Here is a 573,887-nt window from a genome sequence, read left to right as displayed (position 1 = left end):
AGACATTTTGCTTCTACTTTCCCTCTGCTCCTTTGCAAAACCCAAATACCATCATTTTTTCCCTCCTTCAAAAAAATTACACGTAACGAGCTGTTCATAGGCAGTACTTGCACAGATGGGGGTTTAATCAGCTGGAGTCTAAGCGCTCGGGCATTCCAGCCTAATCCAATTCCCATCGGTTCATTAGGGGAAATAGTCATCACCCAGAGATTACAACAGGGCCAAAACTCTGAATGGATTCTAAAGAGCTGTCGGCGGAGCAGTAACTGTCCCGGCCAAGGCAGGAGGCCAGACTGCGCAGAGGGCGCCTGGCAGGCCCTGGCCACGCTCCGGGACCCCGGTCCTCTGAGGCTACTTCACAGTTCTTGTTTTTGTTTTTGAGAATCACTGTTCACAGGCCTTGGTGCCAGGCACTGAGGGAGAAGATAGAATGGAGATATCAACTGCCTTCGGGAATCCCTGTTTAGAGGGGAGAAACGTGGTCCCCTGCTTGGAGGGAACTCCCAGTTTAATGGGGGAGAAATGGCCTCCACCTTCTAGACTGCTCTCTGAAGAGTGCTAAGTTAGGAGTGACAGACATCTTTGTCCTAAAATATCTAGGAAGAGGAAAGAAACTGCCTCCTCGTGAAGGCACAGGGAGGAGCATGACTCCTACCAGTTCCTGCAGCAAATCAGAAACAGAAGTTGGGTGTAGAAGGCAAGCTGCGGACTCCAGACCAGGGGACGTCATTACTTTCCTTCTACCATGGGGGGGAGGGGGTGGGGACTGGGACAAGTGAAGCCAGGGAGACAGGTAAGGGACATCTCCAAGGTTGCCTTCTCCCAAACAGATGGGACCCTCACTGGTGTCAAGTGACTTTCACCTTCTGGTGTTGAGAATCTTGAGTATTTCCCTGGAGTACCTGCCCACATCCTCATGTGAAGTTTGGGAAACCTGTTTGTTTATCACCACTGGCTTTCCTGGTGCCCCCTGTCTATCTGCCATTTTTGTCTCATCCATTCCCGGTAGTGTTGAATGTTGTCTTGCCTTACATGGCACAAACTCATCCCAGGTTGAGTCTGACCCAAGGGCAAGGGATTCAAGGGCTAGACTTCGGTCTCAAAGCCTGCCGTGCTTCCCATCACCTTCAATCCTAGACATGGTGCTGTGGGCTGAGGAGAACCTGTCACCTGCATTGCCTGGGTCCTCTATTCTCCTGCTCACCCGGCCCAGGACAGAAGGAGGGGAGGGAGAGAATGGAGCATGTGGCTCATCCTCCTCTAGGGGTGGAGGAGAGCTTCCTGGAGGAAGTACACTGAAGCGGAGAGCTGAAGGGTGAGGGGAAAATGCCCAAGTGTGGGGCAGGATGGGGACTGTCATCCTGGTTGGCCCCTTCTGCTCCTTGCACCGCTTTTCTCCCAGACTTGTGGGACAGCTTCTTGGCCTAGTGCCCTTCTGTGTGCTCTCTGTAAGTCCTCCTCCACCAGCCACACCCTGCCCAGTGTCCAGCTTCCCCAGAGACTCCCCAACTCTGAGATTACACCAGGACACTTTCCTCCAAGGTTTCAGTTGAAAGACTTTGGACTCGGAGGAGAAGATTCTAGAGGGATCTAGGTATTCCTCAAATGGAGCAACCAAGAAGGCACATGGCACTGCTGCTCCCAGGCCCACGTCCACGGGAGGGACTCAGAGACCTGGGACGGAGCGCTGGGGGCTGACAGGGATGAGATCCATGTAAGGGAGGAACAAGCAGCCGAGCCACAGGGACACTTGAGAGTTATAGGGTGTGGGGATCCACAGATACCTTCCCATTCGGGCACAGATGTAACCCACTCAGGACTTGAGACCTGGAGCCACATCCTGCTGCTGAATGGGAAGTGGTCATCTAGTCAGGTGCCTGGCTTCACACTTTGTTTTCGCACTTCCTAGCGACAGCATCCTGGGCCAGCCGCTGTTGTGTATCCGACTCCAGCTTCTTCGTCTCTAGAAGTCGGTCAGGTTGAGAACGCAGGACAGAGATTTATTATAAGGAAATTGGCTGATGTGATTGTGGGGGCTGGCAGCCTGGGTTCTCGATGCTCTGACTCCTTCTAAGGAGGTGGGCCAGAGAGAGGAGAGTGTGGATGTATTATAATACACATATATTGTATGCAGGAGATTTATTTCAAGGCATTGGCTTATGCAGCTCTGGAGGTTGGCTAGGCAAGTACAAAATCTGTAGGTCGGGCAGTCAGGTGGGAAAGAGAAAAGCTCCGGAACAAGCTGGAGCCCAGGGCACTGGCAAGGCCGTCCACAGCCCATCAGGAAGGGCAGTCTGGCGAGGGGAGAGCAATCGGAGACCCTGCTTCTGTTTGCAGTGTCCTGGGTCAGGGAGAATGTGTCCCTCTCAAGCATTCACCTGCTCAGGTCAGGCTCACCGGGGATACTCTCCCTAGTTTAAGGTCGACTAATTAGGGAATGTAATTACATCTTCCAAATCCCCTTTCAGCGGCCCTAGATGAGTGTTTCTTGAATAACCAGGGGAGGGTGTGTGTTTCCTATGAAGTGGTGGCTGCCTCCCTCCCATCCCCGTAGCTCAGCCTAGCCTGGTTGGCGCGTCCAAGAAAATCGTGCAGCAAAAATGATTTTTATGAAGATTAACTGTTAGGTACTCTTTGGGAAAGTTCCCGATAGCTAGGACTCTCTCCGTGTGCATTCGTTGAACCAACCTACCAGGAATTTACACACTGAGGAGTTGAGGCTCCGCTTCTCTTAACAAAGGGAGGCTGAGGAGGCTCTGGCCTTCGCTGTCTTTGGTCAGAAGGGAGGGCGTCTCTATGGGGCTCCTGAGGTTTGTGGAGACAGTGCAGCCTGGGGAGGACCTCAGGGTCAACCAGGGCTCCGGAGATGCCCAGCCCCGGCTGTTGGGGCCACTGTAGAGCCACAGCAGCTGGTGACGGTGACGGCCTTCAGTGACTGGTGGGGCTGCAGCAGGTAATTACCGGGCAGAGACTGGGAACTGACAGGGTAATTATTAGCTTCTAATTGCAGGGCAAACCCAGGCCGATATCCTTCTCTCTAAAGCAGAGGGCATTACTATTTGCATAGCAATTAATTACTTTGGGAGCTACGGAATTTAATTACCCACTAGTCCGCAGGAGCCAATAATTAAATTACTCTCAGAAACAGGGTATTTATTTCCCAGTTAGGCTGAGCAGGTAGCTCCCACCTTGGGTGGGGAACCTGGGTGGTGACCCCTGAACCGATGATTGGCGCTTGGCCTGAGCAGGCAGAGAGGCAAGGTGAGTGGCCCAGGAGGGAGTGCCCACCTGAGGGGCAGACGGACACCCGACACGCACAGATGCGCCCTCGTGGGGCACACTCAGAGCTGGGGCCTGGCACTTGGATGCGGTAGCCAAGGGAGCTGGGCAGGTGCGCGCGTATGGAATCACGCACGGAGCAAGAAGGGCAAAGAGGGCGCCTGGGTGGCTCAGTCGGTTAAGTGACTGCCTTCGGCTCAGGTCATGATCCTGGAGTCCCGGGATCAAGTCCCGCATCGGGCTCCCTGCTCGGCAGGGAGTCTGCTTCTCCCTCTGACCCTCCTCCCTCTCATGCTCTATCTCATTCTCTCTCTCAAATAAATAAATAAATAAATCTTAAAAAAAAAAAAAAAAAGAAGGGCAAAGAGACCAAATAGGACACCTGAGCTCGGTCGTTTTGCCACAGTTGCTTGGTCTAACTAGTGTCAAAATGTAAAAATGTATTTTGAGGACCACATACTGGGGTCAACAGACTGATTCTGAGTCTGTCCTGGAATCTCTTTTCATCCTCGATGCCTCTCAGGGCTGAGTTGGGGACAGAGTGGGGCTTAAGGAGGGATTGAAGAGTGCCTGTTTTGAACATTACTTGATAATAAAAAAAATTTCAGAAAGTTTAATGTTCTGCATCAAAATGGCCATGTCAAAATGTCATATACCCCTGAGAGATGGGGGCCTCTGGAAGCTTCCAAATAGAGAGGGACCCCTTGGAGCAGACCTGCGTTAGATCCAGCCCTTACTTCTCCCTCGTCATAGAAAGCAAGGTGGAGCCGGGGTCATGGAGGTGAGAAAGAGCTGAGGGAAGGGGGATGCCACCGAGGGGGTGTCTGGGTCAGCTTGACCAGTGACTGGGATACCTGTCCCCCAGGCCTGAGAAAGCCTAGAGGTTGGGGAGCGCGCCCCGCCCTCCCCCCCCGCCCCCGCCATTGCTCGATGCTCTCCCCTAAGTCCAGCCGCCCTGCTCTCCACCTCCACCTTGGCTGCCTGGGTGGTCAGGAGCTAGTAGGCAGTCCACTCCATTTGGAGAGCGTGGGGTGATGTGTCAGGCCCTGAAGCTGGGTAGGGCAGACTGCTGCCTGGCGGTGAGTGGCCCTGTCCTTCTGGGCTAGCGGACCTGGGGTCTTTGTGCACCATCCCCCTCTGAGGAAGGAGGGAAAGAATAGGGCTCCCTTCCCTTCCTCTTCACTGTCTTTCCTGAGAAGAGTCTCAGGCGGATCAAGTGGGCTCTGGTCATTCTGTCCTTTTAGCTTCCTCCCTCCCTTTCTTCCAGGTGACATTAGTGAGCTCCTGCTGTATGCAGGTCCGGAGCCACCTCCCTGCCCCGCTGCCTTTGGGTGAGTTCTCGACGGATATGTGCTCCCAGCCCTTGACCCCTCAGAACCCCCTCCCAAGGCCTAGAGCTGAGCCCTGCCCCCACCCCTCCAGCTTGGCCTCAGGGCCTCCCCAGGTGGGATCCTATAGGCCCTTCTAATGAAGTTCTCCCTGACTCTGTTCAGGGCACCCACCACCCGTGGAAGAGCGGCGGGCCGGCCCTCAGCCCAGGCTGCTGACAGCAGTAATCCATCTCCATCACAGTAATGGCGTCCCCATTAATCGGCCATAAACTAATAAAGCAAGCACTTTCCACCCCACACCCCCCCCAACTTCATTAAGTCTTTAGTACATTAATATGTCTTACTTAGTGTCAGCTAAGCCTCTTTCTCCATTTGGGGTGGAGCATGGTGCGGTGGGCGCCTTGCCCGGTGGGTGGGTGAACATGACCCCTCCCCTGGCCTGGGCAGAGGGGCTGCTGACTCAGGGCCACCCACCCCCCTCTCCCTCCTCCTCCGTCCACTGCCCCCTGAGGGGCCCTAGAGGCCGAGGGAAGCCAGAGCAGGAGGAGCAGGAAGAAGTGGGGAGAAGCTGAGGCCAGGGGAGGAAAGGGAAGGAGGAGGAGGCAGGGCCGAGGAGGAAGGGGGCCGGCAGGAGAGGAGGAGACGGGGATGGGGGAGGAGCCGTGCACCTCCAAATTAAATTTGTGATTCAGGCATCAGATGGGCCGACAGCCAGAGATTAATTCGACTGATCGAGTTATAAAGAGCGGAAGGCCTGGGTAATCAATCTTGCAGCTGTCAGGCCGACAGGCAGCAGTATTAACCTGGCGAGACGGCACATACCGAGGACCTCTTCATTTCATTCACCCCACCCGCGTCCCTGACCCCCTCTGGCCCGTCTCTCCAAATAATAAGAATTGTGGCTGTTAACGATGACAGGGACAGGATGAGGACCCGGCTCCTCCGCCAGCCTCCTCTCCCGTAACTGCTCAGTCTGACCAGAAGGCAGAGCAAGTACCAGCTGGGGGCCCTCTTTGACAGGTGGGGAAACCGAGGCAGGGACTCCAACAAGACCTACGGACAGGCCAACCTTGGGTTTAGGAAGGCACTTGGGGATAAGGGCGATGTCCTAGACCCCTCTTGCCCCCCAAGCAGCTGGCGCAAACCCGTGGCACTTTCAGCTCTGGCCAAGGAAGCTGGGATCCAGCAGGTCAGCCTGACCCCTCCTCTGGCCTCTTCCCCCGGCCACGGCTCTGAGTGCTAGCCTGGTGGGTTGGCGGCCCCAGCCCAGGCCCAGGCCCCCCGGGCTGGGGCCACTGTTCTAGCTGGCAAGCCACCTCTCCCGCTCACTCTCCTTGCTCGACAGTGTCAGTCTACACCTGGGGCGGGGTGGGGGTCTCCCTGCAGAGACTTGTGGAAACACCATCCCTTGGGCAGAGATGGGGGGTGTGTGGGGGGGGGATGCCGCCTTGAAGTTGATACCTCTCTCAGCTCCAGCTAATTTTCACATCCTTCAAACTCTAATATCTCTTTCTTCCTTGCTCCAGGGAAAGGAAGGGGGAAGGAGGAACACTGTGTGTGTGTGTGTGTGTGTGTGTGTGTGTGTGTGTGTGTGTGTGAGATGGGGGGCACGGAGAAAGATGTCATGGGGGACACCTTTAGGGCTTATCGGGAGTGAGCCGGACTGAGTCAGCCCTCTGAAATCCTCAGGCCAGGGTGGGCTATAGGTAGCGGGGCCTCAGATAGTCGAGGGAGTCCTCTCCTCCTTTCTCAGTAAGAACCAGGCATACGGGTTAGTGGAGGGGGTCGTGGTCCCTAAAGAGCTCTAACAATGTTATCTGTTATTATTGTTATTATTATTATTGCCAATTTAGGAACCATCCCACCCTGCAGACAACAATACAACTCTCGTTTATTGTGCTCTAAGTATCTCCAGATACTTGCTAAGCATTTTTTTTTTTTTTTTTAAAGATTTTATTTATTTATTTGAGAGAGAGAATGAGATAGAGCATGAGAGGGGGGAGGGTCAGAGGGAGAAGCAGACTCCCTGCTGAACAGGGAGCCCGATGCGGGACTCGATCCCGGGACTCCAGGATCATGACCTGAGCCGAAGGCAGTCGCTTAACCAACTGAGCCACCCAGGCGCCCGCTAAGCATTTTATAAATGTCACAACTTTACTGTTCACAAAAAGCTCTATGAAGTAGGTTCTATTTTTCAGCCCCATTTTACAGATGGAAAATTGAGGTTCAGAGAGGCTTGGAGGCTTGCTTAAGCTGGCACAGCCAGGAAACGATAAAGCCAGTACTTGGCCCTGCCCGGCACCTTGGTACGGGCTAACTTTACCCAAGGCCCCCCAGTTCACTGGCCCTCCACCCTGACCCCTTCTCAGCATTCCCTGTTGGCTGATTCTGGATAGCTCCAGCTGAGGTTACTGGGGCACCCAGATCCCTCTGGGTGTGAGGCAGGTGGGGAGGGTGGTGCTGTTTGTTCAGAGGGTGTGTGTTGGAGGGGGGAGCTTGGTGTCAGAGAACACTAATCCAGGGCAAAGAGAAGAATAGTGGCCCCACCTGGGGAGGACTCCAGTACCCTGCCCTAGAGTAACCCCAGGGAGTAGGATTGCCCCCTCCCCAGGCCCCATAGCCTTTTGGGAAAGGGGAGGGTGCTGACTTGCCCACATCCCCCCCCCACCCCTCCCCAGGGCTGGAACAATTGGAGAGGTGCCATGTGGGGTGTGTGTGGCAAGGAAGGATCCTGACTGGGATGGATCTAGAGAGAAAGCTCTCCCTCTCTCGCCTGACCCCAGCTGGGGCTGGGCCCAAGGAGGGGGTGGGGAAGTGGGTCTGACTTGGGGCGGCAGCCAGGCCAGCCCCTCTCCCAGGCTCCCTGGGACCCATTTCAAGTGGCTGCTTCCAGGCTGGGCCAGCCCGAGGGAGGGGGAGCGGGAACAGGCAGCCTGTTTCCAAGCAAAGGTTCAAGGGTCTCCCTTCCTGAGCCCCTGCCCCTTGTGCAGGGCAGTCACTGATTCTTCCCTGTCAGTCTCCGCGTTCCCTCCTTACGCTCCGTCCGGTCTGAGGCTCCGGACAGTGTGTGCCGCCCCCACCCCGTCTTGAGGCAGTTCTTGTACTTGGGGTGGGGATGGATGAAGACCCCTAGCGTAGACTCTCAGGGAGCCGAATCCCCAAGTCTTCAGCTTTGGATCATGGGGGTAATGGAGGATTTAGCCTGCTGTGGTTGTCCTTGCACACCCCCGGCCCATCCCTCCTTCTGGTTCAGGCCAGCTCCTGGAGCAGGGCTTGGGCTCTAGCATGTCAGGGAACTCTTGTGGCCGTAGTGTTCGGGGGTGTTCTCTGGTTTCTAGCCTTCTCACCCCATCAAGGCGGGCATGGGATGAGACCGACTAGGGCTGTCTTGTGATTCCCATCATGGTCCCTCGGATCTGCTCTGTGCTGTAGTTCCCCATCTAGGTAAATAGGGAACGGCCCCCATGATCTCTGCCTCTTCTGCCTTCAGAGGGGAAAGGTGGGCTGCTGGGGAAGGAGAGAGGAGAGATCTTTTAAGGCAAATCATGTAGAACACCTGTTTCAAAACTGGCTGTCTCTCCGAGCCTCTGTTTCTTCATCTGTGAAATGGGAGGAATAACGTGTACTTCCTTGGCTTGTGGTGATGCTCAAGTGAGATGTGAGAGCGGGCCTCGCACTGTCTCTGCCACATTGTAGATGTTGAATAAATATCAAAACCATCAGCCAAAGCAGGGGAAGAACCACGGGTGTGGTGAAGGCGTGGGCTTTAGGGGAGAATGACTCTTTCTCGCCCTCAGCCTTCCTTGCCTCCCAGCTCCTGATCCCTCCCTAGGTGACAAGCCCAGGCAGAGGCCCTGGACTTGGACGTCCCACTCTGAAGAACTCCTGGACAAGGCGGGGAGCACCGTTTCGAGAAAGGAATTGTTTGGACATCAGCCAGGTGGGGTGTGTGTGTGTGTGTGTGTGTGTGTGTGTGTGTGTGTGTGTAGGCTCAATGGCTGGCATCAAAATACTTGCTGATTAATCTCTGTCTTCTCGCACCCAACCCTGGTCCCCCAGAAGCTCCAGGCCTGAATTGGTGTCCAATGGGCCTGAGGGGGCAAAATCAGGCCCAGGAAGATGGATTTCCCTGTCCCCTCGGCCCCCGCCCAGCAGGGGAGGGAGAATGCTGCTTCATTATGTTTAATGGGATTATTGGGGGGGACAGTAGTCATGGGGCATTAGCTGCTAATTGGGTCCATAATAAAGGTAATAAAGCTCTTATGGTCTTTGCCATTAACTGTAATTAAGGGGGTGCTCTGTGGCAGGATGGGGGATGTTGGCGGGGAATGGGTACTCAGCTCTTGCTGGTAGAAGGAGCCAGAACAGGAGCAGGTGATGGGGAAGCTGGCAGCCATGCCAAGGCCGGGAGCTGCACCCCTGGCTGGGCTCACCAGCGGGTCCTCTGGGAGCTGGAGGGCGTGAGGTGGACAGGAAGGGAAGGGGTCCACCGTGTGCTGTACCTAAGGGCAGGGGGAAATTATTAACCCCAACCCAGATGTCCACACCCTTGAGGAGGCTCAGAGCATGGAAGCAACGGCACCTCCAGGGAGAGATGGTATGGACCAGTGATGAGCTCTGGGGCCGACTCCGGCTTGGGTGTGCTGTGTGACCTTAGGGAGGTTGTACAACCTCTCTCAGTCTCTGTTTCCCCTTCTATAACATGAGGATAATAATCGTGTTGCTCATGCCAGTTCCAGAAGCTGGTGTGGTGGGAGGAAACCAGATGAATGACTGTGGCACTGTTGTTCTTTATCAAGCTTTTATTTATTTGATTGTGTAATTACGCAAGAAGGACTTAAAGTCTTATTGTAGATGCGGAAGCATAGAGTGGACGTCGTCTTCCCACTTTCCCTCTGCCATCACTTTGGTGTTTATCTTTCTAGAGTTTGGGGATACATTTATGTCATATATATGTATATAGAGAAACATATAGTTTTCTTTTTTTCCTTCCTTCCTTCCTTCCTTCTTTCCTTCCTTCTCCCTCCTGCTCCTTCTCTTTTTCCATAAATGGAATGATATTTTTGTACTGGTTTGCAATTTGCTTTTCCTCTTACATTTGTCTTTGTAGTGTTTCCCTACCAGTACATGTAGATCTGCTTCATTTTCGGATGGCCGCTCAATATATTCCGCAGTTCGGCTATACCATCATTTATTTCAATGATTAACCTATTGGTGAGTGTGTAAGTTGTTTCCACTGTATGACATTTAAACAACAGACCATCCTTGGATCATCTTTGTGTACTTGTTTATTTCTGTAGGCTAGATTTCTTTTTTTTTATATGTATATGTTTTTTAAAGATTTTTATTTATTCATTTGAGACAGACAGATACAGAGAGAGAGAACATGAGCAGGGGAGAGGCAGAGGGAGAGGGAGAAGCAGGCTCTCAGCCAAGTCAGGAGCCAGATGTGGGGCTCGATCCCAGGCCCCTGGGATCATGACCTGAGCTGAAGGCAGACACTTAACCATCTGAGCCACCCAGGCACCCCTGTAGGCTAGATTTCTGGAAATGGAATAGTTGGGCCCCAGGATATATGCATTTTATTTATTTATTTTTGTGTTATCATAAACTTGTTTGGTTTTGAAAGGTCAAAAAAATCATAAAGCACAAAGGCGTCTCACTCCTGCCCTCAGCACCCCCACTGTTCCTCAGTGCCCCCACTGTTCCTCCTTGAAGATTTAAAAATACATATTTTAAAAAATTGGTGAATGCTTATTTGCCTATTTCCCCTTTTTCCACACCCTCCGCAAGTGGTGGCATGTTCTGTACTCTGTTCTGCACCTTGCTTTTTATCTGCACCTTGCCAACCTCATAGCCTGAAGATCATTAATGATGGGAACATGTAGATACTCTTTTGAGTGGCTGCATAGTATTCCACTGTATGACTATGGCTTCATTATTTAGCTAAGTCCTCTAGACAGACACCTAGCATGTCTGCAGTCTTTCACTCTTACAACGCAACTGTAAATACTCATGATATATGTTTGAGCACAAGCGCAGGACATACATAGACAAATTCCTAGATGTGGAATTGCGAGGTCAAATGACCTGTTCATTGAAAATGTCTGATAGGTGTGCAGATCGCGCATCAAGGTGATCGTACCAATCTACTCCGGCTCCCAAACCCCTGTGCACGCTGCCTGCCAAGCCCTCGGCCGCAGCCACATCACTTGTGTCCATGTGCACTCGGGCACACTCATGGGCAAGAGTTCTTCCGGCAGCCCTCGGGATCGGGGAGTCCCAAGGAGAACGCAGCTTTCCCCGGGAGCGGCTGGGCAGCAGGGCGAAAGGCGGGAAAGAGAACTGGGTAAACACCGTTGTCAGAGGGCAGGAAGAGTTACAGTCGGGGTCAGGGGTTAATGCAGATGGAGCTACCGGACATGCTACACAGAGCAAACAAAACAAGTTGGGGGACGGCGGGGCTGGCCCTGGGAGGAGGCGCGGCGGCGCACCCACCAGCCTGGACTTGGCCCTTCCCTGGGCAGCGGCTGTCATGAGCGCAGGCTCCGGGCTGCTAAAAACCCTGTAGCTAGCTGCTGGGCTCTGAGGCCACGGGGGCAGCGGGCCCCTTCCATAAGGCCTCCCCAGCCCAGAGCCAGCAGGGTGGGCCCACTGAGCAGCCCTGCCCACCTCCAGGGCCTCTCGGGGCGTGTGGTAATCCCCCTGGAGCCCCGTCTGGGAGGCTTTGCAAGGTATTAGAGATGAGCCAGGCGGCAGCCCTGGAGCCAGGCACAGCTTTTAGAGCATTCCTGGGCATTAGGCTCCGGGTCCCAGCCCAGCCTTGCCCTCACCCCTCGGAGCCTGGGGGCCTTCTCTGCCTCAGCCACCCTGGCCTAATTACAGGTGTCCGTGTCGGGGTCAGCAGTGGGGTTAATTTGGGGCTTGTCCTGGGGCGGCCAGGGCTCATTAATGGAGTCCCAGGGAGTCCAGGGGATGAGCCAGGCAAACAGGGGATTAGGGGCTGAGGAAGACAGTTGTTGGGGACCGGTGGGTCCGAGGGGGCTGTGAGTGAGGCCCGAGCCGGGGCTCAGCTTCAAGGCTGTGTGTTCCGGCACTCACCACCCAGGCGCTCACACGGATGCTGCAGGTGCTCAGACACAGGTGCGCACCGACACGGACCCAGGTGTTTACCCGAGACCTGGGGAGGCGGACGCACAGAATGTCGTACCCACACAGTGCGCACACAGAGACATACAGTGTTAGGACGTGGAACCACTTCCCATGAAGCTGCAGGGTGTGCAAGGGGCCGGGGGGTGAGCCAGAAACTCTCTCTGCGGCCAGAATGTCTGCCCTGACGATACCAGCCTCCTCTGGCACCCCGTCCCACCCCCCCACGAGGGTGACGGTGTTCCCTCCTTTTCTCGCACGCCTCCTCCCACCCCAGGCCTGGAGTGCCATAGTGCTGGCCTGTGGGTAGAATGACTTACAGCAGGCTCCCAGCCAGGCCGGGGGAGGGAGGGAGTTCTTCCTTCACATCTCTGGTCCTCCGGAGGGCCCGGGAGCCCAGCTGTCAGCCCAGCCCCCAGCAGAACCCCCACACCCACCCTGTGCCTCATGACAAGCCTTGGGTTCTGAGGGGAGGTAGGGCCACACTGCACAGAGGTCACTGGAGAGGAGGAGGAGGAGGAGGAGGAGGAAGGAGCTGATAGGAGCCAGGGCAGGGAGGGGTTGGGCAGGGGGAAATCATTTAACCCCGAAGCCGCCACTGGTCTTTGGGCCACCCCTCCCTCCCCCCGCGCTGACAGGGGCCAGCTGGAGCTGGCTGAGGATGAGAGGCCTAAGTGTGGGAATGCAGGGAAGGGGCCTCCCAGGGCTTCCTGGGTCAGCTGGGAGGAGGGCACCCAGAACCTTCTTCCCCAGCCTGTCCCCCCTGCCACCATCCCTGCCTGGGATGTGAAGATAGGCCCTGGTTCCCTGGCCCTGTTGCTGACAGGGAACTTTTCCTAGCAGTAACCACACCCCCCCCCCAGCTGGCTGATGTTACCCCACTCCTAGCTTTGTGGAGGTGGCGGCACAGGAAGTAGGGGGACCCAGAAACCTAACATTTGACTCCGGAAGGGTCAGATTTTCCCAAGGATGCTTCCCTCCCTCTGTGCCCCCTTCCCAGGGCAGCCCTTCGCCTGGTATTTAGAGGTGATCCCAGGGGCAGAGTGACTGCCATTACAGAAATCGGCACATCTCCGTCCCACTAACTTAACCTCTTCATCAGTAAAGGTGTCCACAGGGCTAGGCTGCCACCTGTTGTCACCTCAACCTTGGTCTCAGGCATCAACTATTGGGTCCCTGGTTTCCTTGTCTCCCCTATGCCATCCCCAGGACCCCCCACATACTCCAGGCCCATAATTGAATATAAAGGCCCAGAAGCCAGTGCAAACAGCAGCATTAATCACCAGCAACCTGGCAGCCTCCTGCCATAGATCTTTCTCACACGTAAAATAGCTCATGTTAATCACTGCTGCTGATTTATTGTCTTCTCCGCCTTGTACATAAATTATTCACCACTGCTGGGGCGCGTGGAGGAATCCTGTAATGAGGGTTTCCATCCTTCCATCTGCATGTGGGGTGGGTCCTCAGACCTCGGGGTCCTCGTGGCAGCTCTACAGGACTGCGGGCTTTCGCTGCTCTGGCCCCGGCAAGGAGCCCCAGGCAAAGGGGTTGAGGGGATGGTAGGGAGAGGTGCCCTGCTAATGAGGGTCTGTTCTACACACGGGAACTTCTCAGCTCTAGGAAACAGGCTCCGACACTTCTCTAGTTCTGGACGGGAGAAACGGGGTGGATGAGAGGCTGTGGGTGGCCCCTGGGCTTCCTAAGGCCGCAGTGGGTGGAGCAGAGGGAGCTTTTACCTGGAGGTTCCTGCTCGACACCTGAGCGCCTCTGCTGCCAGTCAAGCCCAACTCTTGGGAGTTCCCCCTCCCAGGAAGCAGGATGTGGGTGTGCTCACTGGGCTGGGAGACCGGCCTCCCGCGGGGGCCCCCGTCTCTCTGGGGTCTGGGCCGCTCTCTCTGGCCACACCTCTGAGAAAGCCGACGCCTGGGCAGGCGGTGGCAGCAGTTACGGCAATGTCCACCAGGTGGCAGCCCTCCAACCTGGGACAGCAGCTCTGGAGGTCGTGCCTTTGGAAAGGTGGGCTCTGCAGGAGTGTGGGGAGGTGTCAGAGGGGGGGGATAGCTGGAGGTGGGGGAGTCTTGCTGAGTGAAAGAGCCCTTTGCCTCAGTGGGACCAAAAGACGGTACCCATCTCACACATGAGAGCACACATTGTGCCATCCTCAAATGGGGTCGTCCCAGAAGGTGGGCATGAGCAATGGGACCCGAGCTGGGGAGGATGCGGCCAGTCCCAACTTCACCACCCCGGCTGAGCTCCCCTGAAATGCGGTCAGCCTGTCAAGGCTCTCCTTCCCAGGCTCAAGCCCATCACCTCCCACTCCTGTCCTGGCTGGGAGACCCCTGACAGCAACGAAGACATGAGCTACTGGTGTAACAGGGTCAGTGGGGGTCCAGCAAGCCCAACCCTCAGCATCTGGAGTGCTCACTGTCCCTGCAAACTGATCGTTCAGACACACAGGCTTGTGAGCTGCGTGGACCCCTGTCCTCAAGGACCCCTGTCCCCCCACAGACCCACTCCTTGCCCCCTCCTCCATGCTAGTGGCGAGGCGCCCAGAGACACAAATGAGTCCTAAGATTCAGGAGACTTGTGGCTTCAATAATGGGCTTGCCAGAGACCTCCAGCCCGACCCTTCTCAAGCTCCTTGACCCCCACGCACACCTTGAAGGTATGGTCTTATGCCCTCCACCGAGGCCGGGCAGAGCTGCGGTTTGATAGTGTGCGGAGCATGCGTGGCACTGCGTGGCCACCTAGCCAACCAGCCGCTTCCCCTGGAGATGCAGGCCTCTGGCTCTTTAAATGCCTTGAGCCCCAAGGGTGGAGATGGCAGAACCAGGCCCTGAAGGCCAGCCAGGTCTCCTTTTGCCCCAGCTGCCTCAACTGGAGTCCTACGAAAACAACTGAACATCCATCTACTTGGCAGATCTTGCTTAGGTGTCCTTGCTGTAAGCTCCTCCCCCCAGCTCTCTGCGGGGTATTAGCCAGGATCCTGGAGGGCCCCTCCTGGCTCCAGGACCTTTGTGTCCTGATGGGAAGTCCCAGCACAAGGCAGGGCCCTATCTCCCGCTCTCAGGTTCCGGGAAAACAAGGCCAAGATGTCACCATCAGTGAGGACCAGTGTTTTTCCCAGTGTGACTCCTGGGCCTGAAGACCTACCGAGCTGCAGCCTGTGGGGATGGGCTCCGGGGAACCCAGTTACCTGCCTGCCTACCTGCGCTGCAGACTTCCCCGAGGCTGGGGAAAGCCCGCATTGCCCGAGGGCAGCTGCAGACCAGAGCGGGGTGGGGGGGTAGGTTTTCCTAGCTGGCATCCGAACCTGGACTTCTCTGCAGCAGAGGCTCACGGTTGGCCTCCTCCCTGTTTTTCCACCTGGGCCCTCTTCCTGCCCCGCCTGCCCTACCACACCCAGCTTGCCCTTCTTCCTTGAGCCACTGTCTTTATGTCTGTCTTCACGTCAGTTCCAGGGCTACCCCAGCCTGGCTTGTTTATCCTTCAGGGGTCCGAGTGGGTGTTTCGACTCCAATTATGTTCTGACCACAGCCACCACAGATACCAAAACAAATGTCCTGGGCGTCAGAGGTGCAGGAGGCTCAGACAGGCTGGTGCCAGGGGGGCTGATAAAGGGGGATCCGCTTGGGCTTGGAGGTGATGAGAGCTGCTCCTAGTGATGGGGCCCTGGGGAGCAGGGGCTCCTGGGTAATTGGCCTCCCTCAGCTAGGCCCAGACCACAGAGAGGGCAGTCTTGGCCTCCATGCACTACCCCGGTCCATCTCAGCTTCCCTTTGGTCTCATTTAACAGAGGCCTGGGTATGCCTTGGAAAAGACTTGCCTCTCCCCAGCTCCTGGCTAAATCTGGCCTTACCTCCAGAAGATGTAGATCTTGACCCCTCAACTCAGGCCAGCCCAGAGAGACCTTTTCATCCCCTCCCAGACCTGTAGTCAGTGTCTGGGGGTGGCATTAAAAGTCAGGGATCCCAGCCCCAACTCTGCTGGGTTCTCCCTGTGACTTGGATTGGGGTCCTGTGCCTCAGTTTCCCATCTCAAGGTCAATTAGCAGAAAATGCTTCCTACTCTGACTCATCATGAAGGAAAACAATCTTGACCCTCCAAGCCTCCCTGGGGTGCCCGGAGAACGCAGTGAAGCTTCTCAGGGAGCCCGGGTGAGCAGGATGTGGTGCTGACTCACGGGGGCACTGCTGGGGGGGTGGGCCCTGATTTCTATCTAGAGCTTCAGGAGGATAGGAAATCAGGCGTTGAAGACTAGGGAAGGGCCCCCAGCTTCCATTTGCCTCCGTGATAGGGCAGCAACCGCCCTCTGAACCAGGGGACACAACCGAGGCCATGCTCAGCACCCTGACCAGCTGTGTCTGCCCCCCACTGGAAGGAGCCCCCTCACTCACTCCTGCCCTCTCTAGCTTCTGCCCCAGGACCTGCTTTCACCCCGATGCTTGCCGTTCTGCTCTGCCCTGGAAAGGCCACCTCAGCCCATCTGACCATTGGCTGAGCTCTGCAGTGGGCCACACCTGGGAGCATTTTTCATAATGATGATAAAATTCACTGTGATAATGGCAAGAATGATGGAAAACAGCCTCTATTGACTGAATACTTTCCACCTGTGGCACCAGACGCCTTTGCAATGGGATCTTCCTACCAGCTCGGCACGGCGGGCAGAGGGCGCAGCCCTGCTCCCAGCAGAGGTGCCTGGCACCGAGAGATGTTAAGTGAGTTGCTCGAAGCTGCCCCCAGGAAGTGGTAGGATGGGATTCAGACCCAACTAGGTCTCACCTCCCAGCCCAAGGGTCCTGCTCCAGACTCAGAATGGCCTGAGGGGGCATCTGGATGATGGTGGGTTTCTATTCTGATCTGGCTTATCTTACTCAACCTTGTTCTGGCTTCTCTTAATCAACCCTGGCTGCTGCCCTGGACCTTCTGAGATTTTCCCTCCAGGATACATGGGCAGCCTCTCGGCCCCGGGGCTGGAGCCACAATGTGGCAGGTGGAGGGATGAGAAGTGGACTGCTGGGGCCAGACACCTGCTTGCCTGCCACCCTGAGGCCCAGACTGACCACCCAAAACACACTTTGAATGGGGGCAGGTTAAGAGTAGAGACTTGGCCTCTGGGAAAGAGGGAGAGCCCCCAGGGGCTTACGAGACTGGGTGGGGGTGCCTTTGCACCTGTGTCCGTGAGCGTGCCTGCTGGAGACCAAAAGTGTGCAAGTCTGTGACTGCATAGGCGTGTGCCCTTGGGGCCGAGTGCGGGCGCCACTGTGCGTGTGAATGTGTGGGCCTTTGAAAGAGTGAGTGCCGCTAAGCAGCGTGATCGTGCTTGGGCGTGAGAGCACAAAATGAGTAGGGAAGGCATTGCTGCCTGTGTATCTTGGCAAATCCCAGAAGATCCAGAGCCCGAGCTCGGCTCTGCTACCGACCAGCTCTGTGGCTCTGGACGTGTGACTTCTCTGAGTCTGTTTCTGTACCTGCAGGTGGGGAGAAAATCCCCTCAAAGGGTAATCCTGAGGCTCCAGTGAAGTTGTGCGGTGGAGAACAGTTTGTAATCTGTCAAATGTAGGGTCTTGGGAAGCCAGCAAGCCCTCTCCCTCCTCTGCCTCTCTCCCTGCCCTCCCCCAGCCGGGTTCCACGCTGGAGCGGATGGCATCCCACAGACAGCCCATACAGGGAGGCTCTGGGGCCCGGGTTCAGGAGGACTGGGTAGGCGCAGGGGGGAGGAGTGGGCACAGCGGCCTCATCTATCCACCCTGGTTCCTCATGCTCTACTCAAGGCTGCCACGGCGCCGCTCTGCTCCAGAGCCGGGAGATCCCCCTCGGCCTCCCTGCAGCCCTCCACCCGCTGGAACCACTGCCGTCTCCTTCTGTGAAGGTACAGGCCCCAGGGAGGGAGGCTGTCTGTCCAGGTTCCCCTTCTGACCTTCTGTAGACCATTCCCCACTATGATTCCAGGCTTGGAGGGCCAGGGCACCTCCAGTCCCAGCCATCACTGAGCTTCCCATGTGCTCCTGGTGCCCCTAGTCCGCGCAGCTGCATTTGGAAACAGTCTACTGGGTGCGGCACGTCACGACTCTGGCTGCCCATCACACAGGAGTCCCTGGGGGTGATCTGAAAAATCCTGATGCCGGCCAGACTGCACCCCAGGCAACCAGCCCCAATCATTAGTAGAGATTTCAAGCTCCCTTATGTGATTCTCACGGGCAGCCAAGATTGAGAACCACTGATGATTCCCAAACTTCCCTGATGAAGAGAGCCAGCTGAGATGCCTGTTAAATACCCAGCTTCCCGGGCCCCTCCCTTGGAAATTCTGACTTGGCTGGGCTAGGGTGAGGCCCGGGGATTTGCATTTTCAATAAACATCCCAGGTGATTCAAATTCTCAGAGAATTCGAGAGACCCCAGCCTAGAGCTGTGCTCTCAAACTCTGCTGGGCGTGAGAATCACCTAGGGAGCTGGTTCGAATGCAGATTCTAGTTCAGCGGTCCTGAGGTGAGAGCCTGAGGAACTACAAGCAGTTCCATCCAGCCAGAGCATAATTATGAAATGGCCAATAAGACACCCTGACAAGGACCTTGAACTTGAACTTGGTTCCCAGGGCATTGAGGAGTCACTGAGGGGTTTTTGTTTTGTTTTGTTTTTGTTTTTGTTTTTATCAGAGGGGTAGTTTGCTCAGATAATAATTTAGAAATATTCTTGTGGCCACGTGTGGTGGATGGGAAGAGGGGACAGTTGACAGGAGGCCATTGTCTCAGTCCAGGCGGGCGGCGGCCTGGGCTGAGGAAACAGGGAGCAGGGCGGGAGAAGTTAGCAACCCTAGGGAGGATCAGGTGGATGTGGAGTGAGGTGGAGGGTGAGGGAGGCTTGAGAGTGGCTTCTGGGTTGTTGCTGAGTTGGCAACCGGCGAATACAAGTGCCTCACACTTCAGCTGGGTTAGGAAGCTTCCTTCCACACTGGCTGCCCCCACAGTCTGGTAACTGGCCTTAGGCTCCTGTGGGGTAGGGTGGGGAGAGGCAACAGGAAGCAGCCTGGAAAATGTTATGGAACTGTCTTAGAGAGCCCCTCTCCTTGACCTTTGGAGACTCTGAATGTTCCCTGTCAGCAGTTGCCAAGACTTGGAGGCTGCTGTGGGGATTCAGTCTTCTGAGTACCTTGGCCCTCCACTTTATCCCTCTCTGGCTCCCTTCTGGACACAAAAGCCCAGAGGAAGGGAAATCAGGTCCAAGAAGCACCCTGGCTCATGGATCTTATCTGGCTGACTCTCACCTGGGGATCCTAAGTACCCCATCCTCCTGGCCTCTCTGCTTGGCACACGGGCCCCACCCTGACCTTGACCACAGCCCTCTCCCTCCCCCCACAATGAGTTCTGACTGCCTCTCAGACCATCCACTCCGAAGACACTGAGGCTGTTTTCCTGTTTGGGGATTTATTTCTCGCTGTTGGCAGCTGGTGGCTGGCTCAGTGTCCCCCAGCCCCAGGTGCTCTTCTGTAGTTCCCAAACTGCTGTCACACTTTTCTCTGACATAGCTCCTTCTGTGGTACAAGTGTGCACTAAAACCAAGATTTAAGGGGCGCCTGGGTGGCTCAGTCGGTTAAGTGTCTGCCATCGACTCAGGTCATGATCTCAGGGTCCTGGGATCGAGCCTCGGGCTCTCTGCTAAGCGGGGAGTCTGCCCCACTCTCTCCCTCTGCCCCTTCCTCCCCACCGCCCGCCCCCCACTCTGGTGCTCTCTCTCTCACACACACTCTCTCTCTCTCTCAAATAAATAAATTTTAAAAATCTTAAAAAATAAAATAAAATAAAACCAAGATTCAAGTCACACGTACCAGGGCAGAAGGGCTGTTCCATCATAAATATTTGCCATCAGCACCTTCAGCATATTAGTGAGAGCTAATAAAATGCTGGGCACCAAACTAAGAACTTCACATGTATTATTATCTTGGTGTATGTTTGCCACAGCCCCAAGAGAGATTCTCATATCATTGCTATTTTATGGATGAAGAAACAGAGGCAAAAATGTTAAGTAACTCGCTCAAGGTCACTAAGCTAGACAGCCCTGGTGCATCTGATGCCAAGTGCTTGCCCTTCATCGCTGAGCAGGACTGCCTCTTGTCTTCATCACCATCCCAAGGCAGTTAAGTCCTCTGCCTGCGCCTCAGAACTGGATTCTTGCCAGAGCACGTGTCAGGCCAGGGCTAAGGCTCATGCCCAGGAAAACTGAGGCGGGGAGCAGATGGTAATCCCAAAAGGAATTTTGCTGCAGCAGAAAGAATTGGGGATAAAGATTCAAAATTAATGAGGCTGAGTCTTGCTCTGCCTCTTGATATCTGAGTGAACCTGGCCAAGTCTTTAACTTCTTTGAGCCTCAGTTTGCCCATCTGTAACATGGGGATAACAATGGAAGCTACCTTTCAGAGTTGTAATGAGAACAAATGAGGAAATGTGCAAGGCAGGATCCTATCAACCGCAGAGGGCTGCTTGGAGTGACTGTTAGCACCAGCCAGCACTCGATATTTGTTTTGAATTGCTGGGACTGAATCCAGGGGCTATGGGAATAGCCAGGAGCCCCTGGGCCTGCACTTGTCTCTGAGACAATAAATTACAAGTCAAACAAGGGTACAGTCAACTTGCCTCTCTGCCTTCCATTAACCTTTGTGATCCTTCTGCAGTTATGGCTTGGGCCCCGGCCGTCTCTCCTTACCTCTGTAACATGAGGGATGCTAGCCAGTCAGTCTGTGTAGCTCCCCAAGTTTGGCATTCCAAGAATGGAATGGAAGGCAAATTCTCATGACATCTATCAAAGTAGATTTTCTGCCAAAGAGGGTCTCCACTCTTCATTCAGTGGCTAAAACTCTTGGTGCCTAATGTGTGTATGTCAGGTCTGTCTCATCGCAGACCCCCTCAGTAATTCGTTCATTCAATGCACCTTTATTAAAATTTATTTTAAATTTCAAAAGTAAGACAGCTCTTTCTGTCCACAGGTCCCATCCCTTAATAAAACCACCTTTAAAAAAATAAGTAAAAAGTAAGCCATGGATGCATTCTTTTTCCTATATTTCTTTTTTATTAAGTAAGCTCTACACCCAACATGGGGCTCAAACTCAAGACCTAGAGTTCAAGAGCTGCATGCTCTACCGACTGAGCCAGCCAGCACCCTGGATGCATTCTTGTTGTAGGAAAGACAAATGAGGGGCATGGGTGGTTCAGTTGGTTAAGCGTCTGCCTCTGGCTCAGGTCATGATCCCAGGGTCCTGTGTCAGGTTCCCTGCTCAGCAGGGAGTCTGCTTCTCCCTCTCCCTCTGCTCTTCCCCTCTGCTCATTCTCTCTCTCTCTCAAATAAATAAATAAAATATTAAAAAATAACGAGGAAAGAAAAAGAAAGAAAGAAAGAAAAGAAAGAAAGAAAAAGAAAAATGAAGCACTCTTTCCAATTCCAGAATTCTCCCCAGAGGTCACTGCTGTGGTCACTTTATTGAGTATCCTTCCAGATCATCTCCTGTGAATTCACACACATATATATATATATATATACACACACAGACACACACACATCCATATATATATGTATATATATATACATGCAGGTTTTTGAGTGTGTTTTTTATCTTTGTATACAAGTATTATTTTTTCTGCAATTTGATTTTTTAATTAAAAATATGGCTTGGAAAATAATATAGTTTGGAGATTGTCCTGAATCAATACCTATAGGTCTGCCTCATTATCTTTAACTGCAACGTATGAAGTGTTCCATAGTGCAGGGTGCCATTGTTTTTGTCATGCCCCACCAGTGGACTGTTAGGTGCCTTCCAATTTTTTGTTGTTATAAACAATGCCCAGTGAACTCCCTGGTATGTGGTTCTGTGGGCAGACATGAGTATTTCGTTAGGATAATGGATATCTAGAAATAGAGTTGCTAAGACAAAGATGGACATTGTTAATTTTAATAGAAACTGCCAAAGTACCCTCCCAAAAGACTGGATCAATTTATGGTGCTTCCAATTGCTGATGAGACAACCCTTTTTTCATACACTCTCTCCAACGTTGGATACTAGCAATCTTTTGAATTTTGCTACTCTAATGGATCAAGCAAAAATAAATGTTATCTTTGCTCTAATTTGCATTTTCCTAATTATGATTGCATTTCTCTAATGTTGAATATATTTTCCTAAGTTTATTGGACACTTAGTATTTCTATGTGTATAAATTGCCTGTTCACATACTTTGCCCATTTTTCTAACAGGTTGTAAAAAATCTTTTTTATTGGTGTATTAGAATTCATTATTTTGCATGTTAATATTTGTTATGATTTGGTTGCTTTTCTATGTTATTTTCAACCTTTTATCAGAAAGCAGTTTTAGGGGCGCCTGGGTGGCTCAGTCGGTTAAGCGGCTGCCTTCGGCTCAGGTCATGATCCCAGGGTCCTGGGATCGAGTCCCGCATCAGGCTCCCTGCTCTGCGGGGAGCCTGCTTCTCCCTCTCCCTCTGCCTGCTTCTCTGCCTACTTGTGTTCTCTCTCTATCTCTCTGTCAAATAAATAAATAAAAAAATCTTTAAAAAAAAAAAAAAAAAGAAAGCAGTTTTAAATTTAGATGTAGTATATTTTTCAATGTTTTTCTTTATGGCTGTTACAGTTTGTGTCTTATTTTAAACAGCCTTCTCTAATGTGAAATTATTTTATTTTAACGTATATTGTCTTCTAACAGTTTTAGAGTCAGGTCTTTATTTCCTCTGGAATCTACTTTGTAAGTGGTGCGAGAGAGAAATAATCTTCTTGTAAAGTCAAGTTTAGAGACCTACCCCACAATCATGAGGTTTCCAGACTACAAATCTGATTTGCTAGTATCAAGGCATGCTGTTAGTGTTTTCCCAATTTGAAAGCGAGAGATTTTGTAAGCGATGGCAAGGATCTGGTGCAGTGAAGGAAGGATGTGGGGGAAGTGGATGCGAGGGTCCCCTCATCGGGCTCAGCTGAGTGAGGTACAGAATTTGGCCTTGGCTCCCCCTTTCCCACCCCTCAGGGTGAAAATGGCTCCAGGCAAAGGAACGGTGGGTGATCCCCCGAGGGTCCCGAGAGGCGCATCTACGTGCGCCAGGTGTAAGACGTGCGTCACGTCACATGACCGGCCTGTTTCCTTAGCATGGACCCCCACTAAAATGTCAGCCCCCAGGGGCCAGGGACCCGTCCTTTGCACTTTTGTCTCCCCTGCACGTAACACAGAGTGTACACATGTACCTGCACTTGCGTGTGCCCAAGGGCCGTGTCCCTGGGTGAGCACGTGGCCCCCACGTGCCTGGATGCGTGTGCACGACAGGCGGTCTGTGAGTGCGGGCTGACGTGCCTGTGTCTGTGGGCTCTCCGACACATGTGTGCTTTCCCCACTGCCCAAGAGGGAGTTTATGTCAGGGATCTCCCCCCCTCCCCTTCTCTGCTCCCAGGGCTTTTTCTCCACACAGGTGGGAGTATTTACTGATGGGGACAAAGTCAGAACATGGTAAATCTTACTGTTCTTCCTGGGAAAGCTTCATCCTTTCCCCTTCCTTCTCCTCTTCTTTGCTCTCTTCTCCCCCCCTCTTCCTATTTCACATGGCTCCCCTTCCCCCCCTCCGGGAGGAAGCTCATGTGAGCTCAGCCTTTGCTGACACGGCCATTTGGGGCCATTAGCTGCCTCCTAATGAGTGACTGCCTTCTCGGTCCCTTCCCCCACTCCAACTGGGAGAGGAGGATCAATTAGCTGCTGTACAAACATACACACACACACACACACACACGTACACATGCACTCATGCCACGTGTACATATATGCACATCACATACACACTGATACAAGCACTCATAGCAAACTCATATGCATTCTTTCCTCTTGACCAATAATATTGTTTTAGGATTCCCTACCTTCCACAGTGTTCCCCAGTCCCCTAGAGAGAGATCCTACTCAGTTCAACAAGCAGAACTCCCACTGCCAACCCACTCCCACCAGTTCATCCCCAGATTTCCATGATTCCAAATGGAGTCCAACTCTCCTATTTCACAGATGGGCAAACTGAGGCTCAGAGTGGGGAAGTGACTTGTCCAAGACCCTTCAAGCTGAGAACAGACCCGTGTCCTTGGACTCCCAGTCTAGCACTATCACTACCAACAGATAGAAATGGGGAGTACCACTAATTCCCCCCGGTACTCAAAAGAGCTGTGGGGCTTTGAAAGTATTAAGTCTATGTTAAGGTGTGTGGACATGATCTTGGGGGTAACAGGGACCTGGAGAGGCTCTACCATATGCAGAGAGAGAGGGTGAGCTCTTGGGGAGGCCTGCCTTGTCCCTTGGAGTCAGCTTGGTCCAGAAATGGCAGAGATGGGTCCAACTTCAAACCCTCCTCTGGCTTTTGCTAGCCTTGCCATGGCTTTTCTCCATCCCCTGAGTACTGACCTCAGGGATCCCTGACATAAACTCCCTCTTGGACAGCCAGGAAGGGGCACCTCACTGAGGACTCCATCCCAAAGAGTGTCCCATGAGGACTGGGAAAGGGTAGGTCCCAGTCTGGCCCTGGCCTGGTCCATTCTCTACAGTCTGTATAAGGATAGGAGTGTGAGAAATGGGACACGGGCCTGAGGCATGCAGGCCCCAGCAGGGACAGCCCAGGCCACTGGGGTCAGAATGCCCACTGCGTCCCTCCCTTGGGAAAGTCTCCGAAACCTCAGCAGCTGTGGCTGGACCTGGGCAATTCACGTCTCCTAAGGTCCCAACCTATAGGCTCTGTACGAAAGAGGAGTTGAGGACAGGTCTGGGGGTCCTTCTGAAAGCTTACCCAGGGGGTAGGGGCCTTCCAGAGCCTCTCCTCATATCCAGGGGCAAGACTACTTTCCTGGCTCCTGCTCAGCCCCCTCCCAGAGGGAGGTGTGGAGGGCTGCAGTTCTCATCTAAAGGTCCCTCCCCTCCGTGGGAGCTCCAGACCCCCCTCCTCCCCGATCCTATGTCCCTGTCCATGGAAACTGAGGCCTGCAGCTCTTTGTGACCTTCAAGACCTCAGTGAAACTCCAGGTGCATCCCAGAGGGCATCCAGGGATGCACCGCTCAGCTGATGTGGCCCCTATAGTCCTCTCAATCAAGTTCCTGGGCCTGCTTCCTGCCATCCCCATCAGCAAGGCTCAGCCCAGCAAATTCTCCCCTAGACTGAATTGTCAGAGGGGACCACTAAAAGCACAGAGCAGCAGAGTCCTGGCCTGCCCATGGGGATGATGGAGCCTCTCACCTCAGCTGGACCATCATGGTGCCAGCACGGGATGGAGGAGGCAAGGAACCCTAGGGCAGAGAGAGTAAAAGACACAGGTTCCAGGCAGGACAACTTGGATTGGCGGCCTGAGTGACCTTGGAGAGCCAGCCCGCTTTTAAGAGATTTTTCATCTGTAAAAGGAGGAGAACCAGGGCTTCTTCACCAGTGTGAAGTTGCAAGGATTAAAAGCCACATGTAATTCTTTAATACTATTTGCTTATGTGTTGACAATTTCCAGAAGAGTATACAAAGAAACTGTCAACAGTGGTTACCTCTGGAAGTGGGAATAACAGGAGGAAAAAGGGGGACTTTTACTTTTCACTTGATTCTCTTTGTACTGTTTTAATATTACTACGAAGCATATTTTACTTTTAAGAAAAGAAAGAAAGGGGCGCCTGGGTGGCTCAGTCGGTCAAACGTCTGACTCTTGATTTCGGCTCAGGTCATGATCTCAGAGTTGTGAGATCGAGGCCCACATCTGGCTCCGTGCTCAGCGGGGAGTCTGCTTCAGATTCTCTCTTCCTCCCCAGCTCCAGCTCGTGCTCTATATCTCAAATAAATAAAATAGGGAAGGAAGGAAGGAAGGAAGGAAGGAAGGAAAATGGAAGGAAGGAAGGAAAATGGAAGGAAGGAAAGGAAGGAAGGAAAAAGATAAAACTGTTTCCAGGGTGCCTGGGTGGCTCAGATGATTAAGCATCTGCCTCCGGCTCAGGTCATGATCCCGGGGTCCTGGGATCGAGTCCCACGTCGGGCTCCCTGCTCAGCAGGGAGCCTGCTTCTCCCTCTGCCTCTCTCTGTCTCTGTCTCTTATGAATAAATAAATAAAATCTTTAAAAAAAGATAACCTGTTTCCAGCCAAATAACTGAGTCTCAGCTAAGTCAGTGAATGGCAGCCTTAATTGCTGTCTGTTAACGGAGCAACAATCCCTCCTCAGTGGGCATTGGATCTAGGTGTAAAAGAGATTTGTAAATAAATTGCTGTATAAATGCTAGGTATGATTAGCATCTGGGTAATGATATGTTTCTATGTACAATTATGCATGTGAGACAGCCTGCTCTAAGTACGAGTGGGTGTATATATCCTTAAGGGTAATTATGCACATGTTATAATGTGGTGGTTAACAGCACAGGCTCAGTAGTCCTGTTGCCTGAGTTTGAATCTTGAATCCACTCTTTACTGGAGATATGATCTTGACCAAGCTACTTGACCTACTGTGCCTCAGTCTTCCTATCTTTAAAATGGGGATAATGAATATACGTACTCTATAGCATTGCTACCAAGGTTAAAATGAGCTGAATTCTATAAAACTCTTTGAACAGCCCCTGGCACATAAGTGTTCCACAATTTTTTTTTAATTTTGTGCATCTGTGAGTGTTTCTTATCCTCTTAAAGGAAGGGATACTGCCCCAGCTTGTCTTTCATCAGGTAGGGGAGATGGCTGGGTAGCTCTGCCCTTCCCGTCGGTTTGTACACCCTACTGCAGAGATCGGTTGTGCTTGCTGAGACTGAGATCCAGATCCAGGGCCCGTCCTCAAAGGGAGCCCTGGGGAGGAGAGGGGTGACTCACATCCAGCTCTCATCCCTTCTATGCTTCTAGGACATTCCAGGACATTCGAGGACAATGTCCCAATTGCCCCCTTGGGTCAAACAGATAGAGTGTCGCTGAGCCAGGAGGGAGGACTGAATCTTAAAGGGTGGAGGTGAGGAGGAGAGTTCAGGCTGGTAGGAAAGTGGGACCAGGGACAATGGGGGAGGGGCGCTGCAAGCTAAGTCGAGAGAGAAGCATCAAGGCAGTTTCTGGCAGCAGCAAGCCTAATTCCCCCAAGCCCTTGGGAAGGGATCAGCCTGCCCTCCCACCTACCCCACTCCCACTCTTGCTGCCTCTCCTGCTACTGGTGGGATGGCTGTTCCCCTGAAGAGGGGCACCAGAGGCGCCTCTGGGAGATGCTGGGCTGCCAGGCGGGTTGAGCAGCTTTGGGAGAGGGTGGGAGGAGCCCTGACCTGGGGGGAGAGAACTGGGCCGGGGATGGAGCTGACCAAGCCAGGTTCCTCAGGGTGTCATGCCAGGCGCTAGCCGGGGAGGGGAATAAATAAACCCAACCTGGAGGAAGATGAGAGAGCGGAGCCAGGCTGACCCTCCTCCTTGGAGCCACAGCCCCCCTCCCAGTATAGACCTGCAGGAATCAGAGGTTCTGAACCCCCAATTGGGACAGTTCAGCAAGTGTTTGTGGGAATCACAGGGCAAAGTAGTTTGGAATGGGATATACTTACCCTGCCTCCTGCATGGAGCTTGCGCACACCACCTATGAATCACACAGGACCTCATCTGGTCGCACAGGCACCCGCGTACCCACACTCACGTGCATCACCTGCGGGCACGCGCACGCGTCCTGTACACAAAGACACACGGAGGCACAGGCAGTCACAGGGACAGTGCGGGAAACCAGAGCCCTTTCTCGCACTTTACAGGTTAAGAAACCAGATCCTGGGAGCTTAAATAGTGTGGCCAAGGCTCTTTTGGGGGTCTTCAAAGAGAGACCCAGGTTTTTCTTTGGTAAAAAGCCATACTTCACTAATGCCCTGCAGCCACCCACTGCCTCCCACGTGCGGTTTGTCCTTGGGCAGAGCTGCTGGCCTTCAAGTACCTCTGGCCGGAGGTCTGACCCGCTCCAGAGCATCGGCGCGGGGGCTCCTGGAGGGTGGGGCCAAATCTTCCCGCATCTGAGCTCTGCCCTCAGGACACTGCCTTCCAGGGGGGTCCCTGAGTTCCCAGGAGGGACCAAGAAAGGTGAGCCGGAGGTGAGGAGGAAGGCTTGGGGGAGAAGCTTAGAGGGGAGCTGGATTTGGGCAGGTGTCTTGGCAACCCAGAGACCTCTGCCCCTCATGCACAGACACCCTCACCGTCAGGGGGTGTGAGGAGGGAAAGGAGGCGAAGGGGCCGCTTGGAGAAGGTGAGCAACGCGGGCATGTGGGAGGGACATGGGGGAGCGTGCAGGGGACAGTCTTCAGGTTTGATTTTGTTCGGACCAAAGTTTTATTGAATTATATATCCAGGCAGTAAAATTATATAGGCACTTTATGGTTTCTCATTATATAGGAGTATAGATGTCAGTGAATTTCCACAAAATAGACACATACATGTAAACAACATCCAGTCAAAAAGTAGAATGTTATTAGTCCCCAGGAGCTCCTTCAGGCCACCTTTCCAGGCACAATATTCTATTCTGACTTTTTATACCATAGATTACTTTTTTTTGTTTTTATACTTTATATAAATGTTGACAGAGTGTGTTAACTTCTTTGTCTGTCTTCTGTTGCCCAACATTATAGTTCTCAGATCTATCCGTGTTGTGCAGACACATTCTTTTTTTTTTCTTTTTTTAAAGAATTTATTTATTTGACAGAGAGAGAGACACAGCGAGAGAGGGAACACAAGCAGGGGGAGTGGGAGAGGGAGAAGCAGGCTTCCCACTGAGCAGGGAGCCCGATGGCTCGATCCCAGGACCCTGGGATCATGACCTGAGCCGAAGGCAGACACTTAACGGCTGAGCCACCCAGGCGCCCCTTGCAGACACATTCTTAAATGATATTTGTACATGGAGATGCACACACACTTAGAAGAGCCTGCACACGGGTCTGGTACAAGTACGCACGCACACAGGCACAAACACACCCAGGTTCTCGTGCACATATGCACACTTTCATTACGCTCACACTTGTGACTATCAATACACACATATATGCGTCTATAAATTCACCCAGAAACGCATGCTTACACACACTCGTGCACGTTCTCACACACAAACACACACACCACGCACTCTCAGACTCTCACACCGCACCTATTCCTCACACACGCGCCCACTCCCACACGCTGGCCCAGCCCCAGCCTCTCGGGCCCAGGCTCTAAACAGACAGAGGAATGTGATCAAATCGACAGCTGAAAACTGTCGTGAGCGCAAAGCTGTACTTGGTGGAGAAATCTGAGCCCTTATTGGAGGGCTACAGGTGTCTGTGTGTCTGGAGGCTGGGGGGAGAAGGGAGGTGGCGGGCGGTCTCCCAGGGCGCCCGTGGCCATCGGCTGTTTCCATTAGAACAAAATGATGAAAGCACCAGAACAGGGAGAGCAGGGCTGGGAGTAAATAAAGCTGCCACCTTTGACCCCCGGAGGCCAGGGCTCATCCCAGAACGAATGCTCATTAGGGAGGCGGCTGCTCAGGCCCAGCCCAAGTTCTCCAGCACCCAAGGCTCAAGGTCAGACTCCCAAGGGGGAAGGGACATGAGAAACTGTGTGATGCTAGGGGACAGTTGGGGGGGGTGGGGAGGAAGGAGTAGGGCATAAGGTTGGGTGGGGGACACTGGGGAGAGGGCAAGGGCCATGAGGGAGAGGGGGGACAGGGAAGAGGGCTGACTTTGGGCTCTCCCTCCCTGGACTCCTCTCTCCTGGCACCTCTCCAAGACACTTCTGCTCCTGGGCTCTGAAACCAGTGTATGTCCCCTTTCTCGCTCTTTTTCTTGTTTGAGGCTTGCCCTGCTTGTTTCTCTAATCACCAGGAACTGCAGACAAACAGGGGTTAGCAAAAACAAACAAACACAGGCAAACTACTGGAGTCCCAGAAAAGTTGAGAAGTGATTGATTCTGGCTTTGATAGCAGTGAAGGTGTTGCTGGGCCTGTCTCCCAGGGGGCCTCCCTGAGCCCCTTCCCCAGGGCGCCTGCCTAGCTCACACAGGGCACGCACAGTCCCTGGCTTGGAGCAAAGCTCAACAAAGTAGGCTGCATGGACAAATAACTGAATAAATGAATGGGGAGATGAATGGAAAGAAGGTTTCTTGGTAATCATTCTCTCTGACTCTGTGGATTCAAAACTCTCTGAGCACATACATGGGGTTGGCTTTGCTGGGGACTCAGGAAGGACCCTCAGTCCTTTCCAGGCCTCCGCCTTGTCTTCTCTTTGCAGTGGACCCTCTGGGCACCCTCTCCCAGGCCTGACACTCTCTTCATTCTGTAGCCCCCTTGGCTGCTAAAGGTTCACCTGATCTAGTCCCCAGAAGAAGGAGGTGCTTTTCAATCTGGTTCTGAGAGATCCCTGCCCTTGTGTCTCGCCCTCCTGCATGCACCCAGGAGTCACTCACTTTGCCCCTCCTGGGGGCCACTAAGTAGCCACTAAGTCGATCCTGGGAAATCCTACCTTGGTTAATTATGATAAGAGTGCTAATAACAATACAATATAGCAATAAACAAAATTTTCACCAAAAGATAAGGACACTCCCAGGTTTGTGTGAGGGACATATAGGGAAGGATGACAGGAAACAGACCCACTACACCCTGTCACCCCCTCTGTGCCTGACTTAGCAAGAGGAATACACAGAGACAGTTCAAGAAAAGCATCCCCATTTTCCTGTATGCCTGGAAACTTCTGGTGGGAGTTCCTGTCTTCACTTGGTCCTCGGCTGGGGGAGTAACCTCTGGTTAGTGAGACATCGCCCGCCGCCAAGTGCTCAAAACCTGCCCCTTCTTTATCCCCCAAGCACAAAGCCTATTTTCCCCCAGATCCCAGATGGAGACTTGATTTGGTCTTGGCCCCTGGGGGCAGGGGAAGGCTAACCCACCCATCCCAGCCCCAGCCAGGGTGGGGAGGGCATGCCGGCAGGAAGAATCTGAGGCAGCTGAGCCCTGTGTGTCAGCACTGGATTCTCGGTCTGCACCAAGGGCCCCCTCTTGGCCAAGTCCCTCTTGCCTCATCAGCCGAGATGAGGGAGAAAGCCAGGTGCGCTAAGCTTTAAAACCAACCAGAGACCCAGAAGACATAAGCATCAGAGAAATTAAACACTGTTTCCTGCTTCCTCCCTGAGAGTTCCCTCAAACCCAACCCAAAGCATAACCAACTTTTACTGAGAAGTTACTCTAGGCCAGACACTCTTCTGTAGGTTTCCAGGAGTCGGCTGATGAAATCATCGCAATAATTCTCTATGTAAGTACTATTATTATCCAGCTTTACAGATAAGAAAACTGCGATCCAGAGAGGTTAAGTTACTGGTCCAAGGTCACCCAGTTTTTAAGTGGAGAACTGAAATTGGAACCCAGGCAGTCTGGTCTCTAGGGAGCTGGTAGGAGGTGTCTGAGTCTGGTTTGGAGGCAGGGAATCTCAGGTTCAGGAGTCAGAGCAGAAGCTAGCAAGTATTCACAGCTAGCTGTCCTGGATCTCTACTCCCAGGGTGTCTCCATCCGACCTGGAGCACCCGTAGTCCCAGCCCTCCCACGGCAGCACCACCTTCTTGTCCGTGTGCAGGGACAGGTGGGAGCACTCACATCCCCCTCCTTTCCCCACTTGATTGAACTCCTGCCTTCTCAGCAAGTTCCATCAATTGGAAACACCAATGACTTACATCAATCATGTTTCATCTCTTGATCCTTTTCAAGGTTAAGACCTGTACTTTTCCCCAGTTGTAGTCAGTAAGAACACACAATCTTTGAATCTTTAAAATTTAAGATTGCATTGTACCCATATTTCTCTGCATCTACATCTCTTAGTCATCATCCTAGTTATTTAATCTTACCGCTCTTAATTTTATATGATATAAAATAACTTCTTTCCTGGGGCACCTGGGTGCCCCAGTCAGTTAAGCGCCAGCCTTCAGCTCAGGTCATGATCTCCCGGTCCTGGAATCGAGCCCTGTGTTGGGCTCCCTGCTCAGTGGGGAGCCTGCTTCTCCCTCTCCCTCTGCCCCTCTACCTGCTTATGCTCTACCTGCTTGTGCTCTGTGTCTCTCTCAAATAAATAAATAAATAAAATCTTAAAAAAAAATAACTTCTTTCCAGGGCACCTGGCTGGCTCAGTCAGTAGAGCATGTGACTCTTGATCTCAGGGTCATGAGTTCGAGCCCCACGTTGGGTGTGGTGCCTACTGGCAATAAAAAATAAATAAATAATAAAATAAAATAATTTCAAAGTGGCAAAGCCTTTCCCAAACCATTTATTGAGTTAGGTTCCCTTCTTTCTTGTTTTCTAACATCTATGTTAAATTCCAGGTGTGGCTGGATTTATTTCTAGGCTCTGTTCTGTCCCACTGATTTAAATGTCTGTTTGGTGCTGACACCCACGGTTTTCATTCCGTGGCCCTATAACAAAATGTTTTAACATCTGGTCAAACTTGCTCTTTTTTCTTTTTTATGGTTGGGCTTTAAAAAAATATATTGATTGATTGATTTCCAGGATAGTTAACATACAGCATTATATTAGTTTCAGGTGTGCAATATAGTGATTCAGCGAGTCCATCCATCTCCCGGTGCTCGTCACAAGTGCCCTCCTTAATCCCCTTCACCTGTTTCACCCCCACATCCCTGAACTTGTTCTTTTTTTTTTTTTTAAGATTTTATTTATTTATTTGAGAGAGAGTGAAAGAGACAGAGAGCGCACGAGCAGGGTGAGGGGCAGAGGGAGAAGCAGACTCCCCGCTGAGCAGGGAGCCCGTCCCAGGACTCCGGGATCATGACCTGAGCTGAAGGCAGATGCATCAGTGACTGAGCCACCCAGGCGCCCCTGAACTCGTTCTTCTTTAGAAAAGTATTTGCTATGTGCACCTATTTACTCTTTCATGTGAATGGTGGAATCATTTTTTTCCTGAAAAAATTTCAAAGAAAAATTCTGCTTTGATTTTGATTAGTAGGACAGTAAGCCTGTACATTTTCTTAGGGAATATTGTCATTTTTACGCTGCTTGGTGTCTTTACCTGGGACCACGGCATCTCCCTCTACTTAATCTCTGTCATCGTTGGCGGTTTACACGGCCGTGTACTATTCCTCTGTGCGGATGTTCTCTGGCTGGCTTACCCATTTCCCTCACGTTCGGTGTTTGGACTGCTTCCAAGGTTGAGCTATTATGAATAGTTCTCCTCTAAACATCTCTGTACGAATTGCTTTTTTATTTTCTTGGAATATGGGCCCAAAAGTGGGATTATCTGATCAAAGGATATGAACAGTATCATGGTTCTTTGTTACATAACCCGAGGAGGATGGGACCAATTTACAGCACCACCAGCAACATATAAAGAAGTATCTACTTTTCCCTTAACAAACCCTTGAGCAGCTTGAAAACTTAAAAGGGTAACCTGCTCCTAAAGCAAATAAACCACAGCCACAGGAGGACACAAATGCAGGAGTTGGAGAGCACAGGCTTCCGAAGGGCACTCGTCTTGCATGCAGAGAGGCGGACTGCCTGAGTCCTCCTTAGAGACAGATGCCCCATCAGCACATGGGCCTGGTTTGTTTTTATTGACTTAGCATACAGTTGTATGGCATTTATTATGTATCAGGTACCACTCTAAGCACTTTACAAATATTAACTCATTTACTTCTCATATCAAGTTCACGAGCTAGATCCTGTTACTATTATCGTGCCCATTTTAGAGATAAAGAAACCAAACCATTGAGAAATTTGCTGGGGAGCCTGGGTGGCGCCGTTGGTTAAAGCGTCTGACTCTTGGTTTCCACTCAGGTCTGATCTCAGGGTGGTGAGACTGAGCCCCGAGTTGGGCTCTGCACTCAGGGGGGAGTCTGCTTGAGTTTCTCTCTCCCTCTACCTCTGTCCCTCCCAGTTGTGTGCTCTCTCTCAAAGAAATAAGTAAATCTTTAAAAAAAAAGAAAAGAAATTTGCTGTGGGTCATATAGCTGGAAGGACTTGAACTCAGGCAGCCTGGCATTAGATTATTTTTTTTTAATGTTTTATTTATTTATTTATTCATGAGAGTCAGAGAGAGAGAGAGACAGAGGCAGAGGGAGAAGCAGGCTCCCTGCTTAGCAGGGAGCCCGATGAGGGACTCGATCCCAGGACCCTGGGATCATGACCTGAGCCGAAGGCAGACGCTTAACCATCTGAGCCACCCAGATGTCCCCTGGCATTAGATTATTAACTGCTGGGGCGCCTGGGTGGCTCAGTTGTTAAGCATCTGCCTTCGGCTCAGGTCATGATCCCAGGGTCCTGGGATCGAGCCCCACATCGGGCTCCTTGCTCAGCCGGGAGCCTGCTTCTCCCTCTCCCACTCCCCCTACTTGTGTTCCCTCTCTTGCTATGTTTCTCTCTCTGTCAAATAAATAAAATCTTAAAAAAAAAAAAAAGATTATTAACTGCTGTGCTCTGCTCTCTTGATCAGGAACAGGCATTTCAACTTGTAGCTGCCCTTCTTTTTCTGGGTCCTGCCTTGGCCCCAGCAGCCCAAATCTCCTTCAGGAAAGGAAGGCCTTCTTCTCGTATACAGCCCCTATCTATTGGATCCTGCCGTGTGTCAGCCAGTCTTTTCATCTCTTTTATTCTTCACCACAACCATACAAAGTAGATAGCATATCTTCATCTTATAGAGGAGTAAACTGAGGATCAGAAAGATTAAGTGTGTTACCCAAAACCACACAGCTAGTGGAGCGGCACAGGGAAAATTTGAATCCTGTTCAAACATCAATGCCTTTGGTTTTTCCATTCTACTTCCCCCCCTCTCTGACCTCCTGAAGCCCCCACTTTACCCTAGTCCATTTCTCTTTGCCATGAGTGGTTTGCTTCAAGGACACTGAGGTGGAAACAAACCCTTTATAGCTCCGCTGCTCTTCCTGGCCATGGTCAGGACTGGCTTCACTTGGGCCCAAGCAGCCACCCCCAAGGAAAGTGCTATCTCTACCTCGTGCTTCTTGGAACTGAGGGCCACTTCCTGAGAGAGGCCCAAATAGCTCCTTCCTTTCCTGTTTCGAAGTCCACGGCCCTTTGGAGCCTGCCCTCTAGGTTCTCACTTTCAGCCTTAGGATCTTCACCTAATTTACAGAGTGCAGATGATGGGCAGGTTCTGATTCCAATGACAAGACCACATCCCTCTGCTCAGGTGTGTGCTCCTCCTACTTTTCCAGGTCCTCTGGAATGACTCAGAGCTTGGGTACCTTGTGGGGAGTGGTTCTTCCCAATCCTGCCATACAATTATACAAACCCCAAATACCCTTGAGCAGACATTATCCTACATATACTGAGTTCCCACCAAGGATAAAAAAAGACACTTCCCTGGCCCCTGGCAAACTCTGGAAGATTCAATGGCGGTACCAAATTCAGAAACTGTGCTTGGCATGTTGATTGGTTGTGTATTTGTGTTTCTGTGAGCATGCCAACCTATGTGGTTGTATTCTCTGCATATATGCTTTTCAGTGGGAGACAGCACAGATGCACGTCTGCGCAGGTAGATCCAGGCCTTCATGATGGGTTAATGTGTCATGCTCCGGAGTTTGCCCATGTGTTTTTGAGAGTAGGGGTCTGCATGTGCCTCTGAGTTTGCATGTGTGTTGTGTGCATGCAACATACAAGTTGGGTAAAAGGGCTGGTTAGGAAATTTCCCAGACCGTAAGTGTTAAGAAAAGACTCAGCGGGGAGAGTGGATAGGACAGCTAAGGTAGAGAGAAAGGGAAAATAGAAAAAAGAGTCAAGTCTAATGCTTCGTAAATAAGTGAAGGGATGTTGTGGTAAGTCTGAAATGCCCCAGACAGACTCAGACAGGTTTGCAGCATTTAGCAAAGTCACTTGTAGCCCAGGGCAGGAACGGCAGGTTAGAGTTAGTGGTGAGTATGTGCTAGCCTGATCAGGTGTCGCCCCGGTTCTAAAGGGTGAGGGACTGGAGAATATGGGAAGGCACTGCCCCCATTCTCCAGGCCCTGGGCCTCAGCCTTTCCCCACAGACAGATCGGCTTCTCTGAGGTAAAGATGGTTCACTCTTGGTAGAGAGGTGGGGGCAGAGGAGCGAAGCTCCAGGAGGCCTCTATAGAGGCCTTGCCAGGGCCCTTCATCCCTCTCCCTGCTCCAAAGGCAAAGGAACCTCCTTCTTCCAGAAGCTGCTGAAAGGTTTCTCTGAATTCAGAGAGATAGAGGAGGAGGGAGGAAGGAGGGGAGGCCTCTGAGATGGGGAAGGTTTTGCTGAGCCTGCAGGCTACCCAGCCCCTCCCTGGCTCCTCATTACTGAGGTCCTTGGGCATGAAATGTCTTTTTATTTGAAGGCCAAGAAGAACCCAGGGCTTCCTTAATGACCAGCCTGCACCAGGGCCTGAGGCAGGGGACTGGCTCTCTTGACCTTAAAATCCTGCCTATACTTTTCTGCTGCACTGATGTTCTGTTTTTCCAGAACTTGTCTCTACTGCCTTAGCCCTATCCTCTCAATGGGAACTTAAAGAGGCCTCAAGAGGAGGGAAATAAGAGAGGCAAGGAGAAGAGATTCTACGAGTCCTAGAAGCTCATCAACTGGTTCTGGGAAACTGAGCAGGGCTAACAACATTGAGTTTCAATGACTCCCAGACAAGTAGGGATGACAAAACATTTTACACAAATTTTAATACAATAAGAAAGATGGTAAAGCAGAGATACACCCAATGAACTCCAAAGACTCGGACAATGGCTTACTGAAACGGAAGGCAGAGTCCATTGTGCCTGTTTGTTTTTTTTTAAAGATTTTATTTATTTATTTGAGAGAGACAAGCGAGAGAGGGAACACAAGCAGGGGGAGCTGGAGAGGGAGAAGCAGGCTTCCCGCGGAGCAGGGAGCCCGATGCGGGGCTCGATCCCAGGACCACTGAGCTGAAGGCAGAGCTTAATGACTGTGCCGCCCAGGCGCCCCCATTATACCTGTTTTATAAACAAACAAACAAAAGTAAGGGCCAGAGAGGTTAATTGATCTGTTCTGATACACATTTATAAAGCAGCATGGCTGGGACTCCAAACCATGTCTCTGTGACTCCAAATCTACAACAACAACTAAAAAGGTAATTTTTAAAACTTGTTTGCTATTGGCCAGTTGGACTCATGAAATGCACCTGGAGAATGTCAGGAGAGGCAGAAGTGTGAGCTAGTTTTTTAAGTAGGAGTAGGATTTGTGTGTGTGTGTCTGTGTGTGTGTGTGGTTGGGGTAGGAGAGAAGTGGGTGTTGTCAGAGTATTGCCTGAGGAGCTGGGTGTAAGTGGAAAGGTATGAGAGTATTTGTCTCAGCTGATACATCAGCTGATAGAGCTGATGGTGAATGGAAGCCAGGGATTGGGGGAGGGTACTACCAATGAAGCAGTAAATTGAAGGCCTTGAATGGTGGGATAAAGGGCTTGGATTTTCCCATAGGCAATGGTGAGTGGTTCCTAAGCCAGAGAAGAATGTGCCTTGCACATCCTTTAGAGGGGGGAATTGGGCCCCTCCAGCAGTGTGAATTCCAAAGAGAGGGGAGGGGCACCAGCTGGGACCAAACTGTTGGGAAACCGAAGCGAAGTGGAGGAAGTAGGGTGTCAGTGAGACTCTGGAATTGAGGGTGGAGGCCCAGGTTGCCTCCTAAGGAGTGTGGCGGGAACTCCAAGCCCAAGAGGCCCAAAGAGGAGGGTAGGAGGCGCGGGAGCCGCCCCCAGCATGGAGTGGCCATGCCGTGACCATTCTTACCTAGTGCGCAGCCCTGGGCTGCCCCCGGCTCCGCCTTCGGAGCCTCGCGCCTCATTGAGAGGTTATTAATAGGGAGTTTGTCTGGTGTCAGAGCGCAGACATAAACTGCATTAGCATTACCCCATAATCTTATTTAGTAAACGCTCATGCCGCTCCGTCTCCTATAATTGCATTGGGAAGATGCAATATTTATGAAAGGGGAGAGGGGGATGTCACTGCTCATCTTGGTGCTGCAGTAAAAGTCCCGGGAAATATACTGAGGGCCGCCGAGGCCTGGCCCTGGGCCTGAGAGAGTGGGCGCCTAGCGCTCTCAGGGTGACCCACTGGGCCTGCTCCAGACCAGAGCCCCGACCCCCACCACCTCTCTGGAGCCTCGGGTATCAGGGCAACGGGGTGTGGGTAGAGGCACCAGCCACTGCTCCCCTTGGTGTCACTCCTCCAGAGGGCCCTGGTCCCTGCCAGATGCACTGAGGCCTTCTGGCGGGCGCGAGGCCCCCAGCTTTGGCTCGTTCCCACCCCTAGCTGGATTTCTAGGGTACCTTGCCTTGGCTGTATCACCTGGGCGCTTTGGCAAAGCTCAGCGGGCAGCAGTGGAGGGCAACAGCAAGCAGGAAGCCTGAGGGCCAGACGTCCTTGCTGGGACAGGGTCTCAGTAGCAGTGCTCACCACTGGATGACCCAAGCCCTAGGTTCTCGGGGGGGCGGTCCTCTTCCGCCCTCCTAGGATCCGTGGCTCTGTCCCTAGGGCACTCCCCCTGTCCCGGCCACACACGCACACTCTGGGCCAGTCCCCCATCTCCTGCTTCTGGGTGGAGAAGGTGAGGATGTGAACTTGCCCCATGGTTTCCAGAAGCATGGCTGTGTGCCCACCTGCCTGAGAGCCCAGGTCTCCACAGCTCTTGGGTGGAGCTCACCAGACCAGGAGGTGTCACTGGTGCTCAGAGCACCAGGGGGTGTGCGTCAGCACTGAGGGGCCAGCCGGTGTGCCCCCAGGCACTTGCAGTTTAGAGCACAGCAGACATACAGACATGCTACCTACCTCAGGGACTCGAAGGCCACCTTGGACAGAGAAGTTATTTCCCAGCCACACATCAGGGAGCTTTCCGTGCTTAGGGCACTATGAGTCTCAACTGCGAGCACCCGAGCAGAGGATGTCAGAGTGGGAGAAGAGCTGAAAAAAAAAGATGCCTGTACTTGGAAACCATTATCCAGAAAGGTGGGGGCAGGGAGGTGGGGGATGGGTTCAGGAGCCACACTATCAACTGCTGGTGGTCTGGGGATGTGGGTGGGGTCTTGGGTGAGGTGGCTGTTGAAATCTATTATGAGAAGGCAGGTGCCCGAGCAGGCATTTCCTGGGGACCCAGGGCAGTGCCAGGAGCTCAACCCAGCTCTCTGGCCTTGGGCTTGGTACAGCCCCCAGAGACAGAAGCGTACCCCATACGCATCTCACACACAGCCCCACACTCTTCACTTAAGCCACAGTCACACACATCCCCAGCACCCCCAGTGCAGAGGGACTCACAGCTCTCAATGCCCTAACGCAGCCCGCCCCCCTCACTAAGACATCGACTGGTCTAATTTCCGGTGGCCCGTTGCCCTCCCTCCCCCTTCCGCCCTCACTTCCCCAGACTCGGTGGGGAAGGGGCACCCGAACCCAAGGCAGCTGAGAACCAGGGAGGAGGGTGGGCGGAGGAGGGCCGCGGGCCCTCCCCGTGTCAGCTCCCTCGCTGCTGTCCCATTAATCACGGCCTCGCAGTCCAGTTGGGGATCCCAGGCGCCCCATGCCACACGCAGCCCGCAGAACAATGAGATTATTTCCGGGGGGGGGAGGACGCCTTGGGCAGGGGCTCAGGCGGCGGTGCCTCCTTCCCTCAATCCGTCCCTCGGCACCCAACGAGCGCCTGCGGCGGCCAGGGACGGGTGGTAGAGCGCACGCGGGTGGCGAGCGGGTGGCAGGGCCTGGCCGGTCTAATTCAATTAGCTGGGTCGCTGGCGCCTCGGTGCGACTCTGGGCCCGCCGGGGCTCGGTTTAGGGCAGCTGCTCTTTGTGTGCGGAACCCATACATATGGATACAGTTCCTCCCCCTTAGGCACCCCCACCTCAACTTCTGGCACCTGCGGCTCCTGCCCCCCGCCCCCACCCTCCCTGCCCTCGGCCTCCCCAGAAAAGTTGGGAAACTGTGTGGCTGCTTGTGGGCCCAATGTGGCCGGCAGAGTGTGTGCCCGGAGGGAGAGATGTGTTTTTTATCTGAGGCGCAGGAAGCCAGTGTGCCTGTGTGGGGATGCGTGAAGGAGGCCTCGAGAGCGGCGGCCGGGATTGCACACAGGAGTGTGCCTTTTTGTGTGCAAGGGTGAGTGTGGGTCTGTGAGTCTGGGCCTGAGAGAGACGGTGCTCGATCTGCTCCAGCGCTGTATCTGGAAAGCCTCGGGTGTTGGCTGTGTCTGCCGGGGACCATTCGCGTACACGCGAGGGCCATGGGCAGTCAGGCCGGAGCGTGGAACACAGGACCTCGCCAGCAGCAGCCCGGCAGCTGGGACTCCCAGGCGGAACTGGAATTCGGTCCCCCTCATCCCACCCCGGGCCCTGATGGAGGAGGAGCTTGGCGAGTTCATTTCAAACCCCAACTCCGGCTCAACTCATGTATGCGGAGGACACCTCCCGAGCCCACCCTGCGCAGCACGGAGGCAGAGGCGCGGCTGCGGAGGCGCGGCGGCCGGGCCCTTTCAGCCGCCAGCGGTCTGAACTGGCCGGGTTTTCCATTCTCAGTGCAGTGTGGCCGTGGCTCAGGGAGCTCCTGCAGCTTCCGACGTGCCCTGAGCGCCCGTGGAAATTTCCAGACCTGTCCAAGCCAAGGTGGCCCAAGCTCTTTTGGGTGACCGGGAGACCTTCAGGCTCCCCCAACAGAGCCCGGGACTGAACCGGGTTTCCGGAACTGGGAGGTCTCCACCCGCCCTTCCTCTGCAGCCCAAATGGATGCGCCCGGCGGGCTGAAGAATTTAATTGAGGCGAGAAGTCTGGGTAGATCTGGCCGCTGCAGGTTTGTGGCCCAGCCGGAGCCTTCCCTCCCCCACCTTCAGCTTGACTGAGGCTGAGGGGCCGGAGTGAGAGAACCACACACCCGCAGAAAGCTGGCCCACCCGCCCCCCAGCGCAGGGAGTAGGTGCCTAGAAGGTGGTCATGGCCCTCAGAGTCCTGGCCTGCAGCAAGCTAGTGCTCTCCCTACTCCTTCTTCCTCCCCTGCGCCACACTCAGGGGCTGGCTGTGGAATGCTCTCTGCCTCTGGAAATTTCCTCAATCCCTCGGACCAGCTCAGACCCACTTGTCAGCTGGGTAGGGCCAAGGATGGAGGCCAAGAATGGGCACGCTGGGGTGTACCTGTGGTCCTGGGTCGTAGGCTGGGGTGCTCTACTGGGGTCCAGTGGTGGGAAACTAAACTTGGTGCCCAGGGAGCCCTTCAGGAGCTGTCAGGGGATGGCAGCGCAGCAGAACTCTGTCCTCCCCTGAACCTCAGCCCACTCCCTGCCCAGCTCTATCCCCATTCTGGCATCCTGAGAGAAGACCTAGCATCAAAGATATACTCTGTCAAGGGCACCAGTTCTAGATGGTAGTATCTGGGGGTTTCCAGGCCTCCTTTGGAAGGGAGTTGGTCAGAGAGAGGCCTGAGGCCCTAGCTCAACGCCCAGAGGTGATGGGGCCAACAGATTCCTTTGTGTCAGAAGCCAAGAAGGGGAGCCTTACAGGGCAGGGCCTAGACTTAATGACCCCATTGCTCAAGCAGACCTTCGGGTAGGGGCGGTGGGAGGAGAAGAAAAGTGCTGGCTCCTAACCTCGGTGACAGCTGAGATGTGTCTTAGAGCAGGAAAGGAGGTCTGTCCCCTGTCCCTCTGTTTTCAATCTATTTGGGGTTCCTCCACTGATGAAACGTATGCCTGTCCTTCCATGTTGGAGAGATCCTCAGTCCTTGTTACTGTAAGGATTGGGTAAGAGCACCTGGGGCTGGCCCTGGACAACCCCTACCCCCAGCCCTGAGAAATCACTAAGTTGTGTAGCTGGAACCAGCCTGACCTGCTCACCCCCCACTTCCTCAACCGAGCTTCCTAGAGAGAACACCCTCCCACCCTGGAGGTGGAGTGCCCTTTACTGGGTCTCTAAGTGCTTATGTCACCAGCTGCACCTGCCCCTCCATTTTCTGCCCCCTTTCCTGAGGCAGGTGAGCAAGGCAGAACTGGCACCTTTGGTATTGGAAATCCAGATCCCAATGGCCCCACCATGAACTGCTTCATCTTACACATCCCCTTACACATTTCTCAGTTTGTTCTACCCTTTCCCTGCTGCATATCTATTGGGCATATCCTGTCACCTCCTTTCCACACCCACAGTCCCACGTATGGCCATTTCCCTGACAACTACACTAGAAAATAAAACACCTCTCCCACAGATACCCCCCCACACATCATGATTACACTCACACAGTAGCTGAGGGATGCCCTCAGCCCATCACATATGCCCATTATACAGGAACAGTTAAAGAGACACACTCTTATCTGTTACAGAAAACACACATTCACTTGCATTCTTACACAGACAAATCCAGTTGTAAAAACGACCCAGACTCCCTTCCTCTCCCCCAACCCCCTTACAGGCATGTTTTGCTTGCAGTTGAATCCCAACAGCCTAATGCTAGTACATAATAGATACCCAATACATATTTGTTGGGTAAATTTAAAAAATTATTCCTCAGAGACATGCCCAGTATATCTGCATGACCATCCTCACTGGCACGCACACTTTCACATCTGGCTTTCCCCTCATGGACACACAGTCCCACAAACACAAAGTAATTAAGTTATCACACACACACACCCCTAAGCTAAAGGACAACCCCTGGCCCAGGGGTCTCTCCCAGAGCGGGGGAGGGAACCCTGTGGGATCCAAAGTGGCTGAGCCCTCCTGTTTCTCCTCCCCCAACCCCAGCCTCAGCCCCAGCTGCTCCTCTTTTAATTGGAGGCACTTCTTTATTCTGCAGGCTAGGAGAGTGGATGGTGCTTGGGGAGGAGGGGGTGGATTACCAGGTGGCCTTCGGGCTGGAACTCACCTAGATGTGTGTGCAAGATACTCCTGCAAAGCAAGGGCCACATCTACCAAGTTTGATGTCGAGAAATCAGCTTCTAATGATTGGAGTCAGAAAAACAGCATTTGAGTCTAGTTCCTGTCCCTTCCTGGCTTTCAGTGCCTCAGTGTTCTCATCTGTGAAATGGAGATAACATCACAGGGTTACTGGTGGACAACATGAGATAATCACCGTGACTGAGGGTGCCTAGGATGTCACTGTGCTTTGTCCTCCGGCTTTCTTTTCCTCCCCTACTGCTTCCTAACAGGGCTACTCTACGCGGCTTGCAGAAACACTGGGGAAATGCAAAAGCTGCACCACAGGAGGTAAGCTCCGTGTGAGTCTCCTCCCCGGTTCAGAAAAACTTTCCAACCTGCAGCAGTGTGCTCAGGGAACACTGCTTCCAGGAGGGGCGGAGGCCAGAACCCAGTGACTCCTGACCCTCTTGTCTCAACTTCCTAGGAAGAGAAGGGACTGAAAGGGTACCCCAGGCCCTCAGCAACTACCTCATTGGAAAACAAAGGCTGAGGTCAAGTTGGACACAAAGAGCCTCATCTTGGGGGAGGCCAGCACCTCAGAACTGGACTGGGAGAAAAGTTGACTCTGATAAGTAGGAGCGATGGGGGGTGGAGGGGAGTATGGAAGAGACCGGTGAGGTGAACAGACGTAAGGGCAGGGGAAAGTCAGGATGTCCCTGGGTTGCAGGATTTTGATGAGAAGAGCATCCCAACAGTCTTTTTTTTTTTTTTTTAAAAGATTTTATTTATTTATTTGACAGAGAGAGACAAAGCAAGAGCAGGAGCACAAGCAGGGGGAGTGGGAGAGGGAGAAGCAGGCTTCCCGCAGAGCGGGGAGCCCGATGTGGGGCTCGATCCCAGGATCCTGGGACCATGACCTGAGCTGAAGGCAGACGCTTAACGACTGAGCCACCCAGGCGCCCAGCATCCCAACAGTCTTAATGGGCCACTAGGCAGCTGTGACCTCTGCCAACCTTGGGCTAGGCCAGCAAGGGTGAAATCTCCTGCCAGGGACTCTGGCCAACTGATGCCAGATCTGAGGAGTTCAAGATGCAGTAAGTAAGTAAGGCAGGTGCCCAAATGGGCAAGGTCAGAAAGACATAGGTACTGGAAAGTTTCATCCAGAGGAGGAGGGAGGGAGGAATGGGGAGAGTGTTAGGAACATGCAGGGGGTTTCCTGCATGGGCCAGAGAGTGGCAAAGGGAAGTTGTTCTAAGGATAACTTAGAAAGACAGGGTTTTAATTGCAGCAAGCCGAACTGTAGTTAGTCATGAAAAGGACCAGGGCCACTGCGATCCAGCCTCAAAGGAAGCAGAAGCACCTCTCTCCATACTTTTCAGCCTCATCCAGGGAAAAGAGTTCAGATTTTGGGAACCCAGATCAATCTTCTTCTGTCTGTGGAACTTTGGGCAAGTTTGTTCATCTTACCAAGTCTCAGTTTTTGTTTTTTTCTTTTTAAAAATGAATATAATTCATATACCATAATATTCCCTTTAAATCATAAATTCAGTGGTTTTTAATATATTCACCAAATTGTGCAACCATTACCACCATCTAATTCCAGAATATTTTCATCACTCCAAATAGAAACTTTGTATCCATTTGCAGCCACCTCCTACCCTTCCTCCTCCAACCCTTGACAACCACTAATCTACATTCTGCCTCTATGGATTTGCCTATTCTGAATGGTTCATATAAATACAGTCATATAATATGTGGCCTTTTGTGCCTGGCTTCTTTCACTTAGCATCATGTTTTCTAGGTTCTTCCATGTTGTAGCATGAATCAGGACTTCCTTTTTATTCTTTTTTTTGGATGAATAATATTCCATTGTATGATTATACCACATTTTATTTATCCATTCATCACATGATGACCAACACTGCTATGAACATTCATTCAATTTTCTTAGTTATTTAAAAATGGGAGATTTTTCCATTAACTTCACAGATTTGTTGTGAGTCTTAAATGAGATCAGTGTGGTATGGTGCCTGGCACATGGTAGTTTCTCAGTAAAACACTTATGTTTATCTCTGCTTTAGTTCCCCCAAGACAAGAGGCAGGAAAGAGACAAATTTAGGTTCAAACAATATTTTTTGAAAGTTACAAAACCTTCCTTTATTGGCTCTCAAACTGAGTGAAGCTCTGATCTGTTGAGATGATCTGACGTTTACAGTGGACAGGTTCAAACAATTTTTGATGAAAGTTATGGCATCTCCTGGGTAGAGGTGTAGAACCTGGATTGGGTGGATGGAGAGGAGCAAACTGGCAAGGGAGTAGAGCTCTCTCCTATTTCTGCTTAGTGTTTACAAACCACCACCTTCTTCACATCTGGCCTTGCTCTGAGTGGGCCTTTGTCTACCTGCCTGGAGCCCAGACAAGGTTTTCCCCACAGAGATGTGCTTCCAACCAGCAGCCAGGTTTCCAGACTAACCTTTAAAAGCAAGTCAAATCCAGCTCCTCTGTCTTGATCAGATCACTTAGCCTCTCTGAAATTTGCTTTCTTACATCTATAAAATGGGAATAATACTCACCTTGAAGAGTTAGTGAAGTTCATAGTGTTCTCCATAATACTTATCGCCATCTGACTTAATGTATTTGATTCTTTGTTTATTGTCTAACCCCTTCTATGGAATGTAAACTCCATGAGGGCAGGACCTTTGTTTTATTTACTGCTGTTTTCTCAATGCCAAGAACAATGCCTGACACATGGTAGGTATTCAATAAATATTTGTTGAATAATAAGGTTCATTCTTTCATTTTTCACCCAGGATGAGTATATCCTGTGGTTTGGGGCTGTACTCCACAGCTGGGGGGGGGGGGCACTGAGATGAGTAAACCATTCCCTGCTTCCAAGGAGATCTCTTCAAGTGGAAATAACAGACATGACCAAAGCAAATAGACTGTAACGAGATTTGATGAGGAGAATGCAAACCTTCATATTCTAGCATCTTGCCTGATAGAGACAATCCCTCCTTGAAGACCTGTTGAATCTGATATAGACCAGAAATAGATCCCAAGTGATGCAACCTGCACCCTTCCTAGAGCTAGGCTCCTTCGAGGGAGCAGACCTTTCCCTACTGAAGAGGGAAAAGAGAGGAAGCAGAAAAAGGGAGTTTCCGCCTTCTCTCCTGGGCTCTAAGCCAGTCAGCCAGAGGCTGAGTTTAAACTTTAAAAGGCCTCAATTTGTCCGCATGCACTTTCCTGATCTTGGTCCCACCAAACCCAGCCCCCACTGCCTTAAGTCCCCTACGCCTCCCTCGCAGGATTCCAAAAGTAAGAAAATAACTCCTTCCTCTCACCACAGTCCAAGGGTTTTTTGCTTGGAATAGCCAGCCCTGGGCTAGTTGCTAGGTGAAAGCAATCTGACTGAATTCATTCACACACTGTGGGAACTGCTTCTTGAGGCTTCTATTTAAAAGGAAAGGGGTATCTTGAGGCATGGGCACCCTGGCAGCAGGCCGCAAGCCAACTCCCTTGACTTGTGCCTGCCTCTCAGGAAGTCTTCCTTTCCTCAGTTTCTCTAAATAGTCTGAGTTGGGGGTGGTTGTTGATTTTTCCAACAACATATAGCCAGTTGTTCATAGGCCTGTGTTTTAAAAAAGGACAAGCCTGAACTCACCTTCCCGCCTCAGGGGCCTGGGCTCCATACCTGGGGAGTAGACAGTCTTCTACTTTCTAACAAGCCAGACTTGAAGTTTGGAGTAAATCCTCTTGTTGAAGGACAGGTGCTTCCCAGCTGAGCCCTTGGGGAGGTTCTCCAGTAGCTCACGGACACTCTTCCCCAGAGGCCTAGCAAGCTGGACCCCTTTGGCCCAATTCAAAGTGGGGAGACTCCTGCCAGGCTGGGAAGAGGTCTCTGTCCTCCACCTCCTTGGGTCCGTCTGTTTATGGGTCTCTGGGAATGGCCGCCTCCTGTTCTTTTTCTCCTTTTAAGTCTCCGAATCCCTTCTTCTCTCTCTTCCTGAACTACTTCTCCGAGCCTCGGTCTCCGTCCCTCTGTGTCTGGCTCCTGAATCAGTCTCGGCTCCCGGCCTCCCTCTCCCCCTCTCCGCCCCTCCCCCGCGCTGTCATTCACCCCGCTCCTCTCAACGCACAGCCAATGGAGAGACCCGGCCGAAACGGCTAGACTCGCTCGCACCGGGCTTTTTCGCCCGGTGATTGATGTCCCAGAGTCAACATCTAGCAAGCAGCCGGAGAGGGGAAGGAGCAGCCGGAGAGGGGAAGAATACGGCGCCCCCTCTCCCTTCCCCTCCCCCCTACTTTAGCCCTCGGCGCACTTCGCCTCCAAGTCGCCGCGCAGCCAGGAGCCGCTGCCGCCTCCGCGCCCCTGCGCGCTGCCCCCCGAGCCAAACACAGCAAACGCCGCCGCCCAGGCCCCCCCGCGGGGCCGGGGCCGGGGGCCAACATGGAGCACCTGGGCCCGCACCATCTCCACCCGGGCCATGCGGAGCCCATCAGCTTCGGCATCGACCAGATCCTCAACAGCCCGGACCAAGGCGGCTGCATGGGGCCCGCCTCGCGCCTCCAGGACGGAGAATACGGCCTTGGCTGTTTGGTTGGAGGCGCCTACGCGTACGGCGGCGGGGGCCCCGCGGCCGGGGCGGGGGCCGGGGGCGCGGGGGCCTATGGTGCTGGCGGTCCGAGCGGCCCTGGTGGCCCGGCGAGCGGCGGCGGCGGCGGCGCCTGCAGCATGGGCCCGCTGGCTGGCTCCTACAACGTGAACATGGCCTTGGCGGGCGGCCCTGGTCCCGGCGGCGGCGGCGGGGGCGGCGGCGGCGGCGGCGGCGGCGGGGGGGCCCTGAGCGCTGCGGGGGTGATTCGGGTGCCGGCGCATAGGCCGCTAGCTGGAGCGGTGGCCCACCCTCAGCCTCTGGCTACCGGCTTGCCCACCGTGCCCTCCGTGCCTGCGGTGCCGGGTGTCAACAACCTCACCGGCCTCACCTTCCCCTGGATGGAGAGTAACCGCAGATACACAAAGGACAGGTTCACAGGTGAGTCCGGCCCGCGCGCGCCCCGCCTGGCCGCGGCCCGGGCTCTGCGCTACCTTCTCCCCGCCCGGTGGCTCCCCGCAGCCCCCTCTGCGCACCGGGGTGCTCAGCTCCTCTCGGTGCTTCCCCCAAGTGCAGCCGCCCGCCACCTTTCCACGCTCGCGGAATCGCCATGCTCGAGAAGAGTTCTCCCAGTCTGGGCCCCTCTCCGTTTCTCCCGCAGGACCCCACACTGAAAAGCGCTCCCCGATCCCCTCTCGGAGTCCCTGGGGCTCAGTCAGGCGGAGGAAAGGGGGATGTAGCTTGGGGACTACCTTCCGCCGACATTTGGGGCTCGGTAATCTTGGAGAAAGGGGAGGGATGTGAACAAACTGTTTCTTCCGTCCCGGCCGACGTTCTCTGGCTGAGGCGGCGAGCCCCAGAATCAGACGCAAGGAAAGAACAGGTTCCCCACCTCTCGTTCCCTACACACACACACACACACACACACACACACGCACGCGCGCACACACACACGCACACACACACACACCACTTCGCGCTCGGAGCTCCAGTGCCCGTTGCCCTTGCCGGGCCCGGCAGAGGCCCCGAGCCTGAGTAAAGCAGCAGAGCTGGCGGGCCCTTCTTCCCGGACTGCGGGCTTCGTCCAGGTCGGTGGCAGCGTGAGGCTGAGCCTCCTGCTTCATTTTCGTTCGGTCGTGGCATGGCGTCCTCCCCTCGGGGCCCAGCCCTGTTCCCTCCAGTGTGAATAATGCACCGGCCTGGCCGGCGATCGATCGGCGGCGGCCGAAGGACAACTCCTGGGACGATTACGCACTCGGCGGCGGGCGGCTGCCGCCCTCTCGGCTGCCAGCTCCGCGCCTTCCTCCGCTCGCCGCGGCTCCCTCCGCTCTCGCTTCCGCTCTCGGCACTCAGCTCTCGCTCACGCGCGGGCCCCTTTCTCCGGCCTCACTTAGCCCCTTAGCATTCCTAGGATCCGAGGCTTCGATCCTCGATCCTCCCGCCCAGCCCCGCTCCCATCCCCGCTGAGAAGTAACCACGAGTTGAGCCTGGGTTCCTTGGCCGGGACTTAGAGAGAGGAGGCGGGAGGTACGGGCCGCTGCGGATGGCGACGTGGGACTCCCATGGGGCTAGGGCTCTGGGACCAATGGTGGAAAGGAAATAGGCAGCTTAGAGCTACACTCTCAGGTAGGCGACCCCAAGGCACCCCAGGCCCCTTGCTCCTGTTCCGGCCTTGGAACCTTGGCTCACAGGCTAGGTCTGTGGCAAAGGGGGGGGGGGGGCAGCAGAGGCAATACAGGCATTCTGCTCTGGGCCTCCAGGAAGGACCCTGTACTCAAGGGACCCCAGTCCCCACCCCAAGTCTTCTCAGGCCTGGGGAGGCAGAGCCTGCTGCTCATTCCACTCCCCCAACGCAGGCCAGGCCAGCCTTGAAGGGCTCTAATGGAACCCTCAGCCTAGAACCCACTGGTCTTGGGTCTCTGGTGAAAGGGTTCCACATAGGACCTACCTAGGGGAGCCACAGCACACCCTAATCTTGCTTCAGGCTTGAAGAAGGTTCTGAGGAAGTGAATAACTGTCACTTGTGTTGCCCCCTGTCCTGTATGTGTCTGCCTGTGTCCCTGTCCCCGTGTGTCAGACTGGGTGTATGGATCTGTAATTTACCCCCATGGTATGTGATGTGTCTGTGGATGTTGCTGCGTTTTGGTGGCTCAGGTCAGGACCCAGGGTCCACCCCGCTCCCCCCCAAGCACTGACCCTTGCTGCTGGGCAGCTTCTCTGAGGCCGAAGGCCTGGGGCAGTGGGGGCCTGCGACCTTTAGCTCGCCTCAGACATGCCCCTCAAGGAGACTGGGGAGGCGACTGCACCGGTTCTGGCTGGGCACGTGGGAGCCCCGGGCTAGAGAGGCCTCCGTGGCGGCGGCCTGGCGGGCGGGAGGGGGCCGTTGCCCGCCGCGGGCTTGGAGCTGAGGGCTGACGGGAGGATCACGGCCCCGCTCCTGGGGTCTGGCCGCTGCGCTCGCTGATCGCGGGGAGTCGGGCCTGGGACGCCTCCTGACGCTCTGCCGCTTGCCTCTGCCGTCTGTCTGTCTCCCGCTCCAGTGGCCCTCTCACCCTTCACTGTAACACGCCGTATAGGTCACCCCTATCAGAACCGGACGCCCCCCAAGAAGAAGAAGCCGCGCACGTCCTTCACGCGCCTGCAGATCTGCGAGCTGGAGAAGCGCTTCCACCGCCAGAAGTACCTGGCCTCGGCCGAGCGCGCCGCCCTGGCCAAGGCGCTCAAAATGACCGACGCGCAGGTCAAAACCTGGTTCCAGAACCGGCGGACGAAGTGGAGGTGAGCGCGCTGGGCGGGCAGCTCTCTGTCCCGGGGTCTCTCCTGGGGCGCTCACACCCCCTCCACTCGCCGGCTTCTGATCGGTTCCCTGCTAGGCTGGCCGGGGACGGGGAGCAACCGAGCTGAGGCTGGAGAGCCCCGGCTCTGTTTTACGGGAGGCTTCTTGGCTTTCTGGCCGACACACTCAGTGCCGGTGTAGACGCGGCTGGTCTCCGCTGCTGCTTGGGGAAATGGCGGGGCTCAAGCACAGTCCAGGCAATCCGTGCTTTGGGGATCAGTGAGTCCTGAGGGACTTTCTGTTTGCGCAAACTCGCGCTTACAGAGACGTCTCCTCCAAATGAGACTGGAGGCCGGATGGCCCGCGCCTTGTTTCTGCGCCCCAGCCGGGGCTCCTAGCGGAGCCGCCAGGCTCCAAACCACCGGCCTGGGTCCTGCTGACTCCCTCTCCCCAGGCACTCTGCGCGGCCCTCCCGCAGCCAATCCCCGACTCTGGAAGAGGAAAATCAATCCGCACCGGCTGTAGCGGGGTTTTGGAGAGTCCCACTGAAAGGGGGATCCATTAGGAGCAGCTGGGTGTGGTGAGAGAGAAGGAGACACACACATTTACCCTTCTCCCGTCACACACCCACAACCACACTAACCCCCCCCCCCACGTACATCTCTCTCTCTCTCTCTCTCTCTCTCTCTCTCTCTCTCTCTCTCTCTCGTAACGCGAGTCCCACACTCTGGCAGACTTATTCACCGCAACTACCGGCGCTTTCTCCAGCTGCACCCACTTGCACTCCTGCACCCTCTGGCACATCTGGCTCGCATACTCCGTTCTCCACACTTGAGAAGTTTCTCGCTAGTTCAGGCCTTAGGGGGAGAGCGCAGGAGAGTCTGGGCGAAGTCCGCAGCTCCGGGCCAGAGGGGCCTAGAGCTGGAGGAAGGAATTGGAGTTTCCTCTTTTTCTGAATGAAGGCGAGGAATCTGCCCGGGATTCCGCCATCGTGGCCACAAAGGAAGCCACTGCCCCACCACTCTGCCCCCCCATTCCTGTCCCTGGGGAAGAAATGGGGGTACGGCTTCAGACCTCTGGAAGGCTAAAGAGGTAGCAAGGGCTAGCTGAATAGGGGTTTGGGCACTAGTGTTCCCAAGGCCCCACCAGGCTGCAGCCTAAGCGAGGGGAGGGAGCAACGCAAGCCCCTGGAAGAGAGGGGCACAGAGAAAGACAAGAGAGTGGCAGGCAGAGAGAGGGGAGGGGGCAAAGATAAATAGCCCACCCTAGGAAGAAAAGGAAAAACCAGGTAGCCTGGAGAAGTCTTAGGATAATAAAGGAAAGCAATGGATGATTAAACCTCCATTTTCGTTTCAAACAAATTCTCTTAATTCTGAGAGAACGAAGGGAGTGGGGGTGAGAGAAAATGGGAGAAAAAGACACAACGCCTAAAAGGAAGAGAACCAGTCAGGCAGTTTGAAATGCAGGAGAGAAGGGTAAGACGAGAGATGGAAAGACGCATGGAGCAAAAGGCAAGAAGGGGCGGCGGGAAGGAGGCGGGAGTCCACCGCTGGGAGAGGCCCTTGCTGGCTTCGCCCGGCTTCATCGATCGCCTACAAATTGCTTCTGGAGGCCCCCGGGACTCCCATTAGGTCTGTCCACCTTAGAGACAGACGTTTGATCTCAGTTGACGGGGTGGAGGGAAGGCATTAAATGGAATAAGTGAGTCATCGCCTCCCCGGACCGCCTCGGAGGAAGGCGGCTGGTCCAGCGGGAGTCCCCGCAGGGCACAGGGCTCCGCGCAGGAGGCAGGAAGCCTGCGACAGGATCGCAGAGAAAAGGGCGAGAAGAGAGGTCAGGCAAGGCAGCTCCTAATCCGCCAGCCCTTGTCTCTGCCCTGGGCTGGTGGGGAGGGTGGGGCACCTCAGGCTTGGGACGGCAGAGCTGGGGAGAGGCCAGATGCCATCCTACCCCTGGCTGCGCCGCCCTAGGCTAGTGGGAGACGGAGAGCCCCGGATGCTCGGGCCTAGCGGATTTTCCCACAGCTCCCCCGGGATACCCGCGCTCCATTTACTTTTGGGGTTTCCAGTCTTTGTCGGAGTCAGGACCCTCAAGATCAGGGTGTGTGTTAAAGAGGCCCGAGCTGGCGTTGGGAGCTGTGAAGGGAGCAGGGCTCCTCCAGGCTCTTCCCCGGGAGCACACGGAAGCGTGGTAATGGCTTGTCCCCGGTGCAGGCGGCAGACCGCCGAGGAGCGTGAGGCCGAAAGGCAGCAGGCGAACCGCATCCTCCTGCAGCTGCAGCAGGAGGCCTTCCAGAAGAGTCTGGCGCAGCCCTTGCCCGCCGACCCGCTGTGCGTGCACAACTCTTCGCTCTTCGCCCTGCAGAACCTGCAGCCCTGGTCCGACGACTCCACCAAGATCACCAGCGTCACGTCGGTGGCTTCGGCCTGCGAGTGAGCCTGCCTGTCCCACCCCTTGAGAGCCCAGGTCCAGCCAAGGGGGCGCTGAGGCTGAGAACCAGGACTCTCTCCCCCCTCCCGCTTCAGACTGCATGCGGGAGGGGAACGCGGCGCCCCTCGCACCGGCCCTCGAGCTCCTGCCGACGCTGTTTCCTCTTTGATGGGGGGAAAAAAAAAAAAGAGCGCAGGAGACAGGGACACGGACCTCCTTCCAGATGCCTAAGTGGTCCTGCGCCCTCTGGAACTGTTCAGAGTCCTCTCAGTTTGCGTCTATTTTATTTTATTCTGATTTTTAACGTGGGACTGAGAGAGGCAGAGGAGATGGGGGAAGAAGAGCTTCTGAGGTCCTCGGAGGACAGCATGGGCTGTCATTTGAACTTGCTCTGGGGAGACCCCCTCTGTATTCCACTCCCCATCACACACGACACCCAAAGGCCTGGCCAGAGGTGATTTTACTGTCCCTCCTGGTGTCACCCAGAGTCAAACCCAGAGGACCTATGGCAGAGTGTCATGGCCTTCAAACCCCTGACTCTATCAGGCATAAGCTAGGGGTGACCCAGCTTCATTGTGAACAGCATGGCACTTCCCCCAAACACAAGACTACGGCCACACTGTGACACACTGTCCCACACACAACAGCGCCACGGCCTGCCAGGCCCCCATCACACATTAGCCGCACCCAGGTACGCACAGGCAGGTTTTCACACAAACTCAGCCTATTTCTCCAGATCCTGTTCATAGGGGAGCTTAAGTTATGCACTTATAAGGTGTTTTCTGTGTAACCATTTTATAAAGTGCTTGTGTAATTTATGTGGAAAAAAAAAAATAAAACCCTCCGGATCCGGAGTCAGGGCTGCCTGCTCCTTGCTGAGCCCAGCAACTTGCAGCTATTTGGGTTTGGGGTGAAGGGGCACTGCTGGGACAGCGCGGGTGTCTGCGCGGGAGGGACATCTGGGGGCCAGGACCTGCGGGCTCTGCGGAGAGGGGAGGAGGGGGACAAACAGAGAGGCGGCAGACCTCGGAAAGGAAGGAGTGCCAGGCTCTCCTGGGACGGCTAATGCTCTAGAGGATATGCTGTCTCTGGGTGTGAGGGTCGCGGGTGTGCATTGTGTGTTCGTGATGGTGTGGACAATCGGATGATCCTGATAATGAATGTAACCGTGTTCAAGCGTGTCACTGTGTTTGCAATTATTCTAAGTGCTTGTTTCTGCTTAAGTTGCAAATCGAAACTATCACTGTACGCACGAACTTGCAGTGGTGCGTCTGTAACCATGTGTGAATGTGATTGTTTCTTTTGGGGTAATTGTGATCACCCACCCGTATTTGTGACTGTGTATGAATCATGTGCTAATGTGTGTGAGAGTACCTATTCGTTTCTCCTCGTGAATCTATGTTTGTGTTAAATGTGTGAATGTTTGTAATTGTGAATCATCTGTAATTGTATGAATATAATTGTGTGTGATATGTAATCATGTGTGACATTTAATCATGTTTGACATGTAATAATACATGAGATGTGTATTTTACTGTATATATGTGTGTGTGACAGTATGCAATGGGGGTGTGAATTAGGGGGGAGTGTGGATCATTGTGGGTGACCCTGCAGGTGAGTGTGTGTGGTTGTCACTGAGTGGGTGTAATGGTGCAAAGCTGGTGGGGGGGTCTAAGGTGGGCTATGCAGATACATTGGGGGACGTACCAACATCTGCTAGGAGTTCCAGGGTTCTAGGCCCTTCCCAGCAAGCCACACAGGTTGGAGCACAGTGAGTCAGTAACTGGGCCAGGATCCTCTGTGGTGCTCTAAGTAGGACTTCCCACTCCCAGCACTAGTCTGGCCTAGGAGAGATCTGAATAGTAAGTGACTTCCCAGGGACCCGGACTACGGGGGCCAGGACAGCAGCCATGGTACACAACGCTCCCTATAACATCTAGTCCCCCACGCGCTAGACCAGTCTCAGGTGCGCAAAATTGATTTGGGGCTGCTTTTCTGGAAGAAGCTAGGTGGTGGAGGGTCTGGGGACATGCCATCCTGGGGGCATAAAGTGGGGGGATAGGAGGCTCCTTCTTTGGGATGGGAGAGTGAAAGAACTTTGCGGCTAGAAGCTAGAAGCGAGTGGGTGTGGGTCTTGTTCAGGCATACAGAGCTGTGTGTACCCAGAGGGTGCCATCAGAGACACTGTCCTTCATCCCTGCCCAGGCTGCTATCCTGGATCTGATATACCAGAGGGGGACAAAGCACAACAACCTCACACCCTAGGAGGCCCAAAGGGAAATCTGACGGAGGGGCGGTGCTCATCCATCTTATCCGTGGCCCCCTTGGAGCCTGATCTCCTCAGGAGAAGAGGATTCTGGGTCCAAAGGACTAAGGCTGGACCTCCTGCTCCCACCTCCCAGGCCCACTGGGTGACCAGGCAAGGCCCTAACAAACTGTGTTGGTCTTGGGGAGAAGGTTCTGGCCACCACACTGCGTCTGCAGCTGGCTTTCCGCCTGCGCCAGCTGAAACACCCAGGACCTGGCCGGGAGAAATCCGGACACGGCCTCCCGGAACCAGCGAATTCGTTTCTGTCTGCCTGGGCAGGTCTGGCAGATCCCTCCTCTCCCGCGGGGACTGGAGCCGCCTGGCCCGCACCTTCTCTGCGTGGCCCCGTATCTTCTTCATTTGTGATTTAAAGACGCACCTTTAGTGCCTCCCCGCTGTAAGATTCCAGAGTCTCTTTGAACCTCAGCGGAGACTGGAGCCTTCCTCCCACCTCCCAATCCCCAGGATCCCTCCAGAGGCTGCTGGCCCCGGAGGCTGCTCGATATTTTCTGGCCGTGGACAGTCCAGATGAGGAGCCGAGGCAGGAATGCGGGCTACTGCTCGGCACAAACAGGGCCCCCAAACCCGCTTCAAAGTCCAGGCTTTGCCCCCAGCCCCTCGTCCCCTCTTACAAGACAAACTCTGAGCAAAATTAGGCATCATACACCCCTCCCCGAAGTACCTCCTGCTTCCCGGATCTTCACAAACAGCTAGGGTTCACACTCATGACCATACGGGCGAATGCCCCCTCCGCGCCACTGCTCTCGGACCCCGTCCAGCTTGTCGGGGACTCGCGGGGAAGTGGGCATCCGGCAGGCGGGGATCCCCAGCCCTGGGGCCGCGCGCCCATCGCTGGAGGCCACCCGGCTCGGCGCTCGGGCTCCCGGGATACGCGCTGGCTCTGGCCGCTCCGGGCCGCGGGAGGCCGGGGGCGCGCGCTCTCCCGGGGACCCTCCCGCGCTCCCAGACCCTCGGGCGAGGGGTCCCAGGGGTGCCAGATTCCCCCGGGTACCGGGGCTCTCGGCACCCAGGGGCCGCGCACGACTTCCCTGTCTCCGCGGGGAATTCGTTGGGGCCGAATCTCGGCGAATCCCGGGTCGGCCGAGGGCCGCGGCGGCGGGGAAAGACCGGGACGGCGGCGGGGCCCGCCGGGGGGCAGCTGGACCCACACACCCGGTCCCGAGTGGGGCGAAGGCTGGTGGGGAGGGGGCTGCGAGGGTCACAGTCAGGGCCAACTGCCCGCAGCCGAAAGCTCACAACTCCCGGCCTGCCACCGCGCCTGCGGGAAATGGTCGGTCTCTGTTCAAAAAATAGAAAAGGAATTCAGTATCCGAATAGTTGTGTGGAGAGATGCGGAAAGAGAAGAGGAATTCACGAACCTGTCGGAGCAGAAAGGTCCGCTTCCTTCCTTGGCTTGAGGGAGCCGACTGCACTGACCAAATTCGGCGGCGACTGAGCCCTGAGCCCCCGCTCAGACCAGGCGCAGCCCAGCGTGGTGGCTGAGCGGGTGGCGGCCTGCGGGGCCCAGAAACCCAGGCAGGGCTGGGGTCCGAGAGGCCCGTGCTGTGCGGCCGACGGTACACGGAGAATCTGGCTCAACCTGTTAACTAAAATAGGGCTTTGTTCCGATCTGTGCTCGGGGGCTGTGCGGGCATGGCCTGAGCACTGCCTTGTGGCGCCCCTACTCTGGTCGCAGGTGTGGGGTTTGCCCTGGGCCCAGGACTCCGGAGGGCATCCTGTTTATGGTGGGCAAGGTATGTTCCAGGTGTCTGAGACTACTTTGCAGGTGGGCAAGGTATGTTCCGGGTGTCTGAGACTACTAAGAGGGACCTCCCTCCGGGTTGTGCAGAGCTGGAGCCCTTGGTATTCCTTCCGCCTCAGCGCTATGGGGAGGGGAGGGGAGGGGAGGGGGGCTGGGGCCCTGGGGCTGCCTGAAGGACCCCTCAGGCCAGATGCGGAGGAAACCCCCTCTCTCTTGCTCTGCTCTCCCTGCTCTCCTCACACCCACCTTCACACACGACTCACTCCCACACAGCCCTCGGAGTCTTGCTGTCTAAGCAGCTCAGAGTTTCGAGCCCCACAGCCAGGCCGCTGCCCGGGCAACTAACAGGAGGTACTTCCGCTTTCCCCGCATGGCTCGAATGGGCTGCCCAATGCCAGCCCGGGGAGGCCCCGGCACCACTCCCCTACACCCACCCCTGGACTCCTCACCCTGGGGGGCCCCATAGGAAGAGACTGAGCAAGGGCTAGAGCCAGTTTGGATTTTCCAAGGAGCTCAGAGCAGAATAAGACGGTGTGTTCGATGGAGGGGGTAGGGCGGTGAGTGGAAGGAGCAGTGGGGTACCCACGTTGTGTCGGGGGGTGCCCACAAACCCACATCTCCTCAGTCACAGCCTGCATCGCTGTGCGCCACCTCACATGCGGCCTCCCACTGTGCGACCCCTGGGATGCGCGATGTTGCACAAGGGGAGGGAGCCGCGGGTGTGCGGGTGCTAGGCGCACACACAGTCTCCACTGCGGGCATTCTCGGTTCCCTCCAACTCACACCCGCCCAGGCCCCACGAAGCTCCCACGGGCGATTACCCCGCAGCCACTCCGCCAGGGGCACTCCCCTTCCCCTTCCCCGCCCCTCCTCCCCTTGCCGGGAGCGGGGAGGCCTAACTCGCCCGCCGGCGGCGCGGGGTGGGGATTTCCTAGGCCCGTGCTTCTGTTGCCAGCCCTGCGGCTCCTGTGGGTGACGACACCCCAAGACGCTGAGGCTGGGCTTGGGGGCAGCGGGCCGCCAGGAATTCCAGCTAAGGACCCTAGCCAGGCTCAGAAGGTCCAGCGGTCGCCGCTGCCTCCCAGAAGCCTATGGAAATCCGGCCTCCTTTTGTGTGCTTCGTTGTTAGGGTCTGGGGAGCATAAGGGGTGCAAGGTCCCCACTGCTGCGAGCCGCCCTCAGGGCGGCTTTGGTGGGAGCTGCTCCTGCCCCCTCATTTCCGCCCTGTAGTCCCAGAGCCTACAGATCTTCCCTTCCTGCGGGAGGAGTCGCAAGACCCAAAAGCTGGAGGTGGCGGCGGCGGCGACTCAGGAGTCACCCATCAGTGGGAGCCAGACCTGAGGCTCCAACGCAAAAACGCAGGACGAGTGAGTTCCGGGCGCCCTCTAGGGGCCGCGTGGGGAGAGGCGCCTGGAGCTAGGGCCCTGGGAGCCTGGGTCTGAGGGACCCTTGGGAGTGCTGGGGCGGCTGCTACCAGCCATGGTGGAAAATAATAACGATAATAATATTAAATATTTTATTATTTATTTATTTATTTATTTGAGAAAGAGCGGGCGGAGGGGCAGAGGGAGAGGGACAAGCAGAGTCCCCACTGAGCAGGGAACCCCACACCGGCTCCCAGTACCCCCAGATCATAACCTGAGCCCTAGTTAGACGCTTAACCAACTGAGCCACCCAGGCACCCCAATAACCGTAATAATATTAATAAATAACAGTATTGAGTGTTTGCTGTGTTCAAGGCACTACACTAGGTTTTAAAAGTACTAATACAGGGTCGCCTGTACATTTCCAACAACCATCCTGTGACGTAAGTGGTATTTTCATCCCACTTTACAGACAAGGAAAATGGAAGACCAGAGAGGTTAAGCAACTTGCCTAAGAGCTTGCAGTTGGTAATGGGGGCAGTATCCCGACCCAGGGTCTAACCCTAGAGCCAGGGTCTCTGGGAGGGATGGCTGAGTCCAGGGGTGCGGTGGATTTGGGAAGGATTGGAGGTGAGACCACACCAGCCTCCTCATGGGATTTCTCTTATTGTGGAGGCTCTTAGCCCAGAGATCCACTGGGAGATTGCCTCCTAGGGCTCTGGAAAAACCACCTCCAATCCACTCCAGTCCACTGGGCCTCCTTCAGCTCTGACTGTCCCCTCCACCCCTCAAGGACCCATCCTGGAGCACTGCCAGCCCTGTGAGACCTCCTCCTCCTTCTTCCCCATACTTGTCTAGCACCCATCCTCTGGGCCTTCCCAGCCTGGGCTTGCCTCCTTCTAGGGGCCCTCTAGGATTAGAAGGAGGTTCTCTGCACTTCCCCTCCCTCTTCTGGGTCAGCAGGGTGGGAGGATTCAAACAAGCAGAAAGTTAAAAATAGAACCAAATGAATCAGGCTTTATTAGACAAAGGAGTAGAGAACCAGGAAGGAAAATCCTTCCTCTCCTTTTCCATCTGCTCTGTGCAAAGCCTATAGCTCTGGGCTGGAGAATGGGCGAACAGGTTGGGGTGGATGGGAGAGTGCAGCTTGAAGTTCTGAGAGCTGGCAGGGATTTTTTTTTTTTGACCATTTAGACAGTAAGGTTCAGTCAGAATATGAAAGGAAAAGAGAGCATGGCCTTCCCTTCTTCCCCGCCTCCTCCAGAGTTGTAGGGTAGTGTCCCTGGGAAGGTTCTTTTATATACATTATAAGGTGTATTCATTTTTTAAAGTAAGCTGTATGCCCAACAAGGGCCTTGAACCCACAACCCTGAGATCAAGAGTTGCATGCTCTACTGACTGAGCCAGCCAGGGGCCCTTTTATTTGTATGTATGTATGTATGTATGTAAGCTCTATGTCAAACATGGGAAGGTGTATTCACTTGTATTAACTTATATATAAATAGATTCTGCCAGTGTCTTAAACTTGAATATGTTGGAATCACTGGGGATCTTGTTAAAATGCAGATTCTCGTTTATCACATCTGGAGTGGGCCTGGATCCTGAATTTAGAACAAACTTCAGGTGCTGTTGATGCTGCTTGGAGGATTAAGGTCGTAAATTATCACCCTTTGTCTGAGATTTAATCCTGGGTTCTCCAACTTGCCTGTCACATATGGCCTGCAGCCTTATTTTATTGCCCAGGAGTATTTTTTCCATTTTATTTAAAGAAATGAAATATATAGACACGATTGACACCCCTTCTGATATGTTTTAAAATGCATTCTTCCCAGGGGTGCCTGGATGGCTCAGTCAGTGAAGCATCTGGCTTGATCTCAGCTCAGGTCTTGATCTCAGAGTCTTGAGTTCCAGCCCCGGGTTGGGCTCGTCGCTGGGTGTGGAACCTACTTTAAAAAAAAAAAAAAAAAAGGCACTCTACCCTATGCCACATGCCTCACCCACTCCCTGTTATCTTGTGTCCTGCCCCTTCCCTGTCACCTACAGTGGCCCCCTCCGATCTCCCATTTCCTCTTCTCCTGCACCTGTCCCTCTCTAAAATCCTCTTTCACTCCTAGGCGGCTCCTGAGGTGGCTTTGGACGTCGGCCTAGGTTTTGAGCTCAGCTTCTCTGCTTCCTAACCTCGGGCAAGTTAATTAAATTTTAGGAGCCTACCGTTTCCTTGCCCAAATTATAGAACCAACCCTTTCCCGGATTACCGAAGGGATTAAGGAGATAACGCAGGTAGAAAACGCTTGGTTCTTGGTTGGTACTCCAGGAAAGGCGCAGGGAACCCCAGGGTGGCTTGACCTGATTTTTCTACGCACCAGGCAGGGGTGGGGCGGTAGGAGGCGCGTCCTACAAACTGCAAGGGCGCCGCCCACCCCACCCCATTCCCAGACCCTTGATTTCCTGGGGAAAGTGGAGTGGCGGGCCTCCCCGCCAGGAGCTTTCCCTCCTCAGCGCCTCCGGGGGGCGGGGGGCTATTGTGTATAAAGTGCTCTGCCCGCCCCTCCTCGGAGCAAGGAGCAGATTAGCGAGTCCCCCGCTTTCACAGGCGCCCAGCTGTCGGTGGGGCGGGCGGGTGGGGAAGGAGCTGGCGCTGACCCTGCCCGGCTGGGTGGAGACCCAAGGGAGGGAACCCTCAATGAAGACCCACCCAGCCCTAGAGCCCTCCCCGTCCTCCAGGCGCCCGGCAGGGGTGGGGTGGTGGCCGAGCCGGGCTCACCACTCTCCCACACAAACCCCTCCGCGCGTGTGCACAAGCGCACAATGTCACGCTCAGGCTGAGTGTCAGCCTGAGACCCCGTGTCCACACAGCTCGACAGTCGTGTTGCGTGTCTAGACATTTACCCCTTGGTTACACACCAGCTGCTGTTCCAGACCTCACCCTCACATTTGCCTCCAGTCCAGGCAAACGCAGGAGGGCGTGCATTCACCCATGTGTTCCCAGGGGCCACAGGGCCACCACCGGACGGCACACGAACGGCGGGGCGGATGCTGCGGGTTCACAGGAAAGCGCTTAAGGGGCCCTCGCGCGGTCTTTCACCAGTTCCCTTGGCGTCAAGGGGAAGCCAGCTCCAGCAGGCTGGCACACGTGTTAGGAGCCTGGCCTGCGAGCTCACAGACGCTCGGGCAGATACTCTTGAACCTATTTCGGAATATCCACAGGCTTTGACTTTCCCTTTCATATCTCAGGCCAGAGATTGGGCTCTTCCCGGTCAGCACAGGAGCGGCACGGTCACCGAATGGGGTGGATTCCGCTGAGGGGTGGGCAGGAGGGGAGGGAGAGAAGGCAGTTTATTAACCCCACAGGAGTCCCAAGTCACCTCTGCGTTTTTAACTACTGTCCTAGGGCACGGTGAGGGGCGGTCCTTCACGACAGGCTCGCAGGGCACTGGCCCGCCAAGGCTCCTCCAGCCCGTGTACAGGCCGGTGACAGCAGCCGGCCTAGACCCGGTGGGAGAGGCTTCTAGGGCAGAGAAAATGGAGGGGCGGCGGTGTGTGAGAGACGCGATGTTTCTCGAGAGGCAGTCGGCTGAAGCGGCGGGTCTTTGGAAGGCCTGGGGGCCTGTGGTTGCACAAACTGAGCAGAACTCGCAGTTCAAAGGAGGCGCCCTGCAATCCCTGAGCCTTCTGCGCTGGGGTGGGCTCCACGCTCCCTTCCACGCAGCAGTCTCGCTTCCTCGCTCGTCACCGGGCGTCGCTGCCAGTTCACAGGAGCCGGGTGAGCGGCCACCTGCAGGGAGCGGCCCCGCGGTGCGCCGGAGACGGCCCAGGGCGTGGGGGAGGCTCCGCTTCCGGCGAGCCGCGGCCTCCCGCCGGTCCGGGCCGAAAGCTCTGTGGGAAGGTTAGGAAACGATTCACAAGCGTCCGGACTGTCGGCGCCCGGACAGCAAAGGACACTCGGGCAGGGGACGCCGGGTTGCAATCTACCAGAAATGCGAAAAGGACGAGAAACGGACGCTCATTTTGAAGCCCGGCCGGCCGTCCGGGAAGAAAACGCCGCCTGCGTCCACCTGTTGGTTCCGACCGGTCGGCAGACTCGAGCCTCCAGCCGGCTCGGGCCGGGACTCCGCGGGCCGGGAGAGCTGCGGGCCCGACTGCCTCGACGCCACGGCGGCCGGAGAATCCCGCAAACCCGGCCGTTTCTTCCGCGGCGGGTCCCTCCGCTCCCCCGCGTGAGCCCGAGCGCGCCAGGCTGGGAGGGACTCCCGCCGCCCTGCGCTGTCCTGGGCTGCGGAGGGTGTCCCGGGAGGCGGCGCCCCGGGGCCGTGGCCGAGAAGGGCTTGCTTTCTATTCCTGCGCTCCAGGGCCCAAGTCCCAGGCCGCACGGCCCTCTCGAGACCAGCCCTCGGGTGCTCCTGTGGGTGCATCGCTTCCTGGGACAAGACCCGGGCCTGGGCAGGAGAGGACGCGGCTCCCTCGCTTTTTCTGCCGGCTCCGGACCATCCCCCCGACTCCCCTCCAGTATTGATGGGAAAGGGGCGCCGAGCCGTGCCCTGTCCCGCCCCACTGCGGGACCCCGGGCCGCAGATTCGCTCCCGTGAGTTTGGGGCAGAGACTCCAGCGCCGCGCTCCACCGGCCCGGACCTGGCACCGCGCCTCGGCTCCCGGGAACCGGACGCGCCCAGCGGCAGAGAGGTAAGCGCTTGGGAGCCCATGAAGGAGTGCGGGCCTTCCGGTCAGGATTCATCCAGTGGCCAGGAGGACAAGGGCGAGGGCTCCAGGGCTCCAACCTGGAAGGAGAAAGGCGGCCTTCCACGTGGCTCTCGGATGCAAAGAAGCACCACCCAGAGCCTCCTCCTGTCCAGTCCCACCTGCGTCCTGCTCCTCTCGGGGCCAGGCTGAGAGAGAAGTCCAGGTGCTGTTGTTTTCGTTGAGCAGAAAGCACAGCTGCGCCTGTATGGCTGGGAAGCTGCCCCGCGGCTGGGCTGGGAGGGTCCTCACGGTGAGTGCTGCAGCCTCCTCGTTACACTCCTGGGAAGGGCAGGAATGCTAGGGGAAAGGGAAGAGCCAACCCAGCCCTGACCGCTCCGCTCCAGAGGGCTGAACTTTCCCTACATCTCTGCCTTTATGGCCCTTGGAGGTAGGAGTAGGCGGTAGGAGCGCCCAGTCCCTTGGATCGCTGGGCGGCAGGCCTGGTACCTCTCAATAGGCACCCCAGTTGTCCTGATAAATGGGTCTTCTTAGTGACCCGAGTCCACAAAAGAGACCTGGGGGAAACATCATCCCTCTCCAACCAGTACGGGACAGAAGCCTGTCTCACCTACACAAGGTTCAGAGAGTACTTTTCAACCCTAGCCTGCAGAGAATACTCCCCTTCCCTGAACACTGGATTTTCTCCAAGCCCATCAGTGTGTAAGTCTGGGTTCAGCTAACTCAACGGAAAAATTCACTTATTGCAGGGATACTAGGAGAGGCAGGAAGGCTGAAGAATTAAGGAAAATCCATTTTAGGAAACACCACAGGGTCAAAGGGCAGGAAAGCTTGATTAGGGCACTGCTGCAGGCACCCCATCACTAGACTCTGGGCATGGGCATCACTGTGTATAATTTCTCATCTCCTTCCATCGTTACGACCTTCATTCCCTCAAGATTCCAAGTGTTCTGTGGGATCGTTTGATTGGCTAACTCTAGGACACACGTCCAGGCACCAGCTGTCAGAGATGGGGAGAGAACAAACATAGTCCCTTAGGTTTCTGTATGAAAAGCTGCAACTCCTCCACCAATATTTACCTCGTTTGGGGAATGTCTCCCAAATCAGGAAGAGTGTTCAGATGCTAGGTTTAAAAAGAAGAAAATGATAATGTCACGGGGTGCCTGGGTGGCTCAGTCGGTTAAGCGTCTACCTTCAGCTCAGGTCATGATCTCAGGGTCCTAGGATGGAGCCCAAGCCCGGGGTGGGGCTCCCTGCTCAGTGGAGAGTCTGCTTCTCCCTCTGCCCCTCCGCCCGCTCGTGTTCTCTCCTGCTCGCTCTGCTCTCACTCTCTCACATAGATAAATAAATAAATAATCTTTTTTAAAAAAGAAAATGATGTCACTACAGTCCACCCCTTTGGCTCAACATCCACATGTGCCTTTCTTTCTGAATTTACAGTCCTTTCCCCCACAAAATGCTCCCATCCAACATGTGCTGCTATCTATCACTCATACTGTATTCAACTTGCCCCCAAGGAGACAATCCAGACCTCATAGCTCTAGGTTAGGGTCAGGATCTTTATTTTATTCCCCTTCTAGTTCCGTTGGAATCTTGTCTCAGTATTCTGCAACCTGTGGACTAGACCAAATTATAAGGTTAATCATCATCATACATAACACAACAGCAAGGGAATAAAAACTGGAAAAATGCAAGTAAGTTAAAATATACAAGCATCTACCATGATAAAGTTTAGGAGGTGAAAGCCTCTATCTTTCTTTCTGCAGTATGAGATTCTATTTTGTATTTATGACATCCCTCCTCCTTTTTCCATGCCATGTTTCTTTTGCCTTCAGCCAGCACCTGAGCGGGTTTGTGTTCTCTACTCAGGGAAGAAGCAAGCCTTTGTTCCTGAGGATCTGAGCCCTTGATGATCCTGCCTATGAAGGCTGTGGTGGTCTTCCATTAACTTTTACCACTGGACATTAACAGCACTGGGAGGCAACCCAAGGGAGCCCCTTGGTTCCATGAGTACTTATTGTTGCCTATTGTGTAGAGTAAAAATCCTAATTGACCTTGATATTCAGAATTAATCACCTTCGCCAATCCCACTATCCCCTTTTAATTTAACCATCCATTGGCAAGAGCAACCGGAAGTGACCAGGCAGCAGTTTCTGCTTCTAATTCAGTAAAAATATTGTTTCTCCTGGTGGGAACTTTCTTCCCTCCAAGACTCTCTAACCTTAATGCAGCAGAAACAAGAGTCACAGGAAATGAGGGGGTCAATGGGTACTTGTAGAAAGTGCCACCCCTCTTTCTGGAGCTCTGGGAGAAATAGCATCCTGATATTAATCTCTAGTTCAAAGCATATACCCCCTCCTTGAAGTACTGCACCCCACCACCACAAAATTCTAAGTTGTTCTAAAAAGACTCCAAAAACACAATGGCTCGAACAAGATAAAAGTTTATTTTTGTCTTACAACTAGGGAAGAAAGATAGCTCTGCTCTGTGAACACATCTAGAGACCCAAGCTAATGAGGAAACTCTGACAGCCTCAACAGGTGCCTTCCAAAGTTGTCAGTCCTGGCCGGCAGGAAGGAAAGGGTGCAGCAACTCCAAAGCAAGCTCTTTCAGAAGATGATTTGGAAGCTGTACCTATCAATTCCACCCACATTCTATGGAGGAGAACCAGCCATGGGGGAGGCTGGGACATGTAGTCCCTGGGTGGACAGCCATATGCTCAGGAGGAAGGGAGACGGAGTGTGAGGGGACAAGCCATAGTCTTTACTACACTATTCCATGGATCTATAAAGTCAGCTGCTTCTGGATGATGGGATACATAAGTAAGATCAGTGAATCTCATGGACATTAGCTTCTTTTTTTTTTTTTTAACTGCAAAATGAATTCTTGTTAAGAAGCCATGCTGTGGGGAAATCAGATAGTTATAAGGCATAGAGTAAGTCCATGGATGATAGTATTGGCAGAAGCTTGACGCTCAGTGAGGGCATATCCACTGGATAGCTCCCTGGTCTCCCTGGGGTTGTCGAACAGTATGGGGGACTTGGGGTTGATGGCTGCTGCTGGCAAATTGGGCATCTTGTAGTGATGGTAACCAGGTTAGCTTCGGTGAGAGGTTGAGTTCATACAGAGCTTTCATCTCCATCTTGGGGCCATCTGTTCCAAAGCAGGCCCTGAGGTTCCCTGGGATAGGAGACTGAGATCCGGGTGTGTGTGAGGGGGTTATCTCCACTTGATGATTAAGAACCCTTTCTGTAGTGGGAGGTTTTTAGTGACCAATTCCCTAAAACACAAATATTTTCACACTCTACATCCATCCCCAAAGATTCTTTTTTATGCTTTTTCCTTCCTCTTCCTTGCCCCAAAATCTGTAATTTCCTTCCTTTCAAGTCCTTGCCATCTGTATTCAGCCACCGCCCATACACTCTATACAAATGCTTACGTCGGGCCGCCTCTCCCTACAGACTGAGTGAGCCACAAAAGATACTGGTCCGCATTCTGCCCACGGGGAAGCCTTCTCTTCTCTTCTGTCCAGCAATGGGCCGTTTCTGGCCAGGGTTGGCGTACTGCGCTATAAATTAGACTTGAAATTTTTCTTTCTCTGCCATCTGGTGTTAGGGTATTCCCCATGGGCTCAGAGATGTGGAGTGAGGGGTGGCACATCACAGTATTTGGGGGGGGGGGAGTTGGCTGCCTGCGGTAAAAAATGTAAGGAGGCCCTCACTGTCAGGGTCATGCAAATACTGGGTCAGCACCTGAGTGAGGGCCTCAATAAATTTACACCTTAGGCCTGTCGTCCACCTCACCCTAGTCCAGGCCCTGGTGAGTGGCCTGCATAGGATGCTTGCTTATGCCTTCAGGACCTACTTGGACCTGATCCCACAGATTCCATTTCTACCTGATGGACTCTAAAGGATACAGCCAGCACATGGCTAGGTAGACCAGATAGCAGCCGGCTCAGTCCATCTTGGTGGCTCATACACACCAAGTGATTTATAGCAAACCCAGGCCTTCTTCTGTAAGTAGCTATGTTCTTCTTTATTTTTTTAACGTAGGCTCCATGTCCAACATGGGGCTTGAACTCATGACCCTGAGAAGATTAGGAGTCACATGCTCTGCTGACTGGGCCAGCCAGGCACCCTGTAGCTATTTTCTTTTGAGGGGAAAAAAAAAGGCTCTTGGTTCTTTATTGGGCCATGAGAGCTGCCTCCACTGTGACGTGCTATAGGCCCCATACAGCGCCCTGATGGGCCATAGAAAATACGAACTTTCTCCAAGGCTCATCCATGTCCTACCATCTCTGATAATTAAATGGAGACGTGAGAGGAAACATCACCCTTCACTTTTAATGTCTTTTATGGTGTAATTTTTGCAATTCCCCCAGGATATAGCTTTTTAAAAAGATTTATTTATTTATTTATGATTTTATTTATTTATTTGTCAGAGAGAGAGAGCGCACAAGCAGGGGGAGTGGCAGGCAGAGCGAGAAGCAGGCTCCCCGCAGAGCAGGAAGCCCAACGCAGGACTCAGTCTCAGGACCCTGGGATCATGACCTGAGCTGAAGGCAGACGCTCAACTGACTGAGGCAACCGACTGAGGCACCCAGGCGTCCCTAAAGATTTATTTGTTTATTTGAGAGACAGAGAGCGAGCATGGGGAAGGGCAGAGGGAGAAGGAGAGAGAGAATCTCAAGCGAACTCCCCACTGAGCATGGAGCCCGGCATGGGGCTCAGTCTCATGACCCTGAGATCATGACCTGAGCTAAAATCAAGAGTCTGGTGCTCAACCAACTGAGCCAACCAGGTGACCCAAAGTAGCTTTTGACCTACTATTTTGGTAGGAAGAGTTCCAGGGGTTTCTGTTTTGCCTTCCCAACTACTGGATTCCCAACGTGTAGTTTTTGCTAGTTCCTGAGGATAAAAAGGAAGATAGCAATGGAATGGGTTTGCAATCCCACCGGGCCCACTGCAAGGCAGGTTGAGTCAAAAAATTATCTCATGACCTCCATAAGCCTCCACTCTGACTAATGGGGCATTTGTGTTAGCTGAAAGCCAGTGACTAATAACCTCTCAAAAGGGTAAATGGTTCTTTCTCTAGGTCTTAATTCCTCTGGGAATAGTTGAGGCTTCCTTGAAGGAAGGTCAATAGGGGAATTCAATATAGTTCTGTGGTCAAGAGCACAGATCTGGAGCTGGCCTGGGTTTGAAATCTCTCTGTGTCTTAGTTTCTTAAACTGTAGAAATGGGGTGGTAGTGCCTACTTTATTGGGTAGTTTTCCCCCCATAGTCAGATTTTAGATATAATTTGCATGTAATAAAGTTTGCCCTTTTTATGGGCAGTTCTGAGTTTTGACAAATGTACCCATTTGTGTAACCATTGTGGAGACTCACAGATTGTAACAGTATAGTATGGTGAATGCCACTGTTGGTGAAACCAGTAGGAGGTGTTCCCAAACCTGGGAGGGGCAACCAGGGAAGACTTCCTGTAGGAGGTGATCTTTCAGCTGGGCACTGATGGGTGAGAAGGAGTTTGTACAACCAAGATATAGAACATTTTCATCACCCTCCCTGCCCCCCCCCCCCAATTCCCTCATACCCTTTTGTAGGCAGTCTCTCCCTCATCCCCAGCTCCTGGTAACATTTGATCTGCCTTCTGTTCCTATTGTTTGCTTTTTCCAGAATGTCACGTAAATGGAATCATACTGTATGTAGCCTTTTGAGTCTAGCTTTTTTCATTTAACATGATGCAGTGAAGGTTCATCCATGCTGTTGCATGTATCAGTAATTCATTACTTTTCATTGCTGCATAGTATTGCGTTGTCTGGATGTACCACAGTTTAAGTATCTATTCATCAGTTGAAGGACATTAGGGTTATTTCCTGCTTTCAGTAATTATGAATAAAGTCAATATAAACATTCATGTTTAGGGTTTTGTATGAACATAATTTTTCTTTTTCTTGGGTAAATACTCAGAAGGGGGGATTGTTGGGTCATATAGTAAGTATGTATGTATGTATGTATGTATAGCTTTATAAGAAACTGCCACACTGTTTTCCAAAATGCCTGTGCCATTTTGCAATTCCATGAGCCATGTATGAGAGTTCTAGTTACTCCATATCCTGGTCTACACTTGGTATGTTCAGTTTAAAAAATTTTAACCATTTTAAATTAATTAATTTATTTATTTTTAAAGATTTCATTTTTTGAGAGAGAGAGATTGAGCACAAGTGGGGGAGAGGGGCAGAGGGAAAGGGAGAAGCAGAGTCCCCGTTGAGCAGGGAGCCTGATGTGGGGCTCGATCCCAGGACCCCGAGATCATGACCTGAGTCAAAGGCAGACACTTAACCAACTGAGCCACCCAGGTGCCCCTTAACCATTTTAAAGTAATGGTATCTTATTGCAGTTTAATTTATATTACCCTAATGATTAATGATGTTAATCATCTTTCCATATGTCTGTGTCTCTTCAAATAATTTGCCGATTTAAAAAATTGGATTGCTTACTTTCTTTTTATTGAGTTTTGAGACCTCTTTATATATTCTGGATACAAATCCTGGATCAGATATGTGTTTTGCAAATATTTTCCTCCAGTGTGTGGTTTGTCTTTTAATTTTCTGAGCAGTGTTTCTTGAAGAGTAGAAGTTGAAATTGTTTTATGAAGTCTATCAGTTTTCTCTTTTATGGATACTTTTGGAGTCATAACTAAGAAATCTTGGGTAACCCAAAGTCATAAAAATTTTCTTCTCTTTCTTCTAAATGTTTTATAGTTTAAATTCTACATTTAGATCTATAATCCATTTTGAGTTAATTTTTGTACCTGCTGCAAGGTATTCATCAACTTTTTTTGGTATATAAATTATAGGGAAGTTTTGAGGATTAAATGAACTAATACATGTAAAGCACTTGGAATGGTGTTTGGTTCATAATTAATGGTAGCTATAATTATTAAAGAACATTATTGTGCTGTTATTACAGAATTCCTCATTACAAATGCTTAATTTCCCTTTTACTTAAGGGGCTTTGGGTCTGTGAAATGACTCAGGTCTGGGAATCAAAAGAGATGCCTACATTCTCTGTCATTGGGGGCTTATATCTATCGTCATTGCTTAGTTACTCACTTACTCTTTAAGTAACAGTGACCTAAAATAACAGAGACTTAGACAAAATAGGAGTTTATTTCTCTCTTATATGACAACCCAAATGTAGGCTGTCCAGGGGCTGGTAGGATGTCTCTACTTCACAAGGCCATCCAGGGACCTAGGCTCCTTTTTAGCTTGTTTTGTCACCATCACTAGAATATTGCCCTGGTCCACATTCCAAAATGTCTCATAACCACTTCTATATTCTGAGCAGCAAGATGGAGAAAGAGGAGGAAAGAAGGATATAACCGCTACCTTTAAAGACACAATCTGGAAATTATACATATTACTGTCACTCACATCCTATTGGTTGGAGCTTAGTCACATGGCCATACCTAGCTGCAAGGGAGGCTGGGAAATGTAGTCTTTATTCTTGGTAGCCGTGAGTTCTGCTAAAAATCAGAGGTCCTATTTCTACGAGAGAGAAGGGGAAAATAGATATTGGGAAACAATTTGTAGTTTTTGCCACAATAACCACAACCACAAACCACACTCAAACTTCTACTCACCATTTTTTACCATTAAAAAAATACTGATCAAGTGGCACCTTATGGGCTATTTTAGTTCCACGCACTTAGTTAGAAGAAGCAAAAATAATTATAATGGTCAGGGACCTCTGCTGCCAAATGTGCTATTGACATTTGCCTCTGCTACTTAAGTGTTGCTACTTGGTCTAAAGCACACAGAGTTTGGGTTGTCTGGGTGGCTCAGTCGGCTAAGCCTCTGACACTTGATTTTCACTCAGGTCATGATCTCAGGGTAATGAGATCAAGCCCCTTGTTAAGCTCTGTGCTGGGCATGGAGCCTTCTTGAGATCCTCTCTCTCCCTCTCCTTCTCCCCTTCCCCCCTCTAAAAAAATAAAAATAAATGAAGCACACAATTCATTTCTTTGAAACAGAGAGCCACTCACCATCTCTCAGTAGCATCTCTAACCTGCAGAGAACGGCTTACTAAAGTGCTTTTTGGTGCTTCTGTTATTTCCTTCACCAAAGTACCTTCCAAGTTCTTTGAGAATGAAACATCTGGGACCCTTTTCAGGGACATAATGTGTGGGTGGTCAAGTTGCACAGGAGAAATCTTCTCCAATGTTCCTATCTTCATCTATCTTCAGATTCCTATGAGCCTATACTGCTTGTGATGTTGTGACCTTAGAGCAATCTGAATTGATTGATGTATGCATACTTATCAAAGATCCTGAAGTTGGTGTTTTAGTTTGGGCAGCTGGGAGTCCAGGTTTGTCAACAATGTGCTCCTTCAAACAGGACCACCTGCCAAAATTGGCATGCTGAGATTTGACATATCTAAAGAAAATGTTGGGTAGGAGGGGTGGAGCATGAAAATAAGTGGTGTCCTCTTGCAAGGCAACTCCAGGAGAAGTCACATCATCAGTCAAGGGAAGGGCATTGCCAGACAGTGGGGAGGAGCTGCTTCAGCTGGTGGGGGATGCTCAGTGATAGTTGGGGATTTCCTCTAAATGTCTCTTATGTAGCTCTGTTCTGGTTCTTGGGGTTCCCTTTTTTTCCTAATCAAATGTTCTAATTTTATAAGACTATGACTTGTCTAACATTATAGTTCAAGAACCATTAAGATGAGATTCTCGAAATTGGTTTTAATTTATGTCAGCCCTGTTGATACAAGAAATAAGGTATATTTTCCAGCAACAACAGGAAGTCCATGGGTTTAAGTTAATATTTTGAGCTGAGGATATAGGGCTTGAACTTGTTATCCAACTTCTAGAAGCTGTTCTGTGGTTTTAGAAGCAGGTACTCCTTTCCCTATGGTCTCCTAAAGCCTGTCCTCAGTGGATACTTCATTCTAGGTGATCACAAACAATAATTTAATTAGATGGTTTGTACTGTATGGCATAGTCCACTGAATTTCCATTCCTGAATTCCAGTAGACCTATAGCCCTAACTAAGCCAAATAACTCACCATCTCTCCTTACAATCTTTCACCTGCCATCATTTGTGTGGTACCAATTTATGTACCAGTTAGGGTTCTTGGCAGCAAGCATAAAAATTAACTTTGGCTACCCTAAATATAAAAGAGTAAGGAGAGTTTTTTGGAAAGAGTTGGGTAGCTCAGGGATGCCTGGGTGGCTCAGTCGGCTGATTATCTGCCTTCAGCTCAGGTCATGATCCCAGGGTCCTGGGATCGAGTCCTGCCTGGGCTCCTTGCTCAGCGGGGAGCCTGCTTCTTCCTCTGCCTGTGCTCCCCCTGCTTGTGTGTACCTCTTGATGTCTCTCTCTGTCTCTGACAAATAAATAAATCTTAAAAAAAAATAAAAGAGTTGGGTAGCTCAAAGAATCCATATAAATGGCAAAGAACCAATGTTCAAGAACTAGGAAGGCAAGAAATACAGCCAAGGTCAAACCACTAGAATATTCTGGCTGGAAGTCCCCACTGAACATTGGTGTCTCTGCCACTGAGCACTCAGTGCTGCGGGTGTTGTGTTTCCTTCCCCAGTGTTCCCACTTTGAATAACTTTTCACCTGTCCCTGCATCTTTGAGTCATCCCTGGTAGGAGCATTAGTTGGCTTAACTTGGGTCATGTGCCCACAGGCTGGCAGATAGTGGGATGGAAAGAGAAAGCTCTGGCCCCTTTGCTTTTCTAGTGGCAGATGAGATTCTACCTTCTTCCAAGTCACCCACAAAGGGGGGTTCCTCCCAGATTGGAGTGTGTCCAGATGTGGAGTAGCCAAGCACACATATACACACAGCTGTTCCCTGTAGTTGGGGACTTCCTGGCTCTCCTTCTCCTCCATATGGCCAAGAACCCCTCTCCAGCTGCAGCCTGTCCTTGCATTTAACCCATGTCACTGACAAACCCCAGGCCCAAAGCCACATCACCACCGCATGCTTTCTGTTTCCCCAGGCCACAGAGCACTGCTGGAGAAACTCACACAGGTAAATTCATGGGGTCCAGCTTTTGCTGAATCTCCCTAGGGCTTAGAAATCCTTTTATGTTAGATATCATACTATTTACCTCTGAAAATAAGATTCCTTTCATATGTGGCTCAAATTAACAATAATTCTTTCATAGCATCTAATATCCATCCCACATTCAAATTGTTCCCCAAATCTTGTGAAGGTGATCTTTCTGTAAAGAAAATATGGCTACATCACTTCCCCCATTAAATTATTTTAACATGTCAGTTTTGTAAAATAATGCAAATGCAAACAGTGCAAAGTGGGATGGGGTAAAAAGGAAGAGTGCCCCTCTTTCTCTTCTCCTCTCTCTTCTCTCCTCTCCTTTCCAGTCCAGTCCAACTCCTCAAGGGTTGATTTCTTTTGTTTTCTTTCAATAAGTTTCCAGACATTCACATGCAAGCAGGTGCTTATATAGGTATATCCTTAACACAGAATACAAAGGGATCACACTACACACACTCTCATGTGACTTGCTTTATTCATTGATAACCTATCTTGGACATCTTTGCATGTCAGTAAAAATAAAAAGTTTTTCAGTGGTTCCTGTGTCCCTGTCTCACTGGAGTGCCAGCTCTCCAAATAGCGTGCCGTTCCCTGAGTGCACCACACTCTCTCATAACCGCCCTGGCCATGTGCATGCCATTTCTTCTGTCTGGAATGTCTTCCCTTTCATAGGACCCAGTAAACTCTTACCCTCTGCAAAGCCTTCCCTGCCCTTGGGAAAGAATTAGACTTTCTTCTCAGTTCCCAAAATGTCTTTGGTATTTGTCTCTTGTCACACTCATCATGAGGTTTTGTGAGTGCTTATTTACTTGTCTTTTTCTCCCATGAGACCATAAGCTCCAGAGACCATCCTCTGAGTTATAACCAAGTCTGTCCCAGTGCCTGTCTCAGGGCTGAGTCAGAAGTGGTGCTTAATAATAGTTGTTCCTGGGCTCCTTCTCCCATCCACAGACATCAAGAACATCTTAGGATAATAGAAATGCAGGGCCACTGCCCCCCACCACGTTGTTCCATCTGCAGGATACTAGGAGACAAGACCTGGAGAGGACCGAGGATTGAGGTTCTCCAAGGCTGGTTGGCATTGAGGAGAATCCTCTGAGTGACAATAAGCCAAGATTCCTCTGTTCTGGGGCTCTCCTAATTAGGGCCTATTGTGTGAAGGCAGAAATTTTGGTAAGAATAGTTGGGGACTTGGGTAACAATGACCCCAAGCCCACCAGCCTGACCTTGGCATTTCAGGGACAGGGAGAGTGAGAATTACTGAACGTTGGTTGTACCCAGAGAACAAGGCCACATTTCACTAAAACAAATAAGATGTCTTTACAATTGGTGGGATAGGGAGGGTCCTTCTTCCCTGAGACAATTAGGCCAGGGCTAAGGTAGAAGGGGGTTGTGGGTATGGGCTAGGTGGGTTGAGTCCATGGAATTTCTGGGAGGGAAGATGGAGTTCCACTTTCAGCGGAAGGTGTGGTAGATACTACGAATTAGCCCATTAAACATTCATCCAACCTTCTGCTAGTGTGCATTCCCCTCACAAGGTTGCAATCAAGGTATCATCTGGGGCTGTGATCTCATGTGAAGCCTTGACTGGGGAGGGATCTACTTCCAAGTTCATTTACATGGTTGTTGGCAGAATTCAGTTCCTTATGGGTTATTGGACTGAGGACTGAAGACCTCAGTTTGTCGCTGGCTGTTTGCTGGTAGCTTCCCTCAGTTCCTTGCCATGTGAGTCTCTCCGTAGGGCAGCTCACAACGTGGCAGCTGGCTTCATCAGAGCAAGTAAGCAAGAGAGCCTGAGAGAGCAAGCAAGATGGAATACACGGCCTCTTCATAACTTAATCTCAGGAGTGACATTTCTCACTTTTGCCATATTCTATTCATTAGAAGCAAGTCTCTAGGTACAGCCCACACTCAAGGGGAGGTGATTCTACAAGGGGAAAGAGATTACACAGGAAGCAGGGATCACTGGGGACCATCACAGAGACTGCCTACCACACCCCTAACTTGTAAAGGCTCCCAGTACCAGGACTAACTCCTTTCTCCTCCCATCTGTATCACCACTCTCTCTCCCTATGACCATGGTCATACAAGGCAAGCATCCCCACAGCCCTGCCTGCCTCTCCCAAGTGAGGATCCAGGCCCGCTTCAGAGAGATTTTGGTCTCAGAAGACAGGGACCCAGAACTCAGCTGCCCCAGCTGATGGAACAGGTAGATATATTTGATATGGCCATTGTCAGTGGTTAGCAGACAGGCCGGATGTGGAGTAGAACCAGGGGCCAGACTGGGGCCTGGAGGCACTCTCTCTCTTGGGGCTGGTCCGATCCATAAGGCTACATCAGGCCATAAGTCCAACTCACAGTCTTTCCCAAATGGGGAGGGGCTGCAGGGATAGCTCTCCTTAAGGGCCAGCCCTGCCCAACTTGGCTAGATTTGAGCCCCACTTACTGGGTGCTGGTTTGAGCATCACTGTCTTAGTTGCAAAGAGAGGGGTGTCTGGGGACAGACAGAGGTCTATGAACCTGGAGAATGAAGAAGGTACAGTCTTTGTAATTTTCCCCTAGGCGTGATCCCCATTTTGGTGGACCTACTTTTTTCCATCTCTGATCCTTCCTTCATTTTTGTTTTTATTTTCCCAATTCCCTTTTCTCTGACTCCTTCTATTTCACATCCTAAAGCCCAGGGCACAGGATACCCCTAAAATTGAGCCTCTACTCTGTAGTAGGGGGTGCCAGTATTTGGGAGGACTCTTCGCCCATGCCTTTACCACCTGAGGCAAAGGAGGGGTCTTGAGGGTACCCAACTGAGCACCAGAAGACCAGGAGAGGCTATCCTGGGTTTTCCCACACTGCCTTCACAGAGATCCACAAGCGGGTGCTCTCCATTCTGCACCTGTTCCTACCATCCCCAACCCACCTCCCTGAACACTACTCAAATGAAGACTGACAAATGGGGCAGAAAACTGCCATACACAGGAAGGCTTGGGAAGGGCACAGTGCGGCATGAAGAAGAGTGTGGTCCACATGAGTCCCAGCATCCTTCCAGGAGCTTGGAGAAGGTCGCTCCTCAGACCAGTTATCAAGCCTCAAGTTTCCAGAAGCAGAACGGCCAGTACTTCTTCCATGCCCCGCTCACCATCTCTGCCAAGGTGCACACTCCTCCAGGAGGGAACCAGGTGCTATTCATCTTGGTGTCCTCAGGGCCTAGATGAACGAATGACCAAACAAACAAATGAGCAAACAATCAAAGCCTTAAGAGGCTTTGATGCGTTATATATGCACACGTGTGAAATGGCATGTGTACCAACATATTCGTGGGAGCATTATTTGCAGTCTCAAGGATCGGAAACAAATCAATGTCCATCAGTAGAGGGCCAGGACAATAAATTATCAGTGTAATAGAATACAGCCATGAAATGAATGAGACAGCTCTAAATATGCGGATGTGGAGCAAACTCTAGACACTGTGTTAGGTGTGAGGAACAGGATGCGGAATAGGGCACATGCGAGGTTGCCCTCCACATGTGCTATGTGGGGAGAGAATATATATGTCTGAATATGCATAGAAAAGCTCAGGAAAGATACCCAAGAAAATTATAGCTCTGGCTCTCTGGGGAGAGCAACAGAATACCTGAGCTAGAGGATGGAAGGTAGTCTGACTCGTCATTGTTTGGAACTGTTTGGATTTTGTGTTGTGTGAGTATATTATTTATTCAAAACAGATTTTAAGAGCACACATTTGGATCCACAGACTTGGATCGCCATCGTAGTTCTGCCAATTACCAGCTGTCTGATTGTGAGCAAGTTATATTCGTCTTTGAGTAACAGTTTCTTCATCTGTAAAAGTAGACTGTTAGAAGTCTGCCTGGTGCTCTAAGACTTGCCAGAGGTGTTTCTGTGGCACACTTGGGGAGCCCAAGATTTTGCTGACACCGCTACCATTTCTACCACTATGCACAGGTGACAAATGAGGACAAAACTCTGACCAGGAGAGGCCAAGGTCATGTATGGAAACCTCATAAAAGGCAATAGTGAGAGATCAATGATGTGATCCTTGACCCTACTGATCTGAGCCCCAGGATCCGAGACCAGTTTAAAGGTCCTCTTAGGGGGCACCTGCATGGTGCAGTCCATTAGGCATCCACCTCTTTGTTTCAGCTCAGGTCGTGATCTCAGGATCATGAGATCGAGTCCCGAGTTGGGCTCCACGCTCAGCATGGAGTCTGCTTGGAATTCCCTCTCCCTCTGCCCCTCCCTCCCCCTAAAATAAATCAATAAATCTTTAAAATAAATAAGTGTCCTCTTAGGGTTCACCTGCCGGGGGTCATTACCTAATGGATTCTCTTCCCCCATTTCAGCAACCCCGGCCAGGACCAACCTTCTCCAGGACCCTGTCTCAACACCAAACAATTATGTCATAAAATTCCTTGCTTGCTTCCTCTCTCCCAGGATCTCACCAGTAAGAGAACAGTGCAAATACAAAGGAATATAACATGTAGTCATCTGGGGTTTTGCAAGGGGATGTGCTTGAGATTTCAAGGTTAATGGCCTTTAGAGACACTCTCCCTGAAAGTGAGTGCCAGCTTCGGGCATGGCATCACTGCAGGCTGCGGTGTCCCTGGCGTCCAAGCTATCCATGCCAGGAATACTCTCTCGTTCATCACATATTCATCTGGTTCCTTCTCTCAGTCACAACCGTAAAGGAGAGTAAGCTGCCCGAGGAAGTTATGGCCCATGGGTGAAGGTACACCATTAGATAAACTAGTAATAGTAAACAAGCATCAGAGAGCCAGCCAGGCTTTCCAGAAGTACCAAGCAGAGGTACAGGACCCCGGGCGGGGGACAGCAGACCCCTCGGGGAGGAAGCCAGGCTTCGGCTCACACCTGGGGATGGAGGGAGGGACAGGCGCTGATGAAGAAAAGCGGTTTGGGGCCCGCTGTTGTGAAGGTGAGCCGGTGGATGTAAATGGCTCGTGCAAGACCCAACACACGGTGGGCGCTCCAGCAGTGCCAGCCGGGCCGGGAAGGAATTTCCCCAGATGCCCAGGCCGGAGCTCGGGGCTGCCATTCCCCGACGTGCCACAAGGCGGAGCGCATCAGCTGTTCTAGTGTGTTGGGCTCCTGTCCCTCGACCTGCAGTGTGGCCGGTCTCCCGTCAGAGGCTGGTTCTTTCCACCTTACCCAGCTGTTACCAAGCACCCCCAGACCCTGGCAGCCCCCTGCGAAGTGTAGTGCGTGCCAGAGCTCAAGTGGCTCCTGACAGCCCTGTCCTTGTGTTTCCTCTTAAAGCCCAGGATTGGTTCCTCTGGACGCTCATCACCTCGCGATAGCTCCGATTCCCCCAAATAGCCACCAGTTTATGTTCTTTTCACCCTTCCCCGTTCTTTTTTTTTTTTTTTTAAGATTTATTTATTTATCAGAGAGAGAGTGCGCACAAGCAGGGGGAGCAGCAGAGGGAGAGGCAGGCTCCCCACAGAGCAAGGAGCCCAATGCAGGACTTGATCCCGGGACCCTGGCATCATGACCTGAGCCAAAGGCAGATGCTTAATGGACTGAGCCACCCAGGTGCCCTTCCCGGTTCATCCCACCCACTCGAAGCATCCACTGGGCCCACCCCTAGAGCAGCCCGGATGAGACGAGGCACCGGCCCCCGGCACCCCGGGACCATCTAGGCCAGCAGAGGTTCATTTCTCTGCACAGGCCCCAGTCTCTCTCTGGAGGGGATGAGAAGGTATTTTCCCACAAGTCTCCCTCCTGAGTTAGAAATGTACTTGGTTTTGAACACACACCCCACCACCACCCCACCCTGATGGCTTCTGGAGAGGGTTGGGTGGCTACATGCTCTGGAGTGAGATAGATCTGTTGTCCAGTCTTCACTCTGCTGGGGACCTTGGGCAAGTTACATCACCTCCATGGTCATCTTACACGAAATAGAGATTAAAAGAAGAGATCTAACATTTTACTTTATGGGATGCTAAGGGATCAGTTGTTCCAGGAAAAGGGAAGATTCACCAGCCACTTTAATGCTTTTCTCCCCTCACCCATGGAACATCTTTAAACACACACTGAAACTGACATACAGGTAACTTCCCAAAAGGAGAGGAGGCCGCTTCTTGACAGATGACTTCAAGCCAAAGAGGTGAACCTGGGTTCAGGTGGGGGCTGGCAGGAAATCCACATGCTCCCTTCTTAACTCTCTCCCAAGAGGACTCTGGCTGAGGTTGAGGACTGACAAGCACTGGACCTGACAAGGTCAGAAAAAGGACAGCAGAAGGATTTCCAGGCAGAGTAAGCGCATGGATAGACTTCACAGGTCAGTTACTGGGGTACTGTCCGGCCTCTCGAGCAGGCAGGACTAAGACCTCCACCATCTGTGCCCAGCTCAGTGCCTGGCACTTAGAGGGCAGCCTTCTGGGGTCAAGAGTGACCAGAACCTTCATCCCTTGGCCTTGGTTTTGTCACGACTCATTACAACCACTGATGACTTAGCCCACTTTGGAAGCTGACAGAGGCCATCCCGAAGGTGCCTCACACAAACTGCAGTTTGCTTCTCAGTGGAACAAGGGTTGGACCACATTGAAGGTTTGAAACTGTGTTTTTCCGTACCCCTCAGAGACAAGGAGGCAGGGAGAGGTATGTGGCAAGGTGAGCACCAAATGTTCAAAGCCCCCATCCCCATTTCGCTAGAGAAGCTCCAAAAAAGGTCATGGGGTTTTTTTTGTCTGTTTTTTTAAGAGAGGAGAGAGAGAGAGAGAGAGAGAGAGAGAGAGTGCATGCACAGGAGCAGGAAGGGGAGGGGCAGAGGGAGAGTAAGAGAATCCCAAGCAGGCTCCCTGCTCAGCATGGAGTCTGACACAGCGCTCCATCTCACAACCTTGAGATCATGACCTGAGCCGAATCAAGAGTTGGACGCTTAACCGACTAAGCCACTCAGGCTCCCTAAGAGGTCATGTTTTTATTTATTTATTTATTTAAAATATTTTATTTATTTATTTTTGCGAGAGAGAGAGAAAGAGAGAGAGCACGAGCCAGGGGGAGGGTGGCACAGGGAGAAGCAGACTCCCCACTGAGCAGGGAGCCGGATGTGGGGCTTGATCCCAGGACCCCGGGATCATGACCTGAGCAGAAGGCAGACGCTTAACTGACTGAGCCACCCAGGAACCTCAAGAGGTCATGTTTTGAAATAAGATGTAAAGAACAATAAAGAAAAATCAACACAACTTGTACAGTTTAACGATTAGTTATAAAATGAATACCCCATCATGCAAGTCAAGAAATAGAACATTGCCTGCACCCCAGGATCCACCTTAGAGGCCCCAGACTTGATTTTAAGGGAGCCAACAATCTGGCACAGGATGTAGCTTTTAGGCGGTTGTGGCAGGGGGAGGGGAGCCTTTGGCTGGGGTGGGCCTCAGATGCAGAGTTGAATCCACCATATTCCCCAGACCATGCATCAGGATCAGGGGCTCATACAGGGCCTTCTCTTGTCTTCTTTGATATGCTTATTTTTCTTCCCTTCATCTCTATCACTGCTCATATTTCCCCTTTCTCCCAAAGACACTTAATATATTGTGTTTGGCTTATGTCCTTAGCTATATATAGATCTTTGAAAAATATATTGTGTTTTGTATATGTATGCATTTTAGATCTCTTTCTAGTCCTTACTTTTCTCTTGTTATTCTATATATCTCAAATCTATTGCTTCTAACTGCTACCTGTTCACTCCACAGAATGCATCTGTCTCTCCCGTTTACCTGTCCTAATGATGGATACTTAGGATGCCACCGAGTCCTCTGTTGCAGCCAACAACACTCCTCTGTCCCCTCGTGGAGTCCAGACTGAGTTGCTCTGAGGCACGTGGCCAGGAGGTGATGATATAAGGCAAGGTAAGCGGGCTTAGGCTTGGCTAGTTTAAATAATTTCAGCGGGCTCTTGGGTGTAGGGGCTGTCCCCAGTAGCCTGGTCCCTGGCCCCGGGGGTGATGGGGGCAAAGAAATAGTAGCAGCCAGGGGCGGGAAGGGCTAGCTAGAAGAGGTAGAGGGATGTGGGCTTTGGACCTGTTAGTTCATATGTGAAAGGCATGCTCGCAGGTGAATCCTCTGCTGTCTCTAGGAATTGGCTGGGCCTCAGAGATCAGGCTCCCCAGGACTAGCAATATAAAGAAGCAGAATAAAAAGACATGTGTAACGCAATGGGTTTGGTAGAACTTCGTTCTAAAGCCAAAAGAGCTGAGAAAAAATTTTAAAAGGAGATGACTTTAATTCTCATTCAATATATTTTCCTGGTTGTTGGCTTATTTTCTATTTCTTCTTGTTCAAAGTTTGACATTTTACATATTTCAATAAACATTCATTTCTTATGGGCCCAGTGCTTCTGGAAAGCTAAGTCATGGCTTTTCTGGGACCCTCTACCTCCTCTTTGTGACCTTTACTTCTCTAGCTCCCTTGACAACTGTGTAAAGTCTAATTCCTATAATAAATCATTGATTCCATGATATAGTCGTTCCGCTTCCCCAACTGAACCCTAGTAGATAACTTCCCTACAGACTTAATGGAGCAGAATTTTTGTACCAACCCTGGCCTCTCTAGCTCTGGACCTTTCCCCGAGAGAAAGAAGTACATTCCTCTCTTGTTTAAACCACTGTTACTTTGTCATTGTTGTTGCTTTTTAAAGATTTTATTTTTAAGTAATCTCTACACCCAACATGGGGCTCGAAATCATAACCCTGAGATCAAGAGTCACACGCTCTTCTGACTGAGCCAGCCAGGGGCCCCTAAACCACTGTTACTTTGATCTGGCTTCACGGAGCTGAGACACCTACCCGTATTGGACCCTGCCTACTGCTAGAACTTTGCAGGAGAGAAAGCACTTGTATCTTATTCGACCCATTGCATGTTTTCGGTTTCTTTCTAACAGGAGCTTAGCCTGTAGCTTAAATAAATCCGCCCTCATCTGCGCTACCCCCACTCTTCACCTGGTTGAATCCTGCTCATCCTGCACTTTTTTCTGACCCCTCAGTCTGATCCCCTTATTGTAAGGGCACTCTCCTCATGCCCCTCTCCTAGCACATGCATAATCTAGGAAATATTTGTTGCCCATCTGTCTCCCGCACTAGACTGGACCTTGCCTTTCTTATCCCTGCCATAGCCCCAGCCCACAATGCAGAGCTGACACACAGCCAGTGACCAAATGAATGAACGCTCTCCAGGGGAGCTACAGAGAGGAGAAATCTTTTGGTGCATTTTGCTAGGCGTGTGCGGCAGCCCTGAACTCCTTGGGTGGATGGAACCTGGCTCGTCAGACTTTGCTGCCCAGACATTCTCCCCATCATCCTTTCCAAAGCCACCCATGCCAAAGCCTTGAACTACTCTCTAAGTGTTAGGTGCTTCACAACCAGTTTTTGCCCATGAAGAGGGGATAATATGTGTGTGCCAGACATCAAGGCCACTGGACCCCCACCCCCGCCCAGCTATGTGTGATATGTAGAACCCCTGGTGGGGTTCTACCTGGCCCGTGTTATCTTCTCTAAGAGCTGCCTACCAAGCCCCTCCGTGCTGGGGTGTGGGCCCCGCTGGGTTGCCACTAGCCCATGGGATGCTTTACTAAGAATTGGGGGAAAAGTGCCCCTTTCTCGATCCATTTTATTGCCATCTGCCAAAATAGTTTCATGATGAGTATGCATATTTACCATGTCTGTAGTGTGACTGGGACCCCTTGGAGTTATGCATTGCACAGTCGGCCTAACCATACGTGGATCTATGTCCTGTCAGCCTCCCCATTCGCCTTGTCAGCATCATGTTCCTCTGCCTTCTTCTGGAGCCAGGCTGATTGGTCCAACCTAACTTCAACTGGCCAATCAGATTGGTTGTCTCAGAAATTTAAAGTTGGGATACAGAGCTCTAGTTTGTCACTGTTGAACTGGGAGAAAATGCAGAGTCATGGCTGGGATAGCCATTTCCAGACATGTGTCAGTTAGAGTCCCTGACGGCAAGCGACAGAAACCAACTTAAAGAGCTACCTGAGCTTAAAGAAGGTGGGATGTGTTGGAAGGAGTCTGGGAAAGCCAGAGAACCCAAAAGCCAGGCAGGAGGAACAACAGGAAAAGCTTCACACCACAGCAATCTGGCCCGTGCCCCCACTGCCCAGAGGAGGAGGGGACAGGAAAGGTGGGACATGGACGATGGCAGACACTGACATGGACAAGGGACTACTGTCCATTTCCTCCTTCCTGTCTCTCCATTAGGACTCAAAGGCTTGGGCGAGAGCATCTGATCGCCACGCAGTGATGGTGGGAAGGTGCTCGCATCGGATGGGGGACCGCCCAGCAGTGTGGGCGGTGAAAGAATTCACCCGAGGCAGAAAAAAGGAGATAGAAGTTTATTGAATACACCACAAGGGAGCGGAGGGACAGCAAAGGAGAGACTGTCCGCCACCAGGCGGTGGTGGGGGGACCACAGTTCTAGGGCAGAGTGGGGACTATGGGAACATACGCAATTTTCCCTTTTTTGGCAATCTAGGAAACTGTGCTTGATCGTGATTGGTCTATGGTTATTTCGAGATGGGTCCTTTAATGAGCCCGTCTGCATTCAGCTCGGTGGTTGCTGGGGTCTCTTCTGCCTTGATGAGTTTCCATTGCTCAAGCCTGTTTGTTGCCTAAAAGCAGCCTCCACAGGCTCCATCCCTCCGTTGTTGCTCTCTTCTGAACTCAAAGAACAATTTTTCATTTATAAAATTATTTAGAACACATTAAACAAGGCAACATTTCTTTTTTTCTCGCCTTCTGGTACAGGATCTTGTGGTGGCTCCTTCCCCGTGGCACCTCTTCCAGCCGGCCTCACTGTCACCAGCCCCCCTTCCCGCGCCCTCCCCTTGTCCTCAGGAGCAGACGTGCCTTCTTCATCATTCTCTTGGCTTTCTGTCATGTCTTCCAAGTGTCTCCTCTGTCGCCAGGGGAATGCTTTTTAGCTTATCTCCTTTCTTTGGTTTGGTTTGGTTAGCTGCTCGCTCTTCCTCAGGAACAATACTGCTCTGACCCTGGTCAACCCAAGCTGCTGCCTCTCTCTCCCTCTCTCTGCCTTCTGCAGGTCGGTCCCTCTGCCTGTGCAATTCCAACTGCGGTTTTCTCTGTATCCGCTTCCACCCGTGAACCACACAACCTTTCAAGTTCATTGTTAAATGAATCTGCTTTCCAGGAACTTCTTCTTTTCCCAGTGTTGCTCCTCTATGTGAAGAAGTTCAACTTCTAGTTTTCACTGATGAATGGTTAAGAACTGAGCTTGTTGTTTGAGATCCTGTATTCTAGCTGTTGTGACAAGTGACTGGACATCTGGCCCCACACTCTCACTAGGTATCCTAGCGATGAGGTGCTGGTTGCTCTGGAAAGAAGTGGCTGTATGCTTCACTGAAGAGCCATCATCACAAGATAGGTTAGGAGAAACCCAAGGTGACCTAGGGTATGGCTTTAGATATAATGCCAAAGGCACTCTCCATGAAAGAAATAATTGATAAGCTAGACTTCATTACAACTACAAACTTCTGCTGTGCTGGGGCTGTGGGGGCTCAGTCGGTTACGTGTCCGACTCTTTCAGCTCAGGTCATGATCTCATGCGTCATTGGATGGAGCCCCAAGTCGGGCTCCACACTCAGCTCAGAGTCTGCTTGGGATTCTCTCTCTCTCCTTCTGCCCCCCCCCCCCCCGCAAGCTCTCTCTCAAATGGATAAATAAATCTTAAAACAAAACAAAACAAAAAACTCCTGCTGTGCAAAAGACACAGTCAAGTGATTGAGAAGACAAGCCACAGACTAGGAGAAAATATTTGCAAAAGACACATCTGATAGGGGCACCTGGGTGGCTCAATCATTAAGCGTCTGCCTTCGGCTCAGGTCATGATCCCAGGGTCCTGGGACCGAGCCCTGCATCAGGTTTCCCACTCGGCGAGGAGCCTGCTTCTCCCTCTCCCTCTGCCTGCTTCTCCCCCTGCTTGTGCTCTCTCTCTCTCTGTCAAATAAATAAATAAAATCTAAAAAAACAAAAACAAAAAACCCACATCTGATAAAGTCCTGCTATCTAAGATATACGAAGAACTCTTCAAACTCAGAAATAATAAAAGGAACAATCCAATTTAGAAAATGGGCAAAAAGGGGCACCTGGGTGGCTCAGTCGTTAAGCTTCTGCCTTCGGCTCAGGTCATGATCCCAACTGGGATCATGGGTCCTGGGATCAAGCCCCGCATTGGGCTCCTCGCTCTGCGGGGAGCCTGCTTCTCCCTCTCCCACTCCCCCTGCTTGTGTTCCCTCTCTCGCTGTGTCTATCACTGTCAAATGAATAAATAAAATCTTTAAAAAAGAAAAAGAAAATGGGCAAGAGACCTGAAAAGACTTCACCAAAGATATGCATATGGAAAATAAGCACATGAAAAGATGCTCTACACCCTATGGCATTAGGGAATTGCAAATTAAAACAATGAGATACCCCTGCACACCTATGAGAATGGCCAGAATCCAGAACACTGATAACACCAAATGCTGGTGAGGATGTGGAGCAAGAGGAACTCGAATCCATTGCTGGTGGGAATGCAAAATGGTACAGCCACTTCAGAAGACAATTTGGCAGTTTCTTCCAAAGTTAAACCTACTTTTACCATATGATCCAGCAATTGTGGTCCTTGGTATTTACCCAAATGTGTTGAAAATCTGTGTCCCTATAAAAACCTGCACACTGTCTATAGCAGCCCTTTTTATCAATGTGTAGCTGACCCACAATATCGTACCAGTTTCAGGTGTACAATAGTGAGTCAACATTTATATACATTAGGAAATGATCACCACAATCAGTCTAGCTACCAGCCTGTCCTCTGGTATGAGGCCAGTGCAGCTCTAGCCCTGATGCTCTCTCCTCTACTCACTGGGCTCCCTCTCACCTTGTTTTCCTTCTCCCCCAAGTTTGATCTCAGGGGTGGGGTTTCCTTCTGCAGAGCAGGGGTGGAGGCAGGGATCCTCTGAGCCAAGTGACCACCTCTGCCCACCTTGGGCATCCCTGCAACCCAGGCTGGCAGCTGCTGGTTCTATAACTGCTGATTCTCCCAGCCCCAGGTCTTGCCATCTTACTTTTTTGCCTGAATTCCAGCCCCTACCTTTGGGAACTGTCATCGTGTTTAATCCTGCCTGGGTGAGCCCCCTCCACTTCCTGAAATGGAAGGTATTCCATTACACGGTAAAGTGTGGTTTAAGTAGCTGTGGGGAAGTGTGACAGAAAGTCTGTCAGCTGGGCCGGACTTGCCAAAACTTGGTGTAGTGTGGGCACGCTCTCACCGCGCCTCCTAAGGAAACCTGAGCAGAGCTGAGGCTGGGCAAGCAGGATGTTCCAGGTTAAGAGGCAGGAAATGGTGTGGGGGAGGAGCAGATGAAGCTCAGGCCCCCAGTGGCGGAGAAAGGAGGATGGGGGCAGGGACTTCCTGACAGCGTTAGGGTGGGGTGGGTGGGGCCCAACTCTTGTTGGGGAGGGGCTGAAGGAGGGAGGTTGGGGGGGGGAATGGGTGAAGGGGTAGGGGGAAGACAGGATTCCTCTAACAAACATTTCAGCCTGCGGCCAGAGGCACCTGGAACCCCCAGGAGAGGCCCGCCCTCCAGAGAGAAGTAGGTGCTTCTGGGTGGAGAGGGCCTTAGCCTTGGGGCAGCGGGAGGGCCCAGGGCTGGCCAACAAGAATATCCTACAGGACGGTCTAAGCCCAAAGACTGCAACTCAGCAAATACCGGAAACGGGCCCAGCCAGACTCCGAGACTTTGTGGGGCCTCTTTTCAGGGTCCTCCTCCCATTCCTTTGTTGGATCTGGGCACTTCCAGCCTCCAGTCCCCTCTGTCCTTCTGCACCAGGTGGTCAGTCAGGGCTTGCCTGGCTTCCTTCCTCCGTCTCTCATCCCTGCCATCCCCCACCCCTCCCTGGTGGAAGTCGGGCCCTCCTCCCAGGACCCACCTTGACCGAGCCAGCTCCAGCTGGGACATGGTCTTTCCCATCCCAGCAGGCTGAGGCACCTGAGGCTTTCATTGTGAGCCACTTCAAAGTCTTTCTGGAAGCAGGTGGGAGATAAAGTGTAAACACCACGTGGGTGAGTGAGTCATCTGGGCCCTCCCAGCGCCACAGGACGGGACTATCCTTGCTCCTCCGACCCACCGGCCTCTCCAGGAGCCAAGCACTGGTTCTGGCCGGAGGCAGATGCTACCCTGGGGCTGGAGCCCTTTAAAGCTCAGTTGCTCACCATCACCTACACCATCCAGTGGGCAATAACCCACCTGGGCAAAGCACTTTCCATGTATTAGTCCATTTCATCCGCACAATCTCATGAGGCAGATACTCTTCTGTCCATTCCACAGGTGACAAAAGCAAGGCCTACCTAGAGAGCTTCAGGGATTTACACAGAGTTACACAGGTTAAGAGAATGGACTCAGGCTCCAGTTCCAGCCATCCGACTCCAGAGTCGGGCTTAACCACTGACGCACCGAGGAGGACAAGGCACCATCACGTGGCATCCCTTTCCCAAAGGTAGAAACGGAATTGAATCATAAGAAACCCGTCAGACATCCCAACTCTTCCAAAAAGTCAATATTATGAAAGGCAAAAGCAGTTAAGAAGAACTTTTCCAGAATGAAAAACCACAACCCATAATTCTGGATCGTTATTGGACCTGAGAAAAAAACTGCTACAGAAGACAGCAGGGGACAAAGGGCAAAATTACAATAAGGACCGTATATTAGATTATAGTGTGTATCAATGACATGTCTTTAATTTGGTAGTTGAGAAAATGTCCTCGTTCTTAAGAGATATGTGCTGAAGTATTTAGGGATGAAGTGTGATAGCGTCTGAAACTTATCCTCAAATAGTTCAGAAAAAAAAGAATACTAAAATGATTTACATCCGTGTGCGTGTGTAAGAAAGAGACAATACAGCAAATGTAGTAAAATATTAGTGAATCTTGGTAAAGGGCATTTGGGAGTTTATTATACTATTTTAATTTCTCTGTACGTTTAATATTTTCAAAATAAGAAGGTTGCTAAACGGAAGTTACTAAAGTAACACAGCCTGGCACTAATTTAGATTCTGAGTGATGCTATTCCACACCTTTGCAGGACAGTGGGTCCCAAAGGCAGCACAACCCCCAGGCCGTCAGTGAGACCCCGTGTCAAGGTCCTTGCCCATCCTCTGGCTTCACTGAGGTCCCCGAGCTTCTGCTTTCTCGTCCACTCTCAGAATCTTCCTGCACAGGGCTGGGGGCGGGGCCGGGGGGGAGGGGCAGATAGGAAGTCATGGCCAAGGTGTGGGGAAGTCTGTCCTGCCCTCAGCCCCAAGCATTGTATCTTTGGAAAGTCTGGACAGATTTGTCCACGTGTATTAAGTGGTTTGTGCTGAGGGATTTGCAAACAGAAAAGGTACTGATTGAGAAGCAGGAATGTTCTGGCTCATTCTCCTGCCTCTCGGCAATGCCTGAGCCTCCGAGCACCAGGAAAGTGCTACACAGACCCGCCGAGGCGTCACTCAGCCCCGGGGAAGCCAGCCTGAGTGTCAACACTCTGGCAGAGAGAGGTGCTAAAATGCATATTTGAAGATGTCTGAACAGACTTGTTTGAGAGACAACTGGAGTTGGGAAGTAATCCTGATGTCTCCCGTGTCTCGGTTTTGAAGGTAGAGTTTGCCTGCAGGCCTCTGACCTCTAATGTCTTTCTATTATTGTTAGCATTTGACAGAACTTTGCTTAAAACTTGAGGATGACAGAAGTCAACACAGAGAGGAGCTTATAATTGCTGCTAGAAGGGCTACTCTGAAGATCCTCTCAGGGACAGAAGTCAGTTCAGCTCGGGATCCTCTGGGCCTAACGCCTGGGCCAGTGATGCTGCGCCAGGTACAGACCATTTCCTCCATAAACTGACCTCCTCTGGCCCCAGTGGCCCCTGCGAGCCGAGGCCTTCAGCCCCAGTGGGCAATACCAACCCACACGGAGAGTTATAGGCTCTTGCTCAGAATCTTCCTCCAGAGTATAAGCGAGGGCTCAAGAGCCAGTGGGCTGAGGCCAGGCAGAATGGGTCACAGTGGAGACTAAAGTTGCAGGGAGCACAAGAACATAAAGAAGGCCAAAGGGCTGTTGGCAGAACGATTCAGATCTGCAGAGACTGGGCTCTGAGGGAGAGCTGATCTGGAAGACAGAAGAGAAGGATCTGGAACCATCGTCTCCATCTTTCTCACTCAGCTTCTCTGCTGGTTTATCTGCCACCCTCTTAGCCCCTGAAAGGGGTCACACTGCAGATCATGCACAGTGGACCCTCCCAACCAGCCCTATTCTTTAAGGAAGCCCCTTCCCTTCCATGTGGGCACTGGGGCTGCCATCACACTGTGCTTGCCCTCCTGGCTACAGTGATCAGCCTAAGGAAGGGAGCCTGACTCAGATTGGGTCCTTAACTTGTGTACGGGTAACAGGAGACAGAGGCCCTTCTTTACTCTGGGGTCACTAGTTGAGGTGATATAAGCCTAGAGTTGTCAGCCTTCCCCATATCCCACATAAAGGTCCAATATGAGGGAATGAGGCAAACACAGTCTGGATCCTGGACTAGGGCAACCATTTGGTTGGGGATTTTTTTTTAAGATTTTATTTATTTATTTGAGAGAAAGGGAGTGAGAGAGAGAGAGAAGGAGCAGGGGGAGGGGCAGAGGGAGAAGCAGACTCCCCGCTGAGCAGGGAGCCCTACAAGGAGCTTGATCCCAGGACTCTGAGATCATGACCTGAGCCGAAGGCAGACACTTAACCGACTGAGCCACCCAGGCGCTCTGGTTGGGGATTTATTCATGGAAACAAAAAAGAAAACTGGTCTGTTGAGATAAATAGGGGCAAGAAAAGAATCAGATGGGCAGATTGAGAGAGAGAGAGAGACATGATTTTTCTAGTTCCTAAGCCCCAGGGTGTTTTACCACCCTTCCTTCCTATGATATTCTCTCAGTCCTTACAATACCCCCGGTCTTAGGCTTTTTTGGGGTATAAGTGACAGAAACCCACCCAGGCTAACTTAGACAAAAAGGGTAGTTATTATAAGGATAGGTGTCCCCTGAAACGCTGAGACAAGTGGCACACCTAGGCCCCAGGAGGGCCGAGAAGCCAGGCAGCCCTTCTCTCTCTGGGTCCCCTGGTCTCAAGCGTCTCACTTAAGACCAACTTCCTTCAGTTCTCTAGTCACATGAGGCTGAACGCGGTGGCTCTGTGGCCACAGAGATGTTCTACTCACTCTCTAGCCCTTTCCAAATCAGAATAGCTCTGGGCCCAGTCTGGGTCAGTATTCACCCCTGTTCCAGTCAGCCAGGTCCGATCGTACTCGGGCTTGTGCCGCCCACCTCTGGGGAAGGGTCAGAGACGCGCCCTCTAGGCCTTGTCAGAGCAAGCTGCTTTGGGTGGGTTTCCAGCCACTGCCATTAAATAGAACTGATGAAGACAACTGCCAGTAGCCTTGGGATGCCAGTTTGCCCCTCACCTCTCCTCACCTCTCCTCACTGGAAGGTGTATGGCTCAAGGGGTTGTCCAGCTGGATCAAAGGGCGGGTTCTTCCCAAATGAGAGCAGAGAACATTCTTCCACAATGATTCTCCTGTGAACAACCAGAATTTGTGGTGGTGGCAGCCGACTGCCCCTCCCTTCCCCCACCACCCACTACCACCCCTGAGGGAGAACTGGTGACATATTACCGGGACCCATCATGCATCCTGTGCAGGGTGGCAAAGAATCCTACAGAATATTCCACAGGCAGACTCCACCCTGGCATGTACACCATAACTTGCCCTTTCAGTAAGGACAGATACCAACATTTCACTATCTCTGGATGATCCTGGACCCATACAGACTTAGCACCGAATGGAAAATTCTGGAAGTTAAAAATGATTCTCGATTTCACGAGGGGAGGCAGGTCAGCATGAGTCTTGGGCACCTCTTCCCACCCCTGTACTCAGGACTCTAACGACATCACCTCCACCCAGAGGCCAGAGTTTCCTTTCCTGCGTTCCCAGTCTGCTTGGAGGAGCCCCTGTAGTAGGTCTTTAACTTCTCTTTCTTCCATGATCACTTGGTGACGTCTCCCTAGGGCGGGGATGGAGGCTGCCGCAGAGCACAGGCAGATTGAAGGCTCAGGGCGGGGAGGACAGCAGAATGTTTCCTATTCGGTCTTACTATTCATTGAAAATATCACTGGCGTGTGTTAAGGCAGAAGCATATAACTGCTCCCTAACATGACAAAAGGGATGATTCAGAATTAAGAATAAAATATACAGAAATGCAAACACTCGGGCATGTCTGGATACCTCCCTCCCTCGCACGTCCAGTATCGCCCTGCTCCCGACCACTTTCTAATCTAACTAATTTTCTCCTTCCTCCCGAGTAGAATGCACTTTCCTAAATCATCCGGAGCATATCTTGGCTTGTTCAAAGCCCAACCTCCCGTTTGCCTCCAGGCCCTGGTGGGCAGCTTCCATTTAGCTGTCAGGCTTCGTGCTGGAGGGACACATGTGGCTATATCAGTGTTTCTGTTGGCAAAGGATGTGTTTCAACAACACACCTCGCCAGTAATGAAAGCATCGAGCAACAACCTAAATGGCATAGGAAGGAAGCACTGGAGAGCGGGGCGGGGCTGGGAAGGGGCTGTTGCACAGACACATGGTGTTGCACAAACATATTATTAACTACTAAAACAATGGCAAACCACCAGGACGGGGAGCTATAGAGACTCAGGGAGAGGGGAAAGGGAAGGTTAGGTGGGGCAGGCCCTTGGCCAGGTGATCAAGTGTAACATCATCAGTGATGAGTCCTGTTGGTGACATGTCCCCCTGTGTGATATGATGAGAAGGGCACTTCGCCTCTGTGGTCATCTTCCCCAAACCCACAACCCCAGTCTAACCATGAGAAAACCACCAGACAAGCCACATGGAGAGACCTTCTACAAAATACCTGACCAGTGTTCCTCCAAACTCTTAAGGGCATAAAATGAACAAACAAAACAAAACAAACAAAGTCTGAAAAACTGTCACAGACCAGAAGACACTAGGATGTGGTGACTAAATGCAGTGTGGGATCCAGGATGGAATCCTGATTAGTGGAAACTCTAGGGAAATTGAATGCAGTGGAGTCTGGTTAGAAGTGATACACCACTGTTCTTGCTCAGCTGGGACACACCTACTGAGAGATATTAACAAGAGGGGGCACTGGGTGAGGAGTCCATGGGAACTCTGTGCTACCGTTGCAACTGTTCTGTAAATGTATAGCTATTCTGAAATTAAAAGCTTATTTAAAAAAAAAAAAGGTAATGCAGGGATGTAGGGGAGGGCAGGACGACTGGCTTTCTGGTCAAAAGGGGAAGGAAGGTTTAGAAGGGAGAAATCCCGGGATATCTGAAGGAAACCAGAGAGGCTGCCATTCTGGAAGGAGACAGGCATCCCTGCCCCAGCATCCCTGGGGAAGCGGCTTCCTACAAACCAGGTTAGTCAGGGTTTTCCCTTACCTGTAGCCGGCAGAGAGATCCAAAGCTGAACTTCCCCAGTTCCAATGTGCACATGAATCTTGTTCAAATGCAGATTCTGATTCAGCAGTTCGGGCTAGGGCCTGAGCTTCCACCTAACTGGCTCCCAGGTGATGCCGAGGCTGTGGGTCCCAGGACCACACTCCAAGTTGCAAGAAGCTGGAGAGTCGGATGCCACCTCACCTGGGAGGAGGGGAAGAGATGCTGAAAGGGAAGCCATGACCCTGCAGACACAATTTGAAACCTGGCCAGCCCAAGGAGAAGGGCAAGCTGGCCGCGGTGGCCCAGTGGGAAGAGCCAAGCACGGGCTCTGATTCTGATCGCCTGCACACTGCCCCACTGGGCAAGTGTCCCAGCTCCCCAGCCTCATGTCACCATGGCTATCAGGGGCATCCTAACTCCCGATGCCTATGTCTTGAGGTCGTTCCGGGGATTGAATGAGGGAGTCACGTGTGAGGCTCTGGGCACACACAGCGCAACCACTTGTTGAAGTGACTCAGGACCCCGCCAAACGAGCTTCAGATGACTTACACGTATGGCGTCTCTCTGTTTTTTATTAACATGGCCAAACCCTCGTGAAGCCATTTTGCTTTATTTATTCAGTCATTCAAGTCAACAGATATACATTGAAAACCCATCATGGGCTTCCAAAGAGTTGGTTGTCTGCAGTCTCTTGCCTCGTGGAATCCAGATTTGCAAATGGCTGGAGTTGAAGAGAAGCAAAAAGCCAGCTAGAGCTTACCCCCTCACTTGCCGAGGCACAAGTCCTGCTGTGTCTTTCTCGGTCCTCTGTGTTTCCCTCACTCTGACCTCCCTCTCTGGCTGGGGTCCCCAGAACAGTGAGCCGCCCCTCTTCCTCCAGAGAGCCTCCTGCTGGTAAAGGCCCCAGCTCCCCCTTCTCCCTGGCCTTGTTCTCCCCTTTCTCTGGCCCAAACCTCAGCCTCATCCTGAGGGCTGTCCTCCGAGGGCCAGGGGCTCCAGAATACCTGCTCATCTTCAAACTTAACTTACACAAACATTTATATGCAGTCAGGAGCTTCAGAATCAAATCAAGGTGGTTTCCTCGAGGAAAAGAGATGGACATTTTTTTTTTTAAGATTTTATTTATTTATTTGAGACAGAGACAGAGACAGAGACAGCAAGCAAGGGGAGGGACAGAGGGAGAGAGAGAAGCAGGCTACCCGCCAAGCAGGGAGCCTGACAACAAGGATGTGGGCTCCATCCCAGGACCTGAGATCATGACCCAAGCCAAAAGCAGACACTTAACCCACTGAGCCACCCAGGCGCCCAAAGAAAAGGAACTTGACGCTATTAACTTCTGTTGGGTCACAGACCTTTTAGGAATCCGATAAAAGCACTCCATATCATCACCACTCAGAAAAACAGTAAGCACACACCCACACAATTGTGTCCCCACTTGCCGGGGCTACTGGGCCCTGGGTAGGAATGCTAGGTCTAGAGGCTCCTGTAAGCTTATGGCTACTGGCAGAACTCAGCCAGACAACAGGATGAGATGGTGGGGATGACGAAGGTCCCTAATTTTCAGTGTCATCACACTGTCCCTCTGCCTTCAACTTCCCAACTCCATCAGGGGCCACCTACAGCTGCCCTTTGCACAGTCCCCCAGGTCCGAGTGCACACTTACCCAGCTGGAGCATCCCTGTCAGCCACTTCTCCTGGGATCCTCAGGAACCTCAGCACATTGTCCCCAGTGACGGTGACATAAAACCCGGGGCCACTTCTTTCTGGCCTGTGGCTGATTCCCCTCTCACTGCCCAGGACTCCCTCAGAGCCCCCCAGCATACTCTCAGTCTTCTTCCTCTCGGGCTCAGGCTAGCACACAAAATAATATACCCTTTCTCCCAGCACAGAATGGCCATTGACCTTTACTCGGAACCCAGAGGGAGCGGCAGGAAATAGACAAGATCCAAATGCATAAAAATGGTCCCCTTACCCATGACATCTCCCTGGCCCCAGGTCCTGGCACAAGCTGGCAGCCCCAGTCTTGGTTTCTCCCCTTCCATCAACTTGTCCCTGTTTCAGTGACCTCCCTTCTTTTTTTTTTTAAAGCAATTTTTTTTTTTTTTAAGATTTTACTTATTTGCGAGAGAGAGAATGAGAGACAGAGAGCATGAGAGGGAGGAGGGTCAGAGGGAGAAGCAGACTCCCTGCTGAGCAGGGAGCCCGATGTGGGACTCGATCCCGGGACTCCAGGATCATGACCTGAGCTGAAGGCAGTCGCTTAACCAACTGAGCCACCCAGGCGCCCAACAGTGACCTCCCTTCTTAAGTGATCTCTCTTTGCTTTTTTGTCCTCAGGCTCCCCCTCACTACCCCCTCTGTCACTGTCTTCCTCAGGGCTGTATGTGAGTAAGACGCGCGGCTGCCCCTAGAAAGAGAGAAGGAAGTGCTCATTTTCTACCAAGATCTGTTGTCGCCTCCTTTCTTCAGCATGCCTGAGTTTTAGCTGGCACACGATCACACAGCTGAAGACTGTACTTCCCAGCCTCCCTTGCAGCGTAGGTGAGGCTATGCCACCAAATCATGACTGACGGCCACCAAGAGGTCAGAGGTATGCCACTTCTAGGTCATGGCCTTAGAAAGAATGGAAAAGTGCTCCTTTTGCCCTTTCCTTTTTTTTTTTTTATTTTAAAAAAGATTTTATTTATTTGAGAGAGAGGGTACAAGCGGGGTGGGGGGTGGAGGGCAGAGGGAGAGCAAGAAGCAGACTCCCTGCTTGATCCCAGGACCCCGAGATCATAACCTGAGCTGAAGGCAGACACTTAACCAACTGAGCCACCCAGGCGCCCCATTGCCCTTTCCTTCTTCCCACTGACTGGGAGGCAGACGTGATGGAAGGAGCCAGAGCAGCCAGTTTGACCTCACTGATGGGAGCCACCATGGGCTCAAACAGCAGGCACTCAATAAATACATTTTTGGAGGGACTTAACTCATTTAATCTTCACGACCATCCTCTGAGGTAGGGTTACTATGTCATGTCTATTACCATTCCAACTTTACAGATGAGGAACTGGAGACACAGAGAAGTTGAGTAACTTCTGTAAGGTCACAAAGGGCAGGATTTGAGCCCAGGCAACCTGGTTCCAGAGTCTGCTCTTAATTATCACAGCATACAGAAGAGAGGTCTATACACTACAATGTTAGGTGATGGACAATAGATATCCATACCGTTTAGCCTCTGTATTTGGGGCCCCTTTGTTACAGCAGCTTAGATATCCCTTAATATGCCCTCTGTGCCACCCCAGAGGTGACCATAGATCCCTCCCTTGCCTAAGTCCCAAGTATGAGCCCCTCGAAGGCCAGTAGCCAAGGAGGTGGACTCCTGGGAGTGGCTCTCTAAAGGCCAAAGGCTCCTAATTGAGTCCCCCCTTTTCATTCCAAGCTGTATATAATTAAAAGCCCCCATCACCAGCTCCTGAGGCATCCATGCATGCTCACCAACCCTCCCTTTCCTCCAACATATACACACACACTATACTCCAATAAGGACACAGCCCTCAACCCTCTCCAAAGGGTAGTGTTGTCTCTTATTTATTTTTAGTTTTTTAAAAAGATTTTATTTGAGACAGCGAGAGAGAGCATGAGCGGGGAGGAGAGGGAGAAGCAGGCCCTCCGCTGAGCAGGGAGCCCAACGCGGGGCTTGATCCCAGGACCCTGGAATCATGACCTGAGTCAAAGGCAGATGCTTAACCCACTGAGCCACCCAGGCGCCCCTGTGTCTATTATTTAAGTCAAGTAACATTTTGGGGTGCCTGGGTGGCTCAGTTGGTTGAGTATCCGACTCTTGGTTTTGGCTCAGGTCATGATGTCGGGATCCTGGAATCGAGCCCCGCATTGGGCTCTGCGCTCAGTGCAGTCTGCTTGCCCTTCTCCCTCTCCCTCTGCTCCTCCCCTCGCTCGTGCTTGCGTGCTCTCTCTCTCAAATAAATAAGTAAAACTTAAAAAGAAAACATCAAGTAACCTTTTAACAGTTTTGCAGTTTACACTTTACGAGGTACCACCACAGGATATCAGCAGGGAAAGATATCCAAGATCTCTCATTCAATGAAAAAAGTAAATTTCAGAACAAGACGCATGTTCTGCACTTACTTCCACACACACATGTGCACGTATGTGTGAAGATGCAAGCCTCTCTTTGGACACAGTGGCCGCTCAGGACCACTCTGGAGCAGAGCAGGTCTCAGTGTCTCCCCCATTTTACAGATGAAGAAACTGGGGCTCCAGGAGGTCCAGGAAGTTGGCCCAGACTATCAGGCTAGCATGAGTGAGACCCCTGCAATGTTCTCCAGCCCCACACCTCAAAGCCCAGCTCCTTCCATGAGACCTGCCTCCTGTCATACTAAAGTCAATGGTGGTTGTCCCCCTAGTCTGCCCAGCTCACTACTCCCCACCTCAACCTCAGCCTCTGCCTTAGAAGAAACCAGAGACAGGAAGTCTCTGGGGGAGCTTTTCTGGTAGGGCCTCACTGCCTGCTTCTCATTAATTACACTAGATATTCTAGGGTAGTGGGTCTCAGGGACAAAGGAGTCCTAGTTGCCTGGAGACCGTGATGGAAATGTACCAGTCAGGGCCCTTCCCCTTAAAACTCCTGAATCTGGGCTCAGCCTGTGTTTTGTTGTTGTTGTTTAATCAAGATTCCCCCAGGCAGGTGAATTTGACACTCAGTCCCTTTGTTAATATTGAAACCACTAGATAAATCAATTCCTTTATGGGAAGGGTAAGGGTGTGGCTGTCCAAAGAGATCAGTTACATTTCTTTGGTGGGAAAGGTGGGCTGGGAAGAAACAGTGGAAGCAGTTTCAGAGAAATCCCAAAGGAGGGGCTTGTCTCCCCTGGCCTGGGAGACTTCTGGACTAATTAACACCTTACACCTGGCACTGAAGTTCTTCAATAATAACCAGCATTTGTACTGAAATGTGCCTTTTAGGGATGGCTCAGTTGGTTAAAAGCATCTGCCTTCGGCTCAGGTCATGATCCCAGGGTCCTGGGATGGAACCCCGAATTGGGCTCCCTGCTCAGCGGGGAGCCTGCTTCTCTCTCTCCCTCTGCTGCTCCCCCTGCCTGTGCTCTCCTGCTCTCTCTCAAATACATAGACAAAATCTTTAAAAAAAAAAAAAAAATTGTGCCTTTTACAAAGCCCCTTTTGGGGACATTAGGTTCATCTGGTCCTCAGTGCAAACTCTGAGGTAGACATTACTGTCCCCAACTCACAGATGAAGGAAACTCAGTGGGATGAAGTGACCTGCCCAAGTCCCACAGCTAGGAGTTTACAGGCTCAAACTGGGATGGCTGGTTCCTGCTGACAGGCTTGATTTCCTCACCTGGCACCCGTTCCGGGAGGAGTGGGTAGAAAGGGAAGAGCTTTTGCTCTGCTCACAGCTTAGTGACTTTAAGAATCTGGGAAAGAGGGGCGCCTGGGTGGCTCAGTCGTTAAGCGTCTGCCTTCGGCTCAGGTCATGATCCCAGGGTCCTGGGATCGAGCCCCGCATTGGGCTCCCTGCTCGGCGGGAAGCCTGCTTCTCCCTCTCCCACTCCCCCTGCTTGTGTTCCCTCTCTCGCTGTGTCTCTCTCTGTCAAATAAATAAAATTGTAAAAAAAAAAAAAAAAAAATTGGTTACGCGTCCCACTCTTGATTTCAGCTCAGGTCATGATCTCAGGGTCGCTCAGCAGGGAATCGGCTGGAGACTCTCTCTCCCTCTCCCGCTGCTCCTCCCCACCCCCACTGGCGCATGTGCTCTCTCTCTCAAATAAATAAATAAATCTAAAAAAACCCAAGAGTCTGGAAAAGAGGTAAAGAGGGAGCGGGCAGCTACATCACAGGGAAGATTTGCAGGCCCTGCTCCCAGGAATTCCAGTGGCTCTGGAGTAGGGCCCTGAAATCCGCATTTTCTCAAGCTCAGATTAGCATAGAGCCAGGCACCTCAGTAGCCCCTCCCGGGCCCCTCCTCCTCCTCCACCTGTGTGCAAGCGAAGGGGACGCCCGAGTATCCGGGCTGTAAGTGCAGTGACTCCAAGGACCTCAAGATGTCCACACTCTTGAAAGAAAGAGGCAGAGGCACTGCCCCCTCATGGGAGACTGAAGACCTCGAGGGAGGGAGGACGGGAAAAAATGGAAAAGACCAGAAGACTCCCTTTCACCTCTTTCCCCATCTAAGGCTTGGGCTTAAGGATTCTCATTTTCTCAGGCTAGAGTAAGTGGACATTCCCAGCACCGTGGCTCACTCTGATCAGCGTCAGGACGAGAGTTCTGCATTTTGGGCAGGAGGGGCCCTGGATCCGAGCTCTGAGAGACCTATCCACAGTCAGAGCATCGCCTCAAATGTAAGGTTGTCACCAGATCTCATGTCACGGGGGAACCTTCAAGGTCCTGTATCTGTCCTTCTGTCTCTCTCTCTCTCACACACACACATACACGCGCACGCGCGCGCGCACATCGCCCTCCCTCTCTCTTCTCTTGGACAATCACAAAATCAAGCTTAAAGACTCAGAGTGACCTTCACGGACTGCCTTGTCCCCCATCAGCCTAGTGTTCCTGCCCACGCTGATCCTTGCGTCTCCTAGTTGTCTGGGGCTGGGAAATGTTCTGCCATGGGAGATCTGGGGAGAGGGTCTCTGGGCCAGAGTGTGGCTGTGGTCAGGGGGTTCAGCATCGATAGATAGTGGCAGCCTGGGTCAGCATGAGGGGCTATTTGGCGTATCAGGGAATCAGGGTGTGTCAGGCATTGTGAGCGCCCTCATGGGGGTTCTCCGCCAGGGAGTGGCTATCACCCAGAAACGGTTGGCACTCTCCTCACCTGACCTTTCCATCGGTAGAGTGCTAACGAGGGAATACAGCCCCTCCTGTCAAGCTTAACAATCATACTGTAGAGGAAGAAACTTCTAACTTTCCAGGCACCATATCAGCTGGGGGGGCAGCTGGCCCAGCAGCAGAATGGGAAGAGCTAAGATCAGCACAGAACTGACAGTAGGCGTGGAACTCAGCAGGGCAGAGTCCTTTCTTCCCCGTGCAAACCCATGAAGACCAGGAAAACCTCTTCTGCCCATCTTGGGAAAGGATATCCTTCCTGAAGGCCGAGGGATGGCTAAGATGACCGCTAGCAGATCAGATCTGGATCTGAGAGGCAGATTCTGCTTCTGGTCTGAATTTTGCAGCCCCGTGGCCCGGCAGCCTGCAGCAGTACCCAACAATGGACAGCAGAGGGAGCCCTTGCCTAACCTTCCAGCGCAGAGGCCGTTGCAAGAACCTCAACTTGTGAGAGCCAGGAGGGTTCTGATCATTTGCTTCTAGTGTCCAGGCGCCTGCAGAGGGCCGGGCTTGGGTAGGAATAGGGATGACTAGGGGCTCATAATTTTCCCTTTAGGCGCTCACCTAAAAGAAGAAGTGTCCTCTTGGGGCGCCTGGGTGGCTCAGTTGGTTAAGCGACTGCCTTCGGCTCAGGTCATGGTCCTGGAGTCCCTGGATCAAGTCCCGCATCGGGCTCCCTGCTCGGCAGGGACCTGCTTCTCCCTCTGACCCTCCCCCTTCTCATGTGCTCTCTCTCTCATTCTCTCTGTCTCAAAATAAATAAATAAAATCTTTAAAAAAAAAAAAAAAGAAGAAGAAGTGTCCTCTTGCGATGCCCCAAGGAGGACCCTTCCCCCCGCCACACCAGCGGAGACATGAGGCCCCTTTCTCAGCCCCACGTGATACCCAGTTCCTTGAAAGAGCGTCGTCCCCAGCATCTGCGGGTTTCCAGGGAAGCCCCCCAGCCATACGCCTGCTCTTCCTTGCCGTGGCCTTCTCCTAATGGCTCAGGGCCAGGAAGTGGAGGTGAAGCGTGCTCACGTAAGGGCTTGTGGTGTGAGAGTGGGGTTGCGTCGCTGTAGGCGTCGGGGTTCCAGGAAGGGTAGGAGAGGAAGACGTGGCAGGAGGGCGCCGGCCGCTGTTGTACGTCTCTACACATGCCGCTAGGTGGCGCTCGAAGCCCGCTTCATAGAGAAGCTCAGGCTTTCTGAAGAGCGGCTCAGGTGGAGGGGGCTGGCTTGGAGACCCCTCGAGGGCTGCAGGAAGGAGCCAGCTGCGGTCCAAGGACCCTCCTCACTGAAACTGGGGAACAGCTCAGTATTTGGGGGCCTAAGGAGCAGCCATGGTTCTCCTCCTCATGGCGAGGAGAAGACGGGGCAAGAAGGCACTGCTCACGTTGGCGAAGACAGAGGAAGGATCCCCCAGACCTTCCCCAGGAGCTGCAAAAGGGTGGAGGATCCTCAGTCTTTTAGTCTGTTGTTGGCCCATCTGCCTGTCTGGATTTGAGTTCTGTTTTGAGGTCACTGGGAGAAGAATTCGGAATCCGAATTCGACCCAGGAATAAACAACCCAAGAGCATGCTCATGACTGTGTTTCCTCCAGGAATTGCTCAGGTCTGTGTATTACCTCCTGCTCTGGGCCTTCCAGACTCCACCCCGGGCGACGCGGATGGAGTGGGCTGTAATCTCTGAATCTTTGGTTTCCCTTCCTTTGCTCTTCCTTCGGATACCCCCTGCTGACACTGGGAAGTCGGCCCCAAGCTTTGAGAAATGGCCCCCTACCCCCTCAGAGCCCAGGAGGAAAGGGAGAGGGGCTCTAAACGAATCTGACCGAGACCCATTCCCCAGGTCAGGGACAGCCCCCGGGCCATGCGTCCGTCTCAGTGTGAGGCCTGCCCTGAACTGATTCTTCGTGCCCCAGTTTGGCTTCTCGCCACCGCCCTCAAATTATTGAAACTCTGATGCCCCGATCTTGGGGTCCTCCCTCCAGACCATCCCGGAGGTCCCATCCCTCCCCAACTCCTCACTTTCCGGGTTCAAATGGGAGCCTGTGTTGAGGGAAGGGAAGACTTGGAGAGACCCAGGGTCGCGCTGTCGGCAGCGCAAGCGTTAATCCCACCGGGCCGTCTAGGAAATCGAGGTCCGGTGAGGGGCGCTAGAATCTGCCTGCGTCCGGGAAGCACCGAGCAGGGTCTGGCTTGGCGGACTGGAGCTCCTCGGTGAGACCTGGACCCGCCGGCTTCCCGTTCTAAAGTAGGGGGTGGTGGGGAGAGATTGCATTCTTGTTGAAAGGGAGGTAGAAATCCGGAATCGGATACTAAAAGGGGAGAGGACTGGGACAGAGAGTGTTTCCGCCCCTCCCCCCACTCCCGCCGTCCAGGCCTACCGGCCCAGCTCCATAGGCCTTAGCAGCGTCTTCGGAGGGTGCCAAGCTCCTGCGGGGGGGGGGGGGGGATAGGTGGGCTTGAAAGGACGCTAGTTCTCTCTTTGAGGGCTGCAATGTGCCCTCAACTCCCCAGGTCCTCGACCCCCGCCCCAAAAAGGGCAGCGTGGTTGGGGCTCCAGACTCCGCGCGCTGGGATGCCGGAGAGTGTAGGCTTGCGGCTTGGGCTGCCCGGGACCGAATTAATCCAGGGGGAAATTGGGAGAAATTGGGAGAAGTGGAGGACTGGGTGTCTGCCGCCCCAAGGTGCCCCACCCTTTTCGAAGCTCAGGCGCCACCCGCAGCCGGGCCTATGGGGGATTGGAGCCCGCCCCTGAGAGTCCCCGCCCCCTCCCCGAGGCCCGAGGTATTAGTGCTGCTTGATCGGACCTCATTTCCTGAGAAAATGAAAACATATCCAGGGTCCTTAATAAAGTGAATGACGAGGCATCGGGTGTAATTGGGCTTCCGGTTGGTGGCTATTTCCTTAAACTGACAGTGGGAAGAATGTAAGTCCACAGCGCCCAGATGTAATTATAAGATTATCAGAAAGAGGTGCAGGAAGGATTCGCTGAGACCCGGAGACAACCTGAGAAATGGGCACAAACGCTTACCCAGATTAAGAGACCCAGGAACCCCGGACCTCCACACCGACCCCGCATCCGAGCGCGCGCCTCCTCAAGCTTCGGCCTCTGCTCCCATCCTGAGACCCGCCCTGCCACTGCCATCGGAAAACGGGGGATCTTTATTTATACGCTGGGGCGGGGGTGGGTCTTTTCCTTCCTCTGAGAGGAGGAGTGTCCTCCAGGGCAGGGGGGTGGCCTGGCCGAGAGTCCCCCGACCCATCCCCCGGACCGCGCACGCTGGCTGCATATTTCTGTGCATAATCCAATTTTCTCCGTGACTATCTAGTTAAACTCTTTAACAACAGCTACATAATTAGAATTTGGATTCCCATTAATTTTCCCTGGGCCTCGAACCATTTGCAGCTCACACTGGTAATTAATGCGATACATCACTAACTTTACCCAGCGCCGGCCAGCCGGGCTCAGGTCGCTCCGCCCGCGCGCCTGGCGCCCCTGAGCCGGGCCCTGACTCCGGACCCCGCTTCCGGAGTGGGGGCCGTTTCCCTCCCTCCAAAGCCAAATGCCTCGGCCCGCGCACCCAAAGCCTTCTTTCCAGGAAATCTCACAATTAAAAATATTTATCGGGAGCAGATTTACGTTTCTGGGTTTCCAGTCTCGGGGCGTCTGGGTAGGCTATTAGGAGTAATTAGCATCTTTTGCGCATGCAGATTTACTTCGCTCATTGCCACATAACTCATCCCTAAAAGCCAGCTCAGGCGAACACAAGCGCCTCCGCCAAAGCCGCTGCCAGAGCTGCCGCCCCCGCCTGGGTCTGACTGGGGCTCCCCGGGCCCTGGGCCCCCATTACGCTGCTCGCTCCTAGTTTCTCTGGCCGAGCTGTCCGCTCCAGGCCCTGGAGGCTGCGTGCCCACCCTGGAGACGAATGAAGCAAGGGCAACCTCACGCGGCGGGGGGGAGGCCCAAGCCAGGTTCTCCCGGCTGCGCGGGCCGCGCCGTCTGGACCCGAGGCTTCGCGACCCGGCCCCTGGGTGCACGAGCAAGAGGGCGTGTCCGTGTATGCACGCTCTCGTGCACGCGAGTGCACATGCCTGTGACTGCTAATGCGCGTTCCTGAGACTGAGCGAGGGCGAGCATGGAAAATGAAGTGATCTCTATCCCCACCCCCCACTCCTCACCGCCCGCGCCCCCCCTTCGCCCCCGCCTTCCCGGGACCGCAGCTCAAATGCCAGTCCTACGCCAACCCGCTAGGGCACTGTAGTTCAGAGGGAGACTCCGGCCCCTACCTTGCCTCGATTTCCCTTGGACAGAGCCGTCCCTACCCAGCCAGAGAGTCTGGAACGGGCAGCGCCCAGCGGGAGGGAAGCTGGGTGGCCCGACGCCCCGCCGCGTCTGAGCGCAGGTTGCCCAGTGCTGGAGAGCCCGCCAGAGAGAGGCCAGGCAGAGCAGGGAGTCACTGAACAGCGGCTTTTGGGACTGCTGGAGGGCGGCCAGAGACGGTGGGACCCGGCGGCGGTGGAGAATGAGGGGTGGGAGTGGGGGCAGGCGAGGGACAAAGTGGTGGTGGGAGGACCAGAGCCAGGGCGCGCGGCTGTGGCTCCCGCGCTCCAGGCCGAGGCACCCACTCCGGCTTCGTTATTAACGCGCTGGGAAGTCCTCGAGCCGCCCAACTTTCTTCTCTTTAATGAGCCTAGAAGAAGAGGCTGCCCTGAAGGGGTTTGTTCATTAAAGATGTAGCTGGAGGAATATTGTCTCATTAATTATCTGGTTTTAATTACACTCCTACCCTTTGAATCCAGAGATGGGAAAAGTTGATTCAGTGGTGCCACCCCCTTTCGCTTAAAGAGTCGGGCCAGGCAAGGGGACCTGGAGGGGGCTGTGGGACTGTGTGTGCCAGGGAGGGGGTGAGCCGGCATTTGATGTGTGTCCAGCTGCAAATCCCCATGCGAGAGGGCCTCCCTGCCTGGGTGTGTGTGGACGAGGTCTGCGTGTGGATCTGAAAATGTGCGTGTGTCTGAGTGTGCGTGACCACGTGTGCCTGAAAGGCCTTGTGGACGTGACTTGGGTGCCTATGTGTGCTCCCTGTGTGTGTGCGGTTCTGTGTGTCTGGGTGTACTGTGGGTAGCTGAGTGTGTCCACAGACAGACCCAAGAGCAGGGGTCTAAGTGAACAGGAGTGTGACTGGGTAGCTGTGTTTGCACGTGTCTAAGAGGGTGGCTTCCTGCCCGTCAGCTCAAGTGACAGTGTCTGAAGTGTCTGGCCGTGTCTCTAGGTCTCTGCTGTGCCTGCATATGTCCCCCTCCGGCCCCCCACGCGGGTCTATGAGTGTTGGGGGGGGCGCTGCATGGCTAGAACATCACAAGAACTGGGACTTCTCCAAGGACATGGCTTGGTTTCTGAGGGTCCCCAGAGCTGGGGTGCATCCGGAAACCATGGTCCTTCTGGAAGGGGAGTTATTTAAGGGGGTGCTCGTCCCTGCCTCGCCCCTTGTCAGGCCGGCGGCGCAGTGCTAAAGCGGGGGCCGTTTTCCCTTTAAATCGCGGACACTTTGACAGGGGACATTAAGGACCCGGCTGCTCAGGCTGAGCAGATCATAAAACCGGACAGGCAATTTCTGCTCCCGCCAAATAGCCGGGCAAACTCGTTCTGCATCTTTGGTTTTAATGCACTAAACTGGCAGCTAAGCAGGGAGCGAGCAAAGGGGGGGGGGGCGGGGAGCCCCCCCCACACACACAGGCGCACACACTGGCACAGGAGCAAACACCCCTTCACACCCTTACACCCCACGCCCCGCCCCCGACCCCCCCACCAGCGGAATTATCAACTAGAATTTGATTAATATGCAAATCGCAGGCAAACAGCTCCATATAATTCTTTCAGTGGAGAGTAATTAATCACCAGTTAAAGCAAATTAATACATATATCAATTTTGTCAGAAACATGCTTAGTTCAATCGCCCGTAAAATTGAAGTTTGAAGTATTAAGAGGCTCTGCAGAAACGCCAGGACTAAAACTTTCAAATTGATCCTATTTAGTAATCAATCAGGCTCTCCCCTCAGGTTAATCTGCCTAATTTTTCATCTCAAATCATACACTTTACTGACACGCCATCTAGCAAACAGTCGATAAAAAGTTAACAAAAATGATAACGACTCCAGCCAGAGCCATTGTGCAGGGTGGCTAGGTGGCAGGCAGCTTTGATTGCATTTCTGAGGTGGTTGGGGACTTGGTGTTTTCCCGGGCCAAGGGCTGGGAGCTCCCCCAGACAGCCGGAGCCGCCCTGCCCCACCACCCTTGTCTGCTATTTGCTGCCCTCCGCTGCTGTTGGACTCCTTTCAGAGCATCAGAACATTCGCCACATTTCCCCCAAAGTCGCCTAAACCAGCTAACTCCCTACCCACGCCTGTGGTTGCACAGACTGTCTGGAAGCGTGTGCATTGTGTGCTTGTGGTAACTCTGGGCTGTGCCTGTGTCACCGCGTCTGTGTTGTGTGTGTAACGGGGGGATGGTGTATCTGTCTACCAGCAAAGGTTTATCCGTTTAGCTGTTTAACTGTGTGCGCGCTACTGACTGCCTCGATCTCAGTGGGTGTGCTGTGTTGTATGTGACCACACTGCTCCTGGGCGCCCTGTACGTCTGTGTCATTGTGGGTGTGCGCTGGGTTTCTGCGCGGGGGGTCTGTGTGACACTGTGTGCCTGTTGTGTGTGCTCTGGACTGGCCATGCGTGGTGTGCTGAGAGCCTACCTGAGCTTGCCCTTTATCTGTATGTGGGCACGTGGTCCCAGCGGGGCTTCAGGAATCCAGATCAAAAGGTCCCATCACAGACGTCAGGGGAGGGGAGACAGTCCCTATGGAGACCTCGCACTTCACCTTGAGCAGTCTCTGAGAGATAGGAGGGGTCACCTCTTCCCCACCCTCTCCCCCATTCCAGCCTCTGTGTGGGGCACGGGTGGGAGGGTGCGGGTAAGGAAGGGCAAACGAAGGCCTCCCTTTCTTGGTGGAGGGGACTCCCAGACTCTCTGTGGATCCCTTTCCACAGAGCCCTGGACCCACTGCTTCTGACTTAGGCCCCTGAATTTGGGAGGGGTGGGGGTGCATATCATCTGATGCCACTTCCACGTGTGATGACAACTTAATCTCAAACCTCTGTATACACATGCTGATAACTAAATCCACACAGGTCCCATGATAGTCACAGGTAACTAATCTTCCTTCCCCACTGAGTCCACCCCTACTCACAAACAGCTAGCTGCATCCAGCTCTCCATGGGGAAGGCTGCACTTGTCCACGTGCACACACCAATGCACAGCAATCCCCGCACACACACTCATACATAACACAAAGCGGATTCCAAAGTGGGAAGGACTCAGTCAAGCCCAACCCTGCCCGCGGCATTGCCAATCCACCAAGCACACATGTGCATATTGCCATGTGTACCCTCCCTGTTTAAGGCAGGGCTGAGCCCCCACAGGAAGGAGGAACTTCCTTTGAGTTAGCTGGGGGAAACTGGGCCTTCAAGGGGGTCCTGGAACTGGTAGGGCCAAAGGTGCGTCTGCAGATTACTCTAGAGACAAAGGTTCAGCCTGGGGCCCAACTTGAGAAGGAAGGGGCAGGCAGGACCGCCGGCCTTTACCCAACAGCACAGCAGAGGACAGCCCCCCCCACCCCTACCCCAAGCTGTTCTCAAACAAGCAGAGTCTGGGCCTACATAGTGTTTATTCACTGACCTCAGCTGCCTTCAGAGTAGACTCATGCCCAGGCCAAGGCTCTTCATCCCACCTTCTGCTCACTCCTTTCACGAGCCCCCCTCCCTTCAGGCCATGTTCTCCTCTCTCCACCGCCCCCCCTTGTAAGTGAAAAATTGAGTAGCCAGCCTAATCAAAGCTGTTCGGAGCTAGGATTCTGGTCGCCTGTCTGTAGCTTCAGTTCCACATCAGTGTTCATTCTCCCGGTTATCTGCTCACGCCAGCTCCCTGCACACATCTCGCACCCCGGGGAATCACTCACCTGCTGGTCACACCCACCCCAGTGACAGATTTACTCCTCTCCTCCCCATTGCACAAACTTAGTCACACCTAGTTGCACACACTAGTTTGCAACAATTGGTTACACGAGCACAGCAGCACGCCCCCAGCCACCCCCAGCTGCGCATGCTCTGTTTCCCTCAGTCAGCCGCACATGCCCAGCCTCTCAGTTGCACACCCTCTCTGACTCACTGGCACACCCTGTGGATGCCTGCAAAGCTCGCCATGCACACCCCCGCCCCCCGCCTCAGGTCTCTCTTGGGACCGGCAACCGTTAGGGGGAGAAAACAATTAGGATGGCAGCCACGGATTGTGAGTGCAGAGGTGGGGCCCGCAGGAAACTCAGGGTGGTAATTCTCCCTCCAGCATATTGCTCCCCACTCGTGAGCCTGCCCCAGGCCGGGGGAGTCCCCACCTTCCTTCACTCCAGTCCCGGGAGCCATTCCTTTGGGAGATATGGCCTGGGGACCCACTCGGGGTCAGGCTGCAGCTCCCTCAGGCCTGCTGACCTCTGGCCAAGGGGTCTAGGCCTGCCCATGCAGCTCAGGGTTGCACCCATTGCCCACACAACCTAAGCACGCACGGTTCTACATTCCAACCACCAGCACCCAGCGCCCAGCACCCAGCAGTTCTGGTGGCCACTCGCATCACCTCGCTGCCAGCCCAATGTACTTCTCCGCCTGCAGACAGCAGCCTCCTACCTGCTGGCCCTCCTGACCCCACTCCTCTCAGGTTCCAAGCGCCCTGCAGCGCCCCACCCTCTCCACTCTGGGCCCCTTACCCAGTCCCTCCTCCTTCACCTCCTCGGCTCCCTTATACCTCTTCCCTGGTGTGGTGTTTGGGGGAATATCTGTAGTCTCCACGCAAACCACTTTCTGGGCCCCAAGAAAGAGGGGTTGGTTCTGGGGGTAGGGACAAAGCCAAGGTGCCCCTGGGTTCATGTGGCTGAGGACATGCACGACGAGGTGAGTGCACTTCCCTGGACCTGGAGGCTCAGGAGGGTGGGGAGGAGGGGGTCCCCGAGGCGACCCGCAGGGGCGGAGGGGAGGCGCGAGGCCCCAGCCCGTCCCTTTCAGGGGGGACTCATGCATCAAACTTCAATTTTCCGGACGATTGAATTAGTGATTTTTTTTCTCCTGAACTAAAATACACTTAAGTCTTTGGGATTAATTACCACGTTCTGGTCCCTCAGACTGGAGTATTACTTATCGGAGCTGCGTCTGACACCGGCCCGACACCTCGTAAAATAAGGAACTGAGCCTCCCGGCCTCACCCGGCGCCGCCCGCCGGGCCGGCCGGGCCGGGGAGGGCAGAGCGGGCAAAGCCGAGACGGGCGGCCCGCGCGGTGGGGCCCGGCCCGGCAGCGCGCCGCGGGGTCCCAGGCCGGGAGAGCAGAGACCGCCCGCGTCCTGGAGCTGGGCAAGCCCCGCCGAGGCCCCGGACCAAACAGGGAAGGAAGAGGCAAAGCCAGGCGGTTTTCCCCGCGCGGCCAGGAACCGAAAGCGGGTCTGCAGAGAGGCCAGAGCCCTCAGGGAACCTGCCTGCCACGGCCCCGGGCGGTGAAGGAACGCTGGCCACAGGGCGGGTGGCCCAGAGGGCCCCGAGCCTTAACGAGTCTCGCCCCGAGAATGGGCGCAGGGCCCGCAGCCCCTCACGCCATCCACGCCACACTCACACGTACACTCACACGCGGGGAGTACCACGGAAGGCGTGCGGCCCGCGCCCTCGGAGCGCCCGCAGGAGGTGCAACGGCTCAGCGGCCGCCCCCGAGGCAGGCCCGGTCGGCGGCCGCTAAGAGGCCCAGGGCGGCGCTGGGATTCGAGACCCTCTCACATCGCAGGTCCCCTTGGTAGCGACCGAAGCGCGGCCAAGGCCACCCGAGCGCTCCCGTCAGAGCCAGGAGAGCTGAGGAGAGAGTGGGTGGGAGCCCAGGCCTCCCGGACTCCTAGCCCCAAGCTCCCGCCTGCAGTCGACCCCTCAGCCCCTGCCCACGGCCGCCGCCGCCTCCCTGCGCCGGGGGGCCGGGAAACTACCCCACGCCGCGGTGCTCGGTCGGACGGAGACTGGCCGAAACGCCCAAGCGCGCTGGCAGCCGGGCTCCAGAAGCCCATAGGCAGCCTGGCGGAGGCTTCGCATCCAGCAGAGCCGAGGAGACTGATGGGGGACCGGAATTCGCTCCCCAAACTGTGCGGGACCCAACGCGCCGCGCGCTCTCCCCAGGCCTCCTCCGCTCGGCTCAGCCCAGGGCTCGGGCGTCCGCCTCTCTCCGCTTCCCACCGACCACCGTCCTGCCCTTCCTTCGCCCGCCCTTCTTTCTGACCTATAGAAACAACGAATTCCTTCTCATCTTTCAAGGCCTGGGTTCAGTGCCACCTCCTCCGGGAAGCCCCCACCACCCCGAGCCCCGAGCCGGCTCTCGGAGCTCTGCGAAGCGCATCTCCCTGCCCCTCGGCCCAGGCCTCCTGATAGCGCCAGGGGGGTGCGACGGGTCTCGTCCGCTAGACTGGGAACTCCTTGAGGGCAGGAACTGGGTCTGATTCGCTTCCTTTCCCCAGCCCCCAGCGCGGCATGGCGCAGAAAAGACGCACAATAAACATTTGCTGAATAGAATGGATTTTCCCTTTCTTTTATTAATCCTTCTCCTTCCTTCTTTCCTTCTTTCTTTTCCTCCTTCCTTCCTCCCTCGTTATTTTTTATTTCTTGGTTATATTCAATTGTCATGTTTTTCAGGCTCATTAAATCCATTTAGAGACAAAAGAATAAAAGGCAGAAGGGGGAAGGAGGGGGAGGAGGGAAGGGGGAGGGGAGGGGAGGGGAGGCCGGAGAAGCAAACAAATAACCCGCTTTAACTAGACGGGCGGATAAATGGCCCCGTTTCTCCTCAGCCCCGATGCGCCTGCTTAGCTGCGCGCCCCGCGGGCGCCGCATCTCTGGTGGGCTCAGCCCCGGGGCCGCCGCCCCCAGCCCGGAGGGACCCAGCAGGGCCCGGCCCGGGGCCGCGAAGCTGCGAGCGGCCGGAGGTGCCAGGGCCGCTTCATTGGGATTCATGGGCGTGTTGGGCGGGCGGCCCCGGGCTCCGGGCGCGGGGCGGGGGCCGGGCGGGGGCGGGGGTGCGCACGGCGGGCGCAGATGCCCGGGTGACCGCCGCGCCGCGGTCCCCGCGCCGCCTTTGTGCCGGGGAGGCGCGCGCGGGGACCTAATCCATCAAATTGTCTACAAATTGTGAAGAAAATTCAAAAACCATATGGTCGCCAGCGCCGGCGCGCTCTGGGCTGCGGAGGGCCGCGGCCGCGCCCGCACCCGGAGCCGCGGGGGGCTGGGCCCGGCTATTGTCGCCTGTCAGCGGCCGCCCGGGTCCATTCGTCCCGGCCTTCATGGTCCGCGCTCCGAATTACAGACCCATCCATCCTGAGAAAGGGCGATTTATGTCGCCCGGGAGGAACCGGCCGCACGCCCGTCTGGCTGCCCTGCCGCCTCTCCTCCTTTCGTTCTCTCCTCTCTCTTCTCACCCTTTCCCATTCCCTTCTTCTCTGTCTCGGTCTCTCAGTCTGTCTCCCTGTGTGAAGCTTTTCCTCTTTCTCTTTCTCCTCCCTCCCCCCCCCCCCCCCCCCCGCCATCCCCGTCTCCGTGACTCCCGCTTTCTCGCTCTGCTTTTGGAGTGTCTTTCTGTGCTCCTTTTTCTGTTTCTCTCTGTCTTAGTTTCCTCCTGGACACGCACGCTCCCGACTCAGGCCCCGGGGCCCCATCGCCTGCCCGAGACCAGATGCGCATTTCTCACATCAATTTTGCGGAGAAAGAGAGCCGAGCGGCCCGGAGGCGGGACCCTCCTTTGGTGACAGCGGCCACTCGCCAGCCCAGCGACAACAAAAGCCCAGAGAGAAACCCGCTCTGTCCGGAAAAGTGAAAGCTGCCTGCGTCCCTGCCCCAGCCGCCCTCGGGCCGCGGGGACCCCAGAGAGTCCTGGGGAGATTGATGTCTCTGCCCCCAGCCGAGTTCGTGGGGCCCAGAATTTGTGAATGTTGCCAGAAATTCACCCCAACTCTCAGACGCTTCGGGCTCACACCTCCCTGTGCCCGCGTGCGCAATTCAGCTTGCCCTTGGTGCCTTTGGCCTCATTTTCCTCCCTCCCCCAAGGGCAAGGCCCTGCGGCGGAACCAAAACTTGGGAGCCCTCGGGCTGCACCCTGCTGCCCACTGAGCTATACCTGAGGTACACCGGTCGCTTAGCCCGCGGCCCGCAGAATGCGAGAAGAATGCCCTGGGGTGGGGGTGGGATGCACAAAACGCAGGGCTAGTCCCCCCACCTACACCTTTCCCCCCCAAAATTAATTTTCCACCCGTGACGTCCCCAATGTATGCACTCTTTCTCCCAGCAGAGCACGCCTCACTTTTTACCCGGACCTGGCGAAGCCCGCTTCTCTCGCCCCCACCCCCAATTTGGTAGCTGCCGGGTGTTTTTGGGCGGGAGGCGCTTTCTCCTCCCGCTTTCCCCTCACCCCTTATCCTCGCGCCTGCCCCGAAACTCCTCCAAGTCGCCAAGGCCTGGGCAGCCGGCAGCGAGCAGTGGCGAGACACGGAGCCGGCCGCGGCTTCCCTGAATAGGGCCCACTCATTCAGACACGGTCACCGCCGGTTCTAGTAAAATGGCAAAGACTTTATTTATCGGAGAAAGAGGCCTTGGGTACAGTCCGGGGTGGAGAGGGCAGGGCAGGATCAGGGAAGGGGCACCAGGGACCCACCCTCATCGAGTCACCCTTGTCTGGCCAAGTGGAGCTAGGAGCAGGAGCAGGGCGTTGGAGACTGCAATCAGACCCAGAGCTGCGGAGGAGGTGGGGCGAGGGCTTCGGGTGGCCTCCTCTCAGTCTCTGTCACATGCAAAAAAATTCTAAAAAGAGTAAAAAATAATTCTAGGGCTTTGGGTTCCATTTTAGTTGGCTGATTGGTTGGACTTCCCCCTGCTTTGTCCTGAAGACCCGGACCCCAGCAGTCAATCCAAGGAAAACGAGAGAGGGCGAGGAGGAATCTTAAAAATAGCGTCAGTGGGCATCGGGAGGCAGAAATGGCATCGAAAACAGACTTCTGGGGACGGGGGTAGGGGAGAGAAAAGATCGATTTGAAACTTGCAAGTCAGGACCCGGCTGTCCCCCTCAGCCCCTTCCCACGCGGGGAAAAGGGGCAGAAGGAAATAAAAGAAGTCAACTGCAATAGGCCTAGGGAGGCGAGGAGGAAGAGGGCCAGTGCATTCGCCACATGCAGAGAAAAATCAAAACAGTCGGGGCGGGCCCCCTCCTCCAGACCGCGGGGTTAAGTGTTCCTTACCCTCCATACCGCCTCGCCCTCAGCAAACCCAGCAGCCTGAGAGCTTTGAAAACATGGAAATCTCCGAGATTTTAAAAAATAAAAGAAAGAAAGAAAACAGTCAGGCTGAGATGGGAAGAACCCGCTATATAAGTTTAAATATTTATACAGGAGCCATACAGAACTGCACGGCGAGGGCTCCCGGGGCGGCGGAGGCCGCGCGCGGCGGCCGGCCCGGCCGGCCAGCCCGGGTTTATTGCTTCGAGAGGGAGGAGGCGGCTGCCGGGAGCTGAGTCCGGGCCAGGGACGGGGGGAGAAGGCGGGAGTTGCAGAGGAGGTCCCAGCTCCCCTCGGCGGTCCGGGAGGCGGCGGGCGTACCGGCGCTAGGGGCCCGGAGCGGCGGAAGATCCCGGGCGCGGCTCAATCGTCCACGTCGATCTCTTCGTCTTCCTCGTCCTCTGAGCAGTCCTGGCTGCTGGCCGGCTGGTCCGTGAGCGGGGAGCCAGGAGAGAGCTGCAGGGGCCCGGCGCCCGGGGCCTGCGGAGCGCCTGGAGGGAGCGCCGGAGAGCCAGGCCTCGACTTGGCCCTGCCGCCGCAGCCGCCGCCACCGCCGCCCGCGGCCTCCGAGTTCTGCTCGAGTTCGGCCAGCGCCACGATGTCCATCTGCCCGCTGGGGCCCAGTTTCTTGGCGGACTCCACGTCGGCCTTCATCTCCTCCAGGTCCCGCTTGAGCTTGGCACGCCGATTCTGGAACCAGGTGATGACCTGAGCGTTGGTGAGACCCAGCTGCTGCGCGATTTGGTCGCGATCGGCGGGGGACAGGTACTTCTGGTAGAGGAAGCGCTTCTCCAACTCGTAGATCTGGTGGTTGGTGAAGGCTGTTCGCGACTTTCGCCGCTTCTTGGGGGTCTGCCGCTGCCCGAAGATGGTCATCCCGTCGCGGCCTGCGAGGAAACCATAAGTATAGGCTTGCGCCAGGGGAGAGGAGACCACACCCCGGCTCTCGTTCACCCCACCCAGGCCCATCCGGCCTGAGGTCTGTTGCAGTTCCCTTCTCGGATTTGATTCGGCCTCCCGGACTAGGGCAAGCCTCGCCTAAGGCAAACCTTCCCCCGGCTCCTGTCTACCGGAAGTCTCTAGGAAAAATTGTTTTAGTCTCTGCTCCCCACCTAGGAGTTGATTTGAAAGGCCCGAGGTCGCTAGAGCACAACGGAGCCAGACAGGGACGCCCCGACTGCTGGGTGAATGTTGATTCTACACCTCTTCCCAATCACCCCGATTCTATCCCTACCCATAAAAAGTCCTAGCTGAAAGGCTCTCCGTTCTCCAACCCAGGAACAGGGCGAGGAGCGCCCAGGCCACTGGGAACGGGAGGGAGCCAAGCAGAGCAGGCAAACTGCGGAGAGATCTTGGGTTCCCGCCACCCCTCCTGGGTCACTCGACTCTGGCCTATCCAGAGGTCCCTAGGAAATAGGGTTTGGGTCCTGTCCCACTCATTTCCACTCCCAGCGGCAGCGGCTTGGGCTGGAGGGCCCTGACGGCAGGCGCGGGAGGAGGCGGGCAGAGGCACAGGGCACAAAGAGTGGGGCACCGGGAGCGGGTCGTGGGGTGCTGGGCGCAGGGGAACCCAGCGGCGGCGCCTACCTTCGGCTGCCTGCAGGACGCTGACCTCCAGCCCCTTAAAGGTCTTGCTGGCGAGCTCCTCCAGCGCGCACAGCGGCGAGGTCTGCGAGAGCAGCGCGCGGCCCGCCAGGGGCAAGCCGCCCGGCGCGTGCTTGTCCGCGGCCGCCAGCAGGTGCGCCGCCCCGCACAGCGAGTAACTTCTCCGCACAGAAGGCTTGTTGAGGATGTCCTCGATGCTGAACGGAGTCAGCGGCTTGTTGGAGTTGGCGGGAGGCGGCAGGTGATCCAGCGGGCTGCGCCGCCGCTCTTCCCCCGGCGCCGCCTTGCCATCCTCCTTGGAAGTCATCTCGGCCTTGTTTGGGGGCCCGGCCGGGGCGGCTCGGGCCGCGGGGACCCAGCCCGCGGGCAGCTCGGGCGCCGGGCGGCGCGGGTGGGCGGCAGCGGCGGGCGGGAAGGAGGCTGCGCCGGGCCAGGCGCCGGACCGGGCGCGGGGCCGATTAGCGCAGCGGCAGAGGCGAGCAGAGCCGCACGGGGCCCCGGGAGGAGGGCGCTGACGCGGGCGCCGCCGCCGCCGGGGCTTCCAGCAATCCGGGGCCCGAGCCGGGGCGCGCCGCGCGGGGCTCCAGTTTCGCCAGCCCCGGTGCTATTTAAAGGTGTCAGGTGGCTCCGCGGCGGCTCCTGGCCCCGGGTCCTGGCGGCGGCAGTTGGAAAAGCCGAGGCGAGGGCGCCGATCCCGTACTGCGAGGGGAGGCGGAGAGATGGGGCAATTGACTATTGCTAACAAGTTAGCCTTGATCGAGGAGTAATCAATTATCTGCAACGGCACTTCTCTATTTCTCTCTCCTTTCTCCCTTTCTCCTCTCTCTTCTTTCCCTCTGTTCTCTCTCCTCCTGTTCTCTCTCTCCCTCCCTCTCTCTCTTCTCTCTTCTCTGCTCCCCCCCGTCTCTCTCCTTCTCTCCCTCTCCCTCGCCCTCTCTTTCACTCTCTGTCTGTCCAATGCAGGCGGCTCTAAGTTGGGAAGCTCATTAATTAGCGGGCCGGGGGTAGGAGGAGCCGGCTGGAATTAGCCTGCCTAATGCGCCTGTCAGTCCGGGCGCTGCGCCGCGCTCGGCCCGAGCTGTTTGTAAATTACATTAGCGGCGCCTTTATTGCACCCGAACCTCGGGCGACTCAAAAGCCGCCACCCCCACCCCAAACTGCGAGCCTCGCTCCCGGCGCACCCGCCTCCCGCCGGCCTGGCTGCGATGGTAGCGCTGGCCCGGAGGTCTCAGGCTCTCCGACCCGGGATTTGGCGCCCGAGAAGGGCGGCGTGAGCCCAGCCGGAGAGGGACGCGGCCGCCGCGCGGGCCAGGTAAGACCAGGAGCCTGGGTGGGCCCCGCCGCCGGCCAGTGCGGACTTTGCCGAGCTGAGATCAAGGACCCAGCGTCCCTACCCCTCGACCCTCCTTGTCCGTCACCCCCGGCCTTGGTCCATGCGCCTGGGGAGAGGGAATCTGCAGCTTCCAGGCTGGCCCGCGGGAGGTCCGTGTGGGTACTGCAGTCCTGGGTGAGGCGACACGGGACAGGGGTGGAGGACCCCAGGGGTTGAGGGGAGGGGGTCAGCCAGAGGACTCAGTCTTCCCCAGCCGAGAGGCGGAGGGGAGAGTTATTGGTGGCTCCAGGCACCTCTCCACCGGCCTGAGCCCGAAGCGACAACCTTACCTCTTCCGGCGGTCTTGCACACTCTTCGGGCCAGGGCTCTCCCGGCCGACTGGGGCCACGGGACCGCCTGGTGACCGGCGCCCGACCGGGCAGCCGGGCCGGTTGCCTGGGCTAACGGGGCCGGCTCGGGGCCTCCCCGCTGAGCTCTGCCCAGGCCCCGGCCGGGGCCCCGCTGCCGGCCCCGCCCAGCCCAGCGCCGGGCTCCAGTACACCGCCGGACTCCAGCTGTTCCGGATGCGGGGCGGGGGCCCGGAGGGGGCCGGGCCAAGGCTGGGGCTGCGCTCCCAGGAACCCGCAGGGAAGCCGGGTTCGAGTCGGACTGGGGGCTGGGAAACCCTATGGTCCCGACTCTGCGTACATCAGGCAAGCATTTGTGCGCATCGGTATTTGAATGTGTTTACGTTTTTTGAATATGTACATTTGTGTGGGGTTCGCAATGTGTGTATTTGTGTAAACATATGTAACCTGTGGGTATTTAGGCGTGTTTGAACCCTACCTATGTCTTTCATTCCCTAGAGGCACCCAAAGGGGCTGTACCCCCAGGCTCTTTTTACTCTTGTTTCCCTCCCCTGGTTTGGTATGGGGGCGTTGGCCCCATCACCTAATTTTGCCCATCTGCCCCTGAAGAAAGGAGGGGAGCAAGAGGGGCTGGAGCCAAGGGAGCTCTTTCCCTCCCCTCATACAGCCTCAGCCCTTTTCCTGGCTTTGTTTGTAAACTCCTGGGCAGGCAGTGTGCTCTGGTAGCCCTGCTTAGTCAAGAGAAGAGCCCATAGAGGCCCGTGCAGGGCACTGTGGCCCAGCCTAGAGGTTAGGGTGGGAGAATAGGAACTTTTGGGCTTCTGGACCCCCTCATACTGCCCCAGAGAGGGAGGAAGCCAAGCTGGGCTGCAGGGCAGGGGACGGGGACAGGTTCTCTCCCGGGATGCCTCCAGCTCCGGCATAGGGGCCTCCGCACAGCAGAGCTTGGTTTCTTTATCTCCTGTTTAGTTGTTTGTTTGGAACATGGCTTGCAGCTCCCCCAGAGAAAAGGGACAGTGACCGAGAAAAGATTCCTGTTTGGGACCCCAGTGCCTGCCCTCACCCTGCTTGGGAGTATTGGGAAGAGTTATTCACCCTCTTTCCTGCATTTGCAAGGACAGGTGCTCAGAGGCAGGAATGGGGAGAGTGGGATTCTCAATTCCCCCAGAGCGGCAGAACTGTCCTCAAAGCAGGCCTATCTCGAGTGCATCTGCGCTGCTCTGAAGCCACGAGGGGATGCTGGGCCCAGCAACAGTGGGGTCAGAGTTGAGAGAGGTGGAGAGGGACCTGAGGGAGAAGGGGCCCGGGAGCCTGATGACGTTTGCTGGCTTGGAAGCTTCGGGACCCGGAGGGGTCTGCCCTCTCCTCTAACTTCCTGCTCTCAGGATCTTGCCTCAGCCTCTGCACCCCCCAGCCCTTTCCTGCCATAACCCCAAAAGCCCAGACCCAGAGCCTCAGGCAAGCCGCATCCCCCATGCTAGAGAGGAGGCCTCTCCAGATCAGGGAACAGCAACTCTTGAGTCCCTACCCTGGAAGGAGCTCCATCCCATAACCATCTGCCATTCTTCTTGTCTGCACCTGATATTGGTCTGCAGGATGGTATCTTAAGCACAACCTTGCTGTTGTCCCTTTCCCAGTCCCTCAGGAACAGTGGAGTTCAGAATTACTGTGACGCTGCCAGGAAGGTGAGGAATGTGAATTGGGGAGCAGAGGGGCAAGAGCATAGAATTCCTTCAATGGGGCCCTGTTTCCGGGGATCTTTAGTCTTCGGCCACATCATGTCAAAGTGGACAGGACATTCCACAATCATCTGCTATATTACCTCTATACCCACCGTGGCCAAACCTCTTTTTCCTGCAGCCCAATCGGAAGGCTTTGTTTTTAGCCTAATTGGTTGGACTCCCAGCAAAACAGCTCCAGCAGGCACAGCTGGGGGCTAAGAGGGCATATGGCGCCACCCACCCTTGTTTAGGGTCCCTTACTTCTATTGCCTCATCCCGGCTATGTTCAAAAACCAGGCCAACTGTCCCACTGACCTTTTCCCAACCCTGCAGTTTTTCCCCACTCCAGACCCCAGTGTGTGGGCCACTAGGATCTTCTGAACTCCTAGAAACCCAAATCTACTGGCTTCCCATACCCCTCCAGCAGAGCAGGGGGCTGTATCTTGGGTTCGCAGTCAGACTCACTCCCTCTCCTCCTAGAGAGGGAGATCCTTGAGAGCAGGGACCTTGATCTGAGGAGTCCATCCACCCCAGACCTGTGCAGGCAGGCAGGTACCTGGTGCCCTCCCTGTACAGGTTGAATGAGTTTTTGTTGATCGAATGGAGTATAAATGATTGTGTATTATGGAGGGGGGAGGCTTGGGCCTTGACTGTTCCCCCCCCCCCCCGCCAGGAGTTCTGGAGATGATGAAAATTAGGGGAGTAATTCAGGGGCAGTGGGGGGAGGGAGGTGGGGGAAAGGCGCTATCCTGCCCAAGCCCCTTCCTGGGATCCAGTGCTGGGTGGGGAAGACGCTCTGGGGTCTCCCACCCCCAGTCAGCTGAGCCAGTGTCATCTCCCATGAAGCTGGAAGCAGTTGGCCCCTGGAGTCTGCTGCCCAGGGAATGCCTGTCTTCAGAGCCTGGTCTGGACTGTATCCTGACTCCGGAAGAATTCCTGCGTGCTGCCTCTGCCACCAGGGTCCAGTCTTATTCTGTCTTCAGTGGAAGGGGAGGGGCTTAGTGTGGCAAAAATCTGTTTTCCCCTTACTTTAGTGAATATTTCAGACAAAAGAGGAGGGAAAGAGCATTGCATGAATTGCCAGGATAAGGAGACCCTGTAGACCCAAACAAAATGAGTTATTCCTTAGCATAAGAGCATAATTCAAGTAAACCCCCAAATGCTCCATCAGCTTTAATCCAGATTGTTTTGGTAGCCCCATTTGTTTCCAGATTATTTGTGTAAGCACCAGCAATGGCCCTCAGGCCAGAGCTCCCCTTAGAAAGAAAGGTTCTGACACTGCTTGAAAGGAATTAACTTGACCACCAATTGGGATCACTTTTGTCCCCCAGGGACCTGCTACTCTGACACTCCTTGTGGAATTCAGCATGTTTCTTCTGCTATAGAAGTAGACTCCGATAGATGGCCTCCTGCCTCCCTGGCTGAACCAGGACTGCCCACTTGGTTTTTATATTCTGCCCTGGGCCACCGTCAGCAGTAACAACAACAATAACCATGACGATAAACACCATAAGCCCTTACTGTGTACCTGGCTTCAGGCTAAGAGTTTTATTCATTTCATTTATTACTCACAACCCTGTGAGGTAGTAGCTACTGCTATCACCCCAATTTTATATATAAGGAAAATGAGGCCCAGAGAAGTTAAGTAACCTGTCCAAAGTCACACAGCCTGTTTTGGATTAATTAGGATTTGAAGACTGTTTGTTCTGACTCTAAGTGTAATCCCAGAACCATGGGGGTTTTAACCAGAGCACCCCCCTCCCAGGCCTCTCTGAATGGGCTTCATGGGCTCTGCAGATCCCAGAAATTGTGTGTAGAATTATGTGTGTGAGCGCAAGTGGGCACATTTTTCCAGGGGTGATATTACATAACACGTTGGAGTCTCCAAAAGGGTTGGAGATCCAGAAAAATTTAAGACCAGAAGCAGGCCAATAGGCGAAGGGGGAGGGAAGCTGCCTCCCTGTAGGCCTGGGGAGTAGGGAGCCGGCTGCGCCAAAATTCCGGCCAGGCTCCAAGCCTGCTTATGGACCTGCCCTGCTGTCTGTGGCCACTGGCCCTAGGACCTCATCTGGCAAAGAGAGGTGGGGGCAGGGACTGTGGCTAGGGCACTGCTTTGGAGAGCACCCCCTCCTGCTTCTCCCCCACCCATTTCTTTTGTGAACCGAACTCCAGAGCCTGTGAGAGGGTGGCCCCACCACACAGGTCAACTTCTTCCAGGCACTTCAGCCCTGGGTGGTGTGTGTGGGGGGTGTAGGTACCCTTTGGAAATGGGCGGGGCAGAGACAGACCACTTAGTGATAAAGACAGGTAGAGACAGGAAGAGACACTTCCCAGGAGGTGCTCATGACCCACGTGACCATCCTGCGCAACCTCCAGAACATCCCTTTTTTGCTCCCAAGCCTTTGCTCCCCTCAGCCGGCATCACAAGGGTCTCTATCACTTCCCTTCCTTGTACCTTTTGCTCTGTTTTTAGTGCTCAGCTGGGGCAACTTCCCTGGCCTGTTCAGTTCCTCTGTGCTCCTTAGCACACCCGCCTTGGAATCTGTCAGTTTGTCAGGAACTTGCTGGTTTGTCTGTCTGTCCTTCTGCCCCTCTCTCCACCTGGCTGTGGATCTCCTCCCCATGGCCTTTGCCAGCCTGGCATATACCAAGGGCTCTTCATGCATTTGTCGAATAAATAAACTAAAGGAATAATAAGAGACGAAAGAGAGAGCCAGGAAGGACTTTATTCCGCCTGGGCCCCCAGGAGAGGACTGGGGGTGTGAGGGAAGGGGAGGGGCATAGTTTTGCCAGCTGTGTGCAGATGTGAGGCACCCCTGCTGTTCATACCTCCAACACGCACGGAGGGGCACAGAGACCTCATTCCGTAATGCTTGCTGGCTGTGGAGGGAGGAGGGAGGTCCTGGGTTCTGGACCCAGCTGTGGTGTGGCCTGATTCAGGAATGGAGTTTGTTCTCTCTCTCTCTCTCTCTCTCTGTCTGTCTCTACAGGATTGAGCCCCCATCATGTTTTGGGCCCAGAAGCAGAGAGGAAGAACAGACAGAAGAAGGCGGGTGACGGGCAGGCAGGAGTGGCAGGGGACAGACACCCTCACCCCAGTAGCCCAGGGGACTGTGAAGAGGGGAAAGGATAAGTGGGAGAAGTCAGTTGCCGTCCCAGTGGAGGTGGCATTTGAATTGAGCTTTAAAAAAACCAGGAGCCTTTGGGTAGGTGCGGAAGCCAGGACCACTTTCCAGGCAAGAGTAACAGCCAAGCCAGAGGCCAGAAGCGGCAGCCCAGCAGGGGAGCCAGAGTGCCCCCTCTACTTCCTCCCTCTGTGGCCTGAGCAGCAAGCTGCTAGGTTGGGAGTGAAATCCTTGCTCCCTTGTGCACCCCCATTAGGTCTGCAGCCTGGGGCAGGGGCTGGTGGGTTCCTGGGATGGCTGTTAGGGGCTGCAGGGGGTTGGGGGGGAGTTGGAGAGAGGCTGCACCCCCCCCCCCGCCCTCGCTGCTCCTGGACCTACCCTGGGGGTTCCATTCTCCTTGCTACCCACAGTTGATTCTCTTACTAACCTAGTTGGCCCAGGAACTCCTGGGTGGAGCAAAGCCGCTAATGCTGGTCGGTGCCACCCTTCCCGGAACAGGAGTCTCACGGCCCCTGGCGCACCAGGCTGCAGGACGGCACCGGGGCCTGGGCGAGGGCGAGGGGGCTAGAAGGAGAAACGCAAGCCAGGAAAGGCAGGGAGGCCCCGGAGCGGGCCGCGGCTACTAGGCGGCCCAGGAAAGGCCTGAGTCAGGCTTCTCGTAATAAACTGCACCTGAATAATTCAGCAGCCGTGCGGGGGCTCATTGCATTAGTGCCGCCGCCAGCTCAGCTCCTCGCCTCCCCGCTGAGGGGAGGGGGTCACTAACGCGCTGGACGCGGGGAGCCAGGTAAAGACCCCCTGCCTGCTCCTATCGTGGATTCGGCCGGGCCAAGCCCCAGAAGTCCCAGAAGACTCCCGGGTCCCCGAGCTCCTCCGCCCGCCAAAGGTCAGAGGGCCGCCTGCCGGGCAGCGCTGTTTCCAGCTAAGCCGCTCTCAAGAGCCTGGGCAAGAGAACTCAGGCGGCAGAACCAAGGCCGAACAGGGGGCGCGGGGGGCCGGCCCGCGGAGAGCCGAGCTGCAGCAGTGCCCAACCGAACGGAAGAATGTGGGCGGCTTGGCTCGGAGCAAAGGGAAGAAGGCTGGCTCGGGCCTGTGCTCCGAGCCTGGACGCCCCGAGGCTGCTTCAGCGGGCCGGGATTTTCCTTTCGATCGGAGCGAAGCTCCAGGGAAGCCGCAGGACCCTCCATTCGCTGTGGAGCCCAGGTTCCCCGGCCTCTGTCCCCGCCTTTCTCGGACCCCCGGATCCAGTTCCTGCCACGTCCAGCCGTGGTGTGGCCGGGGCCCAGCGCTCTCGGAAAAGGTGGGGGGGAGGGGGGGAGGGAAGGGAGCCCCAGGCTGCTCAGTGCGCAGCGCCTGCAGCCTTATTTCGTTTGAGAGAAACCGGCTCCGCTTGGCTATTCTACCTCCCACAAGCCCCTGGGCTCCTGATCTTGAGGGATCACATCCCATCAAACGTCCACCGACGCTTAATTCCTCCAGCTCTTTCCCACGCCCCTTCACTTCCATTAGGCCCACCCCTGGAGCCCCGCTTGCCCGCGGGCAAGGCCCCCAGTCTGGTCTTCACTGGTGGTCCAGACCAGAAGCCCCGGTGGCGTCAGCGGAAGGCAGCTCCTTTCCCCCCTGGCCCACGCCGCACCGGCACCAATCTTCTTCCGCCAAGGAGGCTTCCTCCTCCTCTTCCTCTTGCCTCTGCCGCTAGGTATTTCTTTCTCATTCGCTTTTTTTCGTTAGGTGAGGTGAGTTCAGCCCCAGCCTCTGGGCCCTGGGGAGGCCTGGGCTTCCTCTGCCTCTCTCCAGTCCTCGGCTGAAACGTTGGGTTAACGGCCAAATTTCCGACGCCTTCTGCAGCAGGGCCAGCTGAGTGTCTTTGTAGAGGCAGGTGAGAGGGCTGATGGCACCGTGACCTCAGACAACTCCACTCCAGGCCCGCTGTGTGACCTTGGGTAAGTCTCTTAACCTCTTTTTTTTTTTTTTAAAGATTTTATTTATTTATTTGAGAGAGAGAATGAGAGAGCGAGAGAGAGCACATGAGAGGGGGGAGGGTCAGAGGGAGAAGCAGACTCCCTGCTGAGCAGGGAGCCCGATGCGGGACTCGATCCGGAGACTCCAGGATCATGACCTGAGCCGAAGGCAGTCGCTTAACCAACTGAGCCACCCAGGCGCCCAGTCTCTTAACCTCTTAACCTCTCTGAACTTTGATGGGGCAAAAGTCAGGAGATTTAGGTAGAGAGATGGGAGACTAAGCCTTTTAATTCATTTGGGAAAAGGGGTTGCCTGCTTTGGGGCCTAAGGAGGAAGTGAGGTTGGGGAGAATTCTAGGTCTGGAATGGCCATTTATTTTAACGAATATTTAGGAGCAGCTGGTAGCTGCTTTTTATTTTTGTCTTTTACAGCTGGTAGGGTGCCAGGCATTAGAAACCTTCTCTCCAATGCTCACCAGGTCTTGGTTTTACCAAAGAGGAAACTGAGGTTAAGATCACCTCCAGCTGGTCATTGCCACAGGTGGGATTCCAACCCAAATCCAGTTCCAGGCACTCTTGAGTTTAAGTGGCAGTCTGCCTTGGACAGGTGAATTGAGCCTCTCAGGGCTGGCTGCGACCTAAGCGTGGAGGGGTTGGGCTGAATCTCCAAGTGTTCCCTTTTTTCCGTGCCGGGAAAGCTTTGAAATTCTTGTTTTTAGGTAAATGAGTTTGGCGGCTCCCAGAGAAGGATGGAAATAAGACGCAGTGAGGGACTTCAGACAGGTTACTGCAGCGCATCTGGGACAGGACAGGGAGGGCAGCATTTCTCCAAAGCCGAGCCCGGGAGGTGGCTGTGGCAGGGCCAAAGTAGAAGCCATCGCTCCCCGAGTTCCCCCCCCCCCACCCCGCGAGTCTATCCATCTGCTCAAGAGTCTGTCTGTCCCCGCGGGTGGGGGAGGGGGGGCTAAGCCCCCGGAAGTCCTGGACCGAGGGAGAGAAGGAGCGCCAGGAAGAAGGCACACGGCTCAGGGCAGAGGTATGGCCAGACGATCCCCCCACTCTTTCACCCTCTCCAGGGGCGCCTCTCTGAGGTAGGGTCCTCCTAGCTGCAGAAGTGGGACTGGCTGTGGGGGAGCAGAGGTGGGCAGGCTGGAAGCTGGCGCCTGGGGACCCCTGGCTGGGCAGGGAAGGGCTGGAATCCGGCTCCCCAGCGACCCGTCCCGAGCTCCCGCTGCAAGGTCGCCCCGTGGCAGCCCCGACAGGCCATGCGACCCTCGGCACAAGTCCCATTATATTGTATTTATGTTTCACTTTATTGGTTTTTTTCCCTCTCTTATTATTGTCTCACTCTGGGGGAGGCAAAGGATATAATATATTCATCTTTATTATACCAAATCTGTGTGAAGCATTTAATAAAACGCTGTTTCCACACAGCCAGGGATATTAGTGTGAGCTATTCTTAAGTTAATGCTCGGGTACTGAGGGCGCCGCCGCCACAGCGCCTACTGCTGGCGGCCCGGGGGAAGCGCAGGCCCCGGCCGGGTGCGTCCCGCGCCGACCCTGAGCGCCCCGTGCCGGTCCCGCTTGGGCACTCATCCTAGCGGTGGCTCCGTGGCCCCTCGGGCCGCAGCCTGGGAGGAGGGCCTCGGAAGAACCGAGTCTGAGCCCGCCCCCCCTCCTCCCCCCGCCTTCCTAACTGACTGTGGGCCTTGGTTTGTGCCTGGGAAGGGGGGTGGAACCCGAGAATTCCATAACCGCTTTCCTCTCAGGGCTCTTTGTTGGGAGGCTGAAGAGGCCTTGAGGGTGGACAGGGCTTTATAAACAGGAAGGAAAAAAGGCAAGGGTGTGTCGAGATGGGGCCGAAGAGAGCCATAGAGAAATAGGGGGGCTGCAACGAAAGTGGTTCTAGGCAACATAGACCCTGAAGCTGAACCCAGGCTGGGGAGCAGAGTGCAACTCCAGCTTGAGCAGAGCCCGGAAGGTTTCCGTGTTTCTGAGCTTCACCCGCAGCCATGGTGAAGGCAACTCAATGAAGTAGAGATCTTGGACTGTGGCAGCGGGCTCTCCGGTGCTCCTCCCTGCAGGTAGGCAAGCAGTCTTTGCAGTCCAATTTACAGCTAGTGCATTGAGACTCAGGTCAAGTGCTTGTTTGAGGTGACCCAGCCGGAATGTAGCACCGGTGGGTCACACTGTCTTCAGACTCTGCTTCCTTCCCTTCCTCCCCCAGCCCTCCCGCTCCCTACCTTCCCCCCTCTCCCTTCCCCATCCTCCAGTGTTTTCCATGGCCTATAAGCTTTATATGTCTGCTTTCTAACTACGCACATACCTACCTGGGGATGCACATGAGAAGGAGAATCAGTCACATGAATTTCCGTATCCAGGCTCACTGCCCAATGTCCTTTAGAGCCCACTGCCTGGGTTCTTTTAGGGCCCAGATTTGGGAATACCAGCCTTACTTAGGCCCTTGTACCAGTGCTGTGGGGGGAGGGTTGGGGACAACGAGGCCAGGCCAGAAGGTGTCGTGCAGGAAAGGAGTGGAGCGGGCAGGTAAGTCCCCCTGTTAGGACTAATACCCTCCCATGATTCTCAGTCCTCTGCCCCCATCACCTCATCTTTGGGGCCGTACCAGGTCACCCCACGTACTGTAGGCTGTTGGTCGAAGCTTGTGTGGAGGCTAAGGGTACTTGAAAAGTCTGACCGTTCCCACCCGGGGCTGGCTGGGGGAGCAGGGTGCAAACTCGCTGTGTGGCCTGGCTGGGACTAGGGGGAGACAAGTGAGGTGCCTGGGGCAAGGATTGAAGGGGTACTGGGTCTCAGTGTTGTGTACTTCAATTCTGTGCTCAGGCACCTCGTTTGCCTCACCCTAGTCCCAGCTCTGCTGTGTGGTCCCAGGGGTGGAATCACCACCACAAATTGCTGAGCGAAGATAGGATGACTTCAGCTTATCCTTGTGAATGGCTTTCTGAAGGGTAGAAGTGAAAACAATGGAATGAGCTGCCTTGTGTGGGAGTGAGCTTCCCCCAACAGGTGGCGTATACAAGTAGGGCTTAGCACCTGCAGAGAAGGCAAATAGTCACCATTTTATTGTCGTCATCATCATCTTCATCATTTTACGATTACTCCCTTTGTGCCATGTAAGAGCTTTACCTCGTTATCCCATGTAACGCATATAAATGTGTTTTGGCCAAGGATGGGATATCAGAGTCTCTGACCTTCTGGGTCCTTATCTGCTCTGAGAGTCTACTGTTGCAGAAGACAAAGGGCACTTCTGTTGATTCGGGTTGGTTCATTGCATTATAGTGATTATTTGGACTCATCTCGTGGCCTTTACTAACGGTAAACTCTTGAAGGGTGAGGAATGTGTCTAATCTCATTTTTTTTTTTACCGTTCCCTCTCCTATTCCATGTCCCGCACAGAATGAGGCTCATAGCACGTGTTTAATAAATACGCATTGAACAAACACAGGAGTAAACGAGTATCGAAAGCTGACCAGATGCTCCCTGGGCTCTGACCAGCAAGGCCATGAGGGTGGCCATGGGGAGAGCCAGTACCACTCTGCTGTCATTGTCCTCCTCCCCCCACAGCTGAGCCGAGTTCAGGCAAGCACTTATAGACCTTCCTGCCACATTGTGTGCCCAGGCTTATTCCAGTGTGTGGGTGAGACAAGGGCCAGCACAGCTCTGCCCGTGCAGGAAGAGCTCAAGCCTCACCCTGGACAAGCCTCAGGAGAAACCATTCAGGTGGGGGAGGAGGCCTCTGGGGGGGACAAAGCAGGGAGAAGTCTGCGTGGCAGAGTTGGGACTGGAGCTAGGCCTTGAAGGGTAGGAAGAATGGAGAGTTTGGCAGGAAGAAATAGAGCGTTCCAGGCCGAAGTGAGAGGGCAGCTGGAGCAAAAGGGCAGAGCATGACTGCTCGCAACAGTTTCGGAGTAGGCAAGGCTGGCCTAGCCAGAGCCGGCACCGGAGGAAGATAGGTGGGGAAAGACATTTGTGGAATGCCTTAAACGTCCAGACCCAAAGCCAGAGACCAGAAACTGGGACTCAGAAATCAGGGTGTACAACTCACAACTGAAGACCAAAGTCCAGAACCCAGCCTCATCCAAAGCGGTCCTCTTGGTGAGTGTAAGATGCCACCACGGGGCTCCACACTCCAGGTGCGTGAGCTCCCTGGGTAACAAGGTAGACTCTTCTGATCGGGTGGGGCCGGGAAACCCAAGACCTGGCATGAGCCCGGAGCTGGCCTGGGCCCACCTGAAGGCTGCCCCTTCCAGCCTGGCCTGAGCAGCTGTCCTGGGTCCTCCCAAATCAGAACCTGAAGTCTGGCGTCATCTGCAGCCCAGGCCCCCTGAACTGGGGCGGAAGTCACCCACCGCTCTGCACCCTGCCCCCACTCCCTGTCCTTCCCTCCGCCCTCCCATACAGGTGGGATCTCGGCTTCCAGGCTGAACCCAGCCGGGCCCGGCGGCCGGAGGGCGGAGCCGCGCTGTCTGCCGAGGTGGCAGCCAGCGCGTAGGCGTCGCTCTGCCGGCCTGTCGCCGAGCGCAAGCCTGCCAAGGAGCCGGAGCGCTGTGCCGCGCGGAGGGTGTCAGGGGTGGTATTGTCGGCGCACAAATGCTCAACTTTATGTACTTTTAACTAGAGGTGTAACAGATGGCCCCGTTTCTGTCCAAGCCAGGGAGACTGGTGCCCATTCCGGCTGCAGCCAATCAATCCCGCCACTCTGGGGGGAGCTACAAGCTGGGCTGGGAGGCCTGGAGCCAGCAACCGCGCAAGGCTGTCTGCTCGGGCTGGCCCAGTGCTGCCTCTGCCAGCCGCTCAGCCATGGGCCCGGGGAGATAGGAGGGCAGGCAAGTGGCAGCCCTGCCCGGCAGCCCAGTCAGAGGCCTGCCTGGGAGGGAGAGCCTGGACCCATCCCCCAGGACCCAAATAGCAATGAAGGCATTCAAGTCCCCAGCCTGCCCCACTTTGTCCTCATTCTCCCCTGGTCCCCGCTCAGCACCTAAACCCCAAATTTCTGGTCTTGAATTGCTCCAGATCCATAACCCTGTAGTATCCTGCATGGTGGACATCAGATGTTGCTCAGGACTGGGGATGAGTAGTGGTACCTTTGGGAGAAATCATCATGAGACTGTAGAAGTCTTCAAGAAATGCCCAAGACAGCTAGAGAAGAGGAGAAAACAGCAGGATCCAGGGCTCCCAGAGCTGGGAGAAACTGTGAATTCATCGATTCGTACATTCATACAGTCAGTCAACAAACACTTAGTGAAAGCCTACTATGTGCCACGTCCTTTGCTGCATTTGTGCACTGGGGGCACAATGATGAATAGGACATAATTCCTGTCGTTGAGACCCTCTCAGGGGAAGACAGACAAATACACGGGTAATTGGTAAAAGGGCTCATAAGCATCTCCACAAGGACTGGAAGCACAGAGCAGGAGTATTTAATCCTGCCTGGGAGGTCCAGGGAAGATTCCAACAGGAGCTGGCTCTGAGCTGGGTGTTAAAGACCGGTAAGAGTTTCCACTGGACGTGAAGGCAGGGAAGTGCATTTGAAGGGGGAGGAATAGCATGTACAAAGACATAAGAATGTGCATGGTGAGGTAAGGCTGTGGAAAGATATGAGTGTGACTGGGGTTTGCCATACGGGAGAAGTGGAGTGGATGAGACTGGGCAGGGGAGGGGGCCGGGCTGGTAAGCGATGACCCGCTCTGTTTCAGCAGGCTGGCAACCTGACCTGCCAGATCTCTTCCCTCAGTTTTCCCTCCTGTGACCCTACTGCCCCTCATCCTGGGCTTGGAGGGAGTGAGGAAAGGAGGAGGCAAGGCCTGGCAGCATGTGGGTAAAGCCAGAATTCAGGGAGGGGATCCTCATCCTGGCTTCCCTCCTTTCTTGCTTTGAGGGCTGAAGCCATGAACCAGGGGGCTGACTTTCCCCCACCACATGCCCCATGGATTTCTGAGTCGTCTTTTTTTTTTTTTTAAAGATTTTATTTATTTATTTGAGAGAATGAGAGAGAGCACAGGAGAGGGGTTAGGGTCAGAGGGAGAAGCAGACTCCCTGCCGAGCGGGGAGCCCAATGTGGGACTTGATCCAGGGACTCCAGGATCATGACGTGAGCCGAAGGCAGTCGGTTAACCAACTGAGCCACCCAGGCGCCCGATTTCTGAGTCTTCTAAAAATAGCCTTTCTGTAGGTTCCCTAGAGAGGACTTAGAATCTTATGCACTCATTCATTCATTCATTCATTCATCAAGAAATAAGCATCAGCTATGTTCAAGGCCCAGGCAGGATATTGAGGTAGAGCATTCAGTATACTGAACTGTGAGGAGCTCAAGTCCAGATGCAAGAGGAAGACAAGAATCTGGGCAGGTGTCCTTCTGTTTGCAAGAAACAGAGGTACACTTGAGTAATCCCAAGAAAAAGGAGGGCCTTTGTATCGAAGCACATGGCTTGGCAATGCAACTGGGCCCAGAAAGCATGCAGGGACCAAGGCAGCTCTGGGGACCAACTTCCTTTTCATAATAAGGTGGAAAGGCACTCCATAGGGTCTCTCTCCTCATTAATATTAATGCAATTATTATTATTATTATTATTATTATAGGGGGAAGAAGAATGATAACTAGCAAGTTCTGAGCTAGCAAGTTCTGAACACATGCCAAATGCCTACCACATTGGTTTCCATGCTTATCTCAGTAAATCCTCTCAAGAACACTACGAGTTAGTGAATATCATAACCCCATTTTACATATGAGAACACTGAGGCTCAGGGAGGTTAGGTATCCTGCCCCAGGTTCAAGCCAGGAAGTGGAGGAGTCAGGACCCTCACTCAGGGCGGCCTCCAGCGCCCCAGCTCATAACTGCTTCTGACCTCTGTGTGGCATCGAGAGCTTCCTGGATTCCCTCATAATTTCTCATAACCGTGACTTGCACTTGACCAGCCGGCCTCTCCGAGTCTCTCTCTGCATCACCTCGGCTAACTGCTCTAGTCTCTCCATATTTCATAGTTCGAATTCCCAGGAGAAGAAATGGGATTGGCCCAGCTCATCTTTTAAATGCCAGGCCACATCGAAAGCAGCTGCCCAGCCAAAGAGCTGGCGGGGAGCGGGGCCTCATGCAGCCACAGATCAACATCGTTGATACATCCAAGAGTAGAAATAAGATCATACAAAGGGCAAAGTGCAGAGTGCTACAAGAGAGGTGCAAGAAAAGGATGAGGGGAGACTTCATGGGGGGCATTTGGTGGTTTGGGTCTTGAAATAAGATGGTATTTGGGGAGCAGTGTTGGTAACAAGGATTTCCTGAAGAAAGGAAGAGAATGAAAATAAGTGTAGGACTGGGATAGCACAAGTCATGTTCAAGGACCACTGAGGAGTTCTGCTTATTAGGAGAGTTGGGTGCCTGGGATAGGGGCTGAAAGGCAGGACTTGAATGCCAATGTAATGTCAACTTAATTCAATAGGAGTCATGGGAGGTTTTTGAGCAGGAAAGGGATGTGAACACGTGTGCTTTTGGGAGGATGACCCTATGCCCAGGGCAGTTCCAATTTATGCCTTTTGCCCCACTGTAATTATTTTTATTCTTTTTAAAAAGATTTTATTCATTTATTTTAGAGAGTGTACAAATGGGGGGAGGGGCAGAGGGATGGCGAGTGGGAGAGAAGTAGCAGAACCTGATGGCCGGCTCAATCTCAGGACCCTGAGATCATGACCTGAGCCAAAATCAAGAGTCAGACACCTAACCGACTGAGCTACCCAGGTGCCCTTATTATTTTTATTCTTAAAGTTTATTATTATTATTATTACTTTACAGAGCCCTTTTTTATTCTCAAAAGCATCCAGATTTGAATTGTAAAGTACATGGTCACTCCAGCTTTAGAGGCTGTGGACTATTACTCTGCTAGGATTGGTGAGGGCGGGGCAGGCTGAGAGGCAGGCTGATCATGGATAAGGATATTGCCCTAGTCCAGGCCAGGAAGGCCAGAACCAGGTGGGGGCACAGAAGGTAGAACACAAAGGAGTGTGGGCAAGAGACAGGGCTAATGCAAAAGTGGTCGGACCTGGCAGGTGAATGGATTTGTGGGGGCGGGGGGTGAAGGAGAGGGGGGGTAGTCCAAGTGACTCCTGGGTGTTCAGCTTGATTGTTGGGAAGAATGGTGGAAGTCTAAAGGCAGAGCTTGTTTGGGCTAGGGGGTGGAGATGATTGTGGTTATGATGAGTTTGAGGTGTCCTGGGACATCAGCTCAGAGATGCTCAGCAGGAAGTTGGACATTCCAGACAGGAACTCAAAAGCTGTCAGTTAAGGATTCTTCCAAAGAGATGGCTCATGGAAGCCAGGGGAGTGGTGAGCTTGCCAGAGACAGACAAAGGGCAGAGTAAGACAAGACTGGAAGCTGAATCCTGGAAGATTTCTGTATTTGGGAAGTTGGAGGAGAGAGAGGAGTCAGAGGAGACTAAGAAAGAGTAGTTGGAAAGTTAGGAGGAAAACAAGGGAAGCTAGTGACCTAGAGATGATAAAGTTTTTAGGGAGGGAATTGGTATTAAATCCTGCAAAGTGATCAGTGAGGAGGGCAGAGTCAATGGCCAGCAGGTTTGGAAATGCCAAGATTACAGGCAACTATAAGAGATGACAGGGTGGTGGGAATGTTGCATGAAGAGTGAATGGCAAAGAGCTAGAGGCAATTAGGGTGATTTCTCCTTCAAAAAGTTTGGGAGAGGGATGCCTGGGTGGCTCAGTTGGTTAAGCGTCTGCCTTTGGCTCGGGTCATGATCTCAGGGTCCTGGGATTGAGTCCTGCGTCAGGCTCCTTGTTCAGCGGGGAGCCTGCTTCTCCCTCTGCCTGCCACTCCCCCTGCTTGTGCTCTCTCTCTCTCTCTCTGACAAATAAATAAATAAAATCTTAAAAAAAAAAGTTTGGGAGAAAAAGGGAGGGGAAAGTAAGATGGACAAGATGTAGGAGAAGATGCTCAACGGAGGAAGTTCTGGAAAATGCTGGAGAGATTGGATCCTTGGTGAGGAGGAAAAACTCTTCTTCCTCAGGGACAGGAGGGAAGAAAATGGATGGGTAATAGGGAAATTCTGGGATGAACTGATGAATTTGGGGACAGATGGAAAGGGGAACATTATTTGAGGATCAGACGCCATATTCTTGGTCAATTTAGAGCTGAAGGCTTGTAGAGAAAGTGTGAAGCGGTTGTGGAATTGTAATGATGACTCAGTTATAGATGAGGAAAAGAGGGTTTTTATTTTTTAATGCATACTGGTGAAGCATGAATTGAGGGAGCATAAATGGGCCAGTTTTTTCATCCGCTCCAGCGTGCCCAGGAGTAGGAGCCAGAAAGTGGATGGCAGCGTTGCTTAAGGCTAGAGATTGGTAAGCAAGATGGCAGGAGGCACGTTGTTGAAATGGCTGATATGGAGCCAGGGTAGAAAGAGAGGAAGTAAAGCCAGGATGGGGGTGATGGACTGGGAGAACGTGGAGGGTTTAAGGGACCAGAGAATGAGTCAGTAGAAAGGAGGAAAAGAATGAGGCAAAGGATAGGAGGTTGGGATCAAAGAAGAGAACTGCAGATTCTGAAATTCTGGAGTTTCCAGGGGCGAGGGGTGGTCATGCCAATTAGTGGCTTGGAGAGAAGTAAAAGAAACTGTCCAGAATGGCTGGGCTCACTGCCTCTGAGGCACTGATGAGGCTGGGTGGGGTGGCTTGGAGTTAAGCCGCTTTCAGCATCCCCACTGGATTTTCTCAAGTTTGTTTTTTGTTTTGTTTTGTTTTTTAATTACACAAGTAGTTCATGTTCCTTTATTAAAAAAAAAATCTGGGGATCTGATGCACAGCATTGTGTTTATAGTTACCGGTAGCGTATTGTATACCTGAAGATTGCAAAGAGAGTAGATCTTAAATGTTCTCACCACAAAAAAGACATGGTAATAATGTGATATGATGGGGGGTTAGCTAATTCTACAGTGGTGATCAGATTGCAATATGTAAGTGTGTCCAGTCAACACATTGTACACCTTAAGCTTACACAATGCTATATTTCAATTATATATCAATAAATCTGAAAAGAAGAACATGATCAAAATGACCAAATATGTTTATCAAAATGATCAAATGATCGAAATTAAACTAAATTAAAATTGCCGGTACTCCCACCCTTCAGATATTATTAAAGTTAACATATTGGTGAGTAGTCTTTCAGAACTTGATGAATATGTACTTTTTTAAAAAACAAAATGGGGGAATCACATAATGGTTTCTTAAATAACTTTTAATTTTGGAATAATCTTAGATTTCTAGAAAACTTAACAAAGATAGTACAGCACGTTTCCGTACGCCCCTTAGCCGGCTTCCCCCAGTGGTAACATCCTGCATTACCAGGGGACATTTGTCAGAGCTAGGAAGCCAGCGCTGGTACATTATGATTCACTGAGCTCCAGACTTTATTTGGCTTTTACTGGTTTTCCCACGAATGTCCTTTTCTGATTTCAGGTTCCCACCTAGTCCCCACATCACATTGGGTACACATACTGTTTTAGGCAACCTGCTTGTTTTACTCAACATTATGTGTAAACCCCTTCCGATGATGCTGAACGTTCTTCCACGCCGTCGTGTTAATGGCCGCGTGCTTTTCCGCTGAGGGTCCTGCCACTGCCAATCCCTCCTGTAGGGTGTTGATGTTGTTTCTGATTTTTCACTCTTATAAACCGGAATGAGCCCCTTGAAGCCAGACCGTCTGGACTATCCTTGCTTATTTCCTACCGTACATTCCTGAATATGGCATTGCCGGGGCAAGAGGGATCCCCCTTGTAGAAGCTGTAGATACATCTTATCCGGCTGGCCTCCTGCAAGGTTGTACCAGTCTACTCTCACACCAGCATCACTCAGGCGATGGGCCCTGGAATCTGGGGAGACCTCCTGTGCTGGGAGCTGGGGACGGGGCCTGAAAGGCTGCCTAGGCTTTGTTCTTTTGCCAGGAGCTGAGCTGTCGGGGAGAGAAAGGATGAGGAGAGGCTGTAAGGGGAGAGGGAGCTCTCCTCTCCCCCCATGAAAGTGGAGAGGCAGGAGGGCAGCTCCCTGAGCCAGCTGGGGGGCAGCAGACGGATTGGGAAAAACGTAACCTCCTGGAGACGCATGCTCCAGTTCAAGCAGGAGGCATTAAGGATGAAATATCTCCCGAGCAACAATTCATCTCTAACTGGGAGGAGAGGGACTCGCTGACATTTAGCTGTGATCAGGGGCTGCACATGCCTGTCTCCAGAAGCCTAACAGGAGTGTGGTCGCCTGTGTGTGCGAGAGACTCTGTGTGTGTGTGCGTGTGTGTGTGTAACGGGGTGTGAGGGACCGTGGGCACCTCTAGTGAAGCAGTGAGCATACGGGTGACATGGTGTGAGAGCAGTCGTGTGTGTGTGTAACAGGACGTGAAGGATTATGTGGCACTGTGGTGGAGCTGTGTCTGCACGTGTGACAGTCCACGTGTGATTGTGAGGACCCTTCAAGGGCATGTCAAAGGCATGTCTGTAACAGGGGCGCGGAGCCCATGTGAGCCTGGGGGCGATGTTGAATGGGTGTGGGGGATTGAGCAAGAGCATGCTAGGACATGCATAAGACTGGATGTGTGACAGTGACAATCACCCTGACATTGGCCTTGAGACATCATGAGATTGGGTATGAGGTAGTAGATGTGACACTGACCCCCCGACTAGGCTAGATCTCAGGCCTCTGCCAGCCCATGAGGTGACTTTGTGAGGATTAGAAAAAGATACCCCTTCCTCCACAAAGACACAGCCCCCCACTTGTGCAGAGTGCGATCCGCCTAACTAGGTGAAGGCGCTGGGTGGGTTCCTTACTCTCTTTTCTTAAAGTCCAGAGGACTTTTCTCCACCATGGCACTTAGGATTTCAGTGTCTTTAGCAATCTTGTGTAAGTATTTGTGGACTCTCTCTCTCCCCTGCTAGGCTGTAAGCCCCCTGGAGGCTAGGCCACTCGTCTACGTCTGTCTTACTCGTGGCTGTAATCCTAGCTCCCAGCCTAGTACGTGCGGCGCGATAGTTGCTCCACATACATTTATTTGCTGGATGACTAAATGAACGAACAGGACGGATGCGGGTGTTCATCTGCGAGTGCACATGCATGTGGACATTCGGACCTGAGCTAGGAATCTGTGTGTATCTGCTGGGGGTGTGCATGCAAGTGAGTGTCGTTGGCGTTCCCCAGAAGGTTCTTTTCTCCTACTTCCTAAGCCCTAACCCCCAAATAGGCCAAAGATAGGGGTGACCTGGAGACAGGAAGACTTTTGAGGAGAAGGCCAGCTTCACCTCTGCACTGTGCTTGGGCACTCTGGGAACTCTGAGGGCCGCACTCACTCAGTGGCTGCCTCCGGCCTCCCTTTCTCAGCAGAGGCTCGGACACAATGTCCTGAGGGTGCTCAGTCAGACCCTGGAGGTGCCTCCCCAGCCCACGGGGACCCTAACACTTCCCCTCCTCTCCTACCCCCACTCCCGTCCTTCCAGAGTCAGGGAAGGCAGACAGCGTGCTGTCTGCTCTGGAATCTGACCTCATGAGCTGGCAATCCCCTGCCTCTGGCCTCTGCCCTCTCTCCTGGGGCCCTCAGTGCTTCTTCCCTGGGGGTGGTTTCCGGCCTGTGCAGAGATCCACCTAGCAGGGAGAAGAGGCCAAAGATACTTTCTCTGCTTCTGGCCATGGGAGACCATCCCCTGCTTCTTTCAGGAGAGGGATCGGGATAGATTAAGGATGGGGGGGGGGGGGCGCTGCCCTCCTCTGTCACCATCCTCCCACAATTTTCAAAGCTGCTCGGCTCCATAGATGACTGGAACCAATCGCGGGCAATGGCCCTGTCATGGCATAGCGGCGCTCATCCATTACCTGCTGAAATGTTGCCCGCCACCCTCTCTGGGGGACAGACTCAGGCATTTGGTTGACCCTTGACAAGCTGGAGAGGCCAGCGGCGCCTTTTCCTTATTCTCTTCTCGGTGACAGCTGGGGACTCCTTAAGGATAAGAACCAAGTCTTGTACGTCTCTGTGTCTCTGAAGTCCAGCTCAGTCAGTGCTCAGCATATAGTAGTTGCTTGATGAACAGATAGAACAAATGAAAGCATGAGAGAGGGGAGAAGGGGGGACTTTACCTCTTTTCTTAGGTGTGTTTATTTATTTTAGATTTTATTTATTTATTTAGAGCACGCATGCGGTGGGGGGAGGGGTGAAGGGAGAGGGAGAGAATTCCCTCTGATGAGTGCAGAGCCTAAAGTGGGGCTCCATCTCATGACCCTAAGATCATGACCTGAAACAAAACCAAGTCGCTCATCTGACTGAGCCACCCAGGCGTCCCAGAGGTTGTGTTTATTAACTGATATGTCTATGACCAGGGGGTCCTCTTGTAGTGACAAGAGGTGGCTGCCTTTTTCCCTTCCACCTGGCCACTTCCCTGAGTCACTTTGCTATCCTTTGGCCCAGCATTTGGGAGGAAGGTCACTATGAATGAGCATTTGGCTGTCCCCAATGTGTAGGCAGACTTGCTCACATGTCATGATAGGCAGGAAATCAACCCCTTTTGCCTTGGGCAGAAACTCTTGCCAGGCATTGAGAAGGGGTCTGGCCTCAAAATATATGGAAAACAAGGATCTAGTCCCCTCCTTCCTACCTCACCACCCTCTGGTAAATATTATTCAGATCTAGGGATTGGAGATCCATTCCTTCAGGGTAACATGATCAGATCAAGAGATGCACCCTGAGATCTAAACTCAGTCCAGACGCACATCCTTTCCTCCCCTGTGAACTGTGTGTAACTGGATGGGTTGACTGCTTACAGAAAACCTGGGTACCTGGGGATCCCTGGGAGGGTAAGAGGGTGACTGGTGACCACAGCTGGAGCACCGGGGAGGGGAGAGATGAGAGCTCTTCCTGCCTCTGACATGGCCGCCACCATCACTAACACTAGAGGAGCCTCCTCTCCCAAACTCTCGCTGTCCATGGAAGAGATATGAGATGTCCAGGGTCTTTCTCTACCGAAAGATGGCCACAAAAGAGCAGTGTTACCATTCTTTCTGGGGTCAGCAGGGAAATGCATGAGGGCCATCATCTTACTGTAATCTCCACTGGACAAACCAGGGAGAGTCAAGAGCTTGTCCTCTCCCCTCAACCTATTCTCCTTCCTCTCACACTTCTATGCCCTAGGTTTGTCTGTGGTAAATCCTGCCAAAACATACCCTTTCCCAGCTTCCTCTGGGCTTGGGAGTCACCAGATCAGCCTTTAGGAACCAGCTACAAAAGCAGCCTGTTTTCACTCAGCAAAAATCCAAGAAAAGGTGTTGGCAGGGCCTTAGTCCCCTGAGAGTGCACGGCAATGTCAAGCTCCCCAGGTCTAACCAGGCAGACCTCGGTAACTAACGGCAGAGTGCCCAAGGCTAAGTGGCTATGAGTTAAAGATAAACCAAGGGTCCAAAAACCCAGAGCATCCAAGCAGGCAGAAAGGGATTGTAGATTCCAATGGACAGGTCAGGGTAGGCAAGAGTCCAGAATCCAAAAGGTCAAATAGGGCAATGAAAACTTGATTCTGGGGCAAGAATGGTTGAGTGAGGGGGATGCCGAGGTACAAGGGGGTACAACGGGATTATTTTGACCGGGTGGAAATTTGGGGGACACTCCAAGGTCTTCTAATTAGGACAGGGACAAGCTAGGGGTGACCTTAGAAAATGAGGTGAAGTTGATGTTGGAGATCCTAATACTTATTATGGTGATGGTAGAAGTGGCTATGGCCATGAGGCTGATAATGATGGTGATGGGACAGTCCTGGTGACAGCAGGGATGGGGTGCTGGGTAGTCATGATGGTGGTGGTGATGGTCGCTGTCCTAGTGAAACGTGGTAATAGTGAAACTAGCCGTGACAGAAGCAATAATTTTGGGGGTGATGACAGTATCACTGGATGATGGTAATAATAATTACGGTCACACGTGAGGGTGGCTGTGACGATGGTAGAGATATCCAACTGTCCAGATGCAGGACTTGGTGACAAGGATTACATTGGTTAATATGGACTCCCTTTGTTTAGTATGATTGTTCTTTTGTTAATCCCAACAAGTATATGAGATGAACCTGATCCTTCAGGTAAGCTCCAGAGGAACGTGTCACGGCCCCGGGCTTCTCTGAGCTAGGAGGGAGGACCCCTTCTCCTAATGCCTCTGTGATCATACCTGATTATAGGCCAAGTAGAGATTGGAGGGCAACCCACACTCCACTTTCCCTTCCCTTTCTCCATCTCCCTAAGGGTCTACATGTTTCCTAAAATAGCCCTTCTCTAGGGTCCAATATAGGAAACTAAGGTAGAGAGGTTTTTCCTTGTGGGTCAGAGCCAGAGCACAATGGGTATGCCAGATATCTGGCCACAAATGGGCTAACTGCCAAAAGGCCCTCTTTGTAGCAGTAGGAGTACTGGTTACTGTAGCCGCCGTACTTAGCTCAGGGCTGTCCTCAGTCCCTCACTGGCTCAACCTCTGGCAGTTCCCTTCGACCTATGCTGGCCAATCCTGTCCCTCCTAGCCAAATGTGGCTCCTGGGCACTGGAAATTCAGCTAGTCCAACTGAGATGAGAGTGTAAGATACACCCTGGATTTGGAAACTTAGCATGATGAAAAGAATGGGAACTATCTCTTTAGTAATTGTTTATATTGATCACATGCTGAAAAAATATTGTGGGCATATTGGGTGAGATAAAATAGATTATTAAAATTCACGTCACCTGTTTAATTTTTTTAAAGGTGTCTATTAGAAAATTTTAAATAACACATGTGGTTCACATTACACTGTACAGTGCTGCCTTAGATCACTTGCTTTTCCTTTGTTCAGGGAAGCAAAAGGAAAGAAGGCAAGCAAATCACAAAGTGACAGTGGGTTAAGCACATAAATGGTTTGTTTCTCTCTCCCATTAAGTCCAAGCGGAAGCACTCCAGGGTCGAGGCTACCGCCTCCTTCTTTGTTCCTGCTTCACTATCTTCAATACCTGGTTTCATCTTGAGCTCTAAGATGGATGCTTTAGTTCCCATGTCCATTTTACACCCAGGGAAAGGGGGAGTAGAGGATGTGGAGGGTCAGCTTCTTTTTAAGGGCTGAGCTCAGAAGGTAGAACATGACTTCTGCTTGCATCTCATTGGCCAGAATCTAGATACCTGGACACACCTAGCTGCAAGGGAGTCTGGGGAATGTAGTCCTAAACTGGGTTTCACCTAACACTTTGGGGGTTTGTTATTTTAAAAAGAAGGGAGAATGGATGTTGGGGGAGAACCAGCAGTCTCTGCTACACTCAGAGTCAGGTTATCCCCCCAGGGATGCTATAGATCTGAGCATAGAGCCTTGGACAGCAGGAGAGTAGAGTGGATAACCTCCAAGAAAAGCCTGTTCCTTTTAAAGAAATGCCTTTAATAAAGGCAGTCCAAATCTCAGCATATTCCCAGGTTTTCCTCGGCCAGAAAGGTTTTAAGAGGGGTGAAAGAGGACAGTTCGAGCAATGAAAGGAGAGTGAGTATCTATGTGTGGCCAAGGATGATTATTTGAATTCTAAGCTCTCTTGCTTGGGACAGTGACTATGATTCCAATATTTTATACATTTATACTTAAGGTCTTCCCTGGTCATGTGAGGTAGGAACAATGGCTACAAGCACTTAAGTAGGCTCTGTTTATTAAAAGCCTGCCTGCCTGCCTTCTTTCTTGCCACCTATGACCATTTCCACCTCAATCAGGTGCCCAGGGCTGGCAGGGAGGTGGACCCAGGAGATATATGAGACCCGTACTTAAGGGAACATTCTGACTGGGGAGTCAGAAAACGACCAAAGATGACTATCCAAACAACCAAGGAATGAGCACAGGCTGGATGGGACACTGGGCATGGCTTTGACTTTCTCTTTGATCCAGGTCTTCTCAAGAAAAAGAAACTCAAGAAAAGTAAACTAGGTGTCCGTGAAGGTGGGGTCTAGGTCTCTTTTGGTCACCCATGGATTCCTGCAGCCTGGCATATAGTAGCCATCTGAGAAGCGTTTGCTAAATGCATGAATGCTGGGATTGGCTTTACTCTGGAGTCGGGTTGATGTATGAAGAGAGCCTGTGGGAGATTACTTGGGTTTTGAGGTTGCAGACCCCATAGCAGCCCCCCCCCCCACCCTGGACACATACCCCTCCTCCTCAGGGGCCCCATCCCTGGACCTGCAATGCCCATCTTTCATAGGATCTTCCTTCCATGACTGCTAAGCTGACCCTTATGGGGAGCTGGGTGTGTTGAGCAGAGAGACAGGGCAAGCGAGGGCAGTTCCTAGGAGGTGCCCTGTCTCAGAACCCACCCCCCTGGCAGACCTTCCTTTGTTCTTGAACTGAGACAGGGCTTCCCTGACTGCCTCCTCCATGCAGCCCCTTTCTCACTCAGCAAGGGTCAGATAAGGAAACCACAGTCAGCTCTAGGAGAAGGCCTGGCCGGATGGAGGGGCCCATACCCTGGATTTACCCCTCCTCCCATACATCTTGGTGTCAAACACATTTTATTTCCTCACGTTTGGGGGCTCAGGGGCTTCCCCTCCAGGATTACTTCCTCCTCCGGCTTGTTTTCCAGCTGGAGACTCTAGGAGCCCCACGGCAGGGGGGCGGCTCCTCTGCTCTGGCCCTTGAGGCTTCAAAGGGCCCAGAGTGGAATGCCAGCTGGGGAGAATGCCGGCCTGGGAGGAGGGGCCCAAGGTGGGGGGCTCTGGATGGGGTCCCTCACTCACTTTCAAATCCCCCCACCGTTGGCTGAGGGGTTATATCTATGGGCAGAAGGTGACTTCAGAGGTCAGAAATGGGGGACTCCTTGCCACCACCACCACCCCCCCACCCGGGGCTCAGAGAAGGGCAGGAAATACACCCCCCATGATGGATTAGGTGCCTAAGAGCCATGGAGAGCTCATGGCTGGGGAGACCTTCTCCCTTTTCATGGGGCTCGGATTTCACGATTTTGGGAGGGAGGAGGGGGTGAAATAATTAGTAATTTGTGATTAAGTCTTTTCATGGATATTTTGTTTCTTTGTTCTGTGATGTCGCCCGGAGCCATTTAAAAAATGACTTAATGACAAAAAAAATAATTGCTCTTTGTAACTAATGACTGTGTCAGAACTTGGAAATCACCAAAGCCTCAGAAAGTAGAAACCAAGACACAGACGGGTTGGGGGTGCCGCTCTGTGAGGAACAGGATCAGCAGTCTAACGTGGCCAGGGATCTAGTTGTACCTGGGCAGTCCCCTGCCCTTCCCTGGAGCCAGCCAGCACCCCATGCTTACCCTCCGCCTGTAGGCTTCAGGCCTAGGTCCCCCCAGGAGCCTTTGCTCCTGGGTCAAGGAGCACAGTCAGAATGCCTGAGGCCAGCCTAGATGGTCCCTGCTGGCCCGGCCTTGGAGAAGCTCCCTCCTCCTCTGTTAAATCTTCCCGGAGGGACACTGCCCCCCTCCCTGGGCGGGGGGGATGAAGGGGTAGTTCTGCCCTCTCCCCTTCACTCTCGCAGCCTGGATGGAGCCCCACCGTTGCCCCGAGATTCTGGACTCTTTGGGGTCTTGTCTGTTGCTCTGTCTCCCCAACTAGACTGGGCACTGCCTGGGGCAGAGAAAAAGCCTTTCCCTCCTGGGAGTCCTGCCCCTCCTCCACGGGATGAGTGTACACCACCCTACAGCTCCCCCGTGGGCTTGGGCCCTGCAGAGCTCCAGCCCCCCCACCCCAGCAGGGATCTGCCAGGGCCTTCCCTGCTCCTGCCCTCCCCCCCCCCCCCAGCCGCCTCCCGCAGCCTCTGGGGAGCGGGTCGGGAGACGGGGAATTGCTCACACAGCAGATTCCGCTCCTGTTCCCTTCCCGGCCTCGCTCCGATCTCTCCCAGGGGGAAATGCTGGGGGGGGAAAAAACCCGTTAACTTGTGCCTTCTATTTGGTTTTCCTCTGGTTATTGTTTAAAATGCAGAGATTATGAGGTCAAACTCTCCCAGCCAATATTTTTCTAATGAAAAATGTAGTAAGGCACGACTGAGTAATCTAATCTATAAGTTAAGCGTTCCACACAGCAGCGATTTTCACCGACAGAACTTCAATAAATCTTGTTTTGAGAAAAATGATATGAGGCTGATGTTCTATTTTTGTCAATTTGAATGGACTCCCCTGCCCCCCAGTCCCCAGAAGCACTGCACTGCACCCAGCCAGTCTCCTTCCCTCCCCCAGAGCTGGCTGGATGAAACGGGGGGGGGGGGGGGCGGACAAGAAGGATAGGGTGGGAGGCTTGAGTTCTGGCCCAGCCGGGCATCGGAGGTCTGGGACCAGAGGCATCTGTTTCAGCCCACCTGGGCTCTGCGGCGTTCCTCCCAGGAAGGGGGTCGGCGGGGGAGGTAGCCGGTGGCCCAGGAGAATACGTCTTCCCTAGCCAGAGGATCAGGGTTACCCAGGCAAGCCGCCCCCCCCAGCTGTCCCAAGGCTGAGCAAAGAATGAACCTCAGGTAGCACACCTTCCCTGTTACAACCCCCCCGAAGCCGCTGAGAGATTTGGCCAGAAAGGCCTCACCTCAGGCCGAATTCTTTAGATTCATCCTTGAAGCTGCTGCTCTCCCTCGGTCTGACTTGTACAGAGTGGACAAAGCAGAATGTGGTGAACAACCCCCGCCCCCCCCAAGGGTGTGTGTGTGTGTGTGTGTGTGTGTGTGTGTACCTGTGTGGAGGGCTCTGGGGGGCAGATCTCTCCTGATGGACATGCGGGTCATAAGCCTGTCATGGATGATGGCTTCCAGGGAAAAAATCAAGAAAGATATTTCGAGCCCAGGGAATACACGGGAGGCCGGGAGAGAGGGCGTGGAGGGGCTGTCTGAAGAAGCTGGAGAAGCTGTAAGGGCAGAGCCGGAAAGGACTATGGCACCTGGTCAGAGAGAAATCAATTAGGACAGGTTTCAAGGAGGAGCTCGTCCCCACCCCTCCCAACACAATCCACTAAGAGGAATGTACGCACACGAACAGAAATGCCAGGACAGAGAAGGGTTTTTCTGGGTGGGCATCCGGCACCATTTAGGTTTGGAAGAGCCAGGGGCTCCCTCCGTCTGAGATCTGCGGGCATGGGAAGCTGAGACAGAGGGAACTTGACTTCTCAGTGTCCAGGGGAGCCGGGAGGCAGGAAGGACGGCTGGGTTGGGGTTTGCTGATCAGAGGACTGCAGTTCTGACATCACCAATGGCCACTTCAGGCCTCAGTTTTTTCACCTGTAAATGAGGAAAATAAGACCAGTCCTACTTGCCAAATAGCAACGTTAGCAGATCAAATGAGAAGATACATGTGAACATGCTCTACTTAAAGTACTGTACAAAATGAACTATTTTTTTAAGTTAATTTTTTTAAGTTATCTCTACACCCAACGTGGGGCTCGAACTCACAACCCCAAGATCAAAAGTCACATGTTCTTCTGACTAAGCCAGCCAGGTGCCTCAAAATGAGCTATTGATGGAATTGTTACTGCATGGGGCTCGGAGAGAAGTGCTGGGAACAACTCTTAAAGCCTTGTTGTTCGCTAGGTCACATTAAACTGAGTGATGACGCTTGGCACCTGTCACCGGCCTGCCTCTAGAGTCTGGGCTTTGAGATTTCCTCATGGAGCAGGAAGGGAGTTTTCATGCTGCCATCAGCTGCCTGCGTGTGCCAAGGATCACCCCTGTGGAGATGCTCCTGGACAAGGCGTTAGGCTGGTGGGGAGGCACAGTCAGGACAGGGACCTGGGGGGCTGGGAAGAAGGCCTGCGGAGGCAGGGGGAGGGGCGGTGGCCCCTTGTCTCTGTTGAATCAAGTCCAGGCACCGAGGGCGTTCCCCTTTGTCCCCAGGGCTTCACCGTTGCAGAGCCATTCTGTAGCTCCTAGAAGCTTTCTGGGGGAGGAGGGGGTGGAGTTTTTTAAAGGCCAAATGTCAAACATTGGCTCCAGGTCCTCTTTTGCCTTCTGACTCCCCACACACCATTCCCTCCCATTCAACTTCCCCGCTCAGGCCCAGGGCTGCCTGAACCAGGGAGAAGTGGGGAGGTGGTGCGGGATGGTTGAGGCTGGCCAAAGTGGCGAGGAGCTGCCTTGAGCAACCACAGAAACCCTGGAAACCCACTTCCCAAGGAAACTGGGGGGTGAGGGAAGACAGAGCACGGACTTCCTGCATGACTAGGGTGGGGGATGAACATAGAGCCAAGACTCCCCTTCAGTCTCTCAGGCGTGCAGCAGCTTCCAGAAGGAAAGGGATCTGCCCCCAGGATGAGTTTGAGAGTTCCTGTGGCCTGGCCCAGCCCTCCTCTTGCCCCTAGAAAGGCCCCAAGCCTCTGCTGGAAGAGTCACCACAGTTACAGCTCCGTAGACCATGTACTAGGAACCCTGGAAAACAAGGGGGTGGGAGAGAGAGAGGGGAGCTTGTGGACTTTATGGTAACTTACACCCCCTCAAAATCAGATTTTCGAAGAATTTTAATCACACAAAGAACATTTGGGGGACATAATGATAAGAAAAAAGTAGGCTACCAAGCATTAGGTATAAAATGATCCCATTTATGAAACAAAAATAAATCTATAGTTTAAACAAAAAGACTAGAATAAAGCCAGGAATATAGAAACAGTGGTGATTTCTGGGTGTAAGAATATGTATGATTTGATTTTCTTTATACTTTCCTGTAATTTCCAAATTTCTCCCATCAACATACATAATTCGGAAATGATGAAAAAGATTAAGAAGATCATTCTGGGGTCAAGCTGACACTCCAAAGGCAGACGGAGACCTTTGCAGACCCCAAGCCCACTGTCTACTTCCCAGGTCTGTTTTGGTGATCCTGGGTGGGCCCCCTTTATGGCAGCCCGTGGGGGCGGGGTGCAGGCTCAGCAGCTGGGAGTCAGCTGTGCCTGAAGTCAATCCCGTGTCCAATGGGAGGCAGGGGGCTCATTTCTGAGCTGGACAGGGGCCAGGTTTTAAGGACCCAGGCTGCTAAGCACTACCTGAGTCACCAATATTCACAGCTCCTCCTCAACCCCGGTCCTTCAAAAAGAGGGTAGAGGCCTCAGAGTCAGCCCTCTGTCCAAGGGTCTCTAGCCCCTACCCCAGTAACTGCTTCCGGCTTTCAGATACAGGAGAGGAGAGGGTGAAGGCAGCCTCATCCCTAGTTCCGAGATTCAATGAGGACCTGGATTTATGGAGATACGTTCAAGCCTATGTTCCTCCCTTTCCCTCCTTCTGTCCATTCCTGCTCTGGAATTCCCAAGGCCAGGGACTCTGTCAGGAGAAGAGAGTGGCTGGTTAGAGCTGGGAGGTGGCCCCACAGGGTCTGGTCAAGGAGTTTGGGACCAAGGAGTCTCAGTTAACCCCAGCCTGAGGATTAGTAAAAATACAGCTAAGAAATTCTAGCCCACCTTCAAGTATTCAATTGTGTTAAAGAAACACACACACACACAAAGTCTTTTTAGAACATTTATTTATGAGCATGTGTCAAAATTTTATTTCAGCCTCTGGTGATGGGTATTAAAGAGGGCACGTTCTGCATGGAGCACGGGGTGTTATACGCAAACAATGAATCATGGAACACTACATCAAAAACTAATGATGTAATGTGTGGTGATTAACATAACATAATAAAATAAAATTTTAAAAATTTGCTAAATTAAAAAAATTTTTATTTCGATCTCACTAGAAGTGAAGAGACCTATAAAAGGATTACCTCTTGGTAGATGCATTTAGAGGAAAGAATAGTGGTTAGAATTATTGTTAAAATGGACATGCAAAAATAAAGTCTGGATAAATGAATCACATCCTCACTGACAATTGGCAAGGTAGATGGGAAACTGATTTCTGAGAAGAAAAGGCCCAGACGTGTTTGGGATCCTTTTGTCTGATGGTTGGAAACACTGGCTTGGCTCCTGCTTTGGGGCTGGAGGCTCAAGCACGAAGAAATTGATGTGGAAATTTCTGGGTTCCTGTGTGCCCAAGCCTGTGCCAGGCACCAAGGTGAGAGCAAGACAGTGGGCAGAAGTTGCAGGGAGGCCGAACTGTCTCCCTGCAAGGGAAAATTTCCTAACAAAACGATCTGTCCAAGTGCCTCCAGGAGTCCCGAGTTCCCTCGTGCTGGAGGTAAGCAAGACGGCAGAGGAAGCAGGCAGCCTCATGGTAGAGATATTTCAGAGCTGTTTACCCAAGTGCAGAACCCGCACCTCTGGCAGAATGCCAAATGATTTTCGATGGTGCATTGACAAGACATTAAATCACACTGAATCCCATAGTGAGAAAGTTATTTTCTTGTCCATTTCTTTTTTTTTTTTCCTCTCCTCCCCCACCATTGAATGTTAGGTTCACAGAACTGGATTAATCATATTTTTCAGTTCATGACATAATGTCATCTTGGTCCTTGCATGACTACTTTATTATATAGTTAGTATTTTTATTAGTTGTTTTAAAATAACATTATAAGCACCCTATGAATCTATCATCCAAAACAAAATCTAAGAACTTGACAATAACGAACAACTAAGCAAATGGTTTCCCCATCCCATTCCCAGCCTCTGACCTGAGTCAACTGATGTCCTGAATCCCACATTCATCATCTCTTTGCTTTCCTTTTAATAGAGTTAATATAGTTTAATATAGTTGCACTTTTTGTACTCCTAAAAAGGTATTTTTTAAACTTTAACTCTTTTTATTTTTATTAAAAAATGGTATCAGGCTGTATGTAAATTTTTTGGAAATTCACTATTTCACATAATATTATGTTGCTGAAAAAAAAAATTATGTTGCTGAGTCATCTATCCTGTTGCATGCCCCTGAAATTCCTTTGTTTTGACTACAGTGTTAATAATCCACTGAGTGAGGATATCACAGCCTATTGTAAAGACATCACTTTCCTTACACCTTGTCCTTACCAGTATTCTCCTCAGGAACCAAAGGTGGAAGCAACCCAGGTGTCCATTGACAGATAAACACAATGTAGTATATGCATGGAATATTATTCAGCCTTTAAAAGGAAGGACATTCAGGGAGCACCTGGCTGGCTCAGTTGGAAAAGCGTGCGACTTTTGATCTTGGGGCTGTAGGTTCAAGCCCCACGTTTGGCGTAAAGATTACTTAAAAAAATAAAAAGCTTTAGGGGCGCCTGGGTGGCTCAGTAATTGCGCGTCTGCCTTCGGCTCAGGTCGTGATCCCAGGGTTCTGGGATCAAGCCTGGCGTCGGGCTCCCTGCTTGGCGGGAGGCCTGCTTCCCCCTCTCCCACTCCCTCTGCTTGTGTTCCCTCTCTCACTGTCTCTGTCAAGTAAATAAATAAAATCTTTAAAAAATAAAAAATAAAAAGCATTAAAAAAAATAAATAAGGGGTGCCTGGGTAGCTCGGTTAGGCTTCTGACTCTTTCTGCTCAGGTCTCAGAGGGGAGTCGCTTGAAGATTTGCAACCCTCTGCCCACCACCCCCTCCCCCCTGCTCACACGTGCACTCTCCTCACTCTCTCTAAAATAAATAAATAAATGGAAATTCTGATATATGCTATGAAGTGGATGCACCTTGAAGGAACTGCGCCGAATAAAATAAGCCAGGCACAAAAAGACAAATATTGTGTGATTCCACTTACATGAGGTCCCTAGAGTAGTTAACTTCATAGAGATGGAAAGTAGAGTTGTCCTTGAATGGCTGGGGCAGGAGGGGAATGGGGAGTTAGTGTTTAAGAGGGAGAGAGTTTCAGTTTGGGAAGATGACAAGCATTCTGGAGATGGATGACTGTGATGGTTGTGAAACAATGTCAATATAATTACTGCCAGTGAACTGTACACTTAAAACTGGTCAAAATGGTGACATTTTGGGTTATGGATATTTCACCACAATTAAATGGAAAATATGCATTTTCCATTGATGGGCATTTTGGGTTGTTTGATTCTTCCAGTTTTATCAAAGAGAAAGTCTCGGTTTGGTGCTAGCATATCTTTAACACCTCTCTAACATGTATTTCTCTTCCTTCCGTTCTTGACAAAGAAAGAGGAGGCCACAAGCCCAAGAACTTTCTCAGGAGACAGAGGTATCCAGCCAGGACTGAATATCATAGTTTTAAATTTTACTTATTTTTATAATTACTGCCCTTTTTTGGCTAGTGATGGTTGGTTTTATAGTTAGTCTAGTGTTAGAAGGTTGTTTTTCTTTTTAAGATTTTATTTATTTATTTGACACAGAGAGAGAGAGACAGCGAGAGAGGGAACACAAGCAGGGGGAGCGGCAGGCAGAGGGAGAAGAAGGCTTCCCGCTGAGCAGGGAGCCCGATGCGGGGCTCTATCCCAGGACCCCAGGATCACAACCCAAGCCGAAGGCTTAATGACTGAGCCACCCAGGCGCCCCAGGTCTTTTTTAAATAATAAGTAAAACTAGGAAGTTCTTTTAAAGAAGAATATGAAGCAAACCACATTATAGGTGATGTATGGATATGGCGTGAGTTGTGAAGCTGGTGTGGGTATCCCTCACTTTTCAAAAGTTCGCCTTCTTGCACTTCGTTTACAAAAGACCTGCATTCGTACCTGTTTTCACTAACTGAAAGGAATCCAAAGAGGACTCTCACTATCACGGAGAAAGGAGAAAAGCAAAACTAGCGCTCAGAATTTGTTCCGCAGCTGGAGCCGCCGTAGAGGCGGGTGCACCCCGCGCCGCAAGAGCGGCCCCACCGCGCTCCTTCTCTGGAGACCACTCTCAGCATCTCTCGGCATCAAGCCTGCAGAGCTTTGGATTGTGTCTGGGAACATCTGTGCTTTATCTTGATTTATCTTGTGCCTCCGTTAGCAAGATGTGTCCTAAGGTATCAGAAAAGCCTAAAAGAGGTTTTCTTAGGGTCTGGGAACGCTCAAAATTTTTCCTGTATAAATTAATGGCAATGGCTTCTTTGTTTTACGCCATTTGGGCTCATGAAAGGTTTCATAGGAACACTCTCCTTTTGGATAGAAGGGGAAACGTGTGCCCGAATGCTGAAGCTTGGAAAACATGACTTTAGAGGTTGAACAGACTCTGGTTGAACCCGTGACCTCTGCGGCCCTTCCAAGGTTAATGGTCCCCGATATTCTGGATGTATAGAAAGTACGGGGCATGGAAGCTCAATAAGTGTTAGAATGGTCAGAGAAGGCTCTGTGTAAGAACTGGGGCATGATCTTGGCCTTAAAGGATGAGTAAGATTTAAGTGAAAAAGAGGAAATGAGTTCTCCCAGGCAGAGAGAATGGCATGAACAAAGACATGAAGGTGAGACTAATCGAGGTGTGTTTATGGACTACTGTGTTTGCTTGGTGGAAGCAAAAGATAGTGATAAAAAATAAAGAAAATAGATTCGGATGGGTAGTGGAGGCTAGACTGTCAAAGCCTAAAAAATCCAGGGAGAGGACTTTAGACTTGAGGTTTGTGAGGTAATAGGGAGCCATAGAGAATTCTTGAGCAGGTGTGTGACATAATGAAGAGAGCCAGAGCTTGAGCAGGCACCACCTGGGTTTTGGTGAAAGTTTTCTCTTTTTGTTCAGCCTGCTGAGACTGCTGATTCTTTCATTCATTCCTCAAATATTTATCAAAGCCCCCCGCCATGTACCAGACACTGCCCTGTAGATTCAGTGATGCACAAAAACGTATTCCTCATTGTCCAGAGCTCTAATGGGTGAGCCAAACATTAATGAAATAATCACATAAATGAGTGTAAAATTATAAGTGTAATAAGTCTAATCAAGCAGGTGTTCCAGATGCATCTAGAAGCAGGGAAGTCTTAGGTGGTTTAGGAGTCAAGGCAAGGCTGTTCTCAGGAAGTGATGTCTGAGCAGCTATTAGGAGGATGAGAAGAAGTTAAGTAGGTAAAGAGAAAAGCATTTCAGACAGAGCAAGACCATGCCCAAAGCCCTATGGACTGCAGAAGGAGGTGTGGAGAGCCCCAGGAGCAGAAGGACCATGAAGAAGGTCATTGTGGCTGAGTCTCAGGAAGTGCAGGGGAATGTGTGAGGAATGAGGTTCGGAGGTTGGCTGAGGCCAGACTATGACAGAGCCCAGCAGGCTTTAGCAGAGGTTGGAGCCTTTATCCTTGAAGAGTGGGGAGCAATTGACATGATCACATGATCAGGGTCCTCAAAAAACAGACAAACAAACAGAAACACCCCCCCCCCCAAACATGCTGGTACTTGTGAGGCCAGGCTGATCGTGAGTGGCTGTCTCTGAGGCTGCCCCAGAACCCTCCAGGCCCCAGGTGATTTTCGGGAAGCTTGTCTCAGGAGAGCTGCAGGAGGCTGAGGCAGGCCTGGGGTGGTGGTGGAAGTAGCAAGGGGGGGGGGTTCATTAAGGATCAGACAGAAGAGAAGTCCAGGAGGAGGCCAAAAGGGACTGACATGATTGGGGGAGGGGGACATGGAGAGGACCCATGAACGGGTCCTGCAGGCGGAGGAGGAGAGAGGCTGGACTTTGGAGAAGGCTGGGCTGAAGTCACCCCGCAAGGGCATAGAGCTGCGGCAGTGACTAAGTTTGCCCAGGAGAGGGCTCCACCCTGGGAAAAATGGCTAAGTCTGGATGACTCCGAGGCTCTCTGAGGTCCCCTAGAGAAAAGATAACCAAGGGCCGGGCTCTCAGGGAGCCATACCATGGTTGGAGGAAAGAGAACCAGGGACAGTGGTTGGGGACAGGCCTGATGGTGATGGTTGAGCAAAGACATCAGGTGAGAAGCAAGAAGGGGACCAGGAAGAACACAGAGCCGCAGTGACCAGGATTTATGAGTGGGGACAGAGAGGCGGCCCTGGGCAATCTGGGTGATGAGCGAGCCTGGGAGGCTTGGGAGGCTCGGGCTTGCCCATCCTCAGGGGCTCAGACACTGTGTATTCTGGGTTTGCTTCTCCAAATGTGAAAGGGGGTTGGAAGTGGTAGTAGAGGGTAGGTGAAAGCAGGGAGAATGTCGACCAGGGTGATGGGAGTAGAATTCTTCAGCTTCGCCCCATATTACCCCCACTTTTCTTTCTAAACCTCCCTAGGCTGCAGAAAAATAGGGAAACTGAGAAGAAAATTCTCTCTAAAAGGAGCTCGGCAGGGGGAGGGGAGGAGAAGAGGAAATCTGAATGAGAACCCTCTGATTCTTGTCAATATTTCTAAGAAGATGGGGAGAAGGTAAGTTTGGAGACTTCAAGGTTGTGGGCACACGCATACATGCACACACACACACACACACACACACTCACTCGGACACCCGCCCACACTCACCCACGCACACTCTCACACACATTCATATTCCCTCATGCATACCCAACTCACACCCAAGTACAGTCCCCTCCTACCCCAACCCCCCCGCCACATGCATGGGAGAACCCCAAGCAGCTATTCACAACAGTCTCTGATCACTGTGGGGGGCTGTGTGTCATGAGCACCCACTGGCAGAAGTGAGTGGCTCCACAGTGTGTCGTGTGTGTGTCATTGTAGGTAAAAGATGTGAATCAGAGAAGTGACGTGTAGGTGGGCAGGGATGGGAGATATCCCAAGATGTGATCTGTGTTTCTGAGGGGATGGATGTCGTGGTGTGTGCATTCATTCATTTCTTTATTCATTCAGGCATTCACTCGACAAGGTTATGGGGGGGCCACCATGTCCCCCAAACACTGTGTGTGATTAACAGCGAACCACACAGACACTCTTCCTGCTCACAATGTAATGGGCTCCGGAGAAGACAGGCCCTCGGGACACAGCTGGTAAATTCCAGCTGGTAGGGAGTGCAGGGTGCTATGGGAGCCAGGAAGAAGGGAGGTACCCAGAGAATCTCCGGCGAATGGGGTCTGTACCTTAGTGCATGAGTATAAACACTAGTCTGGGCAGCATCTCTAGGATGTGAGCCGCATGTCAGCAGATTGGGCTGTGTGTGGATGCGCATGTGGATTGGGAGGTGCTGGACGTGATATGTGCGTGTGCATATGGCAGTGTGTGTGCATGGGAAGGTGTGAGGTGTGTATCATTGTCAGAATTATCAGGGCAAATCAGCTCTTTATTACATGTATAATTTCCCTGCGTCCCTTTGGGTCCCTCTGTGCAGGGGGAGCTGGAGTGGAACTAAACCAAATAGGGGATTTATTCTAGCAACTTTGAGGAGCTGCAGCAGAGCTTCAAGTGCTGCTGATGGATGGTGCTGGCAGGCGGGGGGAGGGGTGTCCACCAGCAATGAAGACAGAATGGATGAGGGAGCGGAGGGGGTGATGGGGGAGGGGAGGAGGGTGTCAGCCATCTGGGAGGTGGGAGATGGGGCGGGGGGAAACAATATTGAATGGGCGGGGACAGGGACCAATGTCCAGTGCCCACCCTCAGGGATGGGGTCTGCGGACAAGTCCCGGCACCGGTAGCTCCCTGAAATAACCTGGGGCAAGAGAAGACAAGGGCATAGGGATGCCCAATCCAGCCGAGTCCTGCTTGGAGGAGGGGTTCAGGCATGAGAGCCTGGCTGCACGGCCTCCACTCGTTTAGCGGTATTTCTTGCATCTTCTAGGTGGAAATTGACCTGGACAATTAGTGGACAGAAGTCATCTCGACACTGAGATCCAATCTCAGCTTTGCAGTAGGACCTTGGGCAGGTTACTTCTCAGAGCGGTGTAATAATTGGGGTAATAATATTTACCTTGTAATGTTGTGACAATGATCACAGTAATATATAAAAATTCTGGCACCTCATAAGCACTCGACGAAGGATGGCTTTTTATTAAAGATGTTGGATTTATCCATAGAGCAGCGTCATCTACACGCCAATCAGTCTACGCATCTCCCACTCTTTAGGTTCAAACCTAGCCCCCTTCCTACCCAGGCCTCTGAGCTGAGCCAAGCCTGGGTGGGCAGCCCCTTCTCCCTGCTTGGGGCTGGAGAAATGTTTCTGAATAAGAGTGTCTGTTTCTCTGGCTGCCCCTTCAAACATGTTTCTATCACCAGTTTCTTTTTTCTTCCCTCTTTGACTTAATTTTTCCCTGCCCAGCCAAGTAATCTGTGCTCATTGCAGAAAGTAAGTGTAAAGAAGCAGGAAAAAGAAACTCCTAATCCCACCATCAGAAGCAATTATACCAACTGCTAATGTTTCTCAAATGCTATATATCACGCATTATTTCAATTGCTTTGAATGCTTTATTTCATTTCATCCTCCAGATAACTCTGGGAAACAGTCCCCATCGTTGTCCCCACGTAACCAGAAGGAGCCAAGGCACTCAAAGTAACTTGCCCCAGCTCGTACAGCTAGTGAGTGGTACAGGAAGGACGCACACTCAGACCAACTGCACTTGCTGTCCAGTCTTTTCACTGCTCTGCTTTCTGAGGACTTTCCACACGCTTCCTGTAGCCACTGCTGTCTGAGTTGAGCGAGACCTCAAGCTTTCGCTTTACAAATGTTTATTACTTATCTTCCCATCCCAAGCAAAGTGCTGGGCTCTGCTGGAAGGCAGGAGGCTCATTCAGACAAGCACTTCCAGGCCCAGCTTCCAGCAGCCCCTCAGGACTAGGACCAGAGCCTAGTGTTCTGGGCCCAGTGATTCAGGAATGCAGAGGAAGCAGCAACAGATGCCTCCAGCAGGACCTGGGAAGGAACCTGTCTCCTCAAGGACCCCCCTCCCCCCACCAAGCTAAGCCACCTCCTAAGGCCCGCTTCCCATCACAACCCTCTGGCTCCCTCTGGGACGTGGCCCTACCACCCAGAGGGTCTGAGGTCCAGGATCGCACAGCCCTGGGGGCTGCAGAAAACAGCACATCTCCCCTCCAGCCAGCCAGTCCACTTGCCACCAGATGAATCATTCCAGCACACTCCATTATGTCCCTGGCCCGCTCAGAACCCATGGTGCCCAGTTAAGTACAAACTCCTCGGCTGGCATTCAGGGGTGGTCTTGCTGATCTAACCTCCAGCTGCCTTTGTGGGCTCCTTTCTCCTGCATACCCATCACAGGAACACCCCAACTGGAAAAGGCCTCCTTTTCAACAGCTCTCGCCTTTACCTATCAGGGTCCCAACTTTTTCTCAAATCTTAGAATAAATGCCTCTTCTTACAAAAATGCCTCTTCCTGGTCACCCTCCCCAGGCGCAGTGACCACCAATGTACCTCTTCCTTTACATTCTGAGTTCTTTCTACTGTAAAGGAATGGTCTCAGGCTGCCTGCTGGCATCATTATTCAGCGGAAATGTAACATACACAGCCAAGTGCAGTAATCTTAAGTGAATTTTAGATGAATTTTTCTCTCTCACACACACACATACTCTCTCGCTCTCTCTCACACACACATGTAACCTCTATCAAGATAGAGCACATTTCTAGCACCCCAGAGTGATCTTTGTGCCCTTTTCCCCAGTACCTCCTATTCTAACTTCTATCATCTTCATCCTAGATTGATTTTTGCTTGTTTTTGAACCTTAGTAAGTAAATCATACAGTGTATACTCTTTACTCGTTTTTGTCCAACTTATTTCATGCAATATTGTATCTGTGAGGTTTACATACATTCTTGCATATTTCAGTATTCTGGTCTTTTTCCTTGCTTTGTAGTATTCTGTTGTGTGGCTATACCAAAGTTTATTTACCTGTTTGTGAATGGACATATGGATTGTCCCAGCTTGGGACTATTACAAAATCAGCTGCTGAACACTCTTGTACATGACTTTTGCTGAGCATAATCATTCATTTCTCATGGGCATATACCAAGGAGTAGATTAGCTGAGTTGTAGGATAACTTTGGCTTTAGTATGTACTTCCAAGCATTAGTCTAAAGAGATCCTACCAGCTTACACTCCCAGAAATATATGTGAGTTCTAGTCACTCTGGTACTGCCAGTCCTTTTAAGTCTAGCCATTCCAACAGGTGTTACAGTTGTTTCTTTTAAATTCAAAATAATAATATTTATCATCTATTGATCAGATGTGGCACTAGGAACAATTCTAGAAAGTAGGTATTATATCTCCACTTTACAGGTGAGGCTCTGAGTAGCTTATAAGTTGAATAAGTAACATGGATGGGAAGTAGTAGAACCAGAATACAAATTGCACAACGGTTAAACCAAAGGCCTTGTTTGTCCAGATACATCATGTTGCCTCTCTCCTGCAACATAGTAAAGAGCAAGACCCTTATCTTATTCCTCTTGAGATGTTATGTAGTAGCAAAGTAAGAACTTAATAAAGGGTTATTAAGTCAAAGGAATTGATGTCCACAAAGCAGACATCACAAAGGAGAGAGCTTCTGCATCAGAGAAGACCCATCTAGATGTTCTAAATTATAGTAACTGAATAGATTTAGTTGGAATTTGGCAGGCTGCCCTTGGTTCCTCGAGAAAGAATGGAAGGAAGGAAGGAAGGAAGGAAGGAAGGAAGGAAGGAAGGAAGGAGAAGAACAGAACAGAAGGTAGGTTAACCTACTACTTTTAATCAACTTGGGCCTCAGTTTCCTCATCTGTAAAATGGAGATAATAATACTGCAGTGGCTAATGACAGATGAGAGGCAGTGCTTTGTCATTTGTAAATTGTCATTTTTTAAACTGGTAGAATTTTTTAACCATAGCCATCATCTATGGAGCTTTATAAAATATATGAATTCCTGAGGCTCAACCCTGAAGATACAGCTTGGCTTGATTCAGGGTGGGGCCTGGGCACATACATTTTTCTTTTTAAGATTTTATGTTTATTTATTTTTAAAGATTTTATTTATTTTTTTGACAGAGAGAGCACAAGCAGGGGGAACAGCAGGCAGAGGGAGAGGGAGAAGCAGACTTCTCGCAAAGCAGGGAGTCCGATGCGGGGCTCGATCCCAACACTTTGGGATCATTACCTGAGCCGAAGGCAGTCGCTTAACCAACTGAGCCACCCAGGTGCCCCAAGATTTTATTTTTAAGTAATCTCTACACCCAACGTGGGGCCTCAAACTCAACCCCGAGATTAAGAGTCACAAGCTCCACCAGCTGAGCCAGCCGGACACCTCTGGGCATGTATATATATTTTTTTTCTTTGGCGGGGGGGCATGTATATTTTTTACAGAGTTTTTTAACGTGACTCCAAGGCTGAGCTAAGCACGAGAATTGCTAGGGTAAAGATATGTATGAATATCATTACCATTAAAGTATTATCATCATTGCTGTTATCTTTCAGGATGGGGTGGAATGGGGAGACACCTTCCAGAGAAGTCTTCTGCAAAGCTTGGAGATCCATTGCATATGCTTAGATAAGGGCCACTGCCAATATCCTCATACCTGCCCATCTTTGGCCTGGAGTCTCAGAAGCAGGGTGGTGAGTGGGCGAGTGCATGTGCTGTGTGTGTGTGTATGAGAGAGAGAGAGAGAGAGAGAGGGAGAGAGAGAATATGTGCCTGGAAAGGGCAGTGGGAAGAAAACAAATCATGCATATTGAGAGGAAGGGACTGGGGCAGGAAGGACAAGCGGTCTAATTCCTGGGCTTAGGCCTATGGACATTTATCCTCAAGAAACAAGCAAAAGTGACCCCAGACTTGGCTCCTGGAAGAGCAGAGCTGTTTCTGTTACCCTGATTTGGCCACAGCTAGGGTCTGAGTCCATAGCATCAGCCCTGCCTGCCCTTGACGACTGACCTGGGGAGATCCTATGATCTAGCCTCAGAGAATCCAGCAGCCAACCCTCCTCTTTTTGTTAGCCCCCCTCATATCCAGGGAACCCCAGGATATTATCCATCCCTGAGTGGTCCAAGAGGGGGCAGAACAGGGTAAAGACCACCTCATTGCCCTCCTGCCCCCCTGGCTTGCTCTCCGCCCAAGGCCAGGAGACCAAATTCTGGGTCTCTTCTACTGTCTATACTCAAGAGGGGGGCCCTGGGGACCCTATGGGTTAAGCTAGTGCCCCTGCATGTCCTGGGGTGGGAGGGAGGAGAGGTCCTGCTAGGGCTCAGGAAAGGATGTGGGAGAGAAAAGAGGAAATAAAATGGAGGGCAGGATTAATGGAGTGGCTTCAGGAGCTAATAGCGCATTTACCAACATCTCCTCCTCTGACTCCCATCCGTGGGGAACCCGGCCCCAGCCCCGAGGCAGACTGGCCAGCTCCCAGTCCGCCTCTTTGGGATCCCAGGGCTGGAAAGAGGCAGGAAGTCTCTCAGAGGAGGGAGAAAACCCCTCTTCTCTTACACCCCAACCTCTGGAGGTGAAACCCCAGATCTCAGCCCCTCCTTTGAAGAGCAGAACCTTCCCCAGAGCTACCCAGCCTTGAAGCAGCCAGTGCGAGGCGCATCACTGGTTGGTGTTTTGGGGATTCCGCTGCACCCTGGCCCCAGTCATGCGGCCACAGCTCTGGCCCTCTTCGACAGTTTCTTTCAGCCTGTCCCCATCCCGTGCTCTCCTTTCTCCCAGGCCTCCTTCCTAGAAGCTGACCTGGAGCTGGATTTCCAAATAAACAGTAACTAATTGGATTAGAAGCTGATAATATTGTTGACCTTTCTTAATGTCTGCTGGCTGTCTTTCCACCACACTGAGGCTTAATTGTATGGGGTGGGGGGGAGGGTGGGGGACTTCCAGGAGTGAAGTGTGACCCCTGTTAACCTCAGATAAAATGGGCTCAGCGTCTTCCCAACTGCCTGTCATCCCCCATGGAGCAGGAACACACACATGCTCCCACTGTCATCAAATAATTACACAGATGATACACACATGCATAGGCATGCATGCAGAGATGCAAATACACCCAGGGGCACATACGCATCCTCACCCAAATCCACGTATGGCACACACATGACTTTGAACAGAGATCATATATGTACGCCGGCGACACGAGATGCTACACGTGCAGCACTACATAGATGACAAGTGTATGCACATACACGGAGACCCACGCCGGCAAAATGCAAGCACCAAAATACATATAGACAAATGTAATTACACACAGGATGCAAATGCATAATAGGTGTCCTCATGAACGGACACAGGTACGTACATACACACAAAGACGCGCACGTACATACTCATAGTATGGTGGTTAAGTAAATGAGCATGCGCAACACATTGCACATCCATACACATGCATACCATGCACATACCTTTGCACACCGGTGGACGTGAGAGCCCCTGCCCCACCCCCCCACACACACATAGGCAGTCTGGTCCACCCCACACCCCGTCTCTTTTATGATCTTGGCGGCTTCCACTTTCTATTTGTTCCCAGGTTCTCTGGCTATATTTCTGTGATCCAGAGTTTTGGGTGTCTTGGAACTCTGGCTTGGGCTCTCTGAGTGTCTCCATCTCTCACTGTCTCTGGGGCCCTATCTCTGCGTGGATCTCTGTCATCCTGGGATGCTGAAGTTGAAAAGGCTTGGCAGGTAGGGTGGTGGGGAGGGCATGAAAAGAGATATGAAGTGGGGGGCAGAGAGGAAGGAGACGAGGGTCGGGGGAGAGGACCCGGAAAGAGGGGGCGGCGAGGGAAGGGGAGCGAGGGGCGGGGGAGGGGCGCCTGCCTGCGAACAGCAGATGTTGCTGCTCCTCGGATGGAGCTGTTAATGTAAGTGGAGTTTCTGCAATGGTAATTAGGAGGGCCCTCATTACCCTGGCGGAGCCGGCTGAGAGCCGATAAAGCCGAGGGGGAGAGGGGCCGACATCAGGGTAATGGGGGAGCAGGGCCATTGAGGAGCTGGAGCCGAGCCGGGACCGCTCCGCGCGCAGCTGGAGCCCGGCGAGAGGGCCGGGGAAGGGGGGCGCGGACCGGGCCTGCAGCCCACGGAGCAGCCGGGGTGAGAGCGGCGAGGGGTGCGGAGCCGCTGGGTCTGCGCTGGGGCTTCGGACGTTCGCGCGCCAGAGGCTGCCCCGAAGGACGGAGGACGAGGTGCGAGGGTGCCGCTGACTCTGCAAGGGGACGGTGTCGAGGAGGCTTGTGGCCGGCGTGCCCCTCCGTGCAGCCCTGCGAGGGGACATCCACAGAGGCCTCTGCGCCTCAGTTCAGAGAGCCCCGGTGGCTGGACAGAGGTGGGGCGAGCGGGTGGGGATATGGAAAGAACACCCTTCTCCTCTAGTGTCCCCCCTCCTCTGCCCCTGTACCTGGGGATCTAGGACACTCATCCAGACTGACCAAGACATGGAGTCTAGAATAGAATAGCTAGGAGGAAAGTTAATGTCCAGAGAGAAGGCTCCATAATATCAGGTCACAGATTCTGGAGGAGACCAACATTCAGGGAATGGAAGTAAAACAGCATTTGTTGAGGTAAAAGCCCCAGTGCCCCCTCCTCCCCTCACAGGTTGCGTTTCTCTCCCTCCCTCCCCTGCAGTACCACCCTGAACCCTAGGGAAGGGCCCCAAAGCAATGAAGATGCCGGAAGCTGAGTCCACCAGACTGGGAGCACCTGGCTTCCCTTCAGTGCTCTGCAGGAAGGGGAAAGGAGGCAGAGAGGAGGACAGTGATGGCCAAAGACACCTGCAGCTCTGCTCCCCAGGCAGGAAACCAGAAGCCATCTCCAGAATGGGGGTCCAGGATAGGGAGCCCACTTTGCTATTTACCGTCCTCACCCCCGGATATCCCTGGATGAGCCCCCAGTGCTTTACAGACTAGAGCCAGCAAGCCCAGCCTTCTCAGCTGACTGAGAGCCATCTCCATAGGACATATCAAGTCCCCTTCTCCTCCTGCTCCCCCTGCCCCAGGCTGAATGACCCCGGGAAGACTTCCAGGAAGCAAGGAAATCTGCTGCCAAGGCAGGGAAAGGGGAATTGTGGGGACCTTTGCAACCCATCTCCTCCAGCGGAGGGCCCATTACCCCCTCTTTGAATAGCGGCTATACACAGCCCCCCACCACCACCTGCAGCTGCTTTCAGAAGCCCAAGGTCATTGACTCCTGGCACTCCGGTTTGCCAACTTCCCAAGAACCACAGAAGCCCCTCCGTTATGGAAAGCATGGAACAGTGAGAGGGGCTTCTTTTCCTTCAGGCTTTGAGGAAGGTAAAGCAAGTCCTGCCGATGCTGACCCCAGAGGTAACCACATCCTCCAGATGACCGAAGCCATGTGTCTGGGAACAGCGCGGGCTGGGGGGGGGGGGGCGGAGGAGGGTGTCCCTCCCCTCTTTAGCTTCGGTGGCAGAGCAGGGGTTAACGGGGAGAGACTGCGAGGCTGGAGCAGGCGGTGGCTTCCGCCTCCTCCTCCCCCTGCCCCCCCAGAGTTGCTGACTCTTCCTTTTTGTTCGGGCTGACAGCGAGCACCTGGTGTGCTCGTGCTACAATATTGTTCCTGCCGCCCTCCCCCAGGCCCCAGGCTCCCCTTTCTCTCCTCCCCAGCCGCCGGCAGCCTTCCCCTCTGCCTCCTCTTCCCCTAGCCCCCTCCTGCCTGTGGCCTCCCAAATGCCCCCCCACACCCCACAAGCACCGACCCTGCGGTGTCAATAAACACAACATATGCTGCCATTAATGTGAAACTCCCGCCCTCTACTCCATTCAGCCCCTCATCCCGCCTGCCTGCTGGGGGGGGGGGGCGGGTAGGGGGCTACGGAAAGAAAGGTCAAGTGGGAAACATTAACTACCTTTTTCTTTTTTTTTTTAATCTGCTCAGCCCCCACCCCCCACCTCCATCCTTGAGAGAGGGAAAGGAATTGGAAGGGCATGGATGGGATAAGGGTAGGGGTGTTCGGAGACCCATGTTCTCCGCCCTGCTCACGGAGCCTTCCCAGTGGAAACAGGTGAGCACTGTCATCCAACTGGTACACCTCTTCAGCTCCGGAGGGGATCAGAGCCAGGCCCTGTTGGCCCTCCCACAGACAGCCCTTTGGCTGACATGTTTCTCCCCCGGGGGTAGAGGTGGTCGTATGGGGTCCCATTCTCTTGCAAAGCCAGCAATCATCTCAGCTCCTGGGGACTTTCTGTCTAACCACCTGGACTATAAAAGACAAACCAGAGGCTTCTCCAAGTGGGGCTGGGCTTCAGAAAGCCCTTCTGAAAGGAGCCAAATACCTCAGATGGCTAAGGGAGTGGCCTGGCCTCAGTCTGCTCAACTAAATCACCAGTTCCAAGACAGCAGGGAATAATAAAGATAAAAATAATATAATAACAACAGCTAACATGTATTGAAGGCTTATTTATGTACCAGGCATTGTGCTAAGCACTTTACAGGCTTTATCTAATTTGTTCCCCGTAAGACCCCTATGGGGAAGTTACAACTGATATCCCCATTTTACAGCTGAGGAAAACAGGCTTAATAAGAATAGCTGGCATGCATTGAGTGCTCACTGGCTGCCAGGCCCTATGCTGAGTTCTCTACATACAATGTCAATGACCCTATAAGATTAGCAACCACTATTAGTGCCATTTTACAGAAGAGGAAATTGAGGCTCAGAGAGGTTCAGTAACTTGCTCAAAGTCACACAGCCAGTAAGTAGAACTTGGCCAGGAATTCAGGTCTGTCTGACAGCAAAGCTTTTGATTTTAATCCCTATGCTTTCCTGACTCCTTTCTCTGTTTTTCTCCTTCTCCAGTAGCCCCACAGCACACCCCTCCCCCCAAAACCTAGCCCCATGTGATTGGACAGATAGTAGGGCAAGGGTGGGGGGGGGGCGGAAGGACAGCCAGAGAGAGTGGCCAGAGCATGAGACTCTTATTCTCTGCCCAGCTCTTTGCTTTTCCCTCTGTTACTCCTTTGCTGCTGCTGGGCCAGTGTGCACACCGCCCCCAACCCCCATGCCCAGCCCCATTCTGAGGTTTCATCGTGGACAGGCAAAACGCCCCTTTAGGCTCCCAGAGCACAAAGACATTGTGCTTGGCTCTGCAGCTCCTCACTTCTGAGACTCCAGTTGCTTTATTGATATTAACTTAACAGCCCCCCCCCCCACTTCCCCACCCGCCCTGGCCCAGTCTGACGGGCAGAAATCTGCTGCCTGGGCACCACCCTGACCTCTCTCTTCCTCTTTCATTATCTGCTCCGGGCACCAGGGAGCCAACACCAAAATTAAAACAATAACTAAGCCCGAAGTGGACCCAGCAGCCCCCACTCCCACCCCAAGGGAAGGAAAAAAGCCACAAAAACACCTGGAGAGGAGAATAATCAATGGGAGGGGAGGGGGTGACCCACTCCCATGCCAGCCCCCCCTTAACTCCCCCATTCCATCCCTCGCACCCCATCCTATAATGAAGCAGCAGCTTTAGGCAGCTGCTCAGCCATTTGGTGCTTTGGGATTTGAACAAACAAACCTGGGACAGTCAAGTCCCCCAAAGCCCATAGTCAAGGGTGAAGACCCACGGAGAACGCTGGTGCTATCACAGCAGGAAGTTCCTTCTTGGGCAAATTCCTGGAGAACTGATCACTTAATGATCTGTGCTAAACGCTCTATGAAGTACCCTACCTTATTTGATCCTCACAACAAGCCCACAAAGTAGGTATTCTTGTTGTTTGCATTTTTCAGAGGAGGAAACTGAGGCTAAACAAGGACTTGCCTAAATTCATGTCAGTAAGGGGCAGAGTTGTGCTTCAAAGGCCCCCAGGACTGTTTTCACAGCCTACAGTTAAGCATCTTGCTGAGCTGTTGGCGCCCATCTCTCCTGGTGTTACCGGCGTCTGATTAAACAAGTAGGCCCAGTTCAAGGATCTTCTGGCCCTCAGTCTCCCAAGCTATAGAGTGGGCCTGCTGTGACCTCTTCTCTCACCTCAGAACCATCTGAAAGGAAGGGAGATGGGCAGAGGCAGGGCCCAGTTCTAGCCCTGCTGAGGCCAGCAGAGGGGGCTGCTGTCGCTGAGGTCAAGCGGTGGGAGGGGGAAGGAAGCTGGGTGATGGGCCTAGCCCAGGAAAGCAATGGTGTTTGTTGATTATCCTGTGGCAGTCTGCAGGTCTCCCCGTGCAGCCCTTCTGGACAGCTATGGGCAAGCAGCTCCAGCAGGGGGCGCCCTTCTAGGGAGAAGGGCAGAGTTAGCACCAGGGAGCTGCCCTAAGCCTGCTGCACTCTGCACAGAGGACCTCTCTCCCATCCTCCCCTTCTCCCCTATGCCTCCTCAGCCCCACCTCAAAAGAGTTGATCTCAGCTACCCCATTGGCCCCACAGCAGGATTCCCATGTCCTGAGCAGGCCCTGTCCCTGCTCCCACCCCAACCCACTCTCCAGCCTCTCAGGGTCTTCTAATCACCGCATTAGCTTGTCCCTTTGTACTCTAATTCTGCTGACACAAGAGTGGGACTTTTCCAAAGGCACTGTACTAGAAAACGGAAGGAAAGACTAGAAAAGCCAACACTTAACGTTCCTGAGTTCAAGCATTATTCTAAGGGCTTCACCTACAATTTGCACAACAATCCTAAGAGGCAAGTACCCTTATTCTGCAGATGATGGAGGAGAAAACCTGAGAACTCAGAAGCTGAAGCTGGTAAATGGCACAGCTGGGATCTGAATCCAGGCAGTGTACACTTATGCAACACTGCTCTTTCCAGAAAGGAAGGAAGGAAGGAAGGAAGGAAGGAAGGAAGGAAGGAAGGAAGGAAGGAAGGAAGGAAGGAAGGGAATTAAAGTCTTCAAACTCTTTCAAATTCTCTATTCTGTGTTAGACTGTAGGCTCCCTAAGAGAATTCTCACCCATCATTTCATTCCTATAGGGTAAGGCAGAGTGGAACATCCATAAATGTGCACCAAAGGAATTCTAAGATACCTAAAGGTCACAGAGGACTGCCTGTCACACCCCACGGGGACAGACAGCAGGACACCTGCCCTTGCCTCAACCTTGGCTGGCTAGAGTAATAGACCCAGCCTTACTGACTCCCGGACCAAGGTAAGTTCAGCTGACAGGAGAGCCAGACTTGATGAGGTCCTCAGGCCTTTCCAGAACTCTTCCCATCTTCTCATTGGTCTCCCTTGACCCTGTATTTATTGACCGAGCCTTGGCTTCTCAGCTGGCCCCAATAGCCCTCCAAATTCCTGCCTCTACCTCCCTCCAAAGACCAGTCAACCTTCAAGTGGGGCCCTCATGACCCTGCCCTTCAGACGGCCCGGCTTCCCCAGCTCAGTTCTCGGCTCTGCCCATTAACCTGGAGCTTATTTGTGGTTAGGGCTGGCCCTGCCTTTCAGAAGCTTGGCTCCCTCACCTCACAGCCTGGTTTGGAGTTGTCCTGGGGACAGAGGCTCTGGACCCAGGAGCCCCTGGCTGCACACGTGCCCCCTGCCCACAGCTGACCAAAGGCTTTCCTTGGCCACCCTTTCAACACAAGCCCTCTATTGCTCTGTTCCTGACATAGAGTTTCCTCCAAACCCCACACTGCCTCCGGTGACCCACTTAGAATCCTAACTCTCCAGACTCAAAATAGAAAACACTCAACACAGCTTTTACACTTCCCGCTACCAGCTACCAGCTGAGTAAAGGTTGCGTCTTTAGCAAAAACAACATAGCCGCCTACTACTAATAGTTGCCCACCAATTCAGAGTGGGTGGCTAGCCATTCATTTGCTCAGCTCTTCCGCACCCACTGCCTACTGGTCCCCAGGCTGTATGAGCGCGTGTGGGTCTCTCCTGGCCTTGGACATGTGTGTGGCAGTTGGCTGCCAATGGAGTGGACTGTATGTTTTCCCTTCCTTGGGAAAAACTCCAAAGTGACCGCTTGCCCTGGGCTCATCTGGAATCTGGGGCATTGATCCAGGCCCATTGATAGCTGATTGTTTTCACACGTGACTCTGTGGCATTCCTCTAATCTCCATCCTTCTGCTCAGTTTGCATGACAAGAAGCGGCCTCGGTGGGGAGAGGTCGCTCACCTCTGACCAGGATATAATTGGAAAAAGAAGGTCATTGCTGCCTTTGCTTCTGGGGCAGATCGGCTTCGTTCCATTTGTGTCGTGAGCTCTCGCCAGCACATCCTCTCTGTGCCTTGGAGACAATGGCTGTGCCCAACAATGGAGCCCACGGAGATGTGCTCGACACGGCACAGACACGCCATGGGGACCCACACTTGCTCTCACCAGGACAGGCGTGGACTGCAACGTGCACACCACAGGTGCTCTCGATAAACGCTGGTAACACCAAAGACACGCAGGACAACGCGTGTGACATCTATATTCCGAGGACACACAAAGAGACGCACAAAACAATGCTTACCCAGAGACACAGCTCCCCAGTGACGTCCACTTAGTGATACACGCACAGACATAGCCACGAGGGCAGATAGCCCAGGCCGAGCTACCACACCCAACGGGAAAAAATGTGCAGCAGTAATACCTTTCTCCAGGCTGTGCCCGTGTAGGAATATATCAGAATTACTGGGGTGCTTTGACAAAATGCATATTTCCAGGAACCCCGGCCAGCCCCTACACACTTCTTGCAATATGAGTGCACGTGGGCAGACAGTTTGTTGAAAATCTCCCTCAAGTAATTCTGGTTGGCTCCCGGGTTGAGAACCATTGAACTGACACCACCAATCTCCCCTTTACTTGGTGGCAGAATGTGCTGGCAGGGGGTGATTTTATTTTCCTATTCAGTTTGAGAAAGGACAGGCAGGAGCTGAGAAAAGGATCTGTGTGCAAGAGATTAGGGGTCAGACAATGGCCAGGAACCGAAAGAGTTAAAACTGGGCATTGATCCCCCGGCGACCTTGGCTGGCCCCGGCTGCACAGCCCACGGAGAAGGACCCCTCGCGCTAGGACTGTCCCAGAGACTCGCCTGCACCCCGCCGCCAGGATGCAAAGGCCTAAATCTCACACTGCCTCCGAAGCGCGTCTGCCGCAGCCTGGGGTATCTTTGGGGGACATTGGCCAGTCCCAGGCCCGGTGGTCCGGCCCCTGGGGGCACTTCCCCGTCCAGGGTCCCAAGGTGTCATGTTCAACACTATGAAAGCCAGAAGGTTGCCTCTACTGGGGCCGGGGGGGGGGGCGGGGAGCGCGGGGAGGTCTCGGGAGAGGGCAGAGGACACCGCGAAGGGACCAGGTGTCGGAGACGACAGGTCACTGGAGACCCGGCTTGGAGGCGCGTAGATCCGCGGGGACAGCGCAGGGTCGCGCCGCCCCCTGGCGGCTCAATAGCAGAGTTGAGGCCACAGGGGCGGGCGGCTGAGGGGTCTGGTTGCTCCGGGACAGGTTCCTCCTCCCCAGCATTGGGGAGTGGGGGGGATGGGAAGGGTGTTGAAGAGAGGCCCCCTCGAAGACTGTCCTGTCCTGTCTTTTCCCTTCCGCTCTCCCTCTGTCCCTTTCTCTGTTTTTTCTCTCTTCCTCCTCCCCGCATCTCTCCCACTCTTTCTGCCCTCCCCTCTCCCCTGTCCTCACTCCCTCTCCTACCCCCCCTTCCCTTCTCTCGTCCTCAGCCCACCCCCTCCGGCCCCCGCGGGGCAGCGCCTCGGTGCGCCCGCTTGGCAGTTAGCCCATTAGATCTCGTACTATTGATCCGCTTCTGAGCCGAAGCTGACAGCCCCCCTTCCCGGTCTCCCCATGTCCCCATTCCCGGCGGTCCCCCCCACCCCCCGCCACCATCTCCAGGCAGTCCTGGCCTGCGCTTCCCCCCACCACCACCCCACACGGGCCGCGCGGAAGTCTCGCCCTCACGAAGGACAAGAACAAATGTAATTAAAGCGACCGGCGGGGGGGGTGCGCCCCTACCAGCACCGGCGCGAGCCGGGGTCCCAGCGGCCAGCCCTCGGCCGCCGCCTCCCTCCCCCCCCCGCCCCCGCGCTCCCCGCCCCCCCCCCCCCGGGAGCGGGAGCATTTGGGTTGAGCTGCGCCTGTCCTATAAATCCACATATAATTCTCGCCTTTCCTGTTCAGCTAAGGAAAATAAACGTGTAAGGCTGTTTCTGGGAGCCCAGCTCAGGGACCGCTCTAAATTCTCCTCTTATTGAGTCCGGGCTGGAAATCATTCAGCTCGGCGGCGCGCCACCCTCCCCCAGCCGCCCGCGCCCGCGCCCGCCGCGCACACGCACGCGCGCACACGCAAGGCAAGAGCCGGGTATATAAATATCTCCAGCTCTCCCCATAGCCGGGCAGATTTATTCCGCTGCCAAGCCTGCAGAAAATTGACTTGTTCATGGAGGCGGCTATTGACACATCACCGGGGGGAGGGTTAGGGGAGAAAGCAGTGGAGCCGGCGCCCCTCCATTATACGTTAATGTAATCAGCAGTGTGCGAAATGACTGCGCGGAAAATAGCATCACTGACATTTATATTAGAGGATATTGATGGCAGGAGCTGTGACCGCATCACTCTGCCTCCCGTTTCCACGGATTGACACAGGAGCCTCTTGTTGGCTCCATCCACGCTCGCCTCCCCTCCCCCTCTCCCCCTCCCGCCCTCTCTCCCTCTCTCCACCCACTGTGTGTCTCTCCAGCTCTCCCCCCTCTGCTCGCCTCACCCCCACCCTCCCTATTTACTCTTCCAGTCCCTCATTTTCCAAATAATTCCTGAGCACCTACTGGGTGCCACGTACAAGGGTCTCTCCTGCGTGCCTCTGTCTAGGTTTCTCCCATTCCTTCTCCCCCACCGTGCCCTTGCCCTCTTGCTCCCTCCTCCCTAGCTCTGCCTCCCCCCTCCCCTTTCCTTGGCTGGGTGGCTGGACCGCTGCTGTCACAGCAGATAGATAATTGAAAAATGGGCCTCACCTTTGCAGCCAGCAGGAGTGGTTCAGGCAGTTACTGCCAGGGTTACCTACTCCATCTCAGGCCCAGGCTCCAAAAGAGATTCTGAGGAAATTGGATTTTACATGGATGTTTTATTCGGGCAGAGGCTTTAGTGTATATAAATACAGGCGAAGAGGCCTTGGCAGCAAGGATGAGTGAGGCGAGACAATCCCGCCTGGGGCCTGGAGGCTCAGGGAAGGCAGGCAGGCCATGTGCTCAGCTCTGGCTCCCAGACCTGGACATCAGTGCATTTCCCCCTCATCATCTGGGACTAAAAGAGGTTAATGCCTCTGAACAGCTCCTCAAAAGCTGCCTTGGGAACAAAAAAGTGTGTGATTGTTGGGGATTGTCGGCCGGACTGTACACTGAGAAAAGAAGGAAATACACCTGGGGAAGTTTGAGGACTGATTCAGTAAATACTTATTGAACCTTAACTTGTGAGGGTTTGTTTTGGGGCACAGGAGTAAGTTAGACATGATTGCTGCTTTCAAGGATTATTGGGAGAATGACAACCTGGGCTTTCAGGTTAGGGGCAAGGAAAGGGAAAGGTGAGAAAGTGGGGGCTGAGATAATTTCTCTAGGACCTGATCATCCAGGGAGGTTGGAGGAAGAAACAGAAGGGAAGTTGGTCAGGTTGGGGAGATGAGGGTCCTACCAAACCTTCAGTCTCTCCTGCCTGGGCCTGGTTAGCAGAGAGCCTCCAGGGAACAGTTAGAACATCATGGCCACCAAATCTATAGGCAAGTTCACATCCAAGGTGTTGCAGTGAATCCTGGTGAAACTCTCTGAGGGCTAGGATGATGGGTCATCAAGGATCAAGGTAAGGCCTTCCAGAGAGGCCAGGTACAAGGTGTGAAGAGGGTCTGGATGAGGAACACTTTGGGGGAGGCCTAAGTTGAAGGCACATGGGCAAGTGAAGAGTACCAGAAGACCAGGGAGGTGGGATTTGGGTGTCGGAAGGAGGGAGTAGGTGCGTGGGAGCCTAGGATAAAGAATCGTCCCGTGTTTGAATGCTCCTGTCCTCATAGAAAGGACTCTATTTTCGTCACGGGCAGGGTCTTTTCTGTGCCTTGTCTGGTATCTGGTTAGAATCTGTGTAGCTGACAGCTTTTTTTTTCTTGGAAGGAGAGCTTCTCATGAGCCATCCCATGACGGCAGAACTGGTATTAAGGTGGGTAACTACGCTCAGAGTGCTCACTGAAGGGGCAGGGGCTCCTTCTGAGCTCAGAGCAGAGACAACAGCTGCCTTATTCTAGCCACATCCCTGAAAGCTGGACCAGTACTCCCCCAGATTCCAAAGCCCCCTTTTCCTCTGCCACATTGTTATACTGTTACATCATCAGCCTGCAGGAGCAGACAGGTGCTGGGTAGATCATGGCCATCCCTCCAGCTGCCCCATACACATCTCAGGCACTCCTAGATGGCATCTGGGTACTCCAATCCAGCTGGAGGATGGGAGTATTCTGGGGTAACTGGACTCCCTGCCTGACCTCCATCAGCATCTTCCCTCTCCCTTATAGACAGCCCAGTGGGGAGGGAGACCCTTCCCAGCTATCAGGGAGCCAGGCCACTCCCACTTGCCCTAATTACCTTTGCCTCCTCCTCACTTCTGCTCTCAGAGACCCACAGGAAATTATGTCCTCACTCTCTGCCCCCCAAAATCTGTTCCTGGAATTATCTTCCCTTCCTTGTGACTCATTTTACATATGGACTCTGAGATTCCAGTCTCACCTCCCAATCTAGGACTCCTTGAATGGGTTGTCAATGAGAACATGAGTGTGTGTGTGGGGGCGCACGTGTGCACCTGTGCTCACTTGGGCATTGCGTGCCTGGGGCACAGGGGACACCATTCAGGAAGCAGGACTCGGTCCCATCCTGCCTTTTAAATTAGGAAATCGACATAAAGAAAAAAAAAAATGAATGAGCAGCCAGGGAAGTGACTTTCCACAGTAGGAAGAATGCCTCTCACTCTTCCAGCCCTCCCTTCAAGGTGGGATTCTGGAAAGTCATTCTTCTGGGATCATCTGCCCCGTAAGCCTTCAGAGAGGACCCAGGGAAATGGAGGGGTCGACGGTACTAGAAACAGAGCTATGTAAGGCTCTGTCATTTGTAGTGATTGAGAGCCTGTTCTCTCGGTCTCCCTACAGGAGAAGCCAGCTGGAGGTAGGGCTCCAAAGAGAATGGAGCTTTTAAAGATAGAAAGCCTGGGGCACCTGGCTGACTCAGTCGGGAGAGCATGGCGACTTTTGATCTCATGGTCCTGAGTTCAAGCCCCACATTGGCGTAGAGCTTACCTTAAAAAGAAAGAAAAGGAAGATAGAAAGCCTGTTTCTGGGGGGCAAAGAAAGTCGTTAGGAGCTGGGAGTTGGAAGCCTGGCTGTGGAAGCCAGGCCTCACAGAAGAGCATTTCCAGCCTTAGCAACAAAGCCGATGTCCGCTGTGTGACTGCGGTAAGTCACCCAACCTCTCCAAGATTCAGATCCCTCATCTGGAAAATGAAAAAATTAAGTTATTTTTCAGCTCTAGTTTCTGTGATTCTTTTTTTAATTAAGTGTTATTTTAATTGCAGTATAGTTAACATACAGCGTTATATTAGTTTCAGGTGTACAATATAGTGATTCAACAACTCCATCCATCACCGGGTGCTCATCACCACGAGTGCCCTCCTTAATCCCCATCAGCTGTTTCACCCATCCCCCACACCTCCCTCTGGTCACCATCACTATGTTCTCTAGAGTTAAATGTCTGTTTCTTGATTTGTCTCTCTCTCTGTTGTGTGTCCCTTTGCTCATTTGTTTTCTTAAATTCCACATAGGAGTGAAATCATATGGTATTTGTCTTTCTCTGACTGACTTCTCTCACTTAGCATTAATACTTTCCAGCTCCATCCATATTGTTGCAAATGGCAAGATTTCATTTTTTTTTATGGCTAACTTCTGTGATTCTAAAGTGGTGAACAAATATGTTCAGAGAGCCCAACTTGGGATGAAAGAAGGAATTTCAGGGTTGAAGATCTGGAGTCTTCCAAGAAGGATGAAGAAAGGTAATTATGGGGCCAGCGGGGCCTGCCGTTACTCTGAGGACTCTTGGAGGCGGGGAAACTGTTGGGTCCAGGACAAGTACGGAGCAGGAAAGCAGCCGAGCCCTGGGGCAGAGAGAAGGCAGGGGTAGATCCAGAAGGCAGTGCCCCTGACATTGGCTCATGCTCAGAGTGTCTGCTCAGAATCTAGCTCGTATGGCCCAGAGATCCTAGGGAGAAAATCCAAGTGGCCAGGAAGCTGTTGGTCAATCCAAAAGATAGGAAATCTGTGCACTTTTATGTTCTGGAAGGGGTGTTTGGTGAGGGCCTTTGCTTGGTGTCTTCAGAGTTTTGTAGCCAAGTTTTCTAGTTCAGAAATGTTAGTATCCCCTTGGCTATTAGGACAGAGAAGGGATGGGGGCACCCCTAGTGGCAGAGCACGGTGATTGGTGGCAGGAGCGGGGGACACAGTGTGAAGCAGCTGGGGGGAAGGCCGTGGGGGGGTACCGTCGGTAATGGAGACACCACCCCCCTCCCATCCTGACTCTGAAGAAACAAGGCAGGTGACCAGGGAAGCCTTGCAGCAGAAAGCTGCCTTGGAGGATAAACCTCAGAGGGAAAAGACTAGAAGCCCAGAGCATAGGCAGCTAGAAGCCAACGGGCACGGGAGGAGAGGGGAGGAGAGGGGAGGAGAAGGGAGGGAAGATATCCCTTTCCACGGATGTGCCTTGGCCCCTGCCCAGGCAAAGAGGGGCAGATTTTCTGTCTTGTCCCAAGCCCCTGCATCTGCCACCTTGTTTACCTCGTGCCTATTTATAGTTGCAGGCTCCAAGCCTGGCATGGGACTCTGCGATTTATATGACTATAAACCTCGAAAGGGCACCGAGAGCTGGCAGGGCATGGATGAGGACAGGGGCAGGCCTCCCAAGGTCAAAATGGCCACCCTCCCACCCCCGCTGACCTTATACCCCACTAAAGGCAAGAGATCATAAGGCCAGGCTCAGGCAAAGAAGAGATGAATGGGAAGCCACAATTACCTCTTTGACTCCCTCTTCCTACCCTGAGCTTGCCCAGTTTAGGATTTGGAACAAATTAGACAGGACCTGATTTGTTTTGTTTTGATTTCCCTTTGGGATGGGGTAGGGAAGCTCAGTGTGAGAGGGTGGATGTCTTCAGGGAGGGTTTGAATTTGGAGAGAGTGGGTAAATCCAGAAAGGGGATCTGCAGCCCCCCAGCTCCCACTTGCCCATCCACTTAGGAGAAGGGAAAAAGAGAATCATACCTGGGGCATTCCTGGCCGCTGCTTGTCTTCTGGGATGCTTTTGGAAGCCTGAGCTGGCCCACCTCTCACTTAGACAGGTTATGCTGGAGGCCCAGTGCCTAGGCCACCAACCACCATGGGATTCTGCTAGGGCAGCTCATTGCCCAAATCCTTCCCTTTAGAGGCACCCTCCTCAGCTTCTGGCTGGCCCTCTACTTTATGGTCCTCTCCATTGCCTTCCAGCCCCCCGTGTGTTCTCACCCCACTTCTCCCCCAAAAGTGCCCCACACTGTGCCTGCTGTCCCTGCTCCTTCTGTGGACTCTCCCAGCCTGCTGCTGTGAACTTCCCCCAGACCCTCTGCCCTGGTCCACACTCCATGATTTATCACATGAGCATCAAGGCTGGACATAGCTCAGTTGTGTATGTGTGTGTGTGCGTGTGTGTGTGTGTGTAAGAATGCGCTGGGTAGGTGGAAAGAGTCACAGGTCACAGGCCAAATGGGTGTGAACATGAAGGAGAAGAGAAACCCAGAATGACCTTCTCCTTGACTGTTTTGTTATTTCTCATCAATCTCTAGTCTGCTGGACTAAAGAGCTAGCAAGCTAGCAGAGGGGAAGTGTCTCTCTTAGAGCCAGGGTGACTCAGTGGCCATTTCTGGCCCTCCTTAGGTCCTCCCTTCCCCATCACCATCATGGGCCTTAGCCCCCTCAGGAGTGGACTAAACGTGGTGGGGAACAGGCAGAGCTGGGCTCAGGGGTTGCCCAGCTGGGGCCAGTCCTCTAGTGGGGAGAGGGGCACTGGAGGACACTGAATTATCAGTCCACATAGACTCCTGCCTGGGCTTGGTTTTGGCCCCAGAGAGGGATTTGGCTCTGGGTAAAGTAATACTCCAGGGAAAAGAGGAGGTCCCGGGGGATGGGCCCATTCTCAGGCTCACTCCTCCCTCCCCCTTTCCTAGCCCAGCCCACAGGGGTGGAGAGGCAACTGAGGGAGACAAATCAAAATCATTTCCTTCTCTGAGGAGGGGAGACAGGAAATGGGGAAGATTCCAGAGTCCAGAGAGTCCCTTTCAGTCACTTACTAGTCCACTTTTTACCTAGTGCCTTCTACAGGATGAGGGTGGGGGATCTGGCAGACAAAGGTCAGGTGTGAGGATGGGGTCTGAGGACCCCGGTGGGGCTGGGGTGCTGTGGAGAGGAGCCAGGAGGACCTGTGCAGGGCTGGGAGGACAGAGCTTGCCCTCTTGCCCTCCCCCAGAGGGAGGCAGCAGAGGACCATGGGAATTGCCCCCTCCGGCAATTGGCAGCTCAGTTCCTTTTGTGCCCACTGGCCACCGTGGAGCCCATATCAAGGGACTCACCTGGTTTGGTTTACCCGCATCCAGCCCCTGCCCCTCTGCTGGAGAGAGAACGGGCAAGTCAGCCTATTCTCGACTTGACCCCCACAGCCTCTCTCTTCATTCCTAACCAGAGGCTCCTCTCCTTCATGTCTGGAGCTTAGAAAACATACTTTTGTTCATTCTTCCATCTCCTTACATTCCTCACCCTCAACCTCCCCAATTCCCTATCTCGCACATCGCCTTGAGGGCCATGACCCAGCCCTGAGTCACCGCCCTGAAGAGGCCCATTCTGTCTGGGGGAGTTGCTCCGTACCTGCTGGGCCATGACCATGACAGCTAGACATTATTTGCATCTGATTCTCAATCTTCCCTAGGGAGTTTTGAATGAGGGTCAGGCCCCCATACTCCTGATGTCTCTTTTCTCCTACCCACTTGCCTGGGTATGAGGACCAGATCTGGACCTGGGGATGCCCAGGAAGACAGTCCTCATGCTGTGGGTCAGGCTGGCATGGGGGCAGCGGCTACGTGGAGGAAATCTGAGATGTGGCCTTGAGCGAGGGGAAAAACCAATGCCTCTGAGCCTAGAAACATCCCCCTCCCTGCTAACATGGCACCTCCATGGTCCCTCAGCCTGGCTGGTAATGGGGGAGTGGTAGGGGGGTAGCAGGGAGCATAGGCAGGTTGGGAAAGTGATAGTAGAGGGGAGGGCACTGGTCAAGGAACTAACATCTTAGTTGCTGGCAGCTCAAAGTCAGGAAACTAGAAGGAAACCAGAAGCTTCAAAGTTAAACCCTGGGCAGGGAGAACATCGCCTGAGGGGCCACCTGGGCATGGGGTGGAGGGAGCTAGGGACAGAATGGCCTTAATTTAAGGATGATCTTACCTAAAAGGAACGTAAGGGTGAACAGATTTTTCGAGAAGAGGGCCAAGGAGTTATTGTGAACCCTCATTGGGGTGTGAGTGGCTGAAAGAACGGAAGACCTGAACCCTGGGAAACAGAGCTGCGATCCTGACAGAAAGGAGCCCACGGGTCAGTGACCAGTACAGCTAGAGAGAGGCAGAGTTGGGGGGTGGCGGGGGGTGCTTGTCTCTCTCACCCGGTCTCCTGCTATTGGTGTCAAGAAGCCTGGGGCTCAAAGCATCTAGGATGTAAGGCAGCAGGCACCTTACAGGTCCTCTAGCCCAGAACCCATTTCACAGATAGGAAAAGAGAGGCTCGCTGGGGGGAGGGTGGCACTGGGTCCCAGGCTGTACGACCGCTTGGCCATCCATGAGCCTATTTCTCAGACCCCACATTAGCCTCATCATAGTGAACTCCAGGCTGATCTGCCCGTCCCGTAGATTTATTCCCTGATTAAGTTCCCTTCCTCCTTCTGCATGGAGCACTGGGTGTTATACGCAAACAATGAATCATGGAACACTACATCAAAAACTAATGATGTAATGTATGGTGATTAACATAACATAATAATAAAAAAGAAAGGTTCCCCTCCTCCATCTGCCTTGTTGCTGCTCTATGTTTAGATCCCTCCAGATCTGCCTGCCTCAGGAGCCCTGGTTGGAAAACCTTCCCTTCGTTTCCTATTCCAGACTGGGGCTTCTTAGGGGCTCCCTTTGCAACTTGAGATGTCACTGTCTTTCTATTAAAGTGTCTCTCCCACTCTGCCTCTCCCTCTTTCTCTCTTCTCCAACCGCCCCCCCCCAACCCCTCCTCTAGATAGAGCCCCTGAACTGCTGAGATGAATCTCTCAAGCTTATGGTTCTGGCCTGTTCCTGGTAATTGAGCTGTGCTCCCAAGTAGGGATGGGGGAGGGAGGCAGTGGCGGCCTGGGGTCTGGTCCTCCTCCCCCTGGCTTAGCCCTCCCCACTATGATCCAGCAGAGAGGCTGAGCAGGGGAGAGGTAGTGATGCTTCCTCTTCTCAGCCTGCCTTCTCCAACTCTCTGTCTCCCCGGCCTCCCCTCCCTGCTTCATCTCCGGCACAAATCACATGGTGACAGCCCCATCCAACCTTTGGGGAAGGGTTGGTAAATGTGTCTTCCTTAGCTCTGATCTCCAAATTGTTCCTTTTATTGCATTTGTCACGGTGAAGATTAAAGTCCCTGGGTGGCCTGCACCACAAATCACATTGTGTGCTCAGGCAGCGGCTGCAGGTTGGGAACCGATGGAGGGGTCCGGGCCCTGCACACATGGCTGTCCGCGGTGTGGACTTGTCCCCGGCAACAGGAGATGGGCCCCTGCTGTTGTTGTTCTGAGCTGTTAGCCCTCTTGAGAGCACAGTTTGGGATCTCTTCCTCCAGGCTGTCTTCCAGGCTCGCTCTGCCCATTCCATAGAAGCATCACTACTTACATCGGCCTCATCTGTTTCTTCCGCCAGCCGAGAGGGAAAGCTGTGTTCACATCACGGCTATTTCAAGATACACCTCTGTATCTCTGGCCATGTCCATCTCGAGATCTCATTCTGGAAACACTCTGAGTGGGTCAAGGGCAACTCGGGCCCAAAGCCCTCAAGGAACCCGTATCCAGGACAGGAAAACAGCTGATCATACCTTGCCCAGCACCTCCTGACATTCATTCTCATCCTGCCACACAACTGGATGCAGAAGGGGCACAGCTGGGACAGAGGAGACACAGCTGAGGGACCAAGAGGACAAAAGCTGCCTTGTACACACGCACAGAAAAACAGTTCCTTTCCTACCCCCTTACGAGGTAGGCTTCCTGCCTGTCCCTCATGCACATTCATAACATTCAAATTTATGCCGTAATCTCCGCCGCTCCATATGTATGAGCCTTTGATGGGTGTTTGGGTTTATGGGATGCACCCAGCCCTCCGTTCCCTCACCCGCCCACCGCCTCCAACCACTGCAAAGACGCTCGTACATAATTGACATCGGCAGATTCTTTCATTATACAAGATTTAGCATCTGCTCGGGGATTGCTCGCTCCTCACTCACTATAGATGACTTTTCCCCGAGTTTCCTATTATCAATTCAAATTAGCCCCATTTCCCCACCCGACCAGTGCAGCGTTTACACTTGACAGTGAGGAAACAGCAAGGCTGTAATGGGCTCCTCAATTATTTAGACCCAGTTAGGCCAGGACCCAGAAGGCCTCAACAAGGGGGTACACTGAGGTGGGGTCATCACAGAGGGGAGCACAGGGTCTCCACCACTTGGTCTGTTTGGCTTCCTCATAGCCCTGCACCCTCACTTTCCACCCTGGGGAGCCCTCCCTCTCCCATCCGGGTTTCTAAGGGGTAGGACAGTCCCTTGCTGCCCCCACCCTCAGCAGCAGCTCCCCCCCCCTCCCTGCCCAGCCCTCCCCATCTTGTCTTGGCTCCATATGAATACCGATGGGCTACCAGCAGAAACCAAAGAAGAGGTCTTTGGCACCAGCCTGCCTGGCTCCCTCCCTTTAAGACGTCTCTCTATCTTAAAGTGCACCTCTGTGAAGATTCAAGGTAGTAGGCTAGGATTTTAGAGATAGTGGCAGAGAAAGACAGAGACAGACATCAATGAAAGAGATTAGAATCATGCTATGGAGCCCTAGGAAGAGAGAGAAACCCAGACCCAGAAACAGAGACACACAAGAGCCTGAGGGAGCTGGAGAGATGCTGTTGGGGTGCGGGAGAAGTCACAGGGAAGAGAAAGGCTTGGGTGAGGCTCTTTCTCAGACCAAACTGACTGTACGGAACTGTAATTAGGTCAGTGCTGCCCACCCGCTGCTCTGACTAGTCCAGGCCCAGGCTCCTGTAATAACTCCTGGGCCCAGTGGCTATTCAGGAGTCATGGGGTCCCCGGAGCCCACTAAACGGCCCAAGTACAGGGCAGAAGCTCCAAGTCAGCATGGCAGGCCTAGGCCCTCATTCCAGTCAACCCACAGCCATCTCAAGCAGGGCTCCTTCTGCGCCCCCTGGGCCTCCCTTCCACCCCTCTAGCGCCCAGCCCCTCCCCTTCCCTAGCCCAGATCAGTTTGCAAGGGCACTGATGGGGGAGGCAGCAGGCCGGGATCTGAGAGGCTTTGGGATTAGAGGTATCTTTCCCATGCTCGGCTTCTCCGGAATCAAAGAATTCCTCTGTCTGATTGGATTTACCCTAAGTCACAGGCGTGTGGGACCTTCTTTCCCTCAGCAACAGCTGGAAACAGCCCTAAATATGATTAATTAACGTTGTAAAAAGCCCCGGACACAATTAAGATTTATGTGCGTGTGTGCGCGCGCGTGCGCGCGCACGTGTCCGTGTCCGTGTGTGTGCGCGCGTGTGTGTGCGCGCGTGTGTGTGCGTGTGTGTGTGTGTGTTGGTAGGGGACAGGAGTAGGAGGAGATGGGTGGATTACCAACTACCTACAGGGCCCTCCAAGGGAGTGGAGTGATATTTCCTCAGAGACATTCCTTCGATATCCATCCCAAGCGGGGGTCATTTTATCCAGCCTCCAGCTTTTGAGCAGATTAGCCCCTTCCTCTGTCCCGGGGGCACTGGGCGATTTTCTGCTCTCCCCTGATAAGGCAAGGGGGTTGCTGTTCTGGGGCAGGTGCTTCATCTCTTTTCCCTTCACCATAAGAAGAGTGTTCTCTCGCAAGCCTCAGTTCCTCTTGCTGGGTCATTCTAGGGATCAGGGACATATGCACGATCCCCCAACATAGCGGCCCAGACACAAGCCCAAAGGGACGTAAAATAGGAACCTCAGAGGAATACGAATAAATAAGCCGCCAGCCAAGCTTCCCACCCTTGGAGATATCTCACTTTCATCCTCAAAGACTCATGTCTCCAAGAAGGACAGAGGTCATCTCTTTGGACTCCCCCCTGCATCTCTAAGATGACAAAACCTTACTTGAGGGGCCCTCTCCTGACACCTGTGTGACCTAGGTAGTCATTCCCTAAGGTGTGGACATCCCAGCTTTGATAAGATGCTTGTGATGATCGATGTTATTTATAATTCTGAAAGGGAAGGGGTAGGAACACAGTTCCAAACAGCAAATTATCTGAAAATCAGTTCTCAGGAATCTTTGAAAGAGCATTGGATTTTAATTTCTTTTATTTATTGCAACTGATTGGTCTACTTCTGTTTTGCGGAAAGGACCAAGCCCAAGAAGAGGTTACCTAGGTTCTAGCACTGATGGCCAAAGATAGAATGGACTGGAAGGAGCAGGGAAAAGCTCCAGACTCTGCATCCCCTTCTCAGGATCATTCTAGTGTCAGTGGCCTGAGTGTCTAAGACCTCTTCTGCTTTATGGCTCAGTCCCCAGGAAGGCTAAGGACTACCTGGATGATTCTTGGGAGAGGGTCATCATACATCCTGATGGAGTCCATAACAAACATGGCCTTAAACCACTAGGATTGGAGTTCAACTTCCTGATATCAAGGCCAAGGAGTGTGTGGAACTCCTTGTCAGTTCCCTGACCTAGTACAGGCTTATTGTGGGGATCAAAGGTAGGAGGGGCATTCCAGAGGCCCCCGATGCATGTGTGTTGGCTCTACCATATGGGTCAACTGTGCAGAGTTTCCAATCACATCCTTTGGGCTCTACAGAGTACCGCTACCAGGGGGAGGGGAGAGGGAATGAGACAGTGTAAGCAACAGACCTGGGTCCCAGTGAGTGAACAAGGAGGAGAGGGAAGAGGCAGAGAGGCGGGAGACTGGCAAGAGGTGGACAGGAAAGCAAGCTGGGGCTGGGCAGCTCCTCTGTGAGGGTCCTTAGGCTTTCTTACAGATGCTCTGCTTCTTTGATGGCTGGCGCTGGTGTATACACAGGTGACCCTGTGCATCCTTATAGGTCAGCGTGTCTCTGTGCATGTTGTATCTCTACTCTTTGTCAATACTTTGTGACCCCATAGCTAGGGATAGTTGTGTCACCAGAAAGATCAAGAAACTGGGGGATTACCCAAGAGACAAAGCAGGGCAACCCGAGTCTTTGCTGAGCACAGTGTTTAAAACAAGCAAACAAACAGGAAATGGGATGCCTTTAGGAGAGGCCTGTGCCTCTGAAGCGCAGCCACAGACCCCACCACTCCCTATTACCTTTCGCTGGTTGCTTCCCATTTATATGATCTGCCTGGCACTGAAATGTTGAGTCTGTCACCTCTTGCAGGAGAAGACGATATGCTACTATTTGCCCATGAATTGGCTCCTGAATAATTAGCTAGGGTCTGGCCACCAGATTCTCTGGGACTGAGGCATACTGGGAACCATTTTTTCTTTTCCTTCAGAGTCAGTGTATCACCTGAACTGAGGGAAGGAAAACAATCCCATCCTTCTACAAGGGAGAGGAACAGATCATACAGATGATAATGGAATCCAGTCTGCCTCAGGGGGACTTAGAACTTTGCCCACTGCCTCTTCCCTTTACCAAGTCAGTTTGGAGCTGAGGCTGAGATATGAGAGAGACAGCGGGTGAACAAACACAGAGACCCCGAGGGACTCACTAATTTCCAGTTGGTGTGTCCTGGACATGGGCCTCTGCCAGAGGATGGAGAGGGGTTTGGTCTGACGGGATGGCCCAGTTTGTGCCCTCACAGATAGACAGACCCCCCCCCTTCCTGTTCAGCATCTTGTAGCCTCCCTACCCCACCCTCCGTCTTCCTGGGAGAAAGGGAGACTTAGGGGTCCCAAGGAAGGTGGACTCTAATGTGTTCTTGAAGCTTAGGAGAGTTAGCTGGGAATGTGTGGGGCTTGATGTGGGGCTGGGGATAGGGCTTGCTCGTAGTCCCTGCTTCACCCTTGCAGTCGGCTTTCCAGAACTCTCAGTGGACCTAGTAGGTTCAGGCTGCTCTGGGCAACCAGCCTGTGATTAGGTCTGTCCCTGGGATTCCCCCATTCAGGCAGCAGCTTCCGGAGTAGAGATCCTGATTACAGCCTTTTGACGTCCAAAGAAGCCTAGACTAGTGATGCGAAGGGAATAAAGTGCGCCTTTGAGGGAATATAAGAGTGCTGGTATTTTTATAGTCATCATTTAATGACTGTTTATTTTATGCCAGGTAGTGCACTATTTTACATACTATATCTCATGAAGGGTTACAACCATCCTGTGAGGTAGATATTACTACCTGCTACTGCTCAAAGGAGATTGAGGGTCCAGGTTAAAAACTGGTCCAAAGCCACACAGCTATTAAGTGGTGAATCGGCTCTTTCCATTCAGGGGTACTGCCTCCTTCAGTAAATCAATATAAAACCTGAGGTCAGTAGGGGGGCCTGAGTGGCTCAGTCCGTTGAGTGTCAGACTCTTGATTTCAGCTCAGGTCACGGTCTCAGGGTTGTGAGATGGAGCCCAGCATCCCGCTCCAGGCTCAGCTGGGAGTCTGCTTGAGATTCTTTCTCCCTCTCCCTCTGCCCCTCCCTGCCCCCTTGCGCTCTCTCCCTCTCTCTCAAATAAATAAATCTTAAAAAAACAAAAAACAAAAAACCAACAAAAACAAAAAACCTGAGGTCAGTAGGCAAGGTGGGGGTAGGGCAGGTTACCAGATTCAGCAAATAAAAATATAGGATGCCCAGTTAAATTTGAATTTCAGATAAACAACAAATTTAGTTTAAGTATATCCTATGCAACCTTTGGGACATACTTATACTAAAAAGCAATTTGTTGTTTACCTGAAATTCAAATTTAATTGGGTATCCTGCATTTTATGTGGCAACTCTAGGGTGGGGCCCAGCCCTGCTCCATTTCCCCCAGAAAGCCCTGAGGGAACCAGGCCTCAAGTAAAAGGTGGTCTGAGCGCCACAGACTGCTCAGGCAGCCAGGACAACCGTCATCTCTCCCTGACTGGCTGATGCCTGCACGAGTGGGGCCAGGCATGGGGTATGGGGATCTCCCTGCCCCCCCCAGCTCTGGATCACACCCATTCACCCATCGGTAGGGCTGGGTCCTTCATCCCAGCACGGGGCTGCTCAACAGGCAGGGGCAGCAGAGACCACCAGGCGGGGGGTGGGGTGGGGGGTGGGCACGCGCCACAGCAGAGGTGCCTAAAAAAAAAAAAAATTAAAGGAGGAAAACCTTCAAGAAATTTGAGATGTCAAAAAAGTATCAAAGCAGTTATCATGGGAAAAATAAAAACTTCCTGGCATTTATTGTAGGGTATAGCACTGAATTCTATAATGGGGCTGGGGGTCGGGGTGCGGGGCTCACTCTATAACCGGGTCAAGCGATCTGATCTCCGGACGGCGGGCCTGGGAGGGGGGAGGCGGCCGGAGCTGCTGCTTCTCCCCCCGCACCCCTCCCCCACCGCAGGCGCTCGAGCCCCGCCCCGTCGCCCCGCCTCGCGTCGGGCCGGGGACTGGGCCGCCGTCCGGGTCCCGGCCGAGCGCCCCGGCGGGTCCGCGTGCCCGCTGCTCGCAGGCTGAGTCCCGCGCGGCCCGGGCCCAGGCTCCAGCGCCGGCTCCAGCGCGCTCCGGCGTCGGCGGGCTCGGCTGGCTCGGGGCGTCTCCCTACCGAAGAATTATGGTGCAGAAAGCCGCCGCCACCATCTTGAACTGGCAGTGAACTTTGCTTTCTACATATAAATACAGATAGCAATCACACCCCAATCAGCGCCGAGGCTTCAGGGCATCATCTCAGCAACTCTAACTTTCCCATTACGATAATGTGATTTTCACTCAGTCTATAATATCACCAGCCATGAATAAAGCAACTGGCTCTTTCTGTCTCTCTCCTCCCCCCCTTTCTCTGCCTGCCACCCTCCTCAGCCTCCTTCCTTTTCCTCCCTCGCTCCCTCCTCTTCTGTCTGTCTCTGCAACCTCTCCTGGTATCTGTCTCCATGTCCATCTCTGCATCTCGACCATCTCGGCCTTCCTCTCCCTGCCTCCCTCCACCGCCCCCCCTTCCCCCCCCCCCCCGCCCCCGACTCACATTCCCTAAGTACTAATGACAGGATTTGCAGTGCCCCGGGCTCAGTTAAGTTCTGCTCCCCAGCTCCGCCATCATCTGCCTTTGCCTGAAGGTGAGAAACTCTGCGGGCTTGGAGGTGGTGGGGGCCGCCTGCAAGGCTTTGGGGAGGGTGAGGAGATGGGGAGGAGAGGCTAGGAATCGGCTCCTTCTCTCCTCTCTCCCTCTTTCCTTAGGTACCTGGATGGCTCTGTAAGGATTCCGCCCAGGAGCCAAAGCTGGAGACTCAGGAACTAAAGGATCCAGCAGGGATTGCTGAAAACTGCCTACTTAGGGGAGGGTCCTGGAGGCTCTGGTTTCCTGGATATTGGGGTTCCCCAAACACCCAGATCCCGAGTGCCAGACTATTGTGAGTGGGTAGAACTGGTGAGAGAGTGCCCTGGAGAGGCCTGGGAGAAAGGAGGAACTGGCCCAGCCTTCTAGGGTCCCTTCTGAGTACACTGGGCCCTAAACTTGGTAAAGCTATCCAGACTGGGGGTGTCTTTGCCGGGACATGGTTTTATATAAAAGCTCACAGACAGCCTTTATCAAGGTTCAGCCACCTTGTCAGAGCTGGAAAGGCCCCTTGCCTTCGTGGACACTCTCCAGGGCGGTAGTGGTGCTGGTAGGTGGCTTGTCTGGGCCTCTGGTCATTCATTTATCTATCCCTCCGGGCCTGTATTCCAGTTTTTCACCTACTGGTTTTGGGACCATGGACAATGCTCTTAACTTCTCTAAGCCTCAGTGTTCTCATCTATAAAATGGGAATAATAATAGTACCTGTCTAGTGAGTAAAAATAATCCATATAAAATGCTTGGCACATTATTAATTTAAGTGTTCAACAAATTTAAGCTACTATTACTATTAGCAGATATTGAATAATCACCTGCTATATGCGTTAGGCGTATACCCTGGAGGTTAAGTGCCTGCGGTTTTAGAGTCAGACTGTCTGGATCTGAATCCTAGCTTAGCCACTTATCAGGTTTTTGACCTTGGAAAAGTCAGTTTCCTCATCTGTAACAGGAATAATAATAGTCCCTATTTCAGAGGGTTGTTGTGAGAGTTACTGAAGCTGATCTAGTCTTTGGCACAGTGCCGACATATGGCAAGGGCTCTAGGAATATTAGCAGGCGGGGGTCTGGCAGGGCAAACACTGCTCTGAGTGAACCAGGGATCACATTCTGTCTGCAGGCTCTCCTCTGGGCCCCTGACTTTTTCTGTTGCTCTAGACCACTGATGGCCTTGACCTTCCACTTCTGTGGAGGATGAGGGCTTGATTCAGTGTCACTGGCTGTAAGAATTGCAACTTTTCAGCTGCCCACCTGCCTGGGATGGGACTAGGATTCCTGCCTAGTCCCTTCCTTGGGCAGTGGTGGGGAGAGAAGGTGGCTTTTGTTGTTTTGTTTTGTTTTAAAAAATTTATTTATTTATTTGAGAGAAAGAGAGCACAAGCAGGGGAAGCAGCAGACAGAGGGAGAAGCAGACTCCTGGCTGAGCAGGGAGCCAGATGGGGGACTCGATCCCAGGGCCCTGAGATCGTGACCTGAGCCGAAGGCAGATGCTTAACTGACTGAGCCACCCAGGTGCCCCGAGGTGACTTTTGAATGCACTCTCTTAGGCAAGGGTTACAAGGTCCAGAAGGCAACTCTTTTTTTAAAAAAAAGATTTATTTATTTGAGAGAGAGAGAGAGAGAGAGAGGGAGGGAGGTGGGGGAGGGGCAGAAGGAGAGGGAGATAAACAGACTCCCTGCAAGTCAGGGGCCCTCCCAGGGCTCAGTCCCAGGACCCTGAGATCATGACCTGAGCTGAAATCAAGAGTCAGACACTTAATTGACTGAGCCACCCAGGTGCCCCCAGAAGGCAATTCTTGAATGTTCTCCCTTAGGCACAGGTGACACATTAGAATCAGACATTTGCATTCTGTCCATTTCTGCATGTCTAAGTATTTATAGGTCTGTTTGCTTGCTTTTAGTTTTTCTTCCTTTCTCTCTGAAGGATCCTTTGGCAGCATTCCAGCCTGATCTCAGATGAGAGAGAGGAAAGAAGACTCCACTCACTTTGGTTGGGCCACGAAGGGACACCAGGTGTTATGGTGGTCAGAGCTCCCAGTTCTGGGGCTTGGAGAGGCAGACCCAGGGGAGGAACCTCAGGGCACAGCATCAGGCGAGTGGCTTATTTGGGTCTCTTTGCTCACTACCTAGTCCCTCTGCTTGGCTCCAGGAGGGAGGAAGTTACCCTTCAAAATCCAGAACATAGGGGTGCCTGGCTGGCTCAGTCAGGAGAGCATGCAGCTCTTAATCTCAGGGTTGTGAGTTCAAGCCCCACATTGGGCATGGAGCCTACTTAAAAAAAGCAGTTAAATAAACAAAATCCAGAGCATAATCCAAAGCATTCCTCACCAAGTGCTTTAGCCAAGGGAACCAAACAGTCTATAAAAACTCCCTATAGAACTTGGGAGTCTGGTCTCTTCCCTACTCACTGTACTCCTCAAAGACAGGTAAGACAGGGCCCGTGCCTTCCAGGTGATCACAGTCCAGTGCAGGAGACAGCATGAAAACGAAGAAACAGAAGACACAGTGAGAGGGACGCCTGGGTGGCTCAGTCGGTTAAGCATCTGCCTTCGGCTCAGGTCATGATCCCAGGGTCCTGGGATCGAGTCCCGCATCGGGCTCCCTGCTCTGCGGGGAGCCTGCTTCTCCCTCTGCCTCTGCCTCTCTCTCTCTCTCTCTCATGAATAAATAAATAAAATCTTAAAAAAAAAAAAAAAAAAGAAGACACAGTGAGAGCCAACACAATAGACATTAACTCCAGGGTGCAGCGGGGACAAAAAGAGAGTGGTCAGTCAGGTAGTACTTCCTAGAGGAGCTGGTGCTTCAGCTAATTTGTAAACGTGGGCAGAATGGGAGGGGAAGAGAAGAGCGTTTAAGGCAGAGGGAATGGTGTGTGCAAAAGCCCTGAGGTGTCCAACAGCCTGGCACACTTGGGGAACTGAAGCTCAGAGGGTGGGGTCACTTTGAAGGAGGCCAGTGGAAGGGGACAGATAGTCAAGGGCTGTGCAAAGTTGACTTCTCTCCCAAAGGGCTTTAGCAGTGGAGTGATTCGCATTTCCAAAAGATAGCTCTGAGGATGAAGAAGAAAGTGGGGGAAGGGTGCAGCCAAACAAGCTGGAGGTGGGAGCCCCGTGAGGAAGCTCTTCGAACTGTACATGGCGGCGGTGTGGGGATCCCAAGGAGCGAGGCCGGAGAGCGCCTTCGAGGAACTGACAGGATTTTGTACCTGACTGGATGTGGGGATGAGGGAGAAGATCCCTGGCTGGCTATCAGTTCTTGCCTGGGTGAGTGGTTGGAAGTGACAGAGACGGGGGATAGAGGAGGTGAAATAGCTTTGGGTGGAGAGTACAAAATACTGAGTTCTGATCGGGACACGTACTTGGGAGGGCTTGTCTAGAGCACATCTCAGTACAGATGTGGGAGGCCGAGAGACCGTTGAGAACTTTATCGTCACACATGTGGAAATGAAGGTGTCTGGCAGGGAGCTGAAGATAGCTTGGGAGGTCAAGAAAGCAGTCTTGTCAGGGTACATGGATTGGAGAGTCACCAGCTTCTGGATGGTAATTAAGGCCATGGGAAGAAGGTCAGTTACTTGGGAAGGATGAGTGAGGAGAGAAGGGGGCAAGAGCAGAGACTTAGGGAGTAACAGCACGCAAAGGGGTGGTTTTCAACCTTGGCAACACATTTGGATCAGCCAGGGAGCTTGAAAAACACCCGTGTCTAGGCCCCACCCCAAACAAACAACTTGAATCTCTGGGAATAAGCTCTAAAAGTTCCTCAGGCTGAGAACCAGTGACTCAGAGGGAGGGCAAAGGAACAGGGCTAGCAAAGGAGATGGAGAAGGAATGTTCCGGAAGATAGGAAGAGTTTCAAGGAGGGAGAGTTCCAAAGCATCAAATTGTGCAGAATCACAACAGTTAACTTCTACCCAGTACTCATGCTATAGAGACTCTATGATGCAGGTACTCTTATTATGATCGGTATTTTAATGATGAGGAAACTGAGGCACAGGGATGTTAAGGAGTTGCCCAAAGTCATGCAACTAGTAAGCAGAAACCAGGATTCAAGCCCAGGCAGGCCACTACCGAGTCTGTGCTCCTAACTGCTGTCCTAGACCACCTCTCCTGCAGTGGCCAAGGGAGGTGGTTTTAGCCCAGAGCTGGTTGGAATAATCTCCCAAGGGGCCAGCTCTCCTTCTCCTCTTCTCCTTTCTCTTTTTTCCATCTCTTTCCCTTTTTCCTCTCAGCCTAGGTCACTAAGGGCTGCTCCTCCCCACCTTGGCCTTCTCCTGGCTGACAGGGCCAGGTGGGGCTGGTTCTCCTCCTTCCGTCTCGCTGAGACAACAGTTGGCCCCGTATCAGGTGGCCACAGTGGTGGGGCTCATCGCCAATAGCCTCTTCACTCACCAGGCTGAGCTGAGCAACTTTCTAAGCCTCCATAGACTGGGAGGGTGGGGAGTCAGGGTGATGCAGAGGAAACAGAGGATCCAGTCCTCCTAGAGATTAAGTCTTCTGGGAAGTAGATGCAGAGATAGACCTCGAGAAGGAAGGAGACTGGAATCCGCCTTCACACGGAGGGGATTTGAGCATAATCAGACACCTGGGATATCCCCTACCTGTTAGCATTACCAGGGGTCTTCAAAAACATCCCGTAAGGGCCACCTCCAGAACGACTGGATGGGAATCTCTGGGGGCCTGGTGGGATTCAAAAGCTCTGCAGGTGATTCTAAAGTATAGCCCGGGTTGAGAACCACAACCTCAAGAAAAGAGCTCTGAGTAAGTATAAAAAGGCCCTGCTTCTAACCTTAGTTTTATCACTTCCCACCAGGTGGTCTTGGGAAACCCGTTGGACCTCTTTGAGCCTCAGTATTCCTTTTTCTGTAAAATAGACATAGTGGTCTCAACCCTGCCTACTTTCCACAAATAGTTATGATGCTCAGGTAGACTGAGATGGGATGTATTTTTTTTTTTAATTTTTTTTTTTTTAAAGATTTTATTTATTTGCGAGAGAGAGAATGAGAGACAGAGAGCATGAGAGGGAGGAGGGTCAGAGGGAGAAGCAGACTCCCTGCTGAGCAGGGAGCCCGATGTGGGACTCAATCCCGGGACTCCAGGATCATGACCTGAGCCAAAGGCAGTCGCTTAACCAACTGAGCCACCCAGGCGCCCGGGATGTATTTTTTTTTTTAAAGATTTATTTATTTATTTATTTATTTGACAGAGAGAGAGACAGCAAGAGCAGGAACACAAGCAGGGGGAGTGGGAGAGGGGGAAACAGGCTTCCCGAGGAGGAGGGAGCCCGATGCGGGGCTCGATCCCAGGACCCTGGGATCATGACCTGAGCTGAAGGCAGACGCTTAACAACTGAGCCAGCCAGGCGCCCCGAGATGGGATGTATTTTGTTAATCATGTAGGACACTATATAAAAGTGAGGTGGAGTTAACCTATGCAGACTCTAAAATACAAATAAGCATATGTGTTCATTTGGGACAGGTCGGTGTGCTTGAGTACAAACACACGCACACACATACGCTGCCGACACAGCTGCGGGGTGGGTTCTGAAAGCAGAGCTGTGGTTTTCTAGACATGGCCCGTTATGTTTTTAGCCTTCAGAATGTGCCATTAAAATATGGAGAGAGGATCTGGGGTGTGTGTGTGTGTGTGTTTAAATGATTGCTAAAGTGCAGCATCATTTGAGTCTGCCTGTCAGCCTATCAGAAACGTCATCTATAACCTTCACTGTTTGCAGTTTAATCTCCCCTGCCTCCCCACGGGCCCTGTTCTGACATTTTAAACCCCATAAATGACAGTAGTGCTCTAAGCCATTTTGAAAAAAGCCAAGCATTTGGAAAAAACACACATAGAGACATACCCCTAAATTCCCCTTCCCCTGAACACATGCTCACTCACACTTATAAGTGGCATCACACACATGCTCACATCCCCATACTGGCTGATTTGGGAGAAGTCCCAGATACAGCCAACGTAAGTGCACATGCATGACAGCAGGAGGTAGACGGATGAATGCGCGGCAGAGTGTCTGATGCCCGTGCACCCATTCCCGTGGACACACAGCAGACCTACCTTTCTGCTGCCATCCTCAAGTCCCATCCATTCTTCTGCTCCGTGGCCTGGAAAGACAGTGGAAGAATCCAGGGTCTTTGAAAGGCTGGTTCAGAGAGCAATGGGCTGACATGGAAGGCTGAGGGGCCCCAAATCTTGGGGTCTAGTGTCAAGCAAAGATGTATATTAATAGGCTCAAGGTCTCCACTCTTGGAAAGCCCAGGGATGGAAGGGGATTACTGAGCAAATTGCACCCCACCCCATCAGCAACCAGGTGGCTTACTGCATTGGGGGACTAGAATGAAAAAAGAAAACCCAGAGATACTTACTAAGAGGATGAGCGTGAGTGTAGAAGATGCTGACAGGGAGCTCCAGAGAGGCAGGTCCCTATCAGCTCCTGGCTGGATCCCTCAGGCCCGGAACAGGGTCTACAACATACCAGAGGCTCATAAATACTTGTTGAATGAATGACTGAGAGAATGTGTAAGGGGTGCTGGGGTGGCTTAGTTGGTTAAGCAACCAACTCTTGGTTTCGGCTCAGTCATGATCTCAGGGTCCTGGGATTGAGCCCCGGGTCAGGCTCCACACTCAGCAAGGAGTCTGCTTCAGGATTCTCCCTCTCCCTCTGCTCCCCCCACCGCTCTCACACTCTCTGTCTCTCTCAAATAAATAAATCTTAAAAAAAAAAAAAAAGAACATGTAGGCTCTAGAGTGAGTAAGTGGTGGGGGGGAGAGAGAGAGTGTGTGTGTGTTTGTGTGACGGGGATGAGGATAGGGATGGGAGATTGGCTAGTTAAGGACAGTGTCTTAGAAAAGATGACCTCTGATCTAGGACTGGGAGAGAGAGGCCTACATCACACTAATATCCATTTATTCCGGGGTAAGTGGCTGACTTTTCTTGCTTTGGACTGTGACTTTGCAGCAAGATCTCCCCACTCAAAGATAAGATGGACTTCCAAATGAAGTGGGAAATGGTAGGAATGGTGAAGTAGGATTACCTTTGTGCTGTCCTGGGGCATTTTCCCAAGCTGGTGAACTTTTCTCATCATGTGCAAAGCATAGGTATCAGCAGAGGTTAGGGACTCTGGACAGCCCTGCTTGATGCTGAGAGGCTCTGTGGATTCTTTGTGGCAGGGCTGGTTCCTGTGGCTCTCCCTCCCTCCACCTCAAGTTGTCATGTACTTAAGGAACTGGTTTCCCTGGCAACCAATTAGTGTCAGAAAGTGAAGCCTGTGATGTCAGAATGGGGGGTAGGGTGAGAAACTTCCATCCCCCACATCCCTGGCTCCTCGTTCAGTGCCTACATCTTTGCAGGGAAAGCTCTAGAAGAGATGCAGGACATTGCACTCCTGAGAAGCACACATTCTGGGTCAGGGCCCAGGAGTAGGGACAGGGTAGAAGATCTGATTCACCTGGCAGTGTTCCTACCTGCCATGTGACTCCAAAATGCTGACAAGGCTGGGGGCCCAGTAGTGACACAGTATGGGCATACTTACAAGGGGAACAATAATCTGAGACCATTGCCTGTGCTCCTCCCTATTCCCTAGGAGAGGGATACTAGGCTTTCTTTATTTGGGGGGAGGGGGCTGTAAACAAGACCCAGAAAGAAGGAAGTCTTGGCTCAAAGAAGAGGAGATCCTGTTCTCAGTCCTCATTTGAGACCTATTGTCACCCCCCCCCAAGGATGGACATTTTGGTCTATGGTAAGAAAGTACATGCTTTAAATAAAAGGGAAGGGAGCCCAGCCAGGAATACATCCAGAAAGTGTAGGAGAGATATCCAGTGGACACTTAGCTCCTGATTCTTGGGGCAAAGAATGAGATATGGATAACAGAGCCCTGGCAGTTTGAACGCCTAGATCTTTGGGACCATGGCTGGGCTTTCTGAGGGACAGTCTGGACAATCTGGGAAGGTCATTCCAATCAGAAGACAAAAGGCAAAGTGCAAAGAACCTTGTCAGGAGAAAAAAGAAGGCTGGGTGTTCATTCACTTGACTTCCTGGCCAAAGTATGTTGACTCCATCACACCAGCTAGGCAGAGCCTGCTGTGATGATGATGATGATTGATGATGATGATGATGATGATGATGATGATGATGATGATAGGCAGCAACAGTTACATGGCACTTTACAAAACCCCTTCGTCCTGCAGTAGCCCCACAGGTAGGTGGGCAGGACTTGTCTGCACATTGGGTCCGGAAGCCGACTTTGGGATGGTGTCCATGGTGCTGGAACTTTACTGGGGAGTGCCCTTGGGATTATCACTAGGGCAAGAAAAGGAACTGGAAAGAAGCAGGACTGGATGGAGGGAGAAATTGGGCGGTGCTGCAGTCTCCAAAAAGGCCTTGGCCAACCTCAAGGGGGACTCAGAGGCAGGGATGGCCCTTCTGAAGTGTCCCGAGGTACAGAGAGGTGGCTGGGCCTTCATATGCCCATGGTGACAAGGCAGTGGATGGAGGCTGCCTGGGGAAGGGCATGACCGTCAGCGAGACAGCTCTCTTCAGCAGAGACTAATCCGAGGAAGTCTGACAGGCCAGGGTGATGGTTGGAGACCCTCCCTCGGCACCGTGGGAGACAGAGGACTGCACCACGGCCCCCCCCCCCCCAGCAGTTATGACTCTCCTTTTGAAGCTGAAGTGCAGAGCGGTGTGACGACCTGGCTCGTCGTACAGCTAGCACATAGGTGGGGTCAGACTATAGTTTCAGCATCGTAGTCTAGTCTTAGTCTTCACTTCACAGAGAAGGGATTTCAGTGTAAAACTTGTCCCGAGTGACTTCATGAGTAAATCATTGAGGGAACCTTCTCCCTGGGCTCCATGGAGGATAGGCAGTTGGAGCTGGGGTACCGTGTTGGGGGCGGGGGGGCTGGAAGGGGAGCTCAGTGCACTAACCCCGGGGCAGACGGAGTCAGGATGCAGAGACCCTGTGCCAGGCCTCCGAGGACGTGCTAGCTCTGCCGAGGTCCGGGGAGCCTCCTCCCTCTCTGGAAAGTGGCAACTGTGGCCTTAATCCCTCTCAGCACAGGCCACAGAGCTGGCTGATCCGGGCTTCAAGAGAAACTTAGTCCTGACAGATGTATCGGATTGACCAAAAGATGAGGGGCTTTGAGGAGATTATTCTGCCTGCTTGATGCCTGGCCCTTGGGCCTGCAAGGAATGGGATCTCGGAGGGTCTCCCTGGAGGCTTTTGAAAGGGAGCAGAGGAGTCAGCAGGGCCCAGCAATGGTCAACCGCCCTGGCCAGCCTGAGGGGCAACCAGCTGCCTTTGCCTACGGAAAGCTTAGCAGAAGACGTTTGCTGAGCGATTGATAGAGGGGAAGGAAGGAGTGGACAAGGTGACAGAGGTGAGAGATATTAAGGTGGAGACCCAGAGAACAGGGAGGGGGCTGACTCTCTCAGAACTAGCCATTCCTACAGAAAGAAACAGAAGGAAGTCCCCAGTCCGGGCTTGTTTGCAGGCTGCTGGACTGGGCCATCCAGGTCCTATTAAGGATTTCGGAGGTCATTGAAGAGTGTTGTGTAGATTTGTGGTGGGATTGGGGTGAGTGAGTGGTCCCAGCTTCTGTCCAGAAGACTCTGACCCAAAAGGATTGTTGGGTATTTTTTTAACTCTGCCAACTTGCCCCTCCCCACGCACAAATTTCCCTTCATGACCTTGTGACTCCTCCATTAGGTCTCCTTTCTTCTTGTTTCAAGAAAAAGCCAGGCGGGGAGGGCTGGGGACCAGGGAGGGAGGCGAGGTGGCGGCGAGGCTGAGCCAATCGCCGGTCTGCAAGGTGCAAAGCAATCAGCGCAGCCGCTGGTGAGCGGGGTCACTCAGTAGTGTGCACATCAGGGTGAAATCCTTTCAGCTCTTCTCCAAACCCCTAGTGAAAGACAATCAGGCTCGCTGTCACCGAGCTAATTCTGTCTATATAAAAGCAGTAATGAAATTCACGGCAGGATTACCCTCTCCATCCAATGGGCCAGCGTCGTGGTGACATATCTCTCTTATTGCCCGAATGTAACACACCATCTAATTTACGTCGTGTAGCGAGCAGGAATGAAATGTTCATAAAGAATTGCTGCATCTCGTCACCTTAACTGCGGCCCGGGGCTCTGAGGCATCTGTCAGGGAGAGGAGCAGGAGGAGGGCGGGCGGGCGGGGCTCAGGGGGCAGCTGCCGGGGGCAGGCGTTCTGAGGGGTTGTTGTTTCTTAATAGGGTGAAGTGGAGGCAGAGGGAGGTAGGGGCTGGGGGGGCTGCTAGGGAGAGGAGCGGGGGAGGGCATGGAGGGCTTTGGGAAGCAAGGGTAAATAAGGGTAGGATGAAGTGGTCTGTAGGGAGTGTTTGGAGGTCTGTGTAAGTGTGGGGAGCCAGAGAAGCTGAGAGGATGTTTGGGCTTGGGTGAGTTTGGGAAGACAAATGAGTGCCTCAGTGGCAAGGGGCTTGCTTGGGAAAATGACCCTCCAGGTGCCTCCCAGATACCATGGGGCGTCTGTCCTTTAGTCTCTCTCATTCTCTGGAAGTGGGAATCCATCCACCTCCAAAGGCTATCAGGACAAAACTCTTGGGTGGAAAAGAGAGGAGGGCGTTTCTGGAAGTGAACAAGGAGCAGACAGATGCGAGGAGCAAGTTTCGCAGACCCGGGACTTGCCCCTGGCTCCACCCACCGCCCCCTCACCTGCAGGACCCACCGTCAGGGAGCCCCGACGCCTCCACTTCAGAGTGTTTTCCTCCCCTGCCCTTTCTCTCTTCATCTCCTCAGTCCAAGGCCACTGCCATCTGTTGCCTGGCTGACTCAATCCACCCCCCACCCCCAGCCCGCCGACTGCGGTCTCCGCACAGGCCGACTTGCCCCCTCAACTGGGCCCGGTGGTGATCATGTCCCTTCTGCCGTCCCTCAACTTGAAACCCTGCTCTGGTGTCCCCTTGCTCTTAAGATGAAGCCTGGAGCCCATGACTCCAACATCTTTGCTCTACACTCTGAGGTGCAAGCTGCGCTCCAGCCCTACTGGCCTCTTCCTGTTGTCTGAATGTGCCGTGTTCTAACGAGCCGCTGGGGCTGTGCACATGAGGTCGCCACTCCGTGGAAGGCTCCTGTCGGGGGCGGCAGCACCACCCCAGCATGGCCTTAACTCCTACTCCCACTTCGGGTGTCAGCTGGAATGTTGCATCCTGGAGGAAGGCCCCTGTGCCTGCCTGCGCTTGGCTCTTTCTTCCTTGATTTGCTTTCTTAGCATCATTTACTTCCTCTTGCAACACAGGTCGCACCTGGTAAGATCCTGGTTTTTGTACCACTCTTTGATTACAATCTGTATTCTCCCCGTGGCCTCTGAGCTCCATGAGGGTGGGGACTGTGTCTATTCTGCTCACCATTGTATCTCCAACACCTGGTACAGTACTGAGGCCGCTGTGTTGAATGAAGAAATGAGGGGCCTTCACAACCACTACAGGGATAGAAACCCTGCTCCTGGGGCGCCTGGGTGGCTCAATTGGTTAAGCATCTGCCTTCGGCTTGGGTTGTGATCTCAGGGTCCTGGGATCGAGCCCCACGTCAGGCTCTCCACTCAGCGGGGAGTCTGCTTCTCCCTCTCCCTCTGTGATCTCTCTCGCTTTCGCTTTCTCTCAAATAAATAAAATCTTAAAAAAAAAAGAAAAAAGAATAGAAAGAAACCCTGCTCCTTCCTTCTTTCATTGAGTCAGCAACCATCTACTGAATGTCTCCAATGGGCCAGGCATTGTTGCAGGCCCTGTGGCCACATGCTAAACAAGTGAAGACACAGCCCCTTCCCCTGAGGGGCTCACAGTCCAGGGAGGGAGGCAGACAAGCAAGTCAGATCCCCCTGGTGCTAAACCTGTCCTGTGAAAGTCACCTATGAGAAGTGGCTCATCTGGGGCCGTATAAAATTCTTCCATACTTCCCCCAGACAGAGCTCGGCCACCAGTGGGGTGGAAAACAGCAAAAGAGACTTTATTAAAGGGGCATAATTGGGGACCCCTGGGTGGCTCAGTTGGTTAAGCGACTGCCTCCGGCTCAGGTCATGATTCCAGGGTCCTGGGATAGAGCCCCACATCAGGCTCCTTGCTCAGTGGGGAGTCTGCTTCTCCCCCTCCCCCTGCTCATGTTCTCCCTCTCACTCTCTTTCTCTTTCAAATAAATAAAATCTTTTAAAAGGGGGGGCATAATTGGAATCCTTCTACTAGTGCTAATAAGGAGCATATATTGGGAATCAACTATGTGCCAAGCACCTCTTCTCATATAATCCTTGCAATAACTGTGACACCTAGGTATTATTATCCCTGTTTTATAGATGAGGAAACTGAAGCCAATTGAGTGTTTTTTTTAAGATTTTATTTATTTGAGAGAGAGAGAGAGAGCACGCATGATAGAGACAGCACAAGCAGGGTGGAGGGGCAGAGGGAAAGGGAGAAGCAGACTCCCCGCTGAGCAAGGAACCTGAAGTGGGACCCCAAGATTATGACCTGAGCCCAAGGCAGACGTGTTTAACTGCTTACCCAACTGAGCCACCCAGGCGCCCCGAAGCCAATTGAGTTTAAATAGCTTGCCCGAAAAAGGTCACGCACTTGGCACACAATGGATACTCAATAAATATTTATTGAATGAATTAATGAATGAATGAGATAGTAGTAGATAAAAAAGGAATCAAACCTAGGCTTTCTGGCTCCAAAGCCCCCGGTCTTTCTACTATGTATTTAGGGCAATTATTTTTGGACTCTCAGGGTCTGGCGTGTACTGGAGAAATAAACTGAAGTTGGGCTCTAGACCCATGCTCCCCCCTGACCCAGACCCTAGTCTGTCCACCCATAGCCTTCCCCCAGACACAGGACACCTCAGGTTCCAGGCCTGGCCAGCAGGAAGATTCGGTTTAGAGAAGACCAGACCTGAATCTCTCTGGGGAGATGCCCATCAAGCGAACACTTCCCAGTCCTGCCCTGCCCTTCCTCTAACACCCCGGGCTGGTGTTAGCTTATTAAGAAGTCTGGGGAGATCTTTGTGGGAGATGCAACATTATTCCTGTGTGTATAGAATCAACCATGGCTTGTAATATGTCCCTTTTGACTAAGCTATGTGATCCTTTCTCGTGAATTCAGAGATGTTTACTCACCAGATGACATGTATCTATGTGTACATGTTGTGTGTGGACATGTGTTCATGGAGGTATACACGTGGGTCAGTGATCCTGTTCTTTCACTAGCTCTCTCACGTCTCATGATATCTACTTTCCAAGCATGCAGACCCCTGAGACTGCACCATGAAGTCCCCTCCCCACAGACATCTTTGGATATATGTCTCCGTAGCTGACTTTTCCTCTTGCTTTTATCCTCCACCCTAGAAATTATGTAACCCTCCAGCTAATGCTGGCAAGCCACAGAGTGGGATTGTGTGTCATGTGCTTCCTCTTTTTTTGAGGAAGTTCTGCTCCCTGGCAGTGGGTAATGTTTTCTTTCTCAAAGAGCTAATGCATAGATGTATCATCAAGGAGAAAATATATGCCTGGCACATGGTAATCTCTCAATTCATGTCAGATATTAACATTATTATAGCTCATTTGTCCTCCCTGACCAGAGGGCGTCCCTCCTTCTTTCCACAGCCCTCCTAGGGCTGGAAGTTCAAATATCCCTATCCCGTCCTGCCAGGGAGCTGTGTGAGGCTTGGTGCACTTACAAGGATCTCCTGGGTTTAGAGGGCTCCAGGCCATTTTCATCTATATCTCTCAGTAGGACAAAAATCTCACGCACCCCTGGCAAGTAGGAGTCACTCATATTTTTAAAGTCTCCATAAAAGAAGTCTCTAGAGTCTCTTTAGACATTGCATCCAAAACCTTAAACTCCTAAGACACAAATTGTTTCCTAAACCCATTCTTCTGCAGCTGACACATTTTCTCCTGGGCAGGACCTACGGCCAGACCCCCTGGCCAGTGCCCTCCAGAGAAGTTTCAGTCATGACACCTGAAACTCCTAACCCCTTTCCTTTGGCCCACGGAGCTTAGCCTCCTAGTTAGTGATCAGTTTTGTGGCTCTGCCAGAAGCTGATATTCTAAACCAGATGCACTTCTTCAGGTGAAGCAAGATATCATTGAAGTTGGATGGATAGAAAGCAGGGCCAGGGCAGGGGAAGAATGAGAAGGGGAGAACACAGCAACCATCACACAGAATCCAGATTCTCTAGACGTTATCTGTCCTTAAACTGGCATCGGGCTTTCCTTTCATGGTCTGTGAAAATCCAAGGGTCTGTTCCTAGGGGTGTATTAAGTTTTGTTTGACTGTCTTTGGACAGGCAAGAGGGGGGGAGGAAGATTCTGTGGAACAGATAAACTAGAAGAAGTTGGTGGTGGATTAAAAATTGGAATCCACCCCTGCGAATGTGTTCATTTGATTTCCACGTTTTCCTACCCCCTTTATTCCCACTCCTCTTTTCCCTTCCCCCAGACTGACATAAATGATACCCCGAGGTCTATTTCAGCTGCAACCCTATATGCCCAGGGAAGCCTGAGCTCCCCAGCTGCTGGCCAACTCTGATCCCCTAAGCCCAGGGGGGCCAGCTGGTCAGAGTTCTCAGGGATGGCAGATCCCAAGTGCAAATTTGGCTTCTGCTACCAATAGACTAATCATGGCCAGATTACCAAACTTCTCCATGCATTGGCCTTGATATTAGCCTCTTGCTCCCCCTGCACACACACACCTCCCCAGATGATAGTAGGAATCTTCCTGAATTTCTTGAAACACTACTCTAGAAATTCGCCTTTCCATTTCCCATTATAATTTCCCGATCAGAATATAGTCCGCATGAAGATTAGCTTGATCTTGGGTGGGCCAGTCCCCTTCACTGGTGGCCTGGACAGCTGTGTGGTCATCGGTCATCAGGAGAGAGAGAGAGTGGGTTAGTGCAGCTCGGCCTTGCTGCTTAGTGCATGAGCCCTCTGATAGCGGCAAAGGTAATTTCCCCGCCTCCTGGCTTGTCTGAGGGCTTTGTGAGGACCTCCAGATACCACACGGTTTAAAACTCTATCAGTGGAAAGCAACAAAGAGGATCCAACCTGCTTGGTGTTCAGTCTGATAGCGAAGGGATGTCTACCATGTAGATAACACTGAAAGGCCCTCAAAATGGAGACTAATTGATGACTTGAAGAAACAGGCATAAATTCCTATTAAGTATGGCTCAACTCCCTTGCTCTCCAGGCCCCCCCTAAAACCAGAAACTCGGTTTGGTGGTCATTACCTGCTCAGTGTCATTAAATTCTCCGGTAATCTGCAGGGATATGTAATTATGCTGTAGTTAGTGGTTGTTCACTAAGTAAACCCTTGGTGTACTTACCATGTAAGTCAACAGTATTTACAGGATATTTTTTCTGCCTGTAACTCAAAGCCTTACCGAAACAAATTGGAATTGCCTTCTGGAGGCCGTTGTTATAAATTACAGACCCAACATCTGTCCACATCTGCAGTGTCTAGACAGCCTGTCTCAGCTACAAGAGAGGAGAGAGATGAACAGGGGAAAGCGAGGGAGACGTGAGGAGTGGCAGGGGAAAATCTCAGATTTGCACAATTTTTCTCTTCTGAGGTTTACCGAGATGAATCTTGTGCTGACTTCTGAAATGGACCTGAATCTTCAGCAGCCTAACGCCAAGCTCTGGAGAGTTCGGGACCCGGTCACCACCCTTGGATGTATTGGTGACGCAGCTACTTCCGTAGGGCCACATCTCTGCCCTGACAGGCTCTCAGAGGTCACAGCGGGGCCTGGAAGATGGAGTTACAAATACAGAGACTGAGTACGGCCAGGCCAGATCGGGAGAGTTGGCTGCTTCTCCCAATTCTTTCCATCCCCTGTCCTGCTCCCTGACTCTTACCCCCGTCTGGCTTTTCAGGGCAAGGCATTCATTTGCCTGCCTTTCCTGAGGTCCCTCTCCTGCACCCACGATAAGGAGCCTGCCCGTCAGCTGAGTGATTGTATTTTTTTACAGTTCCTAGCACAAACCTTCTCATTTATATGTAAAGCAGCCATTAGTCATAGCTCCGTTCCCACACACTGCCTGATGTACAATCACATTTTGCAGCGGATGAATCTTTCCACACAGCTGCTCTGCTATGAATAATCCGTCTCCAGGCCCATAAATCAGAAAAAAATCATGCACCTCGTTCGCCTGATCCTTACACAAAGTCATATATTTTACATGAGGACGAGCTAAATATTCATGAGTCTTAAAGGCTTTTTTCATAGGCACTTGTTGGGGTTGTTTTCTACTATTGGGGGGATACCAAGGTTGTGTTTAGGAGAAGCAGGGCTTTTGGAGAAAAGAGAGGAAGAGGAGGTGGGAGAGAATGTGTGTGTGTGTGTGTGTGTGTGTGTGAGAGAGAGAGAGAGAGATTGATTGAGATTCCAAGCTGATCTCTTAGTCTAGGCGTCATGTGGGACAAAGGATGCTCATGCGAGGTCTTAAAAACATGATAAATACTTGTTTACTGAGCTTCCATCCTGCTCAGAGCCATGGTTATTGCCTCCCTGACCTTCAAGTTCCTTTCATGAACCTTTGCCTTGTGACCCGTGCAGCAGTGATTTGGGCCCGTCTCTGTGTAGGGAAGTGGCCGGGAGCCCCACCTGGATCTGATAAAAGCAGAGTTTGGGGTGAAGGAGGGGAGACAGTGGGGAAGGAACAGATGTAAAGGAAACCACTCGGATGCTAACAAAGCCTCTGCCCTACACACAACTTGGGGCTTCTAGCAACTTCCTGCTAATTTGTTTATACCCCATTTTCACTCCAGAGAGCACTTAAGGTAGTTTTCCTCAGCCTCCGGTTTATTTCCCTCCCTTGCTCTATCTCCTTCTCCTCACCCCCTTCACATCTCAGGCTCTGATCGCTGCACTCTCCTCTGTGTAAGGCTTCTGCTCAGATGGCCCACGTGCTCTGCCAGGAATACTCTCCCTGCCCTGCTCCTCACACTCTCTCTTCCCCCAAATGCAAAATGTGACCCCTCCAAGAAGCCACCTTCCATTAAAAAAGGAGTTACTTGCTTTGCCCCGCCCCCCATCCCAGCTTCCCTAGCCAACCCACTCATCATACCAACCACTCCCCTGGCAGGTGCTTTTTCATTTTTTTCTGGCATTTGCTCAGCATATGTGTGTTCAGTGGTGCTGTCTGAGTCATTAATGTCGTGGTCTGCGGTGGGGACGGTAAATGTGTCCTCCCTTCCCTCGGAAGGGTAGAAAATTCTTCTTCCTGGATTTCACTGACAAGATTAAGAACATATTTCTAGATAGAGATTTCTTGGATTTAACTCTAGTTACGGAAACACAAGGAAGCCCTCGGACCCTTTTAGCCTTCAGTAGATAGTGATAATGACTGGGTCCCAGGAGCTGTTCTCAGATGAAGAACTGTCTCAAAACTATAGTGGTAACTCAGTGGGGGAAATCACTTCTTTATTTAACAGATGGGCAAACTGAGGCACAGCTCTGGCAAATTACTTTCTCAAAGTCAGATCAAGAGGAGAGGACAGAAGGCTGCAATTATATCACAGTTAACTTTTGCGATTTTGATGCAATGCACCAAGCTTTTCCGACCACCCCCCAGGGCCAGAGGCCAAGGATCAAAGCCTTTCCCTATTTCTCTAAGTTCTTTGGGCTCACCTACCCTCAACCCGCTCTCACTAACATTCAGAAAGAATTGAGTAAAAAAACCCGCCAGAGTGGAGGAAAAAGTCCAAACAATCACAGATGGCAGTCTCGCAAATTTAATTTAAAATCATCCTTTATTATCCAAAATATTAAAATTAAAGCTATAATGCCCAAAGGAAAACACAGATTAAAACCCCCTATGTTTCACAGCCTCTTCCTCAGGGGGTCCCCAAAACACTGAGTAAGAATGCTTTGAAAAGAAAGCAGGAGTGCAGGAGCAAAGAGCCAGCTGCAGATCACTGAGCCAAACACTCAGTGACTGACCCAATCAGCTTCCCTTAAAGCCCAACACCAACTGTTTCATATGCAATTAATGATTGCCCCGGCAAATGCAAGTGCATCAAGTCATGACAGGCATCCTTGAATGAGAAGACACACAGCGGTCACAGGTAGCTCGTCCCTGGTGTCTGCAGAATGATATTACCAGGCTAATCTAGGCTCAGAGATTTAATTCTGCAAAACACCATGCACTAAATATTTATATGCATAAAAGGGCCAAGGGAAAAAATGCCCATGTGCTGCCTCTAGGCTCCCCATTTGTCTAGAATAGGTTGCTGGATCATTTACTGTATGGTTGGGGGTCAAGAGCATCAGTCAAGTGTCAGTAGAGTCCCAGTGTTTCTGGCCCCCAACTTCACTTTTTGGAAGGACATCATTGCTAGCCTGGGTATTTAGAGGTACCTAAGAGAATGCAAAGCTCCTTCCTTCGCTGGAGATGCCAAAGCCAAAAGGGAGATCTCCTCAAATGTCAGAGCTGAGAAGGGGCCGTCGAATGGATGAGACTGTCTGTTCCCCCGTTCTCTGACACAGAAAATCAAAGTCCAGAGAGGGACCAGAGACTCTTAGCCTCATCCTCTACACATTTCAAATTCTCAGTTATAGATACCATTCCAATTCTTTTTTTTTAAGATTTTATTTATTTATTTGAGAGAGATCGAGAGAGAGAGCGTGCGCACACGTGCGCACGAGCAGGGGGAGAGGGGCAGAGGGAGAGAGAGAAGCAGATTCCCCACTGAGCAGGGAGCCCAACGCGATGGGGGACTCGATTCAGGACTTGATGCGGGGCTCCATCCCAGGACCCTGGGATCATGATCTGAGCCAAAGGCAGATGCTTAACCAACCGCGCCACTCAGGCACCCGATACCATTCCAATTCTTGATGCCACCATACTTGAACTTTAACATTGAAGAAGGACTCTTCAAATAATCATAAATAAATCAATGCTGATGGCCTTTTGGATTTGTCTCCGTTTCCTCCTCATTCTGAGCCATAGCCCTTACTCAAATGTTCTCATGGCCTCACACTGCTGGGCCTGAGCGCCTCCAGCAGATAAGGCAGAAGACCTAACCTGGCTTAGCCTAGCCCCACCCCTCAAGGGATTGCCAGGATCATTTCTGTGTCTCTCCCTTAGACTGCTCTCCTTTCCCCACTGACATCTCAAACCCAGTTCTTTCAATCCAGCCCCCTCTGCCCTTTCTCTCTCGTTGGCAGAAAATGCAAATGATGGAGCCTGTCTATTCCCTGTGCACACCACGACTTGGAGCCTTCAGCAACTTTTCCAGGGCTCTGCGTATTATAATCAAGATGGGATCAGCTAATAAAAATTACATTGGTTACAATTCCAAAAGGATTAACCAGCCTTAAGGGTTTCATGGCTATGCATTACACTTTTCAATTTTCCTACAATTAAGCTAACAACAAATAATATTGACAAATAAACTGCCAGATCTGCTAGCTGAAGCCCTGCCATGGGAAGGAGGGTTGTTCTCAAGTCCAGCCATCGCCTGCTTGCGAAGTCCAGCCTGTGAGTTCCAGCATGCTGGGCCATTGGCACTTGAGCCTCATGGGTGGAGGCGTGGCTTGCGAAGTCCAGCCTGTGAGTTCCAGCATGCTGGGCCATTGGCACTCGAGCCTCATGGGTGGAGGCGTGATGAGGAATGGGCGCTGGCCGTGCTCCTGAAGGACAATAAAAAAGATAAGCTTGACTCTTGCCCTGCTGCCACCTCTGGAGAATTTTCCTGGTTTCACTGATTTCTCAGTCTCCTGCTCAAGAAAATCCAGGAGGTATATTCTCATGAGGCAGAACTATATCAACTCATTAACTAATTTGGAATCAAAAATCCAGGGCCTAAAATAAATTAGACCTAGCACTAATAAAATGGAGAGGGGGCAGGTAAGACCAAGAGTGTCAGTGGGAAAGCTCTCCCACACAGATGCTGCTAGAGGTCTGTGGAGACCAGACTTCTCCCTGCCTGGCCGCCCTGGCACTAGTGAGGGCAGGAGCCTGCAAGATATTTGGGGCCCTGTCTTTTCCAGTTGTGTCTATTACTTAGTGCTGGAGAAGAAGACCGCAGGAGGAAGGGCTGGGAGAGGAGGACTGCAAAGGGAATAAGGATCATTGTTGTTATTGAAGGAGAATTTATCATGTGCCAGGATCTGGGTTAAGTGCTTCTACTTGGTAATTTACTTAATCCCCATCACCTGTGAAGTTGATCCCATTATCTATCCCCATTTTACAGTTGAAGAAACTTCGAGAAGTTAAATAATGGTTCCAGGGACTGAACCCAGGTTTTGGTTCTAGAGCCTGTGCTGTTAACCCCAAAACCCATGAAAACTGCCAAATGGTTATAAATACCAAAAAAGTGTCCTTCTCCAGCAGGATCTAAATTCTGATCTAAGCTAGAAATAGGACATCTAGCCTCAGAGTTATGCTCATTTTAATACTATGTTTGCTCTTCATCAGAATCAACAAAATCTGACAAGAACCCAGGATCCTGGACCCAATGCGAGAGTGAGGGACTGTCCTGTGTTTCTCGAATTATGACCAGAGAACAATCTTTAAACCATCTGGGAAGCTTGCTAAAATGCAGGTTCATGATCCCCACCCAACCTTCTTGATCAGAGTCTCTGGATATAGGTCTCACGAGTCTGCTGTTTAACAAGTTCTCCAGATGATTATGCATCCAAACCTGGGAAACCGTCAGTATAGACCGTGAACACGGGCCTCCAATAGTTTCTAACCAGACCCAAACCCCTCACCGTGGCATCCAGGCCACCAGTCTGACCCTAGGCGGCCCTCACCTCGCCTCTCCCCAGTCTCTCCATGTATGTCTTTCATACTCACCAGCTGTGTTCTCCTGTGTTCGTTCTACTTCACCCCAGTCCTCGCCCTCACCTCTGCCTTCCCCTCCACTCCTCACCTGGATTTGAGTTTTACACACCTGGGCCTGGTATGGCGTCTTTCTCTCCTCTCTCTCTCCCATTCTAATGTAATTTTTATTTAAGTGTAATATATGTACAGAAAAGTGCACAGAATAATAAGGTTACAGCTCAATGAATTTTTTCAAAGTGAATATACCCGTGTAGCCAGCATGAAGTCTCTCTCTTTTTTTTAAATACAAATTTGACTCTAAATAACACTGAAGAGTAATTTAAGTCTTAATCTCTTAAAGGGACAGCAAAAAAGGGAAATTCCACTATATGGCACTGCTTAAAGACCTCTCCTTGTAGAAGCTTCTCCCCCATCAAAATCTTTCTCCCTTCTTCCCTTCTGTTCTTTCCTTTCACAAATACTCATTAGCACCTACCGCATTAGGTGCTGGGTAGAAAATGGTGAACAAGATACACCTGCGTCCTGCTTTCGGGGCGCTTAAGTCTCATGGGGGAGACAAATGAAACACAAGCAAGCAAACAATAATTATCTATTATGATGAATGCTCTGAAGGGACTAACTGCCCAGTGAGGAGGACCAGTCAGCACAGGAGAGCGGCTTCGGGGAGAGTATGAACAGCAAGGGCAAAGGCTCTGAGGTGGGACATACCTTAGCTCAAAAGAGAAATTCTTTCCTTTGTCCTCTGACTTTGATGGCCTTTCTTCAGCCTCTCCTCCCACCTTCAGAATCTCTTCTTTCCCACCAGAACCTCTCTACCCTGTGTGCCTCTTCTACACAGAACAATGTATGACTTTCTCTTGGCATAATAAAGGTTCAACACAAACCCCAGCTGCTTAGTGGTGTAGAGAAGGGGGAAAGAATAAGGGAATAAGGATCACTGTTATTACTAAAGGAGAATTTATCATGTGCCAGGATCTGGACACAGGAACTTAACACACTCCTCCTCCAGTGTGATGTGATAGAGCATCTCCTTCTGGACTTGCACTTTGATTTTTTTTTTTTTTTTGGTCCCAGAAATGTTTGGATAGGATTTATCCATCTACTCTTTGGAATCAACTGCCAGTCCATCTTCGATGGAGTTGTCCCCAAACTAAGTCCAGAGGAAGCCTCTGAGTTGCCTCCTTCCTCTGGCTTCTCACATTTCTCACTGCGAGAGTCACAGAGGAGTTCTGCTCAGGTGCTCAGAGGTTTGGAATCAAGAAGTCTCATGGGTGGTTTCAGCAGCTAACTGCTTTGTTCCTGAGGTAACGCTCCACGGAGACATACCCCGGGATTGAAGGGAGAGGGCAGCACGGTCTGTGCCCTGCAGGGTTTGGCTTGAACCATTCAAGTTCTCACCTAGTTCTGATGACTTGAATAAAAATGTTTTACAACCACAAGGATACCTGAAGATTCCAGAGCGGCTCAACGGCTCCGTCATCTGGCTTCTCTTCCTGCCCAAGGCACTGTGGGGCCAACATGTCCTCTGACCCCAGAGGGAGGCAGAACATGTCCTTCTACTTGCCTCTTCTTTCCCTTTTCCACCTCCACCCCCAGCCCATCCTCAGATCCTCTTTCCACCCTTTCTTCCAGGGCCTGACCCCTTCTCTGAGGGACTCCCTCAGTCAGATTCCCTGACGGGTGACTGAATTGGAGAGAATGTTGGGAGGCGAGCCCTCATAACAAAAGCCCAGCGTACAACCAGTTGCACACCTCCAGTGTGATGTGATAGAGCATCTCCTTCTGTTAAATTCCCCATCTTCTGGAGAAGGTAAATTCATCCAAACAACAAAAAACGAATCTGCCATACTTAGATTCAAGTTACGTCCTCAAAGCTCAATTTTGGTAAATAAATCTTTGTTAAGTCCTCTCTGGGCCTGAGTCCTTGACAGGATTTGGTCAGGTCCTTGTCACCACCATTATCGGCAATCCATGGAACATTCACTGAGTCCCAGTGGGAGTTGGCACCCGGGCAAAGTACATGATATGCATCTCCTCGCCCTGGTCCAGCAAACCTGGACTGCTCAGCCTGAGCCAGGACGGAGTTTCTCCAGGGCTCTGCTGTGAACGAGGTGGACCCTCAGGCCAGCGCTGGAACCAGCAGGGGGAACTAAGACCCCGGGGGTAAAGTTGAGATAGGTTGTTCTCTGAGAGCTGGGACATGTTTTGCAACAGTTATTCTGACAGGGACTAGAAAATAGCACTCAGTCATGTGTCCATTTAATAACTATGTTAGAATGATACTAGCTCAGGATAAAGGAGTTCTAGTCTCAGGAAAGCCTTGAGATCAGAAATCAGGACTGAACTTTATGACCTTATATACTGCAAACTATTGACCTTTTCACGACTACAACGATATATCTGAGATTTGCGTCAATATAATCCAGGGGACAGAGGAAAGAAGTGGGTTGGGGGTACACATGAAACCAAAGTGGCCATAATGTAGCCGGGCTGCAGGGGGGGCAAGAGCTCCCAAGCAGACCACGTTCAGCTGCTGACAAAATCCAAAGGCAGAGAGATGAGCAGTAGGGAAACAAGAAAGGGATTTATTTCAGTGAGGCCAAACCCGGGAAGAGTGGACTAACGTCTCAAAGACTGTCTCCAAAGTGCTGAAAATACTGCGGGGTTCATATAAGGAAAATGTGGGACAAAGGTTGGTGGGTACACGCAGGTGGGCAGTAAAGGCCAGGTCGATCATTACCTTAGGGTCAATCACGGGTAGGGTCTTGCTGACTCAGGGCAGTTCTGATGGCTTGAGGGGGGGAAGTTTCAGTTCCGGTCACGTGCTTTGCCTGTAGGGTTTTTATGCCTGAGTTAAGAGATAAGCCGGAAAGAAGACGTCAGAAAGTTTGAGGTCAAAATGGAGGTAAAGTCCACTTTCAGTAAGTCAGTATTTTTGAAGCTGAGTAATGAGTAGAAAGAGTTCATTATATTCTTCTCCTGACCTTTGTATATGTTTGAAAGTTTACATAATTGAAAGTTAAATACACACACTCATACACTATGCCTTTTCCCCCTTTGTGTGTGTGTTTACTTCTGGGTGTTTTCTTTTTCTCGGTTGTTTTGTTATTGCTTCGGAAGTAATGTGTTTTAATTTTAAATGTCAGCCTATTATAGCTGTGGAAAGGACAAACCAAGTCAAATGGGTTTTATTTGCATTTGGGCTAGTGAGAAAAGGGCTTCTAGGATCCAGGTGCAGTGCGGTAGAAGGGAGGACTGTGGGAGAACCCCAAGAAGACACAAATTTCGGGACAGGGAGGCCAGACCTTTTCGTAGAGCTGTCCTGGCAACCTCCTCCACACTCCCACCCCTCCTCAGAATTGTTCCCCTCAAAAATTGTCTCTTCATATGTGGAGGACACTGTATTTGATTTAAGGGGCCATTTCCTGACATTACAGTTCTGCCTTTCCCCTACCTTCTGTCCTAGTATGCTCCCAGATCTCTCTGAGGCCGACAGCCTGGCCGTCTGGGCTGTTCTCTGTCAGCCTACTGACTGATGTGCCCCATGTGGAAGTTCCTTCCGGCTGAAAGTCCCCCTGGGTCTTTTCCTGGGGCTTCCCTGAATGATCCGCCCTGTCCAGATCCTCGATCTCATCCACCCCTAAAGTAGTCCCATGTGGAAATCTTCCATTTGCCCTTTCTTCCAGGGACCTTCTCCATCCTTTCCCACCCTGCTTGGACCCTAGGAAACAACCTCCATGAGCTGCATCTTGCCCTCTGGCTCCTGTTTGGCCAACAGGAGATATAAGAAGATTAGAGGGTGGGAGGAGAGTGATGCTAAGGTATGAATCATTCCACACCCCTCTGTGTTGAGTCGCTGGGAGGCCTGCATCGCCTTGTGAAGGCCACAGCTATTGTCAATAGTCCGTACTCCAAAGCTAGCTTCTCAGTGTCTTGTTAACCACTCCCTCCCCTCATCCCTTCAGACCTAGGAGTGGGAGGGTCCCTGCTGTTGCAGCTATCCCTAAATTCTGTCCACACCTTGGAAAAATAGGCCCTTAATTAAGCCCTCCTCAAATTAATCAAGTTTTTATGTGACAGGACCCTGACTGATACAGGCCCATACTGTTACCAAGAGATCCCTGGCTAGTATATATTTTTATGTTTTGTTTCCTTTACAAAACAGAAAACTTCTTGAAGTCAGGGCCCACCTCTTATCTATCTATCTACAGAGTGATAAAGATATAGGGAGTGTTTAATACTCACTGACAGAACTAATCCTGGCCCTGATCACTTGTTTCTCAAATGGCATTTTTTGGGGGGGGGGGGAATCTAATGAAAAATAGCTTCCAATAGTGTAAATGTTTGGGAGATGACAGCAGCCAGATAAAGGAAATCATGGGATCTGGACAAAGGTCAGTGAAGGAGAAACCTGCCTGTCTAAACTTCCGCTGAAAGCTACAAAATGAAGTGCAGTAAATACTATTGGTCAACGTCTAACAGATCTAAGCAAAGAGATCATTGGAAAGATAACTTTGTCAGTACAAAAAGCTGATTAACTCCCAAACTGAGAACAATATGCAGCAAATATATAAAGTATCTTTTTTTTTTTTTTTTTTAAGATTTTTATCTATTTATTTAACAGAGAGAGAGAGCACAAGTAGGCAGAGCGGCAGACAGAGGGAGAGGGAGAAGCAGGCTCTCCGCCGAGCAGGGAGCCCGATGCGGGGCTCGATCCCAGGACCCTGGGATCATGACCTGAGCCAAAGGCAGCCGCCTAACCAACTGAGCCACCCAGGCGCCCCCTAAAGTATCTTTTTATAACGAAAGTGAATACTTTTTGTCTGTTTAAGACAAGGGTTTCTGATTTGGATACTGCTGTTAATAAATGAGATACTATCACTGTATTTAGGTGCTGGTGTTGCACTATTTGGGGGAGGATCTATATTAGTTATATCCTGCTGTGTAACAACCCCCAAACTTAAGAGCTTAGAACAACAACAAACTTTATCTTACATGGGTCAGGAATTTAGGAACAGCTCTAGCTGAGTCTTCTATCTAGTGTCTCATGATGTTGGAGTCAAGACGTTGGCTGGGCTTGTAGTCATCTGCTTAACTGGGGCTATCGGATCCTCTCCGTGATGGCTCACTCACATTACTGGCTGTTTGGAGCTGATTCTCGGCAGAAGCCTTCCGTTCCCTCCGTCCTCACAACATAGCAGCTTATTTCCCCCAGAGCAAGTGATTCAAGTGAGTAAGGCAGAAAACACAAGAGCTTTTTATAACCTAGCCTTGGGAGTCACCCTCCATCATTTCTGGAATACTTTATTGGTTACACAAGTCAGCTCCATTCAGTATAGGAGGGATGTGAATACCAGGAGGCAAGAATTACTGGAGTTATAGGTAAACACCACATCTGTTTTCTTCTCTTTGCATTCTATCTGGGGCACACAATTGCAATTTGCCCCATTCTGAGGTTCACTTTGAGCACTTGATCGAACTTTTGTCTGCCAGGCTTCTCCACTGTGAACTTACCCTTTTCTTTTTCAAATTATTAAGCATTCGGAGAGCGAATACTATGAAACGATGTGTCCTTTTGACATAGCTCCACTATTCTTTGAGCACTTCCTTGTGTTCTGGCACAAAACGTTCTGGGCTCATCTTGTACTTTCCTTGTCCTAGCCCTGGAATCAGCCATTTCTCCAAGGAGTATTGATTTCTTTTAGTGGAGAATGGCATTTAGAAGCTAAGATCTGGATGCTATATGTACTCATTTTTATTGGGTATTGCTGCTCCAAGGCCCTCTCAGTAGGCAGAGCTAGAGAACGTATGTATGTATATATGTAGCCAATCTTCCGTCACTGATGTTAGCTTCTTCCTCCACATAGATGCCTTTACCATACCACGTGGACTCCAGCACCCCATGCCAGACTATCTCTCAGCGTAGACATCAACCTTGTTCTGCCCTATGTAATGGTTTTAAGACTAACTTGTTCAGGAAGGAGAAGGTGCAAATAAATTGAGCCTATCTTGATCATACTGTATAAGCAAATTATGTAAAATTTAGACCTATTCGTTGTTAACACTTATTGAGTACAGGTAATGTTCTAAGGACTTTCTATGAATGCTCAGAGCAGCCCAATGAGATAGGAACTATTGTGGTCCCCATTTTACTGATTAAGGCATGGAGAGGTCAAGTAACTTGCCCAAAGTCACAGTTACCAATGAGATACAGCAGAACTGTTTTATTGGACTTGTAGAATGTATCCTTTTTTTTTTTTTTTTTAAAGATTTTATTTATTTATTTGACAGAGAGAGAGAGCACGAGAGCAGGAACACAAGCAGAGAGAGCGGGAGAGGGAGAAGCAGGCTTCCTGCCGAGCAGGGAGCCCGATGTGGGGCTCGATGCGGGGCTCGATGCGGGGCTCGATCCCAGCACCCTGGGATCATGACCTGAGCTGAAGGCAGACGCTTAATGACTGAGCCACCCACGCGCCCCTGTAGAATGTATCCTTCAAAAGGGTCAGGTATCCTGTGTCCTCCAAAGCATCCTCTTGCTGTCCAGGCTTGGAGCACAAATATTGCTAAATATCCTCTAGGGAACAAAATTGCCCCCAGTTGAGAACCACTGGTCTAGAATAGCATTCATCTAATCCAAGAAAAGCTACTTTTTGATTGTGCTAATGAATGAAAGAAAGGGGATTACAAAATCTAGAAGAGCAGGAAATGCAAAAATCTCATTTCTTTATGTGGCAAAGATTGCTAGTTGCCTATTTCAATATCCATCAGAAGGGAACTTCCTTAATCTCTCTCCTCCAGCTCTATACCCAACCTGATTTTGCGCCTATATTCTCCTCCTTTCTGTCACGGTAGGCTAATCCCTCCATCCCAATGTTACTCTGTCTTATCTGCTCAGGACCTAGCTCCATCATTATCCCTTCTCTTTGTCTTTTACCTTCAACTTTTCTCTCTAATGGATCCTTTCCATCAGCATTTAAATATGCTCAAGTCTCACTTCTTTTTATTCCCTAAGTTTTTATTTTATTATTATTATTTTTTTTTTTTTTAGAGAGAGAAAGGGTGGGTGTGTGCACACGCGAGCGGGTGGGGGGCAGAGAGAGAGAGAGAGAGAGAGAGAATCTTAAACAGGTTCCACACTCAGTGTGCCAAAATCAAGAGTCAAATACTTAATTGACTGAGCCACCCAGGTGCCCATTTTACCTACTTTTTTTTTTTTAAAGGTTTTTTTTTTTTTTTTTTATTTGTGAGAGAGAGAATGAGAGACAGAGGGCATGAGAGGGAGGAGGGTCAGAGGGAGAAGCAGACTCCCTGCCGAGCAGGGAGCCCGATGTGGGACTCGATCCCGGGACTCCAGGATCATGACCTGAGCCGAAGGCAGTCGCTCAACCAACTGAGCCACCCAGGCGCCCCGGTGCCCATTTTATTCCCTAAGTTTTTATTTTCAGAAATTTCAAACCTTCAGGAAAGTTGCAGGAAGAGTACAGCAAAAACCCATAACCCTTCACCTAGATCCACAAATTACTTTTTGCCACATTTGCTTTAATTCTCTCCCTCCCTCCTCTCTCTCTCTCTGCACACACACACACACACACACACACACACACACACACACACACACTTCTTTTTTCCCTAAACCATCTGAGATTTAGTTGCAGACATCATAACATTTCATCCTAAATACTTTAGCATATATCCTAAGGACCGGGACATTTTCTGATTCTTACAATAAAATTCTCACACCCAGGAAGTTTAACACTGATATTATACTGTTATCTAATATACAGCCTACATTCCGTTTTCCCTGACTGTCCCGCTAGCGTCTTGTACAGCTGTTTTCTCTTTTGTGTTTCAGTGTATGTGTGCGTGTTAGTCGATGGTCCAATCAGGGATCAGTCATTGCATTTAGTTGTCATACCTTTTCAGTTTCCTTTGAACTAAAGTCTCTCTTCTTTTATTTATTTATTTATTTATTTATTTATTTATTTATTTATTTATTTATTTATTTTTTAAACAGGATAGAGCAATCCTTTATTTTTAGACACTTTCACAAAAAGGTTTTCAGCAAATGAACTTTCCAGTGGAGAAGAGAGAACATGAAAATCAGCCTCCAGCCATCAGCAGCAGCTCTGCTCAGGGCCTAGGATCCTCCTTGCCCAAGTGGTGAGGTGGAGGTTTGTACTTCCCTTCCTTTATTAGTTTATCTCGCTGCCTCCTGATGTCACTCAGACGTTTCATCGTTTTCTGCCGAAGCAGACATTCTACGAAATCATCAAATTCTATCTTGCACTCTTTCTCTGCACGGGTACCACCGATTCCATGCGCACATTCTATCCATTCTTTTTCAAAAGCATGGCATCGACCTGGAATCTTGTGAGGCTGCTCGGCACTTTGGATTGTCATCCAATGATCTAAGTTAAGGCCCAGCCTTTTCTGCACATCAAAGAAAGGCATGGCGTCGTGCCGCAGTGCCCTCGTCTCCTTGCTGGCCGCCGCTACTGGATGATTCAAGTCTCTCTTCTTTTAAATAAAACAATGAACACTGTCTCTAGACCCTCAACTTCTACCTCTAACCATTGTGCTATCTCTTCGCTCCTTCCCTTGAGAGCCACTCGGCTCACTGCAGTATGGTATCTGCCTCCCACCAACAAGATCCACACTCGCTGGTTTTTCCTCCTGCCTCTCTGGTCACTTCTTGGGCTCTTTGGCCAGCTCTTCTTCTGCTCATCCTGCAAATCTCAAGGTTCTTCAGGACCCTGTCCTAGACCTGCTGCTCTTTACACTGCTTACACTTGCCCTGGGTGATGTCATTCTTTCGGGGCTGGGGGTGGGGGGAGGTGCTGGAGTCACCGGTATATGCTGAAGATCCTGATCTGCAGCCCAGGCCTCTTTCTCCAGCCTCAGTCCCAAATATTCAACTGCCTCCTCAACGTCCTGAACCACGTGTAAGCCTTGCAGGCACCTTAAAGCAATATGTCCAAAAAAGAACTGATTATCCTCCTACCCCCTGTTCCTTCTATTGTGTTCCTTGTCTCAAATAATGGCACTCCTCATTCATCCTGTTTCCTGGGCCAGATACCTAGAAGTCATCTTTGACACATCCCTTTGACATCATCCATGACATATCCAATCAATCACCAAGTCCTACAGATTGTATCTCCTCAATATCTCTGGGATCTTTTTACTTCTTTCTGTTCTCATCATCTCCCTCACCAGGCCTCCATCATCTCTCCCAGGAAGATTTCAGCAAATTCATAATCCTTTTCCCAGCCTCCAGCTGTAAATGATTTTCTAAAAATACAAATCTGACCATGCTGCAGCCCTGCTTAAAATTCTTCGGTAGTTTCTCACAGCCCTCAGGATAAAGTCCAAATTCCTTAATGTGACCTATAAACTGGGGTGAAAGTCAAAATATTTTATAGCTGGTAGGGCATAGGTAATGACCTCAGTTTGAACGGATGTCAGCTGGTTCACCTGACCAGAATGTGCTGGCTGAATAATAGCTTGCCTAGAGAGCCTGATGCTATTGTCCTCTATAATCTCATCCAGTGCCACTCTTCCCCCAAAGTCACCTGGCCTTGTTTTGGTTCTCAGAATGCAGTTACCTTTGCCTGGAACACTTTCTGGTGGCCCCACTGCCATCCCACCCCATCCCCACTCCTCAGACCTGCCATGAAGGGGACTAATTGCTCTGTCTAGATAAGGATGACCTAGGACTGTGACAGTGATAACAGTTGTGGAGGGAACCAAATCTGGATCACTCTTAATAGTGACTCCTTCCACTTAAGTACAAGAATATAGAACCCCAGTGGGGTCAACAAACTCAGAAGTCACTGACTCTTGACCTTTTATGAGAATAGGATGTGAGGGGAAGGGGGAAGTTCTTTAGGGCACAACTAAGTGTCTCTCCTGCCAACTGAAATACAAATAATCTTTCCCACCTCCACTGGATGTCTTGACCCTAGGGTTAAGCCTATCAGATATCAAATAATTGACAGGGTTTTATTCAGTTAATCACTTTGTTTCCAGTCAACCTTGAGCTTTGATTGGCTATCCTTGGAAAACAGAGGGTTAGGGGGTGGGAGGAGAAGTAATTCTAGAGTTTTGAAGACAGGTTAGGCATCGAGGGGAACTCTGGGTAGCCAGAGGTCAGCAAGAAGGCACTGGGCATCTAAACTCCAAGGCAGTGCTCTCAAACCTGGCTACAGATTAGAACCACCTGGGGACCTTTTACAATTACCATTGCCAAGGTACCTGGGGAAGAGCCTCGACATTAATATTTGTTTTAAAGCACCTCACCAGCCGGGGCACCTGGGTGGCTCAGTTGGTTAAACGGCTGACTCTTGATCTCAGCTCAGTTCTTTATTTTTTCTTTTAAGATTTAATTAATTAATTTGAGAGAGAGAGCACATGTGCTCGAGTGAGAGGAGGGGAAGAGGGGACGGAGAGGGAGAGAATCTCAAGCAGACTCTGCGCAGAGCATGGAGCCCAATATGGGGCTCTATCTAATGACCCTGAGATCATGACCTGAGCTGAAACCACGAGTCGGAGGCTTAATCGACTGAGCCACCCAGGCACCCCTCAGCACAGGTCTTGAGCTCAGGGTTGTGAGTTCAAGCCTTGCACTGGGCGCCACACTGGGCATGCAGCCTACTAAGAAGGAAAGAAAGGAAAGAAACAAAGAAAGAAAGAAAGAAAGAAAAGAAGAAAGAAAGAAAGAAGAAAGAAAGAAAGAGAGAGAAAGAAAGCAAGCCCCTCAGCTGAGATCCAGAGCACAGGTCCTGAGCTCAGGGTTGTGAGTTCAAGCCCTGCATTGGGCTCCACACTGGGTGTGCAGCCTACCTATAATAAATAAATAAATAAATAAATAAAGCCCCTCAGCTGAGATCCAGAGTCAGACACTCAACTGAGCCACTCAGACAACCCACCCCTCAAATGACTCTTAAGTGCATTCAGGGCTGAGACCCCCATTGGGTATAGTAGAAGGGAATGCCATGGAATGAGAAAAAAAGTGAAGGCATATATGGACTATTTCTGGCTCCAGCCTGCTATGTGTTATAATCACACATTATGGGGATAAAGATTAGAAAAGCAGAGCAGTTTGCTTAAAGAAGGGCATAATCCTTGTGGGCTTTCTTTCTTTTCTTTCTTTCTTTTTTTTTTTTTTTTAGAGAGGGAGCATGAAGGGGTGGGAAGAGCAGATGGAGAGGGAGAGAAAGAATCTTAAGCAGGCTTCACACCCGGGATGGAGTCAACATGACCTTGAGATCATGACCTGAGCCAAAATCAAAAGGCATTCCCGTTGTGGGCTTTTTTTAAAGAAGGTAGAATGTATAGACTGGACCAAAAAAAAAAAAAAAGTAGAAAGGTGGATAATGCCAAGTGTGGTGGAATAGTGTGGTGGAAGTGTAGACTGTTTTGGTCTTTCTGTACTTCAGTTTGGCACTACATGTCTAATTAAGTGTCCTTAATAGCCTATGAACCAGCAAGTATGATCTTAGATATGTATTCCTGAAGATATTCTTACTCAGGGGGTATGTAGGAGGCTGACTGCTGCAGCATTATTGGGGTGATTGGGAACTGTAGGTTTTACTGGGAGAGTGGATAGGTAAACATGGGGCATACACATCATCAAGCTACTACGCAGCATTTGGAAGCAACAGGTTAGATGTGCACATAGCCACATGAATGGGTCTTAAAACCATAGGCAATGTGTGAAAAAAGTATGAAACATAATGGGATATATAAAACAATATTACATAATATATAAGGAGATATATAAACGATATTTAATAGAATTAAAATTGTAGCACATGAATAACTATTTTGCAAGAACTATACAAACAAAAAGGTAAAAACTGTCTACGGGGGAAGGGAAAAGGGAACAAGCCATGTACTAAAAGAGAATAATTAACGAGACAACTTTTTTTTTTTTTTTTTAGTAGGCTCCAAACCCAGCATGGGGCTTGAACTCATAACCCTGAGATTAAGACCTGAATCGATACCAAGAGTCTGGTGCTTAACCGACTGAGCCACCCAGGTGACCCTAGACAACTATTTGTTTTTGAGATTTAAGTCAGACCTTGAAAGATGAGTAGGAAAGAGGGAGAAAGGGAAGACTTCTAGCTAAGCCCAGGAGGCAGGAGTATGCTGAGCAGGTGTGTAGGAGAAATGTCTGATTGGAGCAGAGGGACATATCAATGCAAAGTGGGAAGTAAGGTGGGAGAGGGGACTGCATAAGATTGTGAAATTCTGGAAAGCCAGATAAAGGAATTTAAACAAAGATAACAGAGATAAGAGAGCCAAACAAGGATTAAGCAGGGAAGAACTGTGATGTAAGTGAAGTCTAAAAGACAGTATCAGGGGTGCCTGGGTGGCTCAGTCGGTTAAGCACGTCTGCCTTCAGCGCAGGTCATGATCCCAAGCCCTGCATAGGCTCTCTGCTCAGCCGGGAGCCTGCTTCTCCCTCTCTCTCTGTCTACTGCTCTGCCTACTTGTGCTCTCTCTGTCAAATAAATAAATAAAATCTTAAAAAAATAAAAGTATCAGAGGAGGTGGAATGAGAGCCTGGAGTCAAGAGAACTGGTTTGGAGGTAAATATAGGGAAGTAGGCAAAAAAGGTGGTGATAGGAACAGACTAGCATTGGAGGTAGAGGCTGGAAGAGACATTTTGATAGATTACTGGCTGAATACAGACACTAATAGATAAGGGTGAGTCAAAGAGTACCCTGAGGTCTTAAACCAGGAGGTTGGGGAAGAAATTAAGTCCAGTAGTATCTGTGATTTCTCATACTGGAAATCCAATTTTTCAGTAAAATGATTCGGTGTTCTCCTTGAGCAACTGTACCATAAACAGGCTCATTGAGGCACCTGGGGGGCTTAGTCGTTAAGCGTCTACCTTTGGCTCGGGTCGTGATCCCAGGGTCCTGGGATCGAGCCCCGCGTCGGGCTCCCTGCTCAGCGGGGAGCCTGCTTCTCCGTCTCCCACTCCCCCTGCTTGTATTCTCTCTCGCACTGTCTCTCTCTGTCAAATAAATATAAAATCTTAAAAAAAAAAAAGGCTCATAAATGTATCCATTTTATTTATTTATTTTTAAAGATTTTATTTATTTATTTATTTGAGAGAGAGAATGAGAGAGAGAGAGAGAGAGAGAGCACATGAGAGGGGGGAGGGTCAGAGGGAGAAGCATACTCCCTGCCAAGCAGGGAGCCCGATGCGGGACTCGATCCAGGGATTCCAGGATCATGACCTGAGCCGAAGGCAGTCGCTTAACCAACTGAGCCACCCAGGCGCCCTAAATGTATCCATTTTAGAGTTGGCAGATCTTTGTTTTCCAGATGGCAAGAGAGAGGATGAGAGAGGTTCAGTTAATTGCCCAATCAACCAATGAACTGGAGAAAGGATGGGCTAGAACCAGACTTCTTAACATCCAATCCAGTGACCTTTCCTAAACTATGTTGGATATGAGAAGCTTCAAAATCAAGGCAGTTTATACTTGGATTTCTCAGGTTGACTGACCATAAGCAGTCAATTTTCAAAAAAGAGGATTTACCCTTTCTTTACCCAGTCCCTGCCAGCTCACTTTCAATCCATATGCATATGAACTGTCTGGCTGGTTGGGCTTTCAAACAAAAACTCCTTGGATTTGTTTTACTAATCCTTACCTCTATATGGCTGGACAAAGTGAGGACCATCACTGACTGCCGGCCTCATTCAGCAGTGTTTTCATACTCCTCTATGGATAACAAAGTCAAATGAATGACTTCTCAACAGAATAGAATCTTAGGGTTTAAAAGATCTTACCCTCCCACCCAAACTGAAACCCTCTAGACATTACTCAAGACAGATAGTCCTCTTGCCTCTATATCTTTTCAGGAATGGGGTGATCCATTCCTTTGTCAGTACAGCTCTGATTACTAGAGAGCTCTGAGTCTGAGTCCTATACCACTGAACTGTGGTTCAGTGAAAATAGCACAGGCCTTTGAGTCAAGCAGACTTGGGTTAGAATTCTGACAATATAATTTGCTGTATGACTTGCGCAACTTATTTATCTTCTATCAGTCTCTTCTGTAAATTAGGGATAATAATGCCTATTTTACAGAGTTACTATGAATATTAGAGATGATTATGCATATTAGAGATTATGTAAGTTTTTTATTTTTATTTTATTTTTATTTTTTTTAAGATTTTATTTATTTGACAGAGACACAGCGAGAGAGGGAACACAAGCAGGGGAGTGGGAGAGGGAGAGGGAGAAGCAGGCTCCCCACTGAGTAGGGAGCCCGATGCGGCGCTCCATCCCAGGACCCTGGGATCATGACCTGAGGCGAAGGCAGACACTTAACGACTGAGCCACGCAGGCGCCCCATGTAAGTTTTTTTAAAAAGATCTTATTTATTTGAGAGAAAGGGAGAGAGCACAAGCACGGGGGAGGGTAGAGGGGGAAGCAGGTTCCCTGCTGAGAAGGGGCTCGATCCCAGGACCCCAGGATGATGACCTGAGCCAAAGGCAGATGCTTAACTGACTGAGCCACCCAGGCACCCCATATTAGAGATTATGAATAAAAAATTCCTAGTGCATGCCCGGCACAAAAGAGCTAATAAAGCGGTAGCTATTATTATTGTCATATGCTATCTGCATATGCCTTTCAATACTTTCAAACACTTGAATTTAGTTGTCATGTTATTCCTACATGCTCTTTTTCTTAGAGGAAGCATCTACCAATATTTTCTCCCATGGTCATCCTGGCCTTGGCTATGCTCCTGCATACCATGTTTGTTGGACATGGTGCCCATAACTGAGCAAAGTATTCCAGGTGTGGTCTGACTGCTTCAAAACAAAGACCATAAGCCTCTATTCCCCAGACACTACTCTTCAAGCTGCCTAGAACTCCTTTAGCATATTTGGCAACTGTGTCACATACCGCCTTAGTCCTATGGAAACTTCCAGGTAGTTTTCACGTGTATGAATTTGCAGCCTTCTCCATTTTGCACTTGTGCAGAACTTTTTTTAATTCAAGAGTAGAACTTTTTTATTAAGTGAAAGCCTATTAGGTATTAGGTATTGTGCTGAGTTCTGTGGACGTAAAGATGACTAGAACAAAGTATCAACATACTAGAAATGTGAGCTCAACAAGCTTGGGTCTGTCATGTTCACCAATGAATCCCCATTTCTTAGGATGATGTCTGGATACAGTTATGTGCTTACTGTTTGTTGAACAGATGAATAAAACAGTTTACAATGGAAATTTTTCCTGTAAGTGAAAAGGCATTTCCCTAATTCACTTATTTTATCAATTTGGATATTCTGTACTAGCCTGTCACTTTTAGCCCAACCCTGGTATTGAGAGAGTAGGGTAGATCCAATCTCCAAAATAAAATCGTACTGTCCCTTTCAAGGCCAAACTAAATACTTAACAAGCTTTACATGGTGGATGGCCGGTATATCCCACTATTGAAGGCCTTTGGAAGCACTTTTTGACCCTTAATGCAAGGCTTCAATCCGAGGGTTAGCATTACCAGGCCATACCTTCTGGGCACAAAATACCCAAGAATATCCTGAGGTGAGTTCTGTCTGGCCCTGACTTTTTGTGGGGATAGAATAAGGTCTTCAGGAGCAGTGTGGGGTGATAGGTTAGAAGGACCTTGAAATTCTGCATTGGTCTGTGAGGTGCTGCCAGGACCTCTGAGTCCTCTCACAGTTTTTTCCAGTATTTGGGCTACAGGTGAGGCAATGCTCGCCATCTTGATATCAAATACCAGGCAAGCAGCCACTAGCGTCGCTCGGTAACCACGGAGACACCCGTGCCCCCTCCCGTTTCCCATCCATAGAGGCTGTAAACTACGATTCCCATCAGCCGATTTCCTCTACTTGATGGCGAGTCGTCTAGATTTGACTTTCGGCCGCAGCGACCGTGCCGCAGTGAACCGCGGGAGTTGCGGTTCGCGTCGAGGCCTCAGTTTTTGCCGCGGGAACCCCAGCACTACAAATCCCGTGAGCCAGTGGGCTCACGCATGTGCACGGAACAGCGGGTCCTCCCTGGCCCCCTGCCGGTGCCTGAGAGGTAAGAGAGGGCGGGGGGAAGGAAGAGGAGGCGGATCCGGGCGCTGCGTTGGCTGCGGCCTGGCACCAAGGGGGCGGCCCCGGCGGAGTGCAGACCCAGTGGCCCCCGGTGATTATGGACCCAGCGGAGGCGGTGCTGCAGGAAAAAGCGCTCAAGTTTATGGTGAGGAGAAGGCGCAGGCCGGGGAGCGGTGGAGGCGGTGGCGTTGGCGACGTCGCTGAGGCTCGGGCCTGGGCCGCCTGCCCGCCGGAGGAGGGGGCAGCGGGATCCTGGGCCGAGGCCGGCGGCGGGGGCAGCTGAAGGGACCGGACGGGAGCTCTAGGGAGGAGGGAGGGGGTTGCGGAGAGGACCCGGGGGTGGGGGCAACAGCTCCGCCATCTTGTGGATGAGAGGCCAAGTGACAGCGGGAGCTTAATCGGGGAGGGGGCTCTGGGCGGCGCGCGGGGCCCTGGAGGGAAAGGGGCGTGGGGACAGTTACTGAAGAGCGGAGGAAGCCCAGAGGAGAGACGCCGTGAGGTTGCTGGCAGGGCCTTCTCGGTGTCAGGGTTACGGGTAAGGCCCAGCAGAGGAGGTGCGTTCAGGAGTGGGGAAGGGGAGCGCGGGATAGTGGAAGGAGAGATATAAGGTGGGGGGCAGGGGGGGAACGGGCAAGGCGGGATGCAGATGGATCTAAGGGTGGAGGAGAGAAAGCCAGGGCAGGTGGGAGACTTGTAGTTCTGTAGAATGTGGGGGTGGGGTGGGGAGGAGGGGAGATAGCCTTTGCCTTCAGGGTACAATCCCCAGTTTGGCCAAACTAATGTTGACAAACTCTGCAAAGGAAGAGGCCTTACTTAGGAGGAGAAGGGCTAGGGATGGAGACCTAGGATTATGGTGATAGTCTCTAGGGAAGGAAGGGGGTGTTGATGGTGAGCCAGACTTACAAATGTCAGAAAAAGCGATACATACTCTACTTTGAAAGGAGAGGCTAAATATTGTAGCGAGCACGAAGTGATAAAAAGCAAGAGGTTGATCCATCAGGGAAACATGGGTACAGGAGATTGGGGAAAAAATTAATATCTAATAGGGTAAAACAAAACATAGTGCTAAATTGTAAAGAAAGTAAAATATGGAGCCTGGTGCTATATCACTTTCTGAGAAGGGAAAGGCCATGGAGATTACAATAGCAAGACTCCTAAGAAGTGATGAGATCAGTGGAGAAATTCAGGAGATAAAGGGGAGATCTAACTAGTGGGGAATAGGAGATGTCAGAATTGGTGGTTACTTATCAGCTTTAAGTTGAAGCACAGTATGAACTTGGATTGGAATTTGTTGGGTGTTTTTAAATCCTTTGGAGCCTAGTTCTTTAACTTTGTATCTGCTTTTCTTTTGCTATGCTTGTTTGGCAAATTTGTATAGGCTGGTATTTGATGCTTTTAATCTGATGCTTCTTGTATATCCTAGGTGTAAAACCAGACTTTGTGGTTACAGCTAAAGAATGATGGAATGCATAGACTGCTATTTTAACAGGCGGCTTTTAGGGATATTGATATTTGCAGTGGAGTGTTGCTTTTTCGGAAGTAATTGTAACCTGTCACTCCAAATCTCATTTCTTTGATGGTTGTTACTTTGTTTTTGCCTGAAATACCAAAACAAATTAAATAAACATGGACACTATCCTAATTGAAATTTGGCTTTAAACTGCCCCATTTATAAGAATACATCTTCAGAGACTGGTCAAATTTACTAAAACTTTATTTTGTACTAGTGCTTTCAAAAACACCTAACTGAAGTTTGAATATATCATTAACAAAATCCCATTAGGCCTGAAGAAGGTTCTTGAGTTTCTGCCAATGTTGAAATTCTAAAATACTAAATTTTTTTGAACTTTAGAAGTAAGAGGAAGTTGCTTGATATTTTACATTATTTTACATTGACTCATCTCTATGCTAAATAACCTGTATGCCAGGTTCTAGATTTAAGTCAGAAAATTGGCAGCTGCTTGTTTTTGTTTTCCTACTTAGAGATTGACTGAGTCCTAATCTTGACACTTAAGTCAAATTTATGGAATAATGTGATTTATAGATCATAAAGAGACATTATGAGATCATCTTCTTTACTCCCCATTAGACCTCAGCCTAGGAACATTCTCAACTACTTGATCTCCACTTTGTACCAGTGAGTTAATGTTTCGATAGTGGTCTCCTGATTGAGTTAAAGTGGACCTGGAGATGGCCATGTAGTAGTTTGCAGCTTTTAGGGCACCACACATTATTAAATGTTGAGTCACTTTCCATAGGGAGAAGCCAATTTTTTTTTTAATTTTAGTAACTTTCATTTTTGACCTTGCCTGCTATTTTGGCTACTGCTTGAGAAAAAGGCCAACTGGAAGAGGGTCACCAAGAAGGACTTCTTAGTAACTAAAGCAGAGAATGGAGAGTTAGAGATTTTGTATTTTTTAGCTCAGTCACAGTCTTATTATGAATCTGAGTAAGTTACAACTTGCCTTTGGTCCCATTTACCCTACTATAACATATGTCTTTACTCAGTCAGTTTTGAGATAGGAAGATACTTTATTTGTGCTTGCATCAAGTAATTAGTGCACAGTACAACATGGAGGAATGATCCTTTTAATCAAATTGAGATTTTTGTTTAGTATTTGGCTTTGTTTTGGCCTTACTTCTTTCCTCAGTTGCAAATTGTGAATGGCAGTTTTTGTACGGATGCCCTGATTTCCATGGTTTAAGAAAATGTAAAATGTATTTCAAATGCTAATATGAAATAGATATTGTCTTTCATGAATTTTGCTTATTACAACATTAATGTAGTGCTTTGATTACGAATTTTAAAATAAAATCTTATTAACAAGACTGCTAATTCGTGGTTGACCATAGTTCATACATAGTCTAGATTTTAAATTTACCCTTGGATACTTATGAAAAATAGTTTAAGGGGAATGTTTAACTTCCAGAAACAAATGATATTAAAGCAGTAGTTCACATTAAGTAACCTGTATGCTAATATTTCATTTAGTTTTAGCAGGTCCTCAAGCACCTTCTTAACTAATACTTCCTTGGTGAACAAAATTAAAATTCAGAAAAGATAAATGGGAACTGGAAGAGGATCTGAGAAGAGAAATGAAAATGATTGAGGGAATGTAGGCAGCATTTTATAAGCAGATATTAAAAAAATCTATATGGGGGATAGGAAGATGAGTTGAGGGATGAATTTGAAGTTTATTTTTAAAAATGACCAGGATAAACCAGTCCCAGAATATTAGATCTGGGGAAACATTTGAAACTTGGATGAAATATTTTAGGGCATATAAAATACTTTTTTATAGAATTGATAGATAAGGGAAACAGTATAAAAGGTAACTTGCAGTGTAACAGACCACCCCACAATTTAGTAGCTTAAACAATTTGTTATTTCTCTGAAATTTGTGGTTGATTGATGGTGTTGGCTGGGGTGCTGGCATAGTTGGAGTGTTCAAAATGGCCACACTCACATAGCTGACCACTGGCTGAGAGTTCAGTTAGTCCCAAAGGGCTTCGTTCCTCCTTTATGTGCCCGCCCTGCTTCGTTCTCCACATGGCCTTTGGATTTACTTAAGCTGGGTGCCTGGATTCTAAGAAGGAGCATTCTAAGAGACAGGAATAGAAGGCGTTCAGCCAGTTCTCTTACGTCCTTGGATTGGAAGTCTGAGAATGTCACTCTTGGTCAAAGACAGTCAAGGCTCGCCCAGAGTCGGAGGGGAAATAATCTCTACCTGTAGACAAGAAGAATGACATTCATAAACAGAGAGAGAGAAATTGCTGGAGGCCATGCCCTTTTGAGACTGGCTGCCAGGGATGCTATTGTAGTTGGATGTTCATGCTAAAAATACAAATGGGATTAGCCAAATTTGTGAACAACAACACTAGGTTTGCTTTGGAAGCATCTCTTTTTTGAGGTTAACTTCTTAAGGAACTAACATGATCTCCTGCATGACTTGCCTTAATAATGTCACTGCAGAGATAATACTGGGTGAATTAATATGATTCAGTAACTTTTCTTATTTGCTTGAGAGGTGTATGTATCTAAAAGCAGAAAATTGCATTTTAAAATAAATACTCAGATTTTTCACTGAGATGGGCTTTTCTTTGAGTCAGTGAGATTGATTACCAGCTGGTTGGGTGAACATTTGAAACTAGTTCTTAGTTTAAGTTGTCAGAGTTTCTACGTATCTTTTACCTGTTCTCAATTTAAGTTAGCCTTCAGTTTCTTTTCTGGATATTCTTATATAGGTATTAAGGTGTGAAATTACAAATTAGTGATAATTCTTTGTGCTAATTTTTAAAACTTATGTTTGTAATAGATGTACATATTATTGGAAGTGAATTATTAGATGTAGAGAAAATTCTACTTTGAATGATTGTCAGAAATTTTTTATTGCTAAATTAGAAAATGAACTTTCAAAAGAGACCACTTATTATTCTATATTATTTGTATAGTGTTTAAATCCTGAAAGAAAGGAAGCAGATGAGAACTTTTTTCCCTTGCTAAAGGGAGATGAGACATATGTAAGATCTTGAGCACGTGTAGAAAAAATTATTTTATGGTAAATGCCATTACAATAAAAAAGAGAATGAAGAAAGAAAAAAATCTTTGTGCTATTGAAGTATTTTAAAATCCCTTCTACTTTTTTTTAAAGATTTTATTTGAGAGAGAATGTACGCGCGCACACACGCATGAGAGCATGAATGGGGGGAGGGGCAGAGGGAGAGGGAGAAGCAGGCTCCCCGCTGAGCAAGGAGTCTGAGCAGGGAGCCTGATGCGGGGGCTCGATCCCAGGACCCCGGATCATGACCTGAGCTGAAGGCAGACACTTAACTGACTGAGCCACCCAGGTGCCCCAAATCCTATCTATGTTCTAGCAGTATTTTAATATAGCATGGAAAGTGCTTTCTAAGTGTGTATAATAATTCATTGAGGATGATGTAGAAAATATTTACCAATGTTTAACAAGTTGGTCACTATAAAGAAAACTGCTTCTTTCCTCAGTAGTCAATCCAGCATCTGTAAATTGGAAATGGAGGAGGGGAAAAAATACGGGAAAGTTTCACTGGCTCTTACCGTTTTGACTAGTATTCCACAAGATTCACCTTGTACTTTGGGAATCTCTTGATAATTCCCTTTACTTTCCTAAAGCCTGACTGAGACAGAGCTAGAACATTTTACAGGAGGCTCAGAGATAATGAGTGGAATAAATACTGAGGGTAATGTTGACTTCAGACTGTGAAGTCTGGGACACTCCGGGACACTCCCGCCATAGTTCTTGGATTGCCTTCCTGTGTGGCCAGGGTGGGAGTGGGAAGCAAGGGAGCAAAAGCCACAGAGCCCAGAGAGGGTTCCTTCCTGCCTAAGATGAACCTTCTGAGTTGGGATTTCCTTCTAAGGTCTTGCTCCTTCCTGAGATTTGGCTCTTCCTTCAGGATATACCTCCCTTCTTATTGCCAAGCTTGTGCTCTTACCTGTCCTGACTGTCAATAAAGGGATGACCATAGTAGAATTGGGAGAGTTGTGTTTTTTAAATTTTTGTTTTTTTAAAATATAGTTAGCCATGAATAGCTAACAGCTGCCATTTATTTAGTATTTACTATGTGCTATTCTAAATTCTTTTTTTTAAGTTTTTTTTTTTTTTTTAATCCCTACACTCAATGTGGGCCTTGAACTCATGACCCCCGAGATCAAGAGTTGCATGCTCTTGTGACTGAGACAGGCTGGTGCCCCTAAATCCTTTACATATATTACTTCATTTAATCCTTCCAATAATAGATTCAGTACTATTGTTACTCCCATTTTCAGATAAGGAGACTGAGTCCAGAGAGAATAAGTAACTTGTACAAAGTCACTCTGTTAGCAAGGAGTCTGACATCAAACCCATGCAGTCTGACCCAGTACCCTGACTTATATTATATTTAATCCTTGAAGAGCAGAGAAACAGTGGAATATGATGGCATATTTCTTTGCTAGTCACATGATGGCTGGAGTGGAAGTGTTATTGTCCAGACTTATATGTAGATTTTCTAATCATTTGACTTATTGAGGAAATGGAGTAAGACTTTATAGTTGTCACAGTATCATTGTATCAGTCAGCTATTGCTGAGTAATAGAACCCACAAAATATCGTGGCATACAATGATAGACATTTATTCTCATGAATATGTGGATTTGCTGAGTATTGGATGATATAGACTGGGCTTAGTTGGGTGACTCTGGACTTGGCTGCTCACTAAGGACTGGTACATATGATATTCTGGGACTCAGACTAAAGAAATGGTGACTTATCACATGAAGCTCTTGTAGCTACAGCAAAGGCACAAGAGAACAAGTCCAATTATTCAAGTACCTTTCAGTCATTGGTCCTGTCACACCTGCCAGTATTCCGTTAACCAAAGCAAGTCAATGGGCAAGCCCAGAGTCAAAAGGGCAGGAAAGTATACTCTGCCCGTAGAAGGCGTTGGGGAGGGAGTAACTTGTATAATGTACTATAGTAACAATTGTCTATAATATAATCTAGTGTACTTGATTTATAGAAGAATGATGAAATGCTTACTATGACAGCTGTTGTGCTTTCATTCTGCTCATTGTTGTGCAGTTCTTTTAGCACTTTCTCACTTTGGTTACTGAACAACACCCTTGGGCTGGATACTTTTAGAACCACTACTTAATATAGCAGGTATCTTTGCATCATGTTATGTAAAATTTTAAAAACGCATAAAGAAACAATTAGATTCTTGACATTAATCCACAGTGATGCCCTGAAAAGTTCATGAGTATTACAAGCTATTCTTCTATCCTTGTGAAGGATAAAGTTGATGTCATTCCAATGGCATTTGTACAGAATTTGAATCAAGGTCATACATAATGCTCTAACAACTCCCTTGGTAGCAGGTTTAGAGCTCTTAAATCCCTTCTCTGCGCCTAAATTTGAGGCTGCAAAGATATGGTACTGATATTTTCAGATGTCTGGGGGACGTTCAGGCTTTCACTGAAAAGTCATGGAAACAGACATCCAGGAATTATATAGCACATGGATAATACTTTTGGAACACAGATGCACAAATCCTTGTACTCAGGAACGAATACATTAATGCTAATCTATTAATGTGATAATTTGTGAATTGCTGGATTATGGATAATATTTCAAAATATTTAACGGCATCTGAAAACGTGCTAGTAAACACACACAAAAGCATGATTTTTGGTGATTTTTCTTTTCTTTGGATTCTTTAATGTTTTCTAGATTTTCAACAGTGAATCTGTATTGTTTTTAGTCCGAAAAATTTAAATTTAGTATACTGAGTGCATATATTTATAAAATAAGGACCCCAAATGAAGACCTGCATTTGATAATGGACTGCAGTGTAGACCAAGATCATTTTCTTAACTGAGAAATGGGTAATTGTTAGTCTTACCTACTTGAAAAGGTTCTCTTTTTTTCCCCTTCTCAGTTCATTTTAAATCATAAATTGCCATGTATAATGTGTTAATTGATTATTTATGTCATTAAACTCCTATATGTATCCAAGATTTTCATTGGAAATTTAGGACTGTATGTTCCTAGATTGTGCTGGAGCACTGCATTTTCCTTTTAAATAGTACTTGGCAAAATCAGTGGGTTGACAACTGAAAATGAGGCCATGAGTTGGCATGTAATGTGATTTGATAAAAATGTGAACATAAACTAAGTTGCAAAACATCATGTTATATGTAGAGGGAGGTGGTTATGGGGGCAGGAGGGGATGAAGATACAAAATTAAATAAAACTGTCTCCTCTAGAACTTCACAATCTATCGAGAAGATAGGAATTTATAGGTTTTTTTTATATTTTACAGATTTTATTTAATTATTTGACAGAGAGAGACACAGCCAGAGGGGGAACACAAGCAGGGGGAGTGGGAGAGGGAGAAGCAGGCTTCCCGCTGAGCAGGGAGCCTGATGTGGGGCTCCATCCCAGGACGCCAGGACCGCAGGATCATGACCCGAGCAGATGCTTAACTACTGAGCCACCCAGGTACCCCATGGAATTTATAGTATTTCTTAAGGCAAACCGGTAAGTGCCAAAATAGAGGCAAAAGTGCTATAGGAGTTATCAGAAGGGACGTCAGTTTTAACTGAAGAGATCTTTGGACACTTTGTGGAAGAAGAAAACTTCATATTGGATTTTGTAGAATAGATAGGTTTTAATAGACTTGTTTTTGACGTGGGCAGTTCCAGGAAGAGGGAGTAGTTTGGGTAAAGGCCAGAAAATCAAGAGATAGGCAGGCACAGGTTGAGTAGATAGATATGACTTGAACATAAGGTGCATAGCAAACAAGAAAGAAAAGAAAGACTGAGGACTGGGGAGTTTGGACTGAATCCAGTTTGTGTTGAAAAATATTTTAGTGTACTTTGTGGATGTATCTGTCTATGTAAGCTTTTTAGAGAAGTAATTATACAAAAGGTGTACAAATCTTAAGTATATAGCTCATTAAATTTTTACCTAGTGATCACTTCTGTGTAAGCATTATCTAATATCTATAGGTTGGTTTTACTTTTATTTGTATTTAGCCTGTGTATATATGGAATATATGGAACCATTCCAGTATATGTGCTTCAGTGTCTGGCTTCTTTTGTTCCACATCATTTGTAAGATGATGCATTCAGGTTGTTGTGTTGGGTGTAGTATGTTCATTCTCATTCTCATTGCTGTGTAGTATTCCAATGTGTGAATGTACTTCATATTTTTAGCCATTCTATTATTGATGGACATTTGGGTTATTTCCAGTTTTTGGCTACTGTGAATTGTGCTGTTATGAATAATCTTGTACATTTCTCTTCTTGAACATATGTACATATCTGTTGCGTATATATCTAGGAGTAGGATTGCTAGGTCATAGAGTATGAGAATGTTCAGCTTTAATAGGTACCATGAAACTGTTTTCCATTTTACACTTCCTACAGCAGCATATGAGAGTTCCAGTTGCTGCATGTTCTTGTAACACTCACTTGATATTGTCTGTCTTTTTCAGTTCAGTCCAGACTAGTAGATGAAGACAGTACCATCTCACTGTCTCACTGCTTTAATTTGCGTTTCCTTAGTGACCATTGTAATCAAGCACCTTTTTAGGTTTATTGGCTATTTATTTAATTATTTGAGAGCGAGAGCGAGAGGGGGTGGGGTGGAGGGAGAGAGAACCCTAAGCAGGCTCCGCCCCTGGATGCAGGGCTCCATCTTAAAACCCTGAGATCATGACCTGTATTAGCTCTTTAAATATACTCTATTGTGAAGTGTCAGTTTAAGCCTTGGAAGCCTTGCTCATTTTTTAAAAAATTGGATTGTCTGCCCTTTTTAATTGATTTGTTCCTTATATTCTGAAAAATACAAATCTTTCATCAAGGATATGGTGTTTTTGTAGGAAAGAATGTTTTGTTTCAGACTTTTTCATTTGAGGGATCAGTAAAAAATGTCACAAGGTTTTGTACTACTTACATAGTATTCACAGGATTAGCAAGGTTTTTTTTTTCTCTACATACCAGTAGTTTAAAAAGAATGATTGCAATTAGCACCATCATTTATAAAAGAAAGAAAAAGCTTTCTAATGCCACAAAAGTAGCAAGGATATAATCTCAGAATAAAGGAAACTCTTTGGGGTAGGCAGAGTAAGCAACCCCTGCCCCACCAATCCCAAGTACCTGTGAATATGTTAAATTACATGGGGAATTAAGGTAACAGAATTAAGGTTGCAAATCAGCTGACTTTAAAATAGGGAAGTATCCTGGATTATTTGTGTTGGGCCCAGTGTTAATCCAAGAGACCCTAAACATGTAAGAGGAAGGTAGAAGAACAGGTCAGAGTGATGCCATGTGGGAACTCAATCCATTGTTGCCGCCTCTGAAGATGGGAGAAGAGAGACATGAGCTGAGGAGTGTGAGCAGCCTCTAGAAGCTTGAAAGGACAGGCTAGAGCCTCCAGAACAGAACACAGTCCCACCAACAACCTTGATTTTTGGCTCAGTGATGAGAACCATTTCAGACTTCTGAACTACAGAACTATAAAATAATAAATTGATGTTGTTTTAAGCCACTATGTGGTAATTTGTTACAGCAGCCATGGAAAACTAATAGTCTTTCTTGAGAGAAAATAGTTACACCTAATTGGAGTGTGTATATTGATAAACACATACACACACCCCCACACCTCCCCCCCCCCATAATATCAGTATCTTTATTTTTAGTTTTTGGTAACCACCAGTGCAGTCCTTTCTCTTTCTCTTAACATTTTATTTTGAACTAATCTCGGAATTAGAGAAGAGTAAGTAAGTAAGACACAAATGTTATTTTTTCCTGAATCATTTGAGTGTAAGTTCTCACGTCATTAAATGTTTCAGCGTGTATTTTCTACAAATAGAGGACATTCTATATAACAATAATACAACCATCAAAGTTCAGAAATTAACATACAGTACAATTACATATCCAACCCCAGACCCCTTTCAAACTTTGCCAGTTGTTCCGGTAATGTTCTTTATAGCAAAAGGATCCAACCCAGAATCATGCATCGAATTTAGTTGTCATGTCTCTTTAGTCTCCTTCAATGTAGAATAGTTCATTAGTTTTTCTTTGACTCTCATGACTATGGCACTTTTGAACATTATAAGCCATTTTGTAGAATGGTCTTAATTTGGGTTTATCTTATTTTTCCTCATGATTGGATACAGGTTATGTATTTTTGGCAGAAATACCACAGAAGTGATGCTGTAGTTTTACTCCTTGCTTCCTATCAGGTGACACGTGATTTTTATTTATAATTTTTTTTTTTTAAAGATTTTTTATTTATTTATTTGAGAAAGAGAATGAGACAGAGAGAGCATGAGAGGGTCAGAGGGAGAAGCAGACCCCCTGCCGAGCAGGGAGCCCGATGCGGGACTCGATCCCGGGACTCTAGGATCATGACCTGAGCCGAAGGCAGTCGCTTAACCAACTGAGCCACCCAGGCGCCCCTATTTATAATTTTGTTTAATTGATTAAGGTGGCATCTGCCAGTTCTTCTTTTAAAATATGTTTTTATCTTTGTAATAAATATTTTATGGAAAGGTACTTTGAAACCAGGTAATTACCCTATTCTTCATCAGATTTTCAATCTATTATAATAGAATGGGCTTATGAATTCCTGTTTTATTTGATGGGTTATAATCCAATACTGTCATTTATTTTGATGCCTAAATTGTTCCCTATTTGGTCAGTGCTTTCAGGCTGCTTTCTTAGTCTTTTTGATGGCATTCTTTGAGCATTTTCTTATTTTCTGATATAAAAAGATATTCTTGTATTAAAAAAAGGCTCATTTTGTATTCCCACTCCCTCTGCCCCCAGCCCTGGAACTGCTGATTTCTCCAAGGAGCCTTGGTTTTTTTAAGTAGAGAATATTTAGAAGTCAAGATCTGGGTGTTAGGTGTGCTAATTGCTGTTGGGGTTTCACTGCTTCCAGGTCCTGTTACTGGACAGAGGTAGGGAATATATGTATGTGTAAACATGCACACATGCATTTATATCACTATTTTATTTTATTTTATTTTTTTAAAGATTTTATTTATTTATTTGACAGAGAGAGACACAGCAAGAGAGGGAACGCAAGCAGAGGGAGTGGGAGAGGGAGAAGCAGGCTTCCCGCAGAGCAGGGAGCCCGATGCGGGGCTCGATCCCAGGACCCTGGGATCATGACCTGCGCCGAAGGCAGATGCTTAACGACTGAGCCACCCAGGCACCCCTATCACTATTTTAATTTTATCTACATATTTATTTAAAACCATGAGTTCATACTGATATCTCCAGTTCTAGTCTAACACCACAGGGTTCATTCAATAATTTCCTTTCCGTAATTATTATTATTATTTTTTAAAGATTTTATTTATTTATTTGACAGAGAGATAGCGAGAGAGGGAACACAAGCAGGGGGAGTGGGAGAGGGAGAAGCAGGCTTCCCGCGGAGCAGGAAGTCCGATGCGGGGCTCGATCCCAGGACCCTGGGATCATGACCTGAGCCGAAGGCAGACGCTTAACGACTGAGCCTCCCAGGCACCCCTCCTTTCCGTAATTATAACTCCGTTTTCTGACAGTAACTTGGTTCTCATTATCTTCAGCATATTTTATTAATCAATTTCCCTGTATGTGACCAGTCTCTCCTATTGCTGCTGTTCCTGACATCTACCACATGGATGCCATCCTCACCTTACCCAGGCTCCAAAATCCCATATCAAGGCTGCTGCCCCTGCTCCCTGTTTGAACATCTTTCTCACTTCAGGATCTGATACCTTGCACTAGGTTGCTCTTCTCAGTCCATTTGGACTCCAGCACCCTGTGCAGGACTGCCAAGGCTGCCATATTCCTGTATGGACATCCTTTTTATCCTGTTAGGGCTCTGACCTCCTGCAGTAGATCACTGCTGATTCTACCACCCTATCTTGTGTAGACATCTAGTTTGCTTGGCCCTAACTAAACTGAGTACACATTTTTTATCTTGCAAAACTCAAACTCTATACCTGTTAAACAACTCTCCATTTCCCTCCCCGCCCCCCCCCCCAAGCCTCTGACAACCACCATTCTACTTTGTTTCTATGAATTTGGCTACTCTAGATACCTCATAAGTGGAATCATATAGTATTTGTCTTTTTGTGAATGGCTTATTTTTCTTAGCACAATGTTCTCAAGGTTCATTCATGTTGTAACATGTCAGAATTTCCTTCCTTTTTGAGGCTGAATAATACTCTGTCATATTTAAACATCACATTTTGTTTGTCCATTAACCTCTTGCCAGACACTTGGGATCCTTCCACCTTTTGGCAATTGTGAATAATGCTATGAACACAAATCTACAGATATCTCTTTAAGACCCTGACAAGCTTTATTGTTTTACCTTTTACATTTAGATCTATAGTCCATCTGGAATTAATTAATGTTTGGTGTGAGGTAGAGGACAGAATTCAGTTTTTGTTTTTTAAATCCAGTCGATCCAGTGTCATTGAAAAGATTATTCTTTCTCTGTTTCATTGCAGGGTCACTTTTGCCATATATGAATTCAGGAATTCATACCACCTGTCTATATATGTGTGTGGGCCTGTTTCTAGGACTCAGTTCTGTTCCATTGTTATTCTTGTATCAATATCATACTTTCTTAATATATTTTTATACCAGTTCTTGATATCTGATAGTATATGCCCTTCAGCTACCCACCCCCCTCAAGATTGCATTGGCTTTTCTGGGCCCTTTGCATTTCCATATATATTGGAATCTGCTTGTTAATGTCCACGAAGCATGCTGCTGTGGTTTTTATTGGCATTGCATTGAATTTCTATATAAGCTTGGGTAGAATTGAGATCATAACACTATTGAGTTCTACAATCCATGAAAATGGTATATCTTTCCAAATAATCTTACTTTAATTTCTCTGTGTAGAGGTCTTTGTACATTTTTCTGTTAGATTTATACGTAGTTATTTGGTGTTTTTAGATGCTGGTTCTTTTTGGAAGCTATTTTTAAAATTTAATTTTCTATTTAAATTTCTATTTAAATTTAAACTTCTATTTGCTGGTAGTGCAAAGGTTTTAAATCTGAGGTCCATGGCCCCCATTCAAGATATAAACGCGTACAAGTACTTTTTTCTGAAAGGTCTGTAATTTACATGTGAATCTGATTCCCACTGAAGGCAATAACAACAAAGATTAAAAACCACTGTAGTCTTTCACTTAGAGTGGATTGGACTAGGGAGGAGGGAATAGACAGAGACAGAGAGGCCACTTAAAGGCTGTATAATAGTCCAGGCAAGAAGTCATGTGGGCTTGAGCCAGGGCAGTAAGTATGGAAAGAAGGAAAGACATTTAAGGAATATTCTTAAGATAGAATGAATAAGGTTTGCCTGGAGGAGAATAGGAGAAATAAAGAAAAAGAGAGAAGAATAAAAAAGGTGTCAGGCATGATTCGGGGCAATTAGCTAAAGGGAAGGTTGTCATAGTATAGGGAAATGAGTATTTGGTGGGTAAAGATGTTGGAATAGTCCCTAATTTTAACAAGGAGACTGAATTTAAGATATATTCATATAGATAAAAATGGGCATAATGATATAATATTTGGGATTTGCCTTGGATTTGGAAGGTGGAAAGCTGAGTGATGGGAATTCATTATATACCATTCCGTACTTTTCTGTGTATATAAAAGTATCCATAATAACAGGTTAAAAGAGAAAGATTTATCCACATAGAGAGTGAGCCAAATTGAAGTTTTCTGGACCACTCAACTCCACTTCCTATGTGATAGAAAGATCAGGATTCTTCTAAACATTGTGTTTGGTTTTTGAGTAATTTCATGATCACTGTCTCATACTGGGGACACTGTTTTATCAAGATAAGCCAGATAAGGAAGCACAAAGCTACAGAGGCTTTTCATGCTAGCTGAGGTAGGCTAAGTGCTTGGATGTGGCTAGGAGTTAAGGAGAGGAAATTTAGCTAGGCAGATGGAACATGGCATCTGTTGGCAACTCAACCAGATTTGTGGACTCAGGGAAGTTTAGCAAGGGCAGGATATTCTTTCAGGAGGAGAATAGTGATAAGGAATCTGGGTGCAGATATTCTGAGGGTATCCAGATAGGCAGACAGCCTCAGTAACTGCTGAAAACAAGTAACAAGGACCCTGATTAAAGTCTGGGATCAGAAGTCAAACTGTCATACCCAGCAAGGAACTAAAGAATTCATTAATTCAGTTCATTTATTCATTCAACCTGTACTCATTAGTGCCTGCTGCAATTGTCCTACACTTTACTACGCATAAGAATTAATTGGAGAGAATGTTAAAATACAGTGCAGATTCTCAGCTCCCCTCCCTCTAGTTAATTTAGTAGGTCTCAAGAATCTGCATGTTTAACAAGCATCTCCATGTTTCCAATACATTCTTAGATTAGGTTTGACAAAATGTCTAGTCCACTGCATCCTGGCCAGTGTACCAACAAAGAGGGAATATTGTGGCTAGAACCAAAGTAAAAGGTGAAGCCTTGTACGTAGGGAACATTGCAGGAAGGAACTGAGCTAACTGGAATCAGGAGTGAAGGCAGGTGCTGATCATTTTGTAATACAATATATGTATATTAAATCAACATATCGTAAACCTTAAACTTGCACACTTTTATATGCCAATTATATCTCAGTAAAGCTGGGGGGAAAAGAGTGAAGGCAGAATGATACAAACCTCATGGCAGAGGCTTGGAATCTCTTAGAATTCTAATGGATTAGTAGTAGGTTTCTAAAAAGAATTTACTTCTGGGGGCTTTTCGCAGCTGGAGAAATTGGTGAGCTATGGGGGCAGAAAAATAAGCAAGATATGCCATTCATAAGAGGTGTATCTAGTAGAAGAACAATAGCAACATCCCAAAATATGGACATATATGTTAAAATTACATCATAGTACAACTTGTAGTTCCTTCTGGTGCTATGAAAATGTTGTGGATAGTTCTGATGTTACTTGTTAATTATTAATATGACAGTTGTTAATATTTTAATTGTAATTGTTAATATATTATGACCCTATCACATATTTGAAAATAAATGACAGCGGACTACCTCACCAGTTGTTTTTGGTTTTTAAGGATTCATTTATTTTAGAAAGCGAGAGAGAGTATGGGCGCACGAGTTGAAGGAGGGGCAGAAGGAGAGGGAGAGACAGAATCTCCAGCAGACCCCCAGCTGAGCAGGGAGCCCGACGCAGGGCTTGATCTCACCACACTGAGATCGTGACCTAAGCCGAAATCAAGAGTCAGATGCTTAACCAGCTGAGCCACCCAGGTGCCCCACACCAGTTGTTTTATAGAGCTCTTAAGTAGAAGTAATGTCAAGGAGCAAAAGAATTTTGAGGTATCACTGAAGTGTTGCTCAGAGCAACAAGGCATAACTAAATGGGAGGGAAATTTATGAGGAAAGATTAGTCTCTGGTACTAATACTGACTTCAAGTGACAGGCACACAGCCACAGTCTGTCTTGATAGTTAGAAATTCTCTCTGAAAAGGTCTTTTTATCTCCATCCCTTGGATCGTCATCACCATCCCCCACAGTATCTTTAAAACAGAGGAAGACATAAGTTGATACAATTGAATAAGGTAAATGTTATGATGCTTTCTAGGCCATAAGGATATGATAGTGGTGGTACTTTTACAACAAAAATCTAACATAGAATAATTCACGCAGACTTTCAAGGTTTATTGAATAGGCATTCCACACCTATTCCATTTTACTTTTTAAGCATATATTTATTCATGCCTGCTGTGTGCAAGTTCAAAAATTTTTTATTAACATCCAGTAAAATTGAGGGTTTTTTAGTGTATAGGTCTCAGAATTTTAATACATGTATAGATTGATGTAACTACCACCACAATCAGGATACAGAACAGTTCCATTACCCCTCCCCAAACTCCCTTGTACTATATTTCCCCCACCCCATCTCTAACTTCTAGGAACTGATTTATTCTTCCTTATTTTAGTTTTATCTGTTTTGAATGTCATACAAATGGAATCATACAATATGTAATCTTTTGCTTTTGGCTTCTTTCACTGAGCACAATGCCCTTGAGATAGATTTGTCCAAGCTGTTGCATATATCACTATCCCATTCCTTTTTATTGCTTAGTATTCCATTGTATGGATTGTACCACATTTTGTTTATCCATTCACCTGTTGAATGACATGTGGGTTGTTTCTGGTTTTTGGTGACTATAAATAGGGCTGCTGTATATACTTGTGTATAGGTTTTGTGTGAATGTAAATTTTTATTTCTGTAGCGTAAGTTACCCAGGAGGGGAATTGCTAGGTCATATGGTAAGCATATGTTTAACTTTATAAGAAACTACTAAACTATTTCCAAGAATGACTGTACCATTTTTTAAAATTGAAGAATAGTTGACATATAATATTATATTAGTTTCAAGTGTACAACATAGTCATTTTTTACATAAATTACAGTATGGTCACCACAACAAGTCTAATTGCAGTCTGTCACAATACAAAGTTGTTACAGTATTAGTGACTATATTCCCTATGCTGTACATTACATCCCTTTGCCCTTTTTATTTTATAACTGGAAGATTGTACCTCTTAATCCCCCTCCCCTACTGCATCTGTGGCTATACCATTTTGCATCCACACAGCAATGTATGAAAGTTCTGGTTGCTCACTGTTTTTTATTTTAGCCACTTAGATAGGTGTATAGTAATATATTATTGTCGTTTTAATTTGCATTTCCCTAATGAATGCCTCTGTTGGGATCAAACACAAAAGATAGTCATCATCAGAAGAATCAGGAATGGTCATCTGAATATGCCTTAAATTTAGCATTCTATGAAAGATATTCTGTGAATATTTTAAAAAGGAGTTTGTGCTAATAAATGTTTATGGTTCTTAATTAAGAGTGGGGTACTCTGAAACCTATGTATAAAGTCTCAAGTAAGCCCTGTGACAGAATGAGAGCATTTTTTTCTGGTGGCCTTTGGTCTTATATAGAACACTTGGTGGGTTTTAATAAACTAAGGAGATAAGCAAATGAAAAATAAAAATATCTGGTCAATCTATAATTTTTTAAAATAAAGCAACATAAGTGAGAAACACTTGTGGTCATCATGATCAACATTCACCGATCTCCTCATACTGGTAGCATAGGTCAGTGGTATGATTTTGAATAACTTGCTTATTCAGGGAAATAATTTAAAGGAAAGGAGGATATTCCCTTGAGTAATAATATTTGACCCTCTCCTGTTTCTTCTCCCTTTTTTATAAATCATCCCAAGCAGCAGTCTGTATTATAAGAAGCAAACCAAATGATTGCTAATTAAATGTTTAGTGTTTATTTTAGTTGGTTATTAACTTGAGGTCAAATTTGTTTAATGAATAAATATGGAAGAATTTTTTTTTTTTTTTTTTACACTTTGGGCAAGTGCTTACTGATCATTGGTATGGTATTCTGTTTCTTGAAGCTGGAATGTAATTTCCTTACTTTTAGTGACTGTAGAAGTTTAGTTATTGGCTCTTTGTTTTGATGTTGTTAGGCATGTGAGTACTTTCTTTGTTACCTCCTGATTATAACTTGTTTTCTTGGAAAAAGGTAGTCCACTTTGAAGCAGTTTCCAGTAATATATTGCTGCAGAAATAGACTGTCAAGTGGTGACTCCAGTGTAATTTAGAAAAGGTGACTTAAGTAGAAGAACATTGATGCATCTGTTTTTCAAATTGCAGTTAATTATAATGACAGCTTATAGGATCTACTTCATTCTCTCTTGGACTCTTGCCTAAGTTTACAAATTTTATATGAGATTTGAGTTAAGAGTGGACAGGTTTTTAAAAAGATTTATTTATTTGTTTTGTTTTGTTTGTTTATTTTGAGAGAGAGCACACATGTGCATTGGATGGGGAGAGGCAGAGGGAGAGGGAGAATCTTAAGCAGGTTCCATGCCCAGTGGGGAGCCCGCCGGAGGCTCAGTGTCATGACCCTGAGATTATGACCTGAGCCGAAATTAAGAGTTGGACTCTTAACTGATTGAGCCACCCAGGCGCTCCTATTAATTTATCTATTTATTTATTTATTGGAGAGAGAGAGCGAGAATGTGTGTGTGTGTGAGCAGAGGGAGAGAATCTCAAGCATACTCCCTGCTGAGCACAGAGCCCAATGTGGGGCTTAGTCCCACGACTCCGAGATCATGACCTGAGCTGAAATCAAGAGTGGGATGCCCAACCAACTGAGCCACCCAGGCATCCCGAGAATGACAATTTAAAAGTTAGCCAAATGAATTAATTGAAAAGAATCCTGCTTATCAAATCATACTTGTAAAGATTTTTCACACCCTCCAGTGATATCCAGGTTTGGCCGTTTGAAAATCAGAATGATTGCTTCAGGTTCTCTTAGAATTTGAGAATAGAAATTCTGTGTGCAGGTATGTGTCAGAACACTATATGGTAGTGTTCTGAATATCCCTTTACCCCACACCTTTAGCTGACGTATACTGACTGCATCAATAAACTGTATGATCCTCGTTATGTTCATATATGGTCATGTTAAAAAGTGTTTTTGTTTTGTATTATGATCAGTTAGCCACTGTGTAGTACATCATTAGTTTTTGATGTAGTGTTCAGTGATTCATTAGTTAACGTATCACACCCAGTGCTTATCACAGCACGTGCTTTCCTCAATACCCATCACCCTGTTACCCCCTCCCCCAGCCCTCCTCTCCTCTGAAACCCTCAGATTGTTTCCCGGGGTCCATAGTTAAAAAGTGTTTCTTAAGTATTCTTAAATGTGTTTTACCAATATTTATGGGAAAATACTCATAATCTTTGAAAGTGTTCATGTTAAAAAGAACTGGAAATGATGTTTATTTCATTTGGACCTGTTTCTCTTTTCAATGTATCATTCAAGTGTAGGCATAGTATATAAGGATTCATACTTATAGGATCAACTGAGACTTTGATTTTAAATATATTATAAATTACACATGAAAGGCTGCATAAGATGCTACATATTTTTTTTTTCAAAGAAGCTTCTTTAAATGGTTCTGTTAAGTGTAGGAATGTTCTGATGATTATCTTTTTAATTAAAATGAGAAATCTTTGTTTAAAGTGGCATTCTTTTTTTACGGCCTGTTACAGTCTCTGTAACAATCATTTCTTAAGTCTGAACGTTTTATTTCCAGGAATCCATTTATATAAAACTATGTTTAGACTTAATTAAGGAACAATTCTTACAAAGCTTGTAAATAGCCAGGAAAAAAGGGACCGAAAATAAAACTGACATTCACATTTAACAAAATGATTGTTACAAGGTATGTAATAAGCTGTAAAAATACAATAAATCCCTTTTTATAAGAGTTCATATTTTTTGATCCTTGTTTTCAAGGGTATTTAAGAAAAATATCAAAGCTCTGCAAAGTGACATCTGTTTTGCTGAATGGACTAGTGATAACTTCTTTTGTCTATTAACTGACAGTACAGGAGTTCTACCTGTTTTCTTAGTGAATTTTCTTTTAAATATCTTGTAATCAGTTTAGATGTAAATTTTACATTGTGCTATAGTGGAAACAAGACCTGGTTCCCCTCTCACACTACTTTCTAGAAGTCATAAAACACTGGGCAAGTTGCTTAACTTCTCTGAGTCTCATTTTCCTCATCCGGAAAGCAGAGATAACAATACTCTTCCTACTTCGAAGAGCTGTTGTGAAGACTAACTTAAACTATAGGTAGAGGAAATATTTTGGAAATTCTATAGAACTGTGAACATCCAAGCTGTGATTCTTTATCTCTCTGACCTTGTGTTGGTTGTAGTAGGAGTCATAAAATAATGCTGTTATCATAAAATAACCTCAGTAATAATGGCAGCAGACACTTAAATCTCAGTATGTACCATGCCGGATTCTAGGTACTTGACATACATTAACTCATTTGATCCTCTCACCTTATTAGGTATGTATTGTTATTATCCCTGATTTACAAATGTGGGAACTGAGGCACAGAGAGGTTAAGTTACTTCCTCAAGATCATACAGTTGGAGGAATATGAAGAGGGGTAAGAATGGTATCAATCTTTTTTCAAACCTATAGAAAAATAGTGAGAAAAGCATAATGATCACTCATACACTCTTCACCTGGATTAGCCATTTGTTAACATTTTGCCACGGTGGGTTTTTTCTCTATATATAGCTGTACTTTTATTTTTACATCATTTGAGAGTTGCAGGCAATCTTGATATTTCACCTTCTGCATATATTTCCTAAGAATAAGAGCACTGTCTTTCATAACCACAGTAAAATCTCGCTCAGGAAATTTAACAGTGATAACATCTTATTATTCAATATATGGTTCATATTCATATTTCCCTAATTGTCCCAGGAATGTCCTTCAGAGCTGCTTCTTCTAAACTCTGGGTTTTTTTGTGGGATCCAGTCAACGTTATATATAGTTATGTCTCTTTAGTCTCCTTTAATTTACAACAGTTCCCTAGTCTTTTTTTTTTTTTCTTCTTTTCATGGAATTGACATTTTTGAAGAGTCCAGGCTAGTTTTACACAGTGCCTCTCATTTGAATTTGTCTGATTATTTCTTCATGATTTAGATTCAGGTTAAAGAAATTTTGGCAGGAATGCATGTTGTGATTTCTTTCTCAGTGCATTCCATGAGAAGGTACATCATGGCAATTTGTTCCTTTATTGGTGATATTAAGTTTGATCATTTTATTAAGTTTGTATTTACCAAATTTTTCCACTGTTAAGGTGTATTTGTAATTAATTAGTGCCTAGTGGAGTGAAATTTGGAAACTGTAAATATCTTGTTTCCCAGCATTGTTTCTCCCAATAGTTTTAGCATCCATTGATGATGATTCTTCTGCGGTAGTTGTAAAATTAGCCCATTTATTTTTATGCTGTTCCAAATCATTTTTTCTTTCTGCATGACTGAAATGGTGACTGTTTCATATTTGGGGAAGTTATTGTGTAGACTTCATCATTTTTACTTTCTTTTAGTTTTGTTTTTGAACTTAGACTAATTAAATGTACATCTTACATTCTAATTTGCAAGTTACGTGTTTTATAATTTTTATCTTTAATGGAAAAGTCTAAAGCTGCATAAAGAATTAGGTTCAGTTTTTAAGGGCTTATGGTAGTAAAAACTGCATCAGAATTTCCTGGAGGATTTGTATTTTCCATTCAGTAGGCCTGGGGTGGGGCCTGAAATTTTGCATTTCTAGTTTCCAGATGCTGCTGCTGGCTGTGGGGCCGCAGGTTGAGTACCCATGGTGGCTTGTATAGGCCAATCAAGCCAGCATTTTGCTCATGATAATTTGGGCTCTTTTCTATTTGTTAGGTTTTTCTGGTAGACATGAGAGTAGTGTGGATATAGAATAGTGGAATAAGTTGGAAGTTTGTATTAGTTAATTTTTTTGTTTCAAGTTTATTTCAATTCTAGTTAGTTTACATACAGGATAATATTGGTTTCAGGAGGAAGTTTGTATTAGTTAATTTTTTTTTTTAAGATTTTATTTATTTGAGAGAGAGAGAGCACAAGCAGGGGGAGGGGCAGAGGGAGAAGCAGACTCCTTGCTGAGCAGGGAGCCCAATGCGGGACTCGATCCCAGGACCCTGGGATCATGACCTGAGCCGAAGGCAGATGTTTAACCAACTGAGCCACCGAGGCGCCCTCTATTAGTTATTTTGATCAGTGTTGGAAAAATTGTGGGAAATGGCTTCTATTGGCTATAATTGGCTACTACTATTATTGAATAGGATCTCATTAACCTGGCTAATCCTGAATTGACCCGTGTTATAATGAAAATGACTATAGGCTATTTAAAAGCTTACTGTGGCATTTATATTTGTTGAATTTTCTTTATTTCACTTAATGAAACACTGATCCCTTAGTTTTGACTGAATTAGATGTCTGTAGTGGTCTCTTTGGGCTTACAGTTCTTAAGTGATCTCTGCATACATTTCAGCAATTTGGTTTTGTGTAATTAGTAAAGCAAGTGGAATATTTGTTATGTCATAGAGATATTTTCGCTTTTACAGAATTTGGTCAGTCAGCTCTCCCCCCTTGCTTCCCACATTAGAAATACTATAAACATCAGAGAGAAAAGGATGACCTTAATATTTGCTTCCCAGACTAAATCCCAGCTTTGAAGCAGTTATTTCCTTCCGAATAAAAAGTTTAATTTCACGCCCTGATTAGTGCTAGTACGTGCAGGTGGATATTTATTTTATGCAGCTAAACTGATCTGCTTTTGCAAATTACTTGCCAGTCAGCAGCGCTATAATTTCTTATGAGTAGTTGGTGGTAAATTATAGTTCTCATTAGTAAGTTTTGTGTGTGTGTTTTTTTAAGTATGTATTTATGAAGTGAGAGTGGGAATCAGTCACCATATTTTGGCCAGACTAGGATTTGACTAATAGCTTTTTTCAAGGGCTCAGGGATTGATGAATTTGGACTAACAGTTCCAATTAATTATGTAAAGCAGTAGGAAAGAGTGAGATCTTGTTTTCAATTAATGCGAAAATCTACTCAGGACCTAGAGAGAGTGATGCTTGGTAGAAAAGACCAAAGAATAGATTGTCTTTCTTGCTGAGAAATGGAATATATTGTAGTTAAAATTTGAGTGTTTAGAGAGGCTTAAAAGTAAGGAGGTAAACTGAAGATTTTGAAATAGGACATTATTGAACTGAATTTTTAATAATTGAAGCCATGAAGTTTTAAATTTTTATTTACTTTCTTCACGTTTTTTGAGTAGGCTCCACACCAAACATGGGGCTTGAACTCACAATCCTGAGGTTAAGAGTTGCATGTTCTTCCCCCTGAGGTAGACAAATGCCACCCAATTTTTTAATTTTTATTTTTAAAAATTTAATTTCGTTTTTATTTATTTTAAAGTGAGACTGATTTTTGTTGTACTTGGATTAAGAGAAAAAGAGCAATGAATCAGAAGGAGGAGGCAAAATTCTATTTCCTTAATAAGTGGGTCAGTTATTTGCCTTACTGAAATGTCACCAAATTTGTGTGGGGTCATAGACTTTAAGAGTCTGGAGGTATCATCTAATTAAAGGTTTCATAACTTTTTTTATTCATGGACCTCACAAAAAGTCTTTTGTATGTCATGAGATACTCTCCCTAGATATGCACATGCACATATGTTCTGTGCACAATTTTAAGAGGTTCAGGGATTGATGAATCCTCTTTCTGGATCCTTGATTAAGACCCCCTGATCGAGTCTTATTTTAATGTTATTACATAATGTATTTTAATGAAAAACCTTTTGTGGTTGATAATTATTTCAATATAACTAGTTTTGACTGTTTTAATAAGAGTATGACTATCAGATCTGCGCTTTATCATAAAATGTCATTTTGAGAAGCTAATGAAATGTTGAATTTGTTATTTGGTAGTGTTAGGAAAAATGGTACAGAAATGACTTGGCTGGTGGTTATCAAAAATCCTACGGGAACATCCTGTTCTTAATTTTCTCATTCCCTTAGCCACAAAGGCAAGCAGCCATAATTTATCCCTGTCTATGATGATGGAATTTTACTTGTCAGGGATATATGGAGAGACACACTTAAAACCTTTGATTGCTAGCCTACTGATATTTCCAGGATCTTTCTGTTTTTATCGGTTTTATTAAAGAAATATAGTATGACCAGGGCGCCTGGGTGGCTCAGTTGGTTGGGCGACTGCCTTCGGCTCAGGTCATGATCCTGGAGTCCCGGGATTGAGTCCCGCATCGGGCTCCCTGCTCAGCAGGGAGTCTGCTTCTTCCTCTGACCCTCTTCCCTCTCGTGCTCTCTATCTCTCATTCTCTCTCTCTCAAATAAATAAATAAAATCTTTAAAAAAAAAAAAAATAAATAAAGAAATATAGTATGACCAAACAAATGCCCAGCAAGGGCAGTTTACCCCAGTGAGTGCACTTTACATTTAAGAGCATTTGGAATACACTTTTCTATTAAGGTCAACCTTAAACACTGTCATCATGTTCAGTTATTTATACTCTGCAGTCCTGAGAGGACTGGGAAACATTTATCATTTTCTCTTTTTCTTCATTTTCTTAAGGTATCAACATTGGGAATGCTGTCCACCTCATTAGCTCTTTCAAGAAGTTGTGGTTCATGATCATTTTAGATCACTTTGGGCAGAGACCTTGTTTGGATCATAAAGTATGGCTCCTTCCTTTTAAAAACTAGCAAACTAAGACCCAAAGAGGTCATTTGACTTGCCCCAAGTTAACAATTGATGACAGCCTGTATTAGAGCCCTCATTTCCCTAATCTAAACCTAGTTGGTGCTCTTTTGACTTCTTTTGCTTGTTTGTGTTTCTTCCACTGGATGTGATTGTGATTGATAGGTGAATTGAAGGGAAGGTGTGTGTGTGTGCGTGTGCATGTGTGTATGTGTGTTAGTGCTTCTTTGACTTAAGAAAACCTTTTCTACAGTCATGAGCATAATCTCATATTTTCTACTAGAAACATTATAGTTTTGCCTTGTATATTTAGAACTTTAGTCTCTCTAGAATCGGTTCTTGGGTTTGATGTGAGGAAGGGATTCCATTTCATTTTTTTTTCCCATATGGATTTCTAAAGCCTCCCAGCATCATGTATTGGAAGAATATGTTTTCTGCACTGATCTGCAGTGTTCCCTCCCTCATAATTCATGTCCTTACATGCATTGATTTGTTTTTGGACTCATTATTCTGTTCTATTGTTCTCTTTATCTATTTATCCCTGTGAGTACCATACAACCTTATTCACGTAGCTTTATAATAAGCCATGATATATGGTAGTTAAGTTCTCATACCTTGTGTTTCTTCAAAACAGTCTTGGCTATTTGTGGCTTTTTATACTTTCATAAATATTTTACAGATAACATGTCAAGTTCAGCAACAACAACATAAAGGCAAATAGTAATAAACCCACTAGGGTTTGAGTTCATTATTGATGGAAGCCAAAATATGGAGTTATTTTTAAAATGTTTATTTTTGGATATGTGAAACATGCAATATAGTACAGAATTCAAAAAGTAGAAAGGATATATAGTAAAAAAAATTTTTTTTTAAGATTTTATTTAGTTATTTGACACAGAGGGCGAGCGAGAGACAAAGAGCAAGCACAAGCAGGGGGAGCAGCAGGCAGGGGAGAAGCAGGCTCCCTGCTGAGCAAGGAGCCCAATGCGGTACTCGATCCCAGGACCCCAGGATCATGACCTGAGCTGAAGGCATCAGCTTAACCGACTGAACCACCCAGGCACCCCATCTTCTTATTCAGTTTTCCTCCCCAGAGGCCACCACTTTTTCTCCTGTCTTATTATTTTGCTAGATTTTATAAATAGTTTTTCTGGGACTCACCTAGAAGACACAGTGGTTTAAATACTAAATTTTGAGAACCATTGGCTAGGGAAAAAGGCTTTTTTTTTTTTTTTTTTTTTTAATGTTAATAGCAGTGGGATTTAATGAAAGAGCATTTTGTTTGTTGAGTTAGATATTTAATAAGCATTTGACCCTTAGATAAATCTGTATGCTAGAGTTTTGTAGCCCTTAGTCCTGGGTCCTCTTCTGTTTCCTGTCATAGTTTCTTCCTGGGTGATTTCATTTGTTTCCTTGGCTTTCCACAGTTTCAGTTACCTGTGGTCAATTTCTCCTTCTGACATATTGTCAGAAGGTCAGTAGTAGCCCAGCAATACCTCAGAATGCCTACATTATTCACCTCACTTCATCTCATCACATACCCATTTTGTCGTCTTACATTATCACAAGAAGAAGGGTGAGTACAGTACAAGTGTTTTGAGAGAGAGAACACAGTCACATAACTCTTATAGTATGTTATAATTGTTCTATTTTATTATTATTGTTAACCTCTTACTGTGCCTAATTTATAAATGAAACTTGATCAAAGGTATGTATGTATAGGAGAAAGCTTGGTATAGATAGGGTTTCAGGCATGTACTGAAGGTCTTGGAATGTTTTCACTGTGGCTAAGGGGGACTACTCTACCATTTGTGCTGATGACTCTTAGTGTGCCAGTGATCTCCAGCTCATCTTTTTACTCTGACCCCTAGGTTTATATATTTAACTTACTATCCACTTGAATGTTGCATAGTGATTTCAAACTTACTATATAAAAAATAGAAATCTTGATTTATTTTTATTTATTTTTTGGCTAGTCCATTTAGCACCATTTACCCAGTTACTGAAGCCCCAAACCTGGGATCACCCTTCACTCCTCACTTTTCCTTTCTCTAATATTCAATCCCTCATTACATTTTATCTGTTCTACTTCTAAAAGATATCTCAAAATCTTCCACTTCTCTCTGCATCTAGTACTGTCACTTACTATAGGTTATTATTGCTTGCTTGCTTTTTTCTTTTTAAAGATTTTATTTATTTATTTGATAGAGAGAGAGAGACACAGCGAGAGAGGGAACACAAGCAGGGGGAGTGGGAGAGGGAGAAGCAGGCTTCCCGTGGAGCAGGGAGCCCGATGCGGGGCTCGATCCCAGGACCCTGGGATCATGACCTGAGCCAAAGGCAGACGCTTAATGACTGAGCCACCCAGGCGCCCCCCCCCCTTTTTTTCTAAGATTTTATTTTTAAGTAATCCCTACACCCAACATGGGGCTCAGACTCATAACCCTGAGATCAGGAGTCGAATGTTCTACTGACTGAGCCAGCCGGGCACCCATTGCTTTTAATTTATAATACTTTTCTAACTGTTATAATCATTAAATCCAATTTCCATAAGGAGTCATAGTGATCTTTCAAAAATCTAAATGTAAAACTTTTTATTGTCTTTCCTTTGCACTTAGGCCATGCATGATAAGACTGACTTTTGTTCTGCCAGGCAGATCTGGTCCTTTCCTACCTACCTCTTTCACTATTCTAGTTACATTGGCCTTTTGCCAAACATAAGGCTTAATAAATATTAACATATTCTCGGGGCACCTGGTTGGCTCATTCGGTTAAGCGTCTGCCTTCAGCTTAGGTCATGATCCCAGGGTCCTGGGTTTGAGTCCCAAGTCAGGCTCCCTGCTCAGCAGGGGAGTGTGCTTCTCCCTCTCCCTCTGCTCCTCCCCCCACTCGTGTTCTCTCTCTCTCTCTCTCAAATAAATAAGTAAAATCTTAAAAAAAAAAAAAATGAAAGAAACTCTATGAGGGTAAAGTTTTGTTTTGCTCACCAGTATATCTCAATGTATGGCACATGATAGGCAGCAAATAAATATTTATGAAATCATTTACCTTCCATTATTTCTCATATTGTAAAATGGGGGTAATGATAAATAGCCCATCCTACTTCAAGAAGTCTATTTATAGCGGCACCTGGGTGGCTCAGTCGTTAGGCGTCTGCCTTTGGCTCAGGTCATGATCCCAGCGTCCTGGGATCAAGCCCCACATTGGGCTCCCTGCTCAGTGGGAAGCCTGCTTCTCCCTCTCCCACTCCCCCTGTTTGTGTTCCCTCTCTCGCTGTGTCTCTCCCTGTCAAATAAATAAGTAAAATCTTTTTTAAAAAAAAAAAAGTCTATTTATATTGTAAATACCTTAATATTGGGGCGCCTGGGTGGCTCAGTTGGTTAAGCCACTGCCTTCGGCTCAGGTCATGATCCTGGAGTCCCGGGATCGAGTCCGAGTCGGACTCCCTGCTCGGCGGGGAGCCTGCTTCGCCCTCTGACCCTCCCCCCTCTCATGCTCTCTCTCTCTCTATCTCATTCTCTCTCTCAAATAAATAAATAAAATCCTAAAAAAAAAAAGTACTATATTAAAAAAAATACCTTAATATTGTTTCGATTTTGATGTCCCATATGATAACTTTTGATAAATGAGCTTTTTTACTTTTTTTCAAAAGACATTAGAACAAATTTGAGAAAGTAAAAATTTAAAAATCCTGTCACCCTACATGACCACTTTTTATGCTTCCATTTATTTATTAGTTTATTTATTTTTTTTTTAAGATTTTATTTATTTATTTGACAGAGACACAGCGAGAGAAGGAACACAAGCAGGGGGAGTGGGAGAGGAAGAAGCAGGCTCCCTGCTGAGCAGAGAGCCCGATGCAGGGCTCAATCCCAGGACCCCGGGATCATGACCTGAGCCGAAGGCAGACGCTTAATGACTGAGCCACCTAGGCGCCCCTCATTTATTTATTTTTTAAAAAAACACTTGTAACGATTAATATACTAACACTTTTCTAATTTTTCTGTCCCTAGCAGCTGCCAAACATTTTTCAAGTGGTCACACCAGGTAGAAATATTAATTTTATACTTTTGAAGTCATGTGGGTAATTCAAAGGTGTATTTTGATGCTTGTGTGAAAGGAGATAAATATAAATGGTTCTACATCATATTTAGAAATTTTACTCTAATAATCAAGATTAAAGTTTTTTTTTAAATTTTATTTCCGAGGGAGAGCGAGGAAAAAAGAACGCGCATGCGCAAGTGATTACAAGAGCAGGGGGAGGGAGAAGCAGACTCCCCACCCTGCAGGGCACCCATGTGGGGCTTGCTGGGACCACAACCTGAGCCGAAGGCAGCTGCCCAACCAACTGAGCCACCCAGGCACCCCTTGATTATTAAAGTTTTTATGAGCATTTTGCCTGAAGAACTTTCCCTGAAACTAGTCTGTATATAACCAGCATTTCTTGATATGGCCTACAATCTGATTTATATTTTAAAACAACTTGTAGGGGCGCCTGGGTGTCTCAGTTAGTTAAGTGACTGCGTTCGGCTTAGGTCATGATCTCAGGGTCCTGAGATGGAGCCTGGCGTCAGCTCTCTGCTCAGTGGGGAGTCTGCTTCTCCCTCTCCCTCTGCTGCTACCCCCTGCTTGTGCTCTCTCGCTCGCATACTCTTTCTCTCTCAAATAAATAAAATCTTAAAAAAAAAAAAAACTTGTAGAAGTTACTATTTATCCTGTATGGCAACTACAGCTCCTGCCATGATTAAAATATTACAACACTTGAGGACTTAGGTTAGGTTTGGAAAATCATGTAATTTGAAGCCCTTGGAACATATTTTTGGATTAGAAGTATATTCAAGTGGGAGAACTACTTTTTTGAAATTTATTATTTTGGAATGTATAAAGAGAATACCCTTTGGAACTAGAGACTGTCTAATCATTTGCAACATCTAGTCTTTCAAACTAGAGACCTAATTTACTAGTAAATGGAATTTATAATACTAAAATATAGTACTGTCCACATATATTATCCCTGAGTCAATTGTTAGGACTAATACCAAATGGAAAATTACCTTTGTTTCTTAGAATGATTTCAGCCCTCCTAGTTCAGGCATCACAAAGTACTCCTTCTTGTTCACCAGGTGTAAGTTGGAGCTGATTCAGGGACTCTATAAAAAATGGCAAGGTTGGCATGTGCCTTAATTTGCTAAATTCTTTAAAAAATAAATCCAAGTGATCTTAATTGTTCTTGCCGCTAGAAGAAATGATAATTATGTGGGAATTGATAGTTATGAGGTAGAGGTGTTAGCTAACACTACAATGGCAATCATATTGCAATATAAAAATTCTCATCAATATTTTGTAGACCTTAAACTTACACAATGTTATATGTCAGTTATATCTCAATTAAAAATAAATAAATCCAAGTAACTTGCTATCTAGAACAATGGCCTCCTAACCAGAAAATAATTTTGAGTACCCATCCTAAGTATTTTTATTTGATTTGTTACATTACAAATTGCAAATTGTATGCCTGCATTACTTTCATTAGCTACTATATCAAGGCACAGTTTATACACTTACAGCAGGGTATATACATTATATATACTTTATGAATATAAATTATGAATAGTGTATATACATGCATATAAATAATATACATAAATTCATATTTTAGATGGTTGCTTTGATATTGTCTTTGGCTCATTTTTTTCGTGTATGGCTAGTGTAGTATTTTTACCTTGTAAAATGACTAATGAAAGGCTTCTGCAAGGAATTAGAGAAGCATTACTTGACAGTTTATTTAAAACTAGATTATGTTCTTAAATCCTGGGCACACTACAGTTTTTTGCAGTATGCCAAAAGAGAATGAATAGTTGTTGGGGGGTGCTCTTGCCAACCCCTTTGTGTTATGGACTCCCAGTCTTCCTTTGAATCACTTGGTTCACAAGTGACATTTGACCATCTAACATCAGATCAAATGAGGGAACCAGTGTCAATCTATATTATAAAAATCAGAAAACATTAATTTCTTTTTTTTAAAGATTTTATTTATTTGAGAGAGAGAGCACAAGCACAAGCAGGGGGAGGGGCAGAGGGAGAGGCAGAGGGAGAAGCAGACTGCCCACTGAACAGGGAGCCCAAGTCGGGGCTTGATCCCGGGACCCTGAGATCATGACCTGAGCCAAAGGCAGATGCTTAACCGACTGAGCCATCCAGGCACCCCTGATTTCTTTCTTAAACTAAATTAATTTGAATAAAAGTCTACTTGTTCCCCCCCTGCATCCCAAAGGATCATCTTGCCTACCCCCTGGCATGTGCACACCTCACTTTGGAAAACAATTGGCCTAACACAACTAGCCTAATTGTAGCAGAATTGAGTTGTCTTTTCTCACGTTCTCTTCAAATTTCATACATCATTGAAAGGCACTTGAATGAGAAAAATAATCCTTAGAACAAGCATCACCAGTGTAATACAGACTTCTTATACGGTATAGTATGTCTTTATAAGACTAACTGTAAGCCTAGGAATTTGTATCTAGGTCTTCCTTCATTCCAAGGCTTTAGTAACTAAAGATTTTCTGGAATATGGACATTGTTTAGCTGGACAAAGGGAGATATTTTCATCTCAATTCTATTTGGAAGAACTTTAGAAATCACTGCATTGTATCTTGGAGCATGGGAGTACATATAGATCTCTTACACATAATATATGAAATTCTTACACTTTTGTACTTTTTTGCAGCAGGCAGCTGGCCTGGCTTGTGGATTCCATTTTGCTTCTAATAAGGGACACTAGTTTATTCCTGAGATAAGAGCTTTTGTCTGTTTAAATTTAGACTCAATTACCTAGTATCAAAGGTAAAGCTAAAAGCAGATTCTTCTAATCGCCTCTCCACAAAACACATAGAGATCATAGACTTAGTTATGAGTAAAACAAAAGCAAACCACCTCTTCTTACCTTAGAAGCAGAGAGGAGAAATAAGGAAGGCCCTAGTCCAGAAAGAGTAAGGGTTAAAATTCTTACCACTCTTGACAGGGTATAACACATTCCTGAGAAGAGTGGTAGGGGCTTGTCCCAGTAGCCTGTAAGTCCCTATGGAGTACATGGCTAGACATGTCAGATCAGGGCAGGAATAGCAATTCCACCAGTGAGTTCCCGCAGGTGTAACAGCAGTAGCACAGATCTGCATGCATGTCAGCTCACAGCAGACTGACCTGGAGATGTAGCTAGAGGCTTGCGTTTAAGGGATATTCTGGATGAGTCATAGCTTTTACCAAGAATGCCAGGCCACACATGCACAAATAATTCACTGATCCTGCCAGAGTGCATCACAAAAATCGTTTTGAGACACATAATTCGAACAGCATTAGCACTTAAACTCACATTATTGCAGTATAATAAAATTATATCATCTTACTTACAGCCTACGACCTACTGGCTAATTTAGAAGTCACTGCAAGGTAGTGCTTCCTTAGGGCAATGTAGGCTTTTCAGAGGAGGATTTTCTTGCGGTTCCCTACCAATACAACAAAATAAAGAAAGAAGAAAGGGTTGGAGAGAGATGGGGTTTCATATATGATTTTAGCCCAGTTTGCTGGTTTAATTTTCATATGAGGGTCTATCCAGTTTGCCTAGGATTGGAATCTAGTTTGTGCTAGCCTCTCCTTTTTTCAGCACCTTCTATGCTGTTGCTACCCCTCCCTCAACCTCTCCTGTAACCACCCTATGTGCTCCAGTGGCTTTATTTTCATTATCATTGTCTTGGAGTTCCTCATTTTCCAATGTGGAAAGGATTCTAAAGGAAAGATCTTGAGCCAGTCATTTTTGCTCTTAACATTTGCAGACTCATCCCCTATAGTCTTTTTAAAAAAGGCTGAAACCAAATTGTTAAATTGTTATTTCAGAGTTTGGATAATGAGTGGATTTTTTTCTTTGAAAAATGAACTTAAGAAAGTGATTGTCCTATGAAAGACTAATTTTTCTTTTGGTCTTCAGGTTTGGTTAAATAAATCATATTTTTCAGATCACTGCAAACTATAAAATTTATTAAATTATCTCAGCTGTGATTAACATTAAAATGTGTCTTGTTACATTAATATGTGAAAAAGTTCTATCCTGTTAAAATACTATAATACTATAATCTTTTATATGCCTATAGGGAACTAAAGGGGAATTTAGTAACATTTGCATATTTTCTCCTTAAATAGTAACATTTCCATGTTTTGTTTGTAAGCAATAAATATGTATATATATTCATGGATATTTATGCTGTGGGAGAAATTTTTACTGTATCTTTGTCAGCTGATCAAAGGGCTAAAAGATCTGAACTTAGTGATATAAGCTATTAAATTAAGATAACCTTTTGCATATACAAAGTCCTGTTACAGCAAATACTGGTACAACAAAAGGTTATAACAATTGAGTTTTTTAAAAACACACTTTCATGTCCCAACATGATGGTCCTAGTAATGGAGATGGTGGCCCAGTAGCCAAAATACTTTTAAAATTTTATACTGTTGGTTTAGAATAATAAATGCTTTTCTTTGATCTTTTGTATGAATTTGAGTTTTTATAAATATTCAATTTATACTATAAGAGAATTTGAACTGTATAAACTTCTGCAGGATTCTACTATCATGGAAAACCTTCGATAAAAGGTAAAGATTTTTAAGTGTAGTTTTCATAGTATAAAGTCCACTACACCAAGCTGTTGTATTCATAACAAGTGATGTTGATTACCACAGCGAAGTATGTGGTGTAGAACTATCTTCATTCTTGATTGTTCTACTTGAGACAGGTATTAATGGACATTTTCCCACAGCTCATAATCATGATGGTATTGCTGTTTTTTTGTGGAAGTCTGTACAAAAATCAGCCACTACTAATGGCAGATAGTCTTTAGATTTCAGCAGATATCAGGGTTTTTAATGTTGTTTGTTTTTGTATGATGAAAGTCCCTATCAAAATAACTCTTCCCTCAAAAGATTTTTAAATTGGGTATTATTTAAATAAAATTCTTATAAATTCTATTATTCACTTTCTTCATGGGGAAATCTGTGTCCTTAAGATTACAATCCTAAAATAAAGTTGTCACATATTGGAGAAAAGGCAGAATAATTGTGTTGTTATGGCAACTCAAATGGGGAAAATGAAAACAGCACGGATAAGCTGCATCCTGTTGTCATAGCAACCATAGTTGTGAAAATGATTAAAGCTGGTCTAGAAAGGATGTATTGCAGCATTAGTCCGTTGGAAGTAAATAGTGGAAGAAAGACAGCGAGAATTGGTTTTGGACAAAAGTTAAATCCCTCTGGTGCCACATGTTGCTAGTACCACTGCATGTAGACAAATACCTGTCCTTTCTAATCATATTTCAACTCTGTTTTATTGCCTTGGATCATAATGATGGTATGAAGGAAGGTAAATGTAATAACTATATGAAAAGCTTGTGAATAAAGATTTTTTGGTAACAAATTTAGAAAGAAGTTGAAGTCAAAATTTTGTTACTGAAATGGCTTTGAACAGTAAAATGTTTTCCTTTTCTCCTATTTCCTCCTCCCCCCCCCATTTCTCACCCAATGCTTTATTTCCATTCTTTTCCATAACCCCTCTCCATATCATTTTAGTCTTGTGTTGAACTGTAACATAAACACCTAATGTTTTGGCAGTTTGTAAAGCATCAAGTGCAGCATTATGATTGTAGATGAACAGATGGTTTGATGATAAATGATAAGCATCCTGTAGGTGTGGAGAAATTTATTTTAGCTACATCTTTCGAACTTTCTCTGTAATCAAAGCTTCTTAATTGTTATTTTTAAATGCCATTATTTCTTTCGAACTTCTAGTTGCCCACCATAGCAAAATATTTCATCCTGGTAGAGTGGAGACATGTTAGGAATAAACCTGAGGAAAGCCGTGCTCTTTGTTCAGCATCTGGCTGCTCACACAGGTTCTTGTGGTAATGGAATCGGCATCTCTGTATTAGAGTATTGATCTGCTGCTTGGTAGGTACTGTGTAAAAGAAATATCTCAGTAACAATATATTGAAGTGGTTTAAGAGCAGTTTATGTTACAAATGAGGTGGAAGAAGATGGAGTTCTGCAAGACTGGACACATACTATAAATACCCGTAAAACTGAGGGGCTTATCTAAAAACTGCAGTGTCGAAATTCCCATATTTTTGTCTACATTTAATTGCAAATTGTCGAGTACTACCTGAGCCTGAGTACACGTGAATGCCATTACCCTTTGCCCTTTTTAGAGGTTTTTATATTTATGTTCTTGTGTTGTGGCGTGAACATAAGTCAGTTGTGAGAGAGAATATTGACTGACCATAAGTAATCTATTGAATATTTTCAGTCACAATTCAAATATTAATGTTAATTTGCTTAAATATTAGTTTTCATAGATAAGCTCTTCACTTTAAGCATTGCCCAGTTTTGCCTGAGTAATCAAAATCTGTTCCTTCATGTAGGCATAGGGAAGAAACCTCATTTTATTTTATTTCGTTTTATTTATTTTAAGATTTTATTTATTAATTTGAGAGAGAGAGACAGAGCACAAGTAGGGGGAGAGGGTGAGGGAGAAGCAGACTTCCTGCTGAGCTGGGAGCCAGATGTGCGCGGGGCTCAATCCCAGGACCCTGAGATCATGACCTGAGCTGAAGGCAGATGCTTAACTGACTGAGCCACCAGGTACGCCCAAGAAACCTCTTTTTAAAAAACAGAAAAAGATGGCAGGAAAAAAGAGCTAGAGGGTTTAGTGTTTGTTTTGAAAGTATCCCTTTCTGCTGTTATTTAATGGTAGTAGGTCATATATGACTCATGTAACTTAGATCAGACTTCAGCTATTAAGTGGTTCAAATACACAGCAAACCCTTCAGAGACTCCATCAACAAGTTAGCTAACACTTCTTAAAGGAGTTTGAAAGTGAAAATGGAGCATAAGTGCCCGTATCCCATTGTGCCTAGATACTGTAGCATGACTGGGAGGTAACACATGGATTTGAATCGCCCTTTCTCCTAACTTACCTTAGAACAGACATTTTTAAAGGTTACTTTGTAAATATGTATAAATGTTTTCCATTAAAATCCGATGAACTGATTTTTAGATTGGTGTCTAAAGGTGGGCAGTACCATCCGGTTATGTATTTGAGATTTACTAGTTTGCATCTTGGCTTGTGATAAATTGGATTGGAAGATCAGGTACTTTATTTTCCTGGAAGAAAAAAAATTATTAGGTATATTCATCACTCCCCATTTCACAATTTCTTGTCACATTTCACTTGCTTCAGAAAATACTCATTTTGGACCCTTCTTGTGAATATGTAATTCTTAATACTGATGTCCTGAGAGAAAGGAGAAGAATTTCTGATCTAACCTAAATAATAACCACACCATCACGGAAAATGTCCTCATAACATATCAAGCAATCAAAAAGCCAATAAACCTGTTCTCCTGCTAAATTCCATAAACAGGATGGGGAGGGTAGATAATGTTCATTTTTGTTACTTACCAGGGAACATGACACTTGATCTTTGAAATGGTTATTTATTTTCATATATTGTAGCTGCCAATCAGCCAGCCATTTGCAAATAGCGGTGTAAACACACTGCTGAAGGGGGGCCCGGGTGGCTCAGTCGTTAAGCGTCTGCCTTTGGCTCAGGTCATGATCCCAGGGTCCTGGGATCGAGTCCCACATCAGGCTCCCTGCTCCGCGGGAAGCCTACTTCTCCCTCTCCCACTCCCCCTGCCTTGTGTTCCCTTTCTTGCTGTGTCTCTCTCTGTCAAGTAAATAAGAATAAAATCTTTAAAAAAAATAAATACACTGCTGAAAACAAGTTTCTTTTCTGCTGGTCTGTGGTGCCCAGGAAGTCAGATGTAATATGGTTCCATTTATTTATGTAGGCATTTACTCTCTTTCTAATGAGCAAGTAATTTTCTTTTCTCTACTCCTACACAAAAGTTAAATTAAGGAGTACCCAAGAGGGTTGGGATACTTGGTTTGCAGTCATTGAAATACTGTTTGATATCCGGGGACCCTTTTCATGAGCAGAGATTCCCTCTCAGCTAAGAAGAAAGCTCCAGATAGTTCTCCTTTTGAACTCATTGTTACTGCAAACACATCTGTAGAGAGGGGGGATAATCTTGAAGTGAGGGTTTGTCTCCTCTCCCTTGACCTCCCAATCAAAGGATTTTACTCTGTGGCTTCTTTTGCTCTTTTTGCCTGTGAAGTGAGGGAGAAGAGCTCTGATTGCTCATATGGCAGCCAGCCTGCCTTAATATGTGGATTATTAACATGGCACCAGCCTCTGTTGAGTCATAGCAACTCCTGTGAACAAATGTGTAAATCCATACTGGACAGGAAGTGATTACAAATGCTTTTCTTCAAGATGGAAGACTGCTTCAACTTCTCTTTACTTCTCTAGGTACAACCAAGCTTTTTCTTTCCTTTTTTTCCCACTTTCTTTTCCCGTCCCCTACCTTTCCTCTCCCCTATTCTTCCTTCCTTCTCTCTCAGAAATATATAAAGCCTAATCCTTCCAGTGAGCACTGCAGTCATTTGAAATTTATGTATAGGCCAACCCCACATCATCAAAAATGTTAACCTCATGATTCCTAGGGCTCAGCTGGTGGCCTCGTTACTTCAAATAATAATATTTAATGCAATACATTCTAGGGCAAAAAAATAATTTGGACAGTCTCAAGAGTTTATTACAATGGGATTTAACTTGATTAATTCAATGGAATTCTAGTATAACCAAATAATTTCTTTGTGGCATGATTTAAAAGGTCTTTAAGTACAGGTAGAGGAGATTGAGTTTGTAAAACCTAATCTGAGATAATTGCAGTTTTACTCTTACTGAGTAAATGAGCACTACAAAAATATAGGAATTCTCCTTACTTAGCATAAGGTGATTTTTAATAATGTAGCAAAGAAAATGTAAGTGAACATCCTTACTTTTTGTTCTGTTATGGGGAGAATAAAGATACCACCTGGCTGCATGCATAAATTTGTTTACTAAGTTTGTTGATTTCCTGTAGATGAGTATTAAAAATGACTTTTTCAGTACAGAAAGCATGTGGCATCTAGGTATTATGATACCCTGCTGCCTGCTAATGCTGAATATTTTATGTGATTTCTTTAAAAAAGAAAATTGTTCTTATTTCAAGTTAAACAGTCTCATGGTAAGATCACCTGTAGACCAAATATTTAGAATTTGTTATATTGATACAAATGAGAGAAACACAAATATTTGGTAATTAAGAAAAACAGAATGTCAGTGTTAGAAAAATTTGGTTGTAGTCTTATTCTCTCAAGCCAGTGACTTTTAAGATCATTTGTTTTGTTTACTGAAACAGACTAGTGACAATGCTTTATAGAAAGTTATGAAAAGAAGTCTATGTATTAATTTGCTTTGGGTCATTCTAGTCTCTCTGGTAAATTCATAATTAGGAAGGCCTTTTAAAGACAACGTTCTAGTCTCACAGGTACACAGCTACTCCATATCTGGTAAAGCTAAATTCATATGTGAGGAGGTTATGTTTTTTTAAAGCATATTATTTACACAATTCACTGGAATGGCTCCTTTGGAAGTAGGGTGACTCTCTTATGTAATTATGTACTTAGTAACCCTGCGCTACACAGCAGTAGAAATTCGAGTAAGAATAATTTACTGCTTATGCATAGTTATTAGAATTTTAAAGCATTTGTTTGTTCAAAATTCTAGTTTATCAGTGTTATATTTGACTAATTGCATACTTAATAGATAATAATAAAATTTATTTTAGAAAGCAGCCAAAATTCTAGTTATTAGAGTGTGATATTTGATTAATTGCATATTAATAAATAATAATGAATAAAATTTATGTTGGAAAGCTTCCAAGTTTGAATTTTAACAGTTCTAAAGAAGCATCAGGAGCTACTTTCTTACCTCGCCCTTCACCTTACTGTTTAAAGGGATTTTGAACCCTTTAGTCCAGATTTTGTGGTGGAAGTAATAATTCCTAAGAAAAATCCTTATTTAAAAAAAAAGAAATCCATATTAGAAGTGGTGTATATGGGCTTAAATCACAGAATTACGGAATTTTATTGCTGCAGGGTACTGTCAGAAATATTTTAATCTACTCCATTTTACCAGTGGAGAAGCTGAGGTGCATAGAAATTTAAGTGAACTGCTCAAGAACTTAAAATTGGTTTGAGGATAAATCTGCACCAGAACCTGATGTGTTATCTCCTGGGTCAGTGTCACATCTCCTCTTAGTTGTCATGATAATTCAACAGTTCATGTCACCAGGGATTTCTTTCTTTCTTTTTTTTTTTTAAAGATTTTATTTATTTATTTATCAGAGAGAGAGAGAGAGCACAAGCAGGGGGGAGCGGCAGGCAGAGGGAGAAGCAGGCTCCCTTCACCAGGGATTTCTTGAACGCTTATTTGTACAGCAGTGGGCTAGGCATCCAGAAATTGTAAAAACAGTGTGAGTTTATATGGTTTAACAATAATGGTATCAAACAAATAATATTTTACATTTTAATTCTAATTTATTTAGTGTTTTCCAGTGTTTATAAATATTAACATGGTGGCCAAACCTTTAAATCTAATTATTCACTAGATTATAATCCTCTTAAAGGCAGGACTGGTTTGTTCTCATAAAGTTAATCCAGTTTCATTTTGGAAGGCTTAAATTTAAAAAAAATTTTTTCAGGCATTGATGTCATTGTTGGACTTAGTAGCATCCCCTGGTGTCTACTCTGAGTATAATACTTGTTTTAGAATTGTATTTCTGGGGGCGCCTGGGTGGCTCAGTCGTTAAGCGTCTGCTCTCTGCTCAGGTCATGATCTGGGATTGAGCCCCGAATTGGGCTCCCTGCTCCGTGGGAAGCCTGCTTCTCCCTCTCCCACTCCCCCTGCTTGTATTCCCTCTCTCGCTGTGTGTCTCTGTCAAATAAATAAAATCTTTAAAAAAAAAAAAAAGAATTGTATTTCTGTGTTCATCAAGTATTTTTGGTTTCAAGTAACAGATTGTATCATTCCCCCTTTAAGGAAGAAGGGGCAACTATTTAGGGTACAGAGATAACTCATGGAACTAAATGGCAAGATGTGCAGTCAGGTACCACAGAGAGCCAGGCATTAGAACACCTTTAGGAATCTGGGTAGCCCCACTTGCATTCCTGGGGTAAATCCCCTTTGGTCATGATACATAAACTTTTTATATGTTCCTGGATTTCTTTTGCAAGTATTTTGTGTAGGATTTTTACCTGTATGTTCATAAGGAGTATTAGTCTGTAATCTCCGTTCTGCTATTGAGTTCATTCAGTGAGTTTCGGAATTTCAATTATTTTCAGTTCCTAGATTTCCATTTGGTTCTATGGTGTATCTATTATTTCTTTGCTGAGACTTTCTATCTTTATATTTCTTTCAGGAGTGTTTGCTCTTAGTATTGGAATATTTTTATACTAGTTGAAGTCTTTGTCTCTAAAGGTAATTCCAACAATTGTGTCAGTTTAGAGTTGGCATCTGTTGATATAAATTGAGATTTTGCCTCTTTTTTTTTCTTTTGTACCAAGTAGTTTTTGGGTTGTATCCTGGACATTTTTTAATATTATAAGACTCTGAATTTTGTTAAATCTTACTGAAAATGTAGATGTTTTTGTTTTATCAGGCTCTCACAACCCAGTTGAAGTCAGCCTACAAGTTTAAACAGCCTTATGTGGGAGTGTGATTTCAAAGTGTATTTCATTTTTAAAGCCTTTGCAGTGCTATTGAAATCTCTTCTATTTGTATGTTAGTCAGTGGCCAGTCTGTGATCTGGATGATAGTCTATCATGCAGTTCAGTTCTCAAAGTCTATAGCTTGCTGCTTTGGGTCATATCCACATATATGAAACTTGCGGGTGAGCACAGGAGTTCACGAACCACTTATGGGCTTGCTTTCCTGAGCTTCTTCCTCTCCATGATCTCCCCAGTACTATCTAGTTCCCTAAGACTCCCTATTTCAGTCCTCCAGCCAGAAAGCTGGAGTTTTATTTAACCTGCTTTGCAACCTGAATATGCACTGTATCTGGGGCTAAATGATAGGAGGATGAAGAGGGAAAAGCAGCAATGAGGTTTCACCTCAGCCTTTTAGGATTACAGCTCCTCTGATCAAAGAGTCTCCTTACTTCAGAGTTTTAGGCTCCCGTGGCCTCCTTTTTCTACAGTGGCTTTCATCATGCAATTGCTTGGAGGCAGTAGAGAGAACTTTAAAGAAAGATGGAAGTTTTCCACCATTTTCTCTGAGTATTGGATACCGCTTTACACTCCTTGGGCCAAAACTAGAGGGCTTCTCCTGGATCTATCTTTGCCAGAAGAAACTGATGTCTACTTTTGGGTTTCATGCTGTAGTCTAGGCTGGTGGTTATTAGAGGAATTAAAATAAAAAAAGGTAAATTCATTGTTGGTTTGGTGTTATGTTGAAGTCTTCTTCCCTAATCTGCCTACTGCTGTTTACTTTTTAGAGTCCTCAAATAGCTGTACCATACAGTCTGTCCATTTTTAGTAACCGCATTCAATGGGAGATAGAGAAGGGAGTGTGCTTATTTCATTTTAACTGGAGCCAGAATCCCTTTTAGTTATCTTTTTTTTTTTTTAAAGATTTCATCTATTTATTTGACAGAGAGAGACACAGCGAGAGAGGCAACACAAGCAGGGGAGTGGGAGAGGGAGAAGCAGGCTTCCCTCCGAGCAGGGAGCCCGATGCGAGGCTCGATCCCAGGACGCTGGGATCATGACCTGAGCCAAAGGCAGACGCTTAACGACTGAGCCACCCAGGCGCCCCTTAGTTATCTTTTTAATACCATTTTATAGCTAGTAAATATCATACTCTCTGCAAGTTCAGTCCTTTGAAATCTGTTGATACTTGCTTCATGGTCCATCTTAAGTTTTATTTTTGTAGCAAGTGTGCTTAGAAACAACTACAGTTGTTGGGTACAGTGTTCTAGAAAAGTCATTAGGTCCCAGTTCATTAATTGTGCTCTTCAATTCTTTTTTGCTTATTCTATCCAGTAGCTGAGGGAGGGGTGTTAAAACCTCAAACTATGTAAGTAGATTCGTGTATTGTCTTTTTAGTTCTGTGTATTTTGCTTGTTATATTTTGAAATTTTGTTAATAGTACAGATACTTTTAAGACTTCTTGATTTCTTTTTTATTTTAATTTTATTTATTTATCTGTCAGAGAGAGCACAAGCAGGGGGAACAGCAGGCAGAGCAGGCAGAGGGAGAAGCAGGCTCCCTGCTGAGCAAGGAGCCCGATGCAGGTCTCGATCCCCGGACCCTGGGTTCATGACCTGAGCCGAAGGCAGACGCTTAACCAACTGAGCCTCCCAGGTGTCCCAAGACTTCTTGATTAATTGGCCTCTTTATCATTATGAAATGATAAAGAGTTCTCTTTATCCCTGTTAATATTCCTTGTTCAGAAGTGTACTTTGATGTTAGTAAAGCCACTTCAGCTTCCTTATGATAACCTTTTGTGATATCCTTTTCAAGCTTTTACTTTTATCGGTATACATTGATTTATAGTTGTGTCTTTTAGTCTAACAGTCTGTCAGTGTTTGAACTTGCACTGTCCAGTAGACATATGTTAGCCACAGATTTTTTTTTTTTTTTTTTAAGCAGAAGTTGGTTTTTAATCAGAAATTCACACTTCAGAGTTTTCCCTCCCCTTGGCCTAGTGGGAGGTTGGGGAGGACAGTGGAGGGAGGAGGAGGGAGGATGGAGAGGGACCCAGTGGGAGGAGGCAGGCCTCCAGGCTAGATTCTTCTAGCTAGCACCGGATGGGGAGGCATGTGGCCATGTAGGTGAGCTGGACTCCAGCTGCATTATCCGGTGCCTGTTCTGTTTTTATGTAAAATGTAGGCAGGACTGCCTCAGGAGGTGGCTCTCACAGAGCTCTAGGAGGGAGGTGGGGGGTGGGGTGGGGGCAGTGACTCCCAAAGAAAAACGGCAGTAGGCTTTGTGGGGATCCAGGGCTGGAATGGCCTGTTTCGTCCAGGTTGTGGCCAGACATGGAGATAGCCATTGGGGCGGGGGGGGGGTTCTGGTCTGGGCTTCCCCAAAGCTGGCCTCAGGGGCACCACCTCAGACTTCCTGCATCTCTGGGAGTCAGGCTAAGGAATCTGCATTTTTAAAGTTCCTCAGGTGATTCTGACCAGCAGCAAGGTTTGGAGCACATCCCTCTGCAGTAGAAAGACTTCCGTCTCGGGATCCCCAGAGACACGCTGTCTCCTGGTACCTCCAGGACCCTGTGTGATCTTGGCCAGGGGTGGGGAGATTCTTTTTTTTTTTTTTTTTTAATTTTATTATGTTATGTTAGTCACCATACAATACATCATTAGTTTTTGATGTAGTGATCCACGATTCATTGTTTTCGTATAACACCCAGTGCTCCATGTAGTATGTGCCCTCCTTAATATCCATCTCCAGGCTAACCCATCCTCCCACCCCCCTTCCCTCTAACACCCTCAGTTTGTTTCTCAGAGTCCAGAGTCTCTCATGGTTCATCTCTCCCTCAGATTCCCACCCCCCTTCATTTTTCCCTTCCTTCTCCTAATGTCCTCCATGCTATTCCTTATGTTCCACAAATAAGTGAAACCATATGATAATTGACTTTCTCTGCTTTACTTATTTCACTTAGCATAATCTCCTCCAGTCCCATCCACATATTTAATATTTCTGGCACTTTTCATATATATATATATATATATTTTTTTTTTTTTTTTTTTAAGATTTTATTTATTTATTTATCAGAGAGAGAGAGCACAAGCAGGGGGAGCGGGGGAGCCGCAGGCAGAGGGAGAAGCAGGTTCCTCACTGAGCAAGGAGCCCGATGCGGGATTCGTTCCCAGGACCCTGGAATCGTGACCTGAGCCGAAGCCAGATGCTCAACCGACTGAGCCACCCAGGCAGCCTGGCACTTTTCATATATTTAAAAAAAATTTTTTAAAGATTTTATTTAAATATTTGTTAGAGAGGGCATGCTCATACACATAAGTGGAAGGTGGGGGGAAGAGGGAGAGGGAGAAACAGACTTCTTGCTGAGCAGGGAGCCAGATGTCGGACTTGATCCCAGGACCCTGAAATCATGACCTGAGTTGAAGGCAGACACTTAACTGAGCCACCCAGTTGCCCCCATATATATATATATTTTAATTGAAGTGTAATTAACATACAGTGTTACATTAGCTTCAGGTGTACAGTATAATGATTCTAAATTCTATACATTTCTCCACACTCATCAAGGTGAGTGTACTCTTAATTCCCTTTATCTGTTTCACCCATTCTCCTACCCATCTCCCCTCTGGCAGCCACCAGTTCGTTCCCTGTATTTAAGAGTCGGTCTGCTTTTTTGTTTGTCTCCTTTTTTTTGTTTATTCATTTATTTTGTTTCTTTAATTCCACATATGAGTGATATCTTATGGTATTTGTCTTTCTCTGGCTTGTTTCCTTCAACATCATACTGTCTAGGTCCATCCATGTTGTTACAAATGGCAAGATTTCATTCTTTTTTATGGCTGTGTAATATTCCATGGTATATATATACTGCATCTTTTTTATCCATTCATCTGTCAGTAGACACTTGGGTTGCTTCTGTATCTTGGCTATTGGTTATAATGCTGCAGTAAACATAGGGGTGTATATATCTTTTTGGATTAGTGGTTTTGTTTTTGGGGGGCAAACACCCAGTAGTGGAATTACTGGATCATATGGTAATTCTATTTTAAATTTTTTGAGGAACATCCATACTGTTTTCCACAGTGGCTGCACCAATTTGCATTCCCACCAACAGTGCATGAGGGTTCCTTTTCCTCCATATCCTCACCAATAGATTGTATCTATTATCCTTTTCCAAATATATTTTATGCTTCCTTTCCCCCCCAACTCCCCCATTTTTTTTTTTTAAAGATTTTATTTATTTGAGAGAGAGAGGGCAAGCTCATGAGCAGGGGGAGGGGCAGAGGGGGAGAAAGAAGCACACTCCCCAATAGCCCGGAGTCCAGTGTAGGGCTCGATCCCAGGATCCCAGGATCATGACCCAAGCTGAAGGCAGACACTTAACCAACTGAGCCACCCAGGTACCCCTCCCCCAATTTTCTTTATGGGACATCAGTTATACATATGTTGGATTGCTTGATTATTTCCCACAGGTCATTGAGATGTTCAGTTTTTTCAGTTTTTTTCCTTAGTGCTTTATTTGGCATATTGCTGTTTCTTCAAGTTCACTAATCTTTTCTTCTACAGCTGTTAATCCCATGTCATGAAATTACCATTTTAGACATTGTACCTTTTTTTCCCTGGAAGTTATATTTCATTCATTTCTTCTTTTTAAAGATCTTATTTATTTGAGAAAGAGATGATCCCTTTTCTTTGAATTCTTGGTAATTTGTATTGAATGCTAAACATTTAAAGAAATAAAAATGATGGAGACTCTAAATGATAGCTTCCTTAAGAAGGTTTACTATCTTTTTCATGGACATATCCCTTTGGTTTGATTGAGGCTGCTTTATTTCTGGTGCCTTTTCATGGTGTCAACTGAAAGCCTAACTTTTTTTTTTTTTTTAACCAGGGCATCTTGTCCTTGATGGGCTCTGTATGCCAGTTTTTGGCACCTTAGCACCATGAGATTGCTGAAGTATGCTTTAAATCTGGTTTTTCAAATCTGACTCTTTGCACGCAAAACATAGGCCCAAACGTCAGCAAATGCCCAGGGGGAAATTGTATATGGAATGTCAGGTTCACCACAGTACATTTCCGTTCTGCCTAAAATTTTGGCTCCTAAAGTCTTGGCTGCATTAGTTGTTCTCTGATGCCTTCAAATAGCTTTTTGTATTTTATTCAGCTTTTATAGTTGTTTTTTTTCTGCATAAAATTTAGTCTGATAAAATTAATACACCATAGCTGAAGCAAAATCCCAGTATTATTTTCATTAATTAAAATTTCATATTATTTTAAAAACATTTTCAAGCTCACAGAAAAGTTGCAAGTAAAATGCAAATAACATTTTGCCATAAATCATTTGAGAGTAAGGTACAGACATGATTTTTCATCACTCCTGAATTCTTTGATGTGTATTTTCTACAAACAAAGGCATTCTCCTACATAACCTGTTAATAACCATCAAAATAAGGAAATTAATATTGTTACATGACTGCCAACTAATCTATAGACCCTATTCAGGTTTTTCTAGCAATCTCAATGTCCTTTATAATAAAGCAAAAGGATCTAGTTCAGAATCATATGTAGCATTTAGTTGTCATATCTCTTTAGTCTCTTTCAGTCTGGGATAGTTCTTCAGTCCTTCTTTGACTTTGATGACATTGACATTTTTGAGGTTTATAGTCCAATTATTTTGTAGATTGCTTTTCAGTTTGGATTTTTCTGACGTTTTCTTATGATTAGATACAGGTTATCTGTCTTTGGCAGAATATCATAGAGGTGATGCTGTGTTGTTCTTACTGTATTCTATCAGATGACATATGATTTTAATTTATTTCATTATTGGTGATATTAATGCTGACCACTTGCTTAAGATGTCAGCCAGGTTTTTCCACTGTAAAGTTACTGTTTTCTCATTTGTAATAAGTATTTATGTGGGGAGGTATTTTGAGACTATTCAAGTATCATGTTCCTCATCAAACTTTCAGTTTATTCTATTACTAATAGAGTCATGGGTTTCTGTTTTACTCATTGGCTTATTTTATTAGTTATCTTTTGCTGCATACCAAATACCACAGATTTAGTGGCTAGTAATAACATGCAACACACATTTATTATCTTGCAGTTTCTTTGGGTCAGGAGTCTGGGCATGGCTGACGTGGGTCCTCTCCTGCAACATCTCTCGTAAGGCTGTAGTCAAGGTGTTGGCCAGCACTGAGGTCTCATTTGAAGACTTGATTGAGGAAAAATCCACTTCCAAGCTTACATGTTTTTTGGCAGAATTTTTTTCTTCAAGGGTCACTGGACTGAGAGCCTCAATTCCTAGCTGGTTGTAGGCTGGAGACCACCCTCAGTTCCTTGCCACATGGACTACTTGCTTCATTAAAATATCCACGCTGAGAAGGCAGTAGTGTCCCTTAGCAAGATGGAAGTTACAATGTAACTTAGAAGGTATTAGGCTGTCCCACACTCAAGGGGATGGGATTATACAAGGATTATGAATGCCAGGAGGTGGGGATCATTGAGGGCCATGTTAAAGTTTGCCTACCACAGTTATAATCCATTATTGTCATTATTTATTTTGATGTTCAATTTGTCCCAAATTTAGCCTGTGAGTGCCTTTCATGCTGGCCCGTGTGTCATCTTGACATGTCTCCATCACCCTTTGAGTACCACAAGAACATGTTCTATGCTCATCTTAAACTTTTCCTTGCCCAAGTCCTGGAATCAGCCATTGTTCTAAGCAGTTTAGAGAGTGATATTTAGGATCATTAAATGTATTCATTGCTGTTAGCTTGTTACTTGTTAGTGGGTCTTCTCAGTTGATAGAGCTGGGGGTGTGTTTTTGTGTACATGTATCCCCTGTTTTATACCACTTTGCTTTTACAAAAGACCTGCTTTAGTACCTGTTTTCACTATCCAGAAGAAATCTGAAGGGGATTTTCACTTTCATGAAAAAAGGAGAAAAGTGAAAATAGCATTCAGTGTTTGTTTTGCGTAGAGGCAGCATACACCCTGAGCAGTGAGAGTGGCACCGCCAAGCTCCTCTGAGAACCACACTCACATCCCAGCATCAAGGCTCCATAGTTTGAACTGTGTCTGTGAACATCTGTGCTTTATCTCCCTTTATTTGGTGTGTCCATTAGCAAGATGTGTCCTAAGGTATCAGAAAGTCGTTAAGAGAGGTTATTTTTTGGGTCTGGGAACACTAAAAAATATTTCCATACAAATTAATGGCAATTCCTTCCTTGCTTTATGCCATTTTGGATTTTGAAAGTTTTCATAGGAACACTGTACTTTTCTCTCTTTTTTTAAAGATTCATTTATCTATTTCAGGGAGAGAGCATGTGCACATGCGCGTGCTAGTGGGGGAGTGGCAGCAGGAGAGAATCTTCAAGCAGACTCCCCGCTGAGTGGGGAGCTTGACATGGGGTTCCCCACGACCCATGAGATCATGACCTGAGCTGAAACCAAGAGTCAGATGCTTAACCTACTGAGCCACCCAGGTGCCCCAGGAACACTCTACTTTTGGATGGCAAGGGAAACCTGTATTTGGGTACACATACACATATATCATTTACCTAGAAATTTCTCTATGTATTGTAAGCTTTGAGCTCACAATAATTTCTTCAATTCTAGTTCAGTAACATAGGATTCATTCTATTTTTCTTCCTTACTGTATTTGTAACTCTTTTTTGATTAGGAGAAATCTTGCTCTTACTATCCTCAGTATTTGATCTATCTTCTTATTTGATCCATCCTCCTATATAGCTCCTCTCCTATTGCTGTTAGAGGGCTCTTTATTCCCTGCCCCATACTCTATGTGGATGCTTTCCTTACCCCTTTGGTTTCCCACTATTTGCATTGGGCTCTTCTCCCACTGGGTCTGAAACACTGTATTGGGTCATTGCCCCTCCACCCTGCTTATGCCACTGGGTCTGAAATTCAGTGCTGGGCTAGTATCCATCCCTTCACTCTCAGTGAATGTCTTCTGCTCAGTTTGGGAACCCTAGCTGCCCTGCCCCCCTGCACTGCCCTGCCCCATCACATTCCTCATCATACTGCTCACTGCCATTCTGGTCCGCCATGTGGAAGCCTTCCTCATTCCACTAGGGCTGTAGTACCCCATGTCAGGCCACCCTCTTGTGCAGATTTTTTCCCTCACCCAGCCTGGGCTCTCAAGCTCTATGCCAGGCCTCTTCCACCTCAGGGACACCTTTCTCATACCTCTTGGACTCCAAAAGCATGTATTGGGCCACTGCAACCACGTCTACCACTCAGCTTGATGCCTAGTTAGCCTGTACTCACTTAATGGCTGTCGAATTGAATTCTTCAAGTAGGAAAGGAAACAAGGGAAGAGGAACCAAATTTTATTTAAAAAAAAAAAACAACTCACTAGTATTTTTTTTTTTTTAAAGATTTTATTTATTTATTTGACAGAGAGACAGCGAGAGAGGGAACACAAGCAGGGGGAGCAGGAGAGGGAGAAGCAGGCCTCCTGCCGAGCAGGGAGCCCGATGTGGGGCTTGATCCCAGGACCCTGGGATCATGACCCGAGCCGAAGGCAGATGCTTAACCGACTGAGCCACCCAGGTGCCCCTCACTAGTATTTTTACAGCAAATGCTTTAAACCTAGCACATCACAACTTACACAGAAATCAGTGATTCCCATATCTATATAATTCTTACAGGTTTATAGCCAAGCTTTCATTCCAAATTTTTACTCATATACCAGAGGTGTATTATGTCATATTAATGATTTCTGAGCTTATCTAGCTCACTTTCCTTCCTCTGTGTCTATCAGTGTTACCGCCATCCTTCTAGTCATTCAAGTTTGAAAACTCATAGTTATTTCTGACTCATCCTCCTTCTTTCCTTATAGTTAGTTAAGTCCTATTAAGTCCTTTTTAAGTGCCATTTTTATGGGGCACTGTCCTAGGTACCCAGAATATCTAGTTTTGAATCCCATCTTTACTGCTTGCTAGGGTGCCTATCAACTTTTGTTAATTTATTTAACCTCTTTGGATCTTATTTACCATGCTAGATTGTTTTGCAGTGAGTAAGATAATTGTGGAAAGAGCTTTATCTAATACTGTTCTAGTAAGACCTTCCAGTCTGGTAAGATTGGTCTTAGTAAAGTAACCATTATTATCTTATCAGTATTCTTACCTATTCCATAAGTAAAAATTGCTTCCTTCTTTTTGGTATGTAGCTATAAGTGATCTCTCATCATTAAGCTCACATTTATTGAGTATCTACTATGACCAGATACTGGAGATAAAAAAAAGATATGACTCATACCTCTGAGGAATACAGTCTGGTAGAAGAGACAAATATGTAATTAATTTACATATAGTAACAAGTGCTACAATAAAATTAAAGCCTGTGTCCGAACTTTTCTAAATTTTAATTAAACTTATATAGCAGCTACTGTCAAATACAATTTAGTATGTTATTGTATTTTCCTTGCAGTTACTGTTTGTGTTGGTTAATTAATCTCCCTAAGAAAGAGTACTTGAGAGCAGGTCTTTGTAGTGGTGAGTCTTTGGGTTTAGGGGAAACAAACACATTGGGGTCTTCTGTTATTGCCATATGGTCACTGTAACTCTTCTGAACTTGAGTTTACTGTTAAAGTGAAAATATTAATAACTCTTTGACAGGGTTTGTAATCATTAAATGAATAATGTATTTAGAGGGTCTAGCACAGTTTATGCCTGATAAATTTTGGTTCTCCTCTCTTCGTACTCCATGTGTATCCATTCTGGTAAAGAATAAGTATTTGATTGACGGATGACTTTATTGATTCTATGGTCTGCAGTTCATAATGGCTTCCAGAACATTTTCAAATACAAGTGACATTCATGGAAGCCTTAGTAATGACATCACTTTACATTTTTTTTTTCCTTTGCATTCTTATTTTAATTTTACCACAACCTTGTGCAGTAAGGCTAGGCAGACATGACTATCCTATCTGACAGGTGAGAGTTTCATTTTTGAAGTCGTTGAACTAAATTGGGATTCTTAAGAGGCAATCATTGAATTTGTATAGGTAGAGTCTGAATGTATTACATGGCCTGTGGAATACTGTAGTTCTCTTGGACTGACTTTTTAGTTGATATAGTAGTAAAAAGGGAATTCTTCTATTCCATGGCTTAAGGATACACAAACTCTCAATGCAGCAATCTTTTTATTGTTGATTATTATAGCTTCTATTACTCCTAGAAGTTGACCAACAGGGACCTGAGTTTAGGAGATTTTGTCATTCAGCTTTCATGTAATAAATGCTGAGGCCAGCCCTTTGCCTGCAGGGCCCTCTATCAGTGAAGAGGAACTGTGACTTTTCTCCCGGCAGCCAAGTAGGGGGAGGAGTCGAGGTTTTCACTGTTCTCTGTGAAAATGAATTTGTGCTGTTGAACCTGAAGGGCACTAGATAGTATATTCTTCTTGAAGCACTGGAGAGACCCTTTGTTGCAACATTTCAATCTCTTTCTGATTCTTCCACGTAGTAGAAAGCATGTTCAAGCATTTTTTAAAAATGCTGTGTCTGCTTCTCAAAAGCTAGTAAACTTATTCAATTGGATAACAAACTTCAGTTGTAATAAATTATTATAGTCTTCAACTTTCTTTGATTTTGCAAAGTAGAGTTAGTTGGAGTGAGGTCAAGTGGGAATGAGCTGACAAGACAGATATGTGCTGTGTAGACAGGATGAAGGCACGTGTGTGATCCAAACTTTGTTGTAGCTTTTGATAGTGCAGGAGAAACATTTAAGGAATAGGTTATTCACAGTCCTTTAACAGTTAATAGAAGTTAAGTATTTAAACGTGAGAATGTATTTGCTAGATTGCAGTTTAGTTTAGAACCTGCTTTTTTTTTAATTAAACATTTTTTAAGTGTAGAGAAAAAACCTTAGAAATTTAAATATTTTGCAGCCTAAATTTTAAGTAGAAAACGATTTGTGCTTTTCAGGTTTTTAAAGGTAAGTTTTAAAGGGGATTACATCTTAAACATGGGAGGACAGAAAAAGTCTTAGATCTTTGTCAGCAATTGATGAGTCAGGATGGCCCTGAAATATACAGAATATATAAGAATAGTAACCAAAATGATGCTCCTTTTCACCCTGTTACTTCTTGCCCAAATTTCTTTTGATTTTCCCCTTCCTTTAGAAAATGCTCCTAAATGTATAGAAGGGAAGGAGGTAGAGTAGAAGTTACAGCCTATTCCATTAATTTTGTGATTATATTTTTTTCTCAGTGTTTTTAAGTGGCATTTACCAGTATGGGTAAGATTAATTGTTACAATACAAACCAATTTGAAAATTAGTTTTTAAATTGAGCTATAATATATAAAATCTTATGATAATGTGCAGATCTGACTATATGCAAGTGCAGTTTTCATACCCACACCAATTGTCTTGTAATAATCGAAAATGCATCCTCTGTGTGGTGTTTGCAAGTTAATGCTATTTTAGAAATCATACCAATATATCCAGTGGCTTTCCTGGGTGTTTGTGGCTCATTATTGATTATAATTTTATTTTGAAATTTTAGTTTAAGGGGATAGGGTAAGTCCTTTCAAATTCCTAGGAGTTTGGTGGAGGAAAGGAATAAATGAGTAAGGAAGAGCATTAAAATGACTAATAGTAAAGAAAGTCATAATAATTAATCAAGGACATACTGCAACAATAACACAGGATCTAATATAGAATGAAGGAGATGAAACATTTCAAAGAGGAATGCCTTAAAAACTTACCAAGGAGTGTTCACAAATATGCATATTTAATAAAAAGAAAGAGATCCTGTAGGTGGCTTCAGTATGGCTAAAAGTGCATAAGCCATCTACCTCTTCTGAAGGGAAGGGGAGAAGTGAAGCTGTCTTCCAGTGCCTGCTGCTTTTTCTTTCTACCATTCCCTTTTTCCTCTTCTTTTTTTTCATTCTCTCTTTTTATTTATTTTCACTTTTTCTCAATCTACTACTTTTCTGAAATTCAGTCCCACCTTCAGAATGAGACTTTCTTATGCCTGGCATCCACAGAACTTTAACCAGCTGCTTAATAATATGCAGTGTCTCTCATTAACCATGAGAGAAACTCACTAACAACAAGTTGTTGTGGTTTTTTACATTAACGATTTTAAACATAGAAGAATTTAAGTTTGAGAGAATGTCACTAGAATGGATTTTTATCTCTTGTTCATTGTTCTGTCCCTCATGCCTAGAACAGTACAAGGAAAATGTATATATACATATAAATAAATAAATACTTGTTGGATGAATGACTAAAAACATTAGACTTAGACATTTTTAACATCATTTACTTATAAAAATTATTTTAGTGAAGAACTTGATGCTTCCAGTGTAGAGCAGTAATAGGAGAACAGTGATTCTTAAGGAAAAACTTTTTTGTCCTGCTCTCCCTTTCTCTTCTCCTTGTTGCCTTCTGACAACATGAGAATCTCTCTTCCTGAGAACTACTGGATAAGACCGAAATTAGTATAAAAAGTTCTAAGGAAAGTTGGAGTAAATGAGAGATGTACATTGGCAGGGTGAAAGGGAGAAGGAAATTACAAGTTCACAGGATGGGACTAAGATGGGTATTTGAACAAAACATCAAGTTAGTTATTAGCTTGAGAGCCAGGGCCAATTGGAAGGACAGAGAAGGTGAGTTAATGTAGGCAGTTGGGAAAGATCAGATCAATAGAGTGCTTGGATTTCATACAATAGATAAAGGGAGCCATTATGAATTATTGGTGAGAGTGACGTGATAGTAAGGTGAACACAGTTATTCTATTTAGCTGCTGTTCGTAAAATGAATTATAGCTTGAGGTGAAGAAATATTGGAAACAGTGAACAAAGTTAGGAGATTGTTGTAATAGTTCAAAGCAGTGTAGCTGTTGTGGTTGGTGTGTTATCCAGTGATGTCTTTAGCAAATACCCTTCTTTGAAGTCTGATGTCTCCACATGACCTAGGGATGGATGGAGGCAGGAAGAAGAGTTCTGTACTTAAGAAGCAATAGGCCAGCATTCCAGTTCCTACTTCTCTACATTCTGAATTCATGATCATGAATAAAAACTTTGATTTTTCTTGGGCATTAGTCACCTTAACTATAAAACGAGGAAATAATGACCTCAAAGCAGGATCTAGACAAAATCTTTATTTTTTTGGAGTCCTTTGTAGCACACTATTCTTACATCAGTTATAGAGAGTGTGACCAATGGATACCATATTTTGTTTCCTAATACTAATTTCTATAACTAGAATAGTTTAAGAATAAAAAGTCCCATGATGATATTCAATACTTTAAGACTTAAAATTTCCAGTTTAATACTACGTGTATTCACTGCTATATTTTAAAATATGTATTGCTGTTTTTATATGTGCTATGATCAGGTATTTAGTTTTTTTAGTACTGTTAGATTGTTGATGGACCAAACCTCAGCCTGGGATACATTTAGAGAAACTTGAAGAATGTAAAAATTCTTCTAAAAGATACAGTGTTTTATAAGACTATGGAAGCAATAACACTAATACTATTTAATTAGTATTACTAGAAATCATCATTTCTACCCTTTTCGCTACTGAATACATTATATGTATATTTATACTCACACATACCTTTTTATTTAGAAGATTTTAATACCAGCAACTTTTTTGGGTTCTTTTTCTCTTTTTCTGTCCTTGTCTCTCTTTCTTTCATTGTTGTTGTTTTCCCTTCTGTTTGGGTTGTCCTTCCCCCACCCCACCCCCCAATCCATCTGGAAAGATGGAAGAGGCAGCTGCTATGGTAACTATGCATTTTGGTTAATGAATAGCAGACTGACAAGATACATAAAACATACGCAAACCGTGCAGAGTTGGCTGCTGTCAAAGCTGTGGGGGTATAACACTTTCTCTTTTCCTTCTCCCCACCTTCTAAAAAAAAAAAAAACAACTTTCCTGTTGTATTTTGTTTTCTAATTTACCATTCCTAATAAGGAAATTACCATGAAGTGTTCTTTTCTGTTTAGTCTTTACAGTATTTCACCCTGTGGTGAATTTATGGGAGATGAGGTACACAGAGGAAAAGAATTGATTAGTTGGATTAAGAAGTAGATTTCCTTTAGACTCATACATAAAAGAACAGAGACAAAAATTTTTTACTATTTGTTTTTTTTTTTTACCTATAACCTCCTTTCTTTCCGCTTGCCTTTTGGCCACTAGTGCCCTTTTCAAGGTTCTCTCCGGGGTTAGAAATAGTAAGTAGTATGTTTCTTGAATATGTTTCTGTCATAAAGGCCAGCTGCAACTGGAATATTGCATTCAGCCAAGCCTTGAAAATTCCTGTAATCTGTGCCATCCTGTCTCATACTGTCCCATCTCATAGTTGTCCTCTCTCTGCAGTGCTCTATGCCCAGGTCTCTGTGGCTGGGCTGCTCCAGCCTGGCGGACAGCATGCCTTCGCTGCGATGCCTGTATAACCCAGGGACTGGCGCACTCACAGCTTTCCAGGTACTTTCTCTGTCTCTGTGGGTTATTTGCGGGCATTAGTGTGTGTGTCTGATTTCATTCGTGTGTCCTCCTTCCTTCCTATGCTCTACTTATGTTCACTTTCTCTCCTTCATATTGCCTGTATTTCACATCACTCAGTACTCCTTTAACGATTCATTTTTAATGTAGACCCAGACTGATCCACTCGTAAGACATTTTTATTACTGTGATTGGTTTGCCAGAATTGATACAGCACAAGTTGACTGTTGGTTTTCATATCTAGTACAAGTATGATAGTGAATTTTAAAGTAATTTCAACCAATAGCATTTATTATGTAATGTTTGCTCTGGACTTACATAAAGCCAAATAATGTAATTAATCAATTAATTACAACCAGTTGCCTTGACACCTTCTTGTGTTTTTCTTATGATTATTAAAAATAAAAAGTACTCTAATTCAGAGTGTCTCCTGGTTATTATACTCCTCTATATATTTTGGGGTAAGATCTGCATTTAATTATCTCTTAATTAACAGGTCTAGTTTCAAGGTGGAAAGGCCTTTTAAGACCTTGAGTACGATACTCAGCTTGAAACAGTCCAGCTGGTCTTGCATGAACTGACAGATTCTAGTTCCTTTAGCCTTTCTTAGAGGCTATTAGGACAATCTAGGCTGTGAGAGAAATCTATAGAGAGAATGGAACATTTGTAGAGAAACATGTAAGAAAGAGCTTGATGTCCATATCTTACAGATTAGGGTACTATATATGGTGATTTTCTTGGCAGAAATGTTATCTGTTCACCTCAGGTATTTGCAGTTTGTGTTTCACATTTAATAGTAATACACAAGTTAGCTTTTTATTTGTTTTTAACCTATGTAGTTCTTACTCTATTTAGAAGAATTTCAAATGCAAGCTGTAAGCAAGCATCAGAATGCTTATGACTATAGTCTTAGTTAAAAGAGAGGAAGTTAAGTATTCTCCATTCCTGAACTGTGCTAACAATTGCTGGTCCTTAATGATACTGTTTTAGTGGTGATAATGCTAGATATTTCTATATGTCCTTTGTAAAACATAATATTAAACTTCCTTTGCTTGTCTTAGGAGATACAATATATGAAAGTGCATAGGCTTCTAGCATTAGTTAAATCACGGCTCACATACTGTCTTTGTCACTAGTATGATCTTGAGCAAGTCATTTCACTCTCATCCTTCTGTTCCCCATCTGTACATGGGACTACAGTAGAGGCATGCAGTAAATGGCTGCTGTTGTTACCATCTTCATCATCAGTAATATTATTGCTGTTGTTGTTAGAGAATAGTGCTATCCTGACAGTATCAATTTATTTCAAGTATTTAAACTTTTGCTACGTGTCATATTGATAAAGTTTCTGCTGTTGAGGAGCTCATGGATTAACCTGTGGGTTTTTAATCTTTTGGAGGTTGTAATAAGTTTAGCCAAACTACAAAGTCTAAGAGAATAGTCACTGGAAGACCGCCCTCATTTCAGACACCAGTTGCAAGTCTAGGAGCCCCCATGACCACATTCATGTTTGATAATTCACTAGAAAGGACTCACAGAACTCACTGAAAGCTGTTATACTTACAATTTAATACAGGGCGAGAATGCAGGTTAAAATTAGCCAAAAGAAAGAGACACATGGGCAGATTCTCGAGGGGACCAAACTTAGAACTTCATCATCTCCCCATGGATTCATGACCTGGCCATAGTACATGATTGCCAACTAGGGAAATTTACCCAAGTCTTTTGTGTCTAGAATTTTTGGGGGGCCCAATTACAAACTGCTTGCATGGCTGACTGTTAGTATCTAGCCCCTTCTGTAGGTCACACTAATGCTTTCAGTCTCCATTTCCTCTCAGGATTGGAACTGATAAAGTATGGCTCAAAGCCTCCACTGTAAGTCACATTTGTCCAGTGGCCAAAATCCTCAGGCAAAGAAAGACACCCTCTTAGGTAAGAAGTTCCCGAGGCCTAGATACCACCTCCCAGTAGCCAAAGGCAGAGGCCAGACCTGTCGCTGGGTAAGGTTAGTTCTTCCCTACACAGGGGTCATGGACTCCTTTGAGAATTTGAAGAGAACTGTTGATCTTAGAAAAATGCATGTGACGCATAGGCAAATGGTTATATGTATAATTATTGTATTTCTATTAAATCACATAACCCCCAGAGTATAAACTCCCAAACTGAAAAATCCTATGAGAGAAATGTGCAGAGAGCCATAAGAATATATAAATGAGGAACCTGATCTAATCCGAGGGTGGGGGTAAGGAAGATCAGGTAATGTTTGAGTTAAGGTCTTGAGGATGAGTAGGAATTAACTAGGCAAAAGGGAGGAGAGGGAAACATTTCAGGCCTAAGGAAGAGGCAATGAGAAGACCCTGGGGACAGGTGGAGCTTGGTGCATTTAAGGACTCTACTGAAAAAAGACTGTTATTTCAGAGAAGGAGGAGAATGGAGCTAGGAAAGACTGGGAAGCTTGATCATGCAGAAATGATTTGTGGGTCATCTTAGCCTTGATGCTAAGAAGAACAGTAAACTGTTGAAAGGACTTAAATACAAGTTTGGTCTGATCAGATTTGCATTAATTTTTCTTATTATTTGTAAAGATTTATTTATTTATTTATTTATTAGAGAGAGAGAGAGAGAGAGCATACACATGAGTGGAGGTGGGAGGGGCAGAGGGAGAGGGAGAAGCAGACTCCCCCATGATGCGGGGCTCCATCCCAGGACCCCGAGGTCATGACATGAGCAGAAGGTAGATGCTTAACTGACTGAGCCACCCAGGTGCCCCCAGATTTGCATTTAGATGTATTACTCTAGCTATTTTAAGGACAATTTCAGTAATTGAAGAGAGAGATGGTGGCAGTTTGGTTTTGGTCTGGTACTCCTTTGCATTCTTAAAAATTATTGAGGACACCAAAGTGCTTTTATTTATATGGGTTATATCTATTGATATTTACTATTTGAAATTAGAACTGAGGAAAAATTTAAGTATTAATTTATTACTTCATTTAAAGTAACTATAATAAACCCATTCTGGGGCGCCTGGGTGGCTCAGTTGGTTAAGTGCCTTCTGCTCAGGTCGTGATCCCAGGGTCCTGGGATCAAGTCCTGCATCAGACTCCTTGCTTCACGGGGAGCCTGCTTCTCTCTCTGCCTCTGCCTTTCTCTTTCTCTCTCTGTCTCTCATGAATAAATGAATAAAATCTTTTTTTAAAAAAAGCCCTATCACATGGTAATACAAATAAAATATTTTAGGGCACCTGGGTGGCTCAGTTGGTTAAGCATCTGCCTTCGGCTCAGGTCATGATCCCAGAGTCCTGGGATCGAGTCCCACATCAGGCTCTCTGCTCAGTGGGGAGTCTGCTTCTCCTTCTCACTCTCCCTCTTTCTCATATAAATAAATAAAATCTTTAAAAAAAACCTTACAAATAAAATATTTTATTAAAAATAACCTTTCTAAAAAAATTAAGACTAGCATTGTATTACATTTTTTATAAATCTCTCTAATGTCTGGATTAATAAAAGACAGCTGGATTCTCATTTCTGTTTCTGCATTCAATCTGTTGTGATGTAGTGTTTTGAATATATGGAGAATATCCAACCACACAGAAATGTAGTTTAAAAAGAGAGAGGTACTTTAATACCCTTTTCAGTTAGTTGTAATTTCTTAAAGATTAGTTGCAGTGTAGAATCTGAAACCATATCAATAAACTTTTTGTGCTCTGTTACATTAAAATGCATTGGTCTCGGGGCGCCTGGGTGGCTCAGTCGTTAAGCGTCTGCCTTCAGCTCGGGTCATGATCCCAGGGTCCTGGGATCGAGCCCCACATCGGGCTCCCTGCTCTGCGGGAAGCCTGCTTCTCCCTCTCCCACTCCCCCTGCTTGTGTTCCCTCTCTCACTGTGTCTCTCTCTGTCAAATAAATAAATAAAATCTTAAAAAAAAAAAAAAATGCATTGGTCTCAATCTTTTCAACAGATCATGTTGGAACAATTGGACATCTATGTGCAAAATAATGAACCTCAACTGTACATAGCACCATATACAAAAACTAACTCAGATTGGATCATAGGCCTACATATGAGCTAAAATTACAAAACTAATAGGAAAAGATGAGGGAGAAAAAAATCATTGTGACTCTGGGTTCAGCAGACTGCAGTGAAAGGAACTTTCTCAGATTATGAAAATGTTCTATATCTTGAGAATGAGGTTACATAAATGTATAGATTTGTCAAACTCATCTGAGAGTACACTTTAGATCTGTGTATTTCACTGAGTGTAAATTTTACATTAATAAAAATCTAAAAAGGTGAATAAAATTAAATCCAAACTAGAAAGATGTAAAAGTACTATGCATGGGCGCCTGGGTGGCTCAGTCGTTAAGCGTCTGCCTTCGGCTCAGGTCATGATCCCAGGGTCCTGGGATCGAGTCCCACATCGGGCTCCCTGCTCTGCGGGAAGCCTGCTTCTCCCTCTCCCACTCCCCCTGCTTGTGTTCATGCTCTCGCTATGTCTCTCTCTGTCAAATAAATAAATAAAATCTTAAAAAAAAAAAAAAAAAAAAAAAAAAAAAAAGTACTATGCAGTGACTATTCTGATTTGCCACCAAAGATTAGTTTTGCCTATTCTTCAACTTCATATAAATAAACTCATATAGCATAGATTCTTTTGTGTCTTTTTTCTTTTGATCAATATGTTTTTGAGATTTGTCCATTTAGTTATGTTTATCAGTAATTTATTCTTTTTTATTGCTGAATATGTTCCATTGTATTACTGTGCCACAATTTATCCGTTTGTCTATTAATAGACATTTGGCTTGTTTCCATTTTTTTGACTACTATGAATAAAGCTACTCTGAGTTTGTACAGGTCCTTTTGTGGACATCTGTTTTTATTTCTCTTGGTAAATGCCTAAGAATGGAATTGCTGGGTCATAAAATAAAGTGTATTTTTAACTTAAAAAGAGACAATCAAATGGAAATAGTCAAGTGTCCCATCGACTGATGAATGGATAAAGAAGATGTGGTATATATATACAATGGAATATTACTCAACCATAAAAAAGAATGAAATCTTGTCATTTGCAGCAACATGGATGGAGCTAGAGAGTATTATGCTAAGCAAAATAAGTCAGAGAAAGACAAATACATATGCTTTCACTCATATGGAATTTAAGAAACAGAACAAATGAGCAAAGGGAAAAAAAGAGGGAGAGAGAAGCAAACCAAGAAACAGACTCCTAACTATAGAGAACAAACTGGTTACCATAGGGGAGGTTGGGGGTGGTGGGTGAAACAGGTGATGGGGATTAAGGAGGGTACTTGCTGTGATGAGCACTGGGTGTTGTATGGAAGTGTTGAATCACTATATTGTGTACCTGAAACTAATATTACACTGTATGATAACTAACTGGAATTAAAATAAAAACTTAAAGAAGAGAGACAGTCAAGTATATCTTCAAAGTAGTTACCCCAGAAGGAATACTCATTTAGTAATATTGCCAAATATGTTTAAGGATGTGAGCTGGTAATAGCTTCATGGTATTTTTTTCTTTGAAATCATTGCAGTCCTTTAGTAAGTTTGAAGTACCTTCAAAGTCAAAATTCTATGACAATAGAAAAAGAAGAGCCTTAGAATCATTATTGAGTCTGTTGGATTATCATCAGTAACTCAGATGGAAATGACAATATTGGGATGGTTTGATTATTAACATTTCACACCATACATTTTAAGCTAGTGACAGAAAAGATGCTGAAAATATTGTTTAAATAGATTCTATGAGGACATAGTTAATTTGAACATATTTTCAATTTCATCATTCCATCGGTTGGTCCTGGAAAGTATATGGGTGATTAAGAGGATTTCTGTTGATTAACAGTGGATGTATTTTGTGGAATCATTTGCTGATCCTCAGCAAGTGGTGATCTTATTGTCTATGATATTAAATGAGAATGAACAGTAGAGAGAAAGTACTTAAAAATAGCTGAGTAATTAAGATTCTTTATTTTCTTTAGACACTGAAAGAAGAGAAATTCTAACAGTAAGAATATAACTAGATTTATATGACCTTAGAATATTTTAGGTGTCAAGTATAGCTGTAGTTTTTTAGGGAAATCTTGAGCTAAATGAACCATGTAATATTTTAATATTAACAAGGGTGCCTTGTCAAAGGTTAAAATTGTTGGGGGTTGACTTTAGGAGAGACAGTGTATTTTATTGTTTAAGAATATTTAGAGGTCAGGGCGCCTGGGTGGCTCAGTTGTTAAGCGTCTGCCTTTGGCTCAGGTCATGATCCCAGGGTCTTGGGATTGAGCCCCACATCGGTCTCCTTGCTCAGCGGGAAGCCTGCTTCTCCCTCTCCCACTCCCCCTGCTTGTGTTCCCTCTCTCGCTGTGTCTCTGTCAAATAAATAAATAAAATCTTTAAAAAAAAAAATATTTAGAGGTCTACTAAACCTTACCATCTGCTAAGTGAAATGTTAAAATGGAACAGTACTAGGAAAATTAAGGATTATTCAGAATGTATATATGGAAGTCTTCATTTTACATTTGAAGTTTTAGGGCAGCATGTCTTACCACACTCACTATAAACTAATATTCAAATCTTATCAGAAAACAATATCATTAAGGAAAATTTTCCCATGACAGAAATGCTTATCAAGCCCTAGGTGATGCCCCCCCCCAATTGTATATGAATAATCTCAGTACAGCATAATTTCTCTATAATAAAAAATTTAGTTCTTTTTTGTGCATATGTTGACATTTGACCTATGTTTATCCCAGTTATAGCTTTTACATTAGTTCACATATAGGGGCAAATAAAAAATGCCTTTATTTTGTGTGTGGGGGGGGGCGGGGAACACACATTTTCCCCTGCTTATAAAACTATTTTATTGTTTATTGTAGAATATATAAATTATTTGGTAAATCTATAAACAAGAAAGTATCACCCATAATTCTTGCACTTTAAGATAATCATCATGTTAGTTTCCTTTAATCTGGAATGACATCCATTTGTGCATGCATGTACACACACAGGCATGTCTGGGCAAATGTAGTTCAGTTTTATTTTTATTTATTTATTTATTTTTAAAGATTTTATTTATTTATTTGACAGAGAGAGACACAGCGAGAGAAGGAACACAAGCAGGGGGAGTGGGAGAGGGAGAAGCAGGCTTCCCGCAGAGCAGGGAGCCCGATGCGGGGCTCGATCCCAGGACCCTTGGATCATGACCTGAGCCGAAGGCAGGCGCTTAACGACTAAGCCACCCAGGCGCCCCTGTAGTTCAGTTTTAAAATACTTTCTATTCCATTTAAGCATAAAATTATATAAAAATTAAAATTTTAGTATTGTAGAAAATACAGACAAGAAGAAAGAAGGAATATTTTAAGTGTCCTCCTAGATATTACCACTTTATTGAAGCTAACACTTTTGAATTTTAACTATGTCCTGTTCTTGTCCAAATTCTACATTCATCAGTCACTTTCATTGATTTCCGTCCTCTTTATCTCATGGCAGTTGCTCACATGTTTGTAAATTGAACATAGTTTGAACTTGGTTTACCATTCATGTAATTGAGTGGTTTGCCACCACTTTCCTCTCATGTAATTCTTAGCCATTTCAGATTTACAGTTCTCTAAAGGTGCTGTGTTCTCTTATGTATCTGTGTCTTTGCAAATTCTGTTCTCCCTACCTGGAGAACCCTACAGAAAACACCTATTCTCCCTAACCCCCTACCTCCCACATTTATCTACCTGGCTACTTAATAATCTCCGTGATTCAACTCAGGTAGTTTTACCTCTAGGATAAAGGTCCTCGCTGATCTTTTCACCCTCCCCCTTAACCTCATTAGAGCATCTGTACCCAAGGCATGCAATAGGTACCTGTGTCATAGCACTGGGACGCTATTTCATTTGTTCCCTCACTAGACTTGAGTTTCTTGAGAGGAGGACTATGTTTTGTTCATTTTATATTTCCAGTGGCAAGTACAGTGTTTGATACAAAGTATGTACTTTATGAATTTTTGCTGAACAAATGAATGGACTTAAATAATTTGAAGAAAACTGTCAACATATATAGAGCAGGAGGAAAGAAAGCATTGAATTGCTGATGGTACCACACATACATACACACAACTGTTGTGTATTCAGAAAGAAGTCATGATAATTAAACATTCCAAAGACCACAGTGCATTTACATGGAAAAAATGAAAACATGCTGAATCTGATGTATGGGTAGTCCTCAAATTTTACACATTTGGCTGTCATACAGCTCACACTATGATGATCCCCTCTGAATTGGATTTTGTCTGCTGAATTTGGACTCTTGTTGATGAACAAATGCACATTTCAAGCTCTTAAATAGTGGCACTGCCAGCCAGTTAACAGTTCAGTTTCATTGATGTCGACATCTTTATCTTCACAACAGTGTATGTTTGTGCAATTATTTGACTATTTTATTGCATTTTACCCTTATTCTATGAAAGAATAGATGCTGGGAAAATTAAAATGATGATAGTAGTGATAAACAACAGTCTAGAGAAAAGATGGAATTCATTAAGCATACTGAAAGTGACCCTTTAGGCTTGATTAGGCACAAAATTAAAGTACATGTGCAAAATGTTGGAAATCTATCATTGAAGATCATTTCTTTTTTTTTTTTAAAACATTTTATTTATTTGAGAGAGAGAGAGATAGCGACAGAGATAGAGACCGCATGAGCAGGGAGGAAAGGGAGAAGCAGGCTCCCTGATGAGCAGAGAGCCCGATGCTGGGAGATCCCAGGACCCTGGGACCATGACCTGAGCTGAAGGCAGACGCTTAACCAACTGAGCCACCCAGGCACCCCTGACGATCACTTCTTTCTTTCTTTCTTTATTATTATTATTTTTAAAGATTTTATCTATTTATTTGACAGAGCAAGAGAGCACAAGCAGGGGGAGCAGCAGAGGGAGAGGGAGAAGCAGGCTCCCCACCGAGCAGGGAGCCCGATGCGGGACTCGATCCCAGGACCCCGGGATCATGACCTGAGCCGAAGGCAGACGCTTAACCATCTGAGCCACCCAGGCGCCCCCTGACGATCACTTCTTAAAAAGAAAGTATAATTATAGATTTTAAAAAACCATTTTAGCTAACATTGGAATTTATTGTTCAGCTTCTACCCTTTCAATGTTTGTTTATACGAATTTCACTAAGAAAAGGAGAGATGAACTGAATTTGCTGCATTTTACCTTATCCTGGAAGTAGTATTTCTTGGAGGAATCATTAGGACCGATTTATCTTTCAAAATGCCCACTTAGGTTATTTAATTACACTAATTATTTCAAGTTTTGTAATAATAGATTGCTCCATTGCTGAGTATTTTCACATGCCTCTGATGCTGGTAATGTTAATTTACAGGCTGATGTGCATCATCATCTAATGTTTAGAGTAAACCAAATTATTGTGAGACAATCAGATTTCCTTAAAATTTTTTCCTAATCATTCTTTTTAAAAATTTTTTATTCATTGTTATTTATTTATTTGAGAGAGAGAGAACATGAGCAGGGGAGAGGGGCAGAGGGAGAAGCAGATTCCCTGCTGAGCAGGGAGCCGGATGCGGGGCTCGATCCCAGGTCTTTCTGAAAAGTTAAACTCTTCACTCCATAATGAGGGCTTAGCTTTTATGTTCAATAATGTTGGATTTTCCCTAATTGCTTTAAGTTCAACATGACCCCTAATGGCCAGAGGAAGAGTACAGGTACCCCAAGGGGCCTGGGGTTGCCCCAGGGTAGGAAGCACAGACTGGAAGAATGGAATTGATGAAAACTTTAAGGGTGATGGGAGCCTCTGTGGATGCACTGTCCTTATCAGACCAATTCTTCCTGTGGGCAGTTAAGACTGACCTGTATCTTCTGAGGTACATATTACTTTCTTTATATTCCAAGATTACCTTCTTGTTACTTCCATCTTTGTGCTGAGTAGAGGCCGGAGTATCATAGGAGTTCTTTTTGTGCTATTCAGGAGTCAATGTTGGTTGTTTTGTGACTGCCACAGCCATTTGTACCGTCTTTCACTATTGTTCTGCTTTATGTGGTAGTGCTTTGTTGTCTTGCTGTCCTTCCTTGTGTTAGTTTCTAGACTTAGTATTTTATGTGGACTGTCAAGATGTGCAATCTTGGTAGATAGGCAGCATTCAGGAAACTTCTTTGTCATTTTTCACAAAGAGAGAAACCCAGGTTATTTGTGACAGCCTTATTGGGGAAAATTTTTTTCACTTGTTTAGCTGCATAGGCCTCTAAGAATTGTAATACTTTACTGTTGGGAGGTGATACCCATGAGTTTTGTTTTTCCTGAGAGTGATGTTGAGTAGCTTTGAGCTTTTATATATTCTCTGGCCTAGTCCTCTGGAGACCAAGTCTATTATATTTTGAAATAGTTATTTGGGTCTAAGATACAGTACATCATTATGAAACGGCATGTTGCAGTGTACCTTCCCCTGCTGGGTTATCTGTCATCTGCCTTTTAAAGTTCTCAGGTGTACCATTCAAATCCTCAAGACCTTTGTTGCAAACCTAGTATCTGTGTCTTGATATGAATTAAATTGGAATTCTGTGCCCTGTAAAATTGACATTAAGAAAGAGTATATGCATTTTCGTATATGATCCTTTAGCAAAAGTTCAAATCTTAGCCTGGTTTGATCTTATTTTTTGTGTGTGTGTTAGAGGTCATAAACAGAAGGGAAAGAGTAGAGGGATAAGTACTCATTTTATGTTTGTGTGTTTCATACACACACACAGACACACAAATACATATAGTGCACTACTTCAAACTAGTAAATACAAAGCTTTTGTATAGCATGTAAAGTTTTGTATTTGAAAGAAAGCACATGATTAGTTTCACTAAAATACAGTTGCTTTTGTTCATTGCAGTTTCTACCCTTTGCATGAGCCATGTTTTTAGGTGAGTGCCCATTTCTTTACTGGTAATAAAACATAAGGGAAATTTCTAGTATGATATTTGTATATTTCCCCTAGATTTTCAAATTGGAAGGCCATTAATTTTTTTAAGCATTTCAGTTGCAGCATAGTGCAGTCCTTTGGGGGGAATTGGTAAAATGAGGATAAAATGGGTACAGGATTCCAACAGCTTGAAAATAATGCAGTATTTGACCAGAATCTCTTTTGTATTCCCTACTCTGGTTCTATTCCAGTAGTCCTGGAAATGTGCCTACGGACTATTTACAGTGAGATTATAAAACTGAATCGTGATTTTGGTGAATAGAAGCCAGAGCATGTGGCTCCAGCACCCCAGCTGGCAGTAAGCTCTCCCTAGGTTTATGAATGTAGTTAGATGGCCCCCAACTGTTTACAAGACAGCAGAGGTGAGGTCTTTGATTGACAAGTCAGAAATGCATTATATCATTCTCTCTGCCAGTCTCTGGTTCATGCTGTTAAAAATGTCAGCCTCCAAGTTTGAATGGCAGCCTGAGGGCCTTAGAAGCTTTTTGTTTTCTGAGATGGAAACACAAATTGGATGTGTGCCTGAGCGCTTCATCCTGGGCTGTAATTTCATCTTTTAGCTAAGAACCACAAGGTACACGAGCAAAGCACCCTGTAAACAATAATACTGTGGAAAAAAAAATAAACAAGGTCGTGTTTCTGGTACGTTGATCCGATGGTGTCCTGACCTCTATCACGTTGAACATCTCCACTCTGATTGCTGTTCCCTTTGGCATTACAATGAGAGAAAGAGAGACTGACATAGGAGGAAAAGATTTAAAGTTGCAGTGTCGTTGCACATTCCTTGTATTGGCTATGAAATATTGAACTGTCAGAATGTGACACTTGGTTTTTTAAGCAACCTTTCTTGTTTGAGGTGTTTGCAGTTCATTCCTTTCTCCCCCATTTGTCTGCTCTCATTGATAGGGTTGGAGGTAGTTGCCTTAAATGCATGAGAAGGGACAATGTTAAAGAGAAGTGGTGCTGATGGAGCCAAATGAACTTAACACTGGAACATAAGTGCAGGCTGTGAGGCATGGGCAAAAGGAGACTGAAGTTGGGTTAGTTCATTAATCTGGGGGTTTATGGAACACTGTTGTAAGGAAGAATCAGTTTAGGTCTCTGCTCGGTTTCTGTGGAGGCGGTAGGTTGGGAAAGCAGTGGTGGGTAAAGAGAAAAGATGGATTAACATAGTTCGTTAAACTGATAGTCTACTATATAGATAGCCTCCTATATAACAGTATTGTCAGTCACATCAAAATTAATTCGGCTATGTTATTAATTGCTGTAATTATCCAGTGTCTTTGGGAAGTGGCTCATTATGAAAGACTTAAAATTTTATTTATTTTTTTTTTTATTTTTTATTTTTTTAAAGATTTTATTTATTTATTCATGAGAGAGAGAGAGAGAGAGGCAGAGGCAGAGGGAGAAGCAGGCTCCCCGCAGAGCAGGGAGCCCGATGCGAGACTCGATCCCAGGACCCTGGATCATGACCTGAGCCGAAGGCAGACGCTTAACCGACTGAGCCACCCAGGCGTCCCGAAAGACTTAAAATTTTAGCAAGAAAAAGAACTTTTTTAAATGTGCAAAATTCGTATTTATAGTAAGGTTGATGAATAGGTCATGTGGGGGAACCATTATGTTTGTATTAGTACAACTTAATAGAAAATCTTTGTTGAAAAAGCGAAAAAGCCAAACCATAGATTCTTGGTAAATATCTTCTAGTAGTAGAATGTGTTTTCTGTTGCTATTTGTATTCAGTTGCAATATATCTTAAAACAACAGATATTTTATATTTTTAAGATTTTTCTTCCTGAGAAAGCAGCACTGTCAGTAGATGTATGCTCTTATCTTAATCCATTTTGGGGGACATACACCTTGCCAGTAAAGTTTTAAGTGAGAATGACCTTTTATAATTCTTCTGGAGAATGAAAAAGTAGGGGTTTGTGTTGAAAGTACTTGAATTAACACTATTGATGGTTGTTGTTTTAACACTATTGATGTTTTTAAAGGACAGCTGTTTAGCTTAGCTCTCTCTCTTTGCAAATGTGAAAGGCAGGAGAGCTAGTCTCTATCATAAATACATAGTGAAATGCACTGGAAAAATGGTGGTCATCATTTTTGACATTTTTAATTACCTCCTTTGAGATCATGCTGAAAGAGAGGAGATAATATTTGTAAAATACTGCCCTGCTCCCTGGTATCCAGAATTAGGTCCTCACTTAACAAAATACAGTGCAAGACCAAAGGGAGGAATATTGAGATTTAGTAATTGTTTTAAGTATTGCTCTCTATTTTTAAAGCATAAATATTGATGTAGATTTGCATTTAACCTACGAGAACCACGAGAACCCACCATCTTGACTCAGTTGGGGCGGGGGAGTTCAGAAATCGTTGTTAAGAGAAATTGATTTCTCATTGTCTGATTTCTTGAGGATGAATAAAAACAAACCATTCTTTTCAATCTTGGAAGAATAAGAGGTGTGCAAGTGCTTATCAAAGAAATAAGGCTATAAATATGTACATTTATGAAATCTTCTAAATCTTAACACAGAGAAACTGTACAAAATTTCTTCTTCTCTTGGTGTATTATTAATGCATCAGTTACTGTGAAAATGCCTGAGCCCACGGGCTTTTATACAGCCACACCTCCATAATAATGATTAGCTTTATTACTTAAAGTCCAGGCTTGCCTTAAGAGCAAAAATCAGTGTATTCATAGAACCTTAGAATTTCAGTATTGGGAGAGATATAAAAAGCCATTTGGTTGCATATTAGGAATCCTTTATAAAATATTTGGCATGGGGTCATATAATCTCTGCTTGATCACTGCCAAGCCTAACTTGTTGAGGCATCTTGTTTTCTTTTTCACTGTTGATTCAAAGTGTTCTCTCAAGAAGGAGTCAAACTTTTGTTCATTTAGTGATTAGAATTCTGCCTTTCAGGGTAATATAGAGTAATTGTTTTCATGTTCATATATTTATATGTTTGAGGATAGCTATCATGTTGCTTATATTTTCTGTTCTCAGGGTGAATATTCCTGGTTCTTTTAGTATTTCTTTGGAAAATATCAGTATTCATTTCTGCCATTTTTATAACCTCTTATTTTGGTGGAGGGCATTATCATTCTGGTTGTCCTTCCTTGTGAGCGCATTCCACCTTGACAGTGTCCTTATTACAATGTGGCATTCGTAACTAGAGTCAGTGCTGCAAAAGTGTGTAATAGTGTAGTATACAGGGAAATATCTTGTTTTGAACATAATTTGGATTATGTAATTTAATTACTGCAGCCTAAAACCGAAATCCTTCTTTGGTGTAGGGGATAGAAAAATCTCTAGGAACTTAGCCTGGGTTTGTTTCCTCACCTTTTCTTTGAAGCCAGAAAAGCATATGTAAGCACTTTGAAAAATGACATAATGTGGTGGCATATCTGGTATAGGTATTTTAAACCTAGCTCTAGTTCCTGAAGATGGTGAACATCTGCTTAGAGGTATTGTAGAGCTCCACAATGCACTAATTGAATTACTCTTTTCTGGAGTTGCCGACTGCACTAATTGAATTAGAGTGTGTGTGTGTGTGCGCGCGTGCACGCGCGCACACACACACACATCCCTTAACGGGAGAGACTGTGGGACATATGACTGATGGTGTGTACTGTGCTGCTATCTAATGGCAGCCTATGGAACTACTACATGGTCTCCAGGGAAGAGATAATGCAGTCTCCTGATCTGGTGTGACCTCAGTCTAACCCCATGCAGTTTAGTTCAAAAGGTCTCAGGATGTATTTTTGTAATTCTAAATCTAAGAAGAAAGAAAGTGATTAATTTCTCCATTAAAAATTAAGATAGGTTTTATTAGGCACAAAAATTTTTGAGAAGTATTAAGTTGTCAATATTCAACTGAATTTAAAGCTTCTAACCTCTAATGTAATGGGTGAAAACAAATCCAAATGTACTGAGTTAATGGATCATGTTCTTTCTTATTTTGCCTTTCATATGACACAAATGTAAAAAGGAATTACTTTTCTGAAATGTCTTAGCATCACAGAAAGGAAGAATGTTATAGGGTTTGGGTTCTTAAATAAAATTTCTTTGTGGTTGTGAAAATACTGAGATCAGTCAATTTAAGAGTATTAACAAATTTGCTATACATGAGTATGCTTTATAAAATTTTAAAAGTTGTTATAGGAAAAACATTTTAATTACAGCAGTATCAGAGCAAGTTCTACAAATCTCTGTTGCTCTAGTTAATCTTTTAAAATTTAACTTTACCACAAATTTGGGCAAGTTTGAAATTCTCAGAAGTGAAGTAGGTAATTCTCTTCCTTTTTTAAAAAAAAGAATCTGTTAGTTACAATTTAATGCTTTTTGTAAAATATCATGAACGTATAATTCTGTACAACTTTAAAAGCAAACACACTGAGAACTCAGCATGAATTGTTGTTTTGATCCAGTTTAAGCATTCTGACTTGTAAAATAGCCCTTCACAGAAAAATACATATGCGTAATCACTTGATTTATAGAATGTGTATGCGTGCATGTAATACCACTTCACTAATAGAGAAGTGCTATCGGTTACCTTTCTGAGCATTTAAAATGATCTTTTAATTTTATTGTATGAAAGAAACAAAGTTTTATAAAAGTTTTAATCTCTTCTATATAATTTTTATTAAAATAAAATAAGTCTGAAATAATCCAATATTTTGTAGGCAAGTTTGTTTTTTATTGTAAGATTGAGCTACTTAGGTTTTTTTGTATAAATGGCTTTGATGAAAATGACTGAAATATCTGATATGCACTCTATATAGGCTTTAAGGGCATTTTACTGATGTAGAGAATGCATTTTGACATCATATAGATCTAAAGCTTTACAAACAACATTGCCATTCACAACTAGCCACAATTCCATTTAATTCATATATAGAGAACCTTCTATGTGCCAGGTGCTGTACAAAGTATTGGGCATAAATTAAGAGTCAGACCCTGTCTTCAAGGAGCTTATAGTTATGTATTAGACATTTATTGAGAACCTATATACCAGGTACTGTGCATATAATTTGGGGGGACTACAACTGAATAACCATTAGTTTAATGTATTTTTCCCATTCATTGAGCTTAATGGCTTAGCAGCAGCCCTAAGGAACCTGTATACTGATGTTCGTATCACATATAACTCATCTCAGCAAAAAGAGTGATATGCATATTTCAGACTAGTCTGTCTCTTAAATGGCTTTTCCTTCTGCCTTTAGACACCTTCTAAGGGGTCAGTATTGTTTTTGGTAGTTTTATGTGTAGCTTAAAGAGGTGGGTAACATTTATTACAGTGCCTCCTGCTGGTAGATCATAGATTTTCAGTCCTTGTCTCCAGAATTGGTAGTGCCCACTTGTGGTTTGGTAGTTTGTTCAGGGCTTCTTCTAAGGCTGTAAATGGGAAAGAGTGCATTGCATACAAGGTATAAAATCCTTCTTTAAACAGTCTATTTCTAGCACCTAAATTGTCCTGGGACCAGCCCTTGATATAAAAATTCATAGAAACCTGTTTTCCACAGAGTGTGGTAACTCCTTGCCATAGTGCTGTAGTGTTAAAATTCACATTGGCCAGGTTGTTCTGTAAATTAAACACTGACAGCTACCCTCAGGGGAACAGCCAATGTATTTATGATGATGTGCTGATTACACAAAATACACTGCAAGCAGAAAACAGCTGCAGAGAACAAACCTCTTAAAAAGAATACAATTACAAATAGCACCCTCAGTATTTCTAGTGGTGAGTGTAGAATACAGCATGCTAATGCAGGTTTCTTACTTAGTCTGCCTGAAAACAAAAAATCTGAAGGAGATAAGTTAAATTATGGTTGATTGCACATGTGGTGCCAACATAGCAGTAAACAAATTTTGTTTCTGAAGAGCATAGGTACGAGTGGACAGACATCAGGTGTATCATAGTCTCTTCCCCCACCCCTCCTTTTTGCCAGTAGGTAATAAAACCTACTGCTTTTCTCATATACAGGAGGGCATGGCCTTGTGATAAGGATTCTGGACATTTGAAGGATATTACACAATGAATTGAGCAGGGGAGTATCTAAATTGTGTTTTTAAAAATCCAGTAGAAACTTGGTATGTTGTTCATTTAAAGATACAGCTCTGTATTTTCATCATTGTTACTAGTGGCTTTGAAGATGTTTACCTTTGGAATTAATAAAAGGAGTCACGTCTTTGTAGCTATGGTAAGGTCTTTCTGATTTCTTAGAATCTCTCTTTTTCAAAAATATGGTGTTTGGGGACACTGGAATAGTTGGATGATTGCATATTTTGAGGAGAATGAACTTTCAAGGATGTCCACTTTCATCCCTGTGTGTTTCTGGTCACATGGAGACAGGTAAGAAGATGAGAAGCAATGTTAGTTTTCCTTGAGATTGTGTTACAGTTTAGGGTTAGTATCTATAAAATATTTCAGTTGCTGAGTATGGTAGCTTCTGTTTAAATCAGTAGAAAATATGTTGATCTTCCAAGACATAAATTTACTCAAGCCAACTCTGAGGTATAGCAAAGGGGACATAGTGATTGGAAACAGTTCACTTCACCCGCCTGAAACTAAGAATCAACTTTTCAGTGTATGGATCACTGGTATGTAATAATCGACTATTATTGGTCTGTCTGTTGGTCTCTTTTTAAATCAGTTTGGAACCTCCTGGAGTTATTTTCTTGCTCTGTTGACATCAATCCCATGTGGCAGAGGAGTTGTATATAACCGGTTTGGTTTAATCAATAGAATAATTGATAAACCAGATAAGATTTAAGCTGATTATAGCCCCAATAGAATTCCCCAGAGGCCTTGGACTCTCTTAATTTTGACATGTGTGTTGTGTACCCTGAGGATGAAGTGCAGTTTGAATTATCTGTTTTTATTTGCTTAATGACGGGGAGGGTGTTAAAGTCAAATGTTTAATTAACCCAGCAATGGGCTGCGTTGTCACTTACACACAGCTGATTGAGATATCTCATGGAGAATACTGAATAGGAATGATAATGTGGCACTGGGACGGAAGATTGCTTTTTCAATCCATTTGCTGGGTCACTGCTTTGAATGTCTTATTGGATGAAAGGCATTCAGCCTGGAGAAAAAATTCAGCATTTAAGTACATTTTGTTCTCTTTTCCCCTTCTAGCCCCCTCCCTGCCCAGAAGTTAACTAAAACAGATATGTTCTAGGTTTAATAAGCCATTCATGTACTAGTAAGAGATCAGGGTAGTCAGTAGCCTCAAGCTACATAATTTCCTGTGGAAACAGAAAAATCCTACTAGCCTCCAAGGTACTCTAAATGTGAGCTCTTTTGTCCCTCACATGCCTTGTTCCTTGCCATTATTGTGTAGTTGTCTTTGGTTACTTGTCTCTTGCCTCTTTCTGTTGTGTTTGCTTGATATGCAGCTACTCCAAGGCCACAGGCAGACCTTTTTCTCCTAAAGAAGCATATACTTCTGTACATTTTTGCCATTTCATGCTGTTTGCTTCTATTTGGTTATATTTTTGATCAAGTATTATAGTGAGATTGTTGAACTATTTATAGAAAGATGAAAATGTGAAGCATAGAGATTCTTGTTCCTTTTGCTACTTCTATTATATAAACAATTGGTTCCTGGTATATTTCGTTTTGTTGAGAGGCAGTTTACTTTCTGTATGGACTAAAAAACTAGGCCAGGAAAGATTCTAATAGCCCACACCATCAAAAATGCAGTCCAGGCAATTGGAGTTTTAATGACTTGCTGCCCTGACTAGCTTTATAATCAAATGTAAAATTCTTTGGAGGCGTATTGAGCAAAACTTTAAAAAATTTTTATCATGACTTTCCTTCTTTGTGGTTCTTATGTTTCTTCCTTCTATCCCCTAAAGATCTAAACCAGGAATTTACTAATTTTTTTTTCTTTGCTTTAGTCATTTGTATTCCAGAGAGCACAATAGGGAGAAGGATACAAGATTGATTTTTTTTATGTGTGTCCTCTTGAAAGCATAGTGTGGGGCATGACTACTTGGAGGTGCGGGGGGTGGGGGCGGATTTACAAAGCAATAGAAGCATGCAGCTAGTTTTCAGGCGCAGGTTGGACTTCTGCGGGTCAAGGCAGACCAGACGAGTAGCTTATCTTGAGGGACGCAAGTAATAGACCAAATATAGAGCAGCTATTTCAGGAATCATGTAGGTCATTTAATTATCCATTATGATTGAGTGGCTAATGCTCTTTTGGCAATTACATGACCTCTGTTATTCTTGAAACCTTTCCAGGCCCTCGTGGGTAGAATGACCCACCAGTCAGTGCTTGCAGACTTCATTCCACTCAGAAGGAAAAGAGATGCTGGGAACTACTGGCATTTAGAAATGGCTATGCTTTCTTTACCGACCACTACCCAGCATGCCTTTTGTACTGCAGTCAGTGATAGGCAACTGGTTTTGAAGTCAACTATTCCTTCATTTACTTCATTGCAAGAGCAAGAGGTACATTGGTTTCCACAAGAAGGAATTGTGGTAAAACCAACTTTAACACCAGAGTTGGCTATTGTGGTATTCACAGGTTCTGTGCTGCAAGAGCAAGTACTGTGGGTATTAAAATTAATGTTTGATCTCTGTCAAACCAGTCATCCATTACAAAACTCTGAAGTTAGTAAAGCGTTTTTTTATCCATAACACAATATGCTACTGATGATACTAATAACAGATTTTTAAAAAATCATTGATTTTAATTAATTTTAACTAAATTAAATTAGCCATCTTAACTTGGCTAATCATTATTTTTATCATTTTAGCATGATTATTTAAATTAAAAGGTCACTTTAAAATTGAGATGCTGAGCCAAGATTGAATAATTCTGGAACACATTTGGATTAATGTTTCTCACTTGTTTTTTCTTTCGTCAACAAAGGATCATTAATATTTCCAAAGAAAACTTTACTTCTGCTAAATGATAGTAAAACTTTTAAAAATTGTAGTGACTTTTCAAGTAATTCTGAGAAAAGGAAATACAGATTTCTTGTGATTCTTTAGATTAAGAACAGTTATAGTGTGGAAAGGAATGACATAAATTATTTGTAGGATTTGTCAGGAATGCATAAACAAAATTCTGTATACTTAGCAAAATGGAAGATTTAACGTATATAAGCATTCTCTAGCATTCCAATAATTTAAGACCGTAGGCTTAAGAGAAATAATTTTGTTAGAATAACACACAAACATATCTTTTAAGTAGAAACCATTTGTGTTGTTATAAAAAACAAATCTTCTATTGGAGAAAAAGAAAACTATTTTTAAATTTGTTATACATCAAAGAGCATTGTTAAAGCAACTACAGCAAACCTACAGGTTGTTTATTCCTGGGGCAGTAAAATTAGCCATCTTTCCAAGTAAATTTGTTAAACTACTCCTGGTAGAACTTCCAAGTTAATCTGTGTTGGTTTTATTTTCATTTTGTTGTTTGGTAATATTAACAAATGAAAAATTGAAGACGTGAATTGGTATTTATAACCTTTGACCCTCCAGAAATGCAGCCCTCTTACTTAAATTTTCAATCTTTCAGGCCAGTACTACTTTGGTATCCGGCTACTTAGAGGCTATGAGAATGTAGTCAGTGTAAATGATATTAGCTATTTTCTGTTGAAAAACGTATTTTCCCTCATTGTAGTTTTTTAAGCCTCTGTAGTGGAGATGAGCAGAAAATGAGAAAGCCAAATTTACAGTAAAAGCAAAAGTTACAGCTTAAACTCAAGTATCCTGAATAAGGAGTATAGTTAGTCTCTTTGGCATTTTAAGAAGAGAGCAAGGGATATAAAAAAAAGTGTGATATTTGATTTCTTATTGATACGTTGCAGTTCTTTAATGCATATCCTTCAAGGCCTATGTTGGACTGTTTTTCCACCCTTGGGAACCAAAAGTCTATATAAGTCTATGTAAAAGGAGATGATATTTGTAATTTTAAAGACCTGAAAATTCATGAAGGTTTTGTATAATTAGTGGGAAAGTCCAGAGGATAATAAGCCCACAAAATAGTAATTTTTTTTAATAAAAAAAAAAGGAGAGTGATTAGACAAGGGACAGTTCACAATTGAAATACACACCTAAACACAAATCTTAACCTAGTCCAGTCTGGTTTTCAGAAGTTTACTTACTTATGTAGAATGATTTCATTTTTACTCCACAATAGGTAGGGAGGCTTTAATTTTTTTCATGACATTGTTGAATTGTAATAAAATGGGAACACCAAAGCAGGGAAGATATCCAAGGTGATGAAAGTCATTTAGCAGAAAAAAATCAGGAACAAGGATGACAGAAATAACTAATCTGCAGAGAGAAAGGATTTTGGCATACATCCTAAGGGGTTCTATAGTTCTCAACCCCGTTTTGAGAAATCAAAAAGATCTACAGAATGCAGATGTCTTTGAGTTACAAAAATAACCAGATGTCCTTATTAGTAGAAGCAAATGTTTGCCTCTTAATTCACACAAACTATATGCAGAGGATCTCTGGATGAAATATTGTATAAATAAGGCAGGAAAGAAAATTGTGAAAGGCTCTGTCCTAAACATCTAATCATAAAGGTAATATCTTGAAAAGGAAAACAAAAAACATTAAGATTCATGTAGATTTAAAGGTAAGAGAGGCATATTAAGCTAGTTACACTTTTGTTCACATGATACGTGAGTTTGGTTTTTTATTACTGTCACTTTTAATCCCAAATCTCCCTGGTGAATTTTTGTTTATTTTACCATGCTTGTTTAGCTACTTTGTGCATTGCCAATTATATTTTAAACAGTGAAAGCATATGCTTGAAACTCCTTGTTTTTTTTTTCCTGAATGAATGATAGTTGCCTTAGTTCTCTCAAGCAAAACAATCTACAGTAGTATATAAATGCCCCCTAGCAAGCCTCTTGGGATTTTTAAAATACTAAGCCACATTGTTACAAATAGATGTGGTCTGTTGACCTCCCTGGGACGTTAAGCAGAATAAAATGTAAAAAAAAAAAAATCTACTTGAAAGGACAAGGTACGAAGTTTTTTTGTTTTTGAATCAAGCCTTTCAAATAAAAAACCTTCAGAGTTTAAATAGACTGTGACTTCTGATGTGGAGCATATTAACATAATTACAAACTCTTTTATATACTCACAGTCATTCCTAAATTGATGTTCAAACCTTTGATTAAGTCACAAAGCTGAATGTGTTCAAACGCTGTGTGATACCTCTCCTATTCATAAAACAGGTAACTGTTTTAGCTTTTTTTTTTTTTAATCCCCATATGTATTGACAGAAATTTGTACTCTATAGCTATCCTTTTAATGGTGAAGTATTAAACTGCTGTATTACGATACATTCTATAACTTGAAAGTTAACAAAAGCACGTTGGCTGCTCCTTCATGCCCTTGCCTTGTCACTCCCTGGTGCAGCTCCGTCTCTTCCATCCTTCTTATCAGAGTATCTCAGTGCTTAGTTGAGCTTGTTTATCTTAAAAGAGCAGGAGGCAGGCTTTTGGGGAGTAAGCTACGTGTTCCAGTATAACAGGCACCAATGCTGTTTGACTTGAAAAACATTTGATCTCTTACATTAACAGCTCATGTCACTGTAATAGAGACTACAGCTGGGCTGTTGTTCAGTTTTCTGTTATTTTAGCTTTGAAATAACTGTTAGTGCTGCTCCAAAATCTCCGTGTTTAAAATTGTATATTGGCTGTCCCCCCAGGACTCGTAAGTAAACAAGGTGATATGTGTGGCCAGAGGGAGCATATTTTCTTAGCTTTGTTTTAAATAAGAACCTTCCCTATCTAAAGGTGGTTTTTGTCTGATCCCTGATGGTGTGCTGCATAACTTTGCTTGTGTAAATTTGTAGATGTCGCAATATTTTAAAGCAGATTTTGTTACTGTTGTGTGAGCTCAATAACTATTAATTATGGACTTTTTTTCCCTCAAATAATGAAGCATTTAGTTTTCTCAGGAATATCCTGAGAAATTAAGATATCCTGAACAATTTCCCTGAGTAGAGCAGTTTGTATAGCAGCTGTTGAAAATGGGCAAGCAAGAATTTGGTATGTTTGTTAGACTTAACTATTACTTAGCTTTATTTTAAAATACTCAGTTATTGGTAATTTCTGTGCCAGGAATACTTTGACAGTTGGAATCAAGGTAGCAGTATTTAAAGAACAGGAAACAAAATTTGTAAAATCGGGTTGCTGTTTTCTTCCTTTTTTAGAGTATCTCTTGTTTTAATAGTGATAGAATATCAGCTTATTATAGTAGTGGTGGAATGACAGCAGTTTTACTCCTTCCTTTCTTCCTTTCTCTATTTTTAAGAACCTAGTTTGTTTTCCTCTTCTAATTCTTTTCTGATATAACACTACCAAGCCACCCAGCACTTTCTTTGAATTTAACCTAAAATGTATACATCAGCTAGCACAAGTATAATTGGTTGAAAGGCAGCCATCTATCTAGGGAGTTCTTCTAAATACCGAATGTGTCATGTGCTTTGACATGACGTATTTGTAATATCTCTGAATACAGAAAGCACTTTCTGTGTTAGCTGTAGGTGTTAAAGCAGTAGTGTGTTTTAAGAATGTGTGCAGTGCAAATTCTGGCTTGTGAGGTAATGACAAGTGTTTGCCTGCATAGACAATATATTTTTCCCCCTGAGGTCCCCACACACCTAGTTTCCCTCAAGCTCATCATCTCTGTCAGGTTAATCAATAGGCACCGTATGGCAGAGGGTCAGTAATCAGTGTCATCGTGCCTTTAAATCGTGTTGAAAATTTGCTTAAAGCCTGGGCCAATTAACATCGAGATGATGAATGGATGGGAAGATGGGAAGAGCCTGACGCTCAGGGGCTTTGTGAGGAGGAGATGCTCAGCTGTTGAGCAGCAGACACCAGCGAATAAAATCAGCCATTCATGTGAGCTCAGTCCACCCACTCTTAATGATAATGTCAATCTAGCAAAATATATACACATTGGAGTTGTCACGAGTTCATAAATCAAAGGAGTTTGTCAAAGGCATTCAGATTAACGAGGCAGCAGCAATAACAAGTCAAATTTGCATAGAGAATTGCTCGAATCTCAGTAAATTATGATCCTGTTTTTCATTTGATTATTTGCTAATGTCTCAAGAGGGAGAATGATTATATTAGCATGCAAAATCTACTCCAGAAGTAGAAATCTGAAGTATAGAAGACCAGCACACTATGACAATTAATCAGTTTCTGCATACTAGCATAAATGCACAAGGCCCAGAAATGAACTTCTTTTTTATTATTATTTCTCCTTGCTACTGATCCAAATGGTTCAGCTTGACAGAGACTTTATATTGCTTTAACAGTGTTCTGAATTGTGCCTGCAGGCAAGACATAGTTATGCAGCTATAACCAACCTATCCATCTGCCAACCAGATTGGAATTCTCCTATCCAAGGCTTCCATTAACCCCCACTGACAGCTCCAAACAGGATTAAGAATTTGGAAGCATAAAAAATAGTTGCTCTTTGCAAATATACACAGTCCCTTTGCATTTTGAGAAAGGCTGCATCTGTAATGTTTTATAATTAGTGTCGGACAGTGTAGCAGGAGAAAAAAATCTAGTTGGTGTTCGTTTTTTGTTTTAATTCTGTCCTAGAACGTAAGGCAGTACTAATGGAAGTCCTGTGTGTTTGGTTGTCTGAGAGTGCTTTCCCTTATGTCTGGTTCCTAGCACTGTGCTTGGATTGGTAGATTGCTAGAAAATACCACTTCTTGAAAGCTTTAACTGGTAGATCTTGTTGAAGTTTAGCAGGATAGGGAGGCTTTGATGTGGTTGTGGTTTAATCGAGTATGTCAAATGATAAACGTGCTAGAGAAGCAGTGTGCATGAAAACATGCCAGAGAATATTATCTTATGAGGACACTTCAGGTCCTCCCTAAAACTGGTCCTTGAATAGGATTCTTCAGTCAGCTTCTGAACTTAAATGACCTATGTTTGTTCCCATTGTATCCTAGAAGGATTAATTAGAATTTGTTTAGACACACAAAGGGTGTTTTATTTATGTCATCTTTCACTGAAGAGTTTAAATTATTTTTATCCATGTAGTTAAATTACCTTTAACCTTGTAAAAGAATAATTATTGCTATTTTTGAGAATTGCAAATCATATGTATTTGGAGGCTATAATTAGCTTCAAATGATATAATAAGTTAATGGAAAAAATATTAATTCAATTATTAATTTACCAGTCATGCCTACTGTATGATGTTTGCAACTATTAGAAATCGGTCTCTAGATTTTTTTTTCTTCATGTGGTTGTCATTCTACATGATGATGATCAAATGACTCCATTTTTTAAATGTGTTCAAAGTCAAGAGTTATAATTCACCACAACTTACCCACTTCATTAATATAACTTTCCTGGTTACAGAATCCTTTGAATTTTCTCAGTGAGGAATGTAGCATCGGTGGAAAATGTTACTTCTAGTGTTGGAGCTGTTTTATTTATAACAGATGGCTATTCAGAGAGGCTCAGGCTCTGTGGCACTATCCAACCTTGAGCAAGATGCTTATTCAAAGATTATGATAAGTCATTATGAGTGGCTTGACTTTTCATCACTGTGTAAATTAGTTTAGTTTTTCATTTGATTATATAATCAACTCTTGATTATCCATGTCATCAGGAGTTGTGTGTTCAAATAGATAACTGAAAACAGTAAATAAGCCACTTACTAGGTCATGGAGAATATTGCCCTAGCCATAAACCTGCTGTGTGCTATCATCAAAATCTGTCTACTTCTTGTTTTAGACACCAAAACAAACAAACAAAAAACCAAAAAACCCAGCTCTGAAGAATCAGGGATGCTTTGCTTATCTACAGAAGAACTTTTCTTTCTTAATCAAGGGTGGGCAAACTTTAACTGTAAAGGACCAGACGATAAACATTTGAGGCTTTGTGGGCCATAGAATCTCTGTCATGATTACTCACCTTTGCCGTTGTAGTATGCAGGTTGCCGTAGATAAAAGGCAAATGAGTGGAGGTGGCTAAGTTTCATTAAAACATTATTTGCAAAAACTCTATTTGGAGCAGGAGCTTACTAACTCTAAGTTGTCATACTGGCATGATAAGTGATGGGATAGTAGGACTGTAGTTGGGTTATCACTTTGAAGGTTTTCTGCTTTGAAAACCTTTTTTAAAGCTAGCTGGACAGTGTGAGTATAGGGCTTCAATTATTTATTGAGCACTTATCCATATATTATGTAATGTGTTGCAAAGTAGAGGGAGCCACAAAGACTTCACCCAAAAAGCTTTCAATGTTACTGGGTAGTTGAGAGTAACATGCAAACATTTATCCAATTAAGTGCTAAATTGTGTGGGCCAAGATAATGTTAAGGAATTTCCAGTAGAGAAAGATGGAATAGTTGTATGGTTTCTTAGAGAATATGACATTTGAAATTCATTTCAAGAAGGGGTGGGACTTGAATAGATTAGATTTTTTTCTTGTGTTTTTATAATTGTTGAGGGAATAACACTAAAATTAAGGATCCTTCCAGCCTGAAAATGTTGAGATTATGTCACATGTTTATAAGACTATGAAGAGACTTGCTTAACTAGGGCAGAAAATGTTTGCTGACGGAAATAACTTGATGTAATACAGCAGAAAATTCTGGAAGGTCTTGGAGTCCAGACCTAGAACTTCATATATGATTTCATAGAAAGAAAGGGTCACAAAAAGTTTTTGAGGGAGAAAGACCACCATGACATTAGTGGTATTTAAGAAAGATTTATCTGGCAATAGCATTCAATCGAACAAACACTTAAAAACTCCGTAATTATGTTCTCAAACTTTTGCTGAGCCACTGGAAAATGAAGATGAAAAAGAAACTGGCCCCGCCCAGAAAGAATTTTATAGTGTGGGGTAGGAGTGGGAAGCTTGTTCATAGAGAGATATAATAAAGGGAGATATAAAGCATAAGTGCCAAAATAGAAATAAAGTGCTAATTCAGAGTAATCAGCTCCAACTTGGGGTTAGTGGGGGCGAGAGTAGGGAGAAGAACGGATATGCATAGGCTTCTCAGAGAAGGTATCATTTTAGTTGACTTTTGAGTCAGGATTGTAATGATGAAGAGATCAGGAACGGAGTCTATTTTTTTTTTTTTAAAGATTTATTTATTTATTAGAACGAGCAAGCAGGGGGAGGGGCAGAGGGAGAGAGAGAATCTTAAGCAGACTCCCCTCTGAGCGTGGAACCTGACGTGGGGCCCAGTCTCACGGGGGCCCAGTCTCAGGACCCTGAGATCACCACCTGAGCCGAAACCAAGAGTCCGGATGCTTAACTGACTGAGCCACTCAGGTGCCCCAGGAAAGGAGTCTATTACACATTGAGGGAATAGAATTAGCAAAAGCACAGGAATAAGAGAGTGCTTTTCATACATTGGAGAATGATAAAATAATGTCATGTAAGTGGTTCCAGAGACTGATGGAAAGGTAAAACAGCCAGATTGTGGTTGCTATACTAAGAAGTTTGGACTTAATCCTGTAAGTGACAGAGAGCTATAAAAGGGTTTTGGGCACGGTGTGGGGTAGGGTGAGGTAAATGTCTTTTTAGAACATGGTTCTGACAGTAGTGTATAGAATGGATCAGATACGGATTTAGGCAAGGGTATCAGAAGGCTATCTCAGTAGTAAGAGCACTGGTAATAGGTGTTGGTGGTCAAGACTAGAGTAGACGTTATGGAAATACAAACCCAGGGTTAGGTCTCTTAAAATAGATGACTGAAAGGAAAATTGGTTAGATACATTCCAAGAAAAAAAGGTGGGGAGGGGGGAGGATGAATAAAAATCGGCTGAGGATTTAAGTTTGGGATGGAAAGAAAAGTTGGGAGGGAAGGAGGTGGCCTAGGATGGGTAAGAATGGTAAAAGAGTGCTTTAAATTTGGATATGTTGATTTTGAGGCAGTTTATTTAAATTTATCATCTAAATAACTTTCTTTGAGGTGATTTCTTTGTCTTTTTTATTCACCCCCAGGTTACTCCTGGAAACATTTTATCCAAAATACATCCCTGAGATCTAATGCACAAGCTTCCGCATTATTTCACTTTATTGACTTTTTCCTATCCAAACGTCTGTTACTATGTCTATAGGTGTTACACCCAAATGCTTCCAGTTTGAAGTTACAATTCAAAGTTGTCAGCCAGACTTTTAGTCTGCCTCTTTTAATTCTAAACTAGTAAATGCTGGGCGAAGAGAGAAATATTTGCATTAATGTGAAAGGTAACAAATTATATAGTATCTTTTTCAGAAATATTTTAATATGAAGCTACTATTTATATCATATTGTTACTCCAGGACTACAAATACATTCTGCAAATGTACTTACTATAATGAAATGTTCAATCTGAGTGTTACAAATGAGTTGTTTGAAGCAGTCAGGTTTTTCTAATTGGCTCAGGGTTAAGTAGTAGAATATAACTTTTATTATTTATATTCAAGGGAATTTTCCCCCCAAAATTTATTTTTCATTTATCTGACTTCTATTTTTCCATTTTTTAAGATATTTTCTTCTAGGTTTCATCTATTTTACTTGTTAATTTTTATTTTTACATGATTTCAGATTTACAGAACTGTTGAAAGAATAGTGCAAAGAATCCCCTTATACTCTTCACACAGATTCTCCGTATGATAACATGTTACCACATTTGCTCTATTTATACGTACATATATATGCTCACATCCATTTACTTATTTTTTTCTGAACCATTTGCAAGTTACAGACATAATGTCCTTTTACCAACATAAGTGTTTCATTCTATGTTTTCTAAAAACAAGGACATTCTTTTAAATAACCACAGTACAAATTATCGAAATGAGGAAATTGAATGTATAAACAAATGGTGGTACATCTATATAGTGATACTACTTGGCAATAAAAAAGAAAGGACTACTGGGGTGCCTGGTGGCTCAGTCAGTTAAGCATCCAACTCTTGATTTTGGCCCAGGTCATGATCTCAGGGTTGTGAGATTGAGCCCCACGTCGGGCTCTGGGCTCAGTGTGGAGTCTGTTTGTCCGTCTCCCTTCCCCTGCTTGCACACTGCTCTCTCTCTTTAAAATAAGTAAATAAAAGATTTTTTTTAAAAAAGGAAATGACTACTGATATATGCAGCAACACAAATGAATCTCCAATGTATTAAGCTAGGTAGAAAAAGACTTAAAAAATTATATACTATATGATTCCATTTTGTGACATTTTGGAAACGAAAATTATTGAGAAAAAAATCTGTGATTATGAGGGAAAGGGGTTGACTGTAAAGGGGCAGTGCAAGAGAATTTGGGAAATGATGAACTGCTTTACATCTTGATTATGGTGGTAGTTACATAACTGTATGCTTTTTGCCAAAACTCATATAATTTTACACCAAAACAAGTGAATTTTTCTATATATAAGTTTTAAAAGTAGGGAAACAATCAGGAAATTAACATCGATACAGTGTTACTAGCTCATCTATAGAACTTATTCAGATTTTCCCAATTGTTCCAATAATGTCCTTTATACCATTATGTCATGATGCCCACCCAATAGTTACCTGTCAAAATCAAATGAAATTGAGGATCAGGAGGAAGAAAATTGTGGGTATGGGCTAGAGAGGCACTACTCATCCTGTTAGGTGCAGATCACTGTTTTTCAGTATATAATTCTGTATAGAGAAGTTTACCATCAATTTTGCTTTAACCCCCCCAAAATAATCTCAGATCACAGGTTGCATTCAGTTGTCATGTCTCTTTAGTTTCCTTTCACCTGAAACAGATCCTTAGTCTTTCTTTGTATTTCATGACGCTGACATTATTTGTTAAGCACAGACCAGTAATTTTTTAGACTATCCTTCAATTTGGGTTAGTCTAATGTTTTCTTATGATCAGATTGAGATTATGTGTTTTGGGCAAGGTTACCTCAAAAGTAATAATGTGTTCTTCTCGTACATCATATCAAGAGGCACATAATGTTTTATTTGTGTTTTTTTTTTTTAAGATTTTATTTGAGAGAGAGAGAGAAAAAAAAAGTGATCACAAGAAGGGGGAAGGGTAGAGGGAGAAGCAGACTCCCCACTGAGCAGGGAGCCTGATGTGGGGCTCCATCCCAGGATCCCAGGATCATGACTTGAGCCAAAGGCAGTCCCTTAACCAACTGAGCCACCCAGGCGCCTAAGAGGCACATAATGTTAAGGTGGTGTCTTACCATATGTCTCTACTGTGAGGTTATTGTTTTTCCTTTTGTAATTATTAAATATCTCATGGAGCCGTATTTTAAGATTATGTAACTATCCTATTACTTGTTTAACTTTAACCCACTAATTTGTGGCATGAGTCTTGCTTTTATCAAGTGGTTACCCTTAAATAGAAGTTACTGGATATGATTTAGTTTGATGACCCAGACAGTTAATGAACATTGCTTACTGGGATGCATCATGATAAAGATAAGAGGGATAACTGTGCTGCTGAGCTCTCCTGGGTGATGTTGGAGAACACACAGGCTTTGAGAACCGCTGAGGTGACCACTTAGTTATACAAGGGTGTTTCATCATTTCCCTCCACCCTCAAGACTGTAAACTATTCATCTCCTATTTGCTTTTTTGCTGGCTTTCTGGCTCTCCTCTTCACTGTTAGAAGGGTACCTTACTCCTTGCTCCTGATATCATGACTTGTTAATGTCCCTACCTCTATTTTAAGGTAACAACAGAGTCAAATTTAGTGATACCCCCTCAACAGCTCCTCATCTAAATCAGATAAAATAGAGGGTCAGGAGGAAGAAAATTGTGGATATGGACTAGATGCTGCTCATTCTATTACATTCACATTACTATTTTTACTATGTAATTGAGTACATAGTTTGCCATCAATTTTGTTTCACCCCAGTCACCTATAGAGTAAAAATGCGATTTATAATAACTTCACTATTACAAACTTCTACCAAAATAGGCTTCCAAGTTTATTATGATGACATTTTAACAAAACATAATTAATGTTGAAATATAGGACTTTACATTGAATTAAACCAGTTTGGATTATAAATGATATTTTATTTAAAGGAGGGTGGAACTTCATGGTCTGGGGAATAGTTACTTGCAAGTTTTAAGTTTATAATTCAGTACTGGCTTAAGTTTGTGTTACATAAAACACTTAATTTTAGAATTTGAAAGTACATATAACATAAAATTTATCATCTTAACCATTTTTTAAGTGTACGGTTCAGTGGTATTAAATATACTCATAATATTTTGCAACCATCACCCCTATCCATTTCCGTAACTTTCCATCTTGTAAAACTGAAACTCTATACCCATTAAACAATAATTCCCCATTCCCCTACTACTCCCAGCCCCTGGCAACCACCATTCTGCTTTCTGTATGATTTTGACTACTTTTAAGTATCTCATATAAGTGGATTGATATAGTAATTATCTTTTTGTGACTGGCTTATTTCACTTAGCATAATGTCCTCAAGGTTCATCCATGTTGTAGTATGTACCAGAATTTCCTTACTTTTTAAGGCTGAATACTGTTCCATTGATGTATTACACCACATTTTATCCCTCCATCAGTCATTGGACACTTGGGTTGCTTCCATGTTTTAGCTATTGCGGTTAATGCTGCTCTGAACACAGGTGTACAAATTATCTCTTGAGACTCTGCTTTCAGTTCTTTTGAGTATATATCCAGAAGTGGAATTGTTGGATCATATGATAATTCTGTTTTTAATTTTTGAGGAACCACCATACTGTTTTCCACAGCAGCTGTATCCTTTTATATTCTCACTAACAGTGCATAATAGTTCCAATTTCTCAACATCCTTGCCAATATATATTTTAGTTTTTGTCTGTTTTTGATAGAGCCTTCTTAATGAATGTGATGTGGTGTCTCTGTGTAGTTCTGATTTACATTCCTGAAATGATTAGTGATGTTGAATATCTTTTCATGTGCTTGTTGGCCATTTGTGTATCTTCTTTAGAAAAATGTCTATCCAAGTCCTTTGTGCATTTTTGAATTGGTTTGCTTGGGGTTTTTTGTTTGTTTAGTTTTCTCTATATTCTGGATTTAAAAAAAAGATTATTTATTTTAGAGAGAGTGTGCACGCGTGTGCACATGAATTGGAGGGGAGGGGCAAAGGGAGGGGGAGAAAGAGAATCCTAAAGCAGACTCCCTGCTGAGCGCAGAGCCCGACGTGGAGCTCCTCCCAGGACCCCAAAATCATGACCTAAGCTGAAATCAAGAGTCAGCTACTTAACCAACTGAGCCACCCAGGCACCCCTATATATTCTGGATATTAATCCTCCATCAGATACATGATTTGCAAATATTTTCTCCGATCCCATGGGTTGCTATTTTATTACTCTGTTGATATTTAGAATTCTGAAGTCACTTTCAAGTGGATTGTTGTTTTTTCCCCTCTTCTTAAGTATTTAAAAAATCCCATTGACACTTATGGTCTTCTAGCTGCCGTTTGAGGTGATAGTGGCAAGAATGGACTCTAATTTTAAACCATTGATGAAATGATGTTGTTTTGAACTAAGTACTATGTTATTTTTAATAAAAGAAAATCAAATCTGAGAAGAGGAAGAAGAGAAAGAACTATTTATTTTAGGATCCAGACTTTGAGAATTTCTAGTGACCAAACATTTACTATAGTTTAAAACTAATTATTTAAAAGAGAAGGTAATAATCATGGTTTAAGTTATTGCCAGCTAAGTATAAACTGGAGCTTTCTTGTGTCCAGTGTCAACCTGCATTTTCAAAGAGCAATAAACTAGATTTCTAATGACTGTGATCTGCTGGGCAGTGCTTAAATATAGATGAAATACTTTCCACCTAGGTCCCTACTTACATTTATTTATATACATGGGCATATGTTTTCCTCTACATAAGTGTATGTCTGTATGTATATAAATCTTCAAATGAATAAATGCAGAAATATACATGGTATTCTAGCTTACAGAATTAGAAATGTAATTCAGTTTACTCCCACAGAATAAGATTGAAGATAATGAGAACTGAATTAAAGCTTACTTTCTTTCACAGAATTCCTCAGAGAGAGAAGACTGTAATAATGGCGAACCCCCTAGGAAGATAATACCAGAGAAGAATTCACTTAGACAGGTATGAAATTCAGTCTGTCTTAAAATAAAAAGCTACCAACAACAAAACAAAAGACAGGAAACCCTCAATTTGCCATTCGTTAAGCACTGGAGCTTAAATTAAAAGTACTCTGAAGTTGAGGTGGCTATAGCCATCAATTTCAATCCGGTAACATTGTTTTCCCAGTTATTTAAAAATATCCTAGGTGTACAAGTACAGGACAGGTCGATTGCTTACGTTTAGTGAAAACAACATCAAAGAAAAGTTTTCTTGTTCAGGAAAAATAACTTGAAATGCTTCTTAAGTGCAAATAGAATAGTTGGCTTTAAATCTTATTTTCCTTGTGAGATTCTTAATACATTTTTTAAAAATTAACAATCAGAAGGGATCTGCCTCTAGTGAAGTTAGCTCCTTTTAGTCTGAGCAGTATTTGTTTGCCTTTTCTAAAAGTAAAGGCCATTATTGATGATAACTTTAAAAAAATTTTTTTCCTCCCTGTACGCCACTCCCCAAAGGTAACACATTTTACTTTGAAAGTTAATTCCATGGTGCTCTCTTTTTTAAAATTAAAATGTCCAAAAACATTTGCTTAAAAAATTTGCTCTTCTCACTGCCTTCAGCAACCTCTAACATCTTCTGTCTCCCACTAGCAACAAAAACAAGTTCTTACAGTGTTGCCAGAGAATAGGTATACCACCTCTTCACTTTTGGATAAGATGAGCACCAACAGTAGCCAAAATAATTTCAATTTACTTACACTTAGAGCATTCTTAGGAAAAAAAAAAAGAGGTCTAATATTTGTTTAGTGCCCACCACAAACCTGCTATTTGTTTCATTCCATCCTCACAATCACCCTACAAAGTTGGAAGATAGGGCCTCCAATTATAGATGAAGAAAATGGAGACTGAGGGAGGTTGGATGACTTGCTTATTAGCTCGTCAGTGATTTAAAACCCAGATCTCAATGTTGCTCAAGCATTTCTACTTCTGCCTTCTGATTCCAGTTCATATTACAGTGTTAATGTAGGGAAAAAGTACTTGACACTGTGATATACTCATTTTTTATTTACTATATGGTAAAAATTTGGGGATGGGCACTTTTCCTTTTTGATAAAAATAATTGTTTAGTAAATAGAACTGAATCCATTCAGGAAGCTTTTATAAAAAACCTGAATGATTAATAATTGATACTGTGTAGTTACAACTTTAACTATTTGGAGACAAACACCTGATATATAAATCTAAATAAATAGAACAGTATTGAGTAAGATAAATTTAGATGTGGAAAGACTCTGCCCACTATACAGAAACAACTGTCAGAAAACAATGACACGACAAAAAGTTTTGGCAACTTTATTTAAGCTAACAAACGAATTTTCACTCTGCAAAGTTATAAATTAATTTTAATAGGCTGATCCAGATGGTCCATTTGGAAAATGGATAGGCTGATCTGTTGAAAATTAAACTAAATTTATCTCTCTCATACTTCAAACTGAAGCAAGAGAGAGAATCGTGCCTATTAAGTCCAGCACATACAGATGGACCAGCAGGTCACACATGGGACTAATCTGATTCATTTTAAAAATAAATGCATACATTATTGAATCATTTTCTACTTGCAAGATCAGTTGTGTGCCGTATTTGAAAGAGATATGCTGTGGCTTTTTCACTGCTTTTTAGCAGATTCACTTCACCCTCTCCACTTTAATATAACAACCATTTTGTTTTTGTTTTTGTCTTTCCTCCTAGTGCTCCAAAATGATTTTTCTAATATCTGTCATTCAGTGTTGAGATCCAAGCTCTGGAGATTAATTAGGTCACGAGGCTTTTTCCCCTCCTCTCTTTTGTAAAGGGCTTTATCTCTATTCTCTTTATGAAGAGCATGAACTCAGTGTTCTTGGAAAGAGAAATGGCCTTTAGAAACAGGGAAGTAGGAGATCCTCCTGGGGCCCTCTGAATCTTTTAGCTTCTGGGTGTTTTAACAGCCCCATGAATGCAGATTTGTAAATTTATTGCAGTGCCATCTGGTTTTTTGCTCGAACCAGATTACTGTTGGCTTGTGTCTGTCTATTGTGGTGGTCACTCCCTAGGAGCTTGCCCTCTCAATCTTAGGGAAGAGTGATGAATAGCAGGGGTCAATAGAAGCGGGTCACAGGGCAGCTGTCCAAGATTGCCCTGAACTTGATTACCCCACTGCTGATTTTTTTAATGTAGGACATAATATATAAGCTGTTTAAACTCCCTCTTTTCTCTGTTGCATGACAATAATGAAGTGCCATTTGCTCCCCACCCACCCCCCTACTTTAGTCAAGTTGTACAGATAAAAAGATGTCAAGGCTGCCTAGTGTTTTACCTAGTGTTGATGTAAGTAGGATTTGCATCATGTAGGCCAATCCCTTGAGATTCTTTTGCAGATATTTCTAATGGGATTTCAGGAACCCTTTCACTGTTGATTTTAAAATACTCAGTTAACAAGTTTAGTATTGTTTTAAACTGATTTTATAGTTTACATATACTGTTCTTAAGTTCACAGGTGATGATAGACTATAACCACTGTGTGGTAACTTTGAGTTATTTAATCATTGGAGGAGCTGAAAGAAGGGTCATCACTACAATTCTTACAGGCATTTAAAGGATAATGAGGGGATATTATGAACAACTTTAAACCACAGTTTTGGCAACTTAGATGAAATGGACAAATTCCTTGAAAAATACAGCTTACTGAAACCAATGCGAGGTGAAATAAATTTGAATAGCCTGATGTCTATTAAAGAAATCACATTATCAAAAGGCCCCCAGATGGTTTCGCTCGTCAATTCTATCAAATATTTAAGGAATAAATAACTTACTCTTGTACAAACTCAGAAAATAGGGAAGGAAAGAACATTTCTTGACTGTATTATGAGACCACCATAACCATAATTCCAAAACCTGACAAAGACGTTAGCAGAAAACGAAAATATTGAAGGAGAAAGTCAGGAGACACTACGCCCTGTGTCACCAAGCCATCTTGTATACCTGTTTTTCCATTTAATTTCCAATATCAGAAGGCAGGAGAGTTGGTGGGGAAAGAGAAGCAATGTATCCTTTTAAGTCTCTGAATTTGGGAATAATCTTCTTACCTCTGCGCATTAAGTAAAGTGTGAACTTTTGTTTAAAGAATGTACACAGCGGCTACAATTTTCTTTCTACTTTTTGTTCCTAAAATGTGAAGCCAAGGAAACCATAGCAACTGTTTTCAGAGCTTTTATTCATATCTGCAAACAAGGGCAAAGGCCTGGGAGGATACAGGAAAGTACTCATTACTTTTTGAAAATGTAGCCTTACAACATGCAACTCCTTCTTTGCTTCACATTGGTGCTAATAGGATCTGTCAGCCCTGCCTTTCTCTGTAATTGAGTAAATTGTGACCTCTGTCTAATCCTTCCCCCATCCCCCATTCCCTTTGTCTATGTGTCCACTTACCATCCTGAGAGCGTGGGCAGTGATAAATAAAGCATTGAGTAGAGCTCTCTCAACTCTTTGAAAGCAGCATGATGCCAGCCCTCTAGTTATATTTCTTTAAGTGTTTACGTTTTTCTGTATTCTTTCTCTTGTGTAGCTGGAACCCTGGGGATGCAAAGCCATGAGAGAGGCCAAGAAGCTAACAAAGTAGCTGTCTCCCTTGTTAGCTTGTTCCTTTATTCTTTAAAAACAAGATAAAAACCATCTGGCTCAGGGCATTACATTTTCCTCCCCCGTGCACCTCTATAGATGGAGACTTCACCTGCAGTGAGGGTTTACATTGATTAGGGAGGGAGCCGTAATTCAAGCTTCCATCCTCTTCAAGGATACTTTGCAGTCTTTAAAGGTGCTGACCCACTGAGTTAAACTGTCAAGGGAGGATAAAAAAGTATCTTCATCCCAGGAGGTAACAGCTGCCAGGTTTTCAACACCTTGCATGCTGCTGGAAAAATGTCACAATTGTCAGCTGAAAGAAAAATGACTCTGTTGTCATCTTCTGTTAATGACTGGGCCTTATAAAGGGAACTACATAAGCCTTTTAGAAGGAATAAGTAGATGTTTTCTTTTCCTACCACCATGCCCCTAAATTCCTATGTTGTTCTAAATATTACCTTAGAGTAGATCCATAAAAAACAGCAGTGAAGAACTTAAACAGCCCCATATAAGCATGGAGGTCTGATTGGCATAGTTCCTTTATACAGTTGGATGAGTAGGAGGAAAAAGCACATCACTGACACAGAAAATGACATTATAGTGTATATTAACAAAACAACAACAACAACAACAAAAAGTCATTCATAAGCCAGTGAACTGAGAGAAAATATACTGTATTTCTGCTCTTTGGAGGACAATTTGTTTTCAGGCAGCATCCGGATGGGTAAATACCACGACATTTCTTTTTTCAAGAGAGCCACTTCTTTTCTTCCTTTAGAAAAAAAAAAAGAAGAAACTCACTGAATTTATTTCCTTTAATAGCTCTATAATGTTTGTGTATGATGGCATTCCCTTCTTTCTGATTTGATTGATGAGGGGAAAAGGTTTAATGAAGTCCCTGATATTAGCTAGGCAAGTTTTTTTTTTTTTCTATTTGTTTTAGGTTAGTCATTTTAATTGTATTGAGTAATTAGAAGGTACACACAGCCAGGGGAGCTTTGTTCTGATAATTGCTCAAGAAAACCCATTCCCTATCTGCCGTTGCTTTGTGTTAAGACATTTCTCCCTCTAGTGGCAATAGTAAGCATTTTGATTTGGCAGTAGGCGAGGTGTAATTGCAATATGACAAACTATGCTTAAGGGACTATCTTGTAAATACTTTAGTTTGGGGTTTGGCATTATTTCATTATATATGTGTGTTTTTTTTCCCTATGAAACTTTCTACCTCTCCTTCCCCCCACCCCCCGAAGTGTTTTGGGCTTTGGATGGAAAAAAATTGCCTGAGATGTTTATTAAAAAAAAAAAAAAAATCACAGTGCATCCTGGGTAATGTTTTGCAGCTTGACTTAATTTTAGTCATCTGTTTTAATTACCTATTTATAAAAATGCTTTTGCATTTGTAGACATTATTTAATACTTTGGAAGAAGCACCTCATTTGAAATAAATAAATAAATTGTACTTATTTTAAACAGTCCATGTAAAAGACCTTAAAGGTAATTAATGTAGGTCTCTTAAGTAAGACAAAAGTGATCTTTCCAAGTCTGATGAAGTGATTTGTTTACTTAACTTCCCACTTCGGCTGAATCCTTCAGAGTCTAATAACTTTTTTAAAAAAAAACATGGTTTGGTAATTTGTGTCTAGCTACAAAAACCCTTCTTCAAAAAGAAGCAATTTAATAACCAGCTTTCTTAAAATTACTTTGAGGAAGGAAGACTGTATAGGGGGTTGGTGTTTTGTTTTATTTTTATTTCAGTGTAATCATTCTTTGATAAATTGTGTAATCACTGACTTAGTAGAAAAAATATTATTGAACTCCCGGGTTGCAATGACCATAAAGTAGTGTATTTTCATATAGAGACTTGAGATATTGTGAATAAATTATAAAGGAAACAGCTTATATGCTGGTCGAAGTCCATATGGACCCAGTTCATTTTGTGTTCAGTGCTTAATGTGGATCTACCATTTTAAGAAAAACAAAAAGATGGGTGGGGGGGATGCCTATTGTGCCCTTTTGTATGAGTCTTTTAAAAATCTGCCCTAAGAGTAACTTGGAATGAGATCAGATACAGCATTGCATCCATTGAACGAGATTGGGTAGCATCAGTGTGGCATTTTTAAAGCCCAGTTCCAGCTTCCCTAGATGTCGCCTGGTAGTTTGCTTTTTCTATCCCATATTCTTGCTGGGGACTTGATTTGATGTTACCATATATCTGAAGGTTCCTGTCTCCCCCCCCCTTCCTGCCCCCCAATCACTAGCCATTTTCATTATACTATATCTTGTTTTGCTATAGGGCTGCTGAACAGATTTCTTAAGCAGCTTTTTGCAAGGTTAAAAGAATGCAGCTTGGTAACAAGTTTGTGTCATTTTAAATATATACCTTCTAGTAAATAAGGAGAAGTCTGGCAATCAATCCCTTTTAGTGTGTTATATGTTTCACCTGACAACTAAACCTTCTATTGATTAGCCATTACTTTGTTAGATAATCCTATGTCATTGAATCCATTGTAAAAAATTAAACTCTTTAAAATGTTTTACCCTAGCAGCACTGTGAAAATTGAAAACTTGTTCAGAATTACAGCCTGCTTTCACAAAGAAGGTAGTTTTCAGCAAGGCATCTTACTGGTTTATGCTTATGTGCTTTATATGCAATATAAAAACGTATTGAAGTACTCCAACGCAAAACTCTTTGCTTCTGGTTCAGCAATGTAAGCTACCTTTTCAAATGTTGCATGGGGACAGAGCCTATCTTGCCAGTGGCAATTATACTCACTAGTTTAATTTTAGCCTGGAAGGAGTCTTACAATAGTAAAATATTGGATGTAAAATACTGAATTTTTTAAGCTTTTTATTCCAGAGTGATCTTAGGACTGTGACAAATTTTAATTTACTAATCTATGTGACTTCCTTGGGGGGTAAGCAAGATCATATACCCATTTTACAGATGGGATGGCTAGAAAATAAAAGCTTATGTATATCCTTACCCTAGAAACACTTACAGGTCTAGAACTGGTTTCCAAATCTATCTAATATTCCCCCGAGTGTCTTGTACTCACTTCTGAGGGAAAAGGAATTTTGGAGGGAAACAAATTAGTTTTCTAACCTGCCATGACTATTTTTCCCCCAGAAAATAGCATAATATTTTTATTAATTAATTAGACAAACCTTTAGTTCTTTTTCCCCAAAAATATTAACTGCATACCTTTATATTTTTATTGAAGTAAATTTTTCATATGATGAACTGCATAGATATTAATTGTATGAGTCAATGAATTTATAAGTCTGTCTGCCTGTGTAACCACATCCTCATCAAGCTGTAGAACATTTTCATTACCCAAGAAAGTTTCCTTGGTCTCCTTCCCAGCCAGTTTTCCCATTGCCAATGAATCAAACATTGATCAACTTACTCTCATAGCTTAGTTTCACCTTTTCTAGAATTTCATGTAATAGAATAATAGATTTTGGGGTCTGGCTTTCGGTGTAATGTTTATGCGATCCATCTATACTGCTGTGTTTATCAGTAGTGTATTCTCTTTTATTGTATATTCTGTTGAATAAATATACTGTAGTTTGTTTTCCATTCTTTTGATGGACACCTAAGCTACTTGCATTTTTATAAATGTAGTTGCTATGGATATTCTTATATAAAGCTTTTTTGGTGAACACGTGTTGAATACTTTTTGATGTGCTTATGAGCTATTCAGGTATTGTCTTTTGTGAAGTATCTGTTTTAAGTTTTTTGCCATTTAAAAAAATTGCATTGTCTGTCTTATTATTGAGTTCTAGAACTCAACTGTATTGAGTTCTAGATACAGGCTCTTTGTGAGATATGTGTTCTGAATATTTTCTCACAAGCTGTGGCTTGCCTATTTATTCACGGTGTGTTTTGATGAGAAGTTCTAATTTTTGAATGCAGCCCAGTCTATCAGTCCTTACCTCATGATTGTACAGATACTCTAGGTTTTCTTCTAGAGGGTTTGTAAGTTTTAGCTTTTACCCTTAAGTCTGTGATCCATCTCAAATTAATTCTTATGTGTGGTGTTCATTATTTTCCCCATACTTTTTTATTCAGTTGCTTTGATACCATTGTTGAAAAGACTTTCCTTTTCCCCATTGAATTACATGAGTGCTTTTGTCAAAAATCAGTTGGCTGTACAAGTGTAGTCTGTTCCTGAACCTCCTAGAGAAGAGGCTGCTGCTGGATGCAGAGCAAAGGGTAACAGCATCTGAGGCATTGACCAACCCCTTCTTTAAACCCCACATGGAAGACAAGCTCAAGTCTTCTTTCTTTTTAGAAGTGTGTATCAGTAGTGTATTCTCTTCTGTTATGTGTAAATAATGCACCAAATACTACACTGTCTTGATCATTGTAGCTTTAGTAAGTCTTGAAATCAAGTAATGTGAGTCTTTAATATTCTTAATTTTAATATTGTTTTGGCTATCATAGATACTTTGCATTTCTATATAAATTTTAGAATCATTAGCAATTTCTTTTAAGAAGTCTGGGGGTTTTATATGTATTTTATATATATATTTGTATGTATTTTGGGATACACACACATATACACATGCATATGTATATTCATTTGAGTAGAATTAACCTCACAATAATATTAAGTCTTCCAGTTTATAAACATGGTATACATCTCCATTTAATTTTGTCTTTTTAAATTTTTCTAAGCAATATTTCGTAGTTTTCAGTGTACATTTCTTACACAGATTTATTCCTATTTAATATTTTTCAATGCTGTTGTAAATGTTTTCATTTGATTTTTGACTCTTGACCTTGTTTCCTGTCATTTATGAATAAAGACAATTTTATTTCTTCTTTTCCAAGTTATTTGCCTTTTGTTTCCTTTTTTTGCTTTATTTCAATGGCAATGGCCTCCAATATAAGGTTGAATAGATGTGGTAAGAGAACCTCTTTGCCTTGTTCCCAGTCTCAGAGGGACTGTCTTTCACCACTAAGTATGTTAGTTGAAATTCTTTTAGATGTCATTAATGGGATTAAGAAAGTTCCCTTTTATTTCTAGCTTGCTGAGATTTTGTTTTATTGTTGTTATTGTCATTGTGTTCATGGAAGATATTGGTTTGTAGTTTTCTTCCTTCTTTCCTTCCTCACTCTCCTCTTCCTGCCCCTCCCTTCACCTTCCCTGCCCCCCTCCCCTTTCCTCCCTCCCTTCCTTCCTTCCTTCCTTCCTTCCTCCCTTCCTTCCTTCCTTCCTTCCTTCCTTCCTTCCTCCCTCCCTCCCTCCCTTCCTTCCTTCCTTCCTTCCTTCCTTACTCCCTCCCTTCCTTCCTTCCTTCCTTACTCCCTCCCTCCCTCCCTTCCTTCCTTCCCTCCCTCCCTCCCTCCCTCCCTCCCTCCCTTCCTTCCTTCCTTCCTTCCTTCCTTCTCCACACACAGCATGGAGCCCAGTGCTCCATCCCTGAGATCAAGACCTGATCTGAGATCAGGAGTTGAACACTTAGCCAGCTGAGCCACCCAGGCACCCCTGTAGTTTTCTTTCTAATGTCTTTGTCAGGTTTTGGTGTCAGAGTTATGCTGCCTTCATAAAATGAGCTGAGAAGTTTTCCCATCTGCCTCTATTTTCTGAAAGTGTTTGTGTATGGTCCTGGTGTTATTTCTTCCCTAATATTTAATGGAATTCACCAGTGAAACCATCTGGGCTAGAGGTTTTCTTTTTGGGGAAGATTTTGTTTTTTAATTTACGTGGAATAATTTTCACTTACAATTTGTTTCTTTAATAGATACAGAGCTATTCAGGTTTTCTCTTATTGTGTCAGCTTCGGTAATTTGGGTCTTTCAAGAAATGTACCCTATTTTATTTTATTTTGTTATTATTTTTTAAAGATTTTATTTATTTATTTGACAGAGAAAGAGAGAGACAGCGAGAGAGGGAACACAAGCAGGGGGAGTGCGAGAGGGAGAAGCAGGCTCCCCGTTGAGCAGGGAGCCTGATGTAGGGCTCGATCCCAGGACCCTGGGATCATGACCTGAGCCGAAGGCAGCTGCTTAACAACTGAGCCACCCAGGAAATGTGCCCTCTTTTATTCAACAGGTTGTAAACTGTTCATATTTTTTATTTTATTACTCAGATTATTCTTTTTTTTTTTTTTTTTTTTTTTTAAAGATTTTTTATTTATTTATTTGAGAGAGAATGAGAGACAGAGAGCACGAGAGGGAAGAGGGTCAGAGGGAGAAGCAGACCCCCTGCTGAGCAGGGAGCCCGATGTGGGACTCGATCCCGGGACTCCAGGATCACGACCTGAGCTGAAGGCAGTCGCTTAACCAACTGAGCCACCCAGGCGCCCTTATTACTCAGATTATTCTATATTGGGCTAACGAGAGCCCCTTTAGGTTGGCATCTGTACCCCTTTGACATATCTCTATCATTCCCTGTGTGTCTCCAGGTTCATCTTATATTTTCCCTATCCAATCCTGGAATCAGCCATTTCTCCAGAGAGCTATGGTTCCTTTCAGTGTAAAATGGTATTTAGAAGCCAAGATTTAAACATTAACTTACATTTTTTACATCTATATGGATATATTTTGAAAACCATGAATTTATATTGGTACCTCTAATTCTAATTCAGTACCACAGAGTTTGTTCTAGATCGCTCCCTTTTCGTATTTATAATTCTCTTTTCTTATAGTAAGAAACATGGTTTGAGATTTTTTTTTTTCTTTTAGCACTTTAAACATGTTGTTTCTTGTGTTCTAGCCTTCGTTGTTTATGGTGAAGCTTTACGTCTGCTTTTATTTATATTGTTGGCTCTCATGTATGGAGCATCCCTTTTTTCTTAGGCTCTTTCAAGGTTTTTGTCTTTGTTACTGGTTTTCAGCAGTTTTGACTGTTTGTGCCTAGTTCTTATCTTTGTATTTAATCTCCATAGAGTTTGCTGATCTCAGATCAGTAAGCCAACAGTTTTCACCAAATTTGAGAACTATTTGATCACTATTCTTATAACTTTTTTTGTGCTGCATTCTCACTTCTCTTCTGGGTTTCCAGTTTACACATATGTTAGATCATTAACACTTACCCCACAGATAACTGAGCCTCTGTTCATTTTTTTTCTTTTACTCTCTCTATCCTTCAGTTTAGATAATTTTAGTTGATCTATCTTTATTTCATTGACCTTTCTTCTGCCATCTCCAATCTGCTTTTAAGCCCATCCAGTAAATTTTAAATTTCAGATAATATACTTTCCAGTTGTAGAATTTCTATCTAGTTCATTTTAGGTTTTCATTTTTCTGGTGAAAATTTCCATCTGTTTATCCATTATGATTGTATCTTTCATTTAAGATGTTGAATATATTTATTATAGCTTCTATAAAGACTTTATATACTGATTCCCATACTAGATAATCTCAGGGCCATTTTCTACTGGTTCTTTTTTCTCTTGACTATGGGTTCCATTTATCTGCTTCTTATATCCAGCAGTTTTTTATTATATAGTGGACATTATAAATAACTCATTGCAGAGACTCTGGATTCTTTTATCTTCTACTGATTAACTTACTGACTGATCACTGTAACTTCACAGAGTGTTGGTTTATATTTGTTAGGGCACGTATGTTTTGATTTTTCCCCTGGTCCTAAGGTAGAGCCTTTACTCCTAAGACTTACTGTTTATTCTCAATGCAGGGTCATTTCAAGTTTTCAGTAAAAGTTTGAAATGCCTGTTAAGTTCCTCTAATTTAGTAGGAATCAGATTCTAAATTCTGTCTCCCCTCATGGGCAACAGCTGCAATCCCTGCTCCAGTCTTCCAGTCTTCTGTTATTTTCCATTGGAATCCTTATGGTCTCCCATTCATATGTGTAGTTTGGGGATTAGCCATGGATTAGAGGAGAATTGAGCCTCCCCTATGGGTCTGTTTTCTATGATTTTTTAATCTCCAGCCACTATGGCAGCCCTGAACTCCATCCTTTGGCATATCAAGCCAATAAACTGGCTTTCTAATTGAATTTTAGTCACCCTGCATCAAGTAGATTGGTGAGTACCCTCAGGGGAGAAAGCACATAAACATGGATGTTACCCTGTGTGTTTCTCCCCTTGAAGGTCAGTCTACTCTTCTCCCCCAGTTTACTAGTTTAGGTCATTCTCCAGTGCCTTTAAGTAGTTATTACTAAATTTTTTCCCCATAGTTTATAATTGTTATCTTATGAGGGTTAATCCCGTGTAAGCATCTCTGGCATTATTGGAACTTGAACTCTTTGGCTTACATTTTTTATGTTATTCAGTATATATGAATCAATTCGTAAATGTCTTTTAAATGATAGGAAGTTTTACTTAAAAACTTTTTTTTTTTTAAAGATTTTATTTATTTGACCGGGAGAGACACAGCGAGAGAGGGAACACAAGCAGGGGGAGTGGGAGAGGGAGAAGCAGGCTTCCTGCTGAGCAGGGAGCCTGATGCGGGGCTCAATCCCAGGACCCTGGGATCATGACCTGAGCCGAAGGCAGACGCTTAACGACTGAGCCACCCAGGTGCCCCTTACTTAAAAACTTTTATGTTGTCTATACATGAATAATAAATGTTTGTGGTATTAGTAGTTGCAAAAGAAGTACTGAACCTGACCCCAGAAGATACATGCAACTGTAGCTGCTATACACAAAGGTCAGATGATCCAATTTATTCCTTTAAAATATGTTTGGGGATACCTGGGTGGCTCAGTCGGTTAAGCGTCTGCCTTTGGCTCAGGTCATGATCCCAGAGTTCTGGGATCAAGTCCGGCATCGGGCTCCCTGCTCAGCAGGGAGTCTGCTTCTCCCTCTGCCTGCCCCTCTCCCTGCTTGTGCGTGCTCTCTCTCTCTGACAAATAAATAAATAAAATCTTTAAAATAGGTTTTGAAATAATTTCAACTTAAATTATATAAGAATAAAACAGTTAAGTGGATATAAATTTTTTAAAGTTTAATTTGAATGGAAAACCAATTTTATAATACTTTTTCTCCATTTTCTTAAATTTTTTTACTTACATCTTTCCAAAGAATGATAATTGACCAAAAATGAATCGTTTAAAACATCTATGAATCCACTGCTGACATAAGTAAATAGGAGAAATCATAGCTTTTTGTCACAGAAAAAAATTCCATTTAATAAATGTGGAAGGAGAGTGCCTGGGTGGCTCAGTTGTTTAAGTGACTGCCTTCGGCTCAGGTCATGATCCCGGAGTCCTGGGATCGAGTCCCACATTGGGCTCCCAGCTCAGCAGGGAGCCTGCTTCTCCCTCTGACCCTCTCCCCTCTCATGCTGTTTCTCTCTCTCTCTCTCTCTCTAATAAATAAATAAATAAAATCTTTTAAAAATATAAAATAAATGTGGAAGGAAAAAGGGAAATTTAAAAATCACCATCAGAACACCACAGTAAAAATTACCATAGGCAAGATCCACCAATGGATGCTAAAATTAGCAGGCAAAAGTTGAAATAGAAACGAAATATTTTCATCATCTCAGAATATTTCTCCCAATATATTTTGTAATCCCTAAAGGAAAAATAACAAACTCATAATGGAGAATCTTGGCAGGTATGATCATAGGCATATGATAAAGTTTACCATCACTAGAAATACTTAATAACATGCCTCCTGACTTGATGCATTGAGAAGGGTACATCACCTTTGTGGTATTCTTCCCAATAATGTATAACCTCCATCTGATCATGAGAAAACATGAGACAAGGCCAAATTGAGAGAAATTATATAGACTAATCAGTACACTTCAGAAGTGTCATGGTCCTAAAAGACAAGACTGAGAAATAGTCACAGATTAGAGGCAACTAAAGAGACATGATAACTAAATTCAGTGTAGCATCTTGGGTTAGATCCTGAATAGAAAAAGGATAGTAGTGGGAAAATTGGTGAAACTCAAAAGAAATTCTTTATATTGTACCAACTTAATTACTTAGTTTTGATAAGTGTTCTGTGGTTATGTAAGTCATTAACATAAGGGGAAGCTGGGGGGAAGGGTATACAGAAACTCATTTTGCAACTATTCTGTAATCTAGAATTTTAAAAAATGGATTCTTTCCTATTGTTGGTTATAAGAGATTGCCGATGTCTTAAGATTTTTCTCTTTAATTCCAAAACATATAGTTCTCCAACATAGTAGTTCTCAAAGAGTGTTCCTAAACCAACAGCATTAATATCAACTAGGAACTTGTTATAAAAGCAAATTCTCAGAAGCCTGGGGGTGGGACCTAACAATTTGTGTGTTTGGGTTTGGTTTTCTTTTCCCCCCAGATTTTATTTATTTATTTATTTATTTTATTTTAGAGAGAGTGAGCGAATGGGGGGAGGGGCAGAGGGAGAGAGAATCCCAAGCAGACTTCATGCCAAGCACAGGGCCTGATGTGGGGCTCCATCCCATGACGCCGAGATCATGACCCCAGCCAAAATCAAGAGTCGGTTGCCCAACTGACTGAGTCACCCAGGTGCTCCAACAATCTATTTTTAACAAGCCCTCCTAATGATTCTGATGCATGCTAAACTTTGAGAATCATGATTTATACCGTCAGTGAAAACTTAAAAAACAGAGGGGAGGGGGGTGGGGGGATGGGTTAGCCTGGTGATGGGTATTAAAGAGGGCACGTATTGAATGGAGCACTGGGTGTTATACCCAAACAATGAATCATGGAACACTACATCAAAAACTAATGATGTAATGTATGGTGATTAACATAACATAATAAAATAAAATTAAAAAAAAAAACATTGTTTTACTATATTGGCCAATTATTAATAATGTTTGCTTACCATAAAGTATAACCAATTTTTTAATTGTGGTAAAATACATGTAACATAACATTTACCGTCTTAACCATTTTTAAATGTACAGTTCAGTGGATTAAATACATTCACATTGTTATATAACTGTCATCACCATCCATCCCCAGAACTCTTTTCATTTTATAAAACTGAAGCCCTATACCCATTAAACAATAACATCCTATTTCTTCTTCCAGCTCTGGCAACCATCGTTGCACTTTCTGTCTCTCTGATTTTGCCTCCTCTAAGTATTTCATACAAGTGGAATCATTTATTTATCTTTTTATCAGTATTTATCTTTTTGTGACTGGCTTATTTCACCTACCATAATGTCCTCAAGGTTCATCCATATCATAGTATAAGTCAGAATTTCCTTTCTTTTTAAGGCTGAATACTATTCCATTTGATGTATATGCCACATTTTGTGTGTCCCTTCATCTGTCAGTGGATACTTGGGTTGCTTCCATGTTTTGGCAATTGTGAATAATGCTGCTAGGAACATGGATATACATAAACCTTTTCAAGATTCTGCTTTCATTTCTTTTGGGTATATACCCAGAAGTGGCATTGTTGGATCATATGGTAATTCCAATTTTAATTTGTTGAGGAACCACCACCGTTCTGTTTTCCACAGCTGTGTATATATATATATATACATTCCCACCAGCAGTGCACAGTGGTTCCAGTTTCTCCACATCCTTGCCAACACTTGCTGTTTTCTGGTTTTTATTTTTTATTTTTTAAAGATTTTATTTATTTATTTGACAGAGAGAGAAGGCAGACGCTTAACGACTGAGCCACCTAGGCACCGCTGTTTTCTGTTTTTTAACAGTAATCATCCTAGTGGGTATGAAGTGGTATCTCATTGTGGATTTGATTTGCATTTCTGAAATGATTAGTGATGTTGAGCATCTTGTCATGTGCTTGTTGGCCATTTGTATATCTTCTTTGGATAAATGTCTGTTCAAGTCCTTTGCACATTTTTGAATAGCACCCCTACCTTCCATACATACAGTGAGACCACTGCTGCTTACATTCTTGTTCATGAGCTCATCAGTGGCTCTTGTGGGCTCTCATTTTCTTTTCTTCCACCTGCCTACTTTGTTTCCAGTTCCCATAAATCTGGAATTTATATATAAGTCTATTCGTGTGTTGATTTTGAGAATAGGACAGAATTTGAAAACTGTATGTGACCGCATTTTAATATTTAAACCTGTTTCCAAAAAATTCTCTTTACAGACTTATAACAGCTGTGCCAGACTCTGCTTAAACCAAGAAACAGTATGTCTAGCAAGCACTGCTATGAAGACTGAAAATTGTGTGGCCAAAGTAAGTAAGACTACTCATCAATATTACTATACCACATTGTAACAATGCTTTATCTATAAACATCTTCACTCAGTATTGCTATTAAAGATTATCACAGGATTTCATATTTAGAAAGGAATACAGCAGGCATCATTTTCAAAGCAGACTGCAAGTTGGAGTCTCCATCTCTTCAGTTGCAAAAGAATTTTTTGGTTATGCATTCTGGTCACACTTCCATCTAATTCACATTTGTTATTTGACACTAGTTACTTGACCCTAAAACACTAGATTATTACAAATAAGTAAGATTCGTGAAAGAAAATATACAATTATTTTTATAAGGTGGTTCATGGGTTTTAAATGCGATTAATATAGAGTAACCATTGCAAGGATTGTGAAGTATGCTATAGAAAATCCAATTATTTTATCGCTATTATTATTTATTAAGTGGTCAATGATAGAAATATTGCTTTTGGTGATTTTCATCTGAGTGGACAGGTGTGTTTTATCATGCATATGAGCTACCTTTTCTCATGTATAAAACGTGCATATCTATAGATACAAAAGTAATCACATATTAGAGACCTTATGGTCTAATAATTGTATTAACTATGGCTCTAATCTTCCAAGTATCTCTGATTACATAGGAACTTTGACCTAAATTTAGATAACAGCAACTTTGATTATTCCAGGAGTAAGTAAAATTCCAGTATGGGCTCTATCTCTAGACTTTTACCTTGCATATATGCAAAATTACTGCCTTAATAACTATTCAGGGTTTTGTCACTGTTAGAACATTCCCAACTTTAACTACTTTAGTTTAGTCTATTTTATTATACACTAGGGCTCTCAGTTACTTACTGTTATTATTAGAGTCGGAGCTGGTAATCAGGTAGTCTCCATCCTTTGCTACAAAAATCAAAGGACGGCAACATTTTTTATTATTTTTATTTTATTTCTTAAAACATGCAGTAGTCACTGAATCTGCTTAATCAACTGAAAGTATCATACAAACCATAACCATTAGAAATGAACCATATAGGGGCGCCTGGGTGGCTCAGTCGTTAAGCGTCTACCTTCGGCTCAGGTCATGGTCCCAGGGTCCTGGGATCGAGCCCCGCATCGGGCTCCCTGCTCAGCAGGAAGCCTGCTTCTCCCTCTCCCACTCCCCCTGCTTGTGTTCCCTCTCTTGCTGTCTCTCTATCTCTCTCTCTCTGTCAAATAAATAAATAAATAAAATCTAAAAAAAAAAAAATGAACCATATAAGGAATGTCAATTTATTTAAAATTATAATTAAAAAAGATAGAGTTAGTTAATTGTCTCTTAGTGTCTTAGTAATTTGCTGTAAAATATGAAAATAATAAATTACATATATTTATTTTTTCAGTCATTAAGTCACAACCAGCAAGTGCTCATTGACCCAATTTTGTATCCAGCATTTGTACATTGAAATGGGGGAATCAGTTATTTGGACCTTTAAAAATAATCTTTCTCCTTTTTCGCCACGTTGCTCAGTTTCATCACAAGTGGGTGACTTCTGGCTAAACAAGGTAAAATCTTAGCATGAGCACCGATCCAAGGACAGGGTGACAATTTTAATGAGTTTCATTGAGAGCTGGCCAAGTGAGCATCTGTTCCTTTTGTTTTCTCCATACTTTGTAAGCCAGGGATCTCTAAGCTATAGAGTCATGTTGGTGTGTGTCTGTATGATGTGTTTTGTTTTGTTTTTCTCCCACCCTCTACTTCAGTGGTGCATGGTTAGAAATCTTCTGGCATCTGGCACAATGGCATAATTTCTTCTGTGCTCTTGGGTGAGGAAATAAGTTTGCTCATTGCTGCTCATCTGTCTGTTTCTTTTGCTCCCAGATGGTGACCCTCTCATCCCATTCTTGCTTATTTTAACATTATTCTGACACCTATATCCTTTCATCATCTCCTTCAATACCCTAATTTAATAATGATTTCTATCCTTTCCTATTGGAACCCACCTAACTTTCTGGTTCCTTTTATTGGCCCACATCCTGGCTTCTGGTTCATTGCTTCAGATTTGAGCTATATAATCAGTTGGTCAATGGCAAATAAAAACATGTAGCTAAAAAAATTTCTTTCTTTTAACAGCCTCCAGTGAGGTATCAATAACATGAGAATAGAGAACAAGTTTTCCCTTTTCTATTTACATGTGTTATATGTATCTCATGATTCTGTGCTGTTTCTACTTGCCTCATTTATTGCTTGACCTTTGAAAGGTAATGACTTGCCATTATTTTTGTAGGTCTGCAAGCTTGTCCCTGTTTCCTGCTCTTCACCTTTAGCCCTTAACTGAATAGTTTCATCTGCTACACTTGATATGGCTGCAGTAGCTTTTCACTTGATACAAGTGTCTGTTGTTGATTCAGATTGTACTCCAAAGTGGCCTTGAACATCCAACCATCTCCATGTGAGAGCAACTATAATATAGTGATGATAACATTTTTGTCCCCTAGTTCAAAGGAGCTAATTCAGAGTGACTTTGATTTGGTGGAGATAGTCATTATAATTATTGAATATTGTTTATTATGAGGTTTAGAGAAGACATTAATACCAGTCATTCCCTGAAAAACAGCGAAGTTGTTACATTCAGACCTTGTAGTATGTAGTATGTGACTCTTCTTTGCCAGAAATACCTTCCACAAATGTTTTATAATAGGTCTATGAAGAGGGGCCCATTTGTACTCTTTAGAATATAAGAAAACAAAGTGGTAAAACAAACTACAGCCACTCTAGGTTAATAATAATCTTCTGAATCTCTAACTTGAAGAACGAGACCTAAGACAGGATTTAAAAATAAAAATGAAGGATGGGTCGTTTTATCAGTGTAACTTAGTCCAACTAATATTTGGAGGCATTGAAATGTCTTTTATTTTTGTCCAAAGCCTTCCTTCTTACTAATTATAGCCCTGTAGTTCATGAGATTTGTTTGGAACATGATGAGCTCTGTATTTATTGTAGCTTTAAATGGACAGTCATTATTGACTGCCAACTTAGTCTTTAAAATCAATAATCACATTGCACCTAATTGTCAGCCTTCATGATCTTTTTTACATGGTAAAGAAAACTAACTAGAAAAATGAAGAGCATTAATTTTTTTATGTTATCTCTTTGCTGACTTTATTTAAATATTACCGAAAATTTTGGTTTCAGGTTTTTCCTAATTTACTTTTTACACATGCATGCACAGAATTAAAATTAAGTTGTTTGAACACATCCACCTAGATTCCTGCCCAGGTAGGAGAAGTTCTTCCTCTTTATGTTTGGAAAATAAACCTCTTCAGTACTCCTTTGTAGATGTTCTGTATTGTGGTTGTTTGTTATGATTGTTTTTTACTTGAGACTAATAATCTGTTTGCAACTGACTGAGACAGAAAAATGTGATGTTCCTTTCCACTCACTCCAGATTTTGATAGAAGACTTGTTTTATTTATTTCCAAAATTATATCCGCAGGAAACAAGCTGTTTAAATTCAGATTATGCTGAAGCAAAATGGTCCTGGTATGAGAAGCAACGTGCTGTTTTACGAGCACAGAGTCCCTTTTCTCATAACTGATTGATAGTAAATATTTTCCTGAAGAATTATTGCCAACCATGAACAGTGCAACTGTTTCACTTTTTTTCCTTGCTCCTTGCTGTACCAGCCATTGTCGGTAATTAAGATCTACAATTCACAATGCAGACGTTTGCACTTCCTCTGGGTCTGCGCTATTTATAAGGCATTTCAGCTGTTCAGAGTTTCTTTTGAGTTTTAAACTACATGTTAACAGGCTTCTTTAATACACTGTTCCACAAGTAGCATGTCAAATGGGCCATTCTTTGCACAGGCCTCTCTTTCGGGTCTAAACATTAGCTTTGTGGAGAATATGTTAAGATTTAACCATATCGTCGAGGCCAATGAGGTTGGAAAAACTCTGGAATATAACATGTTACACATTACCATATTGCTATTTCAAAAAGGCAGGAATAAAGTTCAGATAGTACTATTTTTTTCTTTCATTTTCAAATGGGTCATATGATTTTAATGAGTGTTAATGGGAGTTATAGAGAGGTTCTGAGAAATACTAGTAAAGTGACTTTTCTCAGCTCACTTTGAGGTAATACTCAGGGACCATTGTTATAAACAAGAGTTTATGTGTTTGTCAGGTTAAGGATGCAGGAACATAAAACCTTCTAGATGTGCATGATATTTAGGAATACAGACTGGGACACCAAAGTGGATCAGCAGACCGACTGCACATTTGTTGTATAATCATCTTCAGGAACCCTAAGTAGCATATGCCGTTGGAGAGGAAAGTGTGAACAGGAATCCTGGTCTGAATTAATTTGGTAAAATTTAAGATCATTTTCAACCATTTCAAGGGAGTTAATTGCAAAAGAGAAAAAGAGAAGTCCAGACCCCAGTGAGCATCTTCATGAATTATGCCCTTGAGTGAGAGAACTGCTTGCACAGTCTCCTTACTACCTGCACTCATTGCTAAACATACTGGAGAAAGAAACAAGAAGCAGAAAGCTGTCAACAAAATATGTGTAAAACTTTGCCACAAGTGGGGATCAGACTGGCTGTGTTAAGCCTGAAGCCAGCTGCGTTGATTCTACATGTTGGCCGCCAGCATCTTCCGGCAGAGCAGACCTTCAGAGAAAGGCAGACACGGGTTTCCATGCTGATTCTTGATGGGCCCTTGAATATAGACAGAGCTTCAAACAAAGCCTTTCCAAGGCAATTTTATTTGCCAGAACCTGAAACTTTCTGTAGTTCTTTTGAACTGCAATGTTTCTGTAAACTTTTTTTCCTCAGTGAACTCTTTATGAACCTTTTTTTTAAGATAGCAGCAGTGGTTCAACTGCTGGGAACCACTGATATATCTGACTGAGGCACTTCAAGACGCTAGGACCTATTCACATTTCTCTCCAGCCAGGGAGCTAATAAGATTAAGTTTGTCTTTGTGGATTGGTCCAGATTAGCAGGAGATGAGCCCAGTCAGTGTTTTCCTCAGTGAAAAAGGAAAGGTTGGGAGAGAGAGGGGTGAAGGAAGAAAGTTCTTCATCAAGAATTGACTGCAGTATTGCCTGCTGATGCATGTCGGATCACCCGCATCGAGAGATCACATGGCTTCTCCAAAAGTCAAACGATCAATTCGCCTCGTTTTGGCTCTGTACTTAATGCACAAACAGTGCGATCTGCGGGGCTGTAATTGCATTGTTAGGGCCAAGGAACAAGCCTGTGCCTTTTCAGCAGACAGCTGGCAGGGAGAGAGGCATGTTGTTAGGAAAGAGAGAGGCAAGGCAAATAAAATTACTGCTAACGCTCAGAGATCGGCAGGAGTCCTACTTGCCTAATCTTACCGGTGGGAGCAAGCGGCTGTTGTAATCCAATTATAGCAGCATAAGCAATTTGTTAGACACTCCGCATAATGTAACAATTTCCCAATAAACTCTGACTTGTAATAACGTCGGCAAGAGTCCGCATAAATCTGCCCGAATGGTGGGGGCTGGAGCGTTCGGCTGGGGGCTTGTAATTGGCGCCATCAGCACGTTTTGTGGAGTGCAGTATGGTGCAGTCTTTTAGTGCAGGAATTTTAAGGAGAAAAGCATGGCACACGTTTCTTAGAAAAAGAAAAGTGGCCATTAAAAGGGGAGCAGCAAGAAGGGCATACTCTTGCCTTCACGTTACCTAGGAGTCTTAGTGTAGAAAGAAAACAGGAGGAAGCCATGTTTCCTTCAATACTAAAGGGGGGAAGGGGGAAGAGTATGCAGACTAAATTTCTTTTTTAAAAAGCCTCAGTTTCTATTATTTATACCCCCCTTCTCCAGCCCCCCAAAATGCTGTTCAGGCAGCATTCAGCTAACATTTTTACAAAATGCTCATAGCCAGACAAGACTAGAAATGCCAAGTTTAAATCTGTTTTCTTCTAGCGTTTAGCATTTTCTTTACAACAGGAAAATATATTTTCTTTGTGCACAGAATAAATCTTTTAATTATCTCGTTGACTATCAAACCTTTCTGTAGAGTTCTGCCTTCCGCTTTAAGAAACCGTCTCTTACTGAAGGATTTAAAATCTAGCTTGTTTGCTTAGCTGGCTTCACAACATTGCTTATTTTCTATTCCACAATATATTGTGAATGTCTGTGATACTAGGGTTAGTCATCTTCCATGTTGAATGTTTACATTGTACAAGAATACAGTTTTTCTTATTTAAAACTATACCTGTATGATCATTATAGAAATAATTTTGATTCCTAAGTCATAAAATTTCTGTTTTGGAAAAATATTTGTTGTTGTGTGGAGCAGAATAGAACCTCCATTATTGATTGATTGATTAGCGTTTGTAGTCACATTATAGAGTTTATTTATACAAGGTATAGGAGGTGAGGAGTGCTCCTAGATTTGTGTTAATAGACAGATTTTCATGCTACTGAGTGTGTATTAAATGTTACCTACTTTCTTATGCCAACCCAACTCTTCATTGTTGTTAATTTGTGTCAAAACAAAGCTTCTGAAATAAGAACAGGATTATTCAAAATATCATGTTGCTGTGGGTATTATTACACTAAATATTTACTTTCAGTATAAACATTTCCTTCTACTGAAGCAAATGCTGCCTTGTTTGACTGGAGCTACATCAATAAACTGCAGTGCCTCTAATAAAGCCACTCAGTGTCTGGGTTTAACTAATGGCTGATTTTCATGGCTTTGACAGTGAGCTGTGTGCGTTATTTTCTCCTGATATTGTAAAAATAATGAGAGCAAATTACAACAATCAGTTTACACAGATAGCTCCTGATTGGAGGCGATGGGCAATATGGCAGCAGGTAATCCATCTTCGGGCTCCTGTCACATTAACTTCAGCAGTGTGAAAAGATCAGGTGGGGTAAGCAGGGATCCTGCCCAATCGGAACACTGAAATTAATGAGAAGAGCATTGTTCTGTGATCAACCTTTTAATTAGCAAGATTGGAAACACAGGGAGTGATGAAGGCAGCACCACAGCTGCACAATGCCAGGCACAATTCCTGAAAGGGGGAAGAAAGAAAAAAATCTGTGGGTTTTACATCATATTTTTGTTGCTGTATACAGGCATTATGTTTCCACTCGAGAGCTGGTTTACAGACTTTACTGCCTACTTTCCAAAGTAATTAGTCACAAATGTAGTTGATGTATTAGTGATCTATAGGCTGTAATCCTGTCAGGGGTCATTTAGGTTTTGATTACCAGTATACTTTCTTTGGCATTGCACATTGGGTTTTAATTTTTTATTTTTTTCTAATCAAGTAAGCAAAGAAATCAAATTTTAAGAAGGCCTTTCTGGTCGACCTCCCACCACCCAATCCCTCCAGTTTATAGAGTTTTTCTTGCAAGTAGCATGAGAGTTTTCTGGTTTGGAGCACTTTTGTCACTTGGAGTTATTTAAAAGAGGCGCAAAGTCCAGGCAGTAAGCTAAGGCATATTTAAATTGTGTTCCTTTCCTGGTTCTGTTTATTAGGAAAATCACTGTTTTTCCCCCTGCCATTGACTTCTCAGTGTTGAGGGCTGTGTTATTTCAATTTATATAATTGAGAATTGAATATCAATGAAGTATGGTGTTTATAGGAGGAAGGGGGGTGGAATCTATGCAGTGACTGAGACTAAAGGCTGATTCATCCATTTAAAGCTCAGTTATACTAAAATTGAAACCTTGTTAATTATCCCTGTAATATTGGAAAATGTGGTATAAAGCTATGGAAGATATTAATGAGCCAGATTTTCCCTGCCATATCAGTGCCTGTTTTCTAGGCCTACTTTGACAGGCTTTAGCTTTGGGAAAGGTATGAGGTTTTCAGTATTTTAATCTTTATACCCTAAGCTTAATTGCTTAGTGTAAAAGCAAGAATATAATGTACAATATGTAAATGAATCCAGTTATCTTCCAAAGACTATAAAATAAATTTGTGGGTTTTTTTATATTAACAGTTAATTGACTTAGGCATTTATTTAAAGTACTAATACGTAGGGGCGCCTGGGCGCCTCAGTCTGTTAAGTGTCTGCCTTCTGCTCAGGTCATGATCCCAGAGTCCTGGGATCGAGCCTCAGGTTGGGCTTCCTGCTCAGCAGGGACGTCTGTTTCTCCCTCTCCCCCTGCTTGTGCTTTCTTGTTTGCTCACTCTCTCAAATAAATAAAATATTTTTTTAAAAAATTAAAAAACATAAGGTACGAACACATAAAAACCAGTTATCAGGTACCCATCTGAGTGCAGAATTAACAGTAAAGAGCCTAAAGTATAGTATGAAATATTGAGGTTAGGTGTCATAGTTATAGTTAATAGTTAATAGAACTTTTTTCATTTTAGTTATAACTAATGGAGATTCTAGCCTTACAGCCCTAAGATGCTATATTTATAGAAAGTAAGTCCTTGATATTATACCCCTATGCAAAACCTATAGAATAAAGGCATTTCACTTCCCTGTAGTACCCATCTCTCACCCCCCTTCCCCCCCAAAATCTTTAGTATACTTTTTGGAATTCTGTCAGAAACCTGATTTTTGGTTTGGTTTGGTTTTTTGATTGATAGCAAGCTTTTCCTGAAAATATCATCTTCAGTATTTTAGGATCAGTGACTTAATATTAAATAGTCTCTAGGACTTCCCCCCCCCCCCCCACACACACACCCTAAGAGAATGGTGCTACTGTGCATATTAATATTTTAAAGCCCACTTGTAGAATTTTGGGTGATACTTTTCTACATTCCTTAATCTGGAAGAGAGATTTTTATACTTACAGCTTTTATGAATTTTTGTGCCTGTTCATTTTCCTCTCTCCTAGTTTGACAGAAGCCTGGGCTCATAAGCTGTCCATGGATACTTTCTTAGTCATATGGTGTAAATAGATCACTTACAAAGCTTGTGTAACTTGAGCTCTCCTTTTGAGCCTTTCAGTAACCATGAGCTCAGGATCCATACATGTAAAATCTTACTCTTGTGTCATGACTTCAGCTTGTAAGGCAAATGAGCTATGAATATACATGACTATTCTACTCTATACCAACTTTCTATAAAATAAAATTAGTCTTTTTCCTTTTTTTCCTATGATTCTGGATTTCCATCTGACCTAGTGATCTTGCCAATATTTCTTCTTGTTGTTAGAGTTCTTTTCCAGTAAGATTTGCTCTTCAAGATCAGTGTTAAAAGTCTCTTTTTTGAGGGCATCTTTTTTTTGTATATATTAGTAATTATAGAATGTCTAACTAGCTGAATGACCAAGAAACTCCTTTTTGTTTCCTAACAGAGCTAGAATTACCAAGTCACCTTAAATTCTACTAATCCCAAATCTCATGAATAGGGTTCACTTTAGAGAAATTTTCATTAGTCTAGTCCTTTGGAGCTCACCTAATACACCTTTATTTAAAGTTCTTATGTATAGAACCAGTTGAATCTCTGATGCTGTTACAATCCTTTCTAAGTTCCCCATCCCCCTGATTTTTAGTTTAGCAATACGTTCCTATATAAAAAATTGGAAGGGGTGCCTGGGTGGCTCAGTAGGTTAAGCATCAGCTTTTGGCTCAGGTCATGATCCTGGGATCAAGCCCCATGTTGGGGCTCCCTGCCCAGTGGGTAGTCTGCTTCTCCCTCTACCTCCTCCCCCACTCATGCTGTCTCACTTTCTCTCAAATAAATAAAATCTTAAAAAAAAAAAAAAAGAATTGGAAAATGGCCATTTTTTACTCCTGTATCTTCAGGATAGAAGACCTTTTTTTTTTTTTTTTTCTTCCACTTTGTACTCCTCAAGAGTTTGAGGAGGAGAGAGAATATGTTAATATTTACTAAGCCCTATGTTTAGGCACTACAGTGCTGGCTGTGTTATCTATTTCTTTCTTTCTTTCTTTCTTTCTTTTTTTTTTTTTAAAGATTCTATTTATTTGTTTGACAGAGAGCAAGAGAGCACAAGCAGGGGAGCGGCAGAGGGAGAGGGAGAAGCAGGCCCCCGTTCGGCAGGGAGCCTGACACAAGGCTCCATCCCAGGACCCTGGGATCATGACCTGAGCTGAAGGCAGACGCTTGCTTAACCGACTGAGCCACTCAGGTGCTCCAAGAATATGTTAATATTTATTAAGCCTGATGTTTAGGCTCTATAAGTGCTAGCTGTGTTATCTATTTCAGACCTTATGTGAACCTGATAAGATGGATGCATATCCCCTATTTTATAGATAAGGAATCTGAAACTTAGAGATGTTAAGCCTTTTCCCAAGTTTTCACATCCCTAGGTTGTAGTGTCAGGGTTTTGAACTCCAATCTCTCTGACTTTAGGGTCCTTTCTGTACTACACCAGGTTGCCTTTCAAATAGTATTTGGAGGCCCTATATATCTGTCCTACCATTATACTTGGCTTCACACTACAAAGCACCTATAGCTTTTTTCCATTTGATTTCTGTAACACTTTTGACATCTAGCAAATGTTATTTCTTCATCTCTCCTTTATTGCTTGTAAGATATGTTGGTCTGACTGAACTGAGCCAAATACTGTATTCAGAAAACTTAACTATCTCTATTCTAGGCTACCTAGTCAGTAATTCTGCTATGTAACTTCAAATGCTTACTCAGTAATAATCACCTACCTTATCAACATAGGTCTTTAAAGTATCTAAGATGACCTCATGGCTCCATGCTCCATGTTCTACATATAAAATGAGTGGAACAGTATGAGTCCAATACAGCCAGCTCAAGGTGGTGACTCACACCTTCCTAATTGTTTTAGAAGTTGTTTTGGAATACAGATCTCATCCTATTGTCTGTGTCAGGATTTACATTGTAAGTATATATTGGCAGTTCTTTTATACCAAAACTTTATTTTTCCTGATTAAGATTGGTTATTAATTTTGTCGATTAAAAAAAAGTTTCCCTTAAGGCTTCCAAGCATGATTACACTTCAGTAAATATTTTTATATTTGTTTACATGCATCTAGATAGATTGGTGATTGCAAAGATACGGTAAGGATATCAGAATTAATAGTTGGACCTTAAAATCCTCTGTTTCAGAGAGGAGAGAAGCAGCTTGGGAGAGGAGTGAGTCATTATAAAGAAACACTGAAAGCAAATGGAAACAAAAAGCAAACAGACATGACTATTAGCATGTACACACACATAGAATCTCCCTGCATATTCTCTAATGGAAAGAATAGAAGTTTTTGATAGTTATGGTTGACATAAATTTCATGCTCAGACTTGTAAAAATATGTAAGAAATACTTGGCTCACATGGAGCACTAAGACTATGACAAACAGGAATGTTGAAATATTTCTAGAAGAGTGAACTAAATGTAATTATATTTTATATGTCAGACATCATTTCTTTATAGACATTTTCTTGGAATATCTAATAGCATAAGGAATTTAATTGTAAAGTTTTGTTTTGTTTTTTAAATCTAAGAGCAAGCCAGAAGGGAAATATACAGAGAAAAACGTGTTTAAAAAGAGATGGTTCCTACAGTGTTAACTATGGAGTGTGTAGCGTGACTCTGTAATGGAATATCATGGTAGGGGGTATAATACTGTAAATAAGATAAATATGCCACTTGTGGATTAATGGGCAACCTAAAGATTGGCTTTATTTACATCTATGTGTGAGGTTCTTTTTCATTTTGTCTGTTTTCTGTTATTCTTGTGATTGGAATGCTTAGAACCTTACAGTTTTATTAGGGAACTTTTGAAAAAAAAAAAAAATCAGTTTCCTTGTATCTTGCTTTATGTGTTTTTTGTAGGATTAGTATAGTGTCATTTTAGACCTTAAAATTGATAGGTTGGTGGAGTTTTTATTAACTTTTTCTCTGGGTGATATTTAAGGAAGAGGTGGGTTCTAAAATTAAGTCCAAGAAATATAGCTATCCTTTATATTTTGTTATGAACATTAAGGAGCAGGTAACAGGCACCACATGTATGCACATTGCAATAGATTCCATTTGAGGTGATAACAGTTTTGTGAATATAGGATGTTTTTGAAAGGTTTGGGTACTGAGTCATGTAAACGATTACATTTAGACTGGGACACTTACGTGGGAGCCATTATCTCAGCATTATAACATGAGAACGTGCAATAAGGGTAAATTCTAAGTGAGAGCTTTTTATAACTAACTTTTTGGTATACTCTTTAGGTTGCTGTGGATTGCCAATGAATACTATTATTTAGTGCTCTTGAAACTTCAGAAGTTTGAGACTTAGATTGTTATTTACTTCCTGCTTCCCCTCAGTTGACAATGTGTAAAACAGGTTCTTTATAAAAGGCAAATGGTATGCGAAAGTAAATTCAAAAGAGTTTGAATGGAACTAATGTTCACTTGCAGAAGGTCCATTCTCAAATTCTATTTGTTGAGTCTAATTGACTTCCAAACAAAAACAATTGTAAAATATATATATATTTTTTTTTTTTAAAGATTTTTATTTATTTATTTGACAGAGAGAGAGACACAGTGAGAGAGGGAACACAAGCAGGCGGAGTAGGGGAGAGAGAGAGAGGGAGAAGCAGGCTTCCCGCTGAACAGGAAGCCCAATGTGGGGCTCGATCCCAGGACCCCGGGATCATGACCTGAGCCGAAGGCAGCCACTTAACGACTGAGCCACCCAGGCACCCCGTAAAATATATTTTTTGAAGTATTAAGATTGTGTTATCAAATTTGATAGCCTTTTGCACCATTATTTATTGAATATTTACAATGTGCCAAACGCTGGGTTAAGGGTATTACACTCTTAACTTAAATCCTCGCAACAGTCTCATGAAGCATTCAACCCCGTTTTGCATACAAATAAATTAGAGAGATCAAGCAACTTGCCCAAGTTATGTTGCAGAACTGGAATTTGAACCCATACCGGCCCCATAGTCATGTACTTTCAACCACTGTGGTTTGTGAATTTTATTTATTTATTTATTTATTTTTAAAGATTTTATTTATTTGACACAGAGAGAGAGACATAGCAAGAGAGGGAACACAAGCAGGGGGAGTGGGAGAGGGAGAAGCAGGCTTCCGGCCGAGCAGGGAGCCGGATGTGGGGCTTGATCCCAGGATCCTGGGATCATGACCTGAGCCGAAGGCAGACGCTTAACGACTGAGCCACCCAGGTGCCCCGGTTTCTGAATTTTAGTACATAGAAATTAGGGTGTGTGTGTGTGTGTGTGTGTGTGTGTGTGTGTGTGTGTGTGTGTGTGTTGGGGTAGGGGGTTAATCTAAATAAAGTTCTCTGTGGTGCCTATTAAATGTTAACAATTTACTAACAAGTAGCCAGGATTTGGAAAACACAGAAGTATGAAAATTGTCTGTATAAAATTAAGATATAGTAATACATTTTATTTATTTATTTTTTTTAAAGATTTTATTTATTTATTTGAGAGAGAGAGAGAGAGCACATGAGAGGGGGGAGGGTCAGAGGGAGAAGCAGATTCCCTGCTGAGCAGGGAGCCCGATGCGGGACTCGATCCCGGGACTCCAGGATCATGACCTGAGCCGAAGGCAGTCGCTTAACCAACTGAGCCACCCAGGCGCCCAAGATATAGTAATACATTTTAGTTTGTAATCTTCTCTTGCACTTACAGTGTTTTTCCTTTTCAGCATTCCATGTGAGATGATAAAAATTAAAAATACCTCAATTAGCAACCGCAAAAAAGTAAAACTGTTAATTGAACCTTGTAATCTCCTCTTGCTGTCTGTTAGATTTTTCTTTGCAGGCTTTGATTGTGTGTAATAAAACTGTTGCTTAATTAATGCCAGGGTTCTGAAGCCTTTGGATGCCACAAAAGAAAGTGGAGAAACCAAGAGGCAGCATCAAATAGCTTTTCTGTCATGTTAATTTAGATCTGTCATTCTTGTCCCAGTTCATGATATACAGCTCCCAACAGAGACTGGGTGAATTGAAAGAGAAGCAATAGTGAATCCTGTCTTAGGAAAAACACAAGTCATGACTGAGGCTCTCAGTAGGTTAATGAAGAACTGTTTTCAGACAATATTTCACCCCTAGTTTGAGCTGCCCTTGGAATGAATGTGGCTGTATTCATATGACCAGCAGATGTGATGCAAAACCAAACTAATTGGTGATGTGGCATCATGGCTTTGTGGTATGTGCAGGAAAGATCCAGGACTGATGATGTCCATTGTGTACTATCCTTGCAGAAAGGTGCTTGTGTGTAACCAGAGCACGAGAGAGAACATCCTACTGACTTGTATTAATTTCTATTCAGAATGCTGAAAAACAAAATGGTAAAAATTTCCTTGGAAATTGGAAAAGTCTCCTTTATTTATGGACACACTTTTTTAGGAATCCGTAAGCTTGAAAAGAAAAAAAAAAGGTTGATAAGAAATGTTTGTTCATATTACCACTAAAAAATTTTTATTTCTTAATTTTAGAATGCAGAGTAATGAGTAACACTAACAGTCTTCACTAAAATGAATTTACTTTTAAGGTGACTCTTTACATTCTCTTCTTTTTTCATTCTTTCATCCTCCCTCCTTGATTCAAGGAACTTTTTATTAGCTGGTTTTATATTTGTATTTTAACAAGAGTGTTGGAAAGCAGTGTTTCTTTCAGGGTGGGGAAGATTTGAAATCCAGTAATGACAAATGAAGTCCCTTTCATTTCTGGCTGCATTCCCAGATGGTTGTATGTATCATAATCATTGAACTTTTAGAACCTGCTCACATTCTGTCTGGATTGCGTAGAATTACAACATCATATCTAAATTATACTTTCTGGCAATATTTAAAAGTGAAATAGACATTGCTGAGTGGAAGCACTGATATCATAATTTCCAGTGGTTAAGGTGTCAGTGAAGAAGGGAGTTTACAAGCATGGGAAAAGAGTACAGGCTTCAATTTGAATAGGTCTCTATTGGCCAGGGAGTTATTTAATGCTAATAAATACTGGTTTTAGAATAGATGGAACTAGGTTAAGTGTTTACAGCCAAACCTTTCTCTTCTCCATTGAAGAGCAAGTTTCACCTAACACTGACCTACTTTGCTCTTATACAGTACTATAGATACAACGGTTATGCAGCCATGGAGGGAAAGATAAGTGAAGACCAGAAGAATTTTTTAGTAGGAAGTGCTTGGTAGCTTGTTTCTTCGTTGGTAAGACATAATGTTGCCACAAATCATGAATAAATATTCTGAATTCCCTAATATTATAGCAGTTATAACCATTTTTAAGCCTCCTTTCTAAGTAGATATTTCTCTCCTGGCTTTCTGTATTGTGAACTTTACAAAACTGGCTTAGGCAGCCTATTAATTATTCATATCATAGCAACAATTAAAGCAAATTAAAAATAAAAATCGCCATATTGCATTTAACCGTGGGCAGCGCCAAACTGTGTCAGCTCTGGAAGGGCCTGTGGTGTTTCCTAAGTTAAAAGTGCTAGAGGGAGCTCTAACCTTGTTCAGAGTTGTGGCATATGGGAACAATTGTCTGTATGTGGCCATAGGGTCGCAAGTGAAGATAGAGGCTAAGGCTGTTCCGTGGCAGAAATTTAAATCTTTATTAGAACTCCCTGTTTCCTTTATATTAGAAAATAAGGGTTAGGACTGTCTGTATGCAATCAAACAGGACTTAAAACACCCTTATCCCTCTTTCTATGAATATAATCATCTCCTTCTAACACAGTATTCAGGAGACCCTGAATTTGGCTCAGTGAATTTTCATAAAGTGAACACACCTGGGTAGTCACGGAGTTTTTGTTTGTTTGTTTTTTAAGAAAAAGAAGGAAAGAAAAAGAACCTTACCAGAAGCCCATTCCTGTCCTCTTTGTCACTCCCCTCCCAAGGGTAACATTATCCTCACTTCTAACATCATTCCATTATTTTTGCCTGTTTTTAAACCTCGTATAAATGGAATCATACAACACATATTCTTTACTGTCTGACTTATTTCACCCAACATAATGTTTTTTAAGAGTCACATTGCATATAGTTCTAATTTTTAAAATTTCATTGATGTGTCGTGTTTCCTTATATAAATATACCAAATTTATGCATTTTGCTGTAGATGAACATTTGGGTTGCCTTCAGATTTTGATAACTACAAAAAAATTTGTGTATATTTGTTGGTAAACATGTACAATGAATACATGCATCCTATTGGGTATGTATCTAGGCGGGGAATTGGAATTTCTAAACTGGTGTACCAATTTATACTCCTCTGACAGTAGTGAATGAAAGTTCCATTGTTCCGTTTCCTCACTAGCCAACACTTGGTATTTTGCTTTTTCATCGTAGCATTCTGACAGTGTATAGCAGAATCACGCTGCGGGTTTCTTTCTTTTTTTCTTTTTTTAATTGTGGTTAAAAAACATAAAATTTACCATCTTAACCATTTTTTTAAAAAAGATTTTATTTATTTATTTGAGGGAGAGAGACAGATAGCAAGAGAGAGCATAAGCGGGGAGGAGAGGGAGAAGCAGGCTCCCTGCTGAGTAGGGATCCCAACGCAGTACTCAATCGCAGGATCCTGGGATCGACCTGAGCCGAAGGCAGACGCTTAACCGACGAGCCACCCAGGCACCCCAACCATCTTAACCATTTTTAGGTGTACAGTTCTGTAGTGTTAAGTATATACACACTGTCATATTGTGTTTTTAAATTTAAATTTCCCTTAAAAGTTAAAATTGAGCCTCTTTATATGTTGATTGACCCACTTAGATGTGAAGTGCCTGTTCAGGTTTTCAGCCCATTTTTCTATTGAGTTTTATGTATTTTTCTTAATGATTTATATAAATTCTGGATACAAAATCCTTTGATATGATATATGTGTTACAAATTTTTTCTCCTATTCTGTGCTTTGCCTTTGCACTTTTGTTAATGTTGTCTATGATGAACAGAGATTCTTAATTTTAGTATAGTCCACTTTATCAGTCTTTGCCATATATAGTTAGAATTTTTACAATCTGCTTAAATCTGTGCCTACCCCACTGTCATAAAGATATTGTTTTCTTCTAAAATTTTTATTGTTTTACCTTTTACATTTGGATGTACAATCCATTTGATTTTTGTGTGTTTTGGTATTAGGTAGAGGTAAGAGTTCTTTTTTGTTGTTATATGATAATCAGTTGATCCAGCACTATTTATTAAAATGTGTATTTCCCTCTGTACTGCACTGTTTCCTTTGTCATAAATTACATGACCATATATGTATAGGTCCTTTAAAAAAAAAAAGATTTTGTTGCCTTTGGCTCAGGTCATGATCCCGGGGTCCTGGGATCGAGCTCCGCGGGAAGCCTGCTTCTCCCTCTCCCCCTCCCCCTGCTTGTGTTCCCTCTCTTCGCTATCTCTTTCTCTCTGTCAAAATAAATAAATAAAGTGTTTAAAAAAAAAAAAGATTTTATTTGTCAGAGAGAGAGAGAGAGAGAGAGAGGCAGGCAGGCAGGCAGGCAGAGGGAGAAGCAGGCTCCCCGCTGAGCAAGGAGCCCGACGTGGGACTCGATCCCAGGACCCTGGGATCATGACCTGAGCCAAAGGCAGATGCTTAACGACTGAACCACCCAGGTGTTCCTATGTTGTAGGTCTTTGTCAGTTCTTGAACTCTGAGAGTAAGCCCTCCAGCTTTGTTGTTATTCTTCAGTATTACCTTGATGTTTATTGGCCATTTGCATTTCCATATACATTTTAGAATCAGCTTGTCAGTGTTTACCCTCTGTTTGCATCACCTAGTATAACACTTACACACAGAAAGTCTTTAATATATTTGTTTAAATGAGATAACTCAGTGCACACAAAAATTCCTGAAGTTGTAGTTTCCTCTGATTTCACCCAGAGCCTTTGAGCCTGGCTCTACTGGGCTGCGCTTACAGTCTAATCACATCTTAAATTTTCATTCTTTCGTCACAGTTCTGTCCCTGATCATATCAACTAATGGTAGCCAGACAAGTTAGCATATTTGAAAATATTCCAATTCATAATTTCTTTTCCTAAGGAATGTGATACGGAGTTTCAGTTAAAACTTTAGCTTCAGGGGCGCCTGGGTGGCTCAGTCGTTAAGCGTCTGCCTTCGGCTCAGGTCATGATCCCGGGGTCCTGGGATCCAGCCCTGCATTGGGCTCCCCGCTTTGCGGGAAGCCTGCTTCTCCCTCTCCCACTCCCCCTGTTTGTGTTCCCTCTCTCGCTGTGTCTCTCTCTGTCAAATAAATAAATTTTAAAAAATCTTTGGGGAAAAAAAAAAAAAACTTTAGCTTCAGAGTTTGGTGGGCAGATCCTGATGCAGCCTGCATTGCCTAGATGGCTTTTATGTACTAGCAAACAATAACAGCTACCTTTATTGAGTGTTTGTGTGCCACACTGTATATGCTTAGCAGTTTATACATAATCTCCTGTTATTTCTTTTAACAACCCTGGGAAATGGGTGGTAGTATTTGTTCCCCTTTGCAGGTGAAAAAACTTGAGGCTTTAACCTCAAGCTGGGTAACCAGCTCATTCAAGCCTATGTACATAGTTTGTACATTGCTGACACAAGGCTTGTCTAACACTACCTTTAAAATAGTAAGTTGTTTTACTTAGTCCTTAAGTAATACCCAGGCTCCTTGCTGTTATCCCTAAGAATGTATTTACCAAAATGTCTTGAATCTGTCTTTTTCCCAGCTTCACCCCACATTGTCACCGCTACTCTCTTGGTCCATGTCCATTCTGATACCAGCCCACTCTTGTAGCCTTACTTAATTTACAGTGTAGGCCTGTTAGATTGATCACCATCAAAAAATACTATCACCATGGAAGATGTGCTACAAATTCTGTTTGTAATTTCCAGTGAAACTTAATCTTTCAAATGGAAATTAAGGCTCAGTTCTTTTCCATATTCATTTTTTTGTTACAGTAGCTAAATATGCCACCTTGACCTTGAGGACACTTGATGGCCTTTGGAATCTGAAAGAAAAAGATCTCTAAGATACAGCGAGCTATGGGCTATAATGCTGAAAATTAAACTGGTAGAGAACAACAGCCATCTGATCATGAGCACTATAACCTTGATAAAGCATTAAGAAGATCCCAGTAGATTTTTCATATCTGTTGGTAGACTCTTCATGTAGCCCTACTATTTTGATGTGGCCCTAAATAAGACAAGTTGGTGTATTAAATTGATACAATTTTTTGCTAACCCATGAAGGAGTTTTTGATAGAGAGATACGTTCATTAATGGACATTTTTCTAGAAAACCTTAAATACTGGGAACTATGAAGAGAGGTGGATGGAAGAAATGAGAGTAAATATGAAAGAAATAAGTTATATTAAGACACAGAAAACTTCAAGATGACATTTTTAGGTCAGTCTTTAGTGTCAGCCCTAAGAGAGGTTAATCACTTTTAAAGTGTTAATTTCTTAATTGTGGAATATTTTAGCATGTAGAAAAGTGATAGAATAATAATGTTACCTGTGTACCTGTCACTCAGAATGATAGCATTTCTTTACATTAAAAATTCAGTCATTTTAGAAAAGGTTGACTTATTCTTCGAGTTCTGGAATATATTGCTTGTCCAAATAATATTAGGAAAATATTTCTCTTTTCACTTGAGGGGCATACTTAAATTCTAAATTTAGTTTTCGAGTAAGAAAATATGAGGAATGGGGCGCCTGGGTGGCTCAGGCGTTAAGCATCTGCCTTCGGCTCAGGTCATGATCCCAGGGTACTGGGATCGAGCCCCGTATCGGGCTCCCTGCTCAGCAGGAAGCCTGCTTCTCCCTCTCCCACTACCCCTGCTGGTGTTCCCTCTCTCACTGTCTCTCTCTCTGTCAAATAAATAAATAAAATCTTTTTAAAAAAATATGAGAAATGAATCTTTATTTTTAAATTTACTTTACTCAGCTCTATTTACCATGGAACTGAATCATATAGACTCAAAATATAAAAGCCAGACTGAGCCTCAGATTATCCCATCCACCCACTCATTTTACAGATGTGGTCCCAGGACAGTAGAAATGTGCCCATGATCACATAGCTACTAAGTGATAAGGCTGGTCCATCATGCTGCTTCACTATTGCTGTGGGCCTGTTTATGTCTGTCTACTATAAGAAAACTTTTCATGATGGTTTGTTTCCAGAGTACCAACATTCAGTATGTATTCCTTAAACAGAAACTAAACATAGAGTAACTTCAGAACATTTGACACAGAAAAATTTCATGAGAAAAAGTTGGTACCCTTGAGGTTCATATTTATAGTGTTCCATGTGAGCTTAAGCTACACCCAGGTGAAGTTAAAAAGTTGGGTAGTAAACCAGGAAATATCTTTATAGAAACCATGTCATGCTTTAAGAAAGGCCAAGTTCTGCAAAGAAAGGATATGATTTCTATTTCTAAATCAAGTGCATGGATATTATGAAGTAACTGTCTTCTTGATTTTCATTTCTTACTGATTTCATTTTCATCTCCCACCTCCACCCCAAACAAATACACACACAAAATCCCCGGTGGAAGTTTGTCCTATTCTGAAAAAAAAAAAAAAATTTGTGACCCTCTTTCTTCAGAAACATCAAAAATCTACAGTCTCTGGCCCACAAATATTGCCCTTGGTGGGGAAGTTAAATAACCTTGAAACAAAATCACATGGGAATAGTTTTTCTGCCAGTTTTGTTGTTGTTTGGTTGGTTGGTTTTTTTTGAGGGGGAGAAGAGAGGGGCAGAGGGAAGGGGAGAGAGAGAATCCTAAGCAGACTCCATGCCCAGCACAGAGCCCAATACTGGGCTCAGTCTCACGACCCTGAGATCATGACCTCAGCCAAAATTAAGAGTTGGTCACTTAACCGACTGAACCACCCAGGCGCCCCTTTCTGCCAGTTTTTGAGAGAGAGGAAGGTGGGTGCTGATGACAGCTGGAATTTCAGTCTGGTTTCAGCGCAGGTCTGTCTTTGCTGATCACTAAAACAGAGTACAAAGTCTGAAGGAAGCAAAATGTGCTCTGTACACAGGATGTTAGCTCTTTGGTAGAAACCAGTAAAGTGGATTTTAGAAATTAGAATAATGTATTGAAAGTCTTCTTACCATTCTAATGATTTCCTTATTGCTCTTCCCTCACTAAATTGGAGTGTTATGGGAATGTTTTGGCAATTGCTCTGAAAGATTGAAAATGAAAAAAAAAAATCAATGTGCATATGTCTTTTATTCCATATTGTAGAACTTATTTCGATGTCTTCCTTTTACTCTTCTCTTTCTCTCCCAAGTGTTAAATTTAATGGAAAAATCAATCAATGATAATCATCATTCCTTTTGGAACTTCAGTCTTACTTTGAGTCTTCGGTTTTTGCATAGTAATATTTTACATATTTTACTACACAAAAACATTGAAATGAAACTTAGAAAACAGTGGATTAAAGATTGCCACGTTAGCTAACTTATAGACAAAGCGTCAGTGTACTGATAGTTGCATCTTTGTTGGTGAGACAAGGGGACTCCAAATATGTTTTACTGTTGTACTCTCAAAAAGCAGTATCTACTCTTTGAATTAGTTTGGATTAAAAATTCAGTTTACCAAATATTTTTGAGCTGCTGTTACATAGATATAAAGGGCTTATGTCATAATTTGTAACCTTCAGAGTTTAAAATCTAATGTGAAAGTGAAGGTTTCTGGAAATAATTATAAAAGCAAAGAAGATTGTATTTGATAAAGCATTAAATGCTAATTATAATCAGCAACTAAGTGTATTACAGTCCTCTCTAGTTATTAAAAGCATAATGACAGCCCATGTCCTTACTATGTGCCAGGTACTCTCCTGAATGTCTTTACATGTATTATTTTTAATCCTAACATTAACCCCTCCAGGTAAGTACTATAAGAATCACCTTTTTACAAATGAGGAAATTGAGGCACAGATAGGTTAAGTAATTTACCCAAGACACACATTGAGTATATGGTAGAGCTGGGATAGAAGCAGTGCCAAATTATGGTGTCATTTTTTAGATATCCCATTACATAAACATAAATTCCTTCAAAATGACATTTGAACTAGCTTCAGTGTGGCACTTGTGGTCTTGGTGCTCATGTAAAACACTTTTGGCTGTAGAAAATGTATTTATCCATCTGTACAAAGCAGTCCTGATCTTTTACATTTAGTCTTAGTCATTGACCTGGAACTTTATTGTCATTAAAAAGAGGAAGGGCCAAAAGTTCATTTTAGAAAAACTGTTCACTTTACATAACAACTGCATTTTGAAATTTAGTCTGAACTCAACTAACTTATGTGCATCTGAGCAAGTTATTTTGATCACCTCTGCTAAAAAAACAGATGCTGCATCCAAACTAAGCTTCTCCTGGATAAATTAAGAAAACAATTACCCAAGTATTCCAGAGAGAAATGTCTTTAGTCCCTTGATGCTCCAAGGGTTATTAAAGTTTTACCTGCAGATAACCAAGACTTCCAGAAGTTACAAGTCATTTACTTCATTCACTGCAGCTAAGAGAGGCCTGTGCTGCTGCCTCATAGGATTATTTCTTGCTGCATTTAACATGCATTAACAAGCATTTGGAAAGAGTTGAATTTCTTCTGGAAAGCTGAGTTGGCTTCTTAAGATCCTATCCAAAAAAAAAACCCTTGTATTTTCCTAATCCAGGTTTTAGATATACCTTCTCAAAGGCTTTCTTCAGGAGCAAGTTTTACCAAGTCATTGAGACCTTTTTATTGGACACAAAAATGTAAGGATTAGAGCACAAAGAGGTGGAGGGCAGCTTTTTTCTTTCCTTATTTAAAACTGGCTATATTTTTCCCATGTACTTTTTAATTGTGCTGTAAGTGTGTGTCTGTTTTCCTCTGGCAGCCAATGCTTCCATCATTTCCCATTATTTATGGTAGGACTTAACTTTCTAATGCTAAAATAAAGGGAGGATGTGAGGGGGAAGTTGGGGAGAAGACTCTTAGTTTAAACTTTCTCCATCACGGAAATTTTATTTTGGTAATATTAACATTATTTAACATCCAGATGAGCAACCTCTATCCGAGGAAGTTTACAGAAAGAGCAACCAGATTCCAGACAATTAAACTTTATTACTCTGCCTGAAACATTAACTAGTGGTTTAGGAAAATGGTTTTTCATCTCCTCTCCCTCTTGATGTTCATTGTTTATTATGTGGGAGAGGACCTGTTTGTCCAATGAGCATGTTGCAGGTGAACTTGGCAATGCTAGGTCCTTTGTTATTCTTGTCCCTCTCATCTCTCTCCCTCTCTACATACCTCCCCATCTCTTCCCTAGCCCCTCATTATTCTCCCCCTTCCCACCTCTCCCTACCCCTGCTTATCTCTCCCAGCTCTTTCAGGTCCCTCCTCCACCCCTCCCAAGCGCCCAATTCTTCTCCTTTCCCCTATCCCCAGGCACTTTTGTCATTCCTCTTCCTTCTCTCCTCTCCTCCTCCCTCTCCCCCTTCTCTCACGATACTTCTCTCTTTCCCCCTCTTCCCTTTCCTCCAACCTTCCCCCCCTCCTGTCTCCTTTTTCCTCTTCTTCCTCCTTTTCTCTCTCCTCCTCTCCACAGTCACAGTGATTTATCCTCCAGGATCAGATCTTGACTTCTCTGAAGCAAAGGAGATAAATTTTGCCTGCTCTGATTAATTTGATGTTATAGACCAAAAAAAAGTCCTCTAGATGGCACAGAAACATCCTCCTCCCCTATACATCAAATAATTGACTGTTATATATATATATTTAAGACTAGAAAGATATATACCCACCAAAATGTAAGTTCTTAATTTGTTGATTGTAGAAATAATGGGCAATTTTTATGTTTTTTGTGCTTCTATGGTTTTCATATTGTCGAAAGTGTGTCTATTATAAATGCTGTTTTTTAAAAACAAATCAGTCTTTCTCTGCTTGACCCCACTAGATCCTTATTTAATGAAAAGAAAAACAAAACAAAATGAAGAATCAGATTTGACCCTCTAGCGAGTATGAATTTGGTTTGCTATTTTAATGTTTAGTTTTCCAAATCCTTTTAACTTTCAAAACTGTGGCCCCTTGGACTGCAGCATGAAGCCTTCAGCTATTGGCGCTATCATAGCACATGATGGATGTTAAATACAGTCTCACAAGTTAGACTTAACTCAAAGTCCTACAAGACCTTTTCTGCCTTTCTCTGCCCTCCCCAAAATTTTAGTTTTTTGTTTTTTTGTTTTTTTGTTTTTTTTTTTGCAATCTTCTATACTGTGAGGGTGGTCAGTGTGACAGACTTGGTGATTTGTACATGGATTTGTTTTCAGCACTGTTACCAGTTTTAGGGGTTAGAGGGAACTGGTATTAGTGAGCAGCCATTCTATTTTTGTTATGCCTCATTATTGGACCTTGTTTACTGCCCGTGGTGCTGTTGGTTATAAAAGGCATAAAATTCATGCTGTACTAGGCTGTGATATCAACTCTGTTATAGTTAAGTGTTAAAATTCCAAGTTCAGATTCAAGCTTGACCAAAAGAAAAACTTCCAGACTCTTTTCTTCTCATTGGCTAGCTGAAGTGTGGCAGGTGAACATAAGATTAGATGGACTATTTGAGACAAAGTTATGCATTTCCTAGCTATAGTGTGCTCATTTAAGAAAGGGTTAAATGGTGTAGTTCGTGAATGGTTTTCTAGCTGCAGGGGTTTTTGAAAAGAGATCTAGAAATTATGCAGTTAATTGAATTCTTCAGGCATGGACTTACGGTCATTGAAAACATGTGAGTGAGCAAAATTCTCTTGCTTTGCTCCTAGATATAGTTCATACAGTGTCTTAGAAGTCCTGAATTCTTTTTTCTTTTTAAGAATTTTATGCCTATTTATGCAGGTTGGACATTTAATATGATAAACATAACATTTTAAAAGAGTTTACACAGTATATTTGTTCTCTTGTCTTGCCGTTCTCCCTGTTCGTTTGGTTTGTTTCTTTTGTTTTTCCCTTTTCTTCTTTTTTCCTCACTTCCCCAAGTCTGCATTACTGGTGCTTTTTCCCATTTTTCCCCATCTTGTGAGCAAAGTTTTAACAGTACGTAGGAAGTTAACTGCCTGGAGTCTTTTAAATATAAGTAACACGCAACCAGTAATAAGCTGTCGGTTGTTTTTTTGCTGCCTGCAAAGAAACATAAACACAGCGCTCATTTCTGGCAGGTTTTTACTGTCAGAGTTTCTCCTATTATATTTATCTTACAATTTGCCAGAGGGTGAAGTTATTAAGTTTTAGCAGCAGCCATCGATCAAGTTCACAAGTTAACACGATAAAGGCTCTGTGCCGCTCCGATCCGGGGAAATGATGATCCTCACTCGGTAATTAACTAAATGAGAAAGTTAAATCTTACTTGAGAGCTGGGAGAGATGAAAGAGAGGTGTTTGTCAGTTTCTCAGTGGAAATTAGAAGCAGTTTTCTGCAATTCCCTAAGCTGCTGCTCTGTCATATTTTACATAAGCTCTGGGAAAACGTCTTGTAATTAGTGCTGTCATGGAGGATTTTTTTTTTGCTGAAGGATGTTGGAATAATTCATTAGATTATCAAGAAAGGCTTGTGTCCTGAAATGATTAGCACAGTGAAATTTAAACCATTAACGATAACAAGTTTAGAGCTTGCTGCAGTGCAGAGGCACCCGGGGTATGTCTGTGCCTATTTCAATCATTTCTTATAATTAAACATTATGTCCTTTTTTTCCCCCCATCACTAAGACCCATCCAAAAATCCTTTTAAGGTGGCACTGCCTACATCAGTGGGTTTACCAGCCTTGGAGGTGTGTGTAGTTAGTAGCTATAATAATACAGCAGTAAATTAAACTGCTGTGAGTTTCTTGGTTTAGAACAAAAGAACCTATTGCCCTGGAAGCTATGAAGTTGCATGAGGGAACCCACTACAGAAACGAGAGCCCCAGTTTTGAAACCTAACAGTGTTAAGTGACTATCTTATCTCTTTAACTGCCCCAGAAACCTGGAAATAATCAAAATGGCTTTGTTTTGATTTTGGTGAATTTTTTATATGGCTTTTTCTATAATTAGTAAAAAAAAAAAAAAAAAGATTGGCAAGTGTCCAGTCTAAAATAACCATATTTACTGGGTTATTTGTGAGTTTGTTTCTAGTGAGTTTTATTTGAAAGAATTGAAGTGATTGCAGGCTTTTTCTTGTTGGTTATTAGAAACCAGTCAGATTCATAATGTGAACTTTCCTTCTGCTGACAAATCTGCCCCTTCCTGTCTTCCATGTTCACTAATCAGATCTGACATATTTATGAGTTCACCTAATATGTAATCATATTTAGTAGAAGCTGTTAAAATATTAATATAATAATCCCACCGAGAAATGTGATGTTTACTTCTGTTGAAACGTATGTCCCATTCTATATGTAGAGCCACCATTTTCTTTTCATTTGCACTCTCACTCCACCCTCCCCACCCCCCCCAAAAGAGAATGGGATAACGGACTACTTCTTTGGTCGCTGAAAGTTATAAAGGTTTTTTAACTGAAAATTAGAACAATAAAAGCTGTGATCCCACTTTTGAGCACTCATTTCCTCTCATTCTGCACGTTCAATTTATGGCCAGATCCTTTCAGTTTCTCTTGAAAACCCCTGTTAAATAAAAGATACCCAAATGCCAGTGGGCCTTAACCTTTCTGGGTTCCTTTTTTGTTTCTGTCCTAGCTCTTTGGAAGCTCTAGAGCTGTTCTGGATCTCTCTGCCATCACCATGGCCCCATCCCTCTGTGTGCTTACCTCTTTTGGTCCTAATCAAAATGCAGACAGTACCATCTCTTTTTAATTTAGCCAAAACAATGTTGAACTTCCAGAAGAGAGATTTGTACAAAGAAATCAAGGAAAAACAGTAAGAAAAAATGTAATCAGTGCTTTTAGATTCTTATTTAACTAAAACCTGACAACAGCCAATAGAGAGTATAGTATAGACTTTTTAAAAATCCTCCCTTTACCCCCCCTCAAAGCTCTTGAGTGTTTTATCTTGTTTCTTCTGGCCATAGGAACAAGAACCCTGGTTCTGTCCCCTTCCAGGTTAATAACCAGATTAAATATTTGAAGGATCAGCCCTACTGAAGAAGTAAATTATTCTACTGAAATAAATGTGTATTATAACCCAAACTTAGAATTCTCAACAGGTCCTCCTTCCTCTCTTGAGGATAAAATATCTTTCTTCCAAACACTTCCTAATCTGCCTCTTCTAATCATGGCCATGATCACCTCTTGCCTGGATTATTTTATCGCCCTGCTAATTGGTCTTCCTGTGTTCATGCCCCTTGCTCTTGTTATCCCCTCAGCATTCTCTATATGGCAGCTAGTATAAATATTTCTAAAGGATAAATCAGATGATGTCATACTTGACTCTTTCAGAACCTCCAGGGGTTCTCCTTTACACTTAGGATGAAATCCAAACTCCTTACTGTGGCCCAGAAAGCCTTTGTGATCTGGCCCCAGGCCACCTCACTAACCTCATTTCCCGACATTCACTCTGCCCCAGCCATACTAGCATTCTTTCTGTCTTTCACTTGAACACACCTTTGACTCCTTCATGTCTGGGGGCCTATTCCCAGATCTTCAGGAGACTGACCCTTATTATTCAGATCTCAGTTCCAGTGTTAACTCCTTCTGTGTCATTTCATGACCACCTCAGTTACAGTAGGCTGTACTGTTCCCTCCCTTTTTTATGTTACCTTATTTCGTTTTCTTAACAATATTTATTGGTTTCTGAAGTTAACGCATTTATTATATATTCTCCCTCCACTCCTCTCTAGAGAAGGTAAAGAAACTGTGGTGCTACAATTTCAATAGCACCTAGAAAAGTACCCAGACAGAGGAGTAACTCAATAAATGGTTGTTGGTTGATCGATAACTCTAAGGTTCCAGCCTTAGTCAAAGTTCTTATGCTATCCTGCCTCGGCTACAGCCTTATCCCCAGTACAACCCTTGCCCATTTTATTCTTAGACTCATTCATCATCTTAAGCATTATATCCCCTTTCCCCTACTATGGGTTTCAATGCCTGAGTCTTTCCTCAAAGCCCTTTTTTAAAAGTTTTTATTTTAATCATCAGTGTTCATCACAGCAGGTGCACTCCTTAATCCCCATTAACTATTTCAAGCCCCCTTCTCAAAGCCCTTCTTATGGCCAAACAGAATCCTTAAATATCATTTGCCTCTCTCTAGTCATAAATATTACTCTATCTTGCCCTTACATCCCCAGTTCCAAATGGTGTCCTATGTCTGGAACATTTTTCTTTCTCTACTTACCACACCCTTCCCTCTGGTTAAAGCAGGGTTTGATTGCCAACTGGAAACATCTATCAATTCACAATCAGGTTCAGCCAGTCCATGCTGCATCTTCCAACCTATACACAATACAGTTAGCAAAGTGAGCACACTTGATATTGCAGTGGTGGTGGTTAGGCTAGTTGAAGTCTGTATTTTCCCCTCCTGGCCCAGCTTCAAAGAAATTCATGGTAATTTTGAAAGTGGTGCTTGTAATACTTTTCAGGGGTGGGGGGTGGGAAATGTTAGCCTTTAGCCTTTGAGGACTAAGCTGAGGACAGCCGTATAAATACTTAAGTCCTTTCGTTTTATGTACCTGTCACCTGACAGCTTCTTCTTTTCTTTCCTTTGGAGCTAACTGTTCATTGTAAACAGAAAAGCAGAAGAGCTGTGCAGGGGTGGCAGAAAGTTAGTGTTACCATTAAACTGAGGTGGTTTGTCAGCTTTCCTAGACATTTGAACAGTAGTGGTTGAGTCATCAAGCTTTTGTTGGGAAAACCAAATCAATTCTATTGCCACCAGTAACCATTACCCTTTCTCCCATACACTCTAATATACAACCTTTTGATTTTTTAATAATTGAACTTTTCACTGTGCCCTTGTGGATTTTCAAAGGTTCTCAAATTGAAATTTTGCTACTTTTACTTTAGCCATTAGTAGAAAAATCTGTATGGGAGAATGATTGAGGGAAGAGGCTTGATAACAAAGACCTTTATCTCCTGAGCTCTCTATAAATGTAATATCTTAGTTACAAATGAAATTAATATTGCAGTGACATTTATCCTTAGGAATACTCTATCCTTAGAAGTTTCAATTTTATTAAAATATAATTTACATACAATAAAATACACCCATTTTAAGTATACAGTTTGATGAGTTTTGGCAAATGTATACATACAGCTGTGTAACAGTCAAGCTATAGAACATGTTTATTGCCCCAGAAACTTCCCTTGCACCATTACTCAGTCAATCCGATCCCCACATCCAGCCCCAGTCAGCCCCTGATCTGTTTTTATCATTATAAATTAGATTTGTTGTTCCTAGAGTTTCATGTAAGTAGAGTTGTAAAGTATGAGTTTTTGGTACCTGACTTCTTTGTTCAGCATGTGTTTGAGATTCATACATGTGATTTTGTGTATCTGTGGTTCATTCCTTTTATTGCTGAATACTATTCAATTTTATAGATAGATCTCAATTTGCTTATCAACTCTTTTTTTTTCTCATCAACTCTTGCTGGACATTGAGATTTTTTCAGCTTGGGACTATTCTAAATAAAGCAGCTATGAACATTTATATACAAATCTTTGTGTAAAAATGTTTTCATTTTGTAGGAGAGGTAAATGCCTAGGAGTGGAATTGCTGGGTCATATGATAAGTATGTGTTCAATTTTATAAGAACCTGCTCCCTGTGTTCTAAAGTAGTTGTATCTTTAATCATTACTGCCAGCAATGTATGAAAGACCCAGTTGCTCCTCATCCTTGCCAGTACATGGTTTGTTCAATCTTTTTCATTTTAGCCATTCTTGCGTGTAGTGGTATCTCATTGTGATTTTTTTTTTTTTAAAGATTTTATTTACTTATTTGATAGAGAGAGAGACAGGGAGAGAGGGAACACAAGCAGGGAGAGTGGGAGAGGGAAAAGCAGGCTTCCCGCGGAGCAGGGAGCCCAATGCGGGGCTCGATCCCAGGACCCTGGGACCATGACCTGAGCCAAAGGCAGACGCTTAATGACTGAGCCACCCAGGCGCCCCTCATTGTGAGTTTAATTTGCATTTCCCTAGTGACTAATGATGTTGAACATCTTTCCATGGGCTTATTGGACATCCATGATTCTTTTCTTGTGAAATGTCTATTCAAATCTTTGGCTCATTAAAAAAAGAAAAAACTAGGGTTATTTTCTTATTACCAAGTTCTAGGAGTTCTTTATATATTCTGGATACAAATCCTTTGTCAAATGTATATATTGCAAATGTTTTCTCCCAGTTTGTGGTTTGTATTTTTATTTTAACTGTTTCTTTTAGAAATCAGGAGTTTAAAATTTTGCCAGATGCTAATTTATCTATTTTTTTCCTTAAAAAAAAAAGTCTGTGCTCTTGTGCCCTGTGTATGAAATGTTTGCCTGTCTCAAGAGTACCAAGATTTTCTCTTATGCTTGCTTCTAGACATTCTGTTTTAGCTCCTACACATAAGTCCAGAATCCACTTAAGTTAACTTTTGTACTTGGTTGATAGTACTATATGAGTATCCAGATGTTTCAACATCATCTTTTGAAAAGATCATTTTTTCATTACTGGATTATCTTACCACCTTTCTCAAAAATCAGCTGGCCATATGTAAGTCTCTTTGTGGAGTCTGTATTCTGTTTCATTGATCTACATGTTTGTCCTTACACCAAAGTCACTCTATCTTGATTACTATTGCTTTATTGTTAAGTCTTGAAATTCAGTGGTGTGAGTCTTCCATCTTTGTTTTTATTTTGCAAGATCGCTTGGCTAACATTTAGGTCCTTTGCATTTCCATTCAAATTTTAGAATCTGCTTGTTAGTTTGCTTGCTGGAATTCCATTGATACTGCACTGACTCTTCTCAGTGGATCGATTGGAAAGAATGAATATCTTAACCATGTTGAGTCCCATTTGTGAACATAGTATCTCTCTCCATTTATTTAGGTCTTTTTAAATTTCCCTCAGCACTGTTTTGTTGTTTTCAGTTACAGGTATTAACACGTATGTTAAGTTTATTCCCAAGTATTACATTTTTTTATTTTTTATTTTTTACTTTTATTTTTTTTTAAAGATTTTATTTATTTATTTGAGAGAGAGAGAAAGAGAGAGAGCACATGAGAGGGGGGAGGGTCAGAGGGAGAAGCAGACTCCCTGCCAAGCAGGGAGCCCGATGCGGGACTCGATCCAGGGACTCCAGGATCATGACCTGAGCCGAAGGCAGTTGCTTAACCAACTGAGCCACCCAGGCACCCATATTTTTTTAAATGCTACTGTAAACTGTATAGGCAAACGGTTTTAAAAAGTACATTTTTTACAAAAATGAAGTAAGTGAAGTGCTTACCCTTGGTGGGGCTAGTGACCCAATAAAAGGAGCTCAAGGCAGGGCTCATAAGGCTCATGGTACTCTGTTTCGTGTTCTAGGTGCTAGTTATATTCTGAAAATTTATCAAGCTATACACTTGAGATTATGCATTTTATGTGCATTATACTGCAATGAAAATTAAAACAGAAAAATATATATTACACAGTGAGAAAGAAGGATGTATTTTCAAAAGGAGAGGGAAAGTCCAACTCCAGAAGTGTCAGAAGTTCATTAAGAGTGTTGATTTATTGAGCATTTTACTGTGTGCCAAGTGGTGAGCTAAGCATGGTTTTCTTAGATTATTTTATTTGATCCTCACAAAAACCCAATGGAATATATCCTGTAATTTGGCAGATGAGGGAAACAGAGACTCAGGGAAAAAAAATCAAGTTGTTTATGCCATGACACACAGCTAGTAAATTGAGGAGCTAGAATTTGAAACCAGGTCTTTGTATTGTAGGACCAAAGCTCTTAATACAGTGTGGTGTAGTGGTAAGAGTAAGTAACTCATTCAAAGTGATGATGGATCTGAGGTGTGTGTCTTTCTACCTCACAGAGAAATACTCTGTTTTGGGGTAGTAACTAAAATGCAGTACCAGCTGGAGTAGCCTAGACAGTTGGTAAATTCATGAACTCTCAGTTTATACTTCATTTCTAATAGCCAAACGTTTTAGGTCCCATTTATGATTTGATCATTGGAAATATAAGAAAATCCTGGGGAGCCTGGGTGGCTCAGTTGGTTGGGCATCAATCTTCAGCTTGGGTCGTGATCTCAGGGTCCTAGGATTGAGTCCTGCATCGGGCTCCCTGCTGAGAGGGGAGCCTGCTTCTCCCTCTCCCTCTCCCTCTCCCTCTGTGATCTCTCTCACTCTCGTTTTCTCTCAAATAAATAAAATCTTTAAAAAAAAAAAAATATATATATATATATATATATATATATAGTCCTGACTGAACTTTAGCTCCTGCAGTGGGATAATCAAACTTGTAAAATCCTTAGGCATTTTTTTCTGTTACTAGTCTGATAACTAGTGATCAAAGCATGACTCCCTGTGATTATAGAAACATCTGGTTTCTTGAAGGTTATAAATAGAATCATTTCATTACCATGCTGATTATTGTTCTCTGTTACTGGCATTTCTGGAAAACAGTACCCTGGGTAGCATCCAACTCCGGTCCATTTCTACCTTTTAAAAGGCAAAAGGACAAATTTATAAAAGATGATGGAGTGGGAGGTTTGGGTTGTTGAGATGAGAGGTGGCATCTGGTGAAGCTTGTACACCTACCCCCATTCATTAGCTCACTAAATCTTACTTCATATTTCACAAGTTTTCTTTTTCTGAAATGCAAACAAATAACCTACACAAAAGGCAGCTCTAAAGCCCCCCAAGGCCTGTGTCCAACAAGGTTCTTATTAATCATTTTTAGTCTATATCATAGACAACAATGGCATTTATGCTAGAAAACATCCAACTCCATACACCAGGGCTTGCTCTTTTTTTTTTTTTTTTTTTAAAGATTTTATTTATTTATTTGACAGAGAGAGAGATAGCGAGAGAGGGAACACAAGCAGGGGGGAGTGGGAGAGGGAGAAGCAGGCCTCCCGCAGAGCAGGGAGCCCAATGTGGGACTCGATCTCAAGACCCTGGAATCATGACCTGAGCCGAAGGCAGACGCTTAACGACTGAGCCACCCAGGCGCCCCCACCAGGGCTTGCTCTTTACAGGTGTCAGTTTTTTCTGTGTAAGCAGAACGGCCATGCCATTCTTGAAAATATACTTTCAGACGTGTATTGGGAATCATTTGTAAAGAAGCCTGTATGTAGGATTTAACATTTAGAAATTAAGCCAGCCTATGCCCTAAATAGCAGAAGTTGATTATCCAAATTTGATAGTTTTATGGCACATTAAATATGTCCAGGCAGGTATAAGCTCCATAGTAACGTTGGCCTCCCTGCCAAACTGGGATTGCCTCAGGCAAATATGCCGAAGATCTATCAAATTACTTTGAAAAGTACCCAGTTGTACCACTTTGTGATATCCTCTAAAGAAAGCCAACTTTCTTCAGAGCAGCAAAAGTTTCAGTTGATTTCTGGATCTTCTCCTAGTGTCCCCACCTTCAAACTTGCATATGATCCTCGTCTTCTTTTTTTTTTTTTTTCCTCATACCCCATATCCAGTCTGTCAGCAAATTCAGTTTGCTCTGCCTTCAAAATATACATTGAGTCCCAATTATTTCTTACCACCTCTATAGCAACCCCTCAAGTCCAAAAGATTGTTCTCTTCCATGGACTACTGTGAAGTAGTCTCTTAATTAGTCTCCTTATTTCCATTCATGTCCCCTACAGTCTGTTCTCCACACAGTAGTGATCCTTTTAGAAGGTGTCAGATCATGTTACTCTCAGGCTTCTAGGTGATCTCCATGTGACCCCTCTCTCTGCATAGCTTCCCATCTTCCCAACTTCCCTCTCCAGCAGGGTATCCTGAATCTCTTACATGGTGGCTCAGGGCTCTTAGAAGAAGTAAGCAGAAGCTGCCTGGGCTCAGGAGTCCTAGAATGTCACTTTCTCCACATTCTGTTAGCCAAAGCCCAGATTCAAAAGCTAAGATAAACTCTACCTTTTCATGGGAGGAACAGCATTCATGTTCAGGGAGGGATGGAATTGTTTCAGGCCATCATTGGAGATTAGCTACCGCCACCTAAATGACCCTGATGATCTGGCTTGGACTACTCCAACTTTACTTCTCCTTGTTCACTTGTTTCAAACCACTCTGGGCCTCTTGCCTGTTCCTTGAAAATGCCAGACAGACTGCCACCCAGGACCTTTGCCCTCAAATTCCCCTTGCCCTAGACCTTTCTTCCCCCCTGTGACAAAATGTCTAGTTCCCTCATTTCATTCATGTCTCAGATTAAATGTCATCTCTTTAGAGAAACTATCTCTGACCCCTCAGACTTAAATAATTATATTAGTTTTTTTGTGCTTTTTTAATTGCTACATAACAAATTACCAGGTTAAAATAGCACCCATTCATCAGCTCACAGTTTTCTAGGTCAGAATTCTGGCACAGCATGGCTGGGGGTCCTCTGCTCCTAGTATCACAAGGCTGAAATGAAGATGGTGACCAGGCTGAGTTCACATCTGGAGGCTCTGAGGGAAAATCCTCTTCTCAGATCATTGTTGCCAGAATTTAGTTCCTTGCCTTTGTAGGATTGAGGTCCCCATTTCCTTACTGGCTGTCATCTGGCAGCTCTGGCAGCTCCCAGAGTCTGACCACATCCTTTTCCATGTGGTCCCCCTTCTTCTTCAGCAACCAGTTGGAGCAAAACTCTCTGCTTTTAAAGGGCTCATCACAGTAATCTCCCTATCTTAAGGTCAGCTGATTTGGCACCTTAATTAAATCAAAGCAGTACCTATGTGTTTGTTTGAATAGCTGAGAGAAGGTATGTGTACACCTGGAGCCAAGAATCTTGGGGGCAACCATCTTAGAATTTTACCTACTACAGTAACCTGTACATTTTTTCTATCTCCTTATTTTTCTTAATAGCACTATCCATATTATATTTTCCATTTATTTGTTTAATGGTTTGATCTTGCTGTACACGCTACAGTATAAGTGCCTGATGATAGAGACCGTTACTTTTGTTCAGTGTTGTATTCCTAGCACCTAGGACAGTGTTTGACACATTGTAGGTGTCCAATTGATATTTACTGAATGAACTAATTAATAAAAAGATTTTATGGCATGTAATTTTGATTTCTTTTTTAGAAGGAAAAGGGTAGATTGAGCATATAAATGTTACAGTAAAGCTTTATCTCCAAAGGTACTAGAGTCTCAAATTATTCATCAGCCTTTCTTTGCATGGAAGGTTTCTTATATTAAAAAAGAAGTTGTGAGTAAGTAATTGTATAAATGTCCAGTAACTCATGTATACAAGAAAAAGCAAATTAGCTTTTTCACTTGCTAGTAATAATAACTTAACATGCTTTCAGCTTTCAGTTTTCATGTATAGATCTCCAAATAATATCTTCCTGTGAACTTTTAGAAATGGATGCCTAGTTGTCCAGCATTATTCCTGATTTACCAATTTACTGTGGTCTTTGTGTGGCTTTCCATGTAATCGCTGTTCACAAATATCCAATTGCTAATGAGTAACAGAGTGAGCTCCAACATAAAGTCGTAACATAGCATGCCAGATCAGAAAAGTATTTATTTCCCTCATTTTCGATAGTTACTGTTTTTTGTTTCTTTTAATCCACTCCTTCTACAGACAAAACTTGCCAATGGCACTTCCAGTATGATTGTGCCCAAGCAACGAAAACTCTCAGCAAGCTATGAGAAGGAAAAGGAACTGTGTGTCAAATATTTTGAGCAGTGGTCAGAGTCCGATCAAGTGGAATTTGTGGAACATCTTATATCCCAAATGTGTCATTACCAACATGGGCACATAAACTCGTATCTTAAACCTATGTTGCAGAGGGATTTCATAACTGCTTTGCCAGGTATGTCTACGGGTATTTGTGGGCCATTAATTTGCCTGGAAAACATGTTACAATGGTAATGGAACTGGATCTTCATCTCTCTTTTTAAAAGTCTTTATTGGCTTGATTTTTATAAACTGAGTCCTTTAATCGTACCTTCTTGAGGTATAAATACCCCAAGTCACACTCTGGAAATAGAGACTCCTCTTTCCCCTGTCTTCTCCATATCTCATGCCCTTCTAGTCATCCTGTTCTTAACCCATTCAGAGATGCAAATGATATATTTTCTGAAGTGTTACTCAATAATATGTCTTAGTTTTTAAGATATGCTAACTTATATACTTGGATTTGATTTCTTTTTTTTTTTTAAGATTTTATTTATTTATTTGGGAGGGAGAGAGAGAGCTCATGAGAGGGGGGAGGGTAAGAGGGAGAAGCAGACTCCCCGCCGAGCAGGGAGCCCAATGTGGGACTCGATCCTGGGACTCCAGGATCATGACCTGAGCTGAAGGCAGTCGCTTAACCAACTGAGCCACCCAGGTGCCCTGGATTTAGATTTCTATGGGAATTTATCAACAGAATATTTAAATTATAGGACTGAATAGGAAACATTTTTAATTGAGTATTTTAGAAAGAAAAATATCTCAGGAGTCTTATGACATTAAATATGTAAACTCCTGGCTTTGCAGTCTCACTGTTCTCAGTAACCAAATAGCTCTCGTAAACTATATATATGTTTAAATACCCACATGCGTGGGATGGTTTAGCCTGGTGATGGGTATTAAGGAGGGCACATACTGCATGGAGCACTGGGTGTTACATGAAAACAATGAAGCGTGGGTCACTGCATCAAAAACTAATGATGTATTGTATGGTGACTAACATAACATAATAAAATAAATAAAAAAAATAAATACACACATGCGCGCACACACTTAAAATACTTTTGTGGGTGGGGGGAGGAGGATGTGGTTTTACTGAATGCTCAATATGGTGATCCTAGGACACTATGTAGACATCAGTATTTGGGGCAAATGCTATCTCAAGAAAACATAAGGTTGTCCTCTTTGTTAAAAGTTTATTTTAGAAGAAAATACAGTGCAGGGGTGCCTGGGTGGCTCAGTCAGGTTACGCGTCTGATTCTTGATTTCGGCTCAGGTGATGATCTCAGGGTCGGGAGATCAAGCCCTGCCTTGGGCTCAATTCTCTCTCTCTCTCTCCCCCTGTCCCTCCCCCACACTGGCTTGCTAGCATTCTATCTCTCAAAAAAAGAAGAAAATGAGTACAAAAGATGAGTGAATCTATAAAATATCATATCCTGGTTTTTTGTTTTTTTTTTTCAGTTTCCTGATTATAGAAGTTATAGGAAATTTAGGGAATTCAAAACAGTTTAAAATATAAAAATGAAATTTCCCAGAACCCCACCATTCAGAGAGAGCTGCTAATGTGCTATTAATATTTTGGCCTTACTATTTTTTCTAGTTGTGTATATTTCCTTCTAAAGCTGGGATCGTATGTTTTTGTAGCATTTTTTTCTTACTATGTTCTCTTAATGTATTTTCCTAAGTGTTCTTTTAAAACATAATTATTTATAGTATTATATATTCTTTCTGATGGCCAAAGCTCATATTATTTAACCCCTTTTTTGAACATTTAGGTAGTTTAAAATATTTTTCTTACTATAAACTTTGCTGTGGTGGACATTCTTATTCACTGATCTTTTGGGCATCCTAGGAAAAAATAACAGAAGTGGGATTCCTATATTAAAGAATTATGAACAGTTTCAAGATTTAATACTTGTGCCAAACTGTCCTCTATGAAAAATATACCAACCCTCTGCAAAACTGTGTATTACTACTTTGCTTAATCTTTGCCAATTATCTTTTTTTTAATTTGTGTTTCCAAAACTGGAATTTAAGTCACCCTTTAAAACAAAAGAAATACCTATTTATAGCTTAGAAATAACCATTTTAAAGCTAAATTTTTACCTATATTTTTTGTTAAATAGAATAGACTTCTGCCCCTTCTTCACTCATTGGATTTTGTTTTAGCCATAGGCGAACAGTTTTCATTGTGTGAACAATCTGTGTGTACCTCATTACTGTGCTCTCCCCCATTTCCGAGACATGCTACTATCTCAAGCATATACCACCACTAAGAATTGAACAGGAGTTGATTAGACCTGTGTATTCTTTGCCTAATCCTGATCCCTGGTGTGTATCTGCTGACCACTTTATAAGGTATTAAATCATCAGTCTAATGTTTTATGGCCATTTTAACTTACAAACCTACACCGTCTGGCTACATTTAGTAAACCAAACTACGTCCAAAAATGCCTATAATCCATTAATGTAATGGGTTTGTTTGGAGTGTTAGGTGAAATTACTTCCAAAGACTTACTGTAGGGACAGTAAAAGATCAGGAACAATTTGATGATAGCCATTAAAAACACAGGAATGGATTTTGGAAACTTCTGATGGTGTAGAAAGTTTCAATTTAAACATGCAGGAATTATACCATCACTGTTTTTTGCATGAAGAACTAATTATTATATCTTTAATTGGCTTATAGTCATTTTCCTTTAATAAGCATTAGGTGATAGATGCCTCCATCTGCTTATGCTTAAATATGAACATGTGATGCCAGCCAAACAAAATCCATTTAATGCTTTCTTTTCCAAATCTGCTGAAAAATGTGACTGCTATCCATACAATTTTATAATTAGAATAATGTTTAAGCACATTTGGATTGTTGCTAATGGCGTCCAAGTGTGTCTTTGTGTGATTCAAGGGAAAGGCACAAAATGAAATGTGGTATTCTCTTTCCTATTTGTTAAGTTTGTGCCTCAGGGAGTCGGAGTATGAAGGAATCCTTCTGCACTATTTAAGTCTTTAGCAAACCTCTGATATGTAACCTGAAAGAGAAATAACTTTGAATGTGTTTGTCTCACTTGTGAATTAGAACAGCAGCCAAAAGCTTCATTAGTATGATCATCCTGTTTTATAAGATGTAGTCCTCTGAGGCCTCAGTACAGATTTGGGTGGTAGAGTATTTTAATTGGGAAGGGCATCCAGTTTAGGCAGCCCAAGATCTACTTCCACTGTTTTCCTCTGTACATCCTACAAAATGGTCTCTGAAATGCTAACCAAGTTATTTATTGGTCTGGAGTTTTGTTTTGTTTTGTTTTTTTGGTCAGCTGTCATTTAGGTTTTATAGCAGCAACTACTGTCAAATATAGTTGTTTTAAACATCTGAAATTAAACTCATACTTGAACTTAAACATACCTCTCTGTCTTTCCTCTCGGGATATTCCTATACCAATCTGTATTTCCTTCTTCTCTCCTTTCTGCATGCCCAAAATTCTATAACCCAGCACATTCTGACTTAGTGCCTCTCCTCCAGTACATTTAAAGGATATTTCTTTTACTGAACAGCTTTGGAACTGCAGCAGTAATAGAAACAGAATGAGAAATGGACCTAATATAGAGATTTGGGGGGGTCTGAATCACAGACTTTGAGATGCCATCCATAGAACATCCCCTAGTGCTGAAATCCATATAGATAGATGTGAATTGTTTTCTGGAATCCTTTTTATTTTTAATGTCTTGGGGGGTTTGCTGGTTGTTAGCTTTAACTTCCTTATCTAAAGGAAGATGGAAAATACTGTTCATTTCTGTAACCTTATGGAAAAATTATTGACACTCATTTTACCCAAGTTTCTGTTTGAAAAAGAAACCGGACCACACTAGGGACAATGATGTGCCTTCAGAGCAGAATAAATGCTGTTCTGTTTTCAAGGACCTTTTGTGAAAAATCATTCACCACCTATATTCTTCTTCTTGGCCTCCACCCCCCACCAACAGCTCGGGGTTTGGATCACATTGCTGAGAACATTCTGTCATACCTGGATGCCAAATCACTATGTGCTGCTGAACTTGTATGTAAGGAATGGTACCGAGTGACATCTGATGGCATGTTATGGAAGAAGCTCATTGAGAGAATGGTCAGGACAGATTCTCTGTGGAGAGGCCTGGCAGAACGAAGAGGGTGGTGAGCCTTTTAACTTTCTTGCTATTATAGATGAACTTCAGGACCTGGCCATTCAGAATCATTGGAATAACACTGGGAACCAGTGAGACTGCTTATCATTTAATATAATGATTCAGCTGGTTTATAGCACAAAATGTAAAATAGTTTGTACATGTACTTAGCTGTTTTTCTTCTGACCAATCATTGATAAATGACATAATAATGTGTTAATACTGCTTTGCAAAAATTATTAAAAACTGACTTCCATTTAGAGCATTCTGTTCTCTGGGCAGAAACTAGTGTCCTGACAAAGGTTTGATAGGCAGTTTGTAAGACAGATGACTTTAAATCACACAGAAGCCATCAGATGCCTGAAACAATCCTGAACAAATAAGTATTTTCTCCTTCAGAAGATTTCTTGTCTTTAATCCATGCCTGTGGTGTTTTCTCACCTTTGTAATCAAAATTATTTTTACACTCAACTAGAATAAGAACTCTAGCCATCAGAAAGAGTGAAATGTGGGATCCTAGTGTATATCACTGTTTCCTTCATAAGACCCATATTTTCTCAAGATTATACTGCTTAATCCCAAATTCCTTAAGGCATTATATACTTAGCAGCCTAAGAGACTTAACCAATTTTGTTGTTCTTTTAACATAAAGGTACCATTTCATTCGAACTTGTGGAAGATGCCTTCTATATGTACTTTCAGAGGATGTCTCTAGAATGTCACTATAAGAAAGTCAGGTGTGAATATTTCATAAGTAAAATAAAGGTGACATATTAAGTATTTTAGCTGATAGATATGCACCAGTAGGCATATGTGTGCTCAGGGATATCCTAGGCAATTAATTTTATCAATTATTTATCTTGGACCATAAAGAGATACAAAACAATTAAGAAAAGGGGATCAGCTTTTCTTAGCAATTTTCATTAAAATATGGTTGGCTTCTTTTTTGTTGTTGTTGCATCTTTGAAATTCATTAATATATAATAAACATAATGACCTCTAAGTATTATACCAAATGCTTCAAGAAATTTTTGTCATTCTGGCTATTAGGAAGACTTTAAAATTTCTCTCAAATTCAGTTAAAGGAAGCAAATGTCAGGCAATTCTTTGGCTATATAAAAATGAATAAATGAAAGCAAAGTGTTACTCTTCCCAAATATGTTTTTCTTATTCTCACTTCACTATATAGAAAAACCCGAAGCCTTTTCATAACTTACTTCATACTTTGGAAATAAACTCTTTATAGTATAAAAAAGCAAAAAAGTATATAGTTGTATGGGATTCAAAGTCCATCATTTTGCTAAGCATGTCAGGACCAGCCTTAGATATAGAGCAGTTGATGACATGGGAGAATTTTAGGATAGCTAGGAATATTCCACTATCCCTCATGGGAAAAAAAGAAAAGAGACTCTCCTCCAAATTGGAACTCCTGGCCTGAAATCTCTATCACAGAGATTATTCACTCCCATAGTGATAATGGTTTTCTTCCCTGTTAAAATATACTTTGCTCCCATTTGGAGTGTAAATAACAGTAAACCTTTATCAGACATTGGGAGTTTACTGATTTCTTTTTTTGAAGGCAAGAAGAAGGCAGATGCATGTGAAAATGCCAAAGATAAGCGTAGGCTCCACAGTTTTGCTTGGGGGTGGCAGTAAATAGCAAGATCTGTTATGTTAGTTACAAAGAAAGGAAACAAGATCATTGAAAAGGTGGCCTTTTGGCCTTTTAAAGGGGTATGTGAAGGGATGGCTGAGGAATAATCTAGGATCCAGTATTAATTATCACTCTCTCTGCTGTCTGTTCAACCACAGGAACCCATTCCTGTTCTTTTGAGTATCTTTCGGAGTTCAGACCATATTCCTTTGTCTTTGGCCACATTTGTCATCTTGGCTTGATAGAGCCCCATGAAATTACAAGTATTTGTCCACCCCATGAAGACCTCCTCTAATATCCCCTTGACTTTCTCTGGCTGCTTCTATTTTTAAATGTTGCCTTTCTGCTTGTGTTAGTGTCCTCCCCCACTTTTTAAAAACTTTAATCTATGATCACTTTCTCATCTTCTTTCAGATTGTTTTACTAAGCCTACTGTGTCAATAAAGTCTTTCTGTTATACCTTTCCCCAAATGCTGGCTTTGAAAGTTTTTTCCATTTCCTCCAACCAAAAATAAATAAGTAAATCTAGTTCTCTAATGAAGCTTTGGGTTTAACTTCTACTCCACTGTTGTATTTTATATCTAGATGAATTTCACAGTTCATGACATGAACTCTGTCATTTTCTGTCTTGAATAACATTGAATGTGCTCTCTCTGTTCAGTAATGGTAACTCTTAAAAGTATAATAAAAGATCACTTGGGGAAGTCCATTTTCTTAATCAGCAGATCACATTTTATGGTAACATTCTAAATTTAATATTTAGCATTTATCATGTACTCACATTCTCAGAGGTACTAGGCATTTCACATAGAAGTGGTCCCTGTTGTCGGAGAGCTTCCATCATAAAAGGTTTTGACTTACAACACAGATCTAGACTGAAAAACCAGTTTTCAACACCTTGCCACCTTTTTTTGTAGCACCTTTAACTTGAAAGAAATTTAGATACTTGGCAAGGCATGAAAAATACATTGAGGTAAAAAATGAGATCAGAGTTTTCTCTTTTCTTGGGATGTAGAGATAGTTTCGTTATGTATGAAGAAAATCCTGGGATTCCTGTATTCAATTGCCAGAGATTAAAAGGGGGACAGGAATCTATGAAGGATGGTGGCCCCTGGAGACAGTAAAGTAGTTAAGAGTGTAGGCTCTAAAGTCAGATTCAAATTCCAGTCTCTCACTGACTATGTGACCTTGAACAGGTTACCTAATCTCCCTGACATTTGATTTCTTCATCTGCAAAATAAATGTAGTGATTCTCACCTCATGAAAGGATGTTGGAATTGAAATTATGAAGTTGTAATTATTAACCAGACTTAAAATTTCTTCATCCTGAATCTGTTGTTTGCTTGCAGTGTGTTTACAGAATAAGATTGTTCAGGGAAGTGTACTTGTAACCTAGAATTATTTCATAATGTGTCTTGTTTGCCCTTTATGTTGGGGTATCATGTTTCTTGCTCCTATTAGCCCCCTTTTAAAAACTATTATTTTAGCTTCTCCATTGTAGATTTCCCTTCCTGTATTAACACAGAAGTGAAAGCCAGCTACCTTCCTGATAGGAAATTTCCTCAACTAATTTTCAAGGTGTATAATAGGAAGAGGGCAGGGGAAAAGCATTCCTGGAGACACTGAACAATTAATTATATTGTAATGGAGCTATAGAGGGAGGAGTGGATGACTGGCCCAGAGAAAACATGATTTCTCTGGTGCCAGGATTACACTCAGAGGCATTTCTGCCTATCTCCACTTTGCAAGGCACAGTGCCAGTGAGAACAGCAGTTAGTACACCCATAGTGGAGTTTACTAGCTTCCACACCGTGTTTGGTGGGTTCTTAACTTCAGGATGAGGAATTAAATTTTTTACCCAGCAGGAAGTGATTGCCATTTACTGATTTTTTTTTTTGTAGCAAAGATCTAGCTTGGGATATGAGTATTCCAGAGATGTGCTGTCATAAGGAAGGAGATACTAACAAATGTTGCTCACTGGAATCAAGGAGAGGCAATAAATGCATGTATGTCTGTGCATAGCCAGGGACACACCTGTGAAAGAGTGTCATGCCTTAGATCTGATAGCACAGTGCTCTTAGGCATCTTCGTCTTCTTCTATACCCGCTGCTGGACACTCCTGTGTTCCCTTTGTCTTCTGTCGAAATGAACTGAATTGCTCCTTTTAAAGCATAGCTATACCGATCACGAGCAGCCTGGGTGCCTGAGCTGCCACCACACACCTCACCCCATGTAAGTGAAGTCTAGAGAAAATGATCTCCATGACAGAGGCATTCTCCCTGCCACGATGCTAGGCTCCACTGACGCTGGCACAGCTTTACTCAGTGGAAAAAAACAAAAACAAAAACTGTGGGGCGTGTGGCCAGTTCAGAGATGGTAGTTACCATCACCAACAAAATTTTCAAAAGATAAGACCAATGAATCTATGTGTTATAGAGGTTTGAAAGACCAGTTGATAAATTCTGATTATACGTATTCTGTTTGTTGACCTTATAACATTATACTGTGATGGCTACATTGCAAATCATCGTGTTGACAATCAGTGTTGACCTAGTTCCTTAGAACCCAGAAGGTGATTCGTTGACATGGGACTCCTGAAATCAGGCTTAGCTTCGTGCTTTTCCAGGCTAGTTATAGATATTATATGGAATGGTAACTGTGAAAACACTTTGAAGTACTATGAAGCTTCTTGTAAATGTATAATACTATGATTTTTATTGGGAAATATTTGTTGTTTTTTAGGGGACAGTATTTATTCAAAAACAAACCTCCTGATGGGAATGCTCCTCCCAACTCTTTTTATAGAGCACTTTATCCTAAAATTATACAAGACATTGAGGTAAGAATCTATGTATATTTGAGTATTTGCCAAATACTAGAGAATCATCAGCATTCTTCAGTTACAACATTGTTACAGCAAACCCATTAAGGTTTATTAATGTAGGTTAAAAATAAATTTCTTCTAAGTAAATAGGGTAGGTAAAATATAGTGAATTGCCAGGCAAAAAATTCTAAAGCTTGTAAAGATTGTTTACTGGTAGGTAAATGAGAGAGAGAAGATGGTATCTTCATGCAATAGCAGTGAGACTGTTGAAGTTGCACTTATAATGTGATATTCAGATATCTTCTGAATTGAGCCTTCCTGGAAGTTCACTAGTAGAAATGGCCACCACATATGTATGAGGAGCACTGAGCACATAACCTTATGTAATTCATAGCTTGCCCTCTGTTGCCCTCTTTCCACCAGTTTATCATTTAATTGAATGAGTTATATGCAGGAGAGCTCTAGAAAATAAATCTTTAATAACTTTGCAAATGGGAAAATGTTACGTAATTTTAAACAGTGGCTTTTTAAAAACATTTTTAGTTTGCCTTAAGGTCTATATATTTAATAGAGTGAAGCATTGAGCATTTGTCATTGGTTACCATGAAAGTCAGATAAGAATTTAGTCCTAGTCCTTTCCTAATTACTTCCTCTTTACCGTTCCTTCTCCTCAGACAATAGAATCTAACTGGAGATGTGGAAGACATAGTTTACAGAGAATCCACTGTCGAAGTGAAACAAGCAAAGGAGTTTACTGTTTACAGTATGATGATCAAAAGATAGTAAGCGGCCTTCGAGACAACACAATCAAGGTGAGGTCTGTTTAGTTATGGGAAGGTAGCTGAATGAACAAGGGTGTCCACATTAATAAGGCAGTCCAAACATCATCTCTAAGCATTATTTCCAGAAAGTAAATGAGAGTTTTAGGTTGTTTCCAGTCCCAAAGCCAGAATCATTTCCTTAAAGGACAGTTACCTGCTTCCCGCCAGAAGCATGTACAGATAGATAGTCCTAGGGTTAAACTCTGTTTAAAGTACACTGAATGTGCTGTTGCTCCTTTGGGCCTCACATAATTATAGGGCTACCCTGTTCCTTAATGAAAAGGATAAAGTCTGCATTAGTATTGAAGCCACATATATATAGTGCTTAGCTATACCTGTAGAAAAGAATGCATTCCACATTGCTCTGGGCTTTGATTCTTTTGGAGAATCAAACACATAATAGAGCCAACAAGTCTCAGCAGCACCCCATTATCACATTGATCAAAAGGATCTTGTTTGCCATCCTAGATCTGGGATAAAAGCACGTTGGAATGCAAGCGAATTCTCACAGGCCACACGGGTTCTGTCCTGTGTCTCCAGTATGATGAGAGGGTGATCATAACTGGATCATCGGATTCCACGGTCAGGTAGAAAATTTCAAATGATCTTTCAAACTCTGGAAAATCAGATCTGCTCTGTTCTTAGTCATAGCTAGTAATTTTGTATATAACTGCATGAACACAGTTCTGAAACTTCATAACTAAAGAAGAATAAACCATCAGCTCTCCACATCATTGTGTCCACCTAGAAACCTTGATTTAGGAATGATTAAGGCAAGTTTACATTTTTGCACACTGAAGAAACTACGTATTCTATTTTAATTTGGGGGAATCATCCATTATAGAAACTTGATAAACCTTGCATTCTTTACAAAAAACAACTCACAGAGGAATGATGTGAATGGAATAAAGCCTCCTTTCAGGTGGTTATAACTGCGGTATAGACATGCATTATCTCCTTTAAAATGTGTACAGGTGAGCAATGCTCTCTCTTTGCCAGCCCCTCCCCTGCTGTCCCTGCAGTTTTTAATTGCAAGCTTTACTCAGGGAGGGGCCTTCAGTTTCCAGAGGCGTTAGTGATTTGATGACACAGCCATTATGCTGCTGGAGTCCAGTGTAGCTTGAGTTCTGGGTACCAGCAGCACTGCTGAAACCTCTGTTAGGAGTTTTGCCTTAAGCTAAAGGATTTAGAAAACATAATGTATCAAAAGTAACTTAAAAAAATATATACAAAAAAAAGGCAGTTAACTGCATTGTTAGATTCTCTGAAGTTAAATGTTTACCATTCGAAATTATCCTCTGTGAATAGAAAAGGCTGTTCCTGTTTCTTACCTTTTGACTTAAAGGCATAGCAAACTCAGTTCTTACAGTTATCGACATTTAACATTTATTGATGCTGTGGAGTGCCTCAAGGAAGCTAAAACATTGTAGAGACTAACATCATTTATAGGATAAGGGACAAAATGATTTTCTAAAAGATGGGGTTAAATTGGAAAAGGAAATAAAATGTGTTATGAAAATCAAAGTAAATATACAAAAAGAGAGTAGTCAAAATTAAATATATCATCACACAAAATTCTCAAGCTATCCAAACGTCCCACACCCTGCTGCTTTAAGTCCCCATTTACAACAGGATGGCTATTCTTGATCTCTACCCCCCATTCAAGGCACAGAAATAGGGCCTCAGACTTAGAGTATAGTTCATCTTGCACCTGGCTGGTATGGTGAAATCGAAGATCCAGGGTTATTAGGCTCAAATCCATAGTACTAAGTCTGTTACAGAAGCTTCTTGGCCTGTGTCAGTTCTGCTTCCTGAGGGCTACTCGTGGGACACTAATGCTACTGTTACTGATCAGATTCCTGCTTTAAAATGTATCTCATTAAAGGTATCAGATTGAATGTCAGAAGTTTTATAATAATCTTGAAGTCTGGGCCCAGTTAGTAGGTGATGGTGGTTGCATCTTCATTCCTACTCCCCATAACTCACCCAGATTTCAAGTAGTGTGTCTTAAGGGTTTCACATTGGCAGCATCCTATCCCTTCCTTTTCCTGCTCTCCTAGTCCAGCCCTCTGTCTGTCACTTCCCCATGGTCCATCAGAACTCTTCACCTCACCTCAGCCTCAAAGCTGCTAGAGAGTAGAGTGTAATACTAATTATGAAAATGGGGCGGGATGTGTGGGGAATGTGGTGGTCAAATAGGATTATAGCCAGGAGCACCCTTGAAACCTCAGATAACCTTTTTAATGTTGTTTGTTCCAGGGTGTGGGATGTAAATACAGGTGAAATGCTAAACACGTTGATTCACCATTGTGAAGCAGTTCTGCACTTGCGTTTCAATAATGGCATGATGGTGACTTGCTCCAAAGACCGTTCCATTGCTGTATGGGATATGGCCTCCCCAACTGACATCACCCTCCGGAGGGTGCTCGTCGGACATCGAGCTGCTGTCAATGTTGTAGACTTTGATGACAAGTACATTGTTTCTGCATCTGGAGATAGGACTATAAAGGTAATGAGGCATTTTTCAGTAAGTCCCCAACATAGAGTAAGGGAGTTTATGTGAAAATCCGGTCAAAGGAAATTTCATATTTAAATGTCAGTGTAGAGTAATTTAATATTTAATTCAGACACTAGTCTATGTGTAAAAAGGCCACGAGTGAGATAAGCCGTGTGAAAATCTTAGTTAGGTATCTTATTCCTGTAAATAATGGTGAGTATGAGAAGGGCAGGGGTAAATTTAGCTTCAAGAAAATTTGTCTGCAAACCAGACTAACCACATAAGAGTAAATCAATTTGAGGAATTCTCATGTGATAGCAGCCAGCTATAAATTAGCCCTTTGTTATTGTGAATTAAACTTGTCCCTTTTTTCTCCTCTCTCTTTTTGGTATGGTTTGAGAAGTTGACTTCCCCCTGTTGGCTCAGTGCTATTTTCTGCTTCCCCAAGACTCCAAATGTTGTAGATCTTACTAGTAAAAACACCAAATCAACTGCCAAATGCTATTTCCTTTTCAGGTATGGAACACAAGTACTTGTGAATTTGTAAGGACCTTAAATGGACACAAACGCGGCATTGCCTGTTTGCAGTACAGAGACAGGCTGGTCGTGAGTGGCTCATCTGACAACACTATCAGGTGAGCAGCAGGTGCTCTTACCCAGAAGGGATCACTGTTACCCTGCCATTCATTGTTAGCGCACAGAAGTCTGGGTGTGTTACCTTTGAGTGTGTTATATTTATAATAAAATGTTTTTCTTTTCTTTTTCTTTTTTTTAAGATTTTTATTTTTAAGTAATCTCTACCCCCAACATGGGGCTCCAACTTACAACCCCAAGATCAAGAGTCACACGCTCCTCCGACTGAGCTAGCCAGGCGCCCCAAATGTTTTTCCTTTCTGTAGCTTCTTATAGGTCAAAAGTTTGCCAAAAAAAAAGTTTGCCCCAAGCAGAAAGAAAGCACAGCAAAGCCTTTTGTTGATGTGTTTCCTTCCTGTAATAGTTTTATTACCAGATAGACCTGTTTTAAAGGTACTGCTTGAATGAAGACGTGGACAAGAGTGATAAGTAGATGGAGGTTGAAGGCCCTCCTCTTTAAATTCCTCCTGTGTACAGTTGAAAAGTGCTAATAAATAGCCAACTGCATTTTCTCTCCACCAGTGTTCTTAAAAATAAAAAGAAGAAGAAGAAAAAAAGAAAAAAGATTTGTTTCCCTACTAGAAATTGTGCACTTTTGTTTTCTTCGCATTATGTAATTATCCAGGGAGTTACCAGTCTTTGAAATTATTAAGAATCCATAGATCGAATTACTTTTTGGTGTTTCCCTTCACAAAGATGAATGACAGAGATATGAATAGAATTTGGGAGATCTGTCAATCCTCTCCCTTCCTTCAAAAAGTACTAAGAGGGTGAAGAGGCCTTTTAAAAAAACAACAGAACTATTGTTATATCGAAGGAAATTGTCATTTCATTTGGATTTGTCTGAAAGCATGCAGTTTTTTGTGTTTTTTTTTTTTTAGAGAGAGATATAGCGAGAGAGGGAACACAAGCAGGGGGAGTTGGAGAGGGAGAAGCAGGCTTCCCACGGAGCAGGGAGCCCGATGCGGGACTCGATCCCAGGACCCTGGGATCATGACCTGAGCCGAAGGCAGACGCTTAACGACTGAGCCACCCAGGTGCCCCTGAAAGCATGCAGTTTTAAGATTTTATTTTTTTAAGTAATCTCTGTATCCATCATGGGGCTCACAAACTCACAACCCTGAGATCAAGAGTCTCGTGTTCTTCTGACTGAGCCAGCCAGGCACCCCAGGTTTTTTAAGTTAGTATATAAATGTTTTTGAGAACTTGCTTTTTGTTTCCATTATAGAGAAAGACTGTCCTGGACATTGGGTGAAAACAGAGAGTGTCCTTAGTAACAGAGGTGCACATGCTTTGTGAGGGCAGGATATCACTGGCACTCTGCATCTCGTTCTTATTGGTGATTTCAGGAAGCATTACTTTTCTTGGCTTGGTCATTTCCTTCATAGGCAACTGGGTACATTGAATTCATCCTTCTTATACCCTGGAGACCCTGGTTACAGGATTATATAAAGCCTTGTGCTTTGAAAATATATACTTCATATGAACTTCAGTCATACATTTGTCTGCCTGAATTATACAACAGAAAGGAGATCAACCACATTTTTGTATGAATGTTGATTGATTTTATTTTTGTGGATTTTTTAAAGACATACAAAGTATATTATTATAACATGCCAAGCTTAGAAAAGAATACATGAAAATTCACTTGACTCAATTTTCTCTTCCAGATTATGGGACATAGAATGCGGTGCGTGTTTACGAGTCTTAGAAGGTCACGAGGAACTGGTGCGCTGTATTCGATTCGATAACAAGAGGATTGTCAGTGGGGCCTACGATGGGTGAGTTTGCTAACAGGTTTTAAAAAAAAATGTACATCTTGATCCCTCCTCGCTGAGGATGATTAAATATAGTATTTCCCTGACTCTGAAAGATTATGGATTTCACAGAAAGCATCTGATACAATATTTCTTGTGTCTAATCTATGTGTTCACCTCTCCTTTGTTTACTTTTCTAAAATGTTCTTCCCAATCATTTATTTGCTCATGATTTTCATTAACATTTTAGTTATTTGGTTATATACTTGTCTGTTTTACCGTATAAAGCAAAGAACTGGGAAAACCCAGTATACCAGGATATGTGTGTAAAATAATGACTTACTAATAAAACTGAAATATTGGAGGCAGTATCTTTGGGGCATAGTGTGGTAGGCCCTTGAATATGGATCTCTTTGAGTAATTCCTAAAAGTGTAGCGCTCTTGTCTTCACTTCTCCTAGCATTTCGGTGACAAGAAGTTTAGTAATCTTTATTTTCTTTGGTCTAATTTCCAGTGGTTTTAGAATCCATTCATGTTGTGAATGGATCCCATGTCCAGCACTGCTAAACACTTAGTAAACTCGTACAAAAGTGTATTATTCACTTATGAAGGGCTCTTTATCATTTCTTCTTGTCAGGGTGCCTGACGTGGGGGGTGGAAGGCTGTAGTTCACATACTGACAGCTTTTTAAATATCAGAAACTACCTTACAACATTACCTTAGTTTTGGAGCTGGCTATAGTGATGAAGACAACTTACACAGCAGGAATAGACCACTCCCTCTGCTTTGAGTCAGCCATCACTGTTCTACCCTTGGGAAATTGTTCAGGGTGTGAGGACATATTCCAGCTACGTTATATTTTCTGATTGCCCTGGTTTTGATCTGTTCCCACCTTTCTTGGATTTTGTCTGTTATTTACCTTGAGGAGACATGACCCTATGTTTGATTTTTAGAAGGGCTAAACTTTTCTTATTTAAATCAAAATATGAGCATTTGCTTGTATAAACTACATAGTTCTTCAGTGGGCTCCAGTCCTCTGGTACATGTTACGTGGGCCATTCTTAGAATTGACCGGAAATAAGACGCCTCAGAATTACAAGTTTCTCGGTCTAAGTGACCTCTTTTATCATTAAGAGGTCTAATGTATAAGATCTCTTCCTGGCCCCAAAATATGGTGTAACTTTACCATTCACTATCTTCAGCTTGGTTAAAGCTAACCTATTTCTCGTTTTTTAGGTTAAACCTGTACATTTTCCCCTGTTAAGACCAATAACCTCTACCCAAGAATGAATGCAAGAACCAAGTCTCCAAAACAAAAAAGTTTTTATATATTCCTGTGAGCTGCATTTATCATATAAATCACATTCACCGTACATATTTATTGCCATGACTTTTTGCTTTTCTTCCTGTGGTCCCTTAATTTTGCTTTTAATTAAGATTTTTGTCCCCTTTTTGATCTTTAGAAAAATTAAAGTGTGGGATCTTGTAGCTGCTCTGGACCCCCGTGCTCCTGCAGGGACTCTCTGTCTACGGACCCTTGTGGTAAGAGCCTCGTTGTTTAGAGGGGGTTGGGGGACAGGAAGGAGAAGAAATTGAACATTGATGTGCTGTGGAATACAGATCTGGATCTGATAGTTAGAAGCTCACAAAACCTACTACTAAGTGGAAAGGCAACCAATACATGACAATAAAATATGTTTATGTAGCGCCTTTCATCCGAAAGTGCGTTGGAGACTGTATATGGAGAGGAACGTGGCAGCTGTTTAACAGCTGCACAGCAGCTCCACACCAGTTTAGTACAGGAAGTGAGTAAGAATTCTGTATCTACCAGAAACGGTAGGGGTTACTTAGGGGACGAGAACATAATTACTCAAATTGGAACCTGTCCAGAAGCTGAGGACCTGCACACCTGTGCCTGCAAAAAGTGCCGTGGGAGCCTGTGTGAGCCCCCGGTCAGCCCCCTGGCTCTGCAGCCTATTCAAGGCGTGCTGCCTCCAGCCATGTGAATCCCATGTCTTCTCTTCCTCATATACCCCCTTGCCGTGAACATCTTGACATTTGAGGAAAGAAGTGACTCAAAAGGAGGAAAGTCACCTTTGAAAGCACTAAATTCTTTATCATGGTGTTCACCAAACGCCCGCATGAGAAAATGGCCTAAGGTTAAAAGCTGCTGCCATTCGAAAAAGAAGATTAGGTGGGGCACCAGGGAGCACAACTCAGGAAAAAGATGAGAGCTAGCATTTGAAGCCCAGCGTTCTGAATCCTGACTCTCAACATTTGGCGGTCTCTGCTCTGGGGAAGAGAGAGAGGAGACGTTTCTTTGTCTTCCTTTTTGGATTTAAAGCTCATTCTTACAGCACCAGACCTGCTTTACCTGCGTGTTTCACACACGTTTTTTAAAATGTGTACTTTCATTCATCTACAATTAATCTACATCTAAGTGAGGTATAATTTACATACAGCAAAATTTACCTTTTTTCAGTGTATTTTTTCTGAATTTTGCAGTGTGTAAACACCTCAGTCAAGATCTAGAACATTTCCATCACCCCAAAAATGATGCCCCTTCATATCAATCCCCTCTTCCCCCACCCCTAGCAGTTATCTGATTTCTTCCCAATGCTTTTGCTATCTTATGAATGTCCTGTAAAGTAAATCATATAGTATGTAGCTTTTTGCATTTGGCTTTTTTCACTTCAGTTGAGATTCATTCATGTTGTGTTACCTGTGTTCGTACTTTGTTCTTTTGTATTGCTGAGTAGTATTCCATTGTGTGGTTGTGCCAGTTTGTTTATTTGCTTACCAGTTGAAGGACATTTGGAATGCTTCCAGTTTGGAGTGATGCTGAAAACATGCCCTTACAGATTTTTGTGTATACATACTATTGTCTTTCCTCTTAGGTAAATACCTAGGAGTGCAATTTCTGTATCCTATGATAAGTGTGTGTTTAAATTTAAAAGAAACTACCAAGCTGTTTCCCAGAGTGGCATTTTGGGAGTTCACAAATGCAAACCATTTTGTATTTCCACTGATGGAATGTATAAGAGTCGCATTTTTCCATTTTTCCACATCCTTGATAGCACTCGGTATTGTCAGTTTTTAAAAATCATAGCCATTTGAGTGGGTGTGTAGTGGTTGTAGTTTTAATTTGCATTTCTGTGATAATTAATGGTGTAGAACATCTTTTTATTTGCTTTTCTTTTATGAAGTATCTGTTCAAATCTTGTCCTCATTTATTTATTGAGTTGTCTTAAGTTTTAAAAACCAACTTACTGAGATAAAATCGATATACAATATAGGGGACATATTTAAAGTGTACAACTCAATAAATTTTGATACGTGTACATACCAGTGAAACCATCTACTTCAACCAAGATAATGAACGTATCTTCATGCCCTCTCTGTAATCTCTCCTTCCCATCCCACCCCACTTCCTGCTACTCCAATCCCCAGGCAACCACTGATCTGCTTTCTGTCAATATTGATTAGGTTGTATTTTCTAGGTTTTATAAATGGAATCATACAGTACAGTATTTACTCTTTTTTGTCTCTTTTCACTAAGCATAATTATTTTGAGATTCTGATTTATATCAATAGTTCATTTCTTTTTAAAAATTGCTGAGTTAGGTACTCCATTATATGGTTATACCATACTTTATTTATCCTTTTGCTGGTTGATGAAAATTTGGGTTGTTTCTAATTTGGGGCTATTATAAATAAAGTTTTTATAAACACTTGTGTAGAATGAAATGAACATATGCTTTCATCTCTCTGGGGTAATTCATAGAAGCAGAACAGTTAAGTGTATGTTTCATATTTTTAGAAACTGCCAAACTGTTTTCCAAAGCAGTTGTATCATGTGACAGTGCATGAGAGTTCCAGTTACTCCACATCCTCACTAATACTTAGTTTGAGTCATTCTAATAGTGTGTCACGGTATCTCATTATGATTTTAATTTGCATATACCTAATGTTAATAATGTTGAGCATCTTCTCTTGCTTTTATTTGCCATCTGTATATCTACTTCGGTGAAGTTATCTGTTTGAATCTATTGCTACTTTAATTGGTTGGGTTTCTTATTGAGTTTTAAGATTTCTTTTACATATTCAGGATAATATAAGCCCTTTTTGAGATAGGTGATTCACAAACATATTCTCCCAGTCCATGTTTTGGTTTTTCATTCTTTTACGAGCACCTTTTGGAAATTCTTAATTTTTGTTAAGTCCAATGTATCAACTTTTTCTATTATGGATTGTGTCATTTGCAGTTACATCTAAAAAAAAAAAAAAACTTTACCTAATCCAGAGTCGCAAAGATCTTCCCTTGTGTTTTCTTCTAGAATTTTTATAGTTTCAGGCTTTACATTTTGGCCTGTGATTATTTTGAGTCCGTTTTTATAGATGGTACAGGTGTGGATCAAAGTTCATACAGATATCCAATTATTCCAGCACTATTTAATTCAAAAGACTATCCTTTTTCCTCTGAATTGCCTTTTGCAGCTTTGTCAAAAATCAGTTGACTCTATTATGTGGGTCTACTTATGGACCTATTGAGTTCCATTGATCTTTTTGTTTGTCATGATGCTAGTATCATACTTTCTTGGTTACTGCAGCTTTTTATTAACTCTTGAAGTGTAAGTCCTTCAACTTCGTTCCTTTTCCAAAGTTTTTTGGGTCCTTTGAATTTTCATGTGAATTTTAGAATCTGCCAATTTTAACAACCAAAAAAAAAAAAAAAAAAAAAAGATGAGATTTTCACTGGGATTTTGATGAATCTAGCTCAGTTTGGAGAGAATTAACAACACTGTCTTCTGGTCCATGAACACAGTATCTCTCTCCATTTGTTTAGGTCTTTAAATTTCTCAACAATGTTTCATAGCCTTCAGTGTAAAGGTCTGACACATCTTTTGTCATATTTATCCCTAAGTATTTCATATTTTTAGTGCTATTGTAAATGATATTTTAATTTGGGGGGTTTTTAAAATTTTTAATTTCTGAGCTGTGCATTACAAGCATATAGAAATACACTGTTACTTCTTTTGCAATATGTGTACCTTTCATTTCTCTTTCTTGTTTTATTGTACTGACTAAGACTTACAGTACAAAGTTCAAAGAATTGGTAAGAGTGGGTGTCCTTATCTTGGGGAAAAGACAGTTGGTCTTTCACCATTTTGTATATACATATATATAGATACATGTCAGCTGTAGATTTTTTGTAGATACCCATTATCAGGGGATTAGGAAGCTTCTTTATATTCCTAGATTGCTGAGAGTTAGGAATGGATTTTGTTAACCACTTTTATGTGCATCCAAATGTTAAACCCAATTTTACATCTCTTTGGATCCCATGAACATTAAAAGGATAGTAATCAAGGAATACTATGAACAACTCTATGCCCCCAACTTTGATAACCTAGATGAAATGGATCAATTCCTTGAAAGATATAATCTTCTACAACTCACATAGGAAGAAGTAGACAATGTGAATGGGCCCATGCCTATTAAAGAAATTGAATCCATAATTAATAACGTTACAAAACAGAAAGTACCAGGCCCGGATGGGTTCACTGGTGAATTCTACCAAATGTTTAAGGAAGAAATTATACCAATTCTTCACAATCTTTTACAGAAGATAGAAGCAGAGTGAATACTTCCTAACGCATTCTATGAAGCCAGCATTACCCTCATACCAAAAGCAAAAAAAGGTATTACAAGAAAAGTACAGATCATATGTCTCATGAACACAGATGATAATCTATGAGCTCATTTACTTCTTGTAAAGAAAGTAAAATAGTGCAACCTCTACGGAAAGCAGTATGGGGTTTCTCAAAATATTAAAGATAAAGCACCCTCACTTCTGAGTGTATATCCCAAAGAATTGAAAGCAGGATCTCAAAGTGTTAATTGCATACCCATATTCATATCAATATTATTCACAGTAGCCAAGAGGTGGAAACAACCCAAGTGTTCATCAGGAGATGAATGAATGAACAAAATGTGGTGTATACATACAGTAGAATATTATTCGGCCTTAAGAAGAAGGGAAATACTGTCATATACTCCAACATGGATAATACTTGAGGACATTATGTTAAGTGAAACAAGCCAGTCACAAAAGACAAATACTGTACTATTCCACTTACATGAAGTATCTACAGTGGTCAAACCCAGAAAGTAGAGTGGTGGTTGCCAGGGGTTGGGGGGAGAGAGAAAAAGGGAGTTGTTGTTTAATGGGTTTAGAATTTCAGATTTGCAAGATGAAAAAGTTTTGGAGATTGATTGTACAACAGTGTGAATGTACTTAACAACACTGAACTGTAGGGGCGCCTAGATGGCTCAGTTGTTAAGTGTCTGCCTTCGGCTCAGGTCATGGTCCCAGGGTCCTGGGATTGAGCCCCACATCGGGCTCCCTGCTCGGCCGGGAGCCCGCTTCTCCTTCTCCCACTCCCCCTGCTCGTGTTCCCTCTCTAGCTGTCTCTCTCTCTCTGTCAGATAAATAAATAAAACCTTAAAAAAAAAAACAAACACTGAACTGTACACTTAACAATGGATAAACATAAATTTTATGTGGTTTTTTCCATAATACAAATTAAAATATTTTTAAAATAGGCAAACACAATTGTATGACTAATAGAGTATTATGCAGGATTTTTTGGTAATATTTTAAACACTTTTCTTAAAATCTAAGTGTAGTCTTGTCACTGTCCTTGTATTTAGTGATTTCACAGTAAAGAAAATTTCTATACTTACTTAAAAGGTAGCAGTATGCCAGGAAAATGAAGTAACTCTTAAAAATAAAACCCTCATCAAAATATTAGCAAATTGAATCCAACGATGTATGATATATGTGTGTGTGTGTGTCTGTGTGTGTGTATACACACACCATGGCCAAGTGGCATTTATTCCAGGTATACAGAACTGGTTTAGTATTCAAAAATGCAGCTATCGAATCCATCACATCAAAAAGCTAAAGAAGAAAAATCACATTGTTATATCAGTACATGCAAAATCCAGTGTCAATTCATGATAAAAACTCTCAACAAGCTAGGAATAGAGGGGGAACTTCCTAACTTCATAAAGAAAAATGCAAATTGAAACTCCAGTAACATACCAAAATGTCTAAAATTTAAAAGATTGATAGTATCAGTTTGTTGGTGAAGATGTGGAGCAACTGGAACTCTGATACATTGCTGGTGGGAGTATAAATTGGCACAACTTTTGTAAAACTGAAAAAAAATAAAACTGTTTCCCTGTACATACTAAAGCTAAACATACACCTACTCCGTGGCCCCGCAGCTCTACTAGATGAAATGAGAGCATATATCCTTCAAAAAACATGGACATAAATGTTCATAGCAGCTTTATTAAATAGCCAAAACTACAGTCAACCCATACGTCCACCGTAGGAGAAAAGATAAAATGTAGTGTGTTCGTATTATGGAATGGCAACCAGTAATTTTAGAGAAGAACGTTACATGCAGTAACGAAGACGCATCTTGCACTGTTGAGTAAGAGAAACCGGGCACAAAAGAATACATACTGTATGAGTGTATTTATATGAAATTCAGGAACAGAAAAAATGAATTGATGATGAAAGCATTGGGGTGGAAGTAGTATTGAGAAGTAAGGAGCATGAGGGCACTTCCCAGGATGCTGGAAATAGTCTACATCTTGAACAAGGTGGTAGTTACTGCCAGTGTGCGCTAGAGCAGCTTTACCTGCTAATGAGAGACAGTTGTCAAATTGTCATGAGTTTTGCAAGCTTGTTGACCTCACATGGGTAGCTTGAAATTAGCCACTGTAGGAATTTTTTTTTTTTTTTTTTTTTTTTTTTATTTGCGAGAGAGACAATGAGAGACAGAGAGCATGAGAGGGAGGAGGGTCAGAGGGAGAAGCAGACTCCCCGCTGAGCAGGGAGCCCGATGCGGGACTCGATCCCGGGACTCCAGGATCATGACCTGAGCCGAAGGCAGTCGCTCAACCAACTGAGCCACCCAGGCGCCCGCCACTGTAGGAATTTTTACACCACAAAAATGTGTGAATGCTTTTACAAATTGGGGAGAATTAGTTGATAAACATTTACCAGCCCACCTTGTATTATTGCTCATCAATCCTTGGCCTCTGATTGTGGAAGAATCCAACAGATACAGAAAGAGAATAAGGCCAGGGAGGTACTGAGAAATATTCTCATTCAGCCTAAACCAAGGAGAGTTAGCAGTGAGAAACTAGCATATTGTTTGACATGGCTCAGTTCTAGTGAATATACCTTTGATTGTACAAAATCAACTGCCCAATATTGGACTTTCTCCATTCTGCCTTTAATCCAAATTGCTTTTTTTCTGTGTTCTTGAAACAGCTAAATATTAGAGATTATCATCATACACATAGTCTTTCCATAGACTTCTTTTGACATGTTGCTGAATTTGTGTCCTTTTGATTTTGAGTAGTTCAAAAGTTTTTGTTTCTGCTGCTTTAGGAGCATTCTGGAAGAGTTTTCCGACTCCAGTTTGATGAATTCCAGATTGTCAGTAGTTCACATGATGACACAATCCTCATCTGGGACTTCCTAAACGACCCAGCTGCCCAAGCTGAACCCCCCCGCTCCCCTTCTCGAACATACACCTACATCTCCAGATAAATAATCATACAGTGACCTCATACTTGCCCAGGTATGAAAAAGAATTGTGTAAATAGCACTGTGGGTAGGAGATGGAATATTGGCTGTTGCTAGCTCATGGAGCCTTCTCGTACCCTTTATCTCTCCAATTCCTATAAAGCAGGTGAAGCAACAACATGAGACAGGGCTGGGGCTGCACTGGACACTGTCTTTCATCAAGGTAGCTAGCCTCAATTCTAGATGATTCTTGATCTAGATTTGAATGAATAATTTCTGCCCCAGTTATCTAATAGGATTGTTAAGAAAATAAAATGAGATTTGAATCAGTTTCAAAGCTGAGAGGAAGCCATAAGGCCGGTGACTTTGTAGTTCCCAGATCAAACCAGTTCCTATAATAAGAGACCCTTTAAACCAAGTAAATAATGTGTGAGTAGAAAATTTCTTGGTGACACCTCTCGGCTGACTTCTCACAGCCTTGTCAGTGTCATTGGATTATAAAACATGGCTTTTTTATCCTCATCCCCACTCCCCACCCCCTCCAAAAAAGACCTTGATAGTAGCTCGGAGTTGGTGACAACTCCATTTATTCTCCCACTCAAGTCTCCAACCTCCCTCTGAAGAAGGAGAACATCCCACATTTCATCTTTATCTATGTGATGGTATATTCAGATCACACCCAGCGTCAAGCAGTTCAAATCCATTAATGAGGTTATCATTGGGTTGGGGAAACTGCACTACTGGGGAATGTACTGTCATTATGATTTCTTATTTCCCACACTTACCTTAGTTCAATGGCCGAAGTACAGATTTAGTACACTTTTCTGCGTATCTTTTTGTAGTGGTTCTAAGTGGGGTGGTCCATGCCCTGCTGGACTCACTTCAGTGCTCACTGTTCTCACAGAGGACACACTGCTTCCTATCCCTCAGCCAGTTTACCCAGGCAGGCTCAGGTGAGAATCCTAGATGTGTACCCCTGGGCAAGCAACTTCCAGAGCCTTAGATTCCATATTAGTAAGATAGATTGCAATCCCTACCTCACAGAGCTGTTGTGAGGATTGCACTGAAATGTCCTATGTAAAATTCTTAGTGCTTAGCACAATGCCTAGCACAGAACAAGCCCTCAGTAAAAAGTGGTCATCGTTAGTAATACTGTAATCGTCATGTATCTATCCCCTCCTTTTGCCAGAATTTTCATTAGATTACTATGGCATTTTGCCATTTTTAATATTCTTCCTGGCTTTCTATTGTTGGTCTCCTTTCTCCTCTCACCTCTGAAACATAGACATCCCCTAAGAGTGTGTCTCGGACTTTTTTTCCTTATCAAAGCTTCCTGTTTTGGCTGCTTTTTCTCTTCCCGAGGCTTCAGCTCTCATCTCAATGTAGGTGACCCTCAAATTTGTATCTCTAGTCCCAACCTCTGTCTTAATCTCCAGGCCACATTACCAGCCACCACCTACACACCTGTCCTTGAAGTTACAAGGAGCATGTCTGGTGCACACTTCTAACAATCAGACTTTCCCCTCATCCACTCTGCCAGGGCCCTCCAGCCAGGAGGCCGGACAGCTTCACCCAGCTGCCCCCCTTCTGCTGGTGGCACAACTATGCTTCTGGCCGCTCAGGGCCAGAACCTCAGAGCTGGCCTCACCTACTCCACCATCACAGGGAGCAGGTGAGACCTTGATGATATACCTGTCAGAGTCACACTGCACGAGCGCTGCGGCCCTGAGCATGTCCGTGAGCCCCACCGTGTCCCCGTGCAGCCTGTGTAGCCCTTGACAGAAGCTCCTGCTTGGCCTGGGCAGAGAGCAGGTGTTAGGAAGGACCTCTGAGCCTTTCTCCCATTTGACAGCTAAGTTAATATTCTTCTCCTCTTAGAACAAGTGAGAAATGTAGGGAAAGGGACTAATGACTCTGTGCTCTGTTTTCACACAGGACTCATTAAAGTTGCGGTATTTAACATATCTGCCAATACCAGGATGAGCAACAACAGTAACAATCAAACTACTACCCACTTCCCCGGACTAGCCGAGGAACGGGGCTTTGAGACTCCTGTTGGGACACAGTTGGTCTGCAGTCGACCCAGGATGGTCTACTCAGCACAGCTGACTGCTTCCGTGCTGCTATCAGAAGATGTCTTTTATCTTTTGTGAATGATTGGAACTTTTAAACCTCACCTCACCTCCCCTCCTTTCCTCTCTGCACCTGTTTTTCCTCATTTGGTTCCAGACAAAGATGACTTATAAATATATTTAGTGTTTTGCCAGAATCTCTCTTGCTTTGCCATTAAGCAGAAGAACTAATTTCCCTATATAGCCTTCTGGGAGACCAACTTCTAGGGGACAGGGGGTACAGCTTCAAGCCAGACAGCACCCATTTTCTCCCTGTGAACTCCAGGAATGCCCAGCACCTGGCAGGATCAGCCCAGCCCCACTGTACTTAGGAGAAGACAGCTGTCTGTATGGCCTTTGGGGCGAGAAAGAAAGAAAACAAAAATACACACTGGAAGATCTGGGCCTCTTTCCTTTCATCTCTTTCTGTTTCTGTCCCTCCTCCCTTTTCCCCCACTCTCCTTCAACCTGTTTCTCTGCTGCACCTGAGAAGAAAGAGTATGAAGAGAGGTTCTCAGTTAACATGAGGCAAATCAGAGAAAATGCCACACTTGGAAGAGCTAAATGCTGTCCAGTCAAAATTTCAAACCCAGGCTTTTGCTGCAAGTGACCCTGTGGGGCAGCAGTGGGTTCTTAGAAGGTACTCTCATCATATTTGCAACTCTTCTCTCTCTCCTAACAGCACCCCCCTCCGTTTAAAAAGGTGGGGGTGGGGGCAGAAATCGCCTGGGCTCCATCAATGGCCACATCTTTTCTGGACTCAGCAGTCTCCTCGATTCCATGTAGAGTGTGCAAAGGAGTTGCTGATTGCATTTCCTCTCATTAACAATTAGATGTGTAATAAAAAGCATTGTACTTCATCTTAAATCACTGGTAAGGCTCAGCCTAAAGAAAGGTTTGAAATGGCCGGAGCCAGTCACTGGGTGCAGTCCACATAATGGTTCACGTCTCTGATTTGCTCGTCAGGGTCTGTGGACACCCAGCTCCTGTGTCTTTGCCAAGACCACAATCAGAGTAGTTGAGAGGTGGTCAGAGGTAAAAGTGGATTTCTTTCTCATTTAGAACAGTAAATATCATCTCTCAGAAAGCAAGCTAATCATCTCAACCTTGCACTGCAGAACCTTCCTCCTGCTTTTCCCAAACCTGGTATTTACAAAAGGGCGAAGCTGCCGGAAAGAGGATCAGGGTGAAGTTTGGCACACAGGGTTTACTAATGGGGCAGAAATTGCCTTCGCTTTCCTTTTCTTCCTCCTCCGGCCTTATTTAACTCTCCACTCTCCCCAGCCAATAAAATTTCTCTGGAAGTTGGTAAGCAACATAAACAAATGGACCTCAGCAAGGGCCAGGCCAACCTGGCCACTTAAAAGGCAGCTGTATAAGCGTCGGGCAGGGCGCGTGTGCCACCCCAACTTGGGAACACGGAATACTACCAGCATGTGCCCAGCTTGTTTCCCGGGGGAGGCACGGGGCTGCACCAGCCCTCTCGTGTGGCGTGGGCACACCCATTACAGGTTCAAGGCCACACTGCAGTCTCTAGTTTCCCTTGGAAGCTGAGCAGTTAGTCAGGCCTGTTGTTTCTGTTCCTAAGCAAAGCAGTTGAGTAAAAGAAAGCCCCTTTTTAGCCAGCTGCTGTAAAAACATCAGAATGGAAGCCAGTTGCAGATGACCTCAGAGCCAGACCACCTTTAGTTAAGCAAGAGGGAGAGGGAGAGAAAGCCATCTTCACCCTTCCCTTCTGATGTGACTGAATGTTGTTGTTATGTATTGAGGGGCAAGTTATGCATATACGCTTTTCCTTTCCGGCTTCAGGAGAGCTTTTAAGCTTTTGGTTCCAGGTTATATTCAGAAAATATTTCCCAGTGTAATATGTCATTGCCTGGGAAATATTTTCTGAGTATAAGTCCCTTCCCACCCACCCACATGCTACAGAGAAATGTTTTCTATTTAGCTGTCATCAGAGTTCCTTGTCTATTGTGTTGACTATTTTTGGCTTTTTGATTGGTTAAGGATTTTTCTACAGGTGAGGCAGAGGGCCATCAGCCCTGAGTAACACACAGGTCAGGCATTAAAGGGGCGTGGATTTCAAGCTGTTTGAAAATATTGTCCAATAGCCATAACTTTACTAGCCCTTCTGTTATATGCTGCTATTTAAAAGTGGGAGCTGTTGAATATTCATTGGTGCCCGGGGTTTTGCTCTCCCATCTAGGTTCAGTTGAAGGTAGATTATTTCTAAGATTGTTTTGAAGCTTGTCCAGTACATCATAAATGAGATCAAGGGTGGACCCTGCAGTCTGGAGCCATTAGCTCCATCGAGCATGTTCTCCAAGTTGTCCTTTGCTGCTGATGGAAATGGGAATGAAGTTAAGTGGTCTGAAAAACTGAGTCAGTCACATTTCTCAGCTCTGGGGGTCATTTACCAGTTCATTGTAGAAGAAATAATCAGGTAAGTAGAAGTTCATTTCCAGAGAAGGTAAACCCCACTTACCATCTCTGCATGATTTCGGTCGGAATTGATTATCACTAATCCCCAGCTGGGCTAGAATAAATGTAAAGTTTGACCTTTTTAAAAAGAAAGGAGAAACAAAGAAAGTCTCAATACATTGAAAGGAATGGTAGAAAAGGAGCTGAAGGAGTCTGTTGGCTCTGAAATGGCATGTCACCATTGTAGATTAGTCTCTTCTCACTAAAATTCCAGTGTGGGCCTGAAAGAGGCGTTTCTTAAAGATGGGAGGAAGCCCCTTCAAAGGCGGGCACGCAAGGAGTGCGTGCGTGCACCTGCGCCTGCACCCTGGAACTCTCTGGGCACTCGGGAGCGCTCCAGTCACACCTGGGCTGCTTGGACAAAACCAGCATGCCTTGCTGCACGTGTGTGTATTTTCACTGCTGAGAACATCCTTTTCCTTTCTTATGTGCCGTTTGAAAGTGGACATGAATTGTGAATGGAGGCCTTTTACACTTGTCCCTTGGCAAGATTTTTTCTGGTGACTCTTCACCAGAAACTTCAGAGACAGGACTCTCTGGAACTCTATTGACAAGTAATAAAGTCTGGCCCTCATAACTTGTTTCTGAACTGGAAAAAAAAAAAAAAAACCCTGGGACCCCTGAATCATTCTGTTTTCTGCTTGAGTAAGAAAAATCCTTCTTATTTTTCTTTTGTAAAGTCATAAGCTGAAGAGAAGAAAATATGCACTCTTCTCCTCTGCCGTCTCCTGGTACCCATTGGTCAGAACAGCTGTGGTTGGTCTACTCCTTACTTAGCACTTGATTGTATGTGGAAACCAAGGGCTTGGGGTGGAGGGGGGTAGGGGATATTGGAAATAATTAGGGTATTTTTTTTCTTTCCTAGAAGTAGATTAGATACCTTGGTATTGTTGACCTTCTTGGCATCTTCTATTTATTTTAGATGATAATACCTTCCTGCCTGAAGTGCGAGCAGTCCAACCCAGAATAGTGCAGGCGTGAGAGCCTAGGCTCCAAGCTTAATTCAGGAGGAATTGAAAGGTACTTCCTAGTGGAAAAAGGGATGCTTAGATACCCACCACCTGTGACCATCACAGCTCTTTGATGATCAGGTTTACCATGTGACTTTAATCCACATTTCTGATCTTCCCTATTTGGGTGAGCTGAACAGACTTTCCAAGAGCCCAGAGAACATGAAAAGGTGCCCTTGCTTCTCCTTGCATTCCTCTTTTCCCTCCTAGAATAACTCTCACTTGTAACCAGCACACCCAAAGCCTGAAGGCAGAGTTCATCTCCCTGGGCTTCATCCACATAGCTGATCACTGACAGAGCAGAGCCCCTTACTTTACCATTGGCTCAACGTAATCAGTGCCAGAAAGATAGCCATCTCTTAGGGTAATAAAGCTGAGTTTTGCTTCTGCTGTTTTTATCTGTAGTTCATTTGTGACTTCAGAATACTTGGAACTGAGGAGCGAAACCAAAAGAGCACAATTATGGCTGCCTGATTTCTGGTGGAACTTAAAGCATTGATATCTGGAAACCTCTTCTGTTGGAAGTTGAGTACCTATGATCTAAAATTTCCTGGAGGCCGATGACCTCTAAAACATATGCTCTCCAGTCCACCCAGTTCTCTCAGCTCGTGGTTGGCTCTGTGTGTGTTTAAGGATCGGTGTGGTGAATGGCATTATAAAGTGTCCCTTCCCCTCTATCCCTTTCTCTTCTTGGACACTGAAGGAAAAGACCAACAAGGAGGGTTAGACCTTTGGGTACCAAGGAAACTACCACCTTCCCAAATCAGTGATCACCTAAGCCCACCCAGACTGTTGTGAGGAATGTTCGCTGGACTCCAGCTATGGGGCAGGCCTGGCAACGAATGTGAGCTTCCCTGAGAGCTTTCAGTTGGCTCAGCTCTCTGTTCTCTAGACTCTTAAGTACTGACTGCTTTGACTTTTGTGGTTATGTTTTCGTGATGTGTAGTCAAGGTACCAGTATGTTCACAACCTAGGATCATGGTAAAATAGTGTGTTCTGGTTTTTTTTTTTTTTTAACTGTTGAGAAAAAAGTAACTTAAATTACAAATATAAGATTAAAGTGAGTTTTCTAAGTGTCTTGTCTCTTTGCCCCAACATCAAGAGGACAATGAGTTTCAATATATCAATTGAGGGAGTGCACAGATACCTTTTAAGATAATCTGACATGAGAAAACATTTAGAGAAGTGAGGGCCAAATGGTGTGAAAAAATCTGGGGCCCCTGGAAGACAACTAATGTTCCATGTTGAATTAAACCAAAGCCAAAGTGATGGGTAATTTGGGAACTGGTCACTATAGCCTCAGCCTGCCACAACCCAACCGGGGCCCAGAACTTAGATTTTCCTCTGCCTCCTCTGTGACTGAGATGGGTTACCCCTGCATCCCATTTGGTCAGTTTCTGGAAAGGTGAGCTCACATTCAGGAGCAATTTCCAGAGAAACTCCAACAAGCTACAAAAATGAAGGGAGCAGGGTGCTTGGCTGGCTCAGTAGGCAGAGCATGTGACTCTTGATCTAAGGGTTTTAAGTTGGAGCCTCATGTTTGGTGTAGAGATTAAAAAAAAAAATTTTTTTTAAAGATTTTATTTGACACACAGAGAGATAGAGAACACAAGCGGGGGGGGGGGCAGCAGGCAGAGGGAGAGGGAGAAGCAGGCTCCCCGCTGAGCAGGGAGCCCGATGTGGGGCTCAATCCCAGGACCCTGGAATCAGGACCTGAGCCGAAGGCAGACGCTTAACCGACTGAGCCACCCAGGCGTCCCCCCCCCAAAAAAATTTTTTTTAATGAAGGGTGCATTGACCATCTGAGGGAAAACACTGCTACTCCAGGGGAACCCACCCCCTTCCCTACTTAAACCAAACCTTGGAAGATGGATACAAGGTTATCAGCATAGACAGACCCCCTCTACTCCCTCTTATTTTCCATCTGTGGGCTTTCAGTGGTAGTGCTCCTCCTTGCTTGACCAGACTCCTTGGATCTGTCACCCTGTGGTCTCAGTGCCTGTCATACCTGGACTGACACTGTGGTCATGGGAGCTCTCTCAGACTGTTAGATGTCAGGGCCTCACTGCAGAACTACCCTACTTGAACTGAAGGCACATCAGAGCCTCAGGTACACCTGGCATTTTGCAGGTGGGGAACCTGAGTAGCAAGAAAGGGGGCCTCCTCACATTGCCTGAGACCACACTGGAGTCTCCTCCCTAACAACTAAGGACAGGAAGGGAGGAGTCAGCAGAGGACCACCCCCCGGGCCACTGGCATCTACTCAGTTGTCACTCACCAGCCGGGCTCCTGAGCCCAGAATTGAGCATAGGCCGGGCCTGGGTTTTACGGGTCTCACCTTCAAACCAGTGTCAGGCCCTGAAGTCACTAAAGCGAGGCTGGCCTGGAATCCCTCTCCCCTTGAAACCTAGAGCTGCACCACCATCGGCAATGACTTAAGGGAGGAGACCTCTCTTCTTCCTGATTGGCTCTTGCCAATTAAGAGCATTTTATTAGGCTGCTAATTAAAGGCACTTCGTTAGCAGCAGGAGAGGCCAGGTGGGTGCCAGGTGAGATGGAGCCAAAGCCAGGAGAAATTGTTTTCCTCCCCCCATGGAAGCAGAGCCTCTTAGGGAACCCTCAGTCCCCCAACGTTTCCTGCTGCGCCTGCCACACCCCTTGCTTTCAATTAGCAGCTCTGAGGGGAGTGAGGTCATTACCGAGCCTTCCCCTGTCTAAGGACACACGAGGCCCCCGGGGACTGCCCCAGTCCGGCTGCCAGTCTGTCCATGCACCTAGTTTGGAATGACCCAGGGAAGGAGAGGCTAGGCCACTCAAGGGTTTGTGTTTGTTCTCCCCACTGAGGAATGGCCCACAGGTCCCCATCACTGAGGCTATTGTTTGGTGAACAGGATGACCAGTCACTTGATCACGTGGTGTGAATCCCCATGCCCCCTTTCTCACCAAAGGCTCACTATGTTATTAGGAAGTATATATAATCTTCCTACCAATCACTTTGCGGGAGCTGAGCCCACACAGCCCCAGAGTGGGCCTGCGAGGAGGAGGGGCTGATGGGTTTACAATCCCAGCCACAAAAGACCCTGAGAGGACTCTTGTCCTGAGCTCATCACACATGGAGGCACTTCTTCTGCATGGTCCACATGAGCCCAGGCAAGTCCCCTTCCTCCAGCAAGAGAGGAGGGTCTGGCTATGACTTAGCACAGGAGGCTGGCATGCAGGGTCGGAGTTAGCCCCTCTCCAGAACCCTCCCTGTCCCGTCCTGCTGCCCTCCTCACCCCCTCACTTAACTGTAGAATTAGCACCAGCCCGGACTGGGAGGGCAGATTTATGGCTAGGCCTGCCTCCCTCCATTTAACCCGAGGCCGGCCCGGGCTCCAGACACTAAATTAGATTTTTGACAATTAGAGAGACTAATGGGCACATAGCCATCCCCAGAGCCAGATATCCAGCAAGGCCGTCTTTTAATATCCACCACTGCCCAGCCAGCTCCTCCTGGCTGCCCTCCTCTCTTCCCAGATGGGCGTTTCTCTCCCATGCCCTGTACCTCTCTGCTGGGGCTCCGCGTGCACTCCTGAGGTTCCTCTGGTTCCTTCTCCCTTGATTTCCTTACCCCCACCTTCCTGCCCCATGCCCAGTGCCAGCTCTGTTCTAGGGCTCTGCCCCTCCTCACCTTCGGGTCACTTCTCCATCTCCACCTTCACCAGGCCCCATCCCTCTAATCTTTCCATTTGCTCCCAGCGGACTGCAAGCCCCTTGAGGGCAGGGTTTGTGCCCTGTCCATATCCTACGTGCTCAGCCACCAGTGGGTTCTCAGTAAACGTTTCCTGAGCCTGTCTCCCGTCCTCCTCCCCCTGAGCCACTGGACCTCCAAGGCCGCCCACCTGCCCTCCTGGCCCCAGGCCCAGCCCTGGCTCCGGCCTGGCTCCGCTCCAGTGTGGGCTGGATCCCCCTTCCCTGCCTCCCTTCAGCTCTGGCCAGTCTTGGGCTGGGTGGGTAATGAGATTGCAGTAAGTGGTGTTGGGGGGGGAAGCTGCTCACATTCACTCAGGCAGACTCATAGCTCTGTCAGGCTGATTGGTCCTGAGTGGAGGCGCAAACGGCCCCCCACGGACACGCTGAGATTGGTTATAAAATTACAAGCATTTGTTCTGCTGTCAGTGGCCTTCCCTCCCTCCCCTCTGCCTGCCTGCCTGGTCTCCCCACCCTTCCCACCCCCAGCTCTCTCTCCCCTGGGGTCAGCCCATACACCCTGAGGGACCCTGGCCAGGGGCCACCACAGCAGACAGAGCCAGGAGGCTGGGGCCATCGAGTTCCCCATCCAGGCAGGCCTTCATGCCTTGGCCCTAAGGATGGTCACAGCTCAGGCTGGCCTCGGAGTGACCCGACCCTGTGCTCCGTGTTTCCTGTTCCCTGAGGCTAAGTGAGGGTGGGGGACCAGGGCAAACAGGTCTTGGAATCCAGATGCCCACTCAGATCCCAAGTAGAGAAGTCGTCCTGAGCCCTGGCCTCCCAGACAGCCAGTGCCCACAACTTTTGAGGTGGCCCTGGGCAGGTGGAGGGGGTAGTTGGAGGCCTATCCTCCTGAAGGAGGGAGTCACCGGGAGGAGTCCCCCTCTCTCCTCTTCATGTGGCCAGTCCCCTGCCCTGTACCCTGACCCCAGATAAGGACAACTCAGGCCTCAGGATAGTACCCCCACCCCCTGACACCTGGGCCAGGCCTGAAAGCCAGAATGGCCCACCAGATCCCCCACTATGGTTACCCTATACAAGGTGAGTCCCCTTGGCCTACCCCCTGCATTCACTCTCTAGGGCCAAGGGTCAATGGCCATGGGTCCCTCTGGCCTTTGCAGGGGCCCGATTACCCCCAAGCTGGTAGGCCCTGAAATCCTGTTTTGTGCTCTGGTGATACTCTCACAGAGATACCCACTCTTCACTGGCCCTGCTCCCTTGCCTGCCGCACACCAGCCCAGTCCCCCTCATGCTGGCCTCTTGGCCTCCTTCCACCTTCAGTCCTCCAACAAGACTCCAGCCCCTGGCACCTGCCTGGCCCTTCCGCCCCAGCCTCAATCTCTGCCTGTCTGTCGCTATCCTGTCAGGAGGCACCAGGACATCCTGTCCCTGGCTGGGGGCCGCTGCTGCGAGGACAGTTCCCTAGCTTGGAGTAGGGAGCTTTTGGGGGCAGCATGTCCTGGGTGCTGGTTACAAGGTGCCTTCCTGCCATCCGTCATTCATTCTCAGCCTGGAATGTATTTGCTGTAATTACATCTTTAATTAGGGTGGTGACGGCTCATTGTTCACCAACAATGATGGATCAGATCCTCCTGCTTGCCATCCTCCCTCTGTCCGGCACCCTGCAGGTCAGCTCTCCCCCGACTCAGGGGTTGGGAAGAATACGAGAACCTGAGGCCCAGAGCAGCCATGAGCTCCATCCCAATAGTGATTATGTCCTTTAAGACCTCTGGGGACTCCCAAGGGACTGGTGAGACCCTGATACCTCCACCCAGGGCTCCCTACAAAAAGGCAAGGCCACCAGATATCTCCTTGGTCCAAACTGGCCAGGTTGGGGAAGGGGCGGTGCTCTGTTGCCCATCTCCGCCATCCCCCCCCCCCCTCCCGGCTGGGCCCTGGGCCAGGCACATTCTTCATCCACAGGGCTGACAAGCACAGAAAGCCTTCCAACTCTAAGCTGTGGGATATATGGGCAGGCAGTCCTATCTCTAAGCTCTCCTGTGCATTAACCAACCAACCAAGGCCTCCACTGTCATAAGCTTACATTAACCCAGGTGGTAGGTCCAGGCCCAAGTCTGCATGTGGTGGATGCTCAATGACTAAGTGAATGAACATCAGGCAGTGAGTGGAGATGTGTTCTGGGAGAGCGGGGCTTAGAGCTCCTCATTATGTGCCATGGGCTGGTCGGAGCCTAGGCTTTGCAGAGGCCAGGATGGGCAGTTAAGGCCCAAGGAGCCTAGGCTTTGCAGAGGCCAGGATGGGCAGTTAAGGCCCAAGGACCCTTGAGGAGGCCTTGCAGGGAATAAGAACCCTAATCTGGGTTAAAATTTCAGCCTGGCACCTTCTGGCTATATGACATTGGGTGAGTTCCCTAACCTATGTCTCAGTTTACTCATTTATAAAATGAAGACGAAAGCAGTGCCCTATTTCATAAGATGTCTGCAGATTCACTCAGCCGCTGCACATATGGTAGAGTCCATGCTAAGGTGGCAGCCGCTGCAGGGAACCCATCTCTGCTGTGGCTGCCTCCTGGCACCCGGGGCGAACAGGTGGCCTCCATCTTGGTTTGAGGAAGGCCGTGCCGACTGCAGGCACTGTTGGGCACAGTGGGGGGAGCAGCAGGGCTATGATCAGGCTGGTGTAAGATAAGGTGCACAGCAGTTGCACAGGACATGCTTGTGATATAGGAATTAGCTGACCACCTTTCACAACTGCAGGGGCTCTTCCCCAGTGTGGTCAGAATCTGGTCAGAGTAGGAGCCCTGGTGAGAGAGGCCACCATGTCCTGGCCTCATACAGAGAGGGAGGGGCTGGGAGGGAGAGCCTGGGGGCCCAGCAGGGAAGCCTCGCCTACCTTATCTTTAAGGGTGCTGAGCCTCAGGAAGGGGGGAGAGGGGGAGGGGAGACAGGTGGAGTCCACCCTCTACCCCTTCTACCTTCCAACTCTAAAATTCTGTGACTTCCCTCCCTCCATGGGGCCTTGTCATCTTCCACAGAGCCTCCCTACTCCCAGGGGTGGCTCCCTGTGCAGTCCCTCTTCCCCAGTGACCCTCTCCACCCTGCAGAGACCCCCCCCTCCCCAAGGTAACTCCAAGACCCAGGCTGGAAAGATGCGCTGTACCTAGCGGTAAGTATGCGCAACATTACATATGTATATTGGAGAGTAAATAACCCCAAAAAGCGCCTTGTAAATAGACTCCGAGTTTATCCTTTATTAATGAGGCACCGAGTGCCCTGCTGTTTTAGAGCAGCGAGACTTTCATAATATCAAAACCTAAATTACACTTGCGTCTCTCATCCCAGGGACGAGCATCTTTAGGCTCTGTTTGCAGAGTGAGTAAGCAGGGATCCCTCCCTGCCTGCCTGGGATTTGTTGGCACCTTTCTCCTGGCTGGAGGGAGGGTGGAGGATGTGCACCCACACCCACGTTCCCAGAGAGCTCTGTGTCTAAGGCTTAGGGTCCAGTGGGTGAGGGCCACCTGAGATGCCGGCCCTCATTCTGTGTACAGAGTTTACAAGATCCAGGGGTAGCCCCAGGCTCTGGGGTTCGGAGGCATGGGATGGGGCAGGGGACACTTACTTGCACGCTCTGTGACCAAGTTACTCCCTATCTCTCAGCCCCAGTTAATCTATATGTAAAATGGGGATAGTATCTTATAGGATGGTGTGAGGAACCAGTTAATGAGTCAGAAGTGGGGGTCAGTGCATAGTAGGTGCTTGGTAAATGGACTGTGATGGTGATAATGCAGACAACAATCAGCTCCCCTCTTTGGAAGAGGACACCAGTGTCTTTATTTCCTGGATCAGACCATTTGTGGGGCCACAGAGCTCCAGCCCCATCCTGACACCAAGGTCCTGTGCTGAGAGGATATTACCAGGGCCCACCTCACCCCTAGCATGATCAAGATGTGACCTGCCAGTGCCCCGACTCAACCCTGAGCTCAGCCAGGGCCAGGAACCTGCACCCTTTTGGCCCCTATGATTGCCCAGGTCAAAGGCCCCTCTCAGGCCCCTTGGGGATTGTGCCCACTAGACCCAGGCCTGGGCCAAGCCAGGCTGGGTCAGCAGGTGGACAGGCAGGCGCCGTGTGGGCAGGATTTACAGCCTGGTCAGCCAGGCTCCTGGTGCTCCAGTGGGCGTCATGTCGAATCTGTCCCATTATATGGACAGTTGAGTTTAATAGTCATTGTGTGCTTGCTCAGAGCCCAGCAAACATCGCGGGGCGACACCCCCTCCACTCGAGCCGCCCGCTCCCCAGCCACACGGCCCATCCGTACAGTAAATTAAAAATATGAATCACTTCTCCCCACTGCCTCCCCAAACGCTCATCTTGTCAGCCTCTATGTTGCCTTCATTTGTATTACCTTAATTTAATGTTAATTATGGTCTTCATTTACAAGGAACAAGCAAGCCCTGCTCTGCCAGGGGGCCTTGCCCCCACTCCCTCCCCCTCAGCCCAGGAGGGAGAAGCTGGGGGGAAGGGGAGTTTGGGGGGGGCTACAAAGGAGTGAGGAAAGGAGCTGGGGGGTGGGCAGGAGATGAGATCTGGGCCATTAGTGGCTGGTGGCCACTCAGGGAGGGACTAGGGAGACTCCCCACCTCCACATACTCTATCTTCAATCATTTATTCATTCAACAGTTACTTATTGAGCACCTAGTATGTGTCAGACAACTAGGGACCAGAATGATTGGGGAGGGAGATGTCTCCCTCCTTGATGAGGGCTAGTGGAGTCCCCTACACCATCCTGAAGTGAATATGCCAAAGGGCAGCACCAGGAACACATCATCCATGTCCCAGTTGGGCTGGGACCTGAGTCAGTCCAGAGGGCATAGGATATGGGCAAGAGATCTCTCCCTTCCAAGCTCCCCTCTTAGCTACCAGTGTCATGCCTACCCCAAACTGCTTTGCACCCGATCCAGACAGGAAGTTCTTTCTGGAGTCTTTCCTGAGTCCCTCTTGCTGCAAATCAGCCTAGGTTCAGAGCCTGAGTAGGGCCAGGAGTGGAAGGGTAACTCCCAGGCTACACTGTCTCTGGAGGGTTGGGAGGAAGGCATCATGGGGACCACCACCCATCATCCCACCATCCACCATCCCACCACCAAACACCACCTCCACCAGCCCATGACCCCACCATCCAGCCCTGGAGACTTGCCCGAAGTCCTTGTGTCTGAGAGGCCATGTGGCTGTCCCTGCACTGTCACACTCTGCCAATAGAACACACAATCACACACAAGCCTGTAGAGCCTGCAAGGGGCTCAGTAAATGTTGGTGGCTGATGTCACACGTGTGCACACAGGGAGCTGGCAGAGGGCCACCTGCACTCAAGCTGCCATTAACCACAAACCAGCCCCTCCCCCAGCACACGTCTCCTCTACTGGGGAAGAGATCTCCAGCTGGGAATAGCTGCTTGACAGATGAGGCTGTTCTGAGTGTGTGTCTGCATGTGTGTCTGTCTCTGGGGAGCTTTGATCCACACACAGGGGCATGTGTCCCCCCAGGTTCAGTGTGCCCCCCCTTTGGGTTTCGTGTGCCTGTTTGTGCAAGAGCTTGTGTCCAGCAGGCCCACGCGCATGTGTGCGCGCCTGTGCTCATGCACACGACACTCCCCCCGCCCCCCGCCCCGCCTGTCAGCGGCGCTGATGACATTGGCGCAGAGGAAAGTGATGACAAATGCCCGTTATCAGCGAACGAGGCCGATGACAAATGGGCGGGCGCCCGAGCAGCCCCATTACGCTGTAATAACAGAAGATGGATGGCCTGGCGCCCCCCCACCCCCACCCCTACCCCCTGCGCCGGTAACGGAGCCGATCCGGCTCCGCCCGCCCTGGAGGGAGCCGGAGCTGCCCACCCGGCCGCCAATCACGGCAGGGCCGAGAGTCGCCCAGGCCCAGGAGCCAGGAGCCAGGAGCCCACGCAGCCGCCCGCGGCGTAGGAACAAAGCGGTGAGCTCAGCGGGAGCGCTGGGCACACTGGGCGGCAGGCCTGCCTGCGGCCAGGACATGCAGCTGTGCACACACATGGCCCGCACACGCGCCAGCCGCCTGTGTCCTTGCACGGTGCACCTGCAGCTCCTGTCCAGGCACAACCCCCACCTCACGGGACCACAGACACGTGTTCCGTGCCATGCATGGGCATACATCTGCCACCCAGATCTAGGTACACACCCACCAACATAAATGCATGCACACAGAGCTTGCATACCCATGCACCTGCGATTAGTACACATCGCTACAGAAACAACACTTAATGTCTGTGCACATATATGCTCCCAACATGCCGGTACATGCATGGATATGGAAGTTTGTATCACATAAGCAGAAATGCTTGTTTGTGGACACAGCCCTACACAGCTCTGTGCACACGATTCAGGGCTTCCAAACACACACACACACACACACACACACACACACACAGAGCTGTATCAACAAATATTAACTGAGCGCCTACATGTCAGCCAGGTACTGTGGAGTTAAAATGATAAATATAACATCATCCCTGTCTTCCAGAATTTTAAGTCTACTAGAAGGAGCAGACAAATGGCTATGAGTGAAGGCAGAAGATGATTTGTGCTTTGACCCAAGTACCTAGCTGTGATGTGAGATTTCCAACAGAAAAATCAGAAAAGTCTTCCTGGAGGAGGTGCCTAAAGGAAGAATAAATTCTCAAAAGGAACTGAATTCTGTTAAAAAAAAAAAAAAAGGTATGAAAATGGGAACCTGTAGGGAGTGTTTGGGGCCAAGGAGTCTAAGGGACAAAGAGTCTAAGGGGCCAAGAGTCCAAGCGAATGGCACTGGGTGAGTGTGTGGGAATGAGACATACCACATAGATTAGGGCCAGGATGCCAGAGCTGGGAAGAGGCTGGAGGCTAGAGGGCCAGCGAGGAGGCTGGAGCAGGTCCGCATGAGTGACCAGCAAGGCCTGAGCCAGCACCAAACATAGAAAAGGAGAGAACCAGGGCACCTGGCTGGCTTAGTCCAAAGAGGATGCAACTCTTGATCTCTGGGGTCATGAGTTCAAGCCCCACATTGGGTGTAGAGATTACTAAAAATAATAATAATAAACTTAAAAAAATAAGGAGGGGCGCTGGGTGGCTCAGTTGGTTTACCATCTGCCTTCGGCTCAGGTCCTGATCTCAGGGTCCTGGGATCGAGCCCTGCCTCAGGCTCCCTGCTCAGCGGGGGCAGGGAGTCTTCTCCCTCTCCCTCAGCTCCTTCCGCCCCCCACCCTTGTGGACGCACATGCACTCTCTCTCTCTTAAATAAATAAATAAAATCTTAAAAAAAGGAGAGGACCAGAAGGTCAATGAATGGGGAAGTGCCAGACAGGGCCAACTTTACAGGCATATGAATTACGCAGTACCAGGGGGCCCTGCATTTAGAAGGGCAGCAGCTTGGTTTAATGCTGTCTTGAAATTCTTTATAATTTTATAATAAAGAGTCTGAATTTTCATTTGGCCATGGGCCCTTAAAATTATGTAGCCAGTCCTGGAGCCAGGGATCTCTCAGGTTTCCAAGCTGATTGAGTAAGACAGTATAAGGAGCAGGTTTGGTACGTTGGAGTCTGGATGTGGATTGAGGGGTTGAGCTGATGGGTGAAGATTTAGTGTCTCTATCGCCAGAGGGGGAGTTGGTTCCTTGCATATGTCTCTGCTCATGCTTGCTTCTACTCTGCAGGGAATTGATTCACTACCACACGTCATAGACAGACCTATTCTATGTACTCCCTTTGCTAGAATATAAGCTCCCAAGTGCTGCCCCTATATCCCCAGGGCATGGCACATGGTTGCCACTCAATACCTGTTTGTTGAAGGAATAAGTGTGAATGAATGAGCACACACGAGTCCACGTATGTACACACACACACAACATGAGGGGTACATGCAGCCCAAATATGTTCCTCTCATCCCATTGCCACCCCCCTATACTTTGTCCAGGGTTGTTCCGTTACCCTGTGTCTACTTTGGCAAAAGAACACCCTTGCCTCAGTGGTCCCTTCATTGGGTGTCTCCTTTGCAGACAAAGCAGGGCAGGAGTTCAGGATGAGCTGATGGGGGAGGAGCCCAGGACCCTGGGATGACAGGGTAGGGAAGAGGCAATGATATGGAGCCAGAGGATCTGAATTCAAGTCTCAGCTCCTCTCTGCTGACTATGCCTCTGAGCTTCAACTTCCTCATCCATAAAATGGGACTATAAGGTGGAAAAGCATTTGTATAGCCCACAGAGATTATTAGGGGAGATCTATGAGGTCAGGTATTGAGAGAGTTGCTTCCTTCCTCTCAACTCTGGGGTTCCTGGGGTGTCAGAAATAGACTGGGGACCCAGAGGATGACTCAGTGACCCCAAAGAGGGGGAGGGGAGTTGCCAGACTGGGAGGAATTTGGTCCACTATCAATAGAAACCAGATGACCTAGGAGTTGAGACTCAGGCCCCTCCCTGCCTCCCCAGCCCACCTGCAAGCAGGGACACAGGCCAAATATTAGGTGCCCCCAGACTAAAGTAAACACTCTGACTTCGGGTAACTTAGGTGAGGGGAGGCAGAGGACACCTCCAAATATATGGGCCAGGGGAGGGAGCTAGGTGGAGGAGATGGAGGGGATTGGGGGGCACCAGGGTTCCCCCCTATTTCTCTCCCAGGGCGCCCTCCTGCCTGACAGGAACTGACCTGCTAACTTCGGCTCCCCAACATGTGACTTTCTCCTGTCTACAGAATGCAGGGAGTGGGAAGGATTTCCAGGCCCGGGCACCTGTCTCCCTCACTGTCATGGGACCCACTTTGGGTCTCTGCAGTATGTTCTGGTTCCTATTTTAGCTGTGTTAACCATCACCTTTCAGACCTATCAAGAGGCCCTCAGGGAAACCCCCAGCAAGGAGACTGCAGTGAGAGGCACCAGGATTAGAAAGAAAATGCCGGCTAATGGGCCTCGTCCCTCCTCCCTTACCAGTTCACTTTTTCTGTAGCGTTATTGACCCGTCATTAGTTATCCGTCCAAGGTCGCTGGGCCTGGCCCAGCTATAAATCTTAGCGGCTGGAGCGGGGCTCCAGGCAGAGTGATGATTCCCAGGATGCAGTGGAGAGCTCAGCCCCCAGTGCCACCCGCCCGGAGAGTCACAGATTGCCCAAGCCCTGGGAGGGCTTCCGCAGAGAGGCTAGGCCCCTCTTCATACTTACCCTCACCACCACTGCCCTCCCACTTCTCTCTTCTCTTCCATTTGCTCCTCCAGCACCACCTCTTTCTCCATCACTCACTCTTTTCTCCTCTCCCCATCTTTTTCTATTTTCCCTCAAGCCCAGAGTACAAGGTTGGGGAGGGAAGGGGGATGGAAGGGAGTGGGGAGGTACTGGTCTAACTGGTACCCTCTTACTGAGTCGTCTCACCCCACCTGGTCTCCCAGTTTAGAGCTTCCAGGAGCAAGGACAGAACTCACCCAGGGGGAAACTGAGGCACAGAATCCGGACCAGAGGTGAGTCGGGGGAAAGGGTCCCACCCGATTCAGCATCAAGGTCACCAGGTCACCAGTCCAAGGTCACCCGGTCTCCCTGCCGGGTGATGCGGAGGGTCTACCCACCCAAGGAGTGGCGCTAGGCCACATCCCCAGTGGCCGCCTCCGGAGGAGGAGCGAGGGGCTGCGTGGCGGCAGCGCATTCTGGACCCATCCAGCCCTATCCTCCTCCTCTCCTTTCCCGACCCCGGAGTAGCTCCGCTGGGCGGTTCGTCCCGGTACCTGGCGCCCTCTCTGCCACACCCCCATCCTGGCCTTCGCACACTGCCCGGCTTCTTCGCGTGTCCTCTTCGTTGGTCCTCGCGCGCCCTCTGCTGGCGTATTCCGGGAAACGCGCCCATCGGCCTCAATACCGGCCCCGTCCCCCGCCCTATACACTTGGCAGCAGCGGCCCAGCCCACCCCAAGGCCCGCCGGCAGGATACCCATTTGCGGCGATGCCCCTGTCCTTGAAGTTGACCCCTGGAGCATTCCTCTGTCTCGCCATCCCCCTGCGTCGGAACAGCTGCTTCCATTCCAGATCCCAGAGAAGCCTGATTGTCTGTTCCTACCGGGTGGAGGGAGTGAAGTCCAGAAAAACAGAACTTGAAGCATGGAGAAGAGAGAGCTTTCCTCTTGCCTTTGGAGCCAGACTCCGGAGGAGCATCTGTGGTCCGAGTCTGTACTTCACAGTAGAGACTGTGAAGCTACATGGTTGCATACTACAGACTGGGCAGCAAGTAGGGCTTCTCCAGGGCATCTTCCTGGAGCCCTCCTACTTCACTTGGTCCTGCAGCTTCCATAGGCCCTTGGGTGGGGGAGGGTCATGGAGGCCCTCAAGGTGAGGGGTGGGGAACCTTGGCTTTCAGAATCTCTTGGTCCCTGAGATGAGAAGCTGGAGCTGCCCAGAGCTCTGGGACTGTTCTCTGTCATGGGAGGAGGAGGGGCATGGCCTCTAGGGTCCTCTCTCCTGGGGTCAGACACTAAGGGTCCTGGGCTGTCTCCCAGTTAGGTATCTTGCGGGGGGGGGGGGGAGGAAGAAGGACAGGCCAGGGGGTGATTCCTTTCCAGTGGGTTTGTGGCCTGGCAGGTAGGTAGGGTGGCCTGACGAGAGGCCCTTGTCAAAGTGTTCCCATGCATCATTGAGCCCAAGGTCACAGTGATTCCCTCAGGGGAAGTCGAGCTGGGGGAAAGGGGCCTCTCAGGCCAGGCTGGGCACCCATCAGGCCCTGTGTGGAACCCATGTGAGATCAAGTCAGGCATGTGTGGGGCTGAAAGGGAGGGGTCAGGTGTGTGCAGGGACATGGGTGGGGACCATCTGTCAGGCATGTATAGGGATACATGTGAGCTATAGAGCCAGGACCCCTGCTTTCCCCCCGGGTTGGAGCTTAGAGTCTGTGCCCCCCACACACTAATTCCCTAATGGAGGTTAGAGGTCAGGGACTCCCATCTCAGGGCAAGTGGGCATTTGCTGATTCAAAACCCCAGGTTTCAGGGCCAGGGACTATGTCCTTCACAGTATTAGCACTCTCCACAGACTGACGACTTAGGTCTCTTTGCTTTAGATCTGTGGGAGAAGGAGAGAGAGAGGTTAGAAAGAAAGCCCAGTGGGATCTGGCTAGAGAGGAGCTAGGGAAACCAACTGGGCTTTCTGGGTCACAGAGATCAAAGCTAAAACCCAGCTCTGTTCCTCACGTGCTGTGTGACTTAGCACAAGTGAACGCACCGCTCTGGGCCTCACTTTCCTCAACTGCAAAATGAGGAAATACAACGACCTGGGGGGCTGTTGGGAAGGTTACAGGATATAATCCACACGCAGACCTAGGTTAGAGGGGGACTGGCCAGGCTTAACCAATAAACACTGCTAAAATCTTCCTAAAATAAACCAGAAATACGGTGCAGCTAACCTAGGTCTCCTCACTGGCGACTCTTGCCATAACTTGCAAAATGTCAACTGGTCTTCTCCAACCTACAGAGAAGGTCGTGCCTTCCAGTTAGGAATCAAAAATATCTTCTTCCAGCACCCACCCAGTCTCCATGAATAAATATTATTTTATTTTAAGATTTTATTTATTCATTTGAGACACAGAGATACAGAGAGAGAGAGAGCATGAGCAGGGAGAGAGGCAGAGGGAGAGGGAGAAGCAGGCTCCCTGCTGAGCCAGGAGCCCAATGCGGGGCTCGATCCCAGGACCCTGGGATCATGACCTGAGCCGAAGGCAGACGCTCAACCATCTGAGCCACCCAGGCGCCCCTGAATAAATATTTTTTAAAACTCTGGTTTGGGATAGGGAGGGAATCTCTGGTTTGCAAGAATACTGAATTATCAGCCTGCCTCTACCTACATCCTAGAAGGTTCTGCCTGAGCCAATTCCATAGAAATTCCTCCTGTCAAGGACCGTTTCCTGTGAGAGGTGAATCCCTGCTCCTCATAACTTGGGGGTCCAGTCTTCACCTGGCAGGAGTCACAGATTTAAATGCTTATAAGGGTTGGGTCCCAGGTAAAACAATAGGGAATGTTGAGGACTTTGGCAGCTGGGGAGCAGCTCTAGTCCATTGTTGCCCAGTGGGAATACCGGGGAAGGGAAATAGCATGAGGATAGAGCCCCAGACTTCTTCCAACTTCATCTCCCTCCTTCTCATCATAGAAGCCTCCTAAGACACCTTTCACCTAAGTCTGTGTATTAGTTTTCTATTGCTGCATAACAAATCATCACAAATTTAGCCCCTAAAAACAAAATCCATTAATTTTCTCAGTTCTTTAGGCCAGAAGTCTAGGAAGGCTCAGCTGGATTCTCTGCTTATAGTCCCACAAGGCTGAAATCAAGGTGTTGGCTGGGCTGGGTTCTCACCTGGAAGCTCTGGGGAAGATCAGCTTCTTTCTCCTTTTCACTGTTGGCAGAATTCAGTTCCTTGTGGTTGTAGGACTAAGGTCCCCATTTCCTTGCTGGCTGTCAGCTGGCGGTGACTCTCAGCTCCTCCAGGACTCTCCCTGGTCCTTGCATGCAGCCCCCTCCATCTTCAGAGCCAGCAAAGGTGTGTTGACTCCTCCCCATGCTTCGAATCTGACTGCCCCTTCGCTACTAGCCAGAGAAAACTCTGCTTTTAAAGGGCTCGTGGGATTAGACTAGGCCCACCCGGATCATCTCCTTTTTGCCATATAAGGTAACATAACCATGGGAATAATACCTCATCACAGTTGAAGGCTCCAGCCACACTCAAGAGAGAGGGGTAAAGGTCACTGAGGGTTTCCTTTGAATCCTGCCCACCACACCCAGCCTCCAGAGGGGGGGTGAAAGCATCCCTTTATCCTAGTCCCATCCCCGTGACTTCTGTGAGACCCTGGCTGGACCAGCCAGTCACCTCCCATCTCTGGTCCTGTTTCCTTGTCTGTAGGATAGGGCAAAGAGCTGGGTACAGTCTAAATCCCTCCCAGTTTCACGTACTAATTGTGATTCAAGAAGATAGAGAATTCTGCCCCTTTGGACTGTGGGGCCCCGCTGAGAAGAGCAGGCCTGCATTATCCTCCCAGCCACCTTGCTGCAGGCCTCGGAAAAGGGCCTCACCAAGGAAGAGCAGTAACCTGGGCAATCACATGGCCTAGCCAAGGTAGCCAGTGTCCGAGGTCCAGCCACCCAGCTGGCCAGAGCCCATGGGCACCTGTGAGGCCCCACAGAGGAGGCCAGGTCCCCACTGGAGTCTGCCCAGGGCAAGGTGGCCTGCACAGAGCATCAGCAGGGGTGTGGGGCAAAGACCAGGTCAGGCACGCAGCCGACCCTCCTCCTCCCCCGACTTCTCAACTGGAACTAGCCTTCAAAATCCATCTCCCGAATCCATCCTGTCTGCCGCCAGTCTGGGCCTCTGGGTCTCCAAAAGGGCCTTCTCAGACTTCCTGCCCCTCCCACCTAACCCTAGCTGGGCAGGGGTAGTTGAGCCTCACACCCTGGACCGTCTGGGTTGTTCCTGCCCCAGAACCAGCGGGGGGCCTCAGGAGCCGCTCATCCGGGAGCCCCAGTCAATCCCCCTGAAGCTACCCCCACACACACACACCTCCCCACCGTAACAGAGCCGCCTCTTCTCCCTGGCTCCCCTCCAGCTCTCCCCAGGCTCCACTTTCTTTTCTTCACAAAAGGTCCCTTCAGGGCTCCCACCAAGGCCTGGCCAAGGGGCTGGAAGGAGACCCTCCCCAACTCCATCCAAGCGCGGGAGCTGGGTAAGAGGCGGGGAAATGAATATTAATTTATCATGATTAGGCAAATCCGGCAGGGAGAGCCGATTCCGGAGGAGGCTAAAAAGATGAATTTCAGCAATAAAATTAAATAAGGACGGACGGGCAGCCCCTCCTCCCTCCCGCTTTGCTGATCTCTCTCTTTCTTACAATTTATGAGGCCAATTATGAAGATGAGGTTGGAAGTTCCTGGAACTTCACTAAATGCAAACGGCGGTCCCTGCTGTTCCCATCAAATTAATTAACCGCGCGCTATTGATGGCCGCTCAAGGCTGACGCAGGCGGCCCACCCTACGGCCGCCTCCACGGACACAAGGACCCAGAGTCCGGAGACAGCCAGGGCTCCACCTTCTGCAGTCCCTGCCCAGCGCTGCCGGGGACTCCAGGGACCGCCCTTCCGGCCCCCAGGCCCTGTCCAGGCCCTTGACAACGTAGGGGCATGCCCACGGAGTCTGGATCAGTGTGCGCACAGACTCCTATGTGGGGCTGCCCACACGTACAGATAGAAAATCCTGACCGCGCAGCGCACACACTCGGCCCGGAATGCACATTAGACACACAGACAAATGAACGTGCAGTCGAACAGGCACAGTGACAGCTCAGCTGAGGGACCGGAGCCCAGTGGGTGAGGGTGTCTTGCTGCGGCAGGACCACCGTGTCTAGGGTCATGGGCCTGCTTGGTCAGGGCCAGGCCAGAGTCCTGCAGAGCCACGGGCCAGGTGAGATTCCACAGCCACTCAAGCAGCGAGCAGTGGCCCCCTTATGTGGTGCCGCTGGATTCGGGAGATGTCCTCCATGGCATCCTCAGAGCCCTCCCCCACACTCCTTCAACCCCTGGGTCCTCTCATCTTCAGGCCCTTCTTCAGGAATGTCCCCTCTGGGTCTTTCGCTGGGGCTCAGCTTCTGCACTGACCTCCAGTGCGGACGACCAGGGCTTGTGGAGGCCCCGATTCAGACGACGGGGTGAGGCTTGGCCCAGAGTCTCAGGCCAGCTTTTACAATTTATGAGGCCAATTAGCCCTGAGGGGCCCCCTGTTCCAGAGCTCAGAAGCAGGGCTGTGCGGTGGCTTGGGCGTTCTAGAAAACTAGCTGGCTGGTGCCTGAGCTGAAGGGCAGAGTGGACAGGGGCTAAAGGTCTTGAGGCTGGGCCTCAGGCCCAGGGCAGCGCGTAGGTGTCTGCGGAGGCTATAGGGAGCAGCAGGTGCCCCAGCCGCTGTAGCTCCCAGTGAGGCTGATCTCTGGGATGGTGGGAGGGGCTGGAAGGGGCTCTCCTGAGGAGTGAAGAAAGTGAGGCCAATGTCTTCTCCATGTTGTAGTCCCTAGTCCTGGCAAAAGGCAGCCTATCTCATTCATTCATTCATTCATTCATTTTTAAGGATTTTATTTGAGAGAGAGAAAGCACAAGCAGGGAGAGATGCAGAGGGAGAGGGAGAAGCAGGCTCTCCACTGAGCAGGGAGCCCGATGCGGGGCTCGATCCCAGGACCCTGGGATCATGACCTGAGCCGAAGGCAGACACTTAACCAACTGGGTGCCCCAGCCCACCCCATTTAAAGGGACAGGAATCCTGTAACTCTCCTGCAGAAGCAAGACAAAGGGCCTGGGGTTTCCATTCCCAGCCCTTAAAACCTGGAGGGTAGGACATAGCTGGACTTGCCCACCTTGCCATGTCCACTCCAGGCCAGGAGGCTCCTGGCCCTGTGCCCACACCTACTCCCCCATGAGCAGCCAGAACCCAGGAGGAGAGTGTGGCCTTTTCTTGTTCCACTTTCAGTGCAAGTCTGGGGTCAAGATCAATGTCATTCCCCCAGCCCCTGGGAAAAGATGAGGCTCCCAGCTTGGCGGGGTTGGGGTAGGGCAGTCTAGAGAGGTCTGTATCTTGGGCACAAAGTGTCAGAGGGAAACTGAAATTAAGGGAGGCTCACACTGACCACGTGGCAGCCAGCTGGAGAGGGCTGGGACCCAGGGCCTTGCCCACCACATGACGCTCCCCTACTCCAGGCATATGAGGCTCCCACCCTTCCCCACACCCCAGCTGCAATCGTGGGGGGACCTCCTCTGCCTCACAGCAGGTCCCTCCACTCACTATAAAAGGAGACCAAGACACAGCCAGTTTACTGGTTCCCTAATGTTGCAGTAACAGACTTAGTGGCTTAAAACGACACAAAGTTATTACCACACAGTACTACTGTTTAGAAGTCTGACAGAGGTCTCACTGGAATAAAACTGAGGTGTTGGCAGGGCTGCGTTCCTTTATGGAGGCTCTTGAATAGAATCTGTTTTCCTTGCCTCTTCCAGTTTCTAGATGCTACCCACATCCCTTGGCTGGTGGCCCCCTTTCTCTATCTTCAAAATCAGAAACATCATATCGCTCTGACCTTCCTCCTGTTGTCACATCTCTCTGTGTAGGTTTTCCACTTTTAAGGACTCATAATTAGATTGGGTCCACAGGATAATCTCATCTCAAAATCCTTAACCTTAATCACATCTGCAATGTCTTTTGCCAAGCAAGGTCACATATTTACAGGGTCTAAGGATCAGGATGTGGACATCTTTGGGGGACCATTATTCTGCCTACCATTCATGTGGTCTGGCCAGGGGCAACTTTGGCTCATAGAGTGATAACAGCTGGGTTTGGGGCAGAAAGCAGGCTTGTGGGCCCTTCTCCTCCTCCTCAGGACCACATGGTGACTGGGTGGTAGTTTTGGGGTACTCAGTTGCTAGACAGGATGCCAGTTCCCACCAGGTTTCCAGCAGAATGGGACACTGGGCAGCAAGCTTACTCAGAAACCAAGTCCAGACCCTGAAGTACCTGGAGAACCTTCCAACACACTCTTTGCTTAGTTTGGACTTGGAGAACTACCCCAAACTGGGCAGCCTTTCTCAAGATAGAAATCCCTCCATCAGCTCTTCTCCTGGGCTCCTGTGTCAGATTGAGCAACCAAGAGGGTACCACCTCCAGAATGGGTCTCTCTGGAAGGTGTGGGCATTCTCCCTTTCTATCCCGATTTCCTGTTGTCCTTGCCAGGAGGTGGGACCATAAGTTTACATGGTTTGAAGGTAATGTCTGGAATTCTGAATCTCCTGGGAGGAGGAGGAGGAGGAGATGCCAGGAATGGGGTCAGGTCCCTGTTTTCAGACACAGAAGTCAGCACTGTCCTTCTGTGTGGTTCTGGGGACTTCCTGTGTGTGGGAAGGGGTTAATTGGCCAAGTTACCCCATGACCCACTGGTTCCCTCTTGTAGCCCTGGAGGCCCTATTCCTCTGGGCCTGGAGAGGCTGCTGAGCAGGCCAGGGCCCCGAAGAGAGAAGCAAAAGGAGAGAAGCAACTTCCACATTTGGACCTGGACACTCCAGGCTTGGGTATCTGCCAACTCTGACCCTTGCTGGGAATGATGGCAGACACTGGGGGTCCAGTCCAGAATAGAACTGGCAGAGCTTGTGAGCGGGGGCCAGAAGCAGCCTTGGGGGCCCAGGAACTTACCCAGCTTATTCATTCCAGGTGCCAGTCAGCCATGCCTCCTTGGGAGTGGAAGCTCTGAGGAACTCACCTCTCACAGAGGTTCTGGGCCTTTGATTGACTGTCTCTGGTTGGTACCAGGCTGTGTAAGGGTCCCCCAGACTCCATGAGCTTTGGATTCCTTCCCTGGCATGACCCATGTAGGTGGGGCCCCAGGGTTGGGACTTCAGGGTTCTGAACTAGGGTGCCTATTCTGAGGCTGCCAGGAGCCCCTGACTAAAAATCAGGCCAACAAAGGCCAGCTCTGGGACTCTCGTTACTGACAGAGAGGCAAGACTCAGCACCTACCCTCCAGTCCTGCCTCCCAGCCGGCATGCTCCAGCTTGAGTCCATCTCTGAAGCCACCAAACGCCCATGCCATCAGGCCTCTCCAGGCTCCTCCAACACAGCCACCTTCTCCTGCCTTATGCCCGTTATTCTTCATAGCTGGTATGCCCAACGCCATCCTGCAACGTCCAACCTCCGAGCACCATCCTGGTCCCGCCAGCTGGGCTTGCTCCTATCTGTTCTATCAAACTAAGCCCCTTAGCCTGACTCCCAGTCCTCCATGTCTGGCCTCCTCCTGACTTCAGCAGAAGCATTCTATCTAAAGCACGGTCTTTAGTTGTCCCCAAACAGACAGGCAATTTCCCTGCCAGCCCGCCCCTCCCCTCCTCTAGGCAACCTTCTCTGACTGCCTCAGCCCTGTTGGTGGCACACAAGTCACCATTTAGTTGTTCCTAATGAGTCTTGTCACCTCTGTTTATGTCCCGATAGCCTGTTCTAGGGCAGGGCCCACAAGAGCTGCTGATGGGGAGACAGGCGCTCCTAATGCCTGACTCCATGAATTCTCTTACCCACCCACCCCTGCCCCCTTCTGAGCTCAGGAGCTGACTCAGGCCAGCCCGTCTAGAGAGCAGTTGTCTTTCTGGGCCCCCATTCAGCTCCCATCTCCATCCCCACCCGGGTGGAAGGCAGGCAGGGACTGCAGCCGCTCACAGACACTAGGCAGTCGGAATGTCAAGTGCACTTTACTGGGCCCCTGGGCCTTCAAATGCTGTCCTTACCGAGCCTCAGTTGCCCCCTCCCCACACCTCCAGCTGCAGAGGAAGTGGGCCGCATAGGAGTCCATGTGGAGTAGCGCAGTCTCTTGCTCCAAAGGGTCTTAGGTGATGCTCAGCCACAGCTGTTTGCCCCTTCCCCTGCAGCCCCTGCCCGCCCCCAGCAGCCAAACCCTCCTTGGGTAGGGAAGAGGGGTGTCATGGGCCTTCAGCACAGGAAGCTGGCTTCACACCAGCACTTGTTCTTGCTTAAAATGGGGCAAGGGGCCGTGTACAAAACCCTACCAGGGGCACTGCTGAGGCAGGACAGCAGTCTGCTCCTGTTGAGGAGAGGGCCGGGCCAAGCCGAGCCTGGGAGCCAGGCTGGCCCCTTCCCTCAGGCCCAGGTGGCTGCAATGGTGAGGTTCAGCCCACTAAGGCTGGAGCCAAGTACTGGATGGCCAGGTGGGGCAGCCAGTCCAGCTTGGCGCCTCCTTCCCCCCAAGCCATGGGTCACCAGTCCCGCTCAGCTGGTTCTCGGTAGGGTAGGCCTAAAAGCCTGAAGACATCCTTCTCAGTGGGGGTGGGCAGCACTCGGCCAGGCCCCACCTTGAGGCCTTGGGTGTCTCGGACCACAGAGGTGCTGAGGGCATGCTCCGACAAGCTCATGCCCTTGGTCTTGGCCAGAGCCCGCATGGAGCGGTTGAAGTGGGCAGAGCCAGTGAAGTAGAGCAGGGCACAGGCAAACTCGCTGTAGGGTACAATGATGATGTCCAGTCGTCGGTGCCGCCGCCCTGGCCCGGGTAGCTGGCACACCCCCAAGTACTTCTGCTGCTGGCCGTTCTCCTCCTGGCTCACCAGGTCATCTGTCAGGAACCCTGGCGCAACATCAGAAGGCCGCTGGGAGGGCAGGGAGCCAGGCCCGGGCTGCCCTGTCCTCCCAGGTCTCTCCTGTTCATCCCTGGGTCCTCCATTTCCAGCTCACAAATTTCGTTGCTGGCTGACCTTGCCCTCTCTGGGCCTGCCTCTCTAAACCATGCATAGTCATTCCTCCTCATGTCCCCCTGCAGTGTCACAGGCAGGTGGGATGAACCTCGACCTGCAGGCAGTAGTGAGCACCTATTACTGAGGGGAGGAGTGGTGGGCTGTTTTGTCTCTTCCCTGCAATGGCTCTGGCCTCGAGGGAGAGGTGGTATTCTCACAAAGCAGCCCTCCCCTGCTTCCTGCCTAGAGCTTGCGACTCTGAGCCTCTCCCTCCCAGGGGTCGCCCTCCCTGCACTGCCCCGGCCAGCCAGAGACAGAGCTTATACCTTGATGCCGAAGGCTGTCGAGGAGAGGACCGAAGATGCCCTGGTGAGACCGGCCATCCGGGTGTGTGAGCAGCACGTCCACATCACCACAGGTTGCCTTCCCCCGGCGGTAAGAACCACATGCCACACACAGCAGCCCGGGGTTGAAGACCTGAGCTGCTTCCCGGACCTGGGAAAGAGCGGGGGAGAGGGGGTGGCAGGGGGCAGCAAGGAGGGCCTGTGGGCCTCAAGCCCTGCATGGAGTTCCTCTCCCAGGGCAGCACGAGAGACTTCCCTGACTTAGGAGCCCACATGTCCAGCTGATGCCCCGAGCCAATCCCCGGAGGTGTGATACAAGCGAGGGAAAGCCTCAAGGAGCAGAGCCAGCAGTCTACCCTGGGGAATGGCAGTTCTCCAGCTTCACTAGGATGGAAAAGAAAATGTGTTCCCACCACCAGACTCAGCCTGAAGAGCGAGCTAAGAGGCGTATGCTCAGATTCTGAGGGAAGGCACTGATCTTTCCTCCTAGGGTTCTTTAAGAGCAGAGAGACACCCCTTCTCTCGGCCCCTGCCCCGACCCATGTGCCCAGCTCTATCCACTTAGGACAAAGGGCCAGATGCCTGGAAGCCCTCTGCCAGGTCTCAGCAGCCCCAGGTATGGATCTAGAGCTAAAGGCAGAGTGTGTGAGTTAGGGCTTGAGGCCTGAGCAGGTGGCTAGCAGGGTGCTCTAGGCCAGGTCTAGGGGGAAATGGAGCCCAGAAATACAACTGTACCTACAATAAAAGAAAAGAAAAAAAAGCGAAGAGGGAGGCAATTCTGAGCCAGTGCTTGGAGGAAGGAGGCTTGGGGCTTGGAGAGGGAGCCAAGAAAGAGGGGGCTGTCAGCTGAAGGATCATCCCTCACTGAGGGAAATAAGCCCATTAGCCTCTACCCCAGCGACATGGAAGCCTTTCGTATGCAGATGGCCTCCACGCCTTTACCCCAGGACACTGAGATTTCTGGGACCCTGGATACTTTGGCCAGGACACCTCAATTCTCCTGACAGGCCAGGCTCTGCTAATCCCCTCACTCCCTTCTTGAGCCTCCCAAGAGGATGGGAGGAGACCTAGGATGAGTAATCCCATCAAAAACTAAAGCTAGAGCCCTTCAATGCCATGTGGGAAGCCCCTTCCAATGGGCTGGGGGCTGGAGGCTCACCGGGACATTCTCCATGCCTGGATACCGTGGCTGAGTGACGGTGTCATCACTAGCACCAAGGCCTGGTGATGGATGGACAAAAGGGCCTGCCCATCCATCCTGTGCCAGCCTCATAGTCCCATAGAGTAGAGCGTGGAGGCTGGAGGCCTGAGTAGAGCTGGAGGCTGATTTCAACTAAGGTGGGCCAGGGTCTCCATACAGTCCTACTTATCAAAACCTGATTCCAAAGTAGCAAACCTTGCCCACAGCAACCAGCCCCTAAACCTGACACCAACTGAACAAATTATATATCTAACCCCAAATATACACTAGTCTCTTTCTAATCTAGGTTTTATAGGAATTTAATCCCTAACCCAACTTTAAATCAAACCCTAATGTTGGCCAAATCTTATTTTTAGGGCAACAACAAATCTTAACTAAAAGCATCCAATACTAAAAAAACCCTACTCTTAATTCAGGCCTAACCTTAATTCAACTCAACCTAAGCTTTCCTCTGACCCCAAACCTAATCATACTGGCACTGTGCTTCTACACCAACTCTAATCCAAACCCTGAACCAGCCTCAGGTTGTAGGGGGCTGGGTGGAGGGGGGATCCTTCAGAGGGTCTGCACATCTGGAAATAGAAAACTTTGTACATCTGCACAAATTTTGGAGACAAAGAGTCCATAGTTTGCATTGGGTTCTCAGAAAAGTTTGTGAATCAAAGAACATTAAGAACCTCTGCCCTGACCCACCCTGACCTAATCCAGTTCAAACCCCAATATCCTCAAGTAGTTCTGACAGTAATCCGCCTCTAATCCAGCCCTAATGCCATGCTAGCATCTAAGCCAATGCTTACTCTACCCTAATCCAGAGACCTGCTGTTACAGCCCTTCCCTACCACAGCCACCCACACTTCCAGCTTCAGTCTCAGCTGGCCCTATCCCCACTGGTCCCAACCTCTGTCTCACAGCTTCCTCCGCCTGGCTCCCCAGCTGAGGGATCAGGTGTTCTTGACTTCGAGCCAGGTCCTGACCTTATAGCAAGGCCTGGCTCTCCTCACTGCTCTGGGACAACTGCTTACTGTCTGCTCAATCTCTGTAGCCTCCTCCCGGGGTATGCGTTCCAGGAAGTCATCATAATGCTTCAGGCCAATGGCCTGCTGGGTAGTCAGGGAGGCCTGGTTGCGGATGTCTTCTAGGGTCCGGAAACCCTGGAAAAAACAAGCCAGATGAGGAGGCTATGAGCTGCCAAGACCAAGGGAGAGGCAGTGAATGAGCACATACACAAGGCTTCCATCACCCCCAGATTCCAAGGAAGGCCTGAGGCAGGATCAACCCCAGGAGTGGTTGGATCTGTAATTAGCGGGACTCAAGAAAGGTAGGGAGCATGGCAGACACACCCCAATCCAGCTCTGCCACAACCCTAAAATACTGGTTCATAAGTCCATAGGTCTGGGGGATTCTGGGCATCACCAGGTTGGGGAACCATTGATCTGGATACTCAGCCTTGAGGCCTGATCTTCTCAGGAAGGCCCTTGCTAGTCTGGGAGACAGAGAAACACACTTCCTGTCTCTCTGCCTCCTTGATTAATTCCTTGAGGCTATCAGGCAACAGGGCAGTTCTGGGAGCAAGAGAGGGGTCTACATGAGCCCTAGTCCCCTTGAAAAGTGGTCTCCCTCTAGTCCTGGTTCATTCCCATCAGAGCATAGGGTATGAAAACTGGGGGGCAGGACCTCTGAGAAAGTAAAACCAAAGTGGGTGCTGGGACATGGTGTGACCTGTTGGTACCACATCTGGGCAGTTTTGGTTCCAGCTCCCCAGATGTTGGAGAAGAGCTCCAAGACAGGCACACTCTCACTGATATGGTCCAGCTTCCGCAGATGCCCGCTGTCCAGGATTTCTGCGATTTTCTCGGCCATCCGCTTTCCAATCCCGGGGATACCGAAGGCCTCCTGGGGGTAGGGGGAGGCAGAGGCAGGAAAAGCAGAGTGAGAAGATGGGAGGTGTAGAGCCAGCGGTGGGTTAGCAGACTCCTTTAGCAGGTATCTGAGTAAAAGCCAGCTTGGCCCGTTAGCAGCTGGTGTAAAGCCTGGGCACAAATGAAGATGAGAAGTTTGGATGGAATGGGCGGGTCACTTGTCTTTTGGTTCTCAGAGGAATGGAGATCAGCACAGCAAGTAGAGAAAAGGCAGCAGTGACCACACTAGTCACCACTGTCATGGCAACAGTGAGAGCGGGGCATTCACTGAGGCCTTTCTGCGGATCAGGTCCCGCACTGCAGGGAGCATGGCATTTGGTCCTCCAGGAGCACCTGAGTCTCTCACTAGTCTTAGTTCCTTTTCATTGCTTAAAGAGTTTAAGTAACTTGCCTAGAATCACACAGTTAATGAATGATAGGAACCAGAATTCAAACCCTGGTCTGTTGGCCTCCAGAGTAAACTTTTTAAAAGCTTTTTACTATGGGAAAAATTCCCATAGTAGAGAGAACAGTATAATAAACCCCCATTACCCGTCAGCAGCTTCTATAATTATCAAGGTTCTATCAATCTGCTTTCATCCATCTCTCCATTTTATTTCTTTTGTGCAAGTCTCTGACATCATAAAATCTTAAGCACTCCACCTGATCCCCACTTGTGACTGGTGCCCAGTAAACAGAAAGCCCCCCCATCTCCCCGCATCCCCTGCCCTGGCCCCCAGGTACCTGGTAGGAGGTGACAGGCTTGTGGAAGCTCTTGAGGGCATTGATGGCCTTGGCATAGCCCAGGGCCCTCCACTTGTCTCCCTGAACACTGTAGGCTTTGGCCAGCACTTCCAGCTTCTCTGTGAGGTGGGGGTTGTGGTTGATCGCCTTCTGGCTCGAAGGCTGTGCACAGACCCACTTATCCAGGCCCTTAGGGGCTGGACTAGGCTCACCATCTCCCTCAAGGAGGGTGGAGTAGTGGCCGCTGATAAAGGCTTCCAGATCAGCTGCGCTAACCTGGGTCTCTTCCTCGTCACTGGTTTCATCATCATAGCCAGGCTTGAGGTAAGGAAAGAGAAGAGACGAGAAATTCATGCCCCCAGCAGCCCCCAGGAGAGCTCCTCAAAGGTGGGGGCGGAGTCTCCTAGTCAGACCCAGGAATGAGGCTGGGTCTCCTGCATCAGACCTGGGTCTCCTTAACTGTGGGGCCATGTTCATTTTGGCTTCCCCCAGTGCCCAGCCCTAGAATCCCCAGTGGTGTGTGGTAGATGTGGGCCTGGGCAAATGCAGGCATGATGAGTGTTGGGCAGAGCCAAATGGCTTCACAATAAAGAGATCCTTCCTCTGTCAGGGGCCTGGGACTTTCTGAACAACCACCAGGCCCTCCCTGTTTCTGTGACCTAGTTCCCAGGGGAAGGGAGCTCTGAAGGCTAGGAGGCTCCTGACCTGGGGTTGGGTGCTCGGGGCCTCCTCTGTCCTCCGGAGAGGAGATACAGGCCTGGTGGGAGGACGGGAAGGAGAAAGGGCTGTCCTGAGCACAGCCTCATGGGCTCCAGGAGGCACAGAAAAGTCTTGGTCTGCCTTGCCGAGCTGTGGTTGGTCCAGGCACCTGCAGGGATGGTGATGGCAAGTTTAACACCCAAAGGCCTGGCCCTCCCTCTGCTCCCAATCCTCTATTCTGAAATCTTGGTTTTCTAATGTGTCCAATTAAGACAATGAAAGTTATTTTTTAATAATCCAAGAAGAAAGCTCAAGATGCTGCTAGGAAGCACTTGAGGAAAGACAGAGGCCAGCTCACCTGTTGGGGATGCAGATGCTGAATCCTGCTGTGTCCACTAGCCTTTTCTCCTGCAGGCACAGGCTCAGCCAGGCCGACTTTACCAGCTGAACACCCTGGGGTAGCTGGGTCAGTCGAAGGAGGCGGAGGGCTCGCTCACAGTCCATGCCTTCATCCACCACAATGTGAGTGACCCCTGGGGCCTGGGCAGCGCATATCTGGCCACCATGCTTGATAATTTGCTTCTCAAAGAGTTCTGCCCGGGCTCGCCCAATGCCACTGGGCACAACATGGGCCCGCAGGGAGCTCAACCACTCTGTGGAGGGGACATCCAGATGCCTATTGTCATAACTGTCAGATATGATCCAAACGAACCCTTTACAGTCCTGTGCCCCCAAACGATCATTTTCCTTCCATCCAGAGAGCCAGCCTTCTGGGGATTCTGATGCAAGCATACAGTTAATTTCCCCATGAACCATCACTTGATGTAAGGGGCAAGGATTTCAATATGTCCTGTTCCCTCATGTAACCTAGAACAGTGTAAACACTGCTAGAGCACATTGTAGGTATCCTGTATATCGCTTCCTTTGATCATTTATTCTTTCAAGTATTAATACACACCTACCTCTGCACAAGGCATAAGGCACATATGACTTGCCATTACAGGCCTCATCGTGTAAGAGCTACTCCCCTCCCCTCCCCGCCACGTGAGCTGTTATTTGTCAGCTTGGCTGCAAAATAATGTAGCTCTGGGGACCTGAGTCTCCCACCCCCTCCATCCCTCTTCAGGCAACCTCCTGGAGAGCAAAGGCTTCTGCTAGTCATTTCCTTAGGGACCAGAGAGTATTTTCTGATTGATGGAGGTCTAGGGGTGGGGTAGAAAAGAACACAGCAAGTGGCCTGTCAAAGACTGGGGCCCAAGCCTACTGCAATGAAGATACAAACCAACCTGCAGGCCATGGACTGGCAGAACCAGCTCTAATATCTGATTCTAGACATAAACAATATAGGAAGCTTGAGGGTTCAAGTACGTGAGGGTTCTGAGGGTGGATCTACTCACCTCCTGCTTCTTCTCCACCTTCTTGCTTGGGAATCTTTGTAAGTGCTTTTGATGATGGATTGGCATGAATTTTCCTCCGCTTGGGAAATGCCTTCAAGATGCCCCCAGGGTCCATTGAGGTACGGCCAGATCACGGCCTTATGGTTTTAGGTTTAATCAGGGCAACTGTCATGTGGAAACCCAGAATTGAGGTTACCCAACCCTTTGCCTATGGAGGTGGGCATCTCTAATGACCAGGCTTTGGGGGCAGTAGCTCAGTCTCTGGGGGTCTCCCAAAACCCAACTGAACTTCAGCAGTTTAGCATAGCACTTACCAGCCTTTCAAAGTCAGAGTACTGAGGGAAATAAGGGGAAGAATGGGACTACTGGGGAACTCTTGAGGGGTACAAAATGATACTCCCCAGAGGGGTTGCTCTAAAGATTCAGTGCAGTGTCTGCCCTAATGCAGCCCACTTTGAAAGGGCTTTACCAAAAGGGCATGCCAGGCTAGGAAATGGAGCTACATCTTTAGAAAGGGCTTGGGCTCCCAAGAGAATTGAAGGACTGAGAGGACTCTACATATAGACCCCACATGATCTTTATCCCATCACAGACCCGCAGAGGAAACCCTGGTGGTGGCGGGTGTTCGGGAGGCGGGGGAACGCTCTACACCTGCCCCGGTGGCGGGCCTCTTGTCACAGGAGTGCTCAGCCCCGCAGCTGCGGGGAGACGGGGCATGGCCGCAGCAGGTGTGGGGCGCCTTCCGAGCCTGGGGGAGTCTCGGCCTCACAGCTGGGGGTGAAGACAACCGGCAGCTGTGGGGCACCCGCCGCGTCTGCAGCTGGCGCGCGCCAGCGACTCCCAGCTGGGGACCAGAGGAGGGCTGGAGTGTCCGGACCCTGCCCTAAGGGCCCCTCCCCGCCGCGGCGATTCGGTTAGCCGGGGGGGGGGTGGGGGTGGGGGGGGGCGGTCAACTTCAGGCCCCTCGGGTCACCCGCGGGTGGGCACGAGTAAACCACTTACCAGGGCAGCCAATGAGAGCGGACGAAGGGCGTGGCCGGTGGGAAGTGGGGGGGGAGGGCAAATGCCCAGAACACCTTCCGGGTCGGCCGGAAGTGACCGTAGGCGGAATGGTTGCCATGGTAGCGGCCGGTCGCACGGCTGGGCAGAGGGAAGATGGCGGTAACCGGCTGGTTGGAGAGTCTGCGGACCGCCGAGAAGACGGCGCTGCTGCAGGACGGTAACTCGAGGCCCCCACGAGCTCCCTAGTCCTTTCCCCCAGGGTGCAGCCCTCCGCGCTGGCGCCTCCGCGAAGGGCCTCCGAGCCTGGGACGGCCAAGCTGGAAGGGCCGCGGCTGCCAGACTAGGCCCAGTCCTGTATGGCAGATGAGGAAACTGAGGCCTGGAGAGATGACGTGACTGGAACACGCGTCTCTGGATACCTCCTAGTTTCCTCTACACCACTTCGCCCCGCTCTGAGTTCTGTTACTAATAAATATTAACTCCTTTCATATTCGTTATGTCATTTGCTCCCGACAGCTGTCCCAAGAGGCTGTTAATTTTCCACCCCATTTTACAGAAGAGGAAACAAATGAAAGAGGGTTTTAGACCAGCGCTAGCCCCTCGTCCAGTCAGTAGGGTTCTGTTGCTGAACGCAGCCTGGCGTCATGAAGAGGCGGGAGACCTGGGCTCTAGTTACTACTCTGCCATTAAGTCATAGTTAGCCTCTTTACTTGCTTGGGCCTTATTTTCCTCATCTGTAAAATGAGCTGGAGGGGCTACCTCTGATGTCCTTTCCAGCTGTAATGTTTGTAAGTGAACTTCTAAATGTTCCCTGGGGTCTGTAGGGAAAACAGCAAGGGTCCCAGCACTGTGCCTGGAAAAGGTGGGCATAGGGTCCTGATTTTGTCTCACCCTAGGATTGACGGATGTAGGACCCCCAGTGCTGCAGGGGTCCTTTCCTTGCCCCCCCCCCCCCCCCCCCCCCGGCAGCCAGATGAATTAGGTCTAAATTTCTGTAGCTTGTAGACCAGTTGGAGGCGCACATCCACAGGCAGAGGCCAATCAGGGAAGCACGGAAATTAAAATCACCTCATTTGTTCATTCGTTCATGCAGCATTTAAGGAGGCTTTTACTATGTGCTAGGCTGTGTACTAGAGCAGAGAGGGGGGAGAAAAAGATATGTAAATGAATAAGAGTGTGTGTTAAGTAGAGGTTGGAATCTTCTATAAAGTGTATGAGGGCACGAAGGTGGGAATGATCGTCCCTTTGAAAGAAGATCTGACAGAAAAGGTGATGTTTATGGGTCCTAAAGAATTAATACGGTTTGCTAAGTGTGGAAGAGGGAATGACCCACATGTAAAGAGAGGTATGGATTTGTGGAAGTATATGGCTGATTACTAGGGGAATAACAACATATAGTGAGGCTTAAGTGTTCCCCCGTTCAAACAGCCCCCCACACTGTGTCAGGTACTAGGTGCTAGGATGCAAGGGTGAATAAAAGTTCTCTTTTCTCAAGGAGCAGTGAGGAGAAATGGTGGGAAATGAAGAGGGATTTTGGATAAATTGGGGTATGCTGTGATCTCCTTTGCCAAGCTAAAGATTTTGGACATTTTCTCATAGGACTGTGGTTTCTGGTTTTATTGTAAAAAATAGATAACCTAGGGGCGCCTGGGTGGCTCAGTCGTTAAGCGTCTGCCTTCGGCTCAGGTCGTGATCCCAGGGTCCTGGGATCGAGCCCCACATCGGGCTCCCTGCACCGCGGGGAAGCCTGCTTCTCCCTCTCCTACTCCTACCCTGCTTGTGTTCCCTCTCTCACTATGTCTCTCTCTGTCAAATAAATAAATAAAATCTTAAAAAAAAAAAAAAATAGATAACCTAGAATTTAGCATTCTTTTTTTTAAAGATTTTATTTATTTATGTGAGAGAGAGAGCATGAGAGGGGGAGGGTCAGAGGGAGAAGCAGACTCCCCGCCGAGCAGGGAGCCCAATGTGGGACTCGATCCTGGGACCCCAAGGATCATGACCTGAGCCAAAGGCAGTCGTCGCCCAACCAACTGAGCCACCCAGGCGCCCCTAGAATTTACCATTCTAACCATGTTTAAGGATGCTGTTCTGTGGCATGAAGTATATTCACATTGTTGTGCAGCCATCACCACCATCCATCTCCAGCAACTTCTTCATCTTCTTCAGCTGAAACTCTGTACCTGTTAAACACTAACTCCCCCATTCTCAGCCTCTGGCAACTACAATTCTACTTTCTGTCTTTATGAATTTGATTGCGGCAGGAATATAATCACCTAAGTGGAGTCATACAATATTTGTCCTTTAGTGACTGGCTTATTTCACTTACCATCCACTTACTTCACTTCAGTGTCCATCTGTGTTGTATGTACCAAGGCTAAATAGTGTTCCCCTGTTTGTACGTGTACACCACATTGTGTTTATCCATTCGTCTGTTGATGGACACTCGGGGTGCTTCCATTTGTTTAGCTATTGTGAATAATCCTGCTGTGAACATGGGGGTACAAATATTCAAGTCCCTGCTTTCACTTCCTTTGGTCACAGGATGGCATCTAAACAAATATTTCATCATCTAGGATTTTGTTAGGTTTTTTTGTTAGTAGCATCACAAAACAATGTTGGTCTTTTTTCCCCAAACCAAATAATAATAATAATAATGTTAAGTGTATGGATACGTCTTGTCAAACCTCTCCTATAGATTTACCCTCCTGATGGATGTGTGGCTGTGAGGAGGATGTTACCTCCCTCCCACGAAAAAGCACTGCTATTGGTAATAAGAACCCAATACTCCAAATTTTTTCCAGAAAGAATTTATGCTCATTATGGAAATATGAAAAATAAGTAAAATCACCCATCAACTACCATCTAGAGATAATCATAATTTACTTTAAAAAAAAATATTTTCTTTATTAGAGCACAAACAGGGGGTATGGCAGAGGGAGCGGGAGAAGCTCCCTAAATAAAAATCTTAAAAAAAAAAAATGGGGCGCCTGGGTGGCTAAGTCGTTTAGCGTCTGCCTTCGGCTCAGGTCATGGTCCCGGGGTCCTGGGATTGAGCCCCGCATCGGGCTCCCTGCTCTGAGGGAAGCCTGCTTCTCCCTCTCCCACTCCCCGCTTGTGTTCCCTCTCTCGCTGTGTCTCTTTCTGTCAAATAAATAAATAAAATCTTTAAAAAAAAAAAAGATTTTTATTTAGTATTTTAGAGAGAGAAAGAACGAAGGGAGGGAGGGGCAGAGGGAGAGAATCTCCAGCAGACTCCCTGCAGAGCCCAGCGCAGCGCTCCATCCCACAACCCCACAACCCCGAGATCATGACCTGAGCCGGAAACAAGAATTGGATGCTCAACTGACTAAGCCACCCAGGCACCCCCGTAATTTATATTTTCATGCATAAACTTCCATATTTCTTCCATGCATGTACACTCATACATGTATTTTTTTTTTTACCAAAGTATACTAATAAAATTGTTTATTATTGGGGCGCCTGGGTGGCTCAGTCGTTAAGCATCTGCCTTCGGCTCAGGTCATGATCCCAGGGTCCTGGGATCGAGCCCCGCATCGGGCTCCCTGCTCAGCGGGAAGCCTGCTTCTCCCTCTCCCACTCCCCCTGCTTGTGTTCCCTCTCTCACTGTCTCTCCCTCTAATAAATAAATAAAATCTTTAAAAAAAAATTGTTTATTATCCACATATATACATTTACATATATACCTATAGAGTAAATATGTATTAGAATAAAGTACAGATAATTATTATATAATCTTCGGGTAAGGGAAGATATTCTGAGCACAACTCCTGGGTAGTAACCACAAAGGAAAAAGTAGTTGACTATATAAAAATTAAATGGTTAATATCATAAAGGTCAATCAGATTAGTAAGAAAAAGATGAATACCCAAATAAAATATGCTAAGGTCTAAACAGGTAATAATTCACTAGAAACATGACCAATAAACCTTTGGAACAGTGTTCAACCTTACAAATATTTAAAGCTATAGACATTATCCTAGTATGGTTATTAGAGCATGGAATTTGGCCTCAAATGAGCTTAAGTCTGGGTTTGTCCTTTCATAGCTTTATGAGTTTGGACAAGTTACCTGAACTTTAAGCCTCAGTTTCCCTCATTTGTAAAATACGAGTAATGGGGGCAGATAGGATTATTTTGAGAATTAAGTTCAATAAAACACATAAAATGCCTGGCCAGTAGTAAGCACTGCATCCTGCCTGGACTCAAGATGGACTCCAGGGGGAGAAGAGGGTCAGGCCAGAAACCTTCAGCTACTCACAGGCAGCACCTTTTACCCCACTCCTGACAGGAAAACCCCTTCCAGCTCTATTAGCCATCCAAATGATTTAGGGTGCTGAGAAGCCCTGCAAATTTGGAGATGAGTTTCCCCAGAATACAAATTAGGAATGACTCAAGGGAACTGTGTCCAGGGGAGTGAATTAAATGGGAAAAAGTCTTGGTAGATCAGATACAGTTGCAAATTTTAGGTAGTGACTCCTTTAGCTGCTCCTTGGAGCTCTTATTTATCAAGTGTAGGTTGGGTACCTGTCCCTGTTATTAGGGTCACTGAGGAGCCTATCTATGTCAACTCACCCATTTGTAAAAATAGGGGAAATTACGTAGTCACTTTAAAGAAAAATACTTATGATTATAATATATAGGTGGAAGAGTTGGGCTAGGAAACTCCCCTGGATTCTTGCATTCTTTCAATGAAAGTTGAATCAGTGTTCATTCTTCAATTAATACTTAGTTGAGCTAACATATGCCAGGTACTATGCTTGGTGTTAGGGAAACCATAGGCAAGCAGGATAAAACCCCTCCTATCTAATAGAGACAGGCGATAATCAAAGAATCACAAATGTAAACCGTAACAGAGGTAAGTGCCATGAAGAAAACATAAGAGGACTAACATGTGGCTGTGTGCTAGGAATGGCCTAGAGACGTGCAGAAGGCACAGCAATGGTGTGGCTAGATGGAGTGCTTGGTCAGGAAACCCAGTTCAATATCCTGAGCACATAGGCTTGGTTTTAGGAACTGGGGAGACAACGATAAATACGGCACTGTTCCTGGAGAGGGGATGCTCTTTAAAAAAAGTACCATACTATATGATAAATGCTCCACTATGGATATGAATAAAGCACTAGGGAGGCCCAAACAAATAAGGAAGTGATGAATTTTGCAAGGGTGGCTAAAGACTTCCCAGTGGAGTGACATTTGAGCTGGGTTTTGAAGGGCAAGGAGTTCAACAGATGAGAAGAATTATGGAGCTTTGCTGGTAGAGGGAACAGCAGAGCAAAGACACATTCAGAGAAAGCTGCAGAAAGGAAAGGCGTCCCGGGACTTGTCTTAAAGTAGCAGTGGGCAATGATTGGTAAGGAGTTCATGGGAGGGTTTCTCATGCCCAAGCCCAAGGCTGTTGGTATTTCCCAGGTAGATCCCTTGATGTGCAAGGCGCAAGGTAAGAAGAGGCGTGAAGGTAAGGCACTCTGCTTTGTGCGTAGGGAGAAGGAAGGTGCACTATTTGTTCCCAGATGGAAAGGAAATGGCCGAAGAATATGATGAGAAGACAGGCGAACTACTTGGTAAGTGACGGGGGCTTCCACTGGGCCCATAGGAACACTTGGGGTGTCCTAAAGCACGGGTAAGCAGTTCTAGCCTGAGGCTTGCGGGAGGAACTGAGCACCAAAGGTGGAAGCCAGGGGAGACTGAGGCCCTCAAGGCAAGATTGTTCCTGAGAATAATGTGAGGTCAGGGCTGGCCACCAGGGGTGGAGTGGGCGTCCGCTTGAGGGGTAAACTCTGCCAGACCCCTAGATCAGTGAGAGTGTGAGAAAGTCTTCTGTAGGGAAACTGCTGGGATAGAACTATAGAGAGAGGGGCGCCTGGGGGCTCAGTCGTTAAGCATCTGCCTTCGGCTCAGGTCATGATCCCGGGGTCCTGGGATCGAGCCCCGCGTCAGGCTCTCTGCTCCTCGGGAAGCCTGCTTCTCCCTCTCCCTGCTCCCCCTGCTTGTGTTCCCTCTCTCGCTGTGTCTCTGTCAAATAAATAAAATCTTAAAAAAAAAACAAAAAAAAAACTGTAGAGTGAAGGCAGAATTGGAAGTGGGCCTCTACTCCAGGCTGAGTGGGTAGAGGTGAGGACAGGCTTTAACTGCAGTTGTTTTGCTTGTTTGTTTGTTTGTTTTCTGAAGCCGCAGCCGCAGCAGGTACTGGTCCAGGCTCAGAGGCTGCGCTGTTAAATCTGACCCTGGCCTTGGAAAATGTCTGAATCAGAGGGGTCCTGAGTAGAAATGGGGATTTTGCAACATTGTTGTTTTCATTCCTGCAGCTCTTTTCCTCTAAGACTAGTCTCATGAATAGGGGCTCCAGCTCAGATTTCTGGGAATGACTTGATTTGTCCATCCTGTGCCCAGGTATGCACATCAGCATTAACGGACTTCCCAGAGCTAGGTGGCTGCTGATTTGACCCAGGGCCTGGGGCTCTCAGCAGTGGGAGTTGGTCTCTTTATTAAGTTCCACCTGAAATGCTAAATCCAATGGTGGAATCATGGCTTGGGTTATTTTCTTGTCATTATTCTTGACTTTAATTTCTTCGTGGGCCTGATCGACAGGTAGTATTGGCAAGGGAATTTCTTTTTCCCTTTTTCTGACAGCTCATAAGTGTCTAGAACCAACAACACGGATTACACTGGTTTGCATTTTCTTAGTCTCCAGTCTTAAAATGTGTGTCCTGCGCATGTTCAGTCGCAGAGTGAAGTGTTGATCCCTCCTTATTATGAGCTGCTTGGGTTCCAGTCCCAATTGGTTTAGTCTGGTGCTATTAAAAATCTTGATGTGTTTAGCATATGACACTGATTTGGTGGAAACCAATACAGTAGTAATATCCTCACAATGCATTGTAATTTATAGCGCTCCCAGGGGGTGACAGCCTTGGAATGCCTAACAGGGGCGAGCTTATAAAAGCAGAGGTCACGTGGGCTAAGCACCACCATTGCCAGGCCAGTTCCTTCCCGCAGCCCCCAGCACCACCTCTCTCCTCCACTCAGAGCAAATAACCCACCTAGAGCTGCTGTGGCCATAAAAACAAGCAAACAGATAACCCCCAGCCTCTTCGTTGTGCTTGGATATGAAATTAAAATGAAAAACAAGTTTCGGTACCTTCCTCTGTAGCGTCCCACATTAACCTGTCACTTCTCTTGGCAGGTGGGGAATAGACAAGGGCCTACAAACTCCTTTTTTTCTTAAAAGCAGAAATGGAGATTGATAGAACACTGGCTAAAGTTTACCTAATAATGATATTAATACCGTAAGTTTTATTAGGCACTGTGCTAAGTGCTTTATATGAGTTATCTCACTGAATCATCCTCATTACAGCCTGATGAGGTATGCACTGTTGTCCCCTTTTACAGTCAGAAAAAAATGGAAGCTCTAAGAGGTTAATTAAGCACCTTGCTCAGAATTCCATAGCTGGTTAGCTTCTGAGTTAGGATTTAAGTCTGAGTCTGCCTGGTTAAGAGCCCATGCTATAATGCACAACATACTATTGGGAGTTGAGAATATTTAATCCTGCTCTCTTTTCTTCTTATTAAATTTTGTTCCCCCCAGAATGACTGAGAAGGGGCTGGTGGGAGCAGGACAGAGATGGGCAGACAGGAACACCCCACTCAAACCACTGGACCCTTTGAACAGCTGGTCCTTCTCTTACCCATCTCCACCCACTCCACCCTACCCCCACCAGCTGCCCTTGCAAAATTATTAATTTTTAAGTATAAACAATCTCAGGGCCTGAACTAACTTGAGCTCGAGCACTCTCTGAAGTAAAATACGGACAGGGTTGTGATGGCCACAGATGGGAATCGTTCCCATTTTTCCAGCTAACTATACAAATTTGATAATTGGCTCAACTGGTTTTCTGTTAGAGAAACCCAGAAAGTAATTTGCCAGTGGTGCATCTGTGTAGCATGGAGTTCTTCCAGTCAGTGTTAATAAGCATAGTGGTGTCATATTTTTTTTCAACAGTCTTAATGCTATTCGTTCCCACCCCGCACAATGAGTGCTGTATGTAGTCATAGGGGTAAAACCTGAAGGGCCCTGTAACAATGATCGGAACATCAAACCAGCCCCAGAAGGACACAGCATGTCCGGGGGGGGGGGGGGGGGGGGGAGGGCCAGAGGCTGAAGGGCAGGCCATCCCCCATTGTTACATTCGGATTACCTTGGATTACCGGCTTAATCTGCTTTGGTATTTGACCGCCAGCCTAACCACCCCAGGCTGCATTTGGAGGATATTGAGCACTTTCATCCCCAAGCACTTCACCGGCTTTATAAATGACCCACTTGATTCCCTTCCGCCTCCTCAGGGATGGGACGCGGCAGCTGTTTAATAGCCACAGAGCAATGTTGCAGTGTTTTAGGGCAGAAAAGAAGAATCCTGCATCCAGTTTAAGCTGCAGGGAGTATTTAGGAAAGGGGAATGTAATTATCCACATTGGAAGCAGGCCACGGCTTGGAGCTTTGGGGAAAGAGCCTGTAGGACCTCCACTTTCCAGCCCACCTGAAAGATGGGGCTTCCTTTCAGCAGTCAAGGACATCAGCCTGCTTCCTGCTGACTCAGGAAGAAGCCCCCAGGCACTGTCTCCTTCACATACTCCCCATCAGACCCCTTAGGGTCATTGAGAGGCTCCTTTCCAAGGACTGGCCCTGGCTCAGCCGGGAGGATACGACAGCGTCCCAGGGAGCTACCCTCCACACACCAGTTTGGGTTTAACATATAATCAAATCAGAGTGACAGCAGGTGGAAACAGCCCTCTGTTGCTGCAGGAACTGTCCTTGAGTTAGGAACAAAGACAGGACAAGAAAGACAAGACAAAGTGAGTATTTGCATGTGTGCATTCATGCCCATATACATGGGGAAAATAACAAGGACTTCACCAAAACCATTTATTGGATCTTATAATGGAATGAGTAGGGAGACTTTCTTCTACATTCTAGCAAAGAATTTAATCCCAAGGTGTTTTTTTTTTTTTAAAAAAAAAAAGGGTGGTGAAAGAGCCAGAAGGCTGGCCTCCAGTTAAGCGAGGTATTACACGAATAGATTTGGATATACTCCCGGTCACAGTCCATTCACTTAAGAGAGTAGAAGTATTTGTGAAAAAAAAGTTGCCTGTAAAGCATATTTCCAAGTTTTTACTCTTCCTTATTAATTTTCATTATAAACTTGGAAATGTGTTTCTAGGGAGAATTTTTGGCCCTAAGACATAATAAAATCACACTGCAGAATGCAGCAGACCTTATAAAAGCACATATTCAAGGGAAAATTCTAATTTTACAGCACACTTTTGTGTTCAGCTTGCGTGCCTTATTTGGAGCAGGGAGGGCGTTTGGGTTTGGCACAGCGGCTCCAAAGGTCTCGGAGAAACCCATCCTGAGACTCCGACTCCAGGTCTCACCCCCCAGCCCAGAGAGAGGAGTGGCCGGGAGCAGCTGCGGCACACCAGGCACTTTCTGACCTTGTAGCTGCTTACAACGGCTTCAGGAAGGCTGCTGGCCTTTGGTGGCACTTAGGCTGCCCTCCTAGAGGACGCGGATGCTGCAGGAAGAGAGAGAAGCCCTGGCATTACAGCTGGGAGTGGGGGGCAGGGAAGGATCTCCTGCTGTGATGGCTGCGCCCAGAGGACATGGATGACTGGGGTTCCCAGAATCCTGGCAGCGGTCCTCAGATAATGTCCGCTGAACTAGTTTTGTCACTTACAATTGCCATACCGTATGCACCTTACTTGGGGGAAAAAAAAAAACTTCTGTAAACATTTGGGTTGTAAACCAAGGTAAAATAGAGACAATTGTTTGCATTTTAAAAGAATGATCCTACTCTACAAAAAATACTCACATGAGATCTTCTATAAATAATGCATTTAAGATCTGGTATGTGCCTAACATTTTGTTTAAATACAATTCTGGGGCTGTTCTAAGCCAGGTATACCTAAAATGAGTGAATTTCTGTATTTGGACTTTACAAATCATGAGACAAATCTGCCTGTCAGCTTTCATCTTCTTATTTTTCCTTTACACATTTGTAGACGGAAAAAATGCATCTCAGTTCATACCTGTTGGGATCCAAATGTTCCCCGTTACCAGTAGCTCCCCTTTTCCTAACCAGCACATCTCTCCCTTGCTTGAAATCACACCTGGAGGATTCTTAACTCCACTCGATTCCTTTCAGAGCTTTGTTCAATCCCTTTGGTTTGGGTACCCGTGATACGTACGGGCTTTCCAGGTTATCCAGTATCGGAATGCTCTGCTGGGCTTTGGGCTTTGGGCAGCTGGGAGGTCCTGCTCACATGGACAGAGCTGGTGTAAAGGCCATGCCCCGCCCACTTCTCTCCCCTTCCCGTCATCTAATGTGATTCAGCAGGAAGAGCAGAGTCCCTTCCTTCCCAGTAATCCCGTTGCTTCCTTCTCTCCCCAGTGAGAAAGTGGCGAGTGAAAAGTGCCTTGGGAGCCTTGGGCCAATGGCAGATTGAGGTGGGAGAGCCAGCACTCCCAGGAGCAGGGAGCCTGGGGTCTGAATTCATCAAGGAAGACAATGCCAATGTATGTCTATCTGTTAGGTGTCGGGGAGGGGGTGGTGGGAGTGGGCCTGGAGGGCAGACACCATGTCTTATTCACCACCTTGTCTCCCATGTGCCCACCTGGGCACAGAGTTCTGGAAGTGTTTGCCTGAATGAATACCTATACTTGGGTATGGTCATCCTTGAATGAATGAATGAATGAATGCTTGGCTTGGTCATCCCAGGACAAGGGCTCCAGGCCTGGAATGTCACAGCAACAGCATTGTCAGGGGGGGAGCTGTGGGAAGAGCTGAGGGTCTCCTGTTGTGGGCCCCGGGTAGAGCTTTGCAGAGCAGGAAGCCATCCCTTGCTGGCCCTCACCAAGAGCGGTCCTAAGTTGCATTTGCCTTCTGCAGCCCATCTTCATGCGCAAGGACACCAAGATGAGCTTCCAGTGGCGGATTCGAAACCTCCCCTACCCTAAGGACGTCTACAGTGTCTGTGTGGACCAGAAGGAGCGCTGCATCGTTGTCCGAACAACCAACAAAAAGTAAGTGGCATGATGGGCACCTGCCGGCCTGTGGGAGGGCTTCCTCTCCGCGGGACCAGCTTGAATAATGTAATCAGCTCCCTCAGGGCGGGAAATTGGAACAAGGAATGTCTGTTCCGGTAACTGGCACATACTGGGGTTCAACAAATATTTGTTGAATGAGGGGATGAGGAATCACCTGGCCATTAACTTGTGATCGTAGGTGGTTCTGCTGTAAGATTATTACCTTGACCCCCTGGCTGGATCCAGTCCGTGATGAACTTGGCCTGGTGACATCACTGTCGGGGCTGTCAGGGAGCCATGGCCTAGAGGGCACACCCAGCTGAGTTGGCAGTTAGAGGACTTAAAGTACTGGTCTGGGGTTAGCCAACCTTATCCCGCCCGGGGCTGACGGGCAGTAGGCAGGTACTTTGGCCTCCTGGAAGTCTCTTGTGTTCTGTTTCAGAAGGGGCACCTAACTTCCCTTTATTTCTCTCCTACTGTTCTGCTGGGGGCAGGCAAGGGGAGAGGGAACAGAAGGTAGCCAAGGAGGAGATGTGGTCCAGGCAGGGCTATTTCTGGGCTGACCATCTTGGAAATGCATTTAGATTTCCAGAGCTCTGACTGATCACAGGAGAACCGTGTTAATGAGCTGGTCTTGACCTGGGCCAGAGGGATTGCAGTATAGGACCAACTCCCATGAAATACAGTTGAGGTATTAAAATGGAAGGTTTTATGAGTGACTGGTCCACACACTGGAGCCACCCAACATGCCTTGTGGGTGCTGAGCTTGGGCCAGAGGTGCCGCCATCCATCCGTTTACGTGCAGTCAGGAGGACCCAGCTCCTTGTCCGGCTCCTTGGGGGGTGTGGTGCCGCCTCCCCTCCCAGCTCCCTCAGGTCCGCGAGGCCCACAGGAAAGCAGCACAGCTCCCAGGCTCCCCCGGCGCAGCCTTGGGTTCTGCCCTCTGCTTATGACCCCCATACCCTCTCACTTTGGCAGGGTTAAGGGGATGGGGAAGGGGTGGAGATGAATGAATTAATTTCAAGATTATTGCTCTTCATGTAGCCAGCAGCCCCTGCAGTGGGCCTTGTCTATAAAGTCATAATAATAAGGGTTTGCGTTTATAAAGCACTTTGAAGCCCTCAGATAAAAGGCAGTTTATTCCTGTTATTGTTCTCATCATTAATGGGAGTCAGCGCCTAAAGTGGAATTTAGCAATTTCAGACAACAGAGAAATTGCCTTTAGGAAAACAAACTCTGTGCTTCAGCAAGCATTCCCTGGCGTAAGAGGCCCTGGGTCCAAACTGGGAACAAAAGTGCTTCTGATAGCACTTGAATCTGCAGCCTAGCAGTTTGTAGAGCTGGCTGCTGCCTCCCTTTTGTCCCCCAGAGGTCACTGTCGAATACAGATATCAGGCAGAAATGTGATTACTGGGGAGTGAGAGAAGAGAGGCCAGCTAGCTCACCAAAAAATTCATCTGCGGGCAGATCCTCTGGGTCCCAGCTGCTGCACATACCCAGCTGTAGGCGGCGCTGTTGGCCACGAGCAATATGGCTAGAAGCCCAGTCCTGCGCTCACGGCAGCTGGAGACATTTTTGAACTGATGGGTGAGGCCAGTGGGATGGGAGTAATGCCGCTAGACGGGACAGGGCCGGGCTGGATCCCCACAGAGGGGAGAGGAGTATGGGAGTGCCCACTTCGGAGCCCGCACTGAGCCTCTGGTCCAGTGGCCCTGCCTGGCTCAGCCCAGCCTTCCTCGGGTCCCTCTGCCCAGAGGTAGGAGAAAAAGGCCACTAAACCTTTAACCGGCTCTTTCTTGAGCCTAGTGGCATTTTCATCTCCTACCAGGGGCAGTAATGTGTCTTACACCTTTACTACCACTAATTAAACAACTCAGTGGTTATTCTTTTGAGCAGGATACTGTTTTTTTTCAGGGTACGTTAAAAATTTGTTTTCTGGGGCGCCTGGGTGGCTCAGTCATTAGCGTCTGCCTTCGGCTCAGGTCATGATCCCAGGGTCCTGGGATCGAGCCCCGCATGGGGCTCTCTGCTCAGCGGGGAGTCTGCTTCTCCCTCTCCCACTCCCCCTGCTTGTGTTCCCTCTCTCGCTGTCTCTGTCAAATAAATAAATAACATCTTTTAAAAAAAAAATCTGTTTTCTGATCGTCACACCATCCAGTGTTGGGCAGGGTACATATTTTCATTCTTGTGTTATATCGTAATGATTATATAAATGTGTCTGTAAAGGCAGTGTGATGAGCTGACTTGCGAAGGGAAAGTTAGCGACGGTCTCGCTGCCCGGACATGTGCAGCACCCACACCGTGGCAGCTCTCTCTGATTTGCCTTCTTCCATTACCTGCTAGTTCTGTGCCTGCCTGAGTTCTAATATTCTGGAATGTGGTTACTAGTAAAAGCCAACGTTCCTTGTCCATACCTGCCTTGTCCCTGAAGGACTGGGTTGGTCACTTTTCTGGAAAGGATCGATTCCAATGTATCATGTCCTTGGCCTCATGTATTAGTGAGGGGATGAATCAGGGAAGAAAGTGCTTTTCCAGGATCCCAGTGTGGTACTGCCTGTTCCTGATAAGAGTGTGCAGAAAGAAGATTCTTAGCCTCAGACTAGAAGCTGGCAGCCAGTAAGTGGAATGGACAAGGAAGGGCACTGGAGTGGGAAGGGGTTGGCTTAAATCTGGCCTCTGCCACGTACTAACTGTAGTATTTTGGGCAAGGCTTCCTCACACAGGAGAATACTCATACCCACCTCACAGACTGTTTGGGTAATTTGATGAAATCATATGTTTACAAACGTCCGGGACAATGGCCGGCCTGAAGCATGTCTTTAGCAATTCTTTGGAAATTAGAACTTGGCTGATTTGACACTGGTAACATTAACACTGGGAGGTGTTAATAGGCATCACTAGAAAAAAAGGATTCCGTGGTCAAATAAATTTAGGGAACCGGATTAAACAAGTTTCTCTTTGGTAGGACGTATGGCGGCGGTCTTAGTATGTGAATGTGCATGGTGAGTCCAGGAAGGGCTGCTGTAGGCAGGGATGACCGGCTTGCCTGGAGCTGTGGTGTTTAAGAAAGAAGGAAGGTTTGCCTACTGCTTTTCTAAGGGCGGGACTGGCTAGAGGCTTGTCAGGCCCAGTCTTGCCAAACCCGTGTGTGGGTGTGCAGGGCGCCCTGGAGCTGTGTGGGGCGCGGCCCGTGTAACTCTCCACGGCGGCCCTGCTTCTGCTTTTCAGCCTCTCCTCCGAGTCTGTCTCCAGAGGCCTGGCCTCTTGTGTCCTTTCTCAGTTCACTGCAAAGAATAGGTTGGGAAACAACTGGAAATTGGGAAGAGGATACAGCGGGAGAGCGGTGGGGTACTGTGGGTCATTTCTGAAGCAGCCCAAGTGAAGGAGCCATCCTTTCAGCACAGTTTGGGGGGAGGCACAGAGTTGGCCTCTTCTGGTCCCTTTGACAGTGACTTAAAGTTCATCTCGTTCATCTAGTTCGGTGACTAAAGTTCATTCAGCTCCTTTATTGGAGGAAGGCATCTGGAGGAAGAAACCGGGGCCCAGAAGTGAAGTGGCCTGCCCAGGGTCACAGGCCAGGACCAGAGTTGTCCTGAGAGCCTTTGCTTCCCCATGTCTTTCGAAAACTTCTGACCTTCAGAAAGGAAAGCCACTGTGTTAGAGTACCTGGAGGACCTGCAGGGTGGGTGGATCCTAAGGGAGATCCCCCCATATCTGCTCCGTCCTTGGACAGCAGGGAACCTAGACCAGGGGTCTGTTACTTGGAGGAGAGGGTATGGAGAGATGGAGGGTCAGGAGATTTGGGGAATTATTACTTGTAATAAGGGCTTCTCCACTGACCAGTTTTGTGACTCCAGCAAGATACCTATCTGTATCTCTGTTTTCTATTTTGTGAAAGAGGATAATAAAAGCAACCAGCCTGAGGGGGTTGTTTTGAGGATTCGATGTGTGTGGAGCAGTGCCTGGCCCCATTAAGCATTAACAAACGTCCCCTTTCATTGTGTGACTGAGGCTGAGAACAGTAGTAGGAGATGGGAACAGGGGAGTGTCACGTGTCTGCCAAAAGCCCAGGAACCGCTGCACTATGAGGGCCTAGCTTTCAGCAGAAACACAAGCTCTCCTCAGGCAGAGATAGGGCCTTCTTTCTTCTTCATCTTTAAATCCCCAGCTCACAGCTCAAGACCTAGGACACAGTTGATGCCTAAAGACATGTTTGCTGCCTCCTCAGGGTTGCCTGAGGCTGAGTGTTCTGTCTTTTCCAGAAGCACAGTGCGTCCCTCTCTAGTCCAGGTGCCAGTGAGAAAGTCAAGTGTGGTTCCTCGCAGGGTGAACCCCAAGGCCAGGGGACGGAGGTGAGAAGGGGCTGGGCTGCACCCCTGAGGAGGGGAAGCAGATGTCCCAGACTCCCTTGAACACTGCCCATCAAAGTTGTGTAACCTCAGCCAGTAAACTAAATCCATTAGAACAGACTCAAGACAAAGCAGAGCATCCACTCACTCTGCCTCCATCCCCCTCGCCTCCTAGTGACAGGTGTGGGCGGAGGCCAAGCCCCCTGGGCTTCTCTTTTCAGTCCCAGTGTCCCAGCCGGCACCCCTCTGAGAGTACCCAGGCGTGTCCCTGTCCCACGTGGAGCACAAGCCAGGCAGGCAGAAACGATGGCCCCATGCTCTGCACGGTGAGGCTCACGCAGGCCCCGCTGCGTCGGCTAGGCTGCGCGCGTGCCCGGGCTGCTTCTCTCCCAGTTCTGCTGCTTGTGTATATTTGCAGGGAAGATGTTAACACTTCCTAACAAGCCTTTGTGTTCATCTAATCTCTGCTGTTTAACCTTTGACTCCCCCCTATTATCAGTGTCTGCCACCTTTGCTGGCCAGCCCAAGGGCCCCAGGAAGAGCCCTCAGCCTGGCCAGCTAGGAGGAGGATGAGGCCGCATTCCACCCCGGTTTTGCAGGCAGATGGATCGCCTTTCCCTGGGGCAGAGCTTTGGGAAATAAAGCAAGCTTGTGGTGCCATTAGGATCCCCCAACCCCCACTCCTTTTGAACTGTCAGCCTTTAAGTAAACATTCTTCTCCTGCTGTGGGTCCCAGCACCTTGGCGGGGAGCGGAGAACCTGGGAGGAGAGGGGCCCTGAGCGCCTCCGCTGAACTCCGGGGATTTGGATAGGAGAGCAGGGCAGAAGTGCTGCATTGATGTCAACTCTGAGTCCCCGGGGCAGCAGGGCTTTTGAAGTGGACCCGGAGTAGCTGTCACCACCAGGCCCAGGCCCCTCTGAAGTAGTCAAAGCCCCGTCCGCTCCAGGCCCCTCACTTGAGTTTGTGTGTACCTGCCCGCAGCGTTTCCCTTCCCAGCCCACAGCCCCACAGCGGCAGGGGGGATGCCAGGCCTGGGGAGCAGGTCTGCTGGCCACTGGCTGAGGCCCCGGGCTCCACTTGCACCAGGTTAGACGCCACACAGGCCTGCTGCTAGAGGAGGCGCTCTTGGTGACAAGCACCTGACCGGGGGCAAGGAGCTGGGTCCCGACTCCACGGACAGCTGGCCATGAAGCCAGGCGAGACCCGTTACCTCCCGCTTCGGTAAAGGTCAGATTTCCTGTAGAATGAAGTCCAGTTGTATACATCTGGGCTAGGTATTGCTCTCTGGGTTTTTTGGGTTTGTTTTTACTAAAAAGGATCATTAATCTCTGGACTGGCCCTTGCAGATGATAAGGACTGTGTGTGAAAATGGAGGGGGGATGTTTCAGGGCCAGCAAAGTAGTCCAGAGATCCAGCTTCTGAGATGAGTCATGTGGTTTGTCCTCCTAGATTTCTCTTTGTGGATGTACTTCCCTCTCTGGCCTACAAGAGGAGTCAGGCCCACAGGGCTTTGAAAGACCCCAAAAGAGGGAAAAAGTAGCTGGGGCCTTCAGAGAAAGTTGCATGTAAATGGCAACTCTTGGTCCCCAGCTTTGGGGAACAGCCCTAGCCAGATTTATTCTGTCCCTTGTTAGCACACATGTTCCCGTGTTCTTGGGGTTCAGCGGAGGCCTGCCCGAGCTATGTATTACAAGAGGCTTCTTCTGCATGTCTTTGGGAGCCTGAGCCTGAAGGAGTCACTCTAATCCCTGGTCTAATCAAGGAACCATGACGGGTCCTGCCCTTCCACTGCTGGCTTCGCCAGAATGCCTTTCATTCATACTGATGTTCTAACTGGCTTCCCTTCTTCCTCTTTGGCTCTGTGGAAAGTGTGGAAGAACAGTGTAGAAAGTTGGCACCAGAGGGCCTGCTGCCCAGTTGCTGGGGGTCACTTTGCTGGATGTGCCAACGACCTCTTGGTGTTCCCACAGGTACTACAAGAAGTTCTCCATTCCCGACCTAGACAGATACCAGCTACCTCTGGATGAGTCCTCGCTGAGTTTTGCTCATGCCAACTGCACCCTGATCATCTCTGTAAGATTTACCCAGACTTCTTGGCCACTGAATCAGGGAGACACTCGTCCTTTCCCTGCCCATTTCCCATCCCATAGGAGTCCCCGGTTCCAGCCCCAACACCTGGCCTGTGCTTGCTAGAGAACAGGCACCTCTCCTTCAGGGTGGGGGGGCTCAGCTGATCTTAGAAGTCACAGCTGGAAGAAGACAGAGGGTGACGTGGAGGGATGGAAATCACAGGCCTGGGATTCTGGTGGAAGGCTCCTATCCAGCCATGTGACCTTGAGCAAATCATTCAGCCTTGTAGGCATCAATTTCCTCATTTTCAAATAACGGGATCAGAGGAGGCCCGGAGTGTGTATGTAGGGAGGGGAGATGTGGCTGAATGATGTGCTCTTCCTGGTTCCATCCACAGTACCAGAAGCCAAAGGAGGTCCTGGCGGCTGAGTCAGAGCTTCAGAAGGAGCTAAAGAAAGTGAAGACGGCCCACAGCAGTGACGGGGACTGTAAGACCCAGTAGCGGAGCATCCCTGAGCCTGCCCTTCCGGCAGCATGGTGGGTGGGTGAGGCTCTTCTGGACTTTGTGGCTTGGGCCACCCCTTTCTGGTGCAGGGGTATGTCCTCTCTTCCATGAGCTGTCCAGGCTCTGTGAGAACTGGGCCTTGGGGTGCTCCTAGCCCCCATATCATGGTCTGATCTCCCAAGTAAAGTCATTCTGAGTCACTGTTGGGGGACTGCCCTTTTGTCCACCGCTCTATGCTGTCACCAGGGAGGGTGCTGGTGAGGACACTCCCTTCTCTCCTCTCCTCAGGGACCTTCAACATCAAGCCTTTCACATAAAGGGAAGCCCTGAGCCTAGCGCTGGGGGGGGGGGGGGGGGGCATCTTCCCCATCCTGTTTGCATAAATTCAGAGGGACACTAGGCTGGCAGAGACCCTGGGCTGTCTTCGCTTGCAGAAGGGCCCAGATGAGCTCCCCACAGTAAGGGGAGGTAATAAGGTAAAGAAGGTTTTGAAATACAGAAACCTTAGAAGCAGCCCAGGAGATTAAGACATTGTGGGTGTAAAGGCAGAAGGAGGGTTGTATCATTGCAAAGAGTGTGGGTGTGTCAGAGTAGGGTGAAGAAGGGTTACTGCAGATGGGGAGTAGCTTAGCTCCCCAACAGCGCAGAGCCCTTCCACAGTCCTCCACCCCACAGGTGACACCCACCCACCACCGGGGCAAAGGGGTGAGTGGTAATGACAGGTTTGGCCTTTGGGACACTGAGCCATGGGGCTGGTCTTACCCTTTCCCCAACATGCCCATCCTCATGTTTGAAGATGTCGGTCCCCTCTTAGGGCCTCCCAGGACTCCCCAGCCAGAGAGGAACTGGATCTGTGAACAATCAAGCTTTATTTTTACAAAAATGAACATGGTAGCATGTCTTAGCAGCCGGCCTGAGACTGGGCTGGCTTAGGACTCACTCCTTTGTCCTTCCTCAGTTTCAAAGCAAGACCAGGCCACAGTGCCCCAGGAATGAGCCCCAAGAGCTTGGTCAAGGGTGGGGACTGAGGAGGTAGGGGCCACAGCAGAGGATTGGCAGCCTCACCCCTCCTTCCAAGGAAGGGGCAGAAAGGGACCAACTGGGATGGCTGGAGCCCCTCACCTCACTCTAAGCTATCGTGGCTCTAAGAAGGGGCGAGGTACAGGGCAGGCCTGTCCAGACCAGATCCTTGCTCTGGCCAACAGGGAAGCAAGGCCCGGCCAGGCTCAGCCATTCCCTCAAAGCAGCAGATCCCTTCTCTCCAATTAGTTCCTGGGGGGGGTACCCCCAAATTCCCGGGAGTCAGCAGCCTTTACCTGACGGTGCCCAAGCACTGTGGTGACAGGTCTAGGAGCACAGGCACGGCGGGGGCGGAGGTATCCCTGCACCCTCCAGGCGTAGAGGTCCCTGAGTAGCTGGCTTCCCTGGCCCGCAGGCCGGGGCGGCCCCGTCACGGGTTCTGGAAGTCCAGGACGTGGAGGTTGTAGGAGAGCGCGGCATAGAGGTGCTTGGTGGTGAAGCGCAGGCAGTACACGGGGCTGCTGAGCGGGGTCGAGGTCAGCGGGAAGGCCTGCAACCGAGGGCGGAGCCCTAACCTCAGCTGCCCGGGCCCAGCGCAGACTCCCCCACCTTCTCCAGGCACCCCCGCGCCCAGATCCAGCCCCTAATAAGGGTGCGCTTACGTGGAGGCAGGCCCTCTGGCGCCGGTCCCACAGCCGCACGACCCCGTAGTAGGAGGACCCCGTCGCCAGCAGGTGGTTCCCGTCGGTCTGCAGGCAGTACAGGGTGCTGTCGTGGGGCTCCTCCCACTCCATGACGCACTTCCTGTCCGGGAATCGGCCATCAGAGGGAGGGTCAGGGTGCCCTCCACCCCAGCTTCCACAGGGGCCTTAGAAATCCATTCTGGCCGGGAGACAGAAGCTGAATCACCAGACTCTTTCGAAACCAGACTTAATTCAGGGAAAGCCGCCTCTGGAAAGGGCTCCTTCTCGCCAATGCCCGAACCCCAGGCCCGATGAGGCCCTCGTCTGTGCTTCACTGCTGGCTACGTGTCACAGGACTTGGGCGGCAGGGCAGAAAGGCAGGATGCTGAGGGACAGGACCCTGACGACTCCCCGGGCTCTTAATCAGCGGCTGGTGGCTATGGTCTCCCAGGCCATGGGACCACGGCCGCCGACGGGGAGCCCAAGCTTGATCTGACCCCGCTGGCTGCCACTCCTAGCCTCCAGCTGGAGGGCCCGGGCCTTCTGGGGGCGCACCGGGACTGCCGCACACTCACCGGACACTGGCTCGGAGGTCCCAGTAGCGAACGTAGGTGTCATAGCCACAGGACAAGAGTGTGGACGGGGACTCATACATGACATCCAACACCCCAGCCCCTGGGGGGAAGTCACTGCCCAGGTGCATCATTAGCTGCCCACTGGGGAGAGAACAAAGGGGCAGAGGATGAGAGACTGTCCCGCCTTGGTCCCCACACCAGCTTTTAACCTAATGGCCTCAGTCCCTGGGGAAATGCAGCTCCCCCCCCCCCCCCCCCGCCCAAGCTAAGATCAGGCTCCCTCAGGAAGGAGCCAAGGGAAGAAACGGCCCAGGATGCCCACCCTGTCACCCCAGTCGCCGTGCTGCCCCTCCCGCAGCTAAAGGCCTCCATCGGCCCCCAGCCCCTGCCTGCATCACAGCTGCTCGCCGCCTGGCCACTGCCCCTCGGGGAGGAAGAATGGGCCTCACGGACGGGCCGGCCCCCCTCCCGTGCGCACACACACACTTGGTTACTTTATACTTCTTGATCCTGCAGGTCATGCAGTTCTGAGCTGCCTGAGTCCAATGCCTTAATTCCTGCCTGTAATCTGGGGCTCAAACCTCATTGGGGATAAAGACCACACAAAGGGAGAAGGGGAGTCCCAGGAGATGTTAAAACAAGTAAACACCTTTGTGTCTGGGGAGAAAAATCGCTGAGAAAGCAGCTTAGCGGGCCGGTCCCCGGTGTTCCTGGCCCGGCTGGCCCCCAGCCCGGGGCTAGCACGCCTGTGTGATCACAGCCCCCAGCCTGCTGGGCTCCAGCGTGCTCCCCCACCCTCGCCCCTCCCGGTGGCCGAGAGCAGATTACTGAGAAGAACAATTTCTTTGTGACTGTGTAATTCCCTCCGTGACCGCGGCAGTGGGCAGACCCCTCGCCCTGATGCCAGACCCTTAGCAACCATGTAGGGGGGCCTTCTGGCCCTAGCAACTACCCCTCAACATCAAGTGCACCCGCTAATCCCTGTGGCTAGGGAACGGGGAGAAGCAGGGAGTTTCTGCAGAATGACCGGGGGTGGGGGGGATGAAGGAGAAGAGGGGCACCCTCCAGGCCTGATCCAGCACTTTCACCCAAGAGATGCTGGGCTCTCTTCCCTGGCAGGACAGGAGAAGCAAGGCCATGAACACTTCCCAGGGACACCCAGGTAAAGGGCCCCGGCAGTGGGAGGGAGGACGCCACAATCTCGTAAGCAGTGTTCACCAAAGGGCCGAGGCAGATGCTACCAGCCCCAAGTGAAAGCAGACCTCAGTCTCAGGCCTTCCAGCTCACACAGACTCTGACCCTCAACCTCCCTCCTCCCCAGTGCAGCCACCATCTTCCCCAGAAGCTGAAGGAATAGAGGAGGCGGCCTGGGGTTCCCTTCTACCTTTCCCCTCGAGCCCTGGGCAATGAGGTGACCCCCAGCAAGGGACACTTGCGGTCTGTGGGAGGTCAGGCCCTAAGTCAGCACCCTGGCCCCCAGCCTCCTTGGGGAGATATTCCTCTTTCTGTCTGAGGTAGAAGGTAAGCCTCTGTGGTGGGGGACCCTGAGAGGGATCAGGCAGAAGGCTACCACCCACAGATCAGCATCTCCTAGAGATCACTGACCTTGGCTCCCAGGAAGGGCCACCAGCCATGACTGACCCACCCCGGGCAGGCCAGAGTCCTAAGAGGCGTCCGTGCCGCGCCCCCCCCCACCTCTCTTTTACAGCTACTTCTGGACATTTGTGCACACCCGGGTAGGGGGCTGTTTGGCTCCACAGTTCTCCCTCCTTCCAGATTTGGGGGCCCTGCCCCTTCCATTAGTGAGGCCTTCAGGAATGACTGAGGAGCTCTCCCCTTTAATCTGCAGAAGTAATTTCATGTTTGTTTGAAATAGAAGATGAAAGGCGGTGGGGGTTGGGGGCGTGAAGCCCAGCACGGCTCTGCCTGCCCACCCCCGGTCCCAGGGCTCAGAGGGAACGACAGCCGGGCACCCGGGGGCTGGACAGCGGCGTCGGGACCGGCAGCCTCAGGGCGATACCCAGACCAAGTGGCCACGCTGGGCCCCCGTCCCAGCATCCAAGCCACCCCTGGAAAGGGTCCTGCCAGTGTCTGCGACAAGAAACAGAACCCTGCCCGCCGGGGGAAACCTGAGGGCCAGAGTGAGCACCAGCCTCCCCGAGGCCAGCCCAAGTCCCGCAGCCCCTTGTCCGCTGGCCCAGCCTGGCCCGAGACAGAAAAGTTTCTTTCTGCGGCTGCCCGGTGCTCCAATTCTCTGAAACGGCCACACACACTTCAAATGGGCCAATAAAAAGATACAATTTCTTTTGCCTCTGGGCCTGGGACCCTCGCAACTCTGCTGTGCGGTGCCCGGGAGGTGAAGTCCAGGGCCTCCGCGGACCCAGCCGGCTCTGGGAAAGGGCCCGTCTCTCCGAACAGCGGCCCAGCGCTGCCACGGGAGCCCTGCTGGGGCTTTGATTTGGGAAAACAAACAGAAATGGCACCGTGGGCCCTTCGTGGCCCCCACCCCAAGACCAATTTAACTAGAAAACTCTAGCTCAACAGCTCTGGGGAAGGGAGCAAGATCGGCCCGACAATAGCCTCAAACTTTGGGGGAAAGGGGGACAAAACAAGCTGTCTGTCTCCTCAGCCCCTCCTCTCGGGCTCCTTTTCTTCCTGCAAGTGTGTTCTTGTAAAAACGATTAGATTGCAATTTGTATAACATGGTGACCCCCAAATTCAGACGTTTCACCCCTTTTCTCTGGAAAGAATGTCAAGAATGCTTCTCGGCCTCTCACGGTGGGGGGCGGGAGGGGGGTGCAGAGCCTTGGCTGTCGCACAACTTGTGTGGGAACAGGACTGCCCCTCAGAGTCCCGGGCCAAGACGGCAGCAAGGGCCGGCTCTGTCACTACCGAGGGCCAGACAAAAAGTCCATTCCCTTACAACTCCTGCACACAAAGCCTGGGCCTCCAGGAGCCGCTGGGGGCTGGAGTGGGGGGGCCTCCACACCCCAGCCTCTCCCGAGCCTGACTCCAGCAATTCTCTTTCCACCCAGGGAAAGATAAAGACAGATGGGGCCACCCCTGTGAGCTTGATGAACGAGCGCAGGCCGGGGAGGGCAGCCTGAAGGAGGCCGGGCTGCGTGCCGCCTTCTCCGGGAGGCCCCAGAGTACCTGGGCGGGAAGAACAAGCAGAGGGCGGCCTCAGCCCAGGGACTTGGGGCGAGCAGGTGAGGGAACCGGGGCTCCCACCCTGCTGCACAGCGATTCCAGCTCAAGGGAAGAGGGAGCCCAGGGAGGAGGTTCCTGACAGAAGGAAATCTAGTAAGACAAGGACCCCTCCATCACCATCTTTAGGGGACATCTAGGGACAGCTAACTGGAGGCAGGTGTGGGCCCTGAAGACCCAGATGTCCCAGTTGGGAGGGCCCCTCCCTCTCCTGCTCTGGGCCTTGCTGAGCCGCAAGCCAGTGGCCACCCTGTCCCGAGTCCGCTCATCCCAGCCTCCACCTGCCTCCCTGCCCAGCCTGCCTCTGCTCCCGACACAAGCCACAGCCCGCAGGAAGTCCCCCTGTGCTAGAGGGCCCTGAGCTAGGAGAAGCCAGATCCCCGTCCCACCTCCCGGCCTGCACCTACAAATACCTGTGGCCCCCACACCCCTTAACAGCCACTGTTAACACGCGGGTTCCCGTCCTCGGCGGGGCCTGGTCTGTGCTCGGGACAGAGGATGTTCCCTGGAGATCCTAGAAGTTCTCGCTCCTCCGCCTGGCATGTATGTGTGACCCTAAGACGCAACAGTGGCTTTCAGGGGACGGCAAGGATGGAAGAGTGACACACAGTTCACCTTCCCGCAGGTCGGCTCCCAGGGACAGAGGACCTGAAGGTATAAACTGGGCCAGACACGGTCACTCAGGAGGGCAGGTTTTTCCTCTTTCCCACCCCTCTCCTTCCCGCTCTTCCTTTCTTTGAGCAACAATCATTTAATGAGCACCTTCTGGATACCAGGCATTGTGCTTTAGTAGGAACTGCAGGGAGATGTCAGGGACGGCTCTGAAGGAGCTCTCCCTGTCCTCCAGGAGTTCTCAGTCCAGGGAAGGAGGGAGTCTGTCATGTATCCAGCTAACAATACAAGGGGTGACCGGGTGGGTCCCCGAAGAGAAATGAAAGTTTTACTGTAAGAGAACAGATCAGAGAACATTTCGGCCTGTGGGCATGGAGTGGTTCTCCAGGGAGTGACAGAAGTGGGACAGGCCATGACAGGAGCACGGGGATGGCCCAGGTGAAGGACCCGCCCCAGCAGGCGTGCAGAGCCGGGGCACCGGCGCCATGTTTGCAGCTGGCAGGCACTCCGGTCTGCCCGGGATCTGGCTTTCGGGCCGTGACGGCCCTCGGGTGCACACTGCTCAGCGGGCACCAACTCTGGGTGGGGCAGGGAGTCACCGGGCTTCTCAGCAGGGAGGAGCTCGTCCTGTCCGGCCCTCTGGTGGGGAGGGCGGGCATCAAGGAGGCACGGGATGTCCCAAATGTTACCACCAGAGTGGTGGTGACAAGGAGAAGCCCATGGAAGCTTCTCCTGCCTCGGCCCCATCAGGCGAGCGGGAAGGGCCCTGCCCGAGCCCACGGCCTCTCCCCTGCATGTGTGCGCGCGTGCACGGCCCCCCACGCCCGCCCGCGCACACGTGTTCAGACACAATGGCTCAAAGGCCAGGCAGCCGGGCAGCCCACTTTGTACTGCTAACAAGGGGCCCGTAATTACAGGAAGGGGCAGCCGGGCAGATAAAAGGATACAAAATTTCAACATCTGTTGCCATAAAGGGATAAGGAGAAGTGAAACGCAAAGTATCAGTTTGGTGTCAGCAGGCAGAGAGCCAATTTCAAAGAGTTCAGGGGGACAGAGGGGACAAGAAAGAAAAAGGCAAGGGGGGAGAAAGAAAGAAAGAAATTACAGGTTTCCTTAAAGAGGTAAAGAAAAAAGAAAATGAAAAAATCTGTCAGTAATACTTTCAAAGGAGAAGGCAGGTCCTTTAAAGAGGGCAGTTCCCCAATCACCCTGACTGAGGGCCGGGCCGCCCGGGGTGGAGGCGAAGGCGGAGGCAGAGACGGAGCCACACCTGGGCCGGTGGGCCCGCTCTGTGCTCGGCCACGGCTCCCCTCCGCAGGCCGCCGGAAGGGGCTGCAGCCAGGCACCCCTCGCCTTTCAAAAGGCCACTAGAATGCTCTGATATGCATCTCCTGTGCTCCCCCCGGGGTCCCTCATCCCTGGTGGCCGACAAGGCGGCCCCGTGAGTGCTCTAAGGGTTACCGACTCCAGCCACGGGGGCTAGGATCAGGGAAGGCTTTGTGGTGGCGGGTGTGCACCGAAGAGTAAGCAGGATGGAGAGGGCGGAATCCAGGCCCAGGGGGCAGCCAGAGCAGAGGCTCGGAGGGGAAAATAGAGGGCACCTGTCGGAATGTGTGAGAAGCCTATCTGCCGCAACTTTGGTGAGAAAGAGGAGACTCAGGGGCTTTAGGATAGAAATGGAAGAGCAATGGGGAACCAGGATGGCCTTGGCTGGAAGGGGAGAAGAGGGGATGTGTGCCGGGGCCCACATACAGTCACACACCTAGGACTTGAACCGGCAATGCCCTAGGAGCAGCCAGGTCACCTAAGCCCACCCCTATTCCCTTCCCAGTTCCCCCCGCTGGCTCAGGGCTGTGGCTGTACCCACTAGGATCCCTGCAGGTCCAGGACCACAGGCCTCTCCATCCTGTTGCCCACGTGCACCACTGCTAGATCCAGCTCAAATGCCCGTGGCGGAAATGAGGAACCCATGGTGAGAGCAAGCCCGGGAGGAGGGCTGTATATGTCTGGCCAGTCCGACCTCCAGGCCTTTCAGCAGCTGGGAGGTATACACACAGACAGCACCTTCCCTGGGACCTAGCTGAGGTTCCTGCCCAAATGCACACAGAGGACATAAGATGGGCCTGGATTCCTTCAGACCCCAGGCTCAGAACGGGACAGTATGGGCCCCGTTCCTTGGGGTCTGATGGGACCACGGGGCCTAGTGAGGGATGCTTCAGTGGTTGGCTGCTGGCACTCTCTGTCAAGATGGAGCCCTTGGGGGGCTGCAACTGGACCTGGAGACCATCTACCCTTGGAAGCAGGAACACCCTGGCACCTCCAGGTTGGGTAAAGGACTCCATCTTTCTCTCTGCCTGGTTTAGACAGGTTAGAAACGCCCTGTCTTTGGGCCCTGCCCATGGTTTCCAACTCCAGGGGAAAGAAAGGCAGAAAAGGAAGAAGGGAGAGAGAGACAGCCACGCTCTTGCCATCTAGGCAACGGTGTATGCCCACAGCCGCCCTCCGCCCCGTGCAGCCCAGCCGGCACCTCCCCCTCCCCAGCCCGTAGGGATAACAGTCTCCAGGAGTCTTGATGGAACGAAGGGCTCAGGGAGCCATGGTGATTTTGAAGGGGTCCCTGGGCACTGTGAGAAGTAGCCTAAGTGACCTGACAGCGGGTCCCCGAGAGACAGCAGGGAGAAAACGTGCCCAGCAGGGCCCCCACACCCCCCAGGTGTGTCCCAGCCCCCACCGTCCTCCTGAGGGCGGCCCCAGAGGGGTGATGCTCCGAGCAAAACTGCCCCTCCAGCACTCCTTCCCCCAAGTCACAGCACACACATAAAAGAGAAAATCCCGGCGCTCCTCAGGTTTCAGCAGTGACAGGTTAAAAGCAAGGAATCCACCCAGCCCCGCACAGCGCCCGCCACCAAGTCCTGCCGGCGGTGCTGCTCCACCTTCCAGATTGGCCTGTCACTCAGGCTTTGGCATTATTGAAAGATCAAACTCTGTCCTGCCTGTTCATTACCTTAATCCTATTTTCTACATGGCTTTATTATCTGCTTGGGCTTCTCTGGGAAAGACAGCTACAGTCACCCTGTCCAGCCGCTTCCTCCCACCAGAAGCAGAAGCCTCCAGCAGGCCACCTTTCCTTCAAGCCCTGCACCACTCAGGCTTCCAGGCTTCCCTGGGAACGGGACGGATGTTTCAACGAGGCCTGGGGGTCCGAGGGCCAGAGAGGAGACACCACCACCTGTGGCCCGGGGCGGCCCTGCCATGGGCCGCCCAAAGGGAGCAGGGCGGTTTCTCCTGGCTTCTTCCTGGGTTCTGGAGAGACCCAGGGTTTAGGGTTTAGGAGGACTAGGGATTTCATAAGGGAGTGCTATTCGAGGAGTTGGTGCCTTGTAAGTACATCCTGACCATAAATGTGTGCCCAGGAGTAGCCCCCACAGAGGAGACCACAGGCAGAAGAGGCCCTCCAAGATGACTCGACCTCAGAGAGAAGAGTGGGCCACAGTGGTGCACCCCCTGCCCTCCGGCTCATTCGCCATCCTGAGCCCAGGCCAGGGAGGGGGACTGAGACGGACTTCCAGCAGCCACACTTCTCTTGTGGCCTGCAGCCTCACGGACCGTCAGGAGCCTTCTCTATGCCACGAGGTCAGCAGGACTGCTCCTCCTCTAGTGGTCATGAGGCCACAGGTATTTGGAGAATTAAAAAGCTGAGCCTCTGCAAACTCTAAGGTCCTAAGGCGGAAGGCAGCCGCGGGTGAGGAGGGAGGGAGTGAAGGAGACAGGTACTGTATGGGCACTTTCTCAAAATAACGCCTTCTTCATACTAGTTCTGTTAAGCAGAGATGATTAAATCTCATGTACAAATGTGGAAGCCGAGGCCCAGAGAGGCCCCCTTATCACAGAGCTAATCAGCAGCAGTGTCAGTTCTAGAACCCAAGTCTGTCCGACCACAGCCTGTGCTCCCTCTGTGGGCCTCACAGCCTCCCCAGCACACACCAGAGGAGGGCTTCCTTCTGCCTGCATCCCATGCAGAAGCAAGAAGTTGCCAGTGGCAGGAGTTTGGCAGGGTAAGCCACGGGACCAACCTTCACAGACCGCAGGCACTCCAACATCCCAGAGGCTACAGAACAAAGGAAGCCTTGGAAGTTTCCACTGTGCTGGCAACAGTATGATGCGACCATCGGCTATGTTAACAAAAGCCAAAGATCTAGAATAAGGAAGATGATATAGCACCTGCCACTCATCAGCTCACGCCCGGTGTGTTCATGACTCAGCTGTGAACATCCCACTTCAAGAGGGATGCAACCAGGGGCGCCTGGGTGGCTCAGTCGTTAGGCGTCTGCCTTCCGCTCAGGTCATCTCAGGGTCCTGGGATCGAGCCCCGCATCGGGCTCCCTGCTTGGCGGAAGCCTGCTTCTCCCTCTCCCACTCCCCCTGCTTGTGTTCCCCATCTCGCTGTGTCTCTGTCAAATAAGTAAATAAAATCCTTTAAAAAAAAAAAAAAAGAGGGATGCAACCAGATAAACTGGAGAAACTTTCAGGTGAGAATGTCCTAAAACAAGTATGAGACCAACCCCACAGGTCACCCACTGCAGGTCACCCACCCAGCTATTGCTCACTTTCTTTCTTGCTGACCAAGAGCGGATTCTGTGCCCACCCACCTCCCCCACTGCCTGTGTGCGTGTAGGGGAAACTGGGCTCTTCCCCAGGCCCAGGTCAATCTGGATTGCTCATTCCATTTCCCTTGCCATGGTTTGGTTTGGGGTGAGTACCAGAACACACTTGTGGCTCACTAAATATGAAAAGTCTGCTTGGAGGCTCCTCTAAAAGGTTTCCCCATCTTATAAAGAGACCCCAGGCAGGGACATGTCCTCTTCCTTCCTTCTTCCCTTTGGGTATTGCCTTATGGGTTGGTAGAGCTTTTGTGAACAAGCCTGAGGGTAAGTAAAGGCAAAACCCACTTTGAGGTGGCAAAGCAGAAAGCTGAGATGGGCTCTCAAGCTTTCACTGAGCTGCCGAACCCATCAATCCTGGAAGCAGCGAACCACCCAACTCCTGGATGGACTCCTTGTCATTCAAGATAATAATAACCCCTTTATTGTTTGAGCCACTTTGAATTAGGTCCTCATTACTTTTAGCCAAAAGCACCTTTACTGATGTTTATGAGCAACAATTAAAGGTCCTCAGACTTCTGGCCTGATAAAGAGAAGACACGGGCGCCTGGGTGGCTCAATCGTTAGGCGTCTGCCTTTGGCTCAGGTCATGATCCCAGGGTCCTGGGATCAAGCCCCGCATCAAGCTCCCTGCTCAGCAGGAAGCCTGCTTCTCCTCTCCCACTCCCCCTGCTTGTGTTCCCTCTCTCGCTGTCTCTTTCTCTGTCAAATAAATAAATAAAATCTTAAAAAAAAAAAAAAGAGAAGATGCTGGAGGAGCAGAACCAAAATTTTCAGATATTTAAAGGCCTGTCTTCAGAGGCACGATTCAACTTGCTTCTTATCCAGGATCACAGCTCCTGGAAGCAGATCAACCCTTGATGAAGGACAGGCATGAGAACTCTCAGAGCTATCCAAAGATGTAATGTGGTATCTGGGGAAGCTGGGAGTCTCCTATCCCTCTGGTTGGATGACCACCAGAGAATGTTGTAAAGAAAACCATATTTAGGGGCGCCTGGGTGGCTCAGTTGGTTAAGCGACTGCCTTCGGCTCAGGTCATGATCCTGGAGTCCCTGGATCGAGTCCCGCATCGGGCTCCCTGCTCGGCAGGGAGTCTGCTTCTCCCTCTGACCCTCCCCCCTCTCATGTGCTTGCTCTCTCTCATTCTGTCTCTCTCAAATAAATAAAAAATCTTAAAAAAAAAAAAAAAAAACCATATTTAATGAAAACATCTCATGTGTTTAAAAAAAAAAATCTTTTGGAGGGGCGCCTGGGGGGCTCAGTAGGTTGAGCGTCTGCCTTCGGCTCAGGTCATGATCTCAGGGTCCTGGGATCGAGTCCCACATTGAGGGGCGGGGGGGGGGGGTCCCTGCTCAGCGGGGAGTCTGCTTCTCCCTCTCCCTCTGCCTCTCTCTAATAAAATCTTTTAAAAAAAAATCTTTTGGAAATACTGACAATACGACAGATATTTCAGGAAAACAAAAAGATATGGCTAATACTTTCCTGGGGAGATGGAGAGAGGAGGAGACGTGCTAGAGCAGCTGAGGCAGGAGACAGGCGGGCAGAGCGCCCCCTTACGGCTCCTGTAAATCACGGCACTGCAAACCACAACGTGGGGGCCTGGGGCTAGGGGAAGACTTCTCAGACTTCACGCCAAGAGCACAAAACGAAAAAGTCAATAATTTGGACGTCATCAAAATTTAAAACTTTGGTCTTTTATCCTTCAAGAGGATAAAAAGACAAGCTCCAGACTTAAAAGGTATAGGCAAACCTCATGTCTGACAAAGGACTCACATCTAGAACATACAAAGAACTCTCAAAACTCCACAGTGAAAAAGCAACCTCTTCAATTAGAAAATGGGCAAAAGACCTGAGCAGAGATTTTACCAAAGAGAACATACAGAAGGCAAAAAAAGCACATAAAAAGATGTTCATCATAACTATTAAGGAAATTCCAGTTAAAGCCACCAGACACCACACCTATGAGAATAGCTAAGATAAGAAACAATGATCGTTCCAAATGCTGTTGAGGATGTGAAGGAACTAGATCTCCCCTACACCAGGGTTGGATTATAAAATGGTACAGATACTCAAAGAGTTTAGGGCATTAATCCCAGAGAAATGAAAACCTAGGTCCACATGAACACTTATACACAAATGTTCATGACAACTTAATCTGCAATAGTCAAAAAACTGAAAATAACCCAATGTCCTTAGCGGGGGAGTGCTGCTCAATGGGAGAGCGCTGTGGTGCGTCCCCACCAGGGACCACTACTGAGCAACCTCGAGTAGAGCCCTCTCGGCGCAACTACCGGTATGCTCTCACGAGGCTTACGCTGGGGGGAAGCAAATCTCAAAAGGTTACGTACATTACTCCACTTATATAATGCTTTCAAACTGACACAATTATAGAGACGGAGAACACATAGTGGTTGCCAGATGTTAGGGACAAGAGGGAGTGCCAGAGGGGATGGCAGGTAGACGGTGTGACTGTGACGGGGCAAGTGACGGTTCCAACAGTTCCGTATCCTAACTGTGGTAACGGTAATGTGAATCTACACATGGGATAAAATTGCACAGAACTACACACACACACACACACACACACACACACACACACACACAGAAATGACTACAATCTAAATAAAGTTCTGTGGATTATACCAATGTCGATTTCCTGGTTCTGATTTGTATTACGTATTATCCTACATATTATCTAATGTTACACAGGTACCTTGCTGTCCTATTTTGGGAACTTCTTATGAATCTATAATTATTTCAAAATAAAAAGCTAAAAAAACAAGACAAAAGCTCATCAGAATGGTAGATAATCCGACGGGAATGTGTCAAGCCTGCCAAGGCAGAGAATTGTGAATAAAACCTGGATGTATTTTAACTGTTCTGTATAATTCTTTTTATGGATCTGCAGGTCACTTCCGAAATCTTTATTTTAGGATAGATGGGATTTTATGTAGCCACATAATCAGACACTCCTTAGAGAAAAAGTATCGCAAATCCAAATGGTTGCTGTTATCCTAATTTCTAAGTGAAATTATTTACCTATTACAAATTCCTTCCAACAGTTTCCCAAGCTAACTCTAACGAGGCCAGGAGAGCGCGCGCACCTTGGAGGTGGTCAGTGGGTCGTGGGCCCGGTGCTTCCCAGCCTCCTCCTGGGCCACCTGGCGGCCAACGGGGCAGGTGGGCCCGACGGTCTTTGCTGTGCCTCCCTGGCTGCTCCAGCCCCACCCCCACGGGAAGCCACAGTGGCTCAGGAATCTCTTACCTGTTGAGGTCCCAGATTCTCAGGGGTGAGAAGTGCCCACAACAAGCCGTCCCTGTCACAAAAGAGCTGCCAAACAAAAGGAGAGCAGAGTCAGGACGGGCTTGTCAGAACCTGTGGTGGGGACGGCGACACAGCCGCAGGTGCAGTGCTCGTTCTCCGGGGATCACGGAGTGGAGCCAGGACAAGAGAAGGGGTTTGGGGAGGGGCGTGTCGGAGAAGCTGCAGGAAGACGACTGGAAGTGCAGGGAGGTCTACAACCCCCCAGGGACCCCCACAGGTGAAAGGACAGGGGAGCTCGCCGCTCAGAAAGGTCCTGTGGTCTCTGCCCGCCAGAACACCACATCTCTACATGTGCAACCCTCAGGCCAAGGGAGGGCAGGCCTGTCAGGCTGCAGAAAAGGCCCCCCGGGAACAGGCTGTTGGGGAGGGGAAGAGGAGGCCCTGGTCAGAGGTCAGGGTGGTTGGGGGGCACTGCTGAAGGCGGTAAGAGCTAGGTAACGGGCTGCAAGCCCAGGGCAGACGTAACGGCACCGAACTGCGCAGAGCGAACCATCAAAGGCCAGTAACTGCGGGTGTGCTGGTGCACGAGGCCGGGAGGAGAGCGCACGAAGGGCCGGGGCGAGGGGGCGGGGGCGCCACTGCCGTGGAGTGGGGGGTGGCAGGCAGGCGGAGTTGAGGGCACAGTGACACTACTTCCCCAGAGTAACTCTTAAACCCCTAAAAAGTTCAACACATGCCATGTGCAGCTCCATTTTTAGGTGGAGGCACAAGGCCGGTGGGCAAGCTCTGCGCCGTGAGCCAGGCTGGTGGAGCCCCAGGGCCGCACCTGGGACCTGGGTGCCAGACCACACCTTGGTGGAGGACTTGCTGGGTGGGGAGGGATGCCGGCGGGAACCCCAGCTGGAACTCCAGCTGGAACCCCTAACCCGGAGCAGGAGAGCTGAAAGCAGTCGTGTCACTCAGGAGCCCTGGGGCTGGATAAGGGCCTTGTCCCTACAGGTCAGGCGCTGGGGAGAGGGGGCTAGACAGACTAATGACCCGTTGGCCCATCCGCCCTGGCCCTGCCCAGCACCTGTGGCTCTCTGGTCCTAAGCAGGTCAGCGGGCAGACACAGTTCTGTAGCGAGGGCTCTGAAGAAGCCAGGGGCTTTAGAGGGGGCGGTGGGGGGGGTGGGGGAGGTGGCCTGCAGTTGCTGATGGGGGCAGGCATTGGCCAAGCCACTGATGGACAATCCAAATTGCACGGCAGGTGTCTGTTTTTCAACCCCGAGCTGATAAAAAAGGCCACATGAGCCATCCTGGGGCTTCCATGCCTCAAGCCAAGACTTCCTCCTGGGACATGCTCCTTCAGCCCGGCTTCCTCCCGACCCCCAGGAGTGCCAGCGACCACTCCACTGGAATGGCAGCCAAAGCAGCCACTCTGTCCTGCCCCGAGTGACTCCCAACCACTGGACACGGAAGCCCCGAATTACAAAGCCAGGGGAGGTTGTCCTCACCTCCCTCCCCTCCACATTTTTCTCTTGAGGGTAATCCATTAATAACTGGTAAAGCCAATTACCTTGGGTTGGAAACATAATAGCCACTTGGAAAGCATTCGAGCGGGCAATTGGGCCCTTCAGACTTTCGAGGCGTGCAGGCCAGGTGAGGGGCGCAGGCCAGGTGAGGGGCGCCAGCGAGGATGCACAGACATCCAGGGAGGCCTGCGGCAGGCCTCTGACCGGCCACAGTCTTAACTAGTGACGAGGTAAGTTGAGATGAGGGGAAGGGGAGGAAGCCCCTGAACCTGAATCTGCCACTCCCAACAGCTCCCAGAAGGCTGGGGTGGGGCCACAAGCGCCTTCTCCTGGGACCCCCGTCCCTCTCTATTCCTGCCCCCCACCCCCACTCCGGCCCCGTCCATCTGCCACCGGCAGGAGTGCCTCTCACCTTCACGCCACACAAAGGCCTGTCATGATCACCTGGACACAGCACCCAGAAACGTTGCTTTCCAAAAGCCGCCCTCTTCCCTTGCCCAACCCTGTGGTGCAGGGAGGAAGAGAACGAAGCAAAGCAGAGAGCCCCCCCGACCCCCACCCGGCACACAGGGGGACCTGAGTGTGTAATCAAATTTAACACTCGGTACAAGCCCCGTAAGCAGCAGTCAAGCAGCCTGGGAGCCAGGTTCCGCTGGGGACACACACCGGGCCTCACGCCCAAACCACGGGGACCGCCAGGACTCACGGGGGTGAAGCTGGCTGCAGACATGGCCCTGCACACCTCCCACTATTCCTCCCTGCTTGCGGCCACGCTCGCTCCCCGCCTCACCCTCCACTTTCCATGGACTTCAGGAGGCATCAGGCAAAAGCCACAGACCAGCCACATCCAGGGTCGGGAGATGAGAAGGGTGTGCCCACGTGCAGTCTTGCTCAAGCGTAGGAGACACGTGGAGCACAAGAGAAGACGGAACTCGCGGTCCTGGGACGCCCGAAGGATGCCTCCCACCACACGGTAAGTTCACCAGATAGAAGCTATGGTTCCCACTGTTCAAGAAGGGAAAACGAAGTGCCGGCCAGGCTCCCAGGGATTTTCATCAACTCCCTCTGCACACTTGTTCCCCTCCCCAGAGCCGCACTGGATAAGGTGCTCCCAACCTTAGGAGCCGGTGGGGTGGGATGTGCGCCTCGCAGGAGGCCTCCTGCCCCCACGAGCTCAGCCTCCACCAGGCCATCTCGCGGCCTCCACGGGCAGCAGTCCGCCTTCGTCTGCCAGCAGATGGTCCACGCCCTCACCGTGCCCGGCCCTGCGCCCCGCGTGCCCGAGGTTCCCAACAAATGCTTGGAGGCACCCTAAACGGACACACGCACTACCCCTTTGATGGCGCCTCCCAAGAGACTACTCCGGCGGTCTGACCCATTAAAAGGTCTTTGCTATCATCTCAACTTAGAGTCTGAAGTTACGGAAAAAGCCAGCTCTCCTCAGAACGGAAAGAAGAGTCAAATGGCTTTTGCCCTCAGTCCCATCTTGTTCTTAGGGGTGTCCTAGGGACAGGGACGGCAAACCCATGCTGAAGCAGAAGCTGCTGGCTCCCCAGGGGACTTGACCAGCCTTCTTCCGAGTCCCTACCAGGCTTTATCTTACCCTCAGGGGACACATGGTATTTTGGGGGTTATCTCCCCATCTTCCCTTTGAGATCATGGACCATCTGGTGGCTCCTGTGTCCTCTGGTGCCCGGCACAGGGCCTGGCCTAGAAGAGGTACTTGGTCCAAGTCTGTGGAATTGGACCGAAAGGGCCCTGTGGAGCTCACAGCTGACAAGGCCGGGGAAGCTAGACCTAGGAGCTGTGAAGAGGTCCCTCTGCTTCCTAAATAACTCCCACATCACCAGACTCAGACCTGAAGGACACATGCCACAGTCCCACATCGTTGGGGAAGTGAAATCCCTCATAAGCACCACAACCAGATTATAGATGAGAAGTACCAACAGTACCTACACATTAATGTCCAAACACACACATTCTTGTACAAGCACACACACTCTCTCAGCTTGAGGGTCTAAAAGTCATTCTGATTCTGGGGCGCCTGGGTGGCTCAGTTGGTTAAGCATCCGCCTTTGGCTCAGGTCATGATCTCAGGGTCCTGGGATCGAGCCCCGCTCAGTGGGGAGTCTGCTTCTCCTCTGCCTCTCCCCACTTATGCTCTCAATCTCTCTCTTGCTCTCTCAAATAAATAAAATCTTTTAAAAAATAAATAAATAAAAGTCATTCTGATTCTATAAACTCTACTCTCTTCAGATGAGAAAGCTCCTATCTAGGCTCCTCCTATGTCCCATCTTGCCCCAGACCTTGTCCAGATTCCCGACCTACCTTCCTGGTCCCCTGGTCCCAGCTCAAGCGAACCTGGCATCACAGAGATCATCCTCAGGCCCAAGAAAATGATGCCAGGAGCCCCCACATCAGAGAGAGACCCCAGGAGCATCAGGGGTTCTGGTACTCAAATTGAGGAATGGAAAACAACAAGAACCAGAAGAGAGGAGGAGGGAAGAAGGGAAATTACTCAGGCATGAGCAGGCCGGGAAGAAGGCAGGCTCCTTTAGGGCCTCTTTTTTTTTTTTTTTAAAGATTTTATTTATTTGACAGACAGAGTGAGCACAAGCAGGGGGAGCGGCTGGCAGAGGGAGAAGCAGACTCCCCGTTGAGCAGGGAGCCCGACGTGGGGCTTGATCCCAGGACCCCGGGATCATGATTTGAGCCGAAGGCAGTCGCTTAACCCACTGAGCTGCCCAGGCGCCCCTCCTTTAGGGCCTCTTAATGACACTCATCATTTGCTGAGCACTTGCTATGTGCTAGCTTCTGAGGAAGGGTTTCAAAAACCTCATCCCATCCAATCCTCATAACCCGGTGCAGCAGATGCCACTGGCCCTATTTTACAGGCCAGAAAACTGAGGCCCGTGGCTCCCACAAGGAGCCACGAGCAGAGCCGGGATCTGAGCCAGGGCCTGGCCCGGTGCCTTCTCTCGCCGCACCTCGCATGATGCCGGACACCGCCTGAGACCTCGAGCGCTTGTCGGATGAACAAACGGACAACTGAAGCAACGGCTCCACCTGGAAGAAGAAAGGGGCGGCCGAGCGGCCCGGCGGCAGAGGGGCGTGCTTCGCAGCTGTGCCCTGTGGCTGGCCCGGAGCCACCCAGCCGGCCCGGGCCCCGGCCGCCTCTGAGCCGCGCCTGACACACTTTGGCAAGGGAGGCCACCAGAGCTGTCACATCAGTCACCAACATGCCCATCAAGTGTATTCAGTTCTCTTCAACCCGCATTGGCATTTTAATTACTGTTGGGTAAACTAATTTGTACAAATGAAGGCCGGGCTGCCTAATAGAATATGCAAGCTCCCTGACCTCTGACAGGCACGGACACGAGATACAAAGGCCGCCGAGGAAGGCTTTTTATCTGAGCCTTATTACTCTCTATTACTCCAATTAGTCAGGCTCCAGTGCTCCTAATTGGAGGAAAAATTGCAATTAAATCAATTTTTGATGGGCTGCAAGTGGGCTCCCGAACCGCCCTGCTTGTGAAACACTGATATTATAGCGGCAAAGGTCACGGGCCCCATCGGCACCTGGGGTCCCCCCGAGTTCCCGTGGCCCCCTCCGAAAATGCCTCAAGGAAACCCCGGCTGCTCCAAGGCTGGGAAGGAGGGAGTCATTAGAACATGTCAGGTCTCATTGCTGCGGCCGCCATCTGCTAACCTGCGCCACCGCCATCATTACGACGGCTCGGTCCCCGAGCAGGAATGCAGCGCGGAGGTCACCAGAACGGGCTGGGCCAGGGCAGCCGGGAGCAGGAGCGCAGTGACAGCACAGCGAGGGAGGGCCCATGGGGTGGGAGCACGAGGGCAAGGGAAGTCAGGAAGGGGAGAAGGAAGAGACACAGGCCGGGGCCGTGGAAGTGTAAGGCAGCCAGCTCCCCAGCTCCAGCCAATGGGGCACCCTGGGCCACCCAACAGGAAGGGAAATGTATGTGTCTGGAAAGGAAAAAAAAAAAGAGGGAGAGAGGCAAAGAAATGTTGTTCTCTTTTGGGCAAACATCCCACACTGCAGCTGGGGAAACCTCCTCCTGAATGCTGTACACGGACCACAAGGCTGAGAGGCACATCGGTGATGGGGCAGGAGCTCACTGGGGGGCCTACCGTCCACAGGAGCACCTGCCTGTAAGGGCTGGGGGGTGCCCAGGACCAAAGCTGTAGGACCAGGGAGGGGACAGTAAATACAACTGTGTTCATCAAACCAAAGGATAATGAGACCAAGAGGCCTATCTGAAGCTTGAATGCACCAAGCTTAAGGCAAATAAAAAGAAGGTCCATTTCACATTATCTCAAAGAAATGGCAGAAACAGAAAATATCAGTCCAAAAGGGAGTTTAGCCAACTTCATGGGTTATTGAACCAAAATGTGTTAACAGAGAAAGGAGTCCTTCAAGGGGTCAAGACCAAAAATACGTTAAGTAAACGATGGTCCATCTACTTAATGGAATATTACACAGTCATTTAAAATGACGCTCCCAAGCAGTACAGGCAAGATGCTCAGGACACTATTATAAGAAAAAAAGTAGAGGACAAACAGCCTTAATAACAACTGCTTTTTTTAAAGCCTGTGCATAGAAAAGGAAAGAGTGGAAAGAAACATGCTAAGATGCTCAGTGATTATGTTTGGGCAGCAGAGTAATTAGCAATTCTTTCTTTTAAATTTTATTTTCCAAATCTTCTTTAATGAGCAGGCACTAATTTTTAAAGAGAAAACTGTATTTATGCCTTGTAAGGGAAAACACAACATAACCGGACTCCTGTCTACTGACTCGTGGCCGAGAGCAGGTAGACCCAATAGAGAGCTTCCTGCTAGAGCAGGTGTCAGCAACAGTGGCCCCGGTACACCTTGGACTGAAGCTTTGGGACTGACCAGTGGCCCAAGGTTAGTCAGGGAGCCCAGATCAGAAGTGAGGGGCTCCACTGGCCTCTGTCTCCCAACTAGGCACAAGGCATTTGCAAGGAAGAGCAACTCCTGACTCCAAACAGCTGGGGGAGGCCCGGAACACCCGCTCAGTCACTCACTCACACACACACACACACACACACACACACCACCCCACCCCCCCCAAGCCTCTCTTAGTTCAAGTGCATCAAGACAGGATGGTATGGTCACCTCGAAGGTCAGGCTCTAGATAAGAGTGACCAGAGGCTGGGTTCCAGCGTTCACATTCCCACTGCAACCCTAACAAACAAGGACCAACAAAACAAGTTTGCCACCACTCCATGGATGAGGGCAGTCCTACAGCTGGAAAATGCCTCCAAAGAAACACACGTGGTCATTTTCCATTTTAACCAATGTAAAAAACTCAGCCCGAAAAAGGATGCAAGATCCTGGCCCAGGTTAAAGAGGAATCTTGAGGGAGCTCTTCCCAAATGCACACATTCCATTCAAGAAGTAGGAACTCACAAACCTGTTACAATGGAAGAACAGAGTAACAGGAAAAATTAAGGACACCAAAAACAAGAAGTCACTGTACAATCTATGAATTAAACAAGATGTGCTAGGGGCTGCACGGAGAAGGGCTTCTATGCTCTATTTCCCACCTGCATGGCCTCTAAACACAAGAACTGCTCCACCCGATCCCAAGAGGAAGAAATGGCACTATGTTCCAGTGAAGCACAAGCTGGCTGGGTCGGACTGACTGAGAAATGATGACGTAAGACTCACACAACTGTGTGCCCAATAAGAGGCATGGCACGAGATCAAGATGGTCATTATTTGCAGACAATATAATTGCCTACTGAGAAGATCCAAAACTGAACTAATAAACTATTATAGTGAATAGCAGGGTTAGCATACTGTGCACACAGCCTCGGGGCTTCTGGCTCTACCAGCTAGTAAGTACATGAACTTGGACGAGGTATTTAACTTCTCTGATAACCAGATTCATCTGTGAGATAGAAATAATATAGCTTAGACATGGGCTTGTTGTAAAAATGACAGGAGATAGGCTACTTAAGTGGTGTGTGGCACACAGCAAATACCTGCAGACATCAGCTATTATTATACACCAGCAATCACCAACCAAAATGTAACTAGAAATCCATTCACAAAAAAAGAATTTAAAAGTTGTAAAATAGCCAAGAATAAACCTAACAAAAACCCTAAACCACCACCAACAGAAAACAAGACAGGCGCATATTAAAAAAAAACAAAACAAAACTTTAAAGCTTTACTGAAGGTCACAGAATTGCTGAATATGTAGAAAGATATACCATGTTCCCGGATAGGCAAGTCTCAAGATCTAAAACTGTCACTTCTCAAAAACAAATAAAACTGTCACTTCTTCCTTAATTAATCAATAAATTCAATAGTCCCATCCAAACAAGATTTTTTACTTAATCAATTGATTCTAAAATTCATCTGGAAGTGGAAATGCACAAGTATAATCAAGAAATATTTTTTAAAGAAGGGGTCCACCTGCATGGCCTCTAAACACAAGAACTGCTCCACCCGATCCCAAGAGGAAGAAATGGCACTATGTTCCAGTGAAGGTTTGTGTTTTTGGTTGGTTGTTTTTTTTTTTAAGATTTTATTTTGGGGGCACCTGGTGGCTCAGTTGGTTGGGTGTCTTCGGCTCAGGTCATGACCTCACGGTTGCTGGATCAAGGCCTGCCTCAGTCTCAGCTCTTAGTGGAATCTCTCTACCTGAGATTCTCTCTCTCCCCCCCTCTGCCCCTCCACCAACTTGCGCACACTCACTCTCTCTCTAAAATAAATAAATCTTAAAAAAAATATTTTTTTAAGTAATCTCTATTCCCAGTGCGGGGCTTGAACTCACAACTCTGAGATCAAGAGTCACATGCTCCACTGACTTAGCCAGCCAGGCGCCCCAAGAAAGAAGTTGTTCTACCAGATATCAAACATACTCTAATGCTGCAGTATGATGTTCATGCTGGAATAGGTCAATGGATTAGAATAAGAATCCAAAGTTATACCCATGTATTTGTAAGGAATTAGTAAATCCTAAACATGGCTTTTTTTAAGATTTTATTTCTTTGAGAGAGAGCATGCGCACGCACAAGCAGGGGGAGGGGCGGGCAGAGGGAGAAGCAGCACACCCCCCGCCCCCCGGCAGAGCAGGGAGCCTGATATGGGGCTCAATCCCAGGACCGGGGAATAATCACCTGAGCTGAAGGCAGTCGCTTAATTGACTAAGCCACCCAGGCAACCCCCTAAACATGGCTTTTAAAGACAGTCAAGACAGAGTGAACCAATCAGTAAAGGGTAGAGACACCACAAAATACACGTTTGGAAAGAAAATAATATTAGAGCACTACCTCAGAGCAGACATCAATTCCAGCTGGATTAAGGGGAGAAAACTTTTCAAAAACTACATGAAAGACCATAAAAGTATTAGAAGAAAATGTAGGAAGATACTTCTACAATCTTGGGAGTGGGAAAGACATTCTTAAGGAGAAACAGAACTCTGAGTCCATAAAGGTAAAGAGGACAGAACTCTTCTCCAAACAACCAAACTTCCACATGACAGAAGACACTATCAATGTCGACTGAAAGGAATTACCAAATATATATAAATAATCAAAACGTTCAGGGCGCCTGGGTGGCTCAGTTGTTAAGCGTCTGCCTTCAGCTCAGGTCATGATCCCAGGGTCCTGGGATCGAGTCCCACATCAGGCTCCCTGCTCCGCGGGAAGCCTGCTTCTCCCTCTCCCACTCCCCCTGCTTGTGTTCCTGCTCTCACTATCTCTCTCTCTGTCAAATAAATAAATAAAATCTTTAAAAAAAAAAAAGTTCATACGCAGGACATATCAAGAAATCTTTTTTTTTTAAGATTTTATTTATTTGTTTGAGAGCGAGAGAGAGTGGGCGGGGTGAGGGGCAGAGGGAGCAGCAGACTCCCTGCTGAGCAAGGAGCCCGATGTGGGGTTCAATCCCAAGACTCCGGGATCATGAGCCAAGCCAAAGGCAGACACCCAACTAACTGAGCCACCCAGGCACCCCCATATCAAGAAATCTTATAAGTCACAAGGGGAAAAGATAGATTAAGGAGCAAAAAATATATATTTTTTAAAGATTTTATTTATTCACTTGATAGAGACAGCGAGAGAGGGAACACAAGCAGGGGGAGCAGGAGAGGGAGAAGCAGGCTTCCCGCTGAGCAGCCCCTGCCCCAGTGAGCAAAAATTTTTAATAATTTATAAAAAAAATACACACGGCCAAGGAACATGATGTAAACCTTCTAGTAATCAAAGAATTACAAGTTAGACCAACAGTGACAATGGCTACATTCGCTTCTAGAGCATTTTACTGCGTACCAGGCACTGTTCTACGCTCATTATATGTGTATATTCGTTCATTTAACCCTTAAGATACTCCTACATATTTGATGATAGTTTCCAGATATAAAAACAGTATGGTAGTTAAAGTTTTAAAGCATCACCATCTTTCAGAATACACACTGAAATGTTTATTTATATGATGTTTGCTTCACAAAACTACAGAAGGGATAGTGTGTGGGGCGTACTGAAACAGAAGGATTGACCAAGAATTGGCAATTATTCTACTGCTATATATTTTGAAATTTCCATAAGAAAAAGTTTTTTTTTTAAGTTATTATGAGGTATTAACTGCCAGTGTCATTCCCCTTTCACAGATGAGGAAATTGAAGAATAGAGAGGTTACATAATTCACCAAGGTCACACAACTAGTACGTGGAAGGATTCAGGACTTGACCTCAGCCAGGCGTGCTTAAGTCCAGCTCATAATCACAATTCTATAACCACTCCCAAAATTAGATCATTTTTTTTACCTATGAGAGAAGCAGAAATTTTCTTAAAAACAAAATTTTCAAAAAAACAAAACACCTGGGTGACTCGGTCAATTAAGTGACCGACTCTTGGTTTCAGCTCAGGTTGTGATCTCAGGGTCCTGGGATGGAGCCCCACGTCTCACTCCCTGCTCAGCAAGGAGTCTGCTTCTCCCACTGCCCCTCCCCCCTGCTCGCTCACACTCATGCACACACTCTCTCTCTAAAATAAATAAATCTTGGGGCGCCTGGGCGGCTCAGTCGGTTAAGCGTCTGCCTTCGGCTCAGGTCATGATCCTGGGGTCCTGGGACTGAGTCCCAAGTAAGGCTCCCTGTTCGGCGGGAGCCTGCTTCTCCCTCTCCTCCCCACTTGTGCTCTCTCTCACAATCTCTGTCACTATCTGTCTCTCTCTCTCAAATAAATAAATAAAATCTTTAAAAAATTTTGTTTTAAATCTTAAAAAAAAAAAACAACAAACCCACCTGACATTACCCAGTACTGACAAGTCTAAGAGGAAATAGTTCGTGGGTGTATATATTCTCACACTGTCCAACTGGGGGGCAACTGGCAGCACCTAAGAACTTCCCAATGCACTCATCCCTCAATCCAGCAAGTCTCTTCTAAGGATCTCTCCTAGAAAAACACCTGACCATCTGCACTGAGGCCAGACAAGCTCTGGTGTTTTTTCAGGTTTGCTGATGAACATGAATGGCTGGCATTTGAAGAGGGGCATGAGGTGGGAGGATGAAAACCATTAGGATCAACTGGGGCTTCACAAACAAACAAAGAGGAGAGCACAGCTCGCCTGGAGAACTGCTCAGATAAGCCGGACATAAACTCAACACGTTTATTTTAAAATCTGATTCTTGGGGCACCTGGGTGGCTCAGTTGTTAAGCGTCTGCCTTCGGCTCAGGTCATGATCCCGGGGTCCTGGGATCGAGCCCCACATTGGGCTCCCTGCTCCACGGGAAGCCTGCTTTTCCCTCTCCCACTCCCCGATTGTGTTCCCTCTCTCGCTGTCTGTCAAATAAATACATAAAATCTTAAAATATATATATAATCTGATTCTTTCTAAACATACTCACATTAACAAACCACAGAGGGACCTCGAAATTCAGTTAATCCAGATTTGGGTAGGGGCATTAAGTACTTATAACACCAACAGAGGAGAGACATGAGGTCAGGTCAAAGAAAAATCTGTGATCCACGATCCTGAGGCCTTACATCCGTGACCTGCTGTCATATTTAGGCCCAGCAATGGAGTCCCTAGAGATGGACCTGGCTCTCCTTTTTATTCTCAATATTCCATAAGCATCCATGTGAGAAGCACCAATGTCATATTCATGTGACAAGCATCAAAGCACAATCAAGACCTTCTAGAAAGAGGTGCTTTCTGATGAAACGAAGGTCAGGAGAGCCCATACTCATGACCCGCCACAAGACTGCGTGCCCTTTCCTCCTCCAATGGCCTCGTAACTCTAGCAAGGCTTAAAGTAAGAGAAGCCCTAGTGACACACCGATGAAAGAGAGTCCCACAGTGACACCCAGCAAACTAAAAACACGCAAGCAGAGGGTGTGAATGCTGACCTATGGATTCACCGCCACCATCCACATCCCGGGACCACTTCCCTTTCACCCAAACAAGCTGGGAGAAGGGCAGGAGAAGCTCTCCACTCCTCAACCTTGTCTGACTGCTGTGGCATGTTCCACCATCACCCTGAAAGCTGGCGGGGGGAGGTGGGGACTTAAGGAGAGGGAAGGGGGTGTCGTGGAGGCCGACCGGCCAGTAGGGCCTGCTAGGCATCATGAAGTATGCACGGCAGGGCTTCAGAAGTACAGCCCATGACAAGAAGCAACGAGAGGTGTCTGTGTACACAGGAGGGGAAGCCTCTCCCTCGAGAAAGAAGGGCTCCATTGTGGAGGAGGGCCAGCAGCAGACCGTGGTGTGCAAACCCAACCACTACCTCGTGTCCGCTCCTTCTAACGGGACGAAAGGGCCCCAGAGTCCTTGCTTTGGCCACACAGACCGAGGCCTACATTACAGGGGGCAGTGGGAAGCGGGGGATGGTAGAAAAGGCAACTGAAGTCCTTTCCCGCCGGACTTCCATTACAGGGCTTTCCAGGAACGCAAAGTTCTAAGAATCCCCCTCATTTCCACATCAGTTAGCAGCAGCAGGAATCTGATCTGAACTTTGTTCCTGCCCTCCTGACCCTGGCACAGGAGAGGAGAGGCAGGAGTCTGTCTTCTATCCTATTCTGCAAGGTAAACTGTACTCCTTGAGCATCATTCAGGCCTCCTGCTAGTCGCTGCCCTCTGCAGGAGGCTCGGCCAGGTCAGAGTCTGTCATCCCAGACTCTCTCTCTCTGTCCCACTGGCACGACACTGGGCCACTCACTGTTCATCTGTCTAAGCTCACATATCCACAGCCAGGTCCTTTCTCCTGCGCAGGTCACGTTAGGAAAGCGGCAGGTTTTTGTAAGGACTCTATTAACAGCTTAGAGAGGAGGAATCTCTCATCAGCAGATCAGTAATAAAGTGAGGGGCGCCTGGGTGGCTCAGTCGGTTAGGCATCTGCCTTCGGCTGGGGTCATGATCCTGGGGTTCTGGGATCGAGCCCCGCATCGTGCTCCCTGCTCAGCAGGGACCCTGCTTCTCCTTCTCCTCCCGGCTCACTATCTGTGTCTCTCTCTCAAATAAATAAATAAAATCTTTTTTAAAAAAATGTGAAAGTGAGGAAGAGGAGGCAAGAGGCTATAGTTTAACAGTTCTCTCCAGACTCTTGGTTTGAGAGCTGGTGGTCAAGGCTCTGAGCTTGGTCACCATCCACATACTAATGCCATTCACATAGACACTTTAGGGCCAGATGTCATGGAGTAATTTGGCCTTTATGAAAATAGACACCAATTGTTCTGTCTGCCCTACAATCTCCCTCCATATGGGTGATTCCTGAGAGACTTCCTCCTTGGCCACAGTTAATGGACCAAGGGGTAGGCAGCTGACCCAAGCTGGGCCAATGAGTCTCTGCCCTGGGATTTTGTGGAAGCCAGTCACTCTCCATGACTTCAACTATGAGTTGCCAAACTCAGGGGCTCTTGGTAGCCTCCAGAATAAGCTGGTAAGCTGGGGAAAGAAAGGTGCAGAGGTCGAAGAAGAAACAAAGATGAGTACCCCAAAAGGATAAAGTCCTGGCAGCACTGTGGCCTCTGTCTGGGTCCAGCCACTCCTGAGCCCAGCTGTATTTGTGCTCCTCCTTTGGCTTGGTGGCTCAGCTTTACCCTTGGATTTCATGAGCCAAACATTCCCAGCTTTATTTAAGTTCATGTGGACTTGGTTTCTGTCACTTACAACCACTGTGTCCTGACCACCACAGAGCCTCTGTTCAGTAGCTGCTGAGCTTCTCCCCCATCTGACTGTTTCTCACTGACAGATGCACAACAGGCTTTGCCAGGCACCTGCCGCACACCATGAGGCCTGGCTAAGGACACCACACCCATGAAGCCAATAGCTGGTGTGTCTACCACGAGAGCAGATAAAGCAGGACAGCATAGGCTGGCCTGTAACTTCGAAAGGGGATGAAGTGGTCTCATACCCTGAGGCCCAAGGAGAGGGCCAGGAAAAAGTCTACTCTCCCACTCCCAGCAAAGGGTGGACAAGATCAGATAATAAAGGCGTCTTGCTGGCTCAGTCGAAAAGAGCACACGACTTTTGATCTTGGGGTGGTGAGTTCAAGCCCCACACTGGGCAGAGAGCTTACTTTAAAAAAAAATTTTTTTAAAAAGAATAGATAATGAAGATGTGCTTGAAGGACTGGATCATCCTTTTGAAGGCAGAAAGCCCTGATCTTAAGAGATTTGGCCTCTTGGATCCTTCCTGACAGACTGAGTACAAGTTTGGCCAGCACCCACAAGGCACCTCTCCCGGGCCAGCACCTGGATCCCTGGAGCGCCAGCTCCCTGAGGGCATGGCTCATTTAAAGATGGCGGTCCCAGCATCGATCAGACCTGAATTACAGATGCACACACAACAACTGGTAAGATGGAGATGAGAATGTGGAAGTTGATTCTATGTTCTCTTTGTGTGTGTTTGAGAGTTTTCAAGATTAAAAATTTGAAAATACACACACACATATACACACAAAAGTAAAACTTTGTAACCCCAAGCAACCCCTTTGTCGCAGCTCCTTTTCTCTCTTCCCACCCTGACTCAGTACTAACAGCTCCTAACGCAAGGGGAAACAGATCTGGCCATATGCGCAAACTCAAATATTCCACCGCTGGATCCCTCTAAAGGGACACACCAAATGCAGGAGGGACCAAGCAGGAAACCCACACATCGCAGGTACAACTTTTTCTTAAAAAACAAAAAGCAAAGGGGTGCCTGGGTGGCTCAGTCGGTTAAAAGCACCTGCCTTCAGCTCAGGTCATGATCCCAGGTTCCTGGGATCAAGCCCCGCATAGGGCTCCTTGCTCAGGGGGGGAGCCTGCTTCTCCCACTCCCTCTGCCACTCCCCCTGCTTGTGTGCTCATTCTCTCTCTCTAATAAATAAAATCTTAAAAAAAAAAACAGAAATAAAACAAACTCCACACATACTTCAAACAGTCCCCAAAAACCCGCTCGTTCTTTTTTTTTTTTTTTAAAGATCTTATTTATTTGACAGAGAGAGACACAGCGAGAGAGGGAACACAAGCAGGGGAAGTAGGAGAGGGAGAAGCAGGCTTCCCGCCGAGCAGGGAGCCCAATGCGGGGCTCGATCCCAGGACGCTAAGATCATGACCTGAGCCGAAGGCAGACGCTCAACAACTGAGCCACCCAGGCGCCCCCCGCTCGTTCTTTTTAATGAATCTGGACCTAGGTCAGGAAGCCACCTAAAGTCATAAATCAGAAACCAGGTATGAAGAAACCAAGGCCCATTCACGGAAAACCACATTCTGGAGCATAAAATAATAAATGATATCATATGTCGTATAAAAACTTTATAAATACATCACCATATAGTCCGTAAATAGACACGTGTATGTGCTGATGTGTGTCTACCTAGTCTATCTATATAAAAAAATCTGAAACACAACATGACATGTTCCTCTGAAGACCCATGTCCTTACAGGTAGCCACTGTGTGAAGCCTGTCACAGTGAACAGCGCCCCCATTCCTGTTTCCCTGAGCTATTCCACACCCTCCCTGACCCCCCAAATTCCAACCAGCCCCTGCTCTCCCTAAAGCCTCCCCTCCCCACTCTGGCTCAGGACTTTGTCAACAGCCCTCACCTCCCCACTGCCAGCCTGTAGGCACCAAATTCTACCTCCTAAGGCCCCTTGGTAGGCAAATAACTTGGCATATTTGTTTTCTGGGAAAAGTCAACCCCTCGATGTTTAATTTCACCTCTTTGGAACATTGGAATAATGTTCCAATAATAATAATCATGAGCCACAGGGAAGCGCTGAGGCCAGGACAGTACCTGACTCGGTGCCATGCCCACCATCAGCGCCACCAGGCCCTCCCCTGAAGTACCAAGATTTGGGGCAGGGCGGGGTGTGGTACCTATGCTACCTGTGATCTGGGGGTACACACGTGCATACGCACCTATAAATTACCAAATGATAGACTCCTGATAGAAAAGTCCACCTCCCTCCCTCCCATCTTCCCCAGATAAGATCAGATCACCTTGTCTTTCCACCTTGTGTTTCCCATCAGAGATTGGGGGTGGGGGGGGGGGTTGCCAACTGGATACTCCCACCGTATGCTCTATTAGCCAAGTCAGATACCAAGAAAGTACGTGCCAGGCCGCTGATTTCTTTCCTGCTGAGTCTCCACACCTCACCCCCACCCGAGCAATGTGGGGCAGAACACTATGGAGATTAGCATGTCCGTCCATCACTCCCCTCCAGCCCATTCCTAGCCCAGGGCCAGTAGGTGGCTGCTGGCCATTCAGCTCAGCGGCCGACTGTCCGAGGTGGAAAGCTATGTCATGGCTCACCTCCCAGGTGCTGGTATTTGGCTCCTGGGAGGAGAGAGAACATGGGCCCAGTCACAGCCTCGGAAAGAGGTGCAGGCCCAGCTGGGTTGTCTTGGCCTTGCCACCCTCTGCTGAGAAGACACATGTAAGTGCACACACGCGCACACACAGCCCGTGTTTGCTCCCTTGGGTAAGGCGGCACCCAGGATGCCACACACATAATCACACAGACACACCCACCGCCACAGCTTGATGTTTCCACTCCTGATGAGGACGGGACAGCAGGTCAGTGGACACACTCACGTCCCACCCATAGATACCCTGCCACACAACCTGTGTAAGCGCTGTGCCCACAGGAATCTCTACCCAGTCTTACTGGGCAGTTGTGATGTTTAGTCAGCCCAGGTGTTAAGCCCCTGCCATTTTCTGCCCCCTTCAGCCTGTCTCTGTCCCTCCCTCTGCCCTCCTGCGCGGTAAGTGCTTTCAGGCCACACAATGAGTAGTAGGAGGAGAAACACTTCTATTGAGGAAGGCGTTTTGTTGTTTCATCCCAAGGGAGGGGCAGGGGTAGGGAAGGGGGGGACCCACAAAATTTCTAATAAGCAGTTTCTCTCCTCAAAGCTAAGATGATTTTCTTTAATTGCTTGGTGGGAACAGTTTATCATGGGGGTCTCTGCCCTCCCCCCCAGCCTAACTGACTTACTGAAGTTTAACAGGGGCTTTCACCTGGAGAGACTGCAATTATTCCCCCCATCCCACACTCGTACCTGGGCTCTCCCCACAGGGGGCCTTTGTTCCCCCTAAATACAGCAGTGACACAAATGTCCTCTGCAGCAGGGGAACGCAGGGAAGTGGTAATTTTCAGCCCAACGCAATTAGCTGAGGGCTTTTCAGCCTTCCCAGTGAATGGTAGGGAAAGTTCGGCATGTGGGAATGGTGAGCCAGGCTGCTCTGTGCAAGTCAAACAAAAGAGGCCTCTGAATTAGGCCCCATGGTGAGCCAGACCAGAGCTGGTGGGGGCAGCTGGGAGTGGGGCCTGGACGAGGGACCTACATCATCACCCACCCAATCCGAGTCTTCCAGCAGGGCCAGTGGCCCCAGACAGCTAGCTTTCTGGGAGGTGGAGGCACGCAAGACGAGACTGTTGACTTGTACCTAGTACCACAGCCTGCATTTATGACGCAAAGAATAGGGAAAGGTGGTGGACCGAGCTGGGGCAGGACCAGGGGGACCCGAGGGCCACAGTGCTGTGTCTGTCCAGCTGTCCCCAGAGGCCCTGGGGCTGGAGCTCACATTACATTTTGGGCCTTCACGGACACCTCCGAGTCGGGAAGCTTTAGGGAAGGAGACTCTCCTGGGGGCCGAGACAGGAAGCCCCAGGGCCTCTGGAACACTTACGTCTGCTGTTGCTGCCAGCGCCGCCCCTCCCGCCCAGCTAAGCAGAGGAAAAACAGCCCTCTGCTCAGGGCGGCTTAAGGCTAGAGAGGCCCAGGATGACAGGCAGCACAGGGCTTATCTGGGGTCAGCGCTGAGGTGTCCAAAGGCCAGAAATGTGGGCTCCGGCAGTGGAAATAACCACTGAGCCAGCAGCAAACAGGTCTGCCAGCCTCTCACGACCAGCCCTTAGGAGAGCCCTGATCCTAGACCCAGGAGAGAAAGAAGCAGTTCTTCAAAGAATGAAAAACTGAGAACCAGAAACAGACAGCCTGGTTGATACATGAGCTGTGCATGGGTGAGAGAGAGAACGAGGAGTTGAGATCGTTGCCAGGCGAGAATACCCAGGACCCAGGCACGCAGGCACACAGCACCCGGGAAGGACCAGGAGCTGGGATGCAGGAGGCCAGCGTCCAGTGCCGGCTCAGCTGCTCACAAGCTGGCTCACCTTGGGCAAGCCTATAACCTCCTGGGGCCTCACACTTCTCGTCTGTAAAATGGGAAACAGAACATGTTTTTTAACTTGTTAAAAAGGCGACAGAATACTCGTGAGAGCTAGCATCTCTGACAGATTTATAAAACTGGAAATGGGGCGGGGGGCTCTTCCATGTAAGCAGAAGTAGGGGATGCGGGGAGCCCGCCTGTGTGGCCTCCAACCCTCTTGCCTTTGACGCAGACCTTCAGAGCCCTGTCCGCAAACCGAAGCAGATCGTCTCCGGGCTACTCCACTACTAACACTCCAACCCAGCAGAACCCGGGGCTGAGGAAAAAGAACAAAGATGAACTGCCCACCGCACACGCCACTCTCTGCAGCCCCGCCTCCTGGCTGCCCTCAGACCCACCAAGAGAAGCGGGACCAGGCCCGCACCGGCCGTCCTGGCCACACACGATGGAGTCCGAGAGCCCAGGTGAACTGTGTCCAGGGACAACTGTGGCTGGGGGCAGCTGGAGCCGGGCTGCCCATGGCTTAGAGGAGGTGGTCAGGTCAAATGTGCCCGTTCACCCAGCACTGAGATGTAGCCCCGAGTACTATTACAAGAGGTCATGCCACTGACCCCTGCTCTTCCCCAGCCTCGCTGCTTGGAACTACCTACCATTCCCGCCCTCAAGCCCTGGCAAGAGAGGTTCAAAGCGATTCTCTACAGAAGAGTCTACAAAGCAAAGGGTGGCTAGTCCAAACAGCCACAGTTCAGACACATGAAAGCAGACCCTCCCCTCACACCCCGCTATTCCTGAAACGGCCTCTTCCCTCTGGGAGCAGTGCAGACCAACCACCAGCAGGGGACAAGCAGCCTGTTGCTCCCAACAGCTGGCCTGACTCCAGTCACATCTGGCCTGGCTTCTGTCCCCCATCTTCTACTGCCCCTCATTAGTCCCGGGTCCCACCTACCCAGGCCGCCCTCTCCCCTCAGATGAGAGCTCTTGCTCTGGGACTGACCGCCCCTCTCACAGAACAAGGCCTTGTCTGGGTCATTCCTGAACTGGAGGCGGACAGGGGGCCTCATTCCTTCCACAAGGACCCAAGCACACCCAAGCCAGCCCCGTGCTACGGGTGTCAGGGGGATCAGGAAAAAAAAACTCACAGACGCCTGCCCTTATGCAGCTTAAGGTCCAGCCAGAGAGTCAAATCTTCAATTAACATTAAAAAAAAAAATCAGAAGAAATTCAAGACCATCCACAAGTTCTAATCCCAAAGGGGGCTGAGGCCCCCTTCCCCCAAGGCAGGGAAGGCAGTGTTGCACAGTAGCTAGAAAGCAAGAACTCTGGAATCAGATGTAGGGGCTCAACCCGAGTGCCTCAATTACCAGATTTGACTTCAGGCATGTTCATGAAGCTCTCTTAGGCCTCAGTTTCCCTCCTTGTAAACAGGGGGTGAGGACAGTACCTGTCTCGGAGGATTAAAGGAACCATAAAGTGCTCAGCACAGCGCTCGGCATTTAGCTGCCATCACTGTCCTCCTCGCTGGCCACGCAGCACGGACACACTGGGGACTCCCAAGCAAGAAGGAGCCTGCAAAGGGAACCTACATCACTCCGCTCCTGAAGCACCAAGAACTAGGCAAGAGGAGAGACCTTGGGTTCACTGTCCCCATTCTGTAGACCACTTCAGAAAGCTACTGTCAGTGCTGATGACAGACAGGACAAATTTAACCTGGCCGGGGCCACAGGACATTCCGAGCCAACCAGGGGCCCTGAAGGGGCAGAATGGAATTTGTGCCCCCTTTAAACTGACCACGGCCCCCTTCGTCCTCTCTCGTCCCTCACTCTGCCATCAGCCTGCTGGCTGGAATGTGGGGGCCCCGGGTGCCAGAAGGCCCAGGCCAGGCAGGAGGCCGGGAGGCACAGGTGGTTCTCAGAGGAGATCCCTGGGCTCCAGAAAGCAGTTCCCCCACAGGCACAACAAAGCTAGGGCTTGTTGTTGGTCAAGGCGCCTTTGCTTGTTTGGGCTGCGGCCCAGATGGTGGGGCGGCTGGGGCAGGCCAGGGGACGCAGAGCTGGGGGGCAACAGCCAGCCCTTTTGGCACCAGCTTCCTCCTTCCCTGGGTTTCTCACTTTGTTCAGCATGGCAACCCAAAGGAGGCCGGGGAAAGCACTTTTCACTACCCAGCAAATAAAGCCACAAGGAAAGGGAAAAGGATGAAAGGTTTGGGAGTTTTAAATTTTGGTTTTGGGGTATTTAGTTGGTTTGAAAAAATAATAAAAGTTGTTTCTGCAATCCAATTAATTTCAAACCCAGGATTCAGATCATAAATAGCCAACAGTGATCCCACAGCACCTAATATCTAGCATCCCTCCTTCTGAGACTTCAAGTCCCAGTGGAGCCAGAGTTGGTCCCAAGAGGCCTGGAGGGGAGTTTTTGGGTTGTTTGTCATTTGTTTTGTTTTTACCTCTTGGTAGGGGTGGTTAGAGATGGGGCATAAATATGGCTTCAGTCCTAGCATAAAACTCTAGGACCTCAAGCTCCCCAGGTCCACACATACCCATGCGGTCCTGCCCATCACAAATATGCACGGCTTTCAAATGGAAGCTTAACACCAGGGGCTGCCAGAGTCTATGTCTTCCCAAGAATCAGGTCCTCCTGGCCCCAGCCTCAGGCAAGGCCCCCCTACAATGTGCGGAGGAGATGCCAATGGAGACCATAACTTATTTGTTTCCTTCATTATCTCTAGGATGAGAGTCCTCACCCACAGGTCATTCTACCTCTGGTTAGCTCCCTTCCCCTGGGCCTCTGAACACGAACTCCAGACTTTTCCTGGTCCTGCCACCTTAGAGGATGAGTGGAAGGACTATTCTCACAGCTCTCTGGCATAGGAGAGGTTTTCACACAGGCCATTTAGAAGACACTGGACCTGGGAGCCCCTCCCTAAGCAGCTCCCTGCGCAGTCCACCCATTTCCTCAAGTTTAGCCTAAACCCCACATGCCCCACCCCCAATGCTTGCTCTGAAACAGGTATTTTCTGGTGGCATGATTTTATCATGCATTTTTGAAGTCACCAACTATAAAAAGCATGGATTTTTCTCTTTGAAAAAACATGAGGATACCAAAAAGCTCCTTTGATTAGAAGTTTCCTATCTTTCCCACTAAGCCACGTGGGATGGGATACAAATCTTTTAGAAGAATGAAAACAAGTGTCACAAATTTGCAAACACACTTGACAGTGGTTTGGGTTCCTGATTTACTGGCTGGGTGGCCCCCCTCACTTCAGGCTTTCATTGCTACTCGGTGCCCGTGCCAAATACCGGACACTGTTAGCAGCTGACAGAGAAAACCAACTTCCCAACCCCCTCCCCACATTCTGCTCCTTCTGTGGAAAAGCCAAAGAGTTTCGACCCTGATGATAAACTGCTCGCAAGCCTCAGGTCAGCTGCAACCCGCACAGGCCTCGGCCCTCTGCCAACTCTTCGGCTCCTGCCTTCTCGGCTCAGGTTCGACATTCTCCCACACGCCCACAGCCACCTGCTGGGACTCGCTTGAGAAGAGCGCAGCTTCTTCCAGAAAACATTTCCTTGCCTGCTGCCACCAATAGGAGGAAAATTCACAGAGAAGAGGAATCCCAAGGAGAAGCCTGGGCAAAAGATAAGCTAGAGGGACAAGAGAACTTCAGGAAACACAGGGGCTGCCAAAAACTCCATGACCAGGTTCCCAGCCCTCCCTCCATGCTCCAGGGAAAAGAAAACAAAGGAAGCCACACACGTGGGCACTCACTTATGCTGAGGTGCCTTCTTGAGGTGATGCTGTCCCAGGAGAAGCAGGGACATCAACACAAGTCAGGAAAGCGAAAGGCAGAGGAACCTACGTGTATCATCTCAGAAGAGCTCTTGTTTGGGGTGGGGGTGGGGCACCCAGAGACCAAGGAATCTTCTTGCTACCCTGACACACACTTTCAGATGCATGGGCTCAGAGACAGGGGACAGATACACACAGAGCCGGGAATGCAAAGGCTGAGATCCTTCACCTGCAAATCAAAAAGCAGCGCTGGCTACCTATTACTCAGCTCCTCAGATCATTGATCTGAGTCTCCTCTTCTTTGGGAAGCGGGATGTGCAGAGGGATACTTTTCCTCTTTGGGAGGGGGCAGAAATGGAGGGAAGTGGGGGTGGGGGGAGGAAATAGCACCTCCTATAGGTGAGCTCCTAAGTCCCAAGTTCACCCAATCACCGGGGAAGTCCCAGGCCACTGAACGAAGGGACTAGGCCTCCATAAGGAATTAGGTCTACCAGCCCCAGAAGACAGCCTGTGTACTGAAAGTCCTCAGGGAGGCTGAGCGAAGCAGAGACTTGTGGTAAAAGCAAAGGATAGTTTGGGAGAAAGCAAAACCTCCAGGTCTTTGATGAAGTCACAGCTTCCCTGAGAACACTGAACACCAGATAATCCAAATGACTAGGCAAAACCTAGACAAGTCACTTCTTTGAGCAAGCACTCCAGATCAGAATTCTCTTGGGATGGATTATACTTTGGACAAGAGCCCTGGGGCAGCAGCAGCAGGAAAAGGAGTCAGAACCGTAAAGCCAAGCTCACCTGACTGATTCACATCATCTTCCACGGACAGGACCAAGCCGCCCTTCGGCCTGGACGGAAGTTAACATGCATCCCACCAGGCCCAGTGAAGGCAGCACACCCCAGCCCTTCCCTGGCCCAGAGGACAAGGTCCTGTGCACCCCAGAACGGCTGTGTCCGACCACTGCACTGCATCGGAATTCCACCATTTTGGACTTAGAATTCAAAAGTCAAAGTAGTCAGATATCAGGTCTCCCAGGAAGGCAGGGTTTCTAATCGACATTTTTCTTAACATTCCAAATTCCTCAATCTTAGTTCCAGAGGTGAGGTCCCCACGTTCACCAGGGCTTTTTCACTTCCTTATTGTCACAGAATGAGGGAGGCCTCTAAGCACCCTCCCACTGTCCACCTCTCTCTCCTACCTTGCTCCGAACTTGGCTTTAAATCCCCGGGTGCTCCGTGAAGTTACCAATAGCAATTCCCGCCTCTTCCCCCAACCTAAACACAACTGTACTTTTGAAGGGAGAAAAACAGCCCGAGGATCCCCAGAGCGGCGGACTGCACTCTTCCCCCTTGTAATGAAGCTTAATAATGAAATGCCCTGCACTCCAGTTAGCAGGAAATGCTCATTTTCTCCTGCTGCACACCCTCTATAGCTAGATCTAATTCTTTTCCACATTTCTACCTCTTTCCTCCATCAAGTTTGCATTTAAAAGGTTGTGATGTGCTGTGCCCTCCGAGCAAGGCATTGGCAGGACAGCCCGAGGAGGTAGGGGAAGGAGCCAACGGTGTTTTTGACAATCTTGGTGCCCCCACCTGACCATCCCTCACACCCCTCCCTCCATTATCACATCCATACACATAAGCTGTGTCTCTTTTAGGCTCCTTATGAGCTGCCCACAAAATGGAAGAGAAGGGAGGGGAGAAACAGCATTTGGAAAAGTTAAGGGAAAAGAACAGTAAAAGGAAAAAGGGAGGGGGCAGGTATCGCCAGGACTGCCTATTTCTCAAAGAAGGAAATGTTCTCTGGCCCGCAGTGGCCCAAAGTAGGAGCTGCTCCTTGCTGGTGGGCCCCTCTGGGACTCAGGCCCCTCGCAGGCCCTGAGGTTCCAGCTGCTTCCCCCTCGTCAGGCCAGCAGTGGCGCTGGCACCAGTCCCCGAGACAGTCTGAAGGGCGCCAGCAGCAGCACAGAGGACACGCTGTGCTTGGGGAACCTTGGCGGGATGCCTCCCCAGGGCCACCTCATCTCAGGGGCCAGCCCACATCTCTGCCTTCTGATCCGTATGGAAGTGAGGACACGGTCCCTTTCTAAACACTGGACTCCTCAGCCGAAAGCCTCTAGCACCACACCAGATGCCAGGGCCAAGGCCTGGCCATGGTGGTGGGTGGGGAGGTCCTCACGCATTGGCTCCCTGACTCAGAGGGATCCCTGAGTTTCCCCCGCGCCAGGAGTAGAGCAGGCCACATCAAGGCTGATGCTCCCAGTCCCCCCTCCTAGAGGCACGCATACACATCTTCTCTCTCGGCAAGACCAGGGGCTCAGAATGGGTAAAGACCCTTTCCCCCAACTCCTGATGCAGAGAGATGAATGGTAAAGACAGAAGACTTCCCGTCGGACAGTCCCCAGCGGTTGTACCTGTGAGGGGCCGTAGTTCTCCTCACTGGGGAACACACCTCCCATCCGTCCCGACGTTCTAAGGGACTCTTCCCTCAAGTGCTGGAGAGGAGCATTTGCAATTTGCCAACGTTCTCCCAGACGCTGGCCTCTTCTCTGTCTGGTCCTATTCTCTTCCGACCCTTACCAATTGCTGGGTAGTCGTCTCCAGCAGACTTGTGCCTCCTCGCGCCCCTCCTGCCTGTCCCCACCTCCCCAAACCCCTGCAGACAAGGCCCTGCCCTGACTCCCCGAGGCTCACAATCTGTGCTTCTGCCAGACTCAGTCACAAGGGGGGTGTAACTCATTTCAAGCTGGCAGCCCTACACGGTAGAAGGAACTGCCCCCCTCAAGCGGGGGGGGCAGGCGAGCGTGTGCTGGAGCATCCCAAGGTGCTCTGGCTTTCTAGGCACCCCACGGTGGTCTGTGACAGACGCATGGATGGGGGAACCCTCTGCCAGCCAGAGTTGGCATCTCACCCTAGCTCTCAAATCTGCCACTTGCCTCCAGGGCCGAAGACCCTCCAAGAAGAAGAGGCCCTGCAAGACAAAGACCCAAGGCCCCCCAGCCTGGCCTCTCAGCCCGACACAGGCCCGCATTAAAATCAACACTCCGTGAACACACAAAACTGACAGGGCAGAGGGGGAGCACACATCGGATACAAAGATCGGGCTCTCAGGAGACGCGGCCTGTTGGTCTCCCATGTTAGCTCCAAGCCACTAAGCGCAGGGTGGGAAAGAACGCCGTCGCGGTGGCAAGCTCCCGCCTGGGCTCCGGGCTGGGCAGCCTTTTCACCGGGAAGATGCCTCCGCTAGAAAAAATGCAAGCATTGTGTGGGGACCATGAATGCATGCGCCTCTGCACATTCCTTCGAGAAGCAGGAGCACACTGGTCCCTCAGCCCCCGGCCCTGTGCCCCAGCGATTGTACAGGCCTGGAACACACTGCACATACCACCTGGTCCTTCCCCCCAGGCCCCCGGCTCTGTAAGCGGTGGGAAGGGGCCCGCCAAACACCCTGGCTTCATTGTGCCCCAGAAAGAGGGGACTAATTACTCGCCTACACTCTGGAGCGCCCAGGGAGAAAACAGAGGCCAGTGGGGTGGAGAGGGTGGGAAATGGGGGTGGGGGGCTTGAAGAAGGGAGAGAGAAAGCCACAGGATACATTTCAAAGTTTCTCTAGCAATTTGGGGGTGGGGGAAAGAAAGCCTGGTCCTGATGTGAAATCATACAGAGGTCAGGGCTGGGTCTCCCACCCTTGTGAGAAAGTGGTGAATCAGGGACGGTTTATCAAACGATCATTTTTTTCTTTTGAAACCGGGAGGCAGCAGCCTGGACAATTCTGCAGATGTGCTTGATGAGTTAGGGACAAAAATGGCCCTTCTCTGCCCCCCTCCTCCCCTCCTTCTATAAGGGCTCCCATCGGGGGTTGCTTCTCCCTCCACTGCCTCCCGGGCCCTCCCCTCCCTTCTTCAGTGGTCAGCTGAGACCCCCACCCACTGCTTGCTTTTGTACTCTTGGCCTTTGGACATACTGACAGGGGCCTTTATGAGACCCCAATCAAGACCCCCATGTCACAGGTACCTAGTAGAGACACCAGACCTTTTCAAACAAGGGACAACAAGGAAAATCGGCGGGCCCATTGTCTCTCCTCTGTGCTAAGTGAGATGAAAGGGACCCGCGGCCCCCTCCCCACAGCCCGCCTGCCAATCACCTCTAGTTATTAAGGTCACAATGTGTAAATTCTTTTGACCTGCACCTAATCAAAGATTCACCGGCCCTTTCAAATCCGAATGGGGAGGAGGGGAGAGATTCCCTCCCATAAACCCAGCAAACTCTCCCTCAATAAAATTTCTCTCTCTGATTCCTTCTCTGCTTCCCAGCTCCACCCCCTCGCTTCTCCTCACTCCGCCCTCCTCACCAGCAGCTTCAAACACAAATGACAAACCCCATGGAATTACTACCGCGAAGAACCTGAGGAGGATTTGAAAGTTTCTATTTAATTCCCTTTAAAGAAAGATTTCAGACAGGCATAGTCGTCCAAGCAAGCCCAGGACCTGGGCAGCCCCTGTGGCTCGGATGCCAAACTGCTCCAAACGGTGAAGTGGTCAGTTGGCTTTTCACTTTCTCCTCAGTCGGCCTCTCCCTTTGCCCCGAACACCATCATGCACGGAGCAAACAACATGGGAGAAAACCAGAAAGGACACTCCCTTACTTTGTCACTTAGCACATCTAGCTCAGCTGCTGACCCTCTAAACCCGAACTGAGGGAAAAATTACCAAGCCCGAAGTAGGGCGCCCTCAAGGGAAACCACCATAGGGAAGAAAGGAGAAGAGAACAAGAGCCAGAGGAAAGAACCTGAGAGAAAGCAAAACTTGGAATTTACTGTAGTTTGGAAAGTACGAAATGCTTAAATCAAGCAAGGAGAATAAAACGCTTGCAAATGTCCATGCATCGATATCAAGGTTATACATTTTTACCATATCTATCCTGTGTGTCCCGTAGAATCGGGAGGATATATTAATTTATGTAAGTTGTCCACTGTTGACTCTCACTGGATGCACCTCTCTCCCCCAGCTCCTAGCTTTCCTACCTTTCTGATGGTACCTTCGGCCTCTTGGTTTCCCCTTGCCCGGCTGGCTTGATTTCTCTGCACTTTCCCTTGGTGCAAATCCCTCGTGGTATTTCAGCTGTTGTCTCCATGCCATGACTGAGCTCCAGGCCACCATCCCTGGCTGTCGCTGGTCACAGCTACCTGACTGTCCCATTACCGCCTCAAACCAACAGGCCCGGGACAGAACTTGGCTTGGTCAAAACCAGGCCCCCTTCAGTTCTCAGGCTCAGGGAAGAACTCATGTGGGTCCCTTCCCGCCCTGTCACGTGCAGCCGCGACCACCAAGTTATTCCTAAATCCAGGGCCGTCTTCCCACTCTCCCTGGGAGCCCAGGCCCTTATTGCTCACAAACCAAACTCCTGGAAAAATATCCCAATGGCCTCAGTCCCTCCCCCTCCAAAGCATCCTACATACTGGGCAGCCATATTAATCCTGTAACTGATTCAATCTGGTCACAAATCTTCCAAAGGGTCCCTTGCCATCCTCAGGTTAAAGTCCACTGCTCCTCAAAGCCTCCGAAACCCTGCCCCAAATGTCTCCTCCAGCCTCACTGCCCACCACTCCTTACGTAAGCTCTCCACCCCAGCCAGCCAAATTGGTCTCCCGTGAACCCCCAGACTTACAAATGAGCTTCCCCATCCCTTACCAGGTCTTTGTTCCCCTGGTCCCTGTGCCGCAAGTTCCCTCCTATAACGTAAATAGAGCCACCCTTAAGTCCCACTTCAAATTCCATGTCACCCAGAAAGTGCGCCCCCCCCCCACAATTTCACTAAAAGGCTACTGTTTTCCTCCGATTTCCTGTCAAGAACCCTGGCAGTTGATGGCACTCACACTCTCTACATCTACACTCTACACAGACTGGGATGAATTGTTGTCTGAGTACATACCCTATTTTCCCAACGGGACTACAAGCTCCTGGGTAGTAAAAACTGTCTCTTGGGCTTCATACTCCCCATGTGACATTGCACATAGCAGCATTCTCAAAACAGCCATAAGGCAGGCACTCAGACATACATCACACAGTTCTGAGTTTACATTACCTTTTTTAAAAATTCCAATATTTTAGCTAATTTCTTTCCTCACAAAAGGTCCCAAGCATGAAACCAAGTTTAATGCTGTAAAAGTAAAAGTAAAGAAGGACTTTTTCAGGGTGATAGAAATATTCTAAACTGAATTGTGGTGATGGTTGTACAACTCTGTAAATTGACCGAAAATCATGGAATCGTATACTTAAATTGTCTCTTAAAATGGGCAAATTTTATGGTATGTAAATTATACTTTCACACAACTGTTTAGAAAAAAAGCTAAATGTAGGTCTGTGCAACCTTAATTTAAATAACTATGTAAAGAAAAAAGGACGGATTCTTTCTATAGTTGCCCAGTGCTGAAATGGATATTTAAATGCCCTTTATGTTTGTGCTCATTACAAAAACATTTAAATACAAAAAAAACAAAAAACAAAAAAACAGGAAAGGTCAACAGAAATCCCCTAATAAGAAATAACTCTGAAGAGATAGTCAAATAACTATTATACTATTTTGTGGCCTTTTATTTTCATTTAATAAAAGGCTAGGACATCTTTTGGAGTCAATAAATACAGGTCTCATCATCCTTTCAGTGGCGAGCTGGGCTTCTACTAGGTGAACATACCATAAAATATTTGGCCAGACCCCTATTACTGGATATTTATGTGTTCTTAACGTAAGTCTTTATGCATGCATCTTGCACACTTGTCTGGTTGTTGTCTCAGGATAAATTCCTAGATGTGGAATTTATGTGTCAAAAGGTTTTCATGTTTTTATTTGGGTACTCACTGCCAAACTAATGAAATTTTAAAACTCTAACTTTCCCTCTTATTCCTGGATCCACCCTTACCCGCCTGCAAAGGATTTTCCTGGCCACAGACCTTTAACAAGTGGAAGAATCCTTTGAATAATCTGTATTTTTTTTCCTGCTAATTTTTTGTTTTTATTCTCAACCACAGCTCACCCTGGATACTAGTAAGAGTCAAGATGGCCACGAAAGTAGGGTGTTGTGAACACATTAATGCATGCGTCCCTCTCTCTTGGCCAAATGTTACAGATCGCACCCCACATCCAGCTGACCCTTCTCTTGGGTCCTTCACCGTAGGGCCCCAGTCCACTCACTGACTTGTTCAGAGAAAAGAGGCCCAGGCTTGGCCACGACAGCTAAAGCTACAGCCGCGACAGGGAGAAAGTAACAGGAGAAAGAGAAACACCCTACAAGAGAGTCCTCAGGAGAAAGAGACAGGAGGGTCACGTGCTCGGAGCTGAATTCTCTCTGCAGTCCCTGAAGGCCATGGTGCAACAAGTTCAGAGTGAGGAGCATGTGCTAATAAGCAGTGGCCGATGGAATCTGGAAGCATCCTATAGGGGGAGTGTGCTCCTGAGACTCCAGAGTTTGGCCCAGGCACCACAGGACACACCCAGGGCAAGTCTGGAGCTAATCTCTCTCTCAAAATTCCCCAATGAAGAAGGAAGAAGGAAGACTCCTGGTGGCCACAGGCAGAAAAGGTACATACATTTCACTTTACCCCAAACAGCTCAGCTTCCCCTTCCCTATCTGTTCAGCCAGCGTTTGTCACATATGCAAGAGAGCCATACAGAACGGGACGGAAGCAACCCCACAGCTGCACGGTGGCTCTATTACTGGGGCATACTTGCACTTGAAAAGCTCTTGCCTCTGGCCTGTCTTCGTGTCTTCCTGTCTAGCTCAGCTCCTAGAAAAAAGCCAGTCTCAAGCTTCCCACCTGACCAACTGGTTGCTCTGCCAGCATCATGAAAGTAGTGGTCATCCCCTGCCTATCCTCACCTCCAGCATCACCAGAGCATCCAGAAGCAACCAGACATCAAGTGTCTGCAGCCTGGAAGCAGAAAGCCACACGTGCTCTCTAGATGCGGCAGATGAAGCATGGGAAATCAGAGGAAAAAAACCCAGTAACCCCACGTTAGACTTCATCAAGCCTACCCACAGTGTGGAGAGGGTCAGACAAAGCAGAGGATGGGAGCCTTGGCTTTAATGCCTTCTCCAGGTGGGCAAGCTCCTGCCTTCAAGACACAGGTTCTTCAGCCTGCACACCGACAAGGCTCCGTCCCCAGGGCCAGGGCGCACACTGAAGCGCACCAACTTTAGATGCGGCCGTTGTCCAACCTGCTGTGAGGATCAAATATTATACCATGAGCACATGACCATTGTTCTAGAAGCTGGATTATGGATTTGCTGTAGGAAGAAGCAGAGGTGGAGAGAGCAATGTAAGCTGAGCAGGGCCAGAGACAAGTCTGAACACAAGAACATGGAAAAGAGGGGCATCTGGGTGGCTCAGTCATTAAGCGTCTGCCTTCAGCTCAGGTCATGATCCCAGTGTGCTGGGATTGAGCCCCTGCATCAGGCTCCCTGCTCAGCAGGGAGTCTGCTTCTCCCTCCCCCACTTCCCCTGCTTGTGTTCCCTCTCTCACTGTCTCTCTCAATGTCAAATAAATAAAATCTTTTTTTTTTTTAAAAAAAAAACATGGAAAAGATATAGGTGTGTCTATGTGTGGGGGGGGGGTCACAGCAAAATATGATTTATAATTATTTTAATCTCCTAAAAGATTCTCCCCCATGACTTGAAATTCTCTTTTGCAAATTAGGACCCTGCTCAAGATTTTGGAGGTTATCACATCGCAACTGGCACTCCATCTGCCCCCTCCTTTACTTTTTTGTGCACTATTCATGTTTTAAATTTGCATTGCAAACTATGAAAAAGGAAAGCTTCTGCAGAAAGCAATTTCCTGGGCCAGCAGCTCTTGGGCTAATATTCCCTTTGCAATTACCATGGGCTTCTGCATGCACACACACCCCTCCCCCCTCCTTCCTCCACTCTTCCCTGTCTTGCCAGCACCTTCTGTCTGAGCCAAGCCAATCGGACAGGGTACTACCGACCAGGTCACAAACTAGCCCCTCTGAAAACGCCCTAGCCAGAGGAAGAAGCAAGGCCAAGGGGGGAAGGGGGCAAGGATCTTGGGTAGTCAGCTTGGTAGGGCACTCCCGAGGCAGAGGGGTCTCATCTGCAGCACACAGGCAAGAGAATTCACACAAGACAGGAAATAAAAACCCCTCCCCACTAAGGTTAAAATCTGGAAACTTCAAAAGAGTCCTGTTCAAGAAACTGCTAGAGAGGCACAAGGATTAGCAGATGTCCAAGCCACACAGCCAGGGTTCTTTTAGAATTGGTCTGAAGGAAGAGAACACAGTGGTCGGCTTGCTGAGGCATAAAGCGTCCTTTACCATCATCCTATGGAGAAGCTCTAGTCAGCACAGCAAAATTCAGAGTCGACACAGGCTTTCTGAGCATCTTTACAGACAGTTCCCCTATAGTCAACCTATTCCATGGCCGCTCTACGCGATGGGGTCTATTTTTCTTGTCCCAGCTCTTAGGTCCCCAGCTTCTAACCTCCCAAACAGAACTACTATAATAATGGAACTCACTCACACCCAGAAACGGTCATGGACAGTAGAAATCCCATTCTTGGGTCTTAAACCCATGACCCAGCAGGGCCATGTGTGACCGCCCTGAGCTCAGACACTGTGGACTGCCAGCTGGAGAGCCCAGGGACCAGGACTCTGGGAAATGGAAAGGTGGTGGGGGAGAGAGGGACACCTTTTCAAAATACCTGGTTTGAAATGAAAACAAGGAACTTAAGAATTGACTACGAACTGAAGTACCAAAATCTGTCCCAAATGGCCCAAGAGCCAGCTACTCACAGCAGGAGGACGGGGGGACCCTTCCACCCCTGACATCACCCCCGAATGCACAAACATACACATGCTACGGATCCAGCCACATCTCATCATTGCCTTATTCACTTGGGCCCAGTACAAACCCTACCCCACCCCCCAGTCCACTTGCAAGTGTGAGCTCCATTGCCCCAAGAAACTAAAATCACAGATATTTCATGAGGATGCCTCTTTTGACGGATCTGAGTGTTACAGCAAACAGGTGGGGAAATCTTCTTAAATATATGAGTATTATCATGACAGAGCCACTGGAACGGATCAGTGCCGTAAGTCAGACAGGGCTAGAAGTTTCCGCCCTGCCATCAGGTTCCTCTTTAGCCTTGACAGATCAAACTCAAGCCGAAGCAGGCTACAGAGATCAGCTCAGCATCCGAGCCAAAGGTCTTCACAGTGAGGGACCAAAGCTGCCCTGGCTGGGCCTCTGTCGGCCCGTGTCCCAGATTAATCACCACCAGAAGGGGCCTGGACACCAGGCTGCAATCCGAGCCCAGCAGCACCTGCACGGGGGTCGCCCCAGCAACTCCCGCACTCCTCTCAGGCAGGACTCCGGGGCGTGAGGGTGGCCACCTGTTGACTAGGCTACCTGGAGCAGGACGGCAGGACACTCAGCCACCTTGAGTCCTGCAGGTAAGTCACGTATGGCTTGCGTGGATTCATGGAGAAAGGAGGAAGGTTACGGCAACTCAAGCAGTGAAGTCAGGGCTCTGAGAGAAAGAAAATTCTCCGCCTCTGGACAGAAAGAGAGAAAGGCACCAATGCTCCTCTCCTCACTGTCCAGAGGGGCACTCGAGCTGGAGACCAGCTGTGGGTGAACTCAGCCCTGAGGCTATGAACTAATGAGATGCTTTGGGGTGTTTGGGACACGTTCTTGTCATCTACACATCAACAGGATACTGATGGGGAGGACAGAGACCAGAGCAGGCATGTCTTTTTCAAAACACCCCCAAATGCTGCCAGGTATACCTTATGAAAGGAACCTTAGAAACAATTCTCCCTGTGAGGGCATAGAAGAGCTTCCTCTGAATGCCAGAGAACAGGTCTCAAATGAGCTCCTAGATCAGTAAGCTATTTCAAACATGCGTACCCTCAGAGCGAGCAACTACGTACGGTGTGTGTACACATATCTGTCAATGCTAGAACGCAGTTTTCAGGACCAAAGGGCCCTATTATAAATTCTTCTCAGATGGCAATCTCTTTTATTTTGTTGTTTCTCTGAGGAGAGTAGGAAGAAGTATTCTTGAGGCTCAAAAAAAAAAAAAAAAAAAAAAATCAAAAGGAGGAAGATAAGCATGAAGATCTGTATCTTAGAACCATCTGTCCCAGGCCCTCACTTGTGATATAAGGAGCAGACACTCATGGATGCAGTCTTTCCCACATGTCCCATGGCCCCAGGGAAGGAAGGGTGGGAAGGGGTCAGAGTCAGATTGGAGTGTGTGTCCCTTGAAAGAGCAGAGGAAAGCACAGGTCAGACGAGAGGAGAAAGGGCTCCTACACAGCACCTTCGTGTTAGAGGGAACACCCACATCCTGACTGTTACACCTTGTACCTCCAGAACTCCAGCTCCAGGAATCCCCTTTGAACTCCAGCTGCAACCCAGTGAGGATAGAGCAGTGGCTACAATTACACACTGCTGGGGGGGGGGGGGGGGAGTGCATGTGACAGGCCATGAAAGGTCCCTGCCTATAAAACAGACTGGAAAACAAACCCTTAATTTAAATGTTAATGAAAGTGCTGTGGAGACATCAGAGGCTTCCCGGCTGCTCAGAGAACAGCTACACCAGGCCCAGAATTTATGGCTCCCCTTCACCCTCCCGCCTCCCTCTCTGCCTCATCACCCACTGAAGTTTAGAGTGTGTGTGTGTGTGTGTGTGTGTGTGTAAAAAACCCACCAACTAATTTTAACATTAACTCCATGCTTCCACCTGGGGATGTGGATTGCTAAATTATGTGTTGGCAGAACAGTGATCAAAGGTGGACAAACACAGGCACACTGCACACACCACCCAGAAAAGTCAGGGTCCGGCAGAGAAAGGACGTGCTCTCTTCCTGATGAGGGGAGAGAAGAAACCGCCTGCCGGTGTAGGCAGGGACTGGAGCCAGGAGGGGCAGGCGGCAGGAGAGCGGGAGGCAGGCCAGTCCCTCCAGTGTGCTATTCCCCCAGCTGGGAACTCAGCACACCGTATTACCCGTTGGACTGGTCCCTGTCACACGACACTGTCTAGTTCACGGTGGCTTCCCCAGGGTCTAGCACGTAACACTGCTTAAGTATCAAGACACAGAGTGGGGGAGGGAGACAGACAGACAGGCACGTGGAGATGGAGAAAGACTGTGACCAAGACTGAGGGATGGCCATGTCTCCCTGTCAGGACAGGCAGGGTCTCAGGGCACAACTGCATCTGCAGTACCCTATCTTCTGCAGCGGCTTCTGCTTCTATTTGTGATGTTTTATTTAAGTCCGCTCTTGACCACTGAGCCAACCTTGCTGGCCAGGGAAGAAGTGGCTCCCACAAATGGGTTCTGGGCCAGCCAGAGCTGGTTGGGTTGCTGGTCTTAGGCCAGCAGCTCAGCACATGAGCTTCCCTGTGCCCATCCCGCCCTGGGCAGTGGCAGAAATCCAGGGTCTTGAGGAAGTGAAACCCACCCCTGTGGCATCTCATCTTTGCTACTGCTGGATACATGTGCACCCGCCGGAGAGGCTTGGCTCAGCACAGGCAGGGAACTCCACGGCACTGCACTGAGATTCGGCAGGACCAGACTCTGTTTCAGTTGTATCCCTACACTGATCCTTTTCCAATTTACAGTCATTTCAGGCTGGACCAGGAGGCCCATCTAGCATTACCCAGAGCTCCAACTTTCTCCAGGTGTCATGCCCCTCTTCTAGCCATGCCCGCCCCTGGCCCCTCCGCGGTGTCTTTGCGCCTCTGACTCTCTCATCCGGGACCACCACACGCAGGCGGCTCCCTTGTGTGTGCTCTGTAGCCTGGCAAAGGAGGACACCGAGCCACTCCTTGCTTAGGGAAGGTCTCCCTTCCCTAGATGGGCCCCAGAGGAAGCTTCCCTCTGCCCCGGCCCTGGGAAGGCAGGACAGAGAGACGAGTTGGCCACAGGCCAAGCCACAATGTAAACCACGACAAAGTCAGCCGTCAGAGTCTCTCCTCAGGTTATCGAGGTTAGCGTTCCTTTTCACAGCCCAGCTCCTCATCACCAACCAGAAAGAGCAAAACTCAGAGGCACAACTGTTACTTTCGACTCATTTTCCCCTAAAAGCTCAGAGTTATGCAGTCCAGGGCCACAGGATTGCTGAGCCACTGGGAACCAAAAGAATCCAAACTGAAAGTTGGCTGTCTCTTTTTCCAATCTTTCAAACCTCTCTGTCAGAGAAAACTCCAGATGCAATTACCTTTCACTAAAGAAAGGTGTATTTCAACAGGCTGGGGAATATGCGTTTACCACACACACACCACACAGTAAACCCTGCAGCCACTCGAACAAACACCCTGCTCTCCCCAGAAACCCACCCCCTCCCCAAACAGTACACAGTGATTGCTTTCCTTCCAGACTCTCCCTCACCTCTGGGAGAATTGAAGCAAGCAGGAGCAGCTCCTCCATCAAAACCCCCCAGAGGCCACAACTCACTTTACAAATTTGAATCGGTACATTTCATGCAGACTTGGACTATTCCCCCCAAAAACAAACAGGCCACCACAGTAAGCAAAGTTACACAAAATTATATTGTATATTTAATAACAGCTAAGTCAATTTTCTACACCTATACCACTCATATATTTCCCTAATGACAGAAACAAGAGAGAAGGGATTAAAACCCAAGTGTCCTGGGAAGCCTTCCTGACCACACTCACTCACACGACAGCAAGTGTTGTTCGGAGATGGAGAAAGGAGTCTGCTGAGCACCTCCTTGTTCTCAGAGGGCAATAAATATGGTGTCTGCAGAGGAAGGAGGAGCTGTGGACTCCTCACTCTTCCCCTAGCAGGCAAATAGGGCAACTGGGTCTCCGCATTCATTTCACCCCCCAGGGCCCCAAGCCCCCAACCCCCTGCAAACCAAAGATGGATAAGCATTCACACTCCCGGGATGGTGCAAGCACTCAGTCGCCTGAGTGAGCCCAGGCCTCAGGCATGTAGTGCTCTCCCCCACCCCTCCACCTCAACTCGGGCCTCTAGGAAGAGAGAATGTTCCTCAGGCCCCAAGAGTCTTTCAAGGGTCACAGCTACTGTCCATCATGCTGGTGGATGAAGGCACAGCAGTGACCTGGGGCCTGCCTCGTGGTCGTCACTCAGCACCACAGGACGCAGCTCTAGGCTAGAGACCTGAGCTCAAACAGCCACCTCTTCTGTCCCACACCACGTGTGCCCTGCATCAGTCTTCCCCGAGCCTCACTTTCTCCCTCTGCTGGAGAGGGCGGAGTTTCGGGCACTTAGTATCACCTGGCAGCCATTACAGTTACGCGCCCATCTCACCTCACCACGGAGTAAAATCCTCACAGGAGCCTCCATCTACCAAGGGTTCGGTCAATACGTGGGGAGCGGGGAGGAGGAAGGAAGGGAAGAGATGGAAAGTCGAGGGAAGGAAGGAGTGTTTAGCAGTTCCTTATTTCCTCACGCTTATTTGCTAAATTTATTCAGCTGGAAATAGTTTTTAAATGGCAATACAATTTATTGCACATTTTAAAAATTCTGCTTTTCTGTGTTACTCCTGGAAAGGTGCTCAGAATCCAACGTGACCTCAGGAGGTTGTGTGTGAGCTACACAAGCACACCTGGACATACGCCCTTATGCCCCAGGTGAGCCTCCCATAGCTCCTCTCTCTTCCATCTCAGCCTGTCCTCCTTTCCCTCATCAAACAACTCCAGGCCGGGCCCCCTCTCTGGAAGAAAGGCTTCACCAGTAAGTCAGGAATCTTAAAAACAGGATCCCTGGTGTCAGGGCAAGAAGACGGGCAGGAGGGCACACAAGAAGTAGAGAAAAAGGTCCTTGTCTGCCACCCTCCTGTGGAGACTACTGGTTTTCCTTCTGTGGTTTCGAGCACCTAAACACTGCTCTAAGCCCAGATCTCATATTAAATATCACCCTCCACAGCTGTTTACCAATCAAGAACTCAAGGTCACAGGAGGAAGGAAAGGTGACATTTGGACACAGGACAGAATACTGGCTTTCCCCCAGTCACGAGCACCTCAAATAAAGCCTGAGGCTTGAGGTTTCATGTTTCTTACAAGTGTCTAAGCACACACCTAAGAAAAGGTGGCAGCAAAGCCCCAGCATCATAGATAAATACGATGAAGAGCTCTGACAAACTGTTTTCAATGGAAGAGAGATTAATTGAGAAAAGGCATGTGGCACGTCTCCTACCCGTTCAGGATCCTTCTAAAGGGATGAGGGAGCAGTGAGAGACTGGGAAGTCATCGGGTCAACCAGGAATACCGGCCCCAGAGGGTAGCTGTTGCCCACCTCCCCTCACGTTCTTTGTGAGGGGTTCACGGCCACATGCCAGTAGTGACCACATGCACACCGATGACCGTACTCAACAGGGTAGGTGGCAGGGAGGGGAACAGAAGACAGCCAGCGAGGGCAGGAACACATGGGGCGGGGTGGGGGACGAAAGATTCCTGCTGAGGGTCCCACATCTCAAGAAGACTGCAGACGAGCAGCGTAGCTCCAGGAGGGACAGGAGAAGTCCCCAGCCAAGCTGGAGACATGAGAGCAACTAAAGCCTCTGAACAAATGCCACCCAGGGGAGGAGAGATTCTGTTTAACATGATAAGATAGCCCTTTTAGCTTTGCCAAGTATTTTCTTTTTCTTTAAGATTTTATTTATTTATTTGCCAGAGAGAGAGAGAGCACGCACACACAAGCAGGCGGAGTGGCAGAGGAAGAAGCAGGCTCCCCGCTGAGCGAGGAGCCCGATGTGGGGCTCGATCCCAAGACCCTCGGATCATGACCCGAGCTGAAGGCAGACGCTTAACTGACTGAGCCACTCAGGCATCCCTGCCGAGTATTTTCTTATTATCTCAGGTCATCCTCACAATCATCTAGTGAGGTCTATAAAGGAAGCAGTATCCACATTGAAAAAATGAGGAAACAGGCTCAGAGAAGGGAATGACTTACCTGAGGCCACCCTGCTGATGGTGGCAAAGCAGAACCTCAGTCTTCCAGAACAGACCCTGAGGCCAGGAGGCAGGGTCTCCCCAGGTTGGGAAAATGGAAGCATTCATTGACAGGTTCAAATTCATGGACACGGAGGGAAGAAATGGATCTAATAATGGGATGAAACCGCCCTAGCCAGGACACTTCAGGGTAAGAGAGAAAACGGGGGAGAGAGCAGCAGCATCCACCCTGGCCATCTAGTAAAGCCAGGATCCCCAATGCAAACTATTTTCAAAGAGTCCACAACATCATCTGTCAAGCTGGGGAAAAGGTCATCTCAAACAACTGTGGTTCAGGAGCTGAAAAGCCAGTCAACAGTGACTGAGAGAGTCATCTTAGGGCCAAGGAAATACACCAAGAGGACAAGGAGACTCTGAAGGAGAATGAGAAGAGAACAAAAGACCCAGGTTTTCACCGAAAATGAGGCACATCAAGGACTTAGCAAAGGGTCTGGCACAGGGCAAATGACTAATACACACCCACTGGGGCCACTGTAGGCTGGTACTGGTGCTGTCAGAAAGCTAGGTCCTTCCTCAAAGCCGGTCTGCAAGTCGTGGCCAAAACAAAACCCAGTTTACTGTGTTCTAAAGTGCTTCTCAATGCCGAGACAGACTCTGAGCTCAACCTCTTTTACTGAAACTATCTTCAACAGTTGTCATGCTCTATTCTGTTACGGGGTAGCCTGACACATTCCAGAGAGGTGGCTGGAGCAAGGGATGGGGTGCTAGTTGAAGCTGGCTGTGTTCTTTGGCCTAAATCTCCAGCCCTGAAGAGCTTCCCTCTACCACCGGCCCCACCCCAGTCCATCCCAGTCTCCTGAAGCCAGCAGATGTCCATTGGATAGTCACCAGCCCACCTGCCACCTCCCACAGGCTCTTCTGCCTTCCTTCAATGCTTACACACATCCAGCCCACAGACCCCCAAGCCTGGCCAACTGGCTTTAAAAGGGGCAGCAGTGGAAAAACACTGTGGAGGGGACCGTGTCCGATGGCTCTGTTCTCCACCGTCCGCTCCCACACACTTAGGCCTCTCTACTCCCTGCTGGTCTTTCCTTCCCTCTTTCCTAGGATTGCTAGAATGATTTGTTCTGAACAGCGACAGGTTTATAGGTTAGCCGACACCTCCGCTCTGTGGAATTTTAATTAACTTCTCCCATCGTCAATATGCTAAGGAACGGGGTCTCCATTCTCTGGGGTCAGCAATGTGTTTCAGGTCCTGCTATATCAGCCGTCAAATTGAAGAATTAATGACGTGGCTAATCGGCTCTAATTCTTTAGAAAGAAAAAAATTTTAAAGGGAGTTGTAGAAGGGGGCAGGAGGGGTGCAGGCTCCATGGGGTGAGGAGAGGGAGGCTGAAGGGGGCTGAGTTGGTGGGGGGAATCAACTCTCTCGTAAAACTAGTGACTGACTTAAGCCCCGTGCTGGAGGGTGGCAGCCCTACAGCTTGCCCACTGATCACTTAGGTGAGGAGTGAGGGATGAAGGAAGTGAGGGAAGACCCTAGAAAAACAAACACTCTGATAGAGCAGGTGCAGGAGAGAGTCTATGTACCCTGCTGGGGAGGAGAGAGGCTCTGCCTTGGTTCAAGAAAGCCTAGAAAGCAGAAATCAGGATGCAGAGCTCACTCGTTTACTGGTAAAGCTAGAGAAAAAGAAGCCAAAGAGTAAAGTAAAGCTGCCATCAAAAATTTGGCACTTCTGCTACAATTATCACCCTATGCCACATACCTGTCCCCAATTGGACTTGGGCCCCACACCTCTCCTGATGACTCAGGTCTGTAAGGGATACTCCAGAAGACATTTTCCAAGGGGAACAAACCAGATGTGGGTTGTGAGAGCAGGCTGGCTGGTGCAGTAACTTCCCCGGGGTGCTAATAGGCCTCCGCTTTGGAAGTAACCCCGGAGGGCATAGGCTCCAGAAGGGGCACTCTTGTAACAGCTGGCCTCAGTCACATTTTAATGGTATTTTTTCCCCTCATATTTCTGGAGTAGATGCCTAGGAAGTTAACCTCTGGAATGTTGTCTCTACCCCACATACATATGAAGTGAGCCACAGACTTCAAGCCTCTGGAGGATTTTCAAAATCTCCAGAAGACAGGCTCAAAGCAACCTACAATATACAGGAGGAAGATTTCCTAGCCCACCCAACCTCAGAAAATAAAAGCATTATTATACAGGACAAAACCATACCCCAAAACGTCCCCCTTACCTTAGTACTGGGCTGATTGCAATGGACCAGACTCGGTCTTCAGTCTGGATGGTGTGTAAGCACTGCCCCAGCCGACCTGATGCCAAAGGCCAAACCTGGAAACAGGAGAGGAGACGCTCTCGTTGGCACTGCCAGGGACTGAGATGCGGGGTGAGTGTCCTGGGGAGGTGGGGGAGGGGAACGGAGACTCCTTTCTGTCCTGCATATGCCGAGTTCAGAGAATGAGCAGAGAAGCCTCCCCAGCCTCTGGCTCACCCACCTGACTCCCAGTCTGAACTGCCCTCCTTAACATCCACCTGAGAGCCCCTCTTCACCACCCAATCTTGTATCAGGGAATCAGAAGCTCCACACTCTTCAGCTGAGCCTTGACTCAGCAGGGTGAGCAGGTGGGACTCACCTCTCTCAGTAACTTCCTTGTGTTTGTGGGTTTTCCTTTTTCCTATCTCTCAACCAGATTTTTCTTTGGGCGGTAGGGGGGAGGATGATCAAGGCCCAGTATGGGGGAACAAAGATGGAATTAGAGCAGAATTAAGAGAGAGGAGTAAAAAGAAAGACACAAGGGAAGGAAAGAATGGAAGAAGAAGAGCGGCTTCAAAGCACGAAGGTGGTGTGTTGTTGTTTGTTTGTTGATAATGCCCAGGATCCAGTGCTATTCATGTCAGCAGGGAATTTAGCACCTAGTGTCACCAAAAGTAGCAGAAAAGCTTAACTCTTTTAAGCTTCCATATCTCCTACAGGTTAAAAATATTGCTTGGAGCACGTTATCTGGTCCCTATCAGTCAGGAATGTACATTAGCAGCCACTCCGGGCTTAGCTCTAATCAACACTCAGGGAGCCCTCAGCAGCCAGTGCATTTAGAAATCTCCCATTAAGCACAAGGCCCCCCTCACCTCACCCAACCCCAGATGACACACTTGGGGAAATAAGCCTCTAACCAAACAGAAAGGAAGCCTCGAATGTACAGGGCTGTCCCAGACAGTGGCCAAGGAGGGATCCTGAGGCTGCCAGATGGATCACTGACCTCTCAAGGTCCCTGCAGTGCTATAAGGGGGAACACACAAAAGCCAGTCAGGACCTTAGATGGAAGAACTTTCAGGAGACATTCCTTGAGTTTAAGGGGCAGGTGACGGAGTGGGGGTGGTCTTGCCTTCTTAGGGTCACATGACATGTCTTCCCTATAAAAGGAGAAAGTGTTTTAAGATTTTGTGTATGCATGACAGGGGGAGGAGGGTGTGAGTTCTTTCCAACATAGGGAAAAGAAAATAAACTTAACAAGAAGATCCTGAACAAGGAGGGGCAGAAAACAAAGGTAAATACCACAACTTTCCTGGAATGCCAGGATTCTGGCTTACCCTTCTGGATCTACAGCCAGGCCACTTTGCCTGTAACTAAATGCACTTCTAATGTCTTCTTTCACACAGTCCCAGCCCGGAGGAGAGGTTTGCCTTTTCTCAGATGCCAACTCTCTAGGACGCAGGTCGGAGGGTGAGGAGACACTAAAGGCCTCTGATTATAAAATCTATGGGGACAGCTCCAGTCCTGAACTCACCAGTGCCCCCCACGGAAGGGGCTGGTGGATTCTGACACTGTGCAAACCACAGGACAAGGTGTCCGGTCTCCAGGAGGGCCTCAGGAGGCTTGCTGCCGGTGCTGAGCATGACGTTGGGGAAGCGCTGCCCTAGCAGGAACCCAAGTGTCATGACGCCTGAGGGAGGGGAGGTGACAACAACGTGCTGATCACATCTTCACCCTCAGCAGTCAAATCCAAAACAAACCCATCCCTGGAAAAGATATAACTTAGTAGAAGTGGATATTTATATAGTCCTTTCAAAAAGCAGTTGACGATATGTATCAAGACTCTTAAAATGACCAAAGCCTCACACCCAGTAATTCTATTGCTGAGACTCTACCTGAAGATAGTAATTCTAAAACGAAGAGAAACCTATATAGTAAAAATATTCCCCGCAGCCTATGGCTGCAGGAAGAGCAGATAGGGCACGCGTGGGCTTTGGAGTCAGACACATGTGGGTCTGAACCCAGTTGTTATCTATTATCTCTGATCTTAAGGATGTTTCAGGACTTCTTAGCCTCAGTTTCTTCATATGTACAACGGAAAATAATACCTATCTTTTGAGGGCTGCAGAAAAGTCAAGAAATGCGTAAAGCACCAAACACGGTAACCCAGCATCTGGCAGGTATCCAGCATTCAATAACGGTGGGTCTTATTACTCATTAAGCCATTGAAGATGACACTTAAAAATAATATGTAATAATAATAGAAAACCTTATAAAATAAAGTAGGTACAGTAGGGTATATTGGATATCCAAAATATATTATGAGCATAATTTGTGCGGAAACAATTCTCCTAAAGGAGAAAAGGAGAAAATGAACAATTGTAAGGTGCTTAGCATCGTGCCTGGTTACTTATATATAAACAAGCAAACCTCTGCATTGAAAAATAACTAAAAGAAGAAAAAAACAACAAGTTCAAATGTTCCTTCCTTCATAAAGTCTCCCCTTTCAAGCCAGATGTGATCTCTCCACCCTGTGAACTTTCTGGCCCTCTCCCTAGAGCCTTGCACACTTCACAGTCCCGGCCACTTCCCATCAGCTTCAGAGCCACTGCGGGCATGTCTGAGCTCGCCTCAGGAGGAGAGGCTGGCTCTTCCTCACCTCTGAAGAGCCCCAGTGCCTTGCACACTATGCCTTGCATACAGTAGGTACTTTTAAGAATAAATGGAAGAATAGAGAACTAAGGGAGACAATGAAAGAATGGTCAGGACCAGCCCAGGCCCACTGAGAACATTCCTACATTCCTATCACATATCAGGATGGAGGGGCAATCCAAACTAAGCCACGGTTAAGTTTGAAAGTGGCGGGGCGGGGGGGGGGGGGGGGGGCGGGTGGCGTGGGGAAGAAGGCTCCCTGAGCAGTCCCTAACTCAGAAGTCTTACGAAGAAAATGTTTTAGTTCCTTTCACCCCAATAAAACAAATCTCTTTCCTAAAACGCAGTACGTATTTGGGGGAACTCCCAACAAACAGGCTATAGATGTTTACAGGCAAACATGACTAAGTTCTCATGTAGGCTGGGGTGTATGAGAAGCCTATAGAAGCAGCTATGGGACCGCAGAGGCCACCAAAAAGAAATGGAGGGCTGGTTATACAAGACTAGCACTGGGTAATGTAGAAACAGGTCAGGAAGATGAACGCAGCTAGAGGCAAAGACAGCAACGGAGAGGGAGCAGAAGCAGCGTCCAGAAATCTGCAAAGATGAGCTGGCCTGGAGGTCACTGGGGAGCCCCAAAATAGCAGGCCAGCTTTCTGGAGTTGAAGAACCGGGCGGGGGAGGGGGAGGGATTCTGTCACTGACTTAAAAGAAATCCTCAAAGGAAACAGGATGAACTGCGGTGACAATTTTGTAATTAGAAAGTACCTACTTTAATGCTTAAAAAAAACTGAATCCACCAAATAGGGTTGAGTCGGTACTTAAAACATGAAACTAACCCAATATCCCAAATATTGGGATTACTATCCTTTGACTACAAGCAGTCCATCCCCCTGAATTGCTACCTTTGGTCAAAAAGCTTAGTTTTAAACTGCTCTGGGTGTCAGACCACAGAGAAGAGGATAGAAGAAAGGGATGTCACTGAAAGGGAGACTTGAAGCCATGACAGGAAGATGCCAGAAGGAGATGGGAATATTTTTAGGTCACACTGCCAAAAAGATTTCTATGCAAATTGTTTCTGAGGAGTACAGCAGGTTAAGGCCAGTCTGTTTGCAAGGAATGGTACAACAACAGTGACCAATCAGAAACCTGAAGTAAGTATAGGATAGGGGAAACGGGAAACAGGCAGTAGGAAATTCAGTTTCCAAGTTGGTTCCAAAGATTTTCTGGGCTTTTCTCAGGCTTCCTGTGCTGGTGTGCATGTCTCTGACAGAATACAAAGTGTAAGGAAGAAAAGAGCAAAGGGAGGAGAAACTTCCAGAAGTAAAAAGGAACATATGTTGCCCTTCTTTTTATATAAATTGGTGGCATTTTTATATGAAGGGATAATCACCAGAGGGTACATGGAGTCAGAAAAGTTAATGAGTAAAAACTGCAACTTTCCTCTCCGGAGACCCTCCCTAGGTGTCTTAGCAGCCTATTTGCTGACACGAAGAGGCATTTTGCTCCTGTTGGCACTATGAAGTCTCCAGATGCCGGGAAACAGGCAAGTAAGATACTATCGGGCTTCCTGCACCTCGACTGAATTGTCAACGAAGTTCCCACAGCAGCCCCAAAGGACCAGATGTGTGCGGGCCCTGCCTAGGGCTGCTGGACACAGGGAGGGAGAAAGACATTCTTCTCTGTCTCATGGGTGGAGGCCTGTTTGACTCAAACATGGTTGAGCAGAGTCCCTAAAGCAGGGGTCACACTACTTATCGGCCTCCTTCTGTTGGCAGATGACTGACTGTAGCCCAGGCAGTTTGGCAATGACGCACCGAAACGCCTTTCCCTCCTTGTCTTTCTACTGCTTGCTGACCACATCACTCTCCAGAGAAGCAGTAAAAACACATTTTAATTATCAGCCTGATTGCTTATAAACACGGTGGTGAAAAATTAACCTCCCTAAACAGAGAGCAAGCAAAAGGAGGGAGATTTTAAAATAAAATATTGGGGTCAGAACTCAGCCCACAAACTTGAGGAAATTCAGCACAGGGAGGAAAAGCTGGCCAGGCCCTCTGTTTTTGAGTTCACGCCACATTTCAAGTGAGTGGCAAGCTTCCCAGCCACTGTCCACTCCTTTCTCAGGCCAGCTGGCAGGGACATAGTCTGGCACCGCAAACTGCATGCCAGAGGCACATAAGTGAGTCCTTTATCGTGTCGTCCCCTCCCGCCCCCACCCAGCGCCCTCAGCCAATCCCAAGACTGAAGGCCCTATCCACCCTCTCCCACCCCACTCCCTATAGACATGAGGGAATAACCATACGTAAGGAGGAGACCACTCACCTTGGCCGTCCTGTCCCTAGAGCCACTCACAATGATGCCCCCTCTGCAATCCACACAGTTCACCTCCTGTTCATGAGCTGAGTACTTGACAGTGAAGGTGCTATGAATCTTATGAACGCCAATCTTCCCATCTCTAGGAGAGAAATAGGGAGCCCACCCCCAACAGCCAATTATTCTCTCTGTCGGAAGAGAACAAGGCTACAGAAGCAGCCTGAGTCTCCAGTGATGTCCAAATTTGCTGTTTTAGGCAATTCAGCTCAACAAGGCGCTGAGCTTTGAGACACCTCTACTTCTTCAGTACACTTGGGGCTGAACAGAGCTGAGAGACAAAACAAATTTCCCCCATGAGAGTATCAAAACCAGCTTCACTTTTCATTAAAGGCTCTTCCTGTTTTCCTTCTCCAGCTAACCCTATTAATAGTGCCTTTGGTAAATCTCTCTGCTTCAAATGGAAAAACAAAAACAAAAACAAAAACACTCCCTCTTCCTATGGTCTCCCTCCTCATCCCTTTGGAGTTGAGAAAGAAAAGTCAAGAGGCAGGCAAGCAGAAGTTCCCTGAAGAGTGCGAAGGAAGAAGTAGAAGGAGACTCCTGCAGCACTTACCCTCCTGCACTGATAATGTGTGAGTTGGCCAGCACAAAGTGGCAAACGTCCTCATCATGCCCAGCAAAGACTCCCAGGGGCCGACGGTTCAAGCTGGCACCATCTGGGCGGAACTGATAGGCCAGGATGAAATTAGCCTGGGATATGTACAGAGAATCACCTTCTAGCTGCATCCAGGGCATCTGACTGCAGAGATGTAAAACACAATTTAAGAATCAACGAGATACAGCATGAAAACTGACTCCAATCTTTGGAGAGGCTGACTGATCCCCAACTTAGCAAGGATAACTTGTACGGCTCAGCCTTTACCTCCCCACTCTCCTGTAAAACTACCTACCCTTAGGCCACCCTTAGAAAACCAGAGAGACAGAGCTTCCTGGTGTGCATGTCTCTGACAGAATACAAAGTGTAAGGAAGAAAAGAGCAAAGGGAGGAGAAACTTCCAGAAGTAAAACTTTGTTTTGAAAGTTCTGGACTTTATAAAAGAAAGTCAGAACTACAAGACCAATTAAATATCACTCTTAATTGGAGAATGCTTAAGACTCGAATTACTGGCAGCGTAGACTTCTTGGGGGTAGGCAGACCTCGGCAAATTCAATGACTGGGGCGCAGAGAGGGTTAAAAAAGAAACCTTCCAGGGAGCCTGGGTGGCTCAGTCCATTATCTGCCTTCCACTCAGGTCATGATCCCAGGGTCCTGGGATCGAGTCCCGCATCGGGCTCCTTGCTCGTCGGGAAGCCTGCTTCTCCCTCTGCCTGCTGCTTCCCCTGCTTGTGCTCTCTCTCTAAATAAATAAATAAAATCTTAAAAAAAAAAAAAAAAAACTTCCACCCAGATGAAGTGATTTTCTTTCATTCTGCATCCTCCCTGATTTGAAGTGTTAAGTGATAAGTTTCGAGGTTCCAAGACTCCCACACATACTTCTTACCTCTTCCTCCAACAGAGCAGATGGAGGAAAGAGAAGAGTGAGCCCCAAGAAGCCCCATTCCCTTATCCCGCTATGCAAAGGGGCTATTTATAAGTGAAAGGAATAAGGCCACTTAGGAAAGGATGCTAATGTACTAGTTAGCTATCTAGATCCTCACATGGGATATCTGCGTTTCTGTATTAGAGGGTAAGTGGGGCAATGGGAAAACACAGCTCCGCAGCAGTCCACTACAGTTTGGGGGCTCCAGAGAAATAATCAGCTCTCCTAGGCAGCTGATAAGAGAAATCCACAAATAGTTAAAGATTCCCTCTATAGTATGGCAGGAGGAAGAAAGGTTAGAAGCCACAGGCCAGTCCCACGGCACGGAATGAGCCTTAAGAAAGAAGACTCTGCCAGGGGCGCCTGCATGGCTCAGTCAGTTAAGCGACCAACTCTTGATTTCAACTCAGGTCACGATCTCAGGGTCTTGAGATCAAGCCCGAGACAGGCTCCACTCAGTGTGGAGTCTGCTTGTCCCTCTCCCTCTGCTCCTCCTCTTGTGCTCTCTCTCTCTCACAAATAAATAAAATATTTTTAAAATAAGGAAAGAAAAAGAGAGGAAGTAAGGGAGGAAGGGAGGGAGGGAGGGACACAGAGGAAGAGAAATAGACAGAAAAAGAATAAAGAAAAAAGAAAAGAAAAGAAAAGAAGAGAAAGGCAGACAGACTCTGCCAGACCCCAGGCTCTCTGGTGGGGACTAAGCCCCTTTCCCAAGGTAGACATCCCAGCAGCCTGTCCTACTCTATGTAGGAGTTCTGGAGCTACCAGATCCCAAGCAAAGCATAGGGACAGCTGATTCATCCGCATTTACAGAGACACCATCTCCCACTGCCAAGCCTGTCTGAGCAAACTGGGCTGTGTTTCTTCCCCACACTCCTTAATACAAGCGTCATGGGAATGTGGAAAAGTTCTGCAAATTGACTTGACGGGCCATTAAATGCAGCTTGGCCTTTGTAGTAGCTGAGTTTCTGCTCAGGGGGGTTTTACAAGTGTGTGCATATATTCTACAGAACATGTGTAGAGTGTGTATAGATGCCTACATTCTCACTCATTATACACTTCCCCCTTCAACATCCCCTTGCACAGGTTTGTGGCACAGTCAAGTGGGGTGGTTGGAATGCATGTGTTTAGAGCCATCTGGTAAACAGCCATTTGCCTAGGACAAGAAACCAGGTTCATGCCAGGTGAACAGTGGAGAATCCTGGGGCAGCCTGGTAACTGCTTTGTGTGTTTATTTGCCAAACTGCTTTGAAAACCATCCCCAAAAAAGACGTCAGGGACAAAACCTTGATACAGAAATAAACTCCACTTTCTGGTATTAAAAGGTAAAAGCAGGAGGCAGAGGGTAAAGGTTTTTTTACCATAAAAATCAGTCTTTCTCCCTAGTAGTTTCTTTACTACCACCAGGACCCCCACATAACTCACAGCAACCACCACCCATGAAAGCAGCAGAAACTGGACACCAGCAAGAGAGAAGGGGTCTTCAGATGAAGAAGCCTGTCTGCAGGTCAACCTGGAATGAGGAACCATGACGTTCCTTATCCATTCCAACCAATCAACAAGGAGCACTTCTTTGGTAGGGAGTCAAATGATAACTATGAAATAACGTAGCATCGGTGAAGCATAAAATTTGCGGCATTAGCAATCCAAAGCCACTGTCTAAATTTCCTCGCAGTTCTGAACTCTACCTCCTGTAACATCTATAGCCAAGCCTTTAGGTCCTATTTTGCTTTCTTAATAAAGTTGGGCAGAGGGCTAATGGAGTGAAGGAAGTGAAGGCATAACTCCACGGAGTAGATTTAAAGAAAAATAACTGTAAAACAAGATGGTTTGAAATGCTGGCTTCATTTATTTCTTTTGATGAGGTACATTAACAGTGGTTACCTCTGAGTGGTAGCATTATACGGAAGTTTTATTTCCTCTTTAAATGCTTCTATTTTTTCAAATCTCTACAATAAACGTGTTATTTTTATAATCATAAAAATGTGGAATTTGTTAAAGTACATTTTTTGGTAATTTTTACAAATGTAAAAAAAAAAAAGTCCCTCCGATGCCCCCTTTGCCACACCTCAGGAGAGGCACATATCCACTCTAGCTAGGACCAGATTTTTTACTTCCCAGCATGCTTTTCTGTCCCAGGTAGCTTTAAGAGTCAAGAGGCTACTTACCTGCATCTCCACTTCAGCAGGATCCCCTCTCGGCAGCGCCCCAACCTCCAGTTCTGAGACACCTTCACCCGTTCCTTCACCGGGATGCTGGCCATCCTGTGTTCAGACAGAACAGATAACCCAGTCACAACAACTCATTGCCAACCAGAGAAAATTCCACAGGCTTAAGAGTCGGAACTCAGGAGTATCTAGAATACGTCTAGATATAAGTGATGGGGTTAGGACACCAGAAAGGAATAACTTTCTCTCTCCACCCTAGGATAACCAAGGAAGCCAAGGAGAACAGCCTGTCCATTACAGAGTCTGTAGCGATGCCAAAGCAATCTAATGGAGAAAGGATAACAGAGAGTTGGAACCACTGGCTATCCCTAAGGAAAAACACAAACTCTGACTCCTACCTCATACCAAACAGAAAAGTTAATTCAAAATAAATTTAAACATAACATCTAAAACTATAAAGCTGATAGAAGAAAATATATCAAAATATCTCTGCAACTTGGGGGCTAAGCAAAGGTCTCTTAAAACACAAAAGGCAATAGCATAAAAGAAAAGTCTAATAAATGAGACGTTACCAAAATTTTAAATTTTTGCTCACCAAAATTAATACACATACCACAGTCTGGGGGAAAATGTTCACAAAATGTATACTTGACAAATGGCTTATATCCAGAAAATATGAAGAAATTATAAATACATATGTATAATTGTATGCATATGTATATATTATACATGCATTTATATATGTATGTATGTAATTTTATACCTGTAATTGTGTGTGTATATATATAAACTAATATATAACACTCAATTATATGCACAAATATATATACACACACACAATTATATACATATGTATATGAATATATATTTTTTGAAGGCCAGTAAAAACTCTGTTACAATCTTGGTGGGAAAGCAAAATGGTACACCCAATTTGGAAAAATGTCTGGAAGTTTATTATAAATCTAAACATATACCTACTCTATGACTTAGCAATTACCCAAGAGAAAGCATATGTCCACAAACAGACTTGCACAAGAATGTTCATAGGAACTTCAGTCATTAACAGCCAAAAGTTGAAAACAGCCCAGGCAGCCATCAAGAGGAGAATGGGCATACACCCTTTTGGTATATATTTATCCAATGAAATGCTACTCGGCAATAAAAAGGAAACAACTACTGATATACACAGTAATGCGGGTGAATCTCAAAAACATTATGCTGAATGAAAGAAACGTTACGCATGGGGCGCCTGGGTGGCTCAGTTGGTTGAGCGGCTGCCTTCGGCTCAGGTCATGATCCCAGGGTCCTGGGATCGAGCCCCGCATCAGGCTCCCTGCTCAGGGGAGAGCCTGCTTCTCCCTCTTCCTCTGCCTGTTGCTCTGCCTACTTGTGCTCTCTCTCTCTCTCTCTCTGTCAAATAAATAAATAAATCCTTAAAAAAAAGAAAGAAAGAAAGAAAGAAAGAAAGAAAGAAAGAAACGTTACACAAGAGTTCACGTTGTATGATTCTGTTCATGTGAAGTTTGAGAAGGAGAACTAATCTATAATGGTAGAATCAGAACAGTGATTACCACTGGGAATCCTATCACTGGGAAGGGGATTGACTGGGAAGGAACATGCAGAAACTTTCTGGAGTAACATTCTATATCTAAATCTTAAGGGGATTTGGGTTACACGGGTATGTATGCATTAGTCAAAAATGCATCAAATGAAAAAAAATGTACCAAATGGAAAAAAAAAATGCACCAAATGATATACTTAAGATTTGAGCATTTCACTGTATAGAAATTTTTCTTAAACAAAAAAGTCCATAAACTAATATATACCAATTATATGCATATATGCATGCATGCTGAAGTGTTTACAAGTGAAGTGTACTGATATCCACAACTCACTTTGAAATGCATGATAAAGCAAATACAGTGAAATGTTAACTATAGAATCTAGGTTGTGGGCACATGAGTGTTCATGGTACATTTCATTCAACTTTTCTGTTTTGAATTTTTCAATTAAGAAAATGTTGGGAGTGTCAATAGTACTTTCTGGGTGAGGAAAGTTAGAGCAGTAAGAGAGAAGGGAGCACACCAGCAACAGGAATGGCATAGTTTGTGACTGGGTTGGAGTGGTAGGGGACAGGGAGAAGACCACAAAGCCCCTCTGAAAATGCACCTTTGGACAGAATTTTGAAATTATGGGCAAGAATTTGAAAACTTCACCTTAAGCCCCATAGCTCCCCTGTGTTTCCCTGGCCTGCTCCATTGGACAATAAAGGTACACTGCTTGGAACAGAGTAATAACTACCAGGTCTATTGAGAAAAAAAGAGAGACATGCATTTCTTCCAGTCTCTGCTATACCTTCACATTTACTACCCTTTGCTAAAAGGCAGCAATCAAGTCCTGCTTTCAAGATTACAACAGATACAGGTTAGAAAGGATGGTTTTAGGGGCGCCTGGGTGGCTCAGTCGGTTAAGTGTCTGCCTTCGGCTCAGGTCATGATCTCAGGGTTGTGGGATCGAGTCGTGTGTCAGGCTCTGCGCTCAGTGGGCAGTCTGCTTGAAGATTCTCTCCCTCTGCCCTTCCCTCCACTCACTCTCTCTCTCTAATAAATAAAAATCTTTTTTAAAAAGTTTCCTTCCTGGGGCACCTGGGTGGCTCAGTTGGTTAAGTGGCTACCTTCAGCTTGGGTCATGGTTCCAGGGTCCTGGGATCGAGCCCCCTACCGGGCTCCCTGCTTGGTGGGAAGCCTGCTTCTCCCTCTCCCACTCCCCCTGCTTGTGTTCTTTCTCTAGCTCTCTCTCTGTGTCAGTTAAAGAAATAAATAAAATCTTTATTAAAAAAAAGTTTCCTCCCTGTTGTTTAAATGTGTACAGTATTTTTTCTAATTATGGATAAGACTGAATATCTGGTCATATGTTTGAAAGCCATTAGCATTTCTTCTGGGAAATGCTTGTTCATACCCTTTGTCCCTGTTCCTATGAGGACTTTGGTCTTTTTCTTGTGAGTGTGTAAAGCCTCTTTATATAATCTGTATTGTCAATTTTGTTCCAATTTATTATTCTTTTTACAGCATTTTATCCATGTGGACACTTAAAAAATTTTTACATATCCATGACTTCTTGTCAATCTTCTGAAACACATTAAAGAGAGTGAATGTTCAGGAAGGGGTTTCTTATTTTAATTTTCTGGCTAGAAGATCAACCCAAAATAGATTTTTTTTTTTCTTAAGTAGGCTCCATGCCCAATGTGGGGCTTGAACTCACGACCCTGAGATCAAGGATCACATGTTCTACTGACTGAGCCAGCCAGGTGCCCCCAAAATACATTTTTATTTCAATTTTACTATGGAAAACCTTTCAACATAGTGAGTAGAGTTTAGTTAACCCAACTGAATACTATTTTTAAAATGATGTAGAATGTTTTAATCTCTCTGGGTCATAATTCAAAAGATAATTTATTTAACATTTAATATGGTGTTTATGATGTGCCAGGAACTGTTTTCCATTTACCCAATGCCTATGCATATTAAGTATCAATGTGTTTGTTGATAGTGCAATTACACTTCCTGTATTTTATCCAATTAGAAGACCTTGGAAATAAGCGATAAGCAAACTAGCTGATACTTCAATTTAAAAAGAGAAAGCCAGAAATGACCCAAACTGATATGAACTTAATATATAACAAACAAAGTAAAATTTTAAAGTAAGGAAAGAAATCACTACTTCATTATGTTGTTGGGTTTATGTAGCATGTTCCCAAGTTTATGAGGAAGAAGGGAGGGAAGAGGAATATACATGCCTAGAAAGAACATGGGAAGTAAATACTCTAAAATAGTAAACTAGGTCCCACCCCCCCTCACTTATTGGGGACGCTATAAGACAGTGAAGGAATGGTCAGACCAATGCAATATTTATAAAATGAACAATTAAAAGTAAAAAAACAAAATAGTTAACTGTGGATAGCCAACTTCGTGTGTTTTTATTTTCTTTGTGTTTTTATGTATTTTCCAATTTCTCTACACTGTAATATTTTGGTGAAGAGGAAAATACTCATTAAAATAATAAATTATTATTAATGCTGGTAACAAAACTGGGTATCAATGGAGAAAAAAACTGATTTAGACGATATCTCATAACCCAATATAATAAATCCCCAAAATGAGAGTGAATTCAAAATATTTTTTTGACTAGAAGATTTTAAAGTGTTTCAATTTTAAATGCTGCACAGAAGAAAAAAGAGATTAAAATGAAAACAGAGTAAACAGCAGGGGAAAATTAACAATACTATAGGTACAAGTTTTACCTCTAAAACTTTTAAGGGACTGATAGAAATCTACCAGAATAACACCCTGTCTCCAATACCCCCTTATCTACAACCAACAGCAGATAAGAACAGTCACACGGTGTCCACATAACTAAACACTGGGGAAACATCCCACAACATTAATACAGACATGCACACTAAAACAATTATTAAAGTGCCACCTCACATCTATTACTAGGTGGAAAAAAACAGAAATTGGCTTTGGTTTCATAGCCAGGTTTGTGTTTGGTTCTATATCGCAGGTAGCACACTGGTACAGTCTCTCAGGAAGGAATTCTGTCGAGAATTGTTATATGACAGCTTCTGACCCAGCACTCCCATTTTCGGCACTAAATCACAAAGAAATAATTCAAAAGAAAAATACATATTTTTACAAAGATATTTATAGTTGCGGCGATATATTTGAGCTAAAACCTGGAAATAGCCCAAATGTTTGTCTGTGGGGGAGAACAGTATACTCATGCAATGTAATACACTGCCACTAGAAATGACAAATGTGGAACTGCCAAACATTTTGGAAATGACCGTAGCAAGCAATGGTAATTTTAAAATGAAATCAAATTTATAAAGATAGAAGTGAAGAGATGCTACATAAAATTACATCTCCATAAACACATCAGAAGAAGTAAATAGATGGTGCTTTGGAAGTGAGTTTATAGATCTTACACATTTCTACATATCTCTCTCACATAATTGTTGATAGGTCTCTCGATTTACCTTTAACTACATAGTAAATTCAATGAAGTTGTGGGAAAAGCCCAGAATGCACATTTAGGAAACTGGGATCTGAATCCCAGTTCTGCCTCTTACTAATTATAAAATTCTGGTTACCTGACTTCTCTAAAGTACAGTGTAAGTACAAAAAAGGTTCATTCTTCTTACATAAATATAAATACAGGTAATAGTTAATATCGATTAATGGTGTCATCCCTGAAGCTAATCCAATAACCATTCATTTTTCTTCTAATTTAACTACAATTATTAGAAATTGTTCTAATGTCAAACATTAGTCCTCTTTCAGGCTGAATGATAAGGATTTGGGTGTATACACATTAAAGCTAAAATATATTACTGATTCGTCCACTGGGTGAATGCGGTCCCCGGTTTCACACTGATAGAGAGCAAGCCTCGCTACCAGATGGAGAGAGAACTAAGCACAGCAAAAGACAGTTAACAGGATGGACCAAAGAACTGAACTCTTAATGAGAAAGATTAGACTCCGTGTCAAATCTTATCTGCAAATCCCTCCCAGGTATAAAAGAAGGCATCCTCCGTAGCTCACCTTTCCTCTGGAGTTAGGTCCAAGCTAAGAGGTGGAGGTGAACAAAAATTGAATATTCTACATCACAGCAGGAAGGAAGCATGGGGGAAAGAATCAACATATTTCCTGAACTGGGTTAAGGACAACACTTCTCTCATCTCTCTGATCACTTAACTGCCCTTTGCTGACACTTTACTAAGGGTCAAAGCACTGCCCTGCGGGCCTGATTAGCAAGAAACTTTCAAAGTTGAACTTTAGAAGCTGCTACCAAACAGCAGGTGCAGGCGTCCTCTCCCACAAGCAACGCCATCCTCACGACACTTGGCTCTGGCCCTTCAAATCAAATTTCGACTTTTTAAAGCCACTCCCTTTGGCTTTGACTTGAGAAATAGTACCACTTTGTTAAAAGCAGCTTAACAACTCAGCTTTTTCATCCCTTTTGTCCACTCCATCATCTTTGATGGTTAGTTTCCCTAGCTGGTGGCAAAATCATACGTATATTCTTATTAGCTTCAGCACCTGAAAAATCAGAAGGAATAAAATAATCTTTCTCTGAAAACAGGTACCCGCGCCCCCTCTTGGGACCTGTCACAGTCTAGTCAAAGGGGTTGGTAGAACAAGGCAGCAGACGTGCCTAAGAAGATAGGAGCAGATGCCCCTTGGAATTCAATAAGGACCCTTGTTCCCATCTTTGAAATGCTCTCTGGTTGGCTGTTTCTCCAACACACTTGCTGGTTTAAAGTGGGGGTGCTCCCCCCAAAATGATTAGTGCCCTGTAAATAAACCTCTCACAGGGCTGTTAATGTGGGGAGGAATCTCCAACTGGCCTGTGGGCCTGGTGGAACTTCCATTTTCCCAGCCTGCCTTCTCTTGCCTCAGGCTCATTTTCCACTTGGGCCCCCTCCCTCTCAGCTTTCCGGCACTTAGTCACTATTACAGTTTGACTGCATTCCTGGGCGCAAGACCTATTTCAAACAAAAACAACACAACATGCATCCATGGTACGCTATGGGGCCCCTTCAAATCTTGGCAACCAGTGAGTCCAGAGGGACAGAAATTAATCCAGGCAGTTATCTAGAGTCCCCTTTCATTTCAGCTCTCCTCCCTCACCCCCCAAACTCAAAGCAAGTAAGTCTGAATAAAAATGCCTCAGGGTGAAGGAGCAGGAAGTGCAGGTATCTCAGCGAGGACTTAAACGTGCATGGTCTCTAAGACCAGTAAACTCCTGGATCCCGACTCGGTTTCCCTTCCTGCCCCATCTTGCAGTTCGGTTCCCCTTGATGCTGCGGACGCCGCCTCCCTGCATGCCTGGCATGACTTCCGTAAGCATAACTCCCTGCTGATTTGGGAATTCGGCAAAGGAGGGCATCCCGTCCACAAATGGAGAACAAGGGCATCTCAGGGTGCACTGGGCTAAGGAGGGGCGACAGGGCTATGCAAAATGATGCTCGGGGCTTGGAATTTTAACACTGCCTCTTTATTTGATCTTGCTTTCCAGAAAGATTGTCCCTTGTATTGCCTATACCTACCCTACCTTCTACCAATACTAAGAATTTGGCTTTAATGTTTTGTTTTGTTTTTTAAGATTTTATTTATTTATTTGACAGAGAGAGACACAGCGAGAGAGGGAACACAAGCAGGGGGAGTAGGAGAGGGAAAAGCAGGCTTCCTGCTGAGCAGGGAGTCTGATGTGGGGCTCGATCCCAGGACTCGGGGATCATGACCTGAGCCGAAGGCAGACGCTTAACTGACTGAGCCATCCAGGTGCCCCTTTAATGTATTTTTTTAATGTAGTCAATTTTATTCTTCTTAAACCACAAAATCGAGTCTTTGATGGTACAAACATCACTAGTTAGAGTCTTGTCAACAGTTCCCAGCTGGGGAGGAGGCAGTTAGCGGCCAGAACTCCTGAGGGGTCTCTTTAAAATGCTAACCCCCAGGGTAAAAGGCTCGGGCAAGTGTGGAGGTGCAGCTGGCAGTGCATGGTATTTACACAGCCCAAGGAAACCTCTCACTCTTCGTCTACACCTGCATCAGACTAAATCCTCCAACAGCCTCAGCAGCAGAGGTCTATAATTAAGATTTTTAAAAACTTTTATTTATTATTATTTATTTATTTATTTATTTACAATCGAGAGGGAGAGAACCAGCAGAAGGTGAGGGAGGAGCAGAGAGGAAGAGAGAGAATCCTAAGCAGGCTCCACACCCAAGACAGAGCCCAACATGAGGCTCAATCCCATGACCTTGAGATCATGACCTGAGCTGAAATCAAAGAGTCGGACACTCAACTGACTGAGCCACCCAGGCGCCCCAATTAAGATTTTTTTCAATCAATGAAAAATCATTATATTGTGTTAAATTGCTTACCCTTCTGGCCAGGAAACAGGGGAATAGCCCCACCAGCGAGTGAAGTGAGACTGCTCCCTACAGTGATGATAGGACCATGCACAAGGTGAGGCAGCAGACCCTTGCAAGGCCTCACCTTGCTCATCCGACCTTACCTCCCATGGTCCCACCCCATGCAAGCAAACTCCAGCCAAGCCCCTCTCTTCTACATTCATCCCTACCTCCGTACCTTCTCCTAAATTGCCAGCACCAGCCTACCTTGTCCCTGACAAACGCTTGCTTCCCTCTTCTGGGCACTAGTCAAATTCACCCATTCTTCAAGATCCAGCTTATGCCTCTACTTTCCTAAGTCCTGCAAACAGTCTGCTCCCTCTCATGTGAACCCCTGGGCTGAACCTAACACAAACTGAGGCACTGTTAACTTTTTGCAGCTTTATGGTTTGTCCAGTACAGTCATAAATTCCACAGGATCAAATATTAACCTCTCAGTACTTCTAAAAGTACATCCCAGCCAGCATGCTGCAGAGCAGTGGTATACCAGGAACCCCGAATAATTGGACCATCAAACTTTAAACAATTTATAGAATTGATTTTCATTCAACTAAAGATCCACCCACTTTCGTGAAGACTTCAGACAAACCACAGAGCCACAATGTGGCCCCTGGCCCAATTTGCTACAAATAAGATGAAGATTGTATGTTCGGAGGAAGGTATATGAGAGAATATAAGAGAACAAGATCAGGGCAGTAAACAGTTCTACTAGAACAGTAACATACCACATGGTGAATAAATAAATATACAGGTTTTTCAACTTTCTAAAACTTGATTTTTTAAAAAAATTTACCTTTTAATCCTTTCGTGTACTACCAAAAATTCTAACAGCATACAAAAGTATGTCTTAGACACAAAAGGGGAGAACCCTGGGCCTAGCATAATAGGTATTTTGATAGATACTGCTTAGGAACTGCTTAAGTAAGTCCTCAAAAGTATAGTTCTCCCTTTGGCAAGTCACACTTCCAACAATACTTGTAGCTTTTCAGAAGCCTAGACACGCTACCTTCTAGATCCAAAGTCCCTTCCTAAAAATGTATAATATACCACACCTTTAGGAATTCAACCAAAGCCTCCAAATTCTTACGCTAGAGAAGCTCGAGGGAAGGAACTTGAGCAGATAAATTACCTCAATGTGGTACCACATGTCAAAGCTGTCCAAAGAAGTTTCAGAAGCAGTAGGCATAACCCCAATTCATAACCCTGAGTATAGGATTTAGGGTTATGTTCACACTCACATTCATTTCCTCCTACTATTGGTCAAGTTCTGTATTTGCAGGGCACTTGACCCGTGTATGTTCTCCAAGATGTTAAGATATTAGCAGGGGGGAAAATTTATCCTCAAACACTTTAGACAATGCTAGCTGAAACAAAATAAAACAGGTCTCTCGATCGCAGGACTTCTCAGTGTCTTTAATTTACCAATGGGCACTGTGAACCTCCAAGAGAGGCAATGTGGAGCACAGCACTTCCTACACTCATTTGATCACAGAATCAGTTTTTCACAAACCCCACAGTACAACTTTCAGAAAGGCTGATCTAGCAGTTTCTGAGCATAAACAACAGCAAGAAAGATGCCACTATTTTTTGTGAACAGACCATCTGCTCAGTGAGTCATGAATTAGGTACTAGCAGCTTCACAAGTGGACTTTGTTCTCATACCTTGAAAATGACTTTTCCCTGGGCTCCCCATCTGAAATGTAAGGAATAATTACACTGCTCTGCTTCTCAGGGTTGTTTTTTATTGTTTTTAATCTTGCAACTGTTTTCCATATTAATCACTAAAACAGGTTCTCAGCCCAAGTAGCCAGGCTTCAAAATCCCTGGTGCCATTCCAGCCTGGATGAAGGGATGGAAAGAACATGAACCAGACGCCACCCAGAAAGTTTTTACATCTCCAGTTTTGAGGCCATTATGATAAAATCAAACTGCAGCCAAGATACCGGATAAATGACAGATTCTTCTTTAGTAACTCACTTCTAAAGAGAGGACCCTCTTAGGCTCACACAGCACCTATACCTGAATCTTGACTCACCTTTTCAATATGGACTTTCTAAAAAAAAATTTAAAGAAACATGGGAGGGCGCCTGGGTGGCTCAGTTGGTTAAGCGACTGCCTTCGGCTCAGGTCATGATCCTGGAGTCCCTGGATCGAGTCCCGCATCGGGCTCCCTGCTCGGCAGGGAGTCTGCTTCTCCCTCTGACCCTCCCCCCTCTCATGTGTTCTCTCTCATTCTCTCTCTCTCAAATAAATAAATAAAATCTTTAAAAAAAAAAAAAATAAAGAAACATGGGAGGTCAAAGTTGGAGCTACAGGAAAGAAAGAAAAAGATGTACTGGAAGAAGACTATTTCCCCTTCTCTGCAGAGAAAGAACCCATTACAAGCTCGCAAGCAGGGGAAATATCATTCTTTCTGGTGAAATAGCTTTCCAGGAAAAGTATCTCAACATATTTACTATAAAACAATTTAATTTCCCTGTCCCATCACCTGCCACCCCATCCCCATTCCCCCCAAAAAGCCCACAGATTGTGGATTTCCTCTCATTCTTGGCAGAGTTACCAGAAGAAACATAATACCCCCTTCGGACTGCTCCCAACAGCTGCTGGAGCAAGATGGGGAGCTGGGGGTAACCTTCCAAAGCTGCCTCTTAAAATGACCATTCCCCCTGCCAAACCATGCATCCAGTGAACGTAAGACTTGTCTTTCCCTACTTTCTTAAAGGAGAGACCCCAAAAACAACAGCATCCCCTAGTCCAAAATACTTGCCTCCACCCATCTGATCTCCTCAACTTGACTGTAAGCTGAAAGTTGTGTACAGTACGCCCCATTCTGTGTCTTCCCTAACATGCGTTTCTTGAAATAGTCCTCTACTACTTCACAGGACTAGGATCTTTTGTTTGCTTAACCCACCAATTTCCAAGTTTGGATTTTTACCAAACTCCTACTCAGTGTAATCTCCTTGTCACTGTCCACCTCCCCAATACCACATGCCTTGTACACACACACACACACACACACACACACACACACACACACACCTCCTTTCAGGTGAAGAGCCTTGAAAAACAAAAGTCTAGGAAGAAATTCAGCAATGACTACACCGTATCCCAGCCCTTTACCCTTCCCCAACATCATCAGACACTAAATGTGCTTCAGTTCTGTTAGAAAAGCCCCATGCCAGGCAGCAGAGAGACTTCCAGCTAGTCTTCAGTCTCTCAGCTGAGACCACCAACAAAGAAGTTCATGAATGTCAACTGGGGGCAGAGGCAATATCTCTCTTTGCTGAGGAGAAACTGGATGAAGCCTCCAGCATCATTCCCCGAAGGTGACAGCCGAGGTTGAGTGAAGACCGTGAAAACTGTACAAGAGCTGAGGGAGAAAATATAATGTAAGGAATGATTCGGAATCAGGGGCAGATGAAGGTGGAGGGATGAACTGGCTGACCCCAAATGTCTTTTCCATCTCTAACTCCTATGATTCTTTGACCTCCAATTTTGTGCTGCAGACAAGGAATGGAAAGTCAACAGACGTGGCGATGTTTTGAAAGAGCCTGGCGGTCTGCTCTTGTCATTTAGTGGCCTTTGCATGTATTTTTTAAGGTGTCTCTAAGCCCTGTCTTCATTTCACAGTTGTCACCTTTCTCAGCAATTTGAGCTCATGTCAAATACCAAAAAGAAGGAGAAGAAGAAAGAATGTACTGGCAATTAATTGTGGGCTAAAGAGGGGCAGCCCACGGCCCATTGGGTGGCCCAGACTTCTAGGGAGGGCAATGAGGATGGTTTGGGTCTAATGGAGAACTGACTCAGAGCTGACACAAGGCAGCTAAATCTCTAACAAAAGATAAATTCTTTCTCCAGATAGTCTCATCCTTGGCTTTAGATCCAGTTCAAGCGTTCACATGATTCAGAATTCACAAACATATTCTTACTTAGCACTACCACCTAATTTCCATTGACTACAACTGGATTTTCATCTGAATTCTGTTCAAATCTGAGCAAGACTGCTGAATAGAAAAGTCTTTCCTCAAGAATAAACCAAATCTGGGGCGCCCAGGTGGCTCAGTTGGGTAAGCGTCTGCCTTCCGCTCAGGTCATGATCCCAGGACCTGGGATTGAGTCCCGTGTCCGGCTCCCCGCTCAGCGGGGGAGCCTGTTTCTCCCTCTCCCTCTGCCTGCCGCTCCCCACTGCTTGTGCACTCTCTCTCTCTTTCTCTCTGTCAAATAAATAAAATCTTCCAAAAAAAAAGGAAGAAGAAACCAAATCTTTGGATTCCCAACCTGGTCTGATGGTTGATGCACCTGAAATAAATTCTGGAGCTTAGACAAAATCTGTTTCTGTAGATCAGAGTGAGGGGGATCCCAATTTTCACTGAAAATTCAAAACTTGACTGTCCTCACTTTTTCAAACAGCTTATCTCATCTTAAATTTTCAAAATTTACTGGCCTTAAGAAGAGTCTACCGAAATACTCCCTGTTCTGGGATGCCTGGGTGGCTCAGTCGGTTAAGTGGCTGCCTTCGGCTCAGGTCATGATCCCAGGGTCCTGGGATCAAGTCCCACATCAGGCTCCTTTCTCAGGGGGGAGCCCGCTTCTCCGTCTTTGGCTCCCTCTGCTTGTGTTCTCTCTCTCTCTGACCAAAAAATAAATAAAAATCTTAAAAAAAAAATTTATAAATAAATAAATAAATACTCCCTGTTCCACGGTTACGAGTCAGAACCAGAAACTAGTCCAATGCCAGGGTCAACCCAGAGGTAAGGTTACGTTATCACACAAAGATAATTCTTTTCTATGGCAAACACTCAAAAAAAAAATTTTTTTTTAATCTGTATGGTTCCTCAGTAACTTCACTGTCAGTTTGATTTCAGCAGCTCACTATCTTTACAAGGTGAAGGTGCTAGCACAGAAAATTCAAAGTATAGAGCACTGAAATATTTTCAGAGATCTCATCTCAACAGGAGTTGCTCATCTTACAGACTATGAAGACTTTGGGTTTCCTCCATGTTTCTGCCTTGAATGTTAGGAAATTCATCCTCTACTACTCAAATTTTACAAGACTGGAAATGAGATAAGCAGCTCTATATTCTCACGGTCTTGGAGGAAAAGGCCTCTTCCATTCTCCCAGTTTGGATTTGGAGGCACTAGCTGCACTGGACCATTTCCTGCTTCCACAGGTGTATTATTTATTTTAAGCTTGTAAATTGAACTCAACGTTTATTAACTCACAAAACGATTAAAAATAAGGCCTTTTCATAACAGCTAAAGAGAAATACACCCACCTATGAAACTTTTCAATCAATTAGAGAACAAGTAAGTGACTGCCCTTCCTGGGTAAGGCAGAAAGGCGAAGGAGAAAGCCTAAGCTACTTTAAGTTGCTAATTGTTTTCTGAAAATCACTGTTCAGACCTTAAATGCAACCAGGCAGCAATGCCTTCTCCAGGTCAGAGTTAGGAAAGGAAACTTTATGCTTTCTGGGCCAAAAAAATGCTCTTAGGTATAATCATTTTAAAACAAACAAACACACTCTGCTTATCTGTGTCCATCTCACTACTCTGGACGTTAATCATCACTGAAATAGATACCCTGCTCCCCAGCCTCAAAGAGCTCCAAGCCTGCAAGACCCTGGCTGAGGAATGAATGTACATGCCAGGGCAAACACCTCAGAGCCTTACTTCCTAAACACCTATTGTTAATTCTAGGCAAATCTACCACAAGTAAATGCAAAGGAGCACCCAGGTATTGCTCAAAGGATGGTTAAAATAAAATTCAAGTTTGAAAACACAGGACTTAATTTGGGAGGAATTAACATGAGACTGGCAAAAGTATCTTTAAAAAAACCCTTAGATTATATATACAGGTATACTGTATTCTGTTCTTTGCCCTTGTTCATTTCCAGTATTAGAACTTACAGATAGCACCTCTGCTCTTCCACCTGTCATATTGTCTGTCTACTTCTTGCATTTAGCCTTCATTATAAACTGGGAGGGTTAAATTTCACTGTTTTGTTCTTGAAGACTGAACCATGTTAGTTTCCCCCCTACTCTTCAGGGAAAACTTAAAAGACCGCTATATGAAACATTTCCTTGATTTTTATATTAAGGATATTTCTATTCCCCCCAGGCTTCATAAAACCTTCAAAGAAAACTGATTTTAAACCAGATGACTGACTCAAACTGTCTTTGTGTGCACTTTTTTTTTTTTTTTTTTTTTTAAAGCTCAGATACCTACCCATGTTCACTGTTTGGGCCAGAGGCCTAAAGGGAAGCAAGTTATTTGTTTGTGGTTTTAAAAGTGGCCAAAATGCCTTCAAGCACAAGTATAAGACCATTAACAAATCACAAGGAACCAAAGCAGTTCATCTTACTCAACAAAGCTATGATCAGTTAGGAACAGCCAAACTGAAAGGGACTTGCCCTGGGCCGGAAGGTCAGTAAACCTTAGCAGTTCGTGTTTTTGAGAATCAAGAGGATCTTATAGCAGGGAGTGCAGATCCTAGACCCACAGGTTCTGTTGTCATGCTTCCAAAAGCATTCAGGACAGGTGAGAGAAACTAAGCGCTCTGTGTGTGTGTGTGTTTTCCCCCACCTCCTGTCTTTCGGCAGCACCTCCAATTCAAACCATCTCTTTTGCTAAATACAAACTGACTAGACAAGCCAAGCAATTAAAAAGTTCCATTTTACAACAATCTATTGAGTGCCTACTATGTGCTTAACTCTGTACACATTTGCACATTTAAGCCTCATTTTACTGGGTAGGTCTTTCCCACTCTTTATAGATGATAAAACTCAGGTCCAGTGAGGCTGTATAACTTCTGATAAAATGAACTTTTGTGTTGTGCTCATAAAAACATCCCACTGTCCAGTCTGCAGCCCAAACCATACACTACAGCCCTGCCACTATCCGAGCAGCCACAGTCTCATACTTTGGGCCCAGGCTCTCTGATGCCCTACGAGGACTGGGGTGTATGCTGTCTCCCTCCAGGGATGACAACCACCTCTCTTGGTGGCTTATCACGTCTCTGCAGCTGTCCAGAAACAGACCACACTGGTAAACATTCTCTCCACCTGCTGTAACACGCATAACTTCTCCCCTCAACTCAGAAAACATGAGCAGTGACCCTGCTCTTTATCAAGTGCTGTGATAAAACAACTTCCCTAGAAGGTCGGAGATAGCCCATCCTAGGACATGGGCAAGAAATCAAAACACACATGGCTAATAAATAATAAAGCCGTATCACTTAACAGTCTCAAAGCACTTTATACTACAAACTCATTTTCATTTTGTTGTTTTTGCTCACAGAACGAACACTCATTCCCATTATCTCTCTTTTAGAGCATTTGAAAAGGAAAGAAAAATAAACATCAATTCATTCATTCAATTTCTATAAGGAAAGAAAGCCAAGCTTTGCCTTAGCTGGCTTGGGTTTCAGTCACTTTAGCCAACTTCCCTTAAAGGTCAACTGATAGGTCCTTTGAAAGAATTTTTCTTATAAGAAATGAAGGTAACAAGACTGCATGCCAAAAGATCCCAAAGAATCATTATCATCATACTAGATAACAAACCTGACTAGATAACTAGACAAAATCATACTAGAATATAAGTTAAGCAAAATAATCAGGTTCAAAATTTACAAAAGCTTATAGTAATCTTGTACATCACCATTAGTAACACCCAGCTGAAAAACATACTGAAAAAGAGACTGCATTCACAATAAAAACAAAATGCATAACACATACAGGAATACTTAGGAATAAATTTGACTATATATAGAGAGAGAAACTTTACAGTGAAAACCACAGAAACTTTTGAAAAGGCACAGTATCTTTTTCTGCTGGGGAGTTGAATGGGAGTGGAGACCTGACACACACACAAGGATAAATCTAACCCTAATCGATACCAGACTCTACCAAAAAACAATATTTAAAACAGTAGAAAAATGGAAAAATATATCTATGGAACAAAATGGAGTTCAGATGTACATACATACGTGTGTGTGTCTGTACACACACATAAACTTAATAATTGGCAACATAAGCTTTCTAAAACAAAGGGAAAGAGAAGAATTATTTAACAAAAGGTACAGTGATAACTAGGTAGCCACTTAGGAAAAAAAAAAAGTTAAATTCACCCTTGCACCAGAACAAAACCGATATTGATGAAGTGTTATTTTAAAAAATCAAATATAAGAAAACCAGCAGAATATCAAAAAGAAGATTCATCAGGTCTGTGGAGAAATTGTAAATTTCTCAGTTTTGGGGTAAAAAAAGAAAAAAAATCACAAAAGAATGACAGATTCTGATATATTTAAATGTAAAACTTCTATAGGCTAAAAACAGTAAAGTAAAAAGGACTGGGGAAAATATTTGCATCAAAGATGACAGATGAGACCCTAATATCTATGACCCACAGGATTCCAAATATATGAGAAAAATATCAAAATCCCAATAATAAATGGGCAAAGACTAGGTATAGACAATCTCACAGGTGAAACAAACACATGGGAAAATATTTATTGGGGTCAGTAGTAAAAAAAAAAAAAAGGCAAAAAAATAAAACTTTGGGATACAATCATATGCCCAACTAAAACAGATTTTTAAATTTTCATATGCAACTGGCTTAATCATTCTTTGCTGGTGCCACAGTAACTTAGTACAATTTTACAAACCATAACCTTTGATCCAATAATGCCAATCTTGAGCATTTATCCTAAGGAACTAATTTAAAAAGGCGTATGTTGATCTCACTGATACGACGAATTTGAGAAACAAGACAGAGGATCATAGGGGAAGGGAGGGAAAAATGAAACAAGACAAAACCGGAGGGGGAAACAAACCATAAGAGACTCTTAATCTCAGGAAACAAACTGAGGGTTGCTGGAGTGGAGGGGGGGGTGGGAGGGATGGGGTAGCTGGTGATGGACACTGGGGAGGGTATGTGCTATGGTGAGCGCTGTGAATTGTGTAAGACTGATGAATCACAGACCTGTACCCCTGAAACAAATAATACATTATGTTAATAAAAAATTTTAAAAAGAAAATCACTCAAAAAAATAAAAATAAAAAGGCATATATGTGGTATGTGACATATCTCAAAAGCTGTTACCCAAAAATGCTTTGTTTCACTGTTATCCATAATAGCAAAAATCTAGACACAACATGAAAGTTTAATATTAGAAGAATGTTTTTAATCTCATTATGGTAGAGTTTACAAACATTTATTATGCACCTATTCTGTCAGGATCAGTAAAACAGCAACTGGGAAGGGGGAAAAATTATACAACTGAAAAGTAATTTTAAATAGTGAATAGTTGTCTAAAGGTAATGGTATTATAGCGTTTTATGTTTTAAAAAACTCTTTAATGTTGTTATACTGTTTTAGAATTACTTTTAAAACCCAAATTGGATGGAATTTTAGGTGCCATCTAAAAGCTTTTACTCACCCAATTCTTTTTTTTCCCCCCTTCCTATTTAACAGCTCAAATCGTTCAAGTCCGTTTTCCATGCACAGGTCTCAGATCCTACCCAAAACAGGCCAAACTGCAATACCACGCCCTTCTATGCCACCTAGACCTAATCCAGTCCCCTGCCATAAGCAGGCACCCTTTTTTGTGTCGTTCTGCCTGGATCAAGTCAAACTACGGTTGACACTTGGACCAGGAGCCTTCTTTTCAGGTCTGAGCCCTTTTGTCCATATTCGATTTTACCTGAGCCCTGCAGCCTAACAACCTTCAGAAGAGGGTGAGCGGATGAATACCCATAAAAACGTTCTGATAGACTACATAGTGGCTTTGGGTCCTACACCTGGACCGGAGGAGGCGTCCGAAGCCTCAGACCACCCTGGCTCCTGGGGGGTGAGGCACCTGGCCAGTCACCGTCTGCGAGGGAAGACACAATTACAAGCTGAAGGCAGTGCTTAAGATGGGTAATTGTGAGAAGCCGCCCAAGGAGGGTACCGACTGAGGGATGCTCATGGGAGGCTTTCTCGGAGGGGGACCTCCGACAGGAGAGGGGCGCTCGGGGAGGGGTCCCCGCCGAGGCCGGGTCTGGGCCTCGCATTCGGGGTGCGACACAACCCCGGGCCGACCAGGCCGCGGCGCCCCGCCCTTTCCCGGGACGCGGGCCGGCCCGGGGCGGGGAGCGGGCGGGTGAGCGGGCGCTTACAGGTCGGTGCCGAGCCGCGTGAAGCCGGAGTTGAGCGAGGCCCGGGCTATCCGGCGCCAGAGCAGGTCGCAGCTGGTGAAGCGCCGCAGCCAGCGGCACACCTGCGCCAGGCGGCCGAGGGCCCGCATGTCCAGGTAGGAGCAGATGAGCAGCAGCAGCTCCTCCGGCAGGCGCAAGAGCGCCGGCCCCGCAGCGGGGCGGCCGGCCGGCTCCCGGGCCGCCGCCTCCTCCTCGGCCGCTACCGCCATGGCCACCCCCGCCGCCCCAGCCCCCGCGATGCAGCCCCACGCCTGACCCCCTCGTCCCTGCGCTCTCCCCGGCCTCGCGTCCTCCCGCCGCCCAGGCCTGACCCTCCATTCCTCCTTTTTCCCAGCACCTCTTCCTCTGGCCTCCTTCCCCGCCCCTGCGCTCCCCTCATCTCCCAGCACGATCCTTCTCGCCCCTTCCTCCACGCTTCCGCCTCCCTCTCCTTCCTCCCCTGGGCCTGCCCTGGCTCCCGCCTCGGCCCCCAGCCCCGCTGCCTCCTTCGCTTTCTGCAGCCCCGGCTTCCCTTCCGCCCCGCTTCCTCTTCCGCCCTGTCCTGCTCCCGCTTTTCCCTTCCCCTTCCCCTTTCTTCGCTTCCCCCTCGCGACCCTCCCTCCCTGCAGTTTCCTCGCCTCCCCGCCCTCGCCCTCGCCCTCGCCCGGCCCGCTGTTCCCGGGCGGCCCCGGGTGGCCCTGGCTGCTCATGAGCGGCCGCAGGCCCGGCCCGAAACACAGCCGAGCCGCCGCCACCTCCGCCCCGGGAGGAGGCGACACCATGTCGGACCGGGTCACATGGGGCGGCGCGGGCCAAGACCTGGGCCCGCCCCTCACACCCGCGGCCCTGGAGCCGCTGCGGGGTGCGGGCCAGGCCAGGGAGCAGACCCCCTCCCCCATCGGCAGGGCCGCCGGGAGCGCCGGGTGGAAGCACATGCATTCATTCGTCTGGCATGTGAGGCCGGCTGCGGGGCGGCGAAGGCCCCAAGAAGAGCTTCCGCCTTCCAGGAATCTACCTAGTAGTGCCTCTGCCCTCAAGAAGCATCCACTTGGGTGGCCTTCCCTCTCTAGAAACCCTCCTCTCCTTGGGTGATGCCTCCTTTCCACAGGCCACCTCCCAGGGCCCCATGAAACCGCAGCCCTGGAACTTGGCACTTTCCTTAGCCCAGGTCCTCCTCCCACAGGGTAGGAACCCGGTCCCGACAGTGAGCTGGTATTTTAGACATTTGGGGAGGCTGCAGTCCTCTAGATCCTGAATCCATAACTACCAGTGATGTTATCAGGAAATGGCAAAACCTAAGGCTTCTTACTAGTTACCACACAAGTGCAAATGGATTCTCCAGGGTCACCCAGGAGTCCTTCCCCCACACCACCCATTCCATTCACAAGGGCACCGATCTGAAGGGAGAGCTAAGAAAACCCTGCTGAAGTCCAGACATGCTGTCCAACACATCCTGCTAGTCACATTGTAGCTACTGGGCATTTGAAATACACAACAGATTTTGAAGACTTATACAAGAAAAAGCATGTTAATTATCTTAATACTTCCATATTACATGAAGTGATAAAGATTTTTGATACAATGGGTAAATAAAATACATTTTAATGTAACTACTAGGTAATTTATAGAGGCCCCCAAGTGGCTCAGTCAGTTGAGCATGGACTCTTGGACTCTTGATTTGGGCTCAGGTCATTATCTCAGGGTTGTGAGACTGAGCCTCCATCAGGCTCTGTGCTCAGCGGGGAGTCTGCTTGAGATTCTCTCTCCCTCTGCCCCCCCCCCCACTGCTTGCCCATGCTCTCACTCTCTAAATAAATAAAATCTTTAAAAATAAAATAAGGGGCACCTCAGTTGTTAAGCATCTGCCTTCGGCTCAGGTCATGATCCCAGGGTCTTGGGATCGAGCCCTGAGTTGGGCTCCCTGCTCAGTGGGGAGCCTGCTTCTCCCTCTCCTGCTCCTGCTCCCCCTGCTTGTGTTCCCTCTTGCTGTCTGTCAAATAAATAAATAAAATCTTTTTAAAAAATTAAAATTAAAAATAAAATTATACATGTGACTTGCATTTATGACCCCAATTATTTTTCTATACATAGCACTGGACTAGGCAGGAAGATGGGAGGAAGATGACTAACCCTGTGTAGCCTGTACCCCAAGTCCTGTTTGAGGGTTTTATTTTGTATTTACATCTGAAGACCCATTTTTAGGGAGCAAGAATGAATGAGAAATCAACTCTGGAAATTATTCAATACCTAGGAGAGCCAAGGGGAGACCTAGGAAAGCTACTACATTGCATTATGGTGCTGCAGAAGCATCATGTAACAAGGTCAGACCAGAATCTGGCTTTGCCCTAGAATTACCTTTTGATCTTAGCAAAACAACAACAAAAAACCCCACCTATCTTGGCCTTTTAGTGTTCTCAGTTTATAGTGGAGATAATGCCTCTGCCTTACTTTCGAGGGATAAATGAGATGATCCCTGTAAAATGCTTTGAACTCCTTTAAGAAAATTCTCAATAATAGTTACAGGTCAAATCCTGTTACAAAAAATACCCTTACAAAAAAAAAAAAAAAAACAACAAAGGCTTTGAGTAGAAAAAGGTTTCCAAACTCCAGCCAGTGGTTTACTTAAATAAAAACAATATTTGATATGACATTTCAGTACAACTAAAGAATTTAGACCATCTCTTAAAGATCATTATAAAGAAATTTATTCATAGGTATCATAACGTTAGAAGGTTTGAGGTAGGAATACTACAAATTGAGGTAAGGTCATCAACTCAACATTTGATTTTGCTACATTTGTGTACCATGAGCCACTGTGGAAGGAAGACAGAGATGAATACAGCATATGGTTCCTACATTGTGTTCAGACTGTGTTAGACATGTTTGTAATTTCTTACTCTTTGACTATTTTTTAACCATTCCTCTATAGAGTAAAGCTGAGTTTATGCACATGACCTAGTTTTTACTGGAGAACTTGAAGACACAAAAAATTATTTAATTAACCCAACATAAATCAAGTCAGTGTAAAGTCACAGAAATGTAACTTACTCTTTACCCTATGTTACCTTAATTGATGGAGAAACCAAACCATCATTTAAAACATCAAATCACCCTCTTTCACACCCAAACTAGAAATCAAGTGAACTGTTTGAACTAGAATTTATGGTTTAATGATTTACCAAAAAAAAAAAGCCTACTCACTATGTAGAAAGGCAAAGCCAAAATGGAAAATTGGCATTTATTCTGTTACTTGGTGGTTATGTGTGTCCCTAAAGTCCTGAGCATGAAAAGAAACCCAAAACTATAGTCTTAGCTCAGAGAAGCAGCTAGAATTTTTACTCTCAAAATTCTTTTTTGGGCGAGAGTACTTAAAAAGAAAAAAAAAAACAATTATGGCTGAAAGATGGGTTTATAATGAAAGTAAATGTATATCTTCATAGAGTACCTGAATAGCATTTTACTGTCAAGAAAATAAATATATTAATAGCTCCCCAAAAGGGAGATAGAGTAGAGTGGACTTTAGAATATTTTTAAGACAAGTCATCAACTCTCTTGAAGTTCAAATTCAGGAAGCAATCATAATAAAATAATGTAGGGGGTGAAATTTACCTTTATTTTTATAAAGCTTTTTATTAAAAATTTAAATTTGCATATTAATAAACTGAGAGCATTAGACTACTTTAAACTTAGCCAAAAACATGAAGCTGAGAATATATTAAAACTTAAGATTCAATATGAATTTCATACTCGGTATTTAGAAACACTAATATTATTTACTTTTAAGGAGGATTTTTAAGTATAGAAATAAAGTTCTTTGTGTATGTCCATGTAAGTGATGTGCATAGTAGTGACTATTGCTGTTATAGGTAATTATGTATGCTTAGGATTGTAAACAACACTAGAATTGTGTGTTCTGTCCATTCTTATAAACACAGGTGGCAGTCTCAGACAGGAGCCCATGTACCCATTGGTCAAACACTCAGGGCCCCAGCCTTTAACTTTAGGAGTAGGCAGATTTAACAGGGGGATCATTCTGAGATGAATTAGAAAGAGATAATTTTGTGAATGACAGTTTTCAATGGCATATACTGGTTCAGATGCTCACCATTATATTTGTATAATAGTAATAGCTTAAACACTATTTATCCAGCAGTATTATAAGAGCTTTCCATGTATTATCCTATTCCCATCAACAATCACATGAGGAAGATACTATTAACCCAGTTTTTTGCAGGAGATGAGACTGAGGCCTGTGGCCACATGGTTCCTAACTGGCAGTCTAACCCCAAAGCTGTACTCTGAACCATGCCTTTGCCATACACAGCAGAGAATGGAATAGGACACTCAATTCAGGGTCCTCTGAGATTCCCTGCAACTGATAAAGACACACTTAATAATATTATACTTTACTTCAAGCAGTTCTGGTATCTAAATAAAAGCTGCTTCTAAGCAGTTAAAGTAGCTCCTTTCTTATCTCCAATACTTTTTAAGCGTTAACTATGTAGACCTCCAGCCTCTTAGTGCTATTCATAATCTTTTTGCAAAATTTTAAAGGGACTTGTAGAAACTAATCTATCTTGCAAAAGAACATTTAACTAAAGTTTAATAATTTGCTTCAGCTTCAACTCCCTCTGTTAAATTTAAGTGACAATATATGGGGGTGCCTGGTTGGCTCAGTTGGTTACACATCTGCCTTTGGCTTGGGTCATGATCTTGGGGTCCTGGGACCGAGCCCCGTGTCATGCTCTCTGCTCAGCGGGGAGTCTGCTTCTCCCTCTCACTCACCCTCTGTGCTCTCTCTCAAGTAAAAAAATAAAATTTTTAAAAATAAATAAATAAAAATATATAAATAACCATATATGTACGGTACATATTATATAAGCCTTTTTTGTAAATTTATCCCTATTTGTAAATATACAAAGGGAGATTTTGTGAAACGATGTTAATAATGGTTCTTTCTATGCCATATGATCCAATAATTCCACTACTGGGTATTTACCCAAAGGAAACCAAATACTAATTTGAAAAGATATATGTACTGCTATATTATTGCAGCATTATTTACAATAGCCAAAATACGAAAACAACCTAAGTGTCTATCAATACAGGATGGATAGGGAAGATGTGGTATATGTATACAAACACACACACACACACACACACACACACACACACACACACGCTGGAATATTATATAGCCTTAAAAAGGATAACATTATGCCACTTGCAACAATACGGATGGCCCTAGAGGATAATATGCTAAGTGAAATAAATCAGACTGAGAAAGACAAATACCATATGATTTCACTCATGTGAAATCTAAAAAACAAAACAAATGAATAAACAAAAAGTAGAATCAGACCTATAAATACAGAGAACAAGCTGGTGGTTGCCAAAGGGGAGGGGTAGGGGGTTGGGCAAAATGGGTGAAGGAGAGTGGGAAACACAGGCTTCCAGTTATGGAATGAGTAAGGTCACAGGAATAAAAGGCACAGCATAGGGAATAAAGCCAATGATATTGTAATAGCGTTGTATGCTGACAGATGGTAGCTACTCTTGTGTAAGCATAGCACAACATATAAAGAAGTTGAATCAGTATGTTGTACACCTGAAATTAATATAACATTGTGGTCAACTATACTCAAATGAAAAAAAAATTTTTTTTAAAGTAAGCTCCAGGCCCAGCATGAAGCCCAACACAGGGCTTGAACTCACAATCCTGAGATCGAGACCTGAGCTGAAATCAAGAGTCGGACACTTAACTGAGGCGCCCCTCAAATAAAATTTTTTTTAAAAATAATGGTTATTTCTAGGTAATAAAATTTTGGATTTTACTTTGTACTTTTCTGTATTCCTTGACTTTTTTAAATAAGAAGCATATATCACTTTTACAAGATCAATAAAGTCTCTCAAAAAGAAAAACAGTTGTCATGAGTCCAAACACACCATGCAACAAGAAAGTTGGAGATCTGGGCGCCTGGGTGGCTCAGTTGGTTAAGCGACTGCCTTCGGCTCAGGTCATGATCCTGGAGTCCCTGGATCGAGTCCCGCATCGGGCTCCCTGCTCGGCGGGGAGTCTGCTTCTCCCTCTGACCCTCCCCCCTCTCATGTGCTTGCTCTCTCTCATTCTCTCTCTCTCAAATAAATAAATAAAAAATCTTTAAAAAAAAAAAAAAAAAAAAAAAAAAAAAAAGAAAGTTGGAGATCTGAAGCCTAGATTATTACCAGAATTTTTAACTAGCCACCTAAGTTTCGTTAAACTTTATTTATTCCATTTAAAATGTGTATCATGTATTAGTAAAATAAAGAACAAATTAGAGTATTAGAAAAGAGAAGAAATAAGGGGCCTAACAGTGAACACTGTAAATACTGTATCTGTAAACATGTGAGCATCTCACAAGTTGAAGGACGGAGTCTAAAGTTTTGTTTTCAGAAACTATCATAAGGTTGGTAGTTTATATTCATCATGTTAGACATACCACCAAGATCTTCTGTTTTTTATGATTCCACCGTCTTTGTCATATTCAAAGATAAAAGATTTTTATTTCATATGAAACAATTTTAAGGTAATTGGGTGATGGGCATTAAAGAGAGGACTTGATGTAATGAACATTGGGTGTTATATGCAACTGATGAATCACTAAGTTCTACCCCTGAAACTAATAATACACTATATGTTAACTAAATTGAATTTAAATAAAAATAAATAATAAAGTACTGTTTAAAAATAGTTACTTTATGCAGAAAAAAAAAAAGAAGGAAATATGACCAAATGCTAGAAATGGATACTTAATGAGAAGTAGAATCATGGGTAGTTCTTTCTGCTGTTGCTTTACACTTTTATGCATTTTCTAAGTCTTCTGCAGTGAACATGTATTACATAAATAATCAGTTCTTGAAAAATCCTAAGAAGTATTTATATCTAAATGTCAGAAATAATTAAATTAGTTCATTTTAATATTTCAGTATTAGTTCATTTTAATATTAAAGTTCATTTTACATATCACCCATGCAGAAGAATTCCTAATAATTTGTGTTATACTTCATCTTCACTAAGGCAGAGCATAACTCTCACCCACCCCCACTCCTAAAGTAAGGGCTGCACATAGTGATTCTGTCTAAAGAGTACAATACGGAAAGATGGGGGAGAGTAACTTTACAGTGGAGAAAGCTGACAAACACTATTTCAGCCAGGTATCAAGGTCAACATCAACAGTGATAAGTCATGTTGATAGTAGGTACCCTTGATATATCGTGATGAAAATTGTACTTTACCTCTGTGGCCTTCCTCCCCAAAACCTGTAATCCCAGTCTACCAATGAAAAAAAAAAATCAGACAAATCCCAGTTGGCAGACATTCTACAAACTACCTGACTAGTGCTCCTCAAAAATGTCAAGATCATCAAAAACAAGGGAAGTATGAGACCCAAGGAGACATGACAACTAAATGTAATGGGCTATCCTGGAGCAAAAAAGAAAAAGGACGTTAGGTAAAAACTGAGGAATTCTGATTGGTCCATTAATCGTTACAAATGCATGATACTACTATAAGATGTTGATAATGGGAGTATATGGGAACTCTCTATACTGGCATCACAATTTTTCTGTAAATCTAAATCTGTTCTACAGAATAAAAGTTTTTTCTTAAAGTTTTAGCATTTTATGACTTTTACAGAAAATCAGCATTAGGATAAGATAAATTCCTGTGTTGCCATGTGGCATCAGAATTTGTGATTTTTCTAATCTCTGTCAGTAGGAAGACTCATTTGGCACAAGATGATGGAAGATATAAAACTTAAAGATGAAGGAAACCACAAAATCTTGTGAAATTTTCATGATCAACTGGGGATTTCTTTAAATAAATAAATATACACTTATAAACAAATATCCATACAAACATACATAGACAAATAAAAATAAGGTCATCATTAAGATAGAATACATGCAGGGCATCTAACTGGCGCAGTCGGTTGAGCACCGACTCCTGGTTTTGGCTGAGGTCGCGATCTCAGGGTTGTGAAATTGAGCCCCACGTACGGCTCTGCACTCAGCGGGGAGTCTGCTTGGGATTCTCTCTCCCTCTGCCCCTCCCCTGCTCCCTCTCTCTCTCTAAAATAAATAAATATTTTTTTAAAAAAAAGATAGAATACATGCACATATGATCTTATGAGTTCTCTTCCAAGAAAAGAGTGATAATTAAGCTCTAGGAAAAAAATTAAGTATCTTTAGTAGTTCTGGAAGAAAGTGCCAGGTCAAATATAAAATTCTTATATCTGATTCTATAATTATTATTACTATTTAAGAATGCCTAACTTCAACTAATTTTTTTCATCTGAGACATTCATTACACCGAATGAAACCGCAGGATATAATTTATCTTGTCCTAGGTTTAGAGTCTGTTAAAAATGAGAAAAATACAGGGGCACCTGGGTGGCTCAGTCGGTTAAGTGTCCAACTCTTGATTTCGGCTCAGGTCATGATCTCAGGGTTATGAGATTGAGCCCTGTATCCTGCTTGAAGTCTGCTTAAGATTCTCTTCCTCTCCCTCTACCCCTCTCCCCTACTCTCCCTCTCTTAAAAAGAGAGAGAGAGAGAAACACAAAAAGCAACTCTTCTGGAGTTTCAATTACATTATTTTGAATAGATGGTGGGTTGTGTTCAATTTAAACATGAACAAAAGTTTGGATGTAAATGGAATAAGGATAAGTCTTATTTAATTTTTTTGGTTTTTACTTTGGTAAAAAAAATGGATATATACACACACTCTCATATACTACATCAAGAGCAGTTATGGCCTTTGTACTAAAACTGCACTGTTATCCTTTGAGATCCTGTGTCACTGCTCCTTAAAAATTATATATTCTATATAATGTGCCTATTCTCTTTTCTATAGCAGCTGTTTTGAACACAAATGCAGAGATGAATGAGGAAAATCCCCAACATTTAAAATCCACCATGGAGAGAAAAGCAGGAAGAGGTCCAAGCTAGCCCCTGGGGATTTTCCCAGGTTCAGTATATTGACCTGGAAAACAAGGAGTACAGCTTGAGCTCTTCTTCCTTTAGCAGTGCAAGCACTGGTCAGAGAAGTTTCCAAACACATGGAGCTTAGTGAGACCACCTGCTCCTAACACAGGACAATGGCTACTGGACCACCAACTCTGTTGCTTCAAGTCAACACCAGCTCTCCTTTACAACAGATGACAGGCTTTCTGCCAGAAGAGTCTCTCAGTAAAAGAGTGAGCAAAGAAAAGCTAAACTTCTATCTGCAATAGAAGCTCATAAATCAGGAGCCAAAACGAACACATTAAAAAGCTGAAACTGAACTTGGTCTGACAGTAGAACCAAACAATAATCACATAGATATTAGCCCTGGTCAGGCTGAGTTAAGAGTTCAAATCCTCACTCGGCAAGGGTGTGGGCTTCCAAGTGCTGTGGAGCAACCATGAGAGAAATTTTTGCCCAGGTCCTCATGCATGCTTTAAGCATGACCAATCTTGGCGGATGTGTGGCACAACCCAGGGGCTAGCCTGGACCTCTTCCTGCTTCAGGGGATCTAATCTATAACCTCCCAAGATCTTCATCACTTAGACCACTCAATAATAGGAGAGGAATCACAATGGGCAGGCCCCACAGCTTGTCTCGCTCTCCCAAAAGAGTTGAGGTCAACTAGAAGTTCCGATTTCTCTGATTTGAGTCCTTAGTCATGTATGAGATAGCATGTCGAACTGGTTTTTAATTAAAGGTGTATGAAGCAACATTTAATAATATTTCATAGGTTAAGAGAATCAAAGTTCATATCAGCTATTGGAAGGAAATTCTCAATACAGAATCTTATGTTAACCCATATAGGAAAATCCATGAAAAATGGAATTTTAAATGTTTAAGCAGTTAGGTCATGACACAATCCTGGTGGGATCCATGATGATACTGAGAGGAAATAATTCAAAAAATCATTCAAAGTCTTGGCGCCACACAACTTCCATAACGCTATTTTTTTTTGAAAACTATATACCCATATCCCTTTGGGTAATTTTTTTTTAAGTTTTTAAATGTTTATAAAATAAATTTGAAAATTTGTTCAAGAGCCCTCCACGTTTCAACTCAGTCACTTATTTACAGTACCAGGGACAGAGTTACAGATACCACCTGTGAAGAAACAAGCCACTGACAGAGAATAGAAGCATTTGGAACAAATGTATTCCAAACTGTTTAAATAAATCATGGAACATCTGTAGAATAGGATACTAAGCAACTGTGAAAAAGAATGAGGAAGATCGATTTAAAATTTAAAAGAAAAAGAATGAGGAAGATCATACGCATTGTTATAGAACGATCTCTAATATACACTGAGTGAAAAAAGCAAGATACAGAAGAGTGTGTAGAATATATTGCCATTTGCGGGGAAAACTACATTTGTGTGCTTTGGCTTTTGTATGCCAAAAATCTCTGGAGAGTTACACAAAAATCTAGTACCAATGTTTGCTTCTAAGGAGGGGACCTGGGAAGCATGCTATTTTACACCTTCTGAATTTTTAACTATTAACTATTTACATGTATCACCTATCATATCACAAGCTTTACCTCTCAAAAGGGGGCACGCTTTAAAAAGTGAAAGGGCATTTTCAAGCATGTTTTGGGTAAACGGAAGAGGCCATAATGAAATAAATTGCCATTATTTTGTTATAGAGAGCTACAGTTGACAAGGGGGAGGGGGATTTTGCAATCTGTTAACTGGGATGTCAGAAAGTAGATCAAAATGAATACCCAGACTGTGAAAATATGGTGATTACTCACAGAAGGAAAAAGCATCAAGTCCATCTCATTGCATTTTAAGTCAGCAGTGATATGTTAGGAAAAAGGACCGAGCAGGAAGAAAATACTGGAACTCAACTACAAATTATAAAAGGAGAAAGAAAATCATTTGTGAAATAGCTTCAGAATGTTGTAGCATCACAGTAAAATGTATAAATAAGTTTTCAAATGAACTCCAGCAGATCCTGAAATCAGTAAAACAATTTCACTGTCTTCAAACACTTACACAAACACACCCAAAAGCGCACACACACATTCAGACACACGCTGTAAGCAGCCGATAAGACCATTAAGACAATTCTGAACTTTATGGCTATTTCTTTTTTAGGGGTCATTCTTTGCATTTTTACTGCCCTAAATTTACCTCTTCAAGTCACAGCAATGCAGATTGAGCTTCCTTTCTTCTTTAGTTTTGTTTCCAACCAAATCTTTTGTACATTTCTGGAATTTAAGCCACCTGAGTTACTGCTACTTATCTATAACACCATTGCTTTGAGGGATTAAAGCAGGTTTCTTGTAATACACTTAGATCAAGAGTTATCTGAGTTGAGAAGAATATCCTGTTTGAGTTGGGGATGGGGAATCTTTTTTTTTAATTTTTTTTATTATTTATTAATTTTTTTTAATCTTGAGTTGTTTTGATTTCCCCTGAGAGCAGTAATCTTCAGCAAGTAATATTTTTTAAAAAGCTCCCAACCCACCACAAAACATTCCAAGTGATTTTAACTCCTGAATGAGGTTGGGCTACCTGAGTGATTCTCTCTCTTCTCTTCTTTGGCAGAAAGGATTAGAAACCTCCACAGAAACTTGCTCTCTATTAAAGTGGAGTGCTGTGCATTCATTGGCAAGAGGTGAATTGTTTTCAGATTACATGTGAAAGAGTGTGTGTGTTTCTTTCCCACATCAAAGACTTGGATGGAGGCAGTTCTGAGTATTGCCAGGGATGCAAGAATTGGTGCTAAAGTGATTAACAAAATTGCTTTCCTGCAAAAGAAGCACAAAACATTACCTAGGGATTAGAGGAGGAGAGGGCAAGATTAAAGGTGATGTTGAATTTTGGGTGGAATATCTTATCCATCTTTTTCAAATCATGCTTCAAGGATTCTGCGGCCCCTCCTCAGGGAAACCTGAGCAAATCAAGGTCTTGCTTTCTCAAGTTTTGTACACAGGGGCTCCAACAGGGTAAAATTAAAGCTACTAACATAAGCAGCACTCACTTGTGACCTCCATATCTTCACCTCACACTACAAATACATTTTGGATTTTGAATGGATTTTATTCAGCACACACCAACGACTCCCATTAATCAAAGATTCTTTCATTTGTAATTGGTATGTGTGTCCACCTGTTGGATTTAAATGATAGTGTTTTGTAGAATTTCTGGAGTGGTCTGGTTTTAGTAAATCCCTACTTGATTAGTATAGCATCCCTTTTTAAACATCTTTCCCAGTGAAACCTTCATCTAGCCAAATGTAAAAAACAAACAAACAAAAAACATAGAACCTATATTCCAAAGAGTGAAGGAAAGACCATATAGCAAACCTCACAATTACTAGTTTAGGACATTATTTTAAAGGGTATCTCTAAAATGCCCTATGACATTCTTTGTCACTTAGCATTTTTTCATCTCTTTTAAAAACTGAATTTAGGTTGCCCTTCCTCCAAGAAGTCCTCCTGACGTTAGTCTCCTAAATTGAGACAGGCAGAAACATATAGGTACATGTAACTGTTCTGGTCTGAATAAACTTTTCTTCCTCCTTGCTTTCTTCCTTTAAAACATTAAATCCCTGAAAGGAATGAAACATTTATCTGGCTAGGTGGGAAAAGCATAAAGCTGAATGTAATAGCAAAATAAATAAATTTGAAGCAATATATACAGTATGATGCCATTTATGAAAAAAATTAACACAAAAAACAATATCTTAACTCTTGAGGGAATATGTATGTAAAAGTACAAAAAAGAGAACAGAACTATACATCTTAAACTCATGGTAATGGCCGCCTCTGGGAAGGAAGGTGGGAAATGAGATTGAGGGTAGTGGTGAAAGGGAATTTTAGCTACATCTGTAACATCTATTTCCTTTAAAAGAAAAAAAAAACCCATTAAGCTAAGATGATTCACTTAGGCATAGTTAGGGGATGTGAAGGGTCATTGAAATTCTTATCTAAAAACACAGCAGAGGTTTGAGATCTCATCTTTGTCCTCAAATTATCCTTTCACATAACATACGGAGGGTTTTTCTGTCAGACAGAACTTATGTCTCACTTTCTTTGTAACAACAATAAAACTTGTTTCAATTGATTAAATAATTCAGAAGAGTTGTTACCTCCTCTTTTCCCACAATAACATTATCCTCACAAATTTATGTGCCATTGTGATGGAACTTGATCTTTGCATGTGTTCTATAAGGAATAGGAGTCCTCAGGAAAAAGAATAAATAAACAAATAAATAAATAAGCACAATTTGCTTGCCCTCCGGCAAGCAAGAGTTTGTGGGTGTTTGCATTTTGAAAAAGTTGTTTCTCGAGGTTGCCTGTGTGACTTCTTCGCTTTCAGGAACGTGTTGAGAACAATCATTTTTTATCTGTCTTTCCCCCGGGGTCCCGTAAGGTCACTGGACATAAGATAGCTGTGAAATTTGACATTGTTCCAATTTAAATGCTTTACTCCAGCAAGTGCAAGACTGTGGGCGCGTCAGTGTGGGGATTGCCACGGCCAGGCCGGTTCTGAGACTCGCCAGCCCTCCAGGCTTCAAAGCCTGCCATCCTTGATCTCACTAAAGAATGTTTTTGAATTCTATGTCCATCTAGTGGTTGCCTGCAAAGATCTACTTGGCTTTTTCTTTCTTCCCTTTCTTTCACACTTGATCAGTGAGATTCTGTTTGTGATGGGGGTTTCGCCCCCCTTGGTCTTTAATTCTTTCACAGGTGGTTTCAAAGTGTCTATCCTTAGTCACTGCTTTCTATAAACAAGCAGGAATTCATGAACCCCAGTCACTGATGGCTCTCCTCACGCAGCAATTCTCCTCTCACTTTGAAAATAGACTGTTTTGTGGACAGTAAAGTACAGTTCTTTTTCACAGATGAGATTAGAGGCTTGAGGGGAGGCTAGAGGGAGGGGAGTTTCTTTCTTTTCCTTTTTTCTTTTTCTTCTTTTTTTTTTTTTTTTAAACTGGAGAGCCTTTGTGTTGTAATTCATTTTAGCAAATGCAAGAACTTTACTTATTTTACACTCAGTTGCACCTTCGGTTAAAGATGACATGGTACTAAGCAGAAGGTGCTAGGAATTTGCTGATTTCCTCATTAATTCCATCGTCTCCAGCATCCCAAGTATAAGGGAGGGAGCTGAAGATCCAGTGGTGACAGGAGCTAATGTGGTTGCATATCCAAGGAATCAAATGATCTCAGCTCCACTGGAGAATTCTGATGTGCCACACGGGTGGCTGTATCTCACGTTACTGCCTCCCCTCTGTAGGCTGAGCAGTCTCTCCCCGGGACTCAGTTCCTCTGATTTGAAGTTTTAGAAGGAATGGGATTCAACGCCTATCTGTAGCAGTCACTGGTCTTTATGGTTTTCATATGGATCCTGAAACTTGGGGAGTTGATGGATTTATAATATTCTGAATTCTGTGAGAAAAAAAAAAAAAAGGAGGCCAAGTTTCCTAACACATCGACAGGGAAAGGCTATATGTGCATCTTGGGCCACCCTGGTCTCTAGAAATATGGGTGCACACACTGAATTAAAGTCACTGCCTTCAGAGGCGCCTGGGTGGCTCAGTCGGTTAAGCATCTGCCTTCAGCTCAAGTCATGATCCCAGGGTCCTGGGATCGAGTCCCAAGTCCGGCTCCCTGCTCGGTGGGGAGCCTGCTTCTCCCTCTCCCTCTGACGCTTGTTCCCCCTGCTTGTGCTTGTTCTCTCTTTCTCTCTGTCAAATAAATAAATAAAATCTTTAAAAAAAATAAAAGGGGCGCCTAGGTGGCTCAGTTGTAAAGCGTCTGCCTTCGGCTCAGGTCATGAGTCCTGGGATTGAGCCCCGCAACGGGCTCCCTGCTCAGCGGGAAGCCTGCTTCTCCCTCTACCAGTCCCCCTGCTTGTGTTCCCTTTCTCGCTATGTCTCTCTCTGTCAAATAAATAAATAAAATCTTTAAAAAAATATATATATATAAAATAAAAAAATAAAAATAATAAAGTCACAGCCTTCATTCCAGCTCAAATTAAAACAATAGATATTTTACTATTTTAAAATACTTGCTCTTTATAAAGATTTATTTACTTGAGAGAAAGAGAGAGAGCATGTGCGCAAATGAGGGGAGGGGGGCAGAGGGAGGGAGACAGAGAGAATCTCAGGCAGACTCCCCGCTCAGCATGGAGCCCGACGTGGGACTTGATCTCACAACCCCAAGATCATGACCTGAGCCGAAATCAACAGTCCAATGCTTAACCTACTGCGCCACCCAGACACCCCTAAAATACTTGCTCTTTATAAGTGTAACACACTTTATCAGAATCAACTCAAAAAACATAAATTGTGTACACCCAACATTGTTTATAATAGCAAAAACTACAATTAAACAACCTAAATGTCTATCAATGGGCAACTAGCTAAATAAACATGTCCATCTATGGAATAATATGTAATCATTTGAAAGAGTGAAACTGGAAAAGAGTGACATGGAAACATATCTAAGAAATGGTGTTGAGTGAAAAAAAGCTGACAAATTATACTACGAAAATGACACGTATAAAACAACCCTATATATATGTCAGGTACACGTATGTATGGGCTCGAGGGAGGTGATCTAAGGGGATTTTAATCTTATCTGTAATGTTTTACTTTTTTACAAGGAGGATGTATATATGTAATTCTCATATAATTAAAAATAATTTTTAAAAACTTAATGATTTTTAAAGCCAAACTGAAGGTAAGTAAAAATAAATAAAATCACCTATAATCTGCTACCCAGCCTTCCATATAGTCTTTTGTATACATACTTTTCTAAAAATTATTTTATTGTTTTATTATTTATTATTTACCATTTTAACCATTTTTAAGTGTACAGTTGAGTGCCATTAACTACATTCAAATTGTTGTGCAATCATCACCACCATCCATCTGGAGAACTTTTTCATCTTCCCAAACTGGAACTCTGTACCCAATAAACAATAGCTCCCCATTTCCCCCTCCCCAGCCTCTAGCAACCACTGTTCTACTTTCTGTCACTGTGTGTTTGACTACACAGGTACCTCATGTAAGTGGAATCATACAGTTATTTGTCCTTTTGTATCTGGTTTATTTCACTTATCCATGTTGTAGTATAGGTCAGAATTTCATTTCTTTTAAAGGCTGAATAATTTCCATTATATGTATACAGCACGTTTTGTTTATTCATTCATCTACCAATAGACACTTGGTTTATTTCCACCTTTTGGCTATTACAAATAATGCAGCTATGAACACTGGTGTACAAATAACTGTTTGAATCTCCACTTTCAGTTCTTCTGTGTATATACCCAGAAGTGGAATTGCTGGATCAAATGGTAATTCTATGTTTAATTTTTGGAGAAGCCTCCATACTGTTTTCCACAGTTGGCTGTACCAGTTTGCATTCCCACCAGCAATGCACAAGGGTTCCAATTCCTCCACATCCACACCAACAACCTGTTTTCTGGGTTTTTTTCTTTTTTTAAGACTTTATTTATTTGAGAGCGAGCACAAGCGGGGGCAGGGTGGAGGGGCAGAGGGAGAGGGAGAGAGAGAAGCAGGCTCCCTGCTGAGCAGGGAGGCACCCCTCTAGGATCATGACCTGAACCGAAGGCAGATGCCCAACCAAATGAGTCACCCAAGTGCCCCTGGGTTGTTTTGCTATTGTTGTTGTTTTTAATAGTAGTCATCCTAATAAGTGTGAAGAGATTCTATACTTTTTAAAAATTAAAAATTAGCCTCAAGTGTAACTTAATATAACCTTGATATTTTTCTGTGCCATTAAATATTCTTCAACAATATCATTTTAATGCCTGAATAGCATCCCACTAAGATGTACCATAATTTACTCAACCAATTCCCTATTACTAGAAACTTAAGTGTTTCCAATTTTTTGGCATTATAAAGAGTACTCCATATTCACATTCTTGACTTTGCTTTAAATTTGCTTATAAATTCTTAACAGTGATATTGCTGGGTCATAGAGCATGTACATTTTTTAAGCTTTGAAGATCAACATCCAATTTAAAATTCAATTAAAAAGAGGGATTGGAGGCTACACACTTAAAGACCCCAAGCAAACTACTACTTAATCAGTTGAGAAATTCGCTCACACAATGTAAAGAGTGGGTATTGTCTGTTAGCCCTCCAGCAATTCGCCTTTCACCATTGACCTATGTGGAAACCTTCAGCTTAGGAAAAGAATGTAGAAGCCTCTTACTTGGAAGGCTTGGTTCAGGGGTACTCGGGTGTTATGAGCATTTTCATCACTGGAGCTCACTAGTGGATCCAGGACCAATCTGAATCTCTTTCACTCTGCCCCTTACTGTAATATGATGCTCTCTCTGGGGTGGAAACTGCATAAGTATTTAAGAAAACCCAGGAATAACACAACAGAGAAAGTAAATTCAAGAGGAGGAATCATCCAGGAATAAAGGAGGGAGCTTTCTTCCTCCTTTCTGTCCAAGTAGTAGTTGGTACAGCCTACGCCCCCACATAGCCTTGGACTTGGAAATCCTGGACAAACTTTAGTTCCATCACTCTGCTACTCAGAGACCTCTGCCACCCATCGGCTTTGTAGTCAAAATGAACCCCTTTGCCTAGCACTCAAGAGTCTGGTTTCCCAGGACCTCTCTCCATCCTTATTGCTCCAGCATGAAACCTTCCATTCCATGCAAACTGACCTATTTACTATATCCCCAGCAAGCAGCACATACTGTGGAAAGACTTTTGGACTTAGACTTCAACAACCTGATTTTGAACCCTGCTTCTGCCATTTCTTTAGTAGATGACCTTGGGCAAAATATTTAATCTCGATGAGCCTCAGTGTCCTCATCTGTAAAATAGGGATGACAAAGCCTAATTTGCGGGATTATCATGTACATGTTATACTGGACAACAGCATGTAAAAGAAGTTAATACAATGAGGAGTGACATGAATGTCTTGTTTTTCCTGGACTCTCAGCCTTTGGTCCCACCTGTTCTTTCTGGAAAAGTCCTTTCTCATCGGAATCCCACCTAGTCATCAAAACAAACTCATGTTTTGGCCCCCTTGAAAGCCCACCCATGAAAATCCCTAGTACTCCCCGACTAGACTATTCATTTGGCAATTGTCTAGACTACCTGGTATTGGCCATACTTTCACCATGCCTTTGTTCTCCAAAGGACAGAAACCATGCCTACTACCTACTACCTACCTCTTTCTTCCACCCCACTTTTCTCCCTCTGTATCATATAGTACACGGTAAATAAATATTTGTTGACTGACCCTTTTCAGTTACCCTGCCCTTCATGACCTGCTGTATCAGTAGGCCCGTATCAGTCCTTCTAAATAGACTCTCTCCTGGCATAATTTTCAGGGAGCACGGATTCCAATTTTGCCCCAATAAAAATCATTAATGTATAGCACTTCCGATTCCAATTTTGCCCCAATACAAATCATAATTAATGTATAGCACTTCCTTGCTTACAGCAGTAGCCTGTAAAGTCAACGGAATGGATATTGTTATTACTACCCCTATTTCTTAGGGACTCAGAGAGGTTGAGTGATTTGTCCAAGGCCACAAAGCTAGGGTATGGCAAAACTGAAAACTGAACTCAGATCTACTGCTTGCAAAGCTCATGCTCTTGGCCTCACATAATAAAACCTCTCTCCATATTTGACTGTTAATGAACATTGGTCCCTCTGTGAAGTAATATTATCATTAAATTTTAGGTCCTTGCCTAAGAAAAAGATGGTGGTGTTCTTAAACTTCTTTAGTGTTTGCAGAGGCATGAAAGAAACATACATGATATGCAAGTGCTCAACGAAATGCTCCAGGTGAGAACCTTGTGTAAATTATTTCCTTGCGACCCAGAATGAAAGCTGGGCTTACAGTGGAAAGGTAAAAGTATCTTTTCCACTATATCTTAATTAATTGCAACCCGAAGCAGCCCTCTTAGAAATGGTTCCCCCACTATACTCCTGACCTTCTTTGGTGATTTTCTACCCACACCCCTCAAGACTCAGGGGCTTCTGCTCCAAGGCCTTGGCTCTGGCTCCCGGGGGCTCTTCCCCTGCAGTCACCCTCCATGAATTAGGGTCCCTCCAGCAAAGGGCACAACTCTTTAACCACAGCTCTAGGGAATCATAAGTGATCCTGATTAGAACAGATGCTAAGAGGTGCTAGCACTACATAGTCCTCTAGCACCCCAGCAGCCTCCTCAGCTACATAGCTCATCTGCTGACAGTTCAGCAGACATTCTTCAGATTTAGGGAAGATATGAAACCACAGATGGTTTGCAGGCAACCCAAAGCAGAGCCATGTTTCTCAGCTACCTCGGTCACTGAGTAAGCAACAGCTTGTCTGTCTAGGGTGTTGGTCTACCTGTTGTCCCAGTAAAAAACAGAACAAAAAAACCCCTGGAAGCCATATAAATCTTGACTTAGCTGCTACCCCAGATTCTGTGGGTAATAGTTGCTTAAACTCATTTCTTCCTTGCCCCACCTTGGACACTTGGGCACTAAAGTCAACTCTGCTGAGCTGCCTCCATATTTGTTCAATATACAATATACATTATTGAGAACTACTTGCTAGGCCCTGGGGGATAAAAAGGTGGGGTAAAGAGTTTTCTCACATTTTTCTCAACCCAGTTTCCACCGCAAGCCCCACTTTCTCACAACCAACAAGGCTTGAATCCATAACAAGCCCCAAGTTGTACAGGAACTGGTCCTGTTCTCTATCTTGTTGATTTCTGAGACAAACAGTAGCATAAACATGAGCACAGCAATGGCTTGCTTATGCTCTAATTACTCTGGGCCAAAAGGAGGAGTTATATCTCAACTTAAATGCTATTTTGGCACACTCACATGGAACCCCAGGCACAATATGCCTTCATCTTTACCCACATCACTTGGTGAAGCCCTCTCTCATGCAGCTGTAACCGCTAGTTTTCCCACAACCACCATTCTGTCTCAAACACTGAGTTCAAACACTGCTCCTCCAAAGATCTTAACCTTGAGACTTAGACATTGCCCCTTATTCCTCAACAGCACCTCTTCCCCTCCCTAGCTGCTCTTTAGCCTAACATCAACTCAGCCAAATGAAATAAACAAATATTTACAGAGTGAGGAAGGGGGGAAAGGTGGGGCAGAGACAGCTGTGATTATTGACCCATCATGCCCCAGCTTCCTCTCGCTCAGTGTCTTTGGGAACAAGCTCAAAATGGCAGTAAGAAGATAAATTCTAGTTTCTTGTGCTCTCCTGAAGACCGGCAGTGAGCAATTCAGATTTGAAATTTTAAAAACCATTTATAATAGCATCCAAAAAAAACAAATACCAGGTATAAATCTAACTAAACATGAACAGGATCTACATCTAGAAAACTAGACAATACCAATGACAGACATAAAAGGCCTAGATAAATGGGAAGAGAGTCTGGGTTAGAAGGTCAGGATATGAAGGTCAATCACTTGCCTATATGCCAGCAATAAACAACTGGAATCTGAAATTTTGAAAAAGATACCACTTAAAAGTCTTGTTTCTTAGAGTCATGCATTCAGGTGATTAGCAATTTCAACTTGACTACGTCCTTTCATCAGAAATCCTGGGGTTCCTGAGACCTTCCGTGTAGTGGCCCAGACGGCATCTTCAGCTTACAGTCCAAGCTGTCCTGCAATTCTAACTGTCGCTGGATTCCTCTGAGGCACGGTTTGTTGAGTCCTTTTTTTTTTCCCTCCAAGCCTCTTTTATTTAGGCAGCCACACTTTCCCTGGAGGTTTCCATTCCTCGTTTTCAACCCTTCCCGCCTCTCCTGCTTCCAGCTGGTTACTGAGCTTTGGTCTGCCGATTCCAAAGGCATCTCCAACCTCCAGCAAATCATGCTGCCTGTGTCCTGTTTCCCAGCTATTGTCTGGTTTCTCTGTTCTTCGCTCCTCTTTACCTCCAACTCCTCCCATGTTCTTCCCCAGGGTACAGGTCAGTCTTTCAAGAGTGTACTTACCACATTAAATCGTTTTCTCTGAAACAGATATTTGCATATGCAAACCCCACATTTGCCATATGGTTTTCCCTACTTCCCACCCAGAGCAACTCTCAATTTCATATATATTTTGGGGAAATGAAGTTTTCCCCAGATGGTCTCTCCAAAGCAAGGTCAGGGCTTGTGCATTCTTTCAAAGGTTCTGGGCAGAGGCTAGAATGACTCGTGTTTTCTTGGTCCCATCAGCAGCTGTGTCAGCAGTGCACCTGAGAATGGGACATAACCTGACTCTTTCTTAGCTAACAACACACCAGAATTTGAGGGAGATGTTGAGCCATAAATTCTATCCCCAGGGAAGGGCAAGAAACCTGCCCAATTGCTCAAACAATTCCAAACCAAATCCCTTAAGAATTCTTCCATGGGGAGAGAAAAAGAGCATGAATATTAGAAAGACGCTGAACCAGGTGTGCCGAAAAAGGTTCTGAGTCATTCTTAGCTCTAGAAGGGGATGGGGCAGCCCCACATCTCTACTGGGAACCATTATTTCCCCTTTTAAATCAGGAAAGGAAAAAAAACAACAACATAGCCCCAAATAGAGAATGTTTTCTTTTGTAACTGGAAGCAAACATCGCTGATGGCTTTAGCAGCTGCCTGCCAACATGGCCTGAGAAGCAGGCAAGCTCAAACATTTTTTTGAGATCAACACATGTACAGACATACAGTATATTAGGTTAAATTATAAATCCAGGAATAAAAGAACAAATAAACAACTTTCAGCTTTCTCTAGCTTCTGCATCCAACACCAGCCAAACTAGACTCCGAAGCAGAAAAATCTAGATTCCAAGAAGGCAGGTCTCCCAGGAGTTCAAGGCAAACCTCCCTCTGGTAGGAAAAGAAGGTGCCGTTGTGGATTAACTGGCTGACGGCTGACCAGGTCCAGGCCGACCACGCTGCCTAGCCCAGGCTTCCTTGTGTCAGCCAGCAGACTCTGAGGATGTGTGGCAGGCTAACTGTAGGCCTGCCATTGACTTGATCTTTGACCCCAGTAAATCATTTAATATGCCATGTGCCTTTGCCCATATGTTAATGTTTGGTGTAATTCAGATGAGAATTCCAGCAAGTATAGGTGTGCACCCATTAAGGCTAAGTCTTTCCCTTTAGAGTTTCTAGAAGGAACCTTCTGGAAGGCTGCATTGCAGAGAGCCAAGGTATCTGGACTAACCAAACTGAAATGCCTACAGGTGGTGAGATGGCATTGCTTTAATTATGGCTGAAAAGCAGAAGAATAAATTGGTTCTTTGGTTATCAAAACTGACACAAGACTGTGTGATAGTTTTGCCTTAGGGCAAGAAATCCACCAGAGTATAGTAGGTATGAGAATACTGAATTATTTTTCTGATCCCACCACTATACTAATCGGATGACCTTGAGCAAATCACTTAGGCCAAGGTTGTTCAGACATCAGCTGGCCATGAAATCAATGAAATAAATAGGAACGACACATTTTTTCATGAAGTCAAGTTGAAAAGAATAGAAAAATGTCAGTGGTTAGTCCATAATAACTATAAGCTCTATTGTATGTGTGTGTGGATGTGTGTTTCCTGGGGTCATGATGGACAATAAATTTCTTACATGAGTAACAAACAAAAATGTTTTCCAGTCCACAGCCTAGAACATAGGGTTTTGACTTCCCCATCTACTGAGTGGAAATAATTCCTTTTAGACATATACGTGAATAAGTATACATGCATATTCATATACATATACGTATATGATGAGCACCACGGTGTGTCAGGCACAAAGGTTTATGACCTATACACGCACAGCAAGGGCCTGTCTTCATGGAGCCTTGGCTAGTAGGGGATCCAGTCATACAATAATTACATAATTCTTTAACTACCATTGTGATAAGGCCTGCAAGAGACTTACAAGGTATGAGAGAGCATGTAACACAGGTTCTTTTTTTTTTTTTTTAAGATTTTATTTATTAGACAGAGAGAGATGCACAGCAAGAGAGGGAACACAAGCAGGGGGAGTGGGAGAGGGAGAAGCAGGCTTCCCACGGAGCAGGGAGCCTGATGCAGGGCTCGATTCCAGGACCCTGGGATCATGACCTGAGCCGAAGGCAGACGCTTAACGACTGAGCCACCCAGGTGCCCCAAGAGCATGTAACACGGGTTCTTAACCTGGGCTGTAAGACCACGGCCAGCCTCCTTAAGGAAGTGACAAAGGAAGCATAGAGTGATGTAGGCAAAGAAGTGGAGGCAGAAAGACCAGCTAGTGCGAGAAGACCCTCCAGAAGGAGCACCGGTGTCAGTCCTTCCTCAAAGACTTCTGCAAGGACCAAAGGAGAACACAGTGGAAACACTTGGTAAACTGTAGTATTATTCAAATAATAGGGTGTATTATTATTTAAAACAATGAATATAAACATGACCTAAAGATGAGCTTGGTTTCCTTTATGCAACCATTCAGTGACTAGTTCAGCACTGCTCAGTGCCAGACACTGTTCTAGGTTCTGAGGATACAGCACTAAGTAAGTCAGGACCACTGCCCTGGAAAGTTTCCCTTTCGGAGAGAGAGACAGACAATAAACACATAAACAGATAGTGTCAAGAGTGGTACAGTGGGCAGAGGAGTTGAGAACAATGAAGGTAGGGGAGGTGTTTTAGACAGGAAAGCAGGGCTCTCTGAGAGGGTGACAGCGAGATCTGAATAAAATGAGATCTGTCACTTTCTGATGATGTGACCTTGGAATATATCACCTAACATTTCAAGACTCAGTTTTACTCAATCTGGTAAATAAGGCTACTTATGTCCATCTCATAGGACTTCCTTGAGGATTAAATGAGATAAGGAATGCAAGGCCTCCAGGAGTGCTAGCACGAATAGCACTTAACATTTGCTCAATTACTGAATGTCTGCTGATCAGTTATTCAAGGTACTAGGAATATGTTTAGAATGATACACGGGTGCCTAGGCGGCGCAGTCAGTTGAGCATCTGGCTCTTGGTTTCAGCTCAGGTCATGATCTCAGGATCATGGGATAGAGCTCTGCATCAGGCTCACCCTCAGCAGGGAGTCAGCTTGAGATTCTCTCCCTCTGCCTCTCGTCCCACAAACACACTCTTTCTCATTCTCTCTAATAAATAAATCTTAAAAAAAAAAAAAAAATAGAGAATGACAACAAGGAACAAGCAGGCCTACTATTTTCAGACCAGGTTGCACAAATCCTTCAAAAGGAGTCATTACTATGTTCAACTCTGTCACCTGGGTCCTCCAGGAAGTGAGTACTGAGACACAGTGAGGCATGCAAGCCGACTGGGGTAGGGGGCAGTAACGCCTGGGAAAGATAAAAGAGGGGAGAAGCCAGATTGGGCAAGGAAAGGGTCTGGAGGAAAGACTGCTGGTTAAGAGGACTCCTTCACAGGCAGAAATGGCCAGGCCCCAGCACTCCCACCATGCTCAGGCAACCCCACCATGCTTAGCATGGGGTGCCTATGAAGAGCACGGGTTTGGCTGAAAAGGGCAGCAACATGGTGAGTTCTTCCTTGAAGGGAGATCGGAGCGGTGTGCAGCCATAGCCCCACAAACTCCCAGCCTTACACTGGGAATCCTGTCCACTTTTTGCTGTCAAAGCAACAGTGTTTCCTTGGGAGAGGAAAATGTGATTTACTCTGACTTGGGGAAGCTGCACAAAGGAAAAGCATTCTGACTGTCAGAGAATCCTGATTTTATGATATTCTGTATCTATTAGGATGTCTTTGGCCACATGTAACAGAAAACCCAATTCAAAATGGCTTGAACAATAAAGAACATTTGTAATCTCCTATAAGAAGTCTGGAGGAAAAAAGAAGACCTACAAATGGCCAACAGACACGAAAAAATGCTCAACATCACTCGGCATCAGGGAAATACAAATCAAAACCACAATGAGATACCACCTCACATAGGTCAGAATGACTAAAATTAACAAGTCAGGAAATGACAGATGTTGGCGGGGATGCGGAGCAAGGGGAACCCTCCTACACTGTTGGTAGGAATGCAAGCTCGTGCAGCCACTCTGGAAAACAGTATGGAGGTTCCTCAAAAAGTTGAAAATAGAGCTACCCTACGACCCAGCAATTGCACTACTGGGTATTTACCCCAAAGATACAAATGTAGTGATTCAGAGGGGGACCTCACCCCAATGTTTATAGCAGCAACGTCCATAATAGCCAAACTATGGAAACAGTCCAGATGTCCATCAACAAATGAATGGATAAAGAAGATGTGGTACAGGGCACCTGGGTGGCTCAGTCGGTTAAGCATCTGCCTTCAGGTCAGATCATGATCCCAGGGTCCTGGGATCGAGCCCCGCATCAGGCTCCCTGCTCCGCGGGAAGCCTACTTCTCCCTCTCCCATTCCCCCTGCTTGTGTTCCCTCTCTTGCTGTGTCTCTCTCTGTCAAATAGGTAAGTAAAATCTTTAAAAAAAAAAAAAAATGAAAGCTTGCCATTGGCAATGATGTGGATGGAACTAGAGGGTATTATGCTAAGCAAAATATGTCAATCAAAGAAAGACAATTATCATATGATCTCACTCATATGTGGAATTTAAGAAACAAAATAAGGATCATAGGGGAAGGGAATGAAAAATAAAACAAGACAAAATCAGAGAGGGAGACAAATCATGAGACTCTTAATCATAGGAAACAAACTTAGGGTTGCTAGCGGGGAGGGGGGTTGGGAGGATGGGGTAACTGGGTGATGGACATTAAGGAGGGCACGTGATGTAATGAGCACTGGGTATTAAGTAAGACTGATGAATCACTGAACTCTACCTCTGAAACTAGTAACACAGTATATGTTAATTAAATTAAATTTTTTTTAAAAAGTAATTGCAGGGGTGCCTCGGTGGCTCAGTCATTAAGCTTTCAGCTCAGGTCACCAGGATCCCAGGGTCCTCGGATGGAGCCCTGCATCGGGCTTATTGCTCCATGGGAAGCCTGCTTCTCCCTCTCCCACTCCCCCGCTTGTATTCCCTCTCTCGCTGTCTCTCTGTCAAATAAATAAATAAAATCTTAAAAAAATAAAAAGTAAATGTAAAAAAACCCAAATTAACAATTATAAAAAACAAAAACCCGATTATAATATTTCTGAGACAAATACAAATTTATATATTGACTAGGGAAAAAAAAAAAGTCTGGAGAAAGGAGGGCCCAGGTTTGTTTAATTTATAATTCAATGATGTCATCATTGTGTCATCATTGTGTCACTGTGTCATGACTTGTTTTTCAACTCTGACATCCTCATAATATCAACATAGACTCCATTAGCACCCTCCATGGTTCAAGACTGCTGCTACAGTTCTAGGACTCTCTTCTGGACAAGAGAAGACCTAGCAGAAGACAGGCCCTATCTTCCTGTGCATTCTTTTTATCAATGTAAAAACTTTTCTGGGGTGCCTGGGTGGCTCAGTCATTAAGCATCCGCCTTCGGCTCAGGTCATGATCCCAGGGTCCTGGGATCGAGCCCCGCATCAGGCTCCCTGCTCCACGGGAAGCCTGCTTCTCCCTCTCACACTCTCCCTGCTTGTGGTCCCTCTCTGCTGTGTCTCCCTCTATCAAATAAATAAAATCTTTAAAAAAAAACTTTTCTCAGAACCCCTCCAGTGGACTTGCCCTCATGTCCCATCAGCCAGAATCTCATCACATACCCACCAGTACACAAGTCACCAGTAAGACCAATGGGATGGTCATGACTGGTGGGCCTGCACACCTGGGATGATGAGGTTAAGAAAATCCTTCTACTTTTATTTTTAATATGTGACTTTATATAAATATATATGTATACATACACATATACACATATATATTAGCTATATTCAAAGATAATTCCCATACTAATTTGTTTTTTTGAACTGAAAAAAATTGTCAATCAAGTTTTTTAAAATTGTGGTAGAATACAAATAACAGAAAATTGACCATGTTTAGGAGCGCCTCAGTGGCTCAGTCAGCTGGGCATCCGACTCTTGATTTCGACTCAGGTCACGGGGCACCTGGGTGGCTCAGTCGGTTAAGCGGCTGCCTTCGGCTCAGGTCATGATCCCAGGGTCCTGGGATCGAGCCCCACGTCGGGCTCCCTGCTCGGTGGAGAGTCTGCTTCTCCCTCTCCCTCTGCCTGCCTCTCTGCCTACTTGTGCTCTCTATCTCTCTGTCAAATAAAGAAATAAAATCTTTAAAAAAAAAAAATCGACTCAGGTCACGATCTCAGTCATAAGATCGAGAGCCCCACATCGGGCTCCATGCTCAGTGCAGAGTCTGCTTGTGTTCCTCTCCCGCATGCTCTCTCTCTCTCAAATAAATAAACAAAAATTTTTTATGAAGATTTTATTTATTTGACAGAGAGAGATATAGCGAAAGAGGGAACACGAGCAGAGGAGTGGGAGAGGAAGAAGCAGGCTTCCTGCTGAGCAGGGAGCCCGATGTGGGGCTCGATCCCAGGACCCTGGGATCATGACCTGAGCTGAAGGTAGATGCTTAACGACTGAGCCACCCAGGTGCCCCAAATAAAATATTTTTTAAAAAATTGACCATCTTCACCATTTTCTTTCTTTTTTTTTTTTAAGATTTTTTATTTATTTATTTGATAGACAGCTAGAGAGGGAACACAAGCAGGGGGAGTGGGAGAGGGAGAAGCAGGCTTCCTGCTGAGCTGGGAGCCTGATGCGGGGCTCGATCCCAGGACCCTGGGAACATGACCTGAGCCAAAGGCAGATGTTTAACGACTGAGCCACCCAGGCGCCCCTTCACCATTTTCAAATGTCAGTGGCATTAAGTACATCCACTTTGTTGTATATACCACCATCCATCCACAGAACTCTTTTCATCTTATAAAACTGAAACTCTGTACCTATTAATCCATAACTCCCCATTCTTCTTTCTCCCAACTCCTGGTAACCACCATTCTACTTTCTGTCTCTATGTATTTGACTACTCTAGATATTTCATGTAAGTGGAATCATGCAATACTTGTCCTTCTGTGTCTGGCTTGTTTCACTCAACATAATGTCCTCAAGGTTCATCCATATTGCAGTATGTGTCAGAATTTCCTTCCTTTTTAAGGCTAACCATATTCCCCCTGAATGTATATGTCAAATTTTACTTATCCATCATCCATCAGTGCACTTAGGTTCTTCCACCTTTCAGCTATTGCAAATAACGCTGCTATGAACGTGGGTGTATAAATACCTCTTTGAGACCCTACTTTCAATTCTGACAGGCATATATCCAGAAGGGGAATTTCTGGGTCTAATATTTTTTATTTTTTGAGGAACTGCCGTGCTGTTTTCCAAAGCAGCTGCACCATTTTACATTCCCACCCATGGTACACAAGGGTTCCAACTTCTTCACATCCGTGGTTTAGGGGTTTTTTGGTGTTTTTATACAGTAGCCATCCTAATTGGTATGAAGTAGTATCCCATTGTGGTTTTGATTTGCTTTTCCTTAACAATTAGTGATGTTGAGCATCTTTCACACGTTTATTGGTCATTTGTATATCTTTGGAAAGATGTCTATTCAAGTCCTTTCCCCAGTTTTTTTATTAGGCCATTTTTTGTTGTTGTTGAGTTGTAGAAGTTCTTTATATATTTTAGATATTAATTCCTTATCAGATATATGATTTGCAAATATTTACCAGTCTGTGACCTTTTTTAAAGTTAAAAGCTTAGGGGCACCTGGGTGGCTCAGTTGTTAAGCATCTGCCTTAGGCTCAGGTCATGATCTCAGGGTCCTGGGATCGAGCCCGTCAGGCTCCCTGCTCAGTGGCGAATCTGCTTCTCTCTCCCCCTCTGTGATCTCTCTAGCTCTCATTCTCTCTCAAATAAAAATAAATAAAAATCTTTTTAAAAAAATAAAGTTAAGGGGCGCCTGGGTGGCTCAGTTGTTAAGCGTCTGCCTTCGGCTCAGGTCATGTTCCCAGGGTCCTGGGATCGAGCCCCGCATCGGGCTTCCTGCTCAGCGGGAAGCCTGCTTCTCCCTCTCCCACTCCCCCTGCTTGTGTTCCCTCTCTCACTGTGTCTCTCTCTGTCAAATAAATAAAATCTTAAAAAAAAAAAAAACTTAAAAAAATAAATAAATAAAGTTAAAAGTTCACGCTACAGAGCCTACTGCTTAGATTCAGATCCTAGTTGTGCCACTTACTAGTCTCGGGGGAAGGGTGAACAACTACACAAAATCCAGGATCTGCCAACAGGAAAGAAAGGGAGAATGGCAGTTAAGGATCAACCAACAGAGTCCATGACACAGCAGTAGATGTCAAAGGCAGGTAGGTACGGATGGGGCTTGTTTCAGTTTTCCAATCAAGAAGGGTAAGTGTCAAGTCCTAACAGAAGGTATTTCATCGAGTGCCGACTGTGCCAAGTCCACACACCAAGTCCTTTACATACATTATCTCATTTCATTTATTCATTCAACAAGTACCTGATGAAAGCCTAATATGAACCAGTCACTGCTGAGCTAAAAACAAAATAAAACAAGAAATCAGACACTGCACCTGCCCTCAAGGAATTTACAGACTTTGGTCAAAGAATTGAACAACTTACAATGATGCCTAGTGTCATAAAGGATAGGTCCACAGGCCTAGGGAAAGTGACCTGGTCAGGCAGGTCAGGGAAGACTTCTCTGGAAATGGAGCTTGAGTTGAGGTAAGAAATAGATGTTCCGGGTGGCTCAGTCAGTTAAGCGGCTGCCTTCGGCTCAGGTCATGATCCCAGGGTCCTGGGATGGAGCCCCACATCAGGCTCCCAGCTCCGCGGGAGGCCTGCTTCTCCCTCTGCCACTCCCCCTGCTTGTGTTCCCTCTCTCGCTGTGTCTCTCTCTGTCAAATAAATAAAATCTTTAAAAAAAAAAAAAGAAAGAAAGAAATAGATGTTCCAGGGGCGCCTGGCTGGCTCAGATGGTTAAGCGTCTGCCTTCGGCTCAGGTCATGATCCCAGGGTCCTGGGATCGAGTCCCGCATCGGGCTCCCTGCTAGGCGGGGAGCCTGCTTCTCCCTCTGCCTCTGCCTCTCTCTCTCTCTCTCTGACTCTCATGAATAAATAAATAAAACATTTAAAAAGTAAAAAAATAATAAAATTAAAAAAAAAAAAAAAAAGAAATAGATGTTCCAGACCCATTAGCCCCGTGAGGTAGGTATTATTATTATTCCAACTGGAATGTTAAACTCTGGGATTATCGGGCCTTTTCTATCTTGTCCACCAATATCTCTCCGTTGCTTAGAACAGTGCCTGAGACAAAACAGCTCTCAGTAAACATTTGTTGAATAAATGTATCTTCATCTTATAGATGAAGAATTGAATCTCAGAGAGGGTAAGTAACTTAACCAAGGTTACAGTGCTAATAAGTGCCAGAGCTGGGTTTGATGCCAGGCAGTAAGCTCTGTAGCTTTCGCTTTTAACCTTTTAAAAAGTCATGTTTAAAAAAAAAAAAAAAAAAGAAGTAAAAAGACTTCCTTAAACCCATCAATCCAGGCCTGTACAAGTAGTAAGTATTCTCCTCCTTGGCCTCCAAAGGCATTTATTTCAACTCACTAGTAGGGCCCGTTGTAACTACATTGTATCATAGTGGCTTTAACATGACTCTCTTCCTCCTTTCCTCCCAGTAACAGTAAACCCTGAGCTATTTAAGAGACTGTATCAAAATGTATGCATAGTGCAAGACTTCAGAATGCAGGCTCCGAGCAGAGTTCAGGCAGACCTGAGGATGGAAGCCTGGTTCTGCCGATTACCAGTTACTTTAGGTTCTTTACTCAACCTTTCTAAGCTTCTGTTTCTTAATCTGTAAAATGGAGTTAATAATAGAAACCACACCTCGCAAAGTGGTTCTAAGAATTAACTGAGATAAGGCCTGTAAAGCACTTACAATAGTGCTGGGTACAAAATATTAAAATAAAAGTTTGCAAAATACTCTATACTGGAAAAAAAATAAAACCAACATCAACACCTATCCCACACTCAACTGGAAGAAAAATTATATGGTGTTTTTTCTCTAGGGCAGGGATGGGCCGCCTTCAGCTCCTCGGCTTTTCTTCACTCCAAATGCAGTACCAGCAGCACCACCCTGAGCCACAGCCTCTTGGGGAAGGAAGGGATTGGCCAGTAAGGGGGTGACCCAAGAGGGTCCCAGAATCCCCGAGTTACTTTCTCCTCCCTAGTCCTGAAGGCTTCGTGCTGCTTCTGCTCAGGCCTTGCCAATCCTCCACCTCTTCCTTTCTGTTTTCCCATCCCTCCCTCCCCACTTCAAACCCTGGGAAAAAAAATGAAGAAAAGCACACCAACCAAGAAGCCTTTTCACTTCATTGTGTTTTCCAGCTAGACCTGAACAGACAGCGATCAATTCAGCGCTCTCTCACCCTCCCTCCTCTCTCCTTCTCTCTTCTCTTGTCCTCTTTGTGTTCTTTTTCTCTCAGACTGTGTCTTCAGGCTTAGGAAAAAGCAGTTACCTCCCAGCAGCATGAGGATACAAGAAGCCTCAGCTGCCAGCAGCAAACACAACATGATTATAACAGGTCCCCGTGGCCCTCAGTGCTTAGAAAGGCAGAGAAGCAGGGGATCCCGCATGGATTCTCTGAGAAACCCCTCAGCTGCAACAACTCACACAGAAAACCTCAATCTCCCACTTCCTCTGGCCAAGAACCTTCTGAAGTCCACACCATCCCCAGACATGGAGTTTTCATTCCAAGTATGAGTAAACCTGGCCAGTTGGACTTGGAATCAACGAGGATGAAGAAAGAATACACCTTTTCCATTTTCAAAGCAGCCTAGTGGGATTTTGTTTTTTTCCAACAGGGTAACTCCAAATTGGCAGGACTTTCAAAGCTACAAATTTCCATGTCCCCAGTCCTCCTGAAGAAAAATTTCCTGGTTAGGTTGGCGTGTGTGGAGGTTTGGGGTGTGCAAGTGAGAAACGTTTAACAAACAGTTAAACCTGAGCTATGAATCAAATTAGTCTAAACAAGATTCTCCCCATCCCCATGCTGTACTAGTTACCCTCCTTAATTCCTATCTCAATCATATATTCAAAAATAACTACTATTTATCAAGCGCCCAGTAAGTACCAGGAACTGAACTAAGTGTTTTATTTACTTATATTGACTCATTTTATCTTCACAACTATGCAAGATAGGAGTTATTTACTGTCTCCTCTCTGAAGAAGAGACAAGTGATTTCCCCAAAGTCATGCAGTTAATAAGTGGCAGAACCAGAGTTCAAATCTCATCCCCAGCACAACAACATGGATGAATCTCAAAATCACTCTGCAGAAGTGAAAGAAGCCGGACAAAAAGAGGTACTTACAGGGCTCCTGGGTGGCTCAGTCGGTTAAGCATCCAACTCTTGATCTCAGCTCAGGTCTTAATCTCAGGGTTGTGAGTTCAAGCCCTATACTGGGCTCCAGGCCAGGTGTGGAGCCTACTTTAAAAAAAAAAAAAAAAAAAAAAAAGAGTATTTACTGTATGGATCCATGTACATAAAATTATAGAAAACACAAACCAATCTATGGTAAGAGAAAGCAGATCAGTGGTTGCCTGGGGATGGGGTGTAGGGAAAGATGAATTACAAAGAGGAGTAAGGTTGTTTTGTACTTTTGCAAATCTGTCTTATTTCTGGCTTCATAGATGACATGACTCTCATATTTGCTTCTTCATTCAGTCTGTTGCAATAAATACAACAATCTGAATGCAATGAATGAAGCTTTTCCAGAAGCTTCATATTCTGTAGCTTCTGGAAAATTCCACTATATATTTGTGAGAGATTGAGAGTGAAAAGGGCAAACAACATCTTAATATTATTATAATAATAGTTTGACCTTGCAGAACTGTGAAAGGATCTTAGGAACCCACAGAGGTCCCTAGACTATACTTTGAAAACTGCTGATGTAAAGTGCTCAGAACTGGGGTGCCTGGGTGGCTCAGCTGGTTGAGCATCTGACTTGATTTCAGCTCCAGTAGTAATCTTGGGTCGTGGGATCAATCTCCAAGTCAGGCTCTGCACTCAGCGGGGAGTTTGCTTGAGATTCTCTCTCTCCCTCTGCCTCTACCCCTCCCCTGGCTTGCTCTCTCTCTCTCTCTCAAATAAATAAATCTTAAAAAAAAATCAAAGTGTTTAGAACCAAAAGCTATTTATTCCAGTTCTAATGCTACCACATCCATTATTTTACCTCTCCTACCCAAGACCTTGTGAAATCCTGAGAAACAGAGGAAGAAACTGGGGCACAGAGAAGCCATCAAATGGAAGGCTGTACTGATAACTCTCCTTCAAAGTTCTTTCCACCCCTGTGAATCTGTGGCATGGGATATTTTTCTTTTAAACAAAATCAGGAGAGCCAAAGGCTCAGCAGGACCTAGATGCACAGAATGGAGGGACTAAAGCACAACAATGGAAACATCAGAGTTTCCTTGTGACCCCCTCATAGAAAGAGGAACAACTGTCTCCTCTCGGGGCCTTGCTCTGGTTCACCCCATAGTGGATGTCACAGGAAGAACCTGGGGCTCTGAAGAAATTTCAGACAGATCTGAGCTCTTACCTGTTCCCTAAACAAGTGTCTTCCCAGGTCGAACCCAGCTCTGGTCTAAACCCTCAATCCAGATAAAAACTTTGCCCTGGCATGGGGCAGCAAACAGAGGGCATTAAGCTTAGGAGTCAATCAGTCAGAGTGTGAATACTGTTCCTCCTTCTGATAGGTTATACAATCTTGAGTACCTTACAGAACTTTTCTGAACCTCAGCTTCCTCATTTGTAGAAGGGAAATCATCTTATCTTTCTGACAGGATTACTGTGCAGATTTAGTGAGATAACAATACATGGACAAATCCCAGCAGAGTACCAGGCACCTAACAGAGGCTCACTCTTAGTAACCGTTACATTTTCACAGAAAAGCAAAGGGCAAGATGGAAATACCCAGATTCTAGCATCAGATAGGCCTGGGTTTGAGTCCTAACAACACTGGCTTTGGGCAAGTCATTTCATCCACCTTGCAGAGTTATTGTGAGGGGTGACTGAAATAATGTCTATAAATTGCCTGGCATCACGCCCATGCCCTCACTCTTATTATTATTGCGCATATGCAGCTGTGGCGACAGGATCACTAACTCCCAGGAAGAACCTCTCACCCTCAGGGGCAGCCTCTTTGTGGTCCAGCCCTTGGTATCCTTGTTGACAGGTTAGGATGGCTGGCTCTCCGTCAGGCCTGATAGGCCTTTCCAAAGGAGTTAGCCCAGTCCCCGCTTGCCGTTTCTCTTCTCCCAAATATACCAACAGGGGATGTTGCACAGAGGCCATAAAATGATAGGAGAGTTAACAACAGGGGAATTGTTCCCAAATCAGAGGGAGAACAGACACTGCATGTAAAAAGCACCCCACACCGGGGAGAGGCTGTACAAGGGCCCTGGAGTCAGACTCGGATTTAAATCCTGGCACTACTACTTATTTAGTAACTCTAAGACCTAGGGCAAATTGCTCAGTTTCTCACCTGTAATTGAGAATAATGGTAGCTAAGTGTAAAGAGCACTTAGCATAGTCCACGTAGAAAATATCAATAAACTTTATCTACCATCACTACTTCCTTCTCTTACTCTTACAGCAGGATTCCAACGTTTTAACAATACATATGTAGCTCACATTCCCACCTAGACACTAAGATCGGGAGCGGCAGCATGGCACTAGAAGAAATTGCCTGTTTCCACTTTTATGTACCTTCGAGTTTCTTTAGCAAGCACCAGTGACTAGAAAAACATGGAAAACTTAGAAGTTTTTTAATAAACTCACCCCGAGCTCACCCACAGCAGGACTGATCCCTCGCCTACGAGGACTGGGCCACGTGACTGGGGCGCGCCTGCGCAGAGACAGGCAGTGGCGCTAGGGAAACCCGTCCGAGAGGCCCAGCCAATCAGAAGGCACTCGGGTGAGCCGCGTCTCTCTGTTGCCCGGAGGCCCCTGGGCCCAGAGGGCCACGTGACCTGAAGTGGCGCGGGTGCCAGCAATGCTGGCACGGAGTGGCTCTCGCTTGAGGAGAGACCGGAAAAGAGTTGGGAAAGTGGGAAGGGATCGCGAGAGGAGCACATCTGGGGAAAGGGTGGGAGAAGAGCAAAGATGGGGAGACAGCGTAAGGGCGCCCCCTCCCCCGAAGTAGAGAGAAAGAATGAGTGTTGGGGCACGGGCGGCACCAAGATGAGGAGAAGGTGTGAAGGAAAGATCGCAGAGGTGACTGGTGCTTCTGGGACCTGTGCACAAGCGTCTCCTACTCTCCAGTGCGGGTTGGAAAAAAGACAAGGCTCACTCTATGCCACTTTATAACCTTTAATACTGTAAGGGAGGCTGAGGAACCTAGCTCATAGTTCCGCTGACCTTAAGTGATGTAGCGGAATTTCATTATTGGGTCTGACTCCTGGATCCTTGGCTGTGTCCTGTGGGATGAGCCCAAGGACGCCCCAGCTCCACCTACTTATGTGGGACACCCTGAGAGAAAAGACAGGGAAGAGGTAAAGTGATGACAGTGCAGGGAGGCAAGGGAAGGAGGAAGCTGATGTGGAAAAGGAGAGAAGAGTTTCTGAATAGGAGGAAGATCAAAGGAGAAGAGACTAAAAAGGGAGGGAGTGAGAGGAGGAAAGGGAAGAGTTAAGGGGGAGCAATAGGAAAGAAGAAATCAGGAGAGGAGAAGGAAAGATGGAGCCATGGCCCAGCATGGGCTTAAGCCAGAGAAGGTGGAGAGAGGATAATGGTGGGAACTTCAAAGAGTCAGAATCACCTGGATCATAATCCAGGTCCCCTGGGTAGCTCAGTAGGTTGGGCACCAGACTCTTGATTTGGCTCAGATCATGATCTCATGGGTCATGGAATCCAGCCCAGCTGGGCTCCACGCTCAGCGGGAATCTACTTGAAGATTCTCTCCCTCTGCCCCTCCCCCTACTCTCTCTCCCTTTCTCTCTCTAAAATAAATAAATCTTTAAAAAAAAAAAGGATCACCTGGAGCATAATCCTAAAAGCTGAAAGAACAAGGGTTGGAGTTTAGTAGGTATTTGTGGTTTGTTTTGTCTTGCTGTGAAAGCGTGGAGCATGGCTAAGCAGCTCAGCAAGAGAGTCTGATGGAGGCAAGTTAGAACTTGCCTTCTGACCTGTGCTGTGGGGATCTCTAAGCTGAGGCTGGGTTGCCATGTTCAGTTTATTGGTGCACCGAATGGGCTCACCCAGTATACTATTCTAGAGTCATCAACAGTTTGATCCAAAGGTTTCCCTTTGGGCCATGTTGTGGTTTGTGGGGTTTTGGGGTTTTTTTTTAAGATGTATTTTGTTACAAAGGTAATGATTTTAAAAAGTCTTTATCTCCTTTTATCCTCTATAAAATCTAAACAGGTCTTCTGTTTGATCTTCAACATTGTAGACTAAGAAGGGCAGATTTTTCTTTACCTTCTTGGGTTTTTGTTGGGGCCCTGGGGTTCAGTCTCTTGAAGGAAGGTCTTAGAGGAAGAGAGCATAGCACAAAGGAAGGAGCAATGGAATATTACTCAGCAATAAAAAAGAATGAAGTAGTGTTACACACTCCAACAAGGATGAACCTTGAAAACATGCTAAGAGAAGCCAGTCACAAAATACTATATATTGTATGATTCCATTTGTATAAAATGATCAGCAAAATTCAGAGAGACAGAAAATAGATCAGTGGTTGCCAGGCCTGGGAGATTTGGGGGATGAGGGTGACTGTTAAAGGTAATGGAGTTTCTTTTTAGGGAGATGAAATGTTCTAAAATTGATTGTAGTGATGATGCACAACTCAGAATATACTAAAAACCATTGAATTGTACATTTTAGATGGATGAATTGTACAGAATGTGAATTGCATCTGAATAAAGTCGTGAAAGAAGGAAAGGGGGGTGAGGGAGGGAGGGAGGGAAGGACGCAAGTGAGGGAGGGAAGGAAGGAAGGAGTGAGCAAAGAAGCAGAGGTGGGAAAGATTGTATCTAATTTAAGGGGCCTAGAATGGATCCATGTGGCTGGCATTTAAGGAAGTTTTTTGGGGGTTTTTTGGTTTTTAAGATTTTATTTATTTGACAGAAAGAGACACAGCGAGCAAGGGAACACAAGCAGGGGGAGTGGGAGAGGGAGAAACAGGCTTCCCGTGGAGCAGGGAGCCTGATGCTGGGCTCGATGTGGGGCTCGATCCCAGGACCCTGGGATCATGACCTGAGCCGAAGGCAGAGGCTTAACGACTGAGCCACCCAGGTGCCCCTAAGGAAGTAGGTAAGAGTGAAACTAAGGCCAAAGAATGCAGGACCTAGAACTTCACGTCAGAGTTTGAATTTGATTGACAGCCCCGAGCTGTCAAATATAGTAGCCTCCAGCCTTATGTGGTTACCAAGTGCTTAAAATGTGGCTAGTCCAATTTGAGGTGTTCTGTAGGCACAAAACACACGCCAGATTTTGAAATTTTAGTATAAAAAAAAGAATGTAAAATTTCATTAATTTTTGTATTGATTGTGTGTTGAAATGATATTTTTCTCTATCATGTTAAATAAAATGTATTGTTAGTCTTACTTTTTAAAATAACTTTTTAAAGTTATTTTATTTTTTAACATGGCTACTAGAAAGTTTTAAATTACGTAGGTGACTCCCATTATATTTCTATTGGACAGAGCTGTTAGAGATTAGTGGGAAGCCATTGAGAATTCTTGAGTCAGCACAGGGGTTGGCAAATGTTTTCTGTAAAAGGCCAGATGGTAAATATTTTAGGACTTGAGGACCATACAATCTCTGTTGCAACTACTCAACTCTGCTGTTGTTGTATGAAAGCAGCTATGGACAATGCACAAACAAATAATCAAAGATGTATTCTAATACAACTTTATTTATGGATCCTGAAATTTGAATCCCACATAATTTTCACATGTCATGAAACATTCTTTTTATTTTTTCTCTGAGCATTTAAAAATGTAAAAAACATTCTTAGTTTGTGGGCCCTACAAAATCAGGCAGTGAAAGAGATTTGGCCCATCGGCCATAGTTTGCCAACTACCCTGAGTTAAAGAATTAAGCTAGAGTCTCTGAAAATCTCATGCAACCACCAGCAGCACCGGTACTCTCCCCACACACAAGCGCACGGTGCTTGGAAAATTCCTTCTCTGCAAGCCGCATGGATTCACGTAACATTTGACCTGGAAGGGACAGTAGGGATCATATGGTCCCACCTTCTTATGTTACATTTGAGGAAACTGAGTCTCAAAGAGGTAAACTCACATAAACAAGGTCATGTTGCAGTGAAGAGGTTCCATATAATAGGAGTAATTGCAAGACTATCAGGGAAGAGCTGACAAAAAAGGAAAGGTCTAGGCCTAGGCCCCACTCAGGGACTCTAAATTCTAGCTCATTCTTCCATCCATTCATTGGTTCTTCCAATCATCACTTATTTCTTGAGACCGCCTGGGTGCCAGGCCCCATGTGAGGCTTTGAGAACCCAGACATTAACTGACCTTGAGGAGCTCAGTATAGAAAAAAGATATTTTAAAACATATATACTGGGGGTGGGGGAGGGACGGATTTCTTGGAAGGAGACTAAAAAGGCCCAAGCAATGATCAGAAGGACAAGTAGGAATTAGCCAAGTAAAGGGGAGGGTGGGAAGAATATTTTATATGCAAAGACCTAGAACAGAGTGCCCAAAATATTTAGGGAACCATAAGCAGATCACAGGCATGGAACATTTTTAAGTAGGAGGTGGAAGGGCGCCTGGGTGGCTCAGTCGGTTAGGCGTCTACCTTCCTCTCAGGTCATGATCCCAGGGTCCTGGGACCGAGCTCCATATCAGGATCCCTGCTTGGCAGGGAGTCTGCTTCTCCTTCTGCCCCTCCTCCCGCCACCCACCAGTTTGTGCTCTCTCTCTCTCTCAAAAATAAATAAATAAAATCTTAAAAAAAAAAAAAAGTAGGAGGTGGAAGTGGGAAAGGCGAGCCTGGATGTCAGTGGGACCTAGAATATGAAGATCCTCTGTTTAAAGTTAAGACATTGATCTTGATCACATTAGGTGGTGAGGAGACATGGAGAGGTTTTAAACAGCGAGGTAAGACAGACTGAGTTTTAGAAAAATCACATTGGCAGTTTGCCAGGCAGAGCGGAGAGAGGATCCCATGTGGAAGGAATGGCCCGAGCAAAGGCCTGGATGAATGCGAGGCCCAGTAACAGCGAGTGATCTGGTGCGACTCAAGCAAGCAATGCCTGACAAGGAGGGAGGAGATAAACCTAGGAAAGAACTGTGTACAGATGGGAGAAGGTCTTCAAGTCCCGGCTGAGGAGTTTGGATTTGATTCTTCAGGTACAGATATTGGTCAGAACCCCATGGGAGTAAGTGGGAAGGTAGAACACAGACTTAAGGTCAAGTTTTCCTAGCTCTGCCATGTATTAGTTAAACCTCCATCTCCTCAGAGGTACAACGGAGATGATAAAATGACGAGGGTTAAGCAACATAACATGTAAAAAGTGCTTATCACTTTTTAAGAGCCTGACACAATGAGCACTCAAAATATCAGCCCTAAACCCCCCACGGAATGCATCACATCAAAGGGCTCTCAGTTCCTACCTGAGGGAGGAGACTCTGCTAGGAGAACACTCTGGGGCCAGATGCCCCTGACCTCTTATTTTTAAACTCGAGCTAACTTCCCATTGTTTATGTGGAAAACCATTGTGAGACCACAACTACCCACATTTTGGGGTAGTTCTCTCTAGGAAGCTCAGAGGAACTCCTGCACCCACCTCTGGTGTTATGGGTACCTTTCTCTGGGGCCCAGAAAGCCAGCAGTTTAATTTGAGAGTGCTGGGCCTCCTCCCCAGGACCCTGTGACAACCTTTGCATTCACAGAGCACTGATTATCTGTTAATTTCATATTCATTTTAACATGGTCTCTATGTACAGAATAGTTTATATATATCATGTGTGAGAAAGGAAAAATATTTTATATATATGTTTATAAAGGCATAGAATAGCTCGTAAGACCCTGGTCACTGGTCTTCTCCAGGATGGGGAATGGTGTGCATGGAGACAGAGCTTGTGGGGAGACTTACTTTCTACTCCTTTGTACCTTCTGAGGAACCAGGTACATGTATTATCTATTTAAACAAATCCAATAAAAAATCCAAATCCAATAAATTTTTAAAATTCAGAGGTATACCAGGTCCACTGTTGGCTTAGCCTCCAGTTTCGCTTTCCACTGCCTTGCTCTGTAGTCCAAAGCAGGAACAGTGAATGAGAGGGTGACAGTCTTGGTTTCCATCCCCCACTGCAGGGGTTCCAACCCTTCTGTGACCCAGACCTCCCAGCTGGGGAACGGGGAGAGTGGCCTTTTCCACATTCCCCACAGGGGTAGCACTGAGAACTAGCTATCTGTTGGTAAAGGATTTCAGGATCTGGGAATGAAAGAGAATATATTAACACAAAATACTCCTGCTTTTTAACCCCGCATAGTTCTAGGGAAATCTAATATAAAGGCTTCAGATCCACTTACAGTTGCTGCACTGAAGACGAATGTTAATTAGTGACATTGACAATTGTCATTTTCTTTGTAAAACTACTTGATGACTGGGAGCTGCAGGGATCTTGCTATATGAGCCTTCTTTCTTTGAACAACAAAGTCTCAGTCTGACCTACCTGCAACAGACAGGAAACCTGCCCACCTCAATTACAGGTCTCAGCTGAGAGGCAGTGTTTGGTGTCCACGCTGTCTATCTAGACAGCATTTGCCTAACCAGGTCCAGTGACTGTGGCTTATCTTTTAATGAGGTTCTCCATTCCTTCTCTCTCCAGTGCTCTCATCTAGAGTGAGATGCACAGAAGGCATTTAATAAATGATGGCTGAACTAATGGCTGGCTGAGTTCAGGAGGGCCCCCCTTTTATAGATAGGGAAATAGAGCCACACGGAAATGCACTGCCTTGCCTGAGTTCCATTATATAAGGAATCACTGGTGTAGGCGAGAGTCCCAGTTCAACCCCTAAAGCTTGTCTCTTCCATTCTCTGAACAGAGAATGCCTGAGAAGCTCTTGCATGTCCATCTCCAAAGTCAGGGAAATAGGAGAAGCCGCTGCACAACAAGTCCTGAGTCTAGACAACCCGAGTAAATGGTGAAGACACCGTCCTTCCCCAGATCTGTTTCCCCATCTGTAAAATAACAGTGCGGGTAGGATAATCTCTCAGGTCCCTCTGCATTCCCTCTGGTCTGGGCACACAGCCCTGTGTCCACCAACCACCTTCGACCGCCTCTTCCTCCGGGTTGTTTCTTTAATTCTTTGAGCTTCCCAAGAGTTTCAAGGGGGCGCTGTGAAGCCGGCTACCGCAGCCAGCGGGCTCTTCCCTCCTTGGAGCTGCCTGAGTGCTCGGTCTCCCTGCTGGTAACCAAGCCCTTGTCTGCCTTTCGAGCAACCCAGCCCTTTCTTATTGTTGCTGTCTGTTTCCATTTGCTCCTTTTATTCTCCAGGTTTTCCTTGACTCTGATGTTTTTCCCCCTGCTGCACAACAAGCCCTTCTGATCTCTGTGAAAGGCAAACCCGTGTCATTCTTCCAAATCATCATTGTATGACATGTTTTTATATCAGCCGGACAAAGGAGCTATTTGATCAGGGGGTATGGTGTGTGATTGTAAGAAATTCAGCTAGTCGGTGGCAACCATTGTTCCCCAAGCGGCTCCCTGACCCCATTCTGTTCCAGGAAAAACTCCCTGAGAGTGGCCTCTATTCATGGAGTACCACCAGTCCCCAGCCGCGCTCCAGGAGCATGCTCAATTCCTAGCAGTGTCACCGATAGCTGCCCACGGCCATCCTTTAACTCTTTCATCAGCATTAGGTTTCCAACCCCACAGCTGTTATCACGGCCGCTCGCTCAGGGGGTTAGAAGATATAGGCATGCTCTCTGCTCTCCCTCTTATCTCAGAGAAATTCAACCTTCCTTTGAAATGGTCATTTGGAAATTACCCGTCTGCTGCTTTCAGCGCAGCAGGCCTGGCTCGCATGCCCTGCTCTCCTCAGTTTTCCCCTGAGGACAGCCTCCCTGGTTCTGCCAACTCACAGCCCTTGCTGCTCGGTGGCCTGCCTCCTGCTAGGTAGACCAGTGGCCCCTCGTGATGGTTTCTGATCGGCACCTCAGGTGGAACTACAGGGCCCCTCACCCTGACCCCCGAGTCTTGGGCAGATTGCGAATCAGTCTCCCAAAGACGAGGAAGTACTTCCACACACTAACAAATATTACTTGCTTAGCCTTCCCTTGCTTTCCTTCCAGGACACACGGGGCCCCTATGTGTGTAGGACCCTGTGTTGGGTAGTGCAGAAGAGACAGAATCGTATTAAAATTGGCCCTTGGCCCCAGTAACTCAATGCTGTAGAGGAAGTGAGACCGTAGACATGTATCTGCAGGAACATCCATAACATTTCCTCATCATTAACCCTGTGCCATTAAAAGAGTGTGAGAGATTCCCAAACTAGTTGGGCCTAACTGCCTAGCACACAAACTACCCAAATGATTGGACTGCTCAAAACCACAGACAGTTCTGTGAGCTATATATTCTTTTTTTTTTTAATTTTTTTATTGTTATGTTAATCCCCATACATTACATCATTAGTTTTAGATATAGTGTTCCATGATTCATTGTTTGTGCATAACACCCAGTGCTCCATGCAGAACGTGCCCTCCTCAATACCCATCACCAGGCTAACCCATCCTCCCACCCCCCTCCCCTCTAGAACCCTCAGTTTGTTTTTCAGAGTCCATCGTCTCTCATGGTTCTTCTCCCCCTCCGATTTCCCCCCCTTCATTCTTCCCCTCCTGCTACATTCTTCTTCTTCTTTTTTTCTTTCTTAACATATATTGCATTATTTGTTTCAGAGGTACAGATCTGAGATTCAACAGTCTTGCACAATTCACAGCGCTTACCAGAGCACATACCCTCCCCAGTGTCCATCACCCAGTCACCCTATCCCTCCCACCCCACCCCCCACTCCAGCAACCCTCAGTTTGTTTCCTGAGATTAAGAATTCCTCATATCAGTGAGGTCATATGATACATGTCTTTCTCTGTTTGACTTATTTCTGTGAGCTATATATTCTTTTCAAAAGGTCCAGCCTGCCCTGAGTGTGTGGATCTTAGCATTATACATCTACATAACAGCCCCGAAAACCCACTAGAAGATTCTGGGAAATGTCTTAAAACCTAATAGCGTTGGGGTTTTCCTTACTGTCACTGTGCTCATTTTGCAGAGACGAGAAATGGGGGGACTGAGTCGATACCACGCAAAGCCAGTGGCTGAGCAAGCTCTCAAGTCTAGAGCCTATTGTTCATTGCTCCCCTGATTCATTTTTTTTTAAGATTTTATTTATTTGTTTGATAGAGAGAGACAGCGAGAGAGGGAACACAAGCTGGGAGAGTGGGAGAGGGAGAAGCAGGCTTCCCGCTGAGCAGGGAGCCCGACGTGGGACTTGATCCCAGGACCCTGGGATCATGACCTGAGCCGAAGGCAGATGCTTAATGACTGAGCCACCCAGGTGCCCCACCTGGTTCATTTTTTATTTCACTAAGTTCTGCTTTTGTCCAAAAAGCTGGCTATAGATTAGACTGTAGTCATTTCTCTATAACTACTGTCAGGGAGTCAAGGACCTCAAAGCCAATAAAAATGCCAACTCAAGAGTCTAACATCCTAAATGAGGTTGTGTCTCTCTTTTATCCCCCATCAGGGTTTCTTTGCCTTGAGTCAAAGAACGGCTCCTCCAGCAAGAGAATCTTAGCCAGACTCCTCCACCACCTCAGTTCCTCTTTGACCCCAGGGGAGCATCCACAATGCAACAGCTACAATACCAACAGCTATATGTATAGTGGCCAAATAATTTATTGTCCAAGTACTAATTCATGTTACAACATGGATGCACCTTGAAAACATTATGCTAAGTAAAAGAAGCTGACACAAAAGGCCACATATTATATGAATCCAAACATATGAAATGTCCAGAATAGGTAAATCCATGGGGACAGAAAGGAGATTAGTAGTTTCCAGGGTCTGGGAGGAGAGGGGATGGAGAGTGACTGTTAACAGGCATGATAAAAATGTTCTGGAATTAGACAGTGACAATGATATACTGAAAACCACTGAATTGTACAATTTAAAGGGGAAAAGTTTGTGCTATGTGAATCTCAACGAAAAAGAAAAAGGAAAAGATGGGGGGAAATGCCACTTAAAAAAGAAAGTTTGTCGGGGCGCCTGGGTGGCTCAGTCGTTAAGCGTCTGCCTTCGGCTCAGGTCATGATCTCAGGGTCCTGGGATCAAGCCCCGCATTGGGCTCCTCGCTCTGCGGGAAGCCTGCTTCTCCCTCTCCCACTCCCCCTGCTTGTGTTCCCTCTCTCGCTGTGCCTCTCTGTCAAATAAATAAATAAAATCTTTTAAAAAAAAAAGAAAGTTTGTCATCCAAGCCAGGATCAGGACACCCTTGAAGTATTAATAATTACTCTGGGAAATATGTATAAATGAGGACATATGGCCTAGAGTCTACCCAGGCAAGGATTCTGTGGCCACTAGTGGTCCCAGGGACCATGTGGATTGGTGTTCCTCGCTCCTAAATCCCCCAAGCCATTTGAGATTCTATTTCTTCTTGAATGTAACTCCTCTTTTGTAATGAACGTTAAAAGTTTACCCTGCGGGGTGCCTGGGTGGCTCAGTCTTAAGCATCTGCCTTCGGCTCAGGTCATGGTCCCGGGGTCCTGGGATCGAGCCCCGCATCGGGCTCCCTGCTCAGTGGGAAGCCTGCTTCTCCCTCTCCCACTCCCCCTGCTTGTGTTCCCTCTCTCGCTGTCTCTCTCTCTGTCAAAAAATAAATGAAATCTTTAAAATAAATAAATAAATAATAAAAGTTTACTCTGTGACATTGAACCTCTTCTTACTCACCTGGGATTTATCCATTCATCCGTTCATTCACTAATCCGACGAGGTACCTACTGTGCCAGGCAGTCAGCATAGGGGCTGCGGAACAGAGACGAAGAAGTCAAGTTTCCTTCACTCCAGTTCACTGGCTACTGAGCAGGTTGCCGAGGAAGTGCATTTGAGACAGAAGAATGTTTTGGGTACCGGGAGGCCCGAAGAAGGGGAGTTAGTCCTTCCTGAAGCTTGGGATTTTCTAGATGCCCACCCACAGCTTGACTTTCCAGAGGGACTGTGATGGCCCCACTTGAGGAAAAAGGAATGCCTTCTTTGTCTTTGGTTTTCTCTCCCATTCCCCATGGTTCCTGCTGGTAAACGGCCTCTCATGTCCAGCACACCTTGGGACACCAGCACCAATAGCTCTAGAGCTTCTTTCCCAGGGGGGACCTATACTCCAACTCTGACTCCCATTCTCTGGATGTCATCTGGATCTTTCCTCCCTAAGTGCATTGTGTTCTTGCCCATTTTTCTGCACACTCATGAAGGCTTATAAGGTTAAACCCCTTGACCAAGGTCACACAGCTGGTTAGTAACAAAAGCCAGGCTAGAACCCAGATTCAGTCCTCGAAGTGAAGTCCTTTTGAGCTTCCATTGAGGGGTTTTATTTTTCTAACAAAGTGCCTATAACCTGAAGAGGGAAACCCCAGTCAATCCTAAATCGGTTTTTTGTTTTGTTTTGTTTTCTAATTTTTTGCTTTAGCTGTCAGCCTAGGCCATCCCAGGGATAGTGGGAGCAGTCATAACTAAATGATTAGTGACCCCCCCCCCCGAGGGCGCATGTCAAGGTCTCTCTGAGCACAGACATCAGGCTGGAGCTTCTGATCCCTTACAGCCACCTGTGTAACCCTGGTCCCTATGCCACGCAGCTCAGAACCCTCATGCCAGTGGCGTTTCTAAGTAGACAGGAGGAGCAATGGGATCCGGTACCCCCTTCATACAGTAAAAGTTCACACTTGGAGGAGTCAGAGGCGGAAAAGCTTGGAAGTTAAGAACTTGGGTTTTAAAGGCCGGCAGCTCTGGATTTAAATCCTGGCTGCGTAACTGGAGGGAAAATGTTCCTTCACTTTTCCAAACCTCAGTTTCTCCAATTGTAAAATGAGAATAACCACTTATTTAGGGGATAAAATCCTCCTAGGGATAACAAGCTACTAGAGTATCATCGTCATAAGGCTAAAATGAGATGAGACGTATGAAGGACTTAGCATAGTCCACGGTAGATAGTAAGCACTTAATAAATGCTAGCTATTGTTTTTATTTTCCTTTCTAAAACTGCTTCTGGTGTTTGAAGGATCCCAGACTCTAGAGATGGTTGGTCATGTCTGCAGCCCTCTTATTTGCCCCATAATGGCAAGACCAAGCACTAAGCCAGCAGATGGGACTTCATTCATTCATTCACCAAAATTAATGAAGCACCTGCTATATTCCAAGACCACATGAAGAATTATAGTTCTCAATAAATTGTCGTAACTCGGTGTTATAAACAGAATAATGTATGAGACCACACCACAGAGGATTGCCTGGGAGACACAATGGGGAGGAGACAATTTAGATTTTGAAAGGGGGGTAGAGGATCGTCTAGGTAGAGGGAACAGTACATGAAAAGACAAATGCATGGAAGAGCATGGAGTATTTGGGGAACAGTAAAAAGATCTGTATCACTAGAATCTCCCACAAAAGTGGAAGGAGAGAAGCTGGGAAAGTTGTGGCCAGATTGTGAAGGGCCTCATGTTCAGGAATTTGAATTTTATCCAGTGGGCATGGGGAAGGAGTGGAGATTTTTTAGCATGCAGGTGACTTGAAAGAGTCCTTGGCTTTGTTTAGAAATTTTTGTTCTGGCTACTCTATAGTGGGAAGAGTGCAAATGAGTCCCAATCCTTGGGGCAGGGCAGTGGATCCCGACCCACCAGAAAGGAGGGTCAGATTCCTCTCCACTCTGCTATGAGCTTTCAGGTCAGCCAAATTTCACACAGGTTTTGAGGGACTTGCAAAGACTGCGGAATTTTTTCTTTAACAAAACAGGGCTGAGGTGAGTTCCTCTCAAAGTTCTTGTTGTCGGTAGCATTCAAAACCAATATTGACCTTGGAGTCCAGACACCGGAATTTTACCTCTAACGCCTAATGAACGGGCTGTGTGACCTTGGGCCTGTAGGTCTCTGTTCCTCAGTGCTTCCTCCCTTCCACCAGGTGGGAACTCTTCCCTCCTAGAAATTCCCTAGCACCAAGCTGGTACCTGTCTTAGGTCACCTTTTCCATGACATTCTGCTCTGCATTATTAGTCATCAGCATGCTTTGCAGAGTGGGAAGTCTAGAGTCCGCAGATCCGGCTTCTAGTCCTGGCTCAGCCACCTGCCAGCTGTGTGGTTTAGAGACGTTATTTCACCCTGCTGAACCCTAAGGTCCTCCTCTGCAAATCTGGAATATTGATGCTTAACACACAGAGTTATTAGGTCAACAGAAGGAATAATTGAAATAAAGTATATAAACACAGTGCCTGAAACATAAAGCGCTCACTAAAGAGTATTTATGTGAACCTACTACAGACACACACACACACAAGCCCTCACACACACATAGACACACACTGCACGCTTGGTACCTAAGCATTTAACTTAAATCATTTATGAGTATGGGCTCAGTATCAATATTGATATTGCATTTACGCCTTGATTTTCTTATCTTTAAAAGGTAATGATACTATCTGACTCATCTGCACTGAATAGTTGGAATAAAATTGAAAAGCACACCCATTTGTAATTGCCTACTTGACATCCAGCCATCATTTGTATATACAGTTTCTCTTACTAGAGTGTGAACTCCCCGGGGACAGGAACAAAACCACGGCTCTCTCTGCAGATGAGAAGCGGAGTGGAGCCGAGGGCTTAGTGCACCGCAGCAGAGAGAAGCATTTCTAAGCCCCACATTCCACATGGAGCCCGTCCCCAAGCCGGGAGGCACCCTCCTGGCCAGCCCCACTACCCATTCTCAAAGTCGCCACCTTCTGCTGCCTGCCCAGGCTCACTCACGGGCATCACAAAAGTGGACTTCTGGGGGCGCCTGGGTGGCTCAGTCTGTTAAGCATCTGGCTTCCGCTCAGGTCATGATCCCAGGGGCCTGGGATCAAGCTCCTCATTGGGTTCCCTGCTCAGCGGGGAGTCTGCTTCTCCTCTGCCCCTCACCCCACTTGTGCTCCCTCTCCCTCTCTCTCAAATAAATAAATAAAATCTTAAAAAAAAAAAAGTTGACTTCTTAGCCTAAGCCCAGTCACTAACGGCAGCCACAAGCCAGGCCTTGAAGATGCCCAGATGTTGAGGAATTGAGCAGGGACCAGCAAGGGTCTCTCTCTACCTGTGGGGTAGAACCAGCCCTTGGTGCCCTCTGTGCTGGCCCAGGGGACAGTCATCAGGGAAGCCTGAGCTCGGGAGGCTGCAGGAGAAAGGCTAGTCAGCAAGACCACAGCCTCTGGCTCCGCTCCTGGCCTTTAGCGTGGCAAACGTACTCCTTCTCAGAGTCCAAAGCTGTCTGCCACTCGGCAGTACCACAGGGAGTCCCACACCTAGACAACAGCTGGGCTCCTGGGACCCAGTCCAACTGCCTTCCCTTTGCCCCGGTTGGCTTCATTCCCAGGATCCTCAGAAACGGAGCGTTTTGCTGGATTGGGACTCGCAGCGGCGTTCAGAACCACACAGGGCAAACTAGTAGTAGCTCAGCTAAGTGCCTTATTTATGTGGAAGATCTGGGGGCTCAGCCACTGGAGGGCATGGAGCTGCTCTGCAGGTGGGAGCAGAAGTTTCCCTGTTGGCTCCCAGAATGCCTGAAAGGCCTTAGCCCTCTGAGGTGCCTTTTAACCTACATCGGAATCCCTAGAGGCAGGCTGGGAGGGGTGGAGGATAATCCACCCAGCCTGCTGCGGGGCTTCTTCCTCAGGGCTGCCCAGGCAAAGGGGGAAAGGAACTCCTCCAACAAGAACGATAGCATTTAGTGAGTGTTTCCTCTGTGCCCAGCACTTTCTAAGTACTTTCCATGTGTGGGGCGCCTGGGTGGCTCAGATGGTTAACCCAGATGGCTCGGGTCGTGATCCCGGGGTCCTGGGATCGAGCCCCACATTGGGCTCCTGGCTCGGCGGGGAGCCTGCTTCTGCCTCTCTCCCTGCTCATGCTCGCTCTCTCTGTATCTCTGTGTCTCAAGTGAATAAATAAAATCTTTAAAAAAATAAAAAATAAGTACATGTGTTATCTTTGGCACCCCCACTTCTAACTAGGCACTATAATGAATCCTATTTTACAAATGAGGACACCTCTCCCCAGAGAAGTGAGTCGCTTTCACATGGCCACAGGACCCAAGCTAGAGAAAGGACCACTCACAGCACTTCCTTTGTGTCATACCATGACATGAAGGGGAAGAGAGAGTTCATTTTACTGGGGCGGGGGGGCAGAGGGGGGGAGAGAAAGACTCTTTTTTTTTTTTTTTTAAGATTTTATTTATTTATTTGACAGAGAGAGACATACATTGAGAGAGGGAACACAAGCAGGGGGAGTGGGAGAGGGAGAAGCAGGCTTCCCGCGGAGCAGGGAGCCTGATGCGGGGCTCGATCCCAGGACCCTGGGATCATGACCTGAGCCGAAGGCAGACGCTTAATGACTGAGCCACCCAGGCGCCCCAGAGAGAATCTTAAACAGGCTCCATGCCCAGCTCGGAGCCCAGCACAGGGCTCGATCCCATGACCCTGCGCTCAGACCTGAGCCGAAATCAAGAGTCGGACATTCAACCAACTGAGCCACCCAGCTGCCCTGAGAGAGTTTATTTAAAAAAAAAAAAACAACAACTAAGGTTCTTGGGCTCTAATGAGGGAGTTTAAGACTGAAGAGTGTGGTGTGGCAGAAGTTGCTTTAGTACTTCTGAGTCCAAAAGCCCTTGGTTCAGATCCGAGGTCAACCACTAAATAGCTCTATCTCTGGGGGCAGATTACTTACAGCGTCTAGCCTCCGTTTCCCCATCTGTAAAATGGGGCTAGTAGTGCCCAACTTGCAGGGCTGTCCTGAGAGTTAGAAATAACACAGGCAGCACGCCTGCCATCTGATGGGCGCTTGACAAATGGTAACTGTGGCTGTGACCCTCTCTGCCCTCCCTTGGGTGAGCTGGCGGCCTGTCACTGACGGGTCCAGCAGCCCCACTGGAGTAAGTGGAAGCAGCTGGGAGGGGGTTGGCGGGGAGAGGGGAAGGGGGGCAGCTTGAGTGACTGCAGGCCAGCCCTGAGGGCCTCACAGGGGATATTGGCCCTAGCCACAGGTGCACCAATTACTCTCCCCTCGAAAAGCCTGGGGGTGCACTCCCCCCCGTTTCCCACTCGGCTCAGCCCCGACCTCTGGTCCTGCAGAAGGCAGCGGCAGCCCCACAGCACCAGTCCACTGGCTGGTCATTTGTCTTCAGGTTTCATGGCCTCCCTGAGGCTCCCAGTGCTTTGCAAGCTTTCCCTCCCTTTCCCAGCCACTTCCCAGTTAGCCTGGGAGCCTCTCAGTGGCAGCTCAGGTTTCATTCCTGGGAGCTTTGTTCCAAATGGAAGTTTCTGGTTGGGATAATCCCTGGGTGTGAGTGGTCAGTGCAGGAAGAGACGGGAGCCTCTCAGAGGCTGTGGGAACAGCCCCGCTGGTCCAGGTGCTCTGAGGAGGGAGCGGGCTCAGCTGCTCCTCCTGGAGGCACCTTCCCGGCCGCGGCGGCGGGGCCAAGGGGGCGGCCCTGGACCGAAGGTCTGGAGCCCACCCGGCCCTTCCTCCTGGAGGGTCCTTGCCAGCATCTTCCCCCTGAATGCCCCAGAGAACCCTAAAGAGCTCGGACCCTCCATCTCCTTCACCGCCTGCCCCAGCTGAAATGTCAGGCGTGAAGGAAGAAACTGAGGGGACGCCAATCCCTCAGCTGACTGAAGCAAATATTGTATACGTCTCTTTTATGAAATAGACTTCTGTACAGGTTTTCCTCGGGAAATTAGGTTCTGCTGCTAATTTTTTTTTTTTTTTTTTTGAAAACAAATACTCTGGTTCAAACCTTTTACCTTCTCGATGAGGAAATTAAGTTTCAGGAAAGATGAATTTCCCTGAGCATTCCACAGCTGCTCCTCTTGACTCATCTTCTCTGGGCTCCCTTTCACGATCCAGCCAAGCGGAGTGCGCGGTGCTAATGCATATCTTGCCCACGCCATTAGTCTGTGAACCCCAAGGCAAGGGATGCAGCCTGAAGGCCGGGACCTTGCTTTGTCTACCCCTTTATCTCCAGCAACTCCACCTCCGGTGTGCCCTGAACCGAGTCGGGGCTGAGCTGAGCCGAGCTGAGCTGAGCCGAATTCCACCAGGAGCAGCCCGGGGTCCCCGCTCCCACCGGGCTGCCTCTCAGCCAGCATGGCCTCAACTCTGAGCCACGTGCCCTCCTCCCCGGGACCCCTCTCTCCTCGCACACTCCCTGCTCCTCAGCGGTCTCAGCCTTTCCCACACCTCATCAGAAATGACCGGCCAGCTCTGGCCATCTGCATTGGAAGGGAAGCTCTGGGAGTCGGGGGTCTATCTGATTTGCTCACTGTTGCCTCTTAATACTTGCTTTAATGTGCTGCACAGAGGAGAGGTCCGGTAGGCTTGGCACGTGTCAGTTCAAGGCCCTGGGGAAAGGGAAATCTTGCCATTGGCTGGGAAGAAAGGTAGAAAGCCTTGAATGCTGATCCTCCGTGTTCTCTTCACTCCTCTCTCCTCCCATTCTTCCAGCTCGGAGCAGTGAGGTGGCTTGCAGTTTACACAGTTAGGGAGCTCCAGAGCCAGGATGCAAGGTTAGTTCTGTCTGACTCCGAAGCCCCGACTCCTGACGTCACACGGAGCCCCAGCTGATCTCGGGGGGCTGCTGTAGCCGTTTTTCAAAATCCCTGATTTGCTTAGGCCTGGCCAGGAGCGGGGGATGGGCAATCAGGGTCCCTTCTCTTCCCTCTCTCTACCTGCCCCACTGATGTGATGGAAGTGCCCCCACACGGAGGCCCACCACCAAGGCCATTCCTTCTGTCCCTCACACAATCCTGCCTCACCAGGCTCCCCGGGGCAAAAATAACCATTCCAGACACCGCTGAGTGCTTAGGTTCTGACCCTGTTCCCCTCCCTGCTCTCAGCACACACCTCTGGCTTCAGCCTTTTGGTCACAGCTCACCTTGTCTTCCAGCTGCCAGTCATGCCTCACTTAGGAGCACCCCTAGAAGCCACCTCTCCCTCCCTGGGCTGCTAACACCTCTCCCCAGGACCCCCCCACCCTCCCTTCTACGAGGGAGGATCAGGCCTGGCTTAATGGAAGTGGCTGGAACTTGAGCCCAAGGTGGGGAAGTCAGCCCAAACCCTCGGAAGCCAAAGACCCAGCATCCCACTGAGCCGGCTCTCCTATCAGACCTGAGATCAGGCGGATCCTACATGGTGTATTACCCACAATGAATGTTTTATGAGTTTGTTCCTCATTACTGAGGGTTGCAGGAGGCAGGGAGGGGAGGGTGTCCAGAAAGCCCAGGGAGAGACTGGGCAGGACGATGAGGTGGGAGGGCGTGCAATGGCCCAGCATAGGTTGTGATGGGACAGGGGCATTTCTCTGTGAAGAAAGATGTAGCAAGAGTTGGTGATGTTTGTCAAGTTGAAATGTTAAATGTCGCAGGTCCCCCTCAGAGCCCTGTGCCCTGGCTCCTCGAGGGCTTGCTATTCTGCCACTCCCAAGCCTCAGGCCCAGGCATTTTCTGGTTCTCTGGGCTCGAGGGAGTGGGAGCTGCAAGCCATGAAGAGCTCTGTCCAGGCTTCTCCTTACCTCCTCACAGCAGTGTCCAGTTTGGGTCCCTTGTTCTGAGTAGCTCCAGCCAGGCCACAAGCCAGGGCCCAGCTGATTCTTCATGACTGGGGGCCTTCGTCGCCCACTGCAAAGCTACAGACGTCGGTTGGCGTGGGCTAATGCCCTGACTCTCCCCTTCACCATGTCCTCCCTCCACCATCCACAACCTGGGAAGAAAGGGAGAAGAAATGCAGCTCCCAGACTGGTCCAGCAGCCTGAGCTCCTTTCCCAGAGAGAGGGGCTAAGGGGGGGTGACAGGGGGTGCCTGGGTGGCTCAGTCGTTAAGCGTCTGCCTTCGGCTCAGGTCATGATCTCAGGGTCCTGGGATCGAGCCCCGCATCGGGCTCCCTGCTCCACGGGAAGCCTGCTTCTCCCTCTCCCACTCCTCCTGCTTGTGTTCCCTCTCTCGCTGTCTCTCTCTCTGTCAAATAATAAAAAAAAAAGGTGGGTGACAGCCTGCAGGACTGAGCCGGAGCCCTTCTCAGCATCTGCCAGCCAGTAGGAGGGGGTCACGCATGAGGGTCAGCTCTGGGGCCTGCCCAGATGGACAGTGAGCTCTTGAGGGTCAGCAAGAGACCCAGATGGGGAAGCAGGGCAACCAAAAGGACCTTACTGGCCCAACCCTCCACAGTTCCATGGGACGTGGGGATCCCCCAGAGTCCCTGCCAACTCCCCATCTGTCTCGCTACTTACTCCTCATCTCTCCTCCACTCTCTGGCTCTTAATTCCCCTTCACTCCCTCCTTTGAAGTCCCCTGGTTACTATGGACATCCAGGGGTAGGGAAGGAAGCAGAATTTGAGGTGGTTCTGGTATATCCATCCCACCAGGCCCTGCTTAGATGCTCGTTTGTCCAAGTTTTGGAAACAGGCATTCCAGCTTGAGGAAATTGGGGATGAGCCTGTGTCGGACAGCCCTGGGTCTCCTTTTAGTAAGATTGTGCATGTCTGGATGGGCTCCAGGGGTCACCCATCCCAGGACCACCCTCAAGTCTCCTTGACCTTCAGGCATTTCAAGGCTGACCCAACCCTGGATACAGAGAACACCCGGCCTGCATGTCCATTCAACAGCCTCCCAGTCTCCTCGCACTTTATCAGTTGATTGCTCCCACCAACGTTTACTGAAAACCCACGACATGCTAGGCACTGGTTCAGGCACTAGATATGCATCAGTGAGCAAGTCAAGTCCCTGCTCTCCTGGGGGGGGGGGGGGGGACAGACAGACCAAAAGCAAGCAAATAAGAAACAAGATAATATCAGATAGGGATAAAGATAATAAAGAAATAAAGCAAAGAGTTCTAGCAGAGATCTACAGAATGAGCAGTCAGTCCTGCAAGTTTGAGAAGAACAGCATTGCAAGCAGAGGGAACAACATGTGCAAAGGCCCTGGGGCAGATGCCAGCCTGGTTTGAGAAGCTGGAAGGAGGTGTGACCCCAGTGGTTAAGTGGTTAAGCCCTAAGGTTAGATGGACAGCCGGGCCAGAGGAAGCCAGGGACCGTGTGGGCCACGGAAAGGAGTCTGAGTTCAATTCTAGATAAGGTGGGAATGAAAAGATGAGATTTGTGTTTTGTAAATTCTGACTACTGAGCACAGAAAGGATTGTCGAGGGATACGAGAGGAATCAGGGAGCGCAGTTAGGAGCTGTTGCCATAAAGCCAGATACGAGCTGATGACGGCTTAGAGCAGGGTGAGGGTGGTGGAGAAGTCAAAGAGTAAGTGGACTGGAGTTGAGTTAGGCTCTGGAGGTAAAGGCAGCATGATGAGAGGCCGGGAGAGGCTGAAAGAAGAGCCCAGGAGACTCCCAGGTCAAACCAACCCTACTTGTCGGCTACTTCCTTTTGGCCCTGGTGTTGGCTGGGGAGTAGGACACTGAAATCTTCGGGCCCAGAAATTGTTGTCTTGGTCCTATATCATCAGGATGCCACACTGTCTTGGTTTTCCTCCCACCTACCTCACGGGCCACACTTTCTCAGTCTCCTCCCTGGGCTCCCCCTCCGCCCTGACCTCTGCATGTTTGGAGTGCGCCAGGGCTTAGGCTTGGGGCTCCTCTCTTCTCTAGCTATGCTCACTCCAGAGGGAACCCATTCCATCTCCTGCTTTAAAAATCACCTGTGCGGGGCGCCTGGGTGGCTCAGTCGTTAAGCGTCTGCCTTCGGCTCGGGTCATGATCCCAGGGTCCTGGGATCGAGCCCCACATCAGGCTCCCTGCTCAGTGGGAAGCCTGCTTCTCCCTCTCCCACTCCCCCTGCTTGTGTTCCCTCTCTCACTGTGTCTGTCAAATAAATAAATAAAATCTTAAAAAAAAAAAAAAATCACCTGTGCGCCAAATACTCCCAAAGTTGTATCTTCAACACTAGACCCCTCCCCGGAATTCCAGACTCATGCACAACTGCTCACTCACCGTCTCCTCTTGCATATTTCTTTAGTCAGCTGAGATGTAATGTATCTAAAACTAAACTCCTACTCTTCCCCTCAAAATCTGCCCCTTCTGGAATCTTCTTTGTGTCAGCAAATGACCCCTCCATCCTTTCAGTGGCTCAGGCCAAAACCCCTGGAGACCCCTCAACCCCTCTCTCTCACAGCCCATATTCAAATCCATCAGCAAATCTTGCCATCCCCACTTGTAAAAACTGCCCCAAATCCCAATCTCTTCTCACTGCCTCCAATCCGCTATTATCTCTAGCCTAGATTACTGCAATAACTTCGTAACTGGTCTCCCTTGCCCCCCCCCCCCGCCCCCGGCTGCCTGTTCTCCACACAGCAGCCAAAGTAATCTTGTTAAAACTTCATTCAGAGCATGTCACTCTACTGCTCAAAGACTCCCGATGGTCTGCCATCTCATTCAGAATCAAAACTAAAGTCTTTTCAGTGGCCCTATGTGATCTGCCCTCCACCACCACCCCTTCTATTTCTCTGGCCTCACCTCAGCCTCTAGCCTTCTCCACGCCCCTCCCCCCCAACACACCCCTATCCTCCCTTCTTTGCTTCAACCTCACTGGCCTCCTTCCTCTTCCCCTAAATGCAGAAAGCTTTGCATTTGCTCTTCCCTCCACCTGGATGGCCCCTCCCCAGATACCTGAAAGCCTCACCTTGGCCAGGTGCTGCTTAAACATTAAGATTTGAGTGAAGCCTTCCCTGAGCACCCTATTTAAAATTGCTACAACCCTACCCTCCTTTTACACTCATTCCGTTCTCTGCATTTTTCCCAATGTGGTTCTCAGTGTCTGCCATACTATATACCATTTGCTCTGCACCCGCCGCCCCCAGAATATGAGCTCCATAATGACAGGGCTTTTGTCTCATTTCCTGCTTGTCCCTCTACCCAGAATAGAGCCTGGCCCACGATAGGCACTCAATAAATATCAAATGAATGAATGGAATTAGGGAAAGACCTACAATCCTCAAGAGGCAGCCTTGGTCTGGAAATTAACACCTGATTTCTAGTACTAGCTAGAAATGTGTCTTCCGGGCGGGCCCTAGGTTGTCTAGCTATAGATGCTAAAGAACTCCTAAGGTCCTTCGCTGCAGCAGCATTCTAGAATGATGCTTACGCACAGCCTCCCCTTCTGTCATTCAGCTAGGGTAGAAGGAAGGGTTGGACAAGAACCTGGTGGAGTGAGAGGAGAGAGCCCTCACTCATTCTTCCTCATCAAGGCTTGGGTGGAGTCTTCGCTGGCCTTGAAATGGAAGACAAGGTTCTAGTTTGGAGTTGGCAGGGTTCTGGGAGGCCTGGGGGAGGGAGAAATGAGTGAGGGGGTCCAGCCCCACCCTCTGGGTGGGGACGAGCAGAGGCCTGGCCACTAGGTCTGCTTCCTCCTCATGGGGGGTCGGTCCCAGTGAAGGTCTCATGGGCAGTACTGCTAGAAAAAAAGGAGGGGGGATCAGGATGAGGTAAGCACTGAAGAGAAGGCCTTCTGTGTAGGTCCCCTGGGCCTGCAGGCGGGTCCTCAGGAAGTCCTGGGAGGTCAAGCCTGGCACAGGCCTCAGGCGGCCCCCAGGGCCCTCACAGCCAGTGTCCACTCTAGGGCAGAGTGGCAGACCTTTTGGCTGAGAAGAGCCCAGTCTTCCTCCCTTTTCTGGGCCTTGCCACGGCTCCCTGCTTGTTTTCCCCGAAATAAATGGACTGAGCATATTGGGCCGGCAATAACCCCTTGAAATCAGTTGTTATCACAGTTAACAACCAGTTTGGCTTCAGTTCAGGCTGTTAACTATCAAACCACTAAGTGCCGGTAATGATTGATTCTTGGCCAGTTGCAGCTTGAGTGGCTGTAAAACCCCATCAGCGAGGGCTCTGTGGAGGCAGCAAGGCGAAGATAAACAAGGTGGTGGGTGCTCTAGCCCAGCCTGGCCCCACCGCTCTGGGCTCTGCTCCCATGGGTCCCCAGCCCGGGGTCCTGCCAGAAGTCAGCCCTTCCCAAAGCGCTGGGCAGCCTCGAGGACTCCCACCTCCCAGCCACCTCTCCACTGCCCCCAGCCACCACCACCAGGCATCTCCCTCCTCTCTGTAAGGCAGGTCTGGCTCTGCGGACAGCCCACCGCTTCTCCCTCACGGCCACCACGGCACAGTTCCATCCACCACGCCAGAGACCTCGAGCGTCCCTGGCCCCGGGGGGCTGCAGGAATGGCTTTGGCCTAGCCAGTGACCAGCCGCCGCTCCGTGGCCAGGATCACAGGCAGGGAGAGCCTGACATTCCACCCCCACCCCAGACTCCCTCCTACCCTATGGCTTCCCCCAGGAATTGCTCTCAAACAAATGAAATGTGGGCAATTACTGGGCTGGGGGCTGGACAGGCGGCCGTGCAGATGAAAGCGTTTCCTGGACGGTCTCTTCATTTGCATGGCATCAGAAGCTGCTCAGAAGGTGTGACTTTTCCCACAGTGAGACCCGAGCTCCTTGCACAATAAAGCCAGGCTGCTCACCCAGAATTAATTAAAGGGGGAGGGGAGGGGATGGAGCAGAGGAGGAGGCACTAAGAGCTGGGGGAGCTGGAACAGAGATGTCTAGAGCCCCTCCCCACATCCCCGGTGTCTATGCGCCCGGGAGACACCTCCTCTCTCCAGAGCCCCTCACCCCCATAGCAAGCCAGAGGAGGTGGCATGGCCAGAGCCCAGGGTATCCCCAGCCTCTCTCCTCCAAGGCTTCCCCTTGAGTCATGGAGCTCCTGGTCCACCTGGATGGCCTGACCCTGGAACCTGCGGCTTCAGCTCTGAGAGGCCCACGTGGTTAGGAAGCCTTGGGGTGCCCCCCACTCCAAGGAAGTGCCGAGGAACAGAGGCCCAGAGGGAAGAGGTTTCTGGATTGGCCCGGTAGCTGCGCTGTCAAAAGAAGGCAGCAGAAACGGCCAGAATGGGAGGCCTCAGTTATGAAGATGGGGCCAGCTCTGCCCTCAGGAGACCTGCTGCCTCTGGGCTTGGGCTGTCCCTCGATGTGCTGTGATGCCTGGCTCTCCAGTCCACATCCAAACACACAGCTCCCTGCCCACCACAGGCCAGCCCTTGTGCCCACACCGTGACCTGCTCCATCATCGCCCTAGCGCGGCCTGGGCTTCCTTCCTCCACAGCAGGTCCATCTTGGGCCAGTCCTTCTGAC

The 573,887-nt window shown here is 46.8% G+C and overlaps 6 protein-coding genes, 3 long non-coding RNA genes and 1 pseudogene across 22 annotated transcripts; 5 read left to right on the top strand and 5 right to left on the bottom strand.

Annotated features, from left to right (window-relative positions):
• Window positions 1-46,977: 46,977 nt before the first annotated feature.
• Window positions 46,978-52,347, top strand: TLX1 (T cell leukemia homeobox 1). The gene is made up of 3 exons (XM_036065031.2): window positions 46,978-47,576; window positions 49,712-49,913; window positions 52,125-52,347. The coding sequence occupies exons 1-3, from the start codon at window positions 46,991-46,993 to the stop codon at window positions 52,345-52,347; spliced, it is 1,011 nt and encodes a 336-aa protein (XP_035920924.1). The 5' UTR covers window positions 46,978-46,990.
• A 60,279-nt stretch (window positions 52,348-112,626) lies between these two features.
• On the bottom strand, window positions 112,627-114,175 carry LBX1 (ladybird homeobox 1). The gene is made up of 2 exons (XM_036086023.2): window positions 113,851-114,175; window positions 112,627-113,150 (listed from the first exon to the last, which is right to left on the bottom strand). The coding sequence occupies exons 1-2, from the start codon at window positions 114,173-114,175 to the stop codon at window positions 112,627-112,629; spliced, it is 849 nt and encodes a 282-aa protein (XP_035941916.1).
• A 67,131-nt stretch (window positions 114,176-181,306) lies between these two features.
• Window positions 181,307-197,578, top strand: LOC118531817 (uncharacterized). Its single transcript, XR_004915409.2, has 3 exons — window positions 181,307-181,413; window positions 181,535-181,707; window positions 197,013-197,578. It is a non-coding gene; the product is annotated as an uncharacterized LOC118531817 (long non-coding RNA).
• On the bottom strand, window positions 187,472-188,550 carry LOC118531811 (uncharacterized). Its single transcript, XR_004915404.2, has 3 exons — window positions 188,449-188,550; window positions 187,780-187,878; window positions 187,472-187,556 (listed from the first exon to the last, which is right to left on the bottom strand). It is a non-coding gene; the product is annotated as an uncharacterized LOC118531811 (long non-coding RNA).
• A 12,698-nt stretch (window positions 197,579-210,276) lies between the features above and the next one.
• Window positions 210,277-210,710, bottom strand: LOC118531799 (NADH dehydrogenase [ubiquinone] iron-sulfur protein 5 pseudogene; annotated as a pseudogene).
• Window positions 210,711-218,278: 7,568 nt separating this feature from the next.
• Window positions 218,279-387,273, top strand: BTRC (beta-transducin repeat containing E3 ubiquitin protein ligase). Of its 6 annotated transcripts, none has more exons than XM_036085961.2 (15): window positions 218,279-218,456; window positions 273,076-273,183; window positions 306,208-306,285; window positions 321,933-322,022; window positions 357,551-357,782; window positions 361,625-361,811; window positions 366,198-366,294; window positions 366,954-367,091; window positions 367,569-367,687; window positions 369,360-369,609; window positions 370,114-370,232; window positions 371,901-372,011; window positions 373,451-373,529; window positions 380,461-380,653; window positions 382,534-387,273. In XM_036085961.2, the coding sequence occupies exons 1-14, from the start codon at window positions 218,409-218,411 to the stop codon at window positions 380,620-380,622; spliced, it is 1,818 nt and encodes a 605-aa protein (XP_035941854.1). In that variant the 5' UTR covers window positions 218,279-218,408; the 3' UTR covers window positions 380,623-380,653; window positions 382,534-387,273. The 6 variants fall into 6 exon arrangements, with proteins under 6 accessions (XP_035941854.1, XP_035941890.1, XP_035941884.1 ...); XM_036085973.2 differs by lacking the exon at window positions 218,279-218,456 and adding an exon at window positions 218,748-218,865; XM_036085997.2 differs by lacking the exon at window positions 273,076-273,183.
• A 9,056-nt stretch (window positions 387,274-396,329) lies between these two features.
• Window positions 396,330-409,605, top strand: LOC118531905 (uncharacterized). Its single transcript, XR_013449640.1, has 3 exons — window positions 396,330-396,629; window positions 399,322-399,390; window positions 409,434-409,605. It is a non-coding gene; the product is annotated as an uncharacterized LOC118531905 (long non-coding RNA).
• Window positions 408,148-416,536, bottom strand: POLL (DNA polymerase lambda). 3 transcript variants are annotated; one of them, XM_036086124.2, is made up of 9 exons: window positions 416,442-416,536; window positions 415,440-415,604; window positions 414,401-414,695; window positions 414,049-414,211; window positions 413,344-413,661; window positions 412,421-412,594; window positions 411,724-411,852; window positions 409,483-409,651; window positions 408,148-409,050 (listed from the first exon to the last, which is right to left on the bottom strand). In XM_036086124.2, the coding sequence occupies exons 2-9, from the start codon at window positions 415,552-415,554 to the stop codon at window positions 408,686-408,688; spliced, it is 1,728 nt and encodes a 575-aa protein (XP_035942017.1). In that variant the 5' UTR covers window positions 415,555-415,604; window positions 416,442-416,536; the 3' UTR covers window positions 408,148-408,685. The 3 variants fall into 3 exon arrangements, with proteins under 3 accessions (XP_035942017.1, XP_077933329.1, XP_077933330.1); XM_078077203.1 differs by lacking the exon at window positions 416,442-416,536 and adding an exon at window positions 416,034-416,361; XM_078077204.1 differs by lacking the exon at window positions 416,442-416,536 and adding an exon at window positions 416,091-416,361.
• On the top strand, window positions 416,525-434,665 carry DPCD (deleted in primary ciliary dyskinesia homolog (mouse)). Of its 3 annotated transcripts, XM_036086145.2 has the most exons (7): window positions 416,525-416,658; window positions 421,944-422,024; window positions 426,906-427,030; window positions 427,404-427,537; window positions 432,111-432,215; window positions 433,861-433,963; window positions 434,358-434,665. In XM_036086145.2, the coding sequence occupies exons 1-7, from the start codon at window positions 416,595-416,597 to the stop codon at window positions 434,460-434,462; spliced, it is 717 nt and encodes a 238-aa protein (XP_035942038.1). In that variant the 5' UTR covers window positions 416,525-416,594; the 3' UTR covers window positions 434,463-434,665. The 3 variants fall into 3 exon arrangements, with proteins under 3 accessions (XP_035942038.1, XP_035942047.1, XP_035942052.1); XM_036086154.2 differs by lacking the exon at window positions 421,944-422,024; XM_036086159.2 differs by lacking the exon at window positions 432,111-432,215.
• Window positions 434,666-435,315: 650 nt separating this feature from the next.
• Window positions 435,316-516,338, bottom strand: FBXW4 (F-box and WD repeat domain containing 4). Of its 5 annotated transcripts, none has more exons than XM_036086061.2 (9): window positions 515,506-516,315; window positions 497,369-497,464; window positions 494,234-494,419; window positions 493,630-493,762; window positions 488,638-488,732; window positions 448,489-448,554; window positions 436,744-436,884; window positions 436,148-436,289; window positions 435,316-436,003 (listed from the first exon to the last, which is right to left on the bottom strand). In XM_036086061.2, the coding sequence occupies exons 1-9, from the start codon at window positions 516,303-516,305 to the stop codon at window positions 435,731-435,733; spliced, it is 1,932 nt and encodes a 643-aa protein (XP_035941954.2). In that variant the 5' UTR covers window positions 516,306-516,315; the 3' UTR covers window positions 435,316-435,730. The 5 variants fall into 5 exon arrangements, with proteins under 5 accessions (XP_035941954.2, XP_077933326.1, XP_077933328.1 ...); XM_036086052.2 differs by having other exon boundaries at window positions 435,777-436,035; window positions 515,506-516,311; XM_078077200.1 differs by lacking the exon at window positions 448,489-448,554 and having other exon boundaries at window positions 515,506-516,325.
• Between the last annotated feature and the right edge of the window lie 57,549 nt (window positions 516,339-573,887).

Source organism: Halichoerus grypus, chromosome 7 (assembly GCF_964656455.1).
Source record: "Halichoerus grypus chromosome 7, mHalGry1.hap1.1, whole genome shotgun sequence".
NCBI classification, from domain to species: Eukaryota; Metazoa; Chordata; class Mammalia; order Carnivora; family Phocidae; genus Halichoerus; species Halichoerus grypus.
This window is presented reverse-complemented; position numbering and strand designations above follow the sequence as displayed.

Bases quoted from the DNA above. Each gene is read 5' to 3' on its own strand.
- POLL (XM_036086124.2), bottom strand. From the start codon at position 415,554: ATGGACCCTGGGGGCATCTTGAAGGCATTTCCCAAGCGGAGGAAAATT. The intron at 409,652-411,723 runs GTAAGCAGTTGT...GCTCTTTCCCAG, and splicing joins CTACAGAGATTGAGCAGACA to GTCCGGGAAGCAGCTCAGGT. The intron at 409,051-409,482 runs GTATAAGCTCTG...ATGTTGCGCCAG, and splicing joins CGACAGCCTTCGGCATCAAG to GGTTCCTGACAGATGACCTG.
- DPCD (XM_036086145.2), top strand. From the start codon at position 416,595: ATGGCGGTAACCGGCTGGTTGGAGAGTCTGCGGACCGCCGAGAAGACG. The intron at 427,031-427,403 runs GTATGTCTATCT...TGCCTTCTGCAG, and splicing joins TCAAGGAAGACAATGCCAAT to CCCATCTTCATGCGCAAGGA. The intron at 432,216-433,860 runs GTGAGGCTCACG...GTGTTCCCACAG, and splicing joins ATGGCCCCATGCTCTGCACG to GTACTACAAGAAGTTCTCCA.
- LBX1 (XM_036086023.2), bottom strand. From the start codon at position 114,175: ATGACTTCCAAGGAGGATGGCAAGGCGGCGCCGGGGGAAGAGCGGCGG. The intron at 113,151-113,850 runs GTAGGCGCCGCC...GTTTCCTCGCAG, and splicing joins CGTCCTGCAGGCAGCCGAAG to GCCGCGACGGGATGACCATC.
- BTRC (XM_036085961.2), top strand. From the start codon at position 218,409: ATGGACCCAGCGGAGGCGGTGCTGCAGGAAAAAGCGCTCAAGTTTATG. The intron at 369,610-370,113 runs GTAATGAGGCAT...TTTCCTTTTCAG, and splicing joins CTGGAGATAGGACTATAAAG to GTATGGAACACAAGTACTTG. The intron at 373,530-380,460 runs GTAAGAGCCTCG...CTGCTGCTTTAG, and splicing joins TCTGTCTACGGACCCTTGTG to GAGCATTCTGGAAGAGTTTT.
- TLX1 (XM_036065031.2), top strand. From the start codon at position 46,991: ATGGAGCACCTGGGCCCGCACCATCTCCACCCGGGCCATGCGGAGCCC. The intron at 47,577-49,711 runs GTGAGTCCGGCC...CACGCCGTATAG, and splicing joins CACAAAGGACAGGTTCACAG to GTCACCCCTATCAGAACCGG. The intron at 49,914-52,124 runs GTGAGCGCGCTG...TCCCCGGTGCAG, and splicing joins AACCGGCGGACGAAGTGGAG to GCGGCAGACCGCCGAGGAGC.
- FBXW4 (XM_036086061.2), bottom strand. From the start codon at position 516,305: ATGGTGTCGCCTCCTCCCGGGGCGGAGGTGGCGGCGGCTCGGCTGTGT. The intron at 497,465-515,505 runs GTAAGCGCCCGC...GTCTGAACACAG, and splicing joins ACGCGGCTCGGCACCGACCT to GATGGCCAGCATCCCGGTGA. The intron at 448,555-488,637 runs GTAAGGGGGACG...TTTGTTTGGCAG, and splicing joins GCAATCAGCCCAGTACTAAG to CTCTTTTGTGACAGGGACGG.